Source organism: Lissotriton helveticus, chromosome 11, assembly GCF_964261635.1.
Source record: "Lissotriton helveticus chromosome 11, aLisHel1.1, whole genome shotgun sequence".
Lineage (NCBI taxonomy): Eukaryota > Metazoa > Chordata > Amphibia > Caudata > Salamandridae > Lissotriton > Lissotriton helveticus.
In genome coordinates, this window is record NC_136072.1 from 328,576,966 (window position 1) to 329,153,681 (window position 576,716).

General features: G+C 45.3%; 1 protein-coding gene across 1 annotated transcript; it reads right to left on the reverse strand.

Annotated features, from left to right (window-relative positions):
• Positions 1-910: 910 nt before the first annotated feature.
• On the reverse strand, positions 911-333,067 carry BOK (BCL2 family apoptosis regulator BOK). The gene is made up of 4 exons (XM_078665683.1): positions 331,928-333,067; positions 265,746-265,874; positions 162,181-162,344; positions 911-2,008 (listed from the first exon to the last, which is right to left on the reverse strand). Exons 1-4 carry the CDS (start codon positions 332,148-332,150, stop codon positions 1,883-1,885), a joined length of 642 nt encoding a protein of 213 aa, XP_078521809.1. The 5' UTR covers positions 332,151-333,067; the 3' UTR covers positions 911-1,882.
• Positions 333,068-576,716: the final 243,649 nt, after the last annotated feature.

A 576,716-nucleotide genomic window follows, 5' to 3' on the forward strand; every position in this document is an offset into this window, starting at 1 on the left:
TAAATGAGGCCCTTAGTTTGCAGTCCCGAGCAGAAAGGAATTTAGATAACTCAGCCATACTGCATGTAATAGTTGCATTTGATTTTCCTTAGTTCTTAACCACATCGCTGCGGCGGCTTTTCCCGCTGTACGCGGCAATTTTAAAATTACCGCGTTACATGACGAGCTCAGCTCGTCATGAGCGCACGGCAGGTTACACTCATGATGAGCTCAGCTCGTCATCAGCCTGGAAGGGGTTAATTGTCTATGTGTGCCTGTGTGTATGTGTGTGCGAGAGATACAAATTGAGTTCTTCAGTGGCCTTCGGTGAACGCAAAATGGTAGTCCTGCATATAGGTTCTTAGAGTGTCCGTGCTTTTTGTTTTCAAGATCTGGTCACCCCAGTTTTGCGGTAAAACCTTTCACTCAGCAGAAATCGTAGCCCTACTCTCTGAACATTGTTGTCTGCGACCTATCAGAACACAAGACCCTACACATCACCAGTTGTATCAGACTCTAGTCTGCGATGCAACACACAGAAACGTGCAGAAACTCACAAGACTTCAAAAAGCGGCTGCATGGTCAATGCGCCCTAATGCTGTTTGTGTGGCAGGTGCGCCGCATAAAATAGTTAAATAAATAAATAGTAAAGGCTCATCGTATACAGTGCAAAAGCCACTAACCTTACATATTCCATGGTGTATGGATTTTAGCACAATGTTATCTGAATCATATCTTTAGGGTTTCTCACCTCTCCTAATACTATCAGAGACTGGGTAAACAAAGGTAATGCCTGAGACTAGTTATGGTCTGTGTGTCAAAAGCCATCTGGAAACGGAGACTAGATGAGCTTGGTGTTTATTTCTGCTGACAAATCCTGTTTCTTTTCTGTCATAAATGGGTAAAAAATTTAAGATAAATAGTTGAGCCGTGTTTTTACAATTTTTTTTATTACAAGAAAATGAATTTAGAAAACAGACAGATGGTAGTGCTCTTTCAAACAATAATCTAGGCTTCGAATGTTGCTGGAGCCAGTACGTTGGTAGAGCTGGATACACTAGCTGCTGCAGTGTGGCTGTGCCATTCAGCCCCTATCCTTTCACAGCTTTCTCTTTCCATGACCTGGTGAAACTGTGTCTTAACAATGTTGAATGATTGTCACTCTTTAGAGCGCGCATCCATAGGTCAATCACCACCTAGTTAAACGATCAGCAGTGAGTTTACAATTGTGCCAATGCTTTCTGATGACGTCACCATCATAGTTACTAGGCAATGCAGAAGATGACTCGATCAAGAACTTCCTGCCTCTGAACCAATCATCTGTTTTTATGTTGGGAGCATCCAAAACTAGTAGCCAATCCCAAACCAGGGACCAGTCTAATAACCTCCTCCCAGGCCTCAATCAGCAATGAAGCGATCAATATTCCCAATGAAGTAGCCCGTCCCACCAGTGATCTCATTCACAGTCCAAAGGCTTAATTGATCACTCAAGAGAATATGGGAATGTTGAATCTTTTTCATATATCGTTGTCTTTGAAGCAAAATCACGTTTCCTAGTCAGTTTGTAAACTCCACTTATGACCTGTGGCCCAAAGTTATTCACCAATCCAATGTTTTGCTAGTCGATATCCTGGGGTCATAACACATTGAGGATCATGTCCAAGATTGAAGCAGATCTGGTCATCCCTACTGCTGTGGGATCACTTAATTATTACATTGTTTCTGATGTTTCCCAGCATTGTTCGGAGAGGAGAGGTCTTGGGCCTCATCTAGACGGACAGTAGCAAGTCGGAAACCCCATCAGAGACTCTCTTACAGGTGAAGGAAGGTAATGTCTTTAAATGCACAGTAGGCTCCTGTGCAGATCATAGCTGACCAGCTCCAGAGGAACGGGGGTTCCAGCTCACCTCTCACGCAGCACGAAAAAGAACATGGTCTTGAGGATGCGTCCGAAGCTGCACACCGCGGAGATCAGCCAGTGGGAGTGCAGGCTCGGGTCTGTGTTCACAACACACTTGGTGATATCCGTCTAAGAAGGAAAGCAAAAGAGATGTTAGAAGAAACCTTAGGTGATTTGAATCTTACACTCTCATCCTAAAACACGCACAGTTCTGTCGTCAAGAAAACATTTATTAGGTAAACCCCAGGGTTGTTTAGGACCACTGACCTGATCTACATTTCAGTGGTAATGGAAACACAAAATCTGGTTGAAGCCCAAGGAGAATCCACTGAAGGACAGTCCCCCATCAGCTTATCCTTGTTCTCCAAAAAAGAAATCCTTATGGGGATTTTCCGCCAGATTTGGCACATTTACAAATTGGAAAGACTTCTATTGCAGCCCAACTCTAGATCAGGTTCTTTATTCAGAAGTAGGTAGTGTCTGATTTCACAACGAGAAATAAGCAAAATAGCAGCGTTTGCTTAACCTCCTGCTGCATAATCAATAACGGGGAATCAGGCAAAACAGCTACAGCCTGCCAATGATGACTATAGAGCAAAAGTATGGATTATTTTAACTAAGATGGGAATAGAAACCCCCTTGATAAATTTTCTGCGAGAACTGTACTCAAATGCTACGGCAAGGGTTAGGTTTGGTCCAGGAGGGAAACTCACGGCCTCCCTTAGAGTGGAGAGAGGGGTAAGGCAGGGCTGCATCCCGGCACCCTTCCTTTTTAAATTCTACACAAATGGACTTGAACAGGTCTTGTTGGAGGGGTGCCAGGACTTACCATGTTTAAAAAAACGCCCAATACCTGCCCTACTCAATGCGGACGATGCCGTGATTTTAGCACAAATCCCCCTGGAGCTCCAACGTGCTCTTAATAGGTATCATGGCTACATGGCTAATTTAGATTTAAGGATAAATATTAAAAAACCTTTGTCATGTCATCTGGCCCAAGTTGCAAGAAAATGAGGGACATTTTTATTGAAAAAACCAAGTTGGAGACCACTAACACGTATCCCTATCTTGGAATTTTAATAGACAACAAGTGTTCATGGAGGCAGGCAATAGAGGCCAGGAAACTGCTGTTTATGAGGGCCACTACTGCTTTAGTCAACTTTGAGCAAATCGACTGAGGAATCAACTAATCAGAGCATAAACATGCAATACAGAAAATACTACTTCAAAGTATCGAGACTGTTTTTATATTTTCCATCCTCTTGTACGCTGCTCTCAGCCATTCCATGCTGTTGCTGACTAAATATATTTGTATGATGGCCAACTGAGCTCAGCATCTGCTTAATTTGTCGTGCTTCTGGTACATATGTGGGGAGCTTCTCAATTGTGGGCGTGCTGAAACCTTTCCAGATCAGTTCAAGGGACATTGAGCTGCCAAAATACATTATTTCCAGCTTTCTACCCAGAGCTGCTAGAGTTGGCATTCCGTTCTTGCCTTCTGTTATTGCAAATGGCCCAATAACCACTCATTATGCTTGAGAATAAATGTTTTCCGTAGAATATTCAACCATCTAGGCCTAGATGTATCATCGTTCCTATTTGCGATTTCTCAATAGCGATTTTTACCGAATCGCTATTTAGAAATCGCAAAATGGGATGTATGTTTAAAATCGCTATTTCTTTGCGATTCCTTATTATTCTTTATTTGCGAATTCGCAAGTTGCGAATTCGCAAATAAGGAATAATTTCCCATTCATTCCTATGGGCCAGGAGGCCCATAGGAATGATTGCGAAATAATTCTCAAATTGCGAATTCGCAATTTGCTAATCGCAATTTGAGAATTATTTCAAGGGTGCAGGGGTGTCTCATGGACACACTGCTGCACCCCTGAAACTTACATGTGTGTGCATATGGCGCACATACATGCCCTATGGGCGAATGTCTGACAAAATATCGAGAGACAGAAAATCGACCTACAAAAATATCGAGACAAAAATATCGAAGTCAAAAATATCGACATTATATCTACATAATGGTAAGTACGAAAATATCGAGAAAAAAAATATCGTAGTACAAAAATATCGAAAATTTAAAAATATCGTTTTTTTAAATGTATTAATAATAATGTAAAAATAATTTAAAAAAACATCATTTAACAAATATTAAATAAAAACATTATAACATAATTAAAAAATTAAAAGTAATACATATACATTTAAAATAAATTAAAAACGTAATAATTTAATGTAATTTTTTTTTTATTTCATTTAATTGATTTAAAATAAATTTAAAATTATTTTATTTTTACCCTGTACGCCTGTACCCCAAAAACCCAAAACTGACCCTGAACCCTAAAAATACCCCTGTACCCCAAAACTGACCCTGAACCCTAAAAATACCCCTTTACCCAAAAACTGAAAACTGACCCTGAACCCTAAAAATACCCTTTTACCGAAGAACTGAAAACTGACCCTGAACCCTAAAAATACCCCTGTACCCCAAAAACCCAAAACTGACCCTGAACACTAAAAATACCCCTTTACCCAAAAACTGAAAACTGACCCTGAACCCTAAAAATACCCCTTTACCCAAAAACTGAAAACTGACCCTGAACCCTAAAAATACCCCTTTACCCAAGAACTGAAAACTGACCCTGAACCCTAAAAATACCCCTTTACCCAAGAACTGAAAACTGACCCTGAACCCTAAAAATACCCTTTTACCCAAGAACTGAAAACTGACCCTGAACCCTAAAAATACCCCTTTACCCAAGAACTGAAAACTGACCCTGAACCCTAAAAATACCCTTTTACCCAAGAACTGAAAACTGACCCTGAACCCTAAAAATACCCCTTTACCCAAGAACTGAAAACTGACCCTGAACCCAAAAAATACCCCTTTACCCAAGAACTGAAAACTGACCCTGAACCCTAAAAATACCCCTTTACCCAAAAACTGAAAACTGACCCTGAACCCTAAAAATACTCCTTTACCCAAAATTAATTAACATTATTTAATTACCAATTAATTATTAATTAACAATAACACTAAAGTAAATATATTAGCACATTAGCTATAATTAATTTAATTTACTAATTAATATTAATTAATTACCAATTAATTATTAATTAAAAATATGTCCAAAATTATATTAATTAATTAACTAATTAATATTAATTAATTACCAATTAATTATTAATAAAAAATATGTACAAAATTATATTAATTAATTAACTAATTAATATTAATTAATTACCAATTAATTAATAATAAAAAATATTTACAAACATATATTAATTAATTAATTATTATTAAATTACTTCCCACCCTATTCCCCTATAAACCCACAACCCGCTGTAATACTAAAACGCAAAATGTTAACAAAATTACTAATTTTCAAACATACATTTCTAAACATATTTAGCAAACATATAAACAACAAAATAAAATACATAACACTAAACAACAAAATTTCGATATTACTAACATACATACCTTAATCTCGATATTCTGTCTGTCGATATTATGGCACATCGATATACTATACCATCGATATTAAAACATCGATATTATTGCATATCGATATTTTATTTTCGATATTTTGTCAGCCTACCCCTATGGGCATGTATGTGTGTCACATGCCACCTTCAAAATTGCTCAACTGTGACTTTTGAAAGGAATTCGCAAATTAACACCAACCTCAAATTGGTGTTAATTTGCGATTTCTCAACCAGAATTCGCAATTTGAAAAAGCTTCATACATGGCATTTAAGGAATCGCAAAATTGCGATTCCTTATTTTGCTAATTTCTCATACATCCCAAAAGATGCAAAATGTCCGTTTGCGATTCGTTAAGGCCGAAATTCTGTGAATTTCGGCCATAACGAATCGCAAAAGGCTTGATACATCTAGGCCCTACATACTCTCTTATGATGGCGATTACCTCTTCTAGCACCATGTTGTGTTAACCCTCCAGCAGCCTTCGGAGGGGTTATTATTCCTGAACAGCGCTTTTAAATGGGATCCTTTAAGGATCTTTTTGGAAAGCAATGAGGTACTGGATCATTTCCTTTTGAGGGAGAACTTTTTTTCATAGGTTCAACCCTCGTGTGTGCAAATCTCTGTTATCTATTGATAGGCTGATTGCTGATCTACATCTGATTGAAAAAGAGACTCCAGGACTGTTGCCTCCTGTGAGGTATGGGTGTCAGCTCATGCACAGAGCTCTGTATTTGAATCACCGATGTCCCAAGTTCCTTTGGTAACCCATCGGGAGTTAGTGCAGATCTTTTAGACTGGTGTAATATACCCTGAAGGCTGTCTACTGCATCTAGTGGCTTTCATCTGCAGCATATGAAGTTTACAAATATGCGGTATACACCCTTTACAACGAAACTTTTACAACGAACTACCATTACACGGCAACTTTTACAACGCAAACCATTACAACGCATAGCGCTGGGGGGCGCTCTAGGATAGGGAATAGGTTTAATGTACTATCCAACACCTTCCCTACTATCCACGGGGACTGGAGTTGGAATAGTAAATTAAACTATTCACTATCCAGCGCCTAAAAGCATTATGCGTTGTAATGGTATGCGTTGTAAAACTTGCGATGTAAAGGTAGGCGTTGTAAAAGTATGCGTTGTAACGTCATACATCCCAAATATGCATGTGGCAGGTGGGTGGGGGCGACAGTGTGTAAGCAGTATTCCTATTGGAAGCTGAGAAAGTTCTATGGCTCTTGTTAGTGTTCCACTATGAATAACGAGAGACAATTCCTTGTCACCAGGACCTCAAACGAGGCTTTCCACTGAGGATCCATATCTTGAGTGGGATGTCTTTGCAGTGAAACCAGCCACTGGAATATATGAGCAAACCAGGTTGCTTGCATCCCACCCTGAAAATCCAGCAGTCAGTCATGCACTGGCTCCAGCAATGATTAGGATACATTACAGACTGTTTACTCTTTCCAATGTCACAGCTATCGGAGCATTATCAGCCCTATATCCAAGCGTTTATTGTCAGACCCTGTCCGGGAGGCATGGCTGAGTGGCGCTACTGGGTGACAACGGTGGTGGTGAGGGAATATGCTACTGGTGTCCTGTGGGCCTGTCCTACTATGGCTCTGCAAACTAGCCCATTACATCCTTTCCACACTTGACTCTCAGGGTGTTAAAGACGAGAAGTAAAAGGCTTCCAAGAGGTGTAATGTGTGAGACATGAGCTCAGAATTCAACTGTCAACCAACAGACACGATGACATATTGTCTAGCCCGTTGATTATCCAAATTAAAAGAAAGTATGTTAATTTCACAGCAAAACAAAATATTACATAGTTCTATTGGGATATAGGCACAGGAAACCCCTCTGTGATTCTACAGTGGCCTCCCCTAGTACTAGGAATTTGTTTAATGTTTATGGTGACTTGAATGAAGTTCTCCAATACGCACTGCTTAGGCACAGATGCAGTTCACTCTGGAACACTCTTCTCCTCTTGCTAATGTGTGAATCAGTTCAACAGTTCATGCCACAAAAATCACAGGGGCAAATGTCTAGTGTTGTTATGGCAGGGTTACCGCAGGGCCTTCAGTGTTTTAGCCTTGTCCCGACTAAGTTCGTCTTTACCTGCTCAGTGAAGGTGCAATGCTTACGGCATTAGTGGGAGTTTTCTTTGAACTTACTCAGCAGCTGCAGCTTCAATACGGTGGGACTGCTGCAGCAGCTATACTCGATATACAGACCACTGTCTGGAAGGCCTACACAGCAAGCATTTGTGGCCTCCTACACCAGTCAGGTGCTTGGCTCTGGCAGTTGCAACCTCCTGGTCTGATTTAAAGCAGCTGTTCATCTTCAACGTTGACGCCTTGAGGCGGGAGGGCTTCCGCATCAGCATTAGACTGGGCTTCTCTTGCTTGGTAGCAACAATGTTGGAAAGCAGCAGCATGCACACAGCAGGGGTGGACAATTCCTAATCTAACCCCCACCCCCACCCCCAATTGAGAGAGCGCACCCTTATGAGGTGTGCAATATCAAAATTATTCACATATACGAAAATAGAACACTTTTTAGCAGCACCACCGGCCGGAGTCACAGAGAAAACTCCAAATTCAAAAGGTATTGTGCTTTTGACAACAATCATCGTATAATGCGGCACTGCCAGCCAGTGCCGTGAATCACAGGCGGCCCACACACACACTCATTCCGCACCACTCCGTGGTGCAACAGGTATCAGTAAGTCTGTACGGCACACTCTTACACACTCACACATATGTACTCTGCACCCTAATGAGGTGCCACTGGTACCCAGCAGATCAATGGTTCGCCCTCTGCAGACTCCATGGCCTAAGCTTCCCCACTCTCTAGTTCACCTCGATCGCCTATGACTCCAGATGGAAGATAACCAACCCTGCCTCCTGGACACTGGGCCACACATGGCCGAAGTCAAACTTAGTCTGGGTCCTCAGAAAGCAGGTGGGAATATGTATCAGTCTTAATTAGGAGTTAGACATAAACAAGGGAGAGGTTAGCAGCCACTCTTGAGGTTCACCCACAGGTCTCAAAACACAAAGGAGTCACACAGTGTCTTGAACCTCTTCTGAACTGTCTCTGAAGCATTTCTTCAACCCAGTCAATCTCTCTCAAGCCTACCTAGTGCTAAGATGTCTTGAAGAGAGTCCAGGTGTGGAGAGGGGAGTTGGTCCTGTCGTGTAGTTCCTATAAACCTCTATAGGATCTGCACGTTTAGACAACATAGACTGTGGGATTGGTGTCCAGACTGATTCCAGGCACCCCCACTGGGTATGTTCACCTGTATACCTAGCTAGCTCACAGTGCCACTGTTAACTCCTCTTAGCAAGGAGAGAATAGTTCTTGGCAACTATCGAACATGACAACTATGTCCCTTCAGGGATCATGGAGACAGTACTGTATTTTTCGCTCAGTCACTCGTGCTACCTTAGTCTCAGAGAGATACACAGAATACATGGTTGGGACGTTTTCCAAAACCATTTATTGAACCAGCGTTATTCTTGTGTAAAATAGGTGTGCTGAAACTACCATAGGACTGTAACAGATATGAACGATATTAAGCACCAACAGAGTAATTAGATGGTAGATTTCTACCATAGTGCTAAAATAATAGATATATGCAAGCATATACATACATGACAATAATAATGCGTACTCCTACGATGCAACCCTCACTAGATGTACCTAAGTGTATCTAGCATGTTTGGAGGAGTAGAGCCAAGAATTCCCCTAAGCTGAAGCCAACCCCATTACCTGAAGTGAGAGACTGTGGGACCGAACCATTACACCACACAACAATGAACCCCTCCTAACTTGCAATCAGTTGGATAGTGGTTCCTGTACACTGTCAGACATTGATTCCTTTATAAAACGATCTGAGGAGTCTTTTTGTATTAGGACCTGGAATATTGCAGGGATAAAAAACAAAATTAACAATGAAATATGGCTAAAAACTCTAGAGGGATGTTCCTTAATCCTAATACAGGAAACCTGGCAGACAGAGCTATTTTTTATTGATGGTTTTCAAACTGTGTGCACAAATGCCACTCCATCAAGAATGGGGAGAGCCAAAGGTGGCTTAGCAGTGCTAGTTTCGATAACATCTCCTTTAACTTTCCCTCACATGACTGCGTTAGTGCACGATGATCAAGCGGGGTTCATTCCTACTAGGAACACGGCCATTAACACACGTCGATTGATCCGTATACTGCAGGGTGCCCTAGGCTCGGACGGCACGTCGGCTGTTTTGTCGGTGGATATTGAGAAGGCTTTTGACAGCCTTGAGTGGTGTTACCTAGATAGTGTGCTAGAGAGGTTCGGACTCGGTGAGGGGTTCGCGCGCTGGACGAAAGTTCTCTATTCATTGGCCACAGCTAGGGTGAGAGTGGGGTCGCTCGTATCGCCCGCTTATCCGGTACGCAGAGGGACCAGGCAGGGCTGCTCGCTCTCTCCCCTTCTGTTTGCTCTCGCGATGGAACCGCTGGCGGCGCGGGCCAGGGCGGGGGACGCCTTTAGGGGAGTCCGCTGCGGCGTAAGTATTCATCACATCTCGTTGTATGCTGACGACCTGTTGCTGTATTTGGAGGACACGGAGATGGCTTTGAGTGGAGCCGTGGGATTGCTCTCCTCCTTCGGCAAATTGTCGGGACTTAAAGTGAACTGGGATAAAACCTGCGTTTTCCCGCTGCAAGCGGGTGTTCAGCGCCCCCCTCTCGCAGTGAACGTGCTATGGGCGGACAGGTGCTTTACGTACCTGGGGGTACGGATCTATCATGATGCGGCGAGCTTACTAGAGGGTAATATAGGGCGGTGTATCAGGGGATTACGCGGCTGCATGTCCTTCTGGTCATCTCTCCCTTTGTCTGTGCAGGGACGAGTGGCACTGTTAAAAATGGTGGCGCTCCCCCGATTGCTGTATTATTTCAGAACCCTGCCTATTTGGATTCCGCAGCGGATCTTTCGGGACCTGCGGTCAATGATTATTGGGTTCCTCTGGGGGCATGGCAGGCGCAGGGTGGCGTTGCATACCATGACTAGACCCAAGCTGGAGGGGGGGATGGCAGTGCCGGATTTTGAACTATATTACCTGGCAGCCCAGCTCCAGATTCTGACACAGAATGTGGCTAGAGAGTTTAGAGGTCCGGATCGGTTCCGAGGGATGGGTATCCAGAGACACGTCCTCTCCTATATTGTTCTGCAACAGAGATTAGCACTGGGGGAGCTCACCTTAGAGGAAAAAACCCTCCGGCTCTGCTGGAATAGGAGCCTGAAGCGAGCACGAGCGGTGCGACCGTATGCCCCGGAGATCCCTCTAGGGATGCTGACGGCGCTGCCGCATGGGGGAGATTGGTCTCCGCTGGCGGACTGGGAAGAGTTGGGACTACATGTTGTGGGTGATCTGTTTGTGGAGGGAGTGTTGGCCCCGTTTGCGGTGCTTCAAGAGCAATTTGGCCTCCCGGACGGGGACTACCTCCTGCATGCGGCGATATCTGCCGCAATGCAGAAATACTGGAGGGTGGGACTGCTGGAACCGGTTACGACAAAGGCCTGTCAGTACGTGATGATGGCCGCGGGTACGGTCAAGGCGGTGACTTGTCTCCAATCGCGGATGCTGACCGATGGGCTGGAACCGCTCACGGTGCTGAAAACCAAATGGGAGGACAGTATCGGCAAGTCTATCCCGGATGCAGATTGGGGCCACATTCTGACTCGGACATGGAAGGGTAGCAGGAATGCTAGGTTCCAACAAATCCACTTCTTCCTTTTGCACAGAGCATATCTGACCCCGGGGAAGCTCCGTCGGCACTTTCAAGTGCAAGACGCGGCATGCCCGAGGTGCTTAACATTGGAGGTTGAACTGGACCACATGATGTGGGGCTGCCCGAAGCTGGGTACGTATTGGTCTGAGGTGGGCGCCCTTCTGAACGCGGTAACGGATAGGGAAGTGGACTTTGACATGGCGGCGTGCCTGTTACTATGGTTTCCCCACACAGCGAAGACGAAAGTCTCGAGCAAGTTCATTGATTTGGGGCTTATGTTGGCACAGAGGGAGATCACGTGGCGCTGGAAATCCAAGGAAGGCCCGGGGGTGGGGAGATGGACGAATGAGTTGCTGAAGTGGTCAAAATGCGAGAGTGTGCTGAGGATGCGGCAGGCCACCAAATTGGGGAATGAGAAGGGCATGGAGGCAGCTAGGGCCTGGGAGACAATTGTTCAAGCCTTATGTGATCATCTGACAGATGGCATGGAGGAGAGACTTTCGGAGACTGAGTTCCAGGAGACTTGAAGCACGAACGTTTACTTATTAATGATGACCTACCACTCTGTCCAACACACATCCTCACCACCCACATCAGCAGCAGTTAGGGGGAGGGGGGGGGGGGTTGAGGAGCTAGTAAACTGCCCTGTTAGAGTTGGACTGCAGGTGGCGCAGATTAAGCACCGGGTGGGTCGTCGTGATGATGTACAGGCGAGATCATGATCTGTAGACCCGCTGAGCTCGAATGTGGTTCGTAAGGTAGGCACGAGCCCTCTAGAGGGCATCTAGGGGGGGGGGGGGGGGGAAGTTGTTGTTGAGGGGACATAAAATGCGGAAACAGGATTGTATTGTTGACCAGGCGTCCTTATGTAATACACTAGGAGACCTTGCTGCACATTGCATTTGCGCCGCCCAGCCTCCGGGATGTGGGCTGATGGGCTGTGTAAAACCCAAAAAGCATGTGGTACCTTGTATGGGGATGGACTGATGGTCGATTCTCCCGATGTTTTGTCTGTATTTCTGCAATAAAAATATACTTTAAAAAAAAAAAAAAAATCTCCTTTAACTTTAAAGAAGGCCAAAACCTCATCAGAGTTTTATCAATTCCTTTATTTTGTTTCGGAGGGGAAATTGTCTATTATTTTAATTAATTTTTTATAATATTATCTTCGACAAAACAAGAGATAGGGTTGTTAAGTCAATGGAAGAAGATCTTGATCATTTTTTAGAGGAAATAAAAGGGGATTATGTATTAGTTTGGCCGGGCGATTTCAAATGTGAAAAATGCAACATTGAAGTGGGTAAACACGGTGGATATTGTGATCGTTTTGGTGACCGACTCTTCCATTTTCCACACGAGCCTTATGGGGAGACAATTAATAAGGTAGTTTATAAATATAATCTAATTGCCCTGGACCCTACTATTACTGTTGGAGTAACAAATCTACAAACTTTTGTGGGGGCTAGATCATCGTCGAATATTGATCATTTTGTTGTTTCTGCAAATTGCAGGGATTAGTTGGAAACACTTTTTATTAATGAGAGTTTATTAAACGATCGCCACCCGCTAATATTGACTGTAGAACTTACCCTTACACGCCAAAAAAGGGGTAAGACTATGGATTTGAATATTCGGTCCCAGGGTAATAATGGGACTACTATACAATGCGCATTTGTTTATTCATATTTTCTTTATGGAAAATGTAAAAGGGCAAAAACAGAGAGATATAGACATATGCTCCGATAGTACCTCAAAAAGCCTGTCTGTAATAAATGCATCTAGTAATATTACAATTGAAATAGCTAGCAAATTAACTACTAAAAGGAGAAAGAATGGAAGTGACTTTAACCCTAGATGGTTTAATCAGGCATGTTCAAAGCTAAATGGAGATTAAAAAAGGGTCTGAAATTTAGGCCAAGAGACAACGCAAGGAGCATATCTTTAAGAAAAAGTTATAAAAATGCCTTGAAAGATAGGAAACAAGAGATCCATGAGGAGGCCTGGAAATCATTAATACAAGCTGCTGAGACACGAAACGCTGCTTTGTTTTGGAAAACAATTGACCATAGCTTCTTTAGAGAAAACTCTGCAGTAAAAATAGATACTGTTGTCCCCCCCAGGTGATTGGATATTAAATTTTAAGAGCATTTTTAATCCCGACGCTGTCAAATATATCAAGAGTAATAGTGATAATTATATCACAGTGGAGCCAGTAACACACTCCCCTATTATGCCTGATGAAATAATGTCTGCTCTACAAAAAAATGCAAATAGTAAAGCCGGCGGACCAGATGGGGTCCCTATTGATATTTTTAAACACAATATGGATTTCTGGACTCCAATTTTATGAAATGTTTTTAATGCCACCTTTTGTGGAGTGTTGCCCTTATCCTGGGTGGAAAGAGTAATTGTACCAATATTTTAAAAAGGGGACAGAGGTGTAGTGTAGTTCCTATATTCCCAATAGGCTCTGCGCATTGGAATAATATACCCTGCAGCTTAGACGTAGGACTGAGGTCTACTGGGTCTCTGCCGAATATACTAGACTTAATTGTGAGTGCCAGCTAGCTCAGAGGTCACTAGAAACTTTCTCGAATAAACAAGAAGGGATTAGTCTCTGACAACCATATAACATGACAACTTTGTTTCCCCAGAATGAAACGTATCTCTAGAGTCGCGGAAACAATAGACGGCTATTTCACTCAGTCAGAGGTGCATGCTTCGTTTCACCAGAGCTGCTTAGAAATAGAGAGACGGGCATTTTCAATAAAAGTATTTATTGAACAGTCTTATTTCTTAAGCATAAGAAATGCACTGCTACAATTGAAATGCTAGTTAAGAAGTACACTGTATATAATAAGAATAGTATTATAAAATAGTACTGTAAAAGCATTATATGGTTTCTGAGCCATATTCATAAAATACATAGAATGCATAAAATACATACAATGATAAAATAGTGGCTAAAAGTACTCAACTGGTGCTTCTAACATATGCCTACCCTGGTGTACCTAACCTAAGCCTAGTACGAGGGAAGAAGTAAGTGAGGAGTAGTTTAAGTTTTAGTATTTCTCTGCCAAGAATCTGTTCAAGAATTCTCTACGGATCTAATCAGCTCCGTACCTTGGTTTTAGAATGATAGAGGTCTTCTATCTCTCTCTCGGGACTCGATCTCCCAGCAACCCGCAAGGGTAGCCTGGAAACACCGGAGCTGGATTTCTCGGCAAGAGAAAAGACAGCGTCTTTTCAGTGCGTCAGTTGGAGGGTCGGCTTCCTTCGGCACTTGCAGCAGCAGGGCGTCGGGCAAGTAGTTAGTCGATCTGCTCCTGAACCACCGTGTGTTTGACTGGGCAAATGTAGGCATATTTATACCCCTGAAGGTGCAGAGTCTGACGTAAGATTGGACATAATATCGTCACTAGTGCCTCAATTCCTTGAAAACTCCCGGATTTCTTGGATAAATTAGTATTCAAGCAGGGGGAGGATCCTGACTGATGAAGGCTGGTTTTACCACAAAATCAATTTGGATTCTCGGAGTTTAGTGGAAGTAGCCATGCCGTATTAGGGCTGTACAGGCTATAACTAAATAAGGCAATGATTCTTTATACCTATCTAAGGACTGGGTGATTTATACCTATATAGGGGCAAGAATCGGGAAAAATTACACTAGGGTCCTAGATTCCCACATAACAGAGGAAAGGCTAATTGCTACCGTCCCATATCCCTTCTTGACTCCACCTCTAAATTAATGGGGAGAATAATGTTGGAAGGGTTAGAAAACTGAGCTGAGAAAAATAACATCTTGACTCAGGCCCAGTATGGATTCAGAAGGGGTATAGGGACGGTGGAACAATGCATCAACTTGGAACTATTGATTGGGAAGTACACCTTAGCTAAGGATGGGGTTATTCATATCTGTTTTGTCGACCTTACTAGCGCCTTCAATCTTGTAAATCATGCTAAATTATGGCAGACATTGAAGGTGCTAGGTGCCCCAAACGATATAATCACACATCTGGCCCAGATTTACTCTCTTTTAACTTCTAGAGTGCAGTTTGGAAAAAAGGGGAATGCACTCCAGATTTTAGAGTAACTTGTGGAGTACAGCACGGTAGTGTTTTAACTCCTTTTTTATTTTCTTTATATATTAATAGTGTAGATTCCTTTTTACAAAATAAGGTTGCAGACGCACCAAAAGTTAGGGCACGCCCAACTCCTGCTCTTCTCTATACAGACGACGCTGTTCTGTTATCAAGAACAGCTAACGCTCTGCAATGTTTAATAGATAAACGTAACTCCTTTATGTCTGGTAAAGATCTCAAGATCAACTTAAAAAAGACTTATGTCATGACCTGTGGGAGTTCAAAATTGAAGAACAGACAACATCATGTGGGAGGGATTGCCATTAATAGAGTCTCAACTTTCTCATATTTGGGTTTGACCTTTAACATGAATGGCACATGGAACACACATATGGAAATGTGTAAATACAATTTTTTAAGAACTACTGAGGGTATATTAAGATTCTCTGCCAAAATAGGAAATAAACTAATAAGGGAAATTCTCACCTTGTACCGTAGTAAACGTGTAACAGGTGTTTGTTACGGGGCTGCATTATGGGGGAGAGTGAATGCCGCCCCGTTACAGACCCTTGAAACAAATTCCTAAAAAGACTGTTGGCAGTCCCTTGTTCCACGGCAAATTATATAACACACAAATAACTCTCTGTACCATTCATAACTGACTCAATTGAGATGGCTGGCCTTATCCACTGGCAAGGATTATGGGCCAAAGATGAGACTAAACGTTTAAAGCATCTAATTTTAGATTGTTTATCCCTTGACTACAGTAGTAAAATTCCCTGGCTTGGGCACATACATACCCTCCTGGCACGCTGTAAGGTGTATATTGATAAACAGAACCCGGCAGCCATACTCGATTTTAGTAAGAAAGATCTCAAGACAAGGTATCTGGATGCCATGGAAGGAGTTAGAGTGGCCGAAGCAAGCCAAAAACATAGTGCTAATTTCTACTATGAAATTCCAACAGTAAGGGGTACACAAATTTATCTAACACAGGTGCGAAAATACAGCACAGATTTTATCTGACAAGACTCAGGCTTGGCACCCTTCATTATTTAATAGCATTTCCGAAACAGGATAAGTGGTGCCATAAACTCCCGAATTGTCCGTGCGATGGAAATTCCCCCCCCCAATCTATGTTGCACTTTTTACTTTTTTGTGGTTTTTATATTGATATTCGGAAATCCATTTTAAAACCTTTGTTTTTATCTAAAAGGCTTTATCATTATAAATATGCTTTTAATTTTATATGTAGCTTGGAAAACCAGAAAATTACTGATGCAGTTATGTTGTATATACAACTAGCTATAAAGAGAAGAAAGGCTCATGCACACTTGGACGCATTATAGTATGAAAAATTAGATGATAATACGTAGCTGTGGAATTCTTAACAGTAGTATATATATATATATATATAATCCCAGGATGGTTCCGCTCTCCTCTTGCCTGTGGCGCTGCTGGCAAGTGCGTCGCTTCACGCGGTAGAACCAAACCGCAATGTATTCAAACTGTGTTTGCCCCCAGGGCCTCCCGGGTCCAAACCAAAAGAAGCCACCACTCCAGTCAATACGTTTTATCAGAAACTGGTAGATTTATTGTTCAAATCTCTACAGCATGTTTCACAGCGACAAACCAACGCGTTTCGTGAGCTCCCTACTCACTTGATCACGGTTGTTACAAACACTGTTTGCTGAGAATAATTTAAAACGGGAGTCCCTCCCCCCATCGGTCACATGATTCCAACCATATGTTTTTTGACACTATGGCCTTCTGGGACTCGTAGTTCTTATATTACAAAATGTTATTTCATGTTATTCTCACAGAAAAACAAGTTGTGCACCCCTTCCCTGCTGATTGACAGTTTTTGAATCATATATTCCTTTCGTGATATTTTCATTAAGGATTTCTTGTGTGCCGGAAAACCACAGTCATTATTCTAGGCAATTAAGATTAGAATCAACTTTTCAGTAAAATAAAAGCCCTCCAGTGGGCTGACTCAGTCATGTGGTACCTTAAAAAAAAGGGGGGTTCCCTATAATTTGATTAAGGTTCATTGTACCTTACATAAGGAAGGATGGTTAGTGTTTCCAGCACTTTAAATTCAATAATTTTCAACATATAATTTTTCAATAATAAACAAACAATAGGGTATTTTTATACCGGTCTTTTTCCATTAGACCTACTTAGAGCCCTCTAGTGGGCTGACATTTACCAGGGTGTTAAATACTAACTCAAAATTTAATACATTTGAAATTTCGCCCAGATTTTGGCTTTCATGTATACTGTGCCGTGGTTTTGTGGAGGGAAAAGTTAGTTATGGAGTACATCAATGGAGGCTTTCATTGTTATCAAATGTGTACATAAAGTTCTTCGGACTGGTTCAGACCATAAGGGGTCATTGTTCGAAAGTTCAAGATGTGGCGTGATTCCTTTTGGCGCAGCAATTTTTCTCGGTGTCCCCCCCTTTCCGTTGGGGCCAATGTTTCCAATCCCAGAAATTTCAAAAGTCGCCAATTGCCATCATGATTTGTCTCCATGTGTCTGGCCACTGCATTACCTCTATCTTTATTGGTTGTGGCCCTGGTATGTTCCAAGATGCGCTTCTTAAGCTCACAAATTGTGCTTCCTATATAGCGCAGCTTGCACGGACATTCAATTAGGTACACTGTATACTGGGTTTTGCAAGTGATTAATTCTTTAATCTTCCAAGTTTTTCCATTCGTCATTTCGATTTGTTTCGTTGGTTTGGCTATCTCGCAAACTTTGCAATTGTAGCATTTGTTGAATCCAACTGTTTTGAGCCAAAATGTTTTTTTACGGTTCATGAAATGACTATGGATCAATTGGTCCTTCAGATTTTTTGTTCTGCGGTATGTGACCACTGGGTGATCCCCCATTTTCTGACCAATTGTTGGATCCAGTTTCAACAATTTCCAGTTTTTTCTGAGAATCTGGACAACTTCTTTTGCTTCTTTGCTATAATCCAGTATTAGTCTTATAGGTTCTTCCATTTCTTTTTCTTTTATTTGTGGTTTCAAACAGTCTGCCCTCGATTTCTCATTGGCTCTTTCCCAACATTTTTTCGTCAGGTTTTTTCCATATTTTCTCTTACGGAATCTCTCCATTGTTGTTGCACTGTGCTTCTCCCATTCTGTTTTTTCGCTACAAATTCGTTTAACACGGAGGAATTCACCGTATGGTATACTTGATATTAGGGCAGATTGATGAAAGCTTGTGGCTTCCAATGTCGAATTTGTGGCCGTTTTCTTCCTGTGTAAGGTAGTCTCCACTTTGTTGTTTTGGATATATACTTCTGTATCCAAAAAGGATATCGATTGCCTGCTTTTTGTGTAGGTGAATTTCAGACCTCTTGTACTATTGTTCAAAAGTTCAAAGTATTCTTCGAATTCACTCTCACTTCCCCCCCACACTATAAATAAATCGTCAATAAATCTCTTCCATTGTACGATGTGTTGGGTGTGTTTGACATTTCGTTGGTTCCAGGCTATCTCTTCCTCCCACCAACCCATTGCTATGCAGGCATAGCTTGGGCTGAATGAGAATCCCATTGCCGCGCCATTGCGCTGACGATAGAGTTGTTCTCCAAAGAAGAAGATGTTGTTTGAGAGTAATAATCTGATCATTTCATACAACATGTCATTATGTTCCTTATAATGTATGTTTCGTTTTTCCAGGAAGTATTTGCAAGCCATCAATCCCAAATCATTGTCAATATTTGTGTATAGTCCGATAACATCCATGGATATTAGCAAATAGTTATCCTGCCAATCCAACTCAGATATTGTACACAAAAAGTCTGTAGTGTCTTTCAAATATGATTTTAAATTCTCCACATAAGGTCTTAGAAAGAAATCAATGAAATTCCCCATTGGTTCCATCAATGAACCGTTTGCTGACACTATCGGTCTTCCTGGTGGTTTCGTGGGGTTTTTGTGGATTTTAGGCAGAAAGTACATGGTTGCCATCCGTGGAAAATCGACTGTTAGGTATTTCCTTTCCTCATAGTCGATTAGATTACTGTTTTCCCATGTTAAGAGTTTTTGATCTAACTCTCTCTTTAATTGATCTGTTGGGTTCTTCATTAGTTGTTCATAATACTCCGGGTTCGATAGTTGATTCATCGCTTCCTCCGTGTATAAGTCCTTATCCCAAATCACCACGTTCCCCCCCTTGTCTGCCATTTTTATTTCCACATGTTTGTCATTGATGAGGGTTGTCAGTGCTACTCGTTCTTGTGGGGTTAGGTTGTCTTTAAATTTCATTTTAGGAATGTTATATAATTCCTGTATGACCGCCTCCTGGAAGATATCAATTTTATTGCCCGGAGTGAGTTGTGGATAGAATTTGGACTTGGCCTTCATTTTACTTATCCCAGCTCCTAATTGTGGTATCGCTGTAGTCAGAGTTATTTCATTTTCCTCCTCTGCATTCAGGTTAAGAAGGGTTAGGTACCCATCTACATCTTTCACAGTTAGGTCTGAGAATGGTTTCATGGGAATTCTGTTGATTTGAGGTTTGTTTTGTCTCTCTAGAAAATGTTTAGCCAGTTTGATTTTTCGAATATATAGATATAAATCTATCCTTGTTTGGGCTAAATCCATTTTTCTTGTGGGACAGAAGTTGATGCCTCTTTTAAGTAAAGTCGTTTCCGCCGGTGTCATTATCCTTTTGGATAAGTTGACCACTTGTAGTTCTTCCATCATTTGCCCCTCTTCTGTTTCATGCCCCTTGTTTCCGGGCCACTTTGTGGATTTTGTACATTTTCTCCTCCTGCCTCTTCTGGTTTTTTTTGATATTGTTGTTGTTGTTGGCTTCTTTGTCTGGGTTGCCAAGATCTTCCGCGGCCTCTTCCTCTTCCTCGTATTTGTCTGGGCGCCCCTTGCTCCTGTTCCCATTGCCGCTGCTGGAGCACGAGGCGCATGTCCCCTAAAAAACGCTTCTGTTCTTCATCCAAATTTAGGTCTTCATCTATCAATTCATTCGATGTGATTGAGGATAGGCTGGAGGATGAAATCGTTTTAGTTTGTAATGGTTTCTTGTAAAGATCATATTTTCGGGCAAACGTAAAGATTCTGCCTTCCGCGTAGTCATTTGCGTCTCGTACAAATTTATTATGTTTTCTCAATCTTACAGTTTCCTCATGTTTCTCTATTTGTTGTTCCAAATCTTCTTTGAATTTGGTCATTTCTTGATTTAATTTTAATGCTTCCAATTCTTTTTCCACTTCCTTCAGTTGTTCCTTTATTTTCTCCAGGGCAATTTCAATGTGCCTAACCAGTATCTTTATTAGGCCCAATGATGAATTCAGGATGTAAGCCCCCCATTCCTGTAGCAGCTCGTTGGTTACATCCTGTTGGCTAGGCATCAACATTATTCTTAGGCCTCTTGGGACCCTTTCTGCTTCCAGATATTTACGTAATGCAATGACTTCCCAAGATTTGTTGATTTCTTTTCTGGTTAATTTTTCCCAGGCTCTGATTTTCCCTTTTGTGTCATCCTTCGGTGTATCACTCTGTTTGGCTTGAGCCTTCTCCATGTTCCCCTTGTCGAACATATTGGTGACAAGTTCCTTTCTTTTAGCCTCTCTTTTCTCCATTTCTTCAATGCTGTGAATTGCTGTTTTCGTTCAATTGCTATATTTATTATTTTCGTTCTGTTTCTTTGAATGACTGCCGGCTATTTAAAACTGACTAGGCTGATTCTGGTTCCATGATGGATACAAATATTATTGGATGAATGCGCGTGTTCCACTGTGTGTCAAGCGCTCTTTCCAAAAGTTTTAGCACATCAGAAACATATGCCCTTTGTTTTAATTTGCCGTTGCGTAATCGCCAGGATATCCCTTTACTTTAAAGTTTTGTCTGCCGTTAGGAAATGTTCAGACTGCACGTTTATTTTTCCGTTTATATTGAGAAGGAGAGAGGGGGATCCCTTCTTACCTCGGATGTATTCTCCGGGCAGCGTGGGTTCCCGTCCTCCACAAACGCCTCTCGAGTCTGCTTCCTTTTGGCTCAGGATTTCAATGCGATGAGCACCCCAAGAGGAATTCAAAATAATCCCAGGATGGTTCCGCTCTCCTCTTGCCTGTGGCGCTGCTGGCAAGTGCGTCGCTTCACGCGGTAGAACCAAACCGCAATGTATTCAAACTGTGTTTGCCCCCAGGGCCTCCCGGGTCCAAACCAAAAGAAGCCGCCACTCCAGTCAATACGTTTTATCAGAAACTGGTAGATTTATTGTTCAAATCTCTACAGCATGTTTCACAGCGACAAACCAACGCGTTTCGTGAGCTCCCTACTCACTTGATCACGGTTGTTACAAACACTGTTTGCTGAGAATAATTTAAAACGGGAGTCCCTCCCCCCATCGGTCACATGATTCCAACCATATGTTTTTTGACACTATGGCCTTCTGGGACTCGTAGTTCTTATATTACAAAATGTTATTTCATGTTATTCTCACAGAAAAACAAGTTGTGCACCCCTTCCCTGCTGATTGACAGTTTTTGAATCATATATTCCTTTCGTGATATTTTCATTAAGGATTTCTTGTGTGCCGGAAAACCACAGTCATTATTCTAGGCAATTAAGATTAGAATCAACTTTTCAGTAAAATAAAAGCCCTCCAGTGGGCTGACTCAGTCATGTGGTACCTTAAAAAAAAGGGGGGTTCCCTATAATTTGATTAAGGTTCATTGTACCTTACATAAGGAAGGATGGTTAGTGTTTCCAGCACTTTAAATTCAATAATTTTCAACATATAATTTTTCAATAATAAACAAACAATAGGGTATTTTTATACCGGTCTTTTTCCATTAGACCTACTTAGAGCCCTCTAGTGGGCTGACATTTACCAGGGTGTTAAATACTAACTCAAAATTTAATACATTTGAAATTTCGCCCAGATTTTGGCTTTCATGTATACTGTGCCGTGGTTTTGTGGAGGGAAAAGTTAGTTATGGAGTACATCAATGGAGGCTTTCATTGTTATCAAATGTGTACATAAAGTTCTTCGGACTGGTTCAGACCATAAGGGGTCATTGTTCGAAAGTTCAAGATGTGGCGTGATTCCTTTTGGCGCAGCAATTTTTCTCGGTGTCCCCCCCTTTCCGTTGGGGCCAATGTTTCCAATCCCAGAAATTTCAAAAGTCGCCAATTGCCATCATGATTTGTCTCCATGTGTCTGGCCACTGCATTACCTCTATCTTTATTGGTTGTGGCCCTGGTATGTTCCAAGATGCGCTTCTTAAGCTCACAAATTTAGCTTCCTATATAGCGCAGCTTGCACGGACATTCAATTAGGTACACTGTATACTGGGTTTTGCAAGTGATTAATTCTTTAATCTTCCAAGTTTTTCCATTCGTCATTTCGATTTGTTTCGTTGGTTTGGCTATCTCGCAAACTTTGCAATTGTAGCATTTGTTGAATCCAACTGTTTTGAGCCAAAATGTTTTTTTACGGTTCATGAAATGACTATGGATCAATTGGTCCTTCAGATTTTTTGTTCTGCGGTATGTGACCACTGGGTGATCCCCCATTTTCTGACCAATTGTTGGATCCAGTTTCAACAATTTCCAGTTTTTTCTGAGAATCTGGACAACTTCTTTTGCTTCTTTGCTATAATCCAGTATTAGTCTTATAGGTTCTTCCATTTCTTTTTCTTTTATTTGTGGTTTCAAACAGTCTGCCCTCGATTTCTCATTGGCTCTTTCCCAACATTTTTTCGTCAGGTTTTTTCCATATTTTCTCTTACGGAATCTCTCCATTGTTGTTGCACTGTGCTTCTCCCATTCTGTTTTTTCGCTACAAATTCGTTTAACACGGAGGAATTCACCGTATGGTATACTTGATATTAGGGCAGATTGATGAAAGCTTGTGGCTTCCAATGTCGAATTTGTGGCCGTTTTCTTCCTGTGTAAGGTAGTCTCCACTTTGTTGTTTTGGATATATACTTCTGTATCCAAAAAGGATATCGATTGCCTGCTTTTTGTGTAGGTGAATTTCAGACCTCTTGTACTATTGTTCAAAAGTTCAAAGTATTCTTCGAATTCACTCTCACTTCCCCCCCACACTATAAATAAATCGTCAATAAATCTCTTCCATTGTACGATGTGTTGGGTGTGTTTGACATTTCGTTGGTTCCAGGCTATCTCTTCCTCCCACCAACCCATTGCTATGCAGGCATAGCTTGGGCTGAATGAGAATCCCATTGCCGCGCCATTGCGCTGACGATAGAGTTGTTCTCCAAAGAAGAAGATGTTGTTTGAGAGTAATAATCTGATCATTTCATACAACATGTCATTATGTTCCTTATAATGTATGTTTCGTTTTTCCAGGAAGTATTTGCAAGCCATCAATCCCAAATCATTGTCAATATTTGTGTATAGTCCGATAACATCCATGGATATTAGCAAATAGTTATCCTGCCAATCCAACTCAGATATTGTACACAAAAAGTCTGTAGTGTCTTTCAAATATGATTTTAAATTCTCCACATAAGGTCTTAGAAAGAAATCAATGAAATTCCCCATTGGTTCCATCAATGAACCGTTTGCTGACACTATCGGTGTTCCTGGTGGTTTCGTGGGGTTTTTGTGGATTTTAGGCAGAAAGTACATGGTTGCCATCCGTGGAAAATCGACTGTTAGGTATTTCTTTTCCTCATAGTCGATTAGATTACTGTTTTCCCATGTTAAGAGTTTTTGATCTAACTCTCTCTTTAATTGATCTGTTGGGTTCTTCATTAGTTGTTCATAATACTCCGGGTTCGATAGTTGATTCATCGCTTCCTCCGTGTATAAGTCCTTATCCCAAATCACCACGTTCCCCCCCTTGTCTGCCATTTTTATTTCCACATGTTTGTCATTGATGAGGGTTGTCAGTGCTACTCGTTCTTGTGGGGTTAGGTTGTCTTTAAATTTCATTTTAGGAATGTTATATAATTCCTGTATGACCGCCTCCTGGAAGATATCAATTTTATTGCCCGGAGTGAGTTGTGGATAGAATTTGGACTTGGCCTTCATTTTACTTATCCCAGCTCCTAATTGTGGTATCGCTGTAGTCAGAGTTATTTCATTTTCCTCCTCTGCATTCAGGTTAAGAAGGGTTAGGTACCCATCTACATCTTTCACAGTTAGGTCTGAGAATGGTTTCATGGGAATTCTGTTGATTTGAGGTTTGTTTTGTCTCTCTAGAAAATGTTTAGCCAGTTTGATTTTTCGAATATATAGATATAAATCTATCCTTGTTTGGGCTAAATCCATTTTTCTTGTGGGACAGAAGTTGATGCCTCTTTTAAGTAAAGTCGTTTCCGCCGGTGTCATTATCCTTTTGGATAAGTTGACCACTTGTAGTTCTTCCATCATTTGCCCCTCTTCTGTTTCATGCCCCTTGTTTCCGGGCCACTTTGTGGATTTTGTACATTTTCTCCTCCTGCCTCTTCTGTTTTTTTTTGATATTGTTGTTGTTGTTGGCTTCTTTGTCTGGGTTGCCAAGATCTTCCGCGGCCTCTTCCTCTTCCTCGTATTTGTCTGGGCGCCCCTTGCTCCTGTTCCCATTGCCGCTGCTGGAGCACGAGGCGCATGTCCCCTAAAAAACGCTTCTGTTCTTCATCCAAATTTAGGTCTTCATCTATCAATTCATTCGATGTGATTGAGGATAGGCTGGAGGATGAAATCGTTTTAGTTTGTAATGGTTTCTTGTAAAGATCATATTTTCGGGCAAACGTAAAGATTCTGCCTTCCGCGTAGTCATTTGCGTCTCGTTCAAATTTATTATGTTTTCTCAATCTTACAGTTTCCTCATGTTTCTCTATTTGTTGTTCCAAATCTTCTTTGAATTTGGTCATTTCTTGATTTAATTTTAATGCTTCCAATTCTTTTTCCACTTCCTTCAGTTGTTCCTTTATTTTCTCCAGGGCAATTTCAATGTGCCTAACCAGTATCTTTATTAGGCCCAATGATGAATTCAGGATGTAAGCCCCCCATTCCTGTAGCAGCTCGTTGGTTACATCCTGTTGGCTAGGCATCAACATTATTCTTAGGCCTCTTGGGACCCTTTCTGCTTCCAGATATTTACGTAATGCAATGACTTCCCAAGATTTGTTGATTTCTTTTCTGGTTAATTTTTCCCAGGCTCTGATTTTCCCTTTTGTGTCATCCTTCGGTGTATCACTCTGTTTGGCTTGAGCCTTCTCCATGTTCCCCTTGTCGAACATATTGGTGACAAGTTCCTTTCTTTTAGCCTCTCTTTTCTCCATTTCTTCAATGCTGTGAATTGCTGTTTTCGTTCAATTGCTATATTTATTATTTTCGTTCTGTTTCTTTGAATGACTGCCGGCTATTTAAAACTGACTAGGCTGATTCTGGTTCCATGATGGATACAAATATTATTGGATGAATGCGCGTGTTCCACTGTGTGTCAAGCGCTCTTTCCAAAAGTTTTAGCACATCAGAAACATATGCCCTTTGTTTTAATTTGCCGTTGCGTAATCGCCAGGATATCCCTTTACTTTAAAGTTTTGTCTGCCGTTAGGAAATGTTCAGACTGCACGTTTATTTTTCCGTTTATATTGAGAAGGAGAGAGGGGGATCCCTTCTTACCTCGGATGTATTCTCCGGGCAGCGTGGGTTCCCGTCCTCCACAAACGCCTCTCGAGTCTGCTTCCTTTTGGCTCAGGATTTCAATGCGATGAGCACCCCAAGAGGAATTCAAAATAATCCCAGGATGGTTCCGCTCTCCTCTTGCCTGTGGCGCTGCTGGCAAGTGCGTCGCTTCACGCGGTAGAACCAAACCGCAATGTATTCAAACTGTGTTTGCCCCCAGGGCCTCCCGGGTCCAAACCAAAAGAAGCCGCCACTCCAGTCAATACGTTTTATCAGAAACTGGTAGATTTATTGTTCAAATCTCTACAGCATGTTTCACAGCGACAAACCAATGCGTTTCGTGAGCTCCCTACTCACTTGATCACGGTTGTTACAAACACTGTTTGCTGAGAATAATTTAAAACGGGAGTCCCTCCCCCCATCGGTCACATGATTCCAACCATATGTTTTTTGACACTATGGCCTTCTGGGACTCGTAGTTCTTATATTACAAAATGTTATTTCATGTTATTCTCACAGAAAAACAAGTTGTGCACCCCTTCCCTGCTGATTGACAGTTTTTGAATCATATATTCCTTTCGTGATATTTTCATTAAGGATTTCTTGTGTGCCGGAAAACCACAGTCATTATTCTAGGCAATTAAGATTAGAATCAACTTTTCAGTAAAATAAAAGCCCTCCAGTGGGCTGACTCAGTCATGTGGTACCTTAAAAAAAAGGGGGGTTCCCTATAATTTGATTAAGGTTCATTGTACCTTACATAAGGAAGGATGGTTAGTGTTTCCAGCACTTTAAATTCAATAATTTTCAACATATAATTTTTCAATAATAAACAAACAATAGGGTATTTTTATACCGGTCTTTTTCCATTAGACCTACTTAGAGCCCTCTAGTGGGCTGACATTTACCAGGGTGTTAAATACTAACTCAAAATTTAATACATTTGAAATTTCGCCCAGATTTTGGCTTTCATGTATACTGTGCCGTGGTTTTGTGGAGGGAAAAGTTAGTTATGGAGTACATCAATGGAGGCTTTCATTGTTATCAAATGTGTACATAAAGTTCTTCGGACTGGTTCAGACCATAAGGGGTCATTGTTCGAAAGTTCAAGATGTGGCGTGATTCCTTTTGGCGCAGCAATTTTTCTCGGTGTCCCCCCCTTTCCGTTGGGGCCAATGTTTCCAATCCCAGAAATTTCAAAAGTCGCCAATTGCCATCATGATTTGTCTCCATGTGTCTGGCCACTGCATTACCTCTATCTTTATTGGTTGTGGCCCTGGTATGTTCCAAGATGCGCTTCTTAAGCTCACAAATTGTGCTTCCTATATAGCGCAGCTTGCACGGACATTCAATTAGGTACACTGTATACTGGGTTTTGCAAGTGATTAATTCTTTAATCTTCCAAGTTTTTCCATTCGTCATTTCGATTTGTTTCGTTGGTTTGGCTATCTCGCAAACTTTGCAATTGTAGCATTTGTTGAATCCAACTGTTTTGAGCCAAAATGTTTTTTTACGGTTCATGAAATGACTATGGATCAATTGGTCCTTCAGATTTTTTGTTCTGCGGTATGTGACCACTGGGTGATCCCCCATTTTCTGACCAATTGTTGGATCCAGTTTCAACAATTTCCAGTTTTTTCTGAGAATCTGGACAACTTCTTTTGCTTCTTTGCTATAATCCAGTATTAGTCTTATAGGTTCTTCCATTTCTTTTTCTTTTATTTGTGGTTTCAAACAGTCTGCCCTCGATTTCTCATTGGCTCTTTCCCAACATTTTTTCGTCAGGTTTTTTCCATATTTTCTCTTACGGAATCTCTCCATTGTTGTTGCACTGTGCTTCTCCCATTCTGTTTTTTCGCTACAAATTCGTTTAACACGGAGGAATTCACCGTATGGTATACTTGATATTAGGGCAGATTGATGAAAGCTTGTGGCTTCCAATGTCGAATTTGTGGCCGTTTTCTTCCTGTGTAAGGTAGTCTCCACTTTGTTGTTTTGGATATATACTTCTGTATCCAAAAAGGATATCGATTGCCTGCTTTTTGTGTAGGTGAATTTCAGACCTCTTGTACTATTGTTCAAAAGTTCAAAGTATTCTTCGAATTCACTCTCACTTCCCCCCCACACTATAAATAAATCGTCAATAAATCTCTTCCATTGTACGATGTGTTGGGTGTGTTTGACATTTCGTTGGTTCCAGGCTATCTCTTCCTCCCACCAACCCATTGCTATGCAGGCATAGCTTGGGCTGAATGAGAATCCCATTGCCGCGCCATTGCGCTGACGATAGAGTTGTTCTCCAAAGAAGAAGATGTTGTTTGAGAGTAATAATCTGATCATTTCATACAACATGTCATTATGTTCCTTATAATGTATGTTTCGTTTTTCCAGGAAGTATTTGCAAGCCATCAATCCCAAATCATTGTCAATATTTGTGTATAGTCCGATAACATCCATGGATATTAGCAAATAGTTATCCTGCCAATCCAACTCAGATATTGTACACAAAAAGTCTGTAGTGTCTTTCAAATATGATTTTAAATTCTCCACATAAGGTCTTAGAAAGAAATCAATGAAATTCCCCATTGGTTCCATCAATGAACCGTTTGCTGACACTATCGGTCTTCCTGGTGGTTTCGTGGGGTTTTTGTGGATTTTAGGCAGAAAGTACATGGTTGCCATCCGTGGAAAATCGACTGTTAGGTATTTCCTTTCCTCATAGTCGATTAGATTACTGTTTTCCCATGTTAAGAGTTTTTGATCTAACTCTCTCTTTAATTGATCTGTTGGGTTCTTCATTAGTTGTTCATAATATTCCGGGTTCGATAGTTGATTCATCGCTTCCTCCGTGTATAAGTCCTTATCCCAAATCACCACGTTCCCCCCCTTGTCTGCCATTTTTATTTCCACATGTTTGTCATTGATGAGGGTTGTCAGTGCTACTCGTTCTTGTGGGGTTAGGTTGTCTTTAAATTTCATTTTAGGAATGTTATATAATTCCTGTATGACCGCCTCCTGGAAGATATCAATTTTATTGCCCGGAGTGAGTTGTGGATAGAATTTGGACTTGGCCTTCATTTTACTTATCCCAGCTCCTAATTGTGGTATCGCTGTAGTCAGAGTTATTTCATTTTCCTCCTCTGCATTCAGGTTAAGAAGGGTTAGGTACCCATCTACATCTTTCACAGTTAGGTCTGAGAATGGTTTCATGGGAATTCTGTTGATTTGAGGTTTGTTTTGTCTCTCTAGAAAATGTTTAGCCAGTTTGATTTTTCGAATATATAGATATAAATCTATCCTTGTTTGGGCTAAATCCATTTTTCTTGTGGGACAGAAGTTGATGCCTCTTTTAAGTAAAGTCGTTTCCGCCGGTGTCATTATCCTTTTGGATAAGTTGACCACTTGTAGTTCTTCCATCATTTGCCCCTCTTCTGTTTCATGCCCCTTGTTTCCGGGCCACTTTGTGGATTTTGTACATTTTCTCCTCCTGCCTCTTCTGTTTTTTTTTGATATTGTTGTTGTTGTTGGCTTCTTTGTCTGGGTTGCCAAGATCTTCCGCGGCCTCTTCCTCTTCCTCGTATTTGTCTGGGCGCCCCTTGCTCCTGTTCCCATTGCCGCTGCTGGAGCACGAGGCGCATGTCCCCTAAAAAACGCTTCTGTTCTTCATCCAAATTTAGGTCTTCATCTATCAATTCATTCGATGTGATTGAGGATAGGCTGGAGGATGAAATCGTTTTAGTTTGTAATGGTTTCTTGTAAAGATCATATTTTCGGGCAAACGTAAAGATTCTGCCTTCCGCGTAGTCATTTGCGTCTCGTACAAATTTATTATGTTTTCTCAATCTTACAGTTTCCTCATGTTTCTCTATTTGTTGTTCCAAATCTTCTTTGAATTTGGTCATTTCTTGATTTAATTTTAATGCTTCCAATTCTTTTTCCACTTCCTTCAGTTGTTCCTTTATTTTCTCCAGGGCAATTTCAATGTGCCTAACCAGTATCTTTATTAGGCCCAATGATGAATTCAGGATGTAAGCCCCCCATTCCTGTAGCAGCTCGTTGGTTACATCCTGTTGGCTAGGCATCAACATTATTCTTAGGCCTCTTGGGACCCTTTCTGCTTCCAGATATTTACGTAATGCAATGACTTCCCAAGATTTGTTGATTTCTTTTCTGGTTAATTTTTCCCAGGCTCTGATTTTCCCTTTTGTGTCATCCTTCGGTGTATCACTCTGTTTGGCTTGAGCCTTCTCCATGTTCCCCTTGTCGAACATATTGGTGACAAGTTCCTTTCTTTTAGCCTCTCTTTTCTCCATTTCTTCAATGCTGTGAATTGCTGTTTTCGTTCAATTGCTATATTTATTATTTTCGTTCTGTTTCTTTGAATGACTGCCGGCTATTTAAAACTGACTAGGCTGATTCTGGTTCCATGATGGATACAAATATTATTGGATGAATGCGCGTGTTCCACTGTGTGTCAAGCGCTCTTTCCAAAAGTTTTAGCACATCAGAAACATATGCCCTTTGTTTTAATTTGCCGTTGCGTAATCGCCAGGATATCCCTTTACTTTAAAGTTTTGTCTGCCGTTAGGAAATGTTCAGACTGCACGTTTATTTTTCCGTTTATATTGAGAAGGAGAGAGGGGGATCCCTTCTTACCTCGGATGTATTCTCCGGGCAGCGTGGGTTCCCGTCCTCCACAAACGCCTCTCGAGTCTGCTTCCTTTTGGCTCAGGATTTCAATGCGATGAGCACCCCAAGAGGAATTCAAAATAATCCCAGGATGGTTCCGCTCTCCTCTTGCCTGTGGCGCTGCTGGCAAGTGCGTCGCTTCACGCGGTAGAACCAAACCGCAATGTATTCAAACTGTGTTTGCCCCCAGGGCCTCCCGGGTCCAAACCAAAAGAAGCCGCCACTCCAGTCAATACGTTTTATCAGAAACTGGTAGATTTATTGTTCAAATCTCTACAGCATGTTTCACAGCGACAAACCAACGCGTTTCGTGAGCTCCCTACTCACTTGATCACGGTTGTTACAAACACTGTTGGCTGAGAATAATTTAAAACGGGAGTCCCTCCCCCCATCGGTCACATGATTCCAACCATATGTTTTTTGACACTATGGCCTTCTGGGACTCGTAGTTCTTATATTACAAAATGTTATTTCATGTTATTCTCACAGAAAAACAAGTTGTGCAGCCCTTCCCTGCTGATTGACAGTTTTTGAATCATATATTCCTTTCGTGATATTTTCATTAAGGATTTCTTGTGTGCCGGAAAACCACAGTCATTATTCTAGGCAATTAAGATTAGAATCAACTTTTCAGTAAAATAAAAGCCCTCCAGTGGGCTGACTCAGTCATGTGGTACCTTAAAAAAAAGGGGGGTTCCCTATAATTTGATTAAGGTTCATTGTACCTTACATAAGGAAGGATGGTTAGTGTTTCCAGCACTTTAAATTCAATAATTTTCAACATATAATTTTTCAATAATAAACAAACAATAGGGTATTTTTATACCGGTCTTTTTCCATTAGACCTACTTAGAGCCCTCTAGTGGGCTGACATTTACCAGGGTGTTAAATACTAACTCAAAATTTAATACATTTGAAATTTCGCCCAGATTTTGGCTTTCATGTATACTGTGCCGTGGTTTTGTGGAGGGAAAAGTTAGTTATGGAGTACATCAATGGAGGCTTTCATTGTTATCAAATGTGTACATAAAGTTCTTCGGACTGGTTCAGACCATAAGGGGTCATTGTTCGAAAGTTCAAGATGTGGCGTGATTCCTTTTGGCGCAGCAATTTTTCTCGGTGTCCCCCCCCACGCATTATAGTATGAAAAATTAGATGATAATACGTAGCTGTGGAATTCTTAACAGTAGTATATATATATATATATATATATATATATATATATATATATATATATATATATATATATATCTCAATGGGGCTTCCTGTTTAGATTTTGATATATATATATATATTATATATATATATATATATATATATATATATTGCAAACACAAGAACCAACGGCGGACTCCAAATGCCGCACAACCTCAGGTGTAAACCCAAACCCAAATTTGTCGAAAAGTTCCAATTAAGCGGATGGTGTGCCACGTCTACTCCTGCATCTGCCGTTGAAAGATGCAATCCTTGACTCGGAAAACAAACTTTGAAACTGGGTGGAGTGGTGCACTACCGAAGATCAATGTTGTTCAAATAGGAAGCACAGTCACTTTCTTTCTTTAAAAAGTATTTTTTATTAAAGCTCATCAAAAATTTCGTATGAACATAAGACCTCAGCCAACGCGTTTCATTCTAGACGTGAACTTCGTCAGGGCACGGAATTCGGAAGAACGGTATATATCACAGTATTACAAAAATAAGACAGTGATCTAGTCTCGAAATCCATCCAGTCATACATCTGATGTTGATGCCTCCATGATAAGGGCCACAGTAAGCTCGAAGCAAAGTGTCGAGTCTCAGGTTTTCGCACAAGACATGGCTTGGCAGTTCGGGCTGGACTGTTCCCATGAGGCACAGGGTCAGACTGAGTTGCATATAGCCATGTCTGAACTGGGGTGGCAGAGTGGGCTAAAGAACGGTGATGGATTAAACCCAGATCTTTTGACTGGGTGTGAGTGTTTGATTGATTCAGATGCTCCGTCCATCACCACCCCCTTTTGTACCGCTTTTGGCCACCATAAGTGTGGCAGGGTATGCTCAGACGTGAGTCCCTTGCTCACTTTGCCACTGGATTCAAGCAAGCCGGACTGAAGACGGCTGGAATGCCAGAAACCGGTCCTCTGAAGCTTGTTTCCGGTCCAGGGAAGACATGGCTTGGCAGTTCGGGCTGGACTGTTCCCATGAGGCACAGGGTCAGACTGATTTGCTTATAGCCATGTCTGAACTGGGGTGGCAGAGTGGGCTAAAGAATGGTGATGGATTAAACCCAGATCTTTTGACTGGGTGTGAGTGTTTGATTGATTCAGATGCTCCATCCATCACCACCCCCTTTTGTACCGCTTTTGGCTGCCATAAGTGTGGCAGGGTATGCTCAGACGTGAGTCCCTTGCTCACATTGCCACTGGATTCAAGCAAGCCGGGCTGAAGACGGCTGGAATGCCAGAAACCGGTCCTCGGAAGCTTGTTTCCGGTCCAGGGAAGACATGGCTTGGCAGTTCGGGCTGGACTGTTCCCATGAGGCACAGGGTCAGACTGATTTGCATATAGCCATGTCTGAACTGGGGTGGCAGAGTGGGCTAAAGAACGGTGATGGATTAAACCAAGATCCTTTGAGTGGGTGTGAGTGTTTGATCGATGCAGATGCTCCGTCCATCACCCCCTTTTGCTCCGTATTATTGAGACCATTCGGCCATTTACTGTCGAATTCTAGGATCATGGTTCTCTCAAGTTGCCTTAATTTTTGCACCCTATTGCCACCTCTGCGCGGTTTGGGGATGGACCCCACCACAAAATAAGTTAGGCAGGCAACGTCATTATTGTGTTTCTTTTTAAAATGACGTGCTACCGGATAGGCAGGGTCACTGTGTAGGATGGCTCTGAGATGCTGTAAAATCCTGACGTGCACCTGTAATTTTGTACTGCCTATATAATTCAGGCCACAGGTGCACGTCAGGACAAACGCAGCAAATTCTGTTTTGCAATTGTAGCTACCTACAATCGGGGTATCAGTAGGACAAAAAGGAGTTTGGTAATGGGTTTTGTTGACTCCGAATTTGCATGCTCTACAAGAACAACACTTCCGGAAACCTGACGCTGGTTGCAGCCACATACTTTTATGTCTCATCTCTGGGCTGCTTTTGTCTAAAACTGACCCCATATTTTTGGCCCTTCGAAAAGTGACAAACGGCATACTGGGTAACTGAGAACCTAATATTGTATCTGTTAACAATATTGGCCAGTTCTTTTTAACAATGGTCCTGATTTTATTTTCCTCATTGCTAAAGGCCGTAATCAATCTAGGGCAGTCATTGATCTCAGTGAGGGGCGTCACATTGACGTCTGCATCCTTAGTGCTGGAAGGGTTCAACGGAAAAAGACTTTCTCTAGGGCGTGTATTGGCTTTAATTAACGCTTGATGTAACATAGCCTCCGAATAGCCACGTGCCTTAAGTCTAGCATTCATCTCTTTTAAACACTTCTCAAACTCACAAGTGGAACTGCATATTCGTTTGAGACGTAAAATCTCACCGTAGGGAATGCTACTGATGGTGTGTTTGGGATACAGACTGGTGGCGTGTAGTGTTGTATTTCCATTCTAGCAGAACGATAGTAATGAATGACACTCATTACTATCGTTCTGCTAGAATGTATGAGCACCCCTCTTTTGATATTGTCTAGTGTTTATGCATACATTTCCTTCCAAGAAATCTCCGATTCCCCCATGGGATTAATGCCTCCCTTACCATGCTTCAATATTTATATTTTTATTTTTGCTTCCAAATTTTTCAAGTTTTCGAACACTCTCTTTCATTGCTTTAAGATTGTTCAATAATTCACTGAAGCTATGAGCACTGCATCTGAAAAAAGTGAAAAATGAGCCTTAAATAAGTGATTAATTCTTCTAAGTCAGTGTAAATAATGTTAATAGTGTATTTTGTATCCGTGGTCATCACTGTGAAATGAACTGTGGAGTACACACCGAATGTGGACATGGCAATTTAATGGCACTTAGCCAATAAAATAACATCAACAATTTGAAGTTGTGAGCGATTTGAACTAATATATCAATTTATCGTTGGGTAGCACATTCTGAGACATGGTTTATTCAAAAGGCACTTCTAGCCAAAATGAATAGATGCTATCGCAACTTTTAGTCAGTTTTGCTGCAATACAGTTAGGCATAGACTGCCCAACATGATAGCTACATTATCACACGACCCACGATAACAGCCCACAAACAAAAATCAAACCACTATGGTAATTAACAACAGCCATGACTCTCGGTGCGAATCACAGCTTATAGAAACAGTGAATGACACAGATAGTAGTTTTTATATTCACATGGCTAAAAATAGCCTAAGCCCACAATGCTCCTTGAAGGTAAATGTGGTGACTCAGTATAAATGTAAGAAACTAATGATGGACTTGTGATACTACCGTGACCAGGAACTGTAAAGTTCGAAACGCGTAGGTGAAGAGGAAAAACAACGGGTCAATAAACCGTGTTTAAAACATCCAAGAAGAGTGCGGCGTATTTGTTAATCTTTGCTGTGACATATATATATATATATATATATATATATATATATATATATATATATATATATATATAACACACTTGTTTGTCTGTCTTTTGCTGTCCATCATGCATGAATGCAGTTGTGTATAAATACCTGCATTGGGTATTTTATTTATCACTACGAAAGGCTATTATGCCTGTGTATTATTGTGCATGTATTTTTGGAGATAATTTTGTTTCTATATATCTGAACACTTTGCACTTTATGTACTTTACGGTTTATGAATTGTTTGTTTGACTCTGATTGCAAATCTCGTTGCCATAGGTTAGATTGCATTTCTCATTCAAAAAGGAATTCTAACTAGATATATTCTATGATAATGAATTGTTGATTTTATCCTTTGATTGTATATTTGTAGCATTATTAAATTGTAATTTCTTTTTATTTGAATAGAATGCTTTTATGGTGGAACTATTTACACCGAATAAAGCTAATTTGATTGATTGAGTGTTGAGGTCCCTGCATTACGGGAACCACTTGCCTTAGAGGTGGGCAAGATTTCTGGGGTTATGCACCCTCACACCACTTACCAGTTTGGAGCTAGTATCTGAGGTAGGCACTTGAGAGGGCACCGCTCTCCAGATGTCATCAAGTAGATGGTGTTGGTCCCTCGGGGGAGATCTTTGATGTCCCTGAGGTAACAGGAGTCCCTTGGTTGGGCCCTTCGAGAGCACACTTAAGCAGGTCCTCGGACCAGGCCAGCCTCTATTCGGACAGTTATCCTCCATGTGCACAACAGATTCCTCTGACAATGTCCCCACGCAGTCTGGGTTCTCCAGTCCAACGTCCCCACAAGTGTATCTCACCCTTTGCTGAAGGATGGCACCTGTAGTTATTCTGTTGTGTATCCTATGAAGTTGGGGTGGGTTAGGGGGTTTTCCCTTTGAACCACAGATGTCTTCCCTTAATTGTAGTCCTGTCTGCCATTGGGCCTTGGAGTGCAGATCTTAATCTTTAGTGGGGCCATGATCCGTCACAACCTCTATCTTCAATCTATCCCATTCGCCCCTCAAATGGCAGAGCGCTGCCGTTCCTGTGGGATGTGTTCCCCTCGACACCTGGTGTCTACTGGAGCCAGACACCATGGTCCCTGGGACTCTTGAAGCATAGAAACGTCCATATTCTTTAGGTGGCATTTCTAAGTGAGTTATGCCAAAAAACCCTATACCAATGGAAAAGGATTGGCACTGCTAATTCATTGATATGAAACATCATGAGTTTGCTCCACTGCAATCCAGTACTGCAGTCCGAAGTATGTCAACCACATTTGCATGTTAACCTATGGGAAAAGATGGCCTCATGGATAGTGAAAACACACATAGGTACTCCTCACTACCTGGGCATACGTGCGCTATTGCGCACACTGACCTGCGATGGCCAGTGGTGCCATTGCACCCGCCCACGTTTGCACAGCAGAATGGACACAGGTTTAACTAATATGCGTGTCTGTGCGCATGCACTAGCCTGTGTTGGCAGGCGGCACATGCAATCAAGGGCACCACAGGTGGGGGTGCACACTCACAGCGGCCTACAATGGCAAGCTGCTCGTGCGTTTAATCACGATCGATGTCAGTGTGCACCCACCGGTCTGCAATGACAGATCGGCCTGTGTTTCAGAACATGGAATCAGCGCTACTTCCCAACACGGCTAGGAAGTGAGCGCGTGCTTTCACATGGCAAGGACAGGCCAGGCACCTTACTTACCCAGGCCCTAATGCCTTTGGTGCAAGTGCGCGCACTCCACTCTGCTCAGATCAGCCCGGAAATGGGTGGACCCCCTTATAGGTGCAATTGAGCACTTGCAGCCAGTGAAGGTGGACTGGGCACCTCGCAGCTAGCACCATGGATGCAAGCGCGCAGACACAGTCATGCACCGGCAGTCCTGACCTGGAGGTTAGAACAAAGGGGATGCAGGTATACCCTCATGAGCCCATGATGGCAGGCCGGGCACCTATCCATAATGCCATATGTGCCATGGTGCATCCTCCAGCCTGCCACTGCAGGTGGAACATATATCGAAAATTGCATCAGTGCTAGTGTGCACTCCCCTGTCTGCGTTGGCAGAACAGTCCATGTTCTGGAAGAGCGTGTTAGCACCTCTATCTAATCTGTGTAAGAAAGCACACACACTTCCAGACAGCCTTGACAGTGAGGACGTGCCTAGGACCCTGTGACCACTCAAGAGAATCAGCAACTCCCCTGGAGTATCCATTGGTAGAGCAGAACTCTACGGCAGGGTAAGACCCACCCTGGGGGTTCCTCACTTCCTGGGGGGAGCACATCCATATGTGCCTGCCCGGCCCTTTACCTACCAACCCTTGATGCCCGTCAAGTCATCCCTGGGCATGGGGCACTCTCATGGCACTCTCATGATATGGTATGTCCCACTCAGGATTGACTGAGGCGTAAGTGATGCCAACCTAGGCAGGTGCGCATAGTCACCCCACAGGCCTGTCAGGGCAAACGTGATATAGGGTTCAGGCTATCCGGTGGGTGGCACACTCAGTGCTATGGCCCACTACTAGCCGTAGCCAGTGCTGTACCCACCCGGGTTTGTGGTGTACCTGTTTACAGTGCGCACGGAGGTACAGCATCTAAACCCCATTGTATAAGCACCCCGAATCCAATGCAGGTGCGGGCACCTTGCCTCTGCCGTACAGGGGGAAGGTGCCCCATTTCCTAAGGTTATGCAGAGAGAGTCCACAAAGACTAAGATTAAACAGCTAAATGTTTTGAGGTAATTGTAGGAGAGTAGGTTCTGCTTCCTATGGTTACCCCCACTTTTTGCTGTGATTCACTGGTTTTTCGACTTTAGTATGGCTGTGATCCTGCTAATCTGGCCCACATCCGAGCTGTTCTCTCTCTAAATTGATACCATGTACTTTAGGTACATACCAGGTTGGTTACTGGGTCACCCTTGTGAGCCCCTGTATAGTGTACCCTAGGTACCCAGGGCATAGGTGCACCCTAGTTCTACAAGGGGCTGCAGCATGTATTATGCCACCCCTGGTTAGCCTTCCAAACTGACACCACAGGTCTGCACCTGCAGCCTGGGTAAGGTGGTGTAATCACCCCTTACTTAGATATAGTATACCTATATCTATATATATATATATAGACACATATTAACCTATAAGTCACTCCTATGGCAGGCCTTGACAATCCTGGAGGCAGAGTGCTTGGATTTGTGTGAGAGGGTGCCCTAGCATGAGCTGAGCCCCTCTGCAGATTTCGGAACCATCTCCTATAGCTGTTCTATTATATAGCCATACCATATACTCTTAAGTGCATTATAATCCTCGCGGTTAATGCTAACTTTGGTTTGGCTTTATCGAAACATGTCGTGTAAGGTGTCAAACACTTTGGAATACTACCCCCGCCAGTTCTGGCGGCGGGGGTAGCATTCCACCCTTCTAGAGGGAGAAGATATGTAGTTACTGTTAACCCGGTTAAAGTTAAACAGAGCCCCAACATCACAAAATGGATGCTGCTGCCACAGACATGAGTCTGCCCTCCTACTGCTGGACGAAACTCCGGCAGGGGAGGCCTGGACAATAGGTTTCCTGTCCAGGGAGGTGCTGGCACCTCCCCAGACTGGCTTTAGTGTATTGCGGCAGGGTGTGTTGCATTCAGTGAATGCTTTTCAGACACTGCCTGGAGCACACAAGGTGCTCCATGCATATCCCAGTTCAAACAGGTTGCTGAGGCACTCAGCCCCAGCTCTGGCACGTAACTGGACAAAGGGGAAGGGGTGTAACCACCCCCTCCCCAGGTCCACCCATAGGAGGGACCTCAGAGTTAGCTCAACCCCTAAACTTATTATAAGTATAGGATCCCAGTCCCTAGGACTTTAGATTACCCTGGACAAAACTCTGCAACATATATCTTGGACCTTCGACATTCCATATCGACTGGAAGACGGAAGAAATCTCCCTTGTGGTCAAGGAGTGACCACCCTGTTCAGACAGGCACCAACTGCATCTTTGCCAGTCTGCATTTTCAAGGCTCCCGCCGGATCCCGAAGAATATGCGACACAGGACATAGACTTCCAGACATCTCTGAAGCTGACCCGAGCTCCCAGCAAAGCTGAGACCCGTAGCTGACACAAGAGACGTGGGACCGGAACCCCTATTCATCCTGCATTTTGCAAGCTGCACCTACTTCTCGAGGTATCCCGAAGTTGTGCATTGGGGTGTTTGAAGCCCCAGCCCCGAGCACCATTTGCATCGAAGCTCAGAGGTCCACACTCCACGAGTGTCCCATGGGCTCGCTTTGTGCATTTCAGCTCGACGTATCTTTGCGGTTCCTAGCCTGTTGGCTAGTGAGCCCCCAAAAGACTATCCTTTAATTTACTTTGCTTTCCTGATTGCTCCAGGCTTGCTCCAACTTCCCTGCAAAGGAGGAGTTCCTCAGACCTTGCTGATCTGCACCGAAGCCAATCTCGACATCCTGCGTGGATTGCATTTGCCAAGGCTTGTTGGGTCCAATCCGGATACCGGCACTGCAGTCAACTAGATACTTTGTGGGACAGCTTGAATCCAGTTCCTGGTCGTCGTTGATGCCTCCTGGACCACATGGCTGAAGACACAAGCTTCACCTATTTCACCTGAAATCACCCGATCTTGGCTGGCAGCTTCCCCTCGCCATCCTGGTCACTGGCAAGTGACCCAGACTCTGTCCCTTCTGCTTTCAGGTTCTTCAGATCTTCGCTACACCCTTGGATCCACCCGGATACTTTTCCTCTGGTCGCCTGCAGCCCTTCTTCGTAGCTCTCCATTGGAATCGACGACGAAACCAGACACTAAAAGACACCTATGCACCCGGCTTCCGTGGGTGAGGAAACACGAGTACTCCGGTGCTCCTGTGGGTCTTGACTCTCAAAGTGTTCTAGTCTAAAAGGGTTCCATCGTAGTTCACCCAGAAGTGTTCTTAAATTGTAAATTTGTAACTTGTTCGTTTCCCATAGAAAGTCAATGGTAACCCGTGGCTGTGTTTAGACACTGCACGCGTGTCCCATGGGCCTCCTACATCCTAACCTTTGGTTGTTCCTAGAATCCCCAGCGATTCCACAGGCCCTAGGCCTGCTTTCTATTCCAGAGGTGGTTCTTATACCACTATTTTAGTATATGGTTTGTGAGGCCCGTAGGGCATAACTTATACTGTGCAACTTATCATATGATAATTAAGTTCCTTGTATTGTACTTTTACCTCTGACCTCATAAAGAGTCCAGAGGGGTTGTGTTTAGAATAAAAACATATATATTTGATATATACCTTGTGTGGTGTGCTTTCATTTGATCATTCAAGAGATTACAATTGGTAAAACAACTTGCTTAACTCGCCTCTTAGTCTTAGCCTGAAGGCTGCTCTCCACAGCTACCACTAGGATAGCTTTCTAAAAGGTTGACTTTACAACCTACTATCAATAATGGGTCGTTTGGAGTGGTGCAATGTGCCCACTAGAATAGTGATAAACAAAGGATATTCCCTTGAAAAATATACAGTGAAACAATTTGAAACTCCAAGCAAGTAGTTCAATACATAAAATCAACAACAATTATGCAAAAAAAAGAATTTTCTATTACAATTTATTAAATTACACAATTTATTTAAAATACCAAGTGGACAATAGCACCACTTACACAAATAAAAACAGTTAAAAAAATTAATAAGACAAATGATCAAAATACATGGGATTCAAGATTGACCTGCAAAATTGAAACAAATTACAAGGACAGACAACAGTGAGACATTCAATTGTGCAATACTGAGTGTATATTCAAACTCTATCCGACCCCCATATGTTATGCACAGTCTATTAATGTGTCAACACAGGTGTCCGAGTTGAAGAATTATACCATGAAATGCGTCGACGCGTTTCGGTGGTACATATGATTCTGGGCCACCTTTGTCAAGACACTACGTTCTGTCTATATAGATACAATTTTGGGTTTCAAAGGTAGCAAAAACATCTTTTCTATTTTAATTAAAAAATTCCTTGGCTTCCACGAGAACAAGTTTGCTATCTCTTGTAGACTAGCTCAATAATCAACATATTGACCATCAAATAGATTGTGGACAAAACACCTCCTTCTCTTTAAACAGTCTAAACAAACATCCACAAAATAGCGGTAGTTGACAAAGGAATAGACCAATCGCGGGTCCCAAACAATATCCAATGAGATCAAGGCACCTCAAGCCGAATAGACCAATCACAGGTCTTGGACAACATCCAATGATATCAGGGCACTTCAAGCCGGCATATGCAAATTCTGGGGCCTAAAATACGAGTCACCGATTGGCCGAATATTGAACCAATCAAAACATAGAAAACACTATTTAAACTAACCCCTTAACAGTCACTAGTAGATAGAACAGGACCAGAGAAGCAGGCAGTTATCCACGGTAAAAGAGGTAAGCGTGATTCCCGCCATAGGTTCTTTAAGTAAAACTCTTTCCTCTAAAAAATTTGCAACCACTGAAAAACCCTTATTTTACTCTGGCCCTTAGTAAAATGATTGTTTCTACCGGGAGGACATGACGAAAGCGCCCCTGGTCCCACAAAAACCTTTTAAAGAGAAAACCTGCCATCAGACAAGGAAATAGTGTTTGAAGACACAGCACGCCTACCATTTCAGGGATGAAAAAATCGCTTTATAACCAATTAAAAAAGAACCACAGGTCGAGTCCTACCGCTAATCGCCTTTAATAATTACATTTGCCAGGACACCTAACAAACTACAGACTGCTCAAATTTAGGAGAGTAAACGAAAAATGAAGCAAATCACTACGCCGTAATAGACCCCCACATGATAATATCCAACGGATAGTTTTAAGGTAAATTAATTAAAACTAGCTTTCCTTGAGAAAATTTACTCTGTTTTTTCTTCTTACTTGATGAGTCAACAAATTAACATGCAATTCGAAATTGGAACCTTTTTGTATCGCCAATTTGGGCTTTAGGATGTATTTTAGATAGTATGATGGAGCTTTATATCCAGCAATCACATAGAATATCTTTAAAAAGGAATGTGGTTTGTTGATAACTTTGAATTCCCAAAAAACTACACCAAGTCCTGATGACTGAGATAGGAAAACTGCCAGTCCCACCAGTCCGTTAGAGAGACCAGAAACTGAGATAGGAAGACTGCCAGTCCCACCAGTCTGTTAGAGAGACCAGGAAATAGGTTCAAAATAAAATATAGCTCAAACTAGACATGCAATGCTAATGCATAATGGTTTTATTGAATGTACCATCTTCTTCAAAGGTTTAAGAGAGTGAGCAGGAGCTATAGAGGATCTCCCATACAAATGTTATCCGTACTGTTACCAAATGATCGAACATAGAGTAGTAGTAGAAAAAATGTTTATATATCTCTTAGTAACATAACTGTTCTCCATTATATTGATACCATTAGTTTTGTCATACAATCAAGACAATGGTCAGGAATTACATATATGATCAACCGCAAATGTCATTGTATTGCAACCGTCATTAAATGTGAAATATCCTGAATAACTGTATAAACTTGAATAATTTACCTGTATATATTCTAATTGATTGTATATCCATCCCATAGGGTGATCTAACTGACCCCAGAAACTCGACAGACAGAACGTAGTGTCTTGACAAAGGTGGCCCAGAATCATATGTACCACCGAAACGCGTCGACGCATTTCATAGTATAATTCTTCAACTCGGACACCTGTGTTGACACATTAATAGACTGTGCATAACATATGGGGGTCGGATAGAGTTTGAATATACACTCAGTATTGCACAATTGAATGTCTCACTGTTGTCTGTCCTTGTAATTTGTTTCAATTTTGCAGGTCAATCTTGAATCCCATGTATTTTGATCATTTGTCTTATTAATTTTTTTAACTGTTTTTATTTGTGTAAGTGATGCTATTGTAAATGTAAATGTAGTATACTTGTAAAGCGCACAGCTGCCCCAGCAACGGGGTGTCCCGGCGCTGTATAACTCTGGGGAACCCGTCCTGGCTTTCCCTGTGGGATGGTCCCTTGCTGGGAGTCCCCAAGGTGGAGCCAGGCATCCCCGGAATTGGTGGGGCCGTTGTGGAGATTAGGCAAGCTAATGCCCAGAGTTGCCGAGTGGAACCCCTGATTATAGTAAGCACCGAAGCGAGAATTATCGAGTCCGCTGACCAAGGTCCACGACCCTGCCGCGTCGGGAATTGAACCCTGGTCCCGGGCTGACTTCTGCTCTCAGGCCTGCCGCCTCTAACCAGTGAGCCACACTACTCCACTTGTCCACTTGGTATTTTAAATAAATTGTGTAATTTAATAAATTGTAATACAAATTTTTTTTTTTGCATAATTGTTGTTGATTTTATGTATTGAACTACTTGCTTGGAGTTTCAAATTGTTTCACTGTATATTTTTCAAGGGAATATCCTTTGTTTATTGGTTGGTTAACCCTACTTCCCTTGATTTTAATTTAAAGGGGTACCTCTCATTATTTCTACCCACTAGAATAGTGGCCATCATATACCAGGCCAACTTCTCACAGTAATTTCCCCTCAGATGGCAATGTCCAACAATCCTCCACAAAAGCAGTCACATTCTCATTATCTTGAAATGTATTGTATTTTTCACCTCTGATGGGTAACCTGGAAAGACAGTCTACTCTTCGATTTTTCTCTTCTTGTATGTATTTCACTGTAAAATTAAATTCGTTCAGCTTTGATAACAATCTGACCTATCGTAATGATGCTTTCCCTGAACCATTGCCACTCAACAGGGGGAACAGTGGTTTTTGGACTATGAATAGATCAAAATGGGACCCCCAATTGTCTTGAACCTTTCCCCTGCCTAACAGCATGCCCATGCCTTTCACTCAATGGTGCTATTATTGGCTTCCGCACTACTGTGACAGGGAGAGGCAAAGGCAATTGAGTTTTTTGCCCTGACACAACTGTGAAAATTCAGCCTCCAATCCAACGTGACTGGCATCAACAGTTATGATACACTTTCTGCCTACTACAAATGGAGATAAAGCTGGGGCTGAAATAATGAGATTCTTTCCTTTCTGAAAAGCTTCTTGCACATCAACTTACCAGATATACTTCACTCCCTTTCTTTTTTTGTCAAATCTGTTAATTAGCATTTTAGAGATTTTATGAAACAGCAAGGACTTCAACTGTTACATCTCAGTTGCTTGGGCAGCGCAATCGAATATTCGTGTACATTATATCACCACAATTGAGGGGCACAGTGTCACATTTACAGCATTTCAACAGCAAAGGAAAATCGCCCAAGGCTGGCAAGGGCGTGGAATGCTCAAGCGGGCTACCTCCAGATTAGTCCGTGACTGTCCACACGCTGAGCCTCGTACATTAGAAGGGTTTTTAGGGTGGATCCCCCCCAACGTGGACCTGTGCACAAAAATGACTTTTCTATAACAACTATAAGTAAACAAAAACAACAGCGGCAAAACCACGGGCACATATGCATGTTAATCCCTTTCTCATCCACCCCTCCCCCCTTCCACGGCCCCCCACCCCCCGCGCGCGCACGCACCCCAGCCACAGCTGGGCCTGCACATGACACCTGCACGACCTCAGCGAGTCGGCAATAGAGTTTCCAGACAGAAGAACAGCCGACGGCACACTCCAGCCCCCAAAAGCACCTACTGAACCTCTACAGTACCCGCACCGTTAACCCCACCCGACAATTGAAAGGAATTAAGCATGTGTTCCCAGCGCTCCGCTATGGGTTCCTTGCGGTGCCCCAACGTTTCTTCTCTACGTATAGCTGTCCACTCCGCCCGGGCCCATGCCTGAAGGGAGGAAGTCCACGCCTGTACCCCTGGTGGGTCACGCGCCTTCCATCGCCTCGTAAAGAGGCGCTTTGCCACCACCATCACCAGATCTAAGAAATGGGACGACACCTTGTCTTTGGGTGGTCTCCTGGAGTGGTGCAAAATGTATTCCGGCCAATCAAAGGGTATAGTACGGCCAGTGCATTTCCTAAGTAGCTCACTGATCACACTCCAGTAAGTGCCCAGCCCAGGACAACTCCACAAAAGGTGAAGGAGTCCCGCATCCATCTCACCACACCTGGGACAGGACGCATCTGTGCGATGGAAGTACTTATTGATTAGCTCAGGCGTGAGGTAGGCTCTATGCACAACATAAAGTTGTATCTGGCGAAAGCGCATGTTCCCGGGGATGCGCACCGGACTTTTAAGGATTCTCTCCCACTCCTTATCAGATAGTGACCGTCCCATATCACGCTCCCATTTACCCCTAAGTGGGGCCAGACTGGCCCCCGTGTTAGTCCGAAGCGCGCAGCAAACCAGTGGACCAGGTGTTTACCCCTCCCCATGACCTGGAGGTACTGCATGGTTAAGTGCGGTTCAGGTTCCGTCGCCACGTCTTCCCACCTGGCCATCAGCTTCGCCACGAGGGAGCGATGGAGCAAGAACCCCCCAGGGGGGAGTCTGTCCTCAGTGACCAACGTCTCATATGCCACTAACGTTCCATCCTGGGAGAGGTCACCCAGTGTCTGGATATCTGCCTCCCTCCACTGCTCCAGCATGGGGCGTGTAAGGACCCCCGCGCCTCCCTGAGAACCCTCCAGAGGGATAGCAGGCATGTACGGGAGCATCTTTCGTGTGAGGAACAGGGCTCTACAAAAACATTTGTATGCCACTGCCAGCAGCAGCGGAGTGGGCCTCGTAGGCACCGCCAGAGGATGGAAGAGTCTGGTTAGACGCTCCAGAGAGTACGGTGGCTCATCTGCAGCGGTATCGTCTCTACCCCTATCCGCCAACCATCGGGTGATCCATTGGAGCTGCGCAGCCAGGTAATAATGTTCGAAGCAAGAGGCGGCCAGCCCTCCCCTGTCCGTTGGCAAAAATAGCTTCACCAGCGCCAGTCGGTGCCGAGAGGCGCCCCAGATAAAGTCCCGCAGGACCACATTAAGTGACGAAAACAAAGAGGCCGGGATAAATAGAGGTAGATTAACAAAATAGTATAGCAGTCGGGGAAGCATGACCATTTTGGCAAGAGCCAGTTTGCCCGTAGTGGTCAGCGGGAGTGTGGACCAAAAGCTTATCTGGGATCTAAGCGCCGTCACCGCCCGCCCAAGGTTGCCATCAAAGAGGTCAGCCGGCTGACGGTAGATCTGGATCCCCAGATACTTAAAGGCTTGCATTGGACTCTCGTGCCTTCGAGATAGTACCCCGGATCTTCTATCCCAGCGCCAAACGCATAAAGGCAGGGCTTGTCCGCATTCACCCGGAGGCCCGAGACAACCGCGGATTGACGCAGCAATGGGGATAGTTGTTCTGGTATACATGCCACGTCCCTCACAAACACCAGCAGGTCATCGGCATAAAACGATACCTGATGAATCGCATCTCCCAAGGGAATTCCGTCTCCTAGAGACTGCCGCAGTGCCCCTGCCAAGGGCTCTACAGCCAGCGCAAACAGTAGTGGAGACAGGGGACATCCCTGCCGGGTGTCCCGGCCCACCGCCACCGCTTCAGAAATGTAGGGGCCCAGCCGCACCCGGACCACCGGATTTTTGTAGAGGAGCTCGACCATCTGCAGGAAGCCTATGTCAAGCTCATAACGAGCTAATACCGCGGACAGGTAACCCCACTCGAGGCAGTCAAAAGCCTTTTCTAGGTCTATTACCAGGCACCCCGCCCTGGGCCATTCCCTCGTCGTCTCAGCCGCCACCCTGAAAAATCTCCTAAGATCCAAGGACGTGGATCTCGCGGGCATGAACCCATTTTGATCAGAGTGTATCAAGTGAGAGACCACCGGCGCTAGCCTCCCTGCAAGCGTTTTTGCAAAGATTTTATAGTCCACGTTAAGCATTGCCAGTGGCCTGTATGAACCCAGAGCTGTGGGGTCCCTGTCCGGCTTGGGCAGTGAGACCAGAAATGCCTCCCGCATGGATGGAGGGAACGAGCCCTCGTCCAGAGCCGTATTATACAGTTGGAGGAGTAAGGGCGTGAGGGTTTCTCGGTTCGCCTTATAATATTTTGCGGGCAGGCCATCCGGCCCTGGAGTTTTCCCGGTTGCCAACGCCTGAATCGCGTCTCCCACTTCCTCCAGTGTGAGGTCGGCACTAAGCGCAGCCCTGTGCTCCTCGGAGGCTACAGGCAAGGTAACGGTATCCAGGAACCTTTCTAACGCTTGTCTGGGACCGGTGCCTTCACTTCCTTTCTTGAGTAAATTCCTCAAGGGATGTACAATAAAAGCATAACCTTGGACAAACCTTGAATAGTATTAGCTTAGCCAGAGAAAGGAGTGAAGTGTATCTTTATCACTGGGTGGATTTACATCTTCAATAGCTTTAATGAATACAAATTTTGGAGAAAGACCAGTGAGAGTGTCCTCAGAGGTCAGTGTTTTCTGCTGAAAATTAGCATTTATCTGTGAAAAGAGTAATACCAAACTCTTTAAATTTAGTGAACACAGTTTAAGGAGTGTGATTATGTTCAGGTAAAGATTTTGCAAGAATGGGCGTATCATCTTCAAACGCTTGTACCACACTCACACCCTCCAATATGTTATCCACGAGGTGTCGAAAAACACTAGGTGCTGAAGCCAACCCAAAAGGGAAGCTGCAAAATGTAAATGCTCTCTGAAAGGAGTTACAAAGGTGGTTAACTCGTGGGACCCTTCATTTACTGGGATCTGGTGGTAAGCTGATCTGAATTCCAAAAGTGTGAAAAATGTAAAGTCTCGAATGTTGGCAAATAAGTCTTGAACCTTAGGCAGAGGATGACAATCAATCACAATGTTCCAGTTGAGAATGTGCAGATCAGTACACAAGCGAATCTCATTATCTTTTTTGCACCCAATTTCAATGGAACTTACCCATTCTGAGTAGTCATCTCCAACTAACTTCTTAATTAGCTTTTTCAATTCAGTTCTAACACTTAAGTGGACAGATCTGGCTTTGTGTGTAACAGGGAAGGCATGCCTCTTCAACTTAATTGTGTGCACATATTTCTGAATTAATCCAATCTAACCAGAAGAAATGTCAGGAAATCTTTTAACAGTATCTTAAGTCTGATTTAAACATCAGTAATGAGTGAAGATACAGCTGCTACCCTGACTGGTGGATCAGCACCAGGCACAAGAATAAGACCAGGCTTTGCAAGATCCTGACAGCCAACTATATTTCTACCCTTGACTGCAACGTAGATTTTAGTTGACTTTGACCTGTGAAAACAAGACACAATGTCTATGATGAACCCAACCATATTGATATCCTGATCACCATAAGCTTTAGGATGATTGTCCGGTGGGCTCGGATAACATTAGAACCCCACTGTTGATAAAATAAAGTATGGGATATTATAGTAATAGGTGCACCTGAGTCACACATCATGTTAAGAGTTATTTTGGAACCTTGAGTTACCTGTTATAAAGGTTCCTTAATTTTCTTAGTAGACAAGGTATTAATCTCCAGGTTCAGGACCATATTTAATAGAGCCACAGGACAGTCTGCTTCATTTAAGTCAATACTGTGTACTTTAACTTGGTGTTTACCAGATCTGCAAACACTGTGAGAGTGATGTAATTTCTTGCACTTATTGTTCACTATACCCCATAGCATTAACAATTGGAGAAGATGTTTGAGTGGATTCCTGAGCCACCATGTGAATGGAGATTATTGAACGTTTAATGCTTTTGGTCAGATCAACAACCTCTGACAATAGAGGGTCTCTGCAACAAAGTAGACTTTCTTTTTTTTAAATCAGCTATACACAAACTGATCTTGAATATATAGGTCAACGGAGGCTCGAAAATTGCAAGTAGTAGCTCATGCCCCTAATGCTGATATGAATTCTTAAACAGTTTCATCATTTGTTAGTTTCTTCTTCAAAAAATTAAATCTCTCCAATAGAACACTAGACTATTCCGAGAATTTGACTCTAAGCATTGAAATCACTTCTGAGTACTCATTAGAATCTCAGGATTGTTCAGATGTGGTAGCAGCTGGAGGCAAATTCTCAACAACCTGCTGGCCTTCTTTTGCCAAATCACTGATCAAAATAGAAGCCTTTCTTTTATGTTCAAAGCCATCTCCAACTGTGTTTAAATAGTTCTTAAAAGTTCTTAACCAAGCATCCACTTAGTCAAAGGCTTGCCATAAAGTTGAAGACATTGTGAGAACTGAGCTACATTGTTAGAAGCCATTGAAAACAATTGTTTAGGATTGTTACTGGTCCCAGGATGCCCGTTTCCAGTCCAGGGAAGACCTGGCTTGGCAGTTCGGACTGGACTGTTCCCATGAGGCACAAGGTCAAGACAGATTTACATATGGCTGGGTCTGAATTGGGGTGGTGAAGTGAGCTAAAGAATGATGATGGATTCAACCCATATCAGTGGCTGGGGTTGAGTGTCTGAAAAGTTTCAGTGCTCCATCCATCATCTCTTTGTGTTTGCTTTATTTTCCCTAAGTTGGCTGGGTATGCCCAGACTTGGTCCCTTGCTCACTTTGCCACTGGATTCAAGCTAATCTGGCTGATGAGGGGTGTTACCCCGAAACCGGTCCCAGGATGCTTGTTTCTGGTCCGGTGAAGATCGGGCTGGGCAGTTTGGGCTGGACTGTTCCCATGGGGCACATGGTCAAGGCTGATTTGCATATGGCTGGGTCTGAACTAGGGTGGCAAAGTGAGCTAAAGAATGATAATGGATTCAACCCAGATCTGTGACTGCGAGTTAGTGTCTGGAAAGTTTTAGCGCTCCGTCCATCATCTCCTTGCGTTTGCTTTGTAAACTTGAAATATCCAAAGCAATATAGCACGGAAATAGAAATATGAGCATATGGATACAACGTTGATAATTAAAGCAGAAACATTGCTGTAAACTTGAAATATCCAAAGCAATCTAGCAATGGCTTTGAAATATGAGCGTGTTAGTTCCACATTGATAATTAAAGCAGAAACAGATCAGAAATGTAAAGTTAGTGCCAGCAGGACATATGCACATAGGACAGCTATGTATTTACTTGTAGGGCAGGCATGTAAACTGGAGCGCATACAGGAGCGTGCTGGTTTCGTCGCTCACCCTTGTTGAGGAAGAAGCGGATTAAACTGAGCCGAAATGAGAATGTTCAGAGCAGCGCTTAAAATAGCCCAAGAGTAGCTTTGGGCTGTGAGGGCTTCAGGCAGTACAAGAGAAGCACTCACTGGGCAACAGCTTCGATGAGTGAAATGATACCGATGATAGCGTAGGTTATCTGGACTATTTCTTGATAAATCATCTCAAATGTTACATATAGACTTCGGGAGCCAAGCGGAGATAAGTACACGGTTTATTTCATGAAGTACAAGGAAATAAATAAGGAGCCCACAAGCAGCCTGTCCTTGTGCATCACTCCCCTAATGAAGACTGAGTAACTGATACAGGACATCCTTCGGGCCATAAAGCAGTAACTTAAAAGGAAACATAGCAACCAGAATGCATTTGCTTTTGATAGGTGAACTCGCTCTACAAAGCAGGAGCTCGCTCACTCATAACAAGTTCTTAAAGGTACCACGCACTCCATACATTACTGCAATATCTTATGGTACAGCAAGGTGTTGAGTACATTTTGTTTCTATTAATATTCTCTACAAAAAAAAGGCTGCAAACCTTTCAAAAATAAACAGCTGAGTGTATGGGATGTCCTTCAGGGCTATTAGCAATTTGAGGCACTTAAAGAATTCATTGATCTTTTTTCGTTTTCGAGGATTCGATGATTTGTTTGGCATAAAAACAGTGGCTTAGCTAGACCTGCTGCCGGATGTATGACATTACAACGCATGTTTTTACATCGCATGCCTTTACAATGCGTTTTTTACAACGCAAACCTTTACAACGCATAGCGCTTTGGGGTGCTGGATAGTGAATAGTTTAATTTACTATTCCAACTCCAGTCCCCGTGGACACTAGGGAAGGTGTTGGATAGTAAATTAAACTTATTCCCTATCCTAGAGCGTCCCCCAGCGCAATGCGTTGTAATGGTTTGCGTTGTAAAAGTTGCGTCGTAAAGGCACTGCGTGGTAAAAGTTGCGTTGTAAAGGATGTTTCCCCCTGCTGCCACCCGGGCGGTCCCTAAGTTTGCTGCCCGGTGCAGGTAAGAGCAGGTGATGGCGTCCAACGAACAACTTGTTCTGGGGGGCGGGCAGGAAATGGTGCTAATCGACAGCCATGGCTTGCTCACCACCACCACCCACAAAAAAAGTGCCTCCCACCCAGCTACGCCACTGCATTAAAAACATGTTGAACATTGAAGAAGTTCTTGTTTTCTTTGGCATTGTGCTTTGTGCACTGGCAAACTAGATTTTCCTCCTCCTCTTTAAAGTGCTCTAAATGGAAGCTTTAATGATGGAAGTTCTTGTTTCTTCCATTAGGTTGTCTATTTGGCTTTGGCTGTTGGTTGGTTTTTGTAGGCTGAGGTGAGAAGAACTAAAGTGTGTAGAATTGTAGGGTTCCATTGGTCACACCTAAAACCCTCTCATCCATGTGTGACAGTTTCCCGCACTTTCATATTCATTTGTACCTGTAGCTGGTCATCTACTGCTCTCGCTGTTCATCTAGCGTCCAATTGGGCCTATATGCAGAGCTCTGTTCTGGCCCCAGTAGTAGACCATTTTATGTTTTCCATCTTCATAAAATGTCCACATAACCAACTAACACAGGGGCATATTACCAACAAGTAGCGATATTTATCGCTAAATAGGCTTAGCGATGATTTTTTTATCGCTGCCTATCGCTGGATATGTTAGCGGAGAAAACATGCTATTAGCAATGTTTTTTTCCATTGTGCTAAAATATCCAGCGATAGCGGTGAAATGCGTGAATATCGCTGAGAATACAGCGATATTCACGCATTAGCGACAAAATGCTCTTAGCCATGTTATCCACCTCCCATTGGATAACATGTCTAAGAACTGGTCTGGGCAGGTGTTAGTATTTGGAGATATTCGCGCTTAGCGTGAATATTTCCAACGCTACGCCTGCCTGGCTAATAGGCGATAGGGACGTTAGCAACTGCTTTCAGTCGCTAATTGGTTGGGTATGCCCACTTTGCATGTCATTAGCGATAAACATCGCTGACATGCAAAGCGGGCCCCAAACCGCTCGCTATCGCCTAAAAGCTGTCGCTAACATCAGTTAGCGACAGCTTGCTAATAGGGCAATAGAATTATCGCTGCTTAGCGGCCGAAAACAGCCGGTAAATCAGCGATAATTGCCTATCGCCCCCCTTGGTAATATGCCCCACAGTCCCTCTTCATCTTGGAATTCCATGGGGGACATCGAAAATGTCTCTTTATCTTGACACTGCGGGAACCCAACGCTTCCCACCTCGATCTTCTACACAGGGGATCCTTGCAGAGCTCTTTCGTGAACATTATTAGGGCTCCTCCCGACAGGCCATGCATACACCACACGTTTCGATTATACACTTTTACAAACCAGCCAAGCATTTGCTCACACGTTCTCTGGGCTCACTTTCCTCTTTTGTGTTTTCCTCAGTCAGTCTGCGTTCTTTCTCTGTCATACGTTATCTTTTCAAAGAGCTTCGGTGTTCGCGTCTCGTTTAAGACAAAAGGAAATGTCTCTTCCTTTCTCATCCCTCGTTAATCCGAGCCCTTCCTCCTCCCCCGCCCGCGGCCGTGATTGTGCAGGCTTGTTTCGACTTGACTAATCCCAAGCTTTAGCAGATGTCTGGATTCTTTTCCTCGGTTTCTAGGGCCATTAGCTGTTCGCCTCTGGATTCAATTCAAAGCTCCTAAATCCCAGCATACTTCTTGTAATTTAGTAACACACAGGACTGTGGGAATGCGTGAGCTGGCACCGGCTGTAGGACTTTTCACTAGCCCCTTGCAGCCTGCACATGAAATCCCCCAAGCAGGCGCCTCTCCAGCATCCCGTGGCACCGCTCGGTCATGAGGGGCATTCCCTGGCACCGACTGCTCTTTCCTTGGACGTGAAGCATACATCACGAGTTCCCGCCTCTCCAGCCTGTGAGAAGTGTGCACCACGAGGCTCTTAGGCATGCGTTAATTCCAATGGCGCGTGGAATGGAAGCCTTTTGTGCAAGGCTCGAGTCGAGGTACCACGCAGGTGGACGGCATCCCCCCACTTATTTTACCAGGAGCTCGATTACTGGAGCAAATGGAGGCACACATCCACTCTTTGGCCTCTGTGGGGCGAGATCAGAGCTCTTTCAGAACGCTGCTCACGCGCTGGCTTCTCTGATGCAATCGCATCAAAGGGGTGAGCGAAGGGAGGCAATGAGTATGATGGCGTAAGCCACCTTTCGTGAAGTCACTTCCTGTCGTGATGTCAGCGCCCCCCTCTTCTTTTTTTAGGACCTGTGCCCTGCTTTTGTGACACGCGGGAGCTTCGTAGCATACGAGGAATGTACACTGGGAGAGCCGACCCCTGGGTACACGTGAAGGATGGACAGTAATTTTAGGAGTGCGCATGATGCGCGCCGTTGGCATCTCTCAAAGGTATACAAGAGCCATAAGGCCCTAGGTAAAGCGTACATCACGTGCTGAGCCTGCACGAAACAGCTAGAGCGCCTTTGTATACGTGAAACGTTTAGGATTCAAGACTGTGTGGCACCAGGGCTGGCTCTAGGCTCATGGAGGCCCTGAGCAGGGAGTGTAGGTAGGAGGCCCGAGGCCGCCAAATCCCTGCCAGGGGGCGCCACGCAAATATGTATCTAAGGATATATATTGGCGTGGCGGCCCCTGGGGTTTGGCGGCCCTGTGCAGGTGCACAGCTTGCACATGCCTTAGGCCGGCCCTGGTGGCACGTGTAAAGCCTACAGGATTCGAGCTCTTGGGACATGTAGTTTACAGGGGCCTGCACCGTCACAGGCAACACTACCTGATATCTGCACCCAGGTATATCTGAGGCGTACATAACAAGGGCAATAGCCACTTGCCACATGACGAATTTACAGAATCACTCTGACTGGCACAAGGGGCGTGCACAACGAATGACTCGTGCACATATGAAGTGCACGTTGTTAGTCCCAGTCATCTGAAGTGTCCCCAATGGGTATATTAAAACTATGAGGGAGTGAGTACCTTTAATCCAATCGACAGAAAAGGGTCAACATGTTTCTGCCCGTCTAATTACCCAATCTGGAGGTTCTGGGTATTTGTCAGGACCAACCTATCAAGTAGTCACTCTGCTAAGGGAAGAACATTTGGAAGGCAAAACAAACATTTACTTATTTTCTAATGTCAACGACAATGGCCCACAATAGTGTGGTATTGGGCCACTGTCGTAGTCACCCATGGAAGCATTGCAGACCAGTCAATTGGGTTGAAGGTACTCCCCTCTTATCTACCCATTGGGGAAACTTAATAAAGTTACTTATTAGTCTACCATGAGTTTGTTTTATGTATTTCTTCACATTCACCACCTTGCACTCTGAACACCCCACCCAAACCCTTGCTCTCATAGGGCATCCCACCATTGCAGATAACACTCTAAGACCACCTCCCTTTTTCTCTTGTCCTTTGAAGGGAGTTTTAGGCCACACAATTGAAGTGGGGTTTATGGTGTGAGGAGGGACTCTATGATGAGGCATGCCACCTAAGGGTGGGTTGAGGGTCTTCGTCCTAAACATAAACTATTATTGCCGGTTACAGAGATGCCAGTTACAGAGATGAGCTACTTTTACAACCAACAAATCGTATTGGTCCCATGGACCATGAGCACCTTTTTGTGTTTTGAATAGTTAGTGGAGAATGATGAACATTTGAGGCCAGACTTATCATCCTTTCACGCAACGCAAGGTAGTAAGAGAACTTGTTGTGCTGCGTGAAAGGGAGAGGGCAGAGATGCACCATATTTACCAATATATGGCACATTCCTGCTCTCTGCCTGCGCTGGTGCACAGTCTGCTGCTTAGCACCAAAGCAAACACCCTTGCGCCATGGAATACCTTCCTGCACAAAACAATCATCAAGGCTTTTTCCTTTTTCTAAGTGTGCTAAGGAATGCAGCACTCTTTAAAAGAGGAAAGAATGAGGAGAAATAAAAAGAAGATGTCTCCTTGTTGTGCCTCACATGGGAAAGCGTACCAGCAATGCGCAGGCGCATTGGCAGGTCGAGACCTAAAAAAGGATACACATTTACGGTGTACTAGTCTAGGGTGACCAACTTGCATAGGTGCAAATTCAGGACGGTGAGTGTTCAAATTCAGTACAAAGGGACAAAATTCAGGACAAAAATTCAGGACAAAAAGTCCAAATTCAGGACAAAACTTCGGGACAAAAGGTAAGTTTTACAGACACGTCTGAGGTGGTCGCGCAATAGTATATAAGTAAGTAAATAGACAACCACCTAAGTACAAGTCAAAATAAGTTTATATTGGGGTGAGACACTTGTGCACTTCACGGTTTTTCAGTATGCCGGCTGCTTGCTACCTTAGATGATTCAAAATTCGCATCTCGCTCCAGGAGGTATATTAGTCACCAGACAATGGTGAACCACACCTGAATATAAGTGAGGCTGCTTTTATTGTTGATTGAAAACTACTGGATGTACAAGGAACTTTGCAGAGCCAGCCCCCGGTAACAAAACCGATACCCCCCTTCCTTCATGCCTCCCAGGGAAACACCCGATGCCCGGTCCGGCCAGTCCGGCCTTGCTACCACCCTCCAATGGTGCCCCTCATCTTCACTTAGACTGTGTCTCATGTGTATTTAATTTCTTTTATAGTGTTACTCATCCCAAGTATGTAGGGCAGGGTGTCGGAGTACGCTACATCACACACACATTATATAGACAATGACTCATATTAACATGAAAGTCAATGTATAGGAAATGTTACTTAAGATAATGGGTGCTACAAGGTATAATCATTCTTTCATCCATCATTCAGTCTTTCACCATTCATTCTGTCCTTCCATCTGTGTGCCCATCTATATCGAAACATATTCAACCATTTGCAAACCTATCCACCATATATCCTTCCATCCATCATTTCACTCATCCATCCCTCCATCCACCCTTTCACTCATCCATCCATTATTAACTTGTTTTACAGGCTTCTTTAAATAAATGTTTTTTTCACGTTGCAGCATTGGTGTTTTACCTTTTATCTAACAGAATGCACTGCTGTACACTGAGGCCCAGCCACATGCTTTAACACCCCAGACTGCCCCATTGACATTCTGTATGTGGTAATCACGGACAACGGACGTGAGGTCCAAATTACGGACTGTCCGTGAAATTTACGGACTGTTGGTCACCCTACTGTCTTTACAGCTGCATGTGTAAACATTTATTTAAATTAAATCCATGAAAACCTGGGATTCCGCCGGCAGCCACGTAATCAACAAGACTCAGGAATGTATAGCCGTCGGCACTGGGGAAAGTGGCTGGTCTCGACCCTGCGGAAAAGATGTGAAGTTCTGATTCTCCAAGCACTTTAACTACTCCCCGCTGGATGGCCGGGTGGCCAAGGCAACGAAACATTAACATAAAGTCCCAACTGTGAGTCAGCGAGTCGTGGTTTAAAACACTTTGGAAAGAACATAAAACAAAACCTGAAGTTTACAGCTTGACTGTGCCCGGTCGGATTGGCCTATAGGGCAGACAGACAGTGCCCCAAGGGCTGGTCTGACAGGTCAGACTGTGCGCCAGTTTTGTGGCAGTCTGTGGGCCCGCGGTATGGTCTGGTCGGCCGGTTACTGTTGCTATCCCTAATTTATATAAAAAAAATGCCTGCAGCAGCTTCAAATACTTGCAGTCTTCCATAACTTGCAAAATACTTATACAGTGCGTCCTCAGAAGCTCAAACCGGCCCTAATTTGCAAACATGGGCACCTTTGTGAGCTACTTAAATCACTAATGGGGATTGGGGACCCCTTTCATTTTGGTGCTACCAGTACCAATTTTCCGTCCCGGTCTTTCCCTGACTGCCCCAGTACATTTGAAGCGTGCAGTGCGAGAGCTCTCTGACCCATCAGAGGTCTAGAGAAAATGTGATCTCCCGGGCCTGTGACTTTTAAGGAAAAAACTGGCTCTTGGAACCTGTGACTTCCTCGCACGTCTGACATTTGCCAGAAGACTTACCTTGAGGCACAGGTGTTGCACGCTTGGAGGTCACAAGTTAATTAGCACATACAGACTTTATAGGGTGTCTACCTTCACAGAGCGCGAGAGATTAGGCGGCGCACCTGTCAAATTCCTAAGAATCAGGTAGCACAGACCCGCAATGAATGCCGTTAGTGCAAGTGTGATTGGTATTTCCACCAACAACACATACCTGCAAGAATACACTCTTTAATGCGTGCCTTCATCTAGCTGACTCATGAACGGAACGTAGTTAATCTCTTGCACGCTTCGGGCAAGGTAGGCACATTCCTTCACGAAGGGCCTCGCCGCACCCTCTGCCCCCATTTCCCTAGGCAGGTTCCTTTTATCGTGTCTTCTTTATTTTAGGGCGTGGAGCTCGGCAGGTCACGTTCATCCCATTGGTAATCTCCTTATACTCATGCATCCCATGTCACAGAACCACCCTACCGCTCGAGGCAAGGGTTTAGAGTTGCAAACGGCTAAATCTGGATATTTGCTGCCGAGTGTCTTCAAAGGCTGCACTCGGGAAACCAGTCCTAAAAAAAGAAGTAGGGGGGCGCTGACGTCACAACAGGAAGTGACGTCACGAAAGGTGGCTTGCACCATCAGACTCGTTGCCTCCCCTCGCTCACCCCTTAACAAATGGAGCCACACATTCACTCTTTGGCCTCTCAGGGGCGAAATCGCGCCCCAGAGAGGCCAAAGAGTGAATGTGTGGCTCCATTTGCGCCAGTTATCGAACTCCGGGTAAAATAAGTGGGGGGACGCCGTCCACCCGCGTGGTACCCCGACTTGAGCCCTGGCTGCACTTCCAGCTTGTCTTCAGCAGGTGGCGAGCTGAGCTCCACAGCCAGTCACATGTCATGGCGCTGACACTACTCTCATGGCCTAGAGCCTTGGTGAGTGTTGGCCGGTGGCGGCTGGTGACATTTGAAAGTGGTGCTGCGTAAAAGTTCGTAATGAGTGCCCTACCGTCAACATTTTGAAATAATAGTGGGCAAATGGTGCATCTTCAAGCATATTTGAGAAAGCAAGAAGGTTAATAAATCAATAAAGAGACTTCATATGATAATGACATAGTAGCTGCTTATTCAGTATAACCAAAGGACTTCATAACAGACTTTGAGATAACAATGCTGAGTCCCTCACAGAAGTTAATTCATAGTATGCTGGGAAAATCACGTAAGAGTAAAATAATTGACGAGGCTCCTTAGTATTTCAGTGTTGAGAAAAACATGTTAGGCAAAAAAAAAACATGCTGGATTTCAGGTGAATATGCAGTAAGGAGGCCTTTAAATTTTGTCTTTATATTGTCACATGCACATGATTTGCTGGGGTTGAAAGACAGATGAAATGTCAGGCAGTGTCTTCTGACAAATTGCTGATTTTTTCTTCTGATTGACATTGATGTTTGCTCTGACTGCAATGTGAGAGGATTTTGTAATGGGAAACAAATATGTGACAATATTGCTGTGTGCGCTAAAGGAGGTGTAAAACTTAGGAAAAGGCTGTATTATCAAAACACATTTATAACACAGTAAAATGTAATAAATGCCTTCAAAGAAACTGTACATATGTTTCAAAATATATCAACAGTTAGGAAAAAAAATATGTTTCCACATATTGTAAGCTTTATCATTTTATCAGTAGACACACTTGTTACATCCTATGTTTAATAATGCAGGCTAGGTTCCTTTAAGTTTGCCTGTCATTAGGTCGCATGCCTCTGCATGCGACATGTAATTTTTTCAATGAGGTTCTAAGTTCCACCAGTTTCAGTAATGCCATGAGATACTGTTATTCTCAGTTGAAGCTCGGATCTTGAAGATACATGTACTCATTGTATCGTGCTGCAATAAATGGAAATTATCATCTATTTGGATCAATCTTTATTTTAATAACACGGCACAACCATGGGCATCCGCAGAAATGTTTCCAGGGGGGGCAACATTTTAACTTCATCACCATCCTCCGACATGGTTTAGCACAAGTATTAAATACATTTTAAAAAAATCCAATAAGACAAAGAGCTTAAATAAACACACAAACCCATAGGGGGGGAGAGGAAAATCTTGTGAGGCGTGAGAGCAGTGAGCGGCTAACCGACTGAATCTGCTAATCGGCTGAAACCCGGCTGGGAAATCTATCGAGCCGGAGCCGAGCCTGCAATCGCGGAAGCGGTAATTGTTACAAGCCGCGAGCCCTCCCGCCCTACCCCGCCGCGCAGCCACACAACAGCCACACAACAGCCACATATCGGCCGCCATACCGGAGAGTCACACCGGGGTGCCAGGGACCGGGCCCCCTTTTAGCAGCATCTACTGCAGCGGATCGTGACTGAGAGGAAGGGGTGACAAACCGTGAGAGAGGAGGCGCCAGGGAGCAGAGCAGAGCAGCACGGAGCTGCACGGAGGCGGTCAAAGGCGTTTAGCACTCACAGGAGCAGGAGTAGGAGCTGGGGAGCAACGTGGTGTGGTGTGGCGCGGTAGCAAGATTCAACTACCAGAAGAAAGGGACGCCGCCGCCACCCGCCACCCTGCTGTGAACAGCGCCCGCACCCCGCAGGACCCACACGACAGCAGGGAGCTGTAGGACCCCGCCGTAGCAGACGCGGTAACCACGCGAGCAACAGAAGTCGCAGCCGCCGCCGCACCCACAAGGGAGACCGCGGGGGGGGGGCATAGCTCGCGGGGGAGAACAAACCTTGTCACCCGGCAGAATCCCGACGTGATCCCCCCTGACAGCCCACACCTCACGGGGAGAGGAGAGACCGGCCGGGCTGTCAGCAACTGCCCCAGCGTGCATAGCAGTCTGGCAGCAGGGGCCAGCTGCAGGGAGCAGCACCAGGGAGCAGCAGGGAGCATTGTGCAGCAGAGAGAGACGGAGAGAACTGGAGCGGCGTAGCACAGAAGAGACGAAGGCTGTCTTGAGGAATCGGTTAATCAGCGTTGGGCCACCTGGAGGACTACCTGGAGGCCTATCGCGGGACCGCTGCGGACTACAGCAGGCAGAGCAGGTTGGTGTGTCTCCTTCCCTCTCCTCCCGTGGCGGCCCTCGGCGCCCAGTTTCTTGGCTCCCCAGGTAGCGACAGCAAGAGCGCACAGAGGCGGTGCGAGGCGGTCAGTGGAGCTTTTACCGATGCTCCAAGTATTCGGAACTTAGAGCACATAGTCCAGCCCGCACAAACATAAACCGCTAACACCCCCGCGTTGTGGCAGTAAAAGCGTACAGATTGGAGAAACGGAGGAGTCCCCCGGACTCTCCCGGGCCCCAGGACACCAGCGACCGCCCAAGGAAAAGGACCGCATTTTCCATCAGAGTCCCCAGCACAGACCTTACCATCACGGTCACAGCCACACAGCAGGGCGTCCGAGAGGCCATAAGGAGCAGGAGGCAAGTCCTCCAAATACTTAAATTGTATCCCTACTATGAGATCAGGGAAAATCAGAACAGACCCCGTAGCGAAATCAAGTTAAAACAAACAACCCCTACGACGGAAAATGAGCGAAGAACTCATTTTCATATCAGACGAGAACTCTACAGAGGACACGCCAGAGGCAAAAGAGGCAAAAGATATCACTGCCAGCATCTGCACCCCAAAAACACCAAAGAAGACAGCAGCACTCAGGAATGCCAAGATCACAGACTTTTTAACATCAGCCTTACCACCAGCCACACCACCAGTGCCGTCAGTATCGTCAGCATTGCAGGGACCAAAATTAATGACCACACCCTACAACAAAAGAAGTCCCCAATCGGTGACTTCACTAACTAACGCTTTGCAGCCTCAAAACAATACCCTGAGTAATAATCTCTACGAAAATGAACATCACCACTGGGACAATCCTCAAAATAAGTCAACCAAAAGAACGAACCAATTTAAGGTGAATGCTCAAATAAACTCAAGGGAGGAAATCGGCGACCCCTACCCCGATGTCACATCAAGCGACGAGCGCCCCGAGCGCATAAAGGAAACATCAACAGCACCTACTGGTTCAGAGATGCGACGCTCTCTTAGTCTAGGCTCCTACTTTGGCCTGAGGGACCAGATGACCACGGGGTGCATATGCGCTTAGACCTGAGAACGGATACAAAGGGCCTATCGGACACACCGGACAAGGTCTTCACTGAAACAGTTAATAAGCATCAACCCTCTAGCGAAAGGAAGATTTTAAATGGTCCAACTCAGCCAAAAGATGCCTCGCCAGGTACAGAGGCACAACCAAAGCACAACAACACATTCAATCCTATCGCTTGCGAAGAATCACAGGAGGAACACAACCTGACCAGTGCAAGTCCCACAATCATCAGCAAAAGAAGCAGCAGAAAATCATTAATCCGCCAGTCAGGGCTATTCCCGGTTCAATTCAACATTTCCACAACAAGTATCATAACTTCCCCTAAGGACCTCGAGCAAAGGATCAGAATGGCCAACCGTACACCCTCCCCAGACATGGGTCAGGGCGAAGACCACCGAGATCCACCAGATTTCCAGAAATAAAAGTCCCAGGTCCATCCAGGCACATATTAAGGGATAAATCTCGGAGTAGCCCCAAAGACCCCAATCAGTCAGTCGATAACAGCTTACCAGTGTATGCACCATTGTGGCCGCCGTTCATAAATATGATGGAAACCATCTCAACAGCCCTACTCCAACATTCTGAAAAGCTGGAATCACAGATAGACATCCTGCAAATTTTAGCAACGCACATCGCAGGCATAGACAAAAAGATTCTTGAGCTGAATTCCTTCATTGAACGGGTACAGAAAGATACGCTCACAACATACCATGAATGCCAGTGCTCGGAAACAATGAATCATCTTAAAGCACTACCAGCAATCTTAACTGACATCCTGGAAGAGGTTCAAAACAAACCAAATCATGCACACTATGCCTCTGAGATCCTTGGGACCGGAACCTCACCAGAAAGTACGCTAACCTTAACCCCCAGCACCACAACAGACAGCGAGGAAACAAGGCTGGGCAAAACGGAAGGCTGCTCCACACCTCGCCTTACGGCCACCGTGGAATCAACCATTGAAACAAAAAAAGATAATCAAAAAGGCACTCCGGATCAAGCCAACACGGGGAAAGATGCCTCCGGGCCATCCCAACAAAATGAAATCCAACCTTATAGAAGCGTGGCAGAGTCCGTAAATTTGAGAAGAGAAGACCTGGATACAACATCCAATGGGCAAATAAATCAAATCATCCCACTGACTAAGCGCGAGTGCAAGAGACTGAAGAAAGCAAGACAAAACAAACAACAGGGGAAAAAAGATGCCAGAAGGTTCCCAAAACCCAACTCAATCACAGGTACGACATTGCAAGGCTTACACCATAAAGACCAGGGGGTCCAGGAAGAGCAAGCAGACCGGGGCTCGTTCTGTCCTTTAGAGACTCAGCCCCCGGAGGTCATACCGACAGTCGCCATCAGGAATCAAAGCCTTCCAGTTGCAAACCATAAAGATTCACCTAAGGAAGCCCAAGAGGAGCAAGTGGACCGCGGGGTGACACACCCCCTAGCGACGCAGCCCCTGAAAGTCTCATCAACAGTCGCCATCAAGAATCAATGCTTTTCAATTGCAAATCAACCTCAATCAACAATGCAATCGGCGGTTGGCTCTTCCGCGTCAAAACAGTACGCAGAGCAGAAAACGATCTCATACTACTTCCCTAAAATGGTGCTGGGATCCAAAGAGAACCAACCCGCAACAGAGTATCCTCAACTGAGACCTCTAACTCAAGTCTCAGCGGACTCGATATTACAGCAAGCGGTCCTTGATATCGAGCCGGATACGCTGCTGACTGCCCCAAATCAGGGCAGTCTAAACAGACTATTCACACCAAACAATCAACTCTGCGCCTCAAACCAGTATGAGAAGCTTGACACGACTTATCCAGTGGGCTCTACAATGCACGAACTAATACCGCACTACAGCTCAAGGGGGAATCACGACATCTTAAACCGGAGTGCTATTCTAAAACTCATCAGCTCTTTCGAGCCGCTAAAACATGTGAATACAACTCATATAGACAGTATTGAATTCAAAATAATGCCCAATACTAAAGGCAGAGAAATGACAGTGGCAACATGGAAGGACCCAGACATCGCCAAAGAAGTGTGGGACACAGAGAAGAATTAGCCAACTGGGGAATTGAAATAAACCCAGTGCCGCCAGAAAGATACCCAGACCCACTAGCTGCCCTGGCGGAAAAGAGATCTAAACCAGAAGCCGGAATTCTCCGGGGAGCGGTCGGAGGCACGGCTACCAAGAAGGGTGAATGGGCCAATTTACGTATGATCCACCATGGCCACACAGGGGGACCCAACGAACATCGGAAAATTCTACCTCCAATGCAAAACTCATCGGCGGCGGGGATGGTGGAAGCATGAAAACTGACTCTAAAAGCCTGCTCCTGGAACATCAACGGCCTGGGGGGCAAAACCAACGACGCCGAACTAATATCATTCTTAAAAAATTTTGACATCATTTTATTACAAGAAACCTGGCTAACGGCCCCCCAGCAAATAGCCGGTTTCAATGAAATCCAAATACCAGCATCCAAAAGAGGCCTTTCGGGAAGGGCCGCCAGAGGCTTATCAATCTATCTGAACACCGGCATCGCTTGGACCTATGTCAACATCGACACAGGCCAACAATGGATACAGTGCATCAAACTTGAGCTGACGCAAGACTCCTGCAAAGGCACACAGAGGCCTCAAGACTCCTTCTTAATGATAATTTGCAACATCTATATACACCCAGACTCCAAGCACAAAGTGGAGAAAATCCTGACTTTAAAAGCTCTCATCAAATCCATGCAATCAATCTACCCGCAGGCGGGAATGGTTGTGTCAGGAGACCTGAATATGTTCCTGCTCCAAAAGGACCACGCCTTAACCATGACTCAAAACAAATGGAACGGCCGGACAATTCCAAACATCATAACAAACCATCGAAAATGGGATAAGATTGGTGAACAGTGCGCTTTAATGTTTGCTGAGCTCGGAATGGTCAGCCTGAATGGCCGCCTCCCACAAGACCAACCTGCATCCTCAACTAGAATAGTCAAACAGGCTCATTCAGTGCTGGACTATACCATCGTGGATTTAGTGGTCCTGCAATCCATTGTTAGCTATAAAATTATTCATAAACTGGAGAGCGACCATAGCCTGCAAGCATTCGAATTTAGCCTCCAACACAATAGGGCCACAACATGCGAAGCCTTGACCGAACTTCCAAGCATTTACAACCTCAAGAGACTTGCGTGGAATGGCAATAACATCAAAGAGATAATGACGCACATCACAAATGCCCACTCGGCAGCGATCGGAGACGACCCACCTGCACTTCTGGACAACTGGGATAGACTGATTACAACATTAATAGAGAGATTTGGTAACCGACCTCGTAGTCATCGATCGACCTTGGGCAAAGCCCCCCAAGAGCTTCTGGGCCGCATCGTGCGCAATAAAAGGTGCCTAAATCAAGAAATCAGAAAATTACAAGCAATAGCCAAGACAAAGGGTGAAGACACGGCCAATCAAATTTACAACCTAAGGCAAAATTACAAAAAAGAAGTGTGGCAAGAAAAAAGAAAACATCAAACTGGCATCTGGTTATCATTACTAGCCTCTGGCAAATCAAACAATAACGGGAAATTTTGGGCAGAAATTAACAAAATCGGAAACGGTGCTGCTCAGACCTTCAATGCCAACATACTTGAGGGGGACTGGATACAGTATTTAAAACAAACACATAATAACAGTACTCCAGCATGGTGCCCAGCCCAGCAGACCCCAGTTCCAAAAAACAACCGAGATGCAGATCCACACTTGGAGGCAAACTGGATAACGCCATCGCAGATAGAAAAGGTGCTTAAAAACTTGAGATCCAAGGGTGCCACAGGGCCGAACGGCTTACCGAACGCCCTGTTCAAACAAGATCACCAGTTCTGGGCAGAATATCTTACACCTTTATACAAAATCGCTTTTGAGTCTGGAAATATTCCCCAATCATGGAGAGGCAGCATCCTATACCCAATTTTCAAGGCAGGCACAAGATCTGATCCAGCTAACTACCGCCTCATCGCGCTCATAGACGTCGAGGCAAAAATGTACGCCTCGAATCTCTTGAGGGCCTTAGAAGACTGGGTCTGCGCGAAAAAAATTCTGCCGATCACGCAGACAGGTTTTAGGCCCGGAACCAACATACTATGTAACCTGCTTGCGCTAAACCTCCTGGTCGACAAAGCAAGGGAGAAATCAACTTAGCTGTATACGTGTTTTGTTGACCTAAAAGCAGCGTTCGACACAGTCCTGAGGGAGGCACTACGGCAAAAAATGGCCACTTGGGAAATTCCATCAATGCTGCTGCAGGCCATCATCAATCTATACTCATCTACCTGGGTAAGAATAAAACTAGGTAATGGTGACAGAATAGCCGGAAAAATACCCACCCATGTCGGCCTCAAACAGGGCTGCGTACTGGCACCAACGCTTTTTAACATCTTTACAGCGGACCTGGACAAAAGCATCGCGGAAATAGAAAGCGATCCCCCAAAGCTAGCCCAGCACAAAATTAGGAGCATACAGTACGCAGACGATATCGTACTGTGTAGTCAGACCCCGATGGGCTTACAACGCTCCATCACGAAGCTCCATGATTACATCAGTGCCCAGGGCTTGCAAATCAATTACAAAAAAAACGAAGATCGTCTGTTTTGGCTCGCGGCCAGGGAAAAAATCTTTTAAATGGCATATCGCAGACAACACACTCGAGCAGACTTCCTCGTACAAATATCTGGGCATAGTGGTCGATGCCAGGTCGACTCTGAAAGACCATCAATTGTACAGAAAGGCCTAGGCAAACAAGCTACGTTTCGCATTAAACTTATTAAAAACAAAACTGAATTGTCCATCTAACTCACACCTGCTGAAGGTAATAGCTGCCAAGTTTTTACCATCTCTTACATATGGGTCAGAACTGTTCAGGGGAAAGGATGCAAATTTCCTGAACACACAACAATCAGAGCTGTTCAAACACCTCTTTCGGATCCCGAAGTTTGTATCCCAATCACAGATTCGTCTGGAATTTGGCCTATCAAACCAGCACCAAGTCAGACAAGTGGCTATTCTAAAAACATGCTGGAAACTAAGAGCAGCCCAAGAGGACACGCTCATGGGCCTCTGCTGGATGGAGATGAACAACCAGACAAAATCGAAAAACGACTGGAAAACAGTGTGCGAGAATGCCCTGTCAGATCTCAAGCTGGAAATGGCATGGAACACAAACCAAACCTTCGCGGCTTTCAAAAAAGCGAGCAACGGGGCCGCAAAGCAAAGATCATGGCTATCAGATAAAGCCGCAACAGCAAAGAAAAAACACAGTTGGACGGTGTTGGCCACATACGGGAAAATGGCGCCCCAACCCTATCTAGTCAACCACATATCTACGGCCGCCCAAAAAATGCTTCTTAATCTACGGTTGGGAACTACCATCTTAAAAGAACACACCCCACCATGGAAGCAAACATGGACGACCCCTGACTGAAGACTATGTGGACAAAAGGAAGAATCAACGTTGCACATATTGTGCATTTGTCCCTCTTTGAAAAACTTGAGACGTTACTATCTCCTTCACGTATTCCCTTTTTTCCAAATCAGAACATGCCGCCCGGCCGTCATGCTAGCACTGAACAGTCACCAATTGCAGACAGCTTGTCGGGCCGCCAGATTTTTCCAAAGGGCACTGCAGCTAATACAAAACATCGAGAAAAAGGAAACCAAAGGCATGAAACCGGATGCGTGAAGTGTAACGAATAGACTCATTGAAACACCTTTTACAATTAAACCAAACACATGGACTTCCAGAAAGCTCTTTTCCTTTTTAACTGTTCAAGAATTCGTATTTAAAAAAAAACTAAAAAAAAACCACGTTTTTCTATGCAACAATATTGTAAAGGTTTTAATTAACTACACAATAAAACATGTATACCCCTTGTGAGGCGCCACAGCAGACGGCCTGGCAACTACAATAAAACAGTTGGAAAAATAAAAAAATGGCCGGAAAAAAACAAAAACATTCTAAATCAGGTTGATGTGGTTCTAGAGCATGGGTACTCACAAACTTTCTCCCGGGGGCCAAATTTAAAGTGTAGTTTGTAGCCGAGGGCCGCACCGGTGGGGGCAGGGTCAGTGGGGGAGGGGGGTGGGGCTAGAGCAACAAAAAAACTATGACCATGAGGTTGAACACATGCCCCTGCAGCGGACACATTCGTCCACTGAGCCACCAAGCCCGGCATACACACATCTCTCTTTTTCTCTCTCTCTCTGTCTCTCTCTCTCTCTCTCTCTCTCTCTCTCTCTCTCTGTCTCTCTGTCTCCCTCCCTCTCTCTATCTCGGTCTCCCTCCCTCTCTCGCTCTCCCTCCCTCTCCCTCTCTCTGTCTCCCTCTGTCTCACTCACTGTCTGTCAATTTCTCCCTCCCTCCCTCTCTCTCCCTGTCTCCCTCCCTGTCTCTCCCTGTCTCCCTCCCTCTCTTTCCCTGTCTCCCTACCTCTCTCTCCCTCTGTCTCCCTCCCTCCCTCTCCCTCCCTCTGTCTGTCTACCTCCCAGTGTCGCCCTCCTCCCTCTGTCTGTCGCCCTCTGTCTGTCGCCCTCTGTCTGTCGCCCTCTGTCTGTCACCCTCTGTCTGTCTCCCTCTGTCTGTCTCTCTGTCTCCCTCTCTCTCTGTCTCCCTCCCTCTGTCTCCCTCCCTCTGTCTCCTTCTCCCTCTGTCTCCCTCCCTCTGTCTCCCTCCCTCTGTCTCCCTCTGTCTGTCTTCCTCCCTCTGCCTCCCTCCCTCTGTCTCCCTCTCCCTCTCTCTCTTTCGGTCTCCCTCCCTCTCCCTCCCTCTGTCACCCTCTGTCTCCCTCCCTCTCTCTCTCTCTCCCTCTTCCTCTGTCTCCCTCTCTGTGTCTCTGTCTGTCGTAGTCTCTGGCTCTACCTGTCTGTCCCTGTCTCTATCTGTCCCTGTTTCCCTCCCTCTGTCTCCCTCTCCGTCTCTGCCTGTCTCTGCCTGTCTTCCCCTACCCCTGTCTCTGCCTCCATCTGTCTCTGTCTGTCTCTATCTCTGTCTGTCTCTATCTCTGTCTCCCTCCCTCCTCCCTCCCTCCCTCTCCCTCCCTCTGTCTCCCTCTCTCTCTCTCTCCCTCTGTCTCCCTCTCTCTCACTCACTGTCTGTCTCCTTCTCTCTCTCTCTCTCTCTCCCTGTCTCCCTCTCTCTCCCTCTGTCTCCCTCCCTCTGTCTCCCTCTCTCTCTCTCTGTCTCCCTCCCTCTGTCTCCCTCCCTCCCTTTCTCCCTCTGTCTCCCTCTCTCTCTGTCTCCCTCTCTCTCTGTCTCCCTCTCTCCCCCTCTGTCTCCCTCCCTCCCTCTATCTCCCTCTGTCTCTGACTCCCTTTGTCTCCCCCCCCTTTGCCTCCCTCTCTCTCGGTCTCCCTCTCTGTCTTCCTCTCCCTCTGTCTCCCTCTGTCTCCCTCCCACTCGGTCTCCTTCCCTCTCTGTCTTCCTCTCTCTCTGTCTTCCTCTCTCTCTGTCTCCCTGTCTCTCTGTCTCCCTCTCTCTCTGTCTCCCTCTCTTTCCCTCTCTCTCTGTCTCACTCCCTCCCTCTGTCGCCCCCTCCCTCCCTCTGTCTGTCGCCCTCTGTCTCCCACCCTCTCTCTCCCACCCTCTCTCTCCCTCTGTCTCCCTCCCTCGCTCTCCCTCTGCCTCATTCTGTCTGTCTCCTGCCCTCTGCCTCCTTCCCTCTGCTCCCTCTGTCACCCTCTCTCTCTCTCCCTCCGTCTCCCTCTCCGTCTCCCTCTCTGTCTCTCTGTCTGTCTTAGTCTCTGCCGCTATCTGTCTGTCCCTATCTCTACCTGTCTGTCCCTGTCTATCTGTCCCTGTTTCCCTCCCTCTGTCTTACTCTCTGTCTCTCTGTCTGTCTCTGCCTGTCTGCCCCTGTCCCGGTGGTCTCTGCCTCCATCTTCTGTCTGTCTCTATCTGTATCCCTCCCTCCCTTTCTCTCTGTCTCCCTCCCTCTCTGTCTCTCTGTCTCTCTCTCTCTCTCCCCCTCTGTCTCCCTCTGTCTCACTCACTCTGTCCGTCTCCCTCTCCCTCGAGCTCTCCCTCTCTGTCTCCCTCTCTGTCTCCCTCTCCCTGTCTCCCTCCCTCTCCCTCTGTCTCCCTCTGTCTGTCTCCCTCTGTCTGTCTCCCTCTGTCTGTCTCCCTCTGTCTGTCTCCCTCTGTCTGCCTCCCTCTGTCTGTCTCCCTCTGTCTGTCTCCCTCTGTCTGTCTCCCTACCGAGTGGGCCACTCCTTCAACTTTAATATGGTCTATGTTGTTTCTAACTCGATCTGTTTTTACCTTCCACGCCAGGAGCTTACCTGCACATTCTCCATATTCAAAGTGGGCCATCTTACTGGCCTCCCATCTCTGGAGAACTCGTGTATTCAGGGTTGAACCCAGTTCCCCTTTTAATGTAATTAGCTAATTTTGCCAGTCTTTATAAATTTCTGATGTCACTGTAGGATGTAACAGGATATTTTCCTGCACCCTAGCCAAATTGGCTTCCAGCGAGGTGACCGTGTCTCTATAGATCTTCCTTCTATACGAGACCTTGTTGGTGATTAGGCCTCGCAGAAAAGCCTTAAATGCATCCCAGACGCAACCTGGGGAAGCGAACCCGATGTTATTATCGAAAAAACCCTGTACTTCTGATTTTAAGAAGGAAATGTCGTCTGGAGCATTAAGGAGGGAACGATCAAACGACCATATTCTAGGTGTGGTATTCAACAGGCCGACCAATTCCAGGCACAATGCTGCATGATCTGATAGATGAAAAGGAAGAAAATAAACATCTTGCACGAATTTAACTAATACCTGACTGACCAGCGCTAGATCTATCCTTGACTGGTGGTGGTACTTATAATTTCGGAATGAGATGCCCTGTTTTAGCCCGGATTTAAGTCTCCATATGTCTAAGTACCCAAACTCCTTCATTAGGAAGGCCCTAGTTTTAGATGGAGGTATCGGTCTGTTTGACGGGGATTTATCCAGATTAGGGTCCAGGACCACATTGAAATCTCCGGCCAAAATAATTGGTTCCGGGTAAAGAAGGAGATGAGAGAACACTGAACTCAGAGCTGAAGGATCATCCTGGTTAGGCCCATAATAGCCCACTATGGTGACTGAGGCCCCAGCTATAACTACAGAGACAATGAGCCATCTGCCCCCTGAGTCTGCAAGTTTATCAACTAGTCTTGCTTTTAAGGATTTTTTAAAGATAATCGCCACTCCTCTGGTGTTAGAATTTTGTGTAGTAGATACGCAGAAATCAACCCAACTATTTTTTTTAACAAAAGCAAGAATTTCCTTTTCTGTGAGATGGGTCTCTTGAAGTATGAGTACCTGGGCGTCGGAATCGCGAAGGTACTGCATAATCTTCCACTTTCTTGGACTAGAACGCAAGCCATTAATGTTCCAGGAAAGAACTTTTAGCTTATCCATGGGAGCAGTTTCCACTCCGCCACCACCCGATACCAACACTCAAGGCAAGGAAACATCTACCAGCAATACCGATGTTTACCTCCAGAGCTAAACCTCTCCATAGCCAAAAAGATAACAACAAGCAAAAAATAAGAACTTTTTTTAGGATTTTTACTTGCACCCCACCTTCGTGCCCCCCTAAACCTCCCCGCACCCCATGGGAAACCCTTGCTCTATCTATCTGGAAATACCAGAAGATAGCACCCCTACTGAGTTCCTATCCTAACTAACCGTTTCCTTTTACCTATGCGTGAGTGAGAAAAGAAAAAAACCAACAAAAAAGCAAAGAAAACAAAAGAGAAAGCCGCAGAGAAAGAGATAGATGACCCTTTACATAGAGGAACAGGACTTTGATTTAATAGTTTTATGATATTCATTATAATTTTTTTTTTTGTTGCAGATTTCCTAATCCAATAGAGAAGCACTTTAGGTTTCTCTAGAAATTATGTTAATAGTAACATCTCTTTTCGTTCCCCTTCTCCATTAACGCTACTCGAGGATTTATCTAAGCTCATTTTTTCTTTTTTTTCCCACAAAGCAATACCATCCTGCTTTAACTTGAGGTCCCCTTATTTTTATCCTTATCTCTCCCCAAAGAGATTAACAGCTTGTGGTATATAAATAAATAATACCGGATCTATTTTTGACTGGACATAGTAATAACAGATAGCTCAATAAAATAAGAGTCAAGATTCGAGGTAGTAGGAGTTTGCAGGTTTAATACAGCATAAGGACAGGAACAGGACAACCTGCACAGGAATAGGATGGCAGCGCTGCCGGGGGCAGGATCGGAATCGGGGGCATAGGCGTAACATTTAATAACAGTGCACAAGTATATATACTAAAACAAATGCATTACAATACATACAATAGGCGGAGCAGTGGGTGTGGTCAGTAACAGTCGCGAAAGATAAGGGTGAAAGTAGGTGTAACAGGAGGCGTGTACATAGACATGTGATGTAAACGTAACAGAATATGTCATAAATGGGGCGGAAACATGGAGGGAGCTACCTAAGGAGCCGGGACCTCTAACCTAGTGGTGCGCGCAAACTGACAATGACGTGTTACTAGGAGAAGCTGGGGGCTATGACTTCTGCGCTAGGAGCAGAGACTGAAGTCTGGAGAGTCAGGGCGACATGTACCTAAACACTATCTAGTATCTGATGTTTAGAGAACATGTTGATAGAATCCAGAAGTTATCGGGGTAAAGGCTAACAGACTCTAAGACTGGTGCATGCATTATTCTACATGTAGTGCGTGTTGAAGAATATTAAATGACCATTAATACAGTATTTCTCTTACATGGAGACGTAAAGGCTAGACGATGACTGAAACTATTGATGCGATTCAGTAGCTAAGGAATGCAGAGAAGGAGGGCTGGACTGATAACTAGAATCATAACATACTTTTGGCAGACTAGCAGGCAGAGCCAGGCCGAGCCGGGCACTGTGAGACAGGAAGTAAGTGAAGGGTCAGGAATACAGGTGGGGGCTGTATCGCTCCTCAGCGAGGGCTCAGGAGACAGGAGCTGAATCTGGTGTCCGGGCCCTTTTGAGGCCTAGAAACGGGGACCTTTCAATGAAATAACGTGCACACTGAGAAACGTGGCAACGTAGCTTTACATAGGCTCAATACTCGTAGCTTTCACGAGAACTGGAAACTGGCATACTAGAGATGGACACAACTGTAATTGCGTCTTTTAATCAAACATGGGGAATACATATGCATATTAATCATGCACACATAACATAAGATGGGGGACACGTAGGGACACAGAACATGGCAAAATTTACTTTTCCACATTCCCTCCTTGTCACTACGTTTCCATCAGGAAACATCAATATTCATGATACCATCTATTATTTCATACAGTATCATTTGCTCGTCTCGAATTGTCTTGGAACGGGACTCAGAACGGGACTTGGGACTAGGAATACAAGAGGTAGCACAAATGCCGCAAATCGCAGGGCCACATTGTATACAGAGGCAGCAACTAAATATGATCGCTACTGCAATACCTAGAAAGGACAACACTTTCCATCCCCAGGTGGAAATTATATTCCAGAACCAACCGGACCATGTCCAGGTGCCTGGATTTTGGTGTAACAGATGGGCAATTTTATGGAGTCTGGTTATAGCTGAATAAACAGACGGCGCGTTATTAGGAATGAAAATGCAGCAACTAGATCCGATGACTCTACATGCCCCGCCCCTATCGGCCAGTATGACGTCAAGGACGAGACGATTCTGGAGCACGACAATTCTCATAAAAGATTGTTCTTCGGTTAAGTTACCTAGAGCAGAAGTAGTCTCAATCACTACTGCTTCAAGTGTTCTGGTTAATCTACGTATCAGTTTACTATTCACGACAGTACCTAAGTAGGGAAAGACACCTTTATTGATATCTATATATTGTTCTAGAGCAGTTTCAGTATAATCAACAATCGGGAGATCTCTCTTGTGTCTAGTATGTACTAGGTGGGGGTTCCTATGATAGTCAGGTGGGGCTAGAAAAACTGGTGGCAGTAGGAATGCAATGTAACAGGTTCCCTCCCAATCGAGGGGCAGACGAACATATGCGGTCTGACCACAAACAAAATAAGAATGACGTGAAGCTTTGAAAATAGATTTCCCACTGTCACTATACTTGACAATAGTAGTACAATCACTATGTCCTACATGTACGGAACCATTCTTTCTGACACATAATTCACCTTTGACTGGTAGTACTGACATAGCAGGTAAGTCTGGAGTAGTATCAGACTGAACATTCAGGACCATGAAATTCGAAGAATAATTACCCAAATTATAAACTTCATTTTCTAGATCTAACCCTGTTCTGTGGGGAAGACCTTGCTTGTCTGGAAAACATGTACTGTTCAGAAAGGACATATCATTTGAGGATGACGTTAACGTGGACCATGCTCCACATGAACCGTTATGTGAAAATGGATAAGGAAAGAGTGGCAGAACTCCCTTCGGTGTCTGGAAAGGGGGGAGTCGACCACACACCCAACAATTAGTGGCATTGCTGGTCTGGTGTGAATAATGTAACATGCGGATAAAGGAAATATTTCGCATAGCAAGACGATAAGATAGTTCATGAGGAGGCAGATCATTAAACGTATGCTCTACTGTAGTATTAGAAGACTTATTTACATTAGAAACTGGAAAACATAAATAAAATGCATAACTTATGCAGGTAATAATAAGGCTGAGATATAGCAGAAAACATAAAATAATAATGCAACTTTTAGAGTTCTCACTAACTCTCTCTCTATGGGGGTCTATTTTATACATGTCAGAAACCGGTCTAACCGTTTCACCTAGGGGAGGACTTAGACAATCAAACTGGCTGACTTATTTTACTAGACCTTAATTTTAACTTATACTCCTGCTGCGGAGTTTTCTCTAACAGGGAGGAATTTGTGTCTTTTGCGGGACAGTCCTTGAGAATAGTACTTTGGCAGTCTTTAAAATCCTCGGAAATTTTCTTGGAAACAGTCTTTAGTCCATAAAACTTCTTTACATGCAACAAATGTACCCAGCCCTTCCTGCCTTCCAGCTTGACGGCAGTACGGGTGGCCAGGAGAACTTGCTTGGGCTCCTTCCAGCGGGGCTCCAGCGGACTTGAACGATCAACGTTCCTTACGAGAACCAGACTTCCGGGAACGATTTCATGCGGTGCCACCTCGGTATTGTCTGGAAATGCGGCGGCAACCTGTGAACGACAAGAGTGTAGGGCAGACATCAAGGAAGCTAGGTAATCTGTCAGCATATTACTTGAAACATCTGTAATACTTCGAGGTCTAGGTGTACCCCACATATTAGGGGGGCGGCCAAATACGACCTCGTACGGGGACAGACCTGATCTGGAATGTGCGACCATGCGCATATAAAACAGAGCGACTGGCAGAGCTACTAACCAGTCTACACCTTTTTCTTGACAGACTTTAGCAATACGGATTTTCAGGGTCTGATTATGTCTCTCTACGAGACCGGCTGCTTCAGGATGGCGTACACAATGGAACTTCCACTGGTACCCTAACAAAAGGGAAACGTGTTTCATCAGTTCAGATGAGAATGGCTGGCCGTTATCAGAATATACGACCCTAGGGAGTCCATAACGGGGGAAGAATTCACGAACCAACTGCTTGGCAGTGGTCGCGGCTGTGTAATCTGGGACTGGATATGCCTCTGTCCATCTAGACAAAGCGCATACAACTACAAGGACATACTTGAAACCTCGACATCGCTCCATCTGAATATAATCCATCTGGAGGACTTTAAAAAGGGTGGTCAGGGGGCTGGAATCCACCTTGTTCCACCGGGACACTTTTACCTGGATTAAACTGGCAACATATCATACAGGTACGGACTTTCTGCTTGGCTGCAGCTCGTAAATGCTTGTTAAACCAAATGTTCTGGATACTGTCTAACATAGCTTTTTCTCCTAAATGTGCTGGACTATGTGCGGTATTGATAATGACTTGAACCATAGAGTCGGGGAGAAACCATGTGGCTTTTCCCTTCGTTACCCATCCCTGATCTGTCTGGACCCCTCCTTGTTCGGACCATTTCTTGATTTCATCGGGAGTAGCATGTAACTGGATATCTATGACATCTTGAGTAGGGTCCTTAACTGTCATACAGGTAGTCGGATCTGGAGTATGTGTCTGTGTCGGATTAACTGACATGTCTGGAGTCTGTGCTGTAAGCTTGGCTGTGCGATCTGCTAGATCATTACCTTGGGAAATAATATCAGTAACTTTCGTATGTGCTTTGCATTTCATGATAGCAATAGATGTTGGTAAATGTATTGCATCTAACAGAGCTTGAATGAGGAGACCATGCTGAATCTTGGTTCCATGAGAAGTCATGAAACCTCTCTCCTGCCAGAGCACTCCGAAGTCGTGTACAACTCCGAATGCGTAGCGTGAATCTGTGTAAACATTAACTTTCAGGTTCTTGGCGTGTATGCAGGCTTGTGTCAGAGCAACTAGCTCTGCTGCTTGAGCAGACAGGGTGTCAATACGGTGTGTTTCTATAACTTCAGTGTCAGTAGTCACTGCATACGCGGCTACTAGTTCTCCTGTACTTGTTCTCATACATGAACCATCCACATAAAGTGTCAGGTCAGGATCTGGTAATGGAATATCTGTCAGATCTTGTCTTGGCTTAGTCATAGTATTAACTGCTTCCACACAGTCGTGTGTGGCAGGATTCGAAATAACTGACGGTAACAGTGTAGCAGGATTTAGAACGTTGCAGCGTCTGATTTCTATGTGTGGCTGGAACAGTGTCAGTTCATAACCTGTTAAACGTGCAATTGTCAAGTGCTGAGTCTGTGTTCGGTTTAAAAGAACTTCCACGGAGTGTGGAACTTGTACTGTCAAGGAATGTCCTAATACTATGGAATCACTTTGTCTGATAGCTAGTGCTGTGGCTGCAACTGACTTGAGGCACGCAGGCAGAGCCTGGGCTACTGGATCTAATGTGCTAGAGAAATAAGCACAGGGCTTGTATTGTCCTGCTTGATCTTGTGTGAGAACAGATAATGCTGTACCTTCACGTTATGTAACAAAAAGTGTAAAAGACTTACTGTAGTTCGGTGTAGCTAGAACAGGAGCTTGGCATAGAGCTTTCTTTAACTCATTGAAACTAAGTGTATGTTCAGATGTCCAAGGGAGGACAGTCGATACGGCTGCCTCCTGTGTCGCTAACTGTATCAGTGGCTTGGCTAGAAATGCATACTGAGGAATCCATTGTCTGCAATAAGAAGTAAGGCCGATAAAAGCACGTACCTCCTTCTGTGTCTTGGGCTGAGGAAGACTCGCTATTAACTGGATACGGTCTGGTGTCAACTGCCTACCCCACTTGGACAGTAAGTGGCCTAAGTAGATCACTTGCTGGACACAGAATTGAAGCTTCGAAGGGGACACCTTGTGCCCCATCTCGGCAAGGAAATACAAGACTGTAAGTGATGCTCGTTCGCAAGCACGTTCAGAACGGGCTGTGATCAGTAGATCATCGACATACTGGAGCAGGGCAGTGTCTGTTGGCATGTGAATGTTGTCTAGTTGTCTCTTAAGTGCTTGACTGTAAATACTAGGACTTTCTGTGAAACCTTGAGGAGCTCGTGTGAATTTATAGCTCCTTCCATTTAAACAAAATCCGAAAAGAAACTGGCTGTCTGGATGAATGGGGACACTGAAAAACGCGTTCTTGAGGTCTATGACTGTAAAAAATGAGGCTTCGGAATCAATGGCTGTCAATAGGGAAGAGATATCTGGGACTACTGGGTACTGGGGAATAATACATTTATTGAGTTCTCGAAGGTCAATCACTAATCGATATACTGGAGGTGCATTTGGATCAGTACGTTTCATGACTGGAATGATCGGAGAATTACATACATTGGAGTCAGTTTCTACAACTACTCCTTGAGCCATGAGCTCGTCAATAATTTTGGATAAGGCTGCTACAGCCTCAGGTGGTAATCTGTACTGTCTGATTCGTGGCAGGACTATACCTTGCTTGAGAGTCACACGATGGGGTGTGATTTGCATGAAGCCAACATCAGTTGGACCTTGCGCCCATAGATGCTGCGGAACATTAGACAATCTCTGATCAAAATCACGTAATACATAGTGACCCTTGAAGTCACGTAAAAACAAACGTATTCCCTCGGGGAACAACATATGACTGCACCTAATTCTTTCAGTGTCTTAATGCCTAACACATTTTCTGGACATGACTTCGTAAGTAATAGATCAGTAGTGCGGGACAATGGACCTACTTCTAGAGTAACTGGCTTTGAAATCTCGTTTACAATAGGCTTTCCTGAAAATCCAAGGGAAACATTTCTAGAGCCTGAGAGCGGAGCCCCTGGAACTTCGGCGTGACTTATAGTGGTCCTACTTGCCCCTGTATCAATCAGAAACTTTCTGTCTTTCCCTAATACTTGACTATGAACATAGGGACCTTCTTGATCTACAGGAATCTCGATGAGAGGCAAGCCTACCTCCCTCTCTAGGCTGTTTCATGAGTACTGTTGATACTCTGGATACTCAGACTGTGCATACTGATACATCTGCTGTGTAACATGCTGTGTTGCAGCAATAGGCTGCGGTGCTGGAACTGTCTGTTGTGCATTCTGTGGCTGAGAAGTCTGTGAAACTTTTTCTTGTCTAGGCGGACGTGGTCTTTCTTTAGTCTTACCGGTAGCTATATTATGTTTCAGAACTGCACACTCGTTTATGAAATGACCTGGCTGTTTACAATAATTGCATGTCCCTTTAACGGGAGCTGCAGGATGACTGGCTTGATTCGGACCCCTCTTCTGACTGTCTTGAGGAATAGATTGTGCAACTAGTACTTTCATTTTCGTGTCTTTCATACGTTTTCTCTCGTGTTCTTGCTCTTCTCTGATTCTATTCTGGTGGTACTGGAGCATCTGTAACATCTGGGACGGGGTACTAGCTTGCCATGTACTTTCGACTTTCAAAACTCGATTCTTAACTTGTGGACTTGAATTCTCGACTAATTTAGTAACAAAAAGATGAGGGTATGACTCGCTACTCGTCTTCAAGCCACTGTTTATAATAAAACATTACTCAAACCTAGAATAAAAATCACTAGTGTCTTCATCTTGTTTCTGTTTACAGGCTGAGATTGCATCCCAGTCTTCCTTTTTAGTGGCTAACAATCTGGGCAAAACTTGTATTAACAGTTCTGGTAATTCTTTACATTTCTCTCCAAGACCGGTACCTGGTACTCGTATCTTATCTTCAGCTTCTAGAACTGCCCAATCGATCTTTTTCTCTCCCACCTCCCATTCTTTTTCCTTGAGTTTTTCATATACCCCTGCGGGCAACAGGACTTTTAACATTTTAATAATATCTGGATACGTGTATTCTCCCATACGGAACATGTCTTTTAATTCTCGGTGGAACCCTGCTGGATCTTTGTCATGACAGGGAATTAATTTCTTCATCTCTAAGAGTTCCATCTTTGTAATGTGTAAACAAATACTCGTTGCATTTCACCATCTGCTGTCCTGACTGGGTGTACTTCTCGTAACGGATTCTGTCTATCTATGTAAAACGGTTTACTTTCTGGAGGTGAGACATGAACAAAATGCGGGTTCAAAAACGTTCTATATTTATGGCGCTGTTCTAGAATGACACTAATTAAATCGGTACCTAAACCTTTCCATCTATACTGGAGTAACTCGTTCAGGACATCATGTAACGGACCTGGATCAGAATGTTGACCCTCATACAATGTGATGAGGTGCTGAATCATATACATACCCACCAGTCGTTGCTCGGCTGGGGGCAATTTCAGAAACATTTGTGCCACTATTTCGTCTGGAAAAGTGGTAGAATCAGTAATCCATCGGACTGCTGATCGGACTAGTTCTTGTTCATGCATGGTACTTAACTCACTATAACCGATTCGTGATTTCAAAATGTGATCGGTAGCTTGAAATACTTGTTCTAGAGAACCTTGTTCTGGTGCTGGATGATGAAAGATTTTCTTGTGTTCTAGGCGTAAATGGCGGTCTGGAAATCTAGATTTACCTACATACGCTATTCTGGCGGTATTCTCGTCCTCTACCTCTTCTGTAAAAGAGTCATTCTCTTTCTCGCTTACTTGTGCTGTTTTTCGTTGTTCGTGTAACCTTATTATTTCCTTACGAATTTTCTTGTACATACTCTCTATACTACTGATAGGTCTGTGCTTACCCTCGGCTATATCATCACTCCACCTTGTCAGGGTTCTCATTTCGGCCGGATCTTTGGTCGGATAATCTTGTTCCCTTATTAAACAATTAATCAGAAACTTTAATATCATGAGCTGGATCTCAGCTTTCCTTTGAGACATGGCTTCGCCAATACTTTCTGGATCATCCCCTGTACGGATGAAACGATATATTCTGTCTAGATCTTCTTTCATATCTGGTAGGGTGTCCAAATACCCGGTCACCCGTCTTACACGTATGGAGTATATAACCGTACTATCATCGCCTGTGACTGGATCATAGCGGCATTCAGTAAGAGCTCGTCGGATATCTGCAACGGACTTATATTTGGGCGTACGCTGTAACGCACGTTCATGTAACTCGACTAACGTTACACGTTGGTGTGGTGGCGGGGTACCAGGAGGACCTCCTCCTGCGGCCCCTAAACTAGAATCGTCGACTGATACTCTTCGTGCTGGCAGAGTGGCTGATGTGGCGGGAAGTTGTACTATGGGCTGGACCGGGGGTACCGTAGCAGGTACTGCAAAAGGTGCCCCGGTGTCTGGAGGAGCAGGAATTGCATTATTTACAGGAACTGGCGGAACAGGATTTGCATATTCCGGGACTGTGTCGTCCAAATAGGACGAAATAAAAATATCAGCTGCGGTCGGTTTGTGACGTAACTTGATCGGAACTAAAGGTGGCGGAAAATTACTGGATGCCTCCGGGGTTGCTTTTGGCAAGCCCTCGGCAAGAAGAGGATACATACCCTTAATGAGGGCATTCCTCTGTCTGTCTGACTGTTCGGTTTTAACTCGCTCACCTATCTCGATTAATTCCCTTTCTTGCGCTCTTTCTAAGGATTCTCTACTTAATTCTGACTTTCTGATTTCTTTTTCGGTTCTTTTATGAGATTCTTTGCGCCATAACTCGATGGCATCTTTCTGTGACTGTCTGGCTTTCTTTTTCCATAATGCTTCTTCTACTCGCATGATGCACTCGGCATCCCACGTACCTGATACGGGCCATCTATACTTTTCTTCTAACTCTTTGGTGTACTCTACCCATAAATCTAGATACAATATGGCACTTATGCCATGCTTCTGATACATAAAGTGACCTGGACTGTCCCTAGGCGGGACAGGAACTGCTGCTTCTAACAGACCTTTTCTGGTTTTTAACTGACGTAGTTTGGAAAACAAAGACATGACTGGACTGTAATCTAGACACAATACAATACACGATGAACACGATAATTACACCACTTTCATACCACGACATTAAAATACATGAAGAACGTTTAAAATAACAGTCTTGACAAAATACTACCTGGAATACTGAAAACAGAATACATGAATTTTCTCGGGAACAGAACTGACTAGAACAGAGACTAGATGCACTGCTGAAACAGTACGAAACTTACCGGTCTCATAAAGAGACACGTCAGGACCCGCATCCACCTAAGTGGACACTTCGTGTTGGATCTGTGTACCACCAAACCCACGGACCAGAGTCAATTAGATTGACCCTGTCTAGATACTACCCCAGCAACGGTACTCACTGGGCAGCAAGAACGGAAGGCCTCAGACTGGACTGGACTGCTTCGACGCCGGACGGACACACTTCGGACTTCTGTTACGGGTGGGCCTCCGGATACCTCGGACCTTGGACTCTCGGCTTGGGCTCTGGTCGGGACTTGCCGCGTTCCTCCACCGCCTCGTCTGGATGCTGGACCGCAACCTCCGTCTCCTCCGTGGGCCTGAGGGATACTTGAAGCAGAAATATCTGCACGTGCACGGTATGGTTCCGTCACGGCTGCAGAGGATCAGGGGGCATACGTGGCTTCACCGGCGCGTGGGGAAAGGGCAGGTCCCTGTTCGGGCGCCATTATGTGGTATATAAATAAATAATACCGGATCTATTTTTGACTGGACATAGTAATAACAGATAGCTCAATAAAATAAGAGTCAAGATTCGAGGTAGTAGGAGTTTGCAGGTTTAATACAGCATAAGGACAGGAACAGGACAACCTGCACAGGAATAGGATGGCAGCGCTGCCGGGGGCAGGATCGGAATCGGGGGCATAGGCGTAACATTTAATAACAGTGCACAAGTATATATACTAAAACAAATGCATTACAATACATACAATAGGCGGAGCAGTGGGTGTGGTCAGTAACAGTCGCGAAAGATAAGGGTGAAAGTAGGTGTAACAGGAGGCGTGTACATAGACATGTGATGTAAACGTAACAGAATATGTCATAAATGGGGCGGAAACATGGAGGGAGCTACCTAAGGAGCCGGGACCTCTAACCTAGTGGTGCGCGCAAACTGACAATGACGTGTTACTAGGAGAAGCTGGGGGCTATGACTTCTGCGCTAGGAGCAGAGACTGAAGTCTGGAGAGTCAGGGCGACATGTACCTAAACACTATCTAGTATCTGATGTTTAGAGAACATGTTGATAGAATCCAGAAGTTATCGGGGTAAAGGCTAACAGACTCTAAGACTGGTGCATGCATTATTCTACATGTAGTGCGTGTTGAAGAATATTAAATGACCATTAATACAGTATTTCTCTTACATGGAGACGTAAAGGCTAGACGATGACTGAAACTATTGATGCGATTCAGTAGCTAAGGAATGCAGAGAAGGAGGGCTGGACTGATAACTAGAATCATAACATACTTTTGGCAGACTAGCAGGCAGAGCCAGGCCGAGCCGGGCACTGTGAGACAGGAAGTAAGTGAAGGGTCAGGAATACAGGTGGGGGCTGTATCGCTCCTCAGCGAGGGCTCAGGAGACAGGAGCTGAATCTGGTGTCCGGGCCCTTTTGAGGCCTAGAAACGGGGACCTTTCAATGAAATAACGTGCACACTGAGAAACGTGGCAACGTAGCTTTACATAGGCTCAATACACGTAGCTTTCACGAGAACTGGAAACTGGCATACTAGAGATGGACACAACTGTAATTGCGTCTTTTAATCAAACATGGGGAATACATATGCATATTAATCATGCACACATAACATAAGATGGGGGACACGTAGGGACACAGAACATGGCAAAATTTACTTTTCCACATTCCCTCCTTGTCACTACGTTTCCATCAGGAAACATCAATATTCATGATACCATCTATTATTTCATACAGTATCATTTGCTCGTCTCGAATTGTCTTGGAACGGGACTCAGAACGGGACTTGGGACTAGGAATACAAGAGGTAGCACAAATGCCGCAAATCGCAGGGCCACATTGTATACAGAGGCAGCAACTAAATATGATCGCTACTGCAATACCTAGAAAGGACAACACTTTCCATCCCCAGGCGGAAATTATATTCCAGAACCAACCGGACCATGTCCAGGTGCCTGGATTTTGGTGTAACAGATGGGCAATTTTATGGAGTCTGGTTATAGCTGAATAAACAGACGGCGCGTTATTAGGAATGAAAATGCAGCAACTAGATCCGATGACTCTACATGCCCCGCCCCTATCGGCCAGTATGACGTCAAGGACGAGACGATTCTGGAGCACGACAATTCTCATAAAAGATTGTTCTTCGGTTAAGTTACCTAGAGCAGAAGTAGTCTCAATCACTACTGCTTCAAGTGTTCTGGTTAATCTACGTATCAGTTTACTATTCACGACAGTACCTAAGTAGGGAAAGACACCTTTATTGATATCTATATATTGTTCTAGAGCAGTTTCAGTATAATCAACAATCGGGAGATCTCTCTTGTGTCTAGTATGTACTAGGTGGGGGTTCCTATGATAGTCAGGTGGGGCTAGAAAAACTGGTGGCAGTAGGAATGCAATGTAACAGGTTCCCTCCCAATCGAGGGGCAGACGAACATATGCGGTCTGACCACAAACAAAATAAGAATGACGTGAAGCTTTGAAAATAGATTTCCCACTGTCACTATACTTGACAATAGTAGTACAATCACTATGTCCTACATGTACGGAACCATTCTTTCTGACACATAATTCACCTTTGACTGGTAGTACTGACATAGCAGGTAAGTCTGGAGTAGTATCAGACTGAACATTCAGGACCATGAAATTCGAAGAATAATTACCCAAATTATAAACTTCATTTTCTAGATCTAACCCTGTTCTGTGGGGAAGACCTTGCGTGTCTGGAAAACATGTACTGTTCAGAAAGGACATATCATTTGAGGATGACGTTAACGTGGACCATGCTCCACATGAACCGTTATGTGAAAATGGATAAGGAAAGAGTGGCAGAACTCCCTTCGGTGTCTGGAAAGGGGGGAGTCGACCACACACCCTCTGTCTGTCTCCCTCTGTCTGTCTCTCTGTCTCCCTCTCTCTCTGTCTCCCTCCCTCTGTCTCCCTCCCTCTGTCTCCTTCTCCCTCTGTCTCCCTCCCTCTGTCTCCCTCTGTCTGTCTTCCTCCCTCTGCCTCCCTCCCTCTGTCTCCCTCTCCCTCTCTCTCTCTCGGTCTCCCTCCCTCTTCCTCCCTCTGTCACCCTCTGTCTCCCTCCCTCTCTCTCTCTCTCCCTCTTCCTCTGTCTCCCTCTCTGTGTCTCTGTCTGTCGTAGTCTCTGGCTCTACCTGTCTGTCCCTGTCTCTATCTGTCCCTGTTTCCCTCCCTCTGTCTCCCTCTCCGTCTCTGCCTGTCTCTGCCTGTCTTCCCCTACCCCTGTCTCTGCCTCCATCTGTCTCTGTCTGTCTCTATCTCTGTCTGTCTCTATCTCTGTCTCCCTCCCTCCTCCCTCCCTCCCTCTCCCTCCCTCTGTCTCCCTCTCTCTCTCTCTCCCTCTGTCTCCCTCTCTCTCACTCACTGTCTGTCTCCTTCTCTCTCTCTCTCTCTCTCCCTGTCTCCCTCTCTCTCCCTCTGTCTCCCTCTCTCTCTCTCTGTCTCCCTCCCTCTGTCTCCCTCCCTCCCTTTCTCCCTCTGTCTCCCTCTCTCTCTGTCTCCCTCTCTCTCTGTCTCCCTCTCTCCCCCTCTGTCTCCCTCCCTCCCTCTATCTCCCTCTGTCTCTGACTCCCTCTGTCTCCCCCCTTTGCCTCCCTCTCTCTCGGTCTCCCTCTCTGTCTTCCTCTCCCTCTGTCTCCCTCTGCCTCCCTCTGTCTCCCTCCCACTCGGTCTCCTTCCCTCTCTGTCTTCCTCTCTCTCTGTCTTCCTCTCTCTCTGTCTCCCTGTCTCTCTGTCTCCCTCTCTCTCTGTCTCCCTCTCTTTCCCTCTCTCTCTGTCTCACTCCCTCCCTCTGTCGCCCCCTCCCTCCCTCTGTCTGTCGCCCTCTGTCTCCCACCCTCTCTCTCCCACCCTCTCTCTCCCACCCTCTCTCTCCCTCTGTCTCCCTCCCTCGCTCTCCCTCTGCCTCATTCTGTCTGTCTCCTGCCCTCTGCCTCCTTCCCTCTGCTCCCTCTGTCACCCTCTCTCTCTCTCCCTCCGTCTCCCTCTCCGTCTCCCTCTCTGTCTCTCTGTCTGTCTTAGTCTCTGCCGCTATCTGTCTGTCCCTATCTCTACCTGTCTGTCCCTGTCTATCTGTCCCTGTTTCCCTCCCTCTGTCTTACTCTCTGTCTCTCTGTCTGTCTCTGCCTGTCTGCCCCTGTCCCGGTGGTCTCTGCCTCCATCTTCTGTCTGTCTCTATCTGTATCCCTCCCTCCCTTTTTCTCTGTCTCCCTCCCTCTCTGTCTCTCTGTCTCTCTCTCTCTCTCCCCCTCTGTCTCCCTCTGTCTCACTCACTCTGTCCGTCTCCCTCTCTGTCTCCCTCTCTGTCTCCCTCTCCCTGTCTCCCTCCCTCTCTCTCCCTCTGTCTCCCTCTGTCTGTCTCCCTCTGTCTGTCTCCCTCTGTCTGTCTCCCTCTGTCTGTCTCCCTCTGTCTGTCTCCCTCTGTCTGCCTCCCTCTGTCTGTCTCCCTCTGTCTGTCTCCCTCTGTCTGTCTCCCTACCGAGTGGGCCACTCCTTCAACTTTAATATGGTCTATGTTGTTTCTAACTCGATCTGTTTTTACCTTCCACGCCAGGAGCTTACCTGCACATTCTCCATATTCAAAGTGGGCCATCTTACTGGCCTCCCATCTCTGGAGAACTCGTGTATTCAGGGTTGAACCCAGTTCCCCTTTTAATGTAATTAGCTAATTTTGCCAGTCTTTATAAATTTCTGATGTCACTGTAGGATGTAACAGGATATTTTCCTGCACCCTAGCCAAATTGGCTTCCAGCGAGGTGACCGTGTCTCTATAGATCTTCCTTCTATACGAGACCTTGTTGGTGATTAGGCCTCGCAGAAAAGCCTTAAATGCATCCCAGACGCAACCTGGGGAAGCGAACCCGATGTTATTATCGAAAAACCCCTGTACTTCTGATTTTAAGAAGGAAATGTCGTCTGGAGCATTAAGGAGGGAACGATCAAACGACCATATTCTAGGTGTGGTATTCAACAGGCCGACCAATTCCAGGCACAATGCTGCATGATCTGATAGATGAAAAGGAAGAAATTAAACATCTTGCACGAATTTAACTAATACCTGACTGACCAGCGCTAGATCTATCCTTGACTGGTGGTGGTACTTATAATTTCGGAATGAGATGCCCTGTTTTAGCCCGGATTTAAGTCTCCATATGTCTAAGTACCCAAACTCCTTCATTAGGAAGGCCCTAGTTTTAGATGGAGGTATCGGTCTGTTTGACGGGGATTTATCCAGATTAGGGTCCAGGACCACATTGAAATCTCCGGCCAAAATAATTGGTTCCGGGTAAAGAAGGAGATGAGAGAACACTGAACTCAGAGCTGAAGGATCATCCTGGTTAGGCCCATAATAGCCCACTATGGTGACTGAGGCCCCAGCTATAACTACAGAGACAATGAGCCATCTGCCCCCTGAGTCTGCAAGTTTATCAACTAGTCTTGCTTTTAAGGATTTTTTAAAGATAATCGCCACTCCTCTGGTGTTAGAATTTTGTGTAGTAGATACGCAGAAATCAACCCAACTATTTTTTTTAACAAAAGCAAGAATTTCCTTTTCTGTGAGATGGGTCTCTTGAAGTATGAGTACCTGGGCGTCGGAATCGCGAAGGTACTGCATAATCTTCCACTTTCTTGGACTAGAACGCAAGCCATTAATGTTCCAGGAAAGAACTTTTAGCTTATCCATGGGAGCAGTTTCCACTCCGCCACCACCCGATACCAACACTCAAGGCAAGGAAACATCTACCAGCAATACCGATGTTTACCTCCAGAGCTAAACCTCTCCATAGCCAAAAAGATAACAACAAGCAAAAAATAAGGACTTTTTTTAGGATTTTTACTTGCACCCCACCTTCGTGCCCCCCTAAACCTCCCCGCACCCCATGGGAAACCCTTGCTCTATCTATCTGGAAATACCAGAAGATAGCACCCCTACTGAGTTCCTATCCTAACTAACCGTTTCCTTTTACCTATGCGTGAGTGAGAAAAGAAAAAAACCAACAAAAAAGCAAAGAAAACAAAAGAGAAAGCCACAGAGAAAGAGATAGATGACCCTTTACATAGAGGAACAGGACTTTGATTTAATAGTTTTATGATATTCATTATAATTTTTTTTTTTGTTGCAGATTTCCTAATCCAATAGAGAAGCACTTTAGGTTTCTCTAGAAATTATGTTAATAGTAACATCTCTTTTCGTTCTCCTTCTCCATTAACGCTACTCGAGGATTTATCTAAGCTCATTTTTTCTTTTTTTTCCCACAAAGCAATACCATCCTGCTTTAACTTGAGGTCCCCTTATTTTTATCCTTATCTCTCCCCAAAGAGATTAACAGCTCATCGGCTGCCTGCACCGATCGTATGTTGTGCATTGTATTGTTATGCATAACCTTCAATGCCGCTGGGAAGACCAACTAGGCTACCGCACCTAGGCTCCTAAAGGCATCTAGCCTCCTCCCAAACTCCCACTGTTTGTCCAGCGTGGCCCTTGAGAGGTCTGATCTAATCTGGAAGTTAAAACCCTTCCCACTCAATGCCTTCTGCTTTAGGGCCAAACTCAAGATGGACTCTTTTAAGGTATAGGTGTGGAAATTCAGCAGTATTTTCCTCGGCTTTGTTCTCCTAAAGGGGTCTCTGTGGACACGTTGAATGTCCAGAGACAGCTCTTCAACCGATTGATCCAATCTCAAAGATTCTTTTAACAGTTGGGTAATATCTAGACCCTACGTTATTAACTACCTTAGTGTTTTTGCCGCTTTTGGAGCTCTTTGCTGTTTTACCAGTAAAGGCACGTTTTGCTTTAACCTCACCAGTTAGGTATGAGGAGACTTTACTTTTTGAAGGGACCTCCTGCGCTTTCTGACTTGAAACTGCTGTTGCCTCTGGGCTCTGCTCTGCCTCAACCCCCACCCCCAGGTCAGTGGCCCCCCCAGCTGTTTTGTGCTTCCTACTGAAAGTGCCTCTTCCCCTCCTTCTGGCTTTAGTTTTTGGATTTATATTTGGGGTGTTCACTTTTATACTGCTTTCTAGAGGAGGAGACAGACCAGGGGTTAAGCTAGTATCAGAAGCCTCCAGATTCGCAGGAACAGATATTCCCGATATTACGCTGTGTAGCTCCGAACTGCTGTGAGCCCCCTGTGGCGTTTCAGCAACCTCAGCCCCCTGTGATGTTTCAGCAAACTCAGCCCCCCCTGTACCTCCTACCAGATACCAGGGAGACGCCGGAGCTGGAGCTGGATTCCGCCAAGTTTCTTCGAGATCCCAGGAGAAGGCAGCGAATCTTCCTCTCACGGCGGAGCTCCAGCGCAGCTAAGCTCCAAAGCTGCCAGCCGAAAGCAGCCTGCCTCATCCCTTTGCGAGAGAGCTGGTACTCAGGCCGCCTCCCTGCTCGGGTCAGCTCAGAGTTGAAGGGCGGGGTAAGCTCAGCTGCACACGCTGAAATACTCCCGGTTAGAGGGTCACCGGCAGAATCACCTCTTAGCGCAGGAGCTCCAAGAACAGCTCCAGGGCCGAGAAAGCACTCTCCGCCTCCACACATCGAGCAACAAACGCCGCAGCACTCGGATGCCAAATATTGTTAAAAAATGCCCGCACCTGCCATTCCGCCTACCCGCCGCTCTGCCGAATCGCCGAACTCTCACTTCCTCACTCGACCCTCACTCGCAGCAGACCATTCCGGACAGGAACTCAGGTCAGAGCACCGCGACAGCTCAACTAGCTGCCGCCATGTTTCCTCTAGAGTACCCTCTTGCAAAAAGCAATTTGTGGCAGTTTCATGCTATACTATGTTTTGTTATGCTATGCTATGTTTTGTTTTGCTATGCTATATTTTGCTATCCTGGTGTGTGGTTGTGTGTGTGTGGTTGTGTGTGTGTGTGGTTGTGTGTGTGGGGTTGTGTGTGTGTGGGGCTGTGTGTGTGTGGGGTTGTGTGTGTGGGGTTGTGTGTGTGGGGTTGTGGGGTTGTGTGTGTGGGGTTGTGTGTGGGGGTGTTGTGTGTGTGTGGGCTTGTGTGTGGGGGGTTGTGTGTGTGGGGTTGTGTGTGTGTGTGGGGTTGTGTGTGTGTGGGGGTTTTTGGTTGTGTGTGTGTGGGGTTGTGTGATGTGGGGTTGTGTGTGGGGGGTTGTATTTGTGTGTGGGGGGTTGTGTGTGTGGGGTTGTATGTTGTGTTGTGTGTGTGTGGTTGTGTGGTTGTGTGTATGGGGTTGTGTGTGTGTGTGGAGTTGTGTGCGTGGGGGGTTGTGTGTGTGTGTGGGGTTGTGTGTGTGCGTGGGGTTGTGTGTGTGTGTGGGGGGGTTGTGTGTGGGGGGGTTGTGTGTGTGGGGGTGTGTGTGGGGGGGTTGTGTGTGTGGGGGATGTGTGTATGTGGGGGATGTGTGTGTGTAGGGTTGTGTGTGTGGGGTTGTGTGTGTGAGGGGTTGTGTGGTTGTGTGTGTGTGGTTGTGTGTGTGTGGGGTTGTGGTTGTGTGTGTGGGGTTGTGGGGTTGTGTGTGTGGGTTGTGTGTGTGGGATAGTGTGTGGGGGTTGTGGTTGTGTGTGTGGTTGTGTGTGGGGGTTGTATTTTGTGTGTGGGGATGTGTGTGTGGGGAGGTTGTGTGTGTGGGGGTTGTGTGTGGGGGGTGTGTTTGTGGGGTTGTGTGTGTGGGGGGGTTGTGTGTCTGTGTGGGGGTTGTGTGTGTGGTGTGTGTGTGGGGTTGCGTGTGTGGGGTTCTATGATTGTGTGTGTGGGGTTGTGTGTGTGTGGGGTTGTGTGTGTGGGGTTGTGTGTGGAGGGTTATGTGTGTGTGAGGGTTGTGTGTGTGGGGTTGTTGGGTTGTGTGGGGGGTTGTGTGTATGGGGTTATGTGTGTATGGGGTTATGTGTGTGGGGGTTGTGTGTGTGGGGGGTTGTGTGTGGTGGGGGTTGTGTGTGTGGGGTTGTGTGTGTGTGTGGGTTGTGTGTGTGGGGTTGTGGTTTGTGGGTATGGGGGTTGTGTGTGTGGGGTTGTGGTTTGTGGGTATGGGGGTTGTGTGTGTGGGGTTGTGTGTGGGATTGTGTGTGTAGGGTTGTGTGGTTGTGTGTGTGAGGTTGTGTGTGTGAGGGGTGGTGTGTGTGTGTGTGGTTATGTGTGTGTGGTGGGGTTGTGTGTGTGGCATTGTGTAGTTGTGGGTTTGTGTGTGTGGGTGGGGGTTGTGGAGTTGTGTGTGTGGGGTTGTGTGTGTGGGTGTGTGTGTGTGTGTGGGGTTGTGTGTGTGTGGGGGGTTGTGTGTGTGGGGGGTTGTGTGTGTGGGGGGTTGTGTGTGTGGGGTTGTGTGTGTGTGTGGGTGTGTGTGGGGGTGTGGGGGTTTGGTTGTGTCTGGTGTTGTGTGTGTGTGTGTGTGGGATTGTGGCTGTGTGTGGGGGGGGTTATGGTTGTGGTTGTGTGTGGGGATGTTTGTGTGACATTAATACTAAAAGTATCTCAAAATAAAGGAACACACACATCGAGTTTGTGGAAAGAGAAAGCACATTGTAAGTCAAAACGGGCGCAGTAAAGCATTAACACAACAACGTTCTTTGATGTTTGATGTTCTTTGAAGGAGAACATCAAAGGGCGCTGCTAAAGTGATTGCCGGCGGAAGTGAGTGGTCAATGGTCAAACAGGAAGTGTATTATCTTTACCCTACAGCTGATTGAACAAGCCTTGGAGGTAGAGATGAGCTCATCTGAAGAGGTGGCCAAACACATCAGTGCAAGTTACCAGGCCATGTGTAAAATACAACGCACATAAATAATTCAGTAAAACTATCCCTTGGTTTGGAAACAAAGCAACATGTTTGATATCGCACGTTTTTTTCCACCATCTCTTTAAGGATGCGATGCAAAACTGTTTGTCACTGTTCCAATTTAAAAAAAGCCAACAGTGGGGTGCAGCTTCAGAAACGGTGGGGGGTGGGGGAGCGCATTCCTTTGAAGTCTGATGGCGGGTGCAAGCAAACCAGCATGAGTGCGGAGAGAGGCTGCTGCCAAATGGTGTGCGGTGTGCACGCGCCGCACCCACACATGCACTGTAGGCAATCTGCCTGGAAAAGCCTTTGGCAGCATTTCTGAAAGTCCCTTACTTAAGTCTCGGAGACAACGCATGCGCGTTGGCTCACGAGATCTAAAAAGGCTCACCAGCCAATAGCTCTCTGAGCTGTACCTGCAATAGTCTCAAAGCATGCTCAACATGTCATTTATCACTCTTACTCCCCATAGGCAGTCAAACAAAAAATTCAAGTCCTCAAATGTACACACCATTGTTTATAAATATCCATCAGTGTCACAGACTACGATAGAAGTAAAAACAAAACCTCGCCTTAGCCCATTAAGAGGCATCATTTGTGCACAGAGATGCTTCTATCTAGAGTGCTCCCCTCCTAAATGTTTCACTGCTCGAGTGTCCCCACAGAATAGCCTATTCCACCTGATGAAATGAGCTCACAAGTCCATGAATCTGCAATGTAGGTGTTGTTCAAGCTACCTAGAACATTTCCAAGTGAGCCGGAGCAGAGCGCGAAGAAATGGTGCACAATTCTCTCTCAGACCTCTCCTTAACAGCATACCACTTCCAATAGTGTGCCGGTACTATCCGGAAGCGGTAAACTAACCTGTAAGGTAGTGGGCTGGAATGGCCTATCGTCTTTCCTTATAAAGATGGTTGGAAATAATCAGGATATAAGCATATGTTCCTATCAGGGCTCCTCCATTGGAGATATTTTGTACTTGAGTCGAGCTCTTCCTGGGCGACAAGTGAACAACCCTTGAATAAATATGGACCCCAATTCCTGGGGACACACTGAGCTTCTCAATTACAATGATCGTATAAATCTCCAATGTAAGCAACTGCCAGAGACGGAGATGGGTCTGTTTTGTATTAAGTCTTATTTGTAAGACAAGAACGGAGAAATATTTTCCCTTTTCTCTTCCATACAATATTAATAATTGTATTTTGTTATAATTTCACTTAGCTACTGTTGACTCTCTCCTCAAAAGAGAATACTTTTAATCAATTTTAAAACTGTTTATGATTTAATCATCCCAAGACTTTGTATTTAACTTTTAAAAGGGTTGCATCTGTTGATGGATTTTATTATCCAATCTGACAAGAAGATAATAATAATAATGAGTGTTTATCTTGTTTCTGAAGAACGCTGACATATCATCAGATTTTTATGAGAGTTGTAGAAGAGCCTTCTGCTCTCTGTGGAAACTCGAAGGTTTTTTTTTGCATGTATTTGCTTACCCAGCAGTGAACAACTCCAATTGTTGCAACTGAGACCCAGTAACCCCTGACTGTCTTTCACATTTCTCTTTATGTAGCGTAAGTCCATGATCCAGTAGCCGCTGAAACACATTCTTAAGATGACTGAAATGCCCGTCCAATGTAGGGGCATGCACCAGAATGTCATCACTGACATTAATCACACCATCCAGTCCAGAAAGAACCCCACGGATCGTATCCTGGAAGACTTCCGCAGCACTGGAAATGCCAAAACTCAAACGTTTATACCTCTGTGAACCCACATGCGTAGAAAGCGTGGTTATTGCATGGGAAGCAGGGTCAAACATCAACTGGTGGTAACCAGCACGAAGGTCCATCTTGGAAAACCACTGTGACCCACTCACCTCCACCACAATATCATCTACAGTAGGGGTGAGGTGCCGTTCACGTTTAATCGCAAGATTAGGCAAACGCATATCCACGCAAATGCGGACCTCACCAGGTTGTTTAGGCTTATGAGCTACCACAATAGGAGACACCCAGGGAGTCGGACAATCCACCGTTCAATGATATCTGCCTTTTCCAGTTTCACCAGTTCCGCTTCCACTTTCGGCCGAAGACGAAACGCCACCCTCCTGTGTCGTAATGCCACTGGCTGGACAGAGTCATCAATGTGCAGCTTGATCATGCGATCTTTCAAACAGCCAATGCCATCAAACAACGGGGAAAAGTGGACCAGCAAATCATCCACAGTCCATTGATGCACGGCGAAAGCAACCAACTGTAAACCATCAGCGGTCTGGCAACTCAACAACATTCCTTCACCACTCTTCATGACATATATGCGTGTCTTCACAGTATGAGAATCATGTGCAACCTCAGCAGTAAAAACACCAGCCAAAGGAAGGGGGTCACAGACTCCATAAGCAAAAACCTTTGTAGTGGTTGCACTCAAAACAGGAACAGTTGGCAGTGTCATCATCAATGATTCGGCCATCACATTTATTGAAGCACCGGTATCAATCAAAGCAGGCACCGGGTGACCGCCCACCAGCACACAACATTTAGGAAGACCTCTTCGTACCGAACCCCCAGGCTGTAAAGCATGGAGTACATGTACAGTCCCCTCATCATCATCCATGTCTCCCTCTGCCGACAACGGAGCAGCCACATACACCTATGCAGATGACATGGGAACGGAACTTCGTACAGGGGCAGAGAGGCACACCTTTGCAAAATGGTTAAACTTGTTGCAATTAAAGCACTGCTTCCCAATAGCAGGACACGTCCCTTAATGAGGAAAAGGGCCCCCACAGCCATAGTTCAAGTTCAAGTTCCAGAATTTATATAGCGCTCTACTCACCCAGAGGGTCTCAAGGCGCTTGAGGGAGGGAGGGTGCATTACTTATCGAAAAGCCAGGTTTTTAGTTGCTTTCTGAAGGAGAGGTGGTTCTGGGTAAGGCGGAGGTGTGTGGGGATAGAGTTCCACGTTTTGGCCGCTAGGTAGGAGAAGGATCTTCCTCCCATGGTGGATCTGTGAATGCGTGGAATTGCGGCGAGGGCTTGGTTGGATGATCGTAGTTGGCGGGTGGGTGTGTAGAAGGACAGTCTTGTGTTGAGGCATTGAGGTCCTAGGTCGTAAAGGGCCTTGTGAGCGTGGGTGAGTAGACGGAACGTTATTCTCTTGTTGACGGGGAGCCAGTGGAGTTCTTTCAGGTGACCGGAGATGTGAGCTTGACGGGGGATGTCCAGTATGAGTCTGGCTGAGGCGTTTTGGATGCGTTGGAGTTTTTTCTGTAGTTTAGCAGTGGTTCCGGCGTAGAGGGTATTTCCATAATCCAGTCGGCTGGTGACCAGAGCGTGTGTGACTGTCTTTCTTGTTTCAGTGGGGATCCAGCGGAAGACTTTTTTGAGCATGCGTAGGATGTTGAAGCATGAAGATGAGACGGCGTTGACTTGTCTGGTCATCGAGAGGGAGGAGTCCAGAATGAAGCCTAGGTTACGTGCGTGATCTGTAGGTATGGGTGCAGTACCCAGGGCCGGTGGCCACCAAGAGTCATCCCAGGCAGAGGGTGATGGTCCTAAGATGAGGACTTCTGTTTTGTCCGAGTTTAGTTTTAAACAGCTGTTCTTCATCCATTCGGCTACTTCTTTCATTCCTTCGTGTAGATTTGTTTTGGCGGTGTTTGGGTCTTTGGTGAGGGAGAGGATCAGCTGGGTGTCGTCTGCGTAGGAGATGATGTTGAGGTTGTGTTGCCGCGCAATGGATGCGAGGGGACTCATGTACACGTTGAATAGGGTGGGGCTGAGTGAAGAGCCTTGTGGTACGCCGCAGATGACTTCGGTGGCCTCTGATTTGAATGGGGGGAGGCGGACTCTCTGTGTTCTGCCGGCGAGGAACGAGATGATCCAGTCCAAAGCTTTTCCTTGTATTCCGACATTGCTGAGGCGTTGTATGAGGGTGCTATGACAGACTGTGTCGAAGGCAGCGGAGAGGTCGAGCCATTCACAACGCTGCAAAGCAGCATTGTGATTGGTCTGAGTGCCATGGTTCGGCACTCAGACGGGGACTGGGATGCTTTGCATGTTCTTCGCCAGGCTGTGTAAAACAAGCCTGAGGGGGAAGATGCAAAGTGCGCATGACTGTTTGGCCAGCTGAAGAGGGCCGGCCAAGGAGTCATGCGCACTTTTTTTTTTTTAAACTCTTTATTCACAGCTGCTTTTTTCAAACAATGACAGTATATATTCTCCACAATGCATCAGCTTGTGTTTTCTATTTTACCCCTCTGAACATACAAACCCACTTCTACTTGTCGGTTCACACAGGCTGCAGTGTCGTGGGATTTCAACAAATGATAAACTCAACACCCCTATCCTTCCCTCCCCCCCCCAGACAACTCCCCCCCTCCCCGTCTCCTGGTTTCTTGCGTAACCCTCTACTTCTGAACTTAGGTTATACCGGCCTTCACGTACCATGATAAGTAGCGTGCCCCGGAACAGTCTTGCGGGCTGCGGGGGGGGGGTGGCAGACCACACCTCTGTAGTCCCTGAATACCATTCTCTAACCCTGTGAGCTAAGCCCCGGTGCCAAGGCTAGATCCATCTCTTCGAGCGCTATAAGCATGACCTCCCAGTCCTGAGATATAGGATATTTCCTATGACCTCGCATTTCCTCCCTCCTAAGGGCCGTCCCCTTTGCTCTGCCCCATTTCAATACCTCCAATCGCCATGTGTGTAGTCCCGGTGCTCCCGTAAATTTCCATCTCATAGTCAATGCCCGTATTGCCAGTAGCATGGCAAAGTCCAATAGTTTCAGTCTGGCTTTCTGTGGTTTGGGCCGTCTGCGCAGCCCTAGGAGACAGGGCAGTGCTTCGACCGGTACTGGTATGTTCGTGATCATGTGGAGTAAACTGCATATTTCCGACCAGTAGTCTGGAAGTCTCGTGCAAAGCCAGATCATATGGAGAAACCCAGCATCATCCTCCCCACAACGCGGGCACCTATGTGGGGCGTCCGGGAACATTAGGTGTAGTCTTTTTGGGGTGAGGTATGCCCTGTGCAATATCATCACCTGTATGAATCTGAATCTAACGTTTCATCAGACCATCCTAGAATGTTCCAGTGCTGCCTGCCACTCCCTCTCTGTCAGTATCTTTCCCGTGTCTTGTTCCCAGGTGTGTTTCAGTGTCGTGAGCGGAATCGCGGCATGTGCCCTGATGCCGGTGTACAGCCAGCGCACCAGGTGGCCCCCTGTGCCCATGTAATACAGTAGATGTACCAGTTCGTGTTGTGGAGGTCGAAGTCGCTGTGGCGCCCACCTGGTGCGTATGAAATGTGTGACAGTGGCGTGAAGCAAATACAATTGTGGCGGGGCACCGGTAGCCTGTTGGAAGGCGGCGTGGTCTAATAGATTATCGTCCCCGAAAAAATCCCCCACCTCAGTCACCCCAGCCTCCCGCCAGGGGCGCATTGTCCTACTAGTGAGTCTACCTTGTGGCGTCGGGATTCCCAATAAGGGGATATTATCCGCGTACGCTATTGTCGGAGCTGTGTATATCAGGGCCTTTCGCCAGCACGCCAAACCCGTGCGGAGGAGCGGGTGACCATCCGCAGGGATGCGGCTCCGCGGGAGTAGTAATGTATGTAGTTCACCTCTGTCCAGCCTGTCAGGTGTGTAGCCTATTTCGTGGAGGTTCTGCCCCGCCGTCCAGTAGGAGAGCCATTGAAGCTGACTGGCCAGATAGTAACTTTTGAAATCCGGCCCCCATAGCCCTCCGTCTCTAGTCCCTAGCTGTAGTTTCCGGAGACCTACCCGGCGTCTCCCAGTACCCCATATTAGAGTAACTAGTAATGTATTAAGAGTTGCAAAGATGGACTGGGGCAAGCTGACATGGAGATTGACAAAGAAGTACAGTATCCTGGGAAGCATCACCATTATGGAAACTGCGTTCCGGCCTACCACCGATAATGGCAACGCAGTCCAGAACCCCACCGAGCTGCGGAGTCGTGTGATGGCCTTCTTGATGTTTCCATCTATCTGGTCTTCAGGTGTTCTGTACACCTGGATCCCCAGGTATTTGAACGTAGTCGGAGCCACTGGGATAAGGTGGGCTCCGAAGGGGATGGGATCAGGGTTCGGAATGTCCTGGAAGTAAAAACCATTGGATTTTTCCGGGTTAATGGTTAGGCCTGAGACCCTTGCAAAGTTTTGGAATATGTCGTGGATGGCCGTGTGATCCGCCTCCAGATCCCAGAGATATAGCAGAATATCATCCGCATAAATCGATATTAGGTCAGACGAGCCGCCGTTCGGGATACCCTTCTGACCTTCTTTCGCGCGCAGTGCTATGGCCAGGGGCTCCAGAGGGAGGACAAACAGCATCGGGGACAGGGGACATCCCTGTCTGGTGCCCCTGTACACCGGGTATGTGGCTGATATGTGTCGGCCCGTGCGAGCTCGAACCGTGGGTGCCATGTAGAGCAGTCGGATCCATGCTAAGAAGGGGTCCGGTAGCCCAAACCTCTGGAAAGTCAGAAACATAAAGGCCCAGGACAGTGAATCGAAGGCCTGCCTTAGGTCCAAAGCTATACATCCTGCTCTAGGGAGGGTCTGTGGGGCTGTCGCCATGATAGCATGCAGTCTTCTCGTGTTCATTGAGGTACTCCTACCCGGGAGGAAACCGCACTGGTCTCTATGGATTAAGGTAGGGAGGTGTGCCTGAAGCCTTTGGGCTATTACTTTGCTAAGGATTTTGTACTCGGTGGAGAGCATCGATAGGGGCCTATAGTTGGACATGTCAAGTTGATCCCTACCCGGCTTTGGCAATGAGACCACCAATGCCTGCATAGTGGAGTCAGGCAGATGGCCTTCCTCCAACGCCGTCCGGTGCACCTTTTCTAAGACAGGCACCAGGGTGTCGGAGTAAGTTGCATAAAACTCCACAGGGAGTCCGTCCATCCCTGGGGTTTTATTGCGGTTAAGGGATTTGATAGCGGCACGTATCTCGTGTTGCGTTATGGGTCCCTCAAGGTCCTTCCTATCGCCTACAGTCAGTGTCGGGAAGGGGAGGTCGGCCAGGAAATCAGACATCTGGCCTACATCTTCCTGTGTAGGTCGGGCATACAGCGCAGTCAGGTGAGCACAGAATGCCCGTTTAATGTTACTCTGTGTGCCCACCAGGGTACCGTCTTGAGCTCGAATTTGGGTTACCACCGGAGTGTCTGGGCGATCCCTTATCAAACGGGCCAACAGTGCCCCTGATCGGTCCGCCTCCGTATGTTGTCTCCGAAGGTATTCCCTGTGATCGATAACCCGGAGCGTTTCTAATGTATCCGCGTGTTCTATGTTTTCTCTTTGTAAGTCTGCCTGCTTTGTAGGGTCAGTCCCTACCTCCCTCTCCAGTAGCTGTAATCTGGACTCTATATCGCATAACTTCTGGTGTATTTCCTGGCGGGCACCAACTAGCTGTCCTATCGCTGCACCACGGATCACCACCTTCATGGCATCCCACACCACCAAGTTGGTAGAGGCGGAGTCCCAGTTGTCCGCGAAATAGCTGACCAGTGTGTCAGACAAAGAAGTCCGGAAGGGGCCATCCTCCAGCAGACGCGGGTCAAGGCGCCAGGTGGGGACCGGAGTCGGAACCCTACCCCACAAAAGACGGAACGCTAAAGGTCGGTGATCAGAGAAAGTCTTGGCCAGATATTCAGGGTTATCTACCATCATAACCACGGAATCGGAACATAGGAACCTGTCTATCCTAGTGTGTAACATATGAATATGCGAATAATGGGAGTATTCCCTGTCCTCTGGGTGAAGTGTGCGCCATACATCCCTCAGGCCCCAGCCCGCTGCCCATGTTTGGAACAATTCAGTCAACCTGGATACTCCTGCCAACTGTAGGGGGGGGGGGGTGTGACCTGTCCAATTCTGCATCTAAGATCATGTTCCAGTCCCCCCCTATGATCCAAGGGATGTCCGCCCAGTCCGCTGATGCCAGGCCCACTCTCTCCAGGAATTTCTCCTGATCAAAGTTCGGTGCATAAACACAGCCCAGGATTATCAGTGTACCATCTAAAGTGCCCTTTACGAAGATGTATCTGCCCTGGTCATCCACCCGCTTCTCTAGTGCCGTGAACGGTGTGCCATGTCGAACCCAAATTGTTGCCCCTCTAGAGAAGGCGGAGTAAGTTGTCGAAAAAATAGTGCCTCTCCACTTTTTCCACATCTTACTGACCTCGGAGGCGGTGAGGTGGGACTCCTGAATGAAGGCAATTTGTGTGTGGTGTCTAAGCAGGAACGAGTGTATTCTATGCCTTTTCTGCACTGCCCCCAGGCCCCGTACATTCCAGGTTATGATATTGTAATTACCAGTAACGTCAGCCATAATCTTCTGGGTACATGCACAGTGGCCCTACCGGCCGGTTCACCTGACCTCTTTGCCCTGACCACCAGGAGACGTTCCCTCCCCAATCCCCAACGCAGAAATAAACAACAACGGCGCAGCAAAGGAACATAGCTGTGCCCAACAATACATTTTTAAACCAGTGCATAGGTCCAGTGCATTCGCCTTCGGGGGGTCGGCTCAGCACCATTTCAGTCAACTTTCCCACCTGGTGGGCTCTACTGGCTCAACGGCAGTCCGGCCGTAGGGGCATCGTTACCAATGTACTTCTGCAGCTGGCAAGGTGAGGAAACCTAGAACCCGGCATTCCCATGCAGCAGCCGAGTACCAGTGCAGGGTGTCTCTCACCCCCACCCCCCACAGAACAGCATCTCAAGGTATAGTAAAATAAAGCTCAAACAGCAGGGTACAATACAGTTTGTAGGCAGGTCAGCCGCTTCCAGTCTGGTCCTCTCCTCCACAGCCGTCCATCACATCATCGGCCGCACGTGGGATCAGGGTAGGGAACAGCAGCACACTGTGGTCCGAGTCTGAGTGGACTGTGCTGTCCTCCGAATCCGTTGGGATTTTCTGAGAGTCCTCCCTAAATGCAGTCGTCACGGCAACCGCGTCCTGCTGGGTCTCCTTCTGCTGCTTTCGTGAGGGCCTGTATCGTGGCAGTCCTCGCCGCGATTTGGGAGATCTCGTCGGGCCACGTGATTGCGAGGTACCTGCTCCGTCGATTACCGTCTCTTGTGTGGTACTCCGACTGCCATCTATGCCCATCACCTCCAGCCATTCCAAGACGTCCAAAGGCCCTCGAAAAAGTGTGCTTTCCTGTCATGTATTATCTTCAGGCGGGCCGGGAAGAGCAATGCGTACTGGATGTTAGCCTTGCGCAGTACCTTTTTAACCTCTAGGTATGAAGAGCGCAGTTTTTGGACTGCATTGGTGTAGTCCGGGTAGAGGGAAATCTTCTGATTGTCGTATTGAATGAGGGATTTTTCACGTGCTCTCTGCAAAAGGACATCCCGGTCAGTCATGCACACTTAGGGAGTGAAATCTACTCCTCTTCCTGCTCTGGCCAACCCCGCTCCAAGAGCAACTGACTTCAATAGGAAAAATAAAATGTTAATAACAATAAATTATTATAATTTTATTTTTCCTTTTGAGCAGTGGGGCGATGCTCCTCCACCTTAGTGGAGGAGCCGCCACTGAGTTAGGCCTCTGTTGTGCCGAGCAAGCAGCATTGATGTAACTGTATTTTCAGAGGAGTGCACACATCTGTTAATAATGAATGTTGTGACCACAACTCCATGATGCACAGACTCTGGCAGTCATCCAAAATATTTGCAATCTCTTTAGCAGCCAGTTAGTCAGCATTTCAGTGAAACAGCCAAACTGCTCCTATTGCTACATAACTGTTATTGCTCGATTAGAGTAAGTAGTTTGCTCTGACTGTACATTGGTTTCTGACACTCAGCAGACATCCATAACCGCTACGTATCATGTCGTGATGAATGGAGCATAATACCTTTATCACTTCTGCATCTTCCGACTAATATTTTGATTATTCAAGACATATACTTTATAAAGTTTGTTTTATCTTAGTTATCATTCTACTCGAGACATATTGTCATCTTGCACAATTTTGGATATTGCTTTACTTTTGGGTACTTCAAAGACTTATTGTTATTGTTAAAATGGCCGTGATGAAGCAAAGTGTTGTGAAGCGTGTGTTGTCCCGTGTTGCTCTTTTGCCTGCAAACTTCAAAATAGAAAAAACCTTTCAAGATTCAACTAATACGTCTTGTAGAATTTATTGTTTCACCGACCAGACCTCAAACCCAGTACCTTTTTCATTTTTTTCAAACAGATTTTTATTGATTTTCAGAAAACATATTGAGACATCTTACAAAACTTGTTAAAATTACGCACAAGTTTCATCTTACATCATAATGTAGTTAAACATAGTAATCTCAGGATGTCCAGCTGCAAATATCGTCAGCCCCGCCAATGAGCAAGGAAATAAATGTTCATCCTAATCCCAAGGTAGGCCTCAGCTCTTCATCCCGTAGTGCTTAGCAATGCACCCTATAAGTCATGAATCCCCTCAGGGTTCTGCTCCTCAATCAATGCCAAACAAAATTCCCAACCCCCTCCAAACATCCACCTTCCCCACCCCCCAGGCATGCAGCTGAGTCGTCAAATCCTTCGCATATGGGTGTTGGTCGGTCCAACAGTCCACAGTGTATTCTATTCCAATGAACTCGCCCTACTGATGAAGCTGTGTGAGACGTGTACCATACTGGTCAGTCCTATTAAGTTTTCAGCAATCAGGGTCACCAGAAGTGTCAATAAATCAATCTCCAGCATTAGATTCTTCCCCATCCGGGTTTACATCGTCGTCGTCATTCGGTAATGCCACCCATGCCCTTGCTGCCTCCAACGACTTTTAATTCCCGGTCCTTTGGGCCATTTGCGGTCTAAAGGTCCCTTCGCAGTTTGCCCACTTCACAAGCTCCCTCGTCAATCTTGGCACGCTAGGGCCGTTTTTCGCCTTCCAATGGCTAGTGAGTTCTCTTATAGCCAACACCAGCCCCAAGTCCATTAACTTTCTAGTGACCTTGTTCTTGGCAGTGTGAGGGAACCAGTGTAGTAAGCAACACCCTGGGGTCAGTGCTATTTCTCTCTCTCTGTTGTGACCGCCAACCCAGCTGTCACCCCTCTCCAGAACTCTCTCAAATGCGGGCAATCCCAGAACATATGTAAAAACCCCGCACCCTCCAAGTTACACCTCGGGCAGGCTGTCAGAACCCCAAAATATTCGTTAATCTCACTCGTGGTAAGGTACGCCCGATGCAGGACATAGAAGTGAATCAACTGGAATCGCGCATTTCTAGTACTCTTCCACGCCCTTTCCACAAGCTCTCCCCATGGTTTCTCATCAATGGCTGCACATCAGTCCTCCTCCCATTTGATACGCAAGGCTTTTAGGGGTCAGCGCATCTCCTGCGTGAGGCGTCTATAGAGGCAAGTGACCGCCTTAAAAGTTCCAGCAGCCATCACTATATATTGACAGACCATGGAAGTCTGGGGTTCCACTTTCCCCTCTTGCCAATGCTTTCGGATAGCTGCCATCAGGGCGGCATGTAGAAGAAAGTCCCCTCTTGGGAGGTCATAACGCTCTAAGAGATCATTAAAAGGGAGCAAGGTATTTTCCTCATACAAATCCCCTATGGTGGAGACCCCTACCTCCCCCCATGCCTGCAACCTATGCCAATCCCAACCATGGGGCAGTGCCTCACATACAACGAACGGAATATCCGGCGCATAGGGAGATCATATCTGCGCCCGTCTACATGACCGGTTCCAGTACTTGCCCACCGTCTGAAGATCCGAGGGGGCCGTCCGGTCTCTCATGGGGAGACGCAACAGCACCCGGGAAAGGAGCCGCAAACTCGGATCTGAACCTCCAAGGTCTTCTGCATTTCTGAGACGCCCTTCCATCCACTTTGTGAACCACTGTAACTGCGCTGCATGATAATAGGCCTCGAAATCTGGCACTGCAAATCCCCCCTCTGGTCTGGGCCGCATCATAGTGGCAAGTGCCACTCTCCGCTATCTGGTGCCCCACAGAAACCCCGTAATCAATGTGTTAAGTTGAACAAATATTATGTGCGGAATCCAGAGTGGAAGCAACCCGAAGTAATAGAGAAGCCTAATCAGCGTAACCATTTTGGCCACCCTGCCCAGTACAGACAGTAAGAGGGTCCCCCAGAACTCGAAATTACTTTTGGTGCTGCCACCCAGCCCTTTTTTCATGTACCTTAGGTGGGCCCTGATGGATTGACCCCACAACACTTTGAGGTCTTTGTGTCTTTGTGTCCTTCATGTTAAAGAGCCTCTGTATCCAAGATGCACTCTTTGATGGAGGGTGCTATCCCAGTTAGATGTTTTTTGTACATCTTAGACATAACATATAAGCTGCCACCCCAGACTTTCCTCATGAAACTCCTAAATTGGATACCCTACATGCCTGAGTTCAGGATGAAAATCAGAGACACCTGGTTTCCCTCTTATATCATACAGAGCAACTGAAGGCCACTTGCCCTTGGGGACAGATGCACGCCCAGTGAGAAACAGTTATAGGGGCTACCCTTACAGATGGTCAATGGCACTTTTGTTGTATCCAGACAGGCAGAATTGCCTCTAGTACTAGAATCTGCATTATAGGTTTCTCCACAGAGTATATGATACTCCTGCCGGCCTTGACAAGTTACTGGAGTCCCATTAGCTCAATGCCGACTGGACTGACTGTAGGAGAGTAGTTGCTGGCCAGGCTTCCAGTCCACCCTGATATACACAAATGAAACAAAACGGGTGGGGGCCTGTACCACAGCGCCCACGGGTCACAGTCTAGATTTTCTAGTAGTAGGGCACCCACAGAAAAGTTGCTACTTGCTACTAGGGCAGGACAAACTATGACAAAGCTGGAGACTATGCAAGTTCTGGGGCAAGGAACAAGGGTTCAAAGGGTACATTTTTTAACAAGGCACTCTTCCCTCAGCTACAAATGGTAACTGAAAGCACTCACAGGCTCCCACAGCACAGGGGAAGGATTGAGGGTGAAGTAGTGTCACCTTCAATGAAGACAGCAACTTCTGCCGTCTCCCTCTATGTTGATGTGCAGCAAGGTTACATATCTTGAGCAGCTATTTGCAAGCCTCACAAATACAGCTCAGCCTCTACTGGGATGTTGCCCAGTGAGCTGAAGCCTAGCTTTTTCTATTAGACTGGCACATTTCTGTCACCAGTAATGCGCCATAGAGACACCGTCTCAAGTTCAAACCCTATCCCCGGATTTGAACGGAGAATAGCTGTCCAACACAAGGATTTCATTCCTGGATCTTGGCTTCCTAGACAGCACCTTGTGGGTGTCTTGTCAAAAAACAGCTGGGCTTTGAACAATAAACTGGCAGATGAGGCTAGATTTTATCATTGCTTGATTGACAGGCTAATCCAATAAGGGGGTCTGATACTTTTGTATTCGGGGTACCCTTCTAATCCTGAGGCATGTCAGTGTATGTGATGGGGGCTTCCTCCCAGTATATTGGTACCTTTCTGGCCTATCCCCAAAAGAGGAATTTTATTTAACTCTAGACCTGGGGGCCCTAACCATCACCCTGCAGAAAGGGGGGAGTTCTCCCAGCAGAGGGATACTTAGCTAAATACAGTTAAAAGCTAGTGCCCACCCTATCCCACCAAGGTCAACACTGGAAAGGAAGGATCAGTGAAGAGCTGGACTTTCCAGCAGAACAGATACCAGCTTGTTTTGCATTAAAGACAATTACTCACCATCATCACCCAGTGGGTTTCAATCCATATATCTGGCATATATGACGTATGACAAAGGCAAAACAATCACAGGTAAGGGAGACTGCACAGATGTTACCGCGTTCAGGAGGCACCCGAGGTGTGAGGAGCGACAGTGGTGATACTTTTGTTTAAACTGGTTGTGCCCGTCTGCCCGACGCTATGATAGGATTTACCTATTCTTCTGCCTGAGAATTGGAGCCGAAATTGGATTTACCTGCATTCGAGACGCGCCCTGGAACAGCATGAAGCCGGTTATGATGCTGGGAGGTACGCGGCTCGCATTTCAGGATATATCTATATATATATACACTGAAAAAACCATAGGTTTCACACGTTATAGTTGGCTGGAAATTTCACTCATACAAAACCATTGAAATTCCCCCGTTATAGTTAGTTCAGCTAACTATAACTTGCGCGCCCGCAATGCACTGTTGATGACGTCACATATTACATCACTCATGACATGGTCAGTGACATCACTCATGACATCACTGATGACATCTCAAATGACATCACTGATGAGATCACTGATGACATCATCCAGTGAATGTGTGTTTTTCGGAAAATTAAATATATTTTATATATGTACATCTCAAGGTCGATGGAAGAATAAATGGGTTTTTAAGAGTCTAAATGGATGATTCTTTTTGTAAAATTGATTGTATAACGGACTGATTAAGTGTATCTTAGTGAATAGAAGTATTACAGAGGGATGTATGACGTTATAACGCATACTTTTACTCCGCAGACCATTACAACGCGACTTTTACACCGCATACCGTTACAACGCATAGCGCCTTGGGGCGCTGGATAGTGGTAAGTATAATTTACTATTCTAACTCCAGTCCCCGTGGACCCTAGGGAAGGTGTTGGATAGTAAATTATACTTATTCCCTATCCTAGAGCGCCCCCCAGCGCAATGCGTTGTAATGGTATGCGGAGTAAAAGTCGCGTTGTAATGGTAGTGCGGAGTAAAAAATGCGTTGTAACAGGTGTATACCATTACAGAGTAATTTTTAAATATTTAGATATCTGTATCAGTGTCTCACTTTGTGTATAGGTGGCTGCATGGGATGGTGAGTAGCTACATGAGTGTCTATATGGATTATTAGTTGTTTTTTAAACTATCAGTATGAATGTTTGTATGGTTCGGTGGAGAATATTACTTAGCGCATAGATGCATGAATGAGTAACTCACTGTTTGTATGTGTTTTGAAGACAGCATGTGTGCAGGACTCTATGGGTGGATGAGTGTGTGTATGGGTGTGTTAGTGAGTGAATGACTGTCTCAATACTATCTTTATAAGTAAGTACATATGTTTTAAACTACTATATGTGAGTATTAATGTTTATAAGTGAGTATATATGAGAGTGAGAGATTGGAAGAGTTCCTGTATAAATAAGTATGTGTTTCTATAAGTGATTGTTTAAGAGAGTAACTATGTGTACGTTTCTGTAGAAGTAAGTGTAGTGGTGTGTGTATAGCTGTATATGCAACTAAATGGATGTTTGATAGTTTATTTGCATGTGTGAGTATGTGTGTAAGTAACTCTATGGATGAGTATCGGTGTGTAACAGGATGTATAGGTGTATGAGTACATATGATGAGTGAGTACATGTATGAGTGACTATATAGAACTGTTGGTGAATGAGTGGATGTGTATGTAGACGTTGGAATTACTGAATAGGTTGTTGTAACTGGTATTGGTATCTCCATTTTATTGAAAATTTTAGTTTATTTTTTTGAATGCATCTATCAAAGATTATATTAGGGTGAGAGGAGGTCTGCCATTCTTTCTCAAGGATGATGTCATCAGTGATGTCATCAGTGATGTCATTTGAGATGTCATGAGTGAGATCATGAGTGATGTCACTGACCAGGTCATGAGTGATGTAATATGTGACATCATCAACAGTGCATTGAGGGCGCGCGAGTTATAGTTAGCTGAACTAACTATAACGGGGGAATTTCAATGGTTTTGTATGAGTGAAATTTCCAGCCAACTATAACATGTGTGAAACCTATGTTTTTTTCAGTGAATTTGCAAGGTTTTTTAAATGCTAATTCCTAACTATAACGTGGCTGAAACCTATGGTTTTTTCAGTGAATTTCAAAGGTTTAGTAAAAGATCATTTTTAAATGTTTAAATTATCACATTTCTTTCTTTTTATACTAAAGTCTTACATTTTTATGAAAAATATTTATATGAATTTTATTTTTTAAATTATATTTCATATTCTTAATGTAAAATAATAACAAAACTAAATCCCAAATTTTTTTCTCCATTTTTTACAATTAGAATCTCTATAATTCCTTTTTCATATGTTTTTGGATAATCGCACCGTACGCGTACAGTGATCACACCACACTTTGTACGGCAAATGGTCCTCTGCGCATAGCCACGCACTCGTTACAGATACACTTTGACCTTGCGGATCGCATCAACGCTTCTGCGTGATGTCATATATGGCGCCCCATAAGCATACGGTGCAAAAGTTTCTAATTGTTCAAAAACATATATTTATGTATTTAATATACATATTAAGGGAAGACAGTATCTAGGTCAAACATGAAAATACTTTTTTTAAACTTTCAATAAACAATTATTACTTTTAAAAGCAATTACGCAAATCGCAAAGGTATGTCGTACATACTCGCATCTTAAGAGCACTGTAAGAGCACTGTAAGCGTACGCAAAGTCATCTGACCATAAAAGGAGAGTTTTGATTAGTTCATAATACTTCCTATTCCAACTGTTGAAAGACCCCTCTCATTTTGATTATCCTACTTCGACTTTCCCAGGAAAAACATCTATTCTGTGGAGCTGAAGTCTTTTACAACCAAACTCTACAATGGCTGCTCATTTAGAGACTTCATCAGTACATTCCTCTAAGAAACATTTTGTTACTAAGCCACCTCAGAAAAAGAGAAAAGAAGCTTTCATTTGGAAGTTTTCTTCATTTCCAGAGGGACAGAAAAACGTGAATGTACCGAACGTAACATGCAAGATTTGTGAGGTTACACTTTCCAGGGCTGACCCCACTAAAAAGTACTCTTTCGGGACAGCCTCAATGGTTCACCATGTCAAAAATTTGCACCCAAATAATTATGGAAGGATGACAACACAAAGGTTCCAGGAAAACCCTCAACCTGCAGTTCCTTCTACCTCAAAAGCACCACCACCGCCTCCGAACATTCCACATCCTATTATTGGGCCTCAGTTTGCAAATCTTACAATTCATTGTAAATTTTGCAGAGAACTCCTTTGTTACGGTGAGCAGTCTATTCGCCTTATTGTGAAGAGCAAAGAAGAGCACCATTGCCCAAAACAATAATATTTTTTTTCCTTTTTTCTTCCTGTTCCACAGTTTTTTTGTTTCCAGTTTCATTTTTTTGGTTTAAAAAAAAAACCTAAAAACTTCCTGAAAAAATACAAAAAAATAGAAAACTAAAAAGAAAAAAACACTTTTCAGAACTACCTCCACTGGCTTAAAAAAGAACTATATTTCTATATTGCTGTGTAAAACTCTCAGAATGAATATGTAGTGCATAAATGAACGAATGAATTAGTAGTGTATGGTGAATGTGAAAGTGCAAAAAAGTATAAGAGAGTGCTACAGCATAATTGTATAAGGTGTTTACCTATACTGTACTGTAGTACCTCTGAAGCACTTTAATGTAACACATCCATATAAATATGTTAGAAGTCTATACTTCAATTTGCACTGCTAGTGAAACTGCCTGGGTGAATTTGTATGTGTTAGGAGTGAATTTACAACACCCTTGTACCTCTTTTACACATCTTTTCTGTCACTTTTCTGCTGCTGCAGTGTTGCAAAAGATGTACCTTAGTACCTGATATTTACAATGTGATGCATATGGAAGGTGCTTCATATTCTAAAGCCCTGCGCCAGAAAGACACTTTCCTGCACAGAGAGGGGGGGGGGGGGGGGGGAGGGAGTGCAAGTGTTCTATAGCATAGGAACACCTCTTAAAAGTGAATGAGCGAATATCTATAATATTTCATTCGGTCACTTTTAGTGCTATGCTACATCAAAACCCTGTTCCTGCTTGAAACAGGTGTAAGGATTGACACAGCTTTGTGAGCATAGAACCCCAAGAGCATTGCTGGAGCTGCATTGCACTTGGAACACAAGTCAAGCAATGCACCACCTTCACAACACAAATACATCACATATCTGTGCGTTTTTGCTCCATAATACACTACATTGTAAATACGGTGCATCCATTGTGCTGATATCACAGTGCACAATAACTGCCATATCTCTGGGAATGTACCACTTATTGTACATCTCCTGATTACTGTTTGAATGTAGAGAATAGATTACTACACACTGATCAATGAGTCACTACAATACTATAAGAGGAATGACAGAGTGTTTGCTGGAAGAGTAAGGATAGAGACTGGGGAATTCAAAATATAAAAGGAAAATTTTGCAGGTGCATAGAACAGTACATGCATAGTAAATAGGAGTTTGAAGCAGCCCATATACTAAGGCCTACTTTCCTCCATAATTACTTGGGTACTGACTGCATGATTACAGTTCTGCAAAGAGAGTGCATGGCTGAATTTATAAGAGCTTCAGTTTTACCACAGTACATATATAAGGAAATACTGCTGAATGGCTCACTACAATATTGAAACAGTAGAGAGAGTGATTGTGAAAGTCTAGTGATACAGACTGGACAATTGAATGTATAAAAAACAAATGTACACCTACATAGAAGAGTGCAAGCATACTCTATACAGGTTTAAAGCAGTACATGGCCTAAGGCCTACTTTGCACCATGATTACTTGAGTACTGACTGGATAATTACAGTTCTGCAACGAGAGTGTCTGTCTGAATTTGGAAGAGCTTCATTTTTAGCACAGTGCATACATAAGGTCATTCTGATGAATAGTTCACTACAATACTGAATCAACAATCACAAAGAGTTTGCTAGAAGTGTAAGAACATAGACTGGATAATAAAAGCTATAAAAGACAAGTTTGCCCGTGCATAGAAGAGTGCATGCATAGTGTATAGGACTTTGACGCAGTCCATGCCCTAAGGCCCACTTTGCACCATGACTACTTGGGTACTGGCTGAATTATTACAATTCTGCAAGGAGAGTGTCTGGCAAAATGTACCGCAGCTTCACTTTTAGAACAATGTATACATAAACACATACTGCTGAATGGCTCACTGCAATACTAAAATAGCAGTACCAAAATGTTTGGTGGAAGTGTAAATATACAGATTAGGCAATAGAAAGTTTAAAAGCCAAGTCTATAGGTGCATAGAAAACGGCATTTATTATTTAATAACCTTCCCAAAGCCCCAAGCGCCAGCACACCTTTCAGAGGGTAGGATTACGATCTACAAATGCTAGCATTTTTTTAATTAAGAACCATAAAAATAACAAATATTAAACCTTTTTTTTTCTAATGATAATGAATTTTTTTATACGTCTTCTATTTAGATGCTTTTAATCATAAAAATGCAAAGAACACAGTTTTCCGAGTAACACTTTTTAAACTCTCCAACGTATGTAGATAATAATACCTTATACGTGTTACTATCAAAATCGATACCTTTACAGCTTCACAGTTTGAAACTTTTCCGAACACGTGCAGACGAAAAACAGTTAAAACGTGAGCACGTGTAAACTACAAAATGTGCTATCTACATAGGCGGAGCCACATCTTCCTTCCATAGACTACTAAACAACAAAATACTATATAAACCACACCTACTGTGCAATTAGTTTTGTTTTCCCGAGTTATTTCTAAATCGCCAATCTCTGTTGCAGGTTCCGTTCTCCAGCATCGGATTCTCTTTTTGCGTCAACAAACATATTCCGGAGTTGTAAGTTGTTTCAAGATGGCATAAGCATAGTACTTAGTTATAAATTGTGACTATTTGTCAATATTTAAACATTTGTATGTAGAAAAAAATTTTATTGTATGTTTTTCCCTTTTTCTCTGTAACGTCAGCAGCTTGTTCTTAGAAACAGATATATTATAACAAATATTACTCCTTTTCTGGCTTCTTTTACCTTAAATATAGTGAATTTTTATATTATAATATTGATACTGTACTTCGCTCGAGAGGTGTTAGTGACCAGTCAACGCAAACCCAAAACATTTACAATCAATGTCACCATCTTCCACTTATTATTGTGTTTTCCCCTAGAGATCACATACTGTTAATAAGTATATTATAACATTAACCGTCTTGGTGATCTTAGTGGAGTTCACGATCCGTCGTCATAAAGAGTAACGATAAGTAAGCAACGTTACCGACTTGCGGCTTTCAGTCTATTTTCCCCTTGTGATCATATGCTGTGAGAATATATACATATTAATATTCTCACCGTCATGATCTCTGAGGAGTTTATGACCCGTCGCTAGGAACATCGAATTTTTTCACCTCCCGGAGAAAAGAAGTTCAGTAAATAATTACCGCTCAAAACTTTTTCATTATGGAGGTTCTGTTAAATACATAACTTTATTTTCCTTTTCTTTTTACTGTAACAATGGTATCAATCGTTATATTATAATAGATTTTCCCATTGGTACAGAAGAGGAATGGGAGATTTTTCAGCGCCATCTGTAATATAATTATCAAATATTTATAAAAACTTGATCCGATACTTTTATATGTATTAAAATATAGCTATCATGCATACTTTCTTACTTTAAATATTTAATAAACCCTACATTTCAGAATGTTATTTTCTAATTTCTATTCTTATTTGCGATTCCTATTCACCTTCTCCCTAAAGAATATATAGGACGTGTACTATATATTATAAAAGTAACATTCTATATTTTCTTTGGTGAGTATGTGATTTATGAGTGGAACAGTCTGCAACTTCTTAACACTACGACAGCATGTTTCTGAATTGTACAGTATACAAATTTTAACTATAATTTGCATGCATTTCTATGTAATATGAAACTATTTAGATTTTTTTTTTTCAAAACAAATTTTATTATTTTTATACTGGGTGTTGAAGCATTGCATAGACGGCACCACTCTCTGAGCACCAGAGATGCAGTGTGCACAAAATAATCATCATCATCAAGCATTACAATTAATAAGCAATAGGAACACCCACCCCTGAACTCCCTTCCCCCCAACTCCCATCCCATTAGTCATCCACCCGGATCCCACCCCTAGCCCCCACAGTGTCAGCATGGTCCAATAGCTAATATAGTTTAATATCAAAGTCCGTGCGTGGATCTGTTCACCCCAGGTCCACAAGCGAGTGTCCCATATCAACATCATGACATACTGGCGGTTCCAGCCACAGCCCTCTATATTCCGCTCACCTTTTCCAAATTTTAAAGTGTTTTTGGGGGCAGCCCCTGGAAACAAACACTGGACACTCCAGCCCCATACAGAAGTCTGATCCCCTTTTCCACACCCCCAGCAAGGGAGCCCTCGGGTCTTTCCAGGCTCGGGCGATATCACGTTTGGCCACTGTAAGGCCCAAAAGCAGTAAGTGGCGTTTGTAGATGTTACCTCCCACTTGTTCCATAACATGCAAGAGGCCCAATTGCGGGGAGCGGGGGAGGTCCCATCCCAGCACCTCAGACAGGCAGTGCCAGACACCAGTCCAAAATCTCACCAGTTTATCACACGCCCACACCGTATGCACAAAGGTTCCAATCGCACGGCCACACCGCAAGCAATCAGGGGAGGCTATCAGGCCCGCCCTCCACAATCTTTCTCTAGTATAGTAGGCCCTGTGCAAGTATTTAAATTGTATAAAGCGCAGGCGGACCGCTATTGCTGCCCCCCTCTGGGCCTCCAAGGCTTCCCTCCAGTCTTCTTCTTCCAGGTCACCTATGTCTCCCTCCCAAGCGGATCTCAGTGTATCTAGAGAAGAGGAGCAATGCGTGATCAACGTTTGGTATATACTGGAAATTTTCTTTGTGTCTATCTCACCCATGAAGACCTTAGCTTCCAGCGGGCTGAATTCGGGCAGGGAGTCTAGACCGACCAGGGAGGGAGACAAAGCGTGTCGGAGCTGCAGATAGCGAAAGAACTGTGTTGGGGGCATATCATATTCCTCTTGCAGGGCTTGGAACGTCTTGAGAGTCGTGCCTTTCATTACATGGCCCAGGGCTGATATACCTATTGCGTCCCAGCCATTAAAACCCCTCAGGGAGGCCAGCGCCGGCAGCCGCCCATTGTGCCAGAGGGGAGTCTCCCTCGTCAGTCTGTTCCACCATCCCATGCGGCGCAGGGCACCGCGCCAAACCCGAAAGACCACCCGTGTGACCTCCGGAAGCCTCTTCCGCGCCGCCGCTGAGTACAAGATGGTGTGAAGCGTTGCCGGGTCCATCAAAAATCGCTCAAGGGCATAGGCCGAATCGCTCCGATCCCCATACCACCATTTGTTTAATATCAATAGGTGGGACGCCTGATAATAGGACAGAATGTCCGATGTGGCCAGCCCTCCGCAGTATGTGGAAAGAAAACATGTGCGAAGTGCCACTCTCGCTACCGCACCTGCCCAAAGGAAGTGGCTCAGCGCCGAGTTCACTCGACTAAACCATTGTAGTGGAATAGGGTATGGGTGATTCTGTAACTGGTACAGTAGGCGCGGAAGAGCCACCATTTTAAAAATGGCTGAGCGGCTGTAGATATTCAAGGGCGTTCTGGACCACGTCGTCATGTCCGAGCGCACACGGTCCCACACAGGCAGTACATTGCGAGCCCACGAGACCCCTGGGATGTCCGTGAGGAATACCGCCAGGTATTTAATTTCTAAAACTATTTAGATTTTACTGTTTTACTTGTTCTCTTGATCTGAGATAATGTAGTGTGGGAAATGTTTGTTGTAGCACTTCTATTCTACTTTATCTAAAAGTAACTGATGCCCTCTTACATCAACAAGAATGTGGGGCTACAATTTTACAAAATGTAGCACAAAAATTAGCTATATAGCCACGCTTAACTGATATTATATGAAATTCCATTTTTAATTGTCACCCCTTTCATATATACTGTAACAGTTTCTGAAGAAAGTGTATTTGTATTTGCTTAATAAAAACTGTTTTAAACCTAGACTGATTTTTTTGCTGTGCAACCACACCTCCCCATCATGAAAGTAAACACCACATTATAAGTAAATAGTAGTACTAAGAAGTATGTCACCTATAAACTTGATAAACTTGATAAAAGAAAACATCATTTTTCCGCCGTGATTTATACACCGCACAGCAATTATATAAATGGCCCTTGAAACATATTTAAAAAATTGTTTACCTCATAATTCCTCTCCACCACCTTATGGGCACTGTACACAGTTAATTGTTTTCCTAACTTACTCTCTACTACTTTCTTTCCCCATACTCCTTTGGGAAATGCATCACATTATCACTGACAACAGTGAACCGTTCCCACCCAATAAGGAGCAAACTTGTGTTCGGAACACTTTAGCTAATGAAATGTCCATGTTCTCCAAAGACGAACAAGGAATAACTGCCAAACCTTCTACTTTTAATACTTTACAGCCAATGAACATTAAGCTTTGTAAAGTCCCGCTTGGAGCACGTTACCCTAATACTCCCCAAACAGGAAGGAATCCTTAATAAAACTTTTCCACAAACTTCTTCTACGACTAACGGTTCCTATGAAAAAAATAAATATAAATCTCCAGCACAGTAAGTATTTCAATTACCAACATATTGTGGTGAACTTCTAACCTCTCTACTCACGCAAGTGATCCATGAATTGTTACTGGTAACAGGCAGAAAGGTAGTGGCTCTACAAAAAAACGTTATATTTCCCTTGGATCCTCTACAAGACAGAAACGAAACCAAAATACCACATTTGCAACACCTTTGCAGTTTTTTTTAACAAAAAGAGGCCCCGGAGGTGGGGGAGGGGGGAGGGAATCGAGTGGAGGAGAAAGCGGTCCCTGGAACTCCGGGGGCCATGAGTCCCCCCGCATACATATAGTTAAACATCCAGGGGGTAGCGATCCCCGCGCAGGGGAGACACTCTAGGCCCCCCATTATGAAAAACAAATAGCCCCAGAGATTTGACCCCCCGGAGGCTAATTTCCAATAAAGCGGGCTTCACGATGTTTTTCTTTTTCACCCAAAACGCGTACCCTGCGTCTTTTTAATAAAAAAATAAATATCCCGCGTGACGTCATATACGGCGCCCCGTACACGTACTCCACGTAAGATTCTAATTATTCAAAAACATAGATTTATGTATTTAATGTACATATTAAGAGAAAACATCTGGTATAATCATAAAAATAGTTTTTTTAAACTGTAAAAAAGCGTATATTACTTTTTAAATCAATTACGGAAATATTGCACATACATCGTAAGAGTAAAGATAGTTTGAAGGCTTATACATTTTATAAAACAATATAGCACTGCACACTAAAGAAGAAAAGTCAACACAATTATTGACCCCTCTCCCAACATTTAAAAGCCCCTGGGGGAGGTGGTAAATTAATCGAGACTGAATAGGTTAGTACAGCCTACTGTGCTTACGCTACCAGAAAAACACAACAACAGTACAAAGCCCAAATTTCCATTGTAGTGATTTCTTAGTTGCAGGTTTAGTTTCCAGATCGACACACACTCTCTCATGGCTGGTATACACCCACACCACACCTATCCAGTACATCCGTCACTACACACGTGACCCTATGTATAAAAAAGACAGGGCGCATGTGTTCTATGCCATTTTAGAGTTGTTCCCAAAGCACCGAACAAGTGGCCTCTTTGGTCACTGAGTTAGTGGTGCCCGAAGCACTGAGTGGGTGAAGAACCTGCGATGATGATGATGGGAGCACAAATATATCGTTAACCATAGAAATAAAGACTCGGCACCATATATGAGACTTCTTTGTTGGAGATCGGAACTACCTCATGAAGAAGGTGTCTTTTCCACAAAAAGGTGAGCAGTGAGACTTTAGTATGCATCGCAAGGAGTCAAAGGGTTGTAGCTGACTACATACAAAAATGCAACTTAGTATTTTAGACGAACGCACTGCTACATAATGTATTAATTTATATGTTTAATTTTTTTCCCCAATAGCAGTAATGTTTTTATAATTGCTGAAATGTCCAAAATATTTTCACAAAACAAACACTTCGTAGAAATCCGACAATCAAACGTCTATAAAAGCGCCATATTATCTAACTCCAAATGAATATAGCAAGAATTACCAATCATAACATCTTTCTTTTAATATCTTTTAGATGTACAGCTTCAGGATGGATTATGTAACACGGACAACAGCAATAGCACAAGGTGAGCAAACAAGCTTGTTTCTGAAACAACGACAAGTTATCTGTCAAAGGAGAGAATATGTAGTATGCCGCAGGTGCAAAAAAAACATTGGGCTAACGGGGCTTCACCAAGGATGACATAGCTTCCTGGGCCCACACACACTCGCACCCGAGTACGCGACAGGTCTTTTAAAGACATTTTGCTTGTTAATGAGGATTTGATAATCCCCCCGCTTACAGCCCCTGCAGTTCCACTCTTCTTTTTGCTTGAACTAAAGCCCCCACCCCAAATTTTTTCTAGCCCCCCCACCCCTGTTATTTTTGACTGGTTGCGCCTCTGGCTTCACGTACCCCTACACCCTGTCGTGTGTGTCTCTCCCACGTTTTAATATCCTTTTTTCCCTTTCTCTTTCTTACTCTCTCACATCATTTCTCTTTCTTTTTTAAAGATTTGGACGCCGCTATCTCCACTCTGCTGTATACAACCTTATCTGAATTGAAATGACTAACTCTCTTGATTACAGTGAAGGGTTCTTCCACACGTAGAGCACCATGTTTCAATCACGCCATTGGCACTAGGTGACAAACAATTTTGTTTCCGAAACAACAACAAATTATCTGTGAAAGGAGTGAGTGGGTAGTGTGCACCAGCTTCACTGTCTAAAAGGTTAAATTAGCTCTGAGCAGTGACAACACATAGGTTACAACAGTCTGAGAAACAGATCTACAAGCTTATTACGCCACTTTTGTGTCACTTTTAACATGGGAAAAGTGACGCAAGCAGCTTGTAAATCTACGTTTGACTTTTCAAGAAAAAGACTCAACTCCAGACTCTGCGAGACAGTCTTAATGTTGTTTTCTCTCTCTTTCCTTCTCTCTCTCACTCTGTGACATCATTTCTATTTCTCTTTTAAACATATAGACACTGCTGTCTGCTTTGACGTCTAGAACAACAGTTGAACTCAAGTTGTGAACTCCGGTGGCCGCAGTGTTTATACAAGGTAAGCACAGCGGCCTAGATATACAATCCCTCCATTGCAATGCATTAGAAATAAGTCGTCATATTTACAATCCCGTTGTGCAACTTTTGTGTCAGTGACGCAGTAGGCACTTCCATATAGACACCACTTGAACGCGGCACTATAACAGAAGTGAAATGTACCAGGCACACTGCACACGTAAAATCGTAGTGTTACCTTGACTTGTAATGCTTCAGCTCATTTAGTCACATCTACATAATTCTAAACTCTAATTTTCTTTCTTGTTTTGCAGATTACCAATCGTACGTCTTTTGGAGTCAACTTCACAATTTGTTTATACTATTGTTTTTTTAAAGTTCTTTTTCTAGTTCTTTATTATATAGTTATCATTAAGGTTGGTTTACAGTTATTCTTTTATTAAAACTTTTTTTTTAAAAGTACATACTACTTTTTCTTTGTGGGGGGGTGACCATCCACAATAAAAATAATATTTAAAATGTTGAAGTACTATAGTAAGATGTTCAAGACTAGGATTGAAAAGTACTGAGTTATATTTTCTCTGGATACACTGCAACATGGTAAAGAAATCAAACTAATACGAAACAATGTGTACACATTTACAAACCTCTTGCGACTTTTCCCCATGCAATACCTACCCCCCTACAAAATTAAGTGTGTGCGCCTCAATGACGCCCCTCAAAGCAAGGAAACAATAACCCCACAAACACTTCTATATTGTATGAAAGGGGCTGCGTGGCCCTCCGCCTGGTGCCCTGGAGTCCACCACGCCCAGACCCGGTTTCTGCAGTATCCTGGGGGGAAACAGCTATTACAACACCTGATCATCACCACAAAGCAATTAGCACGCATATGGCATTACCACACATGCTTTTACAACTAGTATGCATTTACCACGCATGATAAACGCATAATCTTAATAATGTCTTTGTGTTGACGAACACGCGTTGTATAGCTGTGGCTTACGTCCTTCAAATTAGTTTCTAGGTATACGTGTAACCAAGTCTGATAAGATCGGAGGCCAAGGACAAACACCGTGGTGTCTGTGGCAGGAAATCTCATCGATCACAGAGAACATATGCGAAAGGTTAAATGAAAGTAACAGGTATAATAAAAATAACGGAGGAAAACTACTAAAATGGCGGTGGACGGAGTATGTAATCAACGTTTCGCGCCTTGACACCACATTTCAAATAAATATAAATACAATATGTTTTTTAATACATCACAAAATTATAGCAGCGGATGACACACATGACCCGGGAAAAGAAAGCGGCAAATTTAATACCAGAAATGAGGAGAGGTTTGCTTGGCGAACTTGAAGAAAAAGAAAAAAAACGTGCACTTGGAAACAAGGCTCGCATGCGTAGAGAGTACGCTTTCAAATTAGTTTCTAGGTATATGTGTGACCAAGTCTGATAAGATCGGAGGCCAAGGACAAACACCGTGGTGTCTGTGGCAGGAAATCTCATTGATCACAGAGAAAATATGCGGAGGGTAAAATGAAAGTAACAGGTATAATAAAAATAACGGAGGAAACCTACTAAAATGGCGCTGGATGGAGTATGTAGACCTAGGTCAGTCAAAATGACTTAATAAAAGAATATTGCGAATTCCAAGAATTAATCATACGGAAAAATGGAGAACAAATGTATATATATATACATACACAGCCAAATGCTTCATAATTCAATTATAGTACCCAAAATGCCTTTACTCTAAAAAGACATACAGTTTCTCTTAGATAAATTAATTAGCAAAATTATTTATTTACATTCAATCGAAATAGAAACAAAAAAAGTTGGGGAATACTGTCAAGTGCAGTAAGAAAGTGCAGAAGTAAGTGCTCACGTGAAAAGGAAAAGGAATTAAAAAAAAAGATTTGAGAAGAAAATCCAAAGTATTTAGATTCAACTAAGGTGCAATTCTCTTAGCAGAATGGAACAAAGGGCCTGCCCCAAACAATTTGTCATACGTTGTTACACAGGTCTATCACAGTATAACTGCCTCTGTGCAGACAAAAAGGAAATGGGGGGAAGGGAAACGAGAAAGTGCAGGCCCGGGGGGAGGATGTCGACGTTTCGACCCTGGCGCTGATAGGGGAGGATTGACACCTCAGCTATGGGTCTTCTTCAGGACAGGAAAAGAAGGGACCTAGTTTTGCAGAGAAAGGGGGGGGGGGGATTCGACCCCAGCATTGAATTCGGCTACCCGTCAATGGTGTGCTACAATAATTTCCATGGAATAAGCACGAAGGCGATACAGCGTCCTTTCCCAACGTTTCTGCTATATTGAAGCGCTTCATGTTAAATGTGAAAAGTCTCCTTTTCCCCCTGCGCACTCTGCAACAGAATACGGCCTGCAGTGTGTATAAAGAACCACGTGGGTCATTCAAATGTCAGAGACTCCTCCCGTGATCAAGGCTTGTTTAGCAGAAACGTTGGGAAAGGACGCTGTATCGCCTTCGTGCTTATTCCATGAATAAATGAAATGCAGAATTTCAGCGTGAGTCGGTGTGCCTCTTTGTTCTGCAAGGAGGGATAGTGTGTATTAAGAACTGGAAGCCTCGTGACAGACACACTGGCCGCCCTTCAAGGTTTGATTTAGGTTGCGAGGCAATTCGTGTGTGCAACTAAATTGTTAAAATCAGACCTGCTTGCTCCCTGTGAAAAGGTTTCCAGAGGTGGCGAGTTGGGAGCTAAGGGAAGGAATTTCCAAGGCGGTGAGCTGAATGTGCATTTCCACAATGGAAAATAAGAAAAACGAACTGTGCTTTGTGGCTGACTGTGTTTTAGCGCTGGGGGATTGACAATGTAAGCATGAAGATTACACGCATATTGAAGCGCTTCATGTTAAATGTGAAAAGTCTCCTTTTCCCCCTGCGCACTCTGCAACAGAATACGGCCTGCAGTGTGTATAAAGAACCACGTGGGTCATTCAAATGTCAGAGACTCCTCCCGTGATCAAGGCTTGTTTAGCAGAAACGTTGGGAAAGGACGCTGTATCGCCTTCGTGCTTATTCCATGAATAAATGAAATGCAGAATTTCAGCGTGAGTCGGTGTGCCTCTTTGTTCTGCAAGGAGGGATAGTGTGTATTAAGAACTGGAAGCCTCGTGACAGACACACTGGCCGCCCTTCAAGGTTTGATTTAGGTTGCGAGGCAATTCGTGTGTGCAACTAAATTGTTAAAATCAGACCTGCTTGCTCCCTGTGAAAAGGTTTCCAGAGGTGGCGAGTTGGGAGCTAAGGGAAGGAATTTCCAAGGCGGTGAGCTGAATGTGCATTTCCACAATGGAAAATAAGAAAAACGAACTGTGCTTTGTGGCTGACTGTGTTTTAGCGCTGGGGGATTGACAATGTAAGCATGAAGATTACACGCATATTGAAGCGCTTCATGTTAAATGTGAAAAGTCTCCTTTTCCCCCTGCGCACTCTGCAACAGAATACGGCCTGCAGTGTGTATAAAGAACCACGTGGGTCATTCAAATGTCAGAGACTCCTCCCGTGATCAAGGCTTGTTTAGCAGAAACGTTGGGAAAGGACGCTGTATCGCCTTCGTGCTTATTCCATGAATAAATGAAATGCAGAATTTCAGCGTGAGTCGGTGTGCCTCTTTGTTCTGCAAGGAGGGATAGTGTGTATTAAGAACTGGAAGCCTCGTGACAGACACACTGGCCGCCCTTCAAGGTTTGATTTAGGTTGCGAGGCAATTCGTGTGTGCAACTAAATTGTTAAAATCAGACCTGCTTGCTCCCTGTGAAAAGGTTTCCAGAGGTGGCGAGTTGGGAGCTAAGGGAAGGAATTTCCAAGGCGGTGAGCTGAATGTGCATTTCCACAATGGAAAATAAGAAAAACGAACTGTGCTTTGTGGCTGACTGTGTTTTAGCGCTGGGGGATTGACAATGTAAGCATGAAGATTACACGCATATTGAAGCGCTTCATGTTAAATGTGAAAAGTCTCCTTTTCCCCCTGCGCACTCTGCAACAGAATACGGCCTGCAGTGTGTATAAAGAACCACGTGGGTCATTCAAATGTCAGAGACTCCTCCCGTGATCAAGGCTTGTTTAGCAGAAACGTTGGGAAAGGACGCTGTATCGCCTTCGTGCTTATTCCATGAATAAATGAAATGCAGAATTTCAGCGTGAGTCGGTGTGCCTCTTTGTTCTGCAAGGAGGGATAGTGTGTATTAAGAACTGGAAGCCTCGTGACAGACACACTGGCCGCCCTTCAAGGTTTGATTTAGGTTGCGAGGCAATTCGTGTGTGCAACTAAATTGTTAAAATCAGACCTGCTTGCTCCCTGTGAAAAGGTTTCCAGAGGTGGCGAGTTGGGAGCTAAGGGAAGGAATTTCCAAGGCGGTGAGCTGAATGTGCATTTCCACAATGGAAAATAAGAAAAACGAACTGTGCTTTGTGGCTGACTGTGTTTTAGCGCTGGGGGATTGACAATGTAAGCATGAAGATTACACGCATATTGAAGCGCTTCATGTTAAATGTGAAAAGTCTCCTTTTCCCCCTGCGCACTCTGCAACAGAATACGGCCTGCAGTGTGTATAAAGAACCACGTGGGTCATTCAAATGTCAGAGACTCCTCCCGTGATCAAGGCTTGTTTAGCAGAAACGTTGGGAAAGGACGCTGTATCGCCTTCGTGCTTATTCCATGAATAAATGAAATGCAGAATTTCAGCGTGAGTCGGTGTGCCTCTTTGTTCTGCAAGGAGGGATAGTGTGTATTAAGAACTGGAAGCCTCGTGACAGACACACTGGCCGCCCTTCAAGGTTTGATTTAGGTTGCGAGGCAATTCGTGTGTGCAACTAAATTGTTAAAATCAGACCTGCTTGCTCCCTGTGAAAAGGTTTCCAGAGGTGGCGAGTTGGGAGCTAAGGGAAGGAATTTCCAAGGCGGTGAGCTGAATGTGCATTTCCACAATGGAAAATAAGAAAAACGAACTGTGCTTTGTGGCTGACTGTGTTTTAGCGCTGGGGGATTGACAATGTAAGCATGAAGATTACACGCATATTGAAGCGCTTCATGTTAAATGTGAAAAGTCTCCTTTTCCCCCTGCGCACTCTGCAACAGAATACGGCCTGCAGTGTGTATAAAGAACCACGTGGGTCATTCAAATGTCAGAGACTCCTCCCGTGATCAAGGCTTGTTTAGCAGAAACGTTGGGAAAGGACGCTGTATCGCCTTCGTGCTTATTCCATGAATAAATGAAATGCAGAATTTCAGCGTGAGTCGGTGTGCCTCTTTGTTCTGCAAGGAGGGATAGTGTGTATTAAGAACTGGAAGCCTCGTGACAGACACACTGGCCGCCCTTCAAGGTTTGATTTAGGTTGCGAGGCAATTCGTGTGTGCAACTAAATTGTTAAAATCAGACCTGCTTGCTCCCTGTGAAAAGGTTTCCAGAGGTGGCGAGTTGGGAGCTAAGGGAAGGAATTTCCAAGGCGGTGAGCTGAATGTGCATTTCCACAATGGAAAATAAGAAAAACGAACTGTGCTTTGTGGCTGACTGTGTTTTAGCGCTGGGGGATTGACAATGTAAGCATGAAGATTACACGCATATTGAAGCGCTTCATGTTAAATGTGAAAAGTCTCCTTTTCCCCCTGCGCACTCTGCAACAGAATACGGCCTGCAGTGTGTATAAACAACCACGTGGGTCATTCAAATGTCAGAGACTCCTCCCGTGATCAAGGCTTGTTTAGCAGAAACGTTGGGAAAGGACGCTGTATCGCCTTCGTGCTTATTCCATGAATAAATGAAATGCAGAATTTCAGCGTGAGTCGGTGTGCCTCTTTGTTCTGCAAGGAGGGATAGTGTGTATTAAGAACTGGAAGCCTCGTGACAGACACACTGGCCGCCCTTCAAGGTTTGATTTAGGTTGCGAGGCAATTCGTGTGTGCAACTAAATTGTTAAAATCAGACCTGCTTGCTCCCTGTGAAAAGGTTTCCAGAGGTGGCGAGTTGGGAGCTAAGGGAAGGAATTTCCAAGGCGGTGAGCTGAATGTGCATTTCCACAATGGAAAATAAGAAAAACGAACTGTGCTTTGTGGCTGACTGTGTTTTAGCGCTGGGGGATTGACAATGTAAGCATGAAGATTACACGCATATTGAAGCGCTTCATGTTAAATGTGAAAAGTCTCCTTTTCCCCCTGCGCACTCTGCAACAGAATACGGCCTGCAGTGTGTATAAAGAACCACGTGGGTCATTCAAATGTCAGAGACTCCTCCCGTGATCAAGGCTTGTTTAGCAGAAACGTTGGGAAAGGACGCTGTATCGCCTTCGTGCTTATTCCATGAATAAATGAAATGCAGAATTTCAGCGTGAGTCGGTGTGCCTCTTTGTTCTGCAAGGAGGGATAGTGTGTATTAAGAACTGGAAGCCTCGTGACAGACACACTGGCCGCCCTTCAAGGTTTGATTTAGGTTGCGAGGCAATTCGTGTGTGCAACTAAATTGTTAAAATCAGACCTGCTTGCTCCCTGTGAAAAGGTTTCCAGAGGTGGCGAGTTGGGAGCTAAGGGAAGGAATTTCCAAGGCGGTGAGCTGAATGTGCATTTCCACAATGGAAAATAAGAAAAACGAACTGTGCTTTGTGGCTGACTGTGTTTTAGCGCTGGGGGATTGACAATGTAAGCATGAAGATTACACGCATATTGAAGCGCTTCATGTTAAATGTGAAAAGTCTCCTTTTCCCCCTGCGCACTCTGCAACAGAATACGGCCTGCAGTGTGTATAAAGAACCACGTGGGTCATTCAAATGTCAGAGACTCCTCCCGTGATCAAGGCTTGTTTAGCAGAAACGTTGGGAAAGGACGCTGTATCGCCTTCGTGCTTATTCCATGAATAAATGAAATGCAGAATTTCAGCGTGAGTCGGTGTGCCTCTTTGTTCTGCAAGGAGGGATAGTGTGTATTAAGAACTGGAAGCCTCGTGACAGACACACTGGCCGCCCTTCAAGGTTTGATTTAGGTTGCGAGGCAATTCGTGTGTGCAACTAAATTGTTAAAATCAGACCTGCTTGCTCCCTGTGAAAAGGTTTCCAGAGGTGGCGAGTTGGGAGCTAAGGGAAGGAATTTCCAAGGCGGTGAGCTGAATGTGCATTTCCACAATGGAAAATAAGAAAAACGAACTGTGCTTTGTGGCTGACTGTGTTTTAGCGCTGGGGGATTGACAATGTAAGCATGAAGATTACACGCATATTGAAGCGCTTCATGTTAAATGTGAAAAGTCTCCTTTTCCCCCTGCGCACTCTGCAACAGAATACGGCCTGCAGTGTGTATAAAGAACCACGTGGGTCATTCAAATGTCAGAGACTCCTCCCGTGATCAAGGCTTGTTTAGCAGAAACGTTGGGAAAGGACGCTGTATCGCCTTCGTGCTTATTCCATGAATAAATGAAATGCAGAATTTCAGCGTGAGTCGGTGTGCCTCTTTGTTCTGCAAGGAGGGATAGTGTGTATTAAGAACTGGAAGCCTCGTGACAGACACACTGGCCGCCCTTCAAGGTTTGATTTAGGTTGCGAGGCAATTCGTGTGTGCAACTAAATTGTTAAAATCAGACCTGCTTGCTCCCTGTGAAAAGGTTTCCAGAGGTGGCGAGTTGGGAGCTAAGGGAAGGAATTTCCAAGGCGGTGAGCTGAATGTGCATTTCCACAATGGAAAATAAGAAAAACGAACTGTGCTTTGTGGCTGACTGTGTTTTAGCGCTGGGGGATTGACAATGTAAGCATGAAGATTACACGCATATTGAAGCGCTTCATGTTAAATGTGAAAAGTCTCCTTTTCCCCCTGCGCACTCTGCAACAGAATACGGCCTGCAGTGTGTATAAAGAACCACGTGGGTCATTCAAATGTCAGAGACTCCTCCCGTGATCAAGGCTTGTTTAGCAGAAACGTTGGGAAAGGACGCTGTATCGCCTTCGTGCTTATTCCATGAATAAATGAAATGCAGAATTTCAGCGTGAGTCGGTGTGCCTCTTTGTTCTGCAAGGAGGGATAGTGTGTATATATATATATATATATATATATATATATATATATATATATATATATATATATATATATATATATATTCGCACTGAATGGTTCCTTTTCTCCCCGATTTTGGCACTTCTTGGTAGGGGCGTGGCTTTTGCGGTCGAACCAGGACCGCTAACAATTCCAACAACGTCTCCAAAGAAAACAATTAAGCCGCAACTCCAGCCATTATGTTCCAGAAAGTTAATTTATTCTTAAATCAATTTTTTAGTCTTCGCACAGACTTAACCACCGCGTTTCGGTAGCTCTATCTACCTTGAAAATTGATTTAAGAATAAATTAACTTTCTGGAACATAATGGCTGGAGTTGCGGCTTAATTGTTTTTTTTGGAGAAGTTGTTGGAATATATATATATATATATATAGACATCCGCAAATTGCCCTGAAGCATTGGGAGAGAACGCGACCATGCTCCGCCCTCTGGCTCTCTCATGCAGCCTGCTTGTTACCTCCGTGTAGTTTGTCAGTGCCGACGCGTTTCAGGGCTCACACCCCTTCTTCTTGGGCGAACAAAAATCACGCCTGAGACCTTCATCACTCGTTCTCCAACTTTATTAAGTACCATCCCCGCCTCTCATGGGCGTGTTTTCATTGCACTGTGCCTCGGTGCATTGTGGGGGATGGAGTTTGTGATGCAAGTGTAATCCTCTTTAAGTAAGTTCTGGCGTGGTTTTTCAATTTGTTTCAAATTATTCCTCTAAGTGAGTTACAGAAAAGGTGAAAAACCACGCCAGAACTTACTTAAAGAGGATTACACTTGCATCACAAACTCCATCCCCCACAATGCACCGAGGCACAGTGCAATGAAAACACGCCCATGAGAGGCGGGGATGGTACTTAATAAAGTTGGAGAACGAGTGATGAAGGTCTCAGGCGTGATTTTTGTTCGCCCAAGAAGAAGGGGTGTGAGCCCTGAAACGCGTCGGCACTGACAAACAACACGGAGGTAACAAGCAGGCTGCATGAGAGAGCCGGAGGGCGGAGCATGGTCGCGTTCTCTCCCAATGCTTCAGGGCAATTTGCGGATGTATATATATATATATATATATATATATATATATATATATATATATATATAGGATATAACACTAAAAATAAAATACAAAGCTTTCATTAAGTAGATCCATAGCCAAGCAAAAATGAAAATGAGTACAATTTAAGGTGCATGTGAATGCAGGGGTGGAACTCTTCACTCCAAGGGAGATATCTTCAGTTGTCCTTGATGCTACACAGGTCGTGCACAGAGCCTGTATGGTACATGGGCACAGGCGATGCTTTAGACTGAGAGGGGGACAAAGTCTGTCCCAAGCTAAGTCCAGCAAAGTCCAGTGTCCAGACTGTCAAAGTTCAGAGGTTTCTGGTTCAGAATCTTGTCCACTTCGAATCTAGGGTCCTGTAGCCAGGTAAGCCCTTAAGTACCCACGGGAGAGGGTTGGATAGATTATGGGGACCCTCCCAGGGGAGGGTTTGGACAGTCGGGAGGCTACTCCCATGTCCTTTGTCCAGTTTCACACCAAAATAGGAGCCAATGGCTCCCAGGACTGGTTTAAACTGGACTATGCACAGGGACACCAAATGTGCCCCTCATGCAGACTTTCAGTCGCTGACAAGCACACCCACCCAGTTAATACACTAAATCCTGTCTGGGAGGTGGTCATACCTCCCTGTGACAGGATGCCTACTGTTCTACCTTCCCCTGCTCGAGCTTGGCTCAGCAGCAGGAGGGCAGAAATGTGTCTCTGGTCGGCAGCAACCATTTTGTGTTGTCCGGGACTAGTAGGCTGGTACTGGGAACACCAGGGACCCCACGAAACTCGCTTCTGGGGGAGTGGAATTATACCTCCCACACCGGTTACCTGTGTGGGGGTATAATACCAACATGTTTGATACCAAACACAATAGGGTTGCGTGCAGTCGTTTCTGAGATGGTCATCACGCGGTCGCATAATGTACCTCTACCTATATGTATGACTGCTACACTGACAACCCGGGAGACTGGACTCCGTAGGCTGCAGGGGTGCCCTGCTCATGCAGTGGCACCCTCTCACTTAGAACCGAGCACCTGCTTTCAGGATTGTAAAGGCCTGCTATGTGGGGACTTATAGGTTTTAAGTGCAGTGACCCTTAGATGTAGTAAACCTATATCTTAAGTAAGTGGTGCATGCACCAACTTACACAGGCTGCAATGGCAGGCCTGTATGTTGAATTTTGCATGCCCCTCATGGGTGGCACAATACATGCTTCAACCCATGGGAGGCCTGTGGACTGTCCCTAGGCGGAACTGGAACTGCTGCTTCCAGCAGACCCTTTCTGGTTTTTAACTGACGTAATTTCGAAAAGAGCGGCATGACTGAACTATAATCTAGACACAATACAATACACAATAAACACGATACTTATTCCCCATTCATACCACGACATTAAAATACATGAAGAACATTTCAAAATAACAGTTCGGACAGAATACTACCTGGAATACGGAACACAGAATACATGAATTTTCTCGAGAACAGAACTGACTAGAACAGGAACTAGATGCACTGCTGAAACAGTACGAAACTTACCGGTCTCATAAAGAGACACGTCAGGACCCGCATCCACCGAAGTGGACACTTCGTTTTGTGGGTCTGTGTACCACCAACCCACAGACCAGAGTCAATTAGATTGACCCTGTCTAGATACTACCCCAGTAACGGTACTCACCGGGCAGCAAGAACGGAAGGCCTCGGACTGGACTGGACTGCTACGACGACGGACGACGAACTTCGGACTTCAGTTACGGGTGGGCCTCCGGATACCTCGGACCTTGGACTCTCGGCTTGGGCTCTGGTCGGGACTCGCCGCGTTCCTCCACCGTCTCGTTTGGATGCTGGACCGCCTCCTCCGTCTCCTCCGTGGGCCTGAGGGATACTTGAAGCAGAAATATCTGCCGGTGCGCAGAAGAGTTCCGTCACGACTGCAGAGGGTCAGGGGGTCGGCGTGGCTTCACCGACGCGTGGGGAAAGGGCAAGTCCCTGTTCGGGCGCCATTATGTGGTAAATAAATAAATAATACCCTATTTTTGAATGCATAAATGAATAACAGATAGCTCAATAAATAAGAGTCAAGATTCGAGGTAATAGGAGTTTCGCAGGTTTATTACAGCATAAAGGACAGGAACAGGACAACCTGCATAGGAATAGGATGGCAGGGCCCAGCAGCTGCCGGGGCTGGATCTGGGATGAGCGCGCTAGCATTTAATAACAATACACAAGCATATATAGTAAAACAGTTGCATTACAGTACATATGATAGGCGGAGCAGTGGGTGGAGCAAAGGGTGTGACGCGTAGCAGTCGCGAAAGATAAGGGTGAAAAGAGGTGTAACAGGGCGTATACATGGACATGTTATGCAAACGTAACAGAATATGTCATGAATGGGGCGGAAACCATGGAGGGGGCTACCTGAGGAGCCGGGACCTCTAACCTGATGGTGCGCGCAAACTAGCAATGACGTATCACTAGGAGAAACTGGGGGCTATGAACTCTGTGCTAGGAGCAGAGACTGAAGTCTGGAAAGTCAGGGCGACATGTACCTAAGCAGTATCTAGTATCTGATGTTTAGAGAACATGTTGATATAAACTAGAAGTTAGGAGGGGAAAGGCTGACTTGATTCTAAGACTGGACCATGCATTATTCTACATGTAGTACGTGATGAAGAATATTAAATGACCATTAATACAGTATTTCTCTAACGTGGAGACGTGAAGGCTAGACAATGACGGAAACTATTGATGCGATTCAGTAGCTTAGGAATGCAGAGAAGGAGGACTGAACTGATAACTGGAACTATAACATACTTTTGGCAGACTCAGAGGCAGAGCCAGGCTGAACCGGGCACTGTGAGGCAGGAAGTAAGTGAAGGGTCGAGGATACAGGTGGGGGCTGTATCGCTCCTCAGCGAGGGCTCCAGGAGACAGGAGCTGAATCTGGTGTCCAGGCCCTTTTGAGGCCTAGAAACGGGGACTTTATAATGGAATAACGTGCACACTGAGAAACGTGGCAACGTAGACAGTACATAGGCCTGATATTCGTAGTATTCACGAGGACTAGAAACTGGCATATTAGAGATGGACACAACTATAATTGCGTCATTAATCGAACATGGGGAATGCATATGCATATTTAATCATGCACACATAACATATGATGGATGACACGTAGGGACACAGAACATGGCAAAATTTACTTTTCCACATTCCCTCCTTGTCACTACGTTTCCATCAGGAAACATCAATATTCATGATACCATCTATCATTTCATACAGTATCATTTGCTCGTCTCGAATTATCCTGGAACGGGATTTAGAACGGGGCTTGGAACTAGGAATACAAGAGGTAGCACAAATGCCGCAAATCGCAGGGCCACATTGTATACAGAGACAGCAGCTGAATATGATCGCTACTGCAATACCTAGGAAGGACAATATTTTCCATCCCCATGCGGAAATTATATTCCAGAACCAACCGGACCATGTCCAGGTGCCTGGATCTTGGTGTATCAGATGGGCAATTTTATGGAGTCTGGTTATAGCTGAATAAACAGACGGTGCGTTATTTGGAATGAAAATGCAGCAACTAGATCCGATGACTCTACAGGCCCCGCCCCTATCGGCCAGTATGACGTCAAGGACGAGACGATTCTGTAAAACGACAAATCTCATAGCAGATTGCTCTTCAGTTAAGTTACCTAGAGCAGAGGCAGTCTCATTTACTACAGCTTCGAGGGTTCTGGTTAACCTACGGATTAGCTTACTATTCTGGATAGGTCCTATAAAGAAAAAGAAACCTCTGTTGAAATCTGTATACTGTTCTAGAGCAGTTTCAGTATAATCGACAATTGGGGACTCCCTTTTATGTCTAATGTGTACTAGATGTGTGTTTCTATGATAATCAGGTGGGGCTAGAAAAACTGGTGGCAGTAGGAAGGCAATGTAACAGGTTCCCTCCCAACCGAGGGGCAGACGAACATATGCAGTTTGACCACAAATAAAATAAGAATGACGTGAAGCTTTAAAAACAGATTTCCCACTGTCACTATACTTGACAATAGTAGTACAATCACTATGTCCTACATGTACAGAACCATAATTTCGGACACATAATTCACCTTTGACTGGCAGTACTGAAATAGCAGGTAAGTCTGGAGTAGTATCAGACTGAACATTCAAGACCATGAAATTCGAAGAATAATTACCTAAATTATACACTTCATTTTCTAGATCTAACCCTGTTCTGTGGGGAAGACCTTGCTTGTCTGGAAAACATGTACTGTTAAGAAAAAACATATCTGTTGAGGATGACGTTAACGTGGACCATGCTCCACACGAACCATTATGTGAGAATGGATAAGGAAAAAGTGGCAGAACTCCCTTCGGTATCTGGAAAGGGGGGAGTCGACCACACACCCAACAATTAGTGGCATTGCTGGTCTGGTGTGAGTAATGTAACATGCGGACAAAGGAATTATTTCGCATAGCGAGGCGGTAAGAGAGTTCATGAGGAGGCAGATCACTAAACGTGTGCTCTACTGTAGCATTAGCAGACATATTTACATGAAGAACTGGGAAATACAAGAAAAATGCATAACTGGTGCAGGAAATCATAATGCTGAGAAATAATATGAAACATAGAAAAATGATACATCGGATTGAGTTTTGACTAACTCTCTCACTATGGGGGTCTATTTTATACATGTCAGAAACAGTCTAACCGTTTCACCTAGGGGAGGACTTAGACAATCAAACTGACTGACTTATTTTACTAGACCGGAGTTTTAACTTATACTCCTGTTGCGGAGTTTTCTCTAACAGGGGAGGGTTTGTAGCAATGTCTTTTGCGGGACAGTCCTTGAGAACAATATTTTGGCAATCCTTCAAATCCTGGGAAATGTTCTTTAAGACGGGTTTCAGTCCATTAAATTGTTTTACATGAGAAAGGTGCACCCAGCCTTTGCGACCTTCCAACTTCACGGCTGTACGGGTGGTGAGGAGGACCTGTCGGGGCTCTTTCCAGCGAGGCTCCAGCGGACTTGATCTGTCGAAATTCCTCACCAATACCATGGATCCTGGAACGACTTCATGCGGTGCCACCTCGGTATTGTCTGGAAATGCGGCGGCCACCTGTGAACGACATGAGTTGAGGGCAGACATCAAGGAAGCTAGGTAATCTGTCAGCATATTACTTGAAACATCGGTAATACTTCGGGGTCTAGGAGTACCCCACATATTTGGGGGGCGGCCGAATACGACCTCATACGGGGACAGACCTGATCTGGAATGTGCGACCATGCGCATATAAAATAAAGCGACTGGCAGAGCTACTAGCCAGTCCACACCTTTCTCTTTACACACTTTGGCGATTCGGATTTTCAGAGTCTGATTATGTCTCTCTACGAGACCGGCTGCTTCAGGATGGCGTACACAATGAAACTTCCACTGGTACCCTAACAACAGGGAAACATGCTTCATGAGTTCAGATGAGAATGGCTGGCCGTTGTCAGAATATACGACTCTAGGGAGTCCATAACGAGGGAAGAACTCACGAACCAACTGCTTGGCAGTGGTCGCGGCTGTGTAATCTGGGACTGGATATGCTTCTGTCCACCTGGACAAAGCGCATACAACTACAAGGACATACTTGAAACCTCGACATCGCTCCATCTGAATATAATCCATCTGGAGGACTTCAAAAGGGTGGTCAGGGGGCTGGAATCCACCTTGTTCCACCGGGACACTTTTACCTGGATTAAACTGACAACATATCATACAGGTACGGACTTTCTGCTTGGCTGCAGCTCGTAAATGCTTGTTGAACCAAATGTTCTGGATACTGTCTAACATAGCTTTTTCTCCTAAATGTGCTGGACTATGTGCAGTATTAATAATGACTTGAACCATAGAGTCGGGGAGAAACCATGTGGCTCTACCCTTTGTTAACCATCCTTGATCTGTCTGGACCCCTCCTTGTTCGGACCATTTCTTGATTTCATCGGGAGTAGCATGTAACTGGATATCTATGACATCTTGTGTAGGGTCCTTAACTGTCATGCATGTAATCGGATCTGGAGTGTGTGTCATGTTAACTGGAATGTCTAGAGTCTGTGTTGTGAGCTTGGCTGTGCGATCTGCTAGATCGTTACCTTGAGAAATGGGGTCAGTAACTTTCGTATGTGCTTTGCACTTCATGATAGCGATAGATGTCGGTAAATGTATGGCATCTAACAGAGCTTGAATAAGGAGACCATGCTGAATCTTGGTTCCATGAGAAGTCATGAAACCTCTCTCCTGCCAGAGCACTCCGAAGTCGTGTACAACTCCAAATGCGTAACGTGAATCTGTGTAAACATTAACTTTCAAGTTCTTGGCGTGTATGCAGGCTTGTGTCAGAGCAACTAGCTCTGCTGCTTGAGCGGACAGGGTATCAATACGGTGTGTTTCAATAACTTCAGTGTCAGTAGTCACTGCATACGCGGCGACTAGTTCTCCTGTACTTGTTCTCATACATGAACCATCCACATAAAGTGTCAGGTCGGGATCTGGTAACGGAGTATCTGTCAGATCTTGTCTTGGCTTTGTCGTAATGTTAACTACTTCCACACAGTCATGTGTGGCAGAATTCGAAGTAACTGATGGTAACAGTGTAGCAGGGTTCAGGATGTTGCAGCGTCTGATTTCTATGTGTGGCTGGAACAATGTCAATTCATAACCTGTTAAACGTGCAATTGTCAAGTGCTGAGTTTGTGTTCGGTTCAAAAGAACTTCCACGGAATGTGGAACTTGTACTGTCAAGGAGTGTCCTAAGACTATGGAATCACTTTGTCTGATAGCTAGTGCTGTGGCTGCAACTGACTTGAGGCACGCAGGCAGAGCCTGGGCTACAGGATCTAATGTGCTCGAAAAATAAGCACAGGGCTTGTATTGTCCTGCTTGATCTTGTGTGAGAACAGATAATGCTGTACCTTCGCGTTCAGTGACGAAAAGTGTAAAAGGCTTACTGTAGTTCGGTGTCGCTAGAACTGGAGCTTGGCATAGGGCTTTCTTTAACTCATTGAAACTAAGTGTATGTTCAGATGTCCAAGGGAGAACAGTCGATACGGCTGCCTCCTGTGTCGTTAACTGTATCAGTGGCTTAGCTAGAAATGCATACTGAGGAATCCATTGTCTGCAATAAGAAGTAAGGCCGATAAAAGCACGTACCTCCTTCTGGGTCTTGGGCTGAGGAAGACTCGCTATTAACTGGATACGGTCTGGTGTCAACTGCCTACCCCTCTTGGACAGTAAGTGTCCTAAGTATACCACTTGCTGGACACAGAATTGAAGCTTAGAAGGGGACACCTTGTGCCCCATCTCGGCTAAGAAATACAGAACTGTCAGTGATGCTCGCTCGCAAGCACGTTCAGAACGGGCTGTGATCAGTAGATCATCGACATACTGGAGCAGGGCAGTGTCAGTTGGCATGTGAATGTTGTCTAGTTGTCTTTTAAGTGCTTGACTATAAATACTAGGACTTTCTGTGAAACCTTGAGGAGCGCGTGTGAACATATAGCTCCTTCCATTTAAACAAAATCCGAAAAGGAACTGGCTGTCTGGATGAATAGGGACACTGAAAAATGCGTTCTTGAGGTCGATTACAGTAAAGAACGTGGCTTCGGAATCAATGGCTGTCAATAGGGAAGAGATGTCTGGGACAACTGGGTACTGCGGAATAATACATTTATTAAGCTCTCGTAGGTCAATCACTAATCGATATACTGGGGGTGCATTTGGATCAGTACGTTTCATGACTGGAATGATCGGAGAATTACATACATTGGAGTCAGTTTCTACAACCACTCCTTGAGCAATAAGCTCGTCAATAATTTTGGATAAGGCTGCTACAGCCTCAGGTGGCAATCTGTACTGTCTGATTCGTGGTAACACTACGCCTGGCTTGAGAGTCACACGATAGGGTGTGATTTGCATGTAACCTACATCAGTTGGACCTTGCGCCCATAAGTGCTGCGGAACATTAGACAGTCTTGAATCAAAATCTCGTAATACATAGTGACCCTTAAAGTCACGTAGGAACAATCGTATTCCCTCTGGGGAACAGCATATAACTGCACCTAACTCTTTCAGTGTTTTAATGCCTAATAGATTTTCTGGACATAACTTAGTAAGTAACAGATCAGTAGTGCGGGACAATGGACCTACTTCTAGAGTAACTGGTTTTGAAATCTCATTTACGATAGGTTTTCCTGAGAATCCAAGGGAAACATTTCTTGAGCCTGAGAGCGGAGCCCCTGGAACTTCGGCGTGACTAATTGTGGTCCTACTTGCCCCTGTATCAATCAAAAACTTTCTGTCTTTCCCTAATACTTGACTGTGAACATAGGGACCTTCTTGATCTACAGGTATCTCGATGAGAGGCAAGCCTACCTCCCTCTCTAGGCTGTTTCATGAATACTGCTGGTACTCTGGATACTCAGACTGTGCATACTGGTACATCTGCGATGTAACATGCTGTGTTGCAGCAATAGGCTGCGGTGCGGTAACTGTCTGTTGTGCATTCTGTGGCTGAGGAATCTGTGAAACTTGTTCTTGTCTAGGCGGACGTGGTCTTTCTTTAGTCTTACCAGTAGCTATGTTGTGTTTCAGAACTGCACACTCATTTATAAAATGACCTGGCTGTTTACAATAATTGCAGTTCCCTTTAACGGGAGCTGCAGGATGACTGGCTTGATTCGGACCCCTCTTCTGACTGTCTTGAGGAACAGATTGTGCAACTAGTACTTTCATTTTCGTGTCTTTCATACGTTTTCTTTCGTGTTCTTGTTCTTCTCTGATTCTATTCTGGTGGTATTGAAGCATCTGCAACATCTGGGACGGGGTATTAGCTTGCCAGGTACTTTCGACTTTTAAAACTCGATTTTTAATTTGTGGGCTTGAATTCTCGACTAATTTAGTAACAAAAAGGTGAGGGTATGACTCACTACTTGTCTTGAGGCCACTGTTGATGCTAAAACATTTTTCAAATCTAGAATAAAAATCACTGATATCTTCGTCTTGTTTCTGTTTACAGGCTGAGATTGCATCCCAGTCTTCTTTTCTAGTTGTCAATAATCTGGGTAAAACTTGTATTAATAATTCCGGTAATTCTTTACATTTATCTCCAAGACCGGTACCTGGTACTCGTGCCTTATCTTCAGCTTCTAGAACTGCCCAATCGATCTTTTTCTCCCCCACCTCCCATTCTTTTTCCTTGAGCTTTTCATACACCCCTGCGGGCAGCAGAACCTTTAACATTTTAATTATATCTGGATACGTGTATTCTCCCATACGGAGCATGTCTTTTAATTCTCTATGGAACCCTGCTGGATCTTTGTCATGACAGGGAATTAATTTCTTCATCTCGAGGAGTTCCATCTTTGTAATCGGAGTGTAAACAAACACTCGTTCTAGTTCGCCACCCGTTCCTCTGACTGGGTGGACTTCTCGTAACGGATTCTGTCTCTCCATGTAAAATGGTTTACCTTCTGGGGGTGAGGCAGGAACAAAATGCGGGTTCAGAAACGTTCTATATTTGTGGCGCTGTTCTAGAGCGACACTAATTAAATCGGTACCTAGACCTCTCCATCTATACTGGAGTAACTCGTTCAGGATATCATGTAACGGGCCTGGATCAGAGTGCTGACCCTCATACAATGTAATGAGGTGCTGAATCATATACATACCCACCAGTCGTTGTTCGGCTGGGGGCATTTTCAGAAACATCTGTGCCACTATTTCGTCTGGAAAAGTGGTAGAATCAGTAATCCATCGGACTGCTGATCGGGCTAGTTCTTGTTCATGCATGGTACTTAACTCACTGTAACCGATTCGTGATTTCAGAATGTGATCGGTAGCTTGAAACACTTGTTCTAGTGAACCTTGTTCTGGTGCTGGAGAATGAAAAATAGACTTGTGTTCTAGGCGTAAATGGCGATCTGGAAATCTAGGTTTTCCTACATACGCTATTCTGGCGGGATTCTCGTCCTCTACCTCTTCAGTATCAGAGTTACTTTCTTTCTCGCTTACTTGTGCTGCTTTACGCTGTTCGTGTAATTTTATTATTTCTCTACGGATTTTCTTGTACATACTCTCCATAGCACCGACGGTCTTGTGCTTACCCTCGGCTATATTATCACTCCACCTTGTCAGGGTTCTCATTTCAGCCGGATCTTTAGACGGGTAATCTTGTTCTCTTATTAGACAATTGATCAGAAACTTTAATATCATGAGCTGGATCTCGGCTTTCCTTTGAGACATGGCCTCGCTAATACTTTCTGGATCATCCCCTGTACGGATGAAACGATATATTCTGTCTAGATCTTCTTTCATATTCGGTAAGGTGACTAGATACTCGGCCACCTTTCTTACGCGGAATGAATATAAAACCATATTATCCTCGCCTGGGACTGGATCATAGCCGCATTCGGCAAGGGATTTTCTTATTTCTGCTACAGTCTGATGTCTGGGCGTACGCTGTGACGCTTGTGCATGTAATTCGGCTGTCGTTAAACGCTTGTGTGGCGGCGGGGTTTGAGGAGTACCTCCCCCTGCGGCCCCTAAACTAGAGTCGTCTACTGAGGCTCTTCGTCCTGGCAGAGTGGGAAATGGAAATGTAGGCTGGACTTGTATGGCGGGCTGAACCGGGGGTACCGTAACAGGTACTCCGGTGTCTGGAGGAGCGGGAAGTGCCTGATTTACAGGGACTGGCGGAGCGCGAACAGGATTTGCATATTCTGGGACTGTGTCGTCCAAATAGGATGAAATAAAAATATCAGCTGCGGTCTGTTTGTGACGTAGCTTGGTCGGAACTAATGGTGGCGGGAAATTACTGGATGCCTCTGGGGTCGCTTTTGACAAGCCCTCGGCAAAGAGAGGATACATACCCCTAATAAGGGCATGCCTCTGTCTGTCTGACTGTTCGGCTTTGACTTGTTCACCTATCTCGATTAGTTCTTTTTCTTGTGCTCGTTCTAAGGATTCTCTACTTAATTCTGACTTTCTGATTTCCTTTTCAGTTCTTTTATGAGCTTCTTTGCGCCATAACTCGATGGCATCTTTCTGTGAGTGTCTGGCTTTCTTTTTCCATAATGCTTCTTCTACTCGCATGATGCATTCGGCATCCCATGTACCCGATACGGGCCATCTATACTTTTCTTCTAACTGTTTGGTATACTCTACCCATAAATCTAGATACAATATGGCGCTTATGCCATGCTTCTGATACATAAAATGACCTGGACTGTCCCTAGGCGGAACTGGAACTGCTGCTTCCAGCAGACCCTTTCTGGTTTTTAACTGACGTAATTTCGAAAAGAGCGGCATGACTGAACTATAATCTAGACACAATACAATACACAATAAACACGATACTTATTCCCCATTCATACCACGACATTAAAATACATGAAGAACATTTCAAAATAACAGTTCGGACAGAATACTACCTGGAATACGGAACACAGAATACATGAATTTTCTCGAGAACAGAACTGACTAGAACAGGAACTAGATGCACTGCTGAAACAGTACGAAACTTACCGGTCTCATAAAGAGACACGTCAGGACCCGCATCCACCGAAGTGGACACTTCGTTTTGTGGGTCTGTGTACCACCAACCCACAGACCAGAGTCAATTAGATTGACCCTGTCTAGATACTACCCCAGTAACGGTACTCACCGGGCAGCAAGAACGGAAGGCCTCGGACTGGACTGGACTGCTACGACGACGGACGACGAACTTCGGACTTCAGTTACGGGTGGGCCTCCGGATACCTCGGACCTTGGACTCTCGGCTTGGGCTCTGGTCGGGACTCGCCGCGTTCCTCCACCGTCTCGTTTGGATGCTGGACCGCCTCCTCCGTCTCCTCCGTGGGCCTGAGGGATACTTGAAGCAGAAATATCTGCCGGTGCGCAGAAGAGTTCCGTCACGACTGCAGAGGGTCAGGGGGTCGGCGTGGCTTCACCGACGCGTGGGGAAAGGGCAAGTCCCTGTTCGGGCGCCATTATGTGGTAAATAAATAAATAATACCCTATTTTTGAATGCATAAATGAATAACAGATAGCTCAATAAATAAGAGTCAAGATTCGAGGTAATAGGAGTTTCGCAGGTTTATTACAGCATAAAGGACAGGAACAGGACAACCTGCATAGGAATAGGATGGCAGGGCCCAGCAGCTGCCGGGGCTGGATCTGGGATGAGCGCGCTAGCATTTAATAACAATACACAAGCATATATAGTAAAACAGTTGCATTACAGTACATATGATAGGCGGAGCAGTGGGTGGAGCAAAGGGTGTGACGCGTAGCAGTCGCGAAAGATAAGGGTGAAAAGAGGTGTAACAGGGCGTATACATGGACATGTTATGCAAACGTAACAGAATATGTCATGAATGGGGCGGAAACCATGGAGGGGGCTACCTGAGGAGCCGGGACCTCTAACCTGATGGTGCGCGCAAACTAGCAATGACGTATCACTAGGAGAAACTGGGGGCTATGAACTCTGTGCTAGGAGCAGAGACTGAAGTCTGGAAAGTCAGGGCGACATGTACCTAAGCAGTATCTAGTATCTGATGTTTAGAGAACATGTTGATATAAACTAGAAGTTAGGAGGGGAAAGGCTGACTTGATTCTAAGACTGGACCATGCATTATTCTACATGTAGTACGTGATGAAGAATATTAAATGACCATTAATACAGTATTTCTCTAACGTGGAGACGTGAAGGCTAGACAATGACGGAAACTATTGATGCGATTCAGTAGCTTAGGAATGCAGAGAAGGAGGACTGAACTGATAACTGGAACTATAACATACTTTTGGCAGACTCAGAGGCAGAGCCAGGCTGAACCGGGCACTGTGAGGCAGGAAGTAAGTGAAGGGTCGAGGATACAGGTGGGGGCTGTATCGCTCCTCAGCGAGGGCTCCAGGAGACAGGAGCTGAATCTGGTGTCCAGGCCCTTTTGAGGCCTAGAAACGGGGACTTTATAATGGAATAACGTGCACACTGAGAAACGTGGCAACGTAGACAGTACATAGGCCTGATATTCGTAGTATTCACGAGGACTAGAAACTGGCATATTAGAGATGGACACAACTATAATTGCGTCATTAATCGAACATGGGGAATGCATATGCATATTTAATCATGCACACATAACATATGATGGATGACACGTAGGGACACAGAACATGGCAAAATTTACTTTTCCACAGGCCTCTGGGGTACCTATGCCCTGGGTACATGGGTACCTTATACTAGGGACTATCCAATCTAGAGTGTAACAAAGTACATGTCGTAATAGTTTAGGGAGAAAGCAGATAGACAGGGGTCTTGATTAGGAGGATCCCAGTCAGACTAGTCAAAAACAGTATTACATTTAGCAAAATGGGGGTAACCATAAAAAGCAGATTCTACTTTCCTACACCCGCACCAAACGTAAGGAGATGAGACTAACCTTGCCCAGTTGAGTCTTCATTTTCTAAGAAGAAATATCTGGAGAGTCCATCTGATTTTGGCATGGTTACTCCCAGGTCTATGTTAACTGTACAGTCCATCCCCTGTAGGGAAATGGACTACCACAAAAGTTTGGGGTTTCACCCTTCATCTGTATTAGCCATAAGAGGGGCTTATGGTCTGTCTGAACAATGAAGTGAGCGCCACACAAGTATGGCCTCAGCTTCTTCAGAGCCCAGAATACAGCAAAGGCTTCCCTCTATGGCTGACCAACGTTTCTCTCTGGGGGTCAACCTTCTGCTGATAAAAGCTAATGGTTGATCCTGACCCTCTGCATTCAGTTGTGATAACACAATCCCTACCCCCAATTCAGATGCATCTGTTTGGACAATAAATTGCTTGGAGTAGTCAGGACTCTGCAGAATGGGAGCAGTGCCCATGGCCTGCTTGAGGTCATCAAATGCCTTTTGACAGCTAACTGTGCACTGAACCTTCTTGGGCATTCTTTTGATGTAAGATCATTCAAGGGAGTCACTATAGACCCATACCCTTTCACAAAACTTCTGTAGTACCTGGTCAGGACCCAAGAACGCTCTGACCTGAGTCTGGGTAGTTGGAGCAACCCAGTCAATTATGGTCTGGATTTTGCTCAGTAAAGGTGCAACCTGGCCTCCACCCACAAGGTGGCCCAAGTGCACACCCTTAATCATCTGGCACTTAGAAGCCTTGATAGTAGGGCCTGCTTTTTGCAGAGCCTCCAAAACATTCTTCAGGTCGACCAGGTGATCCTACCAGGTGGAGCTAAAGACAGCTATATCATCTAGACATGCTGCACTATGGGCTTCCAGATCTGTAAGAACTTTGTTCACCAGCCTTTGGAATGTGGCAGGTGCATTCTTCAAACCAAAGGTCATCACAATAAATGGATAATGCCCACTAGGGGTTAAAAATGCACTTTTTGGTTTGGCATACTCAGTAAGTCTGATTTGCCAATAGCCAGTATTTAGGTCAAATGTGCTTAGATACTTGGCTGAGGCCAAAGTATCAATAAGCTCATCTGCCCTAGGAATTGGGTGTGGATCAGTCTTAGTGACTGCATTGAGTCGCCTATAGTCCAAACACAACCTCATCTCTCTATTACCACCCTGGGTGTGAGGTTTAGGTACCAGGACTACTGGGCTAGCCCAAGGGCTATCTGATGGCTCAATCACTCCCAGATCCAGCATCCTTTGGACCTCAGTCCTGATGCAATTACTGACATGGTCAGGCTGCCTGTAAACCTTAATTTTAACAGGTAGACTCTCACCTGTGTCCACTTCATGGGTACACCAGGTGGTCTGGCTGGGTGTCAGAGAAAACAAATGCCTGTATTGATTGAGGACCTTCCTACAATCAATCTACTGTTGATTAGTGAGGCTGTCTGCCAAGACTACACCATCCACTGATCCATCACCGGGGTTCTGTGACAGGAGGTCAGGGAGTGGGTCACTCTCTTCCTTCTGTCCCTCATCAGTTGCCACGAGCAAGCTCATGTCAGATGTGTCCACACAAGGTTTGAGCCTGTTCAAATGGAGCACTGTGTGGGGTCTCCTAGGAGTGCTAAGGTCCACCAAATAGGTGACCTCACCTTTCTGCTGAAGTATGGTATGGGGTCCATTCCACTTATCTTGGAGGGCTGCTGGGGCCACAGGCTCCAACATCCATAACTTCTACCCTGGCTGATAAACAGTCAGAACAGCCCTTTGGTCGTGCAAAGCTTTCTGTAATTCTTAACTTGCCTCAATGTCTTTCTGGCCTTCTTCATGTACTCAGCCATCCTGGAGTGGAGACCAAGTAAATAGTCCACAATGTCTTGTTTAGGAGGTTTGAGAGGTAACTCCCATCCCTCCTTCACTAAATACAGTGGACCCCTAAATGGATGCCCGAACAGAAGTTTAAAAGGGCTGTAGCCAACCCCCTTCTGTGGGACCTCTCTGTAAGCAAAGAGAAGGCAGGGCAATAGAACATCCCATTTTGCCTAAGCTTTTCTGGGACGCCCATGATCATGCCCTGGAGGGGTTTGTTGAACCTTTCAACTAACCCATTGCATTGTGGGTAATAGGGTGTGGTGAATTTATAGTTCACTCCACACTCCTTCCACATAGCAGTTATGTAACTTGACAGGAGGTTTGTACCTCTGTCAGTTAAGACCCCCTTAGGGAAACCCACTCTAAAAAAAAAATCCCAAGAGGGTCCTGGCCACCACCGGGCTGTGGTGGTTCTAAGGGGTAATGCCTCGGTGTACCTAGCATGGCCCACCACCACTAGAATACAGCTGTGCCCAGTTGTATTAGGAGGGCTCATGGGACCAATTATGTCCCTCTCAAAGGGAACCCCGACCATAGGTTGTGATATCAGTGGGCCTTTGTAGTACCACTGCCTTACCACTGGCTTGACAGGTGGTACAGGAGCGACAAAACTCCTTTGTGTCTTCTGACATGTGAGACCAGTGAAAGTGAGGGACAAGCCTGTCCCAAATCTTGCTTTGGCCTAGGTATCCTGCTAAGAGAATTAATATTAGGTGCACATTTTTCCTTGCCTTCGGAAAGAGGCACAGACTACAGCTGCCATCCCCACGTTTTGGCTGTATGAGCCGTGGTTTGCAGGGGCAGGGAGTAATATCCGATTTCTGGAGATGATGGATGCCTTTTCTTGTATACCACCCATTACATTGAGGAAACAGAAGAGGGTTGTAGCCAACTGCTTCCCCTTGAGTTGCTAAAAAGTAAGATGGTTACCCATGATGCAGATCAGTTATGAAGAAAGTGATCAGATAGTCATTGGACTGCAAACCTCTGCACGGTATCAATTTGGTGTGCTTGGACCCTGCTGATCCAAGGGCAAGTAAGCTGTACAAGGATACTTGTGCCATGGGCATCATACCTTTGTGCTGCTTGCACAGCACTATGCAGCAGCCATATTTCTCTTCCTCCCAGCCTCTAAACATTTATCTCCAGCACACAAAGCAATTGATCATCTTAGTGCTCTCTTCGGGGTTTCCATAAGTAGCAGTCGAGAAACCCTCAGCCTTTCTAAAGTCCCTTAATACTGTTAAATGAAGGAGTACAGTTTCCCATCCACATTTGACAACAAATCTCAGCAAACATCGAGATTGTAGAGTTGTCCATCTCCAAACTGCTTTTCCAGAGACCGAAAATCTGCCATGCAGCAACTGAACTTCAAAATCAGACTGGCATAATTTTCTTTCCTAGACTTCAAGTGCTAATTTCAGTGTTAAGATTTTGTAATCCAGACTTTTGTTTTGTTTTCTCTGTTAGTGCCTGCTCGATATGGTCCTACGTCCTTTCTGACATCGTTGATTACTGCTGAACACCGTGGGCCATATTTACAAAAATTTTTGCTGTGCCTCACCAAACTTGGCAGCACCGCACTCGGACATTTTTAAAATGCAGGAATGCACTATATTTACAAGAATAAGGTGCACCCTTGTGTTTCCCCTAGTGCAAAAAAGCTGCCTAGCACCAGCTCAGGCACCCTGTCACCATGTTTCAAGGGTGCTGTGCTGCAGGGACAATTGTTTGTGTGCGAGAAGGGACACCTTCCTGCACATAAACAATCAATAATGCCGAAAAGAGCCAAAGACAAGGAAAAATGTATAATTTCTCCTCGTATCGCCATTCTAACACCTGCTATTCGATGTTGTTCGTTTCTGGTGCTGCCTCAGCCTCCTAAATCTGGGCAGCGTCAAAAAGCATCGGGTGTTACAGTGGAACGCCCACACTAACACCCCTTGCACACCCCTTTGCCCGAAGGACTGCGACACAAAGAGGCATATTTACAAGGTGTCGACGGTATTTAAGTCTTGCTAAGTGGCTTAGCGTCACTAAATATGGAAAATGGCAATCCTGTGGCAATAGGGGCCTTTGTGTTTTTAGTGCAACTGATGATGAAACATGAAGGTGAGATAGGCGGCATGTGGAAGAAATAGAGCTGTACCATGCGCAGTTTGTTGGAGGTGGTAACTGTCCTGGGGGCCATAAGGGCGTTGCGTCAGTCCTCCTCCTCCTCCAAGGTCCCCACCCAATCCTCCCATTGAACCTACAGCCGATCTAAGGATGTTGGGGTGTTGTTAATCAGTTTCTGATGGATGAGAGAGATGCCCCCCCTCCCCAGATCCCCCAGCATGATTTGTGCCTCAGGAGGGCTATGGTCAGGAAGCCATGTACCAGTCGTGAGGTGCGCTTGAAGAGCATGGCACAGCTGTAGATATTTATAAAACTGCGAGTGGTGTAGGGAGTGTCTAGTTTGAAGGTCTTGAAAAGAGCGCATATGATCGCCTACCCATACATTTCCCAATTAAGAAATACCCATAAGGTCCCAGGACTGAAAGCCCTGCAGCCCATTGACCTCCCTGAGTCAAGTGCCCTGCCACCTTGGCGTACATTCGGTCAGTGGGTGTGTCCACTTTGTATGTCGCAACGTGGCCGGTCAGGCCAGCAGCACAGAACGCGTCACCTCTGGAAAACTGGACAGAATATGCTCCCATATGGCCCGCGCCTTTGCCTCCTATTATCGCCAACTATACACGTCCAAAACTCCCACCCTCTCTCTCTCTGGTTTGTTGGGGGCTGGAACCAGCCTTCTACCTCACCTAGACTCCGCTGTTCAGGAAGACCTGGACCGTCCCATCACCCAAGAAGAAATTGGAGAGGCGATCACCCTTACCTCGTCCGGCAAGACGCCGGGCCCGGACGGCCTTCCCCAGGAGTATTATGCACTGTACCGTGAGACCCTCGTTCCACACCTCGCTAGCCTATTCCAAGAGGCAGGGGAAAAGGGTTCCTTCCCTCCTGAGACAGATATGGCCACCATTGTGGTCCTTCCTAAATCCCAGCCACCCTCGCCCCGGTGCGCCTACTTTCGTCTCATCTCCCTTATCAACACGGAATTTAAGTTGTTCGCTACGATCCTGGACACCCCCTCCCGGCTACGTAGTCTTGGGAGGCAGAGCAGTCAGGACCAGAACTTGAAGGCAGATCGGAGGATTACTGTCTCGGTAGGCCCAGGCCCTCTTCACGCAGGGTCAAGGCGGGGGGGGGGCTGTGGGCGGCGGAGGGATGCTCACCGTAGCCCTCCCGCAGCTCGATAGAAGTGGCCAATATTACCCCTCCAGCCTCCCCCAAGCAGGAGTCCAGATTCCACCCCTTAATCTAGCATCCACAAGCAGGTTAGGGCCCAGAAGGCCGAAAGAGGGTCGCAGGCACCCCAGAACGAGTGGACACGGAGTGTAGGTCGCAGGCAGGGCCACCAGGGTCCAGTTCCACTCCACAGCAAGCCGCCCGCATGAGCAGGGGGCCCCCCTTCAGCCAGCACGGGACCCCATCCCGCTGCCGGGACTTACCTGCTGCCGAGGTAGTTTAGCATCAGTCTTCTAAACACACAGGCCGCTTCTCCACCAGCCATCACCGCTCACCGTCAGCTCACAGCCCCCGGCCGCTGGAAACAGCAGTTGGCACCACCGTAGCCCCGTCGTGCATCCAGGATCCGAAGCGTGAGCCCCTTGCAGGCACAGGTAGAGGGCAGCTCAACGCCGGGCATGTTCGGCAGCTGCGCCCAGGCAAAGGTCCCCCAGCCGCCCGATCAGCAGCCAGTTGTCCCCAGCCCCTACCGCCCAATGTGGCTATCGATGGTGCATTGGCACCGCAGGGGCACCGGGGGCGGCAGCGGGAGTCCACAGTGAATTCAGGCTGAGGGACAGCTTTGTGCCGAGAACGCCGTTTACAGGATCGGTGAGCGGGGCCAGGCCTCCACATCCGCCCGTGCCAGGACAGCCGCCACAGGGAGGGAGGCATGGACAGCGATTGAGACCCCGCAGTTCACTTCCAGACACCACCGATCCCGGGGGGAGACCCTCACAATCTTCCGGGCACCCAGTGCGGGGTACGACCAGCAAGGTCCGGAGGCCACAGGAACCACCGATCAGCGCATAGGAGCTGCCATCTTGAGTGCAGGTCCCTGCCGGCCGATTGAGTCCGCCACAACAGCGGCCCACGAAAGTTAACACAGCCGAGGGTGTATCCAGAGGTGCAGTGACGACCCGGCAAACAATCTTAGTGTTGGATGGCTCTCTGGATGGGTGGATTACTGGCGGATGGCGGAGGGGTCTGGGAGCACACTCAAGGTGCGTCCACCATCTTAGCTCGTCATGCCACGCCACGCGGCATAATATTCTTATGGTATAGAAGACACTTTTAGTCACTTGGTTAGCTTAGTATTGAAATGAGGAGCTACAGCCCTTAGTTACAGCCAGGTTCTTAACTTCTGCTGTGTAGTTTCGGGGTTACCAGTTTTATTAATCCAAACCGTGGTGGGGCTATGTTGTAGCCGTGCTTTACAAGTGTGGCTCTCAGTTTTTTGGGAGAAACTGAACATCTTATGGTTCTGCAGCATCCAGATGTCTACTGTCTGTATGCACTGGTTAAGTCATGATAAGTCCAGGCTTTTCTAGTTTTCAAATGATCTGGGTGTCTACAGGTTTGAATTTTGCCACTGGTGAGAGGAAAAACATTACAAAATAGGAGTTAATCATGAGACCTTGAGGGACACTAAACACATTGGTGAATGTTGATGAGCAGAAAGGTGTAAGCAAGACAATTTGGACTTTATCTGCCAGGTAGGTGTATATTCAACTAAGAACGTTGCCTGAATTCCTGTGCCCGTAGGCTTTGGCGTTCATGGTCAACAGTGTCAAAGGCTGCTGACAGCTCAAGAAGGATAAGGTCACTCAGAGATAGAGTGACTGGGATGCTATTGGATCCCCTCATCCTACATAGAGGGACAAGACAGGGTTGCCGGCTGTCCCCAGTGAAATGTGCATTGGAGCTGGAGCACCTTGACTGACTGTGGGTTAGGAACGGTGCCCTGGTGAGAGGCCTGACATGGGACGCGATATGGGATAAGTGAATCTCAATGTATGCAGACGATGTACTACTATATATGGCAGATCCAATAGTGACAGCGAGGCAAATTATGCACATTTCTACAGTCATCGGGGACTTGGGGATTCTGTATTAACTGGTGTGGATCAGTCCTTACCCCCCTGTTGAGTTAGCCCTGGACTGACTAATTAAAATGTCCATTCGGGATCGAATCTGGGGGACGGAAAAACTTGAGTATGTACATTACATTAGATGTGAAACAGTTTTAGGCACAACCTATTGTCGTGTATTTCTATAGGTTCTGATTCGATCCCCCTATTCCTGACCCTATTCTGGTTAAACTTACTAGCTAGTTAACTAACAGTCAGCCCATGAGGCAAGAAATCCCCCATGATGCAGATACCGTTATCTGACGCAGTCACACTACGGCACAGGAACGTGTTATCTGATTAGGTCATAACGCTTGAGATCTAATTAGACAAGCGACATTCCTCCAGCCCCTGATAAGGCATACGACGTTCTCATAACAAATCAAACCTATGACAACCTGGATAATCCGTGCGGCCATTGTTTTGATTTCACAGAGAACTTTAGTAAAGAATGTGCTAACGAGCAAGTCGTATGACATCTTTATTGACGTACCTATGTCCATCCTTACGTCAATCTCGGCACCTTTAAGGTATAAATATTGCCGACCTTGCCCTATGCAAACACACGCGTGGTGACAAGACGGAGCAGCCATAATTGCCGAAGCCGAGAGCAGAAGCAGACCCCGCAGGCAGCAGCCCCGCCTTCCTGACGCGCTGAGAGACGCGCTGCTATCTCAAGCCGAGAGACCCAGCACCGGCGCTTCTGGGCAGCCCTCGCAGGCAGCCTGGAATATCGAGAGCAGAGAAAGAGATACCATTCCTCATTCATCCTAAATTCCAGGTACAGAACTGAATAACCCCTCCTAGAGAATTCTTTAGTTATTCACTTGGCAAAAACAAACTTAAACTAAACTGTAACTTTCTATTCCCGCCCACGCATTAGACTTAGGTCAGGTACACGGGGTAGGCGTATTTAGAAACACCAGTTGAGTACGTTTAGTCAAATGTATATGTGTATGTAAATATATTTTAATCATTTTAAACATCATATGGCTCAGAAACCATATCAATGTTTTTACAGTATTATTTTATACTATTGCTTCTAATGTATGCACTTTACTTAACTATAAGTATTGCAATAATATCGATCCATTTCTCTTGTACGAGAAAAGAGACTGATCAATAAATAACATCTTTTATTGAACACGCCCGTCTCTTCCTTTTCTCCACATTCTGATGAGACTAAGAATGCACGTACTGACTGAGTAAAATAATTGCCTTGTGCTCACACGACTCTCGAGATTGACTCTTGATTAGGGGAGAGCAAAGTTGTCATGTTCTATGGTTGTCAGAAACTAAATCCCTTCTTGTCTAATCAGGGGAGTTAATCCTTCCTTGAACATTCGAGAAAGTTTCTAGCGAACTCTGAGCTTAGCTGGCAAACCCAAAAATTAAGTCTAGTATCGACAGTAGTAGACCTAGTTAACGTCTGGCCTAGGCCTTTACTGCTGTAGGCACTATTCCAATGCGCAGAGCCTATTGGGAAAATAGGAGCTACACTACATGGCGCCCAACGCGTTTGGAAAGGGCGATAAAACTAACGTAAGACATTTAGAGTAACTCAGTCGTGCTTTCTCACTCAGACCCCTTTTCCCAAATACTCCAAAGACGTCTGGAGTGGGTGAAAGGTTATTATATCCTCCAAAACCTCGCAGGAGGGAACTCCTATGTATGGTTCTTGGTCTAGTCAACGTTGAAGGATAAAACAGTTCCAAAATATTGTGCATCTAATCTCTGTTTCCATAAAGAAACCTGATCTGCAAACAAAAATAATACCATCCTGTCAGTAAAATGGGAGACAGCGATGGAGAAAGAGAGGCAATTAGATTAGCTACTGAAATAGCAGATGCTGATGCTACCATGCAAGCAGCAGACGCGGATATAATACTTATTCCGGTCATTAAAAGGAGATCTATAACCTTAAAACTTATAGAAAATGGACTGACACCTAGAGGTGGCACAGTCATATTCGTAATTGAGGCACACGAATATCGGCAGACAGAGGTATACTATACATGGATACATTTTCCAGCAGCAAATGCTGTAACAAAGTACTTCCACTATTACAAAGTAGAGGAACCTCCTGAAACGTACACTCCTTTCGAGGAGGTGGAAGTACCACTCAAATTCCAAGAGCATTTGCTCTTATTTGATGGCGCCCTAATACATAACAATCACATTACAAGGCTCGGTCCTTTAGGAGGACCAGGAGCAACGTGGCCGGTCCTAGCCGGATACACACCACATCCAGACATCGAAAGAATGCCTGCAGCAGAGCTATTAATACAGCTAAAACAACTACTAAAAATTCATAGACAATTAGTTCAGTATGTAATGCGGACTTCAACAATTCAGCCAGCGATTAAAATTCCACAGCTGACCCCTCACCAGGGGAACACAAATAAAATCACACCACAGAACATCCAATCCTGCCTAGGTAAAGTTCCAGCTAAACGGGAACAAATACCATTCTGGTTGGCACAGAAAATTACCCAAATAGAGGCGGTGTTTCCTGACACCACCCCATTAGAAAAACACAGGATTCTGACTATATGTCTCCCAATGGGAATCGCACCACACATTGAGGACTGTGACACTTGGGGTACAGTCTTTGCTTCCATCTATACAAAAACGCACGGTGTTCCATCCATTTCGGTGATACCAGATGTGCTAAAACAAATTCAAGATGAATACGGTCCAGAACCTGCTTTAACTCTTGGTATGAAATTACTGAAAGACTTCAAGCAGGTCTCGGCTATATTACTAGCCAACATAAAGGGTGAAGCAGCAAACGTGGCGATCCGCCAGAGGTTAAAAGAGACAGATATAGCAGACCAACCAGCTGAAATTGCCAGAATCATAGAAAAATCCTATGAAGAACTAGGCAGAGATAGTCTAGGTGGAATACCAGTAAAACCGCAACTGACTACAAGTCCAGAAAAAATATTTTTTAATAATAATTCACCAAAAAAGAACTGGGATGGAAATAAACAATCCAATCCTAAAGAAAAGAAATTCCAGTCCAGAGGAAGGTCTCCTAGGCGAAGAGAGAAATCTCCGAACCCGAGACAAAGGTCACCTCAGAGTGAACCCTCTGGGAATAGATATAACCTTAGAAATAGGGATAATATTAAAAAACCTGATAGATATCAAGACATTGATACACGTCCCTCTCAATCTTTTCAGAATTCCTCGCAGAAATCGGAAAGAAGAGGACGATCAGAAGAGCACGCCAAGTCCAAAGACAAGGAACCTGCTCAACTGAAAAAGAAATCACAATTTCCAAAAAAGAAGGTAGCCAGTATCAAGGTAGTTAACAATGCCGAGAATACTGAGGACACAACTGAAAAACGGAGAATGGGCTCAGACAATGCTAGACAGCGCAGCAGAGGTGAGCATAGCTCGCAAAGTCCTTATGAATCATCTGGAGACAGTGGACACGAATGAATACCTTCAAGTGGAAACTGCAGATACCAGAGTTAGCAAGCCCCACAAAATATACGAGATAACATTACGTATAGAGGGAGATAAGACTAGGAAAATAAGGGGACTATTTTGGGATAACCTATCCAAGGGCTATGACATCCTTCTAGCTGAAAAAGACTGGCCACCAGAGTTTGTCAGGGAGTGCCCTCATGGCGAAGAAGTAATTATGCCTGCCTTCTCGAATCAAATACCGATTCATAAAAAATATACACTTGCTAGAAAGTGGGCAGTGGCCTTAGCACCTGCTTTATATAAAAATCATGTAGGATGGGATGAGGATTCTCCTCCTCACAAAGTCCAGTTAAAATCACAACCTACTGCACAAAGGCAGTACCCAATTAAGCAAGAAGCTAAAAAACAAGTAAATGAAATACTAGATCAGCTAGAATACCAAGGGGTGATTGAAACTTGCACCTCACAAATGAACAATCCTTTATTTCCGGTCTCCAAACCAGACAATTCGTACCGTCTAGTTTTGGATTACCGACACCTTAACACATGTTGCAAAACTTTTGCAGTGCAAAACTCACACAGTGCTGCACTAATGAATAACATAGTGCGCAAAAAATACAAAACAACCTTGGACATCTCCAACGGATTCTTTTGTCAAAACATAGCACCAGAGAGCAGATATTTAACTGCATTCTCAGTAAATGGCACTCAAAAACAATTCTGTCGGTTAGCCCAGGGGTACAAGAACAGCCCGGGGGTATTCTCAGCGAGAGTAACAGAATTACTACAACTATATGATGATGAAGCATTATCTTATGTCGATGACATTTACTTAACAGATGATGACTTGGAAACTCACTTGAAAAGAGTGAACACCATAATACTTGGTTTCGCTGCAGAGGGTTACAGATTCAACTTCAAAAAGTCCAGAATTGCCCATCTGACGGTCCTATTCTTAGGATATGAGTTATCAAGTGAAGGCAAAAGCCTGGCAGACAATTTCCTAGAGAAATGTGCCGTAATCCAAGCTCCTAAAACACTAAAAAACCTACAGTCAATTCTAGGCTTCCTAAATTTCGGAAGAACTTACATTGCAAATTACGCAGAAAGGGTCAAACCCCTTTACGATCTAATTAAACCAGACTTTAAAAGATCCAGTTGGACTCAAGCACACACAGAAATTTTGAGATCCTTACAAACAGACATGCTAATTAAAACAAAATTAGAAACCCGTGATAATACACGCAACCTTGTGATCCGAGTCATCCCAGGGAGATACGGATTCACATACCTAACCTCTAATGAGGGAGATAAGGTACCAATTGCATTCAAATCACATTTGTACACAAAAGCTGAACAGAGATTCAACAACAAAGGAAAAATTGTTCAAGCAGTTCAAACCGCAATAGCTAGAGAAAAAGACATAGCTGACGGTAGACATATCACAGTCAGAACAGCAGAATCAGCTTTTGAGGCATTAACAACACCGTGTAATTTACCAACAACAACATTGGATCCAGAATGGTTACAATGGGTAAATTCAATCACAACGGACAAAGTATATTACTTCTTTGATCCAGAACTAGAAGAATTAAAAAATCTAAAATATGAAAAAACGTATCCTCTGCCAATCGACATTCTGCCTCTACGACATTACGCCTGTGTAATCTATACAGACGGACATGCTCAACCCTCCGTTTGGGGAGAACATGCATACAATCCCACATGTGAGATTACAAAAGAAGTGTGGCACGGAGGTAAACTAAGACCTCTATTAACAAAATCACACTCAGTAGAAACTAATTCAGAACTACAAACTGAAATATTAGCTTTGAAAATGGCGCTAGATAATGCGGATCGCGAATTCCCGACACTTATAGTGTCAGATTCATATTTCTGCGTCAAAGCATATAACAAGGATTTGCAGACCTGGATTCAGAACGATTACAAAGATGACACGGATGCACCAATAAAGCAGAGACTGCTCTGGGAACAGGTAGCTCTTTTGAAAAAAGAACTACCAAAGACTCACGTGACACACTCACTGAGTCACCAGCGTGATGGCGTTCACGTTGTAGGGAATTCATTGGCTGAAACAGCCGCAGCGGCAGCCAGTAAACCGGCTCCCATAGATCGAAAAAAGCGTACATTAAAATACATTGACGGCGAAACATTGCTGGCAGTAAAAACGTCATCAAAAGGCGACTGCTCGGCGTTACCGATCAACTATCCACTCAATTACACATACATCATAGATGCAAACTCCATTCCTTTTGCTCGAATCCCTGGAGTGGGGGATAGAGTGATTCCAAACATGGACAGGAGAAACTTGTTAATCGCAGACGCACACATGGGCGAGGGTCTCAGACACCTTAAATTAAAGGATTCTCTGGAAGAATTACAATCACGGTACTGGTGGCCAGGCATGAGCCTGCACTACACCATGTTTGTAAAAAACTGCCCAAACTGCAACAGAGATCGCAGTGGGGAGAGAAGCAGTTTAATACCTCGTCGTATCAAGGCAGATAACATCACCACTAAAAAGAATGGCTTGCGATTAACATATACAGGCTAGTTCCCACTTATAATGTAGATCCACAACACTCGGCTGACGTCCGGACTGTTATACAAGATTTGCGAGTCTAAATGGCATATACGCTAAGAGCATGCTACGTTCGACCAATTTTTTTTCCTTTTCTCAGGCAATCCAGCCTGGGGGGGGAAAGAATGGCCAAATGAGCACAGCCCAGCGGGAATCTTCTCACTTCCTTCCTGAGGGTATGGGATGGTGTAAAGAAAAAACCAAGACAGAAAGCAATCTATAATAGAAAGGATATTAGGTTCGGGAGCTGGGTGGGTCAAACATCTAATAAGTGTCCAACGTAGTCTTAATAACTTGCCAAGAAATTCTCTGAAGGGATTCAGTCCGTACGAATTATTATTCGGAACTAGGATGTTGATCTCTGACCTTGATAGTCAGACTTCAGTGGTAACAGAAAAAAGCTTTGATGTCAAAGACCGTTTGGCTATTTTGCAGGACTTAAACAAAACAAGAAAAGACCTGAGCAACATACAGTTGAAAGAACAGCCAACGACCACTGAAGAATCAGCACCTGTCCCAGCAAGACCTGTCTGGATTCCAAAAGTCGGGGATCTAGTCAGGGAGAAGATCGCGGTAAAGAAGGAATTTGGGCCTTCTTACAGAAAAGCAGTTCCTGTCTTGTCTGTCAACGGGACAAGATCAGTTGTACTACCGCCACTTGCTGGAAAAAAGGAGAACCGAGTTGTATCCATCGACCTGGTAAAACCACAACATGTGGCCGATAACAAACAGTAGGCCAAGTGGACTCCCAATAAGTAGCAGAACACCAAGGTTTGCTACCAGTACAGAGGTCCTATCAAAGAGGCTCATCACATTCGAAACGCCTACGGAAGAACAACAAGGACTATGCAACAATGCAATAGAACTTAGACCTCTGAAAACCCAAATAAAGACATTTAGCAGAGACACACCAATCTATACAGAAGTACCAAGTGAAAATGCGAGAAACAAAAATCCTGAACCAATTGGAACAATTGACAGAACTGCATCCGGTTACTTCATCAACTTCGATGATTCCTCTGACGGCTTCAGCGAACAAAAGACACAGCCATCATCAAAATCCTTTAAAGACAAAGCTAAGGAACTTTTGAAACAACTGAAAGAAACATATCTAGTTTCTCCATGGATTGAATTTTGGGTGGGTTTTGGTGCATTTATCCTCATACTTTGGCTCATCATGGTATTTACCTTGGGACGCTTCATTGAGGGAAAATATGCTAAAATGGACACAGCAAGTCAGAACATCAACTTGGTCCTCAAACCACACACATCTTCACACGTCGAGAAAAGAGAACTTTCTTCAGAACTTTCTTCAGCCAACTTCACAGCAATTCCAATATCTGGTGGGGTAGCCTGGGACAACACTGACTATGAAATTTATGGTCCGGTCGAGATCCTGAAATATCCACACCAAATCAAGATCTCCTTGAGTGACTTTGCAAAACCAAACTCATTTGCTGATGATTGGGACTTTGAAAGTATAAACAATATGATGTCTGACTTAGTAATGTCTGCTAAATTTACAAAACATGATTATTTGCAGGGTTCTACAAATTATGACAGCATGTACTGCTATAACCATTATGGTAACCATTTCTTGCATAAATCTGCACAACCTAGAAATGTTTTAAATTTTAATCAATGGGAACATTGTGCTACACCTCCAAAAGGGAGCTCTAGAACCGTGTATGGCAAATATTCATATTTTTCAGGTTTTAACATAACTAATGCTGAAACATTTTATTACAAATTGTCAAACAAGACAGGGATGAAAACCATGATAACCAACACAAAATTGATATATTCAGATTCTTTCTTTGAAAAAATGAATACTTTTGGATTTGATTATTGGGACAAACATGTTGATTTGAAAAGTGTTTGGGGCACAAAAGAATGGCAAGTACAGGGTATAGAAGCTTTGTTTAGAGCCTGCATGATCCCAGAACAAATGATATTTTTAAATGACACCGTTCAACAAACCACCTGTCTTGGCTTAGCCAAAATCAAAGATTTAAATAACCTGTCTATTCCAAAGCCAACAATGTTTAGCAATAACTCTGAAACAGATGAAGAAATAGACATAAACCATATACTTAACCAAAACAGAACACATCCTGATTGGAAACAATGGTTGATCTGGCCCACAGATACAAATAACTGTCAAGATAGATTCCTGAATAAAACACAGGGTTTCAAAATGACCAGGCCAGACCCTAGATATCCCCAAAGACATCACCCAGGGATAATAACAACCTACAGTGTGGGCAAATTATGCCTTCAATGGCTACAAACTTCCACACTGCCTGAAATTAAGCAACACCTAACTTTACTTACTGATGGTGCTGACTTGCGTGATTTCATAATGGGACCACGCAAACAGCGTCAAAAGCGTTTCATAGCAGCCTCTGTATATGCAGCATACAATGAGGCCTGGAAGGTTACTCAAATTGAAACAGCAGAGAGAATACGGGAAATTGACCGTATTAATTTGGAAAAATCACTTTCTGTAGTGGACAATGGGTTAATGACTCTGTCCTCCAGAATTTTTTCATTGGACAGCATTGTGTCTTCAGCAATCGATATATTATCGCAAGACTTACTGTTATTACAACATGGTCAGTCACAATTGCGTTCTATTGTACAGCTTGGCTGGACGTTACAAAATCTGCGTTCAGGCTATGTGCCTTGGTGTTTAATCAACACAACGTCACTATTCCAAATCTTTAACCTTACTGATAGACAAATCGGTATGGCTCAGAAGGGTGCTGATTATACAATCTTGAGCATTGAAAAACTAGAAAGATTACCGTTGACAATGTCAGAACGACCTGTCAGTGAATGGATAATCCACGGAATCATAAATATTCCAATCTCAACCTTCAGGTTTCAATACTGCCAAAAATATATACAGGCTGGCATGTACGAGAAATTGGGAAAGGGGTACCTTAAAACAACATGGAACCTGCCCTATTCACATGCATGTGTCAGTAACAAAGGATAGAAAGTGTTTCTTAGTGGCAACAATTGTGCTATGTCACTAAGCGGCACGCTTCTGTGTAACGGTATTAGTTTGCACGGAGCCTGTGAAGGGAATTCATACAACCTTTCATGTCACCAGCAAGGCGCACCTGCAACTGAAATAGAACCATTCTTTCAAAGACTCTATAATGGGAGTTACATTCTTATTGTAGACCGCAGATGCTGTAGTCTTATGCCCGGGACTCCTTATCTCGTCACTACGACGGCGAAGGTCAAGTGCTGTGGACGTTCTTTGTTTCCCAGCTCCTTTCCAGACAGGGAGGCAAGGGCATGGCCCAGTTTGAAAATTACTTCTATTCGAATAGACACTTTAAGCAGAATGAAAACAGTGCTTCTTCAGACGCCTACAAGGCTCACGTCATCTAAAGAAACGTATGATCTACAAGTCGCAAGGACGACTGCAGAGATACATACATTATTATCAACTACTTCCCCCGTACATTTCGCGGAAATCCTGAGCGAAATCTTAAATATTTCTGATACCACAGGGGTCTCAAAGGTATTTAAGACAGTATTTTCGATGGCATTAACACCATTCAAAGCCATACTGGGTATTTTTCCAGACTTCGTCCATTCGATTTTTGGCGGACTTCCCCTGATCCTAGGACTAATTGCAGGAATCCTATTCCTAGTCCTTATTTTTCGTTATGGCAACCCATGTCACAGATCAAACTCTCGCGACAATGGAAGATACGATCCTAGCCATTGGATACCGGGACCGGATATCAAAAATCCTGGGACTATCCCGGCTTAGAGACCTAAACATGACTTGGTTTCTATCATTTCGACCAATGTGGCAAAGGTGTGTTTTACCTGTACTAAGGTGTCTGCTATGCGGAGAAGAATGCGTGTTAGACACCTGTCTGACGCTACAATCGGATGCGCCGGTGGATGCAGATACACTGTTGGTTCCTACCAAGGTTCACGCACTGTGCTGCCCTCAAAGGCTGCCAATTCTGATGACGGCATTCCTGGAATCTTCACCACTGCGATTGAAGAGTAGTGAGGTTCAAGATGAAAGCAGCATCGAACAGGTACGACCTTCTGTCAGCAATGCAAATCAGAATGTCAATGGAGACAATCATGCGCATGAATGCATGGTTACCCCTATTTCCGACTTAGAGGAACTTTCCCATGAAGCTGTTGACAGTTTTTTCGAAAGCCTGAATGATATGATGTTCCCTCCGGAACAGAAATAGAGACTTTTGAGTAAACTCGCACACGGCGTTCCCTGGATTCGGCCTTCAACTTTAAAAATAAAGTCACATGAACAATTACAATCCAGTTCACGGACAGCAACTTTTTTCAGCAAGCCCCTAAAATATTTTTCTATATATTTTTTCCCGGGACACTGATTTTCTGCTTAAAGTAAGAGACTATTCCTAGAGAACTAAGATTTCTATTTTAGATACTTTATAGACTTTATAGACTTTAGCTGCCCGCTGGTATGTTCGCAATAGATTTTATGTGATGAAATGGTTTCGACTTTTTTTCTGTATAGCCATATTAAGAGCCATTTCATGTGTATTTCTCATATACCAACTATCAATAATGCATAACAATGCGTGTTCACTTTTGCATCTAATTCATAGCTTAAGTGCATACAATATATATGACTGCAATTTTTCAGTATATTTGAAATTTTCGAAATGCATTTATGTATTTTGGGGTGGTAAGGTATACACTATACTCTATAGTATGTTGTACTATGTTATACTATGCATAGATTAGTAGATATGACCATAGTTAGCGTGGAGTGGGTGTCGTGTATTTCTATAGGTTCTGATTCGATCCCCCTATTCCTGACCCTATTCTGGTTAAACTTACTAGCTAGTTAACTAACAGTCAGCCCATGAGGCAAGAAATCCCCCATGATGCAGATACCGTTATCTGACGCAGTCACACTACGGCACAGGAACGTGTTATCTGATTAGGTCATAACGCTTGAGATCTAATTAGACAAGCGACATTCCTCCAGCCCCTGATAAGGCATACGACGTTCTCATAACAAATCAAACCTATGACAACCTGGATAATCCGTGCGGCCATTGTTTTGATTTCACAGAGAACTTTAGTAAAGAATGTGCTAACGAGCAAGTCGTATGACATCTTTATTGACGTACCTATGTCCATCCTTACGTCAATCTCGGCACCTTTAAGGTATAAATATTGCCGACCTTGCCCTATGCAAACACACGCGTGGTGACAAGACGGAGCAGCCATACTTGCCGAAGCCGAGAGCAGAAGCAGACCCCGCAGGCAGCAGCCCCGCCTTCCTGACGCGCTGAGAGACACGCTGCTATCTCAAGCCGAGAGACCCAGCACCGGCGCTTCTGGGCAGCCCTCGCAGGCAGCCTGGAATATCGAGAGCAGAGAAAGAGATACCATTCCTCATTCATCCTAAATTCCAGGTACAGAACTGAATAACCCCTCCTAGAGAATTCTTTAGTTATTCACTTGGCAAAAACAAACTTAAACTAAACTGTAACTTTCTATTCCCGCCCACGCATTAGACTTAGGTCAGGTACACGGGGTAGGCGTATTTAGAAACACCAGTTGAGTACGTTTAGTCAAATGTATATGTGTATGTAAATATATTTTAATCATTTTAAACATCATATGGCTCAGAAACCATATCAATGTTTTTACAGTATTATTTTATACTATTGCTTCTAATGTATGCACTTTACTTAACTATAAGTATTGCAATAATATCGATCCATTTCTCTTGTACGAGAAAAGAGACTGATCAATAAATAACATCTTTTATTGAACACGCCCGTCTCTTCCTTTTCTCTACATTCTGATGAGACTAAGAATGCACGTACTGACTGAGTAAAATAATTGCCTTGTGCTCACACGACTCTCGAGATTGACTCTTGATTAGGGGAGAGCAAAGTTGTCATGTTCTATGGTTGTCAGAAACTAAATCCCTTCTTGTCTAATCAGGGGAGTTAATCCTTCCTTGAACATTCGAGAAAGTTTCTAGCGAACTCTGAGCTTAGCTGGCAAACCCAAAAATTAAGTCTAGTATCGACAGTAGTAGACCTAGTTAACGTCTGGCCTAGGCCTTTACTGCTGTAGGCACTATTCCAATGCGCAGAGCCTATTGGGAAAATAGGAGCTACACTACACTATGTATGGTCCTTTGAAACGTCAACAATGACATAACACACTGGTGAGCACTGAAGCCGTCTCTCTTGGGAAGGGTGTCAATGTTTAAAAGGGTTGTGCTGCCTACATTTATTTATGCCCTCCAGAACAATCCCTACTGGATCTCGGCAGATTTTCTTTTTAGTTGTATTAAAAGTCCAGATGTTACTATGGGATGAAGGAGCACCACGGATAGCCATGGCCAAGCTGACCTGGGGTGTATATGCAGGAGGAATAGCACTTCCTGATAAAGAAGAGTATAACTGGGCCTCTCAATTGACTATGACTACTGAATGGGTCTTTACCCCCCTGGATGAAGCATCCTTGAGGGAGTACAGACAAACATGAAGCTGAGGGTACCTGGCTGCATCAGACCGCAAGACGATGTAAAGTAACACTGCTACAACACATGTGAACGACTGTGAAAATCTGGGACCAGGCCACATGACACCTCAAATGCGAAGGGATTATAACAAAAGAAACACCACTGTGGGACAGTAATGTATTAAAGGAAGTAGGAAGGCTCAAGAGATTTCATGAATGGAATATAATAGAAAATGGGAGACTTGTGGGAGACAGAGTACTTGCCCGCCTGGAAACGGCTACAAAGAGAGTATGCTATTGCCGACAATGTGATATTTAGATGTCCGCAACTGAGGCATGTCATTGAGGTGCAAATATCCCCAATAACTGTAATGGAGGGCGCACCTCCTCTGGACGCAAGATATGACTTAAACTTATCCTATTATGCCTCATCTATAATAAGGTAATCAACAATGATGGTGACCCACTGGTAACTGCAAGAGATCAATGGGAGAAAGATGAGGGCAGATTTCAGTAAGGGGGTGGGAACAAGCGGATAGCTCCCCAAGAGAGGTCTCAGTAAAAAACGATTACAGACTAGTCCATCTAAAATTGTTACATAAGGGTTAGCTAATCAGAATACTCCTTGCAAAGATTGGGACTGCACCCAGAAACCTATACCTTAGAGGAGGTGGACACCCAGGTACCTACCTCCACATATTATGGGATTGCCCCACTCTGCTACCTTTCCGGAAGGGGATGGAAACATGTCACGATAATATTGTGGCAGCAAGGGTACCATGAGATCAAAAGACATATGGTCTAGATATTTGGGGAGAAAACGATTTTACTAACTATATGAAGTTATTTTTTCAATTCAGACTAATTGTTTTCAGGCGGGACAGTATTAGCCAATATAGCCCCAGAACTACAGCAATGAAAGACATTGGACTAGTGTATGTTGGCGGAGAGGATAAGATTTGGCTACCGCGAGGAAATCAGGAGTGCATAACGGTATGTTTCTGGAAGGCCTTGATACAACAAGAAACCGATATGCTTTTAGGAAACCGGACCAGATTCTTCACATGACAAGACTTAATTTGATGAAATAATGTAAAAGGTGCACTTTTTTCTGTGCTCATGTAGCGTGCACTTGCTTTGTTAAACAATAAAAATAATTTCCAAGAAAGCAGGAGTCGAAGGTCAGTCGTTGCATTTAGTGCAGATTCGGTGTCTCTTTCAAAAAGACAACATTTCTGTCTAAGAGGAGGTTGTTTTGGTTGCAGAATTCAGAGGGTATACAGCCTTTACAACGAAACTTTTACAACGAACTACCATTACAACGCAACTTTTACAACGCAAACTATTACAACGCCTAGCGCTGGGGGCGCTCTAGGATAGGGAATAGGTTTAATGTACTATCCAACACCTTCCCTACTATCCACGGGGACTGGAGTTGGAATAGTAAATTAAACTATTCACTATCCAGCGCCCAAAAGCATTATGCGTTGTAATGGTATGCGTTGTAAAACTTACGATGTAAAGGTAGGCGTTGTAAAAGTATGCGTTGTAATGTCATACATCCCTTAGAAGGATGACAATTTTTAGGATAATGGAAATAATAGAGAGTATTATATAGAAGGGCTACTACATGAATATATTATTTGCTTTTCTCTTTCGATACAGGGTCGGACAGGCCCATAGGGCAATCAGGTAGCAATGGGCTGGTTTGCCAGATCACAGTGTGAGCCAGTTTCATGGCCAGGTGGGCCGATTTTTGATGGTGTGTTCCCTGATATGATTACTTTTTTTAGCTATCTGCTTCGTTAATGGAGGCCACTTTTATTTTGGTGCCCGGGCCTAATTTTTGTCCTCGTTCGATCCGGTTTCTGTATTCACATGCCAATAACAAGAAGTATATTAAAAAATGTCCTGCAGCTCGATGGTACCACTTGTTTGCAAGAGAATTAGGGAAAGTTCTGTCATTGATCGTCACCTGGACACAAGCAAGATGTCTATGAGACTTCACCCAACGCTTGAATTATGAGGATACAGGAGATAACACAGTCTGAAGAGTTTCCTTCCTGGTTCCACAGTCTCGTATCAGACGAGACATATCTGCTCTAACAGTACATTAGGGCTCTGCAGTTGGCGGAGCTTAGTCTAGCAACCCCTCCAGCACTACTTCCTGTGCTGTTCTGGTCAATGTTTTTATCAAACCGGGGTGACCAAGCACTTTCTGGCAGTTTATTTTTATTCGCCTTCAGTTATCTCCTCTCGAGCCTGTATTGGTTATTTCTTATAAATAGGGCTCCCGGTTTTATGGTATTTATTTTTGGGTCATTTCCATCTGTATTTATCCATATTTATTTTTTTCGGCCATTTTATCTGTATTTATCCATATTTATTTTGTGTTTTTTGTATATAAGATGTAAAACTGTACATTTCCGCATCTATTTAACTGATAGACGTGCACTCATACTATAATGTCTGTTGTTTTTTAGCTATCTAAGCTGCCAAATATTACATAACAGTACATCCAATGGTAAATACTGGCATTATACCATACATGTATGTGACATATTGTGTTTTTAAAGAAATTTCATCCTGTTTTTTAATTTTCCTTGCTGTCCATCTGCTCAGCTGCTGGCCTATAATTCATAAAAGACTGCATGGAGAATTACTTAAAAGAAGCAACATTTTCTGTATTTATCCATGTTTAAAAATTAATTCAGACAGAAAACACAATTTCTGTCTGAATCTATCTGTAAAAATCCGTAAAAACGGAAAACAGGGAGCCTTACTTATAAAGTACAACTCGAGGAAAGGCTACCAACGTATTTCAGGGTGAAGTGATGATCTGTGGGAAACACTCCCTTTCAGGAATGTGGTCCAGTCTGGCACCCACAAACACTGCCTGCGCACCCCAATCTCCATAAGCAGCAACGCTAGAAGATCCAAAACCTGGAGCCCCAAGTTCTGCCAAAGCGCCTCGATCTTGAAACGCGGCTCCATCAGCATGTTCCAATACTGGCCCCCACGCTCGGCGCCACAAGGACACCATGCACCTCAGTCCTGAACTGCTGTCCTATTGCCAAACTCAAGTGTACTCATTTCATTGGCCTTTGAGGGATAAACGCTAGAATCTGCACCACTTTATTTTGCCACAGTGCCTTGCGTGTTGCACACAGATCACAGCAGCACGACTTCCACATTTATCTTTAGAGAACCGCATTTTCTTACCCAGCCTCCTCTTCTCTTGAGCCACGTCACCAGGGTCTTGCGCACAAACTCGCCCATGCAATCCACTATTGTGTGCACCATGGCAGGCTGCGAATGCTTGACGCAGTCCACTGCTAGACCTGCTGCCACAGCATACAGCGAGACCACTTTTCCCCACGTAATGCCTGCAATAACATAGAAAAATAGGGATTTTATGGCAGACCAAAATTAGTGGAAACCTATTTGCAAATGGGAAGGGGTCCGACTGGAACCTCTTTCCCTATGAAAACATTTCATTTTCTTTTTAGAAATGCATCCGGTTTTCCTTTATGGAAAACAGGCTGCATAAAAACATTTAAAAAAAGATTGCTTTAGCATTAGCAAAGCCAATAGGTCTCACCTATGCAAGAGCTGTTGGCTTTGCCAACGTATTTTAACCATATTGTACAACAATGTGGCTACTGTTCAGCATGGCTAAAAGTTAATAGTGTAGAGGAAAGTGTTGTGGAGGGCCGTGGAGTGGTGAAGAGTGGAGCAGAGTGTCGTAGAGTGGAGTGCCATAGAGTGGAGTACAGTGTCATAGAGTGCAGTGCCATAGAGTGGAGTGGCGTAGAGTTTAGTGCAATAGAGTGAAGTGGTATAGAGTGGAGGGGCATAGAGTGGAGTGTCAGAGTGAAGTTGCACAGAGTGGAGTAATGTGTCGTTGAATGGAGTGGCGTAGAGTGCACTGCCATACACTGAAGTGGAGTAGAGTAGAGTACACTAGCATGGCGTAGAGTAGAGTAAAGTGTCATGGAGTGGCTAGAGTTGAGTAAAGTGGTGTGGAGTGTCATAGAGTGGGGCGGCTTAGAGTGGCATAGAGTATTGTATAGTGGAGTGTCAAAGTGGAATGTTGTAGAGTGGATTGTCGTAGAGTGGAATGGCATAGAATGAAGTGTCCTAGAGTGGAGTCGCATACAGTGTTCTTGACTGACGTTTTGTAGAGTGGAGTGGCATATAGTGCAGTAGAGTGGCCGAAAGTGAAGTGGCATAGAATGGAGTACAGTAGAGAGTTGTACAGTGGAGTGTCATAGAGTGGTGTGTCATAGAGTGGAGTGTTGTAGAGTGGTGTGTCGTAGAGTGGAGTGTCATGGAATGGAGTGTCATTGAGTGGAGTGTCATCGAGTGGCGTGTCGTAGAGTGGAGTGTCGTAGAGTGGAGTGTCGTAGAGTGGAGTGTCGTAGAGTGGAGTGTTGAAGAGTGGATTGGGCTAGAGTGAAGTGGAGTAGAGAGAAGTGGCGTAAAGTGGAGTAGAATGTCGTAGCGCTGGAGTGTCGTAAAGTGGAGAATGCAAGGCGTGGTAGAGCCCTGCCATTACAGACAATACATTTTCAATTGAAACAACCATTACATTTGGACATAGAGTTATACTGTTAGAAAATAAACAGCACATAAATGATAATGTGTAGGCTCGTCCCGGCGGGAGCCGAACACTTTTTCACCTCCTCAGAGGGCTCCTTTGCGCAGGGACGGAGACTGGAGCGCGATAAAGCTGTGCAAGCAGTGGCGGAGATTAGCCATGGAGACACAAGCCCGAACAATATTTTCAATGAACATGACATGGACAAATCCGAAGGCTCAAGGTCGAGCAGTATGCATGAGGAATCAGATGTTGAACTCCCGGGCATTACCCCTCAAACTGCAGACAGCATAATCTGAAGATCGCACATCAGGTCATATGAAAAGGAATTGCCTACTGCTAGGAGAGGTCCTTTACTAACAGCTGCGTCTAATGGTGGCAACCTGGGGACAGTGTCGAAAAAGTTGGGTCCACTACTATCTACACTGATCTAAGAGAGTGGGGGAGGGGTCTGGGGAGATCTGGGTCCCACATGGTCAGCGTACACCTCCCACCTTTTATGATTAACTGTTCAAATGCCTTAGTTTGGATGGGAACTTGTTTGTATGTACCTGTTCTGGTGAGGGGGAGTTGGGGTGTTCTTATGGTTGAGGGGATTTGGTTTGGGGCCCGGCATGTCACTAGGGGGGGAACTATTCCGAGATAGACTGTGGCTAGCACAATGGGACCCACCATAGGTATTAAATGTATCTCTTGGAATGTTAGGGGGATGCACACCATGATCCGGCGTCATAAAATACATATATATCTGATCAGGAGAGGGGTGAAGATAGCACTATTGCAGGTAACCCACTTATCGCAGAAGGAAGGAGCTGCGTTACAGCGACGATGGAGAGGGCAGGTGTTTAATACTACATACTCAGCTTTTGCCAGGGGGACTCTGGTCTGGGTTCGCGCAGGAGTCCCTTTTCAGTGTGTTAGACAAATTCCAGATCCAGAGGGCAGATTTGTGGTGGTCTCTGGGAGATTGGCTGGACGGGATATAGCGATAGGAAGTATCTATGCCCCTAATGTAGATCAACCTGCATTTCTAGCACAACTATCGCAGACACTAGCACCAGTGTTGACTGGCGCTGTGCTATTGGGGGGGATTTCAACAGTATTACTGACGTCAACTTGGACCGCTCCCACCTGCCGCTTCCTGACACTCCCACACACAGAGTTGCTGAGGCTAGGCGAGACTGGCAGCACCACTGGGGGTTGACGTACACCTGGAGAGCTCACCACCAGAAGGAGAGACTATTCTTACTTTTCTGCCTTATATGAGTTGCAGAGTCGCCTAGACTCAATCCTGTGCTCCCCGGATGTGCATGGAGGGGTCACCCTGAGTGAATACTTGACTAGGACGATCTCTGATCACAATCCCCTGCTGGTGTTCTTGGACTGGGTACGGACTAGGCCTACAATCCCTAGCTGGCAGTTCAGATCGGAGATACTTGAGGATCAGGTGTTTCGAGCCACGATAAGCACTGCTATAGAGGAATATTTCCTAACTAATGCCAACACAATGACAAGCCCACTCATTGAATGGGATGCTTTTAAAACCGTTATTAGGGGCCGGTGTATTGGAGAAGTGGCGGGGGTGCGGAGGGTCCTCCTGCGGGATGTATAGAACGCAGAACAGCGGCTTCGGGAAGTAGAGAAGGATAGACCGGAGAGGGTGGACAAATGGCAGATCGCCTTGCGGACAGAGAGTCTATGGCGACGCAGGTGGAAAGGTTGCACTGTTTTGATTACAGGGCCTACACGGCTTAGGCCCATGCTGAGAGAGATAAGTCTGGAGCGTTGCTGGCTTAAATATACCTCAATATCCCACATTCTTTTACACCACAGGGAATCACAACGCGGTCGTTACAACGACCACGTTGTGATTCAGCATACCTTTACTCCGCAAGTCGGAACAACGACTTGCGGAGGGCGGGTGCTGGAAGTTGGAATAGTATAATTTACTATTCCAACTCCAGTCAGTGCGGACACTAGGAAGGTGTTGGATTTTAAATCCAACATCTCCCCCCGACCTCCGCAAGTCGTTATTCCGACTAGCGGAGTAAAGGTATGCGGAATCACAACGCGGTCGTTATAACGACCGCGTTGTGATTCCATGCGTGGTAAAAGATTTGCTGTAAACGTCCATCACCTGCTGGCTTGGCTGGCCAATCCGGCATGCAGAGGGTCGACGATCCTGGAACTGCGAGGGAGGAACGACGTGGTCTATTATGGCCAGCAAGATATTAACCTCCAGTTTACGGAATATTATACTATCTTATTCCAGAGTAAGCTCGACCCAACAGTGCTAGAGGAGGCGGGCTTTCTAGAGGATACAGAACTTCCTCAGACCGATGCTGATGCCGCTGAGGACCTTGCTAGGGAAGTCGAAATTGGAGAGGTGAGAGGCACCATAAAACACATGGCCAGGATCAGGACTCCAATGACGGATGGGCTCTCGATTGAGTTTTATTCAATATTTGTGACATTGGCTCCCCAATTGATGGCCCTATATAATAGAGCGAAACGAGACAGCTATCTACCCACTTCAACGAAAGATGCGGTAATCATCCTGCTTTTTAAACCTGGCGAGCCAGCTTGGGATCGTACTGCATATCAACCCCTCGCCATGCTCAACTTAGATTATAAGATATTGAGTCGCATATTAGCGAGTTGACTGATGATCCACATGATGACACTCGTACATGTGAATCAAGCGGGTTTTATTCCATCCAGGAATACCGCAATGAATATACGTAGACTTCTACCACTACTGGATGCGACCAAGTACAACAAAGAAGAGGCTTGCATTCTATCAATCGATATTGAGAAAGCGTTTGATAGCCTTGAGTAGCCATATATTTTTAGAGTCCTGAGAGCGTTCGGGCTGGGAGAAAATTTCGTAGCCTGGACGGCAATCCTATATTAGAATTCTACTGCTAGAGTTCGGACGGGAGGACTGATTTCAGAGGCCTTTGAAGTGGGCAGGGGAACGAGACAAGGATGCCTGCTGTCTCCCCTCTTGTTCACGCTGGTGGTGGAACCTCTCGCCGTGCAAAGAAGATCAGGCCGCCACTATCAGGGATTGGAAATGATGGGTCAACCCCAATTTATAGCACTATATGGGGACGATCTCTTGATGTTCCTAGCTAAATTTGGAGATGCCTTGCGGGGAGCCAAAGATCTGCTGGGTAGACTGGGAAGAGTTGCGGGACTTAAGGTTAACTGGTCCAAGACGTGCCTTTTTCCTGCTCTAGCAGGGAGGGTTGGCCCGCTAGAAACAACTGGTGTGATGTGGGAAAACAGATGCCTGACTTATCTGGGTGTTATAATACACCACAACCCTGCAGATTTATTACAAGGCTACATAGGGCGAGCAATACGAGGAACCAAAAGTAATTTTGAATTCTGAGGGACCCTCCCGCTGTTGGTGGCAGGTAGGGTGGCACTATTAAAGATGGTCATGTTACCTAGACTACTGTATTATTTCAGATTGCTACCACTCGGGATCCCGCACAGGCTTTTTGCCCAACTCAACACCCTAATCACAGGATTTCTATGGGGCACTGGGAGACGCAGAGTGGCGTTTACCACCCTGATGAGGCCCAGGGTGGATGGGGTCTTTGCTGTGCCAGATTTTGAAGCTTATTATCATGCAGCTCAATTACAGCGGTTCACGAAGTGGATGGTGGGACGTCTCCGGAACGTGGAGGACCCTGAGGGTTCAGATCTGGGTTTGTGGCTCCTATCCCACATGTTGTTGCGCCTCCCTTTAAGGGATGGGGAGGCCCCATCGGACCTACGGGCGAAGCGCCGATGTTGGAATCAGGCTTGTGGACGAGCACAAATAAGATCCCCGTATGCGCCAGAGATCCCGCTGTTGATCTGCGTGTCGCTGCTCCATAGTGGGGACTGGCATATGCTACGAACATGGGAGGAGGCGGGGATATCTGCTATTGGAGATCTCTATGAGGACAACACCTTACTCCCTTTTAATGCTCTACTAGAGCGATACGACCTCTCCAGAGGAGATTTCCTTTCACATGCTGCCCTGACGGCAGCTATCCATAAACATTTGCAGGAGGGGCGGGCGGACGGAACCCCCGACTTCCCTGGCTTGTCAGTATATAGTGGGAGCGTCTTGAACGATTAAAGCAGTCACTTGCCTCTACCGACGCATTACGCAGGAGACACGGCGACCCCTGATGGCCCTACGTCTCAAATGGGAAGCGGACTTATGCGAGCCCATAGATGAGAAACCATGGGGAGAATTGGTAGAAAGGGCTTGTAAAAGTACTAGAAATGCGCGCTTCCAGCTGATACACTTTTTTGTCCTCCACAGGGCGTACCTTACCCTGTGCAAGATTAACGAATATTTTGGGGCCTGATCCGCCTGCCCACGGTGTAGCCTTTAAAACACAGGATTTTTACATATGTTCTGGGAGTGCCCGCTACTGGGAGGGTTTTGGAGAGGGGTAACGATTAGTCTAGAGGACACGACAGAACATGACATAGCACTGACACCAGGGTGTTGCCTCCTAAACTGGTTCCCTCACACTGCCAGGAATAAGGTCACTAACAAATTTATAGACCTGGAATTAGTGTTAGCCAAAAGCGAACTCACTAGCCATTGGAAGGTGAAAAACGCCCCAGGTGTATTGAGATGGACAAGGGAGCTTATAAGGTGGGCGGATTGCGGAGGGATCTTTAGACTGCAAATGGCCCAGGGAACTGGAAGTGAAAAGACACTGGATGTGGCGAGAGCATGGGTGGCATTAGTAGAGTTGTTAAAGCAGCCGAGCGGCGATAACGAAGTACGTCAGACCCAGATGGGGGGGATTGAGTGCCTGATTTATTGAATGACCAAGATGGCTGCCTGAGGGATCGTGATGGCCGAAGGGGGATGTAATGGGAGCGATTCCTTTTAGGGAACTACATTACTTGGAATAACATGCCTGGTGCCCTGTAGGACTGATTAGCATTGCCATGCAAGGATTCAGGTGAATAAGCGACATTTTTGGGGGTTGGGGGAGGGTGGATACTGGGAGGGAGGAGGGGGGGCTTCCCTTGTTGGTTGTTACGGGTTTTATTATGGAACAGAACACTGAGTTGATGCACAACTACTAAGGGGGGTACAGAGTCTGACAAGCCCGAGGACCCTGGACTGCACTAGGTGACTCACCAATTCCTTGCAATGGAGCAAGACCAATGCCTCCTGGGGGGAGTCGGCCTGAGATTAATATGTATAGATGTAGAAGGTTGTTCATTGGAATCGAACTGTAAGTGCAGACTTACCTCTGTAATGCTACTGATTGCTTTATTACCAATTAATAAAAAAATCTGTTTACAAAAAATAAATGGTAATGTGTAGAAATGGCACAGTGTACGGATTCTGATATATTCTGTAATATTCACACAGTACATTTACAGGCATTTATATGTTGTTGTGTGCTAGAAAAACAACATTTTCTTTCACACCCCAGCTATCCAGCAAGATTGTCACATAAATCCTCTCACTTTGAAGTCAGAGAAAGTAAACTAAACACCAAGCTTCCTTGTAAGACAGAGCCTGACATCTGACCTCTGTCTTTGAATGCATAGCAAATGTAATACGATAAGAACAAAATGTAATGCCTGTTCACAGAAAGCAAGCTCTCGTCGAAGAATACAAGGAGTGAATCAGAGAGGGAGTGAACAGGCTTTGCTACATGGAATGGACAAAGACATTCTGGACAGCCTAAAACAAATAAAGCCAGCAAATAGAAAACACCCAAATGTGAGTTACAAACCACAAAGCTGATGGTAAGCAATGGGCAGAAAACATTCCAAAGAAAGCTTTCAGAATGCCCCCAAGAAATCCTTTTGCAATCAGAAAGCCGTGCTGTCTGTTAGGCTTCAAACTAAAAAGGAATCACAGTCATAGGGGTCTGATGACAGCCAGCATGCCACCATTTCTGTGATGGCTGCAATTCCTAGGGGGTGGCAAAGTGTGACCTACCTCATTACTATTCATGAGGTAGGTCAATTTGTGACCCACTAGGAATAGATATTTTAATAATAAAATCATACATTAGGAATTGTGATTTCCAAATTGCGATTCGGTAAGAATCGCAATTTGGAAATCACCATTCTTAATTATGAAACATCTGGCCCCATGTTCCTAAATTCCAACTCTCTTCCTCAACACAAACTGTGCATCATCATGGTGGTAACCAAAACGCACCTGCATCTTAGAAACTATGTTTGCAATTATGGAAGCCTAGTTACTTTTGTGGGCCTTCCAGCAGAGACGACTGCAAGTAGCCTCTGTGCCACCCTGCACTTAATAGTGCACTTGAAAAGTGTCAAGCGTTTCCTTATGAGATATGTTTTAATTGATTTTAATTTATATAAACCTTGTACATGTTTCGGGACCATCTTCCACTACCCCAGGTTAAACCCAATGTCCACGTCTTTCTGCTAATGTGCATTTGTCTAGTTTCTCTTATCTCCAATTGATTATTAGAAAAAAAAATTGAAAATATTTTGATTGCAGGATTCAATTATGGACAATAGTAGGTATAAACAGTACAGTAATCACATACCTTGAATTCACAGTCCATTTAAGGCATAAAATAACAAGCATAATGTCAAATTATTTTTGATTTTGTTCCCTACTGCATAAAACAACTCCCCCCTCCCTTAAACTTCCCCGGCACTTATACATTTCAACTATTACAACACCTGTACCTCAGTCGTATCCTCTGAGAGGGCGTATAGCCTTAATGTCTAATGGTACCCTGACACTTCCATTTCACTCCCTATTTCAACTGAACAGATTAACGGTATTGTTTCCCTGTCCATTTAGTCCTTCCTTCTTCTGCACCTGGTTACGCAGCCTCAGTTTCTTTTATGTGCGATCATTGATGTGGGGAGGGGGGGGGGGAGATGGGGGAATGCGGATCAGGTTGTGTGGGAGGGGGAGGGGGGTGGAGGAGGGAGGAGGGGGAGGAGAGGGGAGGGCAGGGGGGCGGGAGGAAGGAATGGGCAGACAACAGCTGTTTCGCTACTTTTGCATCTCTCTACTATTGCCATCATCAACTGATTGCGTCTCACTAAGATCAGTGCCTGATTCAAAGTCTGTTAGTATTGCATTCCAATCCATTGAGATGGGGGTTCGGTGTAATCCCTTATGCTCCTCCCGTTGCAGTTCCACACTCTCCGCCCTCCCCCACCTTATTACCTCCCCGTGCCAGCTGTCTGGGTCCGGTGGTCAAGCCGATTTCCACCTCATAGTGATTGTTCTCTGCGCCAATAATAGAGCCAGATCCACAAAGCGGGACACTACACTCCGTTTCTTTTCAGTAGGGCCCAACCCTAATATGCTATATGCCATGGAGGTGTATGGTCTTGCTGGTGCTACCCTTGTTAGTGTTGCATGTACTGTAGTCCAAAAGTACCCTAATTTTGGGCAGTCCCATATCATGTGTAGTAACTGTGCGTCATTCGCCTGACATCTGGGGCATGTATCTGGAGCATCCGGAAACATGAGGTGTATCCGATGCGGCATGAGGTATGCTCTATGTATGGTCATTAGTTGTATGAATTTAAATTTCGGGTTTCTCGAGACCTTTTTGAGGAATTTCAGGATTCTCTCCCACTCCTTGTCCCTAAAAACTCTTCCCATGTCCTCCTCCCAACGGTCACGGGTGGTTCGGAGTGAAGTTGCCCTTCCAATTCTAATGCCATGTGGCATCCATTTCGTTAAATGACTACCTGCCCCCATTAGATGCTGCATAGTGAGTAACGAGTTCATGGGTGGTTCCGCATTAGTCGGTGTCCATGTCCGTGTAATATAATGTTTAACTCTGGCGTATAAAAGAAACAACCTCCCGGGGGTCTGATGTGTTCTGTTAAAGTCCGCATATGGCATTATGGTGCCATCCTCAAAGAAGTCTCCCACTTGCGTGACGCCTGCGTCATGCCATGCAGTTAGTTCGAGTTCTGTTAATGCACTAGTTCCAATCGGAATCCCTAACAGTGGTATCGTGGGTGCATAGGATGTCTCCACGTTCGTATACCGCACTGCCTTTCGCCAGCAACTAATTGCGAGTCGGAGCAGAAGCGGTGCTGAACTGGGAAGTTTAGCCTTTGGTAGTAATAATGTATGAATGGCGCCTCGTGCTCTGTCTGCTGCTGTCATGTTGATCTCAGTACGCTAGCCATTGCAGTTGGCAGGCGTATCCATATTCCATCATATCTGGGACTCCCATACCCCCTTGGGCAGTCGGTAATTGCAATTTAGCAAAGCTAATGCGCCTCCTACCCGATCCCCACACCAGCTCTATTAATATCGTGTTTATTGTTTTAAACGTATTTGTGGGGATCATAAGTGGTAAGTTCATAAAAAAATAGAGAAGACGGGGCAAGACTACCATCTTGGAGATGGCCACTCTTCCAGCTACCGATAATGGCAGTGTGTTCCAAAACTGTACTTGTGCTCTCAGGGCAGTAATTGCCCTGCCCAGGTTTCCGTCCAACATGTCTTTCGACTCTCTGTATATTTGTATCCCTAAATACTTAAAGGTCACCGCTGCAGTCTGCAAGCGATATGGGGGAAACAGCATTTGTGCGTCCACTCTCGAGGCATTAAAACAATAACCATATGACTTAGTGTCATTGATCGTAAGGCCTGATACAACCTGAAAGTCCTCAAATATTTGTGGTATCGAGTCAAGACAATCCCCCATGTCCCCTATGTATAGTATTATATAATCCGCATAAGCCGATACTATATGCGTCATTGCATTCCTACGGATACCTCTGTGGTGAGCGAAAGTCCGGAGTTTATGTAATAGTGGTTCCAATGCTATGATGAACAAAAGGGGGGACAGCGGACAGCCCTGTTTAGTGCCCTTCTCAATATTCAGTGGTTTGGAGATACATTTATTAGTGCGTACCCGGGCAGTCGGGTGTGTATATAACAGAGTCACCCATGCCACAAACTCGGGCGGGATTCCGAATCTACTGAGTGCTGCCAACATATAATCCCACCTAAGGGAGTCAAACGCCTGTTTCAGGTCTAGGGATATGCAGCCCTCTGTTCCGTTTACCGCATCTTCGTGGAGCATTATTTGGCTAAGCCTGCGGAGGTTCATCGCTGTACTCCTACCCGGAACAAAGCCTCACTGGTCCGAGTGTATCAATTGTGGGACATAAGGGGCCAATCTTACCGCCAAAATCTTGCTGAGGATCTTGTAGTCCATGTTTAATAGCGATAGTGGTCTGTAGTTTGCCAAGTGGAGCCCGTCTCTACCAGGTTTCAGCAGTGAGACTATCAACGCCTGTAGCGTCGTAGGCGGAAGTCCGGCAGAGTTCAGTGATTCCACATAAAGCACGTGTAAATGTGGCGCAATTATGTCTACATACGTCCCATAGAACTCAGCCGGTAGGCCATCAGTCCCTGGGGCTTTACCTCTTGGCAACGCTCGGATCACCTGCCGTATTTCTGGAATCGTAATGGGGCGGGCCAATTCCTTGCTCTGGTCTGCCGTGAGGCACGGCATGGTGAGGTCCGCCATAAAGGACTCGTACTGTTCCTCCGACAATTGCGGGTGTTGGCCATATAGTGCCTCATAATATTCCTGAAATGTATTGTTTATGTCTAATTGTGTCTGCATTGGTGTGCCATTTTGGTTAGTCACTTCCATTATGGGGGTATGTATGGGCGCATCCCGCACCAATCTTGCCAACAAGGGTCCCGTTCTATCAGCCTGGGCAAGTTGTCTGCATGTATATTCTTTGTAATCTAGAATTCTCAGCTCCTCAAGCAATTAAACGTGTTGGATGTGTGCCTCTTGTAGTTGTGTAAGCCGAGCATTCGTGCCCGCTGCCTCACTCTCTAGCATTGCCAGTCTCCCCTCCACTTCCTTTAGTCTTTCCAGCACTGTGTACCTCATGCCCACTTTCGTACTCATCGCAACGCCACGTATGGACACCTTAAAGGCTTCCCACTCAACCTGTCTCGAGCTAGCTGTGCCTGCATTCAAGGTGAAGTATTGTGTAATAGCCTCTGAGAGGGTGGATCTTAAAACTGCATCCTCCAGTAGTTCCGGCGATAGGCGCCATGTTGGTATTGGGGTGGGGATCTTACCCCAGCGCATCGTGATATTGACCGGGTTGTGATCGGATAGCGTCTTCCCCATATGTTCAGTAGTCACGACAGACCCCAATAAGGCCCTAGAGCAGAAGACTCAATCTATTCTAGTGTGCAACTTGTGAGGTGGAGAATAGAAAGTGTATTCCCTGCGCAATTTGTTTTTGTTCCTCCATATATCTAGCAAATCCCAACCGTCCGCCCACCGAGTTAGTGCTTCCGCTTGTTTTCTACTTTCTGCTGTATGTAGTGGGGGATGAGACCGGTCAAGGGAGATATCCAGTACTGCATTGCAGTCCTCCCCTATTATCCAGGCATGCTCTGACCATTCAGCTAGTACCCTACTAAGCTTGGTGAGGAACGATGACTGGTCCGTGTTAGGTGCATATACATTGCCAAGTACAATAGGGGAACCATCCAACGTCCCTCTCACCAACACATATCTACCCTCTGTGTCCACTCTTTGCTCTATCATTTTAAAGGGAACAGAGTTTTTGATCCACACTACCGCTCCTCTCGAAAATGCGGAATAAGTAGTGGTAAATAATTGGCCTTTCCATTTCTTTTGTAATTTAGCACTTTCTGCACCATTAAGATGTGTCTCCTGGAGGTACGCTATAGTCCCCAGCCTCCGGTGTAATTGCGCTAGGATTCTATGTCGCTTGTGTATTGACCCCATACCTCTGACATTCCAGGTGCATATCTTATATGTGTTAGGAGTCTCCATGGCAGGGTGAATTCGGTACATAGTTCGAGCCCAGTACAAGTGTCGTGTATTGCATGATATTAGATTTCACAAGTGCCCACATCATAAGAAACCCTCTAACCTTAAGGTTTCCATCTACAAAGATCTGGGGACCGAACATCAACGCCCAACGTGGGCAACAAATAAACAAATTCGTGACTGCGCCTTGGGGGTGTGGTCGGACGCCCACACTCACTAAGTGGTCCCCGATACGTACAGTAAGTTGCACTGGATCCAAAAAATACCCTGTTCCTACTTGCCCACCTCCGCCCTTGCACATCAGCATCATACATTACCAACTGAGATCTTCAGTAGTCACAATTAGAATTCGTTCACCATTTGTGCAGTGATTTTCGGGAACAATTGCACACTAGTGACAGAGCCTGACAGTTCCGTGTGTGAGTCTGAATTGCCTCCCCGTTCCTTTCATCTCTGGCATCATGCGCCGCCAGCGCATCTGTCGTAAGAAAGGTCACTGGCGAGTTCGATCTTGGCTTGTCCTGTGTCTTCCGTGCTTTTGTACTGCGTTTCTCCATGATGCTGTCCCGTGCAGCGGGCCGCGCTTCCCCGTTTCGAGCGGACCCCTCCTCCCGGTCCTCCTCCATTGGATCCTGTGTGTGCCGCGGTGTAAGTGTCACTTCTATCTACTCCGAGGCCTCTTCAGGGGGAGTCAAAGAAATAAGTTTTGCTGCCGGGCATAATTTTTAGGCATGCTGGAAAAAGGAGTGCATACCTCAGATCACGTAGCTTGCGTTTTACACCCAGGAAAGTTGATCTGGCCTTTTGGACTGTGGACGTGAATTCCGGATAGATAGATATTGTTTTGTTTTTGAACTTCAAAGAAGCTTTCTCCCGGGCTGCTCTGAGTACTGAGTCTCTATCTTTATAATGCAGCAAGCGTGCAATCAGGGGTCTCGGTGGGGCCCCCGGTTTCGGAGGCATTCTGTGCGCCCTCTCCACGCTGTATAGGGGAGTAAGATCCGTAGGCCCCACCATTGTCTTCAGCCAATCTTCTACGAACTGCGTGGGGTTCCTCCCTTCGCTGCGTTCCGGTACCCCCAATATGCGCACATTGTTTCGGCGCGAGCGCCCTTCTGCCTCATCCACACTGTCTCTCAAAGTCCTGAGCTGCTGTTCCAAGTTCTCCAGTTTCGTTGAGTGTTCTGTTTGTTGCTGAATCAAATCGTCCAATGCAAGTTTGTGTTCCTGTACTTTCTCAGCTAGCTTGTTGTGGTTGGCTTTCAGAAACACCATGCCCGTCGCCATTGCATCCATCCGTGACTCCAGCGTTTCCCTCGAAGCCCGTATTTCCGTTAAAATAAGGTCCAACTTAGCCTCCTGTGTGTCCTTGCCCGTCGGAGGTATGATTTCGTTATTGGAAGAGGCCAGCGGGTCCTCAGAGCCAGTAGACTGCTGTTCTGCGTCCGCCACAGGTTCCTGGTATTTGAGCCTGTTTCAGCCCATGGTTGCGAGTGGGATGTTAAGTATATTCCAACGATTCGTGAAAGTGCTCCATTCCCACTGCGGTGGTCCGTCACTGCTCTAGGCCACTCACTTCCCACAGGACAATCCGGTATCCCCCGTGTCTGGTCAGGGGGGAGGGGAGCGCGGGGGGGGGGTTCTCCCCCATGTCGCTCTTAGCACCGTCACTGTTCACACTTTATGTTGGGTACTTTTGCCACGACAATAGTTGTAAATTTCCAACTTGCTATGCACAGGCTGTATATTATGCGGGGCCGGCAGGCAGCCGACTGGGCGGCAGGCTTCCTCTCAGGGGCTAGTTGGCAAACGTGCCTCAGTCCCAGACGCCTCACGCACTCTACGGAGCAATAAGGTAACAATGCAGCTTCTTGTCCGTAGCCAGAGCAGGTTCACTGGTTCCCCCCACCGTTGGCCATTCAAGCGCTCCCGGGCTGGGGGGGCAGTCAGTGGAGCCTACGCTTGGTGCAAGTCGGCGCCAATCACAGCAAAATGGCGCCCGACATTTTTATTCTCTCCAATGCCCGGGTAGTCACCCCCCCCCAGTTCAGGGTGTCATTCGCAGATCGGCTTCCGCCTCAACAACTCTCCCTTCCGACACCCCACTCGGTGACGCTCACCACTATTGTCTCACAAGCAGGGCCGCACCGCATACCTTCGCACAATGGCTCCGCTAAAGACGGGACTCTTCGCGGCGTCGTTCTCTGGGCCTCCGCTTGCCAGCCCGCACAGCAGCTCAGTAAAGTGCAGATGGTTATTGTCCTTTTCTGCGCGGGTCGTGGTGTGCACAGTTCTGGTCTTCGGAGCTATGGCTTACGGCGTGCACCGCACTCGGATCCGCTCCTCCTCCTACTCCAGGGCGCGGTCTCCGACAGTCCTCAAGGCCACACAGCGCCCGGCGGCGTTCCTCCCTTCCAGGAGCAGGGTTCGCCCCCAGAGTCACTGCCGTCGGCCCTTAGGATACTACAAGCTATCGGGCGAAGGTGGGTGTCGATTCTGAGCAGGGCTCGCAGGATAATCAGCAAGTATTCAGGGCATGGGACAGAGCTGGTTTAGATCGAGTCCGCCATGCTTGGCCCGTAGCCACGCCCCCCCCCATTGATTACTAGACATGTCGGACATTATGAACAACCCTTTCCTTCACTCAGTGCTTAATCTTTACATACTGCATCCTTTCCTGCCTTTTAGTAATCCTCTAGCTTTGGGTCCTTTAGGATTTACAAGACTCCAAGGGGTCTATTCACAAATTGCATTTTGTAGCTTGTTTAGGAGTTATACTACAAAGTGCTATTCATAAACCTAAGCGCAGAGCATTATTGCTCGCCTGGATAAAAGGTATTATAAACTAGGAAACAAACAGGGTCACATCTTAATAAACCTGCTAAGAGTGAAACAAAGATGTAGCTACATTACAGAAATTAGAAATGAAAAAGGGAAATGTGTACTTCAGAAACAGAGAAAGCAAACTGCTTTCGGAAGTACTACACAAACCTATATACAAAAGAGTACACTGAGCTCCGGTAGTGCCAAAATAATTTGCCCCCAGCAGATTAGCTAAATGTATCGGAGTCAAAAACAGCCTAAGTAGAAAAAAACAATTATTAAAGAGGCGATCCTAAAATCTGCTAGGTCCCAAGGCACCAGGGCCAAATCAATATGCAATATGCTGTAAGACCTAGTGCCCAACTCATGCCAATGTCCATGAAATAAACATAGAAGGAGCAGTGTCTTCCCACAATGTCAGAGTCCACAATTTGCGTCATACTGTTACGATACAGTTATATTAGCCCGTACCCCATTAGAATTGCAAAAGAACCTGGATAGGTACTCAAAGTTTATGGCTGATCTGGATTTAAAAATAAATATCAGCAAAACCTTCGTCATGAGGGTGGGATCGAGTCGCAAAAATAAAATGAGGGGGATCTACCTCAATAAGGAAAAAATAGCGACTACAGATAAATATTGCTACCTAGCGATAACAATTGACCATAAACTTTCATGGAGAGCCGCTGTGGATACACGCAAACTGCTCTTTCTAAGAGCCACAGCAGCTCTAACAAATTTTGCAAGAAAGTTGGGGAAGAGAGCACCCTTGGAAATGATAAAGATTTACAGGGCCAAATGTCTTTCTGTGGCTCTGTATGGGGCAGGTCTTTGGGGCTTCGTTACACTTGATAACATACAGCGGGTAGAAAATTATTTTCTCAGGTATTTACTAGGAGTACCTGGTAGTACGGGTACTCTTGCTTGCCACATTGAGCTAGGTCTTTCATATATCACGGACCTAGCAAGAATTGAACCACTGTTACTGTGGCATAGGATTTGGACCTCAGAAAAGGCTATTTTTACCCAGCTCATTCTCTCTGACTGTTTGAAAATGGATGATGCAAAGAATTCAAGGTGGCTGCGATATGTAGCGAGTTTTTTTCATGATCTGGGTTGGGAGCATTACTATTCTAATCCCTCCCTAATTCGCGAGCTACCGAGAAAGGTCCTAAAAAAGAAATGTTTGGCCCATTTAGAGGCTCTGAGATTAACAAGTGAGATAACGAAACCATCTGTTACTCATGCCTTGCTTACACAAACGGAACCTTTAATACAACCATATCTCACTTATAACACCACGAGTTATGAACGATATCTGTTGGTAAGGTTCAGAATGAATTTATTTCATAGATTGGTCGCATTTCCTACCAGAAACAACTGGGCAAAAGTACTCCTTCCTTGTCCCTGTGACGGCCTTTCGATACAGTCTACTTCCCATATTTTATTGTTCTGTACATTTTATTACAACCTTAGGAAAAAATGGCTTATACCCATTCTAAAGAGTAACGGGTTTTAAACAATATCGTCCAGCATTGCTGTTCCTACAATTGTTACAGGGTGAGCGATTGGTTTTTCTAGTGGCAAACGTCCTCAAAGGTGTTGTTTCCCATCGTTTGACCAATGGGCCCCCTCTACAAATAACTGAAACTTGAATTTTAAAGATCTAACAAGTAATGCTTAGGTATCTGAATTCAATTTGCAGGTTGCCAGTCGAATAACACTTTTAGCCGGCTGGCAACAGTGCGCTTTACAAGTTTACACATTACATTACATTACATACTGTATTTTTAATGTTTTATAAATGGTTAGATGATTGTATTTATCAATGATTATATGTATGTTTTGTAGTGTATGCTTTTATGATTTGCAACCAAAATCGAAATAAAGCAATATTGAATTGAATTGGCGTCATACTGTACCCTGGAAAACCTCATGATACCTGGGAGTCACGTAGACCAATTATATTTCTTATCCTGGATGCTAAAACCCTGGTACAACAGAAGCATCACGCTTTTGGTTGGTCCTGAAAGACCTACTGCATTCCGATCAGGCAGGGTTTATTACAGACAGACCAGGTGAATAACTGTCCTCATTCCTATTCAAGAACACTCTAGAGCCTCTGGCACAAAACTTTAGAGCCTTTTCTTGTCAATATTTTATCCCGTTTTGGAGTTTCATTTTGTTGTGTTATATAAAGGGGGGGAGGATATGTAGTATCCTGTATATATATGTATCATTCTCTCCTGTTGCTTTCTTGCTAGCTGCTCAGCCAGTGTGAATGTGCTGTGTGGAATGTTGGTCTGGTGATGATGAATGGAATGTTTGGGTGCCTGTGAGGTGAGGTGTGACAGTTGGAGTATGGGTTGAGCAGCAGACGGGCTGCTCTTGTTGGGGCTCCTCTACACGATCTTACTATGCTATAACTAAGACTAAATAAACATACTTTAAACTACATTTCAGCTAATGGACTTCATCATTACATTATATTATAAGAGGTCCCATTTTTCAATACCAAGTGCAGCAATGGGAGAAGATGCTATGACTTCACAGCACCAGTGATCTTCTACCGGGCTGTGGCCGTTCTGCCAGTCCACTGGTGTAATCTATGGTGGTTCCACCGGAGTGTGACTGACCAGGGTGTTTCACCCATGTCAGGAAAGAGGAAGATCTGGACTCTGCAGATCAATTTCCATAAACAACGTACACAGACCTTGGTTTTCAGCTTCACAATGTGTGGCTATGCTGAACCAATGATTTCCTTGGAGAGAGGAATAAGTCTAACCTCCCGTGGCTAGAGAAATGTGTATAAGGAAATTATTTGGTATAGTACGTAGACACCATTTATTGTCTAGTCATTGCATCAATATATCAAATACATAGTTATTTGTTCATGCTGTAGGGGCTCCAACAAAAGCGGTGCAGTGAACAGTTTTTACCTCAGTCTGTTTGGAGCTGTGGCCAAACGTCGTCAATGAGTCAACTGCTTTCATTGATGGCATTTGTCCACGGATGCAAACAGTAATAGGCCTTAATTCATCAATCCTTTGATGGTGTGTTTCAAATCTGGTTGTCTGACTGATTGTTTTGTGTCTCGCTATCCTGGCCCTTTGAGAACCAGAAGAAGGGTGAAGAAGTCTTTGTGACTCTTGATCATTGCTAGGGCCTCTCAATGGATCTGTACGAGTACCATGGATGCCCAGAGGGGTTTTCCTGGTGCCCTATACTGCCTGCTGCGCTCGACAGTGGCGGCCACCACAATAAAGAGGTGGTGAGGCGGGTGGAGGGGGTGCGGGAGAGCATGGGAGGGGGAGTGCGTGCAGGGGGTTATAATAAAAAAGATTTTTTTTTTTAACTACTTAATTGGAGTTGCCGCCCGCCTCCCGCGTCACGCTCGGCCTCATCCTTCCTGGTACCAAAAAGCACTGTGGCTATGTCACGTACTCCCTGCAACCCCTATGCTGCTCTCATGTGAGAGCAGGTCGGAGATAGGTCTGAGCAGGCTAAAAAGGCGCTACACTCAGCCCAGGGAGTCTGTGGGGGTTTCTCGACCCCAGCTGCTCATTGCAGCTGGGCTGGAGAAACCTAAATGAAACGGCCGGCCAAACACATATGTGCACTTAAGTAGTGCACATAGCCCTCCTCCTTCCCATGCCCCACCCCTCCCTGCACAAGCTGGGTCAGAGTCGGAAAATGAGAAATAAAACTGTGACATTGTTTTGTTTTTTATTTACTGGCTCTAAGCCAGGTAGTGGGGTGACGCTCCTCCGCCATTGCGGAGGAGCCACCTCTGGCACTTTCAGTAATTACCTAGGTTCACTGGCCTCTATAGACCATCCGGTACCAGGGGCTCAGCTAGACCATTCAACCCAGATTTTCTTCCAGGCTAAAAGCTGGGGCCAGTGGCATCCCTAGTGTGATTCCTGCATTGTTCTCGAAGTCTTAAGCCCTGTAGGGACAAAGGCTGAACCAGCATGTGTAGCAGCTTGTGGTCATGTTAGGTGTGTATGCAGCTGGTTTGTATTGTGTGTAAGGAATGGTGTTCATGTAGTGACATGATGTGTCTGTCTATGGATGGGCTCAGTCTGCATGCTGTAGAAACAGTTATAGTTAGAAGGGAGAGTCTCCATATTTGAGTCTGCAGCCATTCGAATATGAAATAACCCCCAGATTCATCAAAGTCCCGTTTTGCGAGTCCTTAATAGCGATTTTTAAGGAATCGCTATTAAAGACTCGCAAAACGGGATGCATGTAGAAATCGCAATATTTTTTGCAATTTCTACTGCTTCCTCATTTGCGATTCGGTAATTGCTAATCGCAAATAAGGAATGGCTTTCCCATTCATTCCTATGGGCCTAAAGCGGCCCATAGGAATGAATGGGGAGTCATTCCTTATTTGCGATTAGCAATTAGCGAATCGCAAATAAGGAAGCGATTTCAAGGGTGCCAGGGTGTCCAAAGGACACCCTGTAGCACCCCTGAAATGGTAAGGTACACTGGTGTTGCGCACACACATGTCCAAAGGAACATCCCAGCACTCTAACACACCCAACAGCCATTATACTGGCTGGCCAAAGCAACATGACCAAGAACTAGATTGAATAAAGCACCTAAACCCGCCAGCAGCACCGCGCCCTCTGAAAACTGCACAAACATCAGGCGGCATGTCTCCCAAACATAATGATGAGACTCCAGTACTTGCAGACTGAAACCACAGCATTCAAACATTTGTTAGACTGCAGCACATGCGTTCACAGGCACAAACAAGACAATCACCGATGTATTCTGCCTCCAGTGCCACACCCTCTGGAAGCTGCACAAACATCCGGCGTAACTCCTTTTGCACGCTATGATGACAGCCTCCAGTAGGCACACACAGACAATTATGAAAACACCACATTCAATCACAGGCTAGATTCCTTTAAATCCAATCACGCGCACACACAAGACAATCACCAATGTACATTGCCTCCAACGCCCTGCACTTTTTCCCATTTATGGAAAAGGTGAATGGTCCAGAGCACATACAGGTGAAACAAACACAATAGAAATAGATAGAGTACACCTCACACTGTCAGTCAGCCAAATAACTTTATTCGATTGAATCATAAAAGTTCACAGAAGAAAAAGGTATACATTCATGAGTAAAAATTTCTACACCAAAATTTTTTAATATACAGGACAAAGATAACATGCGACCTGAAACAAATGCAATAGACAACAAAGACACACTATACCTCACGCTGATGTTCTCTGCCTCCACTACCACGTACTAGTTGAAACTTCCCATTCACACTCACTGATGACTAATCCCAGAGAGGCACACAAGTAAAACTTGCGGTTTCGGGCCACAACACACAGGGCAGTACACTTACCCACTTTTCTTCTCACGACGGGGTACTACTCTTTCTCTCGCTCACATACACCTCCGAGTATTCCCCCATACATCCACAAGCAATAGGATAAATATCTTCCCCAATTTTGCACACCATTGGGTCATCCCCCATGAATCCTTCTGTGACAGTCTACTACTCTTCTCCACTTTTGCACACCATGGGGTACTCCCCAATGGTATCCTATGCAACAGAGTACTAAACGTGCACAATTTCACACCAGCAGCTGAGGTAGTGTTTTTCCCCATTGCACACCAAACCCATGTGTCTCATAGGAAACATGCTGGTAACACCATACTCTACACCTTGGTTCCTCCTCTACCCAGTCTTTGCACACAAGAATCCACACTATCAGTGTGTGAATCCAGGGGGCGTGGCCGAGCCAGCCAAGATGGCGGATACTTCTCCCTGAGGCTCCGGCTGCCGGCCCGCACAAACACCATTAATCTAGGCCCCTCGCACTAATAATCCACGTAATGGGCAGAATCTGAACCCTGAAGGTGCAAGGACCACTCCGGTGTGACCGAAGCCCCGGCGCATGAAATAGCAACACGTCTGGAGCACCCCTCGCGGGATCCCCGAGACAGACACACAAAATGGCAGGCCCACTGCGAACCGACGTGACCTGCCGAGGACCGGAGCGAACATACAGGTCCCAACAGGCGGGGAGTAACGGGGACGGTACGGAGGCTGAAGATGCCAGGTGAGAGAGTGGCGACCACTGTGACTGCCGAGGGGCGGCCAACACCCGGTGGGCTGCGGGGTGGGGGCCCCGCTGAGCTGCGACGGTGTGCTACCGTGATGGGAGCCCCCCCCCCGGGTCCCCTCCCTACCTGAGGAGTGTCTGAAATGGCGGGATGAACGGCGAGGGAGACGCTTTAAGGACTGCAGCGCAGGAGATGTGTTCACGGCGATCTGGCGCTGAGGCGAATCCGGGCCCCCAATGAGAGTCCCTGGGCCCCGCCTACAGTGCTCGCGGTGAGGACCGGATGATGACCCGGTTGCGGCTGAGCACACCCGCGGCGCAAGAGAGGCGCCCATCTACCATGGCGGGGGGAACAAAACTGAGCGCCCCTATCAGTGGGGGAAGTCCCACCCGGATACCCCAAGAAGACACAGACTGCACGGGGCCACTCCTGTAGCCCCTAGGCCCCGTGCATGCACCGAGCTCTGCGCGAGCTGGGAGAAAAGCAGAGATGGGCGAGTGAGGGAACAACAGCACACCGCTATGCCCGTACAGCACGCAGCCTGGGGATTTCTTGCCATTCCGACCCTGAAGGGGCAGAAAGCAAATCCACAGAGCCCCATATAAGGCACAGTGGACAGGCCCTGACACATGGTGACCCCCATTTCCCCCTACTTCACTTTGAATCCTAAAACGCGAGAGGGGGTAGAAGAAGAAACTGCGACTGGCAGGCGGGAAATGAACAGCGAGAAACCTTGGTGCTCCCATCCCGGGGTTTAAAAAGACTGTACAACAACCCCTCTCGCAGTGCAGAGGTAGAACCCAAAGCAGGCAACCTCTTGATACTGCTACAGGAGCACTCCACCACCAATACATCTGAAGTATAGTGGGGTGCCTAACAGTACTAGACACAGAACACCTTCATAGGACTGAGCCACCACCACAACCCCACAACCCCGCCAGAACTTCCGGCCACCTTCCGGGAACGGGCGATAAGTACCCACGTAGAGGTAACCTCCAGGATCACCACTGCTTGCCCGCACCACACTTGGATCATGAAGGGAGAAAGACCGCGCTGACCCCGGGAGAGCTGGGTGCTTCTAGGTGGACGCAGCAACGCAGCAGATATCCACGGAAACGAAGCCAGGGTCAAGCGCCATCAGTCGCCGCAGGCTGCGGGAAAGGAGCAAAGCCCCCCATCATGGGTCACCAACGCGCGGTGGGGACGACCCACACCTCAGAACAACAGAGAGCAACACCCCTGACGCCTGTGGTGACTAAATCACGAGAGGAACCCACTAGGGAAGACTCCATGTCTAGAAAACTAGACCAAGTCCTTGCTGCTGTAGAGCACTCCAGAGTGGCAATGGAAAACAAATTTGACGTCCTGGCCACTGATCTCAACATTCTTTGAGACGACCACAAGAAACTAACGGACAAAGTAACTCAGGGTGAAAAGACGATGCAGGCAGTGGAACCGCAAGTGCAGCAACACCACCACGCTATAAAATAATTGCAATCCCGCATCAAGGCTCTGGAACATAAAACAGACGATTTGGAGGGACGTTTTCGGAGGGGCAACATTCGAGTTATGAATCTACCGGAAGGGGCAGAAGGGGCCGACCCGATCAAATACATCACAGACTGGATTGCAACATTTACGCCCGCCAATGATTTGACCCCCTACTTCTCTATTGAAAGAGCGCACCGGGTCCCAGCTAGCAGACCTAAGCCGGGCCTGCCACCTCGACCATTCCTGATGAAACTACTACATTATCAAGGCAGGGACACTATTCTCCGGGCAGCTAGACAACATCCGGCGACTGCAAGTAGAGGATAAACGGGTGAGGCTGTTCCCAGAATATTCCCGAGCGCTGCAGCAGCAAAGGGCCACCTTCCAGGCGGTTAACCGCACCCTGCGTCAAAAGAACATACAATACGCCCTCCTATTCCCTGCCAGGCTCAAAATCCTCCACGACGGCACCACGCACTTCTTCACGGACCCAAAAGGTGCGGACACCTGGGTAGAACAGCATATGTCGCACCCTACGAATGCCACAGACACACAAAACGGACGACCATCGAGACGGTCGGGCGACAATTCCGAAGAGTCACCCTCATACAGCTCAATGCGCGATCCAGCCTGGCTGGGACCGGCTCCCCGAACCTAACGCAAATCACCGCTGAATGCAGGAAGGCGTTGCAGGCAGTGGCCGCCCTGGATCCCACGGAGAGTGGGGTCGGACGTGGAGGGAGGCCCACACCTGTTCAGCTCCGAAGACTAGGGCAGTGACGCACCTGCATCCCGAGAAGGCTCAATGACGCCTCCAATAGTGACCCCTCAAACGGCTGACACACTGATATAATAGACTAATAGAAGCCCGGGGTGCACATCGAGAATAACACAACCCGGAACTGAACCACACACAAGCGCAATGCCATCCAGTCACGGGGATGTAAAGCTGCGATCATCAGAACTTACTGCAGCGATTGCAATGAAGAGTGTTACTCCAACCCAGCGAAAGCAACCAAGAACAAATGCGGTGCAAGTGGGCACATTCCCGAAGTCTCTTATGAATGTGCGGCCGCGCTGGCGGAGATCGGGGAGATGAAAAGCCACTACCCCACAACAACGAACTAAAGTCTACATATGACAACCAGTTGGGACCTATTGCCCTGAGCAGTAGGTCCCCCAAGATGGGAATGTTTCCCAGATTTTCAGTTTGTCCCCTTTGTATCCTTAATTTCCCAGATATCCTCAAGCGGGTGAGGAGAAGAGAATGGACAATGCAGATTTTTCGGAGAAGGTGGGCGGCAGGGGGTTGGTTTGGTTTGTCGGTTGAAGGGGACAGTACACCTAGAGAAGACCACGGACTATTCTTATGACACATGACACATAAAGTACCAAACATAGACATAAAATTTGTCACACTAAACGTCAGGGGTATGATTTAGCCAATAAGCGATACTCTATCTATGCCTATATTAAGAGACAACAGGCCCAAGTGGCCCTCCTACAAGAGACACATTTGACGGAACAGGAAGTAGGCCGCCTGCATAAAAAATGGCGGGGCATAGTCTGCCATAAAGTACTCTGCCTACGCCAGAGGTACACTTGTATGGATTAGACCAGGGGTGTCATTTAAAGAACAAACTCGACTAATAGACAGAGAAGGGTGATATGTACTCATGACAGGAGTATTGGAGGGTCAACCGCTACTCATAGGATGTATATACGCCCCCAATGTGGAGCAAGATCAATACTGGGACAAACTTACAAGCGTGTTGGCTCACCACACAGCGGTCCCATGGCTCCTGGAAGGGGATTACACTTGCGTACTAGATGTACACCTAGACAGGTCACATCCCCCACCAACACGCTCACCGGCACACAAACAGACTGAATGCTTCCGTAGATGGGTAGATCACTGGGCGTAGGTGGATGCCTGGAGGGCACGGAACCCAAATACCAGGCTGTACTCCTTATACTCCATCCCCCACAATTTGCGAGTTAGACTCAATAGGTTCCTGTCCTCCGCAGAACTCCTGCCCAAGATGCAACATGCCGACTACATGGGCAGGATAGGGTTGGATCATGACGCACACATAGTGACCCTTAGATGGAGACCACCCCACCCCCCAGTTCCAACATGGAAACTACCTCAGGAATGTCTCACCGATCCGGCCTTCCACCAAATCCATGGGGAATATATCCAGGAACACTTTCTACGGAATGCTGGGACAGCCTCCTCCAGAGCAATAGAGTGGGACGCATATAAAGTTAGCGCCAGGGGACACTGTATCCAACAGGTGGTGGGGGTACGGAGAACACTGGAAAATGCACTATACGGAGCAGAGAAGAAATTGGCAGACCTGTCCCGCAATGTAGACCAGGGGAGGGCCACACTCGCGCAGCTGTCAGCGGCGAAACTCTTACACGCAGAGATGCTGCGAGACCTCCGCAAATACAACTTCCGTGCATATGCACACCGGGAGGGTAATAGAACAGGAGCATTACTGGCATGGGTAGTCAAACAGGACACGGCGTCACATCCCATCACAGAACTCACGGACAAGAATGGGCATCTAAAACACTCCCAACTCGACATCTTTCACATATTCAGTGACTATTACGCAGAAGTGTACCGCGCCCCAACACTGGAGACACCTTGTGAGCTAGCGCAGTTTCTGGGCCCATCACCCATGCCCACAGTCTCCCCAGCGGACAGGAAAGATTTAGACTGCAAAATCACGCCCTTCGACATTAAAGCATGCAATTGGGTCGTTAGCAAGGAGGAAGGCGCCGGGAATAGAATGCTTCCCACTCGAGTACTATAGCACGTTCGCAGCCCAGATAGTGCCCCACCTGGCGTCCACATACGAAGACGCACTAACCAGAGCTATACTACTGGAGTCGTTCCGCGAATCGATGTTGGTGACATTCCCGAAACCCCACAGAGACCCCACACTCCCGGCCTCTTACAGTCAGATAACACTCCTAAACACAGACTGCAAGATTTTGGTAAAATTGTTGGCCGATCGCTACAGTCAAATTCTCCCAGCTTTGGTGCATCCTGACCAATGCAGCTTCATGCCACGGCGCAACACCTCACATAATTTGCGTAGACTGTTTCATATATAGGACAGGGTAAAAGACAGATTTCCTCGAGCGGCTTGCCTGATCTTAGATCTAGAAAAAGCGTTTGATACCCTGACATGGCCCCATCTGTTTGCAGTCCTCCGGAAAATAAACATCGGCCACACGCTGCTGACATATACGCAGCTCCTATACAGAGGCCTCACCTCTAGGGCCGTGGCGGTGCGTCTATTTGGGGCGTTGGGGCGTTGCCCCCCCGCCCGCAGCTCCCTCGGCGTCTCTGAGCTTAAGTAAACTCTCAGTTTACTTAAGTTCAGAGATGCCAAGGGAGAACTGACAATCATGTCAGTCAGCATGACGTCGGACTGCCCACCCCCTTCAGAGTCTGAAGGGGGTGGGTGGTCGGACGTCATGTTAACTGACATGATTGTCAGACCAGGGGCAGCAGCACAATGCACAAGTACGCATGACTGGGGAAGGATGGCGAAATTTTCACCCGTGCCCAGTCATGCACACTTGTGCCTCCTGTGGCTGGCGCATGCCCATTAAGAGAGCGGGGGTTGAGCAAAGGATCAAACCTCGGTCTCCTAATTGGCAGGCGGGCAGAGTGCAACCGTGCCCTAAGTCAATCCTGGCGCTGCTGGCTGAGAGGGGTTGCCGCCAGTGACGTGGCTGTTCCTGGACCATTTCCTGTTCGAGTCGAAGTTGAAGGCGCCAGCCACCAACGCGGGACCCCGGCCCAGCAACAGAGGCGGCGCGGACCCGGTAAGTTTTCTTTTTAATTGAATTTTAAACTCCCCTCCCTCCCCCCCTGTCCCCACCCCCACGCAAGTGGAGTATCTGCAGAGATATGTGGTTCAGGTCGGTCAGGGCTGAGGTGCTGTGTAGTGGGGTCACTGTTGACAGCGCAGCTATGTGGCTTATGTTCAATGACTTTTTACCTTTTAAGAGAGGTCTGAAGACCCACCTGTTCCCGAGAGCAGTGTGATTTCGCATTGGTGGTTTCGGCTTGCTGAATCAAAGCGCCAGGATACCCTTTGGGTGACAGTACAGCGCTATATATATATGCCAATACATACATATCCAATACATACAATGGCAAAGCTGCGTGTGGAGGGTGTACTGAAACAATTTGTGTATTGTGTATACAGGAGTGTCGGCGTTCCCTACGCGGTCCGCAGGAAACACTCCTGCTACACCACCTTCTAAGCACTACTCCCGACAGCACCACTCTCCAGCTATCAGTGTGCAGGCTGGGGCCTAGTGCAATGGCCTGAAGACACTCTCTCATTCTTAAATATTAAGAATTAAATCTGCGTCATTGCAGCGAGCATGCACGTGCTTAAAGTCTAACATATTACCGATATACTGTCGGGACATTTTTAAAATAATTATAGCATTGAGCGGCGTGTGACATTGCAGGGCTCAAGTAGATTACGATATACCTGCAGAAACAAATATGCATCTTATTCTATTTGTTTTAGATTGTGCACTCAAAAGCCCTTTATCGTTTTAGATCCGCGTCATTTTGTAAAGTATTACAAGGTAGCGCTTGAACAGGTTCAGACAAGAGACAATACAGTCCTCACTGAAGTATGAGGGTTTTGGAAAAAAAGTGAAATGTTGTTGAATGACACATTATTAGCCACGTTTTCATTGACTACGCACAGCAGTGCATCGGGGCAACTACAAAACTTTCAAAAAAGGGCACGTCATCATGATAAATTGAGGCAGGAAGGGGTGTCACCCCCTGGTCGTTCAGAACATCCCCTCGCCCGTCTTTCCAAAGAGCGCTCTGAATGCACACACAGCGTTGTCAGTGGATGGGCAGTGAATGCTGGTAGCCTGCACTAGGGTGGATTCCAAACTGCCACTGAAAATGTCCCAGGGAAGACTCCATAAGATGCTGTTTGACAGGTGATACGCGATTCTCCTCTGGCTACCATGCCTCTTTTCTGCTGAACAAGACCAAGTATAATGTAAACAGCCTGACAAAGAACAAGAACAACATATATTGTTATTCCTTGAGCAGATTATCCCAATCACACTTTTTGAAGACCTAGAGGAACCATTGACCTGCCATTCTTAAGGAATCTTACTTTGCTGTATTGATGATGATTTTTTTGATTAATACTGATATTTGAGCCCTGAAGAAGTCTCAGTGTTAGAGACGAAACGCGTCGGCTACGAAGGGAAATCCATATTTGTGCTTGGATTTTTTGCCTGTCTTGGATTACCACAATAAAGAATTTGAATAAGAAGCTTTGCAACAGTCCGGATTTGTTCTTATTATAAGACTCTGCACTCTTATATGTATTGAGAACAATAGAGACTGCTAAAGAATACTTCACAGATGGGTGCTGACTCCATATCGTTCATTGCATTTTTTGGGCTTTGCCCTTGAAGGAACAGACAGGGTTGTGTTCCTTGGATTCTTAAGCACCATCGCCATAACTCTCAAGCCACAGGTGAAAGCAGGTGCTGTTTTTCTGCCTCAACCCTTGCTTTTTGAAATAAGACTCCATAAAGTTGTCTGTGTGATTCTAGTGGCACGTGCTTCTCACCGCATCATGGTAGTTCGTGTTGGGGTAGTAGGTCGGGCTGGTTATCAAGTGTTCCTCCTTGGGGCTTCCATAGTGCACATGGGCAAAGTTCGCACAGGGGAAAAGCACGGACTTCCGGGTATGCTTTCTGCAAGGGTCTCTCAATGCATAGTTCCGACACGGTGTATAGCATCTTTACAGCAGCCCTCCGTGCTACAGTGGGAGGGATACACCTTTGGCACAGCACCGACACCTCATTTCAGTGAGGCCTCCTACAGCACTACAGTTCGCATCACAGCACTCTCTTGTAGACCTCAGTCCTGCTGCGCTCCTCTACTACTGAAAGCTCACACCCTATACTTTCAGTGCACCCCAATCCTTGGTCCGCAGCAGTCTTGCTCGCCATTTACAGCCAACTCTCACCTCTGCCCTTCAGCTCTCCATCAGTGCGGCTGCTCACCCGGCTCTGCCCGCCCAGCGAACTTAACCAGCGCCACGCTGGGGATGCTGAGTGGGAAGAAGAGACCTAGAGAAAGAGACACAGGAGGGATAAACCAGAGCGTCGGAGACAGGGGCACAGCCATCCATAATGCAGCAGAGTCAGTGGCACCGAGGCCCAGCGGCGTGAGGGGGACACTTTACCTCCATTAGTGGCTGTTTTTCTAATATGCAAACCCCAATTTCCTTCCTTGCAACCTTGGTACGCTACTGGGCAGAGAGTGGGAACTTGATAGATGCAAGGAAGAACTGAAAGAAGCAGGTACCAGCCACAGTAAGTTAGAGAAAGTGAAACACTGATGTTTGTAAAGGAGAGGCTAAACAATCAAGAGCAATACGGGGAGGAGCTACGATAGCAACCAAGATGGCCGCGTGAGTTCCCGGCTCCGCCGACCTCCGTCTCCTGCCAGTAGATCCTGTCATATATCCTGAATTTGCGCCCTGCCTTCTTGTGTCTGAACTGGTCTGGATCGAAATGGTGCAATCCTGAGATTTCTGCCATTCCGGTGGAAAAAGATACGTCGTGGGGCACTTTGCGGCTTACACCAGCTTGATAGCCGGGGCCTCGAGTACTGGCCCAGCCGGGCTGAAGTTGAACAACATCGGCCGTGGTTGTGTGACAGGGTCCGGTCAGCTGAGGTGGCAAGTTTTCTTTTGACCCGCTACGGACGGCGATTGCTGTGCTTGGTATACATTGAAAGAGGGGTGACGACACATAATTGCAGCAGCGGACCGGGGTTCGTGGCCCAATGGCCCAGTTTTGGGAGCGGCCGGTGCTCACCGGGTGGGGTTCTCCGCCTGCAGTAGCTGCGTCCGGACTATCATTGTCGCCAACGGAGTTTCCCCCTCTGCAGTCTTCCGTTCCGCATTCACTTGTTTTCCCCTCCGAGGGACCGGGCTCTCCGGAGCCGACACTATGATTGAGACCGAATGCAGTGTTGTGGAAGGAACCGGTAGTGTCCCGTCACTACTAACTGTGTTGGCGGCCATAGGATCATTCATGAGTGTATTGATGCACACCTACGCACAATGATAACTTGCTTGACTGGAATTGAGCGGACCGGACCGGACCCTGTTCCACTGCGGGAAGCTGAACTACTCGAGATGCCCTTGATGGCCACTTCAACGGTGGATCCAGACCCTGTGCTGTGGGAGGTGTCGGAGCCTTTGAACGGTGTTGTGTGTGAACGGAGAGAACACGAAGTGGTGACTGGATCGTGTGGCCTAAGACTACTGCTGATTATGGATGGACTACCTGCTGCTCCCCTTCCGGAAGCCAACGATGGGAACTGTTGTCGGCCTGGGCCTGCGTTACTCCCCTGTGTGTCTAGGCCGCTAAGATGGCGGCCACAACAACGCTGTGCATCCGTGAGGGTTAGGGGAGTCTCGGACCCTGGTGGAGTTATCGGCACTCTCCATCCGGTGCTACATCCTGGTTTTGACTCTGTTCCGATCTTTTTATGTTTTGACTATCCTGCTTGAAGCGGCTATTCGTCCGGAAGGGGTTCGGGTGTCTGCTCGAAGGGGACAAGGTTGAGATTGAGAGACTGAGTTTCACATCGAGTCTCGCTGTACACAGGGTTTGAGATGGTACTATCTATGGAAGGCAGGGTGGTATTTGAAGTTTCCCCTGTTACGCCACAAATTTACAGCTTACTACGTTTTTGATTTACTTCAGGGGATTCTTGGTTCGGGCGGGGGGAGGGGGGGCCGGGGATATGATGGACGATGCCCTCCTCCGTCTCTTCCTTCTTTTAGGGCTTAGTTAGCTGGGGCGACAGGCACGCTGCTAGTGGGTTGGGCTGTAGCCATCTGCAGGGGTGCAGGGTGGGGGGATGTTTTTTTTTTGTTTTGTCTTTATTTTGTTTCTATGGCCTTCTCTTCTTTTCTTGCTTCTTCTACGAGATGTGGGTGGATTATCCCGAGGTGCTCGGTTTCTCATACTCGGTTGTCATGTGTTCTGGCTATAATCATCCTGATCTTGCGGGTGGACGGGCCCTGAAGGTTTCAGCCTAGCCGGGTTGTGGATTATGTCCTTACTCCTGCTACGTATTTGCTAGTGTTGACGTCTCAGTCATCGTTTAATTGATATGCACCCCTTTAGTCTATTTGCCTGTTCACCTCCACAATGTGCTCTGTTGTACGGTACCCGATGTATGTACTCACTCTTGTTTTTCTTCAAATAATAAAAATATATATAAAAAATAAATAAATAAAGAGCAATACAGTCCGCCCTGTTGGCATGTCTACAGATGCAGTGCTGGTGAAACTGGTCTGTACCTTTAAATTCACACCTACACTGTTTACATGCAGAGTCAGGGCAGTACCCAGTTGATACGCTCAATTATATATTCAAAGTCAGGGCAGTGACAGTATAAGCACCGAGTTTGACTCACAATCTTTTGCTGAGACTGGTGTTTTCTAGGCTCAGCCTGCCTGACTTGTATCTGCTGGGCTGAAGTGCGTTCAGGCCCAGGGCACAATCAATAAATGTGTTCTTCATGTTTTGTGTAGAATGTTAATTAAGGAGCATCTGATTCACAATTGCTTTATTAACCTTCCTGATATCTCAAAGTTGCTGAAAATGCACCATTTGCCTGAACCATAGGTGGTTTGGGCTCACTCGCTACGCTCGCTCGCAACATTGCAATACAGCTATTGTTTTACGCCTACCACTGTAGAATGTCACCAGCCGCCACTGGCTACTCACCCCATTAAATGCACTGCAGCAGTGCTGAGAAATGCAGGGACTCCTCCTTTCAAATGAAAGAAGGGCAGGCACTGGGCGGCACTGGCCCATATAAAGTCCAGGGTGCGTGGAAAGACAGGCAAGAGTCCTCCCCATGCTGTGCATGTGGTCGCCAATGCCCCTACTCTTCGTTACCACTCTACACCTGCCCCTTCTTTTTCTCTCGCTCACTTCTCTATACCACTATGTCACGGTGGACAGCCAGCTGCAGGTCTGCCTCTTCCCTCCTCCCATGCTCTGTCCCTCACCCCCCACCTTTTTAGTTTCTTTCTCCCATCTATACTGACACCCCCCCCTAAGGAAAGTTTCTCTTTATACTTCAGTGACGTCGGTTCCTTCGGGCTTGGGCCGAAATTTAAACTTCTAATGCATGGCGAACTAGTCTCACCTTTTCAAGGCGTAAAGTAAAACATGAACTATGACCTCTCCATTCCTGATAAACATACCAAGGTGCCGTGATAATCTTTTCCTTAACTATTATTGCCGTATACGGAACAAAGGTCACGCGTGCCTTATCTCATCTCGTTAACTCTGAACATGCCGGGTAAAAATAGAGGATGTGAGTCCCGTAGTGATACACCGCTGAGGTCTGAGGGCAATGCCTGGTTGCTGCCCAGGTGGCTTGGCCAGCTGCACCACTGACTCCAGCTCCCCTGCAGCAGGTGAACGGATTCCGACCTCTGGTCACATCCCCCGGAGCTCTGCCAGATGAGGACTCATCCCAGTGTCTGGCTACAGTCATGGGTGGTGCGTGTCTGTGTCTGATCCCTGGCTCTGATTACAACTCCATGAGGCTTTACCAGCCACAGATTGACTTTCGCTGGTCTCCATCCACGGGGCTTTTGTGGCTGAGGATTCATCTCCCCCTGCTATGAGCTCCATAGGGAACAATCAGCTAAGTAATGATCTCCACTCTTGGTGGCAATCAAATGGGCTTTTTCAGCTGATCTCTGCTAGTTACACTTCATAGGGCTTCATCAGCCAAGGATAAATCCACTTCATAGGACTTTATCAGCTGAGGATTGATCTCTGCTAGTTACACTTCATAGGGCTTCATCAGCTGAGGATTGATGATCTCTTCTAGATACTAGGGCTTTATCAGCTAAAGATTGATCTCCACAGATTACACTTCATAGGGCTTTATCAGCTGAGGATTGATCTCTGCTAGTTACACTTCATAGGGCTTCATCAGCTGAGGATTGATGATCTCTTCTAGATACTAGGGCTTTATCAGCTAAAGATTGATCTCCACAGATTACACTTCATAGGGCTTTATCAGCTGAGTATTGATCTCTGCTGGTTACATTTCATAGGGCTTTATCGGCTGAGGATAAATCACTACAGGTTACACTTCATAGGGCTTTATCAGCTTAGGATTGATCTCTGCAGGTTACACTTCACAGGGCTTCATCAGCCGAGGATGGATCACTGCTAACTAGACTTCATAGGGCTTTATCAGCTGAGGATTCATCTTTGCGAGTTACACTTTATAGGGTTTATCAGCCGAGGATTGATCCAATTCATAGGGCTTTTTCAGCTGAGGATTGATCTATGCTAGTTACACTTCATAGGGCTTCATCAGCTGAGGATTGATATCTACTAGTTACACTTCATAGGGCTTCATCAGCTGAGGATTGATCTCTGCTAGTTACACTTCATAGGGCTTTATCAGCCAAGGATTGATCTCTTCTAGGTATTAGGGCACTAGGATAGCTGGTCTATAAGGTTGACTCTACAACCATCACCATATGGGTTGTTTGGACTGATACAGGGTGCCCACTAGAATAGTGGACATCACATATCAGGCCAACTTCTCACATTCGTCAGCTGAGGATTGATCTCTGCTAGTTACCATTCACTGGGCTCTATCAGCTGAGGAATCATCACTGCTAGCTACACTTTATTCAGCTTTATCAGCTGAGGATTGATCTCCGCTAATTACCCTTATGAGGGCACTATCAGCTGAGGCTTGATCTCTGCTAGTTACACTTCATAGGGCTTTATCGGCTGAGGATTGATCTATACAGGTTACACTTCATAGAGCTTCATCAGCCGAGGATTGATCACTGCTAGTTACATTTCATAGGGCTTCATCAGCTGAGGATTGATCTCTACTAGTTACATTTCATAGGGCTTTATCAGCTGAGAATTGATCTCTGCAAGTTACACTTCATAGGGCTTTATCCGCTGAGAATTGATCTCTGCAAGTTACACTTCATAGGGCTTTGTCAGATGAGGATTCATCTCTGCTATTTACACTTCATAAGGCTTTATCAGCTGAGAATTGATATCTGCAAGTTACACTCCACTAGGTTTTAACAGCTGGATATTGAGATAATTTCCTGGTTACACTACACAAGGCTTTATCAGATGAGGATTGATCTCTGCTAGTTACACTCCATGAGGCTTTATCAGTCGAGGATTGATCTCTGCTAGTTACACTCCATGAGGCTTTAACAGCCGAGGATTGATCTCTGTTAGTTACACTTCATAGGGCTTTATCATCTGAGGATTGATCTCTGCTAGTTACCATTCACAGGGCTCTATCAGCTGAGGATTCAACTCTGCTAGCTAAACTTTATTCGGCTTTATCAGCTGAGGATTGATCTCCACTAATTACACTTACTAAGGCTCTATCAGCTGAGGATTGATCTCTGCTAGTTATACTTCACAGGGCTTTTTCAGCTGAGGATTCATCTCCGCAGGTTATACTTCATAGGGCTTTATCAGTTGAGAATTGATCTCTGCAGGTTACACTCCACTGGGCTTTAACAGCTGGATATTGAGATAATTATCTGGTTACACTGCATGAGGCTTTATCAGCTAAGGATTGTTCTCAGCTAGTTTCACTTCATAGGGCTTCATCAGCTAAGGTTTGATCTCTACTAGTTACAGTTTATAGGGCTTTTTCAGCTGAGCATTGATCTCTGCTAGTTACACTTCATAGGGCTTTATCAGCTGAGCAATGATCTCTGCTAGTTACACTTCATAGAGCTTCATCAGCTGAGGAGTGATCTCTGCTAGTTACACTTCATAGAGCTTTATCAGCTGAGGATTGATCTCTGCTAGTTACACTTCATAGAGCTTTATCAGCTGAGGATTGATCTCTGCTAGTTACACTTCATAGAGCTTTATCAGCTGAGGAGTGATCTCTGCTAGTTACACTTCATAGAGCTTTATCAGCTGAGGATTGATCTCTGCTAGTTACACTTCATAGAGCTTTATCAGCTGAGGAGTGATCTCTGCTAGTTACACTTCATAGAGCTTTATCAGCTGAGGAGTGATCTCTGCTAATTTCACTTCATAGAGCTTTATCAGCTGAGGATTGATCTCTGCTAGTTACACTTCATAGAGCTTTATCAGCTGAGGAGTGATCTCTGCTAGTTACACTTCATAGAGCTTTATCAGCTGAGGATTGATCTCTGCTAGTTACACTTCATAGGGCTTTATCGGCTGAGGATTGATCTCTACAGGTTACACTTCATAGAGCTTCATCAGCCGAGGATTGATCACTGCTAGTTACATTTCATAGGGCTTCATCAGCTGAGGATTGATCTCTGCTAGTTACATTTCATAGGGCTTTATCAGCTGAGAATTGATCTCTGCAGGTTACACTTCATAGGGCTTTATCAGCTGAGAATTGATCTCTGCAAGTTACACTTCATAGGGCTTTGTCAGATGAGGATTCATCTCTGCTATTTACACTTCATAAGGCTTTATCAGCTGAGAATTGATATCTGCAAGTTACACTCCACTAGGTTTTAACAGCTGGATATTGAGATAATTTCCTGGTTACACTACACAAGGCTTTATCAGATGAGGATTGATCTCTGCTAGTTACACTCCATGAGGCTTTATCAGTCGAGGATTGATCTCTGCTAGTTACACTCCATGAGGCTTTAACAGCCGAGGATTGATCTCTGTTAGTTACACTTCATAGGGCTTTATCATCTGAGGATTGATCTCTGCTAGTTACCATTCACAGGGCTCTATCAGCTGAGGATTCAACTCTGCTAGCTAAACTTTATTCGGCTTTATCAGCTGAGGATTGATCTCCACTAATTACACTTACTAAGGCTCTATCAGCTGAGGATTGATCTCTGCTAGTTATACTTCACAGGGCTTTTTCAGCTGAGGATTCATCTCCGCAGGTTATACTTCATAGGGCTTTATCAGTTGAGAATTGATCTCTGCAGGTTACACTCCACTGGGCTTTAACAGCTGGATATTGAGATAATTATCTGGTTACACTGCATGAGGCTTTATCAGCTAAGGATTGTTCTCAGCTAGTTTCACTTCATAGGGCTTCATCAGCTAAGGTTTGATCTCTACTAGTTACAGTTTATAGGGCTTTTTCAGCTGAGCATTGATCTCTGCTAGTTACACTTCATAGGGCTTTATCAGCTGAGCAATGATCTCTGCTAGTTACACTTCATAGAGCTTCATCAGCTGAGGAGTGATCTCTGCTAGTTACACTTCATAGAGCTTTATCAGCTGAGGATTGATCTCTGCTAGTTACACTTCATAGAGCTTTATCAGCTGAGGATTGATCTCTGCTAGTTACACTTCATAGAGCTTTATCAGCTGAGGAGTGATCTCTGCTAGTTACACTTCATAGAGCTTTATCAGCTGAGGATTGATCTCTGCTAGTTACACTTCATAGAGCTTTATCAGCTGAGGAGTGATCTCTGCTAGTTACACTTCATAGAGCTTTATCAGCTGAGGAGTGATCTCTGCTAATTTCACTTCATAGAGCTTTATCAGCTGAGGATTGATCTCTGCTAGTTACACTTCATAGAGCTTTATCAGCTGAGGAGTGATCTCTGCTAGTTACACTTCATAGAGCTTTATCAGCTGAGGATTGATCTCTGCTAGTTACACTTCATAGGGCTTTATCGGCTGAGGATTGATCTCTACAGGTTACACTTCATAGAGCTTTATCCGCTGAGAATTGATCTCTGCAAGTTACACTTTATAGGGCTTTGTCAGATGAGGATTCATCTCTGCTATTTACACTTCATAAGGCTTTATCAGCTGAGAATTGATATCTGCAAGTTACACTCCACTAGGTTTTAACAGCTGGATATTGAGATAATTTCCTGGTTACACTACACAAGGCTTTATCAGATGAGGATTGATCTCTGCTAGTTACACTCCATGAGGCTTTATCAGTCGAGGATTGATCTCTGCTAGTTACACTCCATGAGGCTTTAACAGCCGAGGATTGATCTCTGTTAGTTACACTTCATAGGGCTTTATCATCTGAGGATTGATCTCTGCTAGTTACCATTCACAGGGCTCTATCAGCTGAGGATTCAACTCTGCTAGCTAAACTTTATTCGGCTTTATCAGCTGAGGATTGATCTCCACTAATTACACTTACTAAGGCTCTATCAGCTGAGGATTGATCTCTGCTAGTTATACTTCACAGGGCTTTTTCAGCTGAGGATTCATCTCCGCAGGTTATACTTCATAGGGCTTTATCAGTTGAGAATTGATCTCTGCAGGTTACACTCCACTGGGCTTTAACAGCTGGATATTGAGATAATTATCTGGTTACACTGCATGTGGAGAAGCGTGGCTCAGTGGTTAGAGGCGGCAGACCCGGAAGCTGAGATCAGCCGTGGACCAGGGTTCGATTCCCCGCCTCGGCGGGTCTCGGGCACAAAAATTCCACGGACTCGACAATTCTCGCTCCGGTGCCTACTCGACTTACGGGGTCACACTCTGCGACTCTGGGCAATAGCTTGCTTAATCTCCACTACGGCCCCTCGCGGCGGGATGCCTGGCTTTCACCTTGTGAATACCCTTCCGGGGTATCTCACAGGGGAATACCAGGACGGGTTCCCTAAGCAAGCGCCTTGAGACCCCTGGGTGATTAGTGCGCTATATAAATCGAAACACATTTACATTTACATGAGGCTTTATCAGCTAAGGAGTGATCTCTGCTAGTTACACTTCATAGAGCTTTATCAGCTGAGGATTGATCTCTGCTAGTTACACTTCATAGAGCTTTATCAGCTGAGGAGTGATCTCTGCTAGTTACACTTCATAGAGCTTTATCAGCTGAGGATTGATCTCTACAGGTTACACTTCATAGAGCTTCATCAGCTGAGGATTGATCACTGCTAGTTACATTTCATAGGGCTTCATCAGCTGAGGATTGATCTCTACTAGTTACATTTCATAGGGCTTTATCAGCTGAGAATTGATCTCTGCAAGTTACACTTCATAGGGCTTTATCAGCTGAGAATTGATCTCTGCAAGTTACACTTCATAGGGCTTTGTCAGATGAGGATTCATCTCTGCTATTTACACTTCATAAGGCTTTATCAGCTGAGAATTGATATCTGCAAGTTACACTCCACTAGGTTTTAACAGCTGGATATTGAGATAATTTCCTGGTTACACTACACAAGGCTTTATCAGATGAGGATTGATCTCTGCTAGTTACACTCCATGAGGCTTTATCAGCTGAGGATTGATCTCTGCTAGTTACACTCCATGAGGCTTTAACAGCCGAGGATTGATCTCTGCTAGTTACACTCCATGAGGCTTTAACAGCCGAGGATTGATCTCTGCTAGTTACACTCCATGAGGCTTTATCAGCTGAGGATTGATCTCTGCTAGTTACACTCCATGAGGCTTTAACAGCCGAGGATTGATCTCTGCTAGTTACACTCCATGAGGCTTTATCAGCTGAGGATTGATCTCTGCTAGTTACACTCCATGAGGCTTTAATAGCCGAGGATTGATCTCTGCTAGTTACACTTCATAGGGCTTTATCATCTGAGGATTGATCTCTGCTAGTTACCATTCACAGGGCTCTATCAGCTGAGGATTCAACTCTGCTAGCTAAACTTTATTCAGCTTTATCAGCTGAGGATTGATCTCTGCTAGTTACACTTCATAGAGCTTTATCAGCTGAGGAGTGATCTCTGCTAGTTACACTTCATAGAGCTTTATCAGCAGAGGATTGATCTCAGCTCACTATAGTCCACCAAGCTATCTCATCAGAGGACTGATCTCTCCTTGCTGCTGTACATCCGGCTCTAGGATATCCGCAGCAGAAGATTGATCTTAGATCCTAGTTACAATCAAAAGGAATTCATTTTAACTCATCTGATTGTCTAATCCAGGATCAACACCAGCTAATACTGGGGCAATTCTTGTTTCCTGTCTCAGTGCAGACTTTGGCATGGTTCATGGGAGAGAGGGTGTCAGAATTCTTGACTTCTGTCCTGTGGGCTCTCCTGACTAGGGAGTGACGCCATTGTGCTGCGTGGATCATTCCAGGTGTTCCCAGTATTTCTTCCAGCCAAGTGTATTTGTTCAATAGTTCCAACTAACAAAAGATCACTTTTTTCACCAGTGTCCTTCTTCATCTATGAGGCCAGGGACAGGGTGCAAAAGCTCAGCTGTGCTTAGGGGAAGGGAGCTCTTTTAGGGCCATATGTATCAAGTGACTATTTTGCGATTCCTAAATAGCGATTATTAAGGAATCGCTATTTAGGAATTGCAAAATGGTATGTATGAAAAAAATCGCTTTTTTTTAGCGATTCCTTACTCTTCCTTATTTGAGAATTCGCATTTTGCGAATTCGCAATTAAGGAATATTTTCCAATGCATTCCTATGGGCCAGGAGGCCCATAGGAATGATTGCAAAATAATTCTCAAATTGCGATTTCGCAATTTGCTAATCGCAATTTGAGAATTATTTCAAGGGTGCCGGGGTGTCTCAAAGACACCCTGCTGCACCCCTGAAATCTACATGTGTGTGCATATGGCGCACATACATGCCCTATGGGCATGTGTGTGCATCACATGCCACCTTTAAAAATGCCAAATTCTGCATTTTTGGAAGAATTCGCAAGTTACCATCAACTACAAGTTGGTGGTAATTTGCGAATTCTTAACCAAAATTTGCTAGCCAAAAATGCTACATACATAGCATTTAAGGAATCGCAAAATTGCGATTCCCTAAATGCTATGGCAAAATAAGGAATCGCACAAGTTTGCAATTCCTTATTTTGGGAATGTTTCATACATCCCAAAACATGCAAAAAGGCCGTTTGCGATTCAAGAATCACAAAAGGTTTGATACATATCGCCCTTAATTCTGTATTTTCAACGTAATCACATATTTTACTGTGTTGTTGCAAATGCCTGATGATGCTCCCTTTGAATGTTGTGGGTTCAGGACCTAGCCGAAATTAGAAAAGATATGTTGATAGGACTGGCCTGAAATGCTGTGTCTGGGCTAGTCTGTTTTCCCTTCCCACTCGAAGCGCTTTCATGTGGGATCATGCTCTGGCAGACGTCCAAGTCATCAGCCCAACATCAGCTGCCAAGTCCTGGTGCTCCCGGGGTGGAGGAAGTCTGGGATCCTCCAGGGGAAGGTGGGGTGGAAGGCAGCTGCTATCTCAAACGGGGCGGAAGCACAAGAAATGGAGAGAAGGGCAGGCAGAAGGCTAGAAAAGCAAGTCAGTTGGAGGTGCTAGAGACAGACAAGAGGTAGTACAAGACAACAGGAAGGGAAAGCAGGTTTGGGGAGGGAGGAAGTAGACAGAAGAAACTAGTATTGGTAAAGCCAACAGTCTTCGCATATAAGAACGTTAGGCTCTGCTAATGTTTTTTAGCCATGCTGCACAGCTTTGCAACTGCTGTGCAGCATGGCTTAAAAAAACGACACGATGACAGGGCCAGTGTGCCATTTTGTAGGCACACGCATGCATTCACCATGGGTGTGCGCCCCCTACAAAATGATACTTTTTTGTATTTACTAAACTGAGATAAATTGGTAAATTTAAAAAAAAGTTGTGTGGAAGTGCTTTCTTAAAAAAAAAAATAATAGGTGAGCGGGTTGGGTTGCAGGAGCAGGTTGGGAGGGGGCAGGGATGAAGCAACACAGTAGGTGTGGAGAGATGGCTGGCTAGGCAGAAGCATCAGGAGAAAGAGAATATGGGGAACTAACAATGAGGGGGGCAGAGTCAGAGGTAAAGGGAGACCAATATCAGTGAGGGTGGGGGAAGAACCATATAGGCAGTGAGAGCGAGAGGGGAGAAAGCTCACCAGAAAGACAGCTGGAAAACACATGCACTAACATGGAGTACTTAAAAGGCAATATGGAGTGGGGGAACAAACACAAGATTGACAAAAAAAACCCATAAAATAAGCAGCCAAATGAAAGCGTCAGTAAAGCCAACGAATGCTAAGCAATGGTGGGGCTCCAAAGCTACGTATGTATATTCTTGGTAAACCCACAGTATTTATTTCGCAACCTGAGAGCTTGTACTGTCTGGCAGGCACGACCTAAAAAATAAAGTAAAAAACAGACAGTGGAAAGAAAAGAGGGCCTAAAAAGAGCAAACGAGGAAGGGAAGGATGGATAAAAAGACACGACATGTAAACAAAACGAGCAAGGGCATGGGTCAGAGGCCCTGGAGGGGGAGAGCATTACCCATATTTTGTGGGAGTTGAGAGGGAAACAGGATACTTTCCTCTGGTTCTGTCTCTGAGTAAGATGCAGACATCATTTACAGAAGAGGCGGAGGGGGTTGGGACGCGGACGGATATACCAGTGGATGTTTTCCATCGCATTTTTTTCAGTTGACATGAATAAATCACATTCAAACGCGTTTTTGCCATGATTTCCCTTGAGAAAGTGAAAGAAGAATGTGCGCTATTCTTGGAGAATAAGAGACGTAATAAAAAAAAGTGCGACAGAGATTGAATTCTGTCTAAGAGGACAGGAAAAGTATGTCAATCTGCCGTGAAGTGAACATTATGTATATTGGAGTTAATGCGCATGTAAGAGAAAGTGTACGCGGCGAATATTGTACATAAACTGTTCAGTGAAATATGTATGAGTAGACATGTATTTATGAATGTGTGCATGTATGCAATAAATGTATGTAAATGAACCAATGTAATGCTCCGTTGTTTGTATGTATTAACTTTGACATAACATTCCTAATCACACGTCACGGCATTAACAGTAATTTGTATTTAGCAAGGCGCTTGCAAGCAGCCGTCCTAGCTAGAAAGAGGCGTTAACGCAGGGGCCCGGGCTGTGTTACTGTTATCTGTACTGGACTGCTCTAGGGCACTAGTCTATTTGCTGTTTTTGTGGTGGTCACGTCAGGCCCACCCTGACTTGTGACTGCTCCTCGTTACGGTTCTGGCGACCGGAAATCACATGTGCTGTGACCCTCTGGGGACAGAAAGGGTAGTCCCAGGAGCCAATCTTTCTCCTCGCTGCTCTTCTTAAACTTACAATAATCTTCTCAATTTCAAAGCAAGGAACACGAGTCAGAAGTGGAGTCTATGGGGCATATTATCAAGGGGGCGATAGGCACTTTTCGCCGGTTGACCGGCCGTTTTCGGCCGCTAAGCGGCGAAAATTCTATCGCCCCATTATCAAGCTGTCGCTAACAGCAGTAAGCGACAGCTTGAAGGCGATAGCGAGAGGTTTGTGGCCTGCTTTGCATGTCAGCGATATTTATCGCTAATGACATGCAAAGTGGGCGTACCCAAACCGTTAGCGACGTTTTCGACTGCTTACAGCCGCAAACGTCGCTATCGCCTATTCACAAGGCTGGCGTAGCGATGGAAATATTCCCGCTATCGCCAAAAACTAACGCCTGCTCTGACCAGTTCTTAGCCATGTTATCCAATGGGAGGTGGATAACATGGCTAAGAGCATTTCGTCGCTAATGCGAGAATATCGCTATGTTCTCAGCGATATTCTCGCATTACGCCGCTATCGCTGGATATTTTAGCGCAATGGAGAAAAACGTTGCTAATAGCATGTTTTCTGCGCTAAAATATCCAGCGATAGTTAGCGATAAAAAAAAGTCGCTAAGCGCACTTAGCGATAAATTTCGCTTGTTGTTGGTAATATGCCCCTGAATTTCTTCGGACAGGAGTCGGGTATCCACATTATTCAGAGATCGTGGCCTATGATTTTAGGTATACATGGACAGCAGGAATGGAAGCATAACAGAGAGATGGTGCTAGAAAGGAATAGGCAAGAAATAGGTCAAGGTCGTTAGAACAGAGACGGAGTGGGAATAAGAAGAGGCTGCAGCAAATGTAGACACAGGAGGTGGTGAGGAATGAGTGAATTCCCTGGCTGTTGCTTCACCACTGACTCCCATGTGGCAGCTTAACACTCTCAATCAATCAAATCAGTAATCTTAAAAAGCACGACTGCTCACCCGCGAGGGTCTCATGGCGCTAAGTGTGTGTGTGTGTGGGGGGGGGGGGGTGGGTCTGCAGTTCAGTCGAAGAGCCAGGTCTTGAGGTCCATCCTGAATTGCGGCAGCAATGGTGATTGACTGTCCTCGCTGCCCCCGTGTCTCTCTGCCCGGTTTCCCTTCTGCTCCCCTCGCTGCCCCCTGTGTCTCTCTGCCCAGTTTTTCCTTCTGCTCCCCTCGCGGCCCCCGTCTCTCTCTGCCCGTTTTTGCCTTCTGTTGCTTAGCTGCCCCTGCATTTCTGTGACCTTTCTGCCTTCTGTGCCACTCGTTTCCCCCCGTTTTTTGTGACCTCTCTGCCCTTTCTTGTGACCTTTTGCCTTCTGTGCCACACATTTCCCCCCGTTTTTCTGTGACCTTTTTGCCCTTCTTGTGACCTTTTGCCTTCTTTGCCACTCATTCCCCCTGTATTCTTGTGACCTTTTTTCCCTTTTTGTGACCTTTCTCCCCACTGTGCCACTCGTTTCCCCCTCAATTGTTGTGCCCTTTTGCCTTCTGTTTCCTTCGCGCCCCTCACCACCCCCGCTGCTGCGTCCCCTGTGGCTCCGCCCCCTGACTGCCCATTCGCTGGCCCCGCCCCCGCCTCCCAGCTGCTCCTCACTCCCACCACCCTATACATGCCGGCCGCTGCGCGGTTGCGCCGCTGGCACGCGGCAAGCCTGTCTGCGCCCATCCGCGCCTGGACCGCGCCCAGCGCCAGAACCCCTGGACCCGCACCCGTCATGACGACCGCCGTCACTACGACGCCAGCACTCTGCATGCTCTCAACCCCGGATGGACCTACAACTGCTTCAAGGCCGCCCCAAAACGCACACACGGTCCCTTCACCTGCCGGAACTGCAGCTGCACCAGCCACAGAGCCGACGAACCACCCGCCAAGAAAGACCTCAACCACCTCCGATGCATACTACTGAACACCCGTCCGCACGCAAACATGCCGTAGAGCTCTGGGACCTGCTCAACACAACCTCCCCGGACGTCGCCTTCCTGACAGAGACCTGGTTGGACAACTCCTCCGCACCCGAAATCGCCATAGCCATCCCAGATGGCTACAAGATCACCCGCAGAGACCGCACCAACGGAGTCGGAGGAGGAATCGCCATCGTCCACAAGAACAGCATCAGGGTCTCGACTAGCACCGACAACACGCTCAGCACTGCCGAACACATGCATTTCCAGATCCACACAGACCCCAACTCCACCCTCAGAGGCACCCTCGTCTACCGACCCCCCGGACCCCGCCCCCAGTTCAGCGACTCCATCGCCAACTTTATCAGCACGCACGCCCTGACCTCCACCGACTACATCCTCCTCGGAGACCTGAACTTTCACCTTGAGAACAACAACAACTCCACAAGCCTGATTGATAACCACGCCAACCTCGGACTGAGACAACTCGTCCCAACTCCCACCCACTCCGCCGGCCACACGCTCGACCCAGTCTTCTCCTCAAGCCCGCACGTCTCCGTCAGCCACACCACCAATCTCCTCTGGACCGACCATCGCTGCATCCACTTCACCTTCCAGAAACCCACCACACACCACCGCACCCAACAGATCCCCCGCCGCCGCTGGAGCAAAATCACTGAAGACCAACTACATGCAAACCTCGCTCTAAGCCCACCCACCGAACCCGCCAACACCGACGTCGCTGCCCACAACCTCAGATTCTGGATCGATGACTGCACCAATACCCTTGCCCGCTGAAGAAACCCCCCACAGAGACACCAGCAAGAGGGCCAGCTGGTTCACCGCAGAACTCCTAGATTCCAAGTAAGCCTACCGGAAACTAGAGAAGAATTGGCACAGTGAACAAACTCCGGACAGCCACTGTAAGGGTCCAAGCGTCTTCTCCACAGGAGTGCCAGGAAGCGTCGACAAGCCCTGCCCTTCCCCCTGCACCTATTGCATCTATAAAGCACTAGAACGCAATGGTGGTATGGAGGGAAAGGAGGGAACAAAACAAGGAAAGGAAGGGTAAACACAGGACTCTTCTGGTTGGTGTTCCTCAAGGTGAAGACAGTGTGAAGACAGGCTCTAAAAGGGAATAGGTAGGTTAAATGTACAATATTCACCTTCAGACGAGACAATATGAAGCAGAGCGCAGATTCTTACCTACGTGTTAGTGATAGCATATGTGTTCTTAGCAAACGTGATGTATGTGACTCTTCTATTTCAGCAATAGGATGCAAGAAGTGCATCTATCTATAACAAGTATGATTAATTAGTTCTTAGGTACATAGAGAGTATTCAAGTACTGTAATGAGGGTTTCTCTTACCAATAGTAAGAACACTGACTGTCCTGACAAGAGGCTATGTGACAGATTCAAATCTCATCTGCAAGAAGGTAACATGTTAAATGTCACAACCTATTACCCTGGTATAGCGTGGAAATAATAAAGATGGCGCAGAACCGCGCCTTACCCGGTCTTCTAGCCCAAGTACTGTAACGTTTACCAGCCTTCTCAGGGAGTCCACGTGAAAAGAAAAGAAAAGAACAAAAGAAAAGGACCTGGCGGACTACGTCTCCCACAAACCTTCAGGGGAACACCAGCAGGTGCTCCACAAGTCCGGCCGGCCGGCGGAACTACTTGGTGTCTGGCCGACGGGCGGAACCGCAGATACCCCCACCGAGAGCCCGCTAAAGTCAGGAAGACGGATCTCCAGCCCAGGAGCCTGACAGCTAACCACTCGGGGCAGCTTCGTAAATCTGGGAAAGAAACAAGGATACCGCCTTGGACTCCAAGGTAAAGCAGGGCGGTACAAACAGGGAGCAGAAACGGGAAACTGGAAGATAGCCGAGGACCGAGGAAGGGGTGACCGGCTTAGCAGAATCAGGAACTGAGGACAGACAACAGGAGCGGCTCGACCGGAAGTGACGTACTCACAAAACACGAGAAACACTAGAACGCGAAGCCACGTAGTGCGGGGAGGTCCGCCCTATATTTCCGACTCGTTCCATCGCGCATGCGTGCATGACTGCAGCGCGATCTAGACAGAGGACTGGCAGGCGTGACAGCCACGCAGCACACAAGGACGCCGTCCGCAACCACGACCACCTCATCAGGGCTGCCAAGAAGACCTCCTTCAAAGCCCGCCTCAACAACAATGCACACAACAGCAAGGAGCTCTTCAACATCGTGAAGGAACTCTACAACCCCAGCTCCAACACCAACAACATCCCGCCGTCGCAAGCCCTGTGTGACTCCCTCGCCACCTTCTTCCACCGCAAGATAACAGACATCCACGACAGCTTCAACACCCAGACAGCCCTAACAGGCAGCAACACAACAGACCCTCTGCACACCATCGACCACGTCCCCTTGCTAGCCTGGACCAGCGTGAGCGTCGATGACACCATCAAGACCCTGAGCACAATCCACTCCGGCTCTCCGTCAGACCCATTCCCGCACCATATCTTCAACAAAGCAAGCCGCTCCATCGCACCCCACCTACGCAATGTCATCAATCTCTCCCTTGAGACCGCGACCTTCCCAGAGAACTGGAAACACGCAGAGATCAACGCTCTACTCAAAAAACCCAAGGCAGACCCAAGAGACCTCAAGAACTTCCGACCCATCTCTCAATGACCAAGCAAGTCTCCTCCTCTTGCTTCAACACCCTCCGCATGCTCCGCAAGATCTACAGTTGGATCCCGACAGATACAAGAAACACAGTTACCCAGGCCCTCGTCAGCAGCAGACTCGACTACGGAAATGCCCTCTACGCAGGAGCCCCAACCAAACTCATCAATCGACTACAATGCATCCAAAACGCCTTGGCACGACTGATCCTAGATGTACCACGAGACAGCCACATCACCCCCCACCTGAGAAACCTGCACTGGCTCCCCCTCAACAAGAGGATATCCTTCAAGCTCCTCATCCACGCACACAAGGCACTCCACAAGACCCGCCCAGCCTCCCTCAACAGACGGCTCTCCTTCTACACCCCCAACTGCCAGCTATGCTCCGCCGACCTCTCACTCGCCACCATCCCGCGCATCCAAAGAACAACCACCGGCGGGAGATCCTTCTCCCACCTCGCCGCCAAGACATGGAACACCCTCCCACTGAGCCTACGACAGACCCAAGACCTGCTGACTTTCAGGAGGACACTAAAGACCTGACTGTTCGATCAGTAGCGGCCCCCACCTCCCCCCTCCCCCAGCGCCTTGAGACCCTCGCGGGTATGTAGTGCGCTTAACAATTGACTGATTGATTGATTGAGTTGAACAGCAGAAGTCTGACTTTCCGCGTTTGCCCAGTGAGGAAGGAGCGGATCCATTCTAGGGCTTAGTCGTGGATGCTGGCATTGTGGAGTCTTGAGCAGAGGGTAGAGGGTTGAGGGCAGTAGTCTTGCTTCCATCGAGATGGGTGCGGATGTTGTTTGTCGCGGCAAGGAGAGCGGTCTTGGTGCTGTAGTTGCTTCGGAAGCCCGAGTGGGAGAGGTCCAGGATGTTGTTCATTTCAATGAACTTGGAGAGTTGGCTTTCTCAATGACTTTGGCTAGGAAGGGGAGCAGAGAGATAGGTCAGTAGTTCTTGAGGTCAATTGGGTTGGCAGAGGGTTTCTTCAGCAGGGGGTTGATCTCAGCATGCTTCCAGTCTTCCGGAAAGGTTGCGGACTCAATAGAGCAGTTGATGGTGTAGCAGGGTTTGGGTGCAATGGAGGTGCCGGCTATGTTGAAGATGTGGTGAGGGCAAGGATCCGAGGAGGCTCTGGAGCGGATGCTCTTCATGATCCTGAGGGTGTTCTCAAAGGTGAGGATAGTCCTATCGGTCAATGTCTGCTGGGGTTTGGAGCCATTGGGTGCAGGGGTTGTGGGTGGGATGGGTCTTGGGTTTTAAAGCTGTTGTGGTGGAAGAAGGTGGAGAGGTTGTCGCAAAGGTCTTGAGACTTGAGAATGTCTACTGTCTCTGTGCTGGATTTAGCGAATTCTTTGACCACGACAAACAGTTCTTGCTGTTGTGTGCGTTGCCGTTGATGTTTTCTTGGATGGCTGATTTCTTTGTTGTTCTGATGAAGCCGTGGTGTGCTGTGATGGCAGATTTTAAGGCTGCATGGTATGCCATGATCTTGCTGCTCCTTCATTTTTTTTCTCTTGAGAAACCTTGGGAAACCTCATGCTTTGCAATGAGCAAAGACATGTCAAATGGGCAATGTCAGCCTCAATTCTGGAACCAGCCAAGTGCAGTAGCTGAGGGGCTTGAAATGCTCCTAATCTAGCCCATGGGAGTGGCTGGACGCGGATGAAGTAAGTTGTGCCATCTGTAATGTCCTTGGTGATACGTCACAAAAATCAGATTATGGGGCGATGAGTGAGCCTAAGGCTCCATGTGAGCACAAACACAGTGGATTGCTCTGCGTGATGGTACTATAAGGTGGTGCCCTAGTGATTGTCTGGGTCTTTTACTGTGAATAGGAGAGCTGGGGTATGTCCCTTGTTTAGGAGGCAGGTGGAACCCACATCACCAATTGTCCTTTATAAGTAAATTCTCTTCTTTGATTGGTGGGCCCCTACACGAAGACCCTAACGTGGGAGGAAGAGGAGGTTAGAGAAGGGAGAAGAGTCTTTGAACTAAGTGGGGCTATCTGGAGCACAGCTCTGCAAAGAGAACTGCAGCTGGTCCCAGATTCACAAGATGTCACCCAGGGTGGATCGCTGCATACATCCCTTGGGAGACAACTTGGCAAGCACCCTCTTTGCCCAATCAGATGTAGAAGACACTTGGTGGCCAATGCAGACCATGGGCAGATGAGGCCTAACAATGTAGGATGCGGAGCAGTGAGCTGGACACTCATGGGTATGACTGTCACTGGATAATCACTGTTGGGACAATCACAGCTATGAACCAGCTAATGGTGCAGTGAGTGACCTAGAACTAGGAGAGGGAGCCCTGCCAGGACCACACGGTGTGCATAACAACAGCAACCGAGAGGTGGAGGTGCACGGGTGACATTTGTTTGGAAGCAGCAAGAGACTGGTGTGTAGGTGAGTGTAGCTAGGGACCAGGTCAGGCCAGCCAGTGGATAACTGCTTACCTACAGAGAATGTGACCTACTTGTCCGGTGGACACAAAGCAAAGGATCATTCGCCATGGTGAACACCACGGTGTCACTGCTTCCCACCTTCACAGCAATGTTCAGCAAACGAAATTCCTTCCAGGAAGTAAAGAAGAGACTTAACAAGACTGTTTTCAGTTTTCAGTTACATGCTACTGTTCCTAGCCAAGCAGAACATCTTGGCAAACAAAGCACTCATTCCCAGAGGGAAACATCCTTTACAACGCAACTTTTACCACGCAGTGCCTTTACGATGCAACTTTTACAACGCAAACCATTACAACGCATTGCGCTGGGGGGCGCTCTAGGATAGGGAATAGGTTTAATTTACTATCCAACACCTTCCCTACTATCCACGGGGACTGGAGTTGGAATAGTAAATTAAACTATTCACTATCCAGCGCCCCAAAGTACTATGCGTTGTAAAGGCATGCGTTGTAAAAACAGCGTTGTAAAGGCATGCGATGTAAAAGTATGCGTTGTAATGTCATGCGAGGCCTCTGGGTAGTTATGCGCTATACAAGTGCAATTTTTCATTTCATTTCATTTCATTTCATACATCCTTCCCAGAGCCCAAAGAAGCCAATGAAAACATAGGATGCTGAATATGGCGCTACAGGAGAGCTTGTTACCTAGACCCCGACATAGCAGTGTCGGAGTAAGGCGACTAAAAGTGAAAAGGGTATAACCCATCATAGAGACCACAGTTGAAGGAGAACAGCAGGGCTTGAGGGCAGCATCCGGAGGGCCTTTCATCTCCTCACAGATCCACACAGATGCATATGCCACTGCACAGGAATGAGATTCAGACTCAGAAGCATCTGATACGGAGGAGCGGAGCATGCCATAGGTGACACCGGGGTTTTAAGTTGGATGGGTCTGTCTGGGTCTGAGCACCAGCAGTTATTTTCAGGGGGCCTCGAAACGGGTCTCTATCGGGCTCTATTTTCAGGCCTCGCAGAGGTAGTCCATTTTCTTTTTTTTTGCTTGCACCAAACTTATTTTGCTCTGGCTGGAATTGCCAGGCTAGATCCTGAGGCCGCTGACCTTTGTGCATGCTGTAGATACTTTCATGCAGATTTTTATCATATGATGCAGGACTGTGGGGAAGTATCACAGTTTATGACAGACAGTCATGAATCATTACATTTACTGTCATCGAGGAGCAGGTGAGAATGTCTACGGATGCTCTTGCTGTTCAATCGCATGAATGCATCATCACCGCTGCGATTAACAAACGCCTATTAAATACCGTACTTATGTTAATGGCTGCGAACTGTCGCAGGGTGAACCTGCTGCAATATTGATGATAAATTGCGCATTCCAGAGTGCCTGGCATCATAACTCGATCAAAGGCTACTTTATCATCAGAGCAGCTTGAGATGCGCAATGGAGCACACCTGCGGGAAAACACATATAATTGAAATGCAGAATTGGCGCTTCTGCTGACAGAGAAGGACTGAGAAACAGGCGTAGTACAAAGAGGCCATCTTAAAACAAGCATTTACAATGCAATGGTCTCGGCATTATTAAAGGTAGAGCTATTGGCATTGCTCATGACATTTTTTTTTTTAAATCATAACTAAATGGCATTGTCATTTACAATGCCAATAGCTTAATCGCTCGCAAATGCATGACATATTGCATTTACCCCCACACAGAGCCACACACACACACAGGAGAGCAAGCACAGCGAGGGGGCAGGGAAGCAAGCACAGCGAGGGGGCAGGGAAGCAAGCACAGCGAGGGGGCAGGGAAGCAAGCACAGCCAGGGGGCAGGAGAGCAAGCACAGCCAGGGGTCAGGGGAGCAAGCATAGCGAGGGTGCAGGGAAGCAAGCACAACGAGGGTGCAGGGAAGCAAGCACAGCGAGGGGGCAGGGGAGCAAGCACAGCCAAGGGGCAGGGAAGCAAGCACAGCGAGGGGGCAGGAGAGCAAGCACAGCCAGGGGGCAGGAGAGCAAGCACAGCCAGGGGGCAGGCGAGCAAGCACAGCCAAGGGGCAGGAGAGCAAGCACAGCCAGGGGGACAGCCTCCCAGATATTGAGGCATACTCCTGAGCATGCTAGAACGATAGGACAGACTTACTTTTCCATGCAACTTATACATAACAGGAAGATGCATGGACAAGACAAACTTGATCACAATACACAGGAGAGTAGAGTGCACACTGCACACATGCAAGATCAGGACAACTTAGCTTAAAAAGAAATAATCATACTCAGACCCAGGAAGTATAGGTTAGACATACACTGTGTCATGGCTTGCTCAGGTTACACTGGAGGGTGTATACACAAAACAGCGGCATGCCCAGGTTACAAAAGATGAAAGTGCACTGGCTCAGGTCATTTAAGGCACTCAGGAGGACTGCTATCAAATTATCATTTCAATTGACAGATACTCATGTGCAATCAATAAATAACATAACCAATTCAAGCAGGAAACTACAAAACGTTCTTCACGTCCAGCGCTGATTAAATGAAGCTCAAACTATGCCAGATTTTCCAGAACAGCCTCGTTAGAGCGCTACTAATCTCAATATACCATATCCTAAGTCACCCAAGCTATTTTCAAGGACGGATGGCTCACTAATAACAAGTTCCCCACAGAATACTCACATTTTCCGTGTCCCGCTCGTGCACAGTGGGCAGAGGTGTTCTTGTTGGCATCGTACTAACTGTTGTGAAAATCCGCTGGACAGGCGAGGATATCCGAGAATCCCTGAAAGGGTTGTCTCAATAGCTGTATGCTAGTCCAGAGGTGGGGCGAGTTACAGTCCTTTAACTCAGAGGGTGCAACGGGCGGGAGAAGGGCGCGGGGGGGGCGGTAGGGGCTGGTAGTATGGAGAGTGAGGCGCAAGGGGAGGGAGGGTCACCATCTGGAGATCAACTTGGGTCCTGCTCGGCAATGGGTCAGAGGAACAAGGAGAGGGAAGGGACGCGCATAGAGGGGCAATGCGAGTAAAGGTTAAGAGTTGGTGGGATAGCTAAAGGATGTGGCGGAAGGGGAAAGGAAAGTTGTTGGTAACTGCCCGCAATATCAGCCGACCATTGACGTTGCAGGGGGGCATCGGAGGATGGGGGGGAGCTGCTGGGGTCCTTGGTTTGCTGGCTTTAATGGCAGGGGGGGCTCTCTTAAATTATTATGATATAACTTCCCACGCTGACGCTCCTCACCCTCGGCCGCTATATCATAATATTTTAAGACAGCCTGTATCCCCTCATGGGCCGCCGCGTGCTCCCACCCCACATGCATACTTCGGAGGGGGTATATACCCTGTGTCCTCCAGTACCCTCCTCGCACCTGTGCAGTCCCGAAGGGGCCATGCACAAGGCTGGCGCTGCGGCGGGTCTGGTTATATCGCATTTTCCCATGCACCCCATTCCACGTGCAGACTCACCTGTGCTCTTGTGCACAGGGTGATTCCTTCAACTCCTGGTTCGGGATTGTTTGTGATCACACTGAAGCTGAAATGCGCATTATTGCTGGGACGTTAGGATAGCGAATAGGAGAGCCGTCGGCAGCGCGGCGAGCAGCAGGAGGGGAAAAACCGCTGCCCTGGACGCGGCTGGACAGAGACAAGGGCGCCCTGCTCAAATGCGTGTGTTCGTGCTCCATTCTAGACGCATATAGTGTTCGAGGTCAGCCTTCAGTGGCGTTACACTAACTGAAAGGGTCATCTATAGAATGTAAAGAGGGGCTCTGTAGTCTCCCACATCTCACAAATATGTATTGACCCTAGGCTGAATGCGCCGCCCCCCACCCCCGTAAAAGTTGGGAGCCCCAGAAACTTTGGGGGCCACTGCTCCGCAGAAGGTGTGGGACTTGCATTATGCCCCTGCCGGCTTTCAGCGGGATGCCAGGCACCTAGGCACACGTTAAATTCGCAGAACCCATCAGACGAGAAGCGTGCTCGTGCGGAAGAACCTCTTGAAATTATCCGACGGGTTTGTCTTGGGGACTTGTAGAGGGCATAAAATATAGTGGAAACGATGGCTTAGAAAAATGCATGCTCATACAATCACACTGCGGGCTATCGTCCACTTCGTGTTTCTGCCGCAGTGTGGTGCTGTTGCAAAAGCCAAACGTGTTCCTGGCACCCTTGAAAGCAGTCTTTGTCGAAGGACCCCGACAACCTTCCCAATATTCAATGAAATGCCTGTCTTTGCTAGAGTTGAATGAAGTCCGATTTCCGAACACCAGCGAGGTGGATCCGGCAGAAGATGCTGGCGGATGCCTGCGCTTAGAAGCCCCTCACCATACCACACTGTGGCGCTGGCACAGCCCCACGCTACCGTCTCTGTGCCCCCGGCACTCGCCCCTGCGGACCTTCAATGGTTCCTGAGAGGGAATCGCAGCTAAACATTCTCACAATACATGCCTAATGCATTAAACCTGCCTCTCCATTGTTCCCTCGGCTTGCTCTGACCTCGCAGGGTATCATTTTCCATCTTGTTCTTGAAAAGGCTTAAGTGAAAACAGGCAGGGTGTTCACGTTAAGTATCCATGCTATTAAGCCATCAAATCAAAGAGGAGGGGGGGGGAGTGGGGCGGAGGAGACCTGCGGGCGGAGGGAGGGGGGGAGCGCGACAGAGGAGAGCTGCGGGCAGAGGGAGTGGGGGGAGTGGGAAGGAGGAGAGCTGCGGGCGGAGGGGGGGGAGCAGGACAGAGGAGAGCTGCGGAGGGAGGGGGGGAGCGGGACAGAGGAGAGCTGCAGAGGGAGGGGGGACGAGCAGAGCAGCTCTGGAACCCACCACCGTCTTTCTCCGAGGCAAAGCAGAAATGCCTCGGAGAAAGCATGGTAATTTTCGCATTTGGGGGCGTGTGTTTTGTTGTTCTGAGTGACGGGTGACGTCACTGGCGAAAGAACAGCAAAATGTACGCCCCCAAATCCGAAAAAGACGGAGCCTATTCGGACGGACAGCTCTTTCCTCCAATGGCTGGCCTCCATTTAGGAAGCCAGCCAATGGGAGAGGGGCAAAAACAGAGGCGGGACAAATAGTCCACACTAAGCAACATTAAATCTCGCTACTTCCGGTTCTGCCTTCGGCAGACCGGATATTACCTCGACCTAAAAAAGGCATCTTGCAGTTACTGGCGCACTGTGTATCCTACTTGGGATATCCTCATGCGCAAATGGTCATGTACCCTAGACTTTAGGGGATGCCGAGGATTCGGTCAGAAGGAGGGGTTGTGGCCTTCGTAGTCACACAATCGTCAGAAGAGCCGCCACGTCGAAGCACCTACTCCTTCTACTCGTTGCCGGTTGGTTCCTGCTCTCTTCATTTGGAGCATAACAGCGCAGCAAGTTGTCTAGCTGCAATGTGTCAAACCGTAGTACATTTTTCTCTCATCTTTGCCTCCATTGTGATGAATAGATCATAGGACACTTCTCAGGAGGCACAGTATCACTTTTGTTTTGTTCGTTGCAGGAAACACACTAAACCACATCTGAGCATGAGTGCTTGAGGCAACGATGAAGGGGCAACTGAACTGCACGTTGTACTCGGCATAGTCAACCGATTATACCAGGAACCCCCTTTATTCTATCTAAAGAACCCAAAGACGCCAAAGCCAGATTTATACTAACATCTGGGAAAATAGAATGGAAGCAGTTATTGCTGTTCGACGCGTTCCCCAAATGCCATGCAGTCTGTGTTCTTGGATAATCTCATCCCCCTCTCTAGCAGCCACTCCATACCCACCAACACTGACTCAGTGAGTGACTAGACAGGTTCCACCGAGCACTGCCGGTCAAGTCCTCGGGCACTCACTGGCAAACTGACGACTCAGAGGTTGGCTGAGACCTGACCGGCATATGGCCAACAGCACACTCCTCAGATGGGGAATGCTTATTTTATTCTTCCTTACTCAACCAGCACACCAGACTTGACAAATGTACTTGCTCCCCACATCTACTTGAATTATTACCACAATCTGAATATGTAGCGACAACGATTTCAGACCACAATCCCTTGTTGGTAGCGATGCACTGGGAGAGACCCCTCTCATGTCACCCTAGCAGGAGACTTCAACCACGGGCCCTAAGAGACATGGTGAACAGGGAGACAGTTGAGGAAGACAAGCTTCTGTTTGCGAGAAAATATAGTGAGCAACACACTCATTAAAAGTGAGGCATTCAAGATCTTCCTTAGGAATATTTATATTAAATCATCCTCCAATGTACACAGGGTGCTGTAAGGAGAAATAAAATTAGAAGGGAGCTTGAAAGCTATTGAATTTAAGCTGTCAAAGAACACACTATAGAAAGCAACTCTTTTTACAGAAAAGGGCATTCTACACTGAAACCTCAAATAGGCGGATTCTATATAATTATCAAGCTGACAAAGCTAGTAGACTGTTGGACAGGCTGACTAACGCTGATTCTGAATGCATCAATGAGACATAATGACCAAGACAAGGCTGATTGCTACTACAACAAGGTTTCAGCACTCTTATGCATACATAATGCTATATCATATTACAGTCCACAAATTATTTGCAAAATGAAGAATTGTCCAATTCCTGTTGTGTGTTTTTCAAATCCAGTTTTCACTTTATTTATTTCATCACAGGATTCACTCCACAGTTCCAAAAAAGCATAACCATAGCCAACGCGTTTCGTCTACTGATAGACTTCTTCAGGGCTTAGTAGTATGGCGACAAAAAGTGTTGCATCACATCTTGTAATGTTCCTATCCAAGTTAATTCTTTATAGTTTCGCGATTCCTTGGCAGCATGATAACCGCAAAACAAAGATGACCTGTCCTATGTGTGTGCTGCTGTATTAGTAACCAAGAACCACAGAACTCATGCAAAGAGTGAGTGAGTTACATCTGGCTGAGATATTCCCATCAGCCCACCCTTCTGGCGGAATCTCATCACGTGGGATTTGTTAGTCCATCCAAAAGCCGCCCAAGCCATCAGCTGATGGTGCGGATATGGATATTGGAAAGAAACTCTAGCCAGAATGTTACTCAGAAGATGGTGCTAAAGGTGTGCAGTGCAGTGCTCTAGCGAAGTGATGACAAAAAATGTGTTTTATAGGGATTGTCCAATTGCCAAAGTTAAAACCACGCCTGGTAGTCCGAATCTTTAACTACACTATGGCGCTGTGCAGGACGGTCAACATGTTTCAGCCAAATGGAAACTCTATCCGGCTTTCTTCAGGACCTTAGTGATGGTAAGCTACTGCAACAAGTCTGATATAAATGGGAAAAGGAAGATGTTAAGAAAAGATGAAGTGCTTTTAAATACTTATATCTACCAGGAACTTGGAGCCCCAATGTACACTGGAAGAAGTAAAGTGTCTTTCTCCTGTTGGAAAAACATTAAAAACAAACACATATTTACATGTAAATCTACATAGTTACAAAGAAACTGTACAGACAACACAACTGCGTAAGTAAACTATACTCTGCTTTAACATGAGCATAATAGCTCTATCACAGAAAGGAATTCCCTCTCCGTAATACTCACCCAGCTTTGCGTGGGAGACGACCTCACCTCACCCGGCAACCGCTCGGGAATATGAAGCCCCGCTCTAGTGTGCAAAAAGAAAAGACCGTAGGGCATAATCAACAACCACTGTCTTGTATGCCCCAGCAAATCGCTACTGCATCTAAACCCCAACAATCTGTTGTGGGCACCAGCCTATCATCCAGTGTCTCAAATCCCCAGGTGTTGGCAAAAGGGGAACAAAGGACCCATACTCCAGTGGATCCCAAAGGATGTTAACATTATCTTTAGAGAGAATGGGACGCTATTTGCTAGCCTGCCAAACCTTGACAAAATAGTTAAAGTAGTTAAGAAATGAATATAGCTCCTACTTGGTCGGAAACTAGACCTTTCTCACTTCGATAAATATTAGTAACCCAGAATGCGAAGGAGCCTTACCTGTCCGTCGGTACCTCTCTCTGTCATCCGAGAGGAAGTGGAGGTACCGATCGGACTTCTCATTTCCATTTTATAATGCGGCTGATTGGTTAATTGCCTCTGATTGCCCGCCAAAAAAAGAACCCGTCTAAGTGATTACGAGGATCATGTGTCATTGCGCATGTGCGTAGCCAGCTTCGTTTGCGACTGATCGTTAGAGCATGCGCGGAAGAATGCTAGCTTCAACCAGGGCTTTGCAGAGTAGAAGAGTGAACACTGTGATCTAGCGCATGCGCAAAAGATCGAAAAAGCCCCGCCCTGCCCTGCGTCACGAAATTAAACGGAACGCTAACACCTAGCGCAGGCACAGTAGCTAAAGTCTAATGTCCCTTTAGTCAAAGTGTGATATCTTCGCGATCAAAAAAGGGGGGGGGGGAGGCATGCATAGTACTAACAGACCCCATGTTGTCGCATCAAATAGCAGCCTCATATTATGTATGGTTGCTGAATGAAAAGAAGGGAAGAATCTCAGTTCTTGGACATTCAGCGCAAGTGTCCCGGTGAGGAGACACTGATCTTCCGTTGTAACCATCGTGTATGACTATATAGCCCTTAACTCACAGGCAATGTTTAGTAGTGTGAAGGGATATTCCAGTGACAGGAGGGGGAGAGACAAGAGGAGAGATCATGATTCTCTCTGTCTCTTGATGTAACTATATCTCTCAAGTAAGAATATATTGATCAGAAAAATGTATGTAAAAGTGGTCTAATCTACTAGAGAGACACCCACGGGATGGTATCGTTCAATCCCTTGCTGTCACTTTGGAGTCTAAAAATCAATTTTTGCTCCTTTACGATTAGAAACCTTGAGTTGTCACTAATGTGTTGTGGAATGTGAGGGTGTTCCAAAATCACCCACTTGAAATCTTCTGCCTTATGTTTCATAGACAGAAAGTGGTTAGTAAGGCAGGTAGACTGTTTATGACACCGAATCGTGCTCTTATGTTCGCTGATTCGAACCTTCATTTTGCGTGTGGTGTGGCCAATGTACCTTAATGAGCATGGACAGGTTATTATGTATATAACACCTTCCGTGTTGCAATTGGTGTGTTTTTTAAGCAACCATGGTTTCCCTGTAACCAAATCGATTTTGTCAGCTTTATAAGTCTGGGGGCAAGCACTGCAGGAGCCACAGGGAAAGTGGCCACGCACTGGCTGGAGATTCCAGAGTGTATTAGATGTTTCTGTCACTTGTGCTCTAGGTCTAGTATGGAGAAGGCTGTCACGTAGGCTACGGGCTCTCTTAAAGGAAAACAGAGGTGGCAAAACATTGGTTTGGGCTACATTCAAAATGTCCCAATGTTTGCGTACTGTCTTCTGAATCCTGTACGCAAACATTGGGACATTTTTAATGTAGCCCAAACCAATGTTTTGCCACCTCTGTTTTCGTTTAAGAGAGCTCGTTGCATGCGCTAGATCACAGTGTTCACTCTTCTACTCTGCAAAGCCCTGGTTGAAGCTAGCATTCTTCCGCGCATGCTCTAACGATCAGTCGCAAACGAAGCTGGCTACGCACATGCTCAATGACACATGATCCTCGTAATCACTTAGACGGGTTCTTTTTTTGGCGGGCAATCAGAGAAAATTAACCAATCAGCCGCATTATAAAATGGAAATGAGAAGTCCGATCGGTACCTCCACTTCCTCTCGGATGACAGAGAGAGGTACCGACGGACAGGTAAGGCTCCTTCGCATAATGGGTTACTAATATTTATCGAAGTAAGAAAGGTCTAGTTTCCGACCAAGTAGGACCTATATTCATTTCTTAACTACTTTAACTATTTTGTCAAGGTTTGGCAGGCTAGCAAATAGCGTCCCATTCTCTCTAAAGATAATGTTAACATCCTTTGGGATCCACTGGAGTATGGGTTCTTTGTTCCCCTTTTGCCAACACCTGGGGATTTGAGACACAGGATGATAGGCTGGTGCCCACAACAGATTGTTGGGGTTTAGATGCAGTAGCGATTTGCTGGGGCATACAAGACAGTGGTTGTTGATTATGCCCTACGGTTTCTTTTTTTTGCACACTAGAGCGGGGCCTCATATTCCCGAGCGGTTGCCGGGTGAGGTGAGGTCGTCTCCCATGCAAAGCTGGGTGAGTATTACGGAGAGGGAATTCCTTTCTGTGATAGAGTTATTATGCTCATGTTAAAGCGGAGTATAGTTTACTTACGCAGTTGTGGTGTCTGTACAGTTTCTTTGTAACTTTGTAGATTTACATGTAAATATGTGTTTGTTTTGAATGTTTTTCCAACAGGAGAAAGACACTTTACTTCTTCCAGTGTACATTGGGGCTCCAATTTCCTGGTAGATATAAGTATTTAAAAGCACTTCATCTTTTCTTAAAATATTCCTTTTCACATTTATATCACACTTGTTGCAGTTGCTTACCATCACTAAGGTCCTGAAGAAAGCCGGATAGAGTTTCCATTTGGCTGAAACATGTTGACCATCCTGCACAGCGCAATAGTGTAGTTATAGATTCAGACTACCAGGCGTGGTTTTAACTTTGGCACTTGGACAATCCCTATTAAACACATTTTTTGTCCAAGTAGTTAATTTTAATCATCACTTCACTAGAGCACTGCACTGCACACCTTTAGCACCATCTTCTGAGTAACATTCTGGCTAGAGTTTCTTTCCAATATCCATATCCGCACCATCAGCTGATGGCTTGGGCGGCTTTTGGATGGACTAACAAATCCCACGTGATGAGATTCCGCCAGAAGGGTGGGCTGATGGGAATATCTCAGCCAGATGTAACTCACTCACTCTTTGCATGAGTTCTGTGGTTCTTGGTTACTAATACAGCAGCACACACATAGGACCGGTCATCTTTGTTTTGTATTTATATGCTGACGATGGGGAAGTGAGATGACAGGTCGTTAAATATATTCCCTTTTACCCTCTTAAAAATTAATCTTTTTAGCATGATAACCGCTCCTCACTCCCATCAAAGTGTAATGTGTGACAGGAATTGGACAATTCTTCATTTTGCAAATAATTTGTGGACTGTAATATGATATAGCATTATGTATGCATAAGAGTGCTGAAACCTTTTTGCAGTATTATTCGTTGTGGGACTTTGTTCCATATTGTGGGGAGTATAGAGGGAAGTACTCCCTGGTTTCGTGCACCTTTTTGTTACTTTAGGACACAATTCAATCTGTTGGGTGCTGTTCTAAGTAGCCCCTGCCCTCTGCTTGTGTGTTTGTAAAGGCCGATTGCTCACTTATTGAAATGAATGCTACATTTCCAAGTATACTCATTGCAGAATGCCTCTAGGGAAATTGGCACTGACAAGAACCTGTGCGTCGGAGCGGAGGTGGCGGTCTTTAGAGCAAAGAGAGGTTACGACATTATGCGCTCTAAAATTAAATGTGCAGTATCCCAGTTGGCTTCCCACAAAACCGTCTAAGGCCAAATGGCACAGCCTCTTTAGGACGTTAACAAAGTGGCCAGGTGTGTCAGTCCCATCTCTCCTTTTACTCATGAGGCCATTATCATTGTTCGACCAAAACAAGGTGGTGAGCCCATTGACCAATCCTATTACTGCCCTCTTTCCATGACTAACATTAAATTCAAAGTTCTTGGGAAAATTCTAGTCTTGCAACTCTTACCACCTTTAACCCACATTGATCAGAGTGACATCGTACCCGGCATGTGCACCTCCTCAAACCTGTGCACGCGCTTTCATCTCTCATTGACGCCACAGTCGGAATGATAGCCCAGTCCGTTACTCGGTGGTAGCCATCATAGACATGAAGATGGCTTTTGACACTTTGGCCTGGGGATATATACCCCTTTCAGGTTTTGCAGCACATAGAATTTGGTGTAGGAATAATGGTGGGATTCAGTTGCTCGACTCTTCCAGCACAGCAAGGGTCAGGACATCTGACCGGATTGTGGTAAAGCAGGGTATTCGAAAATGCTGCCCTCTATCCCTGCTGCTGTTTGCCTTAGCCATGGAGTCCCTGGTGAGCAGGTAGACAAATGGGGCCTACCTGGGGAAATGACAGGGGAGATTTGAATGCTTCCTTCCGATAAGCGAATGATGCCCTTCTTTACCTGGGTGATTGCAAAGTGGACCTGGTACCGACCTTAGAACACTTAAGATTATTCTGCACCATCTCCAGTCTAGTTATCAATCGTGTCTTTACCTGGGTGATTGCAAAGTGGACCTGGTACCGACCTTAGAACACTTAAGATTATTCTGCACCATCTCCAGTCTAGTTATCAATCGTGACAAATCTTCTATCTTCCCCTTTACCGATGGATTGACGCTGTACAGGTCACAACCTGTGCATTAAAATGGGAGTACACTTAGAAGGCAAGGTTTACAAGGGCTGTAGAAGACGTGATACCTGCTAATGCTATTAGGGCCATATAAAACAGCCCAAGCTTTAACAGTGTTCTGGAGCCATCCCACCTGTCCACGCTGGGTACATTTGCAACTTCGAAGAGGATAATCGTACCTCAGTTACTGTATTCTTTTGCCAGAGTTCCTATGTCCGTTAAGGTGCAGCTATCTTGCTACCTGAACTCATGATATGCCGACCTCTGCTTGGGACCAGATGGATGTAGAGTTTCACGCCACAAGCTCTTTACCCATGGAGGAGGGCAGCCTCGGGACTTCCCACTTTTTAACTTGACTATTTATCTACCCGCCTTGAGTGGTTGGGCATTGGCCTCAGCCTGAGGGAAGAGTTGTCCAGATTTCACGAAGTAGCCACACAGGCACATATGAAGGCATGGACCGAAGCAGAGGCGACATCGTTGGAGATCTACGTGACTCAGGCGTACTGATTATCTTTACATGACTTAAGACTGCAGCCGGCATATCAGTAGGTACATTTCTAACTCAAGCATCCTGAATGAAAGTGGCCAGCCTGACATGGGTCTGGGGGACAATATTCCCAAAATGGACAGCTTGTTGCATGACTTGCTGACACTAGCAGACTCAAAGAAACGAGAAATCCATGTTCATCGGGGGGGGGGTTACCAAATGCAAATTGACTGAAATAAGAGCAGGGTGGAAGACAGATCTCGGACATGAATTTACTGACCAAGAATGGGCAGCAACCCTGAGCTTTAAAGCAAATGTCTCAAGAAATACAAAGTTCAATTTGATCCGGTCGAGACTGCTCACCATTTACCTGGGTGTTTATAACCTATACATGTGGGGCTGAAAAGGCAGCCTCCAAGTCCTTTCACATGATATAGGCCTGCTTCACAATACAGGCTTTTGGGTTATGGTGGTGCATAAAGTTAAGGGCCTAACTAAAAGGTGCATTACGCGTCATCTATGGGTTTATCTTTTTGGCCTGATGCCATGATCTAAGACCGAGAAGGCCATCTCCAAATGTATTCACCTAGCACTGCTCTTGACCAGTGGTCGAACTTGGGGACAAAAAGTAGGGGTACTGTGGGCGGAGAATCAGACGGCGAGAATAACCAAAGGATTGGGTCAGTGGGCGGGGCCAGAGGTGTGGCCAAAATGAGCAAACATCCCAATTTTTAGTATTTGTTTGCCATTTCACTGACCAGTTTAGTCAACCAATGGACACACATGATTATTTGAGGTTATAATGAGTTATTGACATTGAAATACATTCACAAAGAGGGATATGCTTTTAATCATAGAATGTCCCCAAATACAATAAAATGTAGAAGCACAAGCCATTTGTCTCCGAGCCATGGAGTTTCTGTCATCAGCACTTCTCCCTTTTTCCACAACAGCAGTTCAAAGATGAATGGCAAAATATCCTAGTTTGCAAATGTTTTCTAAATAATTATGGCTTTGTCATATTTGCCTCATAATACAAGATCTGCTGCATGATCTGACAATTTAAACTAATATATTCTTTGTAGCTCAAATGTATCAAAAGGTAATACAAAATTTGACTTGTGTTGCTGCAGAGTGGATGGCCTGTTGCAAAGGTTGACTGATCACCTTTCTCGCTGCTGCATTTGTATGTTACAACGGTACTAATAAGGCCAAATCTTTCCAGAGACTGTTAGTATGTGTACACATGTCAAAATAATAAAATATCAGAAAATATACCACACCACGCTGCAGCCTTTTTTTTATGTATAATTTAGTCACACTGCATCATCATTTTGTCCTCCTTAGCTGCATAATTAATTCTAGTGGCCCCACAGCAGGCAGCAAATGTTAAAAGTGCTTGTGAATGAAGCAGAGAGACTGTGATGTTTGCAAACTTAGTTTGGGGTGCGTGCAAATCCTGCATTGCCAATCCCTGGTGAGTTGCAGCTACTACTGCTGAAACATGGCCAATGGAGGAACCTATGGGTGAGGCAGACTGGCCTCAAGGGCAGGGGTGGCACTGGTGGCGCCATGTGCATTAACGTTTGTTAGTGTCCCCCAATGACCACCTCTGCCATGGATTCCCTCACTACCACCCTTTAACAGTGCCCCATAAGTATCCATAACCACACACTCTCAGATGCGTTTAATTTGATTTACAGAGCCACTCATACCATTGTAGGGTGTCAGAGAACTTTACATCACACACATTACACAGAGACAATCAATATGTGTGTAAATCACTGTATACAAAATGTTACATAAGACTAAGGACAACAAGGTGTAGGAGTCACATGACAACCATACTAGTAGGCCGTATAGTTTAATAGTGATTGGTCTGGAGAAACACAAACTCAGAATTTAAAACGTAATGCCATGGTTGGAGGTTCTCTTTAATAATCCGAATTGATTGTTATCCAAAAGAACACTTTTTGCAACATTAGGATAATCAAAGACTGGGGGGGGGGGGAAACATAACACTCTAATTTATACCTTGCAGTAGTTTGTATGCAGCTCTTAGATGACAGTTAATAGCTCACTGTTCTATGTTAGGATTTTAAGCAGTAGCCCACTGACCTATTTACATTATGTGCACTTTGTGATCTGCATGGTACATGTTCATGCAGTAGGCACATTAACCCTCTGAGCTACCTTTCCATGAGACAAAACTTCCACTAGACAAAACTCCGATCTCTCTCTAGGAAGCACATTAATCACCAGATTCATCATGACATTTTTATTGTTGCCGGAAATTGCTGGAGGCCAGGAAAGAGGCAGCAAGCGCTTTTAAAACCATAATATACTTGCGAACATGATGCCTCCAGCCAAAGTCAGCACCTGGTGCGGTCACACCGGTTGCACCGCCCTAGAGCTTGCCCTTCTCAAGGGTCCTGTGACCTCAGTGACAGAGTCACTGTTGTTCAATCTAGGGTGTGCTTCTTCATAGGCCTGCCCGCAAGACTGAAGGTGAACTTCAGTATGGATTGTGGAGGACAAGACTTGAAGGTTAACCTACACTTGTCATGCTAGGGTCAACCTGCTGATTCTAAGACACCAGGGCTTCTAAGGTCTTGCGAACACCTCTAAGGTCCAGCATGGGATTGTCCTCCCTCAGAAGAGTGGTCTGGTGGACTAGTGATTAAGGCTGAACCTGGTTCCCCAGTTCCAAATTCAGCAGCTCTGGCCATAGTGCCACATCCTCGCCCCAACTGAACACCATACTGCCCCACTGAGAAAAACTCACACTGCCTTCAACTACAACTCAATTGTTGCGGGCTATAAACACCTGGATGAGGCTCAATTTAAATTACGCACTAGACAAGAGCAATATACGGCCGTCAAAAAACAAAGTAACAACATTCTGGAAAAAGCTAACACTCATAGGGAATGCAAAATTTAGCAAACCATGTGAAATGTAAGCAGGAACAACCTGGTTACCTTAACGCTTTTACACTCACTATTCAGAAATCAGTGAGTGCTTTTACCTGAAAAATGAAGGACATGATTACAGGGCCCTGAATGGACCCATTTCAATGTCCATTGCTTATAACCTTACAAAACGTAAGCAGTATGGTAAAAAAAAAAACACATCCCTGAAGGCACAGCCGCAGTATACATTTTGTTTTCCAATCCACGCATTGTAGTACCTCCAGGATTGATGCACTAGTTCCAAGCCCGGGGAAAAAAAAGACAAGAAAACAAAAATAGCGCTTCACTGGCAACCTCTGTAAAAGTGGCGCTAATGTGTTTGGGTGTGAATAAAATCAATCAGCCGGTTTGCTACCACTCTGTCTTACTTTATTTAGTTATTTATTTTTCACATTTTTAACTTTTTATTCCCGATGCTGCACTGTGGAATTAAAATGTCAGAAAAATACGACATTTCTAGTAAAAGTCTTTTTTGGATCCATTTCACAGGGGAGCAAATAAAAGAAAGGAGAGGAAAGAGAGGGCGAACCGCTTCTTGAAGTCATGGTTTTCAGTAAGAGAAGAATCAGTAAGAGTACGGGATAAGATGGCCACCGTGCTGGAGCTCGCCATAGAAGCTCCGGGGCTAGGGATCACTCTTTTGTGAATATCCCTGCTTATGCCCCCATCCACCCTTATACTCGACAGCCCTGCTTCAAGGAAATTGTCTGCAACGCAACTATCCCTGCTACACCCCCACATAGAAGAAAATGTGTTCAGGAATCCTACCTGAAAACCTTCACAGATGACGACGCCTCCCGGAGACTGCCTTGGACACAAGAGGTGTTTGGAGCCCCCGAGTATAGGCTGTTGTGGACGCAGAGTCCCGCTGTTCGTGTGGAGTGAGTCTCCTGCTTGCCTCGCATCATATTTTTGTGGCGTGGATCCCTGAGCGTGAATCCCTGGGCTAAGCAAGATGATCGTCCCACCTGCAGCCGTCGTGACTCTTGTTGCGGCGCTGGCTTGTCGGTACGAGCAGCTTTGCCCATGATTACTGCACTGGGAGTCAAGTGCCTGGGCTTCCGATGTGCTGCTGGATGAGCCCACATCTGATGGAGATCGCTTAGCGGCTCCGGTCCGGTGGGGCTGGCTCATCGAACTCGAAACTCGGCGGGATGAAGAGCCCCCCCCGCATAACCCCCACAGAGCCCAACTTCGGTGAGTACCAGAGCAACGAGTACAAAAGGGTCTACTCACTGGAACCTGAGATTTGGTGAATTATCTCAACGGACACGTATTCCCAGTAACGGGAGACGTGAGGCTCACTACCACCTGCCTGACCCTAAGATGGCGGCATCTGACCCCTAATCTATTTCCCTTCTACAGAACAACCCCCTAAACTATTTCCACCTTTGCCAGAATTAGATTCGTCTCCGAACCGGACAACAACTTAGCCTAGTCGCGCTGGCCTCAGAAACAGGAGGCGCAGCACACCCCATCACACCACCATTACCGGGGGCCTGTCCCCAAGATGGCGGCTGCCCGCCCCTAACCACTAATCATCGGAAATCTCACTGGACCCTCCAGCACTCCTACCCTCTCCCTTGAAACTAGGGAGTAACAATCTCAGACACGCTGGCCTCAGAAACGGGAGGCTCAGCACACACCATCACTTACCACATCTTGTGCCACTTTATCTTCATTCTGAACGTCCTGGAGAACCTATGCCTGCTCCTTCTGACATACGTGTCCTCTACAGAGAACCCTGCGGTCCATGAGTTGGCCTTCATTGGGTTCATGTTCTTCTCCCTCAGCCTCATGATTCTGAACTATCTCCCCTGGATGATGAATGTGTTAAACACTTTTAGTTCTGAGCATCATCCTCTACACCCAAATACTTACCATGAAAACATCTGGATTGCTGATGTGCAGTGTACTATAAACTTCATGTCCTGGATGGCAAAGCTTCTGGAATGGCCTGTGCTAGGTTTTTACCTTAGAGATGGGGCAAACTCATGGCCACAAAGAGAAAACAGTCTGTCCGCCTAACGGGAAACATCATTTACAACGCAACTTTTACCACGGAGTGCCTTTACGACGCAACATTTACAACGCAAACCATTACAATGCATTGCGCTGGGGGGCGCTCTAGGATAGGGAATAGGTTTAATGTACTATCCAACTGAACACCATACTGCCCCACTGAGAAAAACTCACACTGCCTTCAACTACAACTCAATTGTTGCGGGCTATAAACACCTGGATGAGGCTCAATTTAAATTACGCACTAGACAAGAGCAATATACGGCCGTCAAAAAACAAAGTAACAACATTCTGGAAAAAGCTAACACTCATAGGGAATGCAAAATTTAGCAAACCATGTGAAATGTAAGCAGGAACAACCTGGTTACCTTAACGCTTTTACACTCACTATTCAGAAATCAGTGAGTGCTTTTACCTGAAAAATGAAGGACATGATTACAGGGCCCTGAATGGACCCATTTCAATGTCCATTGCTTATAACCTTACAAAACGTAAGCAGTATGGTAAAAAAAAAAACACATCCCTGAAGGCACAGCCGCAGTATACATTTTGTTTTCCAATCCACGCATTGTAGTACCTCCAGGATTGATGCACTAGTTCCAAGCCCGGGGAAAAAAAAGACAAGAAAACAAAAATAGCGCTTCACTGGCAACCTCTGTAAAAGTGGCGCTAATGTGTTTGGGTGTGAATAAAATCAATCAGCCGGTTTGCTACCACTCTGTCTTACTTTATTTAGTTATTTATTTTTCACATTTTTAACTTTTTATTCCCGATGCTGCACTGTGGAATTAAAATGTCAGAAAAATACGACATTTCTAGTAAAAGTCTTTTTTGGATCCATTTCACAGGGGAGCAAATAAAAGAAAGGAGAGGAAAGAGAGGGCGAACCGCTTCTTGAAGTCATGGTTTTCAGTAAGAGAAGAATCAGTAAGAGTACGGGATAAGATGGCCACCGTGCTGGAGCTCGCCATAGAAGCTCCGGGGCTAGGGATCACTCTTTTGTGAATATCCCTGCTTATGCCCCCATCCACCCTTATACTCGACAGCCCTGCTTCAAGGAAATTGTCTGCAACGCAACTATCCCTGCTACACCCCCACATAGAAGAAAATGTGTTCAGGAATCCTACCTGAAAACCTTCACAGATGACGACGCCTCCCGGAGACTGCCTTGGACACAAGAGGTGTTTGGAGCCCCCGAGTATAGGCTGTTGTGGACGCAGAGTCCCGCTGTTCGTGTGGAGTGAGTCTCCTGCTTGCCTCGCATCATATTTTTGTGGCGTGGATCCCTGAGCGTGAATCCCTGGGCTAAGCAAGATGATCGTCCCACCTGCAGCCGTCGTGACTCTTGTTGCGGCGCTGGCTTGTCGGTACGAGCAGCTTTGCCCATGATTACTGCACTGGGAGTCAAGTGCCTGGGCTTCCGATGTGCTGCTGGATGAGCCCACATCTGATGGAGATCGCTTAGCGGCTCCGGTCCGGTGGGGCTGGCTCATCGAACTCGAAACTCGGCGGGATGAAGAGCCCCCCCCGCATAACCCCCACAGAGCCCAACTTCGGTGAGTACCAGAGCAACGAGTACAAAAGGGTCTACTCACTGGAACCTGAGATTTGGTGAATTATCTCAACGGACACGTATTCCCAGTAACGGGAGACGTGAGGCTCACTACCACCTGCCTGACCCTAAGATGGCGGCATCTGACCCCTAATCTATTTCCCTTCTACAGAACAACCCCCTAAACTATTTCCACCTTTGCCAGAATTAGATTCGTCTCCGAACCGGACAACAACTTAGCCTAGTCGCGCTGGCCTCAGAAACAGGAGGCGCAGCACACCCCATCACACCACCATTACCGGGGGCCTGTCCCCAAGATGGCGGCTGCCCGCCCCTAACCACTAATCATCGGAAATCTCACTGGACCCTCCAGCACTCCTACCCTCTCCCTTGAAACTAGGGAGTAACAATCTCAGACACGCTGGCCTCAGAAACGGGAGGCTCAGCACACACCATCACTTACCACATCTTGTGCCACTTTATCTTCATTCTGAACGTCCTGGAGAACCTATGCCTGCTCCTTCTGACATACGTGTCCTCTACAGAGAACCCTGCGGTCCATGAGTTGGCCTTCATTGGGTTCATGTTCTTCTCCCTCAGCCTCATGATTCTGAACTATCTCCCCTGGATGATGAATGTGTTAAACACTTTTAGTTCTGAGCATCATCCTCTACACCCAAATACTTACCATGAAAACATCTGGATTGCTGATGTGCAGTGTACTATAAACTTCATGTCCTGGATGGCAAAGCTTCTGGAATGGCCTGTGCTAGGTTTTTACCTTAGAGATGGGGCAAACTCATGGCCACAAAGAGAAAACAGTCTGTCCGCCTAACGGGAAACATCATTTACAACGCAACTTTTACCACGGAGTGCCTTTACGACGCAACATTTACAACGCAAACCATTACAATGCATTGCGCTGGGGGGCGCTCTAGGATAGGGAATAGGTTTAATGTACTATCCAACACCTTCCCTACTATCCACGGGGACTCGAGTTGGAATAGTAAATTAAACAATTCACTATCCTGCGCCCCAAAGCACTATGCGTTGTAAAGGCATGCATTGTAAAAACTGCGTTGTAAAGGCATGCGATGTAAAAGCTTTCCCATTTAGTACTCTTCCTTTCTTTGTCAACTTCCTCTGCTCCTATCCCCTCTCACCTGAATCTCTCCCCTTGCCTTCTACACCACCTAGCCCCCTGTCCTTTTGTGCCCTTTCACTAAGCACTCCTTCTCCCCTTGTTGGGGAAAGATCCAATATGTATACTCTGGTGTCTCAGCGAACCCGCTGAGAGAGTCCACAGCGCCAAGGGAGCCACTCACAGTAGAGGTATGGTATAGCACCCCTTGCCAAAGCACTCCCTCTCCCCTTTTTGGGGAAGGATCCAGTATGTAGGCCTTGGAGTCTCAGAGACCCTTCTGAGAGAGTCCACTGCGTATAGAGAGCCTCTCGCAACAGAGATGGGGAAATGATACCACTTCCCCTGGGATCACAGCTTACTGGACTTGGGACGCAGCTTTGACTCGTCTACCGGTTTGTGTCCCCGTCACCCTCCCCCTCCTCTGTCCATGCAGTGTCTCTCACCCTCCCCTACTCTTACCCTCCAACATTCTCGGTCTACTTCCCCTGCTCCTACCCCCCTCCCCTGAATCTCTCCCCTTGCCTGCGTTTTCCTTTACGTATATGTCCTTTTTGTTTGTCTCGACCTTACATGTAACTATGTTTGCCAAGCTCTAATAACTGTGTAACCTTTGTAACGATGTAACCTGCAACTATGGTATGATACTCATGTAAAACCCTCTGATACCTCCGGGTCTAGCCCGCGCTATATAAACCCTTTTTTTTTTAAACTGCTTATTTTGAGCCGGTGCTTTCTGGTGCTGAGCACCAGCACTTAATTGGTTTCCGGTGCTCTGCACCAGCACTTAATTGTCAACACCACACTTACAGCAGTCTGACACAAAGTGGTACTGCTCATGAAATTGAGGGATAAGCCAAACAACGGTTGTTTAGGAAAACAATATACATTACAAAATTGCTAATACTTGCCTCCACAGCCATTCCTTTAGCTTTGGGGACCTGGAATAATCAGAACTGTTGCATTTACATGCGAGAGAGATGGTTACTAGCTGTTTTGGCAGCGATGACAAAGGTGATGGTTGGTGCAAGCTGCAGTGGCCTCCTGGTCAGAGCCCTGGCACTTCATTTTTTTTACAAATTAAGCACTGCAGGACAAACAGAAAGTCGGCCTTGTAACTTGGGGTCGGTAGATAGCTATAAAGAGTGCAACCCCTTGTTCTGAACGGCTGAGGCCAACGAGAGAGCGGTCTGCAGCAGAGGTAGATGACACACCCATCCCCTGGCATTCGAATGAGGGATATTTTCAGTAAAAGAACATGGGGTGAGTTAGCATATTTACAGAGGGAGGGCTCCTTCACAACATGTCTGATTCAGCCCTGAAAGGATTCGCCTAAACCTGAATTGTTCGCGTAAAAACCGTAGAGGGGCAATGATATTCCCTGTCACCACATTCCTAACTTTGCTGCCTATCGGGCCTTTTTAGGTCTCGTGGCGTTTACAGTGCGAAGCGCTGTCTCGCCAGAGACCTATTGTCAGCGACTTAGCTTTCCAGGAGACAAGAGATGGTCACGCGCATCCAAAAATTGGATCGGAGCGGGCCGCGCGCTTGCAAACGTGCACGCTGTGGCCATCTTCTGTCTCCTGGGAAGCTCCAACACACACACAGCCACACCTCCTCCTGCACGCATGCGCACACACAGAGACACACACACGAGTGCACATACACGCACGCACACATACAGAGACACCCCCCGCCGTCGCACACATACACACACACGCACGCGCACACACACACACACAAGCTCACCAAGACCCCCCCAGCCGCCCCCCCTACAACTAAGGCCCACTTACCGCCACTCCGGACATCTGCAGCCTCCGCCGGGCTCTCCCTCAGGCATGGGAGCCCCGTGTCACCACTGCTCCTTCAGGCACTCCGAGACCATTCCCCCCCCGCCGCCCCCTCCAACTAAGCCCCACTCACCGTCACTCCGGACTTCCTCAGTCTCCTCTGCGGGGTGCGCTCCACGCGGGGCTCCCTCAGCTCACGGGAGACCCGGACTGCCGCGCACTCTATCCCCGCCCATGTCCCAGGCAAGGTGGCAACACGCATGCTCAGTGCGTAAGCTTGTGTGCATGAGCAGCTATTGTGCCGCGCACTTTCAGTTTCCCTTCACTGGCCCTAGGCTGCTCCCGAAGTAGGATCCCTCATTCCTAGGGGGCATTCCTTGCCCCCGAGGGCCCTCCCTTCCCCCTGGTCAGCTGGTTTATTTTTATTTTTTGGTTGGTGCATTGGAGCAAGTCCTTGCCCCAATGAGTTGGTAATCAGACTACTACGACTCTATAGGAACTCCCGGATCGTGACAATCCTACGCACTACTTTGCTGTGGGAGAGCAGGCTGTAAAGAATACGATTTCAACTGATTCTGTGGGTGTCCCACCGTTCATTCAGAGACAACGGTCTGGGGTGACATCTCTTGATTTGGCCCAGCAGGCGACTCCCAGCCCTCCCACGCTAGTCATTGAAAATACACTGGTTGGCATCAAAATGTGCTAATTTCCCTGTAGGCCAGTGGGCCTCAGCCTGTCCCCTGCCCACCCGCGTGCCTCCACGTCACCGTGCAGCGTCAGCGTGGAACGCGTCAGTCTGAGCGGCCTTCCCTGGGGAGGCTGCTGCCTGCGCAAAGAGCTCAAACAAAACAATTAGACACAGGTGAGCTGCACGTTAAAAGTGCTCGTGCAGGTGCGACCATGACATCAGCATCACCAAGGAGATGGGAGAGCGGGAGCCCGGGAGAGAGCAGGGCAGTGGTGGTGTGTGCCCGAGGCTGGAGAGGAAGGGGAGACAAACAGAGCTCAAGAGGCAGGAGGCGGTGCGAAAGGGCAAGGGGGGAGCCGAAGGCGAGGAGTGAGAGTGAGGCCCCAGAGGCGCGAGAAACCGGGATTATGGGATGAGAGACACGTCAGTGGCAGTTTGTGAAATTACGCGAGAAGAGAGGATATAATTTAAGACTGGATGGATGGACAACAGGTAAGGTTCAAAGGAAAGAGTGGCGGGCGATGGGGCAATGAAGGCATAAAAGAGTAAGGCCCAAGGCCTCAAGGGCGAAAGAAAAGGCACCGCAGGGAGGGCAAGGTCGGCAAAATCAATAAAGCAGCAGGTGCATTGGTAAGGGAGCCCAGGGGCATAAGGGAGCCTCTGTATGCGATTATGGTTGAATAGCGCTACTTCAACAGATGGGACGGTGTTCAACAGATGGGACGGTGTTCCTTACCTGCAATGGATAGCATCCTTGACACGCCGTGAACGAGGGTGGGTGGCCGCTGGTGAAGTACTAAGATCATGAATACGGTAAATGCCAGTGTACGCCACGAGAGAGGTGGTGAAAGGGCAACGGGCAGAATGTGCTGAGAGGTTTGAGTCGGGAAGAGCGGGAAAGTAACAATTGCCCTCACGAATGTGAAAGGGCACGACCCCAAGAAATCTCTAGGTCGGTAGGAGGGTAGGCAGGCATACGGCCCATAGACATTGGTAGGTTGGAAAGACGGAAGGCAGAGAGACAGAGATACGAAAAAGTCGGTGCACTTGCGGACAGACAGGCAGAAAGAAGAGTGGTCCGTTGACCAGAGATTGAACAGTCGCGTGAAAGATGGGATCGCGGTAGAAGGACGACGCAATCAAAAGAATACGGAGATATGATGGTAAAGACAAGCAGAAGAGTTCAATACAGGGAAATTGGAGAAAAAAGCAAGGCGTCAGGTGAGCAGTAGCAGCAGGTGCCATTCAACATTTGTGACTGAGGTGAAGGGCATTCCTCCAGGGAGCAGAGAGGTCAGATTTTTTTTGTTTCTCAAGCTGTTTCCTTTGGAGGTGAGCATACCATCAAATTAACAGGAAGCGCAGAACCAAGGACACGGCTTGTATCTCAGAGCCAGGCGCGCAACACCCATTGGGCTCGCGGGGCTTCAGCCCCCCCGTCGTGTGTGTCAGCTCGGGCTGACACCGCTTCGCGGGTTGGCGAGCATCTAAATTCCAGCCGCACCAGAGTACTTAACAGGTCTTTAAAGACCATTTACGTGTAAATGAGGCTTTTGTTGTGTGTTCACCCCTTCTTACAGCCCCTCTGTCTTTGGTTTGAAGAATTACCCCCCCCCCCCCGAAATGTGGCTCTAGTTGCCCGACTGCTCAGAGCCGTGCACTGGCCGAGCCCTGAAAATATTAGTTATGTAAATCATACAACTAAACTACTTAACATATGACAAACTTTCTTCAGAGTTCAAAAAGTGTATTTCTTTAACTCGTGGAAGTTTTGCTGTTAATAGGGCACTTTATAGCACTGTACTGAGATGTACTTTGAAAGTGGTCGTTTTTTAGGTCTCAGCGATCAATGCTGTAGGGGCTAATTGAGCACTTGATCCTTCTTACGTCGATGGACTGCGCTCCACCTCTTCTTTAGCTAGTGCAGGCGGCAGGGAGGGTCCCTACTATCCCTGCTACCTCGAGACTCAATTGGCTATCGTTTGTGTCTACTTATCGGCCTACCAACAAATGTCAGTGCACACTTTTCCACCAGGTAAACACACCAACAGCCTTCAGTGCACGCTTCCAGACACACACACATCAGCCTTCAGTGCACACTTTCGCGGGGCACAAACACCACCAGCGATCAGTGCACGCTTCCACCACAAACACACACCACCAGATGTCAGTGCACGCTTTCACCAGGCACACACACACACCACCAACCGTCAGTGCACGCTTTCACCAGGCACACACACCACCAGTCGTCAGTACACGCTTCCGCCAGGCACACACGCCACCAGCTGGCAGTGCACACTTCCACCAGGCTGTGGAAAAGTAAATTTTGCCATGTTCTGTGTCCCTACGTGTTCCCCATCTTATGTTATGTGTGCATGATTAATATGCATATATATTCCCCATGATCGATTAAAGACGCAATTACAGTTGTGTCCATCTCTAGTATAACAGTTCCCAGTTTTCGTGAATACAACGAATATCAGGCCTATGTAAAGCTACGTTGCCACGTTTCTCAGTGTGCACGTTATTTCATTGTAAAGTCCCCCGTTTCTAGGCCTCAAAAGGGCCCGGACACCAGATTCAGCTCCTGTCTCCTGAATCCTCGCTGAGGAGCAATACAGCCCCCACCTGTATCCCTGACCCTTCACTTACTTCCTGCCTCACAGTGCCCGGCTCGGCCTGGCTCAGCCTGCCAGTCTGCCAAGAGTATGTTATGATTCTAGTTATCAGTCCAGCCCTCCTTCTCTGCATTCCTAAGCTACTGAATCGCATCAATAGTTTCAGTCATCGTCTAGCCTTTACGTCTCCATGTAAGAGAAATACTGTATTAATGGTCATTTAATATTCCTCAACACACACTACATGTAGAATAATTCATGCACCAGTCTTAGAGTCTGTTAGCCTTTACCCTGATAACTTTTGGATTCTATCAACATGTTCTCTAAACATCAGATACTAGATAGTGTTTAGGTACATGTCGCCCTGACTCTCCAGACTTTCGTCTCCTCCTCTAGCGCAGAAGTCATAGCCCCCAGCTTCTCCTAGTAACACGTCATTGCCAGTTTGCGCGCACCACTAGGTTAGAGGTCCCGGCTCCTCAGGTAGCCCCCTCCATGTTTCCGCCCCATTTATGACATATTCTGTTACGTTTACATCACATGTCTATGTTCACGCCTCCTGTTACACCTACTTTCACCCTTATCTTTCGCGACTGTTACAGGCCCCACCCACTGTTCCGCCTACTGTATGCACCGTAATGCAATTGTTTTAGTATATATGCTTGTGCACTGTTATTAAAAGTGGCTAGCCATCCCAGACCTTGCCCGTGCAGCGCTGCCATCCTATTCCCGTGCAGGTTGTCCTGTTCCTGTCCTTTATGCTGTATTAAACCTGCAAAACTCCTACTACCTCGAATCTTGACTCTTATTTATTGAGCTATCTGTTATTATATATCTAGTCAAAAATAGAGGTATTATTTATTTATTTACCACATAATGGCGCCCGAATAGGGACTTGCCCTTTCCCCACGCGCCGGAGAAGCCACGCAAGCCCCCTGATCCTCTGCAGTCGTGACGGAACCATCCTGCGCAGTGGCAGATATTTCTGCTTCAAGTATCCCTCAGGCCCACGGAGGAGACGGAGGTTGCGGTCCAGCGTCCAGACGAGGCGGTGGAGGAACGCGGCGAGTCCCGACCAGAGCCCAAGCCGAGAGTCCAAGGTCCGAGGTATCCGGAGGCCCACCCGTAACAGAAGTCCGAAGTTCGTCCGTCCGGCGTCGTAGCAGTCCATTCCAGTCCGAGGCCTTCCGTTCTTGCTGCCCGGTGAGTACCGTTGCTGGGGTAGTATCTAGACAGGGTCAATTGCATTGTCTCTGGTCCGTGGGTTTGGGGTACACAGATCCAACACGAAGTGTCCACTTAGGTGGATGCGGGTCCTGACGTGTCTCTTTATGAGACCGGTAAGTTTCGTACTGTTTTAGCAGTGCATCTAGTTTCTGTTCTAGTCCGTTCTGTTCTCGAGAAATTCATGTATTCTGTTCTCAGTATTCCAGGTAGTATTTTGTCAGAACTGTTATTTTAAATGTCATTCATGTATTTCAATGTCGTGGTATGAAAGTGGTGTAATTATTGTGTTCATTGTGTATTGTATTGTGTCTAGGCTCCAGCCCAGTCATGCCTTTGTTTTCTAAATTACGTCAGTTAAGAACTAGAAAAGGTCTGCTAGAAGAAGCAGTTCCTGTCCCGCCTAGGGACAGTCCAGGTCACTTTATGTATCAAAAGCATGGCATAAGTGCCATATTATATCTAGATTTATGGGTGGAGTACACCAAGGAATTAGAGGAGAAGTATAGATGGCCCGTATCAGGTACGTGGGATGCCGAGTGCATCATGCGAGTAGAAGAAGTATTGTGGAAAAAGAAAGCCCGACAGTCACAGAAAGATGCCATCGAGTTATGGCGCAAAGAATCTCATAAAAGAACCGAAAAAGAAATCAGAAAGTCAGAATTAAGTAGGGAATCCTCAGAAAGAGCCCAAGAAAGGGAACTAATCGAGATAGGTGAACAAGTTAAAACCGAACAGTCAGACAGACAGAGAAATGCCCTCATTAAGGGTATGTATCCTCTTCTTGCCGAGGGCTTGCCAAAGGCGACCCCGGAAGCATCCAGTAATTTTCCGCCACCCTTAGTTCCGACCAAGCTACGTCACAAACCGACCGCAGCTGATATTTTTATCTCGTCCTATTTGGACGACACAGTCCCAGAATATGCAAATCCTGTTCCGCCAGTCCCTGTAAATCATGTAATTCCTGCTTCTCCAGACACCGGGGCACCTTTTGCAGTACCTGTTACGGTACCCCCGGTCCAGCCCGTAGTACAAATTCCCGCTACATCAGTCACTCTGCCAGCACGAAGAGTATCAGTCGATGATTCCAGTATAGGGGCCGCAGGAGGAGGTCCTCCTGGTACCCCGCCGCCAAGTAGACGTTTAGGACCAGTCGAGTTACATGAACGTGCATTACAGCGTACGCCCAAATATAAGTCCGTTGCAGAAATCAGGCGAGCTCTTACTGAATGCGGTTATGATCCAGTCCCAGGCGAGGATAGTATGGTTCTATATTCCATACGTATAAGACAGGTGTCTGAGTATTTGGTCACCCTACCGAACATGAAAGAAGATCTAGACAGAATGTATCGTTTCATTCGTACAGGACAAGATCCAGAAAGTATTGTTGAAGTCATGTCTCACAGGAAATCCGAGACCCAGTTTATGCTATTAAAGTTTCTGATCAATTGTTTAATACGGGAACAAGATTCCCCGACTAAAGATCCGAACGAAATGAAAATTTTGACAAGGTGGAGTGATAATATAGCCGAGGGTAAGCACAAGACACTCAGCAGTATAGAGAGTATGTACAAGAAAATACGTAAAGAAATAATAAGGCTACACGAACAACGCAAAGAAGCTCAAGTAAGCGAGAAAGAAAATGACTCTTATACTGAAGAGGTAGAGGACGAGAATCCCGCCAGAATAGCGTATGTAGGTGAATCTAGATTTCCAGACCGACATTTACGCCTAGAACACAAGAAAGTCTTTCATCTTCCAGCACCAGAACAAGGTTCTCTAGAACAAGTATTTCAAGCTACCGATCAAATTCTGAAATCACGAATCGGTTATAGTGAGTTAAGTACTATGCATGAACAAGAACTAGCCCGATCAGCAGTCCGATGGACTACTGATTCTACCACTTTTCCAGACGAAATAGTGGCACAAATGTTTCTGAAATTGCCCCCAGCCGAGCAGCGACTGGTGGGTATGTATATGATCCAGCACCTCATTACACTGTATGAGGGTCAACATTCTGATCCAGGTCCGTTACATGATATCCTGAACGAGTTACTCCAGTATAGATGGAAAGGTTTAGGTACCGATTTAATTAGTGTCATTCTAGAACAACGCCATAAATATAGAACGTTTTTGAACCCGCATTTTGTTCATGTCTCACCTCCAGAAAGTAAACCGTTTTACATAGACAGACAGAATCCGTTACGAGAAGTACATCCAGTTAGGACAGCGGGTGGTGAAATGCAACGAGTATTTGTTTACACCCCAGTCACCAAGATGGAACTCTTAGAAATGAAGAAGTTAATTCCCTGTCACGACAAAGATCCAGCAGGGTTCCACCGAGAATTAAAAGACATGCTCCGTATGGGAGAATATACGTATCCAGATATTATTAAAATGTTAAAAGTCCTGTTGCCCGCAGGGATATATGAAAAACTCAAGGAAAAAGATTGGGAGGTGGGAGAGAAAAAGATAGATTGGACAGCTCTAGAAGCTGAAGAAAATACACGTGTACCAGGTACCGGTCTAGGAGGTAAATGTAAAGAATTACCTGAACTATTAATACAAGTTTTGCCAAGATTATTAGCCACGAAAAAGGAAGACTGGGATGCAATCTCAGCCTGTAAACAGAAACCAGACGAAGATACTAGTGATTTTTATTCTAGATTCGAGAAATGCTTTAGCATCAACAGTGGGCTCAAGACGAGTAGCGAGTCATACCCTCATCTTTTTGTTACTAAACTAGTCGAGAATTCAAGTCCACAAGTTAAAAATCGAGTTTTGAAAGTCGAAAGTACATGGCAAGCTAATACTCCGTCCCAAATGCTTCAGATGCTCCAGTATCACCAGAATAGAATCAGGGAAGAGCAAGAACACGAGAGAAGACGTATGAAAGACACGAAAATGAAAGTACTAGTTGCACAATCTGTTCCTCAAGACAGTCAGAAGAGGGGTCCGAATCAAGCCAGTCACCCTGCAGCTGCCGTTAAAGGGACATGCAATTATTGTAAACAGCCAGGTCATTTTATAAACGAGTGTGCAGTTCTGAAACATAATATAGCCACTGGTAAAACTAAAGAAAGACCACGTCCGCCTAGACAAGAACAAGTTTCACAGACTTCTCAGCCACAGAATGCACAACAGACAGTTCCAGCACCGCAGCCTATCGCTGCAACACAGCATGTTACACAGCAAATGTACCAGTATGCACAGTCCGAGTATCCAGAGTACCAGCAGTATTCATGAAACAGCCTAGAGAGGGAGGTAGGCTTGCCTCTCATCGAGATACCTGTAGATCAAGAGGGTCCCTATGTTCACAGTCAAGTATTAGGGAAAGACAGAAAGTTTCTGATTGATACAGGGGCAAGTAGGACGACTATTAGTCACGACGAGGTTCCAGGGGCTCCGCTCTCAGGCTCTAGAAATGTTTCCCTTGGATTTTCAGGAAAGCCTATTGTAAACGAGATATCAAAACGAGTTACTCTAGAAGTAGGTCCATTGTCCCGAACTACTGATCTGTTACTTACGAAATCATGTCCAGAAAATTTGTTAGGCATTAAGACACTGAAAGAATTAGGTGCAGTTATTTGCTGCTCCCCAGAGGGAATACGTTTGTTTTTACGTGACTTCAAGGGTCACTATGTTTTACGAGATTTTGATCCAAGATTATTGAATGTCCCCCAGCATCTATGGGCGCAAGGTCCAACTGATGTTGGTTTTATGCAAATCACACCCCATCGTGTGACTCTCAAGCAAGGTGTAGTGTTACCACGAATCAGACAGTACAGACTGCCACCTGAGGCTGTAGCAGCCTTATCCAAAATTATTGACGAGCTTATGGCTCAAGGAGTAGTTGTAGAAACTGACTCCAATGTATGTAATTCTCCTATCATTCCAGTGATGAAACGTACTGATCCAAATGCACCCCCAGTATATCGATTAGTGATTGACCTTCGAGAACTCAATAAATGTATTATTCCCCAGTACCCAGTAGTCCCGGATATTTCTTCCCTATTGACAGCCATTGATTCTGAAGCCACATTTTTTACAGTCATAGACCTCAAGAACGCATTTTTCAGTGTCCCCATTCATCCAGACAGCCAGCACCTTTTCGGTTTTTGTTTAAATGGAAGGAGCTATAAATTCACACGAGCTCCTCAAGGTTTCACAGAAAGTCCTAGTATTTACAGTCAAGCACTTAAAAGACAACTAGACAATATTCACATGCCAACTGACACTGCCCTGCTCCAGTATGTCGATGATCTACTGATCACAGCCCGTTCTGAACGTGACTGCGAGCGAGCATCACTTACAGTTCTGTACTTCCTAGCCGAGATGGGGCACAAGGTGTCCCCTTCGAAGCTTCAATTCTGTGTCCAGCAAGTGATCTACTTAGGCCACTTGCTGTCCAAGTGGGGTAGGCAGTTGACACCTGACCGTATCCAGTTAATAGCGAGTCTTCCTCAGCCCAAGACCCAGAAGGAGGTACGTGCTTTTATCGGCCTTACTTCTTATTGCAGACAATGGATTCCTCAGTATGCATTTCTAGCCAAACCACTGATACAGTTAACGACACAGGAGGCAGCCGTATCGACTGTCCTCCCTTGGACATCTGAACATACACTTAGTTTTAATGAGCTAAAGAAAGCTTTATGCCAAGCTCCCGTTCTAGCTACACCGAACTACAGTAAGCCTTTTACACTTTTTGTCACAGAACGTGATGGTACAGCATTATCTGTTCTCACACAAGATCAAGCCGGACAGTACAAGCCCTGTGCTTATTTCTCTAGCACACTAGATCCAGTAGCCCAGGCTCTGCCTGCGTGCCTCAAGTCAGTTGCAGCCACAGCACTAGCTATCAGACAAAGTGACTCCATAGTATTAGGACACTCCTTGACAGTACAAGTTCCACACTCCGTGGAAGTACTTTTAAACCGAACACAGACTCAACACTTGACAATTGCACGTTTGACAGGTTATGAACTGACACTGTTCCAGCCTCACATAGAAATCAGACGCTGCAATGTTTTAAATCCTGCTACACTGTTACCGTCAGTTACTTCAAATCCTGCCACACATGACTGTGTGGAAGTAGTTAACACCATGACCAAGCCAAGACAAGACCTGACAGACATTCCATTACCAGATCCTGACCTGACACTTTATGTGGATGGTTCATGTATGAGAACAAGTACAGGAGAACTAGTAGCCGCGTATGCAGTGACCACTGACACTAAAGTTATTGAAACACACCGTATTGACACCTTGTCTGCTCAAGCAGCAGAGCTAGTCGCTCTGACACAAGCCTGCATACACGCCAAGAACCTGAAAGTTAATATTTATACAGATTCACGCTACGCATTTGGAGTCGTACACGACTTCGGAGTGCTCTGGCAGGAGAGAGGTTTCATGACTTCTCATGGAACCAAGATTCAGCATGGTCTCCTTATTCAAGCTCTGTTAGATGCAATACATTTACCGACAGCTATCGCTATTATGAAATGCAAAGCACATACTAAAGTTACTGACATTATTTCTCAAGGTAATGATCTAGCAGATCGAACAGCCAAGCTTACAGCACAGACACCAGACATACCCGTTAACAAGACACCGACATCCATTCTAGAACAGACTACTTGTATGACAGTTAAGGACCCTACTCAAGATGTCATAGATATCCAGTTACATGCTACTCCCGAAGAAATCAAGAAATGGTCCGAACAAGGAGGGGTCCAGACAGATCAAGGATGGTTGACGAAGGGAAAAGCCACATGGTTTCTCCCCGACTCAATGGTTCAAGTCATTATCAATACCGCACATAGTCCAGCACACTTAGGAGAAAAAGCCATGTTAGACAGTATCCAGAACATTTGGTTCAACAAGCATTTACGAGCTGCAGCCAAGCAGAAAGTCCGTACCTGTATGATATGTTGTCAGTTTAATCCAGGTAAAAGTGTCCCGGTGGAACAAGGTGGATTCCAGCCCCCTGACCACCCTTTTGAAGTCCTCCAGATGGATTATATTCAGATGGAGCGATGTCGAGGTTTCAAGTATGTCCTTGTAGTTGTATGCGCTTTGTCCAGGTGGACAGAAGCATACCCAGTCCCAGATTACACAGCCGCGACCACTGCCAAGCAGTTGGTTCGTGAATACTTCCCCCGCTATGGACTCCCTAGGGTCGTGTATTCTGATAACGGCCAGCCATTCTCATCTGAACTAATGAAACACGTTTCCCTTTTGTTAGGGTACCAGTGTAAGTTTCATTGTGTACGCCATCCTGAAGCAGCCGGTCTCGTAGAGAGACATAATCAAACCTTGAAAATACGTATTGCTAAAATCTGTCAAGAGAAAGGTGTGGACTGGCTAGTAGCTCTGCCAGTCGCCTTATTTTATATGCGCATGGTCGCACATTCCAGATCAGGTCTGTCCCCGTATGAGGTCGTATTCGGCCGCCCCCCAAATATGTGGGGTACACCTAGACCCCGAAGTATTACAGATGTTTCCAGTAATATGCTGACAGATTACCTAGCTTCCTTGATGTCTGCCCTACACTCTTGTCGTTCACAGGTTGCCGCTGCATTTCCAGACAATACCGAGGTGAAACCGCATGAAATCGTTCCAGGAAGCTTGGTTCTCGTCCGGAATTTTGATCGTTCAAGTCCACTGGAGCCTCGCTGGAAGGAGCCGAAGTTGGTCCTCTTAACCACCCGTACTGCCGTCAAGTTGGAAGGCAGGAAGGGGTGGGTCCATTTGTCTCATGTTAAGACATTTCACGGACTAAAAACTGTTTCCAAGAACTTTTCCAAGGATTGTCAAGATTTTAAAGACTGCCGAGATATTATTCTTAAGGACTGTCCCGCAAATGACATTGATACCAAGCCCTCCCTGTTAGAGGAAACTCCGCAGCAGGAGTATAAATGTAAGCTCCGGTCTAGTAAAATAAGTCAGCCAGTTTAATTGTCTAAGTCCTCCCCTAGGTGAAACGGTTAGACAGGTTTCTGACATGTATGAAATAGACCCCCATAGTGAGAGAGTTAGTCAAAACTCAATCCGATGTATCGTTTTTCTAAGTTTCATATTATTTTTCAGCTTGATGGTTAGCTGCACGAGTTATGCATTTCATTTATGTTTTCCAATTTCTCATGTAAATAAGTCTTCTAATGCTACAGTAGAGCACACGTTTAGTGATCTGCCTCCTCATGAACTATCTTATCGTCTTGCTATGCGAAACAATACATTTATCCGTATGTTGCATTATTCACACCAGACCAGCAATGCCACTAATTGTTGGGTGTGTGGTCGACTCCCCCCTTTCCAGACACCGAAGGGAGTTCTGCCACTGTTTCCTTATCCATTTTCACATAATGGTTCATGTGGAGCATGGTCCACGTTAACGTCATCTTCAACAGATATGTCCTTTCTGAACAGTACATGTTTTCCAGACAAGCAAGGTCTTCCCCACAGAACAGGGTTAGATCTAGAAAATGAAGTTTATAATTTGGGTAATTATTCTTCGAATTTTATGGTCCTGAATGTTCAGTCTGATCCTACTCCAGACTTACCTGCTATTTCAGTACTACCAGTCAAAGGCGAATTATGTGTCAGAAATAATGGTTCCGTACATGTAGGACACAGTGATTGTACTACTATTATCAAGTATAGTGACAGTGGGAAATCTATTTTCAAAGCTTCACGTCATTCTTATTTTGTTTGTGGTCAGACCGCATATGTTCGTCTGCCCCTCGATTGGGAGGGAACCTGTTACATTGCCTTCCTACTGCCACCAGTTTTCCTAGCCCCGTCCGATTATCACAGAAACACACATCTAGTACACATTAGACATAGAAGGGAGATCGAGTCCCCAATTGTCGATTACACTGAAACTGCTCTAGAACAGTATACAGATTTCAATAGAGGTTTCTTTTTCTTTATAGGACCTGTCCAGAATAGTAAGTTAATACGTAGGTTAACCAGAACCCTTGAAGCAGTAGTGAATGAGACTGCCTCTTCTCTAGGTAACTTAACCGAAGAGCAATCTGCTATGAGATTTGTAGTTTTGCAAAATCGTCTCGTCCTTGACGTCATACTGGCCGATAGGGGAGGAGCATGTAGAGTCATCGGATCTAGTTGCTGCATTTTTATTCCTAATAACGCACCGTCTGTTTATTCAGCTATAACCAGACTTCATAAAATTGCCCATCAGTTACACCAGAATCCAGGCACCTGGACATGGTCCGGTTGGTTCTGGAGTATAATTTCTGCCTGGGGATGGAAAGTATTGTCATTCCTAGGTATTGCAGTAGCGATCATATTCAGTTGCTGCCTCTGTATACAATGTGGCCCTGCGATTTGCGGCATTTGTGCTACCTCTTGTATTCCTAGTCCCAAGTCCCGTCCTAAATCCCGTTCCAAGACAATTCGAGACGAACAAATGATACTGTATGAAATGATAGATGGTATCATGAATATTGATGTTTCCTGATGGAAACGTAGTGACAAGGAGGGAATGTGGAAAAGTACATTTTGCCATGTTCTGTGTCCCTACGTGTTCCCCATCTTATGTTATGTGTGCATGATTAATATGCATATATATTCCCCATGATCGATTAAAGACGCAATTACAGTTGTGTCCATCTCTAGTATAACAGTTCCCAGTTTTCGTGAATACAACGAATATCAGGCCTATGTAAAGCTACGTTGCCACGTTTCTCAGTGTGCACGTTATTTCATTGTAAAGTCCCCCGTTTCTAGGCCTCAAAAGGGCCCGGACACCAGATTCAGCTCCTGTCTCCTGAATCCTCGCTGAGGAGCGATACAGCCCCCACCTGTATCCCTGACCCTTCACTTACTTCCTGCCTCACAGTGCCCGGCTCGGCCTGGCTCAGCCTGCCAGTCTGCCAAGAGTATGTTATGATTCTAGTTATCAGTCCAGCCCTCCTTCTCTGCATTCCTAAGCTACTGAATCGCATCAATAGTTTCAGTCATCGTCTAGCCTTTACGTCTCCATGTAAGAGAAATACTGTATTAATGGTCATTTAATATTCCTCAACACACACTACATGTAGAATAATTCATGCACCAGTCTTAGAGTCTGTTAGCCTTTACCCTGATAACTTTTGGATTCTATCAACATGTTCTCTAAACATCAGATACTAGATAGTGTTTAGGTACATGTCGCCCTGACTCTCCAGACTTTCGTCTCCTCCTCTAGCGCAGAAGTCATAGCCCCCAGCTTCTCCTAGTAACACGTCATTGCCAGTTTGCGCGCACCACTAGGTTAGAGGTCCCGGCTCCTCAGGTAGCCCCCTCCATGTTTTCGCCCCATTTATGACATATTCTGTTACGTTTACATCACATGTCTATGTTCACGCCTCCTGTTACACCTACTTTCACCCTTATCTTTCGCGACTGTTACAGGCCCCACCCACTGTTCCGCCTACTGTATGCACCGTAATGCAATTGTTTTAGTATATATGCTTGTGCACTGTTATTAAAAGTGGCTAGCCATCCCAGACCTTGCCCGTGCAGCGCTGCCATCCTATTCCCGTGCAGGTTGTCCTGTTCCTGTCCTTTATGCTGTATTAAACCTGCAAAACTCCTACTACCTCGAATCTTGACTCTTATTTATTGAGCTATCTGTTATTATATATCTAGTCAAAAATAGAGGTATTATTTATTTATTTACCACAAGGCACACACACCACCAGCCATCAGGGCACATTTTCTACAGGCACACACACCACCAGCCATCAGTGCACGCATCAATTGTTAACGTATCCACAATTAACTATTGTAGCAATCGCAGTATGGCGCACTTTACTTTTAAACATGTCAGTGCACGCTTTTCCACCATGCACACACACCACCAGCCATCAGTGCACACTTTCAACAGGCACACACACACCACTAGCCATCAGTGCACGCTTTCACCGGGCACAAACACCACCAGCCGTCAGTGCACGCTTTGACCGGGCACAAACACCACCAGCCGCCAGTGCACGCTTTCACCAGGCACACACCACCAGCCGTCAGTGCACACTTTCACCAGGCACAGACACCATAAGTCGTCAGTGCATGCTTTCACCGGGCAGAAACACCACCATCCATCAGTGCACGCTTTCACCGGGCACAAACACCACCAGCCAATACAGAGTTTGCAAAAAAATTCATGCAACACATTGTCATATACAATGCCAATAACTCAGACTTGAATGCTGCGAGACCTATCGAGACCTATTGCATTGCAAATGCTTGTTAAAGTCTTCCAGGGCACTCATTAACCAGGACAGATCTGCCCCCCCCTTGTGTTTCAGCATCACGCGGAACTTTCATGCCATACATATCAAGAGCTCCCACAAGGACGTGCTAAGCAATAAACTTAACTGACGAAAAAAGCTGAACACTTCACATTTGAACTACCAAGAGATATCCTGGTCGTACAGGACAGCCAGCAGATGACGTGTATGACATGTACCCACTAAAGAGAGAGCTTCAAACTATCCACCGCAGACGGTTATTTCACGCCCCAAAATATCATGAACTCAATTCACCAAAATGCCCGGCGTAGCGAAGGTGACAGCACACACCATTTAACGTTTACTTTCACTCACACTCGCTTGCTTGTGCATACACACACATTCGCACACAACATACATTTTAAAGCATTTTTTACTTACCTAAGCTTCTAGGCAGGGTTATATTCCAACTAATTGTAAACCATTCTTTATTACACTAATAGTGAATAATGATATATTATTCACTGTTAATGTAATAAAAAGTTACTTTTTTATTACATTAACAGTGAATAATAATATATTATTATTCGCTATTAGTGTAATAAAGAATGGTTTACTTACATTTGAAGTAACTGAAAACGAAGAAAGTGGCGCGGCTGTGTTCTTAGCACTGATTTTGCCACCTCTGAGGCTATGGGTGGCAAAAGGTAGTACCAGGGTGTCGCGTACCCCACACGGGAGACGGAGCGTTACAGGTACACTTCTTGATTGCCCTGCTACCAGCGTGTAACCAACCTCCCTTTCCCATTCCGGTTCCTGTTTCCTGTTCCCTCCCCTTCCTACTGGCCTGCCCTGTCTCTGGACAGAGGTCAGGCATAACAATATGACATCTCCCCCTTTTGTACAAAGTCTCTCTGTGTCTCATATCTCTTCAATGAGTCGCGTTGCCTTCTCACTTGGCTTCTCGGGCGGCTCGTTTGCTCTGGTGTTCTGACGTGATGATCCGTGTTGTTATCAGATCTCACGGGACTGAGGTGACCCCGGTCACTGTTGTCACTTTGACCCGTTGATTCAGTGGAGGTTCCACTTGACTGGGCCTCTCGATGATTGTTGGGATTGCATTTCTTGAAGTGTGAGATGTTCCTGGTAATCTGCTTGTGGTCAGCTTTCGCTGTGATCATAGTTCCCTTTCGTCTGCTTACCCGGAAGGGGTGGGTGACATAACGACTGTCTGCTTTTGTTCGCCGGTCGCTCCGGACCATCACCCAGTCTCCTTCTTGAATGTCGGTGTCTCTGGCTCGCCTGCGCCGGTCAGCGTATGTTTTCATCTTCAGCTTCTTTTCGTGGTCTATCTCGACTAGTGTGTTATGGTCGATATTTACAGTCCGTGGTTGAGACGCGCTGTTCATCATGGGCAGTCGAGTGCGGGAGTTCTTCCCAGCATCACAGTAGCTGGACACTGATTGGTGGTGCTATGTGGTGTGGTGCGGTATGCCCGCAGTACTTTATTCAGGGTTTGCTGGATGTCTCGGTGAGTTAATTCCGCTTGCTGGATTGCCTTTTTTAGGGTTCCCATAAAGCGTTCCACCATGCCATTGGCCTGAGGCCATAGCAGTGTGATTTTCTGGTGTTTGAAGTTAAGGTGCTCTGCGAACTCTGTAAATTCATGGCCGTTGAATGGGGGCCCGTTGTCAGATTTGACCCGCAGCGGGATGCCCCATGCTGCGAAGATTTCATCCAGTATTGGGATCACTGTAGTTGCTCTGGTGGATGATACTAAGTGTGCAAATGGAAATCGAGAATATTCGTCCATGACGACGATGATATATTGTCCTGATTTCAGCGGACCGAAGAAGTCGACGGCGACTTGTTGCCATACTCCCTCTGGCAGTTCGGACATTTGGAGTTGGGCAGGTGGTTCCTCACGACTCACTAGCTGGCATGTCATACAGTCTTTGAGGGTTGCCTCCACCATCTGGTCTAGTGTGGGGAACCAGACACTATCTCGCAATGTCTTCTTTGTAGCGCTTGTGCCTCTGTGACCTTCATGGGCAAGATTAATCACCCCTTGCCGTAGCTTGTGTGGAATTATAATCCTCCCCCTCTCAAGAGTAGTCCATTGTCACTGATGGACAGTTCGTCCTGTACATGTTTGAAAGCTATCAGATCACGGGTGTGTTGGCTGGATTCTTGAGATGCGTCCTTTACATGGCGCCAGGAGTTGTTGCGTATACGGTCCATGACATCTTGCACGAGTGGATCTTGTGCTGACGCTTCCCGGATGGCCTCCAGTGGGACAGTAGGCGGGCAGGCAGCACCAATAGCAACGTGGATGTATTCTTCCGCCAGGGAGTGTGCGACGCGCGTAATTGGTTGAGGGTGACGAGACATATAGTCAGCTGGGTTTTCAGCCTTCCCTGGCTTGTGGACTGTGGAAAAGTAAATTCTGCCATGTTCTGTGTCCCTACGCGTCCTCCATCATATGTTATGTGTGCATGATTAATATGCATATGTATTCCCCATGTTCGATTAATGACGCAATAATAGTTGTGTCCACCTCTAGTATGCCTATTTCTAGTTCTCGTGAATACTACGAATATCAGGCCTATGTAAAGTTACGTTGCCACGTTTCTCAGTGTGCACGTTATTCCATTGTAAAGTCCCCGTTTCTAGGCCTCAAAAGGGCCCGGACACCAGATTCAGCTCCTGTCTCCTGAAGCCCTCGCTGAGGAGCGATACAGCCCCCACCTGTATCCCTGACCCTTCACTTACTTCCTGCCTCACAGTGCCCGGTTCAGCCTGGCTCTGCCTCTGAGTCTGCCAAGAGTATGTTATGATTCTAGCTATCAGTCCAGCCCTCCTTCTCTGCATTCCTAAAGCTACTGAACCGCATCAATAGTTTCCGTCATTGTCTAGCCTTTACGTCTCCATGTAAGAGAAATACTGTATTTTATGGTCATTTAATATTCTTCATCACGCACTACATGTAGAATAATGCATGCTCCAGTCTTAGAGTCTGTTAGCCTTTACCCCGATAACTTTTGGATTCTATCAACATGTTCTCTAAACATCAGATACTAGATACTGTTTAGGTACATGTCGCCCTGACTCTCCAGACTTCAGTCTCTGCTCCTAACACAGAGTTCGTAGCCCCCAGCTTCTCCTAGTAATACGTCATTGCCAGTTTGCGCGCACCATCAGGTTAGAGGTCCCGGCTCCTTAGGTAGCCCCCTCCATGTTTCCGCCCCATTCATGACATATTCTGTTACGTTTGCATCACATGTCTATGTATACGCCCTGTTACACCCACTTTCACCCTTATCTTTCGCAACTGCTACGCGTCACACCCTTTGCTCCACCCACTGCTCCGCCTATCATATGTACTGTAATGCAACTGTTTTACTATATATGTCTGTGTATTGTTATTAAATGTTACGCCAGTCCTTTCTCCAGAGCGCGCTCATCCCAGATCCAGCCCCGGCAGCTGCCGGGCCACGCTAGTCCAATCCGGCCCCCCTGCCGGGCCCTGCCATCCTATTCCTATGCAGGTTGTCCTGTTCCTGTCCTTTATGCTGTAATAAACCTGCAAACTCCTACTACCTCGAATCTTGACTCTTATTTATTGAGCTATCTGTTATTGCTATGCCTAGACAAAAATAGATCCGGTATTATTTATTTATATACCACATAATGGCGCCCGAATAGGGACTTGCCCTTTCCCCACGCGCCGGTGAAGCCACGCCGGCCCCCTGACCCTCTGCAGCCGTGACGGAACTATACCGTGCACGTGCAGATATTTCTGCTTCAAGTATCCCTCAGGCCCACGGAGGAGACGGAGGTGGCGGTCCAGCATCCAGACGAGGCGGTGGAGGAACGCGGCGAGTCCCGACCAGAGCCCAAGCCGAGAGTCCAAGGTCCGAGGTATCCGGAGGCCCACCCGTAACAGAAGTCCGAAGTTCGTCCGTCCGGCGTCGAAGCAGTCCAGTCCAGTCCGAGGCCTTCCGTTCTTGCTGCCCGGTGAGTACCGTTGCTGGGGTAGTATCTAGACAGGGTCAATCTAAATTGTCTCTGGTCCGATGGGTCTGGGTACGCAGATCTGAAACGAAGTGTTCACCTAGGTGGATACGGGTCTTGATGCGTCCCTTTATGGGACCGGTATGTTCCGTGCTGTTTCAGCAGCGCATCCAGTAATTCTAGCCTGTTCCGTTCTCGAGAAATTCACGTGTTTCTGTTCTCAGTGTTCCAGGTAGTATTCTGTCCGAACTGTTGCTTCATAATGTTATTCAATGTATTTTCAATGTCGTGGTATGCCTGAATTGTTTTCTCAATTGTTATTGTTCCTCGTGTATTGTATTGTGTTCAGATTCAAGTTTGCAATGTCCCTCTTTTCGAGATTACGTCAGTTAAAAACTAGAAAGGGTCTGCTAGAAGAAGCAGTTCCTGTCCCGCCTAGGGACAGTCCAGGTCATTTTATGTATCAGAAGCATGGCATAGGTGCCATATTGTATCTAGATTTATGGGTAGAGTATACCAAACAGTTAGAGGAAAAGTATAGATGGCCCGTATCAGGTACGTGGAATGCCGAGTGCATCATGAGAGTAGAAGAGGCATTATGGAAAAAGAAAGCCAGACAGTCACAGAAAGATGCCATTGAGTTATGGCGCAAAGAATCTCATAAAAGAACCGAAAAAGAAATCAGAAAGTCTGAATTAAGTAGAGAATCCTTAGAGCGAGCACAAGAAAAAGAATTAATCGAGATAGGTGAACGAGTTAAAGCCGAACAGTCAGACAGACAGAGGCATGCTCTTATTAAGGGTATGTATCCTCTTCTTGCCGAGGGCTTGCCAAAAGCGACCCCGGAGGCATTCAGTAATTTTCCGCCACCCTTAGTTCCGACCAAGCTACGTCACAAACCGACCGCAGCTGATATTTTCATTTCGTCCTATTTGGACGACACAGTCCCAGAATATGCAAATCCCGCTCCGCCAGTCCCTGTAAATCAGGCACTTCCCGCTCCTCCAGACACCGGAGTACCTGTTACGGTACCCCCGGTCCAGCCCGCCATACAAGTCCAGCCTGCATTTCCATTTCCCACTCTGCCAGGACGAAGAGCATCAGTAGACGACTCTAGTTTAGGGGCCGCAGGGGGAGGTCCTCCAGGAACCCCGCCGCCACACAAGCGTTTAACGTTAGCCGAATTACATGCACAAGCGTCACAGCGTACGCCCAGGTATCAGTCTGTTGCAGAAATAAGAAAAGCCCTTAACGAATGTGGCTATGATCCAGTCCCAGGCGAGGATAATATGGTTTTATATTCATTACGCGTAAGAAAGGTGACCGAGTATCTAGTCACCCTACCAGATATGAAAGGAGATCTAGACAGAATATATCGTTTCATCCGTACAGGGAATGATCCAGAAAGTATTAGTGACGTCATGTGCCAAAGAAAAGTTGAAGTCCAGCTCATGATATTAAAGTTTCTGATTAATTGTCTAATAAGAGAACAAGATTATCCGACCAAAAATCAAGCCGAAATGAAAATCCTGACAAAGTGGAGTGATAATATAGCCGAGGGTAAACACAAGACTATCAGTAGTATAGAGAGTATGTACAAGAAAATCCGTAAAGAAATAATAAGGTTACATGATCAACGTAAGGCAGCACAAGTAAGCGAAAAAGAAAATGACTCTGCGGAAGAGGTAGAGGACGAGAATCCCGCCAGAATAGCGTATGTAGGAAAATCTAGATTTCCAGATCGCCATTTGCGCCTAGAACACAAGTCAGTTTTACATCATCCAGCACCAGAACAAGGTTCTCTGGAACAAGTATTTCAAGCTACCGATCACATTCTGAAATCACGAATCGGTTACAGTGAATTAAGTACTATGCATGAACAAGAACTAGCCCGATCAGCAGTCCGATGGATTACTGATTCTACCACTTTTCCAGACGAAATAGTGGCACAAATGTTCCTGAAATTGCCCCCAGCCGAGCAGCGACTGGTGGGTATGTATATGATCCAGCACCTCATTACATTGTATGAGGGTCAACATTCTGATCCAGGTCCGTTACACGATGTCCTGAACGAGTTGCTCCAGTATAGATGGAAAGGTTTAGGTACCGATTTGATTAGTGTCATTCTAGAACAGCGCCACAAATATAGTATGTTTCTGAACCCGCATTTTGTTCATGTTTCACCCCCAGAAAGTAAACCGTTTTACATAGACAGACAGAATCCGTTACGAGAAGTGCATCCAGTTAAGACAGACGGTGGTGAAATGAAACGAGTGTTTGTTTACACCCCGATCACAAAGATGGAACTCTTAGAGATGAAAAAGTTAATTCCCTGTCATGATAAAGATCCAGCAGGGTTCCACCGAGAATTAAAGGACATGCTCCGTATGGGAGAATACACGTATCCAGATATCATTAAAATGTTAAAAGTCTTGTTGCCCGCAGGGGTATATGAGAAACTCAAGGAAAAAGAATGGGAGGTGGGAGAGAAAAAGATCGATTGGGCAGTTCTAGAAGCTGAAGATAAGGCACGAGTACCAGGTACCGGTCTTGGAGATAAATGTAAAGAATTACCTGAACTGTTAATACAAGTTTTGCCCAGACTATTAGCAACTAAAAAGGAAGACTGGGATGCAATCTCAGCATGTAAACAGAAACAAGACGAAGACACTAGTGATTTTTACTCTAGATTTGAAAAATGTTTTATTATAAACAGTGGCCTCAAGACAAGTAGCGAGTCATACCCTCATCTTTTTGTAACTAAACTAGTCGAGAATTCAAGTCCACAAGTTAAGAATCGAGTTTTGAAAGTCGAAAGTACCTGGCAAGCTAATACCCCGTCCCAGATGTTACAGATGCTTCAATACCACCAGAATAGAATCAGAGAAGAGCAAGAACACGAGAGAAAGCGTATGAAAGACACGAAAATGAAAGTACTAGTTGCACAATCTGTTCCTCAAGACAGTCAGAAGAGGGGTCCGAATCAAGCCAGTCACCCTGCAGCTCCCGTTAAAGGGAACTGCAATTATTGTAAACAGCCAGGTCATTTTATAAACGAGTGTGCAGTTCTGAAACACAACATAGCTACCGGTAAGACTAAAGAAAGACCACGTCCGCCTAGACAAGAGCAAGTTTCACAGACTTCTCAGCCACAGAATGCACCACAGACAGTTACTGTACCGCAGCCCATCGCTGCCACACAGCATGTTACACAGCAGATGTATCAGTATGCGCAGTCAGAGTATCCAGAGTATCAGCCATATTCATGAAACAGCCTAGAGAGGGAGGTAGGCTTGCCTCTCATCGAGATACCTGTAGATCAAGAGGGTCCCTATGTTCACAGTCAAGTACTAGGGAAAGACAGAAAGTTTTTGATTGATACAGGGGCAAGTAGGACCACCATCAGTCACGCCGAAGTTCCAGGGGCTCCGCTCTCAGGCTCTAGAAATGTTTCCCTTGGATTTTCAGGAAAACCTATTGTAAATGAAATATCAAAGCCAGTTACCCTAGAAGTAGGTCCACTGTCCCGCACTACTGATCTGTTACTTACCAAGTCATGTCCAGAAAATCTATTAGGCATTAAAACACTGAAAGAGTTAGGTGCAGTTATATGCTGTTCCCCAGAGGGAATACGATTGTTCCTACGTGACTTCAAGGGTCACTATGTATTACGAGATTTTGATCCGAGATTGTCTAATGTCCCGCAGCATCTATGGGCGCAAGGTCCAACTGATGTTGGCTTTATGCAAATCACACCCCATCGTGTGACTCTTAAACCAGGTGTAGTCCTGCCACGAATCAGACAGTACAGATTGCCGCCTGAGGCTGTAGCAGCCTTATCCAAAATTATTGATGAGCTCATGGCTCAAGGAGTAGTTGTAGAAACTGACTCCAATATATGTAATTCTCCGATCATTCCTGTCATGAAACGTACTGATCCAAATGCACCCCCGGTATATCGATTAGTGATTGACCTTCGAGAACTTAATAAATGTATTATTCCCCAGTACCCAGTTGTCCCAGATATCTCTTCCCTATTGACAGCCATTGATTCCGAAGCCTCATTTTTCACTGTCATAGACCTCAAGAACGCATTTTTTAGTGTCCCCATTCATCCAGACAGCCAGTTTCTTTTCGGATTTTGTTTAAATGGAAGGAGCTATATGTTCACACGAGCTCCTCAAGGTTTCACAGAAAGTCCTAGTATTTACAGTCAAGCACTCAAGAGACAACTAGACAACATTCACATGCCAACTGACACTGCCCTGCTCCAGTATGTCGATGATCTACTGATCACAGCCCGTTCTGAACGTGCTTGCGAGCGAGCCTCACTTACAGTATTGTATTTCCTAGCCGAGATGGGGCACAAGGTGTCCCCTTCTAAGCTTCAATTCTGTGTCCAGCAAGTGATCTACTTAGGCCACTTGCTGTCCAAGTGGGGTAGGCAGTTGACACCTGACCGTATCCAGTTAATAGCGAGTCTTCCTCAGCCAAAGACCCAGAAGGAGGTACGTGCTTTTATCGGCCTTACTTCCTATTGCAGACAATGGATTCCTCAGTATGCATTTCTAGCCAAACCACTGATACAGTTAACGACACAGGAGGCAGCCGTATCGACTGTCCTCCCTTGGACATCTGAACATACACTTAGTTTAAATGAATTAAAGAAAGCTCTATGCCAAGCTCCAGTTCTAGCAACACCGAACTACAGTAAGCCTTTTACACTTTTCGTCACTGAACGCGAAGGTACAGCATTATCTGTTCTCACACAAGATCAAGCAGGACAATACAAGCCCTGTGCTTATTTTTCGAGCACATTAGATCCTGTAGCCCAGGCTCTGCCTGCGTGCCTCAAGTCAGTTGCAGCCACAGCACTAGCTATCAGACAAAGTGATTCCATAGTCTTAGGACACTCCCTGACCGTACAAGTTCCACACTCTGTGGAAGTTCTTTTAAACCGAACACAAACTCAGCACTTGACAATTGCACGTTTAACAGGTTATGAATTGACACTGTTCCAGCCACACATAGAAATCAGACGCTGCAACGTTCTGAATCCTGCTACACTGTTACCATCAGTTAATCCAAATCCTGCCACACACGATTGTGTGGAAGTAGTTAACATCATGACCAAGCCAAGACAAGATCTGACAGATATTCCATTACCAGATCCCGACCTGACACTTTATGTGGATGGTTCATGCATGAAAACCAGTACAGGAGAACTAGTAGCGGCGTATGCAGTGACTACCGACACTGAAGTTATTGAAACACACCGTATTGACACCCTGTCTGCTCAAGCAGCAGAGCTAGTTGCTCTGACACAAGCCTGCATTCACGCCAAAAACCTGAAAGTTAATATTTACACAGATTCACGTTACGCATTTGGAGTCGTACACGACTTTGGAGTGCTCTGGCAGGAGAGAGGTTTCATGACTTCTCATGGAACCAAGATTCAGCATGGTCTCCTTATTCAAGCTCTGTTAGATGCCATACACTTACCGACATCCATTGCCATCATGAAATGCAAAGCACATACGAAGGTTACTGACATTATTTCCCAGGGTAATGATCTAGCAGATCGCACAGCCAAGCTTACAGCACAGACTCCAGACATTTCAGTTAAGCCAACACAGACACATACTCCAGATCCGACTACATGTATGACAGTTAAGGACCCTACTCAAGATGTCATAGATATCCAGTTACATGCTACTCCCGATGAAATCAAGAAATGGTCCGAACAAGGAGGGGTCCAGACAGATCAGGGATGGGTAACGAAGGGTAGAGCCACATGGTTTCTCCCCGACTCTATGGTTCAAGTCATTATTAATACCGCACATAGTCCAGCACATTTAGGAGAGAAAGCAATGTTAGACAGTATCCAGAACATTTGGTTCAACAAGCATTTACGAGCTGCAGCCAAGCAGAAAGTCCGTACCTGTATGATATGTTGTCAGTTTAATCCAGGTAAAAGTGTCCCGGTGGAACAAGGTGGATTCCAGCCCCCTGACCACCCTTTTGAAGTCCTCCAGATGGATTACATCCAGATGGAGCGATGTCGAGGTTTCAAGTATGTCCTTGTAGTTGTATGCGCTTTGTCCAGGTGGACAGAAGCATATCCAGTCCCAGATTACACAGCCGCGACCACTGCTAAGCAGTTGGTTCGTGAATTCTTCCCCCGTTATGGACTCCCTAGAGTCGTATATTCTGATAACGGCCAGCCATTCTCATCTGAGTTGATGAAACATGTTTCCCTGTTGTTAGGGTACCAGTGGAAGTTCCATTGTGTACGCCATCCTGAAGCAGCCGGTCTCGTAGAGAGACATAATCAGACCCTGAAAATTCGCATCGCCAAAGTATGTAAAGAGAAAGGTGTAGACTGGCTAGTAGCTCTGCCAGTCGCTTTGTTTTATATGCGCATGGTCGCACATTCCAGATCAGGTCTGTCCCCGTATGAGGTCGTTTTCGGCCGCCCCCCTAACATGTGGGGTACACCTAGACCCCGAAGTATTACCGATGTTTCAAGTAATATGCTGACAGATTACCTAGCTTCCTTGATGTCTGCCCTCAACTCTTGTCGTTCACAGGTTGCCGCCGCCTTTCCAGACAATACCGAGGTGGCACCGCATGAAATCGTTCCCGGATCCATGGTCCTAGTGCGAAATTTCGATCGTTCAAGTCCGCTGGAGCCTCGCTGGAAGGAGCCCCGACAGGTCCTCCTGGCCACCCGTACAGCCGTGAAGTTGGAGGGACGCAAAGGCTGGGTGCATCTTTCGCATATCAAAAAGTTTTATGGATTGAAACCAGTTTCAAAGAACATTTCCGAGGATTTAAAGGACTGCCAAAGTACTATTCTTAAGGACTGTCCCGCAAAAGACAATGTTACTACACCCTCCCTGTTAGAGACAACTCCGCAACAGGAGTATAAGAAAAAGTTAAGGTCTAGTAAAATAAGTCAGCCAGTTTGATTGTCTAAGTCCTCCCCTAGGTGAAACGGTTAGACCGGTTTCTGACATGTATAAAATAGACCCCCATAGTGAGAGAGTTAGTCAAAACTCAATCCGATGTATCGTTTTTCTAAGTTTCATATTATTTCTCAGCATTATGATTTCCTGCACCAGTTATGCATTTTACTTGTATTTTCCAGTTTCTCATGTAAATAAGTCTTCTAATGTTACAGTAGAGCACACGTTTAGTGATCTGCCTCCTCATGAACTCTCTTACCGCCTCGCTATGCGTAACAATTCTTTTATCCGCATGTTACATTACTCACACCAGACCAGCAATGCCACTAATTGTTGGGTGTGTGGTCGACTCCCCCCTTTCCAGACACCGAAGGGAGTTCTGCCACTCTTTCCTTATCCATTTTCACATAATGGTTCGTGTGGAGCATGGTCCACGTTAACGTCATCCTCAACAGGTATGTCTTTCCTTAACAGTACATGTTTTCCAGACAAGCAAGGTCTTCCCCACAGAACAGGGTTAGATCTAGAAAATGAAGTTTACAATTTAGGAAATTATTCTTCGAATTTCATGGTCCTGAATGTTCAGTCTGATTCTACTCCAGACTTACCTGCTATTTCAGTATTACCAGTCAAAGGTGAATTATGTGTCCGAAATAATGGTTCCGTACATGTAGGACATAGTGATTGTACTACTATTGTCAAGTATAGTGACAGTGGGAAATCTATTTTCAAAGCTTCACGTCATTCTTATTTTATTTGTGGTCAAACCGCATATGTTCGTCTGCCCCTCGATTGGGAGGGAACCTGTTACATTGCCTTCCTACTGCCACCAGTTTTCCTAGCCCCATCTGATTATCACAGAAATACACATCTAGTACACATTAGACATAGAAGGGAGATCGAGTCCCCGATTGTCGATTATACTGAAACTGCTCTAGAACAGTATACAGATTTCAATAGAGGTTTCTTCTTTTTTATAGGCCCTATCCAGAATAGCAAGCTAATTCGTAGGTTAACCAGAACCCTTGAAGCAGTAGTTAATGAGACTGCCTCTGCCCTAGGTAATTTGACTGAAGAGCAATCTGCTATGAGATTTGTCGTTTTACAGAATCGTCTCGTCCTTGACGTCATATTGGCCGATAGGGGCGGGGCCTGTAGAGTCATCGGATCTAGTTGCTGCATTTTCATTCCAAATAACGCGCCGTCTGTTTATTCAGCTATAACCAGACTCCATAAAATTGCCCATCTGTTACACCAAGATCCCGGCATCTGGACATGGTCCGGTTGGTTCTGGAATATAATTTCCGCCTGGGGATGGAAAGTATTGTCCTTTCTAGGTATTGCAGTAGCGATCATATTCAGTTGCTGCCTCTGTTTACAATGTGGCCCTGCGATTTGCGGCATTTGTGCTACATCATGTGTTCCTAGTCCCAAGTCCCGTTCTAAATCCCGTTCCAAGAAAATTCGAGACGAGCAAATGATACTCTATGAAATGATAGATGGTATCATGAATATTGATGTTTCCTGATGGAAACGTAGTGACAAGGAGGGAATGTGGAAAAGTAAATTCTGCCATGTTCTGTGTCCCTACGCGTCCTCCATCATATGTTATGTGTGCATGATTAATATGCATATGTATTCCCCATGTTCGATTAATGACGCAATTATAGTTGTGTCCACCTCTAGTATGCCTATTTCTAGTTCTCGTGAATACTACGAATATCAGGCCTATGTAAAGTTACGTTGCCACGTTTCTCAGTGTGCACGTTATTCCATTGTAAAGTCCCCGTTTCTAGGCCTCAAAAGGGCCCGGACACCAGATTCAGCTCCTGTCTCCTGAAGCCCTCGCTGAGGAGCGATACAGCCCCCACCTGTATCCCTGACCCTTCACTTACTTCCTGCCTCACAGTGCCCGGTTCAGCCTGGCTCTGCCTCTGAGTCTGCCAAGAGTATGTTATGATTCTAGCTATCAGTCCAGCCCTCCTTCTCTGCATTCCTAAAGCTACTGAACCGCATCAATAGTTTCCGTCATTGTCTAGCCTTTACGTCTCCATGTAAGAGAAATACTGTATTTTATGGTCATTTAATATTCTTCATCACGCACTACATGTAGAATAATGCATGCTCCAGTCTTAGAGTCTGTTAGCCTTTACCCCGATAACTTTTGGATTCTATCAACATGTTCTCTAAACATCAGATACTAGATACTGTTTAGGTACATGTCGCCCTGACTCTCCAGACTTCAGTCTCTGCTCCTAACACAGAGTTCGTAGCCCCCAGCTTCTCCTAGTAATACGTCATTGCCAGTTTGCGCGCACCATCAGGTTAGAGGTCCCGGCTCCTTAGGTAGCCCCCTCCATGTTTCCGCCCCATTCATGACATATTCTGTTACGTTTGCATCACATGTCTATGTATACGCCCTGTTACACCCACTTTCACCCTTATCTTTCGCGACTGCTACGCGTCACACCCTTTGCTCCACCCACTGCTCCGCCTATCATATGTACTGTAATGCAACTGTTTTACTATATATGTCTGTGTATTGTTATTAAATGTTACGCCAGTCCTTTCTCCAGAGCGCGCTCATCCCAGATCCAGCCCCGGCAGCTGCCGGGCCACGCTAGTCCAATCCGGCCCCCCTGCCGGGCCCTGCCATCCTATTCCTATGCAGGTTGTCCTGTTCCTGTCCTTTATGCTGTAATAAACCTGCAAACTCCTACTACCTCGAATCTTGACTCTTATTTATTGAGCTATCTGTTATTGCTATGCCTAGACAAAAATAGATCCGGTATTATTTATTTATATACCACAGGACGATGGTATAGATGTAATCCTGGAGACGTAGTCCCCATCGTTCGATGCGTGGGGGCATCTTGGCGTTGGGATTGCCGAAGATGGTGACGAGTGCTTGGTGGTCTGTAATGATCGTAAAATGTTTCCCATAGACGAACAGATGAAAATGCTCGCATGCCCACACCACTGCCAGGCTTTCCTTCTCTGGTTGGGAGTACGTTTTTTCGGTGTCCGTGAGGCTGCGGCTGGCATACGCGATGATGTGGCGCTGGTCAGAGTCTCCTCGGTATTGTGCCAGGATGGCACCTAGGCCTACCGGGCTGGCGTCAACCGTAATTTCTGTTCTTTTCTTGGTGTCAAAGTAGGCGAGATTGATAGCCGAGCTTACAGCCGGTTTGATCTCGACGAATGCCCGTTCACACGTGGTGGACCACTCAAAGGGTTGACCCTGGCGTGTGAGTTCTCTTAGTGGGTAGCTGATAGTGGCGTAGTCTCGGATGTACTGCGCGCAGTAGCTCGCCATGCCAAGGACCAAACGGAGGTCACTGACATCCTGGGGTGTCGGGGTGTCAGCCAGGGCAGATACCTTCTCCGGGTCTGGTTTCATTCCGTCTCTGGAAAAGACGTGACCGTAGAATTTCAGAGTGTTCTTGTGAAATTCGCATTTGTTGGCATTGAGTGTCAGGTTTGCATTCAGCAATGCATGGCATACTCTGTCTAGGGCTGTGTCATGTTCGGTTTGATCTTTCCCGAAAACCAACAGGTCGTCGCTGTAATTGAAAGCATTTGGAATCCCCTGGATAACTTCTTGGAAAATTTCGGCGGCTGAAGAGATGCCAAAGTTTAATCGCTTGTAGCGAAAGAGTCCTTGATGCGTGGTGAACGTCGTGATGTACCTCGACTTGTCGTGGAGTTCAAGCTGGTGATAACCTTTGTTAAGGTCAAGCTTGGAAAACACTGTAGCTCCATTGAGGCGCGTGATCATATCACTTATATGCGGGCCCGGATGGCGTTCCCGCTCAATGGCGGTGTTGGGCGCGCGCATGTCCACACATAGTCGTACTTTGTTGTCCTGTCCTTTCTTAGGGACCACCACGACTGGTGATACCCATGGAGTGGGTCCTGACGTGCGCTCAATAATGTCTGTTTTTAGAAGATCTTGGAGTTCATCGTCTACAGCTTGCTGTAGGTGGAAAGGTACCTTTCTGTGATGCTGAGCTATGGGTGTCACACGTTCGTCGATATGTAGCTTCACTTTAAACTGGTTGAGCTTCCCCAAACCTTTGAAAAGGTTTGGGAATTTTGCCACAATGTCGGGAGCATCCTCGGTCATATAGAGGAGTTCTACAAGTCTTAGTCTTTCGGCTGTGGGTAGGCTGAGTAGGCAGTCGGCCAAGTCTGGACCTTCAACTGCATGGATGTAAGCAGGAATCTTTCGGTCTTTAAATGACAGTGTTGTGTGGAAACGGCCTAGGCACGGCAGTGGTTTTCTTGACATCCACGTGAATATGCGGACAGCTGCTGGCTCTAGCTTGGGTCGTGCTTTCATGTTTTGGTATTCAAGTGCGCAGATGTAGTTTAGTGATGCTCCTGAATCAAGGACGAACTTGGCTGGGTGATCTCCGATCTTGATGCCCAGATTTGGGTATCGTTTCAGGCGGTCGGGGTCCGACACCATGCAGATATACTCATCAATGTCTTGTGACACGGGGTTGTGTGATGGTGAGTCGCTGGACGTTGATCTTTGTGACCGATATGAGTGTGCGAGCCGACGTTGAGAGCAGTGTGGGCTTGCTGATCGGCCTCGTGGTCGGTATGGGCTTGCTGACTGGGCACTTGACCTCGACGAGCTGGAAGAACGCCCTTCCCTCCCTTTTATTGCGCGAGCATGATGCCGTGTGGTGTGCCGGGATCTTGAGGACCTTCACTTTGACTGTTGGGCCTTACAAGCTATTTCGAAGTGGTTGTCTCTTCCACAGCGATGGCATTGCTGGCCAGTGGCGGGGCATTGTCCCGAGTGAGGGTAGTCCTGTCCACACCTGTAGCATGCTGGTGCTGATTTGCTGTACTTGGTATGTCACGACTCCTGTCGGGATGATGTTCTCCGGGAGGTCATAGAGTGAGGTGGCTTGTTCGACCTGTGAGAGCCTGTTTTGTGTCTGGTGTCTTTGTGCGCTTGTATTCGGAGAGCTTGTTCTTTCCTGTCAGACTTGTGGGTCTCCATCCGTTTCGCATGGTCTTCTGCTTGGTCGTTGATTCTCGTTAGTTCTTCGATCTCTTCAAGGGTATATTGTTTCTTCAGGAGTCGCCGGCGTAGGGACTCTGAGTGGCAGCCCTCAATTATGCGGAGTCGCAGCGCGTCCTCGGTGTTGAAGTTGTCGAATTCGCAGTGACGCGCCAGTCTTCTGATGCGCACAATGAAGTCACTCATGCACTCTTCTTTGTCTTGGGCAGCTAGATTGAACGTGTAACGTTCGTAATCCACGTTGCGCTTGTGGAGAAATCGTCTGTTAAGGGCTTCCTTCACGTCATCGTACTGGGCGGTGGCTGCATTCGGTAGTTCTTTAATGATCTGCGCGACATCTTTACCTATCAGGTTTCTTAAGGCTATGAGCTTTTGTATGGAGTCTTGTACTTGTAACCCAGTCATATAATCCTCGAAATCTTCACTCCAGTTTTTCCATGTGGGCCCCATGCTGTTGCCGGGTGTCAGTGCCAAGGGTTCTGGTGGCCGTAGGTATGGGACACCCATTTGCACGTGGGGTGCCAGTACTGGGTTAATTGGGGCAGCTGGACCTGGTGCATTGGTCGGGCCCGTCGCTCCTCCAGAGGTACTTGTGGGGCCGGGATCGGACATCCTGGCTTGTCCTCGTCTTTTGTGGGCTCTTATGGCTTGATTACTAGTAGTTGAGAGCCTCCCGCTCTATTTATTTGTGGCTTGTGAGCTGAAAATGTAGTGGCGCCTGACTTCAAGATGACCGCCGTGTCTAAACGGTGGGTTATCCTATGGCCAGCGCCTGACCTCAAAATGGCCGCCTGTCGGGACGCTGCACTGTCGGGCCTTGATTCCCACCTCTGGTCTATTTTTGCTCCGCTTTGCTGCCACAGTTTATAGTTTCCTTCGCTTGCCAGTGCAAGACTCACCCCTGTGTTCTCTGCTCCTTTGTGTCCACGGGGCTGAGGTCGTCTTTGGCGCTCGCGTCTGCTTCGCGCCGTTTCTGGTGCCTGAGATCCTCCACAATCACGCTTGCTTGGTGAGGAGATTGACGCTGCTCGCCTCCGCTGCAGTCTCCGTGTGGGCGGCACTTTCCCTCGCTGGTTTGTTCGCTCTCGGCAGCTCCCGACGCCGGGTTTCGCCTTTCACGCTCTTTCGCGCTGTCGGGCGATAGGCTGCAAACTCGCCGGTCAGGGCCGAGCACGGACGGCTGGGGCTGCGTTTTGTTTTAGTGGGTATATGAGGATCCCACCCTCGTCGCCATTGTCGCGTACCCCTTCGCAAACAGACACGGGAGACGGAGCATTACAGGTACACTTCTTTATTGCCCTGCTACCAGCGTGTAACCAACCTCCCTTTCCCATTCCGGTTCCTGTTTCCTGTTCCCTCCCCTTCCTACTCGCCTGCCCTGTCTCTGGACAGAGGTCAGGCATAACGATATGACACAGGGGTATCAAGGGTCAAGCCAGGGGTCGCAGGTGCGACCGTAAATGACGCACTTGCAAAACATGCAGTTTATAGTAAAATATAGCAATACAGATAATTATTAGGAAAAGCATCCTAACAGCTTTGCAAAGCAGCAGCAAAAACACTGTGGTTAAAGTGCACTAATATTTTGATGTATCGTGAAGGCGGATCCTGAAGGTGGACCGCAGCCCATGAGAGTTGGTGTTTCAGGACAACCTAGGGCTGTTCTTAATCCTGAACAGTGCACCAACAACCAATGTTAACTAGAGTGACAGACACAAGTAGACTCATTTCCCACCAATCTGTTTCCACACTGTACCTGCTGAAAATATCTCTGTAGCAACAGCTAGAAAAGCGTCGGAAACCACAGTCTCTGAGTTCAGGGCGATGTTGAGCTGCCTCGCAATGTTGCGGTAGACGTTGGGACGAATGTACTCCAACTCATCCCCTGGAAGAGAATAAAATGAAGAATTACCTGAAGCGAAGGGACAGTCACTTGCACATACACACGACAGGGCACGGCCAGTCGAGCAGCTCACAGGCCATTGTGAGAAGACTGGATAAAGAATCTCTTGGTTGATGGAAAATACTCCAGACTTTCTTGCTGAATGGTGTCAAGATTTATGGATGAACAGTGACTATGTAGGCTTACTGGAGTATTTTTATGGCAGAGCTTGCCTGTGTTGGAGGAGCAGGAGTGAGTAGTGGGCAGGTGTGGGAATTATCAGTGGAGCTGTGTGAGGAGGAGAGTCCCCCCACGGCAATGATGAACTGCACTGGTCGAGCAAAGGATGTGAGAGAGGGAGGGATAGCTCTGGAGGAGAGCTTGGGCTCTGTAAGAACAATATAAATGTGAGAGGTAGGGCTCCATCAGTTTCTTGGTGCAAAGAGTGACATTCTTATTTTGGAAGATCGGGGCCCCTGCCTTAAAGGATGAACCTTAGCAAGGTATAATACTATTTGGAAAACTGGACCGTACACACCGGGTTACGTGCACATTTACTACAGAGTAAGAAAGACGTTGTTTTTCAATAAACTAATTTCCACCAACTAACTTATGTTGAATATTTCTATTTTATTTTTTTTGTGTATAGTTTCTTATCTTATTTCATCTTTACAACTCATCAATTTTTTGCAGTTTCTTGTTTACATATAACACATGACATTAAATTTACACTGATTAATTCATAAATAACACATTAATTTTTGACAACTCGTGATATCATTTCTTAAATACAGAATATGTTCCCTTCAATGCGTTTCGGCAGATTGCCTTCCTCAGGAATTCTGCATTTTCTTTTTTGCATAGACAGTGGCTGTACTGCACAGGTATGCACTGAAGCGGTATATCCAGTTCAAAGAATCAGAACGTCTCTAACGGCGTCAGTATTTCTGGATACAAAAAGGGAGATCCGATATCTTCACTCAATGTGCACGATATATGGGTTGAAATAAATTTATAATGTTCAAAAGGTGGATGGTTTAAGTCCCGAATCCCTGCTCCTGTTTTAATCCGAAGCCAAGTCTCCGTTATGACGCTGCGTTCTGATGCTGCTATTTCAAGATGGAAGTTCTCAGATGCTGCTATTTCAAGATGGTAGTTCTCAGATCGTATGACTGTATATTCGTGAGGGTCATCTGAGTTTCTAGGCTGTCCCGAATTCCAGCCCTATCTGCGAGGCTCTTGAAGCGCTGTGGCTCTCTGGTTTCCCAATGCCTCCGCCTCCTCACACCCGCCGTCTCTCGGAAAGCTGGTTAGATGTTTAAAGATGTGAACAGCATGCCGTCGGTCCTGTGTCACCGCTCAGCTATTCTGTATTTAAGAAATGATATCACGAATTGTCAAAAATGAATGTGTTATTTATGAATTAATCAGTGTAAATTTAATGTCATGTGTTATATGTAAACAAGAAACTGCAAAAAATTGATGAGTTGTAAAGATGAAATAAGATAAGAAAAACTACACACAAAAAAAATAAAATAGAAATATTCAACATAAGTTAGTTGGTGGAAATTAGTTTATTGAAAAACAACGTCTTTCTTACTCTGTAGTAAATGTGCACGTAACCCGGTGTGTACGGTCCAGTTTTCCAAAGAGTGACATTCTTCCATGGCTTGTGTTTGCTCCATTGCTTATTGATGCACTAGTGTGGGAGAACCTTCCAGGACAGGGGCCTGTCCTTAGCTGGCTTGAGGCGCCAACATTTCAGGGCAGGGGTCTGCCCCATTGGCGCATTAGTGGTCAAAGAGGTTTTAGGGGAGGTCCGGCTCTTTTGTTTGATTAAACAGTGTGAGTCCAAGAACTTTCTTGGGCTCAATGAGTAGGCCAGGGTGGGAGTGATGACATTCCAAGGCAGGAGAAGTCTTCACTAGTGGAATGCACTGGTGACAGTATGTATTGTACGAGATGCTTCATGACAGTTCCTGAGCCAGGTTCACTGTAATAGGGTTTTCGAGTAAAGAACGTGAAAATAAGGCTAAAAAACATTACTGTCTCGCCTGGTGATGGGAGTCTTACTAGAGACAGAAATGATGTTGATAATAAAGAGGCTTAGCATTGTATGAACACAGAGCTAAGAGTTGGATGTGTACTAGGCCGTTCTAGCAAACCAGTTTGTGTCAGTCGCCCTCAAACTGGCTTGCCAACAATTTCATTTTGCAATTCGACTGCTGTGCAAAATGAAAATTTGCAGGGTGTAAAAAAACCTCCTGCCTCATGAATATTGAGGCTGGAAGCATTTCGTGACACCCAATGAATAACTACGAATGCAATGGTGGAGGCCTGTAAGATACAGTAGACCACTATCCCAGAATTCACATTATTTCAAAGGCAGTTTTTAGGTCGAAGCTGTCTGGTTTGGTAAAGACATCTTGGGGATATTCGTAAAGCTGATCTAGGGATACATTCTGCCATTGTTTACCATTGACTTCGGCGGTTTGTACCTCACATTTCCTTACTTTCTATTTGCTAGCTTGGTTTGTTTTAGGCTGTCCAGTTTGAGTTAGTTAATTCCGTGGAGCATAGACCGTTAACTATATTCTTGTACAGTGCTCACTTTCTGTAAAAACAGCTTTAAAGTTTGTTCTTTTCACACTTGCTGTGCATTCAAAGACAGAGGTCAAATGACAAACTTTGTATTCTGATAGAGCTTGGTGTTTACCTTTCTTTCTTTGACTTCAAAGAGAGAGGCTTTATCTTAAAATCTGGGGATGTAAAAAGGGATGACTCTTTCCCTCTGGGTAGGGTTTTCCAATCTTTTTCATTTACTCTCTGTGCCTCTGTCACAGCTTCTGTGTTTTGCTAGTGCTGTGACACCTTTGGATACTGTGCGCTCTAGAAATTAATTTTATTTACCGTCTAAAGACTTTTTTCTAGCACGAAACAACATTTAAATGAATTATGCAAATATTTCAGAATTAGGAAAGCACAAATGATGCATTTGTTTCTAATTCTGAAGTGTGCTGGAAACAAATATTTGAATACAATCAAAACAAATCGGTACACTAAGTGGTGCCATTTCCACAGATTATTGTTTGTGCACTGTATAGTTGTATCAGTAAAACTGTATGTCTGAAAATGTAATGGTCATTTCAACTTGAAAATGTGTTGTCTGTAATGGCAGTGCACTACCACACCCTGCATACTCCATTCTTCACCACTCCACTTCACTCTACGCCCCTCCACTCCACTCTGGCACTCTTCTTCACTCTACGCCATTACACACCAATCTACCCCACCCTATTCCACGCTACTTTACTCTACTTTGTTAATCTACACCACTCTAATCCAATCTACGCCACTCTATTGCCTTGTTCCCCACTCTACTCGACGCTACTTCACTCTACAATATTCCACTCTACGATACTTTACTCTATGACACTCTACACCCCTCCACTCTACTCCCTCCATTCTACGCCACTCTATGACACTTCATGACACTCAATGCTACACTATGACACTCACTCTATTCTACAACATTTGACTCCAATTTACATTTGGCCATCTACTCTATATCACTCTAATCTATACCACCCCACGCCATGACATGCCACTCCACACTACCCCACTCCACACCACTCTGTGGCACTCTACTCCACTCCATGCCACTTCACCCTACTCCACTCTAAACCCCTCTACTCTACGACCCTCGCCTCTACGACCCTCCACTCCACTACACCACACGACACTCCACTCCACTCTACAGCACTCTGCTCCACTCTTCAACACTCAATGACCCTCTACTCTACTCCCCCCCTCTCTACTCTAAGACTCTCCACTCTAATCTATGATACTCCACTCAACCATACTCCACTCTACTACATTATACGAGACTTCACTCTACAATACTCCACTGTATGATACTCTATGCCTCTCTACTCGGTGACACTCTGCACTACTCTATGACACTCCACGACACTCTACGCTACACTACACCACTCCACTCTACGCCACTCTTTGTCATTTAATCTACAACACTTTACTCCACTCTACGATACTTTACTCCACTTTACATTAGTCCACTCCACTCTATACCATTCCACTCTACACCACCCAATGCCATGGCATGCCACTCCACTCTACCACACTCGACTCTATCTCACTTAATGGCAATCCATTCCACTCTACGGCACTCTACACCACTCAATGCCACTCCACTGAACGGCACTCTACTCTACTCTACACCCCTCAACTATATGCCTTTCCGTTCAATGGCCCTCCACTCTACGACGTTCCACTCCATGCCACACTACTCCATTCTATGCCACTCCACTCTACGATCCTCAACTTTACGATTCTCCACTCTACATCCCTCCACTCTACAACCCTCCACTCTAAGACACTCCACCCCACACCACGACACTCCACTCTATGGCACTCTGCTCCACTCTACAACACTCTACAATACTGAATGACCACTCTACACCTGATCATCTACAACATTTAACACTATGCCACTCTACCCTTGTTTGCTCCACCCTACGCCATTCTACTCCATGACACTCTATAACCCTCCACTCTACGATCCCCCACTCTACGATACTCCACTTCATCCAAAGCAATGACACTCCATGAAACTACACTCTTCTCCACTCCACAACATTCTACTCCATTCTATGCCATTCCAAGACACTCTACTCCACGCTATGCCTCTCCACGCTATGCCCTTCCACTTTACGACACTTTACTCCACTCTTAGCCATTCCACTCTACACAATTCCCTCTACGCCACTCCACGTTACTCCACTCTATGACACTTTACTCCACACTGCATTACTCCACTCCATGCCACCCCATGCCAAGACACACCACTTCACACTACGATTCTCCACTCGAAACCACTCGACAACACTCCACTCCACTCAAAGAGCCTTCACTCTGTGGCACTCTACTTCACTCCATGCCACTCCACTCTATACCCCTTCATTCTATATCCCTCCATTCTATAACATTCCACTGTACTCCACTCCACTCCACTCTACTCTACTCTACTCTATAACCCTCCACTCCGCCACACCTCACTCTACGACATCCAACTCCATGAGACTTTACTCTACTGCACTATGCTCCACTCTACAACCCTCTACAACACTCAATGACCCTCCACTCCGCGCTCATCCAATATACGACATTCCACTCTACCCCACTCTACTCCAGTCTACGTCGCCCTACCCTAGTTTGCTCCGCTCTATGCCTTTCTACTCCATGACACTATTACCCTTCACTGTACTACCCTCCACTCTACTCTGCGACCCTCCACTCAACCACACTCCCCTTCACTCTAAGCCACAACCCTCCATGACACTATACTCTATGCCACTCCACTCCACAATACTCTACTCCACTATATGCCACTCCATGACACTCTACTCTATGCCACTCTACTCTGCAACAGTACTCCACTCTACGCCCCTCCACTCTTCTTAATTCTATGGAATTTCCTCTATTTAATTGTAGTTTTTTATAAAGCGCTAACATGACCATCACAGTATCAGATCGATGTACAAAGAGAGATCTGGAGAGGGTTACTGTACAATAAACACCTGTCAAATTCGATCAGCTGTACATCAAGTTCGAAGAGAACGGTACAAAGCAACGGATTACAATATAGACTAGAGTGAACGGCAATTACAAAAGAGTTCTCTTATGACATATGTTTTTCTCGTAGTTAGGCTTTTAATTCCTTCTTCAAAAGCCTGAATGAGATAATTGTTCTTGTTGAGGGTGGTAGGGAGTTCCATAGTTTTGGAGCAAATCCAGCTGAAGTGCGGCCCTGTGCTTTACATTTGTTGAATCTAGCTGGTTCTATTGTGAGGGATTTAGCACTTCTGGAATCCTTTCCTCTTCCTGATAGCTTGATCCTATTCATTATATATTGAGGACCAGAAATATGTAGACCTTTGTGTGTTATGCATGCCAAGTTCAGTTGGATCCTAGCTTCAACTGGGAGCCAGTTGAGGGCTTTGCATGATGGAGAAATGCGATCATAAGGACGTGTGCCAGTTACGAATCGTGCTGCAGCATTCATTTTTGCTTTCATTGGGGCTAGGCTGGTTTTAGGTAGGCCTATAAGGGTGGCATTTCCATTGTCCAGTCTTGAGAGCACTAGAGATTAAACTGTCGTACTGAGGACTCCTAGTGGTAAGAAGGGGTTTAGTTTTCTTAGATTGTGCAGATGTAGGATAGTGCTACTAGTTGTGCATATGGGCTTGCATGTTTGGTTTTGAGTCTAGTGTGATGCTGAGTGATTTCACAGAATCACAGAGGGTTGGTGTGCAGTTTAGCATATTGCGGTTCTGAGCCCATAGTAGAGGTTGTTGGGATCCGAGGGGTGGGGAGAAAAGAATGAATTCCATTTTAGATAGCCGTGCCCTAGCCAGTCCTGTGTTTTCCTAAGGGTATCATCCAGTCTCTGGATATCCTCTTGCGAAGAGAGTTTTATGTAGAGTTGAGTATCATCTGCATACATGTGGTACAAGACTTGTGATGCTTTAAGGATTTCAGTGAGAGGTTCCATGTATAGACTGAAGGGCATTGGGGAATTGTGGCTCCTTGCGGAACACCTACCTCGATGGCTGCTACATCAGATAGGATGTTTCAGAGTTTGACTCTTTGTTGTCAGTTCTACTGGAAAGCTGTGATCCAATTGAGGACGGTCCCTGATAGGCCCATTCTCAATTCAAGAATTTCCCTGAGGCTTGTGACTTGTGGCTGACCATGTCGTACACCGCTGATAAATCCAAAAGTATTAGGAAGCAGGGTAAGTTTTGGCCTGGTGCTGTTTACTTTTCTTCCCATTTAGCCAGGAAAGGCAGACTTGATAGAAGTTGGAAGTTATTGAATTATTTCAGGTCTGTGTCCAGCTTTTTTAGTAAGGGAGTGACTTGGCCTATTTTCAGGCATTCTGGGAAGGATCCTTGTAGGAGAGATGAATTCACAATTTTTGTCCATAAGGTGGTGACTGATAAGTGGATTTCTTTCAGGAGGTGGGAGGGAATAGGATTGTTGAAATGTGTGGTGGGTTTCATTGCCTAAATGGTTTTCTGGATTTCCCTTCAACAGTGTTCTGACACTGTTCCATAAGGCTGAGTTTTCCCGAGGGACAGTAGGGGTATGTTGATCAGTATTTGTGCTGTGGATTGTGAGAGTGGGGTTGTTAGATTCCCTAGGTTTGTCACTTTCTTGGCAGGGAATAGAGTTGCTTATGTTTGTAATTTTTTCTTCAAAGAATGTTGTGAAGGCATTGCAGATGTCTGTCGAGTTGTTTGTGATTGTGGGTTCTGGGAGTTTTCCTGATTGTTGCTTTATTATGTCAAAGAGTTTTCTTGGCTGGTTCTTCACTTTTTCTAGTTGAGATCTGATTGCTGATATGTTGGCTTTAATGATAGCCTTTTTAAATGAGACACTGTCAATTCTCAATTGTTCAAGATGGGAAATGTTTGGGTCCTTCCTCCATTGACGTTCCAGATGCCTGAGTTGTCTTCTTTCAATATTTATACTTTCATTGAAAAAAATGGTACTGACATTTTGTTTCTTTTGCCTTTTTAGCCGTAATGGCACATGCTTCTAGATTATGTCGGTCATATTGTTGTTGTAAAGATGTGTCAGTTCTTGCACTGATATTTGGTCAAACAGGGAAGCCAAGGAGGTTTGGCTCTGCCTGTTTACGCTTCTGTAATCCCTCACCCACAGTTTTCCTGTCTTGTTCGACCCTTGATTTTAGTTTCTTGTGTGGATATTTGGAAGAGAATTTGATGGTGATCTGACCAGTCTGTTGGGGTGATGTCTAGCAAGTTTACTGATCCCGGTTTAGCAATAATGATGCCCAGTGTGGCGCCTTTTTTGTGGGTTGGTCCCATGCATGCTTGAATCATGTTGAGTTCTTGAAGCAGGTTACTGAGGGCAGCCACTTTGTGTTCTTTGGCTTTGGTCCATTGCAGTTTGAAATCTTCTAATAATATAGTAGAAGAGAATGGGGTAGCATTGATTTTCCTTGTTTCCATGAGTTGTTCCAGGAATACTGTGTTGTCTCCTGGTGGATGGTATACAAAGTAGTGTTTGCACTAGCAGTTTCTTTCCCAGCTTGATTTCTTCCCATGAGTTCAACTAAGGATGTTTCTTCTAGCAAGGGTTAGTTAAAGGTTAGGGATTTTCAGTATATTGTGGTGAGACCTCACCCCTGTTTCAATGTGTGGCCTAGATGTAAGATGGCAAAATCCAGGCGAATGAGACAGTCCAGTATTGGAGCTGCCATGGGGTTCAGCCAAGTTTCAATTAGAAAGAGAATATCTAGACCATGTACTAAGATCGCATCTGCTATAACAGTTGTGTGTTTTGCAGCTGATCTGCAACTGTGTAGCATGCATTTCAGGGTAGTTACTGTTTTGTGGGTTACTGTGGTGGACATTGTGTTCATTGCGATCAGGATCAGGTTGCTGTGATTGACTTGTAGAGGCTGTCTCTCCCGTTTTTGTATTTGGGTATCTTGACAATTGGTATGTTGGATGTTGTGAGCAGAGACGTTTTCTGGGTCCCCTGATAGTCTATTAACAGAGTGTCTAACCCTTCTTCTGAGAGGTGATTGTTCGGTCTTCTTGGCCGGTGGAGCTTGTTGTCCCAGAGAGTCGTGAGTCTACTGTTCTAGATAAGATTTCTGCTGGACAGGAGGTCAGTGCCTTTGGTGGTGGGCATCAACATATTCTTCAGGGTGAGAAGAAGAGTGATAACTTTCTTTTTGACACATTCTATGCCTTCCCCGAGTAGCTGCAGGTTATCGTTGATTTGGTTAGCTGTAAGTTTGTGAGTTGGGCATTGACAAAATGCATTATTGTTCAGTGTGAATGTTTGTAAATGTTTGGGACCTGTCTATGTTTTTTTTTCAGTCACTCGCTCTTTATCTGTGGGATGTTACTTGTGTCCTAACCCACTTCCTGTTGTTAAGTAGGTTTCATTAACCTGGGAGGGCTACTTGTAGATGGGTCTAGTTGGAGTCTCTGTGATCCTATGTAGACTGCAGGACTACCATGGCCATTAGGTGTAGGTCTCTGGGCTGTGTGCATGGGTTTAGGAAAATGGATAGGAGTCAGAGTCTGAGAAGGGTAGCTAGGAGGTTTTGCTGGGGCTACTACTTGCCTTTTCAGCTCACTGAACAGTGAGTCAAATGCGTGCAGGTCATTGTCCACTGTTTGGATAACGTTGTTGCCTTTTTTTAATAAATTGAGATCGTAACTTTAGTTTTGAGTGGAGTATAGTGTGATATTATACTTCTTTGGCCATATGGGATGTTCTGTGTGGCATTGACTATCTTGAGAGATAGAACACATTCCGCCACTTTGCTGTGCGTCTCATGTCGAAGATCAGATCAGTCTTGGTGGCTTCTTTTAAGAGGCAAAAATAAGAATCAGATATGACAGTTTCAGAATTACGCCTTAGAATATTGTTTTTGAATTTATTTTCTCCATTTTCAGATATGTCAGGTGGGTGGTTGATTCTGAATAAGTTAATTACCGATGGGGACAGGGTGGGAGCACTTTTGTTGTTTTCCCTCTAATAGAGGATAAGGATTGGACCTTTGCCATTGCTCAGTGACAAAACAGTAGATCACAGGTGAACTTTTTTTTTCCTGTTAAAATTGGCTATTACTTATGTCTTTCTCTTCGCTTAAAAGGAGAAACAAATGCTGTCTAAAGGGTCCCCAATTCCCTGCAAGTTTTGTGTATATTATTTATACATGCTGCCGTTGGTGTAGGACCATGTTGGATTAGTAGAATTGTGGTGTGGGTTTGGTTTGGGTAGAGGCTTGAACTTCCTCTTGATTGGTTATTGGATGCATCATTGCAACAGACATGGTGGATAAACTAATTTGCCTATTGCAAAATGCCCGCTTCAGTTAGAACATAGTCTACCTGTTGCAAGGAGCAAGCCTCAGATTGCCATTCAAAGATGGCGATCTCTCTTCTGTGTGTGCTCTTTTGGTCATAAGTCCTCTTTGTATCTTCATTAGTTTGAGTGTCAGCCATTTTGTAAGCCAGAGAGTAGTACAAAAGGGGGTGGTGATGGACGGAGCAACTGAACCAATCAAACACTCACACCCAGTCAACAGATCTGGGTTTAATCCATCACCGTTCTTTAGCCCACTCTGCCACCCCAGTTCAGACATGGCCATATGCAAATCAGTCTGACCCTGTGCCTCATGGGAACAGTCCAGCCCGAACTGCCAAGCCATGCCTTCCCTGGACCGGAATCAAGTTTCCTAGGACTGGTTTCTGGCATTCCAGCCGTCTTCAGCCAGGCTTGCTTGAATCCAGTGGGAAAGTGAGCAAGGGACTCACGTCTGAGCATACCCTGCCAACTTATGGCGACAAAGCGGTACAAAAGGGGGTGGTGATGGACGGAGCATCTGAACCAATCAAACACTCACACCCAGTCAACAGATCTGGGTTTAATCCATCACCGTTCTTTAGCCCACTCTGCCACCCCTCTTCAACATGGCCATATGCAAATCAGTCTGACCCTGTGCCTCATGGGAACAGTCCAGCCTGAACTGCCAAGCCATGCCTTCACTGGACCGGAATCAAGCTTCCTAGGACCGGTTTCTGGCATTCCAGCCGTCTTCAGCCAGGCTTGCTTGAATCCAGTGTCAAAGTGAGCAAGGGGCTCACGTCTGAGCATACATTGCCAACTTATGTCTACAAAGCGGTAGTGCCAATGAACTGACCCAAGAGGAAAAGCATAACAAGTGTCGCAGGATCTCTCACCTCTATCCTTTGCTGTGAAATGGTCAGCCCTCCCTCAACAGTCTGGATCATCATCTGCAGCCATTCATTGTCCTTCCAGTGGTGGCTCCTCCATTATGGCAGAGAAGTGTTGCCCCTACCACTGAAAGCCAGCAGAGGCAAGGACTAAATAAATTATAATAAAGCATTTTTATTATAATTTAAATTTGCGTCCTGCAGTCTGCCAGTCAGCCGAGCCGAGGGATGGTGGGGACAGCCACAATGATGCTGCAGCATGCACCAGGGAGAAGGGGGAGTAGTGAGCACTGCTAAGTACGCATGATGGTTTGGCTGGTCCCCGAGGGCAGGCCAAACCATCATGCGCACTTACACTTTCTTCACCTGGATGGGTTGTACAGTTCGGTGTAGAAACCAACACAGGCCCCCAGTAAATGTCTGAGTACCAAACTGAGGTGCACAGACCAATCCCAGCGCTGCTCACATGCTGAGAATAGCATTCCCAGCATGTGTGCAGCATTGGGATTGGGATCTGGAAGCCTGCACAGTGTGAGTGCAGCAGTTCCTGGTAGGAGGAGAGGACCAGGAGGAAGGCAGCGGCCGTCGGAGCAGGTAAGTGCTTTATTTTCTTTTTTTTATTGTACTTGTTTTCCCTCCTCACCCCCTTCACATTACTCCCAGCCGCTCCTGTCCTTTACCCTTTTTGAAGCTGCATTTGGCCAACTAATGTGCCCTTCAGCCCTACCCTCTATCTTAGAGTCCGCAAACGGTCTGCGGTAAACACCCAGACCAACCAGGCGATGGCTGCCCAGCACACCATGTCCTGTGTGTGGTGCATTCCTGACATTTACACCTCAGGATTGCAAGGGGTAGAACAAAGGTGCTATAGACACTCACTGCACACCAGCAGATCTGCCTTTGAGCGTTGGTAAGTAACGCTCTGACCTGGGGCATACAGGATGTGTGGGGAGTGAGGGTAAAAGGTACCTAGGGGGTCCGAGTCACAGCGGGCTCTCTATGTGGTCACCTGGAGTTCCTGGAGTACTCCTGGCATGTGACCCTTTTTTCCCTCTAAGCCTTTTACAACCCTCAGTGAGTTAACTCCATCAAGAAGGTGTCCCTTTTGTCGTCTGGCTGGATTGACTTCGTTATTGTGGATTTCTCATTTCCTATTCCATAATCCTGTGATAGATACTTGACTATTTGCCCTTGGAAGGGGCTTCTGTAGGATTTACCCAGAAACTGCGATCTCTGGTGCAAGAGCACTAAGAGGAGCTCTTGATCATCGGCTATGCCACTCTGAAACCGAGCTGGCTCAGCACTCAAATATCGTACACTAGACTGACTGGTGCAGGCTTCTAGTGCCTTGACCTTTTGCTTTTCTCTTGTCTCTATGCCACTCTGCTCTACTCCACTCCACTCTACAACACTTTACTCCACTCTACACCACTCCACTCTGTGCCACCCCAGGCTACAATCCTCTGTGCTACTCCACTCTATGCCACTCTACTCCACCTATTGCCCCATCACTCTACACCACTCCACTCTACACCACTCCATGCTACTCCACTCTACACTACTCTAGTTCACTCTACTCCACTCTACTTCGCTCCATTGTACTCCACGACACTCCACTCCAAGACACTGCACTCTACTACACTGCATGACACGCCTCTCCACTCAATGCCACTTCACAACCCTCTACTCCACTCTACGCCATTCTTTTCCACTCTATATCACTACACGTCACACTCCTCTATGCCACTATCTTTTAGCCATGCTCAACAGCAGCCACTTTGGTTTGCAATATGGCTAAAACACATTGGTAAAGCCAATAGTTCGTGCATAAGTAAGACCTAATTGCCTTACTAATGCTTCTTTTAAAAGCAGCCCAAGTCACATAAGGGTACACAGGCTGCATAAAAAATGTAAAAAAACATGGACAAATGACATTGAGGGGAGCATGCAATGGTTTCGGTCGATCACTATCTGCTCCTCCTTCTGGCTCCTCATTCGGAGTCTCAAAGAGGAAGCTGACTGAAGCCGTCCCACAGGGACAACTTCCCTATGCGAATGCATTATCACCTCAAGCTGGGTGTCAGTAACTGATGAGTGGTTAGGGACTGCAATTACGGTCTCAATATTTAATATTGCAACTCACAGATAGAAGAGGGTCACCCCTTTCTCACCACCTCCTATTTGAAATGAGCCGCAAACGTTACTCTGCGAATTGGTAATACTTTTCTGACTCATGATGTAACTTAAGTACATTGAGATCTAGATTTTTGAAGTTAACAAGCTTGGTGATTTATCAATCACAGACTTTGCAACTACAAAACATTGTTCTACATCCAACCCCTGGCATACTCTCACACTGACTGTTGTTTGAACTATGTCTGCACCATATGAAGGAAGACACTCCAACGAAGACGGCTAGGACTTTATGAAGATAGTGGCTAAGGACAGCCCCTATCTCCAAGAAACGTTGCTCTCCTTACTTTTGCAGTTTTTGGTGATGCAGTGCACCAGGAAAGGCACAGGAAACAGGGGTATGGATTACTACTTATAACAGCCCGTTGTCGAAGATTAATCTCACTTGCACACCCACATGATATTGTATTGTAATTGTATTGTAATTGCATTTATATAGCGCTTACTCTCCCCGACGAGGCATCGAAGCGCTTTTTCGGCGGGTAGCACGCTACTCCGGGACCCATGGAGGATTAGTGTTGAATTAGTATAGTGAAACATTCAAGTACATTTTAAGTGGTGGATAGGTTAGTCAGTTATTTGGATTTGGAATGATAGCAGAAGAATAGAGGAGGACAAAGGTTTGTATTTATTTATCGCTTGTTGACACACGCTATTCAGGAAGCCTTTAAAGGATTAGTGGTGAATTAATATGGTGAAATATGAGGTAATTTCAGTGGTGGATATTAGTCTGTTACTTGGAGTGAGAAGGACAGCGGAGGGATAAAAGGGGAAGAAAGATTTGCATTCATATAGCACTTGTTACCCCTGATGGGTGTTGTAGCGCTTTTTTGGCGAGTAGCATGCCCCTCCGGAACACATACAGGATTAGTATTGAAAATTAGTATAGTATAAATATGAAGTAATTTGAGTAGTAGATATGTTATTCAGTCATTTGGGCAGTATATTAGTATAGTTGAATATGGCATTTGAGAAGTGAACATGTTAGTCTGTTAATTATGATTGAAAAGGATAGTGTAGGGATAAAAGAGTTACGTTTTTTTTTGTTTATTTTTAGGTCTTGGCAGTAGGAAGAGGCTTTTGGATGAGTAAAAAGGAGTTTTGGAGGCGAGGAGTCAGAGGGGAGAGTTTAGAAAGGTTTGTTTTAGGGGATCGGTGTAGTAAAAAGAGGTGTCAGATGATGCGAGGAGGGGTAGAGCAGGAGAGAGTCTAGAAAGGGTTATTTTGGCGATCATAGTAGTGGTATGGGGTTTGGGATAAATGAGAGAGTGGATGTAGAGGATATATTGATATATGTATAGGATGAGAGATAGGGTAGTGCATTTGAAGGATTAGTAGAAAGAAGTTTGAGATGAGTCAGAAGGTTGGGCTAGAAAATATATTGAGCGAAGTATAGGCTAGTGCATTGGAAATGCTAAATTAGAAGAAAGTGATACATATATAGATCCATAAGTACATTGAAAGTATATAGATACATAAAGGAAGTAAGTATATTTAGATATATTGATAGAGGCACAGGGTGAGAAATAGGGTAGTGCATTGGATATGCTTTTCAGGAGAAAAGTAACAGACATACAGATCCAAGTACATAGATGCACAATGGAAGTATGTACATGTAGACCAAAGACGATTTTTATTTATGGATTAATAATATTTTTTTACTTTTCTCTTAGCAACAATTATTTTACATGTTTTATAAAGTAATACACAAAGATAGGTACATATCTACAGTGAAAACAAATGCTTATATACCGAGGGATGTGCTGTAAATTTCTGTTTCCGTATGGTGCTTATGTGGGGAAGAGCCAAATCATGAGTAGTTTACTGAAGATAAGGTGGTTGTTGGTGGATCTTATGTTGGGGGGTAAAGAGTTCCATAGTTTGGCTGCTTGAACAGAGAAGGATGTGCGACCCATGGTTTCTTACTTCCTTCGATACTTTAGGCCGTGATCCCAGTTCATCAGGCCATGCGGCAAGCGGGTTGTAATTTTTCCATTCGCCACACGTGAGTATTTCAGTATTTGAAGCATTCAATTTGAGTTGGCTCCAAGTCATCCACTGATCCACGGCTCTGAGACAGATGAAAATTGGTGATTTTCCAATGTCTTTGGGGTATTCCAATTGAAGGAATATTTGCGTGTCATCTGCATAGTTGTCGCACGTGAGGTGAAATTTATTGATCAGTACTGGTAAAGACTTCATGTAGATGTTGAAAAGCATGGGCGAGATGATAGAACCTTGAGGGACCACTGCTTTTGTGGAGTACGGTGTGGACGAGAAAGGTGGGATATGGATGACATTAGTTCTGTTTCGAAGGTAGGACGCGATCCAGTCTAGAGCAGTTCCCTCTATGCCGGCTTCATAAAATCTTTGTTTCAGAGCGTCATGGTCAACCGTGTCAAGGCAGCTGAGAGGTCCAAGAGGAGTAGCGCAGCAACCCCGTTGCGGTCAACTGTATTCTTTAGGTCATCCCAGATGTCAAGGAGGGCAGATTCAGTGCCTCTTCCCGGACGGAATCCTGTTTGGGAATCTGAAAGTATGTAATTCTCTTCAATGAATTGAGACATCTGGGCGAACGCTGCTCTTTCTATCAGTTTGCCCTGGAAAGGTCCATTTGTAATGGGTCTGTAGTAGTCAGGGTGCAGCGGGTCCAAGTTTGTTTTCTTCAGTAAAGGGCGTATGTATGACTTTTTGAGTTGTTCTGGAAATATTCCAGTAGTTAAGGAATCGTTGATGATTCTTCTTACTGGAATGGCAGCAGAGGTTGTTAAAAGAATTGTCTTGAAAGTTTGTGGTGGACAGGGGTCAGAAGGGCTGGCGGCAGGCCTGCTTGCTTTGACCAGGTCCATAAATTCATTGTGTAAGATGTGTTGGGAGGAACGGAGGGGCTGGATTAGAGCATTCTTGGATAGTTGTTTTTTACAAGGGTTAGTGCTGGTGCTTTGTTTCTGTTTTAAGTATGAGTCCAACATGTCTGCTTTGTCCGTGTAATGAATTGCCAGTTTGTCTGTGAAATCTTGAGTAACAGGATGAGTTCCTTCTAGGCAATATGGTTTTCGAAATTCATTGAGTATTTTATAGAATTCTTTATTTGCACATTTAGCGTTTTGAATTCTGTCTGAATAGTACCTTTTCTTAGCTTTTTTGATAGCCGACTTATATAATCTGGTAATTTTCTGTAGGTGAAGTTTGTCTTGTTTGGCGTTTGTTTTGAGCCAGGTACGTTGCAGCTTTCTAATTTGTTGTTTTATGTCTTTTATTTCTATGTTTCTCCAAGGCGCTTTTTTTCTTTTGTTCTGTTGTGTGGTTTTGAGTGGTATCAGGATGTCAAAAGCTTCCTGTAGCCACTCATATAGATTCTGAACAGAATTTTTTGGTTTCCAGATTTATACTGGATATTAGTTGTGTTTCCAAGTGTTCCAAATTGAGTTTGTTCCACGGCCGATAGGTGGATGGATGTAAGGTAGTTTTAGGTGAGTCGCTTAGTGTTGTTTTATGTTGGAAAGCATGTGACTGGAGTTATAGTTTGAAAGGTAACTACTTCAGTATTAGCAAAAATGACATCTAGGATATGTCCAGCGGTGTGTGTCGGATTGTGGACAATCTGATGCAGGTTCAATGCGTCTAGGCCGGTGATTATTGTTTTTGGATGGGTCATATTGGTTTTATCAAACCAAATCTTAAGGTCACCCAGAACGCATAGGTTGGAGTGTATTGTTATCAGGTTTGAAACGGTGTCTAGAAGTGCATCTGGGAATGTTGCCTTGCTAGGTGGAGGGCTGTAAAGGATCAGGAAGTTACAGGTGGAAGACAGTGCAGGATTGCATCTTGTTAGAAGAGCCTCACAATTCTTTTTGGAGATGTTGTCAACTTTAGTGATATGTATTGTTTGCCTGAATACAACAGCTAGACCACCTCCTTTTTTGGCTATACGATTTTGGGTGGTTATTTGATAGCCTGGAGGAATGGCTTCATGCAGGACTGGAGCCATATCCTCTCCCAACCATGATTCGGCTATGAATAGTATGTCTGGTTTTGCATCGGTGAGAAGGTCGTAGATGTGATGCTTGTTTTTAGAGAGGGATTGAGCATTTATTAGTAGGCAGTGTAGAGAGTGGCCTTTGGGGATAGTGGGACTTTGTTTTGTAGAAGAGTGATCAGTATTGTGTGGGTGTGTAGCAGGTGTGTTTTTAGTGCTGGTATTAGCTGTATTAGGATAGCAATCGTGTAGCTGTTCTGTATCGTGTTCCCCACCCAGCATGCTAAGAAGACATTTTGATGGGTCTGCATGTGTATGTGTTGGAGATGGTGTTTGAGAGTGAGTTGGAGTGCTGTGTTGCTTTTGTGGTGTAACATTGTTGTGAGGTAGACCCCATCCTGATGGTTCAAAACCCAAATGCTTCTAATGTGGGAATCATCATCTTCTGTGACGATATCAACAATACCATGAATCTCTCTCCATTCAGACGCACTGGGAGGGAGTACTGTCTCACATGTGGAATTCAGTGATGCCGAAAGCTGCTGGCAGCACTGGGTGAATGCACGTGGGTTTTAGTGCTCGGTGCGGATCAACGAAGGACTGCCAGCGCAGGGAGGCATAGGTGCTGGATGGCGAACCCACCCAGGGATCCAAGTGCTCAGAGGATGCCCGCGGAGGTGGACAAGAAAATGTAGGCAGGGAGCTGCGCAAAGCTCATCAAGTCAGAGCACAAAGTTCAAACATAGGGCGAAGCCCAAGTTACAAGGATTGGCCTGCAGCTTTTGAATAAGTTAATCAGGGCCACCTCAGGGAGCAATTTGGGGGGGGCTTGGATAAAGCGGATACATCAGTGGTGGATGGCTCTGGCCCAGGCTCCTCATCAGCAGCAGACGACACACAATTGATGGACGGAATGCAGAACAAATCAAAACATTCACCCCCAGTCAAGAGATCTGGGTTAAATCCATCATTCTTTTGCTCACCATACCACCCCAGTTTAGACTTGGCCATATGCAAATCAGTCTTGACCCTGTGCCTCATGGGAACAGTCCAGCCCGAACTGCCAAGCCAGGTGCTCCCTGGACCGGAAACAGGCATCCTAGGACCAGTTTCGGGGTATCATCCCTCTTCAGCCTGGATAGCTAGATTCCAGTGGCACATTGAGCCCCGCACCCATGTCTGGGCTTACCTGGCCCACTTAGGGTGAGAAAGCAAAAGGCACACAATTGGTGGACTGATTTGCATATTGCCAGGTCTAAACTGGGGTGGCATGGTGAGCAAAAGAATGATGGATTTAACGCAGATCTCTTGACTGGGGGTGAATGTTTTGATTTGTTCTGCATTCCGTCCATCAATTGTGTGTCTTTTGCTTTCTCGCCCTAAGTGCGCCAGGTATGCCCAGACGTGGGATCAAGCTGTACCGCTGCAGAAAGAGGGGCATCCAGAAAAAGTTCCTGACCCGTGGAGCGGGCGCTGGAAATTTGCGAGCGGCAGCCGCAATGAGACTCGACCCTCCTTGGTCTTCCTGAGGCATTCAAAGTTTGCAGTAATCCCTGTAGCTGCAGCACCCTGTCAAGCTATAGCCTTACTCTAAGATGTGCTGAGCCACAAAGGGCGTGGGAGGAAGGGGTAGCAGGCTGTTGAGTTCTGTGACTGCGGGCAACCCTGGCACAGAAGAACAGCAGGGCTTTGCCCACCTGGGCAGCAGAAACTCTCACTATCTGCACACAACCTCAGTGCTTCATTTTACTTTGAGTAAGTGCACCGCCCATCCTCCCTGGGGCCTGTAAGTGTGCCGCACCAGGAGCCTTAATGTTTAATTACTTAAAGATAATGTCATCACTCTGCGTCTTAATGAAAGAGGAGGTGTATGAGGAGTGAATGCTTTGACTGTTCTGCAGGTTTATTAGAACTTTGTAAATGCATTCACTTGCATTCAAATGCTCACAATGGCAGCACTTTATGAACACAGCAAGAGTGCGGCACAACGAAAAGGCAAGAGATGTAGCCAAAACATTGGTAACAACCGAAGACTGATAGAAACCACGCATATTCACACGAGAGAGCAAAGGAAAGACGCTGGGAGTTCTTTCCTGCGCGTGAAAATTGTTGAAGTGCAGATAGAAATGAGTAAGAAATAGATACAAGGTGAGCACGTAGTGACTGACTTCTGTATCTCTACACTGGGGAGAGGGTGGGAGGAACAGCATGTGGTATTTGTAGAAGAGGTGTGGTGCAGCAGCCAGAGTGGCTGACTATGGACCACGGGCACTCACAGTTCAGTCACCGGCAGCAGGTTAGTCCAGCACCTTGTGACTCTGGGCAATAGCTTGCTTAATCTTCCCAACGGCCCCCAGCGCCGGGACACCTCATCTGCAGTAGCTGTGTCCTTTACAAATGCAGGTGTGTGTATATATATATATATATATATATATATATATATATATATATATATATATATATATATATATATATATATATATATATTTTCACATTTATAGTAAGGATTTTCACTGGGCGTGATCGTCCTTAGGTCTAGAGTCAGCCAATACCTTTTGCATTTACTAAAATCATATGTATATTATTCTTATTTAAAGGGGCTTACAACAAGCGCTCTTCATCCATTGACCTGTTATTGTGTCTTTCACTTTTTAATTCCGCCCACCACACCATGCTGCATTGCGAAATGGTCCAGCCCATTTCATCCATTGCCTAACTTCTCTTGGAATGAAGACATTCTGCTCTTTAACAAGGAGCACATCCACACACAAAGTAGTTACCTTAAGTGCCTCGAACTAGTATCGCGATGTGTGCATTTTGAGACCCATACATTTTTTTTACTTTTAGCAAATGTTTTTTTAAGGCCCCACCTAAGACAATTGTTGTGAGACACGTTGTTACCTTACAGTGGGTTTACAGCCCGTCCATCCCTTACCATTGGTTGGCTTCATCATTGCTTTCATTTGCTTGTTTCTAATTCATTAACACGTGTCGGCTTCACTTCCTTTTCTTTGGTTTGTCCGTCTCCTGGAGCATGAAGCCATTACTTATATCCGTCTACTGCTGAGCTCATGGGCGCTACTTTTTAGGTCTCTCCTAAACGGTGCATGCACTGTCTCTTTGAGATCTAACACTGCGCTTAGAGGGCCACAATTTCTTACCAATGATTGGCTTCATTGCCACTCATTTCATTGCTTCTTAGTGGTCAGCTGCCATAGGCTTCCTACCTCTTCATGTGTTCCCTTCCCTGGAGCATGGATGTATCACTTGTGTTCGTCCACTGCTCATTTGTATGGCGTTTACTTTTTCTTTATCTTTAAATGCTCCATGAGAGTGCAATTTTTGTGCTGTTTCCCTCGTGTACTCGCTCCCCTGCAGTGTTCCTCCACTGTCTACCCTCTGCCATCCACCTGCTTGCCACAGCCCCGCCCTCCCTCCCTCGTCTGTATTGCCCCAACTTGCTTTCTCTCTCCTTATGTTGCCTCCTGCCGCCTCCAACCATGTGGCCTCCTGTCATCCCTGTCCATGTTGCTTTCTGCCCCCTGCTTTGTCTTCCACCAGCAATATAGAAAAAAAAGTCATTAGCTTTTTTTCAGACACCCTCCCTTGTCCATGTTGCCAACCCATGACCCATGTGCTTCCCCATGCCCTTATGTGGTTACCCCACCCCATATTGCTTTTTTGCCTATTTGCTTCTCCCCCACCTCTGAGCTGCTCTCTCTGTAGTTCATTTCCTCTCCCATGTTCTTTATTCTCCATTTGATCCCCTTACGTATTCCTTCCACGAGCCACCAGTTGTTTCTCACACACCCACGCCCACTGCTTTGTTGCTCTTCCCCCTCTGTGTTGCTTGCTCCCCACTCGGAGCTGCCCCTGCCTTTGTTACTTTCCCCTCCTTTGTTGCATCCTCCCCCGGCACTACTGTTCCTTTGTTTATCAATCCAACTCGCATGGACAGAAAAAAAAAGCGTTTGCGTCTTTTTGTAGGTGCACACAAGCTTGGTGTGAGTGCAGTGCTTTATTTGTAAAAAAATAAGTGCCAGGGCCCTTAATGAGAGGCCACCGCAATTTGTACCACACATTGCCCTTGCCAGCGTTGCCAATGACCGTACCTATAAAACTACTAACCAGCACACTGCTACAAATGTGACATTTCACATTGTTCAAGGCCCCCAAAGCTATAAGAACGGATTGGGCGGCTGGTATTAGTTGCTTGTAATGTATATTGCAGTAATAAACAGCTGTTGTTGTACTCATCTCTAAATTAGACAAACAGCGCCACCACATGGCAACTGGTATAAGTGCTGGTGTTAACAATTAGGTGCCGGTGACAAGTAACGGAAATCACAGGCTCAAATTAAGTACTATGTAAGTGTCTGCAAAATGAATCAGCAGGTCACATATGGCTTTTTCCTTTTTTTAAAATCATACTGAATCGCATCTAGGATGCTGTACAGAATAGCTAGAACCATTGACAAAGACCATTGGTTACACTCCCGTGGGATCAGTCAATCAGTATTCCTTTTAGATGTTTTTTCCCACAAGACTCCAACAAGAGTCCTGTGGCACTAGATATTACTTCTTTTTAAACTTTAATTGTTCTAAAAACTGCTGAACAGATTTACATCAAATAACAAAATGCATACTTTATGGATCAATATCTAGATTGCTGACAAATTTGGTGTAATTTTGGTCAGCTTTTTTCTCAGTATCTTTGTTCAATTTTTCCTATGGAAATTTCATGAGGGAAAGTGGTTTAGGATGCCCTTTTCTCACAGCCCCACTTGACAGATCCCGCCGAAACTTTGCAGGAAGGAGCAGAGGTGGATAAACTTTTTATCTGGAAAGTTTTGTGAAACTGCGCCAAAATTATTAGCAAAACAAAAAATGCTCTTCCTATGAAAACTTTGACTAATGTATAATTACCCGTGGCTACTGCCACTGTGGAATTAATATATATATTAATTTTCTGAATATACATTTCCAAATCATCACATTGGATTATGTAAACACCTTTTGGACCATACAGTCCTAGTAATCGGTCTTCTAGAATACCTTCTAGCCTAGTGGCTAGAGCTGTGGGCTTTGGAAAATAAGGACCCGGTTCAAATCCTGGCCTTGGCTCAGCATCCTGTGATTCTGGACACATCACTTAATCTCCCTGTGCCTATAAAAAGTCTAACATAGCCTGTTTCTGTTAAAAGGACTGTAATATCCTTGGGCCTAGTAGGTGCTATAATAAAATGCAAAACAAAAAAAATGCTAGAATGAGAAGAAATGAATAAAGCAATTTGAGGAAGATGGTCAATCTCTAAATGGTTGGAAATTTGAAATTGGTTCAAAAGAGGGAACTTTTTCACATAGATGAACAGGAAGTCTATGACAGTGGTACCATTGCTCAAAGGTCTAGAGGACATGGCACAGTGTCTCGTGATCCACCATGGCATGAGTGAATTTCTAAGCCAGGGTTTGACCATACTTGGTATAGAACTGCCACAGGCGCATCACATGCTGACATTATACAAATGGGCGCCAATTTGCTCAAGGTATGAGACTGTGTGGAAACCTGGCTGTGACTGACCACCTTCCTATTTGCATGCTTCTTGATTCATTTTAACCTGTGTTACCTCCTGTGTATACCAATGCAAGCTATGAAAAGTGGAGGAGAGGTGGCTTCAAATGTATCGCACCTTTATTGGTAACTTCTGCAAGTGACACAGATTCTTTAGATAAAAGCTGGTGAGCACCTGCACAACTTTTAAATTAAACCATGGTTAAGATCACAGACATGAAATATGGAAGCTACTAGTGATTTTATCTCATTTTAGAATGTTGGGTCTCAGCCTGGGGATCAAAGAGCCTGAGAGTGGAGATTTATTGATGAACATTTATTTATGAGTTGAGGTGCATTAAGTTTATGCAAAAGCCTAGTATAAGTAACTCCATTACTTGAAATGATCAGAAAAGTATACACAATTGGGGGGTGGGGGGTGGAAAAGTGAGATGCGGGGCTCTTCACCAGATGTGTGGCAAGTAGGGGACAGTCATATAAACAGCTACTACTACTGGGATGATCCTCTAGATATGGTGGACCTACCTGGAGAGAGGATAGATTTTGTAGCATGGTCATACAAAATATTAAATCAATTACTAGAATTGCCTTGATGGTTCTGCCGTGATATGTGCTATGTGTCCCTCCGCCTAGGGCAGGGGTCTCCAACCTTTTGTGTAGTAATAGCTACTTTTGTTCAATGAAAATCATTCAGAGCTACTGACCTCATTAGTAGTGTAATAATGAGTAAGTCATTCAAGATTATTAGTGGCCACCATATATAAGATTGCCAGCTGTCCTCATATTGATGTATCAGGCAGGGTTGCCAGTAGCAATGTACAAAAGACTTTGTCAATTTTGAATGCCTCAAGGTGAGTAATACCTAATTGTGATGGCTGCAATGCCTCTGGCACAAATGATAAATACATTAGTTAGAAGTCAAATATCAGCTTTTAATATATATTATTTACCCGTTATGCAAAAAATACACATTTACGTGTTAAATACACTCAATTTTGGTATACTTATATTAAATCATCATGCAAAAGCTTCTAGGCTGGGCTTCACACAAGAGAGTTATTTATAGTTAGCTGGGGAGCTACCAGTAAATCACAAGCTACTCGCTGGAGAAGCCTGCCCTAGGGTGCCCCCGTAATACTATGAGCTAAGAGCACTGATCATCAGGTTCCACGGATGTCTAGTGGAAGTCAGCTCAAGTACCAGACATACATGTTTAGCATGGAGGGTATAGGATATCTTAGTCTTTGAAACAGTCTCTTTTGCCACTGCTGCTAAAAATGTTAATGTTTCATGAGTATCTGACAAGCATCCTTTTGTATCTTCGAAGGCACAGTAGGAATTATACACGTCGAACCCTGTGCGGAGCGTGGCAATGCTTTAACTGTAATGTGTTCATGGGTCTAGGGTTGCTCTCTGTACCCGAGGGTATTGGTAATTTGTAATCCTGTTGCACTTATTTCTTGCTCTGCAAGTAGATCTCTAGCTCTGAGTGAATGTATTCTGTCTGATACATGATCTGTGTAATTATTGCATTGCTGGTTCTTTGGAAGGGGTAGTGAGAGTGGTAAGCAGAATCATTTTAGTTTCACTTTGTTTACATTCATGTTTTGGTATGTATCCATATTTGAAAAGCAAGAAAATGATTGTAAAATGCTCTGATACCCGATACCTTCGGGTCAAGTTTGAGCTATATAAAACTCCTTAAAAAAAAAAAAGGTGTGCAGGTGACTACTTGTGGATAGAGAGCAACACTAGGTGAAATTATAGTTAAGTCAATTCTTTGACGTCAGTAGTGGGCTCACCTTCAAGTATAGGCTCTCTGTGGGTGACAGCTTGTACACCAAGATCAGGTACTCGCCATCGTTCAATGCAAGGAGACATGTTGGCCTTTGGATTTCCAAATATAGTCAGTAAAGCTTGATGATCAGTTACCATCGTAAAAGGTTTCCGTACAGGAATACACGGAAATATTCACACGCCCATACCACAGCTAAGCTTTCTTTCTCTGGCCGTGAGTAAATGCATGTTGTGTTTGAGACAAAATTCTACTTGCAAATGCCACAATATACCTTTGAGCATTCGGGTGTCCACTGTGCCATGCAAGGAAATCGCCTAACCCGACTGGGTCAGCATCAACAACAACCTCTTTATGAAGCCTCAGGATTGAAATATGCAATTTTAGTAGCGTTCTCAATGGCTTGTTTAATTTTCTTGAAACTTTTCTCACATTCCTGAAAATAATGAAATGAATATTTTTTTCTGTCAAGTCTTGCAATGGCAACGTCTTGTATGTATCTGGAACAATAATGAACAAGAAATGAACACACAATGGAAACATCTTGCAGGGGATCAGCATTTGACAGGGCTTCTACTTTAGCAGGATCAGGTATAATACCCCCATGGTATGGGGAGGAAGTGGCACTCTTATTTGCTATATAGGCTGTAGTTGGTGATATAGGTGGAGGGTGTAGATGTAGGTAATGTAATGTAGAGATGTAGCTTTAAGTTTGCGCAGGATGTAGGTGGTTGTAGCTAGAGAATATAGGTTTAGATGTGTTGGTGTAGAATGTAGCTGTAGACCGTGGTGTATGTTATAGGCAGCTCTGACAAATCTGAGGGTTCTGTGTAGGGTTTCTAAGTGTACAGGAAGAATGGCGCCTGGGCTGGTAGCGGTAGGAATATGGTGAAGAGCAGCAGTAATGGAACGGTGCTACAAGGTCAGAGGAGACCATACAATTCTGAATCCTCACGGTAGTTGCGTCTGGCCCGAACAAACTCACCGTAAGGGATATTGTTTATCTGTTGAGGCGGATGGGAGCTCATAGCATGTAGGACCGTATTGCAAGATGTTTCTTTGCGGTAGAGGCGGCTGTGTAGGCAGTTGTCCTGAATGTACAGATCTATATCTAGGAAGGTAATCCTGGTGGTACTAGATTCACATGTGAATTTCATATCCATGTCATTGCTGTTTAGGTGTTCACAAAATTCCTCTAAACTCTCTTGTGTGCCAGACCAAAGGAGGAGGCAATCATCGATGTACCTCCCCCAGTAGATGATAGAATCTGTCCATTGAGACCCCTTCTTACCCCAAACCCACTCGGATTCGAGGGAGCCCATATACAGATTAGCGAAAGATGGGGAGAATTTGGATCCCATGGCTACCCCCTTTGTTTGTCTAAACCACTGTTTGTCGTACATGAACACATTGTTATTAAGGATGATGTCCATCATTGAGAGTAACATGTTGGTATGTTGCCAGAGTGTGGGAGGTCTATTGTGCAAGTATTTTGTGACTGCTTGTAGGCCCACGTCTGGTTTAATGGATGTGTATAACGATACCACGTCCAACATGGCCCTAACCAAACCAGGCTGCCACTGTATGTCTGCCAGGGCACTCAAGATGTGTTTCGTATCCTGTATAAAAGAAGGAAGGTTTTGGACCATGGGGTTCAGAAACAGGTCAACGTACTGTGAAAGTTTCTCAGTAGGTCCGCCCATGCCGGACACTATGGGTCTGCCTCTGGGGAAATCAGATTGCTTGTGGATTTTAGGAAGGGTGTACAGCCATGGGTATGTTGGTCTTGAGACCTTCATGTATAGAGCCTCATCGTCCTCAATAATACCTAGGTCATGCCATTCGGTCAGATGTTTATTGATAAGGATGGTCAGGGGGCCCATAGGGTTATAGTTGAGTGGCTCATAACAAGTAGCATCTTGTAGTTGGGTGAGGATCTCGTTGTGGTAGTCAGATCTGTCCATGACTACCACATTCCCGCCCTTGTCCGCCTCCCTGATTATGATTTCGGAGTCAGTGCACAAGGTGTTCAGAGCCAAACGTTCATTTCTTGACAAATTGTTCCTGCCTCTGGGTTTGTTAGCACTGAGTTTGTTGTCGTACCTCTCTATGACCTCAAGAACTAGGTTGTAAAAAGTGTCAACAGGATTCCTGCCTGGTAGGGTGGGTGTCCATTTAGACTTAATTTTGAGTCCGCTAGGTATTGTCTGGTTAGTGTCTATATCTAAGTTGTGAAAAAGATCCTCCAAGGTGTTAGTGGGATTGTCACAGTCAGCCAAGGATAGAAGTAAGTGTGTGTCTTTGAGATCATTAATGCTTTGAAAATTAGAGGGATTCTCATCTTTGATAATCATTAAGGCGTTACTGGTCGTAGGTACCCCAGAGAAGTACTTCTTCAGTTTAAGGCCCCTGATGAATCTGAAGAGATCGATTTTGGCTCTGCACGAATCCCCTTGTTCATGTGGATTAAAGTTCAGGCCTTTACTCAAAAGAGAAATTATGTTATGCGTCAAAGGTTTGGAGGAGAGATTGACTACCTGGACCTCTTTACCAGTTATTGGAGTTTCTTCCCGTCTCCGGATCTCAGCTTCCTTTTGTATTCTTCCTTGGCCGGCTCTCTTCCCTCGGCGGGTTTTGCGTCTGTTAGGTTCCCCCTTTGTTGTGTGCGATTCTCGAGTCTTATGGCCTGGATTTTGCATAAAAAAATTCAACTTGTGGGGAACTGAATCTTGTGCTGCACCCCCCTGAGTTTCTAAATCACGCTCACTGGTGGCAATAATGCTGATTGATGTCGAACTTGAGGAGATAGAAGCACTATCAACTTTGGCAGTTTTATCAACACGTTGGGTATTCTGCACTAATTTGTCATACTTCCTCGCGAAGGTAAAGACTCTGCTCTCTCTGTAGTCACCCTTTCACATTCGAGTTGCCTAGTTTTCCTTTCTTTTATGTCATTTTGGTGTTTTGAGAGGATTTAGTTCAGAATAACATAGTTTTTTTTCAGTTGCCTCTAAGATTTAGAGCTTCAATTTCTTTCTCTAGTTCAGTGATCTCTGTTTGTAGCTTGGTGACCTTATGTTCGGCGTTCTCTATTAAGATATGAATGAGTGTGGTAAAGTTGTACATCCGTGTTTCCTCCCACTTGCCTAACAAATCATCATCGAGATCATCGAAGTTTGGAAATATTTGTGAACTGAGTGCCCTAGGGACCCGGTTTAGCCGAAAGTACTGTTTAAGCATGGCACTGTCCCACCATCGTGAGTTCTCATTTTTTTTGAGCTGTTCAAGTTTAATTAATTTTTCCTTCAGACTTTCTTTATGCTGAGGGTTAGCACTCGTAGAGGGGGTTGCGGTGTGGATACCTTTAGCTAGATTATCAAATAGTTCAAAAGCCACCTTATCTCTATCCATTCCTGGGATATCAGAGAAGATACTGTTCGCTAGAAATGAAACCATTGCGGCTGCCCTTCCTGAAGCAAAGTGCTGAGGGTTCTGTGTAGGGTTTCTAAGTGTACAGGAAGAATGGCGCCTGGGCTGGTAGCAGTAGGAATATGGTGAAGAGCAGCAGTAATGGAACGCTGTTACAAGGTTAGAGGAGACCCTAAAACCTCTGCAGGAGTGGCAAAGACCCACTCAGTGAAATACAAAAAAGTCCTGTGCACACGTATATATATGGCTATAAACAAATGTCATCAAAGGTATAAAGCAGAAAAGTATGGAATGAAACAAGGTAGACCCATATGAATGGTTTCTTTCAAATGAGAAATGTATTAAGCCTTCTTTTCTGGAACGGTGTCATCCAAGAAAACAACCATCCGACACGTGTTTCGTCAAGCGGGCACTGGACCCGTGACTCTTCAGGGCTGAGGGTAGAATAAAAGACATGGTACAGTATGGACAAAATACACATGACGTAATATTTAACAAGAGGTGGAGAGCACAGAAAAACACCTCACGTGAGTGCTAAACCCTTATGGAAGTGACAGCAACATGATCAAACACATGGTATTGGTGACATCACACAGTCAATAGGCTGAAACCGTAGTGCGGATTTAAAGAATCTAAAATAAACAAATATTGCCAAGAAGAGTTGGTGCGGACGTCGGAGAACATGGCGGCTAGCAGGCGTGGCTAGTCGGGAGGCTCTGGAGCCTCGGGTGTCTGTGCTGTGCGGAGTATGAGCGGGGCAGCGAACGATAAAAAAATGCTGTTCTAACTTTTTTCTTCTTGGTATTCTTGGTATTCTCGGTGCAAGTGGAAACGGTTACAGCAAAATACAGCAACATATGGTAATCGCCAAAAATTAGGACCAAACAACTCAGGCTGGCGGAGAGCGGAGAGCAGAGGTGAGCGGGCGGAGCCGTAACCCGAGCTACAGAGTGCTTGTATCGGCTCCGAGCTTCTACGACGTTAACAGCGGGAGCAGTTTCATTGTGCAAGAGCTTTGGCGTCTTCTCTGTTTCCATCGGCTTTTCGGACAACCACAGGGATCAAAATTAATCAAATAAGCAAAACGACTCAGGCTGGCTGGGGGAAGCGTAAATCGGAGCCCGGGGTATAAGGCGCTTCCACCGGCTTTTTCGAGCTTCCTGAGTACTGAATGGCGGTGGCAGCGAGAGCGACTTGAAAAGACAAGCCGGTCACTGAAAGTTACTGAAGGGGAACAGATTGGCTGATATTTGGTGTTTTTCGCTCTTCTCATCACTTTCTTCGTGTCAGAGCTTAAAAATCAAACAGTCTGGAGAGGCTCATTCATACTGACACGGCAGGGGCCGTGACTTCTCTTCTGCCACATTCTGCTACCTGCACCTTAAAGGTAGGAACATATGATGCCTCAAAACAGGGCTTAACACGTTGGCTCAAGGCTGCATACGAGCTCAAGAAGGGGAGAAGAGCTGGCTATAGATATAGTCTTCACTACCCAGGGGGGAGAATTGAAACTATAAGATGGGATTTAAAACCACCAAACCCACAATGCAATGGGCCAAGTGAGATTTTCAAAGACCTAGCTCTATTAACCCCAGAATTGCATATGTCAGAAAGAGAGACTCAAGGCTCCCAGGCTTCGGGATATACTCTTAGGAGCAAGGGGGGAAAGCAACCTAATCTAAATGCCCCTTTAGATATTCCTCCTACTGCTATTTCAAAATCCAAAATAAAATCTCTAAAAAAAGCTGGAAAAAAAGGTGCTAAAGCTCAGAAAATAGCTGAAAAGACGAAACCACCTCCTTCCTTGAAGGCATATTTTAAAGCCGTGCCTTCAGTATTAGAACTTAAATTGCCGGATGAGGCTTTAGGTGGGGTAGCTATAAGCAGCTTGGAAACTACTAACAAGTACCAAGTTCTGGAGGGGCTAGAGATGGACTTGGAGCTCGAGGGAATCCCTAAGCCTGTAGAACCCTTTAAACAAAATACTATACATAGTTCTGAGGATAAGGATTTTGAATCCAGAGAAGAAGATCTAACGCATATAATGAATTCTAACAGCGAGGACAGCTTATCTGTAGTCCCCACAAATGTTTCAGATATGGACCAGTCAGTGATACTAATGCTAAAAGCCCTGAGCCACGAGGTTAAAAGTGGTTTCGAAGCAACACTAATAAACCAGCAGGAGATTAAGGAGAAATTCGATGCTTTAGCTGCTAGAACTACTAATCTAGAATCCTCAGTAGCAGAACTAAAAAAGTCTGTTACTCAACATACAAAAAAGCTGGAGGATCTCAGACTGAAGGAGCAAGGACTCCAAGAAAAAATGGAGTCCTTAGAAAACGCACAAAGGCAAAATAATCTACGCCTCTTAAAAGTTCCAGAAGGGGCAGAAGGGGGAAATATTAAAGCTTTTGTGGCCAGATTGATTAAACAAACAATAGATTTAGAGATGTCTGAAGAAGAAATAATAAAAGATATCCAACGAGTTCATAGGGACCCATTCAGGCAGAACCCAAACAAGAGCAGGCCTAGGAAGATCCTAGTACATTTTCTGACGTACACTCTAAAAGAGGAAATCCTCAATAGGGCATTAAAAACCACCGAGCTTTTGACAGACGGCTTTTCTTATCAGATCAGATCAGATGTGTCTTCCATCACAGCATCTAGACAGTGGGAGCTTGGCAAGCTGCTAGAACCTTTTAAACAACTTGGCGCTACCGCTCAGCTAAAATTTCCGGCATCACTGAAAGTGATGTATAAAAATAAAATAAAAGTCCTAAAAAGGTTGGATGAGGCAGAAGAATACCTACAATTACTCACAGATGATAATTTAAGAGACCAAGACCAAGACAATGAATAGTTAACGCACTGAGAATTAGCTCATGCATCAACTACCATTATAATTTAGCTATATACTTTCAAGGCTTGCCATGTATATAGAGTAGACACCCGGGAGAAAGAGCCTCAATGGCCCAAGTAGGCCAGGAAAAGGAGGGGGGTTCTCCAGGGGAGCACGGGAGGGTCAGGACGGAGGGGGGAGGGAGGGGGAGGCACTGGGTGGGGAGCATCCGGGGGAAAAAAAACAAAAAAATGTCCAAATCGCCACACTCAAAGTTTGATTTTAAACACATTTATCATTAGAAATAATGCAGGATAGGGTAACTCATTCATCATATCTTAATATTCTTTCATGGAACGTCAATGGGTTACGGGTTAAGCATAGAAGAGAGAGAATTCTTCAGTACATAAAGGATGCACCTGAAAAAATCTTTATTTTACAAGAGACCCACTCCACCGAACAAGAATTAAGAGATATCTTCAAGGAAAAAAAATGGATTCAGCAGGTGATAACAACCTCGCAACCAACTACTACCAAAGGGGTGGCTATACTGATTAAATCTAATTCAGAGATAACTTTGTTACAATCTAAGTGTGATAAAAAGGGAAGGTGGGTTATAGCAAAAATAAAGCAACATGCATTTAAGTTTACGATTGCGGGGTAGTACGGTCCTAATTTGGATGACACCCTTCCTCTCAAAGACCTCTTTGTTGAACTTTTAGATTATGAGGATCCGGTGATTCTTGCAGGAGATTTTAACTTAGTACTTGATCCACAGCGAGACAAATCTACCACTGTAAGGTTTACACAGAATTCCAAAACTAGAGCTGTTCTATCTAATGCGATTATCCAGTTTGGATGGAAAGATATCTGGCGACAAAAAAACGGTACAAAAAGAGAATTTACTTTCCACAATAAGAAATTACGGAATAAGTCTAGATTAGATTTTTTTTTGATTGCGGAACACCTAGTTCAGCAAGTGGTGGAGATAAAACATCTTGGCGCCCACATCTCTGATCACTCAGCGGTCACTCTAACTTTAAAACTGTCAGGTCCACAGTTGGTTAAAAGATACACAATAGACAGAAGTATTCTCTTGGAAGATGAAATAATAGATAAATTACTCGAGGAATCTAATGAGTTCTTTACTTTTAATTTAGGTACAGCTACACTCTCGGTTGTTTGGGACACTTATAAAGCCTTTTTGAGAGGGCGTCTATTAGCATTTCAGATCGCAAAATATTCAGCATACAAGGCACAAATTTCACAGATTGAGGCAAGGATTAAAGCTCTTGAACAGAATGCATTAGATCCTAGCTTGACTGATCAAGAGAATAATAAGAAAGAATTGCTAACATGTAAATTACAGTTGGAACAGTTACTAGATGAAAGGCTGAGGAAACGATGGCAGGCTAGCTCATTAGCACATTTCGAATATGGTGAGGCCAGCGGAAAACTTTTAGCCTGGAAAACAAAAAAAGATATTAAGAAGAACTCTATTAAGGAAATACAGATATCAAACACGGGAGTGATCTCAGATAAAAGTACACATATTGATCAGGCTTTCTTTCACCATTTTGATGAAGTATATAGAGAAGACCTCTTACCACAACAGCAATTAATACAGTCATGGCTAGATCAGTATCAGGTTAAAGCTTTAGATGATCAGGCCCCTAATAATCTTAATAGAGATATTAGCTCCATTGAAATAGCTTCAGCAATTGATTCCGCTAAAAAAAGTAAGGCTCCAGGCCCTGATGGGCTACCTTCCGAGATATATAAAGTGCTTGCACCTGTAATAATACCGGTTTTGAAAATGCTTTTTACCTCTATATATGAGGAAGGAGGCAAAATTCCTGTCTCTTGGAATGATGCCATAGTGGTCCTTATTTTAAAACCAATGAAGAAACCATCCCAATGTGATTCATATAGGCCGATCTCCCTCCTTAATACGGACTATAAGCTTATGGCAAAAATATTAGCAGAACGATTAAATGGGGTAGCAGGCCAATTGTTGCATCAAGACCAAAAGGGCTTTGTCAGAGGCCGCTCTATACAAGATTTTACACAAGCTTTGGTGGGTGCAATAGATGTTGCCTCTCAATTTAAAATCCCACTAGCGGTTATCACATTAGACGCCGCCAAGGCATTTGACCGCGTTAATTGGACATTTCTAGGCAAAGTATTAGAAAAAGCTAATCTAAGGAGGAATTTTTGTAGGGCAATAGCAGCATTTTACCAGGCTCCGACAGCTAGATTACTAATAAATGGAAGCTTATCTTCTCCTATAAAAATTCAGAGAGGAACAAGACAGGGGTGTCCGCTTTCCCCCCTGCTCTTTGATCTATATATGGAATCGTTCGCGGAAAAGATCAGACAAGATCAAGATATTATACCCTTTGAATATAACAACTGGGTGAAAAAAGTCGCTTTATATGCGGACGATCTCATGTTGTACACTACTGACCCTATCAAATCAATTCCTCTCATATATAAAGCAGCAGAGAACTTTGGTCAAGTGTCTGGTTACCTGATTAATCAACTCAAATCAGAATGTATGTGTTGGAACATAACCTATGCTAACTCCATTCCAATTTTGAAACATCAAATCAGATATTTGGGAATTCAAATTACGCAGGACATAAATCAACTTGCAGAAAAGAATCTTTCTAAAATCCAGAAAGAAGTTGAGCAATCCTTGAAAAGCTGGTCACTCCTGCCTTTGACCCTAATTGGAAGAATCAACGTGGTAAAAATGATGCTGCTACTTAAATTAATATACATATTCCAGAACATTCCACTTGCCTTCAATGAAGCCAAACTAAGCAAGATTCAAGCCAAATGGAACTCTTTTATTTGGGCCTCTAAAGGCATAAGGATTTCTTGGAAAAAGCTTCGCAGGAAAAAAAGCAAGGGTGGATTATGTGCACCAGATCTGAGAGTTTATGCCTGGACCCTATTATTGAAAGCGGGAATAAGGCTATTTGACACCCTAGGAGAGACAGAAACAGACTTTATGTTTCAAAACATGTTATCAGAGATCCAGGGAGGATCTAATGCATTTTTGTTTAAGTTTGGAGACATGCGGTACTTTAAAAAAGTGAGACTAAAGGTTTTTAGAGACATGGCATATGTGTGGGCCAGAGCTAGAAGAGCGCTGAATATCCCATATTATTCCGCTCTTGCCCCAATATGGGACTCTCCTGGCTCTCCTGAATGGACTAAAGATTTACTATCTATCGCTTTGCAGAATGCAAACATCAGAACATGGGGCCAGTTATTGCCTGGAGGGAACCTTTTAAGTTGGGAAGACATTTCTGTCCTCACAGATAAAAATCTATCCAGATTCAAGTATCTTCAAATTAAAAGCTGGACTCAGGCTGTTACAGGGGATAAAGGTATCAAGACTGTCCTCGATGAGCTCCTAATGAAGAAACCTAGAACTCTTAAAACATCAGTCCTTTATTGGACAATACTTGAGGAAGAAGATGGAGAATTCGCCCTCCCAGATCAGCTATGGAGGGATCAAGTACTGGATACCGACTTGCAGAATTTATGGCAAGTATCTTTTGAGTTTTTACATCTCACGGTCGCACCTGCCAATTTAAAGCGGAACCACTTGTTTTCTCTTCATAGAGTATATTGGTCTCCAGCCAGGCTTGCTAAATTTTCGAAGGGGCCCACTCCCTGTTGTCCAAAGTGCAATTTGGAAAAAGCAGATGACCTGCATATGTTCATGACCTGTCCCGCACTCAGAGAATTTTGGTTTGATATACAAGAAGGTATGAAAACCCTTTTTGGGTATGAAATACAGGTTAGTACGCAACAAGTTTTTTTTGGAATTCCTTCTAATTATGAGAATGTATCACGAGATACTAATAAGTTATTTTTATATCTAATTGTCTTAGCCCGTAGGGAAATATGTAAACTATGGGTGAGCACCACTATACCGACATATGTAAATTGGATTAGGGCAATTAGGCACACTCTTAGTTTGGATAGTATGGTATGGAAGAGAAGGAAGCATTTCTGGACTCCCTGCATTATTTGGCTCGATGGCTTATAACAACTTTGTCCAATGATTAGCCCTTTCTGCAGAATGATTCAGTCTAAGGGTCTGGAAAAGTGAGAGACTGAGCTGATTGTCCACATGGTGGCATTGCGAGATTTTCACTGGGTGTCTGCACAAAGAGCTCCTATAAAGATTCTTGGTACAATCAAAATACTAAAAATATCTTTATCGGCGTATGAGGACTAAAAAAAAAATAAAAAAATAAAAAGAAGAGTTGGTGCATCAAGGTAGAAAACAAGCCCTGGTACGGCATGTTCCAAATGACAAAAAACAAAAGTGATGTGGCGCGTGAGTGGGGGGAAAAAAGGAACACACCTAGGAGAAACGACATAGCATACAACTTTGATAATGGGATGCTCCTTAACTATACTTAAAACAGTAACATGTTCAACAATGCGAGTAGAATCTCTAACAGCACCCTAAATATGAAATGTCACATGAGATCTGTTAACGGCATATACCAAGACACGCTTTGGATGGTAGCTTAGTAATCAAACATCACTGCGAGTTATCCGGACATGGTGAAAAAAAGGGAGAGCAATGCTATAAACGTACTGGCACCAAACAACGATCATTAGTGTATTATACATTAGGATAGGCAAAATACCCCTTGTATTTAAGAGAGTACGCCATCACATGAAATAGACAATGAACAGACAAATGATCGAGGTTGAAATAACGAAATCAAGAAGCTAACGTGCATGGTGGCGCGAGCGAGGAGAAAAAGGGCGTAAATACCTGCGAGTTGTCAAGAAAATATAATGTACTGTGGGGGAAGAGAAAGGCTTGTGTGAGTACAAAAAGCGGGCACATGGACTATCACAGACTCGAGAGGACGACAAAACCAATGTGAACGGTTTAACTCACCGCTTTGCTGGTGATAATTCCGACTCAGCTCGGACGGGTAAGGGTGAAATACCATTCAGAAATGAATCACGTTAAAAGGTGGTAGAGGACGGGCGGTACAGCCGTCTTCACAGTGATCTAAAAGGACAGAAGCAGCGGGAGATAAAGCCTCCGGGTATGCGGTAAACAAGAATCTGGACGGGCAGGCATCGGGTCTTGAAGGAGTGCGGGCTCACCTGTAATCGCGCCAGAGAGACCGGTAGTATCTTCCGTCTTAGTGTGACAGCCAGTGCTGAAGAACACCACACTGTATAGTAGCAGAAGGGGCGGGAAGCTCCTAGCGTGCTTGTTGCAAAAGACTAGAATGCTAACCTAGCAATGCGCGAAACCGGAAGTGGGTGAATTCATCGGTGGAAAGAGAAGTAGGAGAGGTCAATGGAAGAGAATAACGCGTAGAGCGCCTTGGTGCCAATACAAACAAGCATTTACAATGCAATGGTTTTGCCTTTGTTAAAGTTAGAGCTATTGGCATTGCTCTTGACATTATTTTTATTTATGTTTTTTTTAACATAAATAAATGGCATTGTCATTTACAATGCCACTAGCTTTATCTCTCGCAAATGACACACACAAACACCCACAGAGAGCCCCCCAAACACACAGAGCCCCCCACACACACACCCACACAGAGCCCCCCACACACACAACCACACAGAGCCCCCCACACACACAGCCACACAAAGCCCCCCACACACACAGCCACACAAAGCCCCCCACACACACCCACACAGAGCCCTCCACACACACCCACACAGAGCCCCCCCACACACCTTCTGGCCCATTATCTCTTCTCCTCATCAAAATAACTGCCACGCCCCTTTCTTTGTTCTGAAAATGGTAGGTAGCAAGCCATTTCAAATCTAGGGGCCTGTGGCCTAAAGAGAACTTTCTGAGGGCATGGAAAGAACAGCAGCCTCCTTTTTCATGGATGAGCATCCCCTAGCTCGGTTCTTATGCTCCACCTGTCTTTCTTTGATACTTCCTCCATTCTTTCCAAGCAGCATACCATATTACTGACTCAAGGTACACCAAACACAAATAAATAAGGCGCACAACTGCTCACCTGTTCTACATTCTCCACTGTGAAGTCCAGGCCTTGTCGCTGCTCCCTGCGCTCCATGTTGGCCCCCAAAGCCGCACCGCATCCCTGGGGCAGGGACGGGGGCAGTCTGCCCAGGCACAACAGCCTGGCTGGTTTTGGGAGGGGGCACCCCCTTTTGGAGGCTTCCTTATTCTGAGTGCCGGAGCTTTACCAGAGGAGAGTGAGACCCTGGAGGGGCGATTAAAAGGAGCAGTGTCCAGGAGAGGGGTACTCTAGAAAGGAATGGTCAAAGCTCACCCACCGAAGGTAAAAAGGGGTCTATCATTAAAATGAATGGGCAGGGCTCCTGAGAGATGAAAATGATCAACTGCCTGGAAGGATACTAACAGAGGTTGGGAGAGGGTGTTTTCTAAAGATGCAGAGATAGTGCTTCAGGGTTACTTTTGTTGAAGAGATGGCTGTAGCAGACGGTGAATCTTTGTCTGGCAAATGGAGAGTTTTCTGCCTTTAGAAGGGATAGGGGTAGAATCTGTAGGCCCCCAAGGATGGAGGAGGGTGGGGGCTTTAAGGGGAGGCTACCTCTGGTGACTGACATACAGAGCTTTTCACTGGAGGTGGGAATTTAGTGACCGGCCCGTGCACATACTGCAAGGAGTGGGGTGAACCGAGGGTGCCTCGCCACGGGCTGGGAGACGGTCCTGCGGGAGGGGTGACGGCTTCTGACTGCCGGGAGAGAGGCTGCACGGCGCCTGGCTCGGTCCTCCCCGCTCGCCCTGCCCTCCACTCTCCTGCAGCCGCAGCCTGTCACTGACAGCCAGAGCCAGGCACAGGCAGCAGGGAGGCGGGGTCCTGCGGGTGGGACAGGGCTGTCTTCAGCGCTGCCTGCTTGGAGACTGGTCTGTTTAAACCCACCAGGCTAATAAAGCGGTCAGAGTCTCAGACACCCGCCCCTGACCATCAGCTGCGTGGCTGAGATACTCGTCTCTGTCCGTCCGCTGCATAGTTCATTACCGACTGCCCATGCACCGCACTCGACTGCCAGGATCCACGGCATAACTGCCTCTCGTGACACCTAGCCGCCTTGTCAAAAGAGACAAGACTCACTTGGGCAGCAAGGAAATATTTTTATTTTATTTTTTAAAGAGCTGCGAAAATAGAATCGCGATAATTTACCGACAGCGGAAACAATACGTAATAGTTACTGGAGTACGACTGAACAAATCTAAGTACAATTTTCTTCTACTCTAAATGTTGTATTATCACAGTATCTTTTTAGGAAGATGTTTTTTTGTTTCACCCATTCATTTAAAACATTCAGTCACTCATCAGGTGTGTAGGATGGTGCTGAAGCCTGCAAGAGTCAAGGCAGCAAATAACTTAGGAGCCCGTGTAGAAAGAGTAGTAGCCCATGGCTTTGGAGGCGTCTTTGTAGCCGTGACAGGTACTGTGAGGAGAGACGCTGACGATGGGCACACGGACGGGGGAGGGGGGGTGGGGGCGGGAAAGGAACGGCCGGGGGGAGGGGGTGTGGGGGGGGGCGGGAAAGGAACGGCCAGCGGGAGGGGGGGAGCGGGAAAGGAACGGCCAGCGGGAGGGGGGGGCGGGAAAGGAACCGACAGCGGGAGGGGGGACAGGAAAGGAAAGAAACCACTCACCTGGACTTCCTCGGCCGGCGGTCGTCCGCCAAATGGCCCAAACAAACCTCGACGAGCCCAAAAAAAAGCCCCGCCCACCGCTGCATGACGTGGCCAAAAGAGAAAAATTCTCGGGAACGCCCCCGAATCTGGTCCGGCCTTGACGGACAGATCCGGCTCCCAATGGCTAGCCTCCATTTATGGAGCTAGCCAATGGGAGGAGGGGGCGAGGAGGGGGCGGATACCCGACCCCACAGAGAAACATAAGTATTTTGCTAGCGCATGCGTACTTCGTACGCATTTTGCTAGGCAAAACCTAAAAAGGGGACAGAAATGATACAACTTGTTATCGTCCCATATTTTTACTGGATGCCTTCATGAAAGCGGCCGGTAGGATAATTTTAAATAGTTTACAAGAATGGGCAGAGGAGAAGGAAGTGATTTCCAATTTAGAGTACGGGTTTCGGACAGGGAGAGGTACCACAGAACAGGGTCTCAACCTTGCCTTGATAATTGCAAAATACACCGAGGCTAAGAAGGGGGATCTTTTCCTGACGTTCGTTGATCTAAGCTCAGCTTTCGATTGTGTGGATCACGAAAAAATTATGGAGCAACTCAGTGATGTGGGTGTAGACCCCCAGATCCTCCTATTCATTAAGGAATTGTATCGGGTCCGGAAGCTAGGGTACGGTTTGGCAGGGGGTGGAAGTGTTCAACTAAATTCGAAATAAAGAGAGGTGTGAGACAAGGGTGCATTTTAGCAGCCTTTCTCTTCACCCTCAATATTAACAGTATAGGACCGTATCTCAGCGAATTCCAACACGACTATCCAAGGGATGTATGACATTACAACGCATGCTTTTACATCGCATGCCTTTACAACGCGGTTTTTACAACGCAAACCTTTACAATGCATAGCGCTTTGGGGTGCTGGATTGTGAATAGTTTAATTTACTATTCCAACTCCAGTCCCCGTGGACACTAGGGAAGGTGTTGGATAGTAAATTAAACGTATTCCCTATCCTAGAGCGCCCCCCCAGCGCAATGCGTTGTAATGGTTTGCGTTGTAAAAGTTGCGCCGTAAAGGCACTGCGTGGTAAAAGTTGCGTTGTAAAGGATGTTTCCCCTATCCAAGAGTCGGAGACACCCCGATCCCTATCCTCTTGTATGCGGATGATGCCGTAATAATGTCACGGACTAAGATTGGTCTTCAGAGGGCGGTAACAAAATTCGCAACATACATGAATGTAAGAGGGTTAAAAATAAATGTGCCTAAAGCATATACTATGATATGTGGAAGCAGGATAAAGACTATACATGCTATTTTCTTGGGTAAAAACAAGATTGAGCATTCCAACAGATTTTCTGACCTAGGCATCAACTTTGATAAAAATGGGACATGGCAGGCTGCTGCGACCGCAAGAAAATTTGCCTTTTCTAGGGCCCTAGGTGCAGTGGCAAATTTTGCAAAGAAACTGGGAGGGAGACACTATAGGAAAGTAAGGGCGACTTACAGGAGGTATTGGGAGTCACTATAGGAAGGTAAGGGGTCATCATTGGAAGGTAAGGGAGCCTACAGGAGGTATTGGGAGTCATTATAGGAAGGTAAGGGAGCCTTGCAGGAGGTATTGGGAGTCACTATAGGAAGGTAAGGGAGCCTTGCAGGAGCTATTGGGAGTCACTATGGGAAGGGAAGGGGTCATCACTGGAAGGTAAGGAGCCTTACAGGAGGCATTGGGAGTCATTATAGGAAGGTAAGGGGTCATCACCGGAAGGTAAGGGCGCCTACAGGAGGTATTGGGAGTCATTATAGGAAGGTAAGGGGTCATCAACGGAAGGTAAGGGAGCCTACAGGAGGTATTGGGAGTCATTATAGGAAGGTAAGGGGTCATCACCGGAAGGTAAGGGAGCCTACAGGAGGTATTGGGAGTCATTATAGGAAGGTAAGGGAGCCTACAGGAGGTATTGGGAGTCATTATAGGAAGGTAAGGGAGCCTTGCAGGAGGTATTGGGAGTCACTATAGGAAGGTAAGGGAGCCTTGCAGGAGGTATTGGGAGTCATTACAGGAAAGTAAGGGGTCATCAACGGAAGGTAAGGGAGCCTACAGGAGGTATTGGGAGTCATTATAGGAAGGTAAGGGAGCCTACAGGAGATATTGGGAGTCACTGTAGGAAGGTAAGGGGTCATCAACGGAAGGTAAGGGAGCCTACAGGAGGTATTGGGAGTCACTGTAGGAAGGTAAGGGGTCATCAACGGAAGGTAAGGGAGCCTACAGGAGGGATTTGGAGTCATTATAGGAAGGTAAGGGAGCCTTGCAGGAGGTATTGGGAGTCACTATAGGAAGGTAAGGGAGCCTTACAGGAGCTATTGGGTGTCACTATGGGAAGGGAAGGGGTCATTACTGGAAGGTAAGGAGCCTTACAGGAGGCATTGGGAGTCACTATAGGAAGGGAAGGGGTGATCACTGGAAGGTAAGGAGCCTTACAGGAGGCATTGGGAGTCACTATAGGAAGGTAAAGGGTCATCACCGGAAGGTAAGGGCACCTACAGGAGGTATTGGGAGTCACTATAGGAAGGTAAGGGGTTATCAACGTAAGGTAAGGGCGCCAACAGGAGGTATTGGGAGTCACTATAGGAAGGTAAGGGAGCCTTGCAGGAGGTATTGGGAGTCATTATAGGAAAGTAAGGGGTCATCAACGGAAGGTAAGGGAGCCTACAGGAGGTATTGGGAGTCATTATAGGAAGGTAAGGGAGCCTACAGGAGGTATTGGGAGTCACTGTAGGAAGTTAAGGGGTCATCAACGGAAGGTAAGGGAGCCTACAGGAGGTATTGGGAGTCACTGTAGGAAGGTAAGGGGTCATCAACGGAAGGTAAGGGAGCCTACAGGAGGGATTTGGAGTCATTATAGGAAGGTAAGGGAGCCTTGCAGGAGGTATTGGGAGTCACTATAGGAAGGTAAGGGAGCCTTGCAGGAGCTATTGGGTGTCACTATGGGAAGGGAAGGGGTCATCACTGGAAGGTAAGGAGCCTTACAGGAGGCATTGGGAGTCACTATAGGAAGGGAAGGGGTGATCACTGGAAGGTAAGGAGCCTTACAGGAGGCATTGGGAGTCACTATAGGAAGGTAAAGGGTCATCACCGGAAGGTAAGGGCACCTACAGGAGGTATTGGGAGTCACTATAGGAAGGTAAGGGGTTATCAACGTAAGGTAAGGGCGCCTACAGGAGGTATTGGGAGTCACTATAGGAAGGTGAGGGAGCCTTGCAGGAGGTATTGGAAGTCACTATAGGAAGGTAAGGGGTCATCAACGGAAGGTAAGGGAGCCTACAGGAGGTATTGGGAGTCATTATAGGAAGGTAAGGGAGCCTTGCAGGAGGTATTGGGAGTCACTATAGGAAGGTAAGGGAGCCTTGCAGGAGGTATTGGAAGTCACTATAGGAAGGTAAGGGGTCATCAACGGAAGGTAAGGGAGCCTACAGGAGGTATTGGGAGTCACTATAGGAAGGTAAGGGGTCATCACCGGAAGGTAAGGGAGCCTTACAGGAGGTATTGGGAGTCATTATAGGAAGGTAAGGGAGCCTTGCAGGAGGTATTGGGAGTCATTATAGGAAGGTGAGGGAGCCTTGCAGGAGCTATTGGGAGTCACTATGGGAAGGTAAGGGATCATCACCGGAAGGTAAGGGTGCCTACAGGAGGTATTGGGAGTCATTATAGGAAGGTAAGGGCGCCTTGCAGGAGGTATTGGGAGTCACTATAGGAAGGTAAGGGATCATCAATGGAAGGTAAGGGAGCCTACAGGAGGCATTGGGAGTCACTATAGGAAGGTAAGGGGTCATTAACGGAAGGTAAGGGCGCCTTACAGGAGGTATTGGGAGTCACTATAGGAAGGTAAGGGTGCCTTACAGGAGGTATTGGGAGTCACTATAGGAAGGTAAGGGGTCATCAACGGAAGGTAAGGGCACCTTACAGGAGGTATTGGGAGTCACTGTAGGAAGGTAAGGGGTCATCAACGGAAGGTAAGGGAGCCTACAGGAGGGATTTGGAGTCATTATAGGAAGGTAAGGGAGCCTTGCAGGAGCTATTGGGAGTCACTATGGGAAGGTAAGGGATCATCACCGGAAGGTAAGGGTGCCTACAGGAGGTATTGGGAGTCATTATAGGAAGGTAAGGGCGCCTTGCAGGAGGTATTGGGAGTCACTATAGGAAGGTAAGGGATCATCAATGGAAGGTAAGGGAGCCTACAGGAGGCATTGGGAGTCACTATAGGAAGGTAAGGGGTCATCAACGGAAGGTAAGGGCGCCTTACAGGAGGTATTGGGAGTCACTATAGGAAGGTAAGGGTGCCTTACAGGAGGTATTGGGAGTCACTATAGGAAGGTAAGGGGTCATCAACGGAAGGTAAGGGCACCTTACAGGAGGTATTGGGAGTCACTGTAGGAAGGTAAGGGGTCATCAACGGAAGGTAAGGGAGCCTACAGGAGGTATTGGGAGTCACTGTAGGAAGGTAAGGGGTCATCAACGGAAGGTAAGGGAGCCTACAGGAGGGATTTGGAGTCATTATAGGAAGGTAAGGGAACCTTGCAGGAGGTATTGGGAGTCACTATAGGAAGGTAAGGGAGCCTTGCAGGAGCTATTGGGTGTCACTATGGGAAGGGAAGGGGTCATCACTGGAAGGTAAGGAGCCTTACAGGAGGCATTGGGAGTCACTATAGGAAGGGAAGGGGTGATCACTGGAAGGTAAGGAGCCTTACAGGAGGCATTGGGAGTCACTATAGGAAGGTAAAGGGTCATCACCGGAAGGTAAGGGCACCTACAGGAGGTATTGGGATTCACTATAGGAAGGTAAGGGGTTATCAACGTAAGGTAAGGGCGCCTACAGGAGGTATTGGGAGTCACTATAGGAAGGTAAGGGAGCCTTGCAGGAGGTATTGGAAGTCACTATAGGAAGGTAAGGGGTCATCAACGGAAGGTAAGGGAGCCTACAGGAGGTATTGGGAGTCATTATAGGAAGGTAAGGGAGCCTTGCAGGAGGTATTGGGAGTCACTATAGGAAGGTAAGGGAGCCTTGCAGGAGGTATTGGAAGTCACTATAGGAAGGTAAGGGGTCATCAACGGAAGGTAAGGGAGCCTACAGGAGGTATTGGGAGTCACTATAGGAAGGTAAGGGGTCATCACCGGAAGGTAAGGGAGCCTTACAGGAGGTATTGGGAGTCATTATAGGAAGGTAAGGGAGCCTTGCAGGAGGTATTGGGAGTCATTATAGGAAGGTGAGGGAGCCTTGCAGGAGCTATTGGGAGTCACTATGGGAAGGTAAGGGATCATCACCGGAAGGTAAGGGTGCCTACAGGAGGTATTGGGAGTCATTATAGGAAGGTAAGGGCGCCTTGCAGGAGGTATTGGGAGTCACTATAGGAAGGTAAGGGATCATCAATGGAAGGTAAGGGAGCCTACAGGAGGTATTGGGAGTCATTATAGGAAGGTAAGGGAGCCTTGCAGGAGGTATTGGGAGTCACTATAGGAAGGTAAGGGAGCCTTGCAGGAGGTATTGGAAGTCACTATAGGAAGGTAAGGGGTCATCAACGGAAGGTAAGGGAGCCTACAGGAGGTATTGGGAGTCACTATAGGAAGGTAAGGGGTCATCACCGGAAGGTAAGGGAGCCTTACAGGAGGTATTGGGAGTCATTATAGGAAGGTAAGGGAGCCTTGCAGGAGGTATTGGGAGTCATTATAGGAAGGTGAGGGAGCCTTGCAGGAGCTATTGGGAGTCACTATGGGAAGGTAAGGGATCATCACCGGAAGGTAAGGGTGCCTACAGGAGGTATTGGGAGTCATTATAGGAAGGTAAGGGCGCCTTGCAGGAGGTATTGGGAGTCACTATAGGAAGGTAAGGGATCATCAATGGAAGGTAAGGGAGCCTACAGGAGGTATTGGGAGTCATTATAGGAAGGTAAGGGAGCCTTGCAGGAGGTATTGGAAGTCACTATAGGAAGGTAAGGGGTCATCAACGGAAGGTAAGGGAGCCTACAGGAGGTATTGGGAGTCACTATAGGAAGGTAAGGGGTCATCACCGGAAGGTAAGGGAGCCTTACAGGAGGTATTGGGAGTCATTATAGGAAGGTAAGGGAGCCTTGCAGGAGGTATTGGGAGTCATTATAGGAAGGTGAGGGAGCCTTGCAGGAGCTATTGGGAGTCACTATGGGAAGGTAAGGGATCATCACCGGAAGGTAAGGGTGCCTACAGGAGGTATTGGGAGTCATTATAGGAAGGTAAGGGCGCCTTGCAGGAGGTATTGGGAGTCACTATAGGAAGGTAAGGGATCATCAATGGAAGGTAAGGGAGCCTACAGGAGGCATTGGGAGTCACTATAGGAAGGTAAGGGGTCATCAACGGAAGGTAAGGGCGCCTACAGGAGGTATTGGGAGTCACTATAGGAAGGTAAGGGTGCCTTACAGGAGGTATTGGGAGTCACTATAGGAAGGTAAGGGGTCATCAACGGAAGGTAAGGGCACCTTACAGGAGGTATTGGGAGTCACTATAGGAAGGTAAGGGTGCCTTACAGGAGGTATTGGGAGTCACTATAGGAAGGTAAGGGCGCCTTACAGGAGGTATTGGGAGTCACTATAGGAAGGTAAAATCGCCTACAGGAGGTATTGGGAGACACTATAGGAAGGTAAGGGGTCATGACCGGAAGGAAAGGGGTCATGACCGGAAGGAAAGGGGTCATGACCGGAAGGTAAGGACGCGTACAGGAGGTATTGGTGGTTATATGCAGGCCTAGGAGTCCCTGTAGGAAGGCATGGGGGCTTACAGAAGGTCAGAGGGCTCCTACAGAAAGCTATAGGATCTCCTAAAGGAATCCGGGGGGGGGGGCACTGAAAATGCAACTGAGAGGTCATAATACCCAGTCAGAGGGGCTCCATGGCGGTCTGGGGGCAGTGATAAAGCAGGCTGGTTGCAGGGGGCAGGGGTCATGGCCGGACAGCAGGTATCACTGCAGGGACGCGGTGGGGGCATGAGGGGACAGTGTGGGGTTTCTCACCTGACATCTTCCCAGCTGACTCCCTTCAAGCCTTCTTCGGGGGGGGGGGAGGTCTCCCCCGAGCTGCACCGCCTCAGAAGTCTGCTGGTCCCCGAGGAGTCCACCCGTGGCCTCTCAGTGGGAGCTGGAGGTATAGCGCCTCGTCCGCCTCAAGAGTGCTCAGGGAGGGGCAGCGCTGTAAGTGCCACGTGCACCCAGTGACCCCTGGACACCTCCAGGACGGATAGCGCCTTCTCCACGTGAGAGGCGCTCACAGGAAGGCCAGCGGCTCGACAACCCCGGGGCTTGGCGGCAGGCAGCACGGCAGATAGCGCCTCGACTTCCGCCAGGTTTGCACAGAGAGCAGGAAAGATGGTGCCTCGTGTTCCTCAAGGGTTTACGACAAAGAGCAGGACAGGTAGCGCCTTGTTAACCCCTCAAGGCTTTGCAGCACATGGCAGATAGTCCCTTGTCATCCTCAAGGCTTCATGACATGGTGCAGACAGAGCAGATAGCGCCTCGACATCCTCAGGAGATGCGCCTCCTCATTACCCACCATTACCCACCGTAAGCTTGGCGGTGCCTTGTCTGCCTCAAGACTTCTAGGCGCACACCAGGGTGTGTAGCGCCTCCTCTAGGAAGATCAGGGTAGATAGCGCCTCGTGCACTCGCCTCTGGTCTCACCAGAAGCTCGAGATGCTTTGCTAATGTTCCCTCGTCTGCCGAGGATGTGCGAAGGCCACAGGTCAAGGGTGAAAGGGCGGGTGGGGGAGCTCCACTTGAACCATTACAGCAGGAGGCGGATCGAGGCCACAGAGACAAGAAGGTGTGAAGAAGGCGCTGCATGGATGCGTGAGACTTCAGGGCGCCTCGCAGCTTTCGGCCGTGAAGACGAGCCGGTGCCACGCAGCAGGCCACTTCTTGCAGAAGGGAAAGCTTCCAAAGGTGGACAGACAGACAGACAACAACGGAACTGCTTTACTACAAGAAGGTTTCCAACTTTAACACTGATCCCAAAATCTAAAGCGCTTTGATATAGCTCCCCCTGAAAAGGTTCTAAACATATTCATGTGTGAAAGGCATGAACTATGAGTAACGCGTGCGTAAAATGTTATTCATTAAATAATTACCATTGAAGCAAAACATTCCCACCCTTTGTAAATTGCTTTTATTAGGTCTAATGTTGCAATGCTGGTCGGCGCATTTAGTGCCACGAAGCCTCGAGGAATGTGATAAAACTTATGTTGCCCATAAATCAACCTGATGTGAATAAAAAAGCGTTTTTTTAGGCTGTGCTCTCTTCAGGTCTGCGGAGCCAATGTTAAGAAAAGAAAGACACACACAAATAGAGTGAAACAAACTCGAAACATACATTATATCTTCCTTTAAGGAACGGCCGGGGGGAAGGGGGTGGGGGGGCGGGAAAGGAACGGCCAGTGGGGGGGGAGCGGGAAAGGAACAGCCAGCGGGAGGGGGGGGGCGGGAAAGGAACGGCCAGTGGGAGGGGGGGAGCGGGAAAGGAACGGCCAGCAGGGGGGGGGGCGGGAAAGGAACCGACAGCGGGAGGGGGGACAGGAAAGGAAAGAAACCACTCACCTGGACTTCCTCGGCCGGCGGTCGGCCGCCAAATGGCCCAAACAAACTTCGACGAGCCCAAAAAAAAGCCCCGCTCACCGCTGCATGACGTGGCCAAAAGAGAAAAATTCTCGGGAACGCCCCCGAATCTGGTCCGGCCTTGACGGACAGATCCGGCTCCCAATGGCTAGCCTCCATTTATGGAGCTAGCCAATGGGAGGAAGGGTCGGATACCCGACCCAACAGAGAAACATAAGGATTTTGAACGCCCCCGAATCTGGTCCGGCCTTGACGGACAGATCCGGCTCCCAATGGCTAGCCTCCATTTATGGAGCTAGCCAATGGGAGGAGGGGGCGGATACCCGACCCAACAGAGAAACATAAGGATTTTGCTAGCGCATGCGTACTTCATACGCATTGCCAAGCAAAACCTAAAAAGGAGTGAGGATGTTTAGAGTGGCAATGATCATAGTGAACAGTAAAACCAAACGCTGTGGGTGCATACATGAAAATAAGGGACAGAAAAGTATAGAGGATATGGAAACGAAGGCAACGAATGTTAAACAGAAGGTATCAGAGAAAGAGCAGCAAATTACATACACATAATATATCTGATGCATATAAAAAGAAGTCCTAAAACATGAGCAAGAAAAATAGCCAGGTAATTAATACATTGTATCATTATCCAGATTAAAGAGTCCCACATCGGATCACAAGGAAAGACCTACCGCAGAAGCAGTGTAAAGTGCTTCATTTTCAGACAGTTATCAGTAAGCACCGGCACTCTGACAAATCTCATCTCCTTCAAGTATACCTCAAGAGTGTTACTTTTCTGAATTCTTCTGGGTCTTTTTCAGCAGAACTCTACTAGTATCTGAGGCCTGCTCAACAAGATCCAGTCTGAAGTACTCATGATAAAATGGCATTTTCTTCACTTCCATTGAAGCCCCTCTTAACAAGTTTTGGGTTTGGCACTCTGGCAGGTCTTAGACCTGCCAGAGTGCCTGTTATGAGGGTGGCTAGTGTGTGTTTTTTATCTCCATGCCCTAGGCGTTTGGCCAACCGTGTACGCTTGTTTGCCAGCCAATCAGTGGAGTGGCTATTCAACGCCACAACTCACCCGTACTAAAGAAATATCCAATTGTTTGCTGTCTCTGTTTTGGTGGCAGCTATTAAAATGAACATTCACTACAATATATATTTAGAAATCTAACTTGTAGTTCTGAAATTGAAAATATCTAATTATCAACTAAAGTTATTGGCAACGTGTCATACTTGTATTCAGTCACTGAGAAATTAATGCTAAACGAAACAAGAGATGTGTGCCTCTTATTTTCTGTGTCTGGTGCGTAGAAACCCAAACACTGAAGAATGGGAGGAATGACATTGGGCTTCCTTACACAACCTATGAGGACCTTCAAGCAAGGGACTCCTGGTTATATATTCTGAGCACTGACATTTTCTGGCTGGTAATATTGTGATCCTCCAGATTTAGGGATTCCCCCCAAAGAGGACAATGCATGTCACACCTCGTTCAGAGAAAAGGAGAACTGACAGATATGTCTCTCACTCTCCTCTATAATGAGTTAGGCTCATTCAGATTTAGAGTGTTGTGTTGTCAAAAACGCTACCAGTCCCTCTTTTATGTTGGTAGATTTATGCGTGCACAATCCTTACCCTTATCTTTAAACAGTAGACACACACAGTTGTTAGTATTTTTCTGGTTGCACGTTTTTCATTACAAAGAAGGCTAGTGCTTCACAGAGAACTTGAAGAGCTGTTGTGAGCCAGGGCTGGTGTTTGCATGACAACAAGTCTTCCAGAGGTAAGGAGGATTACCTCAAGTCTGCTAAAATTGCTGGAGAAGCAGTGCATCTTCCTCAATCAATCAATCACTGCATTTCTAAAGCGCGCTACAAACCCGTGAGGGTCTCAAGGCGCTGGGGGGGGGAAGAGGGTGCTACAGATCGAAGAGCCAGGTCTTGAGAAGTCTGCTGAAGACCAGCAGGTCCTGAGTCTGTCGTAGGCTGGTAGGGAGAGCGTTCCAGGTCTTGGTGTTGAGGTAGGAGAAGGATCTGCCGCCAGCGGTGGTTTTTCAGATACGATGGACTGTGACGAGGGTGAGGTTGGCTGAGCCGAGGCTTCGGGTGGGGATGTGGAAGCTGAGTCGGTTGATCAGGTATGTACGTACGGTGTTGTGTAGTGCTTTGTGTGCATGGATGAGGAGTTTGAAGGTGATCCTCTTGTTGACGGGGAGCCAGTGCAGGCCTCTCAGGTGGGGTGTGATGTGGCTGCATCGGGGGACGTCGAGGATCAGACGTGCCGAGGCGTTCTGGATTCGTTGTAGTCGTCTCAGGAGCTTGGTTGTTGTTCCTGAGTAGAGGGCGTTCCCGTAGTCTAGTCTGCTGGTGATGAGGGCCTGGGTGACGGTTTTTCTCGTGTCGGGAGGAATCCACTTGAAGATCCTGCGGAGCATTCGGAGGGTGTTGAAGCAGGATGCGGAGACGGCGTTGACTTGCCTGGTCATGGAGAGGGTGGAGTCTAGGATGACCCCCAGGTTGTGTGCGCGGTCTGTGGGTTCCGGGGTTGTGCCTAGCGATGTGGGCCACCAAGAGTCATCCCAGGCTGATGGGGTGGGTCAGAGAATGAGGACCTCCGTCTTGTCTGAATTCAGCTTCAGTCTGCTGTCCTTCATCCAGTCGGCTACGGCCTTCATTCCTCTGTGGAGGTTGGCTTTGGCGGTGTGGGGGCCTTCGGTGAGGGATATGATCAGCTGGGTGTCGTCAGCGAAGAAGATGATGTTGAGGTTATGTTGTCGTGCGACGCGTGCGAGCGGTTCCATGTAGATATTGAACAGCGTCGGGCTGAGGGAGGATCCCTGTGGGACGCCGCAGATGATCTCGGTGGTTTTCGAGCGGAAGGGTGGTAGGCGGACGCTCTGGGTTCTGCCGGAGAGGAAGGCAGTGGTCCAGGCTAGGGCCTTCTCTTGGATTCCGGCGTCGTGGAGGCGTGCTGATAGGGTGCGGTGGCAGACTGTGTCAAAGGCAGCTGATAGGTCCAGGAGGATGAGGGCGGCTGTTTCTCCTTTATCCATCAGGATCCTGATGTCGTCAGTGGCGGCGATGAGGGCGGTCTCGGTGCTGTGGTTGCTGCGGAAACCGGATTGTGAAGGGTCTAGGATGTTGTTGTATTTGAGGTAGTGGGTTAACTGTTTGTTGACAATCTGCTCTGTCACTTTTGCCGGGAACGGGAGCAGGGAGATGGGCCGGAAGTTCTTGAGGTCCTTGGGGTCCACCTTGGGTTTCTTCAGAAGGGCGTTGATCTCGGCATGCTTCCAGCTTTCCGGGAAGGTTGCTGTCTCGAAGGAACTGTTGATTGTTTTCCGGAGGTGGGGCGCGATGGTTGTGCTGGCTTTGTTGAAGACGTGGTGAGGGCAGGGGTCGGATGGGGATCCGGAGTGGATGAAGTTCATGGTTTTGATGGTGTCTTCGTCGCTGACGTTGGTCCTGGCGGTCAGGCCACTGGTTCGGGTAGTGGTCGCGGGGGTGGTGGACTCGGTGGTGGGTGTGGGGGTCTCAGAGTTGAAGCTGTCGTGCATGTCGGTGATCTTGCGGTGAAAGAAGGTGGACAGGGAGTCAAACAGGTCTTGTGAAGGTGGGATGTCGTTGATGTTGGAACTGGGGTTGGAGAGTTCTTTCACGATGCTGAAGAGCTCTTTGGTGTTGTGTGCGTGGTTGTCTAGGCGGTCCTTGAAGGCGGTCCTCTGGCGGTCCTGATGAGTTGGTGGTGTCTGCGGGTGGCGCTCTTGTGGGCTGTGTGGCTGTCTGGTGTTCGGTCGTGGAGCCATTTTTTCTCCAGCTTCCGACAGGTGCTCTTGGAGATCCAGAGGTCTTCGGTAAACCAGGCGGCTTTCTTGTTGGTGTGGTTGGTTGTGGAGGTCTTGAGAGGGGCGAGGGTGTTGGCGCAGTCGTTGATCCACTGTTTGAGGTTGGTTGCGGCGGTGTTGGGGTCGGTGGGGTCGGCGGGTGGTCTCATGGTGAGGGTGGTGGTCAGTTGGTCCTTGGTGACCTTGCCCCAGCAGCGGCGTGGCAGCTGTTTGGTGCGGTGTGTGTGGGGGTTTCCTAAAGGTGAAGTGGACGCATCTGTGGTTGGTCCAGTGGGGTTCGATGGTGTGGTTAAAGGAGACGTGGGGGCTTGTGGAGAAGTTGGGGTCCAGCGTGTGTCCGGCGGCATGGGTGGGTGTCGTCACGAGCTGTTTGAGTCCGAGGTTTGCGATCAGGGCGATGGAGTTGGCGTTGTTGTTGTTCCCGAGGTGGAAGTTCAGGTCCCCGAGGAGGATGTAGTCCGTGGAAGCGAGGGCGTGGGTGCTGATGAGGTCGGCGATGGTGTCGCTGAACTGTGGTCTTGGTCCGGGTGGTCTGTAGACGAGTGTTCCTCGGAGGGTCGTGTTGGGGTCGGTGTGGATCTGGAAGTGCATGTGCTCGGCAGCGGTGATGGTGTCGTCAGTGCTGGTCGAGACTCTGAGGGTGTCCTTGTGGATGATGGCGATTCCCCCTCCAACTCCGTTGGTGCGGTCTCTGCGGGTGATCTTGTAGCTCTGTGGGATGGCTATGGCGATGTCTGGTGCCGAGGTGGGGTTGAGCCAGGTCTCCGTCAGGAAGGCCCCGTCGGGGGCGGTAGAGTCTAGGAGGTCCCAGAGTTCGATGGCGTGCTTGCGAGCGGAGCGGGTGTTGAGGAGGATGCAGCAGAGGTGGTTGGGATCTTTGGTTGGTGGTTTGGTGGGCTGGATGCTGGTGAATCTGCAGTTCCGGCAGGCGAAGGGCCCTTGGGTGCGCTTCGGGGTGGCCCGGTAGCAGGGGTAGTCTCGTCCGGTGTGGAGTGCGTGGAGGGTGTAGGAGTCATAGCGCAGTCTGGCGTTGCGGGAGGCGTGGGGTCCAGGGTTGTGGCCCTGGGCGCGGTCCAGGCGCGGAATTCGGCGCGCCAGCAGCGCGGCCGCTGCGCGGCCTCCATATGAGGGTCAGAGGGAGGGAGGAGCAGCTGGGAGCGGGGCGGCCAATGGGGGGCAGGGGGGCGGGCCGCAGGGACGCAGCGGCGGGAAAAAAACGGCGAGGAGAGGGAAGGCGGGGGAAAAGGAGAGGGGCACGGGGCAGAACGGGCACAGAAGAAGGATGGACAGTGGGCACAAACCAGGAAAGGAAACAAACAGCAGCAGAGCACGGGGCAAAACGGGCACAGGGATACAGAAGATAAGAGGGCAGGGAGCACAAAAACGAGGAAGGAACCAACAGCAGCGGAGCAGACCTCAGGGGTCACAGGTCACACAGGGGGCTGTGAGCACAACGAGGAAGGAACCGACAGCAGCAGAGCAGACCACAGGGGTCACAGGTCACACAGGGGGCTGCGTGGCGGTGAGGGGAGCGACCTGCCTGGTGCCAGGGTCAGATGTCCTAGTGAGTATAAGCATGCCTGCCTACTCAGAGTGGGAAGGAGAGTGTCTCGCTCTGCAAGAGGAATGACTGTCCAGGAGGAGAAGCCAAGCTGTGCTCCCGGTGTAAGAACCCAACCTGAGTCTTGAAGGGTCGTCTGGTCTCCCTGAGTGCCTTTCAAATCGTGAACCCCATAAACAAACTTTGAACCCAGCAAAGATGTGCCGTCTGGCAACCTGCAGCATGCCTGAATGATAGGCACTGCCGCCACCGACGAGTTGTGTAATCCATAACGAGCTGTTGCTGCTGAAGCATGAGGTTTGCCTACAAGTGGGGCCTGCAACTGCCAAAGACAAGCAAATGTTATTCCTGCTCGCTGTGCTACTATAAGAAGTGGTGCAAGGAGAAAGAGTGAAGCCACCACCGCGATCGAGTAACGCCTCAGAGCACGTCGACAGTGTGCGCGACACATGCACCAAACAGCAGTTGACAAGGCATGTCCCTGCTGAGCAGGTAATACTATGCCTGACCTCCAAAGACTGAAAGACTGTATCGCGAATGGTCCAAGATAATCATGCAGTAGGAAGTTATCCTTACCATTGAGACTCTGGGCCTAGGAGCTGTTTGGACTGACCCACAAGTTGTCAATTCAGCCACCGCTTAATGAACTTGCACTTTGCTTAATCGTGCATAGATTCAAATTGCAGAGAAGTCACTACATTGGGGTACACTATAGATTGGGCCAGAGGGTCCCAATAAGGGTGTAATGCTTCTTTAAGAGTCCATGGGTAAGACCGTTTGACTTAGTTGCTGTCCCTCTTTATAATTGTGTAGTATTCCTTTCTGCTGCACTATTAAAAATACTTTCTGTTTACTGTAAAAAAAAAAAGCACTTTTAGTGGCGGCGGCTAGATCTAAATCACGCAAGATATACCAGGCTTTTCCGAATGAATTGTATTTTTAAAAACTTTTTAAACACTTTTTTAGCCCTAATATCACGTTACATGAACTTGATTGGTATGGAACTGTTTAATAATTTTTTATTTGTATAAAAAATGTTTTTATTCTCTTTGTATGATTTTTAACTAAATCGAATAAAGATCTTTTGACTGACTGACAAAGCACTGGTCTAGACAGTGGTTTATTGTGTCTTTTGTTTAAGTTCAAAGCCTCTCTCCCCACAGTACCACACTAGGAAGCCTTTCACACCTCATCCTTGTTTTCTTTAAAGGCAAGTGTGGAAAGGGTGTACTTGGCACATATTGCGGCGCCAAAGTAGGATGGACCCTAGGAGACCAGTGGCAAACGCCCCCAACCACCGTGGTTATGGCTCAGTACCCCCTGTGTGCCCTATGGGCACCCAAACGGGGTCTGACACCATGCAAACAATGTATTTAGCTGTTCGCAAAGAGTGGGCGACTTCACTACAAACAGAAAAGAAAAGCACATTCTCTTTTATTATGCTTCTGAATTGCACTACCGTTTGTGAACCTAGTAGTATAAACATTGTTTCCATAGATATTAGCCCCATGTACGTAAGTACAATAGATTGTTCAGTCTGGCTTGACATCACAGCTGTCTCTCAGACCTCTTGATACCAATTTCATTTTTTTAAATACAAATAGAGTGTTTTTTGCTGCACCCAAAGGTGAATCTTTCTCTATCCTCGTGCTATAGGTTGTTAAATGGATCATTCCGCCTCTATAGAGTGCTTACATTACAATTCATGGTGGACTATTATAAATTTCAAAATAACTAAATTATCCTCATCACATTGTTTTATCTCATAGATGATTTGCATACAAAAATCAATCTTTTTATGTTTTGGTATTTTCCACTTTATACGGCGTTTTTTTCAAAATACTTCAATTAGAGATAGTGTAGAACATATGTTATCATTATCGAATGTAAATGTACCCAATTTACCAACCCGAGAAAGTTAGAATGTGGATTGGGTTGGCTTTGCGGGCATTTAAACCCATAACCTGAAGATAAAGATGTCAGGAGCAAGTGTATAAATCATTAAGCCATCTTATGTGGTGTAGAGAAAAAGGTCAAAGGTGAACAGCAGCAAGGAGACAGATAAGAGGATAGCACATGGCATTGACACACATTAACACGCCAATTGGTCCATGTTCATGGAATTTCTATTTTAAAAAAATACACCTTCTTTATTTTTTGTTTATTTCAAGATTAAGTCTATATTACTTCGAAGTAGCTCGAATACTTTCAGATCAATGATTTACTACACAGATGTACCAAACCCAAACAGATACGCGCTGTACCAGAATAGTCTACAATTTAGCCAGTGTTTATTGGAAGATGTCGAAAGCCATGTTTGCTGGACACATCTGGTAAACTCGTCTGTTCTTCTGGGCTGGGTTTATTGGAACTGTGGTAAGTGGGTATCACACCCTGCAGCCATGCACCGTGTTTGACAGATGTGGCATATTTACCCAATTTATTGTTTACCAAACAGGCCCACCGAATGTAGATTTTCGCCCTATGTTGCCACAATCTAATTTGGTGGTTGTACGTGGTAAACATGAGTTAGAGCCTCAAGTCGTCAGGTCCATGTTTGGAGGTCCTGAAGACTAGTTCTCGTGGCTATGGCCGTGGTGGGACGATCTCAGAGACGCGGATCCAGCATGTTTGAGAGACATGTACGGTAAGCACTGACCATGGCCGTGTTTAATATCCATGTTTGATTAACCTGCATGGTATATATGGACCCTGGTGCTCTAAGACTCTGGTCTGTGTTTGGTAGCGGTGCATAGTGAACACAAGTATGGATTGAAGTGGCCACGATCCCTGTTTGCTCGACAACTCTGATGTATACAGACAATACCTGCGGCTGTGGAGAAATAAGGACTGCAGGCCATGTTTAATGTACCTAAATATTATACACAGACCCCTTCCTTGGTGGTGTCAGTCCATGTTTCTGGGATCAGTGCAAACACTGTTTAAATGACCACATGGTCATAGGCTTAACAGTACAAAGCATCATCCTCTGACATTTCAAATAAGTGGCATCGTAGTTCTCGACCTTTTCATTGAACATTGGTATTCTCCCGGCATAATTACACTCTTTACATTGGCAGTCCGTGATAAGTACACCATCCACCCCATATTTTCTCCAATTTTTTAGGGGGATCCCTGAACCTCGTAAATTGGTTATTCTTGGCGCGCACCAATCAACACCCCTCCGCCAAACCTCCAAGGAGGGGGTTCAGGACGTTGCCAGTAAAATCAAATCAGGTGTTTGTTAAGCGTGACTACTCACCCGTAAGGGCCTCAAGGCGCTGGAGGGTTTGGGGGGGTTTGCAGGTTCCAGTCCATCAAGGAGGGGTCTGTTGAAGAGCCAGGTTTTAAGGTTTCTTGCGAAGATGAGGAGCGATGGTATCTGTCTGAGGTAGAGCGGAAGGTCGTTCCAGGCTCTGGCCGCGCGGAAGGAGAAGGAGCGGCCTCCCGATCTGGTCTTTCTGGTGCGGGAGACTACGGCATAGGAGAGCTGGGCTGATCGTAGGGTCCTTTGGGGTGCGTGGAATTTGAGTCGGCTGTTCAGGTATGCTGGTCCGGTGTCGTGGAGGGCCTTGTGAGCATGGGTTAGCATCTTGAAGGTGACTCTAACTTCGATGGGGAGCCAGTGGAGTGTGTGCAGGTGCTGGGAGATATGGCAGTGTCTTGGCAGGTTGAGGACCAGTCTTGTGGCTGCGTTTTGGATGTTCTGTAGCTTGCGTATGAGGTTTTTGTTTATTCCGGCATAGAGTGCATTGCCGAAGTCGAGCCTGCTGGTGACCAGGGTGTGAGTGACGGTCTTTCTGTGTTCGAGGGGGATTCGTTTGAAGGTCTTCCGTAGGATTCGGAGGGTGTGGAAGCAGGAGGATGAGACAGAGTTGATCTGGCAGTCCATTTTGAGCTCTGAGTCCAGGATGATTGCCAGGTTGCGTGCGTGGTCCGTGGGGGTGGGCTGGCTTCCAAGGGCAGGGGGCCACCAGGTATCGTTCCAGGCATCTGGCTTTGGGCACATGATGAGTACTTATGTTTTGTTGGTGTTTAGTTGTAGGCAGCTGTTTTTCATCCATTTGGCAACGGCTTCCATGCCTTTTGGAAAGTTGTGTCTGGCGGTGTAGGGTTCGTTGGATAGGGAGAGGATGAGTTGGGTGTCGTCTGCGTATGACAATGTTGAGTCCATAGGTTCTGACGATGGAGAGCCATGGAGACGTTGAAGAGCGTAGGTCTGAGGGAGAAAGCAATGTTCCGCTTAGCCCCTAAGGATGTTACCCCTATGAAAAGCCTCTCTCAGAGGGACATGCAAATTCCCTTTAAGAGACCCAAGAGCGCCTCCTGAGGGCCCAAGTCAACTTAGTGGCCCAGGACCTCCGAGATCTCATGGCCCACCCCTCTCCAGAAGGGTGTCAAAGTCTGGCACAACAAGGCCACATGATAGAATGCAGCAGTTGGGGTGGTGCAGCGTGCAAATACGGTCTGCTCCGCAAGGCCCTTCCTTTTCAGTCATTTAGGGCACAGGTATGTTTATGGAGATAGTTACTCTGGACCATCTGCAAGTGCGACGAAATGGCCAGTTCCCTTGGGACTAGACATGCCTCCCGCCAGTCCTCGTCATCCAGATCACCAACCCAGCCTTCCCACCTATGACAGAGAGGAAAGAAAAGATTTGGCATGTTGATCATTAGAGACCAATAGAGCACAGAGATTGCATCCCTGCCCAGACGTCCAGTCAGGAGTTTCGCCTCAAGGGGGCTGTATTCGGGGATCTGTGCATCTGCTGGGAGGTGAGCCAGCAGAGCATGGCGCGGTTGTAGTTAACAGAAGAGTTGTGTGTGATATAGGCTGTATTTGTCCCACAGTTCCTAGAAGGACATCAGGGACCCCCGCTGGTTCTCCAGGCAGGTAATACCAATGCAATCCCACTGAGAAAAGCTCACAAGGCCCGCCACATGACCCAACCAGACACCACGCCACAGTGGTGTCATGTCTGTGAGACTGCGAGTCCATTGAGTGAGGCTCAAGGCCGCTGTTCAACAGAGTAGCAGCACTCGAGTGTAGGAGGGTGCTGTTGAGGGCTGGGGACGGCCATAAAGTAGAATGAGGAGCCCATCAAGGCCTATACCATGCAGTTTGAGACGATACACTATATCATCCCAGCCCCAGGTAAACCATTCGTTAACAGGGACTAGGCGTGACTCAGTATAATACCTGTAGAGATCTGGAATGCCGAGGCCTCCATCAAACAGTGATTTGTAAGCCAAGGCGAAAGCACACAGTGTCACCCACCTGCCAAAGGATGTCAATTCCGAAGTTAAGGAGCAAAACCACGTCTTGGGAATAGGATGAGGGTAATTCGCCAAAACACAGATATCAGGTTAGGTACATCATTTTAAACACAGCAATGGTAAATGGCAGGCGGCTCCACTTGCATAACTCTCAGTCCAGCGCTGATGAGAGAGGGCAAAAGTTGAGTGACCAGGAAAGGTCTAAAGGCAGGAGATGTTGATCCCCAAGTACATAAAGGAGTTTTATTTGGTTGGGATATCAAAGCATCAATGTTGTTCGGCCACATTCCCAGCTACTGTCACCAGAACAGATTTGCTGGTGTTAACACACAGGCCGGATTCCTCAGCATAAAGTATAAGTATACCAAGGCATTAGGACCCATCGCCTGTGGCTAAGTAAAAGAAGGACATCATCTGTGTATAATGCGATTCAGACTTCCATACCACTCCCCACCTCAACAGCCCCGAACCAGCACATCGCATCTCATCAAGCCTGCCAGGGGCTCTACGGCAAGAGAGATGAGTTGTGGGGACAGGGGGCAACCCTGGCACATTCCCCTGCTGATCACGAAGGATAGTGAGAGGATACCATTTACCCAAACCTGAGCAGTGGGGGTATTGTGTACAGCAGCCCCACCAATCTCCGAAAGGTGGGTCCAAAGCTCGCCCGTTGAGGCACGGTCTCAAGGAAGGACCAGGAGACCATGTCAAAAGCCTTTTGGAAATCGACCAGAAGGAGAGCCAGATCGTCCTCCAGATGGTGTATTTGACAGAGGGCCAGTTGCACTCTCCGAATACAGTGGTGGGTTCTTCTACTCAGCAAGAAGCTGCACTGGTCCAGGTGTATGAGGTATACAAGAGTTTGACTAAGCATGGTCGCCAACACCATCGCAAATATCTTGATGTATGTGTTGAGGAGGGAAATCGGGCAATATGAAGAGCAACAGTCTGAAAGATGTCCCACTTTAGGTATAACTACATTGGTGGCAATATCAAGGTTTGGAGGAAAGGAGACGCACTTCAGCACCTCAGTATAAAGGGCAAATAGATGCAGAGTCAAGAGATCTCTGTACCATTAAAATGTTTGTATGGGAAACACATCAGGACCAGAGGTCCTACCGGATTGAAGATCAGATATTACCTGCCCAACTTCCTTCACAGAGAGTGGCAGGTCCAGCTTTTGGGCAAAGGAGGACTGGCTAGATGGCAGGGGCACATCTCTAAGAAGTGGGTGGTCAAGCTCACCCGGTGGAGTCGGGTGTGTTGCGTACTGTTCCTGATAAAAGGTTGCAAACGTTTCAGCAATTGAAGGCAGTGGCTCACATAGGATGCCAGAGGAATCTTTAATAGCTGGGATCACTCTGTTGCAGTCCTCCTGAGTCGCTAGCAAATATAGCAGTTTGTCCAATTTGTCTCCTAGGACGTATGCTCCCTGGGTAGATGCCCTCCAGCATTGCCGCACCTCCTGTAGAGAGACCTGATGCAGTTTAACCCTCACTCTCCAATGGACGATTGGCCACCCTCGGTAAGGAGTCACCAGCTTGCTGCCCAAAATCAAGGATCTGGGCCTCCAGCACCGTCACCTGTGTCTGCCATTGCCGCTCTGTAATTTTTCGTCCCTACATGTAAGTTTCATATGTGCTTCTTCGGCTAGTGTCCATTCACGCACATTCTTGAGACAGACCGGCAATTCCAGACCTCTCTGTCCCATCCATGTTATGGCCATCCTACATCTAGCTAACACTAGCATTAACTGTAGTAATTTATGGGGCAGTATCAGTTTCTTAGCCTTCTGTACCTATGCTAGTAGGCAGTACATTTGTTCTGGCCTCAACTGAAGGCCTGTAGCTTCACTTATTCTATGGACAACTCCCGTCCAAAACTGCCTGACCACTGAACACTCCCATGCCAGGTGAATAAAATCCGTGTTTTCTGTGGCGCATCTTGGGCATCTACTATCCCTGTTGTGTGAAATGTGTTTTAGCGTTACCGGCGTTAGTTAAGTACGATGTAAGAAATTATAGTGTGTTAGTTTAAATCTAGTACTGCAGGAGACGGTGCGTGTAAGAGCGCCTATGTATGCCCACAGTTTCTCTTCTAACTGGGTGCTTAGGTCTTTCTCCCAGGCTGCCCTAGACGGTGGCATCGGGCGTGGAGTCTTGTTTCATGGCTTTATATAGGAGGGAGACCATTCTACGACCAGTTCTGCACGTGGCTGGTTTCTAATATTAAGTAAGATGTTGAATAGTGTGCATGATATATATTTGTTGCATCACCAATTTGAGCACCATAGGAAGTCTATTTTGGTCAATCACAACACACAACATTTGAGGCATGCTTTTTATTTTTATGGTCTTGGCATTTCTACAGAAAAACGTGTTTTCCTCAATGTGCCTCAAGCTTCTCCTCCCTCACTGATCCTCACCAAAAACTTTCACAATAGAACAAAAATATTGGGTGGAAGGACTAGTGCAAATTGATTTAGCAGTGATAAAAATCAGTTGTTTCATACCATAGCTGGTGTCCTACTGTACTGCTGAGTTTCTTTTACATAAAATCAAACACTCATACAAATAAATGCTGAGGTTACAAGACATCATAAGTCATTAAAGGGGGAGTTGTGCTTCTTGGAGTGACATAGTGTAATACTTTCCTGATATGTTTGTCAACTAGGTCTTAGCTTTCTTTGGACAAGGGTTCCTGGAAATGAGGCCCTGCGGGCGTGAGATGGCACTTTTACCACTTCCCCTTGCTCCTGTACACAATAGTACTTGATACACTGCAGAACTAAGGCTGCCACCTCGCAGCAAGTCAACAGCACCCGAGCCCTGAGCGTTTCTATTACAAATCCTTGCAGGGCGTGTCAAATCAATTGATTCACTGGAAGCCGCCCATGCCTGCCACTCCCAGAACACCGGTTGTCAAATGAAAGCCAAGGATTAGCAAACTGTGTTCTGATGAGCGGAAGAGAAGTGGCAACGGTCTGCAGAACATGGCCCACTCACTCTCATCAGGGGCGGCTCTAGGCTCATGGCGGCCCCGGGCAGGGAGCATAGGTAGGGGGCCCCGGAAGAGGGGGTTGGGTGGGGTGGAGCCCCCGGGAGCTCAGGTCGGGGGTCAGGGTGTTTGGAAGTGGAACAGAGCCGGAGGCCGCCAAGCAAATATGTATCAATCCTCAGAGGATTATTATATTAAGGATATATATTGGCGTGGCGGCCCCTGGGGTTTGGCGGCCCTGTGCAGGTGCACAACTTGCACATGCCTAAGGCCACCATTGCTCTCATGCACAGAACAGCCGACAGTGCTCACTGCATGCACTAAACACACCCTCATTACCTCTTCCTCTCCTTTCTTCTTCCAGTACTTTCTTAAGTGAGCATATGTATTTCTTCTACCCATAAGTCACTAGCTCCCCAAACTGTCTTTTGTGTTTATTAGTTCCTATGGAACTACTTTCTATAAATTGTCCCACTCCCATTTGTGTTTCCTGTGTTATGCGTCTTTTCTTCTGACAGCTGTTTTAAGGTTGTTATGCTACTTTCCAATTGTGTTTTATGATATGAATAAGATTAGCCTTGTTGGAGCTGACATTTATGGATGTGCAACCTGCTTTCTTGTGGCGGGTGGCGTTACAGGGTGGATTATTGTTCAGCAGTGCAGCCAGCCAGCGGGGCAATACATTACAGCGCTGCTTGCCTTCTCCAGTGACCCACCTTTTCAGCATGTGCGGGTTTGAATAAGGAGCATTTCCTCGTCCCTATGGAGATTTTTCAGCCATACTTGAATGAGTTATTTTTTAGGTTGAGCCTACTGGACAGCGCATGCACTATCTCTTGCAAGGCATATTGTGGCTTACCAAGTACATAGATGGGCTTGGACCCAGCCCACTGCTTACCATTAGTTGACTTTCCTGTCACTCTCATTTGCCTGCTTCTTATTCGTGTCTCAGATTGTCATTCCGATAGTTGTCCCTCCCATGGAGTATTTACTCTTTTCCGTTGCTTTTTTTGGGTGACATCTCCGCTTCCACTGCTTACTTTTCAAGCATTACTTTTTTCTTTTCTGTTAAGCACTAAATGAGAGTGCACGTGTTTTCAAACTGTCAAACTTGATCTCGGTCACCCGATTGCTTCTCCCAATCCCTCCCTGTTGCACTCACCTGTGTGCTTCTGCCCGTTGCCCGAGCAGTCTCGTATTTGCTCCCTCCTACCCACACCTGTTGTATTGCTTTACCATCCACCCTCTGTTGCTTTCCCGTACCCTCTGCTCTCCCTGTGTTGCTTTGGCTTCGCTACTACCTGTGCTTTCATTCCCGATCCCCCACACTTTAAATTATTTTTAAAAAAACATTGTGTGTTTTATTCTATTTTTACTTACCAATCCAACTTTGATCGGTCACTAACAAGAAACAAGCATTTGCAATGCAATAGGTCTCGCATTAGGAAAGTTTGAGCTATTGGTATTGTAAATGACAAATTTTTTATTATAAGTGTTGGTTTTGAAAATATCGAAATTAATAGCTTTGTCATTTACAATGCAAATAGTTTTAACTTTCGCAAATGTGACACCTATAGCATTTGTAATGCAATATGTGTTGTATTTACGTGACTTAGATGTATTGATATAACAAATAACAATGGCTTTTAATTTTTTTTAATAATTAATACTTAAACAAAAGCTATTGTAATTTATAATGGCAATAGCTCAAACTTTTGTAAATACCTTTTGTGAAGAATATGTTCAGTGTATTTTATTATGACAAAAATCCAAGAACAGAAGTGAAATATTAACATCTTTTTGTGACATTTGTAACAAAGCTTGAAACATTGAGAGAACATATTTGAAGCAGTTGGTGAATGGTTGCACAGATTGATGTGGTGGCGCAGTTCAGACATGGCCATATGCAAATCAGTCTTGACCCTGTGCCTCATGGGAACAGTCCAGCCCGAACTGCCAAGCCATGTCTTCCCTGGACCGGAATCAAGCATCCTAGGACCGGTTTCTGGTTATCAGCCTTCTTCAGCCAGGATAGCTTGACTCCAGTGGTGTAGTGAGCATGGTACCCACGTCAGAACTGGGGTGGCTTGGTGAGCAAAATAACGATGGATTAAACCCAGATCTGTGACTGAGGGTGAATGTTTTGCCATTGTGCAACATTCCATCCATCATCTTGTGTGTTTTACTTGTGACCCTGGGCACTCGCCAACACTTGCAGACTTACACACTACCCTGAGCTCTACAGATCCCACGTATATCTTTGTAGCAATTCAGGAACTTGTGACACTATGGAACTAATGGCCCCCCCTTCACCCATTGCAAAGTGTTTGTTCCTTTCTGGACAGTGTGCCCTGTGTGACCCTGGGCACACTCCAACCCTCGCACACTACCCTGAGCTCCACAGGTCCTACACATCTATGTACGAGGCCAGGAACTTGCCAGAGTCTGCCGCTAACGGGATCCCTCACCCATTCGAGAACGTTTATTCTCTTGTGTACAATGTGCCCGCCACGTGTGATCGTGAGCACTTCCCAGTCCTTTTAGTGCTGCTTGTTAAATGATATATGTCTTCAATTATCGTGCCCTCCACTCTCAGAACACTGCTGTCCCTCAAGTCACTAAAGTGCCTCTGTACAGCGCCACGAAGCCTTTCATCGTGTTTGCGCTACACAAATACCATATGTATAGAGTCAAGTTATTATCAGTACCCTGGCAATCCTCCAGCAAATTCTGTTCACCCCCTCCCCAAGTGGCGTGAACTGGCACACCTGGGCAGGGTTAATGAGGATCACAGGTTAACACCTGACCCTGCACTAAAAAACAGAACAGTTACCAGGGGAATTGGTAATTCCGGCTCCCCCCCCCCCCCCCCCCCCCCCGAGATTTAATGCAGATAATTCAGCTTCTTTTCGGAAGTAACATCTCTGGGTGAAACAAACCCGATCCAGAGTTGTCCAGCACATATCCAAATTGTATTTCGGTCGGTAGCTTCTGTTACTGCCTGATCTGAATTAAAAGGGAGCTAGTACTGTCTTGTAATAGCACATTACATATGTAGTTTTTTTGGTTTGACTATTTTCAGTTGTCTCATACCCTGGCATGGTGGTCCTTTCTCTGTGTAAATGTGTGTCTTTGGTGAGAAAGGATCCCTGCTCTCCTTTGGAGATTAAACCCCTGAACATAATGTAAGCATGCAGCTTATTTTTATAGTGCCTGATATCAACAAGTTTTTAAAGCTTTTTGCACTTTCACAGACAGTAAACTTCCAACTGTGAATGCACTTTACAAATGCCATTCATATAATATTTATCTGTTGATGCACTTACAATTGAAGCACATTGTCTTTCAGCTTCACAAGTTTAATTCGGTCAGTGGTTCTGATATTTAACGAGGACTTTTTGGGGGGGAGTTATGTTTTAAAAAGCACTCCTACAATACTTTGGGCCCTTGTGCTTTTCTTTCAATAAGCAGGTATAATTTTTAGCATCCACTTCGGTGGAAGTGCGTTCAAAGCTAGGGACGGGTGACGTACATGGTGGACACACGCATCCACTTTTGTTTTTCTGCCCGCAGCTGTCCCACTCCTGTTTCAGTGGACATTGGTGGCTACTGCTCATTTACTTATGTGTTTCTGTTGGCAGTGGAGTGATCACATACGGGTTAAAAACATTGCCATTAGCATCGCCAATAGCTCCAACTCAAAAAAATGCGAGATCTATTGCATTTCTAATGCTTGTTGCGACTGTTATTGAGTGCCACTGCCTCCACCCCGCTGCCGCCCATTTTAAATACCCTATTGCACAATGGGGGGGGGGGGGTCTCAAAAGGGGGCATGGCCTAGGTAATTAATGGAGTGGCTTAAACCTAGAAATTACATTTCTGTGATTTCCATAGTGTACCTCCAGTCCAGTATTGTGGTTCCTCTCTGAGCTTTTTGTTATTGCATCCAGTTATATGACACATAAACTGACATCACCTCAAAGCAGTCAGCACTAATGGCTCTGTTAGTGGCAGTTTGCTGAGTACCTCCTTCACACACATTTGCACAGGACAACAATTGCACATCATCTAACATCCGCAAGCACTATTGGCTTTGTGGATAGTTGTTAGCTGTGTACCTCCATCACACACATTTGCACAGAATATCAATTGCACATCATCTAACATCCGCAAGCACTATTGGCTTTGTCGATATTTGTTAGCTGTGTACCTCCTTCACGCACATTTGCACAGAATCACAGTTGCAACTAAAGTTTGTGACCATTTACAAGCCCCTAACTGGAGCATCACTTTTTTTTTTTTACACTTCAGTGGTGCTATGTGCTGGAGCATATTTACAAGGCCACGCAAAGCCCCCCTGCGTGCCTCTTAATAGTCTTGTAATATGGCCCCTTTTTACACATCACTTTGCATAAAAGGGGCGTACAATGGGTGTTGCTGGGGTCTTTCCCTGCAACGCCCATTGCTTTTTCACGCTGCCCCAGATTGACACGGACCTGTAAATCTGGGGAAACATCCTTTACAACGCAGCTTTTACCACGCAGTGCCTTTACGATGCAACTTTTACAACGCAAGCCTTTACAACGCATTGCGCTGGGGGGCGCTCTAGAATAGGGAATACGTTTAATTTACTGTCCAACACCTTCCCTAGTGTCCACGGGGACTGGAGTTGGAATAGTAAATTAAACTATTCACTATCCAGCACCCCAAAGCGCTATGCGTTGTAAAGGTTTGAGATGTAAAAACCGTGTTGTAAAGGCATGCGATGTAAAAGCATGCGTTGTAATGTCATACATCCGTAAATCTGAGGCAGTGCTAAAAACTAATGCTGTTGAAAAGCAGGTGTTAGAGTGGCGCAACAAGGAGAACTACTGTTATTTCTCCTTGTTGTCTGCTCTTTCTATGTGTGCTGCATTCTGAAGCACACCCGTAGAAGGAAAAGATCGCCTTTAATGATTGTTTATGTGCAGGAAGGTGTCCCTTCCGGCACATAAACAATCATCCCTGCAAAGCAGGCACCCTTGCACCATGGCACAAGGGTGCCTGCGTTGACACTACACAGCTTTTTTTAGCACCAACGAAAGGGAAAGCACAGGTGTGCACCGTCACCTTGTGAATATGGCGCATCCCTGCATTTTTTTAATGAGGTAGTGCGGTGCTGCTTAATTGCTTTCAGCGCCGCACTGCGTTATTTCTTTGTAAATATGCTCCTCTCAGCCTCACTTTCTCACTATTGAAAGTTCGTTTGCATGCCTGCATTCTCCCTTTGTCCTTGTTTTTGTATTACTCTCCCTCTTTTTTGTTTTTCTCTCTTGCTCTGTGACAAAGTCTGACGGATAAATTAAGTACAGGGGCCTTATAATAATTGTTGGTGGTCCCACCTGCCTCCACTGGCACATTTACATAACAGGCTATAATATGTCGCCCTAGGTCGGTAATTCGGGACTCACTGATGAAAGCCCGGCCCCATCTTACCTAGCCTCAGAAGGACGGCGGACACCTCGGCCAGCTTCCCCGCTGGTACCGGCGGGCTGTGGTCCGCCTTGCTCCAGCCGACGCCAGCCCTCGCCAGTCGAGAGTGGATGAACTCCCTGCACAGGGCCTTGGCCTGGGACACCAGCTCCTTGTCCGTGGGCGAGCGGTCGAAGGCTTCCATCACCTCAGCCGCGAAGACCGAGGAGCGCCGCAGCATCTCCATCCTAGGGAGGGGGGAACCGCCGTCTTCAGGGGCGAGGAGCCGCGGACCCAGAGTGGCCTGGCCCGTGATCCAAACTCCGGAAATCACTCGCGCTGTGGATGCCCACACCGCGCAGAAGGGGCGCGTCTCCTTGCTACCAAAGAGAGCCTAGCGCCTAAACCATTCATGCATGTGTTGTCTTAAACGCTCAGCACGTGTGTAAAGTAACGCTGCCCGGCTGTTTAAGCGCTTTTCCGGGGCCTCAGGAATTCAGAGTGTTCTCGGGTCGGTGGTAGCGGACACCACCAACGGGAAGAGTGGCCGTCCCCCGAGTGCTGCTGTTCCAGTCCCCCCGGCCCCGACGGCGTCCGACTCCTCTGTACCCCCGAGTCACGGTGCCCCCAGCTGCACTTCTTGCTATAGAGGTGTGCCCGAGTCCCACTGGGGTGAGATCACTTTATATCTAAAGGAATCTGTTTCCTAGTGCTAAAACATTCCAGTGCAGGTGCCCCCATCTTCCGGTGTCCTCGCACAATGCTCCGTAGTCCCTCGGTTCTGCATTGCTGCTGTCACTCTCCGGGTCCCGCTCTCCCCCAGCCCTACTGTGCGTCCTCAGCTCCCGGTGTGTGTGGCCCGTCGCTCGTCCTCTGTGCGCAGCTCAGCGCATCTCTCACTGCCCGGAACGCGTGGGAAGGTGGCCGCAGGTGGTCGTCCCGGAGTACTGCCCTCCCTGTCCCGTTATGAACCCACTTTACGGTGCTGGACATAAGGGTCCGTCCACTAGATCACCGGCCCCGTACTCGGGGTCATTCTAAAGTACTGGGATCCGTCGCTGCTGCCGCCGGGCTCTCTGTCTCGCAGCATCCCCACGTCCGACTTCGGAGACAGATACACTGATCCCGTCCCGAGTCACTCGCGCCTTCTACGGGGAGTGGAATAGGCTGGGCGGAGTCTGCACACCCTTCAGAACTGCCGCTGCTGCCCTCTTAAGGACGATCAAGGGAGATACCTTGAGACTCGAGGCACGAGAAGGATGGAGTATGCTCCATGGTAAGGAACGATGGGATGTGATCTTTTTATTTTTTATTTATTTAATGCGATTTCCTATAGGCTATAGCGCGAACATTACCCGAAGGTGTCAGAGCGCTTTACAAAAGAACCAGTTGCGATACATAAGGACTTAGGATTACATGAGTTACATAAAAGATACACACAAGAAAACATTTTGCAAATGTACAAGTTGTAAAGTCAGTCAAGGAAGAGATACAAATGGATAAACTCTAAGAATCACATAGGAATGGTAGTGAGTACTAAGGTCTACTACATATACTAGTGGTTAGACTTATCTCTATATACATATATATCCAAATAGTAGATTTTCTCAGGATTCAATTTTACCAGCAATTCGGCTTGGACAAGTATATATCACATATTTACAGAGTAAAAAGAGAAATAAAAAAATTAAATACAAAAATTAAAATAAAAAGGGGTAGAGAGCGGTATGTGGGGGAGAAGAGTTGGAGGCTGAGATTGGTGAGAGGAGAGAGGGGGACCTGAGGGGGAGAAAGAGATAAGGCAGTCCAGCGTAAGTGAAATGTCTCAAGGTCAGCAAGATGGAATCCAAGGGACCAAAGGAAAGGACAAGAATCAACAACAAGCATTTGCAATGCAATAGGGCTCGCATTAGTAAAGTTATAGGTATTAGTATTGTAAGTGACACATTTTTTATTTGTTTTGAAAATAGTGAAATTAATAACTTTGTCATTTACAATGCCAATAGTGTTAACTTTTGCAAACGTGACACCTATAGCATTTGTAATGCAATATGTGTTGTATTTACATGACTTAGATGTATTAATATTAAAAATAACAATGAGTTGTATTTTATTCAATATTTAATACTTAAATAAAAGTTATTGTAATTTATAATGGCAATAGCTTAAACTTTTGCAAATAACTTTTTGGAAGATTATGTTTAGTGTATTTTATTGTGATGAAAATACAAGAACAGAAGTGAAATATTAAAAAAAATTTGTGACATTTGTAATAAAGTTTGAAACATTGAGAGAACATATTTAAATCAGTTGTTGTTGAACGGTTGCACAGATTGATGCAGTGGTGGCTCTGAATGATGTTGTGGCGGCGACGAGTGATGCTGTGGCGTTCAGTGATGCTCTGGTAGCTCATAGTGATGTTGTGGTGCCCCTGGGTGATGCTGGGGTGATGCGATGGATAGTGAGGGTGATAGAGGGAGGGCGAAAGATAGATAGAGGGAGGGCGAGAGATAGAGGCAGGGTGAGCGAGAGGCAGGGCAAGAGGGCGAGGGATGGAGTGTGGGCGAGGGATGGAGTGTGGGCGAGGGATGGAGTGTGGGGCGAGGGATGGAGTGTGGGGCGAGGGATGGAGTGTGGGGCGAGGGATGGAGTGTGGGGTGAGGGATGGAGTGTGTGGCCGGGAGGGATGGAGTGTGTGGCGGGGAGGGATGGAGTGTGTGGAGGGGGAGGGATGGAGTGTGGGGCGGGGGAGGGATGGAGTGTGGGGCGGGGGAGGGATGGAGTGTAAAGCGGGGGAGGGATGGATGGAGTCGGGTGAATGGATGGATGGATGGATGGAGTGCGGGGATGGATGGATGGAGTGCTGGGATGGATGAATGGAGTGTCGGGATGGATGGATGGAGTGGGGGGATGGATGGATGGATGGAGTGGAGGAATGGATGGATGGATGGATGGATGGAGTGGGGGGATGGATGGATGGAGTGGGGGGGATGGATGGATGGAGTGGGATGGATGGAGATTGAAAATGCAATAGGTCTCGCCTTTTATTAAGTTAAAGTCAGCTGCGTTGACATACAATACCATTAGCAGAGCAATTGGATTTAACTTAATCAAAGGCGAGACCTAATGCATTTTCAATGCTTGTTGTATTTAGCAACCCAGAAGTGTGCGGTTAAAATAAATAAACCCACGCACAATGGCCGGTGCACTGATACAAGGTGGGCACCTTTATTTACCGCCCACCGGCTGTTTATATTCATCAGCACTTGTGAAAACGGCACAGTAACGGGTTGCAATTGGAATATATTTCAAGTGTGAAACATTTACAGAAAAATGTACACAATGCCGACAAAAACAAACGTATTTCACCTGAAAATGTTTGTTCTGGGAGAGTGGATGCGATGTAGCACCAGTCTGTGGAAAAAGTGAGATTTGGTCAAGACCTAAAAACGGAGAGGAGCTGCGAAGGTGGGAAGAAGGGAAGTGGCAGCACGTCCTGCGCTGGAGAAGTCAGCGGGCAATTAAGCTGTTGAGATTAGTGATTAGCAGAGCGTGCAGCGCCTAAGAAAAACAGCTGTGGCAATGTTTCAGCGCGTCCTCGCGCTGAGACAAAGGGAAATACCGGCGAAACTGAAGGAACAAACTACCATACATGCCAATATTTCAGGAGAGCAAAGTGAGAGATTTAAAAAAAAAAAACGGGAGAATGGGGCTTTGAATCGGGTTACTGGCATGTATGGGCTTTGAAAGTGTGCTACTGTAGGATCGGACATTTGAAACGCAAATGCACGTTTTTTTCTTACCTTTCAGAAGCATGGAGCATAATGGCAGGCAGAGAGGGTGATGCAAGTGTTGAGTACTGGCCTGGCAGGTTGTTGGCAGTGCATGCACCCCCCACACCCCTGTGGCAGCCCGGGCTGAAGCAGCCCCCCCCATCCCTCCCCCAATACTTTGCAGGTCTTTAAAACACTATTCCTTTGTTAATGACGCTTTGTTGGTTTTGCACCCCTTCGAGAGCCCCTACATCGCCACTCTTTGCTGGAAGAATTAGCACTTTACAAAATACCAAGCCCTGTCAGCTGAAACCCCTGAAGAATCGGGTTTTTGCTTGTAGGAATCGGGAGGCGGGAGACTAGCCTTCAAATCGGTAGTCTCACGCCTGAATCGGGAGGGTTGGCATGTCTGAACTACCACTTCCTGAGACTCCAAGCTATTAAAGTCCAGAGAGTTATTTCGATACATAAGCAGCTCCGCTTCCGTTTTTGGGGAAATAGGTGCAACAAGGTTTAGTCCATACGAGGATAAGGGTAAGGTTCTAGCCGAAGGAAAGCCAAGCACTGGGATACAGGAGCTGTAGGCTTAAGAACCTCCTAGTCACATGACCTAGCCCAAAGCAGCATGGGACAGCACACAACCAGCACTCCTCTCACTGCATTCTGGGATATGTAGTTTCATCAAGGTACTCGAAGCCTGGCACCTAACACCAGTGCTGTGAAGCTCTGAGAGTCCTGCTGATAATCACCGTAGTCAATAGGTCTCGCCTTTGGGTTCTTATAAGTGTTTAGCCAGAGATATTTGGAAAGAAATTGTGTGTGTGCTAGAGATAGAGGAAGCGAGAGAGAGAGATGGAATGAAACAGAGATGGGAACAGATAGTGTGTGCTACAAAGAGAGTGACCACAGGAGGGATGAAAAGAAATACAGGATGAGTGCTGGGTGATGGCTAGACAGAGAAAGAGACAGCAGAAGACTAGATACAAAGATTTTAAAAAAAGAGCAGCAAAGAGACAAGAGGAAATGGTGAGCGGAAGAGTGGAAAGAAACAGAGGAGTAGAGATAAAAAGTGGAGAAAGGGTGATAGAAATGCGAAAGGGAGATAAATATATAGGAAAGGGGAAATGAGTAGAAAATACATGAAAACTAGCCCCCTGCTTGTAACAGCACTTGTGTCAAGGACACGGCCTGCAAAGAAAGCTGAAAAAAGGCGACTGCCCACTTGAAGAGGCAAAAGCCATGCACATTAAAAAAAAACTAGAGATGCCTTCTTGCGTTCGCTCCTTGCCCCCCCCCACCACCCCTCATCGATGCCCCACAACACTTGCATAATTACTGCCGGCTTTTGAGCCAGAATGATTAATAAAATATTGCTAAAGAACAGTTTATAGAGCAGTACGATTCCAGGGAATGGGAAACTGCGTGGGGGGGAGCAAGCAGATGAGGTGAATGGAGGGGTGTCTTGGGTGCAATGGGGAGATTGAGGAATCCAGAGTGAGGGAAAGAAATATTTGAGGAGAAAATGTGCGTGGGAACAGGGGGAGGTGTGAGTGAATAGAGGAGCGTGAGAGCTCTGGGGAGGGCTGTGAAGAAGGGAGAGGGAGAGAACGAAGAGCAGCCGGCTGAGCGGACAGTGAGGGGTGTGAGGAGACTGGTGTGAAGGGGCGAGGGGGGAGACGAAAGGCGAATAAGGATTATAGAAATAAAGGTGAAGATGGGAAGCCAGGAGTCCGGGGGGAGGAATGGGGTGATGTGGAGGAGAAAAAGAAGCAGTAGTGCACTAAGCGAGGTTCAGAGCGTCGTGTGAGGAGTTTCCGCCAGGGATTGGGGGGGTGGGGGAGGGGTGAGACGAAGAAGAGACGCGCCTGGAAAGGAGCAGATGGGCGGGAGAAACATTTATAGGAGGGTCTGAAGGGAGAAATCAAAGAGGACGACGTTAGTGAGAAAGGCTGAAGAGCAGCTTTAAAAACATTTTCCATTTTCCAAAAGAGATATTTAAAAGACGGGGGCAGTTTGTAGACAGCTAGGCAGAGGGGTGATAGTGAGATTGCAACAGAGACACTGTTTAAAAACTAGACATCGAGACTGCAACAGGGCAGACAGGAGACATCCGTTGTGAGGACAATAATACTGCCAGCATCACCCTGCAATAGAGGGGGTGAGGCTCCAACAGTGGCTGCGGTTGCTGGAGAGAGAGAGATCGAGCCTGGGACATCAGCAGCTCATCGCTGTCCACGCGACAGGGCAGGAGTGACACAGGAAGTTAAGCATGAGACGGGGAGATGTGCAGAGACGCGGAGGGAGGGGTGTGCCCAGGTGGAGGGGGGGAGTGAAAATGAAATAGAGGCAGGAAGAAAGGAAACGACGGGCGAAGAGGATTGGAAACAGTTTGAAGTTAGAAAGAGAAAAGGAAAGACGTGCAAAAGTGGATTGAGCATGGTGAATGGTAAGAGGGGGGTAAACAGGAAGAAGAGGTAAGAGAAGACAAGAGTAGACAAAGATGCGCAGCCGCGAGTGCCAGGTCGGTGGCAAAAATGAAAGTGCTGCGTTTGGAGCAAAAGTGACTCAACCCAAACTTTTCTTACTATGAACTCCCAAACATCCCACTCCTTTTTTAAGCCTTCACCCAAATAACAGTCACAAACAACCACTACTTACAACAAGCCCTCGGCATTGCTGTGGTGGGGAGGGGGGGCAGGGAGAGGCAAGAAGGGAAGAATAGGGGAGAGTAAAGGTGACGAGATGCACGGGGAGCAGCAGCCTTTGATGTGCCGGCCGGCCGTGGGCAGTGAATAATTAGGGGAGGAGAAATGCCAGAGCGCACGCTGGGGGAAGCTCTGGGAGGGAGGCTGGTGGCTTTGATGCATGCATGCTCTTTTTTCACGGGCACTGCATCAAATCGCCCGTTTGGTTAAGCTCTGGATAAGCCCCAATATGTCTCGACATCTGCAATGCTTGCGCATTGGCAGAGGTCGAGCCCTAAAAAGGCGGACCCGGGTCGTGGGCATCGATGGAAACCATCTCAACATGGCAAGATTCACCCAGGGCAAGAGCGACAACTGGAGAGGGTCCCAAAATAGAATGATGCACCGCAGATTAGTTCCCGCTCCAGGTCTACCTCTCAGCTGCAGTAGGGCAAAGTTTGCCCCAAAGCTCTCTAGTTTTTTAATTCCATGCTCCCGTAGCTCAACCAGGCCAGGTTTTTTCTGCAATGGCTCGACAGAAGATCTGTATGAAAACTAATAACATACAATTTGAGGTCTGGGACTTGCTGTCATGTTTGTCTCATGATGGAACAAGCATGGGTAAAGCAAATAGGTTTGACGTTCAGACTCAATGGCTTCCAAGTACACAATAAAAAGAAGGAAAGACTAAAATACTCCAGATGGAAGAGTATTCTAGATTGTTTTTAGGCCTTGTGGAGAAAGGAAACAAATGTGTAAGGCCACTCAAATTTGCACATGGTGTGGCATCATATCAAAGGAAGTGACATCAAATGACAATAATCAATTTTTAGGTTTCACCTGGCGTCCGCTGCGCAGCAGCGTTCGCGCAGGCGAAATCTTATGTTAGAACAGTGTGGCCTTAGTTCCGCCTCTCTCTTCCATTGGCTAGCTCCATAAATGGAGGCTAGCCATTGGAAGAGAGATCTCTCCGTCATTTACCGAGGCGAATGGTGGGCGTTCCGCCAATTTTTTCCCTTTCCGCCCCTTTTAAAACGTCATACGGCTGTGGGCGTGTGTTTTTTTTTTCTCTCCGTGACGTTTTCGTCTTTTTCGAAGTGCCTTTAGCCGGAGTGGTCGGCGAGATTTAAGTTGCCAGGAAGTTGTTGTTATTTGCGATCAGGTAAGCAGCATTTTGTTTATAATTTTATTTGCGTGTGTATCCCGTCTCATGTCGTCTCTCTTTTTGTACGTGTACTCCGTCTCATGTCGTCTCCCTGTTTGTTTTACGTCTTTGTGTGTGTCTTTGCTGTCGTCTCTACATGCCCCGTTTTGTGAATGTTTCTTTTTGCACAGCATGCCCCGTGTTTGTATGTGTACCCCGTCTCGTGTACCCCGTCTTATGTTGTCTCTCTGTTTGTTTTACGTGTTTGTGTGTCTCGTTGCTGTTGTGTTCAAGATAAAGGTAAGTGCGACACACTTCCGATATGCCCCGTGTTTGTACGTGTACCCCGTCTCGTGTATCCCGTCTCATGTCGTCTCCTTGTTTGTTGTTGTGTGTTTCGTTGCTGTCGTCTCTACATGCCCCGTGTTGTGAATGTTTCTCTTTGCACGGCATGCTTCAAACACATTGTTTTTACATTTTATATTTCTTTTTTGGTCGTCTTCGGCTTGTGACTTCTTGTGTCCTTTCCTCAAGATAAAGGTGAGTGTAGCGCTTGTGACATGCCCCGTGTTGTGAATGTTTACCTTTGCATAGTATGCTTCTAACAGATATTTTTTTATCTCAGATTTCTTTTGGCTCGTGGCTTCAGGTGTCCTTTTCTTCAAGATAAAGGTGAGTGCAGTGCTTGCGACATGCCCCGTGTTGTGAATGTTTACCTTTGCATAGTATGCTTCTAAAAGATATTTTTTGCATTTCAGATTTCTTTTAGCTCGTGGCTTCAGGTGTCCTTTTCCTCAAGATAAAGGTGAGTGCAACGCTTGCGACATGCCCTGTGTTGTGAATGTTTACTTTTGCATAGTATGCTACCTTTGCATAGTATGCTTCTAACAGATATTTTTTGCATTTCAGATTTCTTTTGGCTCGTCTTTGGCTCGTGGCTTCAGGTGTCCTTTTCCTCAAGATAAAGGTGAGTGCGACGCTTGAGACATGCCCCTTGTTGTGAATGTTTAGCTTTGCACGGTATGCTTCTATCACATTGTTGTCGTGTTTTTTATGATTTTCATTTCAGATTTCTTTGGATCGTCTTCGGATCGTGTCTTCAGGTGTCCTTTGCCTTAAGATAAAGGTAAGTGCGACGCTTGCGACATGCTCCGTGTTATGAATGTTTAGCTTTGTACTGTATACTTCTGACAGTATGGATGCTCCTGGCATCGTGTTTTAGGTAAGTTATCTGTTTATTGTTACTAATGTAATTTCCCTTTATTTTTGTTTTTTTTAGGTCATACATGCCCCGTGTGTTGTATGATGCAAACAGAATAAGGTAAGTATTTTTTTTTTTATATCTTTACTTGCTTTTGTAACGTAATTGCGGTTTTTCTCTTATGTTTTATTATTGATATTTATTTACTTTTGGTAATGTAATTTTTTTCGTCTACTATGGCTTGTTCGTTTTTTGTAGAAACTGCTGTTTGTGGAATTAACTTTTTGGGTTACGTTAGGGTTGGGCACGTTCTTATTTAATCTGCGTTCGGCTAGATGTTCGAGAGAGTTCTATATGCAACGATACCCTACGCAGCAAGATGAAGGTAAGCGCAAGTTTTCATACTTTGTGCTCTTGTCGTGTCTTTACGTTTTTTCATTTCAGATTTCTTTTGGCTCGTCTTCGGCTCGTGCATAGTATGCTTCTAACACATGTTTTTTTATTTCAGATTTCTTTTGGCTCGTCTTCGGCTCATGCATAGTATGCTTCTAATACATTGTTTTTTCATTTCAGTTTTCTTTTGGCTCGTCTTTGGCTCGTGCCTTCAGGTGTCCTTTGCCTCAAGATAAAGGTAAGTGCGACGCTTGCGGCAAGGCCCGTGTTGTGAATTTTTACCTTTGCATAGTATGCTTCTAACAGATAGTTTTTTTATTTCAGATTTCTTTTGGCTCGTCTTCGGCTCGTGCATAGTATGCTTCTAACACATGGTTTTTTCCTTTCAGATTTGTTTTGGCTCGTCTTCGGCTCGTGCATAGTATGCTTCTAACAGATGTTTTTTTATTTCAGATTTCTTTTGGCTCGTCTTCGGCTCATGCATAGTATGCTTCTAACACATGGTTTTTTCATTTCAGATTTCTTTTGGCTCGTCTTTGGCTTGTGGATTCAGGTGTCCTTTGCCTCAAGATAAAGGTAAGTGCGACGCTTGCGACATGCTCCGTGTTATGAATGTTTAGCTTTGTACGGTATGCTTCTGACAGTATGGATGCTCCTGGGATCGTGTTTTAGGTAAGTTATCTGTTTGTTGTTACTAATGTAATTTCCCTTTATTTTTTTTTCTAGGTCTAACATGCCCCGTGTGTTGTATGATGCAAACAGAATAAGGTAAGTAATTTTTTTTTATATCTTCACTTGCTTTTGTAATGTAATTGCGTTTTTTCTCTTATGTTTTATTAGTGATATTTATTTACTTTTGGTAATGTCATTTTATTCATCTACTATGGCTTGTTCGTTTTTTTTGTCGAAACTGCTGTTTGTGGAATTAACTTTTTGGGTTACGTTAGGGTGGGGCACGTTCTTATTTAATCTGCGTTCGGCTAGATGTTTGAGAGAGTTCTACATGCAACGATACCCTACGTAGCAATATTAAGGTAAGCGCAAGTTTTCAGACTTTGTGCTCTTGTCGTCTTTTTAAGTTTTTTCATTTCAGATTTCTTTTGGCTCGTCTTCGGCTTTTGCATAGTATGCTTCTAACACATGGTTTTTTCTTTTCAGATTTCTTTTGGCTCGTCTTTGGCTCGTGGCTTCAGGTGTCCTTTGCCTTAAGATAAAGGTAAGTGCGACGCTTGCGACATGCTCCGTGTTATGAATGTTTAGCTTTGTACGGTATGCTTCTGACAGTATGGATGCTCCTGGGATCGTGTTATAGGTAAGTTATCTGTTTATTGTTACTAATGTAATTTCCCTTTATTTTTTTTTCTAGGTCTAACATGCCCCATGTGTGGTATGATGCAAACAGAATAAGGTAAGTAAATTTTTTTATATCTTTACTTGCTTTTGTAATGTAATTGCGTTTTTTCTCTTATATTTTATTATTGATATTTATTGGCTTTTGGTAATGTCATTTTTTTCGTCTACTATGGCTTGTTCCTTTTTTTGTAGAAACTGCTGTTTGTGCAATTAACTTTTTGGGTTACCTTAGGGTGGGGCACGTTCTTATTTAATCTACGTTCGGCTAGATGTTCGAGAGAGTTCTACATGCAACGATACCCTACGCAGCAAGATGAAGGTAAGCGCAAGTTTTTATACTTTGTGCTCTTGTCGTGTCTTGACGTTTTTTCATTTCAGATTTCTTTTGGCTCGTCTTCGGCTCGTGCATAGTATGCTTCTAACACATGTTTTTTTATTTCAGATTTCTTTTGGCTCGTCTTCGGCTCGTGCATAGTATGCTTCTAAAACATTGTTTTTTCATTTCAGTTTTCTTTTGGCTCGTCTTTGGCTCGTGGCTTCAGGTGTCCTTTGCCTCAAGATAAAGGTAAGTGATACGCTTGCGACAAGGCCCGTGTTGTGAATTTTTACCTTTGCATAGTATGCTTCTAACAGATATTTTTTTCATTTCAGATTTCTTTTGGCTCGTCTTCGGCTCGTGCATAGTATGCTTCTAACACATGGTTTTTTCATTTCAGATTTGTTTTGTCTCGTCTGTGGCTCGTGCATAGTATGCTTGTAACAGATATTTTTTTCATTTCATTTTTATTTTGGCTCGTCTTTAGCTCGTGGCTTCAGGTGTCCTTTTCCTCAAGATAAATGTAAGTGCGACGCTTGCGACATGCCCGTGTTGTTATTGTTTACCTTTGCATACTAAGTTTCTAACAAATATTTTTTTCATTTCAGATTTCTTTTGGCTCGTCTTTGGCTCTTGGATTCAGGTGTCCTTTGCCTCAAGATAAAGGTAAGTGCGACGCTTGATACATGCCCCGTGTTGTGAATGTTTAGCTTTGCACGGTATGCTTCTATCACATTGTTGTTGTGTTTTTTATTATTTTCATTTCAGATTTATTTGGATCGTTTTCGGATCGTGTCTTCAGGTGTCCTTTGCCTTAAGATAAAGGTAAGTGCGAAGCTTAATACATGCCCCGTGTTGTGAATGTTAAGCTTTGCACGGTATGCTTGTAGCACATTGTTTTTTTATTTCAGATTTCTTTTGCCTCGTTTTCGGCTCGTGACTTCAGGTGTCCTTTCCTTTAACATAAAGGTAAGTGCGACGCTTGAGACATGCCCCGTGTTGTAAATGTTTTTGCTTTATGTTTTTGACTCAGTTACATGTTCTTGAGATTATTTTTTGTTTTTAAATTTGATTGTCAGGATTCTTTTGACTCGTGTCTGGCCCGGCTCGTGTATTTAGGGGTCCTCGTGTTTTTTTTAGACATAGTTTTTAGCTCCTGCACGTATCGTGGCCTAAGCTCTGTGCGTCGGGTCCTGTATTCGTGTTGGCTTCTTTGCCTTGTGTCTTCATTTTATACCTTTTTTTATGTTTTAAAATCAATTACATATGTTTTACATTTAGTTTTTCAGGTTTCTTCTGCCTCCTGTAATTCTTGTGCATTTAGGTCACCTGTTCCTCGTGTACGGCTCGGATCCAAATTTTAAAATGTATCTTCCATTTGGTGCTTTTATCATGTTTTTTTTTTAGGTTGCTCTTAGGTCGTGCATAAAATAAATAATGTAAGTTCGATTTTTTGTTGCTATTTTTTCTGTTCGGTATATTGGCTTCTGTGCTATTAGGATGTTTTTATTATTTATATTCCAAGGTTTCTTTGCCTTTGTGGCCGGCTCGTGTCTTTAGGTCACCTGTGGCTCGTGTACGGCTCGCTCGTTTCTTGTTTGTTAAACGGATCTTGTGTTTTGTGCTCAGGTCATGCATTTTCTGTATCTATCTAATGTTTTATTACTTTGCATTTTCAGCTCTCCTCTGGCTGCTTTTTGTGTTGGGTCTTCCCTATTTTTATTAAAATACTATGTCGCTTGTGTTACTTTATTTTACACTGTACTTTAGATAGATGTTAGTATGCTAAGAAAAGAGCTCATTAATGTAAGAATGCTTAGTAATTTGCTAAAGTTACTTGTATTAGAAGTGCATGCTTTATTTATTTTAAAGAACTTTAGAATCGACGGTTGCAGGGCTTTGTATCAAATGCCTAGACATTTTGGAGCCACTTTTTGGGGGGTTTCACTGCCGCGCCTTCACATTTACTTTTACACGTAATTGTCACATCCTTACTAACAACAACTTAATACACTTCTCTCCAGACATGCCTTTCATTCTTACAAGGAAGCACGGCAGCTAAAGATTTGCATATGTGTAGACAACTACTTCTCATCTTCATACTGTTTTTCAACTCTACATGCTGTCTTCTTTTGTTATTTAATTGAAGCAACTGCCTTTTTTTCGTCTTTTACAGGATTTAAACTTCAACAGAAACAATTCTGATCAGAATAAGGTAAGTCAATTTTTTTTATAACTTTACTTGCTTTTCTAGTGTAATAGCGTTTTTTCTCTTATCTTTTAATATTGATATTTATTTATTTTTTGGTAATGTCATTTTTTTCGTCTACTATAGCTTGTACGTATTTTGTACAAACTGCTATTTGGGGAATTATCTTTTTGTGTTACGTTAGGGTGGGACACGTTATTATTTAAGCAGCGTTCGGCGAGATGTTCGAGAGAGTTCTACAAGCAACGATACCCTACGCAGCAAGATGAAGTTAAGCGCAAGGTTTTCAGACTTTTTGCTCTTGTCGTGTTTTTAAGAATTCTCATTTCAGATTTCTTTTGGCTCGTCTTCGGCTCGTGCATAGTATGCTTCTAACACATGTTTTTTTATCTCAGATTTCTTTTGGCTCGTCTTCGGCTCGTGCATAGTATGCTTCTAATACATTGTTTTTTCATTTCAGTTTTCTTTTGGCTCGTCTTTGGCTTGTGGCTTCAGGTGTCCTTTGCCTCAAGATAAAGGAAAGTGCAACGCTTGCGACAAGGCCCGTGTTGTGAATTTTTACCTTTGCATAGTATGCTTCTAACAGATAGTTTTTTTATTTCAGATTTCTTTTGGCTCGTCTTCGGCTCGTGCATAGTATGCTTCTAACACATGTTTTTGTTATTTCAGATTTCTTCTGGCTCGTCTTCGGCCCGTGCATAGTATGCTTTAACACATGGTTTTTTCATTTCAGATTTCTTTTGGCTCAGCTTTGGCTTGTGGATTCAGGTGTCCTTTGCCTTAAGATAAAGGTAAGTGCGACGCTTGCGACATGCTCCGTGTTATGAATGTTTAGCTTTGTACGGTATGCTTCTGACAGTATGGATGCTCCTGGGATCGTGTTTAGGTAAGTTATCTGTTTATTGTTACTAATGTAATTTCCCTTTATTTTTTTTTCTAGGTCTAACATGCCCCATGTGTGGTATGATGCAAACAGAATAAGGTAAGTAAATTTTTTTATATCTTTACTTGCTTTTGTAATGTAATTGCGTTTTTTCTCTTATATTTTATTATTGATATTTATTGGCTTTTGGTAATGTCATTTTTTTCGTCTACTATGGCTTGTTCCTTTTTTTGTAGAAACTGCTGTTTGTGGAATTAAATTTTTGGGTTACGTTAGGGTGGGGCACGTTCTTATTTAATTTGCGTTCGGCTAGATGTTCAAGAGAGTTCTACATGCAACGATACCCTACGCAGCAACATAAAGGTAAGCACAAGTTTTCAGACTTTGTGCTCCTGTCGTGTCTTTAAGTTTTTTCATTTCAGATTTCTTTTGGCTCGTCTTCGGCTCGTGCATAGTATGCTTCTAAGACATGTTTTTTTGATTTCTTTTGGCTCGTCTTCGGCTCGTGCATAGTATACTTCTAACACATGTTGTTTTCATTTCAGATTTCTTTTGGCTCGTCTTCAGCTCGTGCATAGTATGCTTGTAACAGATATTTTTTTCATTTAATTTTTATTTTGGCTCGTCTTTGGCTCGTGGCTTCAGGTGTCCTTTGCCTCAAGATAAAGGTAAGTGCGACGCTTGCGACAAGGCCCGTGTTGTGAATTTTTACCTTTGCATAGTATGCTTCTAACAGATATTTTTTTCATTTCAGATTTCTTTTGGCTCGTCTTCGGCTCGTGCATAGTATGCTTGTAACAGATATTTTTTTTTCATTTCATTTTTATTTTGGCTCGTCTTTAGCTCGTGGCTTCAGGTGTCCTTTTCCTCATTATAAATGTAAGTGCGACGCTTGCCACATGCCCGTGTTGTTATTGTTTACCTTTGCATACTATGTTTCTAACGAATATTTTTTTAATTTCAGATTTCTTTTGGCTCGTCTTCGGCTCGTGCATAGTATGCTTCTAACACATGTTTTTTTTCTTTTCCGATTTCTTTTGGCTCGTCTTTGGGTCGTGGCTTCAGGTGTCCTTTGCCTTAAGATAAAGGTAAGTGGGGGAGGAGCCAAGCTCGCGAGCGTGATGGTCGCCTTTTAGCTCGGCTCCGTCAGCCCTCCGGCCTGACCCGTAGATCCTGACTCATATCCTGTCCAAAGACGACACGTTTTCGAGGAACTATGATCGTGACATTTCGCTCTCACGTACCATCTGATCTGGAAGCTCCGGCGAGCTGAGAATCCGAAGTTGTGCCCCTCCGAAGGGACCGGGGCCTCCGTGGGGCTGCGGCCGGGGCCTCGCCTATGAGATCCGGCCAGGCGTTGTTGAGATCACAGGCCCCGGCCGAGAGAGTGAACCGCTGGTGAGAGCCATTGTGCGAGCATCCCGGTTGCCCTGATCCGGGCCTGCCTTGGTGGCGGTGAGGCTGTGCGGGGCGCGGTGCTCCGGGGACTGACTGCGTGCAGGGGACCCTCCGCCGCTGCTCTGTCCGGCGGCCCTGGCCCCGCGCGCTCCGACTCTAATCGTGGGGAGCGCCGGCGGTGGTACGGGCGGCCCCCCGTGTTGGGCGGTGCTCCTCTTTGTGCCAGGGCCGCTATTGCCGGGACCCCCGGGACATCTGTAAAGTCCTGCATTTGTGCACTGTCCCGAGAGTTACCGAGGGTGGTGAGGAGGCTTAATTTATAAAATGGCTGCCGAAGATCTGGGCTGTCGATCTCCTCGTGATGGCGGACTTGGGTCATTGTATTGCACGGGGGCTGGGACGTGTGCACGAAACTTTACTATTGGAGATGTTCTTTGTGCCTTGAGATCCTGGCGCGCGTCCTTGGCCCCCGGTGCCCCTGGAGACTCGTTGCGACCCGCCGCCATTTTGGGTGGACGCTTCTTCATGACCCCTTCTTGTCCCGGTGATGCCGCTGCCTCGCCCCCCTCGGTCGCCGCGAACCTTGCTGCCGCTGTTCGTCAACGGGGTTGTGGACCGGTGGCTTTGGAACTTCCTGCTCTTCAGTGGTTGGAGTTGGGGGACCTGGATGTGGAGCGGAGGCCCGTTCCTCCCCGGATGCCGGAGAACTATGGTGGACTGCTTCCTGTTGCTGCCTTGACGGGGTTGTTTCTTTCCTTTGCAAGTACATCACTGCTTTTCCGATCTACGAGACTGGCCTCCTATTTATTGCTGTTTGTTTTACTATTGCTGAGACATTCGAACTACCTATCTGCACTTTTGTCTACTTGCAGATCAACTGCCCTCCCTGGTCTACGCCTTGCTCGTACTTTCTTTCAATTGTGTGCTTGCCTCGCATTGTGTTGCTCATTTCAATTTGTCATGTGGCGGGTGGGAATTGTGGTTAAGAAAGGATTGGGGTGAGACGCATGGCTCCCGGTGGATTATTGGTGTACGGATTCATGGCGCAGTTGTTTATATTCATGGCGCTGTGGGAGACCCCCTGTTAGTCTTTATGGCGCTCGAGATCGTGACGTTCTGGTTTCCACGTAATATGTTTATGGTTGGGCGGAGGGCTGTGGCCGACCGTATTTGTTTCTGCCCTTTTGCTCCTCCCCCACATTCATTTCTTTGTTTTTTCTCTTCTTCTTTTTGTCTCCTTATTCCTTTTCTCTCTTCTCTCTACTGTGTTTCGGGTTCAGGTTTAGGGCGACAGGCACGCTGTTTGGAGGGTAGGCCGTAGCCTTCTGCAGGGGTGCAGGGTGGGTTGGGTGGGGTGGGTTTTCTATGATGGTTTTTTTTCCTCAGTTCTATGGCCCTTTTGTATTTCTTTATTGGAGTGCTGCGTCTGTCCTGCCTTCCGGGGCGTGTTTGAGGTGGGGTCTATCCTGTTGCTGTTCTTTTTCTTATAATTGCTGCTTCCTGTCGCGACTCCCGTACCCCCCTCGTTGTTAATATTCCTGCTCTCTTCTGTATCCCTTGCTACGGGATGCTTTTCTGCGCGGCACTCCTTCTTTCGTCTGTGTTTTTCTCTTCCTTTCTTCTTTCTTTCCATCCCCTTCCCTTCCCTCCCCCCCCTTTTTTTTCTTTTCCTAGGTTCGTATGATGGGCTAGGTTTGGTGAAGTCGCTCCTCCGGCCCCTCTGTTCTGGTTCCGCTGTACTCTTGGGTGGTGGGCCGACGAAGTTGTTAATCATTGCATATTGATTGTATTCACTGCTCCTGTTTTTCGTATCGATGTATACAGTGCTGACACTCCTGTACTATGGCCCCTTCCCCTCTTTGTTGCCAATGGTTTATTTGGGGACTCCGGATCCTTCTATGTTGTCACTAAGCCTGTCATGCCCCTTATCCCTATATTATAAAATTAACCTTCTTTGCTCCTGTTTGCAGGCCGTGTCGTACTTCCTTTTTCCTTCTCCCCCTTTTTAAGATTGTATTGCTCATGCTCCTTTCTGATTGATTCTGTATTGCTCTCTTTGGAATTTTCGTCTGATTTTCGAATTGTGGCCGGCCAGTTTGGTTGTAGGCCTTGACCTGTATATCCTTTTTGTACAAATAAAGGTTTTCAAAAAAAAAAAAAAAAAAAAAGATAAAGGTAAGTGCGACGCTTGCAACATGCTCCGTGTTATGAATGTTTAGCTTTTACGGTATGCTTCTGACAGTATGGATGCTCCTGGGATCGTGTTTTAGGTAAGTTATCTGTTTATTGTTACTAATGTAATTTCACTTTAGTTTTTTTTTTCTAGGTCTAACATGCCCCGTGTGTTGTATGATGCAAACAGAATAAGGTAAGTACATTTTTTTTATATCTTTACTTGCTTTTGTAACGTAATTGCGTTTTTTCTCTTATGTTTTATTATTGATATTTATTTACTTTTGGTAATGTCATTTTTTTGTCTACTATGGCTTGTTCGTTTTTTTGTAGAAACTGCTGTTTGTGGAATTAACTTTTTGGGTTACGTTAGGGTGGAGCACGTTCTTATTTAATTTGCGTTCGGCTAGATGTTCGAGAGAGTTCTACATGCAACGATACCCTACGCAGCAAGATGAAGGTAAAAGTAAGTGCGACGCTTGCGACAAGGCCCGTGTTGTGAATTTTTACCTTTGCATAGTATGCTTCTAACAGATATTTTTTTCATTTCAGATTTCTTTTGGCTCGTCTTCGGCTCGTGCATAGTATGCTTCTAACACATGTTTTTTTCATTTCAGATTTGTTTTGGCTCGTCTTCGGCTCGTGCATAGTAAGCTTGTAACAGATATTTTTTTCATTTCATTTTTATTTTGGCTCGTCTTTAGCTCGTGGCATCATGTGTCCTTTTCCTCAAGATAAATGTAAGTGCGACGCTTGCGACATGCCCGTGTTGTTATTGTTTACCTTTGCATACTATGTTTCCAACAAATATTTTTTTCATTTCAGATTTCTTTTGGCTCGTCTTTGGCTCGTGGATTCAGGTGTCCTTTGCCTTAAGATAAAGGTAAGTGCGACGCTTGATACATGCCCCGTGTTGTGAATGTTTAGCTTTGCACGGTATGCTTCTATCACATTGTTGTGTGTTTTTTATTATTTTCATTTCAGATTTCTTTGGATCGTTTTCAGATCGTGTCTTCAGGTGTCCTTTGCCTTACGATAAAGGTAAGTGCGACGCTTAATACATGCCCCTTGTTGTGAATGTTTCGCTTTGCACGGTATGCTTGTAACAGATTGTTTTTTCATTTCAGAATTATTTTGGCTCGTCTTCGGCTCGTGGCTTCAGGTGTCCTTTGCCTTAAGATAAAGGTAAGTGCGATGCTTGACACATTCCCCGTGTTGTCAATGTTTCGCTTTGCACTGTATGCTTCTAACAGATTGTTTTTTCATTTCAGATTTCTTTTGGCTCGTCTTCGGCTCGTGGCTTCAGGTGTCCTTTTCTTCGAAATAAAGGTAAGTAAAACGCTTGCAACATGCCCCGTGTTCTGAATTTTTCGCTTTGCACAGTATGCTTTTAACATATTGTTTTTTCATTTCCGATTTCTTTTGTGTAGTGGCTTCTTTTATTTTAACATTTTATTTTCACGTTTCTTTTGGATCGTGTCCAGCTCGTGTATTTAGGTATCTATTGTTTGTCTTCTTGTCTAGTGTTCTTTGTAAAAGTTGACTTTAGTTTTGTGCTCTTGTCGTGTATTTTCGTTTTTTCATTTCAAATTTCTTTTGGCCCGTCTTCGGCTCGTGGCTTCAGGTGTCCTTTGCCTTAAGATAAATGTAAGTGCAACGCTTGCGACATGCCCCGTGTTGTGAATACAGCTCGTGCCTTTAGGTCACCTGTGCCTCGTGTACGGCTCGAATTCTATTTTTAAAATGTATCTTCCATTTTGTGCTTTTATAACTTATTTTTTTTTTGCTTGTTTTTTGCTCGTGCATAGCTCGTGTCCAAGGCTCTGTTCATTGGCTCCTATGTACGTGTTTGCCTCGTGTCTGGTTCGTGTCCTCGTATCTGTGCATCTCTTCCTCTTTTCCTGTTTAAGGTATGTATGCTCATGTTTTCGTGTTGTACGTAAGGCGATATCTTCTAGAGAGTTCTACAGTCAACCATACTTGCTGCAAAGAAAAATAATGTAAGTCCCTTTTTTTGATGCTAATTTTTCTGTTCGCTATATTAGCTTCTGTGCTCTTAGGATGTTTTTATTATTTATTTTTCCCATGTTTGTTTGGCTTTGTAGCCGGCTTGTGTCTTTAGTTTCACCTGTGGCTTGTGTCTTACTTTTTAAACGTATCGTTTGTGCTCAGGTCATGCATTTTCTGTATCTATCTAATGTTGTATTATTTCCCAATTTCAGGTCTCCCATGGCTGCCTTTTGTCTTGGTTCTTCCCTAATTTTATTAAAATACTATGTAGCTTGTGTTACTTTATTTTACACTGTACTTTAGATAGAGGTTAGTACGCCGTGAAAAAAGATCATTAATGTAAAAATGCTTAGTAATTTTCTAAAGTTACTTGTATTAGAAGTGCACGCTTTATTTATTTTACAGAACTTTAGAATCGACGGTTGCAGGGCTTTGTATCAAATGCCTAGACATTTTGGAGCCGCTTTTTGGGGGGTTTAACTGCCGCGCCTTCACATTTACGTTACACGTAATTGACACGTCCTTACAAACAACAACTTAATACACTTCTCTTCAGACATGCCTTTCATTCTTACAAGGAAGCACCGCACCTAAAGATTTACATATGTCTAGACAACTACTTCTCATCTACATACTGCTTTTTAACACTACATGCTGTCTTCTTTTGTTATTTAATTGAAGCAACTGCCTTTTTTTTTTGCTTTTACAGGATTTAAACTTCAACAGGGCAACCATTCGGGTAATTTCTTGAAAAACTCCATCCGGTGCACTTCGAGAGCTGCCGTTTCTCTGCTACAGAACAGTAAGATACTTTTTAGATTGCGAAAAAATCGGCTTTTCGTTCATAGTTTTACCATTTGTTACGTTAGTTTTATTTTTACTCTTGCTAAATTGAAACAATGTTCTACATTTTAACTTTTATTCTTAGGCTTTTAGAATTGCACCAATGTTAGAAATTTGCTTTTCGTAACTAATTTTACGTGCAATGTGTCTTAAAGATTTGCAATGCTACTTTTACAACTTATTTAGAAAATACCGTTCGACATCATGCAACTGTTTCAATATGTCGAAGGATAAATCTTTACCTGTTACTGTTATTTTTTAACGCTACAATGTCTTTTTAAACAAGCATTTGCAATGCAATAGGTCTCGCATTAGGAAAGTTTGAGCTATTGGTCTTGTAAATGACAATTTTTTTTATTTATGTGTTGGTTTTGAAAATAGCTAAATTAATAGCTTTGTCATTTACAATGCCAATAGTCATAACTTTTGCAAATGTGACACCTATAGCATTTGTAATGAAACATGTTTTGTATTTACGTGACTTAGATGTATTGATATTTCAAATAACAATGGCTTTTAATTTTTAAAAAAAATAATACTTAAATAAAAGTGATTGTAATTTATAATGGCAATAGCTTAAACTTTTGTAAATAACTTTTGTGAAGATTATGTTCAGTGTATTTTATTGTGACGAAAATCCAAGAACAGAAGTGAAATATTAACATCTTTTTGTGACATTTGTAATAAAGCTTGAAACATTGAGAGAACATATTTGAACCAGTTGTTGTTGAATAGTTGCACAGATTGATGCTGTGGTGGCGCTGAGTGATGTTGTGATGGCGAACGAGTGATGCTGTGGCGTTCAGTGATGCTGTGGTAGCGCATAGTGATGTCGTGGTGCCCCTGAGTGATGCTGTGGTGGCCCTGAGTGATGCTGTGGAGGCCGTGAGTGATGCTGTGGAGGCCGTGAGTGATGCTGTGGAGGCCGTGAGTGATGCTGTGGAGGCCGTGAGTGATGCTGTGGAGGCCGTGAGTGATGCTGTGGAGGCCGTGAGTGATGCTGTGGAGGCCGTGAGTGATGCTGTGGAGGCCGTGAGTGATGCTGTGGACGCCGTGAGTGATGCTGTGGAGGCCGTGAGCGATGCTGTGGAGGCCGTGAGCGATCCTGTGGAGGCCGTGAGCGATGCTGTGGTGGCGCAGAATGATGCCGTAGTGTTCCAGAGTGATGCTGTGGTGGTGCTGAGTGATGCTGTGGTGGTGCTGAGTGATGCTGTGTTGGTGCTGTGTTGGTGCTGAGTGATGCTGTGTTGGTGCTGAGTGGTGCTGTGGTGGTGCTGTGGTTGTGCTGAGTGATGCTGTGGTGGCGCTGAGTGATGCTGTGGTGGCGCTGAGTGATGCTGTTGTGGCGCTGAGTGATGACGTGGTGGCGCTGAGTGATGACGTGGTGGCACTGAGTGATGACGTGGTGGCGCTGAGTGATGACGTGGTGGCGCGGAGTGATGACGTGGTGGCGCGGAGTGATGACGTGGTGGCGCGGAGTGATGACGTGGTGGCGCTGAGTGATGACGTGGTGGTGGCTCTGAGTGATGTGGTGGTGGCGCTGAGTGATGTGGTGGTGGCGCTGAGTGATGTGGTGGTGGCGCTGAGTGATGTGGTGGTGGCGCTGAGTGATGTGGTGGTGGCGCTGAGTGATGTGGTGGAGCTGAGTGATGACGTGGTGGCGCTGAGTGATGACGTGGTGGCGCTGAGTGATGGCGTGGTGGCGCTGAGTGATGGCGTGGTGGCGCTGAGTGGTGCTGTGGTGGTGCTTAACCCCTTCCATGCTCATGACGAGCTCAGCTCGTCATGAGGCACACTGGAGCTGTGCTTATGACAAGGTGAGCTCGTCATGAATCATGGACTATTGGAACTTCCAGCGAAAAGCCATAGCATCCAAGGTGTTAAGAAGGAAGGGGTATGCAGTGAGCTTGAGTATGGCGATTGAAGCAGGAAGAGCGAGGGCTAGGAGGGTGCAATGAGTGTTGGACAGGGACAGAAAGGACTAAAGCGGGTGCAGTTAGAGCTGAGGCGTGCCAGTGCAGAGATCTGTCTAGAGATCGCAGTGAGGGATTCAGTGAGTTCTGGAGGCGAGTGTGTTGCAGCGAGAGGCTTACTGAGTGCTGGAGAGTGAGCGTTGTTGCAGTGATCACTGTAGTGTAAGCTGGTAGTGGTAGGTGTCACAGTGAGGGTTTTATGAGTGGTGGAGTGGGAGCGTGTTGCAGGAAGGGTTGTAGTGAGTTGCGGAGTGAGAGTGTCATGCAGTGAGTGGTTTAGTGAGTGCAGGAGGCTGAGAATGTTGCAGCGAGGGGTTAGAGAGTGCTGGAGCGGAAGGGTGTTGCAGTGATGGTTTTAGTGAGCACTGGTGTGGGAGTCTGGTGCAGTGAGGGTTGTAATGAGTGAAATTGCGTTTTAGTGAGGCTTCTAGTGTATCCTGGGTTCTAGTGAATGCTGGAGTGGGAGGATGTTGCAGTGAGGGTTGTAGTGAGGACTTGAGTGGGAGTGTGCTGCAGTGAGGGAGTTAGTGAGTGGTGGAGTGGTAGGGCGTTGCAGTGAGGTTTCTAGTGAATGCTGGAGTGGGAGGATGTTGCAGTGAGGGCTGTGGTGAGGACTTGAGTGGGAGTGTGCTGCAGTGAGGGAGTTAGCGAGTGGTAGGGCGTTGCAGTGAGGCGGTAGAGAGTACTGGCGAGCTAGTGAGTCATAGTGAGGGCGTGACTGTGGCCTGACTTGACCACGATCGGTTGCACTCGAGCCTTGTTGCATTCAGTAATGTTCACTGCATAACCACGTAAAACTTTGGGGCGAAATTGGTTTGTTGCGGTTTTTCTATAAAGCACCTTTCACCCCACAAAATGCCAATACAAATATTGCAGTCTGTAAATAGATCTGGAGGCCTGTCCCGATAGCACTCAATTTCCACAGATTTAAGTAACAAAGCTAGTGACAATGGGACGTAGGCTCTCATCCAAGCACAGCTGCAATGATAAAGGGGGGGAGCTAATCGGATGGAGACTAACATGAAAAGCAACAGAGAAGGAAGGAGGGGGAGGCGGGAGGCGGGAAGCTAATCGGATGCAATTTCTTCGAGTTGTCCGCGTGGATGCATCTCTTGAGAACCTTGATGTCTTTGCTGAGGCACAGGGATAGTGAATTTATTCAGTTTTAAAATGTATAAATGAGTTCATAAGCCCATATTTCTGGTAACAATACGACGTTTCCTTTTATATCACAGGTTGTCCGAGATTCTTTGCATTTGTAATCACCCAAAGGAGATGGCAGCATTTTCCAATCCAGTAATACCTCTCGACTTCTAAAGGAGTCAGCTCAGCTGCGCTTGGAAACGGAAACTGTTACTACAGGCTGCCGACAGATCTCGGCAGCAGGCGCTTAACTCACTGAGCTATCTTGCCGGTTCATTAATCTGCTTGGAAAATGTGCTTTGAAGTGCCCCATTTATTCCCAGTTTTCAAATAATATGAAACGGGGCCAAAGCTCCCCTTGAAAAAGCTTGGCCTCTTACTCAGTAAGTCCCGCTAATGGGGGCATCACAGCTGTGCTTGTGAAGTGTGCCTGCTTCTGTGGGTGGTGGGGTAGGGTAAGCGGTAGAGGTGGGCGGGTGCCAATTACGCGATCTCCCGGATGCCGGGTTCCAGTGGATTACCAAGAGGGCTTATTACAAATCTCGCTTGATCCCGCGAGTTGTGGGAAGCGCAGAAACCTCTCGTTAGCAGAGACGACGAGGTGTGTGTGGAGGGGGTGAGCGGCCTTTTATATTACGGGTTGTCTGAGATACTTTGCATTTGTAATCACTCACAGGAGATGGCAGCATTATCCAATCCAGTAATACCTCTCGACTTCTAATGGAGCCCGCTCAGCTGCGACTGGAAACGGACACTGTTACTACAGGCTGCAGACAAATCTCGGCAGCAGGCGCTTAACTCACTGAACTATCTTGCCGGTTCATTAATCGGCTTGGAAAATGTGCTTTGAAGTGCCCCGTTTATTCCCAGTTTTCAAATAATATGAAACGGGGCCAAAGCTCCCCTTGAAAAAGCTTGGCCTCTTGCTCAGTGAGTCCCGGTAATGGGGGCATCACCCAGGTGATAAACAAACCGTGCTCACCTTCCAACACCAGATCACTTGGCACCACCATCTAAACAATGGCGTCCGCCTTTTATGTAGGGGGAGGGGTAAGCAGACGTAATTGTCACGTGAGATTGCCCCTACCCTTCCACGCGCAGGATACTTTACTCAGGCGGAGCCTCTCTCTGGGCAATAGCCATAGATAACAGGAAACGCAAAAAATGGAAAGCAGTTTCTACACAGATTGGTGGAGGCAGTGTTCAAAACACCAAGCAAAACAAGTGACGTCAGGCGGGCGCACGCACTTCCGCGCAGGCGCAGAGTGTTCTTGGCCGCGTCTCCGGCTCCACTTGCTGATGGCGTACAAGAGGCGATGGACGGCACTGGAGTCCCTGGCCGTCCCTTGCCGCGTCGCCCCCGCCCGCCATAGCAGCACTGGAGCCCCTGGCCCCATCGCACCCGCCCGCCCATCCATTGGGAGCCGGGCAGAAGGAACCCACAAGAAAACAGGGCAAGAAAAGAGCCTGGTGAGGTAAGGGGGGGGGCGTGTGTGTGTATGCAGTGTGTGTGTGTGTGTGTGTGCGCGTGTGTGTATGCGATGGCGGGGTGGGTTCTCTGTATGTATGGGTGCGTGCATGGGTGCTCGTGTGTGTGTGTGTCTCTCTGGGTATGTGCATGCGTGTTGGAGCTTCCGAGGCAGGAGATGGGCCCGGCGCTGTGCGCGCCCACGAGGTGCAATCTGCGCTCGTGCACCCTCTCCTGTCCACATTCCCAAATACGGCTGACAATAGGTGTAGAAGCAGACAGCAATCAAAGCTTCGCTTTGAATGCAGGTCTGCTCGACCTAAAAAGGTATACAATTCCACAGCGGAAAACACAATGTCTCCATCATGTACAGTAACATATATTGGTAACTTTATTTTCTAAGCTTTTCGCAGTGTTTTTCAATTACATTTTAAACGTTTGTCACATTATGTTTATTGTACTGAACACGTACTTTTTATTTAAATGCCGCGCTTACTTTTTAGATAGCAACAACTGTATCCATTACTTGTAGTGTTATTTTTAGTGCAGTTCTTCACAAGCACAAGTCCCCTCCGTGAACTTCTGCTCTGGCGCACAATCTCAATTCCAGCTTCACACGGTCCTTGCTTAAATGCCCCTCTGCATGCTGCACACGCTCTCACTGACCCTACTTACATTGTAAGCATTTCTTAATTATTTCGGAATATCTACCATAGATTGCAATATTATACTTCTAAATACATTTTTAGGATTCTTTCCGAACATGCACACCTCTACTCTTTTTCTACTATTGCAGTTTGCTATCTCATTTATAGATAACTCGTATTATCGCCTTGTCTGTGCAGCCACCTTTATCCCCCCCATACTATCGCATTCACACATCTTCACATTCTCTATTCCAAACAACTTTCTCTACAGCGCCTAAGCTCAAGGATTGTCCTCCCAGATCACACAGCAGCAAACACCAAATCCAATCGGCCCTAGAAGGATAAAAGGCCCATGTTTAACTTCCTTCAAAATCAAACAATAGTCCTCTCCGTGAACATTTGCTGCAACGCAATCTCTATTCCATCTTAAAACGCTCCTTGCTTACATGTTATTTGGCATGCCGCGATCCCCCCTTACTGCCCCTGTTTAAGTTCTAAAAGTTGGATCGTTTTTTTAAGAGTGTAGGCCATATATCAGTAGTATACTTCCGTGAACATTTGCTGCAACGCAATCTCCATTCCAGCTTAAAACACTCCTTGCTTACATGTTACTTGGCATGCCGCGATCCCCCCTTACTGCCCCTGTTTACGTTCTTAAAGTTAAATCGTTTTTAGGAGTCTATGCCATATATCAGTAGTATACTTCTTATTGTATTATGGGATATTCGACAAGTCCCCTCCAAGGACATCTGCTCTGGCGCAAAATGTCATTTCAACGGCTTCAGACGCTCCATGCTTAAATGCCCCTCTGCATGCCGTTGTCCCCCCCTTCACTAGCCCTAGTTAGGCTATAAAGTTTTCTTCATTTTTAGGACTGTCTGCTATATATAGCTGTATTGAACTTAATATTTTATTCTTAGTTTTACAAACACTTTCCTCCGTAAACATTTGCTAGGGCGCTCAAGCTCATTTGCACAACTTCAAACGTACTATACTTAAATGCCCCTCAAAGACACCCACCCCTTCACTGACCTTAGTTACGTTTTAAAGATTTGGTTTTTTTAGGAGTGTCTGCTATATATTGCAGTATTACACTTGTAATTGTACTTTGTGTTTTCGCTCATAACTTGCACACATGCCACACTTTTTCTTGCATTGCACTTTCCTACGTAGTATGCTCACTCGCATTCTCACCCTTGTCGGCACTGCCCTTCTCAGCCATTATCGCCCTCGCAAATCCCCATATCCTCTACTGCGATTAACTTTCTCCACAGCGCCTTACCTATCCCATTATCCGCACAGCCCACACAAATAAACACCCATTCAAATAGGCCCTAGAAGGATGAAAGGCCCGTGTTTAACTACCTTCAATCTTAAACACCAGTCCCCTCCGTGAACATATGCTCTGGCACACAATCTCCTTTCAACAGCTTCAGACGCTCCTTGCTTAAATGCCCCTCTGCATGCCGTCCACCTTTTACTAACAATAGTTACGTTCTAAACATTAGTTCATTTTTAAGGGGGGGGGATATCTGCCATATATTGCAATATTATACTACGAATTGTGTTTGGGGTTTTTCTTTCCTAAGGTGCACACATGCCGCAGTTTTTCTGTATTGCGAAATCATACCTCATGTATCAGCTAACTCGCACTGTGACCACAAATTGATTTTGGTGTTCTCTTTCCTAAAGTGCACACATGCCACACTTTTTCTGTATTGCAATTTGCTACCTCATGCATTTTCTGTATCTATCTAATGTTTTATTATTTTCCACTTTCAGGTCTCCTCTGGCTGCCTTTTGGGTTGGGTCTTCCCTATTTTTATTAAAATACTATGTGACTTGTGTTACTTTATTTTACACTGTACTTTAGATAGAGGTTAGTACGGCGTGAAAAGAGCTCATTAATGTAAGAATGCTTAGTAATTTGATAATGTTACTTGTCTACTTCTCATCTCCATACTGTTTTTCAACACTACATGCTGTCTTCTGTTGTTATTTAATTTAAGCAACTGCCTTTTTTTTCTTATTTTACAGGATTTAAACTTCAGCAGCACCATTCGGGTCATTTATTGAAGAACTCTATCCGGTGCACTTCGAGAGCTGCCGGTGCACTTCGAGAGCTGCCGTTTCTCTGCTACAGAACAGTAAGTTACCTTTTAGATTGCAAAATAAATCGGCTTTTAGTTCAGAGTTTTACCATTTGTTACGTTACTTTTATTCTTACTCTTGCTTAATTGAAACAATGTTCTCCCTTTTAACTTTTATTCTTAGGTTTTTAGAATTGCACCAATGTTATAATTGTGCTTAACTTTGCTTTTAGTAACTAATTTTACGTGCAATGTGTCTTAAAGATTTGAAATGCTACTTTTACAACTTATTTGGAAAATAATGTTTGCCATCATGCAACTGTTTCAATATGTCGAAGGATAAATCTTTATCTGTTATCTTTATTTCTATACTACTTTCTACTATTTACTCTCTACAACTCTCTACTCTACTACTCACTCTCTACTACTCTACTACTCACTGTATACTACTCTCTACTACTCACTCTCTCTACTACTTACTCTACTACTCACTCTCTACTACTTTCTACTACTCTCTACTACTCACTCTCTACTACTCTCTCTAAAATCCACTACTCACTCTCTACTACTCTCTCCTACTCACTTTCTACTCTCTCTCTACTACTTACTATCCACTACTCACTCTCTACTATTCTCTACTACTCACTCTCTACTACGCTCTATACAAGCCACTACTCACTGTCTACTACTCTCTACTACTCACTCTCTACTATTCTCTACCCTCCCTCAACACCTGCTAGTACACTCAGTCTCTTCCAAACAGCTTCAAACGCTCTATACTTAACTCACCGCCTGCATCACCCTCACCCTCTCACTACTTCAAGTTTAGGTCTACTAAACACCATAGCAACAATGAGCAAATTACTAATGTCTTTGAAACACTTTTGCATTTTAAGCACACCACTTCTTTAAACACACTCTTTGCTACCTCTCGCATTTTTAGGTTAATAGCTGCACAAGTGCAACCATCCCTTATGTAACGTTCATGTATTGTTTACTTTTCTTTACTTGCAAACTAATTTTTGTTTTATTGTTATTTACTTACACAGAAAAAACAACAAGTCGAGCCATTTCTTTAAACAGCAACATCTATTATACATCTTAAACGTTGGTTACTAAAACACAATAAGTTTATTATTTAACAGGATTTTTTAAGGGATCATGTATTGTAACTCTCTAATGCATTCTCGCTTTACTGCATACTCTCTTTAACACATACTCTCTTTACCACGTAAGCTCTTTTCCACGTAAGCTCTTTACCACGTAAGCTCTTTACCACGTAAGCTCTTTCCCACATACTCTCTTACCACATACTCTCTTTACCACATACTCTCTTTACCACATACTCTCTTTACCACATACTCTCTTTACTACATACTATCTTTACCACATACTCTCTATACTCCATACTCTCCATACTCTCTTTACCACGTAAGCTCCTTACCACATACTCTCTTTACCAAATACTCTCTTTACCACATACTCTCTTTACCACATACTATCTTTACCACATACTATCTTTACCACATACTCTCCATACTCTCTTTACCACATACTCTCTTTACCACATACTCTCTTTACCACATACTCTCTTTACCACATACTGTCTTTACTACATACTCTCTTTACCACCTACTATGCCCATACCCACTCTGCCCACACATGCTATGCATACAGCCGCACTCTACACACAAGACCTCTACACACACACACGCTCTCTACACACATTTTCACTACACATACAGTCTCGATGCATACACAACATAATAATACAATTTAAGTTTACACTTTCAATGTACTACATGCTATCTGCACACATGCTCTCTTTACACGCGCTCTCTTTACACGCGCTCTCTTTACACGTGCTCTCTTTACACGCGCTATCTTTACACGCGCTCTCTTTACATAAGCTCTCTTTACACACGCTCTCTACACACGCCTTCTCTGCACACGACCTCCCTGCACGCCGCCTCTCTGCACGTGTCTTCTCTGCACACCTCCTCTCTGCACACCTCCTCTCTGCACCCCTCCTCTCTGCACACTTCCTCTCTGCACACCTCCTCTCTGCACACCTCCTCTGCACACCTCCTCTCTGCACACCTCCTCTCTGCACATGCCAGCCTTCTCTGTACATGCCAGTCCTCTCTGCACATGCCCGCCCTCTCTGCACCCGCCTGCCCTCTCTGCACCCGCCCGCCCTCTCTGCACACGCCCTTTCTGCACACGCCCTTTTTGCGCACGCCCTCTCTGCACGCACAGAGGGTAGTGCAAGGAGTGTGGTGCAAGAAGCATGGTACAAAAAGCATGGTGCACCAAGCCCAATGCAGAGAGCCCAGTGCAGAGAGTGCAGTAGAATAGTGTGCTGCACTATAAGTTGCCAATAGCTGTTGATGAAAAAGTGAATGCAAGTACTGGAAATTGCAATTGTATTACTTTGAGGCATGTTAGACCTAGAAAAAAAAGACAAAAAGAGATTAGGTTAAAAACATTGAACAGATGGCTTATCTTAAACACAGAAACAGGAGCATACATACCGTTGGAAGCATTCCGTGGAAAGTGCTGCACACTTATTACATGGAGCATGTTAGACCTAGGAAAAAAAGACAAAAAGATAAAATTAGTAACATTGAACAGATGGCTTACCTTAATGTCTCTTATTGCACTCTCTGTACCATACTCTCTATACCACGCTCTCTGTACTATGCTCTCTGTATAATGCTCTCTGTAACATACTCTCTGTAATATACTCTCTGTAACATACTCTCTGTACTACACTCTCTGTACCACACATGTCATGTCACAAGTGTTGCACTTACCTTTATCTTGAGGCAAAGGACACCTGAAGCCACGAGCCAAAGACGACCCAAAAGAAATCTGAAATAAAAAAATATCTGTTAGAAGCATACTATGCAAAGGTAAACATTCACAACACGGGGCATGTCGCAAGCGTCGCAATTACCTTTATCTTGAGGAAAAGGACACCTGAAGCCACGAGCCGAAAACGAGGCAAAATAAATCTGAAATCAAAAAACAATGTGTTACAAGCATACCGTGCAAAGTTAAACATTTATAACACGGAGCATGTCGCAAGGAACACACTTACCTTTATCTTGAGGAAATGAACACCTGAAGCCACGAGCCGAAAACTAGCCAAAAGAAATCAGAAATCAAAAAACTATCTGTTAGAAGCATACTGTGCAAAGCTAAATATTAACAACATGGGGCATGTCACAAGCATCGCACTTACCTTTATCTTGAGGCAAAGGACACCATACGCTCTTTACTACATGCTCTCTTTACCACATGCTTTCTTTATCACATGCTCTCTTTATCACATGCTCTCTTTACCACATGCTCTCTTTATCACATGCTCTCTTTACCACATGCTCTCTTTACCACATGCTCTCTTTAAAACATAATCTCTTTAAAACATAATCTCTTTACCACATACTCCCTTTACCACATACTCTCTTTACCACATACTCTCTTTACCACATACTCTCTTTACCACATACTCTCTTTACCACATACTCTCTTTCACACATACTCTTTCACACATACTCTCTTTAACACACATACTCTTTACCCCATAAACACTTTAACACATAAGCTCTTTAACACATACTCTCTTTACCACATACTCTCTTTACCACATACTCTCTTTACCACATACTCTCTTTACCACATACTCTCTTTAGCACATACTCTCTTTAGCAGATACTCTCTTTAACACATACTCTATTTAGCACATACTCTCTTTAGCACATACTCTCTTTAGCACTTCTCTTAATACATACTCTTTATGGATACTCTATAATATACAAAAATTACTACATGCTATCTTTTGACATACTCTGTAATACACAAACTCAACAACACACATTTAACACTTACAATTTAAATACGGTCTGTACTCACTTTATCCCCCTTAATACTATACTTTACTAGTTACTCTATTCTACATACACTGCTTCTAATACTCGCTTTACAACTTCTTATATACTTTGCACTGTCTAAACTTTACTGTCTTCATCTTTTTTTTCTTTTTCTGCACTTCCTACTATAAGTTGATAAATGCTTATGATGAGAAAGTGAGTGCAGGTGAGAACCAATCTGCAAACTCCAATGGTGTTACTTCCGCGAGGCACTGTCAACTTTTTCACAACTTTTTTTTAATTTTTCTATTTATATTATCGCACTAATAATACACTTTACGGCTACTAACACTCTGTGCCCACACTCTCCTACACACTCTCTAACACACACTCTCTACACATACACTCTCTCTACACATACATTCTCAACACATACACTACATATACTCTACACACTTGCTCTGTCCACACCTACTCTGCCCACACCTGCTATGCACACAGCTGCACTATACACACAAGCCCTCTACACACACAAGCTCTCTACACACATTTTCTCTACACATAGTCTCAAAGCATACACTACATATACGCTTTCTATACACATGCTTTTTACACACACGCTTTCTACACACAAGCTCTATAAACACATGCTCTCAAAAGTAGTTCTCTACAACATACTAATACCATTTCAGTTTACACTTTCAATGTTCTACCTGCTGCCCACTCTGCCCCCGCCCTTTCTGCACACGCCCTTTCTGCGCACGCCCTCTCTGGACGCACATATGGTAGTGCAAGGAGTGTGGTGCAAGAAGCATGGTACAAAAAGCATGGTGCACCAAGCCTAATGCAAAGATCCCAGTGCAGAGAGTGCAGTAGAATAGTGTGGTGCACTATAAGTTGCCAAACACTGTTGATGAAAAAGTGAGTGCAAGTACTGAAAATTGCAATTGTATTACTTTGAGGCATGTTAGACCTAGAAAAAAAGACAAAAAGAGATTAGGTTAACAACATTGAACAGATGGCTTATCTTAAACACAGAAACAGGAGCATACATACCGTTGGAAGCATTCCGTGCAAAGTGCTGAACACTTATTACATGGAGCATGTTGGACCTAGAACAAAAAGACAAAAGGATAAAATTAGTAACATTGAACAGATGGCTTACCTTAATGTCTTTTATTGCACTCTCTGTACCACGCTCTCTATACAACGCTCTCTGTACTATGCTCTCTGTATAATGCTCTCTGTAAGATACTCTCTGTAATATACTCTCTGTAATATACTCTCTGTACCACACTCTCTGTACCACACATGTCATGTCGGAGGCGTCGCACCTACCTTTATCTTGAGGCAAAGGACACCTGAAGCCACGAGTCTAAGACGAGCCAAAAGAAATCTGAAATGAAAAAACTATCTGTTAGAAGCATACTGTGCAAAGCGAAATATACACAACATGGAGCATGTAACAAGCTTCGCACTTACCTTTATCTTGAGGCAAAGGACACCATACTCTCTTTACCACATGCTCTCTTTACCACATGCTCTCTTTAAAACGTAATCTCTTTACCACATACTCTCTTTACAACATACTCTCTTTACCACATACTCTCTGTACAACATACTCTCTTTACCACGTACTCTCTTTCCCCACATACTCTTTACTACATACTCTCTTTACTACATACTCTCTCTACCACATACTCTCTTTACCACATACTCTCTTTATCACATACTCTCTTTACCACATACTCTCTTTACCACATACTCTCTTTCACACATACTCTCTTTCACACATACTCTCTTTAACACACATACTCTTTACCCCATAAGCTCTTTAACACATAAGCTCTTTACCACATAAGCTCTTTACCACATAAGCTCTTTACCACATACTCTCTTTACCACATACTCTCTTTAGCACATACTCTCTTTAGCACATACTCTCTTTAGCACTTCTCGTAATACATACTCTTTATGGATACTCTATAATACACAACATTTACTACATACTATCTTTTGACATACTCTGTAATACACATACTTAACAACACACATTTAACACTTACAATTTAAATACGATCTGTACTCACTTTATCCCCCTTAATACTATACTTTACTAGTTACTCTATTCTACATACACTGCTTCTAATACTCACTTTACAGCTTCCTATATACTTTGCACTGTCTAATCTTTACTGCCTTCATCTTTTGTATCTGACACTTCCTACTATAAGTTGACAAGTGCTTGTGATGAAAAAGTGAGTGCAGGTGAGAACCAATCTGCAAACTCCAATGGTGTTACTTACGTGAGGCACTGTCAACTTTTTCAAAACTTTTTTTTCATTTTTCTATCTATATTATCTCACTAATAATACACTTTACAGCTACTAACACTATGCCCACACTCTCCAAACACTCCCTAAAACAAACTCTCTACACACACACTCTCTCTACACATACTCTCAACACATACACTACATATACTCTACACACTTGCTCTGTCCATACCTACTCTGCCACACCCACTCTGCCCACACCTGCTCTGCACACAGATGCACTATACACACAAGCCCTCTACACACACATGCTCTCTACACACATTTTCTCTACACATAGTCTCAACGCATACACTACATATACGCTTTCTACACACATTCTTTTTACACACATGCTTTTTACACACAAGCTCTATAAACACATGCTCTCAAAAATAGTTGTCTACAACATACTAATACAATTTCAGTTTACACTTTCAATGTTCTATATGCTCTCTTTACACGTGCTCTCTTTACACGTGCTCTCTTTACACGCGCTCTCTTTACACGCGCTCTCTTTACACGCGCTCTCTGCCTCCTCTGCACACTTCTCTACACACGCTTGCCCTCTCTGCACACGCCCTATCTGCATGCGCCCACTCTGCACGCGCCCTCTCTGCACGCCCCCTTTCTGCACGCGCCCTCTCTGCATGTGCCCTCTCTGCATGTGCCCTCTCTGCAAGCATGTTAGACCTAGAAAAAAAGACAAAAAGATAAAGTTAGTAACATTGAACAGATGGCTAACCTTAATGTCTCTTATTGCACTGTCTGTGCCACGCTCTCTGTGCCACGCTCTCTATGCCACGCTGTCTGTACCACGCTCTCTGTACCACACTCTCTGTACAACGCTCTCTGTAGCACACTCTCTGTACCACACTCTCTGTGCCACTCTGTACCACATTCTATATTAATGTGAAAACTGCAATAGTGTTACTTATGTAAGGTACTCTCACTTTTTCAGCATTTTTTAAAATTTGTATATCTATCATTACACTAAGAACAAATTTATATTTCTATTACCACTCTTTGACTTCCATTGTCTAACACACATTCTCCTACACACTCTCTAACACACTCTCTGCACACATACTCTCTCTACACATAAACTCTCACCACATACACTACATATACTGTACACGCTTGCTCTGTCCACACCACCAGGTCCAAAGTGCTCAAGACTCATGACATGGGGCATGATAGACCTAGAAAATAAAAACAAGAATTGATTAGATTAATCTCAAGGAACAAATAGCTTACCTTAAACACGGAAACAGGATAAACATACCGCCAGAAGCATTCCATGCACAAAAAGCAAAGACAACAGCAACGAGACATGCAAAGACGTAAAACAAACGGGGAGACGACATGAGATGGGGTAGACGTACAAAGTGAAAAGAAAATTATAAACAAAATGCTGCTTACCTGATAGGAAATACAAAGTACTTTCTGGCAACTTAAATCTCCCAGCTCACTCCTGCAAAATAAACTTTAAAAAATACCAAACAGAGGGGAGGAGCTACGCTAGCAACCAAGATGGCCGCATAAGCTCCCGGCTCCGTCGACTTCCGTTGCTCGCGGACATATCCTGTACTTAAGCCTGACCTCCCGCCCGACTCCTGTGTGCCTGAATCGTTGCTGAGCCTAGGGGTGCAATCCCGGAGTTTTTATCGACTTGAATGACAGAGTTACACCGTCTTTCATTTTTGGCCTATCCCAGCGTGTGAGCCGGGGCCTCGAATACTGACCCTGCCGGGTTTCAGTTGAACAACATCGGCCGCGGGTACCTGGCGGAGTCCGGTCTCATCGGAGTGAAGTTTATCCTTTCGATCCTGGTGGTGGTTTCAGGTCCTGGCGAATATTGAACAGACGGCGACAAGGCGTGTCTGCGGCTGTGCGTGGGGGCCAGGTCTCGGCCACCCTGCTGCCTCGCTCGGGGTCCGCGGGTGGGGCCCCCGCTCGCGGCGATGGTGTAAAGATCACTAACTTTACATGTCGCCCGTTGCTTCCGTCCTCCCCGCTCCTGCTTGTTTCCCCGGAGTAGCCGGCCTCCGGGGTAAAGGATCTGCTTTGTTATCGTGCGAGCGGAGATGGATCGGACGGAGTGTGGGCCATCGCTGAGGACCATAATGGCCGCCATCGGGGCTCTTCACTCGCAATTGGAGGCCATTTTCCACAGACTAACTGCGAAGATCGAGACTGTGTGTTCGAGACCGGACTCCGGCCCTCTGTTAGACCTGCAACAAACGGTTGTGTAGAGATGGTATTTGAATTGTAAGTGTTATTGATTGGTTTTTATTTTTTTTATTTATTTTTTTTACCCCCAGAGGAGGACCCCAAACAGACACAAGACCTGGTTCCATTTGTTTACGCACGAGCAAAGTGGTACGTTACTGGAGCCCCTGAACAACTAGTGCAATCAACAGAGCCATCACTCGCGCAGGACCCATTCTTTCTTTGGCTCTTGGAGACTTTCTTCAGTACTTTTTGGACTGACTTCCGTATGTTTGGTGGACTTCGAGACGTAACATTTTTGACCCTTTCTGGCTGTATTGGTCTCCATTTTCTACAGCGTTTTGACTCTCCTGCTAATATGGTGATTCTGCTGGATGGGGTTTGTGCGATGGATCGGAAGGGCCAGGGTTGAATTTGACTTTCTGAGTTCGATACAATGACTTCCTTTTGGCTCTGCCGGGTGGTGTTCGTACTATTGATCGGAGGGGCCGGGGCGGAGTTTGATTGTCTGGGTTTGATACAATGGCTTTGTGTGACACGGGATTTGCTGCCTTTGCTGCTCCGGGAGTTGGGCGGGGGGATTTTTTATAATTTCCCCTATCTGTTTGCTTACTTGTTTTCTTTAACTCGCTGTGTATGACGGTAGGGGCTGTCTGCTTTGAGGGGGGGAGGGGAGTCCGGGAGCTCGTATTGTATGACAATTCCTCCGCCATCTTTTCCCTTCCTTGGGGTTAGTTTAGTGGGCGACAGACACGCTGCTAGTGGGGTTAGGCCGTAGCCATCTGCAGGGGTGCAGGGTGGGGGGATGTTCTTTTTTTGTTTTTCCTTTATTTTGTTTCCATGCCTTTTATTCCTTTTCCCTTTTTCCTTTCTACAAGAGATGTGGCATATTATCCTGAGTTGTACTGCTTTTCATATTCGGGTGTCAAGTAGTTGATATCTATTATCCTGATCGCGGGTGGAATGACTTTGACACTGGTGGCTGTTAGTGATCTGTAACGCATTGTTTTGCTCCACTTATATGCCTTTATTATTGATTTACAGATGCCTTTAATTGATATGTATTTCGTCTGCCTATCTGCCTGCTCACTGCTGTAATGTGCTCTACTGGATGACTCCCGATATGACCATTTTTCCTCTTGTATTATAATCAATAAAAATATATATATATATAAAAAAAAAAAGAAAAGACCAAACATGCGGAAAAACAAAAAAGAAAAAATCTGTTCACTGCCGCATGTATGTAGAAAACATGTATGTAGAAATAATATGTGTATAAAGCATGTATGTGTGTAAAAAGCATGTGCGGCAGTGTCGCACAATTAAAATCTTTTGTATTTCAGTACGAGGCTTTAATCTGCCTCTGTTTTCCATTAGCAAGCTCCATAAATGGAGACTAGTCATTAGAAAAGAGATCTGTCAGTAATTTATAAACAAAATGCTGCTTACCTGATCGCAAATAAAAAGTACTTCCTGGCAACTTAAATTACGCAGCCCACTCCTGCAAAAGACACTTTGAAAAAGAGCCAAACATGCCGGAAAAACAAACCAAAAAAAAACCATCCGACCACTGCCGCATAATGTTCTCAAAAAGGCGTAGAGAGAAAGAATAACAAGAACACCCATGAATCTGCTCGGAGAATTACTAACAGATCTCACTTCCAATGGTTAGTCTACATTTATGGAGCGAGCCAATTGAAAACAAAGGCAGATTAAAGCCACGTACTGAAATACTAAAGATTTAACCTGCACGACACTACTGCACATGCTTTCTACACACATACATGCTTTATACACACATGATTTCTACATACAAGCTTTTTACATACACGCTTTTTACACACATCCTTTTAACACACACGCTTTCTACAGACAAGCCCTATAAACATATGCTCTCAAAAGTAGTTCTCTAAAACATACTGATACAATTTAAGTCTACACTTTCAATGTACCACATGCTATCTGCACACGTGCTCGCTTTACACGCCCTCTCTTTACACGCCCTCTCTTTACATGCCCTCTCTTTACACGCCCTCTCTTTACACGCCCTCTCTTTACACGCCCTCTCTTTCCACATGCTATCTGCACACGTTCTCTCTTTACATGCCCTCTCTTTACACGCCCTCTCTTTACACGCCCTCTCTTTACACGCCCTCTCTTTACACACCCTCTATTTACACGCCCTCTCTTTACATGCCCTCTCTTTACATGCCCTCTCTTTCCACATGCTATCTGCACACGTGCTCTCTTTACACACGCTCTCTTTACACACGCTCTCTTTACACGCGCTCTCTTTACACGCCCTCTCTGCACACGCCCTCTCTGCACACGCCCTCTCTGCACACGCCCTCTCTGCACACGCCCTCTCTGCACACGCCCTCTCTGCACACGCCCTCTCTGCACGCGGCCTCTCTGCACGGGCCCTCTCTACACACGCCCTCTCTGCACACGCGCTCTCTGCACACGCACACTATGCATGCATGTGTGTAGAGGGCGTGTGTAGAGAGGCCGTGTGTAGAGAGGGCGTGTGTAGAGAGGGCGTCTGTAGAGAGTGGGTGTGTAGAGAGGGCGTGTGTAGAGAGGGCGTGTGTAGAGAAGGCGTGTGTAGAGAAGGCGTGTGTAGAGAGGGCGTGTGTAGAGAGGGCGTGTGCAGAGAGGGCGGGTGCAGAGAGGGCGGGTGCAGACAGGGCATATTTCAGAGGACATGTGTAAAGACCCTACACGCCCTTTACACACACACACCCTCTACACATATGCTATCAACACAAATGCACCTATAATACACACGCTATAATACATACTCTCTTTTAACATACTTTGTAATACACACTCGCAGAAACACATATATAACACTTACAATTCAAATACCATCTCTACTCACTTTATCCCCGTTACAACTATACTATACTAATTACTCTATACTACATACACTGCTTATAATATTCTCTTTACAACTTCACATATACTTCACACTGTGTAATCTTTACTGTCTTCATTCTTTTTTACTTCTTTTTCTACTCTTTCTACTATAAGTTGACAAGTGCTTATGATGAGAAAGTGAGTGCAGGTGAGAACCAATCTGCAAACTCCAATGGTGTTCCTTCCGTGAGGCACTGTCAACTTTTTCACAACTTTTTGTCCTTTTTTATATGTACATTACTAAACAAATAATACATTTTACGTACCAACACTGTGTACATACTCTCCTGCACACTCTATAACACACACTCTCTACACACACACTCTCTCTACACATACACTCTCAACACAGACACTACATATACTCTCTACACCAACTCTGGCCATACCAGCTGTCAACACCCATCCTCTACACACATGCCCTCTACACACACACACACCCTACACACATTCTCTCTACACATAGTCTTAAGGCATATACTACATATATGCTTTCTGCACACAATTTCTACACACATGCCTTTATACACATGCTTTCTACACACAGATTAAATCTGCAAAATATAATAGTGCTACTTACATAAGGCACTGTCAACTTTTTGACAATTTTTTTAGTAGTCCTATATATACAAAATCACACTAATAATACACTTTAAGTCTATTAACACTCTAATGTGGTCTTTGCACAAGTGCTCTCTGCACACGTATGTGTACAAAGAACATGTATAAAGAGGTCTATCTACACATGCACTCTCTGCACATGCACTCTTTACACATACACTCTTTACACATACTCTTTACACATGCACTCTTTACAGACACACTCTTTACAGAAGCACTCTTTACAAAAGTACTGATGTACTCTTTACATACGTACTCTTTACACACGTATTATTTACACATGCACTCTTTACACATGCACTCTTTACACATGCACTCTATACACACACACTCTCTACACACAATGTTTAATACACACTTTTCAGCATACAATATAATACAATATATGCTACACTATTCTTTATAACTTACTGGCTTGGCAGCAAGAGTGGAGCGACGCGCTCGCGTTTCAGGCTTAACTCCTTTCTTCAGTGGCTTGGCAGCAAGAGTGGAGCGTCGCGCTGTTCGCTGGGGGAATACTCAATATGGACTACAACCACCATGAGGCGGGGCCAACAGCCACGCCCACCTGGGTGGGAGGTTGGAACTTTAAAATTGTGCGCGAACAGTGCAACGCTCCACTCTTGCTGCCAAGCCACTGAAGAAAGGAGTTAATCCTGAAACGCGTCTGGCGAGAAACTTTGATGCCTAAACTTGGTGGGGTGACTGCTGGCAAGTTGCCGATCAATTAAAGAAAAATGAACTTTATTTTCCCTCCTGTGGCCTCTCTCATTTGGTGCTTCCTGTGTGTTGGATGGATATATATATATATATATATATATTACCTACTGGCGGTCGCCAGTAGGTATATATAGTTAGGATTTTTTCCCTATGGGATTTTTGAAAATTCTATGTCTAATAACTTTGGCGTTTGTGGACGGAATTGGCTGAAATTTTCTGGAAAATGGAACATTTTGTTTCTGAGCAGCCACTGGAAATTTGGGGGGAGTTGGTCCAGGGGGGGCCGAGAAAAAAGGGGGGTCCCAAAACGTGTTTTTAACATTGAGTTTTCCATAGGGCGGTTAGCCTCACTTTTAGCCCGAACGGCTGAATGGATTTGCACGAAACTTGGCAAAATATTAGGGACTGATAGCCCGATGTGCCTTTTGTAGGTCTCAATATATGTGCTCCAGTGGATTTTGAGAAATTAACGTTTAAAAAAAGATATATATCTGTAAGCGCGCTCTGGGCAGCGCTCCGGTCCGCGGACCTTAAGCGTACCGGAACTTCGCGTAGCTAAGCTGATTGGCTCTCCGGTGTCTGTCAACATTCTAAACAGTCCGGAGCGGCCGCCATCTTGTCTCTCGGTAGGATTGAGAGACAAGAGGAGGCCAAAACAAAGGGGGAAATAACTATAAGGGGGCATAGTAGATCCTCCCTGACCCCCTAGGTTTGATGTGGAGGCTTTAAAGGGGCCCCGCGAAGCAAAAAAAAATAATTTTTTTTTGTTTTTTTTCGTGGTTAGCGCCCGGTACGCGAACCGGGAAGCGTTCTGGGGAGCGTATCACAATGAAAAATGAATGATAGACTTTTCAAATGCTGTATGTTAATTGATTGTTGGTTTTGTTGATTATTTTTTTTTTTTTAAAGTTTTTTTTATTGTGTTTCATAATTTAATAAACTTTCTAACATTTCATTGTCAGAAATTTCATAATCATGGAATATAGATTGTAGTCTCTGAGGTTGTAAAATGTCCTCATTTGCAAGGAGGTTATCTACTGCTTGTACACATTGCAGTAGTTCTTGGTCCCAAGATTCATCCATAAATTCAATCTCATTTGGATCAATGATTTCTGTGTTGGACTCTGGAAGGACAATTTCAAATGAAATGTTTTGTTCACTTTCCATTTTTCCTGAAATTTGCATAAAAAAAATATATATTAGTAGAGGTAGGGCACTGTTGGGATTAATTTTAGATAGGCAGTTTTTAACAGAGAATTTATCTTTGGGCAGTGTATAGTATCAGAGTGGAAGTAGGAATATAAAAAAGTGTATCTAAATTTATAAGTACTACAGAGGGATAGTATATAACTAACAGAAAAAGTTTGCCATATTAACTTAAAGTGCTCAATATACTTCAGTTTTAAAAATAACAACTTACCTTTAAAAAGAAGTTGAAGTTATTAATGAAAATTCTAATAGAAATGTACACCAGGAAGTAGTAGTCAAAATGGCTGTGTTTCCTTCTCTTCCTTTATATATATTCGGGTACATAACCAATCAAATGTCAGGTAAAAAAAGTAGAAAATGAAAGTAACATTTTAATTGGTTGTCAATTCCAACACTTCAGATGTGTTTTGTGAAGTAATTTACCTCACGGTATTTAGTGAGTTCTATAGGCTAAACGGCTAAATGGAATTCCAATCAAATTTGTGAAAATGGTAGGGATTGGTATGTAGTATGAGCTAATCTATATTTGGTGAAATTGTCTCCAGTGGCTTTTCTGTGAACTACTTTCCCACCTTTTTTGATGGTGCGCTTCCCAGGAAGCGACCCGGTACGCGAACCGGTGAGCGCCCTGGTACGCGAACCTTAAGCGTAACGGGAGTCCACCATTTTGTGTTTCGGTCGAATTATGATACAAGATGGAGGGCAAATAATGTTCAGAATAGGTAGAAGGGGGCATGGTAGACTTATCTTGACCCCCTAGGTTTTGTGAGGGTGGCTGAGGAGGCCCATATGTGCGAAAAAAAAACTTTTTTTTTAAAAATTTCGCGAGGTTAGCTCCCGGTACGCGTACCGGGTAGCGCCCCAGGGAGCGTACTTTGTTGAAAATTAGTAAAAAAAGTTAGAGTAAAATAATAATTGGGAGTGATTAGATGTAGGGTAGCTCTGAGAAGAGCTTTTGGGTTTATGGTACATTTTGGTACTTATAAGTAGGTACCAATGCACATTTTTAAATTCAGAGTGAAAACTCTGTTGCCCTCATCTGAGAAGTGAACTCCATCTCCTCTGTAGATATCTTGCATGTAGTAACGCAAGTTATTGTTGTACAGGGAGCCCATTCCATGGTCTCTCATGTAAGCTGAAACAGATTTGTTTACATGCTTCCTCGACTTCTCAATTTGTGGACAAAATTGGTTTGACCACCTCCATTTCTGTCTTTGGCATATATTTGAATATACCAAGGCAGTCTGAGGAAAAAGTGCCATCAATTGCTCAAAGGTGTCCTTTAAAAGCATTTCTAGACCTACACCAGTCAAAGTGCCCAAGTCATTACCTCCACAGTGCACAATTAACAGGTCAGGTTTGGGCAAATGCATAAAGGTTTTCACCAATGGTATCAATTGGTGACATTTTAATCCTCTGTGGCCAAACCACTTAATTTCCACATCTTGTAAATTGAGGTTAGGTAAATTCCTGCTTTCAACGTACCTTTGAGCCCAGTGAATATAACTATGACCAACAATCCAGACAGAAAACATGGTGAGAGAAGGTTCTCCTGCAGTCAGATGAAGTGTGGCAATGAAATGGCAGTTGAAAAAATGTGAGTTTGAAATGAAAAAAACTGTGGAGTTTCTGTGTTCATGAAGTAGTAACAGTGATTGGTGGATTTTGATTGATGAAAACAGAAAGTTAGGGTGTAGAGATGTGTTCTTTGAAAGATGTATTTTGAGTGGTCAATAAAAAATCATTAAATGAAAGAAAGCACTGGATATGCAGGTGCACTGAGAGTTCAGAGTTCAATTGCAACATTGTTGTGTGAATTTGCAAACACCAGAGTTTCTCCAAGAGGTGGTTGCTATGGAAAATAGGCAGAAAGGGCAGAGGGGGAAGGGTTTTCATTTGAAAAAAAGTGAGGGAAGAGTTTTGATTGGGTGACATGAGAAATATGTGTGAAGAATTACACCATTTCTGTGCTTTTGATAGCTGCAGACTCTGGAGTGCATACCTTTTGCTCTGCTGAAGACAAATTGGTGTGTTTCTGAGACTGTTTTCAAACTCAAAGTATTTGCTAAGGTGAGAAAATATTTCTTTACTTTAGATAGAGAATAGTGTGCTTTAAGGAGAAAATTATGATTTATGTGGCGCAAATTGCTTGTAAATATGCTCTCACATGTGCATGGAAAATTTAGATTTTGAATGTTTTTGTTATATAGCCATGTTAAAAGTGACGCAACCATGCTGGAAAGCCAATCAAAAAATGATTTCATGTGTTTTAATGACATTTTAAGTCATTTTCTGATGTGCAGTGTTTAGAAATTATGATTTGAAAATCGTTTTTGTGGAAAAGGAATTGTTTTTAAATTCATGACAAGGATATAATGGTGTATGGTTATTTATAAGGCAATTGACTGTCCTTGATGTTATTTTTCTCATTTTAGTGTAAGACCTTTCTCTGTGGCGCAAATTGCTTGTAAATATGCTCTTACATGTGCATGAAAATTTTAATTATCAATGTTTGTGTTACATAGCCATGATAAAAGTGAACCAACCATGCAGGAAAGCCAAAAAAAAAACGCTTTCATGTGTTTCAATGACATTTTAAGTCATTTTCTCATGTGCAGTTTTTTGAAATTATGATCTGAAAATCGTTTTTGGGAAAAAGGAATTGTTTTTAAATTCATGAGAAGGACATAATGGTGTATGGTTCTTTATAAGGCAATTGACTGTCCCTGATGTTATTTTTCCCATTTTAATGTCAGACCTTTCTTTGTGGCGCAAATTGCTTGTAAATATGCTCCCACCTGTACATTGAAAATTTTGATTTTGAATGTTTATGTTACATAGCCATGTTAAAAGTGACCCTACCATGCAGGAAAGCCAATCAAAAAACGCTTTTATGTGTCTTAAGGACAATTTAAGTAATTTTCCCATGTGTAGTGTTTTGAAGTTATGATTTGAAAATCGTTTTTGAGGTAAAGGAATGTTGTTAAAATTTATGTTCGCCATATGCCCCCAAATTTCTTTTTCAGGGTTGCAGCAGGGTGTTCTTGAGACACCCCTGCACTTTTGGAATAAATTCCTAATTTGTGATGAGCAAATTGTTAATCGCAAATTGCACCTTCATTTATATGAGCCTCCTAGCCCATGGAAATGAATGGGTAATTTGCAATTAGCAATTTTCTCAAACAAATTTGGAATGGTAAAGAATCGCTATTTATTCCTTAAAATTCGCTTTTTTGGAAATGCAAAATAGTTATATGATACATATGGCGGTTGATGTCTAACAAGATAAGAAGCTTATGGATACATTTATGATGACTGGTGCAATGAAGTAGAAATCACTTACTTCATTGGTAGGCCTTTACAATAAATTATCTCCTCTGTATTCTTCATCAAGCATAACTTTAATCTGCAATCCTGAGTAGGCCTCACCTTAAACAAACCTCTGGATAGGCCACATCTTATTGTCATCCTGATTTAATCATTTATAATGCTAGGGACAGATTTATGATATGTGTATACCTCTTTTGTGCCACTTAGAAAACATTGTCCATGGGGAAATGACTTAAAATGTCATTAAGACACATGAATGTTTTTTTTTAAAACGTTTGCAATTTTTTTGGGTCACTTTCAACATGGCTATGTGTCTGAAACAGTCAAAATCTAAATTTGCAATGCACTGGTGGGAGCATATTTACAAGGAATGTGCTTCATGGGGAAAGGTCTTATAATGTAATATGGGAAAAATGACATTAGAGATACTGAAATGCCTTATAGAGAAGCATACACCATTATGTCCTTGTCATAAATTTGCAAACCATTACTTTTCCCCAAAAACGATTTTCAAATTATATTTAGAAAACAGTGCACATGTGGAAATTACTTAAAATGTCAATAATTCAAAATTTGTGATTCCTTAAATGCAATGTATCAAAAAAAAATATGTAAAAAATGATATTAAGGATTTGGAAACTACCACCAACTTCTAGTTTGTGGTAATTTGCGAATTCTTTTCAAAAAGCATTTTTTTTTAAAAAAAAAAAAAGGTCCCATATGACGCCCATACATGCCATTAGGGCATGTAGATGTAACATGTGCTCCCAAATTTCTTTTTCAGGGGTGCAGCAGGGTGTTCTTGAGATACCCCTGCACGCTTGAAAAAAATCCTATTTTGTGATGAGCTAATTGCTAATCACAACTTGCAACATTAATTCCTATGAGCCTCCTAGCCTATGGAAATGAATGGGTAATTTGCAATTAGCAATTTGCTCATTGCAAATTAGGAATAGTAAAGAATCGCTATTTATTCCTTAAAATTTGCTATTTATAATATGTAAAATATTTTGATGATACATATGGCAGTTCATCTGTAACAAGATAAGAAGCTTAGGGATAGATTTATGATGAGTGGCGCATCCCCAGGGATGTGACAGTCATCCTGCGCCACTGTTCCGCCACCCATGGTGTGCTGCATTTACAATGCGGCGCAGCATGGGGCAAAAAAGGCACAGATGCGTGACGCATCTGTGCTGTAAAGGTGGCACATTGCTGGAGTTGTATCGTAAGTGCGATGCAGCTCCAGCAAGGATCAGGGGTGCCCCATCTATACAATGCTGCGTCAAGACCTATGCTAGCTTCAAGCAGGCGCAGGGTTTTGAAGCAGCTTTCTCCTATCTGATTGTAAATGCGGCACACCATGGGTGGTAAAGCAGTGGTGCACATTAACTGGTGCATGCCTGGGGATGTGCCATTTAATATAAATCTGCACTTTAACATTTGAGTATGTGCAGGGGACACAGAGTCGTTGAGGCTTATCCAAGGTTAAGAACAGATGAGTCCTGTTCAGTGAAAAATTAGACATAGGCTTCACCTGCTCAGCATCGCTGGACATGGCTAAATAATAGCTGCAAAATGTTACTCTTGTTAAATAATTTTACTATTATAATCTGTGAGATTTGTCTCTTACTCTGCAACATCTCATTGTTGTTGTCTTTCTTTAAAGATAAAGACAACCTCAACATGAGCGACAATCTGCAATCAGTTGATTTTGACCTCATCATTGAACTTGTAATTGAAACATCAGTGGATGTTGATCCATTGGATGATTTAAATCCTGAGGATGAAGAAGAGCGTGATGAGGATGCAGATTTGTCCGAATTATATGATATAGGATGGGAAGCTGACCTGCTTGAGCCTTTGGAATTATAAACATTTATTTTTAAAATTTATAATCAATAAAAAGTAAAAAGGTAAACCGTTTAATTTAAAAATAAAGACACCTTCAAAAACAGGTTATGTGTAGTGTCTTCAATAAAATATTAAAATATGCTCATAAAATTAGATCAGATTCACATATAAAATAGCATAGGTAACATAAATATAAATCTCATTTCTTTTCTGCTATTTCTGTATTGTAAATTTGCAAGGACTAAAAAATCTTCTATTTAAAATGTCAAGTAGTGTGTTATGTTTTTGATCACTATTACTGATTTACTGTTTGATAATAATGTTTAATAACATTTTTATTATATTTTTCCTCAGATTCAACTATGCCTACAAAAATAAGAGAGATGAAGGCTGCAAAACGTCAAAGACAGCAGGAGAAAAAAAAAATGCAGCAGTCCTCTAACAAAAAGATTTCTCAAGCGATGAAGAAAGCACCGGGTAAGAGCTCTAAATATTTCATAAGAAATATTTATAATAAAAAAAATATTAGTACAGAAAATGTTTCAATCCATAACAACACAAGTAAATCAAATGGAAAGAAAAGGACAAATGAAAATGTTACTGCTAGAGCAAGAGATAAATCTGTGCATGATAGTAGAAGGAAACAACAGTTTACGGAGATTCGTAAACGAATGTTCCGTAACAGGATAATTGGCAATTTGTTAAAAAATATTAAGAAAGGTCAACAGAAATTAGTTTTTTATAGGAGAAAAAAAAAAGTTGAGAAAGTTATTGATCAGGCTTTTGAAATTAAACGTAAGTTATTTATTTTGATAATCAATAGAATTAGGAAGCTAAACAAGGCAATTTTTGATTTCAAAAGAAATAGTAGATGGAAGAGAATAGTTAATCGTAGTAATTTTTGTGAAGTTTTTTCTGGAGAATGGATACATAGTTCAAGCTGTGAGGCATTTTTTAATGAAGAGAGTTATTTCCAGGATAATGATTTGGTGCATGCAGTTGACATCAGTGGTCGTGCTTATGAAGTGAAAGATGGTTGTCCAGTTGAAAAAGAAAAACTTGTGACAACAGAGGCAGAAGAGTTGTTAGGTAATGAGGTTTTAGGAAGACGTGGTAAGGGTCCTGTGTACACCTGGAAGTGTAGTAGTATTTGCAGTGTGCGACAGGATTCCATCAATTTGCTTTGTGATTTTGTACGGTCATTTAACAAGAAAAGTTTGAAGCAGAAAATAAGGTTGTTGCAAGAATTAGATCCTTGCAGAGTGAGAGAAGTGACAGGTTTGCATGGTCATTCACTGGCTTGTCTTTCCAGGAGAGTATGCCAGAGTGTTTTTCATCATTTCAGGATGCTAGCAGTGCATCATAACAAAGTGAGGAAGTTAGTTAGACTGTTGTATTATGCTAAGAGTCCAGCAATTATGCTGAAACAATTATGCGCTGCTCTTTTGCATGGTTCTGAAATAGATGTGAAGAATATATGTGAAGAAATTGAGTTTTGTTACTTTGGAAGTAAAGAGGAGAATGTTGAAATTGAGCAAGAAGTAGAGGGTCATTTGGAAGATAGTGTACAGGTTTCCAGTACAGATAATTTCCAGAGGGAAATTGCGACGTTTGACATGAAATCAAGTGAGAGGCCTAATTTCACTTGTGTGTGTTGTAGACGCACTTATTATAAGAATCAGACTAAGTTAGTGGATTTATATGCAAAAAGTGAAAGGGAAAATAATAGTGAATGGAAGGATTTTGCAACATACTTGATGGTAGAAAATTGTTTTGATTTGGGATTGGATCAACGTGTGTGTACTTATTGTTGTAACAAATTAAAACAAAACCAGATGCCTGCTAGAGCAGTTCATAATAATCTGGAATTGGTTGAGATTCCTTCTGAATTGAAGGATTTAAATACTTATGAATCTATTTTGATTCAAAGTATCCATCCCTTTCAGGCTATTGTAAGAATGGAGCCAAAGACAGGGAAATTGCCTCCATCAGATTTACAGAGAGGATTAAAGGGAAGAGTTGTTTATTTGCCTCTAGATTTGAAGAAAAACATTAACACAATTGGAGTAGAAAAAGTGGAAGAGGAACCTCTGGTTATCTTAGTTAATGGGGTTCCGACAAAGAATAAGAAAATATGGCAAGATTTAGTAGATGTTAGGAAAGTTAAAAAGGCAACATTGTATTTGAAAAAAAAAAAAAAAATACTATAAGAATGTATATGTTGCAGAAGAGGAAGTAAGTGAGGAAGAGGATAGCGATTTGTGTGCTGGTCAAATTGAGAAAGTAGAACCCTCTACTAGTGAGGAAATATATGAACATTATAGTGTTCATCCTTTGCATTCAAAGGAAGTCATGGGGAATGCTATTGAGTTGTTTCAAATGAAACAAGCCAAAGGGAGTCCCATTAGTGTTTGGGAGGAAAGTTTGGAAGCTCGGTGTTTCCCACAGCTTTTTCCAACAGGTCAGGGAGGAAGATATGATGAGCGACCTCATCAAATTCCTGCTTCTGAATACCGGACTTTGCGATTGTATGCAGGAGATGCTAGGTTTCGACAATGCATTCCTTATTTGTTTCATCTCCTGTTTGAAAGCGATCTGTCTGGACTGTCATATGCAGTGAACCACATCTTGAAAAGTGGTATACACATGCAAAACATCTCGGCAAGTGATTTTATGGATAAAGTGAATGTCCAAGATAGTATTTTGGAATCTCACCTGATTAATCTCATGGCGTGTCAGCGTGGTACTAATGAGTACTGGTACCGTCGTCATGGTGATTTAAAATGTATGCTGAGGAACTTAGGTACTCCCACATGGTTCCTCACTCTGAGTTGTGCCGAGTATGGCTGGGAAGACTTACTTCAATTTCTACGAGAGGCAAATGCTAACGTAGAAAACATCGAATTCAAGACACCCGGAGAACTGTGCTCTTTGGATCCAGTCAATGTATGTAGGTACTTCAATCATAGATTTGAAGCTATGATGTCTTTCATCATGAATAAGAAGAATCCACCTCTTGGAGAGGTGTTGGATTTCTTCTGGAGAAAGGAGTACCAAGCAAGAGGAGCTCCTCATATACATATGTTGCTGTGGATCAAGGATGCACCTAAATTTGGAACGGATCCAGAAGACTCAGTGATGAGTTTCATCCAACAGTATTCTACGTGTGCTGTTCCAAACGCAAAGGAGAAGAAAAGCCTAAGAGAAAAAGTTCTGCGTTTCCAAAGCCATCGATGTGGAAAGTACTGCCGTCGTAAATTCCGAAACAAAGACAAGTTCTACACCAAATGTCGTTTCGGCTTCCCACGACCGGTGATTTCTAAAGGAAGAGTAAACAGTTTGATGTCTTCGCTGCGACATAATGTGATGAAGAAATCACCTAAAAACACTTACAATTTGAAGAGGAACGAAGAGTCCAAGTATATCAACGACTACAACCCGGTGATTTTGTCCATGTGGAATGCTAACATGGATATACAGTTTGTGGCTGATAACTGTATGGCTGTGGCTCGGTATGTGACGTCGTATATCACCAAAAAAGAGAAGACAGAATTGAAGGATATGTGGGAGGACATTTCCCATGAAAAGAGCCTCAGCAAGAAGTTGTACAGTTTCAGTCTGAAGATGTTGTCGCATCGAGAAATCGGAGCGTACGAATGTTCTGACCGGTTGTCTTCAGCAAGTCTCTATGCCAAGTCCAGGAGTATCGTTTGGGCGAGTCTTGGTCTTGCTGCAACGCGTAATCGAGTTCTCAAACCTGTGCGGGAAATTGAGTATTTGGCGGAAAAGGAGCCAAACAGTACCGACATTTTGAAGACAAACATGTTGGATACATATTATCCAAATCGAAGCAGTCACCTAGAGAATGTTTGTCTGTATGAGGTTCTGCAAAATTACATGTTCAAGAGGAACATCAAAGAAGATACTGAGAAAGGAGTGTATGCTGTAATAGGAAGTGAGGGATGTCTGGTCAAGCAAAGAAAATGCCACTTGATAAACCATCGAAAATTGAGTGGCGAATCTCCTGAAAAAAAGGAGTTTTTCTATTTAGCACTTTTGCAACTTTTCAAGCCTTGGCGTGCAGAAGATGAAACTGCTTGGAGATTTCCTCTGTTACGAAGACTCTTTCAATGCCGCCAAGGAGACCATAGAATGTCCTGCTTTTCCCAAATATGTAGAAATGTTGAATGCGGAAATTGAGCAGGAAGCAACGATTGCAGCCGAGATTGCCAGAGACAGTTCTCAGGACAGTCAGAGTTCTGCTTCATTGAGTCAGGATCCACTAGGAGGACCTCTTATTGAAAATGAAGCTGCCACTGCTATGAATGAGGTGGAAAGAGCCATGGCACATGCTCAAGAGGATGCGGTTAACTTAGAAGAGTTGGAAAGGCAACTCAACGTTGAGCAGAGGAAAATATATGACGAAGTTACCATGCAAATTGATCATGGATTAAGTCATGATAAGAAAGAATGCTCATGTACGTCGTTGAAGCCTGTCCGACTGTACGTGAGTGGAGAAGCGGGAACTGGAAAAAGTTTCCTCATTAAAGCAATTTCATGCTATTTGCAGGAAAGGACAGAGTCATCACTGTCTTGTGTTGTCACTGCTCCAACTGGACTGGCAGCACATAATATTAAAGGGATTACTTTACATCGTTTACTGATGCTGCCAGTGGAGCATGACAACAAATTAGAATATCACAAGCTATCTGGAGATGCTTGTTTTGAAGTTTCAAGAATCTTGAGGAAAATGAAACTTCTTATCATTGACGAAGTAAGCATGGTTTCCAATGTCATGCTTGCCTTTGTGCATTTGAGGATGCAAGAAGTTCTCAAAACAGAGTATGATGTGTTATTCGGTGGCAAACACATCATTGTTTTTGGAGATCTTCTGCAGCTGACACCAGTGAAAGGGCAACCTGTGTTCAAAATGCTCACGCATGAAGATACCAGGAAGTGCCTAGGCAGCATTGGCAACGTCAATATATGGTTAAACTTCAATTATGCTGAACTGCATGAAAATATGCGTCAGGCAAAGGATGAAGTTTACAAGACTATTCTACAAGATGTTAGAATTGGAAAAGTGACCGAGCATGGGAAAGAAGCTTTACATGCACGATTACTGTCAAATTTATATCCAGAACAAGATGTTGTGCCTGAGAATATTTTTCAGAAAATTACTGATAAGAAATCTGGAATATGTTTGATGCCAACTCTTGCAGAATGTGCAAAATTTAACAACAAAATGTTGCATTTAGAAAAGCAAGAGATTGTGAAAGTGGAAGCTATTGATAGAGTAGAGCATATGGGATCAACAATTATTTTGTCTGAGAATCTGAAAACAAAATTGGATTCATTAGAGAAGAGTATATCTAAAACTGCAGGTTTTGAAAAGACTCTGAATGTGTGCTTGAACTGCCGTATAATTTTAAGAAGGAATTTACATGTTGAAAGAGGTCTGGTAAATGGATCAATGGGTAATGTTGTTGATTTTGTGAAATACAGAAATAGAGATGGAATTGAATTTTTAAAAATTAAATTTGATGGCATTGAGGAAGTACAGCTAATTGCTCGTTGTTCTGCTAGATTTTTGCTTGTAAAAGACTTATATGTTCGCCGTAAGCAGTTCCCTGTTTGCTTGGCATATGCGGTGACAATTCATAAATCGCAAGGTTTAAGTGTAGACACTGCATTGGTGAATATTGGCAGTTCTGTGTTCAAGGAGGGTATGGCATATGTGGCATTGTCACGAGTTAGAACTTTATCGGGATTGTACTTGATTGACTGTGATGTCAGAAACATTTGTGCAGATCTAGATTGTGTTAAGGAATACAATAGGTTAAGAAGAGAGTATGCGCCACATTTGCCTCAGTTTCCTTTGTTTGAGAAACGTCTGGTAGGCCGGAAACGAAGAAATGAGAACAATACTGGGCAGGTTGTAGCAAAAAGAAAAAAAGTGAATGAACCTAAAATTACAAGCAGAAACAAAGAGGATTCTGTTGAAGATGTTGTTGGTTTTCAGTTTGAAAACAGTTCTGGTGTCAACTGCTATGCTAATGTAGTAATGAATGTTTTGTTTTCTCTAAAAAATGTAAAAGAAGAGATTGTGGTCAATTCTGATCAAAGATTTTGCAGTTTGTTAAATTCTGTGTTAGAGAAATGTACCACTGATAGAAGAAACATAGAAAGTGTGTCTGAAATTAGAAATCTGTTAGATAGATGTTCAGGCCAAACACAATTCTCTCAAAATATTCAGCAAGATTGTCAGGAGTTTTTAATGTATATGCTTCATGTATTACATGCTGAAGGTGTAGATGTAGATCAGCTGTTTGGGCTTTCTTATCAATGGCAGCATGACTGCGAGAACTGTATGGTATCAAGTACTACTAGTGTAGACTCAGAAAGATTTGTATATTTAACTTTGCCAGACAGTAAATCAGTCTCCTTTAATAAGCTAGTAAAAGCTGCTAATCACAACATGGAGTGTAGCCAATGTAAATCTGAAATGATGTCCACATTATTTATACGAACATATGGCCAGTACATCATTTTAATGTTCCAACGATGTAGGCCTGATGGAACAAAATTGACAACTTTAATAAAAAATTTTGTAGCTTCGCAGTTGTCAATATCAGGAAGGACTTTTGTAACTACAGCAATTATATATCATGACGGCCCTTCAATATCATCAGGACATTACACAGCTTATTTAAAGTCTAGAAATGGCTGGTCATTCTGTAATGATTCTGTTGTAATTTTCAAAAAAAAATTGCCGTATGACCTTAAAAACTCTTACCTGGTGTTTTTAAAACCAAAATTTTAGGAAAATAATCTCGGGATATGATCTGTGGAATTTCAAGAAGTTCTAATGGCTCCTACACAATTTGGCCTTGAGGATAAGTGTAGTTCAGAGACATAACTTCTAATCATAGGATTGGACATCATGGACATGTATGTGCAGTTTAAATGAGTTCAGAAAAACTGTTTCTTTTCATAAGCTAATTAAAGCAGCCAATCAAAACATGGAGTAGAGGGAATGTAAGTCTGCAATGCTGTCTACTGTTTTACATTACTTTGTGATTAAAAGTGATGTAGAGAATTAAATAATTGTAGTACTCATAGAGGTAGTGTAAGTCTGCTTCATATTAAGCAGTATCAGTGTCATACGAAATGTAGAACATGACTGAGCAAGAAGGGGAAGATATTACTATTCCAGGATTGTGAAAATGATCTTCAACATTTTAATTCTGAAAGTTGCGGGAATGCCAAATGATGGGATTGGTTAACAAGAAATCCAAGAGTTATACATGGCTCTGACAAAATTTGGCCTTGTGGAATCTTGTGGTAGAGAGCAAGAAGTCATTTATTGTATGTAACATGTTTTTAAAAACGATGGAGATTTTCTTTCAGAAACTGGTGGGCTGAAAGTAATAACAGCACAAAAGAGTATAAGCTATTCATAGGACATCCTTGGACGTCATGGAAAGTAAGTTAACTTTAAGGAGTTCTGATTTTTGATTTCTGATCTTGTATGGGTTTTTTAAACACAATCATTTTGATTGTGTTTTTTTTTCCCCGCTGTTACATGATGAATACCTTCAAGTCACTGTTTTTAGTGAATTTTGATACATTCTGAGAACAGCAAAAATAAACCATTTAACATGTATAATTAATTCTGTAATGTTTCCATTTATGATGTATATGTAGAACTGTGTAGAAGGCATGGAGAAGGTGAGGCTTCTGTAAGTGTCAAAGTTGTTGCATGCAGTGCTGCACTTCTGCGTATTCTTTGATATGCTAGACTACATCTGCACAATGAGATACCTAAGCAAAGGAAACAGAAGTGATGTGATTGTGAAATGAGCAAAATAAATTGCATGTATTTCAATTACATCACCTGTGTTTCCTATCATTACGAATCACATTGTGCAGATCAAGTTTAGGTCTGTCCAGGGAAACATAGGAGGTTTGGACTTTGTTGAAGATTGCAGTGGACATGACTCACTTCATTGGTAGACCTTCACATGTATTATGTCTTCTATTCTCTTCAACAACTTGAAATTTCATCTGCAACCCTGAGTAGGCCTCACCTGAAACAAAACTCTGGATAGTAGACATCTTATTGGCATCCTGAAGCAATTATTTTAAATTTTAGTGTCTTGCGACACTTTTCTGAGAGAACAGCAATGCAAAAGATGCACCATGTTTTAAGATAGGCCTCACTTCATCTGCATCAAGATAGTGTTACTTTAAAATGTATATCTTTAGGACTGTGTAGCTTCTGTAAGTGTCAAAGTTATTGAAAAACTGTTTGTCCTTCAATCTTTGCCCTTGTCTTTTGTAATTTTTCAATACATGTTTTTATATTTTTCAAATGTTTGTTCTCTCTTTCACAGATTGAAAGTATAAAAATAAAAAGTGAGGAATTTAACGACAATTATAAGGTAAGTATTTTGTACTCTTTTCGTTACATTTCTATCACATTGAACTACTATTAGTTCCACTGCTTCATTTCTTTAATCCTCAGTTTCCTGCCTTTGCTACTTCCCTCATTCCTTTCTCTATTACCTACTTACTCAACTCCTTCCACTTTTTTTCTCAGTCCCTCTCTTTTCATAGTTCCTCACTCTTGTTCACTCACTCCGTCTCTATTACTCTTAGTGTCTTTGACTGATCACTGTATCACTATTTGTTCATAATGCTTTCTCTGTGTAGTTGAAGCACACTAAGGGGCATATTATGAATGCAGCCAATAAAATTATTGCTCTTTTTATTGGCAGAAAACTGGTGCAAAAGCGGCTTTAGCGGCAGTTTTCTGCCGCAAAAGCAGCTTTAGCGACACATTTCTGCCTATAAAAGCTGCAAAACTTTTATTGCCTATGTTGATAATATGCCCCTATGTTATTTACATTAGGGCTATATTGTCCAGTATAACAATCAAAATTGCTCTCCAAAGACACCAGGCAAAGCAGACGCTCCCTCAAACAGATCACCAAGCGCAATTTACCCTACTTACAATCTAGCCTGTTATCTGTCGAGACTTTAGCAATCTTTAGAGCACAAGATAAGATTTTTTTACATGGAAGAGCCATACGTATTGCAATTCTACTTAAGAAACAAGCATTGGCATAGACAATAGGTCTCGCCTTTGGGACCTTATACGTGTTTAGCCATGCAACAGTTGATGTTGCTGCACCAAGGATATTATGCTGCATAACTAAAGACTTAGAAGGTCCAAAAGTCGATACCTATTGGCTATGCCAATGCTTGTTTTTCTTTCACTTCGTTATCTATTTTGTTTTTCACAATTATACCATCTTCTGTCTGTTTTTTGGTAAATAGATCTATTAAATAGTATCTCTTCTTTACTACCTATAGCTGTCTTTCTTGAAACATCACTCTCTGTTTACTTTCCTTATACTTACTCTTTTTTTTAAAAAAGTTTTTTTTTTGGTTAGCTCCCGGTACGCGTACCGGGAAGCTAAACCGGAAGCGAACCAAAAGAAATAGAGCTTGCCAGAGTGCTAAACATTCTAGCAATTTTTTTGGAAAGGGAAGGTAGTTCTGAAAAGAACTTTTTTTTTTATATTTTTGTTGTTTTATATTTTTTTTGTATTTTTTGAACATTTTTTGTTTTTTTTGTATTTTTTGAACGATTTTATATTTTTTTGGGTTTTTTTTGGGGGGGGGAACAACAAAAAACAGGCGTTGAAAAGGGCTCAACAGGAGCAAAAAAAAATTACTGGGGGCGGTTAGGGCAATTATGATTGTCATAAGCCAGGTTGATGGCATTAATACTCATGTTACCACATGATATCAACGCACCACAGTGCATACAAGTATGTTTCATGTGCCCAAAATTCTCTTGGATGTTTGGCACAGTTTCCCGTGCCTCTGCTGGTGTCAATGATATTGACGATGTTGACCTGGCCACAGGAGTTGCTGTTGGGTTTTGTTCCATATCCCGTATTTCCGCCCGGCTGTAATTAAGTGGATGCTTCCTGGTCATGTGCCGATGCATGGTATAGTTCCCATAGCTATACTTTTTATCAGTCCCTCTTGATAATTTCTCTTTGCAGATGAGGCAGGTCACATACCTCGCATTCACTTTCTTTTGCCCTGGAGGGATTGAATAAAACTGCCAGATGAAACTGGCTTTCCTATGGGAAACCCGGGGCACCTCTTCCAAGAACTGTGGTTCTTCTCCCTCCTCTTCCTCCATTTCTTCCTCTTCCTCCTCAGTGTTGGTGATGACCTGGGGAGGTGGTCCTCTCTTCCCATGAGGAGGTGGAGGTGGTGGTGGGGGTGCACCAGCTGAAGCAAGTACTGAAGCCATTGCTCTACTATGAATAAAGGTCTTCCTCTCACAATGATGAAAGTCAGAGTGAGGAAAGAAGGAGGGGTTTTCATCATTTGGGAAAAACAATAGTTCTCAACCAATGAAAAGTGTTATTTTTAGGTCACCTGACCTAGCCTTCCATAATTATGAAACTAAAAGTGAAATGAACCAATGAAAAGCTTTATTAACAAGTCACATGACTCTAACTTTCATGTTACGCGCTGCGGAACGCTCCCCGGTTAGCTTCCGGTTCGCTGCGCTTCGCGCCTCGGTCCGCGCCCGGGGACACTTCCGGGTGCGCTAACGCAGTACGTCACAAGACGCATTTCGCGGCAACGCGATACGTCGCGCTTTCGCGCCGCGGATCGCTTCCGGGGAGTTGCGTTTCGCGCCTCGGTCCGCGCCCCGGGGCACTTCCGGGTGCGCTAACGCAGTACGTCATAAGACGCATTACGCGGCAACGCGATACCGTAACTATGTTGATTTGTTACCGGTTCGCGGACCGGATCGCGGAATCGAATTGAGCTAACGGGAAGCTTCCTGGTTCGCGGACCGGGAGCGAAACAAAAAAAATATTAAAAAAAAATTATTAATAAACATATAAAATATATTTTTGGATTTAAAGAAGAATACATTTTACAGCTGTAGATATTAGCTTTTAAAAAACCAATGAAATTCACTGAAAAAACCATAGGTTATAGACCATATATAGTTAGGAATTAGCATTTACAAAACCTTGAAAATTCACTGAAAAAACCATAGGTTATAGACCATATATAGTTAGGAATTAGCATTTAAAAAACCTTATTTTACTCACACAAAACCATTGAAATTCCATATATAGTTAGTTGCACTAACTATATATCGCGCACCCGCAATCCACTGCTGATCATGTCACATATTACATCATTCATGACATGGTCAGTGACATCACTGATGACATCACTGATGACATCTCAAATGACATCACTGATGACATCACTGATGACATCTCAAATGACATCACTGATTACATCACTGATGACATCTCATTTGACATTACTGATCACATCACTGATGACATCATTCATGTGATAATACGATGAACCTCTTCAGACTCTAATATAACCTTAGATACACTCAGTGTAAACAGACACTCATAGACTGTCACTCATCCATGAAGTTACACACACACCTAGTCAGTCATGCAAACAATCAATCACACCTCCATTTCCTTAACTATACAGTTAAACACACCTTACTTATTCAAACATATACTAAAACATATTTACTCACTTATACAATCCTGGATACAAGTTCACAATGATCCATACAGCCACTCACACATTCACTGGCTCTTATGCACAGTTATTTATATATGTCAACTCTCACATGTACTGTATTTTACATATGTACTTACTTTGACATGTAGCACTGAGATATCTATTCACTCACCAATACAGTCATGCACACAGTCAACCGCCCATACAGCTGTTTCCACATGCACTTTTGAACCCATACATCTATGCAGAGAGTCATACACCTCCCAGCCACCCATACACACTCTCAGTCTCCCATACAAATACTTGGGCAACCAATCAATAACCCATATAGTTAATCATATAGCTACTGATCAACACATGCAGCAGTTTACAGAACAACAGACATAATGATGCACAAATTAAGACAGTTTAGTCACTAACCCATGCACTCAGTGAGACACATTTAATCACTCACTCATACAGTCAGTCACGCACCTACTAAATCCTTTGTTCAGACACTTCTACATCCACTCATTCTTCAATATGTAAGACATATTTTAACTTTACAGAAACATACAGTCACTGGATGTTGTCATCAGTGATGTCATCAGTGATGTCATTTGAGATGTCATCAGTGATGTCATCAGTGATGTCATTTGAGATGTCATCAGTGATGTCATCAGTGATGTCACTGACCATGTCATGAATGATGTAATATGTGACATGATCAGCAGTGGATTGCGGGTGCGCGATATATAGTTAGTGCAACTAACTATATATGGAATTTCAATGGTTTTGTGTGAGTAAAATAAGGTTTTTTAAATGCTAATTCCTAACTATATATGGTCTATAACCTATGGTTTTTTCAGTGAATTTTCAAGGTTTTGTAAATGCTAATTCCTAACTATATATGGTCTATAACCTATGGTTTTTTCAGTGAATATATATATATATATATTACCTACTGGCGGTCGCCAGTAGGTATATATAGTTAGGATTTTTTCTCTATGGGTTTTTTGAAAATTCTATGTCTAATAACTTTGGCGTTTGTGGACGGAATCGGCTGAAATTTTCAGGAAAATGGCACATTTTGTTTCTGAGCAGCCCTTGAAAATTTGGGGGGGGTTCGTCCAGTGGGGGCCGAGAAAAAAGGGGGGTCCCAAAACGTGTTTTTAACATTGAGTTTTCCATAGGGCGGTTGGCCTCACTTTTAGCCCGAACGGCTGAATGGATTTGCACGAAACTTGGCAAAATTGTAGGGACTGGTAGCCCGATGTGCCTTTTGTAGGTCTCAATATATGTGCTCCAGTGGATTTTGAGAAATTAACGTTTAAAAAAAGATATATATCTGTAACAGCGGACCGGTTAGCGCTCTGGTTCGCGGACTTTTCGCGCAACGGAGCTTTGTGAAGCGAAGCTGATTGGTTCTCCGGCGTCTGTCAACATTCCAAACAGTCCGTAGCGGCCGCCATCTTGTCTCTCGGTAGGATCGAGAGACAAGAGGAGGTCAAAACAAAGGGGGAAATAACTATAAGGGGGCATAGTAGATCCTCGCTGACCCCCTAGGTTTGATGTGGAGGTTTTAAAAGGGCCCCGCGGGGCAAAAAAAAAACAAAATAATAATAATCGAACGGCTGAATGGATTTGCACGAAACTTGGCAAAATATTAGGGACTGGTAGCCCGATGTGCCTTTGCTAGGTCTCAATATATGTGCTCCAGTGGATTTTGAGAAATTAACGTTGAAAAAAAGATATATATCTGTAACAGCGCTCCGCTTCGCGTACTTTTCGCGTTACGGAGCTTTGCGAAGCTGATTGGTTCTCCGGCGTCTGTCAACATTCCAAACAGTCCGTAGCGGCCGCCATCTTGTCCCTCGGTAGGATTGAGAGACAAGAGGAGGCCAAAGCGAAGGGGGAAATGACCATAAGGGGGCATAGTAGATCCTTCCTGACCTCTTAGGTTTGATGTACCATTTTACCAAGTTTGGTGTAATTCCGTTCAGCCATTCAGGCTGTAGACGTATGTAAATGTCCTATGGAAAATTGCATGGGGAAAACACATTTGAAAGTGTTGAAATTTAGAACCAATTAAAATGTTACTTTGGTTTTGTATTTGTGTGTGATGAAAGTTAATTGGTTATGTATATATGTCAAATGAGAGGAAACCACAGCCATTTTGTGATACTACTGTCTGAGGTACATTTGTGAGGAATTTTTGGTGGTGAATTTCTGGTGTTTGATTTACACAGTACTAACACTTCTGCTACTTTTAAAAAGGTGAGTTGTTAATTTGTAAGGGGAACTATGTTGTACACTTGAAGATAATTTGAAAAATGTTTTCTGTTATTTATTTGCAGTCCTTCTGTTATACTAAATACTTGATGAAGTTAGTTTTATATTATGTATTACTAAAAACGATAAATGAAAGTGATTATTTTTTTCTGCAATTTACAGCAAGCAATTTCAAAATAAAATGGCTCACAATGAAGAGACCGTGGCAATTTCTTTTGAATTGTCCACTACATTGATTGAAATTGAGAGCACCAATAATGAAATATTGTCACAAGGAGGACATGACTTGTATGATTCCATTAGATTGATTGAAATGGACAGCACCAAGAATGAAATATTGTCACAAGGAGATGACTTGAATGATTCCACTACATTGATTGAAATTGAGAGCACCAATAATGAAATATTGTCACAAGGAGGAGATGGCTTGTATGATTCCATTAGATTGATTGAAATGGACAGCACCAATAATGAAATATTGTCACAAGGAGGAGATGACTTGAATGATTCCACTACATTGATTGAAATTGAGAGCACCAATAATGAAATATTGTCACGAGGAGATGACTTGAATGATTCCACTACATTGATTGAAATGGACAGCACCAATAATGAAATATTGTCAGAAGGAGGAGATGACTTGAATGATTTTTTTGATCAATCTCTTGATGGCGAATTTATCGAGTGTTTGGAGACCATAGAGTTACAAGAATCATCATTGCAGACTTTTAATGAGGAGATTCCAGATGAGATGATTGAAGAGGAAATTACTGATGAGGACATGTTACTAGTTGTTTCAAATTTAGAAAATTCTGAAGAATAAATTTATATTTAGAAATCAAAAATTGTTTGAGACATTATTTATTTTTATTTTTAATTTATGAGGTTGTAGCGAAGTGATTGTAGTATAAAATGAGACTTATAGTATAGAGTGCAACATTTTTATGTTACATGGTAAGTTTACTCATATTTACTTCCCTTCTGCCACTATATTATCTCCAATGTGTATTTGACATGTCTTCTTCATCTCCGGCCTCCTTTCTCTCAGTGTGTGTCTCCGATGCATCTTATCGCTGGTATTTTGTGTAATTACAGAAGAGAGTAAAATAAAATAGTTCGGAACGTGAAAAGGGGGCAAAGTAGAGTACTCCTCACCCCCTAGGCCTTTTTAGGCGGTCCCAAAAGGATCAGTTTCTGCTTTCCTGAGAGATTATGGTATGAGTTCCATATACCACAATAACTTGCATTACAACATGCAAGATATCTATCTCCTATTACCAACTTTTGGAGATATTCGCGCTAAGCGCGAATATCTCCAAAAAGTAACACCTGCCCTGAGCAGTTCTTAGCCATGTTATCCAATGGGAGGTGGATAACATGGCTAAGAGTATTAGCTCGGTAATGCATGAATATCGCTGAGTTTTTAGCGATATTCATGCATTGCGGCCGTTTATTATCGCATTTGCGATAAACCTTGATAATAGTAAGGTTTATCTTCGATAATTTCTGACGATGCTTAGTGGTAAAAAATTGGTTGGTAAGCATCGTTAGCGATAAATATCGCTTAACTTTGGTAATATGCCCCAACGTCTGTTAACGTTCGATTCGAAGGAAATGAGGAAGTGTTGAAAAACATTGTCTGCGCCATCTTGCCTTTTTTGAAATGCCACACTTTTGTCGTGCACGGCAGCCATTTTAGATGTCTTGACCAGACCCACTCTCTGCACGCTGTCGATTCGTAGCATGGCTCCTCACCCTCGTAAGCATCTCCCCCAAGCACTGGTCACCACCGCTCTCTGTCTTATGCATGGGCAATAAACCTTCCCCCATCTGCGCTGCTCTTCCCTGAGAATCACACTCTGTGCCCGCCCGACACCTCCCTTTCGCCCTATTCACTACCGCACCCTCTGACACTCCTCTTCCTCTGTGTCCGAATGTCCAGGCCGGTCCTAGGCTATCAGCTAGCCCTGCAGATGTAGTTTATGGCCCCAGCTGTAAAGAATCACCCCTCTTCAAAGGAGTTATAGTAGATCAAGGCCCACACCCGATGTGATCCGTCACAGCACACGCGTTCCTACTATCTGAAAACCATCCTGTATTGTGATTGGGGAGGGGACCGAGCCTGAAGCGGAAGATTCCAGGAATGACTCTTTGTACATCAAAGTTTTTACAATTATGTGTCACATTAAAAATATATAGCACTCCAACAAAGTAGTAGGAATATAAAACTTTAATAACATATAAATATATACAACAAAACAAAAACAGTAAAAACATTTAAACAACGAAGAGACCGTGGCAATTTCTTTTTAATTATCCAATAGATTTATTGAAATTGACAGCACCAATAATGAAATATTCTTGTCAGTAGCGGTCTGTTGTGCGAATAGTTCCAAGGCAGCAGAACGCGCTGAAATCTAGATGGCACGAAAGTGATGTCTAGTAAGTTGCCGCCCAGCAAAAAACGGCGTGGGGCGCCGCGGGGGTGAGTGAGTCCAGTAGGCACCACAGCTATTCTTACCGGCATTGCAGAATTACTGCTGGGGACAATGCCTGTGCTGTAGCAGGGTCACAGCAGAAACAAAAAGGATTCTGTTGAAGATGTTGTTGGTTTTCAATTTGAAAACAGTTCTGGTGTCAACTGCTATGCTAATGTAGTGGTTAATGTTTTGTTTTCTCTAGAAAATGTAAAAGAGGGGGAGGCAGTCCAAAGTTCCGTTAAAAGGGCAAAGGAAAGGATCGGTGGTTTGAACTATCAGTCAAAAAGGGGAGGGGGTGCAATAATTTTTCCTACCGGGTCACACTGTGCTTTCACCGGAAGTGAGGTCTGCAGGATTGTAGTAATTCAAAGTGAGGCTGGCGCCAGCATGGGAGCGCCGACGTCCCGCGGATACAGTTTCGTCACTCCACGGGCGATCATGGCAGTCATTCCCCATCGGGGGTCGGAGACTCCCGCGGCTCCTCTAGAATCTTCAAGGTCGTGGAGGACTACGGTGGTGGAGTCAACCAGTGACCGGGCCATTTCTTTATGTTGGGCCCGCTCTTGCCAGGTCGACCGCCATTTTGAGAGTTCGGCAGCTACCGGCGATCGCGGGGTCACATGAGCGGACGGGCTCCACCCTGCCGGGCGAGACGTTGCAGCATGGCCACAGTGGAAGAACCGTTATCTAGGTCGTTCCGAAACTGTGCAGCACTGTAGTTGTTAGGATGCCACCGCCTGGAGCGCTGAGGGTGCAGCTGGGAAGCCTCCACCTGGGGAGGCGGGAGAGGCCTGTTCGCACCGTCTCTCCCTCCCAGTGCACCCCACGGCGTCTCGCTTGAGATTTGTTATGGCCGGACCAGGCGATGAGGACGAGGGGGGGGTCGGAGGCATGTGCAAGACATCCCCCTCCAGTGTTGTCGCAGCCATTATAAAAGAAAGAAGTGTCCCGTCCGTCTTCGGGCCGGGCTTCCGGTGGATGTCGGCCGGACGCCCCTGGCTCTGGCCCCATGAACGGGTTTCTTGGTTTATCGGCTGCAGCCGGATCCCGTCGGCCTCGGCCCCCCGACCGTTGGTGGTCGGACCGGAAGAGCATGTGGCGGGACTACCTGCAACTCTCAAGGGCCACCGCGGCCGGACTGGGAGAGAGAGGGGAGGGTCGAGGAGACATTCCCCCCCCCTGCAACTGTTCAGCGTTGTAAAGGCAATCCCCTGGCCGGGTCCCGCTGGTCTCGGCCTCTCCTCCGGCTACACCCTACGTTAGGATCTCCTGGCCGAGGCGTGGCAGCAGGACCTGCCTTATATGGGCTGCTCCCGGCTGGGCGTAGCCGGAACCCTGCCCCACCTTGGAAGTTTCCAGAGTGGGGGTGGATGTTCTACTGACTTGCATTTTCCCTAGTCTATCGATTTTTTTGGCGTGGCAGGCGGTGGGACAGCGAGGGGTGATTTGGTTTCTCTTACTGTTTTTCTGGTCTCTCACCACTGGCATATTTTAACGTTTTCTTGTTTCTAGGACATTAATAGGTTTTATCATTACGTTATGTTATCGTTTCTTTGTTCGTTGTTTAACCCCTTTAAAGCTAGTAAACAAACCTCCCCAGTGCTGCGCTGTCCATTATCCAGTGCTGAACTGGACGTCCAACGGTCGTGCGCAGCACTGGGGAGGTAGTGCCCGTGACGACCGTTGGCCGACGGCAGCACTTAAGGGGTTAATAAAAGTTCATGTTCATCAGTGGCCTACTGATTTTCGTTTTCCTATTTTTTTCTTTCCAGGTTGTTTCATGGTAAAGTTTCTGTTAACAGGATACAGTGATCACTTCGTTATTATTGCATATGTCCTTTTCACTAGGGGTGCTCTCTGGTCGGGCCAGATGACGTATCTCTAGTAAATGGTCCGGGTGAAAAAGGTGCATCAATCAGTGGGGAGTAGATAGGCATGACAGATTACAACGGGGGAGAACGGTCCGCATTACGTACCTTTTCACTACTTGCAAAGATTTTCCTACGTTTATTTGCAAACAGGGAATACCTCCAAAAAGAACTAATTCCCAAACAGTCAATGTTCGGACAATCAATCAATCAATGAGGAATGAAATAGGTACGACGTGTTAAAGGCTTGCGTTACCTACCCTTCACTATCTGCAAAGGGAGATAGAATATTCCTATTCTTCCTCGTTTGCAGGTAGAGAAGATCGTTAAGAGAATTAACTTCGAACAATTCAATGCTCGATTGAAACAATCAACAAGGGGTACTGTGAACACAAATGAACGCCGCTTATATACATACGCATTGCTATTTTCAACAGGTTGTTCCTAATGTTTCTATTTTAGCGAGGTCAAAAGAGATTCCATTAGTGGCCTACTGATTTTGCTCGATTCCTTTTGTTTTTTTACACGATTTTTCGCTATCTGCAAAGACTAAACAGAGTATTGCGACTCTGTGCTTGTTTGTAAATAGAGAATGAACCAAAGAGAACAATCAATCAAATGGAGAGAGAAGCAGGCACGACGGATTACAAAGGGGGAAAGGGCTGCGTTAACTACCCTTCACTATCTGCAAAGAGAGAGTACTCCTAATAGAAATGAGGGGTGGGGGGCAGCAATCAAAGCAGATCAGTGTGCATAAACACGAAAAAAAAAATTCTTACCACGTACTTGACATTCGACAGCTTATGATATTTGCTATTAAAAAACCATTGAAATTCACTGAAAAAACCATAGGTTATAGACCATATATAGTTAGGAATTAGCATTTACAAAACCTTGAAAATTCACTGAAAAAACCATAGGTTATAGACCATATATAGTTAGGAATTAGCATTTAAAAAACCTTATTTTACTCACACAAAACCATTGAAATTCCATATATAGTTAGTTGCACTAACTATATATTGCGCACCCGCAATCCACTGCTGATGATGTCACATATTACATCATTCATGACATGGTCAGTGACATCACTGATGACATCACTGATGACATCTCAAATGACATCACTGATGACATCACTGATGACAACATCCAGTGACTATGTTTCTGTAAAGTTAAAATATGTCTTACATATTGAAGAATGAGTGGATGTATAAGTGTCTGGACGAAGGATTTAGTAGGTGCATGACTGAATGTATGAGTGAGTGATTAAATGTGTCTCACTGAGTGCATGGGTTAGTGACTAAACTGTCTTAATTTGTGCATCATTATGTCTGTTGTTCTGTAAACTGCTGCATGTGTTGATCAGTAGCTATATGAGTAACTATATGGGTTATTGATTGATTGCCCAAGTATTTGCATGGGAGACTGAGTGTGTGTGTGGCTGGATGGGAGGTGTGTGACTCTGTACAGATCAATGTGTACTTGTATCAATGATTGTATAAGAGAGTAAGTATGTGTTAGTATATGGTTGAAAACGTAAGGTGCTCTATGTTTAACTGTATAGAGTAGAAAATGGAAGTGTGATTGATTCTTTACAGGACTGACTAGGTGTGTGAGTAACTCCATGGATGAGTGGCAGAGTGTGAGTGTCTGTATAGGTGTATGAGTGCATATGATTGTGTTGTAAACATGAGTGATTGTATGTATGAATGATTGTATGGGTGAATGAGTGAATGTGTGTGTAGACGTAGGAATCAGTGAGTACGTATGTAGTAACTAGTATTGGTGTGTCAATGGTTTCAAAAATTATACTCTGTTTTTAACACTGGGTGAAACAGAGGTTATATTAAAATGTGAGGAGATGCATTGTATTGTCACATGAATGATATCATCAGTGATGTGGTCATTGATGTCAAATGAGATGTCATCAGTGATGTCATCAGTGATGTCATTTGAGATGTCATCAGTGATGTCATCAGTGATGTCACTGACCATGTCATGAATGATGTAATATGTGACATCATCAGCAGTGGATTGCGGGTGCGCAATATATAGTTAGTGCAACTAACTATATATGGAATTTCAATGGTTTTGTGTGAGTAAAATAAGGTTTTTTAAATGCTAATTCCTAACTATATATGGTCTATAACCTATGGTTTTTTCAGTGAATTTTCAAGGTTTTGTAAATGCTAATTCCTAACTATATATGGTCTATAACCTATGGTTTTTTCAGTGAATATATATATATATATATATATGTGTGTGTGTGTATATATATATATGTATACATATTTATATAAATATATATACTTAATGGTAGATCAAATGTATATATATTTTAATTAAATCCTTAATTTACAGTTTAAAAAATAAATAAAACTCCATACGTTAAAAAATATTTTGCAAAACATATTTGCAAATAAAGTAGCTTAATATTTTCTTTAACTTCACATATAGCCAAATAAGTAGTGCCTTCAAATATTTTATAAATAGTGTATATATATATATATATATTCACTGAAAAAACCATAGGTTATAGACCATATATAGTTAGGAATTAGCATTTAAAAAACCTTATTTTACTCACACAAAACCATTGAAATTCCATATATAGTTAGTTGCACTAACTATATATCGCGCACCCGCAATCCACTGCTGATCATGTCACATATTACATCATTCATGACATGGTCAGTGACATCACTGATGACATCACTGATGACATCTCAAATGACATCACTGATGACATCACTGATGACAACATCCAGTGACTGTATGGTTCTGTAAAGTTAAAATGTGTCTTACATATTGAAGAATGAGTGGAAGTATAAGTGTCTGGACAAAGGATTTAGTAGGTGCATGACTGAATGTATGAGTGAGTGATTAAATGTGTCTCACTGAGTGCATGGGTTAGTGACTAAACTGTCTTAATTTGTGCATCATTATGTCTGTTGTTCTGTAAACTGCTGCATGTGTTGATCAGTAGCTATATGAGTAACTATATGGGTTATTGATTGGTTGCCCAAGTATTTGTATGGGAGACTGAGTGTGTGGGTGGGTGGCTGGGAGGTGTATGACTCTGTGCATAGATGTGTGAGCAGTTGATTCACTAGATGTATGGGTTCAAAAGTGCATGTGGAAACAGCTGTATGGGCGGTTGACTGTGTGCATGAGTGTATTGGTGAGTGAATGGATATCTCAGTGCTGCATGTCAAAGTAAGTACATATGTAAAACACAGTACATGTGAGAGTTGACATATATAAATAACTGTGCATAAGAGCCAGTGAATGTGTGAGTGGCTGTATGGATCACTGTGAACTTGTATCAGGGATTGTATAATAGAGTAAATATGTGTTAGTATATGTTTGAATAAGTAAGGTGTGTATAACTGTATAGTTGAGGAAATGGAAGTGTGATTGATTCTTTGCATGACTGACTAGGTGTGTGAGTAACTCCATGGATGAGTGACAGTCTGTGAGTGTCTGTTTACACTGAGTGTATCTAAGGTTATATTAGAGTCTGAAGAGGTTCATCGTATTATCACATGAATGATGTCATCAGTGATGTGATCAGTAATGTCAAATGAGATGTCATCAGTGATGTCATCAGTGATGTCATTTGAGATGTCATCAGTGATGTCATCAGTGATGTCATTTGAGATGTCATCAGTGATGTCATCAGTGATGTCACTGACCATGTCATGAATGATGTAATATGTGACATGATCAGCAGTGGATTGCGGGTGCGCGATATATAGTTAGTGCAACTAACTATATATGGAATTTCAATGGTTTTGTGTGAGTAAAATAAGGTTTTTTTAAATGCTAATTCCTAACTATATATGGTCTATAACCTATGGTTTTTTCAGTGAATTTCCAAGGTTTTGTAAATGCTAATTCCTAACTATATATGGTCTATAACCTATGGTTTTTTCAGTGAATTTCAATGGTTTTTTAATAGCAAATATCATAAGCTGTCGAATGTCAAGTACGTGGTAAGTGAAAACATTTTCGTGTTTATGCACACTGATCTGCTTTGAATGGTGCCCCCCCTCATTTCTATTAGGAGTACTCTCTCTTTGCAGATAGTGAAAGGTAGTTAACGCAGGCCTTTGCCCCCGTTGTAATCCGTCGTGCCTGCTTCTCTCTCCATTTGATTGATTGTTATCCAAGTATTTACTGTTTTAGAATTAGTTCTCTTTGGTTCATTCTCTATTTACAAACAAACACAGAGTCGCAATACTCTGTTTAGTCTTTGCAGATAACGAAAAATCGTGTAAAAAAAAAGAAAAGGAATCGAGTAAAATCAGTAGGCCACTAATGGGATCTCTTTTTGACCTCGCTAAAATAGAAACATTAGGAACAACCCCTCATGACAAATACAAAACTAGTGAGATGAACTGAACTCCACACAATGATGGCTGCAAAACAGCTCGGCTCCGCCACCCACCCCGCCCAAAATAACGATAAAGAGCGGCTGCCATGATTGGTTGCGGAATGGCCACAACGGAGCTACGAAATGGTGCTGCTCTCATGCTAACCCCAGCTTCAGTCTGAAACATCCAGAAACACTGTAGACTACCAATTCGATCAGTTCCGGTAGCGCCCCAATGTAACCCGGTAGAGAAGAACTAGCCCTCCCCTCTTTGACTGATGGTTCTTGTTGCCTGTCCCTTCTGTTGTCATTTAACAGAACTATTTAGCCTGCTGAAAGGGGTTGTGTTCCGACCGCTGGTTGGTGGAGACATTTTGACTATATTCTGGACCTGCGTTGTCGCGTAATGCGTCATATGACGCGCCGCGTTAGCGCATCCGGAAGTCATCCGGGGCGCGCAGCGCGTAACGTAAGCATAACAAGTCATGTGACTTGTTAATAAAACTTTTCATTGGTTCATTTTACTTTTCTTATTGTAATGATGAAAGGCTTGGTCATATCACCTAAAAATTACGCTTTTCATTACTTCCGAACATTATTTTTTCTTAAATATATGTTATAATGTTCCAGGCTAATGTACTTTCCCGGAAATTTTACAACTGTCCTGCAAGTAAAATATATTCTTTTTTCGAGAAAAAGAGCGTTTCTTCGTCCCATGACGGAGCCGTTGAGCAAAAGAGGGTCGACCTGCTGTCTTAGTCGCCGATACGCCTGAATATGAGATTCTTATCGATCACTTTATGTTGCAGGAATAGAAAACACAACAGCCCTTGACCATTTATCTTTACTGCGTTCCTTCGTATTATACCTTTTACCCTTCATGTAATTGGTCTGCTTTATTTCACTTGCCTTTTAATGATTCTAAAACAGTGACTATTATTAAAAACTTTACCAATGTATATACTACTACCATGTTTTCTTTTAAAAACCTTTATTGTGAAAATTTCATTATACAAATACGAGCCTATAACCACGTGGGCCTGCCACGGAGCAAACTGTAATCGTATATGATGAATAGACATTTACACTGTAGAGGAACGTAACGGGCGGGCCATTAGGTTGCAAGAACTAAGGTGTCTAACAGTTACGGAATCGGTGGACGTACATTTTATAATTAAAATACGACAGGGCCAGTTACAATAAAATTATCTAGATATACATTTGCGGGCAAGTACCATGGGTGACGTTAATTCGAACTTTCAACAGTACAGTAATCAATAACACATCAGAACTTAATATCAATAGGGATGTCGAAATATTCAATCAATTCTCGTCCCCGCCCGCCATGTGCTTCAAAACTGCATACGTATCTCGTGATTTCAAGGTTCTGCAACCAGTACACAACAAGGAGTTACGAGTCCCATTTATTCCGGCGCCATTTTGGGCGAGGACGGGCAGGTCCAGGATATAGTCAAAATGTCTCTACCAACCATCGACTATGATGATGTTCATATGCTGTATTTATTAGAGTAACACTCAACTGTCCACATGAAATTAATTTACCACAATCTAAACATGTCATTTTAATCTTTCCAAAGTTCTTCTAAATATTTGGGACCGTTTCCCTTGCCTCTGAAGCTCTCAGTGCCACTTCTTTGATGAATGTACTAGCAGGTCAGGGGTTCTCCTCCAAATCTCTCTTTTATGCAGCACTATAATTAATTGGTGCCACCTTTCCATATGACGATGCATGGTATAGTTACCACAACTATATATTTTTTCGGTTCCTCTGGAGAGTTCATCGTGGCAGATGAAGCGTGTAACGTACCGGGCATTTACCTTTTTTTGCATGTACAGGAAAGGAAAAAAAAATCGAGCGTCCGAGTTCTAAGGTGTCCCAGGGCCATTTTAGTGGACCAGGCCCAAATCCAAAGAACAGGCCGCCATTTTGAGAGTCCTCTTGCAGCCGCCTGTCGCTGTAGCATCAACAGCAGCCGAAACTCAGCTGAATGGCAACTGAAACGGTAAAGGGGCGCCCCACTACAGCAGACGAGCCTCCACCTAGGAAGGCCCATTCACGCCGGCTCCCCCCCCCCCCTTCGGGCACCCCACGCCGTTATTCGGAGCAGTATTGTAGGATGGCCACACCAGTGCGGCAACTTGCTAGACATCACCCCGGTGGTAACCGAATCTCAACGCCTTGTGGTGTCTTCTATTCAGAAAACATTGTTATGCTGCCTTCGACCTATTCGCCGCAAGTGCGCACACAACTCAACTGCATAGCTTGCTAGACACCACCTCGGTGCCATCCGGATCTTGGAATGTCAGCGCCTTTTGGTGTCTTCTCTTCAGAAAATATTGTTGCGCTGCCTTTGGCCCCATTCGCACATCGGTCCGCAACTTAGACATCACCTCGGTGCCATCCGGATCTTGGCATCTCAGCGCCTTGTGGTGTCAGTCAGAAAATATTGTTGCGCTGCCTTTGGCCCCATTCGCACATCAGTCCGCTACTGACACCATCTCACAGGCCAACAGGGCGCCCCACGCCGACTTTTACCATTGTAGGATGGCCACACCAGTGCCACAACTTGCTAGACACCACCTCGGTGCCATCTGGAACTTGGCATCTCAGCGCCTTGTGGTGTCTTCAATTCAGAATATATTGTTGCGCTGCCTTTGGCCCCATTCGCACATCGGTCCGCTACTGACGCCATCTCACAGGCCAACGGGGCGCCCCACGCCGACTATCAGCATTGTAGGATAGCCACACCAGTACAGCAACTTGCTAGACATCACCTCGGTGCCATCCGGATCTCGGCGCCCCACTGCAGATGAAGTGCCTCTCAACTATGAAACCACCACGGTGACATCCGGATCTTGGCGCGTTGTGCTGCCTTCGGCCTATTCGCACATCGGTCCGCTACTGACGCCATCTCACAGGCTAATGGGGTGACCCACGCCGAGTTTCAGCATTGTAGGATGGCCACACCAGTGCGGCAACTTACTAGACACCACCTCGGTGCCATCCGGATCTTGGCGCGTTGTGCTGCCTTCGGCCTATTCGCACATCGGTCCGCTACTGACACAAACTCACAGGCCAACGGGGCGCCCCACGCCGACTTTCAGCATTGTTGGATGGCCACACCAGTGCGGCAACTTACTAGACACCACCTCGGTGCCATCCGGATCTTGGCGCGTTGTGCTGCCTTCGGCCTATTCGCACATCGGTCCGCTACTGACGCAAACTCACAGGCCAACGGGGCGCCCCACGCTGACTTTCAGCATTGTAGGATGGCCACACCAGTGCACCTTACTAGACACCACCTCGGTGCCATCCGGATCTTGGCGCGTAGTGAAGCTGCAGCAGCTGCAAATAAGCTTCAGACAGTGTTACAACCGCTGCTCAGAACTCTCAACTATGACACCACCTCGGTGCCATCCGGATCTTGGCGCGTTGTATTGCCTTCGGCCTATTCGCACATCGGTCCGCTACTGACGCCGCCTCACGTGCCAACGTATTTTCTCCGCATTTTATACCCTATGCCGCATAACAGGTCATGTGACTTGTTTATAAAACTTTTCATTGGTTCATTTTACTTTTGGTTTCCTAATGATGGAAGGCTTGATCATATGACCTAAAAACAACACTTTTCATTGGATGAAAACTTTTTTTTTTTCCCAAACGATGAAAGCCCCACCTTGTTTCTGGATGTTTCAGACTGAAGCTGGCGTCAGCATGAGAGCACCACCATCTCGTAGCTCAGTCGTGGTCATTCCGCGAGAAATCATGGCAGCCGCTCCCCACCAGAAGCCTGCAGGAGTCGGGGCCCCCAAAACTTTTGATGAATTCTCAAGGCGGAGGGGACGCTTTCGAGAATGGGGTCCAAGACCTAGCAGACAAGCGTCCGATTTCCAAGGTGTCCTAGGGCCATTTCAGTGAACCAGGCCCAAAAAGGAAACAGCCTGCCGCCATTTTGAGAGTCCTGTGACAGCCGCCTATCGCTGCACCGCAAGAGTGGGCGCAACTCAGCTGAATTGCGGCTTTTGACACAGTGGACCAAAAACGGACGGAATGGCAACTGAAACGGTAAAGGGGCGCCCCACTACAACAGATGACACTCCACCTGGAGAGGCCCGTTCACGCCGCCTCCCCCGGGGCGCCCCACGCCGTTATTCGGAGCAGCATTGTAGGATACCAAAACCAGTGCGGCAACTTACTGGACATCACCTTGGTGCCATCGTTCTGCTGCCTTGGAACTATTCGCACAACAGTTTGCTACTGATGACCCACCCCCCGCGACGCCCCACGCCGTTATTTGCTGGGTGGCAACTTACTAGACATCACTTTCGTGTCATCTAGATTTCAGCGCGTTCTGCTGCCTTGGAACTATTCGCACAACAGTTTGCTACTGATGACCCACCCCCCGCGACGCCCCACGCCGGAAATCTGGACGTTGTGCTGCGTTGGGACTATTCGCACAGCCGACCGCTACTTCGTTGTTTTTCCCTAAAAATGTTTATATGTTATTACTATTTTTGTTTTCTTGTATATATTTATAAATTATTAAAGTTTTATAATCTTACTACTTTGTCGGAGTGCTATATATTTTTAATGTGACACATAATTGTAAAAACTTTGATGTACAAAGAGTCATCCCTGGAATCTTCCGCTTCAGGCTCGGTCCCCTCCCCAATCACAATACAGGATGGTTTTCAGATAATAGCAACACTTCTGCTGTGACGGATCTCATCGAGTGTGGGCCTTGATCTACTATAACTCCTTTGAAGAGGGGTGATTCTTTACAGCTGTGGCCATAAACTACATCTGCAGGGCTAGCTGATACCCTAGGACCAGCCTGGACAATCGGACACAGAGGAAAAGGAGTGTCAGAGGGTGCGGTAGTGAATAGGGCGAAAGCGAGGTGTCGGGCGGGCACAGGGTGTGATTCTCAGGGAAGAGCAGCGCAGATGGGGGGAGGTTTATTACCCATGCATAAGACAGAGAGCGGGGGTGACCACTGCCTGGGGGAGATGATTGCGAGGGTGGGGAGCCATGCTAAGGATCGACAGCGTGCACAGAGTGGGTCTGGTCAAGGCATCTAAAATGGCTGCCGTGCACGACAAAAGTGTGGCATTTGAAAAAAGACAAGATGGCGCAGACAATGTTTTTCAACACTTCCTGATTTCCTTCGAATCGAACGTTAACAGACGTTGGGGCATATTACCAAAGTTAAGCGATATTTATCCCTAACGATGCTTAGCAACGATTTTTTTACCGTCAGAAATTATCGCAGATAAACCTTGCTATTATCAAGGTTTATCGCAAATACGATAAAAAACGACCGCAATGCATTAATATCGCTGAAAACTCAGCGATATTCATGCATTACCGAGCTAATGCTCTTAGCCATGTTATCCACCTCCCATTGGATAACATGGCTAAGAACTGCTCAGGGCAGGTGGTAGCTTTTGGAGATATTCGCGCTTATCTCGAATATTTCCAAAAGTTGATAATAGGAGATAGCGATGTTAGCGACTGTTTCCAGTCGCTAACATCTTGGCATGCCCACTTTGCATGTCATTAGTGATAAATATCACTCACATGCAAAGTGGGGCCCAAGATGGTCGCTATCTTCTACTAGCCGTCGCTAACTGGTGTTAGCAACAGCTAGGTAATACACATATAATTTTATCTCCGCGAAGCGGAGCGCTGTTACAGATATATATCTTGTTTTTCAACGTTAATTTCTCAAAATGCACTGAAGCACATATATTGAGACCTAGCAAAGGCACATCGGGCTACCAGTCCCTACAATTTTGCCAAGTTTCGTGCAAATCCATTCAGCTGTTCGATCCTACCGAGAGACAAGATGGCGGCCGCTACGGACTGTTTGGAATGTTTACAGACACCGGAGAGCCAATCAGCTTCGCTTCGCAAAGCTCCGTAACGCGAAAAGTACGCGAAGCGGTGCGCTGTTACAGATATATATCTTTTTTTGAACGTTAATTTCTCAAAATCCACTGGAGCACATATATTGAGATCTAGCAAAGGCACATCGGGCTACCAGTCCCTACAATTTTGCCAAGTTTCGTGCAAATCCATTCAGCTGTTCGATTATTATTATTATTATTTTTTTTTGCCCCGCGGGGCCCTTTTAAAACCTCCACATCAAACCTAAACGGTCAGGGAGGATCTACTATGCCCCCTTATGGTCATTTGCCCCTTCGGTTTGGCCTCCGCTTGTCTCTCGATCCTACCGAGAGACAAGATGGCGGCCGCTACGGACTGTTTGGAATGTTTACAGACGCCGGAGAACCAATCAGCTTCGCTTCACAAAGCTCCGTTGCGCGAAAAATACGCGTCCTGGAGCGCTGCCCGGTCCGCTGTTACAGATATATATCTTTTTTTAAACGTTAATTTCTCAAAATCCACTGTAGCACATATATTGAGACCTACAAAAGGCACATCGGGCTACCAGTCCCTACAATTTTGCCAAGTTTCGTGCAAATCCATTCAGCCGTTCGGGCTAAAAGTGAGGCCAACCGCCCTATGGAAAACTCAATGTTAAAAACACGTTTTGGGACCCCCCTTTTTTCTCGGCCCCCCCTTGACGAACCCCCCCCAAATTTTCAAGGGCTACTCAGAAACAAAATGTGCCATTTTCCTGAAAATTTCAGCCAATTCCGTCCACAAACGCCAAAGTTATTAGACATAGAATTTTCAAAAATCCCATAGAGAAAAAATCCTAACTATATATACCTACTGGCGACCGCCAGTAGGTAATATATATATATATATATATATATATATATATATATATATATATAAAACAAAATAAAGGGCTAGGACACAGCTATACCAAAACTTCTAGCAATAAAATAATTAGTTTGAAAAAAAATGTTTACTAAATTTCAAAAAATATGATGCCAATACTGCCAGCAGATTATCATCAAGGCCATTACAAATTTTCAGCTAATTCAAGAGGTATCAATGCTTGCCAAATAGTATGTTTGCAATTATACACAACTATTAAAAAGATGCAAATACATGGACTGAAGAAGACTTGCATTACATTATGGAATTAGGTGATGCTTTATATACAGATATGCATTCTATTAATAAAGAACAACTTATGAATCCAGATGATTTACCAAATTTTATAGAACACAATACGACTATCTATTCACTTAAGCTTAAAGAACCTTCTTATGGGAACATATTACAACAATTTGACCCTTCATTTCCAAATTTGCAAAAAATATTAAAACCGGTACTTGATTTAAAGTCAGGTGTTTTACTTTGCATGGAAATTTATGTAATATCCATTTTTAAAAATAACAATTCATACTTTGTATTTGACTCACATAGTCGTGATAACACTGGAATGCCTCACCCAAATGGAACATGTATTACTATACAGTTCATATTAAAAAACGTATAGAGTACATCACAAAGCTGGCACACTATCTAAAGAAACCAAATATGAATTGTGTACTCTATGAATTAACTCCAATACAATTAAGTACGATTAAAAAAAGTCACTTCAAAAAGCAATGGTGATTAATGAACAAAATAGAAATGCATTAGCACCCAAAAATCTGTATGTGCATTCTACTAAAGCATGTCAACATTTTTTCACACAGGCATTTGAAGCATGTATAGAAACTGCAAAAAAAAAATCCAGGGATCTAAATCTAAAGCAAACACATTTTTTTCTGAGAAACAGCCATTAGCATCTTTAGATAATACTCCTAGTACTAGTACATATTCCAGTACACTTTTAATTCCAACAACAACACATAAGAATATGTCTACAACCAACAGCAGGAACATAAGTACAACACAATATACTAATACACCACAAGAGACTACTGCTACTAACACATATGCAAGTATACTTAAGAAAACACTTAAGAACAACACAGAAAGAGAACATATTATTAACACACACATAAATGTATAACAACAGACAATATCAACAAGTAATTTACATACCAACACATATTCAAGTAATTGCTATTATACATGTACACCTATTACTGAAAGTAATACCATAATACTTCCTGAAAGTATAAACAATAGCACATTGCACAACAAGCAAATAATACCAACATAGATGCAAATATTTTAATACAAGCACAACAAGAATTAGATATTTTAAATAACACACATACACAGGAAAAAAATACACATAGTATTACTCAGTACTGGTAAGCTCCTGAGGCGGATAGCCGGGAGACTTTTTGTGGTGACTGTAGAGTTTTTAAGACTTTTAATCTATTGTGTGATACTGTGCTTTTTAAACTAACTACAAGCTCACCTTGCCATTCGCCCAGTGCACCCTCAGCAAAACAGACCTTAGCGCTGATTGGGGAATCTCTCCAGGGCTGACATCACGGACTGGAAGCACTGTGGCCACGCCCACCACCCTTAGGCCACGCCCCCTCTCCCTATAGAAATGTGCTTCCCCCGGAAGCGCAGCGGACGAGCGCAGCGGGCGCGCCGTTTGCGCGCCGAAGGCGCGCCTAAGACAAGCCCGTCTGCGCCCGTCCGCGACCAGACGGGCCTAGGGCCTCGGGGCGCTGCCCTTTCCATTACTTATTCTCCTGCTTCACTTAGAGGTCTACAGCACCCCCCCTGCGCCCTTTCATCTACAATCTGGGACCACCTTGTATCTCTTGGCATTTCGGCTGACACACCTTGTCCTAAGCTCACCCAAAAATCCTTGTCGGCCCCCATCTCGTCCGAGACCCAGATTCGTATACTATATCTCAACACACGTTCCCTCCCCCAACATCATGTCGATATTTTTCTCCTGTTGACAGCTGAGAACCCTGAGGTCCTGCTGCTTACCGAGACCTGGCTGTCTGACCTCTCCCTCCCCGACATCTTGGCTGCCCTACCTCATAACTACTATATGTTGAACGCCAACCGGCCTACAGCCCGTCGTGGCGGGGGGGTGGCGGCAATCATACGTAAAGATCTGTCACTTATTGCGTCTTCTTCGTTATGTCTCCCTGAGGTCGAGAATCTTGTCATCAACCTAGCAACGGAAGCTGGTGCCCTGACCCTTATCGTTCTATACCGCCCTCCCACCCCTATGCCCCTGTTTCCTGCTGCCCTTAGTGAACAGCTCGCCGCCCTGATGACCTCTTCCGCCCGTATCGCCATGTTTGGCGATTTCAATTACTGGTTTAACCACACTGATGCCGGCCCCCACGCCACTGAACTGTTTGAGGCACTCCTCAGCTTAAACCTGACCCAGCACGTCACTACCCCCACTCACATCGGGGGCCACATTCTGGATCATATCTGGACGCAGGGGGTTTTGCTCTCCCGTCCGAGTATTTCCCCCTGCGTCTGGTCTGACCATTCGCTGATTGAGTCCTCTATTTCTGTAAAGGGCCTGGTTAAGCCACCTCCTTCGGAGGGTGGGATCGCCCGGAAATGGAACGCGCTTGATTCCTCTGCTTTTCTCTCCTTTCTTGCGGAGACTCAGCCCCCAACTAGTAATGCCCTTGGCGTCAATACACTGGACGCCAATGTTGTCCATTGGCTCACTACTGCTAGCGACCAATTCGCCCCCCTGTCCCGTTTCCCTCGCTCACGCCATAGCAAATCCCACAAATGGTTCAACTCAACACTGAAATCTCAACACCTTGTGCTGCGCCAATTGGAGCGCAGGTGGAGGCGTACCTATTCTAGCGCAGACAGGGAGGTGTACGTGCTCGCACGTAAAGCATATAAAAAAGCCATCATTACAACTAAATCTGCTTTCTTCTCTGAGAGAATATCAACAGCCCCCAATAAATCTAAAGAGATCTTCAAGGTTCTTGGTGAATTAACATCGGACACCAGGACACTCCAGAATCTGCCTCCCTCCGCAGAGTCATGTAACGCCTTGAACACCTTCTTTATCGACAAGATCCTGGCAATTAAAAAGTCTATCCCTCTTTCCCCTTCTTCAGCTATCACTGCAGTCCCTTCCATCAACACTCTCACTTTGACTTGTTTTCCCACACTCGATCCCGATTCTTTAGCCAAGTTGGCTACCCGGTTGAAATCCGGCTCCCCTAAGGACTGCTGTCCCCCTTCTGTGCTCTGCAACATTTGTCATACTCTACCGCACTGTATTTTACCCCTACTTAACACTTCCCTTAATTCTGGCACAGTCCCTAGCTCTTTCAAGGAGGCCGTATTGGTGCCCTTGTTAAAAAAACCTGGCGCAGACCCAGCGGTCCTCGCCAACTACCGGCCCATCTCTCTTCTGCCTTACCTGTCTAAAATCTTGGAGGCACATGTGACTACCTGCCTCTCGCAATTCATTGAGGAGTCCAACTTCCTGGAAATGAACCAGGCCGGCTTCAGACCAGCCCATTCTACCGAGGCGGTGATCCTCGCCGTGTTGGACAACCTCAGACGTAATGCTGACAGAGGACGCCCTCAGGCATTGGTCCTATTGGACTTGTCGGCGGCATTCGACACGGTGGATCATAACATCTTACTCCACCGTGTCGAGGCCGCCGGAGTCCGCGGGCTCGCCCTGTCCTGGGTTAAGTCCTTCTTAGAGGGCAGATCCCAGGCAGTTAGTTTGGGTCCCTTTAGCGCCACCAGTGCACCATCTCCCTGTGGGGTCCCCCAGGGTTCTTCTCTGTCCCCATTCCTTTTTAATTTGTATCTTCAGCCTCTTATTCACTCCCTGGGCAGCTGGGACGTCACCGTATTCAATTACGCTGATGACTTACAAATTATATTTCCCCTCTCTTCCCCTGATGCCGTCACCAACTTTAAGGCGGTCATGATACACATCCAGCACTGGATGAACCAAAATCAATTAAAGCTCAACCCTGGGAAAACTGAGCTCCTCCTCCCTGGGAGAAGCGCTCCCCACTGGGGCCCCCAGTATTGGCCATCTGAGCTTGGTCCGTCTCCTTCTCCAGCTGGCTGTGTAAAGAGCCTTGGTGTCATTATTGACTCTGAGCTCACTCTTAAGGCCCAGGTGAGCGCCGTAACATCTTCCTGTATGTTCCAGCTACACAGGATACGGAAAGCGGCCCACCTCTTGACCCCTGAAGCTCTGCTACAAGTTCTAATAGCATTGGTGATGTCCCGCCTGGATTTTTCCAATTCCTTGTACCTCGGCCTCTCCAAATCCCTGTTGTCTAGGCTACAGATCATTCAAAACCAGGCTGCCAGACTGGCATTCAAAATCCCTAGATGGCAGTCGGCCAAACCCTTATTACATCAACTTCATTGGCTCCCAGTCAGTGAAAGAATAGCCTTCAAGGTCGGCTGCCTGGTCTTTAAAGCCTTGACTGGCCCCTCTCCTGCTCCTGGTTTTTTGAAGTCCTTGGTCATCCCCTACTGCCCTTCCCGTACTCTGAGGTCCACTCACCTTCAGCTTCTAGTCACTTCCCAGTTTAAACTTGTCAAATTAGGTGGCCGCAGCTTCTCTCATCTAGCTCCCAAATTATGGAATTCTTTTCCACTCTCCCTCAAGACCTCACATTCCCTCTTATCATTTAGGAAATCTTTAAAAACTCTGCTTTTCTCACACTCCCAATAAAACCCCTCTTGTACAGTCTCAGTGCTCTATCAGCGCCAGGAAACTCATGGTGACAGTGCGCTCAACAAATGTCCATTAACATAACATAACATAACATAGTACTAATAGTATTCAATATACACATTCTCTGCAAAATAGTATATTTGCTATTCTACAGAACTACTGTAAACCAGCATATATTTGGGATAGTGTAGATTTACATTGTATTATGAATCTCGGAGATGCTTTGTACACAGAAATGCACTCTGTTGATGAACAACATTGTATGCAATCGCAACATTTACCAAATTACATACAAAGCAATAACATAATATATGCTATTAAACTCAAGAATTGCTTTAGAGACGAAGTAACAAAATCAGCACAAACTTCACATAGTAAATTTATATCAACATTAACTTCTACAATTAATTCGCAAACTGGTGTATTGATCTGTATAGGTAGATATACAATTTCTGTATTTAAAACTATACATCCATACTTTATATTTGATTCACATAGCCAAAATGAAAATGCAATACCACATCCTAATGGAACATGTATTGCTATACCAATTGACTCTATTAATCTTATTATGGAATACATCATAAAGTTAGCTGATAAAGAAAAGATTACAAATTCAGTGAGTATTACTTTAGAATTAACTACAGTGAACATAAAAACAATTAGCAAAATATCATTACAGAAAACACAAAGAAACCATAGAAAAGGAAATGTTAAGTCTATAAAATCATATATGTCCATACGACACATATATCTCTAAATGCATTATCAGAGATTCCTTCAACTAACTTACAAGTAGGAAGTACAATTATTAACAAACAAAGCAGCAATAGTCAAGCCATTGGACTGCATTTAACAACATACAGTTATTCGGCTTCACACATAACTAATAGCAATACTGATATAATGAACACAGTAACACCTGATATTGAATCCGAAACTCAAACAACAAATAGTATACAAATTCGAGAAAATATCAGTAATAGGAAAAGAAAACATACACAAGACAGAGAAAATAGACCTAATAATACTAGAAATGTTACAGGTCAAACAACAAAGGATATAATTAGTATATTTCATGCAGAAATAAGATATGTTCCTGAGTACACTTGCACTATTTGCAATCAACTATGGCATAAGCAAAGTCTACAAAAAACAAACAATATTAGTAAGCGGGCAAAATTCATAGAATGTAACATTAGCAAATACACAACAGATGAGATATGACAAACATGTTACACATATATTTGTAAGAGCAAAATACCTCCATGTTCAGTTTATAATGGGATGACATTTCCTGATATCCCAGCAGTCTTACACTTGCATAACTTAGAAGAAAGATTAGTATCACCAAGAATACCTTTTTTACAAATTAGAACATTACCACGTGGATTCCAAAAATCTCTATCAGGTGCAGTAGTAAATGTACCTGCAGATGTTATGACAACTGTAACTATTTTACCAAGGCAAATTAATGATAACATGACAATCCCAATAAAATTAAAAAGGAAATTAAGTTATAAATCTATACCCATTTAGAAAATGTTAGACCAAACAAAGTAAAACGTGCAGCTTTATATTTGGCAACTACTAGCACTTTGTTTCAAGAATATGGAATCACTGTTAATAAAGATTGGGATTATACAACACAAGATATACATTCTTGTGATGAGACTTCAGATACAAGTAATTCATCTGATTCCTCAGACAACATTCCAGCAGGAAATTTAGATACTATGTTAGATAATGAAACAATTACTACAGAAACAAATAATATTTTAAGTGTAGCACCTGCAGAATATAACACACCAAGAGGCTTATATGAAGACAAAGATTCAGAATATTTAGCATTCCCAACTATATTTTGCGGAAAACGAAGGCCAACTAATAAAGAAAGGCATGTCCCAATACATTACAGCACAATCTGTCAATCAGAAGTAAGAAGTAATGATCTAAGAGTAGCAAAGTCCATTACTAATATTTTCTTTAAAGTAAAAGCATTACACATTAAACAAATACAAAGCAAAATATGTATCTCTCTTAGAAAATACTTTAATAATGGAAACATTATAACTGCCAAAGACATAAAAGATAAATTAGATACCATTTTACAGTTTAATGAAGGGTACAAAATACTAAAAACAATACGTAGTTCACCACCATATTGGGAACAATGCAAAAAAGACCTCTTTGCTATGATTAGACAATTAGGATTACCAACCTTTTTTTTAACATTATCAGCTGCAGAAACTAAATGGTATCACTTAATTAACATATTATTGAGAATAGAAAAAAGACCAGAATGCACAAAAGAAGAGTTTGACAATATGTCATGGGAAACAAAATGCAAATTTATACAGCAAAATCCCATTTCATGTGCAAGACATTTTGACTTCCAAGTTAGGAAATTATTTAATTGCATTTTATTGCATAAAAGTAATCCAATTGGCAAGATGATTGATTACTTTTATAGAGTGGAATTCCAACAACGTGGATCACCACATATACATGCTATAATATGGATAGAAAATGCTCCACTATATGAAAGTTCTGATATCAATGAAGTCACTACTTTTATAAATAAGTATGTTACATGTGCAAAACCCCAAGATCCAGCTATAGAGTCTTTAATACCCCTACAAAGACACGGCCATACAAAAAACTGCTGAATCAAACTTAAAAGAACATGCAAATATCATTATCCAAGATATCCAATGCCTGAAACTTTTATACTAGAACCAATAGAGCTAGACAAAACAAATACAGAGCTCTTACAGCAAATTCCAAACTTATACGTTTGAACAGTTTTTAGATTCTATGAACATAGATCTACAACAATATACTTTATGTATACAATCTGTTATAGAAAAAAATACTATTTTCCTAAAAAGAACACCAGCTGAATGCTTTATAAATAACTACAATCCTACTATTTTGCAAGCATGGCAAGCAAATATAGATATACAATACATCTTAGATGCATATGCATGTGCTGTGTATATTGTTTCATATATTAGTAAATCACAGCGAGGAATGAGCAAATTAATTGCTCAAGCAGCTAAAGAAGTATATCACAATCCAAGTATTAAAGAACAACTTAAGCATATAGGTAACAAATTCTTAAACTGTACAGAAATAAGTGCACAAGAAGCAGCCTATCTTATACTACAAATTCCTTTATGGAAAAGTTCTAGATCTTTTGTATTTATTTATACAATTCCTAATGAAAAGCGGACATACTTATTAAAAGACATAGAAACTATCTATTTGTTACCAGATGCATCTTGTAAAATACAATATGATAATATTATAGTGAGGTACAGCAAATGCCCTGAAGAATTAGAACAATGTACATTAGCTGACTATGCATCTATGTATAATGAAAAGAAGAAATGTAAGAAAAAACAAGAAACAGGACATGACAATTTCCTTACTGAAAATAACTTTCATAGCTCAGATGAAGAACTTGAAATTAATTTACAAGATGAAACAGAGTACATAAAAAGAAAAAAGAAAAAGTAATTCGCTATTACAGATTTAACGTTTAAACAACTAACAACTAATAGCAATGAAAACAGTATATTAGATCCATTTGGTCTCTGAGGTAAGCAGAAACAGCTTTATTGAAATGTTTTCTAGCTTTCCCAATCTGAGGATAAAATTGATTGGACCACTTCCATTTCTGTCTTTGGCATATGTTAGAGTATACAAAGACAGTTTGGAGGGAAAAGTAACATACATTCTGCAAAGGCGCCTTCCTAAGCATTTCCAGACCTACCCCAGTCAATGTGCCTAGGTCTTTGCCACCACAGTGCACAATCATGAGGTTAGGGGGTTGGAGATTCAAAAAGGTTTTAACCAAAGGCATCAATTAATCCTCTCTGTCCAATCCATTTAATGTCTACATTTTGCAAAGCTAGGTCTCTGTGAATACCTCTGAGTTCAGCATACTTTGTGCACCAGAAAACATAATTGTGCCCAACAATCCACACTGAAAGCATCTTGAAGGGATGCCTGTAGGTAATGAAAGGATGTCTGTAGCTGAGGTAGTTAGTTGGTAGAATGAGAGATATGTAAAATGATGGACAAGATGCAATTTAAAAAAAAATAGAGAATTGATTGGCTGTTTAAGAACATTCTACATTCAAACATAGGGTGCATTTTACTTTTTTTTAAAGCATTTTTCTTATTGGTTAGTAAACATTTTTTGAAAGGTACAGTAGAAAGGATAAGGTCATGTTTTGCAAAGCCAACCAAACCTGCTGTTTGCCCTTGCAACATTGTGTGGTGAACTTTAAAATATGGTGAACTTGTGATCTGTCAATTAAGTTGAATGTTCCATGAACTGTTACTATGGAAACTGGCATTAAGCAGAATGGGGAAGGAGTCAGTTGCTAAGGGTTATTATGTGGAACCAATAAAAATGTGTTTTACTATTTGAAAAACTCTGGGAAGCAATGTTATTTGTTGCTTATGTGTATTTGTATGGAGAAAGAGAGGGAAACCTTCCCATTATTGATTTTACCTTGCTGAGTCTGGTGCATTATATTGATTGTGTGTAAAAGGAAATCCTGTCAGAGTTTGTGAGATTTTTCATTCAACACATTTATTTGCAAGGTGAGTTATACATTTGTGAGGTTCATTATTATTTTTTAACATTATTCTAAAACTGTGTTGTTTGAAAAATATTATTAAATGTAGAGATGTATATTGGAGTTTTGTTTCATTGTACTTAAATGTTGTTTAACTCCTTCGGCGCTTATGACGAGCTCAGCTCATCATGAGGTACAGCAGAGCTGTGCTCATGACGAGCTGAGCTCGTCATAACTGCCGCGGAACGCCCACGCGTGGATAATTCTGCTCCTGTGCGGGGCGTTCCATTGAGTGGGCGGAGTCGTGATGAGCTCAGCTCATCATGAGCACAGCTCCACTGTGCTACATGACGAGCTGAGCTCGTCACCAGCACCAGGGCGCCGTGCGCCGCCCACCTTCCCCCCACGCCGCCGGGGGAATTAGCCCTGCGGCAAAGGGGTTAAAAAAGAGTCTGTATAGTATTATGTGTATTTATTAAGATGATTATTGATGTTATTAACTAGGCTTCTTTATAAAGTCTATACAAAGGTATAGTTTAATGATGCCGCATATTTTTAGATCGTTGGTTGAAGATTTGGGGCCAGATGTAGGAGCCGAAATACCGGTCGGTAACGGCCGATTTCGGCCGTTACCGACCGGTATTTAAGAATTGGCATGTAGGGGCATTTATTTTACAGAATCGGTAAATTTACCGAATCGGTAAATTTACCAATTCGGTAAATCCAAATGTAGGTGGGACTCTTCTGAGTCCCAAAGCCAATACAGATTCGGTATTTTACCACCCAATTCAATTGGGTGGTAAAATACCGAATCCAGGTGTGCATGCACATGTGTGCATGCGCACCTATGCCATGTGACAGACAGACATGCCCTTAGGGCATGTCTGTGTGCCACATGGCACACATGCCTGTATTTGGGGTGCAAGAGGGTATCAAAGTGACACCCCCTGCACCCTTGCAGAATTCGGTATTTACCGATTCGGTAATTACCGAATCGGTAATTACCGAATCGGTATTTCCCATTGATTCCTATGGGCTTCACAGCCCATAGGAATCAATAGGAAATACCGATTCGATATTTACCGAATCGGTAAATACCGAATATTAACGAATCGGTATTTCAACTTCTGGAAATACCTACATCTCCCCCCTTCATATTTACGGATTCATAAATACCGAATCGGTAAAATTTGGTATTTATGAATCGGTAAATAACATTTACCTACATCTAGCCAATAGTCTCTACAAAGGTATAGTTGAATGATACTGCATAATTATAGATAGTTTCGTAAAGATGCAGCACAACTGTGCTGTTTCAAAGATGATTAAAGAAAAATTGGTTCTGTCGGGTAGAGCTGACATTGATTATGGGTACAGTCAATGTAAAAAAGAAATGGTAAACTCTCTTAACACACACAAATATTCAAAAGTCAGTACTCAATGAATCAGTTCTGGTCTTCAAGGGGTTTGCTCAAGTATTTATCAGAATTACTTAATTCCATGATAAGCAATACAATTTTTACAATAAACAGACTTTGAAACATAATTTGTGTATAGGGAAGTCTTAAAGTGTCTATGGGTGACTGTTGTGCATAGTGATAAGATAGTGAACAATATATACAGTGTCAAAAACTTTTTTATATACAGTTTAGGAAAGACAGAGCTTGATTCTAATCCAGGAGTTTCATTCTTAGTACAGAAACCCGGTCAGTCTGGACCTAAATAGTGCGTCGACGTTTTGACCCTTAGGTGCCCCTGTTGGTGGTCACGGCGGGTCTTCCTCAAGACAAGGTTGCAGGGGTTATATGTACACAGTCCTAACAGGTTTGATGATTCAGAGCCTGTGGTGTTGAGGCACAATGTCCTAATGTTCAGAAACGGTCGGCTGGGAAGATTTAAAGCCGGGTGCAGAGTAGCTCGATGGCTAATGATCTGCCAAGTGCACGATTGAGTCAGAAGGACTTCTGCGGGGGCTGACGGAAGGAGCGAGATCTCATCCATCGGCAGCAGCAAATGCATACAAAGATGATCATATAAGGTGTTAATAACTAGGTTTCTTTTATTAATTTGTACAACTGTAAAGTTAAATGATGCCGTATTCTAAGATAGAATGGTGAAATAAGGTGCTGTTAATTAGGCTTCTTTTTGTAGTCTGAACAAAGGTATAGTTGAATGATGCCATATAATTTTAGATAGAGAGGTGAAGATATAGAATAAAAGTGTGGTTTTAAAAATGCTCATAAAAGGTGTTGTTAATTAGCCTTCTTTCTTAAGTCTGTTGAGAGGTATAGTTTAATGTTGTCGCATATTTGTAAATAGAATGGTCAAGATGTAGCTGAAAAGTAAACCACTACATATTACCCTTGCAGGCATGTTGTACTTATCTACTTAACGAGATAATATGTAATGACTCATCTATGTGTTCAGATTGTATTTATACAGTTATATGTATGCCATTCTATTCCATTCCAACAAACTTTATTTCGGACAATATTGACCTTAAAAAGTGAACAATACAGACAATGTCACACATAAATAAAAAAGCAATAAATAACAGTATGATAAAAGCAAAACTAAATTTAAAATTGTCAGCGAGATCCCATCATAATATAAAAAGATGGTACTCTTAGAAATGCATCAATCAACGTTACGAAAATACCACCAATCAATTGACATTGACATTATTGAGTTCTTCTAGAGTATTGGACACTGAAGTGTGGGAATGTTACAAGCAATTAAAAATGAGTTAAAATGTGACATTAAGGAGGCGAAAGAAAGCTTATATTTAAGCTATTACGTTTGTCCATGTCTTTCTTTTGTGCCACATGGAGTTCAGAAAACGTGAAACAGCAAAAACAATGGGTGGATGGACATATGCTCGTAATATTCTATATGCCTCCACGTATTGCCTACACCCCATGTTTTTACAGAGTGGGACTATCCAACGCCGTTTGGCATTTTGTACCCGGGGCCAAAAAAGAAAACGTACATCAGTCTCCTCTGTTCAGTCACAAGCGGGGCACTCCAGAGAGATAGAGTTAGACCATTTGTAGGTAAATGCACGGAATGGCAGTGTCTCCGTTCGAAACTGAAAATAGAGTTTCCTTCCGAAAATCGGTTGAATAGCATCCATAAAGTGCTGAAAAAGATAGTCAGCTTTTATATTTAAGAAAGCAGCTGTTAGATGGCCAAGTTGAGCATTCCCCTTCAGTGCATCAAGCTTGTGTGATCTAAAGGTTCTGACTAGTGCTAAGCGTGGAGTGGCCGGACAAGCAGACTCGGGGTGGGTCCATAAGTTTGGGAAGCCTAACTTATAATACAGGTCCCTAATTGTTAGAAATGGGATTTTTGGTAGGCTAGGGAGGCCAAAGCCAAGCAGAAACCACCACTCTAGTCAGAATAAGCGAGTTACACTTCTAAAATAACCCCTGCTCACCCCCTTGGTAGTTTAGCACGAGCATCCAGGCTTATCTTAGAGGTAAAGTAAAGTATTTTCACATAACCAACGGTAATACAGTGGATGTACTACAAAAGGACACCACACCAGTTTAGAAAAATATCCAATATTTTTATATAATTAAGACAAGACCAAAAACGATAGAAATCCACACTACTATACTTAAAAGTTCACAGTTCCAAAAATACGCTGATTAAAAAGGGGTCCTTGTGGGGATAGTCCCGTCTGTGCTACAACGGCGTTTTGAACAACAAAATCCAACAGTTCTGGCTGGTCACGGGGTCGCGGGCCAGCTACAGTGGCGGGAAGACCCGCAAAACAGTACCTGTGAGAAATGCAGGGCGTGGAGGCCCTTGAAGGCACTTGCGTTGCGGGTCAAGCTTCTCTATGGTGGAATCAGGAGCGCTGGCGCCAGCAGGCGTCGGGTGCTGCGGTGCGAGGTGCAGCTGTGCGGCTTGCGCTGGCCCCAGGTCGGGGTGCGAGCAGCGTCTTGGTGGCAGCGTCAGATGACGTCGTCGGTGAGACCAGGGTTGCGTTGCGAGATGAAGGCGGTACTCATCGCGGTGCTACCAGGTCACGTGCAAGCAGCGGCGTCGTCTTTGCTGGAGCTCTGTCGTCGGCTGATGAACTGGAGTCAATGGCACCGACGTCGGTAGGCCAAGGCTGTGGGGCGGGATGAGGGCGGTGCATCATGTGACTTATGAGCGGGGCCCTTGAATCACGGTGCAAGCAGCGGCGTTGGTTTCGGCAGGAAGAGGTGGCGTCCAGCCGGCTAGGGCATCCTTGTGAAGCAAGGCGATGCGGAGTGCAGTGCCCACAGGTCGCGGTGCGAGCAGCGGCTCAGTGGTGGTGTCAACAGGCGTTGTCAGTGAGACCAGGGTCGCCGTGCGGCATTGCGGCGGTGCCCACTGTGGTGGCAAAGCTTTGGCGTGAAGTGAGGCAGTGCAGAGTGCCGTGCCCACAGGTCGCGGAGCAAGCAGCGGCTCAGTGGCGGCAAGAGCAGGTGTCATCAGTGATACCAGGGTTGCGGTGCCTTCAGGACACGGAGTCGGCAGTGGCGTCGTAGATGTTGTCGAGTTGGTGTTCTTTGGGTTGCAGCACAAAACACACAGTCCCCAGTGCTGCGGGTCAAAGAACTTGAAGTCTTTGCTGTTCCTGAGACTTTGTGAACAGGGGGCAAGCTCTACCCAAGCCCTTGGAGAGACTCACAAGTTAGGTTGCAGAAAGTCCAGTCCAGGCCTTTTACTGCCCAAGACAGAAGCAGCCACTGCAGGTCAGCCCAGCAAAGCACCCAGCAAAGCAGTCGTTCCTTTTCGCAGCTTTTCCGGCACTTCTTCTTGGCAGTCTTCTTGATCCAGATGAGCCCTGAAGTTCAGGGGTTTGGAACCCAGTATTTATGTACAAAAATCCTTTGATCTGTGATGTATTCCTATAAGTTCTGAATCGATCCCCCTATTCCTGACCCTATTCTAGTTAAACAAACCAACAAGTTAACTAGCAGTCAGCCCATGAGGCAGAAAACCCCCATGATGCAGATACCGTTATCTGACGCAGTCACACTACGGCACAGGGACGTGTTATCTGATTAGGTCATAACGCTTGCGATCTAATTAGACAAGCGATATTCCTCCAGCCCCTGATAAGGCATACGGAGTTCTCATAACAAATCAAACCTATGACAACCTGGGCAAAACCCTGCGGCCATTGTTTTGATTTCACCGAGAACTTCAGCAAAAGAATGTGCTAACGAGCAAGTCGTATGACATCCTTATTGACGTATCTATATCCATCCTTACGTCAATCTCGGCACCTTAAAGGTATAAATATTACCGATATTGCCCTATGCAAACACACGCGGTGGTGACGAGACGGAGCAGCCATACTTGCCGAAGCGAAGAGCAGAGCAGACCCCGCTGGCGCAGCCCCGCCTTCCTGACGCGCTGAGAACGAGAAGCTGCTTTCTCCTGCCGAGAAATCCAGCACCGGCGCTTCCGGGTAGCCCTCGCAGGCAGCCTGGAATATCGAGACCAGAGAGAGAGATACCATCCCTCATTCAACCTAGATTCCAGGTACAGAACTGAATAACCCCTCGCAGAGAATTCTTTAGTTATTCACTTGGCAAAAACAAACTTAACTTAAACTGTAACTTTCTATTCCCGCCCACGTATTAGGCTTAGGTCAGGTACACGGGGTAGGCGTATCTAGAAACACCAGTTGAGTACGTTTAGTCAAATGTATATGTGTATGTAATATATTTTATTCATTTTAAAACATCTTATGGCTTAGAAACCATATCAATGTTTTTACAGTATTATTTCATACTATTGCTTTTAATGTATGCACTTTACTTAGCTATAAGTATTGCAATAATATCGATCCATTTCTCTTGTATGAGAAAAGAGACTGATCAATAAATAACACCTTTTTATTGAACACGCCCGTCTCTTCCTTTTCTCTACAATCTGATGAGACTAAGAATGCACGTACTGACTGAGTAAAATAAATTGCCTTTTGTTCACACGACTCTCGAGATATACTCTTGATTAGGGGAGAGCAAAGTTGTCATGTTCTATGGTTGTCAGAAACTAAATCCCTTCTTGTCTAATCAGGGAAGTTAAGTCCTTCCTGAACATTCGAGAAAGTTTCTAGTGAACTCTGAGCTAGCTGGCAAACCCAAAACTTTAAGTCTAATATCGACAGTAGTAGACCTAGTTAACGTCTGGTCTAGGCCTTTACTACTGAAGGTATTATTCCAATGCGCAGAGCCTATTGGGATAATAGGAACTACACTACATGGCGCCCAACGCGTTTGGAAAGGGCGATAAAACTAACGTAAGACATTTAGAGTAACTCAGTCGTGCTTTCTCACTCAGACCCCTTTTCCCATAATACTCCAAAGACGTCTGGAGTGGGTGAAAGGTTATATCCGCCAGACCTCGCAGGAGGGAACTCCTATGTATGGTTCTTGGTATAAGTCAACGTTGAAGGATACACTGTTCCAAAATATTGTGCATCTAATCTTTGTTTCCATAAGAAACCTGATCTGCAAACAAAAGAAATAACCATCCTGTCGGTAAAATGGTAGACAGTGATGAAGAAAGAGAGGCAGTTAAATTAGCAACTGAACTCGCAGCAGCTGATGCTACCATGCAGGAAGCAGACCAGGATATAATACTCATCCCGGTCATTAAAAGGAAATCTATAACCATAAAACTTATAGAAAATGGACTGACACCTAGAGGTGGTACAGTCATATTCGTAATTGAGGCACACGAATATCGGCAGACAGAGGTATACTATTCATGGATAAATTTTCCAGCAGCAAATCCTGTAACAAAGTACTTCCACTATTACAAAATAGAGGAACCTCCTGAAACGTACACTCCTTTCGAGGAGGTGGAAGTACCACTCAAATTTCAAGAGCATTTGCTCTTATTTGATGGCGCCCTAAAACATAATAATCACATCACCAGGCTCGGTCCTTTAGGTAGACCAGGAGCAACGTGGCCGGTCCTAGCCGGATACACACCACATCCAGATATCGACGGGATGTCTGCAGCTAACCTGTTAACACAGCTAAAACAATTAATAAAAATACATAGACAATTAGTCCAGTATGTGATGCGGACTTCAACAATTCAGCCAGCGATTAAACTCCCACAGCTGACCCCTCACCAGGGGAACACAAATAGAATTACACCACAGAACATCCAGTCCTGCCTAGGTAAAGTACCGGCTAAACGGGAACAAATACCATTCTGGCTAGCGCAAAAAATCACCCAAATAGAGGCGGTGTTTCCCGACACCACCCCGTTAGAAAAACACAGGATTCTGACTATCTGTCTTCCAATGGGAATCGCACCACACATTGAGGACTGTGACACTTGGGGTACAGTCTTTGCTTCCATCTACACAAAAACGCACGGTGTTCCATCCATTTCGGTAATACCAGATGTGCTAAAACAAATTCAAGATGAATACGGTCCAGAACCCGCTTTAACTCTTGGTATGAAATTACTGAAAGACTTCAAGCAGGTCTCGGCTATATTATTAGCCAACATAAAAGGTGAAACAGCAAACGTGGCGATCCGCCAGAGGTTAAAGGAGACAGATATAGCAGACCAACCAGCTGAAATTGCCAGAATCATAGAAAAATCCTATGAGGAACTAGGTAGAGATAGTTTAGGTGGAATACCATTAAAACCACAACTGATTGAAAGTCCTGAAAAAATATTTTTTAATAATAATTCAACATCACAGAAAAAGAACTGGGATGGAAACAAACAATCCAATCCTAAAGAAAAGAAATTCCAGTCCAGAGGAAGGTCTCCTAGGCGAAGAGAAAAATCTCCGAACCAAAGACACAGGTCACCCCAGAGTGACCCCTCTGGGAAAAGATACAACCTTAGAAATAGGGATAATATAAAGAAGCCTGATAGATATCAAGACATTGATACACGTCCCTCTCAATCTTTTCAGACTTCCTCGCAGAAATTGGAAAGAAGAGGACGATCAGAACAAAGAGAAGAGCACGCCAAGTCCAAAGACAAGGAACCTGCTCAGCTAAAAAAGAAATTACAATTTCCAAAGAAGAAGGTAGCCAGCATTAAAATAGTTAACAATGCCGAGAATTCTGAGGACACAACTGAAAAACGGGGAATGGGCTCAGACAATGCTAGACAGCGCAGCAGAAGTGAGCATAGCTCGCAAAGTCCTTATGAATCATCTGGAGACAGTGGACACGAATGAATATCTTCAAGTGGAAACTGCAGACACCAGAGTTAGCAAACCTCACAAAATATATGAAATAACATTGCGTATAGAGGGGGATAAGACTAGAAAAATAAGGGGGCTATTTTGGGATAATCTCTCCAAGGGCTATGATATCCTTCTAGCTGAAAAAGACTGGCCACCAGAGTTTGTCAGGGAGTGCCCTCATGGCGAAGAAGTAATTATGCCTGCCTTCTCAAATCATATCCCAATTCATAAAAAATACACACTTGCTAGAAAGTGGGCAGTAGCTCTAGCTCCTGCTTTATATAAAAATCACGTAGGATGGGATGAGGACTCTCCTCCTCACAAAATCCAGTTAAAATCACAACCTACTGCACAAAGGCAGTACCCAATTAAGCAAGAAGCTAAAAAACAGGTAAAAGAAATACTAGATCAGCTAGAATACCAGGGGGTGATTGAAACTTGCACCTCACAAATGAACAACCCTTTATTTCCGGTCTCCAAACCAGACAATTCATATCGTCTAGTTTTGGATTACCGACACCTTAACACATGTTGCAAAACTTTTGCAGTGCAAAACTCACATAGTGCTGCACTAATGAATAACATAGTGCGCAAAAAATACAAAACAACATTAGACATCTCTATTGGATTCTTTTGTCAAAACATAGCACCAGAAAGCAGATATTTAACTGCATTCTCAATAAATGGCACTCAAAAACAATTCTGTCGGTTAGCCCAGGGGTACAAGAATAGCCCGGGAGTATTCTCAGCGAGAGTAACAGAATTACTACAAATATATGATGATGAAGCATTATCTTATGTCGATGACATTTACTTAACAGATGATGACTTGGATACTCACTTGAAGAGAGTGAACACCATAATACTTGGGTTCGCAGCAGAGGGTTACAAATTCAACTTTAGAAAATCCAGAATTGCCCATCTGACAGTCCTGTTCTTAGGATATGAATTATCAAGTGAAGGCAAAAGCCTGGCTGACAATTTCCTAGAGAAATGTGCCGTAATCCAAGCACCTAGAACACTAAAAAACCTGCAGTCGATTCTAGGCTTCCTAAATTTCGGAAGAACATACATTGCAAATTACGCAGAAAGGGTCAAACCCCTTTATGATCTGATAAAACCAGATTTTAAAAGATCCAATTGGACTCAAATACACACAGAAATTTTGAGATCCTTACAAACAGACATGCTAATTAAAACAAAATTAGAAACACGTGATAACACACGCAATCTTGTGATTCGAGTCATCCCAGGGAGATGCGGATTCACATACCTGACCTCTAATGAGGGAGAAAAGGTACCAATTGCATTCAAATCACACTTGTACACTAAGGCTGAAATGAAATTTAGCCCTACAGAAAAAATTCTAACTGCAACACAGACAGCTATAGCAAAAGAACGAGCCCTGGCACAAGGTAAACGAATAATAATCGTGACACCGATACCAGCCCTAGAGGCGGTAACAAAGGCAAGCATTCCAAATGCTAAAGCGCTCCATCCGAGATGGATACAATGGGCTAATTCTCTTGCTGCAACAGACGTGGCATACGAATTTGATCCTAATTTAAAAACACAAGAATTTCTCCAATATGAATTTGAATGTCCTCCGCCGACCGAAATTCTGCCTCTAGATCATTACGGCTGTATAATATATACAGACGGATCAGCACAACCCGCAGTAGGGGGTAAACAAGCTTATAGTGCTGCGTGCGCGATTGTTAAAGGTCGCTGGCACGAGGGGAAATTTAAACCAACCCTCACTAAAACGCAATCTCTAGGAGATTGTACAGCTCAGCGAGCTGAACTACTGGCATTCAAGATGGCGCTTGAAAATGCCGATCGAGAATTCCCCACACTCATACTGTGCGATTCGTATTATTGCGTTCAGTCTTATAATGAATACTTGCAGATCTGGCTTCAAAATGGTTTTAAGGATGCAAAAGGAGGCACAATCAAGCATAAAATGCTCTGGGAACAAGTAGTTCTTTTACAAAAAGAACTACCAAAGACTCACGTGATACATACACTGAGTCATCAACGTGATGGCGTTCACGTTGCAGGGAATTCATTGGCTGATGAGGCCGCGAAGGCAGCTGTGCAAACGGCTTCCGTAGCTGCCATCACCCGGTCAAAAACAAAAATAGACAGCGAAATATTACAAGCTGTCAGCGCTTCAGAAAAGGATTCGATAGAAACACTCCCGAAAGGCTTTCCAGTAAAATACTCATACATAACTGATGCAAACAATGTTCCTTTTGCTCGAATCCCTGGAGTGGGGGATAGGGCAATTCCAAACATGGAACATAGGTTAGGACTGATAATAGCGGCACACGAAGGGCTTGCTTCTATACATGCTGGCGTCTCAGCCACAGTATCATTATTAAAACAGAGATACTGGTGGCCACAAATGAGAAGACAAACAAGGAACTATGTTTTAGAATGTGATATATGTCAAAGAATGAAAGTATCAACGGTGAGACGTCCAGCGCAGACGCCCCTTCTAATCTCGGATAAACCATTAGCATGTGTTTACCTAGACCACTGTGGTCCCTTACAAAGGGATGGTAACTATAAATATATCTTGGTTGCAGTGGACTCATGCACGAGATTCATATGGATGTGGCCCCAGCGAACGGCTGACGCCAGAACTGTTATAAAAGATTTGCGAGTCTTTATCGGCACATACGCAATTGGCATGCTGCATTCGGACCATGGTCCTGCTTTTAGCTCTAGAGCTTATAAGGAGGCCATGGTCAGCATGGGCGTGGCATTGCGGTACTCTTGTCCATTTCACCCTGAGGGGAACGGAATTGTTGAAAGAAAAAACCGTGACATAAAGCAATCTATAACGGCAAAGGTATTAGGTTCGGGAGCTGGGTGGGTCAAACATCTAATAAGTGTCCAACGTAGTCTAAATAACTTGCCAAGAAATTCTCTGAAGGGAATCAGTGCGTACGAATTATTATTTGGAACTAGGATGTTGATCTCTGACATTGATAGTCAGACTTCAGTGGTGAAAGAAAAAAGCTTTGATATCAAAGACCGTTTGGCTATTTTGCAGGACTTAAACAAAACAAGAAAAGACCTGAGCAACATAAAATTGAAACAACAGCCAACAACCACTGAAGAACCACCACCTGTCCCAGCAAGAGCTGTCTGGATTCCAAAAGTCGGGGATCTAGTCAGAGAAAAGATCGCGGTAAAGAAGGAATTTGGGCCTTCTTACAGAAAAGCAGTTCCTGTCTTGTCTGTCAACGGGACAAGATCTGTTGTACTACCGCCACTTGCTGGTAAAAAGGAGAACCGAGTTGTATCCATCGACCTGGTAAAACCACAATCATGTGGCCGATAACAAACAGTAGGCCAAGTGGACTCCCAATAAGTAGCAGAACACCAAGGTTTGCTACCAGTACAGAGGTCCTAACAAAGAGGCTCATCACATTCGAAACGCCTACAGAAGAACAACAAGGACTATGCAACAATGCAATAGAACTCAGACCTCTGAAAACCCAAATAAAAACATTTAGCAGAGACACACCAATCTATAATGAAGTACCAAGTGAAAATACAAGAAACAGTAATCCTGAACCAATTGGAACAATTGACAGAACTGCATCCGGCTACTTCATAAACTTCGATGATTCCTCTGAAGGCTTCAGTGAATCAAAGACACAGCCATCATCAAAAACCTTTAAAGATAAAGCTAAAGAACTTTTGAAACAACTGAAAGAAACATATCTGATTTCTCCATGGATCGAATTTTGGGTGGGTTTTGGTGCATTTATCCTCATACTTTGGCTCATCATGGTACTTACTTTGGGACGCTTCATTGAGGGAAAATATGCTAAAATGGACACAGCAAGTCAGAAAATCAACTTGATCCTCAAACCACACACATCTTCACACGTCGAGAAAAGAGAACTTTCTTCAGTCAACTTCACAGCCAATCCGATACCGGGTGGGGTAGCCTGGGACAACACTGACTATGAAATTTATGGTCCGGTCGAAATCCTGAAATATCCACACCAAATTAAGATCTCATTGAGTGACTTTGCAAAACCAAGCTCATTTGGTGATGATTGGGACTTCGAAAGCATTAATAATATGATGTCTGACTTAGTAATGTCTGCTAAATTTACCAAACATGATTATTTGCAGGGTTCTACAAATTATGATAGTATGTACTGTTATAACCACTATGGTAACCATTTTTTACATAGATCTGCACAACCTAGAAATGTTTTAAATTATAATCAATGGGAACATTGTGCAACCCCTCCAAAAGGAAGCTCAAGAACCTTCTATGACAAATATTCATACTTTTCAGGTTTTAACACAAGTAATGCTGAAGCATTTTATTTCAAATTGTCAAACAAGACAGGAACTAAGACCATGATAACAAACACACAATTGATATATTCAGACTCATTCTTTGAAAAAATGAATACATTTGGTTTTGATTATTGGGACAAAAATGTTGAATTGAAAAGTGTTTGGGGTACAAAAGAATGGCAAGTGCAGGGTATAGAATCTATGTTTAGAGCCTGCATGATCCCAGAACAAATGATATTTTTAAATGACACTGTTCAACAAACTACCTGTCTTGGCCTAGCCAAAATCAAAGACTTAAATAAACCGTCTATTCCAAAGCCAACAATGAGCAGCAATAGCTCTACAGATGAAGAGATAGACGTAAATTATGTATTAAACCAAAACAGAACACATCCTGACTGGAAACAGTGGTTGATCTGGCCCACAGATACTAATAACTGTCAAGACAGATTCCTGAACAAAACACAGGGGTTCAAAATGACCAGGCCAGACCCTAGATATTCCCAAAGACATCACCCAGGGATAATAACCACCTACAGTGTGGGCAAATTATGCCTTCAATGGCTACAGACCTCCACACTGGCAGAAATTAAGCAACACCTATCTTTACTTACTGATGGTGCTGACTTGCGTGATTTCATTATGGGACCGCGCAAACAGCGTCAAAAACGTTTCATAGCAGCCTCTGTATATGCAGCATACAATGAGGCCTGGAAGGTTACTCAAATTGAAACAGCAGAGAGAATACGGGAAATTGACCGTATTAATTTGGAAAAATCACTTTCTGTAGTGGACAATGGGTTAATGACTCTGTCCTCCAGAATTTTTTCTTTGGACAGCATTGTGTCTTCAGCAATCGACATATTATCGCAAGACTTACTGTTGCTACAACACGGTCAGTCTCAATTGCGTTCTATTGTACAGCTTGGCTGGACGTTACAAAATCTACGTTCAGGCTATGTGCCTTGGCGTTTAATCAACACAACGTCACTATTCCAAATCTTTAACCTTACTGATAGACAAATCAGTATGGCACAAAAGGGTGCTGATTATACAATCTTGTTTTATGAAAACAAGGAACCCACACTCAAAATCTTTTCACACCGTTTTAACTCAGGATGAAGAAGGATAAACAAACCTGAATATGTTTATCTCGGCAATTACTTGCGCCGTTTTATTCAAGAATTTTTGAAGTGAAAAAACGATTTATATCAAGAGAAGTCTCAATGTCTTGAACTTACTTGCCAAACACGTAAACTTATACAAATTCAAAAAAATACGTGAGTGCACAAACATGTGAAAGGGTACATATGAGTTAAAGACTCAAATCCAACATAACATAATTGCGCAATAATTTGACAAAAACAAACATTTAAATTATGCAGAGCATAAAACAAATATGCATTACAAAAATAAGTGCAAAGGGAATACTCATTACATCATCATACGGTATTCAAAAATAATTGACCAAAATGAAGCCTTTTGGTGTGCTTCCATATAACAAAACAACCTCTCGGTAGCAATGTTAACAGGCGTAATGTTCCTAACAGTCTTAATTATTTCTAAACTGGCTAGGATTTAATCCTGCACGCCTACGCGTTTCGAGTTTGGGAGGGGTCTTCTCAAACTCTCTTCAGGGCCAAATATATTCCATTCCCCTTTTGATGACCTATTGATAAAAACACAAAAATTGGAGGTACTTATTACTGAAAGCTCCCCTCAACCTACTCAAGCTGCCTCTTTTGTACAACAGTAAAAATAGACGTACCTCTAGGGATTTGAGGTAATTCAAATCGTCCAGAAAAATCTTGCAATTCAATACGGTCTGTGCGGTACTCTAAAAAGATTTACACAAAATTTAATGAAACCTTGGAAGTCGAATAGACCTTTTAGTAATGAATTAAATATGAAAACGGCGTGTAGTTCCTACCTGCTTAACAGGTACAAGAGAAACCAATTTGCGCTGTAGTTCTCATAAATGTAGATATCCGTGTTAAGCCTGGCGCGCTGTAAGCAAATTAGGCGCATTACATATATTAAAAGCGGTTCATATTGAAGCTGTCCAGAGATTTGTATGTGTTAAAAACTTGACTTACTGGTAGCGCTTTTGCTGTTTCAAAGTTCAAGCGTCTCTTATTTCACGGTGAACTCAGTAATTAGTCAGGGTCCCTTCTTGATAGTTTTCTCTATTGCCGCGGTTCTGTGTAAACAAACGCGGGTGATTGTTTAGAGAGCACATCGTGTGTTATGAACGGTTGGACGCGTGCTGACTATTATGTGAAAAACAAAGCCGCGGTGAGGTTTAAGATGATTGTGCTCGACTGGCATTATCAAAGATCAGATATTTAATAAAAAGAACGCGCGGGACAGCGCGGCAGCAAGCGCTGCTGTTTCCAGTTTATCGTACCTGTCAGCGCCGCAACCAGCGTTTCTGCCGCATTCCTTCACACAGTGGATGCGCGTCGGTGCTCTCAGAAGCATGAAAGGACCCTCCTCATCAGGCTCAGCCAATCAGAGTGGGAGTAATTTTGTGGCGCCGCAATGGGGCATTATGGGATATGTAGTGAACCAAGCTCATTGTAAAAATTCATGTCGCCTGAATCTATCACCATTCCCGGGCTGTGAGTCAAAAACCGCTGTGGTGCGGGGATTAAAGCCTAGACAGCTCACTCATTGAATTGAGGCCAGTATTGATTGTATCGAACCGCATAATTAGATATGCCTCTTTACGCAACAAGGCTTGCTCTACGTTAGGCGATTTGTGTTGTGGATCCATTCCAGCCAGAACGGTCCATTTGAAATCAGTTTCTTTGTGGTTTGCGTTAGCAAAATGGTCAACCATTGGTGCATTTGGAACCTTTTTCTTAAGCCGTGAGCGATGTTGGGTTATCCGGACATTCACCTGTTGGCATGTTTTGCCTATATACAATTTGTTGCAAGTACACAGGATCCCGTAAATTACATTTTTACTCTTACAGTTTGTGTGTAAACTGTGTCTCCATTTCGTGCCATTGTGGCAAAATTCATCTCCTTCTACAACACTGGCGCAGGCCACGCAAGTACCACATTTATGGTGGCCTGTGATGGGTTTGAGGTTCCATTTGGAAATTAGATCACTTTTGGGTTTTTGAATGAAACTATCGGCTCTTATGATTTGTTGGCCAACGCTCAAGTTTTTCCTCATGGCAAAAATAGGTTTTTGTAGAGGGAAACCCATCCCCTCCAACAAATGCCAATTGCGCAGAATAATCTGGCGAAACTTGTTCGTGTGTATTCCATATGTGGTGACACAAACGAGTTTGTCCAAGTCTTTCTTGTTTTTAGTTTTTAGGAGTTCTTCTCTCGGAGTGAAGCGTGCACGTTTTTTGGAGTGTTTCAAAAGCTTTTTGGGGTAACCTCTTTTACTTAGCTCATCACAAAAGATGTCAGCATGTGTGTTGAATCCATCAAGGTCAGAGCAATTGCGCCTGATCCTGAGTAGCTGCCCATACGGGAGGTTATCCTTCAAACATTGGGGGTGGGCACTCTTATAGTGTAGAATGGTGTTTTTGTCTGTGGCCTTCTTGAACAGAGTGGTGGTGAACTTACCCCCTGCTGTACCAACAGCAACATCAAGAAACGTCATTCTCTGATTACTACTATCAATAGAGAATTTGATGTCAGGGTGTCGTAAATTCAGCCATTCATAAAAAGCCATTAGTTCAGTCTGGCTCCCCTGCCACAGGAGCCAGACATCATCAATGTAACGTAGCCATTGCTTGATGTTTGCCCCATAGGGGTTATCATTATGAATGAATTTCTCCTCGTACTGTGACATATACAGCACCGCCATCTCTGGAGCATAGGGACAACCCATGGCTGTCCCCTTGATTTGGACAAAATACTCGTTTTCAAATTTGAAATAATTGTTTTTGAGTGTGATTTGAGCCAAGGCCAAAATGAAGGCAGTTGGAACTCTGTGTGGCCTTACGCGTTGCTCTAGATAAATTTCCATAACCTCAAGAGCCTCATCTTGGGGAATTTGAGTGTACAGTGAGGTAACGTCTAGCGTTACCATCAACTGCGTTTCAGAGTCAAACGTCATTTCTTGAAGTCTGTTAATGAAGTCAATGGTGTCTCGTAGGTACGATTTGACCCCCTCCAAGAGTGGTTTCAAGAAAAAATCAATGTATTTTGAAGCCGGCTCTAATGCTGAATCACAGCCAGAGACAATTGGCCTTCCCGGGGGTGTTGTACTGTTTTTGTGTATCTTCGGTAGGAAGTAGAGAACAGGTGTTCTCGGTGATTTTTTATTTAGAAATTCGTATTTTATTTTGAATTTCTCTCACAGGGTCATCTTTGACCGCTCGGTACCATTCAGAGTTGTCGACATGTGACCTACCTTCCGCAAGATACATTGTGCGTGGCCATACTCTTATGAGTAAAGTCCAAATTTTTGCCCACTACTAATATTCCTAACAAGTGTACGCGTTCGAGCAAGCGGTCTTGTCATCATTGACAAAATTAGAAAAGGAAAAATCATTCATTAGCCACAATATCAGCAAGGGTCAGCTCAAAGCTATAAAAGATTTGAAATCAGATCCGTCTATCATCATTAAGCAGGCCGACAAGGGTGGTGCAGTCGTGGTATGGCCACGCACAATGTATCTTGCGGAAGGTAGGTCACATGTCGACAACTCTGAATGGTACCGAGCGGTCAAAGATGACCCTGTGAGAGAAATTCAAAATAAAATCTCCTGTATCACCAAAGAGGCATTGGAGATTGGCTTTTTGGGTCCTAAAGAATACGAATTTCTAAATAAAAAATCACCGAGAACACCTGTTCTCTACTTCCTACCGAAGATACACAAAAACAGTACAACACCCCCGGGAAGGCCAATTGTCTCTGGCTGTGATTCAGCATTAGAGCCGGCTTCAAAATACATTGATTTTTTCTTGAAACCACTCTTGGAGGGGGTCAAATCGTACCTACGAGACACCATTGACTTCATTAACAGACTCCAAGAAATGACGTTTGACTCTGAAACGCAGTTGATGGTAACGCTAGACGTTACCTCACTGTACACTCAAATTCCCCAAGATGAGGCTCTTGAGGTTATGGAAATTTATCTAGAGCAACGCGTAAGGCCACACAGAGTTCCAACTGCCTTCATTTTGGCCTTGGCTCAAATCACACTCAAAAACAATTATTTCAAATTTGAAAACGAGTATTTTGTCCAAATCAAGGGGACAGCCATGGGTTGTCCCTATGCTCCAGAGATGGCGGTGCTGTATATGTCACAGTACGAGGAGAAATTCATTCATAATGATAACCCCTATGGGGCAAACATCAAGCAATGGCTACGTTACATTGATGATGTCTGGCTCCTGTGGCAGGGGAGCCAGACTGAACTAATGGCTTTTTATGAATGGCTGAATTTACGACACCCTGACATCAAATTCTCTATTGATAGTAGTAATCAGAGAATGACGTTTCTTGATGTTGCTGTTGGTACAGCAGGGGGTAAGTTCACCACCACTCTGTTCAAGAAGGCCACAGACAAAAAGACCATTCTACACTATAAGAGTGCCCACCCCCAATGTTTGAAGGATAACCTCCCGTATGGGCAGCTACTCAGGATCAGGCGCAATTGCTCTGACCTTGATGGATTCAACACACATGCTGACATCTTTTGTGATGAGCTAAGTAAAAGAGGTTACCCCAAAAAGCTTTTGAAACACTCCAAAAAACGTGAACGCTTCACTCCGAGAGAAGAACTCCTAAAAACTAAAAACAAGAAAGACTTGGACAAACTCGTTTGTGTCACCACATATGGAATACACACGAACAAGTTTCGCCAGATTATTCTGCGCAATTGGCATTTGTTGGAGGGGATGGGTTTCCCTCTACAAAAACCTATTTTTGCCATGAGGAAAAACTTGAGCGTTGGCCAACAAATCATAAGAGCCGATAGTTTCATTCAAAAACCCAAAAGTGATCTAATTTCCAAATGGAACCTCAAACCCATCACAGGCCACCATAAATGTGGTACTTGCGTGGCCTGCGCCAGTGTTGTAGAAGGAGATGAATTTTGCCACAATGGCACGAAATGGAGACACAGTTTACACACAAACTGTAAGAGTAAAAATGTAATTTACGGGATCCTGTGTACTTGCAACAAATTGTATATAGGCAAAACATGCCAACAGGTGAATGTCCGGATAACCCAACATCGCTCACGGCTTAAGAAAAAGGTTCCAAATGCACCAATGGTTGACCATTTTGCTAACGCAAACCACAAAGAAACTGATTTCAAATGGACCGTTCTGGCTGGAATGGATCCACAACACAAATCGCCTAACGTAGAGCAAGCCTTGTTGCGTAAAGAGGCATATCTAATTATGCGGTTCGATACAATCAATACTGGCTTCAATTCAATGAGTGAGCTGTCTAGGCTTTAATCCCCACACCACAGCGGTTTTTGACTCACAGCCCGGGAATGGTGATAGATTCAGGCGACATGAATTTTTACAATGAGCTTGGTTCACTACATATCCCATAATGCCCCATTGCGGCGCCACAAAATTACTCCCACTCTGATTGGCTGAGCCTGATGAGGAGGGTCCTTTCATGCTTCTGAGAGCACCGACGCGCATCCACTGTGTGAAGGAATGCGGCAGAAACTCTGGTTGCGGCGCTGACAGGTACGATAAACTGGAAACAGCAGCGCTTGCTGCCGCGCTGTCCCGCGCGTTCTTTTTATTAAATATCTGATCTTTGATAATGCCAGTCGAGCACAATCATCTTAAACCTCACCGCGGCTTTGTTTTTCACATAATAGTCAGCACGCGTCCAACCGTTCATAACACACGATGTGCTCTCTAAACAATCACCCGCGTTTGTTTACACAGAACCGCGGCAATAGAGAAAACTATCAAGAAGGGACCCTGACTAATTACTGAGTTCACCGTGAAATAAGAGACGCTTGAACTTTGAAACAGCAAAAGCGCTACCAGTAAGTCAAGTTTTTAACACATACAAATCTCTGGACAGCTTCAATATGAACCGCTTTTAATATATGTAATGCGCCTAATTTGTTTACAGCGCGCCAGGCTTAACACGGATATCTACATTTATGAGAACTACAGCGCAAATTGGTTTCTCTTGTACCTGTTAAGCAGGTAGGAACTACACGCCGTTTTCATATTTAATTCATTACTAAAAGGTCTATTCGACTTCCAAGGTTTCATTAAATTTTGTGTAAATCTTTTTAGAGTACCGCACAGACCGTATTGAATTGCAAGATTTTTCTGGACGATTTGAATTACCTCAAATCCCTAGAGGTACGTCTATTTTTACTGTTGTACAAAAGAGGCAGCTTGAGTAGGTTGAGGGGAGCTTTCAGTAATAAGTACCTCCAATTTTTGTGTTTTTATCAATAGGTCATCAAAAGGGGAATGGAATATATTTGGCCCTGAAGAGAGTTTGAGAAGACCCCTCCCAAACTCGAAACGCGTAGGCGTGCAGGATTAAATCCTAGCCAGTTTAGAAATAATTAAGACTGTTAGGAACATTACGCCTGTTAACATTGCTACCGAGAGGTTGTTTTGTTATATGGAAGCACACCAAAAGGCTTCATTTTGGTCAATTATTTTTGAATACCGTATGATGATGTAATGAGTATTCCCTTTGCACTTATTTTTGTAATGCATATTTGTTTTATGCTCTGCATAATTTAAATGTTTGTTTTTGTCAAATTATTGCGCAATTATGTTATGTTGGATTTGAGTCTTTAACTCATATGTACCCTTTCACATGTTTGTGCACTCACGTATTTTTTTGAATTTGTATAAGTTTACGTGTTTGGCAAGTAAGTTCAAGACATTGAGACTTCTCTTGATATAAATCGTTTTTTCACTTCAAAAATTCTTGAATAAAACGGCGCAAGTAATTGCCGAGATAAACATATTCAGGTTTGTTTATCCTTCTTCATCCTGAGTTAAAACGGTGTGAAAAGATTTTGAGTGTGGGTTCCTTGTTTTCATAAATTATATGGGCCCTTACCCCACTCATGTCCGAATGGGCCACACTCCCCCTTTTTTGTAAAAGATTATACAATCTTGAGCATTGAAAAACTCGAAAGATTACCAGTGACAATGTCAGAACGACCTGTCAGTGAATGGATAATACATGGGATAATAAATATTCCAATCTCAACCTTCAGGTTTCAATACTGCCAAAAATATATACAGGCTGGCATGTACGAGAAATTGGGAAAGGGGTACATTAAAACAACATGGAACCTGCCCTATTCACATGCATGTGTCAGTAATAAAGGACAGAAAGTGTTTCTTAGTGGCAATAATTGTGCGGTGTCACTAAGCGGCACGCTTCTGTGTAACGGAATTAGTTTGCATGGAGCCTGTGAAGGGAATTCATACAACCTTTCATGTCACCAGCAAGGCGCACCTGCAACAGAAATAGAACCATTCTTTCAAAGACTCTATAATGGGAGTTACATTCTAATTGTAGACCGCAGATGTTGTAGTCTTATGCCCGGGACTCCTTATCTCGTAACTACGACTGCGAAGGTCAAGTGCTGTGGACGCTCATTGTTCCCCAGCTCCTTTCCAGACAGGGAGGCAAGGGCATGGCCCAATTTGAAAATTACTTCTATTCAAATAGATACTTTAAGCAGAATGAAAACAGTGCTTCTTCAGACGCCTACAAGGCTCACGTCATCAAAAGAAACGTATGATCTACAAGTCGCAAGGACGACTGCAGAGATACATTCGTTGTTATCAACTAATTCCCCCATACATTTCGCAGAAATCCTGAATGAAATCTTAAATATTTCTGATGCCAATGGGGTCTCAAAGGTATTTAAGACAGTATTTTCGATGGCATTAACACCATTCAAAGCCATACTGGGTATTTTTCCAGATTTCGTCCATTCGATTTTTGGCGGACTTCCCCTGATCTTGGGACTAATTGCAGGAATCCTATTCTTAGTCCTTATTTTTCGTTATGGCAACCCATGTCACAGACAAAACTCTTGCGACAAGGGAAGAAACAATCCTAGCCATTGGATACCGGGACCGGATATCAAAAATCCTGGGACTCTCCCGGCTTAGAGACCTGAACATGACTTGGTTTCTATCATTTCGACCAATGTGGCAAAGATGTGTTTTACCTGTATTAAGGTGTCTGCTATGCGGAGAAGAATGCGTGTTAGACACCTGTCTGATGCTACAATCGGATGCGCCAATGGATGCAGAAACATTGTTGAGCCCGATCAAGGTTCATGCTTTGTGCTGCCCTCAAAGGCTACCAATCCTGATGACGGCATTCGTGGAAGCTTCACCACTACGATTGAGGGGTAGTGAAGTTCAAGATGAAAGCAGCATCGAACAGGTACGACCTTCTGTCAGCAATGCAAATCAGAATGTCAATGGAGACAACCATGCGCACGAATGCATGGTTACACCTTTTTCCGAGTTAGTGGAACTTTCCCAGGAAGCTGTTGACAGTTTTTTCGAAAGCCTAAATGATATGATGTTCTCACCAGAGCAGAAATAGAGACTTTTGAGCAAGCTCGCACACGGCGTTCCCTGAATTCGGCCTTCAACTTTAAAAATAAAGTCACATGAACAATTTTCCCTCCAGTTCACGGACAGCAATTTTTCAGCAGCCCCAAAATATTTTTGCATATTTTTCGGGACACTATCTTCTGCTTAAAGTAAGAACTATTCTTAGAGAACTAAGGTTTCTAAATTTTAGATAGCTTATAGACATTAGCTGCCCGCTGGTATGTTCATAAATATTTTATTCTGTGATGAAATGGTCTCGAACTTTTTTTTTCTGTATTAAGAGCCATTTCATGTGTAAATTCTCATATACCAATAGCAATAATGTATACAAATGCGTGATTACTTTGGCATTATTCTACAGCTTGAGTGCATACAATACATATGACTGCAATTTTTCCGTATATTTGAAAAATTTCAAAATGCATTTATGTATTTTGGGGTGGTAAGGTATACACTATACTCTATAGTATGTTTTACTATGCATAGATTAGTAAATATGTACATAGTTAGCGTGGAGTGGGTGTGATGTATTCCTATAGGTTCTGAATCGATCCCCCTATTCCTGACCCTATTCTAGTTAAACAAACCAACAAGTTAACTAGCAGTCAGCCCATGAGGCAGAAAACCCCCATGATGCAGATACCGTTATCTGACGCAGTCACACTACGGCACAGGAACGTGTTATCTGATTAGGTCATAACGCTTGCGATCTAATTAGACAAGCGATATTCCTCCAGCCCCTGATAAGGCATACGGAGTTCTCATAACAAATCAAACCTATGACAACCTGGGCAAAACCCTGCGGCCATTGTTTTGATTTCACCGAGAACTTCAGCAAAAGAATGTGCTAACGAGCAAGTCGTATGACATCCTTATTGACGTATCTATGTCCATCCTTACGTCAATCTCGGCACCTTAAAGGTATAAATATTACCGATATTGCCCTATGCAAACACACGCGGTGGTGACGAGACGGAGCAGCCATACTTGCCGAAGCGAAGAGCAGAGCAGACCCCGCTGGCGCAGCCCCGCCTTCCTGACGCGCTGAGAACGAGAAGCTGCTTTCTCCTGCCGAGAAATCCAGCACCCATGCAAACATCTTCAGGTAATAAATGTCATAAATGTCCATAAAATGGCGCACGCTGTTGGCATCAAAAACTGACTTTATCCTGGCACAAATTATCCCCCTTTTCCAGATATCCAGGCAGTTACCATAACAAGTAACTGAACCTCTCAACTGAAACCCCATAGAAAAAGTGCGACGACCTTTTTGTAAGGTAACCCCATTGCAATTACATGTCCACATCGGAGCAATTTACAGAGGCTTTTAATTTAGGAACTTATGTACATACTTTTCTCTTTATTTTTTTTGCACAAAATCAAACAGGAAAATCACTCAGCCCTGATGAGAACCCGTTAATTCATATCTCGAGTTCGAAACGCGTCGGCCTATTGGAGAACAGCGCTCTTGAATGATTGAAACATTGATTCAGTGTATTCTTGTTTTCTCTCACTGATTAAGATTGTGCATGCTACTGATTCATCTGTTCTCCTTTTGATTTCTTCTTGATTTTCTCTTAATTGTGTTCACCATTCCTTTATTGGAATTGCATCAATAATATGAACATTTTGGTATTTTGTATATATGACATTGACCAAATTTGAATATTGTGCAAATGTACATATGAAATGCACATATGAAATGTTTTGCTTCATGTTTTATGTAGTAGTGTCATAATTTTGTACTGTCGAGTTTTTGAATAATTGTGTATATATGGGATGTCTTTTTCGTCAAACTATTTTTGCTTGAAAATGAATAATTCATAAGGTATAAATAAAATTACCATACAAATCCTCAATCATCAGGTGATTTGTTACTCCAATTAAGGAGAAGTTACAAAGTATTTGTACGGCCAGCACTACGTTTTTTCTAGAGAAATCCAGCACCGGCGCTTCCGGGTAGCCCTCGCAGGCAGCCTGGAATATCGAGACCAGAGAGAGAGATACCATCCCTCATTCAACCTAGATTCCAGGTACAGAACTGAATAACCCCTCGCAGAGAATTCTTTAGTTATTCACTTGGCAAAAACAAACTTAACTTAAACTGTAACTTTCTATTCCCGCCCACGTATTAGGCTTAGGTCAGGTACACGGGGTAGGCGTATCTAGAAACACCAGTTGAGTACGTTTAGTCAAATGTATATGTGTATGTAATATATTTTATTCATTTTAAAACATCTTATGGCTTAGAAACCATATCAATGTTTTTACAGTATTATTTCATACTATTGCTTTTAATGTATGCACTTTACTTAGCTATAAGTATTGCAATAATATCGATCCATTTCTCTTGTATGAGAAAAGAGACTGATCAATAAATAACACCTTTTTATTGAACACGCCCGTCTCTTCCTTTTCTCTACAATCTGATGAGACTAAGAATGCACGTACTGACTGAGTAAAATAAATTGCCTTTTGTTCACACGACTCTCGAGATATACTCTTGATTAGGGGAGAGCAAAGTTGTCATGTTCTATGGTTGTCAGAAACTAAATCCCTTCTTGTCTAATCAGGGAAGTTAAGTCCTTCCTGAACATTCGAGAAAGTTTCTAGTGAACTCTGAGCTAGCTGGCAAACCCAAAACTTTAAGTCTAATATCGACAGTAGTAGACCTAGTTAACGTCTGGTCTAGGCCTTTACTACTGAAGGTATTATTCCAATGCGCAGAGCCTATTGGGATAATAGGAACTACACTACAGATCTTTCAGGCAGAGGGTGTATGTGCCCGGCCAGAACCAGTTGGGCCTTCTCTGGTGTGAATTCCTGGCAGGAGGTGGAGACGGCATTTGCCAGAGGCAGACCAGGCCCTTTGAGGTGCAAGGAAATCTCCTCTCCCTTCTCCCATCAGAGCCCAGGTCTATTCAGCCCTTTCTTGACTTACCTAGACTATCTGGAGCCCCTCCGGCCACCCAGACTTCTCTCATCCAAAACCCAAACAGGCAATCCACATTCCAGCAGAGGCACACAGGATGACTGAGCAAGAAAATACCCACTTTCTAAAAGTGGAATTTTCAAACGCAGAATGTAAAAATCACTTTCCCTAAAAGATGCATCTTTAGATTCTGAGTTCAGGCATACAAAATGTTATTCTCTTACCACATTCTCTGGGCCAGTTATGTTTATAAGATGTTGTAGACAAACCTCCCATTCTGTCCTATGGGGAACTGGTAGCCTTGCAAAAGTGAAAAACAAAATTGGCTGTAATTCACCATTAGGACATGCCACACACACCAGGGCACGTCCTACCTTTCACATACACTGCACCCTGCCCGCAGGGGTACCTTGGGTCTACCTAAAGGGTACCTGACATGTAAGAAAGGGGAAGGTTGTGGACTGGCAAGTGTGTGCACTGGCCAGGTCGACATGGCAGTTACAAACTGCACGCGGACTCTGCAATGGTAGGTCTGAGGTACCTTTTCAGGGCTATTCATGTGGGTGGCATAATCAGTACTGCAGGCCCACGAGTAGCATTTGATTCACAGGCCCTGGCACACTCAGTGCACTTTACTAGGGACTAACAAGTCAATCAAATATCCAATCATGGAAACACCAATCCATAGCACAATTTACACCTGCACTTTACCACTGATCAGCAGTGCGAAAAGTGCGCAAAAACAGAGTCAAAACAGGGAGGACAGAAAGCAAAAAAGTCAGGGGAAACACGCCAAAAGATGCCAAGTCTAACACACGTCCCACCAGCTGAAAGTTGGGAGAACTACCCACACACCTGGGAGTTCTCTTCCCTAAGAAGGAAGAACCTGGACAGGCCATCTGTATTGGCCTGGTCTGTGCCAGGGCGGTGTTCACCATAAAGTCCATTCCCTGTAGGAAGATGGACCACCTCGGAAGTTTTGGCTTCTCCCCTCTCATCTGCATTAACCATCTGAAGGGCCTGTGGTCCGTCTGATCTCGTAAGTGAGTCCCAAACAGAAATGGTCTCAGCTTCTTCAGTTACCAGACCACAGCGAAAGCCTCCCTTTCTGTGGCACTCCACCTCTGCTCCCTGGGGAGTAGTCTCCTGCTAAGGAAGACTGCCGGCTGGTCTAGGCCCTCTTTGTTTGGTTGTGAGACTACCGCTCTCACTCCATGCTGTGATGCGTCAGTCTGCACGACAAACTCTTTGGAGAAGTCGGGGGCCATGAGCACGGGGGCCGTGCACATGGTGGCCTTCAGGGCATCAAATGCCATCTGGCAGGACTCCGTCCAGATCACCGTTTTGGCTGCTTCTTGGAAGTCAGCTCAGTTAAGGGGGCAACAATGATGCCATATCCCTTAACAAACCTCCTGTAGTACCCAGTGAGTCCTAAGAAGGCCCTCACCTCTGGCTGGGTCTTGGGGGGCTCCCAAGCCCGGATGGTGTCAATCTTGGGCTGCAGAGGCACCACCTGGCTGCTTCCTACCTGGTGTCCCAAGTACACCACCGAACTCTTCCTGATCTGGCGCTTACTGGCCTTAATTGTGAGGCCTGCCTTCTGCAGCGCCTTCAGCACTTCCCCGAGGTGCTGCAGGTGTTCGTCCCAACTGGAAGTGAACACCATAATGTCGTCCAGGTAAGCAGCGCTGAATTCCTCCAGTCCGGCCAACATCATTCAGCCTCCCTACTTCATTCTCCCATCGGGCCAATTCAGCAGGGGTAGCTTCCTTCTGTATTTCTCGGACACTTTCCATGGTGTTATCAAATATATCAGACTCCTCCACCCACCTGGCTGAATGTACATGCATCGGGACATTTTAGATCTAGCGGTATCTTTCGTTATTTAGTCAGTGAAAGCATTCCCTTCTCCCACAGTATCCACTATGGTTTTATGGGCACTACACTTAACAATTGCCACCTTTCGTGGCAAAGTCAACGCATTCCATAACCTTAATATCAGGGGGCCATGTTGTATTCGTTGACCATGGGAAGTACAGAATCCTCTTTCAGCCCACAACTTCCCAAAACTATGAGCCACACCAAAGGCATATTGGCTATCAGTATAAATATTTACCATCAGTCCCTCACTTAGCTCACAAGCTCGTAACAGGGCTATTAGCTCAGCTGCCTGTGCAAAATGCTAGGAAACTCGAGATGTTTCAACTACCGTACGCAGCGTGGTAATTGCGTATGCAGCTGTCGTAGTGCCATTTGGTAACTTAAAACAAGAACCATCCACAAACAACTCCCCTGGTTGACCAACCTCTGAAAGGTGGCAGGGGCATTCTTCAACCTGAAGGGCATCACACGGAACTGGTAATGTCCTTCCAGGGTTGAGAATGAGGGGTGCCGTTCGCAGGCGAAGACATTTGGGAGCTCTGTGTGACATTTTCTTCTACCTGACCGGGCTGTTTTGAAAATCCCAGCTGAACTTGGACCCTTGCCGATTTGGGGCTCTGACGCTGTTCATCTTTCCTGTGCAGGACTGCGAGGCCCAGCTTGCCTAGCGGCGTGTAATCTACCCCAGCTGGGGCCTCTTCCTTCACCTTTCATCCGGCAATAAAACACCTCCGGGCCCCCGCTCCGCGGGTGCCGTTCGCAGGCGAAGACATTTGGGATCTCTGTGTGACATTTTCTTCTACCTGACCGGGCTGTTTGTAAAATCCCAGCTGAACTTGGACCCTTGCCGATTTGGGGCTCTGCCGCTGTTCATCTTTCCGGTGCAGGACTGCGAGGCCCAGCTTGCCTAGCGGCGTGTAATCTGCCGCAGCTGGGGCCTCTTCCTTCACCTTTCATCCGGCAATAAAACGCCTCCGGGCACCCGCTCCGCGGGTGCCGTTCGCAGGCGAAGACATTTGGGAGCTCTGTGTGACATTTTCTTCTACCTGACCGGGCTGTTTGTAAAATCCGAGCTGAACTTGGACCCTTGCCGATTTGGGGCTCTGCCGCTGCTGTTCATCTTTCCGGTGCAGGACTGCGAGGCCCAGCTTGCCTAGCGGCGTGTAATCTGCCACAGCTGGGGCCTCTGCCTTCCTTCATTTTTCATTTATTTAGACATGCCTACAGGCGCGGCACGTGGGACGCGCGCGGGTGGGCGCCGGGCGAAGCCCGGGCCAAGGGCGGGCCCGTTTAAGCCCGTTAAAGACCGAGCAAGACCGGACCGGCCCCCCCTCTTTACTCTTCTTTACTTCATCTCTGCTCACACAAAAATGGTATGTATGTTCTGCCTTTTAATTAACTAACTGTATTTCATACATAACAGCTAAGATTTGTGACTGTATATTGATTTTACTTTCATACAATGTCCACAAGAGGTAGCAGAAGTAAAATGGTCGCGGGTGCAGCACAGATGATAGGCCCATTAGACAACTTCATCATAAGGGCCAACGAAGCCATAGATCAAGGTATTATCCTTTTGGAACATAGAGTTTCCCAAGATTTAGCACTGGCTAAACGATCATCCTTGGGACCTTTTGCGTTAGCTAGAACCCCAGTACAGGCTAAGGAGTCAGGCCCTACAGTAGAAGTTCGCGCAGATGTGTATAGTATGCCAAACGAGGTTGATTTGTCAGCATCACAATTTCTATCAGACTCACAATTAAGCTCGGCACTAGAAAGGACCCCGGAATTAGTAATTAATCTTACACCAGAAGACATAAGTACGAGGCAGTCAAGGGGAAGGAGGGAGGGCGCTATACGGAAACAAATGAAACAGACAAAAGTGCCAATAGTTAAGGAGACTTGTGTGCTAACTAAAAAGCATGGGAAATGATTAGATCACCCCCCACAGAAGGGGCATGAAAAAACACATTCAGATGTGACAAATGAGGCTTTGGACTCAGAAAGCGTAGAGGCCTCTGTCATTTTGGGCGGAGTATGCAATAATTGCGAAGCCAATAGCCAACTCTTAGCAAGAATTGGGGAGCTTTTGAATATCCATCTGTCTCCGATAGAGACCAGACTTATGCATATAGAAAAACAATTGGCCGAATTGAGTGCTCTCTCCAAAAACCCTTCCAACCATGGGGCGTCAAAGGTCGGGGGGCCTAAACCGAGTAATAATAAATTAGCCCACTCCTGAGGCTAGGGATGTAGATGTAGTTGTAGCGTCTACCACACAGTGCCTACCAGTTATAGGGACAAATAGCATGGAGACTGTAGCGATTAAAAACCCTGGTGGTGGCGAAGATAGCCTGCTAGTTAAATATAGGCCCTTAAACGAGGTGGCTATAAATGGGAAAATGATTGAAAAATCCTGTCTAAATAAGTCGACTAAAGTTGACCTTAGGATCCTTAGCTGGAACGTCGCTGGGTTGGAACCTAGATTATCGGACCTGGACTGGTTAAAGATATTATCCGATAAAGATATAATAATGCTCCAGGAGACATGGGCTACAACTGATCTCCACATAGAGGGCTTTTTTTGTAACAGTGTAACCGCAACCAAGCCTGATTTTGGTCGGCCTGCGGGCGGGTTACTCATTGGGATTAGGATAGCCGCAGGTGGTAGCATAAAGATAATATCAACCACAAGCCCAAATATTCAAATTATTGAATATAAAAGAAAGGTCCCATTTTATGTGATTAATTTCTATAATAATGATTTCTACTCAATCCCAAATAAAAATTTTATAGAACTTTTTAAAATGTTATCTGATGTGATTGAGCCATTAGATAAAAATATGGGTAACAGGATTATCCTAGCTGGGGATTTTAATGCGAAAATTCCAAAATCCAAACTGACCGAGCAGCACAAAGGGGCATAGAATTGGATTGCTTCATCCGTGAGCATATTCTAACTAACGCCATGGATGTAAGCCCTACCCCTACAACCAATTATGTCCTGACATTTAGAGGTAGAGATCACTCTACAACTATTGATTATATCTTTATGTCACCTGAGTTAGTTGATTGCCTCACAATGGCCAAAGTTCTAGAACCCGCTTTTGGGGATCATAATGCACTAGTGGCGAATATTAGATCGGGCCCTATCCCAGTGTTCGCTCGCACAATAGGGGCCAGAGATATCACCCCTGCCCCAAATAATTTGAGGCTGAAATGGAGGGGGGTTGATAGTGGAAGCATAGTCGAGCTAGTTATAAACAAGCATCAACATCTAATCGACTCATGTACACTCTCAGATGGGAACTATTTAAGGGTAATCACAGATTTCACCAGTTTGTATACAGTAATAAAGTCACTTCTAACTGTCCCAAATCAAAGAACAGATAGGGATCCCAGGTGGTTTGATCGCAATTGCTCAGCTGCAAGGGGAGTAGGAAGCTGCTTGCTCCTGTTCAGAATCTCCTAGGAGACAGACAGGCTCAATCCACAACTTTGGACTTCAGCAGTGACTGTGACTGTGGGAGGAAAGCAGCACTTACTGGGACTTTACGACACCGCGGGACAGGAAGATTACAATCAACTGAGACCTCTTTCATAACCCAACACAGATGTATTTCTGATCTGTTTTTCTGTGGTAAACCCTGCTTCTTACCACAATGTCCAGGAAGAATGGGTGTCTGAAGTTAAGGCATGTATGCCACACGTGCCCTATGTTCTCATAGGAACTCAGATTGATCTCCGTGATGATCCCAAGACCTTGTTTCGCCTGCTGTACATGAAAGAGAAACCAATCACAAACGAGCAAGGAATAAAACTGGCAAAACAGATCGGTGCCCAGTGCTACGTGGAATGCTCCGCCCTGACGCAGAAGGGCCTCAAGACAGTGTTCGATGAAGCCATCTTAACAATTTTTCACCCCAAGAAGAAGAAGGGGGGCCGTCTGACCTGTCATCGGTGCTGTTCAATCGTATGAGATCATTCCCAGAATGCAGCAGGACGGTACTACATTAAACATGTTTTAGAGCCGCTGCCGAGAAACGTGCCTGCCACAACGGGTTGCGGCAACAATGGCCGAATGAAGAAGAAGGCACGCTGCTGTCTGCAAGCTGAAATGGGGAGAATGACCAGTATGGAGCCCTCATTAATCAAGGGCTGCCTTCAATCTGTGAAACCCTCAAATTACAATATTTTAGATATGTAATTGAAATTTTATTTTCCTATTAATGACTTTAGAGAACCAGGCTAGATTTGTAGCGCTGCCTTCTACACATCAGAAGAAACACATATGTCAGGTGGCTTAAATAAGGCCCTGACTAGGCAGTACATACTTTTCACCCTCTTGAGGCGGAAGCCGGGAGGTCTCCTCTTTCACTTATCGCGTATTTTAAAATTGTGGTGTTATTCTGCTTGATTTAATAAGTTTTTAACTGGGGTCATCTGCTGAGACCTCGCAGAGACCTTTCTCCCCCCCTCGCTGCCTGGCCACTCTCAGCCGAGTACCGATGCTGATAGTACGGTCCCGGGTAGGCGAGTGATAGACGGCCGCCATATTGGGTGTGGGCTATTGCTGGGTCGCGCTCTAGCTGCACATAAAAGGGGACGGCTATGTCTCCGCGCAGCGGACGCGAACAGCGGACGCGCCGGACCTGTGCCGGAGTCGTGCCAGAGTCCTGCCCGTCTGCGCCCGTCAGCGCTAAGGAGGCGCTTTGCGCCAGGGATACTGTACCTTACAAACCTGTCGGAGGTTCGTATTTGAGGGAGGAGCTACTTAGTATCCGGCAACTGTCCCTACATTGTGAGCATTCCTCTCTCTCGACCCGGTGTGTGGCCCCTTTCAGTGTCCATGTGGCAATTTTGTTCTCAACTCCCCAACCCCTATTAGAGCTCTTATTGAGCCCCCTCCTATTGCTTCCCTGTCCACCGAGCCTTCGGCTCCTAGGGATCTCAAGATTTGGAATCTTGATGTTAGGTCACTGGTTAAACACCATTCCGCTATTCACGACCTTATCTTGGAGGAGGCCCCTGATATTTTTTTCATGACCGAAACCTGGCTCCATGATGAGGCCATGGCTGAAGTGAACTTAGCACTCCCTCCAGAATATTCCATCTACACTCATAATCGTAACTCTAGGGGTGGGGGTATCGCAGTATTAGTTAAATCATGCTACCCGTGTATTTGGAAGAAACTAGCCATGGATGGATGCGAAAGTGCTCATTTCCGTATTACGGTTAATCACCATTTTACCTTTTCTGGGCTTCTGATTTACAGACCCCCTGGTAACGACACCACCTTTAGAAAGGCTCTCCCAGAAACTGTGAGCTCTCTTGCGATAGGCTCGGCTAACTTCAGTGTCCTTGGTGATCTTAACCTCCATTTTGACCTCTGTCATACCCCAGCTATCGGTAGTACATTGGCAGATTTAGAGGCACTGCAGTTAAGTCAGGTGGTTACTCACCCCACGCATGTGGGCGGACACATTCTGGACCCCATATTTACTAATCTGACAGTGGTAAATACCTTACCGCCGATTCCTGTAGCCTGGACAGATCGTTTTTTAGTGGAATTACACCTTGCGATTAGAGACCCCCCTTTTAAAACCATGGACAGAGTAGTCTTTAAACGTCCATGGAAGAAATTAAAACTTGAGGACTTCCATCGGGTGCTAAGTGAATTCCCGCTTGGCCCTTTTAACGACGTTGAGGCTAGCTATGATCTCTTCTGTGATTGGGTCTCTCAGGCACTTGACTCCCTGATCCCTGCTACGTGGAGTAAATGTCGCTCTTTTGAACCCAGTCCATGGTATGACAGCGCCTTACTGCTCCTGAAAAAATCCTGTAAACAAGCGGAAAGAGAATGGCGTAAAACCTATGATGCCGAGAAAAAAACGCAGTACTTAGCTAAAACCAAAATTTACCATAGAGCCATTTGCAGGGCGCGTGCGGCCTACTACTCCCTAGAGTTCAAGCACAGTCCTAATCCTTCGAAGCTGATCTTTAAAGTTCTTAAAGACCTGACAGCTAAAAGAGCCCCAGCAGCTGAGATATGCTCAGAGTCCCACTGTGAAGAGCTCGCTATCTTCTTTTTGGAAAAGGTGCATACTATCTACCGCTCCTTTCTTAATACCATCTCTCAGAGTGAGGACCAGAGGCCTAATTCTACTCCTAATGTGGTCCTATCTAAATTCCCTGGTATTTCAGAGGTAGAGTTTGATAGGCCGGTGGCCAAAGTAAAATCCGGGTCTCCTGCCAACCCGCTTAGACCTGCGCAGTTTAGAGAGTCGGCTGCACTTTGCCTTCCCCCTGTGCGCCAACTCATCAATCTTTCATTCTCCTCAGGGACTGTACCTAATAAGTGGAAACAAGCCTATGTCACTCCTATTCTGAAAAAGCCCATGTTGGACCCTCTCAAACTGGAGAATTATCGTCTGATTTCTCTTCTCCCATGGGCCGCGAAGGATGCGGAGGCTCATGCCAATGGTATCTTGACTAAACACCTCCAGACTGCCAATACCCAGGACCCCTCCCAGAATGGATTTCGGGCAGGACATAGCACAGAGACTGCTCTCCTTGCTATGACAGAACATCTGCGCTCCGTGCTCGACTCTGGTCAGACTGCGGCACTGGTGTTACTTGACCTCAGTGCCGCGTTCGACACGGTCTCACACGTGATTCTGCTGCAACGTCTGGGAGAAGCAGGTGTCTCTGACTTAGCACTTGAATGGTTTCGATCATTTCTAGTGGATCGCTCATTTCGGGTCGCTACACCTCCTTTTGAGTCTAAGCCCTATTCCATCGAGCAGGGAGTGCCTCAGGGGTCGGCACTTAGCCCCACGTTGTTTCATATCTATGTGCAGCCGCTGGCTGCGGTCGCCAAGCAGTGGGGCCTGACCATGGTTTCATATGCTGACGACACGCAGCTGGCGGTTGCACTCAGTGGGGACTCCGACTCTGAGGCCCCTAGGTTCAGGGAGGGTTTGACAGCAGTGGCCGGCTGAATGACCGCTAATTGTTTACAGCGCAATGCTAAGAAAACGGAGGTCCTTATTGTTGGCAAGCATAGCAACCTCTGGGGCGTTCATTGGTGGCCTCCAGAGCTGGGTCCAGTACTCATCCCGGTACCCGAGGTTAAAAACTTGGGTGTCTGGTTAGACCCCACCCACAGTTTCTGTGGACACACAAAAAAAGTGGCCGCTACATGCTTTGGCATTTTGCGTGGGCTGAGGCCAATCCTGAAATTCTTTGGCGCCCCCACTAGGCAGCTGATAATTCAGGCCACCATACTCTCGCGGCTCGATTACGCAAGCTCGCTCCTGTTGGGGGCCAATCAGGCAGAAGTTATCCGGATGCAGCGCGTGCAGAATGCGGCGGCCAGAGCCTTGGTGGGTCTACCCAGGATCTGTTCCGTGAAGGAAACCTTCCGGAAACTCCATTGGCTGCCCATGGTCCAAAGGATAGAGTTCAAGACGCTATGTCTTTCTTTCAAGATTCTTAAATTGTCCTCTCCCCAGATCCTAGAGCATCTTCTCACCCCCTATGTCCCCTCTCGTTCTCTGAGGTCATTGGGTCAAAATCTGGCTATAATTACACGGTTCAAACGCTGCAGAGCGGGAGGACGTTCCTTCCGCTATCTAGCGGCTAGGCTTTGGAACTCATTACCAGCTCACATTCGCGCCTTAGATGATCTGCTCACATTCAGGAGGGCGATCAAAACCTACCTTTCCCCCCCTGGACTGTAATTTACTGCCCGCTGTTTCTACTCTCTGGTTTCTCTTTTGTTCTGTATGACCCTTCTGCCAGTCAAAGCGCCGGGACGCCCCTTTGCTGGGGCAGATGTGCGCTATAGAAGTTGTGATAACATAACATAACATAACATAACAAACAGGGCCTTACGTAAGGCATTGAGCGCAAAACCCAGATGTCAAATGGAGGTTAGGGTGGCAAGAAAGAAGTATAAATCCACAATAGGGGAACGCAAGGCAGCAATATTGATAGAGCAGTGGGAGGTGCTAACTGATTCTGCAGCAGGGAAGAACGGAACTGCTTTCTGGCCTGCAGTTAAAAACATGCGTAATATGGGAAATCAACTATCCACAATTAGCTGCACTATCCCAAGCAACCGGTGGGAAGATCATTTCTCCAAAGTGTATGCCACACCTCCAAAGGTTAGTGACAGCTATATACAAGGTCAATTGTGTTCCTTGCAGATTAGCCTAGGTAAGGTGATCGTGGCTATCAAACAGAGTCTTGGTAATAAGGCCCCTGTGCCAGACGGTCTCCCAATAGACATTATTAAATGGAAACCGGAACTCTAGGCACCTATCCTAACAAATATTTTTAACAGTTTACCTTTAGTGCCAATGCCAGATACGTGGTCTACAAACATAATAGTGCCAATATATAAGAAGGGTGAGAGAACAGACCCAGTAAATTACAGACCAATTTCACTCCTAGACAACAATTTGAAAATCCTGGGACGAGTCTTATATAATAGGGTCAATGAATGGGCAGAGGAAACAGGCGTTTTAGACCCTTGTCAAATGGGCTTCAGAAGTAGGGTTGGGACGACAGAACAGTGCTTAAATTTAAATTTAGTAATTGGTAAATATAACATCGCCAGGTCCTCACCAATCTATTTAGCCTTTATGGACTTATCGTCCGCATTTGACTTAGTAAATAGGTCTAAATTGTAGTCTATTCTTCTGGACTATGGCCTAGACGAGCCCCTTGTACACTTTTTGGCCTATCTGCACACCGATACAAAAGCCCAAGTAAGGATCGGGATGGCGGGGGAAATCTCCAGGGCCATAAAGGTGGAAAGAGGAGTTAGACAGGGGTGCGTTTTAGCACCCCTGTTGTTTATTATCTATATTAATGGGTTAAGCAACTCCCTAAAACTGGCAACTACGGATGTTCCGAAAATAAGAGGGGGATTGTTACCGACACTGCTTTATGCAGATGATGCGGTCCTTATGGGCCTCACACCAACTGCTTTACGCACCCTGGTTAAAACTTTCACACAGTATATGGATAATTTGGACCTTAAAGTGAATTTAAAAAAATCTTTTATTATGTCTTGTGGGCCAGGGAAAAGACAGCTTGGTGGTATTTCGGTAGGAATTGATAAACTATATTCCACAAACACATTTCCCTACTTAGGAATGGTTTTTGCTGCGAACGGCTCGTGGAGTGGACATTCGGTCCACGCCACGAGCAAGTTCTCAAAAGCCATTAATTCTATTCTTAGTCTCCCACGGCCTAAGAAAATAGATGCCACCAAAGCAATTTTAATTTTTTTTTAAATTGCAGTGTGCCCCGGTAGCAACATACGGGGCGGAGATATGGGGCCTGGGTAAATCACCCAGCATCCAAACCGAGGAAAATCGCTTTTGCAGGAAAATCCTCGGAGTTCCTATTTCCACTTCAGAGTATATTTGTCATTGTGAATTAAACTTGTACTACATATCGGATTTTATAGCAACCAGACCGGCCCTGTTTTGGCTGGCTATCTGGAGGAATAAATCGGCCACTCTAACTCATGAAATTATAAGAGATTCTCTCATCTGTGAGAAAGGGATGACAATCCCTTGGCTCTCTGGAGTTTTTAATAAATTGAGCAGTGTGGGTAAAGGCCATCTTTTTACCGACCCCTCCAAGATTGAGCCTATAGACAAAAATGAAACAAAGTTTGCACTGTATGCACTTTATAGTAAAGAGAGACTGGAAGGGGAGCAAACCAAATCAACCGTCCAGGCCTACGTGAATAAAGATCTGTATAGGCAACCAATCCCATTGTATTTTACGTTACCGTTGACAAATTGGGAAAGATCACTTTTGTTCCGTTTAAGGGCAGGTACTGTTAGATTTCTATTATGTTTCCCATTAGGTTACTTTTCCACAAAATCCATAGACAGGTTTTGCCCATGTGATGGAGTGAGTACACAAAATGATTTACATTTTTTCTTTTCCTGCAAATTTTATCTAAAATACATCAAATGGTTTTTAGTCCCATATTTTAAGAAACAAAGACCACTTTCCCTGGAACAGTCCTACCTGATGCTGCTTACCCTGCACACTGATGAATTGATATTTCGCGCCAGCACTTTCCTGAGAGTTATTACTCATGTACGCAAAATGATGGAAAACCCTTGAAATAATTTCTGTACTGTAGTTGCTAAATAACATGTAATTTGCGTTTGTTTTTAAATGTAATTTGGAAATTATAATCATTTTATTGGGATTGTATATATGTGATTGCTTTTATGGATTTGATGAAATTCAAATAAAGATTTTGAATTGAATCGAATCGAGAATGCGGATCTTTCCTTGGCCCCGTGGTTAGAGCATTCTGCCAGTACCCTGACGTTAATTCAAATGTACTAAGTAATTTGGCAGTTCCCAATTGATCGATGAGCTCATCAGCTCGGGGGATGGGGTATGCATCCGTCCGTCCAAGTGACTGCATTGAGCCCCCGGTAGTCCACACAGAACCGCAGTTCTGCTGTAGCACCGGGTGCTGTAGCCTTCGGGGCCAAGACCACGGGGATGGCCCATGGACTGCTGGATGGCTCAACCACCCCTAACACCAGCATCTTCAAGACCTCCTCTTTCATGCTGGCTTTGACCCAGTCAGCCAGCCTGTAAATCGTATGTTTCACAGGGGGGCTGTCACCGGTGTCCACATCATGGGTACACCAGTAAGTAACGCCTGGGGTCAAGGAGAACAGCGGGGCAAACTGCCCCAGCAACTGGCGACACTTGCTCTGTTGCTCAGCGGTCAGGGTCGGGGAGAGGATCACACCATCCACCGACCCATACCCCTCTTGGGCAGACTGGAGGTCCGGGAGAGGCTCACTCTCCGCTTCCTCCCTGTCGTCCGTCGCCAAGAGCATGCTCATTTCAGACCTCTCGAAGTGGGGCATGAGGCATTTCACGTGGAGGACCTGTAAAGGCTTCCGGGGAGCCTGTAAATCCACCAGGTAGGTGACTTCACTTTTGCGCTCCACCACCTCAAAAGGCCCAGTTCACTTGTCCTACAAGGCACAAGGTTCCACTGGGGCCATAACCCACACTTTTTGCCCAGGTTGAAACTCGACTCGATCGTATGGAAGGTCATACCACTTCTTCATTTCTTCCTGGCTACGGTGTCGGTAAGACCCGCAAAACAGTACCTTTGAGAAATGCAGGGCATGGAGGCCCTTGAAATCACTTGTGTTGCGGTTCGAGCTCCTCTCTAGTGGAATCAGGAGCGCTGATGCCAGCAGGCGTCGGGTGCTGCGGTGCGAGGTGCAGCTGTGCGGAGCCCCAGGTTGCGGTGCGAGCAGCGGCTCGGTGGCGGCATAAGATGACGTAGTCGGTGAGACTAGGGTCACGGTGTGAGATGAAGGTGGTGCTCGTCAAGGTGCTAGCAGGTTACGGTGCAAGCAGCGGTGTCAGCTTGCTGGAGCTCTGTCGTTGGCTGACGAACTGGAGTCGGCACTGGCGTCAGTAGGCCAAGGCTGCGGAGCGGGATGAGGGCGGTGCATCGTGTGACTTAAGAGCGGGGCCCTCGGACTACTGTCCAATACACAACAAAAGGGGCCCCCTGGGAGAACAAATACATGGCAAACTGGCAGGGGAGTCAAATAGTATAAGGAAAACACAACAGAAAGCCCTTTCTGATACAAGATGCCCGACTAAGGTCCTTTCATACAATTCACAGGAATAAGCTCACTGAGACCAGAAGCAAATCAAATCTTCAGAAACCAAATCATTCATAGAACAAGATTCACTGGGAGCAGATTCTTCTTTGATCGTTTGATATCGGAATGTGCACCCTCCATTTCTCTGTGACATCACCTTTGGATATTACGTTGTTTTCAGATCATCCGGCTCATGTCCTGTGGTAAGTATTTTTCGATAGTTTAAGAATTAAGGGAGAACATGAGATTGGGATTCTAGCACCCAATGCACTATTAAGAACTCTGGCAACTATATTCCCATATCAGGTACCTTGACGTATTGAACAGGCCCGGGTGCTTATTTCTGCAAGACCTGTTGGAAGAGACCTTGAGTGATTGAGTCAGCACGATTAAACCTATGGTTGATGGTGCAACATGTACGAAGTAGGTATCACCAGGAGACACAATCTTGAAATTTGTAGGTCATGTGTGAATTCAGCACTGTTCTGAAATTGATAGAACTACTTCTGAATTAGATAAGAATTGCTGAAAATTCAGTGAAGAAACTTAGTACCTTGACTGTAAAAACCTAAATATGAACTCGTGTAGCAACATACTGTATTTTGTTTGTGGTGTATGAAATATGGAGAATGTGAGTGTGGGTAATTGCTTTTGCCCGTAGTTTGTTGCAGTCCAAGGGTTCCTTTTTAAACTGTCTCTACTAAATGAATCTTGAATGCAGTTTTAGGCTCTCTGTTGATAACCAAAAGCATAACATGGTAATAATCCCTTTTTGTAAAATGTGGTAATTATGAAATTAAGAATTAGAATTGGAATGTATCATTTTCTAAAAAGATTTTCTCTGTTGCAGATATTCTACGGTTGTTCATCCCTCCTGTTCCTCTTCTCCTGTGTGCCCTGATGAAGGTGTGGCCTGTCATCTGGCCTAGAACCGAAACGCGCGATGGCGCCTTAAGCTAGTCCTGATATTTTGATCATCTGACCTCCTATATGCTTATAGGAGACCGTTCTCAGGACCGAATTCATCAATTAACATCTGGCATCTTGAGTGTGATACATTGTGGTTGATTGAAGGTCGAGTGAGTATGTCTGAATTGGATTGTGGTTATGCATTAGTGATTAGTGTATTGAGATATTTGAGTCTTGTGTGAATGTTTGATAGGATGGATGGGAGTTTGATTGAATGAGACAACCGTTTTATATTATGTTTGGTTATTTTTATCACTTTTTGTTTTGAGAAAGAATATACTTATACAAAAGAAATGAAATAATAAAAAAATGAATCTTGTTCTATAAATGATTTGGTTTCTGAAGATTTGATTTGCTTCTGGTCTCAGTGAGCTTATTCCTGCGAATTGTATGAAAGGACCTTAGTCGGGCCTCTTGTATCAGAAAGGGCTTTCTGTTGTGTTTTCCCTCGAACTACTGTGCAAGCAGCGGCGTCGATTTCGGCGGGAAGAGGCGGCGTCCGGCCGGCCAGGACGTCCTCATGAAGCAGTGTGGTGCCCACAGGTCACGTGCGAGCAGTGGCTCGTTGGCGGCGTCAACAGGCATCGTCGTGAGACCAGGGTCGCTGTGCGGTGCTGCGGCGGTGCCTTCAGGACACGGAGTTGACAGTGTAAATGTAAATGTAAACTGATACTTGTATAGCGCACTACTCACCCGCAAGGGTCTCAAGGCGCTTGTACGAATACCGCTGGGGAACCCATCCTGACTTTCCCGGTGAGGTGTCCACTCCTGGGCACCCCCAAGGTGGAGGCCAGGCATCCTTAGCGTTGTGGAGATTAAGCAAGTTATTGCCCAGAGTTGCAGAGTGGGACTCCATGATTTGAATAGGCACCGAGGCGAGAATTATCAGGTCCGTGGAATTTTGAGCCCAAGACCCGCGAAGGCGGGGAATTGAACCCTGGTCCTGGGCTAGACCTCTGCATCAGGGTCTGCCGCTCTAACCATTGATGCCACACACAGTGGCATCGTAGACGTCGTCAAGTTGGTGTTCTTTGGGTTGCAGCACAAAACACACAGTCCCCAGTGCTTCCGGTCGAAGAACTTAAAGTCTTTGCTGTTCCTGAGACTTCGTGAACAGGGGGGCAAGTTCTACCTCAAGCCCTTGGAGAGGCTCACAAGTTAGGTTGCAGAAAGTCCAGTCCAGGCCTTTCACTGCCCAAAACAGAAGCAGCCACTGGAGGTCAGCCCAGCAAAGCACCCAGCAAAGCAGTCGTTCCTTTTCGCAGCTTCTCCGGCTCTTCTTCTTGGCAGTCTTCTTGATCCACATGAGTTCTAAAGTTCAGGGGTCTAGGGCCCAGTACTTATGTCCAGACATCCTTTGATCTTTGAGGCAGAGGGTGTCTGTGTCTGACCAGAACCAGTTGGGCCTTCTCTGGTGTGAATTCTTGGCAGGAGGTGGAGAGGGCATTTGTCAGAGGCAGACCCTTTGAGGTGCAAGGAAATCTCCCCCCCCCCCTTCCCCCATCGTAGCCCAGGTCTATTCAGCCCTTTCCTGACCTACCTAGACTATCTGGAGCCCCTCCGGTTCCCAGCCTTCTGTCATCCAAACCCCAGATGGGCAAACCACATTCGAGCAAGAAAATACCCACTTTCTAAAAGTGGTATTTTCACACGCAGAATGTAAAAATCACCTTCCCTAAAAGATGCATCTTTAGATTCTGAGTTCAGGCATACTAAATTGTATTTTCGTACCAAATTCCTTGGGCTAGTTATGTTTATGAGATGTTATAAACAAACCTCCCATTCTGTCCTATGGGGAACTGGTAGCCTTGGAAAAGTGAAAAAAAAATGGCTGTAATTCACTATAAGGACATGCCACACACACAAGGGCATGTCCTACCTTTCACATACACTGCACCCTGCCCACAGGTGTACCTTGGGCCTACCTTAGGGGTGCCTGACATGTAAGAAAAGGGAAGGTTGGGGACTGGCAAGTGTGTGCACTGGCCAAGTCGACATGGCAGTTACAAACTGTGCACAGACTCTGCAATGGTAGGTCTGAAGTACCTTTTCAGGGCTATCGCGTCGGTGGCATAATCAGTGCTGCAGGCCCACAAGTAGCATTTGATTCACAGGCCCTGGCACACTCAGTGCACTTTAATAGGGACTAACAAGTAAATCAAATATCCAATCATGGAAACACTAATCCATAGCACAATTTACACAGAGCACCTGCACTTTACCACGATCAGCAGTGCGAAAAGTGCGCAGAAACGTTACACCAGCAAAAACAGAGTCAAAACCGAGAGCAAAAAAGTCAGGGGAAACACGCCAAATGATGCCAAGTCTAACACTTATATAGGAAAGCCACAGCAGGTTGGCCACCTTCGGGAGGCCCAAAATCTTCTTAAGTTCTGAGATGTAATTAACGAGCTCTGAGGTCGCCCACAGTCTCCGCCAATAAGTTAGAGGACGAAGACTGAGCTCCTCTACTATGGGTCTAATGCCAAGATCCATTCGTTGTGGGGTGAGAAGGGGTACTGGATGGGAGACCCAGCAACTGTCTAATAAACTTTTCACACAGAGTGAAAGCAAGGTAATCAAAGACAGAGACCCTCTCTAACATGGTACCATTTAAAGAGGGGCTGGGGCGGGAGGTTTTTGCTGGTTTAAACGCCATAAATTTGGCTTTGAGTGTGTTTATCTCCAAACCTCTTCCTGTACAGCATGTTACAAAGCTATCAGGACTCTCAGAATGCCCATAGGAGACTTGGAAAGGAGCAAGGTATCGTCCGCAAACATCAACGTTATATGTATGCTTAGTGAACTATTTTTTTTTTTTAAAACCTTTATTGAGTTAATCAAAGTATGACAAGCGCAGGCCTACACCCACAGAGGCCGGCCGCAAACACAGGAATCAGATCAGGAGTCATGCACGTATATATGACCAAATAATATCGACAATACAGATACAGCATGTGATTGTATATGCCTCAACGCAGCAGGATATCAAAGGTTTAATTTTAAAGTTATAAAGAAGCAGTAGTGGCTGTACTATCGGTGGCGTCACACCATAACATGAAGTTAAGAAGAGATGAGGGGGAGGTACCCCGCAGTGCAAACAAGTCCAGGTGATGAGCAATATGAACCTTGGGCACACCATGCCCGCCGAGGCTGACGAGGAATAAAAGACAATGTAATAGCAAGCGATTAGCGAGCACACCCTCCCGAAAACCCACCCTCCGGAAACACTAAGGTATAGGCAAGTATAGACGCCAAACAGAGAAAGAAAAAAAGATAAGGAGAGACAGCCAACCCTACTGTAAGGAAGGAAAAACCCTACCCAAAGAAAGAGGAAAGAAAGAAAGGGGACCATAGAACAAAACAAACTAAAATAACAAACCCCCCCAACACCCGCCACCCCGCACCCCTGTAATGGCTACGGCCTACCCCACTAACAGCGTGCCTGTCGCCCCGGAACACCCCAAAGAAGGGAAAGAAAGAAAGCGGAGGAGGAGAAGAACAAACATACTCCCGGCCACCTATACCCCCCGCCATTAGCGACCTCCCCAAAACATATTGTCCATTATTAAAAGCAAGTATTAAGCACCAATATGGGGAGGACCTCAACCAAGACCACCCGACTCCCAGTGAGATACACAGTACAATCCCGGCATAGAGCACAAAGCGTAGCTAACCCCAAAAGGCAAAGACAACCATGACAGTTCGGTTCTTCACGATAATCTACGTCGCCAAAGCCAGCAATCTCGCAGAAAACGAAGCGTCCCAGATAGTACAAAGCAGTGGCATCGGATCTAGGGCAGGATACAAGATGAAGTCAGCCCTGACCAGTGCGATTCTTTATGAAAACCCATGCCACCCAAGCCACAGTAGTCATGTGGTAATCGAAACGTCCATAGCAGTTCGAAGCAGCTGAATCGGACCGAGGACAGGATACAAGATGGCGGCATCCACAGGACCAACGGGGAAAGATGAAGGAGATAAGCAGACCTCTCCGACGGGCACCAAAGAGCTGTTCTTGGCGATCAAAACCTTCGGCAACGATGTTTCGCCGAGCAGGAGTCATACCGGGAAAGCTAACTACGGTCTTAGGTGCAACAGTCACGAGGCCAAAATCATCGACGTGAGCTGAGTCAGGCTGCCGCGCAGGAACCTCAGAACAGTAGGCCAAATCTTCCACTGGAACCACAGAATGCTGAACGTGTGTCGCAGCATCATCGTCCGGTCGCAAGCAGATATTTCCCAGCGTTTCTGACATTCGGTCATACGTGACTGTGAATTGGGAGTGGAGCGCCCTAATGGCGGCCAGCACGGACCTCAACGATGGTGCGCCATCTGTCCTCTCCATCTCCCCCCCCAAAGAGACGAAGCAGGACTCGAGCCCCAGACTCACTTCCGAGGCTCCAGGCACACACGAAGCCGATGGCAACAGCAGGCGCTCCCTCAGCTGGTGATCACGACACCTTCGCCGACCGCGGGGGCCCCCCCTTCAACACCGCCGTCCCCAGCAGGGTCTCCGGGCGAGCGGCCCCCGACCGCGGCGCACGATGCACACCCTGTGTCACGAGACCGAGTCCTCAGTGCCAGCTGGTAACTGGATTGCAGATCGGAGATGTAGAAAAAGATCCGAGTACGGAAGACCGGACGAAACACTGGTTCCACAGCCGCTGTTGATCAATTCCAGCCCGGATGGGCTAGAAATCGAGGTCCCGGCTTCAGCCCTGGAGTAGGCCGAAAATGGAACACGACATAACTCCGCCACCCAGTATGTTAGGGAGTCCGGGATTGCACCACCGGTATCAGGCGAGCTTCATACACACGGGAGTCCGGCGTAGGTAAAGGATAAATGACAGGATATGTGAGCTGCCGGCGGAGGTCAACGGAGCCGGGAGCTTAAACAGCCATCTTGGATCGTAGCGTAGCTCCTCCCCCCGCTTAGTGAACTATTGAGAGGTGCCTGACCAATTAGAGGAGTGCAAAGGTAGTGAGTTGGTGATTTTAAAACTACTTGAGTAATGATTGACTGATTCCATATTCTGTAATCACCCAGTTAGTATCTAAGCACTCTGCCACTACTTAAACAGTTATGAAATCACCTAGGCACTACCCATACAGTCTCCCAATCATCCAAGCACTACCCATGTAGTCATGCAGTTAACCAATCACTTATAAATTGATCATGCACTCTCCTTGCAGTACTCTAATCATTCAGTCAGTACCCATGTACTCATGTAATGACCCAGCCACTAACACATGCACTGCTACAATCCCCTGTGCACTACTCATACAGTCCTCTAATCACCTACACACTACTCATTCTCTCCTTTAATTCCCAGGTAGTACCAATGCAGTCCAGCAATCACCTTGTCACTCCCCATGCACTCTTCCAATCACCCAGCCAGTAGTATTTTTGTATCCCATCACTCCACTAATACCCAAGCACTTATACATTCACCATGCACTCTCCTTGCAGTAGTCTAATCATTCAGTCAGTACCCATGTACTCATGTAATGACCCAGGCAGTAACATATGCACTGCTGCAATCCCCGGTGCACTACCCATGCAGTCTTCTAACCCCATACACACTACTCATTCGCTCTTGCAATTCCCCAGGTAGTACCCACGCAGTCCCGCATTCACACTGTCACTCCCCATGCACTCCACCAATCACCCAGCTAGTACCATGTACTTATCTAATCACTCTGCCAATACCCAAGCACTTATAAATTCACCATGGAGTCTCCTTGCAGTACTCTAATTATCAGGTCAGTAACCATGTACTCAAGCAATGACCCAGGCACTAACAGATGCACTACTACAATCCCCTGTGTACTACCCATGCAGTCCTCTAACCACCAACACACTACTCATTTGCTCCTTCAATTACCCAGGTAGTACCCATGCAGTACAACATTCATCCTGTCATTCCCCATGCACTCCTCAAATTATGCAGGCATTACCCATGTACTCGTACAAGCGCCTATGTGGTCCTACAGTATATAGTGTATAGTTAAATAATATTACATTTAATTCTCATATCCTTTTTTTCAGATATTCTTCATTATTATTAAGAAAGACTTACCATGACAAAAAAAAACAGAAAAGAGAAAACAAGAAAAGAAACAATGCTATTTAAAGAAAAGACAACAGCAGGAATTAGATCAAGTACATGTGGGCAAAAAGAAAAAGTCTTGCAGTAAGAGAACAAAATAATTCATTAAAAGACTTTCAAGGACTAGAAAAGATTTTGACAATGTAGAAAATAGAAAAAATACCACTAGAACAAAGACAAATGAAATGAAAAAAGGACAAAATAATGGCAAATCACGTTTTGATAAAACAATCTATGCAAAAAGAAGAATGAATCAATTTGATGAAATACGGAAATGTACGTTTAAATGTAGAGCACTACACAATTTATTGAACAGTGGCAAAAAATATTAAAACAATCTGCTTTTTATCAAAAGAAAAATGAGATTGAAACTATAGTTGAAAAGGCTTTTGAAATAAAAAGAAAATTGTTCAATTTAGTTTTAAACAGAATGCGAACATTAGATAAACCAATGCATTCTATGAAGGACAAAAGTAAAAAGAAGAGGCTAATTAACAGAACTAACTTTTGTGATTTTTTTTGGGTGAATGGAAGCACACTTCAAGTTCAGAGCCTTTTTTTTAACGAAGAGAACTATTTTCATAGCAATACATTAGTTCACACAGTTGATACCAATGGTCGTGCTTATGAAGTGAAGAACGGTTGTGCAATTGAAAAAGAAAAGATGGTTCCTAGAAATGTAGAAGAAGTGATAGCTGATGAAGTTCTAGGGAAACATACTAAAACCCTCAGCGTAGGGGGCGTGGCCGAGCACCGGCGAAGATGGGAAGTACCCGCACCCGTTCCCCGAGTGGCCGGGACGAGCGGCAGCTGCAGCGCTTGTCTCCGGTGCCCGAACTCCCTTGTGGCCCGGAGTATCACCCCCGAGTCGTGGGGCCGGGAGTGCAGCACATCGCCATGGAGCCTCGCGCCCGCATCGCGGGATCACGCGAGGCCCCGACTTGATGCCTGGTCGCGGCCGAGAGGAATCCCCGCATGCAAGCTCCGAGGCGGCACTAGGGGCGGAGCTGCGGCGGGAGATGACGGCGGCTGGTGGGTCACTGTGCGAGCCCTCGACCGGGGCGCTTTGGGAACCTGGTACCGAGGCCGTGTGTGGGCCCGCCCTGGCGGTGCAGCGCACGGGCCGTGGGGCGAGGCCTGCACTTGCTGCCGCCGCCGGAAGCCGCCGATATCCTGTGGAAGCACTGCGACAAACAGAGGGAAGGTGAGGGGGCCCCTCTGAGCTATCCGGCCCCGGGGAGTGGCGGCCACGCGGAGGCCAGGGGGCTGGAGCTGCACATGCAGGAGGCTGACTGGTGCAGTGGGCGCCCATACTTTGGGAGGCAGGGCCTTTACTTTACTGCAGCGGTTGGAGGACTTGAGCCGGCCTGGTGGATCTGGCGCAGAGGAGAGGGCGGCGGTGTAGCTGGGCCCTGCTGATACCCCTCCGGAGGTCGTGGGGAGGGATCCCCTGCACGTGAGGACGCGGCAGCGCCCAATTAAGAACGCGGGCCGATCTGATGGGGGTCTGCTGTCCCTCCACGGACTGAGGTGGGCCTGACGAGGTGCAGTGGGGGCGCTGTCATGCACGGCGGGCCCCCGGAGACGGCGGCTGGGGACTACACTAAGGGGGCCAGACGGCGACGGAACTGCTGCCCTGAAGCTGGGATCACCAACGTCTGCTGCGGTTCCTCGGGGGGTTGGCTGGGGAGGCCTGCTCCTTCGCCCTCTGGCTGGGAGAGCTGCAGTCATGAAACCTAAGGGCAACGCTGCCACACAAGTCAATAAACTGGACAAATATACGGTCCCTGTGGGTCAGGCCACGGAGGGAAATACGGCCGAGGTTCAAGCAGGCCACAATGAGCCCTCTCTGACCTCCATTATGGCGGCGATTCAAACGTTGGGGACCAATCTTGAAACCAAAATGGACAAGATTTCTATTGAGGTGAATCTCCTCAGGACAGATCTCGGTAAGACCACTGACAGGGCCAAGGCCAATGAAGCTGCGATACAGGAGATCCAATCCTCAGCTAAAATGCTGGAACGGCGAGTTAACGATCTAGTACACCAACACCGGCAAATGGCCCTTAAGCTCGAGGACCAGGAAGGAAGGGCCCGGAGGAGCAACATTCGTGTGGTAGGTGTGCCGGAGGGAATGGAGGGGCCCAGCGTGGAGCTTTTTATGGAGGACCTCATCACTGCCCACTTGAAGCCGAAGCGGCTCTCCAAGATCTTTACAGTGGAGCATCAGTCCGGAGCACTGCTTCTTGTTTGGGGAATTTTGGGAGGCTGTTTGTGTAGCCCAAATCACCGCCTGGCTGCCACTGCTGGCCGGGGTCTCCTCCTGCCGCCGAAGCGTTATAACATCGGAGCTCGGCTGCAGTGCAAGGGGAGACCGGCCCGGGGGAAACTACAAGACCCAGCATCCTTAGCGGCAGGAAGCCGCTCTGACCCGCGCCAGGAGGCGCTTAAATTCAAGGTTCCCCCCGGTGGAGCGGGGGACATACCTGCATCAGTCCGGAGCCCTGCTTCTTGTTGGGGGAATTTTGGGAGGCTGTTTGTGTAGCCCAAATCACCACCTGGCCGCCACTGCTGGCCGGGGTCTCCTCCTGCCGCCGAAGCGTTATAACAGCGGAGCTCGGCCGCAGTGCAAGGGGAGACCGGCCCGGGGGAAACTACAAGACCCAGCATCCTTAGCGGCAGGAAGCCACTCTGACCCGCGCCAGGAGGCGCTTAAATTCAAGGCTAACCCCGGTTGAGCAGGGGACATACCTGCATCAGTCCAGAGCCCTGCTTCTTGTTGGGGGAATTTTGGGAGGCTGTTTGTGTAGCCCAAATCACCGCCTGGCCGCCACTGCTGGCCGGGGTCTCCTCCTGCCGCCGAAGCGTTATAACATCGGAGCTGGGCCACAGTGCAAGGGGAGACCGGCCCGGGGGAAACTACAAGACCCAGCATCCTGAGGGGCAGGAAGACGCTCTGACCCGCGCCAGGAGGCGCTTAAATTCAAGGCTACCCCCCGCGTCGCGGGATCGCGCGCGGGTTGGCGCCGGGAGAAGCCCGGGACAAGGGCGGGGCCATCTGCGGCCATCAAAGGCCAGATGAGGCCGGGACGGGGCACCCCCCTTGGCACAGAACTAAGAAAGGAAGGAAAAAAGATAAAAGGTACAGATACCCATTGACAATCCCCATTTTTTCTACAGGTCTTTCCTAAGCGTCACCATAGTGGAACTCTTGAACTATTTCCTGGTAGTTAATGCTCACACAGTTCTAATCCATACAAGCGATTACGCTATGACCTGCAAGGGGGGTACCAGAAATATTTCATCTGAGAGTGACTTGCTTAGGGGAACGATGGACTACTACATAAAGAGGGCAACACTCCCCATTGCCAGTGAACTAGAGAGAATAGAACGATCCCCAGCCATGGACAGTTCTCCTAGTATGTGTTCTCCCTCACAGACTGCCGATGCAGCCCCAGTTACATCATTCCTGGAAGAACTAAACAAATTGTGTAAATCCACGTACGCTCCTGTGGAATTAGAAAATGTGCAAACTAGTGCTCCTATCTGTGCTATGGCAACCACTAGTCCTCATTCCAGCAATCAACTCCTATTAACTCAAAGTATGCAGGGTACTCCCCCCTTAACACGACCAAAAGTAAACTCGCAATCTGCAGTGTCCCCTCAGGTCTTTTCTGCTAAAAGGAAGAGAGATGGGGTCAAACAAACGGGGAGTCAGGTGAAGCAATTAAATTTAAACCCAAATCTCCCACTGCCCAACACCCCCAGCACCACTACCTCGAAAGTATCTATTCAGGCTTCTCTATTGGCCTCGATCGAAAACATGATGAAGTCAATAATATCCCCGCTGATTGAAAAAATTACTAGCTTAGGGGATAGGCTCACGGGTGTCGAGGAAGCGATTAAGGCCAACTCGCTATTTATAAAAACTATGGCAGGACCCTCCCAACCACAGCGTCCAGCCTCCACAGAAATGCCTAAAACCACCACACAAAGTAAGACCACCCGTAATCAACTAGTAACCCCATACATGAAAATTTTAAACTTTTCGAAAGCAGCCACAACAGTACGGAGTTCTTACCCCAGAGTAGGGCCGACCAAAGAAACGACATTACATTAGGGAACAGCGGCTATTCATGATAATATGCAATATAAAACCAACCATCTACATTTGCCACCAGAGGCCGCTCCGATTGTGTGCGTCCTCTCGGGAGTACCAGAACTTACAAAGGGGAAACATGAAAGTCATCTGGACCTAAGAAACAAGGTTGTGTTCTGGCTAACCAAAAATAGACCTCTGCCACCCAATATCGATGGCACCATATTAAGTGTTAGAAGGGTGGGCTGGCTAGGAACCCTTCCTAAAGATATTGCAGCCGATTTGGTACTTGTGAAATTCAGAAATAAATACGTCGTCCCATATCTCCAATCATGGCAGCCACAAAAAGGAGATGGTCCTATATCTATTTGGAGCCTAAGTGAATTTTACCATAGATCATTATATGTCCCGTCGCCAAGTCAAAAAGCACAGAGCAACCACCTGATGGGTAGAAGTGGCCTTATATCGAGTGGTCACATTATCCCCACTTCTAATCAATTTGACCTACTTTCTTGTTCTTCAATGATTAGCTGATTAGTTCTATAGATTTAATTCCATTTTTACAGATGTTATTAATTATGAAATGAAATGTATTGGTGTATATTTATGTACTGTTTGTTGCTTTTATGATTTTTATACTGAAATCGAATAAAGCTAATCTGATACCCTGATACAGTGGCATGCGCCCACCGAGCACCAGTTCCGAAACCCAAACCGGGAGCGCCACCCAGAACCATAATCGCCAAGATCCTGAACTTTAGGGACAGGGTCGCCATACTCCAAGCGGCCAGACAGTTGGGAGATCTACAACATGAGAATGCCACCCTCCGCTTCTTCCCTGATTTCACTCTCAACGTTCAGCGGGAACGGCACTCCTTTGCGGGCGTGAAAGCGGACCTCCGAGATAGGGGGTTAAATTATATGATGTTCTTCCCTGCCAAACTGAAAGTTATAGCGAGGGGCAAATCATGGTTCTTCACGACGCCATCGGAGGTGCAGGACTGGCTAGATAGAGAGTCCTCCCAGGATCAGCCACGGACAGAAAGCAATACGTGGAGGGGTGGCCAGGACGCCTCGCCGGGATCAACGGCCGGGAGCTCGAACAATGATGTTCAGAGCCAACGCTCCTGGCGGTCGAGTTCGGCTAGCCCCAAATGAGACTCCCTCAGAAGCTGAAGCGGCTTGACGGCGGGGAAGGTGGAAGCGGCCTCTACAAACTGTAACGTATACTATGTGGCATCATTGAGACTCTGGGCTGCTCCTATATGAGTGTTGCAGGTGGGGGAAGCTTTTCCCTTAACGGATATTGTAGCAAGGGCCTCCGCATTTGACACCGTGGGGAGGCCACCTGAGGCACTTCCGGACTCAGATAAGGGGTCGATGGAACTGTTGTGAGACCCATATGCAGTAACACAGGTTGCGGGGCACGTATGGTTCTGGAAAGCTGTTAAATATGAATAGAGGGTACTCTTAGGTACAGTTGTATTAGACACTGAAGGGGACGGGGTGGGCGGCGGCTGGAGCTGGGGCCGGTGCACTCTTCCCCCTTTGAGTTCTAGCGGGAGGGGGGGGGTTTCCTCACTCCCAGGCGGGTATTGGGCAAAAGGCGCTCTGCTAATTGGGGATGTGGGTAGTTCAAGGCCTACAGAGCAGGGTAGCAGGGTGGGAAGGTTGTTGGGGAGGGGGGGCGGGTCTTGACAGTTTGGGGATTGTTTGGGGCATGGTGGGAAGGTCAGGGGAGGGGTGCGGTGAGGGAGTTGAGAGGGAAGGTACCGGGAGGGGCGGGTGGGAAGAGGGTTTTGTGGAAATGTTTGGTGTTGTCACTACAGATTTTCGATGGTGTCAGGATGAGTTGTAGCAGGAATTACAGGGCCCTCATTGCAGTTAGCATGGACAGGCATCATGGGGTGGAATAAAAGCCTCAAGATTATGAGCTGGAACGTCAACGGGTTGGGGGATAAACCCAAGAGAACCATAGTGCTGCAATTTACCGGACGTGGTGCTCCTCCAGGAGACCCACCTACTGGGAAACTCATGTCACGCCGGATTCACCTCAGAGTCCCGAGGGGTGGGCATAATGACACGTCGCCATTTCCCAATGGCCATAGACCGCACAGGCTCGGACCCTCTTGGTCGCTATGCTGCCATTACGGGCATAAGGGAGGGCCAAAAAGTTAACCTTGTCACTAGCTATATCCCACCTGGGCTCCAAAGCCAAACATACCTGGACTTGGGGAAACTGCTTTTATCCCTTCCGGAAGGGCAGCTGGTAGTAGGAGGCGATTTCAATGCAGTGCTCTCTGGACACCTAGACAGGCACCACCCCAGAGACATACCACTGGGCCATATGTGGTTAGTTGATTTCACCGAAACGTTTGGCCTCACTGACATATGGCGTTTCAAACACCCGACAGACAACCAGTACACCTTCTTTTCGGGGCCCCACCATACCTTCTCTCGCATAGATTACATTTTGACACTTATACATCAGGGCACCACCGTGCAGACGGCCACACACTTGGCGAGAGGCATTTCGGACCACTCCCCGTTATTGGTGCATCTCACGTTGGGAGAAAGGAGGGAGGGGACAATAGTGCCGATCAACGCCTGGTATCTCCGGGATGAGGACACTAAAAAGAAACTGACCCTGGCGATTATTCGCTACTTCGAGGACAATGACGGCACGGTCGACTCCTCGGTGGTGCTGTGGGAGGCCTTCAAGACAGTGCTTAGAGGGGAGGCCCTCTCGGTTATAGCGGGCCACCGCAGGGGCAAGGAGGCACAATTGGTCACTCTGGAGAGGGATCTGCAGGAGCTGGAGGCTGCGGCTCTAGCCGGGAATACCCCAGACACACCTCACCATCTACAGATTAAGAGGGCGGAGTATAAAGCATTAGCGACGGATGCTGCCAAACATGTCCTAAGGGACAGGGAGGGCAGACTCTACGACCAGGGGGACAAGGCCGGTAAGCTCATAGCGTGGCTGGACAAAAAGCAGCAATTGCAGAAGGTGGTGGCAGAGCTCAAGTTAGAGTCAGGAGCTACTATCACAGAGCCCCGCTAGATAGTGAGGGAGTTTGAGCGACATTACCGGACAGTATACAGCAGGGGGTCCGACCGGCCCGAGGAGGACTCTGTAGACCTGCTTACCGACATCTGTCTCCCAACCCTTACGGAGGCAGAACGTGAAACTCTCGAGGCACCACTTACGGTCGAGGAGCTAGGCCGAGCAATCCGTGATCTCCATTCGGGGAAGGCCATGGGGCCCAATGGGCTACCGATCGAGCTGTACAAGCTCCAGCCAGACGGCCTCGGCCCCTTCCTGAAGAGAATGTTTGAGGAAAGCAAGGAGAGGGGCATATTGCCGCGGGATCAGTGTATAGCCACCATTGTGGCCATTCCCAAAGACGGCAAGCCACGAGACTCATGTGCCTCTTACAGACCTATATCGTTGCACAACGCGGAGCCCAAAATCCTGGCCAAGGTACTGGCTAATAGGCTAAAGCCAGCCCTACCAACACTGGTCCACCCGGACCAGTCAGGCTTTATGCCCCATCGCAACACGGCTCTTAATCCCCGCCGTCTCCCTGGGGTGCTGGGGCGTAGCCATATTCTCGGGGAGGACGCAGTGGTGGGATCACTCGATGCCGCCATGGCATTTGACACGCTAGAGTGGCCATATATGATGGCTGTCCTACGTAAAATGGGCTTTGGCCCTGAATTTCTTGGCTGGGTGCGACTCCTATATTCTGAGCCCCTGGCACAGGTGACGGTTAACAACAAGGTCTTCACCCTTGAGAGAGGGACACGACAGGGGTGCCCCCTCTTGCCCCTGCTCTTCGCGCTATTCCTGGAGCCACTTGCGGCCTGCATCAGACAGGACCTCTCCTTGAAAGGGATCCGGTGGGCTGATGGATGGGAGGACAGGATATCGCTTTATGCGGACGACGTCCTCCTTTACCTCACCAAGCCTCGTAAGTCCTTAATTGTGGCCATGGACATTTTCACGAGTTTTGGTAAGAACTCTGGATATACCATTAACTGGGGTAAGTCAGTTATATATGTCATTAGTGGAGACCCCCCGGTGATTCCCCGGAATGCCCACTTACGGTAGCCACAGACGGGTTTAAGTACCTGGGCATTTTTGCTTCTACAGAAAGGGCTATTAGATATGACAGGAACCTCCTGCCCCCACTACAGAGGTTTAAAATGGATTCCCACTCTTGGAGAAAGCTCCCACTGTCCTTACTAGGAAGGGCGTCGCTTTTCAAAATGATGGCGTTGCCTAGATTCTTATACGCACTGCAAAATTACCCAGATATGGTCCCGCAGTCTTACTTCAAGGCTATTGAGACTACGCTTAGGGAGCTGCTCTGGTCCGGAGTGCCACGAATCTCCCTGCCGAAGCTCACAATGGGCTGGTTTGATGGCGGCATAGCACTTCCGGACATTCGAAAATATTATTGGGCCGCTCATCTCTCGGCCATTAATCAGGCTCCTTACTGTGACGGCAATGATCCAGGCTATGGCATGGACAGGTGGCTGTTGCCGGGCGGGAATTTTGAAGCGGCCTTGTATTCTAAACCGGGCAGATACCACCTGACGGGACGACCAAGCACTCAGTCCAAATATGGCACACAGTGCAACGTCACTTGGGTTGGGCTGACACTCTGACTATGGCCACCCCGCTGTGGGTTTCACATCGACTGGGCACCCTGAACCGGACCAAGGGGTTCCATGGCTGGGACCTAATTGGGATCTCCCATATCAGAGACCTATGGGGGTCCGACAAAGTGGTGTCCTTTGCATCACTCCAGCATACCTATGAGCTTCCTCAAACTGGAGATAGATGAGGAGGAGTGGCGGAGTGCTCTAGCTTCCCCTAGAGAAGTGGCCATATCGGCCAGACTCAGGCTCATTCAGCTCAAAATTCTTCACCGGGTGTATAACTTGGAGACCAGATTGCAACTGATGGGCCGCAGTGAGGACGGTCTCTGCAGGAGACGATGTAGAGGGAGGGGGACGTTCTTCCACATATTGTGGGATTGTCCAGTGATCCAGCCTTACTGGCACCGGATACACAGTTGCATGCTAGAGGTGTGGGAGACCGAGCTCCGAGCTGAGGCAAAGAGGTGTATCCTGAACATTTGGGAGCCCAAGGATCTGCCGCCCCGTGGGAGGACATGGGCCACACTGGGATTCATAGTCGCAAAAAGAAACATAGCGAGGCTGTGGGGGGCAGAGGCGCCGCCGAAACAAGGGGCATGGAAAAGGGACATGGATTGGTGCATGCTCCAGGAGAAGACGGTCTATACAGCCAGGGGATGCCCCCGTAAGTGGTATGACATATGGTCTGAATGGAATGAATACAGGGGCCATATTTGTGAACCCCCCCAAACGAATGCCCTGATTGACGAACCGCTCGCATTGTGGAATGTTTAAATTAAGTACTGCAATGATTATCTCACAATGTCTGTTATCAACGAGCTCTGAATTCTGACAATACAACTATACGTATACCGATGTTTATCTGTGACACCCACCATTGTGTTCTGCAATGTTAATAAAAAGATTAAAAAATAAAAAAATAAAAAACCCCAGTGTATACTTGGGATTGTAGTAGTATATAGTATATGACAGGAGTCTATTGATATTTTCCAAAATTTCTTACGAGCGTATAGTAAAAAAAAGTGTTAAACAAAAGATTAAGATGCTGCAAAGACTAGATCCTTGCAAAGTGAGAAAAAATACTGGTTTGCATGGTCATTCTCTGGCTTGTCTTTATAGAAAAGTGTGTAAAAGTGTTTTTCATCATTGGAGAATATTAGCAGTACATCACTCTCAAGTAAGAAGATTGTACTATGTAAATAGTCCTGCAATAATTTTAAGTGACTTAAACAGTGCTCTTTTGCTTGGGTCAGTATCAGATGTAAAAAAAGTTTGCGATGAAATAGAGTTTCATTACTTTCATCCTGAACAAGAGTGTGGAGAAAATGAGAGTTTGATAGGTGTAGGTGCTGAAGAAGACATGGAAGATAGTAGTACTGAGCAGTTTGAAGAAGAAATTACAAAGTTTAAGGTAATTTATTGTGAAAGACCAAACTATGTTTGTATTTGTTGTTGACAAACTCACTATAAAAATCAAACTAGGAATGTTGATCTGCATTTAAAAAGTGAAAAAGAAAACAATGTTAAGTGGAAGGAATTTAGAGCTTATTTGTTGATGGAAGATTGCTTTGAGTTGGGTAGTGATCAACGTATTTGTAAATATTGTTATACCAAATTAGACGAGAACAAAATGCCAGCTAGAGCTGTACATAATAACCTAGAGTTGGTCGCTATTCCCCCAGAAATGGTAGATTTAAACATGTATGAGCCAATTCTGATTCAATCTGTGCACCCGTTGTTGTATGGAGCCTAAAACAGGTAAGCTGCCTCCATCAGATTTACAAAGAGTCTCAAAAGGAAGAGTTGTATATTTACCTTTAGATTTAAAAAACAATCTTGAAACTATTGGTATAGTGAAAGAGGAAACTGAACCTATAGTTATTCTAGTTAATGGTGTTCCTATGAAGAGTCAGAAAATATGGCAAGAATTAGTAGATCTCAGCAAAGTGCAAAAGGCTACGTTATATCTCACAAAAACAATGTTTACTACAAAAATGTGTATGTGGAAGAAGAAGAAATCGATTTAGTTAATGATAGCGAAATTTCAAGTGGCCAAATTGAAAAAGTGGACATCTCCAAAAGTGAAGAAATTTATGAACATTATAGTGTACAACCTTTACATTCAAAGGAAGTGATTTGAAATACTATTGAATTATTCCAAATAAAGAAAGCAAAGGGAACTCCCATTAGTGTTTGGGAAAGAAGTTTGGAAGCTCATTGTTTTCCACAGCTCTTCCCCACTTTAAAAGGTGGACAATATGACAAACGACCAGTACAGATTCCAGCATCAGAATATCGTACAACAAGATTGTACTCAGAAGATCCAAGATTTTGACAATGTATTACATACATATTTCATATTTTTTTTAAAGTGACTTGTCTGGACTTTTATATGCAGTGAACCACATATTAAATACAGGAGTTCATCTTCAACATGTTTCTGCAAATGAGTTCATGGACAAAGTAGAACAGAGAGACGATCATTTAGAATTTCAATTGATTAATTTGATGGCATGTCAACGTGGTACTAATGAGTATTGGTATTGTTGTTATGGAGAACTTAAATGTATGTTAAGGAACGTAGGCACCCCTACGTAGTTTGTCATGCTAAGCTATGCAGAATATGCATGGGACTATTTACTTGGATTTCTTCGAGAAGCTAAATTCAAATATTAAAAACATTGAATTTAAAACAGCTGGAGAGCTGTGTTCCTTGGATCCAGTAAATGTGTGAAGATATTTTAATCATAGGTTTCAAGCTATGATGTCTTTTATCTGCAATAAAAACAACCCACCCCTTAGAGAAGTTATTGATTTCTTATGGAGAAAGGAGTACCAAGCTAGAGGTGCTCCTCTTATATGTATGCTTTTATGGATCAAAGATGTACCTAGGTTTGGAATTGATTCGGATGAGACTGTTTTATCTTTTATTGAAGACTATGTTACATGTGGTATATCAAAAACAAGAGAATAAAATACCTTAAGACAACAAGTTTTACGGTTTCAAACTCATCGATGTGGCAAATACTGTCGACGGAAATACAAGCCAAAGGAAAGGTTTTATACCAAATTTCGTTTTGGATTTAACAGTTTCATGTCAGCAGTGATGCATAGTATCACTAGAAAATCTCCCTAAAATCCTTACAATTTAAAAAGAAGTGAACAATTAAATTATATTAATGATTATAATCCAGTGATTTTGTCGATGTGGAATGCAAATATGGATATCCAGTATGTTGCAGATAATTCCATTGCTGTTGCTCGGTATGTTACGTCATACATAACAAAATCTGAAAAGAGGGAGATGAAAGAAATGTGGGAAGAAATTTCCCAAGAGAAGACTCTTAGTAAGAAACTGTACAGCTTTAGTTTGAAAATGCTGTCTCATCGAGAGATTGGATGCTACGAATTTTCGGATCGGTTGACCTCTGCAAGTTTATACTCAAAGTCAAGAGGAATCATTTGGGTTAGTCTAGGTTTTGCAGCAACACGAAATCGAGTACTTAAATCTATACGAAAAATTGAATATTTAGCCTTAAAATAACCGGAAAGCACAGATATTGTTAAAACAAACATGTTGGATACATACTATCCTAAAAGAACTCCCTATCTTGAAACAATGATGTCTCTATGAAGTCCTGCAATACTACAACTTTAAAATAAATATTACAGAGAACATAAATGAAGAAAAATATGCAGTGATTGGTTCTGATGGATGTTTGGTGAGCCATAGTAAATTAAATCTCATTAATCACAGGAAACTGAGTTGCGATACTCCAGATAAAAGGGAATTTTACTATTTAGCACTTCTGCAACTCTTAACATAACAGGTGTATTTGTAAAGCGCACGATTACCCAAAGGTGTCCTGGCACTGAATAACAGATGTTTCTTGTTACCCAACTCAATGGTACTCATTTTATCGACCTCAAATGGATGAAAGGCTGAGTGGACCCGCTGAAATTTGAACCTGTGACCATGAAGTCAAACGCAGGCCCCTGCAGTGGCTGCTTTAGTCCACTGAGCCACCAGACCCAGCATTCAAGACTTGGCATACTAAAATGGAATTACTTGGAGATTTTCAGTTGTATGAAGATTCTTTTAATGCATGTAGAGATAGCATTGAATGCACAGTTTTTCAAAACTATCTACAAATGTTGAATGAAGAGGGTTTTGTCTCAAACAACTGGCCACTATTCTGTTCCCCCATTAGAGTTATCCAACAGATTTTCAATTTTATCAAGGTTGGATGAGTGTGATTGACTGACTAAGAACATAGAGCTTGCTGTAGAGATATTGTATCGACAGGGGTCTCCCTGCCATCCCACATTAAGTGGGGTGGCTCTTGGGATAGAGATGGCTGGGGAAATTAAACCTCAACAGAGGGTCCCTTTATTGGCAGTAAATCATTTTCTTTTTTAAACAAATTTTATTGAGTTACAGCTCGTCAAATAGGAACCATAGCAAAGATACAATAGTGCTCACATGTTGTTAAAGCAAATAGCAATAATGACGTTAATGCATATTCATTCCCATAATCATCATCTTGTCATATGTCTCCACTTCATAAGGTGCTCCTATGTACAGCCATCTTTACAACAGTCTCATGGTAAGTGGTCTAATTCTCCATCTTGGGTATCAACTACATAAGCACCTGTGCTAGCCCCCATTCTTATCTATCCCAACAGTCAAGGAATTAACAGTACACCCCCTCCCTTCCCACCCCCCTCCAACTCTACCCACCCCCCACCCACTGTCAGACATGTCGCTGCATCATCCAACTCTCAGTTTTGAGTAGTGTTTAACCTTGTGAGGCATCTGGCATTGTGGTGCAAGAAAGAAGACATCCGCATGGAGGCGAACCAGCACGTAGTGCGTGCCTACCATCACCTAAGTCACCTGTCCTGGAAGGGTAATGCTTCACACCGTATGTATCAGTCCCCTCACTCAGGGGGTTGTTCAGAGCCATCAGTCGGGTTCTTGAGTAAGTCCACCAGCGCCGCCCATGCTCTAGCCGTGTCTAACATTTTTTCATTATTGGTTCTCTGGGCCAATTGTAATCTAAAAATCCCCTCACAGTCAGCCCATTTTACGAATTCCCGCATCCATCGTGAAGTGTTAGGTGCAGGGGTCACCTTCCAATGGCCGGTAATTTCACTCTTCGCTAGAACTAGCCCTAAATCTATGTATTTGCTGGTAACTTTATTACGGGAAGTATGAGGGAACCAGTGTAGTAGGCAATACCCTGGAGTCAGATTGCTATCTCTATCCGTTACTTCACCCAGTTTAGCTGTTACATCCCTCCAGAACCCTTCCAACAATGGACACTCCTAGAGCATGTGTATAAATGTAGCATTTTCTAGCTTACAATGTGGACAGGCTGTTTGGGACCCGAAGAATTAGTTAATTTTGTGTGGGGTGAGATACGCTCTGTGAAAGACATAAAACTGGATTAGTTGAAATCTTGCGTTTATGGAACCTTTCCACGCCCGTTCCATCAGCGCCTCCCATGGCCTCTCATCTATGGGGATCCCAAGATCCGCTTCCCACTTGACACGCAGGTTCTCTAAGGGGCCCCTGATCTCCTGGGTAATTCGTCCATACAGGCAAGTAACCGCTTTGATCGTCCCCGCCGCAGACACCACATACTGGCATGGAAGAAAGGTCGACGGTTCCGCCATCCCTCTCCTCCAATGTTTACGGATGGCTGCCATCAGTGCAGCATGCAATAGGAAGTCATGCCAGGGCAGTTCATATCGTTCTAGAAGGTCCTGGAAGGGTCTAAGGGTGCTGTCCTCATAGAGATCCCCAATGGTAGAGATCCCGACTTCTTCCCAATCTCGCAATATCTGCCAATCTCCTCCATGCGGCAGTGCCTCACAAACCCGCAGTGGGATCGCAGGAGCATACGGGGGACCTATGTTGGTTCTTCTGTTGGCCCGATTCCAGCACTGTCGCATCACCCACAGATCCCCCTGGGCCTCTCTTTCACGTAAGGGGAGCCGGAGAAGTACGCGAGAAAGCTGTTGCAGGTCCAGGCCCATGTCCTCCTGGGCATCCCCAGTACGTAGTCTCCTTGCCATCCACCTTGTGAACCATTGAAATTGGGCTGCATGGTAATAGGCCTCAAAATAAGGGACTGCGAATCCCCCTCCCGCCTAGGTCTCAGCATTGTAGTGAGCGCTACTCTGCGCCTCCTATATCCCCATAAAAATCCTGTGATCATGGTGTTGAGTTCAGTGAAGTACTTTCGCCGTATCCATGGTGGTAGGGAGCCAAAGTATAAAGTAGATGAGGTAAAGTTACCATCTTTAGCAGTGCCACCCTCCCCGCTACTGAAAGTGGCAGGGTTCCCCAAAATTCAAACTTGCTCCTGGTAGTTCTTATCGCTCTTCCGACGTTCCCTTCTAACAGGTCAGTGGGCTCATGATAAATCCGCACCCCTAGGTAAGTCAGGCAGATGCTTTCCCATCATACGCCTAGTGCATCCGGTGGTTCGCCTCTACCACTCTGAGCAGGAAAAAGGCACGTCTTGTTCCAGTTGACTCTGAGACCCGTCACGCGTTCCAATTTGGCTAGCAACTCTCGGGCGCCCCTTAGCTCCTCTACAGCGTTGGCGAGAAACATTAGGAGATCATCAGCATATAGGGCAATGAAGTGGGACTGATCCATCCCATCCAGGCCCCTGTAGTATTTCTCCGATCTTGCATGCACCGCCAGCGGTTCCACTGCCAGTGCAAACAGGAGAGGAGATAGCGGGCAACCTGGCCTCGTACCTCTGCCCACAGTGCAGGTCTCTGAAATTACTCCCCCCGTGCGCACCCTGGCAGTCGAATGGTTGTATAACATTGCCGTCCAGGTCACAAATCCCTCGCCCATTCTGAAAGCTCGCAAAACCCAAAATAGATAGGACCATTCTAGACTATTGAATGCCTTCTCGATGTAAATCGACAGGATGCACGCCTCATCCCCTGCACGCGTTGGGTTGTTCAGTAGTTGACACAGTCGGCGTATGTTCATGACCGTATTCCGGGAAGGGATAAACCCCGCCTGGTCCACATGCGCGAGTGCTGTCATGTGGGTCATCAAACGGCTGGCTAAAATGCGACTTAATATCTTATAATCTAGATTAAGCATAGTGAGGGGCCGGTAGGCGGTGCAGTCCCATGCTGGTTTATCCAGCTTGAGGAGTGGTATGATGATCGCTTTCCTAGTGGAATAAGGTAAACAGCCATCTTGCTTTGATCTATTATAGAGGGCTAGCAGACGGGGAGCTAAGATGTCCACGTATGTAGCATAGAACTCTATTGGGAGCCCATCCGTGCCAGGGGTTTTGTTTCTGGCCATATGTTTTATGGCCCCTCTAATCTCACCCCGCTCTATATCCCGACCCAGGATCACTGCATCATCTGCCTCGATTTGGGGAAGTTCTATATCCAGGAATCCCTCGTCCTCTAATACCTGTGGATCTAATTGACTTTGATATAAGGCAGTATAATATCCCAGGAACTGTTCATTAATATATTTATATTTATATTTATTTATTTATAACAACATTTGTAGAGCGCGAACAAAGGCCCTTGGGCATCTCGGCGCTGGAGTTACTGCAATGTTTAACCAACAAGGGGGGCTGAGGTTCATTGATTAAAAAGCCAGGTCTTAAGTTGCTTACGGAAAGACCAAAGGGAGGTGCTGGTTTTGATTGAGTGTGGCAACGTGTTCCACAATTTCGGTGCGGCAACAAGAAATCTTCTGTCACCCCATGTGACCGATTTAGTTCGGAGGACCACCAGCTCGTGTGAGCTGGATGATCGTAATGTTCTGGATGGGCAGTAGGGGATAAGGTTTTGGGTGAAAAATGCGGGTCCAGTATTATGTAAAGCCTTGTATACCAGGCACAGAGACTTGAACTTGATCCTCATTCTCACCGGTAGCCAGTGGAGCTGTCTTATGGTGGGTGACACCGGATGGTATTTGGGAATGCGCCCTAGGAGCCTGGCGGCTGCATTCTGAATAGCCTGCATTTTCAGTAGCACTCTCTCCTGGGCACCTAAAAACAGGGCGTTGCAATAGTCTAGGGTAGACAAGACCAGGGAGCTTACCAATGTTTTGCCAGCATTCTCGGGTAGGAAAGGCAAAATTTTCTTGATAAGCCTTAATTTATGGAAGGCTGAGGAGGAAATCTGGTTTGCGTGTGGTAAAAAGATCAGACGATTGTCGAACATAACTCCCAGGTTCCTCACCTTATCAACCGGGTCTGGGGGCTGACCCATGGATGATGGCCACCAGAGGGGGGACCACTCCGGGGATAAATTGCCAAAAATTACAACTTCCGATTTATCGGAGTTCAATTTCAGGCAATTGAGAGCCATCCAGCTCCCAATTGCCAACATACCCTGATTGAAATTGTTGGCTATTGTAGACCCGTTATTCTTGACGGCGAGGACCAGTTGGGTGTCATCTGCGTAGGAAGTGAGGCTCATCCCGTGTGCTCTGATGACTTTGGCAAGGTCCGACACATAAATGTTAAATAGTGTCGGACTAAGGGATGAGCCTTGAGGAACTCCACACGGCAGTGACAAGGGGGAGGATTCAAAAGGTCCGATGGTGACGACCTGGGTCCTGCTAGCCAGGAAGGAGGCAAGGAGACTCTTAGCATTGCCTCGGATGCCTACGCTCTCGACACGGTCGACCAGGGTAGCATGGTCGACCGTGTCGAAGGCCGCCGATAGATCTAACATGATCAGAACTGCTGTTTCTCCTGTATCCCGGATGGATCTGATGTCCTCAGCCGCCTTGACCAAGGCGGTCTCAGTCCCATGAAATTGGCGGAAGCCAAACTGTGATTCATCCAGGAGTTTGTTTTCCTCGATGAAGGAAGAGAGTTGGGAGTTCATAATTTTTTCTGCTATTTTCGCTAGCAATGGGAGACTGGCAATTGAGCGATAGCTTTTAAGTTCTTCCTTGTCGAGGTTGGGTTTTTTAAGGAGAGGTTTTATAAGGGTCTTTTTTAATATCTCTGGATAAATGCCTGTACAGAACATGGAATTACAAATGGCAGTCATGGCCGGGAGAACTGCTTCCATAATCGGCCGTAGGACCTTCAAGGGGCAAGGGTCTAGGGCCGAGCCCGATTTAATGGACGACACAATGTTCTGTACCTGCAAGCAAGTAACCTCTCTGAACTGCGGAAAGGTAGGACCCTGGTAATGCATTGAAGACCTTGGGGAGGGGGTGGCGTTGTTAGCAAAAACCCGATAGATATCATCAACTTTGTTAAAGAAAAATTTGGACAAAGCGTCGCAAAGAGCTTGGGAAGGGGGAGGTGTCAGATCGACGGAGAGACCAGCTAAGTGTTTAGTGGTTTCGTATAGTGTTTTATTCGAGTTTTTAGTAGTTTCTATTCTATCGCAGTAATACTTTTTCTTAGCCTCAAAGATTAAGTTTTTATATTTTGCCACTGATTCTTTGTACATAGATTTGGCTTCGTCTGTGTAGTCTTTCCGCCAATGTCTCTCACTGTTCCTGCACAGTTGCTTTTGTGTGCGTAGTTCCTTGGAATACCATGGGGCCGACGGGGTTGATCTATTGCGGGACCGTTGTTTGACTTGAACCAAGTCTGTGGCTGCAGAGCTCAACCAGTTGTAAAATTGGGAGGTGGCGGCGTTGGGGTCGATAGAAAGAGTAGGAGAAGTGTCCTTAAGCAGAGTTTCCAACCTGGTTTCGTCAATGTCGTCCCATGCCAAATAAGGTTGGCGGGGATTGGGGTTGGATTTGTCAGCCAGGGAATCCTGCGCTGACAGAGATGCCAAGATAAGATGGTGATCAGACCAAGTTAGGGGAAGTATTTGAGTGACATGGAGGCCCACGGCATTAGTGAAGATGCCGTCCAACGTGTGACCACCTTCATGCGTCGGGGAATGAACCAGGGGGAGAAGACCAAAAGTTGATATGTCTGCTAGGAGAGTAGCAGTGTCAGAGTTGTCTAAGGTGTCAAAGTGAAAATTAAAATCGCCTAAAATAGTGAAAGAGTTGTCAAGCGCAGATGCTTCCAGAAAGGACCTAAGATCAACAATGAAATCGCTCCTGGGCCCAGGATGTCGATATAGGTGAATCCCTTTGAAGTTATGAGATGGGGACAATTTGATCGCAAATTCTAAGGCTTCACAGGAGTTTTGTGTAATGATTTTGGTCCTTACTGCGAAGGTGTCACGGACAATAATGGCAATGCCGCCGCCTTTTTTCTTAATTTGCCTATCCAGTCTGTGTGTTGTATACCCAGTAGGAACGGCAATGACTAGATCTGGGTCGGACGCCTGACCCATCCATGTTTCTGTCAAGAACAATAGATCTAGTTTATGATCATGGATCAGCTCATGGATATCTTGGCTGTGTTTGCCGAGCGAGCGGACGTTTGTGAGAGCGATGGTGTAGGTTTCCTTAGGGTTGTGCTTACCAACAAAAGGTGGTTTATGAATAAGAGGTATCAAAGCATGACAGCCTGAGCAGTGCATGATTGGGCTTGTGAACAGGTTGGATGTGAGACACGTCTGAAGAGTCGGGGGCGTAAATGCAGAAGCTGGGCAGCAGAATAGTGTATACGTGGAGGCAAAGGATGTGAACCAGGGGGGGTGGCCCTAGGCCCGGGCCAGGGGCGGACGGGCGCAGACGGGCTTGCCTTTGGCGCGCCACCGGCGCGCCCGCTGCGCCCGCCCGCTGCACCTGCCCGCTGCGCCCGCCCGCTGCACGGTCGGGCGGGTCTGATGTTTTTATACATGAATGGGGAGGGGCGGGAGGAGGGTGGGAGGGTCGCAGAGCTATCCGGCCAGCCTTCCCTATTGAAGATGGCGCCCAAAGTTATGCTGAAGGCTTCCCAGCGCCTGGTAACAGTGGCGCTGTGGGAGGCAGAGTGCAAGAGCCTCGGCGAAGTAATCTCGCCTTGAGGTGGGGGGCGGATGAATTAAAATAACACCAGTTAAAATATGGTACAAGTTTTAAAAGCGATTATTAAATCAATTAATACAATTGTACACAAAGGGCAAGAGAGCGTAGAATACCTCCGGCTTCCGCCTCAGAGGGAGAGATAAAATAACACAAGTTAAAATATGGTACAAGTTTTTAAAAGCGATTATTAATCAATCGTTACAATTGTACGCAAAGGGCAAGAGAGCGTAGAATACCTCCGGCTTCCGCCTCAGAGGGAAAACAACAGAACTTCGGGGGAATGAAGGTTGACGCCCTTAAATACCCAGGGAGGGCGGGAGGGTCGCAGAGCTATCCGGCCAGCCTTCCCTATTGAAGATGGCGCCCAAAGTTATGCTGAAGGCTTCCCAGCGCCTGGTAACAGTGGCGCTGTGGGAGGCAGAGTGCAAGAGCCTCGGCGAAGTAATCTCGCCTTGAGGTGGGGGGCGGATGAATTAAAATAACACCAGTTAAAATATGGTACAAGTTTTAAAAGCGATTATTAAATCAATCGTTACAATTGTACACAAAGGGCAAGAGAGCGTAGAATACCTCCGGCTTCCGCCTCAGAGGGAGAGATAAAATAACACAAGTTAAAATATGGTACAAGTTTTTAAAAGCGATTATTAATCAATCGTTACAATTGTACGCAAAAGGCAAGAGAGCGTAGAATACCTCCGGCTTCCGCCTCAGAGGGAAAACAACAGAATAGCTTGCTGCCCGTAATAAGTTGTTCCATCTCCGCCTCGCAACTCTAAAATCGGTGTCCCTCTGCGCGCTAGATTGGCCAGCCAAGCCAGCAACGCCCCAGATTTGTCCTTCTCAGCGTGTGCCCGAGACGCGTACGCCCTGTGATCAAAACATCTCAAGCTCTTCCCTGGCTGTCTGTAGTTCCGCTTGCTTGTCCTCCCTTTCGGGCCTATCCCTTTCCACATCCCTGAGTTGCTGTCCGCTCTATGTACATCTTTTAGTGGGGTCCTACGTACCCCAACCTCTTTCCCAATACAGCGGCCCTTCATCACTACTTTAAAAGCCTCCCATTCAGTGTGTAGGCTGTTGGTCGTGTTTGTGTTATTTTGAAAATACTCCTCCATATCAGTGCCTATGGTGGTTCGAAAGACCTGGCCCTCCAATGTTCCCAGTCGTAGACAACAACTGGAGATTGTGGGTCGAACTCACACCCAAGTCAGGGATACGAGGAGGGGATTATGATCAGATATCGTCCTGACTAAGTACTCACTCAGTGTGATCCCTACATGGACATCCGGGGAATGGAGGATAGAGTCCAATCGTACATGCAGCTCATGTAGAGCAGAAAAATAAGAGTAGTCCCGTTCCCCCGGGTGGTGGGCCTGCCAAGTGTCTATCAGCCCCCAGTGTCATTGCCTGTCTCGTCGGGCTTCTGCTATTCTATGTGTGGGAGCATCGGGGAGTGGTGGATGTGATCGGTCCAGCGCAACCTCAGTAATGCAATTAAAATCTCCCCCCAAAAGCACGGATCCAGTCAGCACCGGTGCCAGTGTTTGAGAGAGTTGTGCGAAGAAAGCAGGCTGATCAACATTAGAAGCGTATATACTCCCTATAGTAATATCTCGGCCATCAAGGTGCCCCGATACCACCATGAATCGTCCCTCAGGGTCTATTATCTGCCTAGCAAACTGAAAGGGGATCCCCGCCCGCACCAGGGCTTAATTTGTGCCGTTGCTTTCCGGTGCTTGAACCGGCACTTATTTATCAGGGCTGGGTCTATACCAGATTACCACTGCCAACTCACATCAACAGCGTGAGTCAAACAATGAATAAAATCGAATGTTCAGGGTTCATAAGATCCGCACTCTCATTCTGTCTCCCCGTGAAGTGCTGAGACACTCATAAATCCATGCCTTCATTTTGTGTTGCGGTGGGTGGAGGGGGCCTCTGATTGGGCTGGATTTAGTCATGTGTAGCTGCGACATACGGGGCAGCAGCGTGCGTGCGTAACCTTTTTAAAATTCCACCGCCATGCCCCCAGCCCGCCTTATCATCAGGAAGCACCCACGCACCGGAAACGGCAGTCCGGCACTATTATTTTAAGCAGGAGCGTGTCATGAAGTGTGCAGCACCCGATCTCAGGTAAGTATTTCTGCAATCAGTGTGCAGTTTTGCTGACAGAGTAGCATAGTACATTGGATTATTATATTGCTTCACGCCACTAGCGAGGTGTTGAAGCAGACCGAAAGTTAGACTCGATGTGGACTGGGTAAAGTGCTCTGCAAAGACGGGAAGTTCCTAAAAAGAAACCAAAGAAAGGGATCAGGGTTGCGAGGGCGGAACAGTTTAGAAAACAGTAGGTTGTTCTTGTTCAACTTTCCTTGACACTCAAAATATCCGTACGATCAAAAGCGGAAAGTGCCCGATATTAAATATGAAGTTGTGTTTAATTGGGTGCTGTTATGTTTCTGAATTCACTACCGGGGGTGCACTATGCATTCCTCTTTGAGAGCTTAATAAAAGTCTGCGTGGGTTTATGCAGGCACGTGGACACCTTTGAAGCAGGAGTATGTCAATGTGCAAGCAGATGGGCTGGGAGAAGGCAGGGCTCTGACTGCTTCCTAAGGCTGTTGCAACCAGTGCTTTAGATGGGCGGTAATGTCAGGTATGGAGTACCTGCACTTCTTTAATTTGAGAGGCAGTAAGTACCTGCACTTCTAAGCAGAGGCGCAATACTTGTAATTTGAGGGTACTCTGGTATAGGGTACCTGCACTTTTATATTTCCATTTCAAGCACTAGTTGCCACATCTTAGAATAAACAGAACGTTTTTGAACTTTGTTCCAGTTTCCATGAATGTGAAAAAGGGGAGAGTAGAATGTAACACTTAGAGGCTGGAAGGAGCATTGGAAATACATCTCCAGGTCTTAAAAGCAAATAAATATGTACAAGAATGCCTCCACTGTGAGAGTGCCCTGCAGAATACTGCACTTTACTCATAGTACAGGGACTGGCCAGATGGGAGCCAAGGTCCAGCCAGCCAGTAGGCTGAAGAGAGTTAAACAATGCCTGGGAGGCAAACCGGATTTACTGCGACATTCTGCCTGCAATTTAAATAATTATGTTAACAATAGGAACAGCATTTCATATCGCACATTCACATTGCAAGAACAGTAACCAGTTGTTGGACTTGGCCCTTTCTGCAGGGTCATCCCTGAACTTTTTGCCTTCCTCCTATATTCTCTCGGACCTGTTTTTCTTGGTTTAATGACTCTGGGCACTTTGCCACTGCTGATCAGTGCTAAAGTGCATATGCTCTCCCTACTATAAATTAATGCTATATTGATTGGATTCCATGATTGGCTTATTTGGTTTACTGTCAGACCCCAGTACAGTGCACCAGGAGTGCCCAGGGCTTGTAAATCCAAATGCTGCTAGTGGGCTTGCAGCACTGGTTGTGCCACCCACAGGAGTGCCCTGGTAAAATGTGTCTAAGGTCTGCCATTGCAGAGCCTGCGTGCAGTCTGGTACTGTCATGCTGACTGGGCAAGTGCACCTACTTGCCAGTCCCTAAACCTTCCCTTAGCTTCATACTAGTCACCCCTAACGTAGGCCCAAGGGCAGGGTGCATTGTAAGCATAAGGTAGGACAAGCCCTGATGTGTGTGGCATGTCCTAATAGTGAATTACAGCCATTTTCGTTTTTCACTATTGTAAGGCTACCAGTTCTCTTAGGCCAGAATGGGCTGTTGGAGTTGTTATATTCTACATTCCTAACAGACTCAGGGAACATGGTAGAAATTCGAGTTTAGTATGCTTAAACTCAGAATAATAAAATACATCTTTTAGCAAAGTTTATTTTAATATCCTGTGTTTGCAAATACCACTTTTAGAAAGTTGGTATTTGCTTGCCTAACCATTTCAGCCCGCCTCTGCTAGGATGTGTATCTGCTGTCTGGTTTCTTTGAGTTACAGGGCTGGGGAATTCCAGGAGACAGGCTGGGCAGCCAGGTGGTGAATAGAAAGATTATACCAGGATGGGTGAGAGGAGTGCCCCTTGACTCTGAATAGGGCTGTGGTCTGCAACCACAATGCTGGCTCCAACTCCTGTGGAGCGTCTGATGTATCTGCCCTACACCCTGAAAGCAGAAGCCTGCATCATGTCAACAAAGTGCTCAGGAACTGGACTGAACAAGGCAAATGCCCCTGGCCTGAAAGAATAAAAGAAATGCAGTATAAATATAGGAGCCCTGCTTCTAAGAAATCAGATCCTTCTTGAACCACAAAGAACCTCTGCCTGACAAGAAGGACCTGGAAAAGCTGAAGAAGGAGTACTGTCCCTGACCTGGGGGATTGGCCTGCAGTGGGTGCCTTGCTGAGAAAGGAGAGGAAAAGACTGAGAGAGACTTTGCAGAACTTGTGCTTCAACCAAATCTCCAAGGGCTTGTGGGTGAGCTTGCCCACTGAACGGAGTCCCAGGAATATTGGACTCCTCCTGCCTCAAGAGCCGCGGGACATTGCCCAAAACTTGCCCTGCCGCTGGAGCCGCGATCGAAACCCTGTTTACTCTGCAGCCATGACCGTGGCCGCCCAGCACCACGTGGCTCCGCTCTGTACGAGCCGTAACCCGCACTGTCCAATGCCGGGCCGCCTACACCCTGCTGCACCCTCCCCCCGTGAGCCGCACTGCTCGCCTTGCCGCCCCCGCCGCTGGCAGTTAAAGACCGGAGCGCCCCGCAAGGAGAATCCGCTCGTACGCTTGAAGCATACCGGCCACCCCGTACTGCGTCGCTGGGTTCGGATTGGCATCCCCGCTCCAAGGCACAACGCGCATCCCGCTCCGCATTGTGAAGCCGCTACGACCCGGACCGCCCGCTTCGTCCTGCAGCCCCGCTCAGACGCCCGAACCGAGGCATCAAACCAAGCCAGGCCCGCACCGGAGAAGAGCCCACGCACGCTCCTGGGACACCTTCACCTGCCGCATCATCCGCTTCGACCCCTACGAACTTCAAGGTACTGTGAGAGTCGCCCCTGACTGTGTGCACATCGGACCAGCGAGTCCGCAACGTTTTGTGATGTATTCCTATAGGTTCTGTATAGATCCCCCTATTCCTGACCCTATTCTGGTTAACAAATTAACTAGCAGCCATCCCATGATGCAGAAACCGTTATCTGATTAAGCCAGACCACGGCACAGGAGCGCGTTATCTGGTTAGGTCATAACGCTTGCCATCTAATTAGGCAAGCAATATTCCTCCAGCCCCTGATAAGGCATACGGAGTTCTCAAAACAAATCAAACCTATGACAACCTGGGAAACTCCCTGCGGCCATTGTTTTGATTTCTCAAAGAACTTCAGTAAAAGAATGTGCTAACGACCAGCTCGTATTACATCCTTATTGACGTATCTATGTCCATCCTTAGGTCAATCTCGGCACCTTACAGGTATAAATATTACCGACATTGCCTTAAGCAAACACACGCGGTGGTGACGAGATCGGAGCAGCGAGACTTGCCGAAGCCCAGCAGAGAGCGAAGCCCACTGGCGCTGCCCCGCCTTCCTGACGCGCTGAGAACGAGACGCTGCCTTTCTCCTGCCGAGAAATCCAGCTCCGGCGCTTCCGAGCAGCCCTTGCAGGCAGCTTGGAATATCGAGACCACAGACGAGAGATACCATCCCTCAACCATCCTAGATCTCAGGTACAGAACTGAATAACCCCTTGCAGAGAATTCTTGAGTCAGTCACTTGGCAAAACAAACTTAACTCAAACTGCTACTTTCTACTCCAGCCCACGTATTAGGCTTAGGTCAGGTACACCGGGGTAGGCGTGGTTAGAAGCACCAGTTGAGTACGATTAGTTAAATGTATATGTGTATGTATATATTCTATCCATTTTAAATAGCATATGGCTTAGAAACCATATCAATGCTTTTACTGTATTATTTCATAATTCTGCTTTTATTGTATGCACTTTACTTAACCATAAGTATTGCAATAATATCGATTCATTTCTCTTGTACGAGAAAAGAGACTGAAAAATAAATAACATCTTTTATTGAACACGCCCGTCTCTTCCTTTTCTCTACAATCTGGTGAAACTAAGAATGCACGTACTGACTGAGTAAAATAAGTTGTCTTTTGTTTTCACACGACTCTAGAGATACACTCTTGATTAGGGGAGAGCAAATTTGTCATGTTCTATGGTTGTCAGAAACTAAATCCCTTCTTGTCTATCCAGGGAGGTTCAACTCCTCCTTGCCTATTCGAGAAAGTTTCTAGTGAACTCTGAGCTAGCTGGCAAACCCAAAACTTTAAGTCTAATATCGACAGTAGACGACCTAGTTAACGTCTGGTCTAGGTCTATACTATTGGAGGTATTATTCCAATGCGCAGAGCCTATTGGGATAATAGGAACTACACTACATGGCGCCCAACGTTTGGAAAGGCGATAAAACTAACGCAAGAATTTAGAGTAACTCAGTCGTGCTCTTTCACTCAGACCCTTTTTTCCCATAATACTCCAAAGACGTCTGGAGTGGGTGAGAGGTAAAATCCGCCAAACCTCGCAGGAGGGAACTCCTATGTATGGTTCTTGGTTCAATCAACGTTGAAGGATACACTGTTCCAAAATATTGTGCATCTAATCTTTGTTTCCATAAGGAACCTGATCTGCAAACAAACAGAATAACCTTCCTGACAGTAAAATGTTAGAAAGTGATGATGAAAGAGAGAGAGTTAGATTAGCAGCTGAACTAATAGAAGCTGATAATACTATGCAAGAAGCAGACCCGGATATAAAACTCATCCCGGTCAACATAAGAAGATCTATAACGTTAAAACTTATAGAAAATGGACTGACACCAAGAGGTGGTACAGTCATATTCGTAATTGAGGCACACGAATATCGGCAGACAGAGGTATTCTATTCATGGATAAACTTTCCAGCAGCAAATGCTGTAACAAAGGACTTCCACTATTATAAAATAGAGGAACCTCCTAATGAGTACACTCCTTTCGAGGAAGTGGAAGTACCACTCAAATTCCAAGAGCACCTGCTCTTGTTTAATGGCGCCCTAAAACATAATAATCACATCACCAGGCTCGGTCCACTAGGTAGACCAGGAGCAACGTGGCCGGTCCTAGCCGGATACACACCACATCCAGACATCGAAAGAATGTCTGCAGCAGATCTTTTAGTACAACTAAAACAATTAATTAAAATATATAGACAATTAGTCCAATATGTAATGCGGACTTCAACTATCCAACCAGTAATTAAAATTCCACAGCTGACCCCTCATCAGGGGAACACAAATAAAATTACACCACAGAACATACAGTCCTGCCTAGGTAAAGTACCAGCTAAACGGGAACAAATACCATTCTGGTTAGCACAAAAAATCACCCAAATAGAGGCGGTATTTCCAGATACCACCCCGGTAGAAAAACACAGGATTCTGACTATCTGTCTTCCAATGGGAATCGCACCACACGTGGAGGACTGTGACACTTGGGGTACAGTCTTTGCTTCCATTTACACAAAAACACATGGAGTTCCATCCATGTCAGTAATACCAGATGTGCTAAAACAAATTCAAGACGAATACGGTCCAGAACCCGCTTTAACTCTCGGTATGAAATTACTAAAAGACTTCAAGCAGGTCTCGGCAATATTACTAGCCAACATAAAAGGAGAAGCAGCGAATGTGGCGATCCGCCAGAGGTTAAAAGAGACAGATATAGCAGACCAACCAGCTGAAATTGCTAGAATTATAGAAAAATCCTATGAAGAACTAGGTAGAGATAGTTTGGGTGGAATACCAGTGAAGCCCCAACTAATTGAAAGTCCTGAAAAAATATTTATTAAAAATAATCTAAACAGTCAAAAGAAGAACTGGGATGGAAACAAACAATCCAATCCAAAAGAAAAGAGATTCCAGTCCATATGAAGGTCTCCTCGGCGGAGAGAAAGATCTCCGGACCAAGGACCCAAGTCTCCCCAAAGGGAGCCCTCTGTGAAAAGATTGTGGTTAATAAATAATTAATTACCGGTACTATTTTTGAATACATTAATGAAAACAGATAGCTCAATAAATAAGAGGCAGGATCCGTGGAATCTGAGTCGAACAGGCTTTAATCAGGCACAAGGGAAGGGACAGGATCGGAACAGCCTGAAATAGAATGGCATGGAATGGCAGCTGCAACGTCTCATTGACAGTACAAGGTATATATAGTAAAACATTACAATTGCATTGCATACAGTAGGCGTAACAAGTGACAAACGGAAGATAAGAACACATGGGCGTAAAAAGAAGGCGTGCACAGGGCGTGCACGTAAACATGTGATGAGAACGTCACAGAAGTGTCATAAATGGGTGGATACATGGAGGGGGCTACCTGGGCAGCTGGAACCTTTAACCTAGTGGTGCGTGCAAACGGGCCATGACGTGTAACTGGGGGGACTGGGGCTCTGACTTCTGTGCTAGAAAAGGAGACTAAAGTCTGCGATGTCAGGACAACATGTACCTATAGCATATCTGGTATCTGGTGTTTGGAGTACATGTTGATAGAATCTAAAAGTTATCAGGGCAAAGGCTACTTGACACTAAGGCTGGTGCATGCATATATTCTTTGTGTATTGCGTGTGCTATGAATCTTCTATGGATATTAATACAGTAATTCACTTGCATGGAGACAGAAAGACTAGACTATAGCTGAAAATGTTTATGCGGTTCGTTAGGTTAGGAATGTGAAGACGGAGAGCTGAACTGATAACTAGAGGCATAACATATTCTTGGCAGACAGGCAGGCAGAGCCAGGCCGGGCACCGCGCTGCACGGCAGGAAGTAAGCGAAGGGTCAGGGATGCAGGTGGGGGCTGCATCGCTCCTCGGAGTGGTTTCAGGAGACTGGAGCTTGAATCTGGTGTTCAGGCCCTTTGAGGCCTAGAAACGGGGACAATTCGATGAATTAACGTGCATAATGTAAAACGTGGGCAACATAGGCCTAATACTCGTTGCTTTCACGGGGACTGGAAACTGGCATACTAACGTTGGACACAACTATAATTGCGTCTTTAATCGGTCATAGGGGGATATATGCATATCGATCATGCACATATTACATAGGATGGGGAACACGTAGGCACACATGACAAGGCAAAATTCAATTTTCCTCATTCCCTCCTTGTGCCCTACGTTTCCATCAGGAAACATCAATATTCATGATACCATCTATCTGTTCATAGAGCATCATTTGCTCGTCTCTAATTGTCTTGGAACGGGACTTTGGACTTGGAATACAAGAGGTAGCACACAAGCCGCAAATCGCAGGGCCACATTGTAAACAGAGACAGCAACTGAATATGATCATTACTGCTATACCCAGGAATGACAATACTTTCCATCCCCAGGCAGATATTATACTCCAGAGCCAACCGGACCATGTCCAGGTGCCTGGATTCTGGTGTAACTGATGGGCAATTTTATGAAGTCTGGTTATAGCTGAATAAACAGACGGTGCGTTATTAGGAATGAAAATGCAGCAACTAGATCCGATGACTCTACAAGCTCCGCCCCTATCGGCCAGTATGACGTCAAGGACGAGACGATTTTGAAGCACGACAAATCTCATAGCAGATTGTTCTTCAGTTAAGTTACCTAGAGCGGAAGTAGTCTCATTCACTACTGCTTCAAGGGTTCTGGTTAACCTACGTATTAGCTTACTATTCTGGACTGGACCTATGAAGAAAAAGAAACCTTTATTGAAGTCTTGATACTGTTCTAAAGCAGTTTCAGTTTGATCGACAATTGGGGACTCGATCTCCCTTCTATGTCTCCTGTGTACTAGATGTGTATTTCTGTGATAATCGGATGGGGCTAGAAAAACTGGTGGCAGTAGGAAGGCAATGTAACATGTTCCATCCCAATCGAGGGGCAGACGTACATATGCGGTCTGACCACATACAAAATACGAATGACGTGAGGCTTTGAAAATAGATTTCCCACTGTCACTATACTCGACCACAGTAGTACAATCACTGTGTCCTACATGTACTGAACCATTTTTTTCTGACACATAATTCGCCTTTCACTGGTAGAACTGTAATAGCAGGCAAATCTGGAGTAGTCTCGGACTGAACATTCAAAACCATGAAATTCGAGGAATAATTACCTAGATCATATACTTCATTTTCTAGATCTAACCCTGTTCTATGGGAAAGACCTTCCTTGTCTGGGAAACATGTTCTATTCAGAAGGGACATATCATTTGAGGATGACGTTAACGTGGACCATGCTCCACACGAACCGTTGTTTGAAAACGGATAGGGAAAGAGTGGCAGAACTCCCTTCGGTGTCTGGAAAGGGGGGAGTCGACCACACACCCAACAATTTGTGGCATTGCTAGTCTGGTGTGAATAGTGTAACATTCGGATAAAGGTATTATTGCGCATGGAAAGACGATAGGATAACTCGTGAGGAGGCAGTTCACTAAATGTGTGCTCTACTGTAACATTAGAGGAAAAATGTACATGTGAAACAGTAGGAGGAAAATATATATGTAGAACATAACTTATGCCTGTAATCGTAAGACTCAGAAATAATAAAATTAAAAGAGTAACAATGCATCGACTTCGAAGATTCTTTCGATAACGTATTCTCTTAGAGTTTTGACTAACTCTCTCACTATGTGGGTCTATCTCATACATGTCAGGAACCTGTCTAACCGTTTCACCCGAGAGGGACTTAGACAATTAAACTGGCTGACTTACTAGACCGTAACTTTTCTTTATACTCCTGCTGCGGAGTTTTCTCTAACAGGGGAAGTTTAGAGTCAGTATCTGGGCAGTCCTTGAGAACGGGGCAGTCCTTGAAAAAAGTCTTTGGACGGAGTCCATGAAATCGCTTCACGTGACTGGAATGCAACCAGCCTTTACGACCCTCGACCTTGATTGCAGTCCTTGTTGTCATCAGAACGAGTTTTGGTTCTTTCCATCGGGGCTCCAGCGGACTTGAACGATCAAAGTTCCTAATCAAAACGAGGTCGCCTGGTATGACCTCGTGCGGTTTCACTTGGGTGTTGTCGGGAAAGGCAGCGGCGACCTGTGAACGACAAGAGAGTAGTGCAGACATCAAGGAAGCCAGGTAATCTGTCAGCAAATTACTGTCAACATCAGTTATTGTACGTGGTCTAGGTGTACCCCACATGTTTGGGGGACGACCGAAAACTACCTCGAAAGGTGAGAGACCTGAACGGGAGTGAGCGACCATTCTCATGTAAAAAAGGGCGACTGGCAGTGCTACCGTCCAATCTACGCCTTTCTCTGCGCATACCTTGGCAATGCGGATTTTCAGGGTCTGATTATGTCTCTCTACGAGACCAGCTGCTTCGGGATGTCGTACACAGTGGAACTTCCACTGGTACCCTAACAGAAGGGATACTTGTTTCATGAGTTCGGATGAGAATGGCTGGCCGTTATCTGAATACACGACCCTCGGTAATCCATAGCGGGGGAAATACTCACGAACCAACTGCCTGGCAGTGGTCGCGGCAGTGTAATCTGGGACTGGATATGCCTCTGTCCATCTGGACAAAGCGCATACAACTACGAGGACATACTTGAAACCTCGACATCGATCCATCTGAATATAATCCATCTGGAGGACTTCAAAAGGGTGGTCAGGAGGATGGAATCCACCTTGTTCCACCGGGACACCTTTACCTGGATTGAACTGACAACAGATCATGCAGGTACGCACTTTCTGCTTGGCTGCTGCTCGTAAATGCTTGTTAAACCAGAGATTCTGAATACTGTCTAACATGGCTTTTTCTCCTAAGTGTGCTGGACTATGTGCGGTGTTAATAATGACTTGAACCATAGAGTCGGGGAGAAACCATGTGGCTTTTCCCTTCGTCAACCATCCTTGATCTGTCTGGACCCCTCCTTGTTCAGACCATTTCTCGATTTCATCTGGGGTAGCATGTGTCTGTATATCTAGTACGTCTTGTGTAGGGTCCTTAACTGTCATACAAGTCGTCTGATCTGGAACGTCTGTCTGTGTCGTGTTAACTGGAAGGTCTGGAGTCTGAGCTGTAAGCTTGGCTGTTCGATCTGCCAGGTCGTTACCCTGGGAAATGATGTCAGTGACTTTCGTATGTGCCTTGCACTTCATGATAGCGATAGCTGTCGGTAAATGTATTGCATCTAACAGAGCTTGAATGAGGGGGCCATGCTGAATCTTGGTTCCATGAGAAGTCATAAAACCTCTCTCTTGCCAGAGCACTCCAAAGTCGTGTACGACTCCGAATGCATAACGTGAATCTGTGTATATGTTTACTTTCAGGTTCTTGGCTCGTATGCAGGCTTGGGTCAGAGCGACGAGCTCTGCTGCTTGAGCAGACAGGGTGTCAATACGATGTGTTTCTATAACTTCAGTTTCAGTAGTCACTGCATACGCGGCTACTAGTTCTCCTGTACTTGTCCTCATACATGAACCATCCACATAAAGTGTCAGGTCGGGATCAGGTAATGCAATGTCTGTCAAGTCTTGTCTTGGCTTTGTCATGGTGTTAACAACTTCCACACAGTCATGTGTGGCAGGATTTGAAGTAACTGAGGGTAACAGTGTAGCTGGATTTAAAATGTTGCAGCGTCTGATTTCTATGTGTGGCTGAAACAATGTCAGTTCATATCCTGTTAAACGTGCAATAGTCAAGTGCTGAGTCTGTGTTCGGTTTAAAAGAACTTCCACGGAGTGTGGAACTTGTACTGTCAGGGAGTGTCCTAACACTATGGAATCACTCTGTCTGATAGCTAGAGCTGTGGCTGCAACTGACTTGAGGCACGCAGGTAGAGCCTGGGCCACCGGATCTAATGTGCTAGAAAAATAAGCACAGGGCTTGTATTGTCCTGCTTGATCTTGTGTGAGAACAGATAATGCAGTACCATCACGTTCAGTGACAAAAAGTGTAAAAGGCTTACTGTAGTTTGGTGTCGCTAGAACAGGTGCTTGGCATAAAGCTTTCTTTAACTCATTGAAAACAAGTGTATGTTCTTGGGTCCAAGGGAGGACAGTCGATGTGGCTGCCTCCTGTGTCGTTAACTGTATCAGTGGCTTGGCTAGATATGCGTACTGAGGAATCCATTGTCTGCAATAAGAAGTGAGGCCGATAAAAGCTCGTACCTCCTTCTGAGTCTTGGGCTGTGGAAGATGTGCTATTAACTGGATACGGTCTGGTGTCAACTGCCTACCCCTCTTGGACAGTAAGTGTCCAAGGTAGACCACTTGCTGGACACAGAATTGCAGTTTCGAAGGGGACACCTTGTGCCCCATCTCGGCCAGGAAATACAAGACTGTAAGTGACGCACGTTCGCAGTCACGTTCAGAACGGGCTGTGATCAATAGATCATCGACATACTGGAGCAGGGCAGTGTCAGTTGGCATATGAATATTGTCTAGCTGTCTTTTAAGTGCTTGACTGTAAATACTAGGACTTTCTGTGAAGCCTTGAGGAGCTCGTGTAAATTTATAGCTTCTTCCATTTAAACAGAATCCGAAAAGAAACTGGCTGTCTGGATGAATAGGGACACTAAAAAATGCGTTCTTGAGATCAATAACAGTAAAGAACTCTGCTTCGGAATCAATAGCTGTCAATAGGGAAGAGATATCTGGAACCACAGGGTACTGGGGTATGATACATTTATTAAGTTCTCGAAGGTCAATCACTAATCGATAAACTGGAGGTGCATTGGGATCAGTACGTTTTAGAATCGGAATGATAGGAGAATTACATACATTGGAGTCAGTTTCTACAACTACTCCTTGAGCAATGAGCTCGTCAATAATTTTGGATAAGGCTGCTACAGCCTCAGGTGGCAATTTGTACTGTCGGATTCGTGGTAATACAACACCTTGCTTCAGAGTGACACGATATGGTGTAATGTGCATACAACCTACATCAGTTGGACCTTGCGCCCATAAATGCTGAGGTACATTCAATAATCTTGGATCAAAATCACGTAATACATAATGACCTTTAAAATCTCGCAAAAACAATCGCACTCCTTCTGGGGAACAGCATATAACTGCTCCTAATTCTTTCAATGTCTTGATGCCTAGTAAATTTTCTGGGCATGATTTCGTAAGTAACAAGTCTGTAGTTCGGGACAATGGACCAACTTCTAGGGAAACTGGTTTCGATATTTCATTAACAATAGGCTTTCCTGAAAATCCAAGGGAAACATTTCTAGAGCCTGGGAGTGGAGCCCCTGGAACCTCGTCATGACTGATGGTAGTCCTACTTGCCCCTGTATCAATCAGAAACTTTCTGTCTTTCCCTAATACTTGACTGTGTACATAGGGACCCTCTTGATCTACAGGAATCTCGATAAGAGGCAAGCCAACCTCCCTCTCTAGGCTGTTTCATGAATACTGCTGATATTCTGGATATTCTGACTGTGCATACTGGTACATCTGCTGTGTAACGTGTTGTGTGGCAGCTATAGGCTGCGGTACTGTAACTGTCTGTTGTGCATTCTGCGGTGGCTGAGAATTCTGCGGAACTTGTTCTTGTCTAGGAGGACGTGGTCTCTCTTTCGTTTTACCAGTAGCTATGTTGTGTTTCAGAACTGCACATTCGTTTATATAATGACCTGGCTGTTTACAGTAATTGCATGTCCCTTTAACGGGAGCTGCAGGATGACTAGCTTGATTCGTACCCCTCTTCTGACTGTCTTGTGGAACAGACTGTGCAACCAGTACTTTCATTTTCGTGTCTTTCATACGTCTCCTTTCATGTTCCTGCTCCTCCCTAATTCTGTTCTGGTGGTACTGGAGCATCTGGAGCATTTGCGACGGAGTATTAGCTTGCCAGGTACTTTCGACTTTCAGTACTCGATTTTTAACTTGTGGTAAAGAATTCTCAACTAGTTTGGTAACAAAAAGATGTGGATACGATTCACTACTTGTTTTCAGACCACTATTAATAATGAAACATTTCTCAAATCTCGAATAAAAATCACTAGTGTCTTCGTCTTGTTTCTGTTTACAGGCTGAGATGGCATCCCAGTCTTCCTTTTTCGTAGCTAGTAATCTTGGCAAGACTTGTATTAATAATTCGGGCAATGCTTTAGCTTTATCCCCAAGACCGGTACCTGGAACTCGTGTATTATCTTCAGTCTCTAATGCGGTCCAATCTATCTTTTTCTCTCCCACCTCCCATTCTTTTTCTTTGAGTTTTTCATATATGCCCGCAGGCAACAGGACCTTTAACATTTTGATGATATCAGGATACGTGTATTCTCCCATACGGAGCATGTCCTTTAATTCACGGTGGAACCCTGCTGGATCTTTATCGTGACAGGGTATTAACTTTTTCATTTCTAGAAGTTCTATTTTCGTGATAGGGGTGTAAACAAATACTCGTTCTAGATCACCCCCCTCTCCCTTAACTGGATGTACTTCTCGTAACGGATTCTGTCTGTCTATGTAGAATGATTTTCTTACTGGGGGTGGAACAGGAACAAAATGTGGATTCAGGAACGTTCTGTATTTGTGGCGCTGTTCTAAAATGACACTAATTAGATTGGTACCTAGACCTTTCCATCTGTTTAGGAGTAACTCGTTCAGTACATCATACAAAGGAACTGGATCAGAATGCTGATCCTCATACAGTGTAATGAGGTGCTGGATCATATACATACCCACCAGACGCTGCTCGGCTGGGGGCAGTTTCAGAAACGTTTGGGCCACTATTTCGTCTGGAAACGTGGCAGAATCACTAGTCCATCGAACTGCTGATCGGGCTAGTTCTTGTTCATGCATGGTACTAAGCTCACTATAACCTATTCGTAGTTTCAGAATTTTATCGGTGGCCTGGAATACTTGTTCAAGAGAACACTGTTCTGGTACGGGAGGAGGAAAAACTTTCTTGTAATCTAGGCGTGTGTGTCTGTCGGAAAATCTAGTTCTACCTACATACGCTATTCTGGCTGGATTCTCGCTGTCTACCTCTTCACTTGAAGAGTCATTCTCTTTCTCGGTTGCTCTTTTTGCTTCCTCCTTCTGGTGTATACTTATAATTTCCTTACGAATTTTCCTGTACATACTTTCTATACTACCTTGTGTCTTGTGTTTTCCCTCGGCTATATTGTCACTCCACCTAGTCAGGCCTTTCATCTCGTCTTTGTCTTTATCAGGATAATCTTGCTCTCTTATTAAACAGTTAATCAAGAACTGTAAAATCATATTTTGAATCTCGGCTTTCCTGTGTGCCATAGCTTCGTGAATACTTCCTGGATTCTCTCCTGTACGGACAAAATGATATATTCTGTCTAGATGTTCTTTCATGTCAGGCAGGGTGGCCAAAAAGTTGGCAACCCGTCTTAAACGTACTGAATATAATATCATGTGATCTTCGCCTGGAACTGAATCATATATGCAGTCAGTAAGATGTCGCTTGAGGTCTGCGTATGTAGCCACTTTTGGCGTACGCTGTAACGCTGCTTCTCTCGGCGTCAGTCGTCTTACTTGAGGCGGGGTGATAGGAGTACCTCCCCCCGCTCCTCCTGAACTGGAATCGTCAGTTAATACTGTACGTGCTGGTAGAGTGACTGGCAAAACGGGCACACCTAATGTGGGCTGGTCCGGGGGTACTTGCACATTAACTTGGTCCCCGGGACCAGTGGCTGGAGGAACAGGAATTACATTATTAACAGGGTGCTGAGGGTGAGCAGGCGGAATAGGATTTGCATATGCTGGGACTGTATCGTCCAAGTAGGACGAAAGAAAAATTTCAGCTGCAGTCGGTTTATGACGTAGCTTAATCGGGACCAATGGTGGCGGTAAATTACAGGGTGCTTCCGGGGTTGCCTTCGGCAAGCCCTCGGCAAGAAGAGGATACATACCTTTAATAAGGGCATTTCTCTGACTGTCTGACTGTTCTGCTCTAACTCGTTCACCGTCTTCTAGAAGTTCCCTTTCTTGGGCCTTTTCTGAGGATTCCCTACTTAACTCTGCTTTTCTGAATTCTTTTTCGGTTCTTCTATGAGATTCTTTGCGCCATAACTCGATGGCATCTTTCTGAGACTGTCTAGCTTTCTTTTTCCATAATGCTTCTTCTACTCGCATGATGCACTCGGCATCCCATGTACCTGTTACAGGCCATCTATATTTCTCTTCAAGATCCTTTGTATAATCCACCCATAAGTCTAGATATAATATGGCATCCAAGCCATGCTTGTGATACATAAAGTGTCCAGGACTGTCCCTAGGAGGGACAGGAACTGATTCTTCGAGTAACCCTTTTCTGGTTTTTATCTGACGTAATTTCGAAAACAGAGGCATAATCGAGTCGTACTTGAACTAAAAACAATACACAATAATCACAGTAATGAAATGGCAAACAAATCACTCATACCACGACATAAAAAATACATTAATAACAGTTCGAACAGAATACTACCTGATACACTGAAAACATACTTGAATTTCTCGAGAACGGACTTACTAGAATTACTGGATGCACTGCTAAAACAGTACAGAACATACCGGTCTCATAAAGAGACACGTCATACCGTATCCACCTAGGTGAATACTTCGGACTGGATCTGTGTACCCAAACCCATCGGACCGGAGACAAACTAATGACCCCGTCTAGATACTCCTCCAGCAACGGTACTCACCGGGAAGCAGAACTTGAAGGCCTCGGACTGGACTGGACTGCTACGACGTCTGGTTACTACTACGCGCTTCGAACTTCGGTGCTTCGGAAACAGGTGGGCCTCCGGATACCTCGGACCTTGCTCTCTAGGCTTGGGCTCTGGTCGGGACGAACCGCATTCCTCACCGCCTCGTCTGGATGCCGGACCGCAGTCTCCGTCTCCTCCGTGGGCCTGAGGGAGACTTGAGCAGAAATATCTGCCGGTGCGCAGTTGAGGTTCCGTCACGGCTGTAGAAGGGTCAGGGGGCCTGCGTTACATCGCCGGCGCGTGGGGAAAGGGCTCGTCCCTATTCGGGCGCCATTATGTGGTAAATAAATAATTAATTACCGGTACTATTTTTGAATACATTAATGAAAACAGATATCTCAATAAATAAGAGGCAGGATCCGTGGAATCTGAGTCGAACAGGCTTTAATCAGGCACAAGGGAAGGGACAGGATCGGAACAGCCTGAAATAGAATGGCATGGAATGGCAGCTGCAACGTCTCATTGACAGTACAAGGTATATATAGTAAAACATTACAATTGCATTGCATACAGTAGGCGTAACAAGTGACAAACGGAAGATAAGAACACATGGGCGTAAAAAGAAGGCGTGCACAGGGCGTGCACGTAAACATGTGATGAGAACGTCACAGAAGTGTCATAAATGGGTGGATACATGGAGGGGGCTACCTGGGCAGCTGGAACCTTTAACCTAGTGGTGCGCGCAAACGGGCCATGACGTGTAACTGGGGGGACTGGGGCTCTGACTTCTGTGCTAGAAAAGGAGACTAAAGTCTGCGATGTCAGGACGACATGTACCTATAGCATATCTGGTATCTGGTGTTTGGAGTACATGTTGATAGAATCTAAAAGTTATCAGGGCAAAGGCTACTTGACACTAAGGCTGGTGCATGCATATATTCTTCGTGTATTGCGTGTGCTATGAATCTTCTATGGATATTAATACAGTAATTCACTTGCATGGAGACAGAAAGACTAGACTATAGCTGAAAATGTTTATGCGGTTCGTTAGGTTAGGAATGTGAAGACGGAGAGCTGAACTGATAACTAGAGGCATAACATATTCTTGGCAGACAGGCAGGCAGAGCCAGGCCGGGCACCGCGCTGCACGGCAGGAAGTAAGCGAAGGGTCAGGGATGCAGGTGGGGGCTGCATCGCTCCTCGGAGTGGTTTCAGGAGACTGGAGCTTGAATCTGGTGTTCAGGCCCTTTGAGGCCTAGAAACGGGGACAATTCGATGAATTAACGTGCATAATGTAAAACGTGGGCAACATAGGCCTAATACTCGTTGCTTTCACGGGGACTGGAAACTGGCATACTAACGTTGGACACAACTATAATTGCGTCTTTAATCGGTCATAGGGGGATATATGCATATCGATCATGCACATATTACATAGGATGGGGAACACGTAGGCACACATGACAAGGCAAAATTCAATTTTCCTCAAGATACAACCTTAGAAATAGGGATAACATAAAGAAACCTGATAGATATCAAGATTTTGATACACGTCCCTCTCAATCTTTTCAGACTTCCTCGCAGAAATCGGAAAGAAGAGGACGATCGGAACCCAGGGAAGGGCACTTCAAGTCCAAAGACAAGGAACCTGCTCATCCAAATAAAAAATTACAGTTTCCAAAGAAGAAGGTAGCCAGTATTAAAGTATTCAACAATGCCGAGAATACTGAGGACACAGCTGAAAAACGGAGAGTGGGCTCAGACAATACTAGACAGCGCAGCAGAAGTGAGCATAGCACGCAAAGTCCTTATGAATCATCTGGAGACAGTGGACACGAATGAATACATTTAAGTGGAAACTGCAGACACCAGAGTTAGCAAACCTAACAAAATATATGAAATAACTTTACGTATAGAAGGGGATAAGACTAGAAAAATAAGGGGCCTTTTTTGGGATAATCTCTCCAAGGGCTATGACATCCTTCTAGCTGAAAAAGATTGGCCACCAGAGTTTGTCAGGGAGTGCCCACATGGCGAAGAAATAATTATGCCTGCCTTCTCAAATTATATTCCAATTCATAAAAAATATACACTTGCAAGAAAGTGGGCAGTAGCTCAAGCACCTGCTTTATATAAAAATCATGTGGGATGGGATGAGGAATCTCCTCCACACAAAATCCAGTTAAAATCACAACCTACTGCACAAAGGCAGTATCCAATCAAGCAAGAAGCTAAAAAACAGGTAAAAGAAATTCTAGATCAACTAGAATACCAGGGGGTGATTGAAACTTGCACCTCACAAATGAACAACCCTTTGTTTCCTGTCTCCAAACCAGACAATTCATATCGTCTAGTTTTGGATTACAGACACCTTAACTCATGTTGCAAAACTTTTGCAGTACAAAACTCGCATAGTGCTGCACTAATGAATAACATAGTGCGCAAAAAATATAAAACAACATTAGACATCTCTAATGGATTCTTTTGTCAAAATATAGCACCAGACAGCAGATACTTGTCAGCATTCTCAATAAATGGCGCTCAAAAAGAATTCTGTCGGTTACCCCAGGGGTACAAGAACAGCCCAGGATTATTCTCAGCGAGAGTAACAGAGTTACTACAAACATATGATGACGAAGCATTATCTTATGTCGATGACATATACCTAACAGATGATGACTTGGATACTCACTTGAAGAGAGTGAACACCATAATACTTGGGTTCGCAGCAGAGGGTTACAAATTCAACTTTTAAAAATCTAGAATCGCCCATCTAACAGTCCTGTTCTTAGGATATGAATTATCAAGTGAAGGCAAAAGCCTGGCTGACAATTTCCTAGAGAAATGTGCCGTACTCCAAGCACCTAGAACACTAAAAAACCTACAGTCAATTCTAGGTTTCCTAAATTTCGGAAGAACATACATTGCAAATTACGCAGAAAGGGTCAAACCCCTTTATGATCTAATAAAACCAGATTTTAAAAAAACCAATTGGACTCAAATACACACAGAAATTCTGAGATCCTTACAAACAGATATGGTAATTAAAACAAAATTAGAAACACGTGATAACACACGCAACCTTGTGATTCGAGTCATCCCAGGAAGATGCGGATTCACATACCTGACCTCTAACGAGGGAGAAAAGGTACCAATTGCATTCAAATCACACTTGTACACTAAAGCTGAAATGAAATTTAGCCCAACGGAAAAAATTCTTACTGCAACACAGACAGCTATAGCAAAAGAACGAGCCCTTTCACAAGGTAAACGAATAATAATCGTTACACCGATACCAGCCCTAGAGGCTGTAACAAAAGCAAGCATACCGAATGCTAAAGCGCTCCATCCGAGATGGATACAATGGGCTAATTCTCTTGCTGCAACAGACGTGGCATACGAATTTGATCCTAACTTAAAAACACAAGAGTTTCTCCAATACGAATTCGAATGTCCGCCGCCGACCGAAATTCTGCCTCTAGAACATTACGGCTGTATAATATATACAGACGGATCAGCACAACCCGCAGTAGGAGGTAAACAAGCTTACAGTGCTGCGTGTGCGATTGTAAAAGGTCGCTGGCACAATGGGAAATTCAAACCAGCGGTCACTAAAACACAATCTCTAGGAGATTGTACAGCTCAGCGAGCAGAACTACTGGCATTCAAGATGGCGCTTGAAAATACCGATCGGGAATTCCCCACACTCATAGTGTGTGATTCGTATTATTGCGTTCAGTCTTACAATGAATACTTACAGATCTGGCTTCAGAATGGTTTTAAGGATGCAAAAGGAGGCACAATCAAGCATAAAATGCTTTGGGAACAAGTAGTTCTTTTACAAAAGGAACTACCAAAGACTCACGTGATACATACACTGAGTCATCAACGTGATGGCGTTCACGTTGCAGGGAATTCATTGGCTGATGAGGCCGCAAAGGCAGCTGTGCAAACGGCTTCCGTAGCTGCCATCACCCGGTCAAAAACAAAAATAGACAGCGATATATTACAAGCTGTCAGCGCTACAGTAAAAGATGCGATAGAAACACTCCCGAAAGGCTTTCCAGTAAAGTACTCATACATAACTGATGCGAATAATGTTCCATTTGCTCGAATCCCTGGAGTGGGGGATAGAGTAATTCCAAACATGGAACATAGGTTAGGACTCATCATAGCGGCACACGAAGGACTTGCTTCTGTACATGCTGGCGTCTCAGCCACAGTATCGTTATTAAAACAGAGATACTGGTGGCCACAAATGAGAAGACAAACCAGGAACTATGTTCTAGAATGTGAAATATGTCAAAAAATGAAAGTATCAACAGTGAGACGACCAGCACAGACGCCCCTTCTAATCTCGGATAAACCATTAGCCTGTGTTTACCTGGACCACTGTGGTCCCTTACAAAGGGATGGTAACTATAAGTATATCTTGGTCGCAGTGGATTCATGCACGAGATTCATATGGATGTGGCCCCAGCGATCGGCTGACGCCAGAACTGTTATAAAAGATTTGCAAGTCTTTATCGGCACATACGCAATTGGCATGCTGCATTCTGACCAGGGTCCTGCTTTTAGCTCTAGAGCTTATAAGGAGGCCATGACCAGCATGGGCATTGCATTGCGGTATTCTTGTCCATTTCATCCCGAGGGAAACGGAATTGTTGAAAGAAAAAACCGTGACATAAAGCAATCTATAACAGCAAAGGTATTAGGTTCGGGAGCTGGGTGGGTCAAACATCTAATAAGCGTCCAACGTAGTCTAAACAACCTGCCAAGAAATTCTCTGAAGGGATTCAGTCCGTACGAATTATTGTTTGGGACTAGGATGTTAGTCTTAGATCTTGACAGTCAGACTTCAGTGGTGAAAGAAAAAAGCTTTGATATCAAAGATCGTTTGGCTATTTTGCAGGACTTAAACGAAACAAGAAAAGACCTGAGCAACATAAAGTTGAAACAACAGCCAACAACCACTGAAGAAACACCGCCTGTCCCAGCAAGACCTGTCTGGATTCCAAAAATCGGGTATCTAGTCAGAGAAAAGATCGCGGTAAAGAAGGAATTTGGGCCTTCTTACAGAAAAGCAGTTCCTGTCTTGTCCATCAACGGGACAAGATCAGTTATACTACCGCCGCTTGCTGGTAAAAAGGAGAACCGAGTTGTATCCATCGACCTGGTAAAACCACAATCATGTGGCCGATAACAAACAGTAGGCCAAGTGGACTCCCGATAAGTAGTAGAACACCGAGGTTTGCTACAAGTACAGAGGTGCTAACTAAAAGGCTAATCACATTCGAAACGCCTACAGAACAACAACAAGGACTATGCAACAATGCAATGGAACTCACACCTCTGAAAACCCAAATAAAAACGTTTAGTAGAGACACACCAACCTACAATGAAGTAACAAATGAATATGCAAGAAACAGTAATCCTGAAACAATTGGAATAATTGATAGAACAGCATCCGGCTACTTCATAAACTTCAATGATTCCTCTGAAGACCTCAGTGAATCAAAGACACAGCCATCAACAAAAACCCTTAAAGACAAAGCTAAGGAGCTTTTGAAACAACTGAAAGAAACCTATCTGATTTCTCCATGGATTGAATTTTGGGTGTCCTTTGGTGTATTTATCCTCATACTTTGGCTCATCATGGTACTATGCTTGGGACGCTTCATTGAGGGAAAATATGCAAAAATGGACACAGCAAGCCAGAAAATCAACTTGATCCTCAAGCCACACATGTCTTCACACGTCTAGAAAAGAGAACTTTCTTCAGTCAACTTCACAGCCAATCCTATACCGGGTGGGGTAGCATGGGACAATACTGACTATGAAATTTATGGTCCGGTTGAAATCCTCAAATATCCACACCAAATCAAGATCTCGTTGAGTGACTTTGTAAAACCAAACTCATTTGCTGATGATTGGGACTTTGAAAGTATTAATGACATGATGTCTGACCTAGTGATGTCTGCTAAATTTACCAAACATGATTATTTGCAGGGTTCGTCTAATTATGATAGTATGTACTGCTACAACCACTATGGTAACCATTTTCTACATAAATCTGCACAACCTAGAAATGTTTTAAATTATAATCAATGGGAACATTGTGCAACCCCTCCAAAAGGAAGCTCAAGAACCGTTTATGACAAATATTCATATTTTTCAGGGTTCAATACAAGTAAAGCTGAAACATTTTATTTTAAATTGTCAAATAAGACAGGAACAAAAACCATGCTTACAAACACAAAATTGATATATTCGGACTCATTTTTTGAACAAATGAATACATTTGGTTTTGATTATTGGGACAAAAATGTGGAAGTAAAAAGTGTTTGGGGTACAAGAGAATGGCAAGTTCAGGGTATAGAATCATTGTTTAGAGCCTGCATGATCCCAGAACAAATTATATTCTTGAATGACACTATTCAACAAACTACCTGTCTTGGATTAGCCAAAATCAAAGACTTAAATAAACCGTCTATTCCAAAACCAGCAATGAACAGCAATAACTCTGCAGATGAAGAGATAGACGTAAACTATGTATTAAACCAAAACAGAACAAATCCTGATTGGAAACAATGGTTAATCTGGCCCACAGATACTAATAACTGTCAAGACAGATTCCTGAACAAAACACAGGGGTTCACATTGACCAGGCCAGACCCTAGATATTCCCAAAGACAACACCCAGGGATAATCACCACCTACAGTGTGGGCAAACTCTGCCTTCAATGGCTACAAACTTCCACACTGACAGAAATTAAGCAACACCTGACTTTACTTACTGATGGTGCTGACTTGCGTGATTTCATTATGGGACCGAGCAAACAGCGTCAAAAACGCTTCATAGCAGCCTCTATATATGCAGCTTACAACGAGGCCTGGAAGATAACTCAAATTGAGACAGCAGAAAGTATACGGGAAATTGACCGTATTAATTTGGAAAAATCGCTTTCTGTAGTGGACAATGGGTTAATGACTCTGTCCTCCAGAATTTTTTCATTGGACAGTATTGTGTCTTCAGCAATCGACATAATATCGCAAGACTTACTATTGTTACAACACGGTCAGTCGCAATTGCGTTCTATTATACAGCTTGGATGGACGTTACAAAATCTGCGTTCAGGCTATGTGCCTTGGCGTTTAATCAACACAACGTCACTATTCAATATCTTTAACCTTACTGATAAACAAATCAGTATGGCACAAAAGGGTGCTGATTATACAATCCTGAGCATTGAGAAACTCGAGAGATTACCATTGACAATGTCAGAACGACCTGTCATTGAATGGATAATACATGGGATAATTAATATTCCGATATCTACTTTCAGGTTTCAATACTGCCAGAAATATATACAGGCTGGCATGTACGAAAAATTGGGAAAAGGGTACATTAAGTCGACATGGAACTTGCCCTATTCACATGCATGTGTCAGTAATAAAGGACAGAAAGTGTTCCTTAGTGGCAATAATTGTGCAATGTCACTAAGCGGTACACTTCTGTGTAATGGAATTAGTTTGCATGGAGCCTGTGAAGGGAACTAAAATAACCTTTCATGTCACCAGCTAGGCACACCTGCAACACAGATAGAAACATTCTTTAAAAGACTCTATAACGGGAGTTACATCCTAATTGTGGATCGCAGATGTTGTAGTCTACTGCCCGGGGTTCCTTATCTCATAAGTACGACTGCGAAGGTCATGTGCTGTGGACGCTTATTGTTCCCCAGCTCCTTTCCAGACAGGGAGGCAAGGACATGGCCTAACTTGAAAATTACTTCTATTCGAATTGATACTTTAAGCAGAATGAAAACAGTGCTTCTTCAGACGCCGACCAGGCTCACGTCATCAAAAGAAACGTATGATCTCCTAGTCGCAAGGACGACTGCAGAGATTCACTCATTGTTATCAACTAATTCCCCCATACATTTCGCAGAAATCCTGAATGAAATCTTAAATATTTCTGATACCAGTGGAGTCTCAAATGTATTTAAGACATTGTTTTCAGGAGCATTAACACCATTCAAAGCCATACTGGGTATTTTTCCAGACCTCGTCCATTCGATTTTTGGAGGAGTTCCCCTCATTTTGGGACTAATTGCAGGAATCCTATTCTTGGTCCTTATATTTCGTTATGGCAAACCATGTCACAGACAAAACACCTGCGACAAGGGAAGAAACAATCCGAGCCATTGGATACCGGGACCGGATATCAAAAATCCTGGGACTAACCCGGCTTAGAGACCTGAACATGACTTGGTTTCTTTCATTTCGGCCGATATGGCAAAGATGTGTTTTACCTGTATTAAGGTGCATGCTGTGCGGAGAAGAATGCGTGTTGGACACCTGTCTGAGGCTACAATCGGATGCGCCAATGGATGCAGAAACATTGTTGGGTCCGGTAACGGCTCATGCATTGTGCTGCCCTCAACGGCTGCCAATCCTGATGACGGCATTCGTGGAAACTTCACCACTACGATTGAGGGGTAGTGAAGATCAAAAAGCAGCATCGATCAGGTACGACCTTCTGTCAGCAATACTACTCAAAACGTCAATGGAGACAATCATGCACATGAATGCATGGTTACATCTTATTCCAAGTTAGTGGAACTCTCACAGGAAGCTGTTGACAGCTTTTTCAGCAGTCTTCATGATATGATGTTCTCGCTAGAGCAGAAATAACGACTCTTGAGCAAGCTAGCACACGGCGTTCCCGACACCTTGAATTTGGCCTTCAACTTTAATAATAAAGTAGCAAGAACAATTTTTCCTCCAGTTCACGGACAGCAATTTTTTTAGCAGCCCCAAAATATTTTTATAATTTTTTCGGGACACTTATCTTCTGCTTAAAGTAAGAACTATTCTTAGAGAACTAATTTCTGTTTTTAGAAACTTCATAGACATTAGCTGCCCGCTGGTATGTTCATAAATATTTTTGAACTGTGATGAAGTGGTCTCGAACTTTTCTTCTGTATTAAGAGCCATTTCATGTGTAATTCTCATATTCGATTACTAATAATGTATACATATGCATGATTAATTTAGCATTATTCTACTGCTTGAGTGCATATAGTACATGTGACAATTTTTTCCCCGTATATTACATAATTTCGAAATGCATTATGTGTATTTTGGGGTGGTAAGGTATACACGATACTCTACAGTATGTTTTACTATGCCTAGATTCGTAAATATGGCCATAGTTAGCGTGGAGTGGGTGTGATGTATTCCTATAGGTTCTGTATAGATCCCCCTATTCCTGACCCTATTCTGGTTAACAAATTAACTAGCAGCCATCCCATGATGCAGAAACCGTTATCTGATTAAGCCAGACCACGGCACAGGAGCGCGTTATCTGATTAGGTCATAACGCTTGCCATCTAATTAGGCAAGCAATATTCCTCCAGCCCCTGATAAGGCATACGGAGTTCTCAAAACAAATCAAACCTATGACAACCTGGGAAACTCCCTGCGGCCATTGTTTTGATTTCTCAAAGAACTTCAGTAAAAGAATGTGCTAACGACCAGCTCGTATGACATCCTTATTGACGTATCTATGTCCCTCCTTACGTCAATCTCGGCACCTTACAGGTATAAATATTACCGACATTGCCTTAAGCAAACACACGCGGTGGTGACGAGATCGGAGCAGCGAGACTTGCCGAAGCCCAGCAGAGAGCGAAGCCCACTGGCGCTGCCCCGCCTTCCTGACGCGCTGAGAACGAGACGCTGCCTTTCTCCTGCCGAGAAATCCAGCTCCGGCGCTTCCGAGCAGCCCTTGCAGGCAGCTTGGAATATCGAGACCACAGACGAGAGATACCATCCCTCAACCATCCTAGATCTCAGGTACAGAACTGAATAACCCCTTGCAGAGAATTCTTGAGTCAGTCACTTGGCAAAACAAACTTAACTCAAACTGCTACTTTCTACTCCAGCCCACGTATTAGGCTTAGGTCAGGTACACCGGGGTAGGCGTGGTTAGAAGCACCAGTTGAGTACGATTAGTTAAATGTATATGTGTATGTATATATTCTATCCATTTTAAATAGCATATGGCTTAGAAACCATATCAATGCTTTTACAGTATTATTTCATAATTCTGCTTTTATTGTATGCACTTTACTTAACCATAAGTATTGCAATAATATCGATTCATTTCTCTTGTACGAGAAAAGAGACTGATCAATAAATAACATCTTTTATTGAACACGCCCGTCTCTTCCTTTTCTCTATAATCTGGTGAAACTAAGAATGCACGTACTGACTGAGTAAAATAAGTTGTCTTTTGTTTTCACACGACTCTAGAGATACACTCTTGATTAGGGGAGGGCAAAGTTGTCATGTTCTATGGTTGTCAGAAACTAAATCCCTTCTTGTCTATCCAGGGAGGTTCAACTCCTCCTTGCCTATTCGAGAAAGTTTCTAGTGAACTCTGAGCTAGCTGGCAAACCCAAAACTTTAAGTCTAAAATCGACAGTAGACGACCTAGTTAACGTCTGGTCTAGGTCTATACTATTGGAGGTATTATTCCAATGCGCAGAGCCTATTGGGATAATAGGAACTACACTACAGTTTTTTACACTTTTGCAAAAAAAATGTCAGATTTCACTGGAAAAATGTGATATGGCCATGTTGCGTTGATGGCTGTTTCCTGTCATGGGAACTATGCCTACCCACACAAGTGACGTACCATTTATATCCGGAAACTTTGGGGAATGCTGGGTGCGTGAAAGTTTGTGGATCCACACAGATCCCAGAATTTTTCATCACAGAAATGTGAGTAAAATGTGTTTTATTTTGACAAAGTTTGAGGTTTGCACAGAATTCTGGGTAACAGAACCTGTTGAAAGCCACACAAGTCACCCCATTATGGATTTTCATGGGTGTCTAGTTTTCAAAAATATATAGGTTTGGTAGGTTTCCCTAGGTGTCGGCAGAGCTAGGGTTCAAAATCCACAGCTAGGCACTTTGCAAAAAACCCACAGTTTTCACTGTAAAAATTTGGTGTGTTCACGTTGCATTTTGGCCCGTTGCCTGTATGGGGGCACTAGGTCTACCCACACAAGTGAGGTACCATTTTTATTGGGTGACTTTAGGAAATGCATAGTCAGTGGATTTTTGTGAATCCACGCAGATTCCAGATCTTTCCATCACAGAAATATGAGGGAAATGTTTTTCTTTTACAAAGTTTGAGGTTTGTAAGGGATTTTGGGTAACAGCACCTGGTGAGAGCCACATAAGTCACCCCATCCTGAATTCCCCTGGGTGTCTAGTTTTAAAAAATATATAGGTTTGCTAGGTTTCCCTAGGTGCCAGTTAAGCTAGAGTTCAAAATCCACAGCTAGGTCCTTTGCAAAAAAGGATCAGTTTTCAGTGTAAAATTGTGTTGTTTCCATGTTACATTTTGGGTTGTTTTCTGTCAGGCGCACTAGGCCTACCCACACAAGTGTGGTGCCATTTGTATTGGGAGACTTAGGGGAACACAGAAATATAGAGCAACTGTTATTACCTATGTGTGGAAAAGAAGTCACTTTGAAAAATGTCCTATAATTCACAAGCTAGTATGGGTACCCACAATTTCGTAGATAAGCAAATAACTACTGCTTCTAAACTCAATGTTTTGTTCCCATTTCGGAAATAAATAGGTATCCTTGATACCTATATTTCACTCTGTATATTTTACCAAATGAATTGCTATATACCCGGTACATAATGAGACGCAGCTCAGTTACTGGCTCTGGGTTCCTCGGGTTCTTGGTGAACTTACAAGTCCCATAAATACCCACAACCAGAAAAGGCCTGCAGATGTAATGGTATATTGCTTTCAAAAATGTGTCATACTTAGAAGAAGTACAGGTGAAAGCCTTAGCACAAATGACTGTTTTGTCTTCAAAACATGTTCAATATTTCTTACATTCAAACTGTTAGTTTCTATAAAAAACCTTGAAGCATCTGTACAAATTACCCCTTGCTGAATTCAAAATGTTGTATACTTTTTAGAAATGTATAGCGTTCCATGATCCATTATTGCTTTCACATCCATTTCTGCCAGTAACTGGAAGTAGGTTGAAAGCACAAAAAAGTAGCAAAAATAGGCTATGTCCCAGTAAAATGCCAAAACTGTGTAGAAAATTGGGGTTTTCTGACAAAAGTCTGCCTGTCCCTGATAGCTGGAAAGATGTTGATTTCAGCACCTGAAACCCATTGTTTATACCATTTTCAGGGGGAAAAACAGATGCTTTCTTCTGTAGCACTTTTTTCAGAAAAAAAAACCAGGGGTACCATTAAAAGGTCATATGTGGGATGGCAAGTTCCATCCCAGCAAAATGAAGACACAGTCTCTAGGAGACTGCACGGCTCAGCTGGCAGAATTAAAAGCCCTATTACTGGCACTGATAAATACTTATAGTGTGCAATTCATTTTACTGTGTCCAGTCATACCATGAATATCTTCACTACTGGGGTCAAAATGGGGTTAAAGATTCCAAAGGTTGCACAACTAAGCATAACATGCTATGGGAACCAGTAGCTGAGTTGAAAAATTAACTACCGAGAGCTCACGTGATACACGCGCTGAGTCATCAAAGTGATGACGTTCACGTTGAAGGGAATTAATTGGCTGATGAAGTCGCGAAGGGGACAGTACGTACTGCTGCCATAGCTGCAATCACTCATTCAAAAACGAGAATAGACAGACAGGTAATGGTAGCTGTCAATGATTTATGCAAAAATAGCACAGACTTACTGAAAGGTTTTCCACTCAAGTACTCCTATAAGTTAGATGCAAACAACATTCCCTATGCTCAGATTCCAGGAAGTGAGGGATAGAGTAATACCAAACATGGATCGCAGATTAGGCTTAATACTAGCTGCACACTAGGGCCTCGGTTCTGCACATTGCAGGGATTACTGCAATGGTTTCTTTACTGAAACAATGCTATTGGTGGCCTGGGTTAACAAAGCAGATTAAGAATTTTGTCCTAAAGTGCGACATCTGTCAGCAGATGAAGGGTTCCACTGTGGCGCTTCCAGCACAGACATCTTTACCAATATCAGACAGACCATTCACATGTGTCTATTTGGACCACTGCGGCCCCGTACAATTGGATGGGGCTTACAAGTATATCTTGGTGGCTGTGAATACATGCTCCAGAATCCTATGGGTATGGCCTCAGCGCTTGGCTGACGCTCGAACTGTTATAAAAGATTTCCAAGTCTTTATAGGGACATACGCAGTTGACACATTACATTCTGACCGTGGTCCCGCGTTTAGCTCAAGGGCTTACAAGGGAAGGGAGCCATGGAAGGTTTGGGTGTAGCATTGTGGTACTCTTCTCCGTACCATCCTGAGGGAAATTTGGTTGTGGATCGTAAAAACTAAGACTTTAAGCAATCCTTAACAGCAAGGGTATTCGTTCGGTTTGGGTGGTAGTTGGGGCAATTACTCATACAGGGTCCGACAAACCCTCAATAACATGCCAAGCAGTTCTCTAGGGGATGTCACTCCTTACGAGGTCCTATTTGAGACAAGAATGTGGGTACCTGATCTTGATTATGAAAGTACAGTGGCAGATAAAAAAACATTTGATATCAATAAACATTTGGCTGTTTTACAGGATCTGAATGAATCCCGGGCGCTACTAAGCAATGTGTAAGTAAAACGCACCGCCACTGGGGAAGTCTAATCAGTCATGGCAAGACGGGTCTGGATCACAAAAGTCAGGCATCTGGTCAGAGAAAAGATCGAGGACAAGAAAGAATTTGGGCCATCATATAGAAAGCCTGCACCTGTCCTAGCAGTCGAAAGAACAAGAACAGTACTTCTTCCGCCTCTTGCAGGTCAAAAGAAAAAGAGAGTTGTCTCCATTGATTTGATCAAACCACACCATATAGCCAATATTGAATAGTAGGCCTTGTGGGCTCCTGGGTGGCCGATGCTCACTTCTCGCTACCATACAGTAGGTTCAGACAGAAGGACTCATAACATTCAAAGAGTCACCAATACAAAGTAATGGCATTTCCAACAAGGAAATGGAACTCGTTCCTCTTGGAACAGAACTTCAAAACACTAATGAAAGACAAATTTCAATTCGGCCTAACACCTAGGTCTACATCAAAATGCCTCGACAAGAGACACCTGCCAGTTCAACAAATCCTGCTGAGCTACCAAAAATAGATCAAACTGCATCTGGCTACTTCATCGATTTTGATACCTTCTCTCTTGATCCCAGTGAACCGGAGACAATGCCAGCTCCAGTTTCCTGTAAGCAACACATTTTGAATTCTACACTTTTCTGAAAAGTTTCTAGCGGCACTCTGAGCTAGCTGGTTCACAGGCTAACAGACCTTGTGGGGGTGTCTAGAATCAGTCCGGACACCAATCCTACAGTGTATGTTGTCTAAACGCCAGGTCCTATATCGGTTTATAGGAACTACACAACAAGGGCTTTAGATGGAGGCTTTTGGCAGGGAAAAAGTATCTTTCTGAGAGTTTTCTTCCCTTAATATTTATCAATAATCTGACTTCAAAATTAATTAGGGCTTTCGATAAATATTTCTAGCTTGCCTATTCGCTGAAATAGTTCCATTAAAATGTAACTTTGCTTCCTAGGGTTTTTCTTTGGGGCAGTTAGCATTCCCACAGTGAAAATAGCTTTTGGGTGCCAGTCACTGTAAGGACACATTTAACATTAAATTTCTATATGTCCTACTTTTAAATACCATAAACCCAACCTTATGGGCTACAAGGCCTACTTAGTGGTGACCTATTAATAATTAAAAGGAAGGTTTAGACCTGCCAAAAGAGTTTATTTTGACAGGTTGAATTGCAGTTTTTTTTACATTGCTCCAGTTAGGCTACAATGGTAGGCCTGAAGCCATGTTTGCACTGCCACTGTTATGGATGACACAATAGGTGCAGCAGAATATTAGTGCCAGTTAACTTCCAGGCCCTGGGTACACAGGGAAACAAATATCAGGGACCTATAGGGAAGTTAAATATGACAATTATGAGTTTATCAGTTCAACTATATTAAAGGCCGAGCTCAGGTACTTTACTACTGATTAGCAGGGGCAAAGTATACAGAGTTCTACAGCCAGAAAAGGCAGATAGAGCACAAATCTGAGGGTACACCACACTAAGGTGGTTATTTCCAATAGACTTCTTCTCTTTGTTCTCATTCACAAGAGACACCTGGTGTATAAGGTTCTGTGGGGCGAGGGCAGCAGTCAAAGCGATAGTGAAGGTGTAGCAGGTGAGAAAGGAAACATGGGCCTCCATGTATACTGGAAGCAAGGGCCTGCTTTATGTTGCTAGTGCACCTTTAATAACATTGCCTTTCAGAACCAGGTTCAGGCTGGAGCAAAGCATTGTTAGTGGACTGGCTTTCTGGCATAGTTTGCAATGTATGTGTCTGAATACAGACCTTTTACTGGATCAGCGCATTCCAAGAAAGCTTAATGGTAATAGTAAGCTTCATATGATGTTGGGTGAGAGGAGGTGATTTTCCTTGGTTTATCCTATTTTTTATGTTCACCCTTGCTTTCCTTCATGAACGTAAGAGGGCCTGGTGAACTGTGGCTCTAGCTGGCTAAGCTGTATTGGAATGAGGTTTGAAAAGGAGTGCAGGAGTTGTGCATTTCATCTGCTTCATTCTCTCCGTGTCTTACTGTGTTGCAAGGGTGAGATAGCATGCCTGCTTCATTTTACTCACCCTTCTTCACCCAGCAAGCCCAGGGCTGCACACTCTATATCCATCTGGCAGGATATGGACTGCTTAGATGTGGTGCTTTGCCTCTCTCCTTCTCAGGCCTGATCACTACAGAGAATAGATCACAGCTGACATAGTCTGTATTTATGGTGCACTGTGTAGGGCATCTCATGCCTGGTCCTTTGGTTTATGGGTGGAATATTGTAGAGTTTGTCACTGCTGTCTTGGCAGAGTGTAAGGCACGGGGTGAGGAAAAGCCGCTAGCGGCTAACCCTGCATGTCTCAGGGGTGAAGTCTGGCATTGTTGCTGACAGGAGCACAATCAGTTATACAGGCGGTGTATATACCCCATCTTTTCCATACCAGGCTAAGTCATTAAGCTGGTAGAACCAGGGCCCATGCTGCAATGCTGATGCTGGTGTACAGGAACACTTGAGAGCAGTATGGGCTACCAGTTCTCTCTCAGTGCCAGTACAGCTATGTAGTGATGAATACAAAGAGTGGGGAAGCATCTGGCAGCCGGGACTGTGGTGTGGTTTCTGGGTCGGTCCCCTGGTTTCAGATTGCTGAGGTATATTGTACTCTAACATTTATATAGCATTTACTATCCTTTTGCAGGGGGTGCTGCATTGGTTGCCTATATGGGTAGAACATTACAATGTGTTGGATGTGAGATTGGAAGAGTGTTGTCTTTGTTTTGATCCAATGGGGGAACTGTTTTCATCTTGTGTGTAATGAACACCAAGGTGTGGTTATTGTGTCATGCTACACAGTTCTTAGCAATTTGATGGGCCAAGAAGTGTGAGAGATTGACTTGCAGTTCATGGTTTTTGGAAAGCGGGCAGCTTTGATCAGCCCCTTAGGTCACTTCATGGTTTTTCTTATGATCACAGACAACTAAGTTGGTTAACGCAGAGGGTTCTTTATTATGAAATGTTTGTTTGGTCCTGAGCATGCATAGCTTGGAGAGAGAGATGATTAAGAGTTCTGCTGGGATGCGCTTAATTGCCATCATTCATTAAATGAATGTCAATGTTACATACCAAAGAGCGGTCAAAGTATGTAGTCAGTTTGGACCTACGTTGGAGGACTAATTTAGAGTGCTCCGGTACCAAGTGGTATGTGACAACTCTCTTCAGTTTTTCCAAGCCTGTTTAAATGATGATGGGTCATTTGTTAACATGGATAGGTACAGTACTGGATAATAGACATAACTTGCAGCGGTTCTGCCGTATATGAGTGTAAGATGGCCAAGCAGCATAGGGAAACTTCTAATGCAAAAAGAACATTGATAGATGCAGTGCTGCACAATGTCAAAGACTCACCCTCAGTAAGAGATTTGGGCCTGCCTACAGGCAAGGTAAGCCCAGATGTGGGTCCCGTGCTCGCTGTGCCACTGGATTCAAGTTGTACCCGGCTGATGAGCCCATAACTAGGATGAAACTGGTCCTGGGTTGCTTGTATTCCTGATCATGGAGGACCGGGCTTGGCAGGGCAGGACTGTTCTGATAGGAGCAGGGTCAAGACTAATTTATATATAACTGGATCCAAATTGATGTGACATGGTGTGCAAAATAACAATGGTTTGAAATACAGCTGAGTAATTACCAGTGGCTGAGATTAATTTAAGCATTCCATCATCACTTTTTTGTTTACTTTAGTATGTCACCCTATGTGAGATGGGTATGCCCAGATGTAGGTCCTGTGAGCATTATGTCGCTGGAACCAAGCTGTACCTGGCTGATGAGCCCACAACTAGGGTGAAATTTGTCATGGGAGCAAAGCCAAGACTGATTTGCATATAGCTGGGTCCAAACGGAGGTGACATGGTGTACAAGATAGCACTGGTTTGGCATGCTGCCCAAGTAATTACCAGTGGCTGAGATAAATCCAAGCATTCCATTCATCAATTTTTGGTATACTTTCGTAAGTCACTATTAGTGGCATGCTTGCCTGTCTGATCGACACTGGAGCCTCAGTCAATGTCACTCATCTCTCTCAGTACCTCACTATTCACCTAAGCCACACACTGTAGCAAAGATATTTGCCTATGGCTGCACCAAACCCATCTGGCTAGTGGGGATGTTCGTCTGCTCCACCTCCCACAAAGGACAGACTTGCCGCACCAAATTGTTTGTCACCTCATCATACTCAGAGACACTCCTCAGTTTTGACATTACCGAGAGACTTCAAATGGTCCACTTCGACACCATGGTCTGTGATCTTGCCAATGACTTCACCCTCATGCGCAATGATTTTTTCCCACCTCTTCACAAGACTTGGGCACCTCAAGGGACCTCCAATCTCCATGCACATATACCCCACCGTCTGCACTGTCTGAATACGGTACAGCAGGGTCCCGTTCCGCCTGCAGCCCACTTGGAAGGTGGAGCTCCAAAAACCTGAGGATGCTGGGGTCACTGAGAAAGTGTCAGGCTCCACCCTGTGGGTGTCACCCATGGCAGTAGCTAAAAAACTCAAGCAGCATGGCTCTATTTGCATCTGCATAAGTATATACCTCCACAACAAACAGCTGAAACGCCAAGATGACATCACATATATAACAACATTCTCCACCCATGCTGACCTTCGCCACTGTGCAGGCCGAATTTGGCATTTCATCCACTGTCGACGTATTCTAGAATGTGATAGGTGAAGTCCTAACAGGTCTCAAAGGCATCAGCAACTTCAGTGACTATATCCTCATCCATGCACCTACCTTCAACAGTAACTACAGCTGCCTGCTAGCTGCCCTCCGCAGGGTCAGCTTACCTAGTCTCACACTCCATTGCAGCAAATGCCAGTTCTTCTGACAAAAAATTGAATTCTTTGAATACATCTTCTCGAAGGAAGGAATCAAAGTTGGCATCGACCCTCTCACTTTTCCACATCTGCCACAGAAGTGAGGAGTTTCCTGGGCCTCGCTACATACTATGGTCAATTTATTCCAAATCTAGCCACTCTTGCAGGTCGCTGAGACACCTTACAAACACACACTCTCCATGGACGTAGGGAGAGAATGAGAGAGATGCTTATGGAGCCATCCAAGATGCTGTTTTCTAGGACACAGCGATGGCGTACTTGATCCTGCGAAGGACTCCGAACTTGTGGTAGACACCATCCTCATTGGCCTCAGTGTGGTCCTCATGGAATGTGACAAGGCTTACAAATGACCTCCAGTGGCATTTGCTTGCAAAGCCCTCACAGACATAGAGAAACAATACACATAGAAAAAGAAGCTGTAGATATTAAGTGGGGTTGCCATCACGTCCACTTATATCTTTATGGATAGCCCTTCCATGTTGTCACAGATCACAAACCACTAATTCCTCTGTTTACTGGAATGGTACCTCACCCCCCTTGCAATGAGAAGTGGGCATTACAGCTTCAAAAATACCAACTGATAGTGAGCCACTGACCCAGATGCGACAACCTCGCAAACTATCTCTCCAGACACCCCCAACTGCTGACCAGTGACCACCTGCGCCAATATTTCCCCATCAGATTCAAATGAGTGAGGTCACTTGCACTCCCGTTTGTCGTTGATGCCAAGGCTGCAGACACATGTTCCCAAAAGACTATCGAAGAGGTGAAGTCCGGTAATGGAAAATCTTCCTAAATAACCTACGACAGTATGATAGTATCACGTTGCATGACCTCTCAGTCCTGACACAAACTGAGCACCACAGATCAAGGGGTCCTTCTGTTAGGCCACTGCCACATCACACCCCACTCCCTGCAATCACAATACTGGCCCATGCCCACACTGGACACCATAGGGTCACCAAGACCAAAGTCTGGATGCGGAGGAAGATGACTGCCTAATCTCCCGCTGCCACTGGTGCCAAGCTTGCAAGCCTCTAGACTGACCTCATTCCTTAATCACGGACCAGCCACATGGCGATCCTTGGCACGACATCAATGTAGACTTCGGCTTGCTACCTGATGGGCATCACATGCTTGCTGTCTCAGACACTTTATCAAAGTTTTGCATTGTCAAAGGGATATCAGGCACCATAATTGAACATACGAGGAGGTATCTTGACATGATCTTTGTCATCTTTGGTGTCCCTCGCGGAAGGGACAAGGGGACCCTACTCAATAAGGAACCAGGGTTGCTAGATATCATGCTGATCGGCAGTTGTCCGCCCTCGCTAAGATATTGATATCTGGTTTTACCTAAACCAGTTTTTTTCTACATTTGTAAGCTTCTGTTTGAACTGTTGTGATCCGCTTTGGATGCCCGTTTCACTGTTCTAAGAAAATGCTTCAGGTTTTATCCACACCTGTTCTTTCAGAAAATTGAGAGCCACTGCTTGAATCGTTGTGAACCAATTTTTTAAATTGTTTCATGATCCAGAATTACTTGGACTGATTGAATTGGATAATTTGAATAGTTGTTGATATACACCTCAAAGGGACTATTTCTGACATCGTTTGTTTTTTCAATTTTCTGACATTCCGAGAAAGCCCTGGCGAAGTTCCTGTGGAACTAGGGAACGATACGCGTTGGCTGTGTGCCGGTTTTAAAACAAACAACTTTAAATTAAAAGAAGAATTTTTGGACTATAAGTGTGTTTCCTGGCTGACTTCTATCGGAGTGCACCTTCCTTTCTTGTGGACTTTCTTACCAAATTTGCATCTTTCAACAGCGGATGCCAGGAGTCGTTACACTCATTTGTTGATATATGAAACTAGTGGAATTGAAGTGCTTGACCTTGGTCAACTGTTGTGTGCTTTATTGTCTTAAGGAACCAGGGTAGTTACATTATTATCAGAAACAATGGTTCCTGTGGCATAATAAGACCGTGTATTGGTAATGGGATGAGCAATCGCAATAGGAAGGGTTAGAATAATGTCAGGGAGCGAAGAAACCACATACACCCTTGATTTATTTTTACACAGTTGTGTTTTATAATTCACATAAAGATATAAACAAAAATTAAAACAAGGAGAATAATTGTGTGTAGTGTCCCCAGTGAAAAGAGCAACCTAAAGTATTGGTGACATTTTTGTGATAATTTGCACAATGTTTCCAAAAATTTATAAAAGTCGACCATTGACAAATATATACAGAATGAACCGCAACTATATACAGTGATACGCGCTGGTTCAGTGATTTGCTTTTTCTTTGTGTCAACGACGTTTCGACCCTTGTGCAGTCTAGGATCTCATCAGGACCTAGGGATGTAGGGACATCTGGGAAGAGAAGGATAATGTAAGCATATGGCCCATTTGATGGCAACAATGCGACAACAAGGAGCAAAAGACATTGAAATTGAGGGTATCTGGTAAGAAGACTGCACAGTCACGTGTCGAGTATGTGCCACAAGTGAGTGAAAATAAGAGAAAAGATACTCACAAGGGAACCCAGCTGGGTCCTGGTAGTGTGAGAAGAAAAAGGGGGGGAGAGAAAGAAAGAGATGGGACAACTAATAGGATATACGAATCTTGGTGGTGTGAGTACCGCTGCCTTTAGTTGTACTTATCCTACAGTGAGGAAAACTTACCCCAAGTGAGGGTGAGGAAGGGCTGCGAATCAATGGAGAGCAAATTACTTTGGAATGAAGCGATGACACACTATAGCGTGTGTAGGCTGGTCGTATGATCCGGAACTCTGCAAAATATAAGAAGCCCATTAGATAATGAGTTAGACAGACTTATGAGGGACATCTCAAAGTGGTTGCTCATAGCAACGTAAATTACCTGAGTATAGTATCTGTTAACCAGTCGCACTGATCTGTGTATCTCTGATGCGGAAATCTGTAACCTATAATGGCAGGGGTAATTCAATTACCAAGAAAGAAGGGTGCGAAATTGCTAATGCGTGCGAGCGGAGGTACTCTTACCTAATTACGGTGTCTTTTAAACGTTCAATGTTCGCATTTCTCTTAATTTATCGAGAGTCCTGTAAATGATGGTAATCACTGGGTTAACCTATGTTCTAATAACAATAGTCGTGTAATGGGTCGGTTATGGAGGATGTCCATATGGGCACATCATTATATTGCCTGCCTCTCACCTTTAAATGAATAGAGTTCCCTTAGCGGGGGTCAATGCACCGCGAGATCAGCAAGACGGCGTCTGTCTGCGTACTGGAGAGCAAAACGACAGAGAGCGGATGCTTTCCTTGCCATTAAGTAGTGGCCCTGCTGTAGTATGCGCTCTAGTCTATGAGCGTGAACGCGATGACGCGTCACGCGATAGACGAGAGCGTGAGGCGCGCGCAGGCGCAGAAGCGAGTTTGGTGAAGGCGCGAAGGGAGAAAACGGCAGTTGGCGACCGGAGCGATTGTTGGTTAGACGCTCGGCGCCCTAATGCTCGATTTGCTTGATAACTAATGCAAATAAAGAAGTTATCATTTACAAAGTCTCAGTGTGTAGTGTGGGGGCAAAGGAGCAACATTACAGTGGCGACGAGGATGGGATCACGAACACCAGGGAGCACAGTGGTCAGGAGCAGGGACTCTACAACAGCCCCACACCAACCAGAGGGACAAATAGCAACAAGGACGAGCAGAGGGCGTGGCAGCAGCGAAACAGCACTAATATAAGTTACAATACAGCTCCAACAACCAGGTCAGTGCTGGGATAAGGAACGAAGAGTACAGCTAGCACCCTGGCAGCCAAAGGCATCACCCCCAAGACAGAGGAGGGGGCACAAACTGACAACCCCACGCAGGCCATAAGGGACAACACCCCAGGTAGTCCCAGAGGGCAAGGTGACACGGCAGGGAGTGCAGGAGCATCCGGTGTACCCATTCAACAAGGTGCCCAGGTGGTAGACCCCAGAGGTGAGGCCAGGATGGCGAATCAAGCGTCGGCCCTGATGGCCCCCGTCCCATTCCTGCCTAGACCGGGAGAACCACAGTTAAAATGGGAAGATTGGAAGGAATACTTTCAAAATTACATTGAGGCACTTGAAGATGAAAATGAGGGGGCATTCACCCTGGAAAGGAAGAAGAGACTGTTACTCCACAACCTGGGCCCGGAAGGGGTGAGAGTGTTCAAGAACCTGGTGCCCAAGGAGAGGGGAGCGACTGAAACAGATGTCTTTAAAAACGCACTAGATGACTTGGACAGCCATTACCGTCCAGCAGTTTGTGTCTCCATAGACAGGTATAATTTCCAACAGAGGAGGCAGGAGACTGGTGAATCGATCGATGATTATGTGGCAGCACTCCGGCGCCTGGCCATCACGTGCCAGTACGGTGCTCTTCAAGAGGAGTATATCAAAGACCAGATTGTCATGCATACCACCTGCAGGGCTGTCCAGGACAAACTTTGGGCGCAGAGCGAGACATCACTTAAAGAAGTTGTTGCTATGGTCAAAAAGGCTGAAATGTCAAAACGCGGCGCTGATGCAGCCAAACGAGAGGGCGCACCGAGACAGATGATTAACAAGATAGACGAGGCGCCCCAGCCCAGCAAACCTAGAGGGATGTATGGAGACCAGAGGAAGGATTCGAGATGGACAGGGAAACAGACGGTCCGCCCCGGCTCAGACAACAAGTTTGCATGTTACAGATGTGGCAGCACGGCACATTCGGCACAGGATAAACGCTGTCCCGCGTTCCGTGCCAGATGCTCGTTTTGTGGCCTGGTCGGCCACTTTGAAAAGGTATGCCGCAAGAAGGGGAAGAAGTCCACGGTCAAGTGCGTCGATGCGGCCACAGCAGACGTCAGCGAGGAGGACGACCTGGAAGATGGAGATTTGGTGCTATGCATCGAGGACCAGGTGCTAGAAGTGGCGGGGAAGCGAAGAGATAAGCCTCGCACGGACATGCTGATAGGGGGAGTGAAGGTACATGTGGCCGTCGATTCAGGATCCCCTTGGACTATCGTGCAAAGATCCATTTGGGAAGAAGACTTCGTGCCAGTAGTGGGGCCAGACCTATGGCCGCCGGACATCAAACCAATCTCGTATACCGAGAATGCCATTCCACTTGTGGGGTGCCGAGACTTTGCATTTGAATTCAGAGGGAGGTCAGCCACGTGCACCCTGTATGTGGCAGAGAGAGGTCCTTCAGTGCTGGGGTGGAGAGACGCAGGAGATCTAGGAATCATACTCAACCCAGGTGGAAAAGAGCAGATTCTCTTGACGGACGAGTGGCCCCTCACGAGAGATGAAGACTGGAAATCTGCATACCCCAAAGTTTTCGATGGTTCAGTCGGAAAACTGGACAAGTTCGTCCACAGAATGGTCCTCAAGGAGGGTGCAGTACCAGTGGTGCACAAAGTCAGAAACATACCCATATCCACTAGCGGAGCGGTACAACAAGAACTTCGGAGGCTGGAAGAGCAAGGCATCATAGAACCGGTGGACAGTGCGGAGTGGCTATCCCCCTTGGTGGTGGTCAAGAAACCCAATGGACAGGTTCGTCTCTGCGTTGACCTCCGCGAGCTCAACAAAAATCTCATAGTAGAGAGATTTCCTCTGCCCAGGATCGAGGAGATGCTCGCCAAGACGAAAGGTGTAACCCACTTCTCCACCATAGATCTTACATCTGCATACTATCAGATTGAGCTGCATCCGTCGAGTAGGAAGTACACAGCCTTCATTACACCCTTTGGGTGCTACCAGTTCCGGAGGATGCCCTTTGGCCTGGCATCCGCAGCGGCTGTATTCCAGAAGCTGATGCATCGGCTGTTCAAGGACATTTCGGGGGTACAGTACTTTCAGGATGACATCCTGGTGATGGGCTCTTCTAAAGGAGATCACGACAGCAAGCTGCATAGAGTCCTGGGAGTACTGCAAAACAGGGGGCTAACAGCGGAATGGAGCAAATGCAAGATTGGGACCCACACAGTGACATACTTGGGTCATGAGATTGGCACGCGTGGAATTTCACCCAAGGAACAGAATGTGAAGGCCATAAGAGATGCCAAGGCTCCAAGCACCAAGGAGGAAGTGCGGTCATTCCTTGGATTGGCCGAGTATTATAGCAAGTTTGTGAGGCACTTCGCCACCAGGACATATAGAATGAGGCAACTCATCAGAGACAAGACAAAGTTTGAGTGGGACTCAGAAGCGCAATTGGAATTTGATACGATAAAAGACTGCATCAGCCATGCCGTTCCACTGCAAGGGTATGTCCCCATGGGCAAGACCGTGGTGACTACAGATGCCAGTGATAAGGGCTTAGGAGCGGTGTTGGCGCAAGTGAGAGAGGATGGAGCTACTGAAACAATCAGCTTTGCTTCACGAGCGTTGTCCCCGACGGAGCAAAGGTACAGCGTCATTGAAAAAGAGATGCTGGCAGTCACCTGGGCCTTAGGCAAGTTCCGGCAGTTTGTTTGGGGCACAAGATTCAAGCTTCAAACCGATCATAAACCCTTGATCAAAGTCTTGACGTCCTCGGGTCATGAGACAGCGACCCCGAGAATAGCAAAGATGACTCTGAAGCTGCTCGATTACACCTATGATGTGGAGTACCTACCAGGAACGCAGAACAGGGTCGCGGATTATCTCAGCAGAGCTGCGGCGATGGAAGTGGCGCCGGTGGATGCCCTGGATAAGGAAGAGATGGTGGCCAGCATGGAGGACCATGAGAAGTCGATAAGTATCCAGGAATGGGCGGCAGCCTATGATCAGGACGTGGAAAAGGTAGAGATAAAGAGACATCTGACGTCGGGCTGGCCTGACAAAAGGAGGCTCACCGATGGAGTACGGAGGTTCTATGAAATGAGAGAGGAGCTGTCCCTGAGTGACTCGGGAGTGTTCATCTACAGAGGTGAGAGGGTCGTGCCTCCAGATTCACTAATACCCAGATTATTAACTCTACTTCACGAGGGGCACCTGGGTATCGTGAAGACCAAGGCACGTGTCAAGCAAATGTATTGGTGGCCAGGCATGGATGTCCACATAGAAAGGCAAGTAAGAGAATGCGGCCAGTGCCAAGGAGCGGAAAAAGTACTGAGACCACTCCGACCCGCCTTAGGGAAGTTTGACACGCCACAGGGCCCCTGGGAGAACGTGGCCATCGACATATTAGGACCTGTACTGGACAGCAAAGGTGTGAACAAGTATGTATGTGTGGTAATAGACAAGTATTCTAAATGGCCTGAAGTGGACATTCAAGAATCCATGGATACGGACACGATTCTGAAATTCCTAACGACGGTGTTCTTAAGAGAAGGTATTCCCAAAAACATCCTCAGTGACAATGGCCCGCAGTTTGTCTCGGACAAATGGATCAGGTTTATGAAGAGGAATGGGATTGAGTCTAAACACACGGCAGTATATCATCCAGCATGCAATGGTCAAGTGGAGCGGTTCAACCGCGTGCTAATGGGCTCCATACAGGCGGCCATCACGCAGGGAAAGGACTGGGAGACCGAAGTGATGAGTATGCTGTGGGCCTACAGGATCACCCCCACGGCTGTGGGGTACAGTCCATTTCAAGTGCTGAGAGGACGGCATCCGTTCACCCGGGACAATGTAGTGTGGAGGGAGAAGACCATCACTAGCAAATGGTCCCCAGCGGTGGTTCAGCACAACTTGGAAAAGGCCCAAAAGATCTATGCTGCACACTATGACAGACGTCGCAATGTGAAAGAGGCAGAGCTGGAAGAAGGAGAGTGGGTCAGGGTTAAACTCCCTACCCTACAAAAGAAAGGTGAAAGCAAGTATAGCCAGCCGTTACAGGTCAAGGAGGTGCGAGGCAGGGCAGCACTCCTCAGCGACGGCAGGGTGTGGTCACAAGACCGTATGGCCAGAGTAAACAAGATAGTTGTGTGGCCCAAAATGGAGGAGATAGAGACACAAGTGGATTCCCGTGAAACCAGGCCTCGACCAGAGCAAAGTGATGAAGTCCTGCCCGATGGAACAGGAGAGGACAGTGAGACGGAAAACCCAATCACAGGGTTTACAGCCAGAGATGGTGCACTGACCGAGGTAACACTGAGCGGAGATCAGAGAGACGGTGCAAGATCAGGAGGAGAAAGAGAAGTGGAAGAGAACATGCCGGTAAGACACACCCGTAGTGGCAGGGCGGTCACTGTGCCCTCTCGATATAGAGACTTTGAAATGAGTGGACACTAGTCATAGACATCCAGACATGAGTGCCCTCCAGAGACTATTGGGGACCATGGACACTCAGTGAGAGTTGGGAAAAAGGTTATTTTGTTTATTGTTGAAAAGGGGAGATATGTAGTATGCGCTCTAGTCTATGAGCGTGAACGCGATGACGCGTCACGCGATAGACGAGAGCGTGAGGCGCGCGCAGGCGCAGAAGCGAGTTTGGTGAAGGCGCGAAGGGAGAAAACGGCAGTTGGCGACCGGAGCGATTGTTGGTTAGACGCTCGGCGCCCTAATGCTCGATTTGCTTGATAACTAATGCAAATAAAGAAGTTATCATTTACAGAGTCTCAGTGTGTAGTGTGGGGGCAAAGGAGCAACATTACACCTGCCGAAACCGGAGTGACCCGCAGGCATCACTAGGGATCGCCGCAGCACCGTATCATTCGGTATTCGGTGTCGAAGGAGAAATAGAAGAAAGACCCAAAGATACAGGTCAGAAAGCACTGAATAAATCAAAAGTAGGAAAAGAAAAATAAAGTTTCACAATGTGGCATTGTGTGCGTTATCGCACACAGGTTCAATTATTTTACTTTTTTTTTTAACTTGTGATGGCCAAGGGTCCGTAGGATATAGAGCACATGAAAAGTCAAAGTGGACACATGTATTAGCGGTGAGAATTAATAAGCAGCTATGTATTGTGCATTATCTTTTGATTGATCATTTTGATAGTTGAGATCGTGCAAGGCCCTAGGTGTAATAATGGTGATCAGGTCATGTGCACTACCGGTTCGAGCTTACAGATGGTAGTAGAGAACAATCAACAGGGGGCTGGCTGTGACATTTGTAAACAAGATACCTTCATATATACGAGTATTGATCCACTCATATGTTATAAACAGTTGAAAGCAACTAAAGACAATACTTGATTGCGTGAATACATACATATAATTGTTTACTCAAAGTACAGTAACGGTGCCACTGGATTGTTGTGCAAGGTGGAATTCACCAACCACCGGGCACTAGTGTGTATGATGCTGAATAAAAAGGTATCAGTTCTTAGTTTAGGAGTAAAATATGTTCCCAGTCAACATACAGATTTCACCAATTTGAAGACTGAAGCACTTGAATTTATCAGGAAAATCAAACTCAAGGTGTTCTTCCATGGGAAGGAATACAAAGGCAACACAGAGCCTTCTAGATTATCAAAAAAATCGAGTTTTGCTCCACCAATACACACTATTCCTTAAACAAATTATTGCCTTTGAGCAGGTCGTCTTGTCCTTCATCAGCCAGTTAGAAAATAAGAAACAATTTATCAAAAGAAACATGAGTTAACAACAATACAAAGCCATTCATGAATTGAAGAAAGATGATTCTTTAATCATAAAGCCATCGGATAAGGGTGAAGCTCTGGGTATTTGGCCTAAAGAAATGTATCTAGCAGAAGCTCACAGCCAAATAATGAATCAAGAATGGAAACCACTTCTTAGCACACGTAGCAATATAGTTAGACACAAGTAAATACAATAATGTACAAGAAATTAGTTTTTTTTTTTCTTTGTTGATCACTTTATTTCTATGTGATTTATCAGGAAGTTTTCCAAAGCCAAAACGTGTTTCGTTGTTTAAGGGAAATTGGCTGGTGACGCCGGATGGTGGACACACGAAGCGCCTGCGGCCCGAAGGGTAGCGGGACCTGCATAGTGTGGGGAGTACGCCTAGGCACTGCTGTGCCAGATGCGGGACTGGGGTGGGATCGGGCGATCGGAGCGGCAGGCCACAGTATAGCCGGCTATGTTTCTGAGACGTCGCATAGGGACTCACTGATTGGTGTTTGGCAGCTCCACACTGGTGTTTATCCCCCCTGAGACTGTCTTCAGCAGAGAGGGACAAAATGGCGGCTGTGGTCAGCGGCAGGGATTGCCGCTTCTGAGGTGTGCGAGGCCCCCAACAGCTGCTCGGGCCGAGCAGCGGAGAGGGAGAACAAGCTGGGACTCACCTGCACAATCCTTTGTGAGTAAGCAGTGGTAGCGACGATGAGCCCGGACGAGCGCCTTCCAGCTGCCTGCATACAGTTGCCTGACTCTGAGATGGCAGCGAAGGTGGCGAGAGCTGGATGGTGGAGCGCCTATTCACCACTGAGCTGACTCCACGCTGGTTGATGCATTTCGGCGAGAACCGGGGATAAGTCTACATTGTCCTGGACCCCGGGAGACTGAATCACTGATCCGGTCCTGGTGCTGGCTGTGAGATCCATTGACTGGTGACGCCGGAGGGCGAACGCATGAAGCGCCTGCGGCCTGAAGGTGACATCACTGGCCAGAGTTGCGTACAGCTGCTACGATGGGTAGGGTGTCAAAGAAAAAGGGGTTTGAGGTGTTGCGGTTGGAGGAGTCGGAGCAGCACACGGAGGATGAGGATGTCGACACTGGGAGACGGAGACCGGGACAGCCTGGGGACCCTACACTGGGGGAAATTATGCAGGCCATTGTGGCCTCGCGGGAGGCACTAGAGAAGGGAATGGACGCCATTGGCTCGGATCTCACCCTACTGAAGGATAACCACCGAAAGCTCAAAGAGAGAGTGGCGACCAACGAAATAAACATCAAAGAAGTCCCGGACACGGTAGCTGCCTTGCAACAGTCACTGAATGACGTGGTGCATAGAGTTAAAGTGCTGTAAGAGAGAGTGGAGGACAGTGAAGGGCGCTCGAGGCGCAACAGCCTCCGCATAGTGGAAGTCCCGGAACGTGAAGAGGGGGCAGATGCGGTCTGGTACTTGGAGACATGGCTGAAAACAGAGGTAGCACCGGAGGGTCTCTCCCCATTTTACGCGCTGGAACGTGCACACAGGGTCCTGGCTCGCCTGCCTAAACCTGGAGCTCCGCCTCGACCAATAGTGGTGAGACTGCTACATTACCGTGACCGGGACTTTATACTACAGAGGGCCCGAGAGCAACAGAACATGCAGATCGGGAACAGCAAGGTGCTGATATTCCCGGACTACACCAGGGAGGTACAACGCAAAAGAACGTCCTTTCTTGCTGTTAAACGAAAGCTGCATCAGCTCCATCTCCCCTACGCCATGGTATTTCCAGCTTGCCTGCGGGTGACTGCATATGCGGAAACACGCTTCTTTCTCTCACCACAGGCAGCTTGGGACTGGTTGGAAAGTCACAGTGGCACGGCTGCGCGCACACCACAGGCAGCCTCACCTCGAGGACGGCTGTTCAACACACCGTCAACGCAGAGGCCTATCTCTCCAATGGATCGGCGCCAGGAGCAAGACAGTGCAGTGCAAGCAGTGGCAGCCATCAGCCAGGGCGTGGTTAGTCCGGCTAGTAACGACACGGACATTGAGAAGAGTGGAACAGAGAGCCCGAGATCAGGTAGTGCCCAGGGACTCTCAGACATAGAACTGCCGGCTGTCACTCTGCAGACAGCAGATGGGATGTTTGGGTGATGGGTCTGCAGAGGGTATGCGGGACAACTGATAAGATGTCTGTCGTGATTACTGGGCCCAGAGGCCAGCTTGATGCAGGGCAGCGCGGTGGGAGATGACCCTACAAGAATGCCGGGGTCTGATTGGCTGTATAAGTTCTCAAGGGGGGGCAGGGGGGGTTCTGGGTGCATAGAGCGCGAGTCACAAGCTACCTCCTTGTTATGGATCTTTGTATGAATACCTTGGTTTGGATTGGGGCCTGTTCTTGTGTACCTGTCCTGGTGTGTGGGAGTTGGGTAAAGTTTGAAGTTGGGGAGAGCTGGGGAAGAGTCAGTCGCTAGGGGGATTCTAGAAGAGCGCGAACACAAGTTGGATCCATGGGTACCTCCGTAGGACTCAAAGTTATGTCTTGGAATGTAAGGTGGATGCACACTATGGGTCGGCGACACAAAATACATGCCTACCTAGTACGGAGAGGAGTGCAAATTGCACTACTTCAAGAAACCCACTTGACGAAGTCGGAAGGGGTGGCGCTGCAGTGTCGTTGGCGGGGGCAGGTGTTCCACACTACCTATTCGGCCTACGCCGGAGGAACCTTAATATGGGTGCGGGCAGGGGTACCATTCCAATGTGTTAGGCAGATGATTGATACAGACGGCAGATTCACAGTGGTAACGAGGCAGCTTGATGGACGGGACATTACATTAGGAAGCATATATGCCCCCAATGTTGAAGAGCCTACCTTTTTTGCACAGCTATCACAGAAACCGGCGGGGGAGTTGACGGGTCCTGTCCTCCTAGGGGGGACTTTAATTGCGTGACTGACATAGACCTGGATCACTCTCATCCTCCGCTTCATGACGCCCCAACTCATAGGGTTGCAGAGGTCAGACGAGACTGGCAACAATACTGGGGACTGACAGTCACTTGGAGGGCTCATTATCCTGGGGACCGAGATTATTCTTATTTTTCAGCTGTACATGAGCTGCACGTCCGGCTGGACACTATACTGTGCTCCCCTGGTGTCCATATGACGGTCACGAGGAGTGAGTACCTGGATAGGACGACCTCTGATCACAACCCACTCTTGGTGTCCCTGAATTGGGTTCGACTTAGAACGGCGATCCCTAGTTGGCATCTCCGAACTGAAGTACTAGAAGACCAGGTCTTCCGAACCACTATAGGCACTGCCATTGAGGAATACTTTCAGCATAACATCAACACATCCTCTAATCTGCATAATGAGTGGGACGCATTCAAGGTAGTGATACCGAGCGGCGCATTGGGGAGGCTGTGGGAGTTCGTAGAACTTTATTGAGTGAGGTACAGCAGGTGGAGCGGCGGCTCAGGAAGAAAGAAAGGGAGAGACCTGGACGGGAGGATAAACAAGAAGAGCTGTTGAGGGCGAAAGAAGAGTTGGCAACGCAAGTAGAGAGGCTGAGGTGCTTTGATTACAGGGCGTATGCAGCGCAAGCGCACGCTGAAAGAGATAAATCTGGGGCATTACTAGCTTGGTTGGCAAACCCGGCGCGCAGAGGTACACTGATTCTTGAACTACGAGAAGAAGGGGGGGCATACACTATGGACAACAGGCCATTAACATGCAGTTCCTGGAATACAACACTACTTTATATCGCAGCAGGTTGGACCCCAGGTTGATCCCCAGGGAGCTGGAGGAAGGGGATTTCCTAGATATAGATATGCCTCAGATTGAGACGGTGGACGTGGAGAGCCTGGGTCATCCATTGGAGCTGGGCGAGGTCAAGGGAGCCATAAAGCGTATGGTCAAGAACAAAGCGCCGGGTATTTATTTATTTTATTTATTCAAAGTTTTATATAGCGCAAACAAGATCTTTGCAGATATCAGAGCGCTTTACAGAAACAAAGGGTAAGGGCAACAAGAAGGTGATTAAACAAGCTATAGGAAGCAATATAATAGTCGGTAGTAAGTGAGTAGCAAAGTAGGATAGCAATCATGTAAAAAATATAATACCAATAAACAATCAGGTAACCAATAATACAAAAGCTGTGCAATGTCTTAGATCCAGCAACAATAGAGTTAAGGTGAACTTAGTCATAAGGATGGCTTTTACCTCCTTCTTAAAAAATGCAGTGGAGGAGATAAGCCTGGTTCCAGGAGGGAGTGCATTCCAGATCCTGGGTGCCATTCCTGAGAAGGAGCGTTTGTATGTTTTTTCCTTCCGGAATCTTCGCGGTTTCAGGAGGAGATTTTTTGTGCTTCTATTGGATCTCGAGCCTCCTGATATAGTCACCTTTTGAGTGAGGTAGTTGGGTGACTTGTGGTGAACGGCCAGGTGTGTCATACAAGCAATTTTCAGCTGTATTCTGGCTTCAAAAGGCAGCCAGTTCAGGGATTTTAAGTCAGGGGATATATGCGAATGTTTTCTTGAGCCAGTGATAAGTCTCGCGGCAGAGTTCAAGGAGGCTCTTAGGGGTGCGATTGTTGATAGGGGGAGTCCGCTGAGAGCCATAATTCCGTAGTCTATGTGAGGGATGACTAGGGCTTGTACAGCAGTTTGGAAGTCCTTAGCTGGGAGGAAGGGTTTAAGTTTCCTCAAAGTGTTGATTTGGAAATTAGCTCCTTTAGTTGCTTTGCTAACGTGCTGCTGCATGTTGAGATTGGCGTCAAGTGTGATGCCTAAGGATCTTGCGGAGTCCACGATGGTGGGTTGGACATTGAGTGCAGTTAGGTGATTGAGCCAGGTTTGGGTGGTGGCGATTTTCGCGGGAGGTGAGATCAGAAGGAACTCAGTTTTTAGAGCATTTAGTTTGAGGTGATTGTCGGCCAACCATGATTGGGTGTTTCTTAGTGTGGAGTTCAGAAGTTTGATGTCTTCCGGGGATTGTAGCTTGAGGTAAAGTTGAGTGTCATCGGCGTACATATGGAAGTGTACATTCGATGCTTGAAGCAAGGTGGTGAGTGGTTCCATGACGAGGTTGAACAATGTGGGGGATAGGGAAGATCCTTGTGGGACGCCTAAAATTACAGGCACAGATGAGGACAACACGTTGTTGATCTTGACCTTCTGAGACCGGTTATGTAGGAAGGAAGTGAACCATTTGAGAACAGTCCCGGATAAACCCATTCTGGTGTTTAACAACTCCAGTAGATTCTCATGTTTGACAGTGTCAAATGCTGAGGAGAGATCAAGAAGGATGAGGAGGCAGGAATCGTTGCGATCAAGGATTTGGAGGGCATCATCGAATATGTGCGTCATAGCTGTCTCCGTACTGTGTTTTGCTCGGAAGCCTGATTGATGAGGGTTGAGGAGGTCAAACTGATCAATGTGTTTTGTCAGTTGGAGTTGTACGTATTTTTCCAGCAGTTTGGCCAAGGTGGGGATATTGGTGATAGGGCGGTAATTGTTTAGGTCGGCCGGGTCAGCTGTAGGTTTCTTGAGTATAGGAGTGACTTGCCCTACCTTGAGGGAGTCTGGGATGAGTCCTTGTTGAAGGGAACTGTTAATGATTTTAGTCCAGAGTGGGAGGAGCAGGGGGGTGAAGTCTGTTACAGCATTAGCAGGTAGGGGGTCTGTGAGGTGATTAGAGGGCTTCAAGGTGCCAAGCAGTTTGTGAATTGTTTCTTCAGAGTAGGTGTCGAAGGACGTCCATGACGCGTTGTTTTTAGGTTGAGTGGTGGTCATGTTGATGGGGCTGGAGTATCGGCTTACATCATTGAGGAGGTCACTTCTTATATTGTCGGTCTTTAGCTTAAAGAAAGCAGAGAAGTCTTCACAGTGTGGTGTATCACTTGTTATGCTGTTTGATTGTAAAGGTTGCATCTTGGTTTGAATTTTGACTAGTTTGAACAGTTTTCTTGGTCGCTTTTTTGCTTGGTCCAGCTGGTGACTAAAGAAGTCAGATTTTGAACGCTTGATTTTCCTGAAGTAGGCATTTCTCTTATTCTTAAGCGTTTTAAGGTGCAGTGCTGAGGGGTCAGATCTCCAGGTGCGCTCTGCCATTCGCATAGCACGCCTGTCCTCATTGAGTCTACCATCATACCATGGGTTCGAGTTCTTGGTGGAGACTCTCTTCAGTTGCAGGGGGGCGGCTTCGTTGATTATTGAGGTCATAGAGTCGAGGTAGAGGTCGGTCAGAGATTGAACATCAGAAGCGCCCGAAGGGGGAAGGAGGAGACTGCAGGTGTGGGAAGGCAAGGAGTTGGGGCTAAGATTCTTCATGTCCCTTTTCCAGATCTTGGTTTTGGTGGGTTGAGCCGGGTTAAGTTTAACTTTTTCGTTGATGAAGAATGTGATAATGTGGTGGTCTGACCAGTCACAGGGTTGGATTGCCCCCAGTTGGATAGAGTCCTCTTTGGCGATGATAAGGTCGAGGATAGAGCCTTTGTCGTGTGTCGGGCTGTTGCAGATTTGGGTGAGGTCAAGCACATTAAGGAAAGTTTTGAGACTATTCACCACTGCGTCTTTCTGGTCGTTCCAGAGGAGGTTGAAGTCACCCAGGTAGATTTGAGTGATCTGCCGACCAGCGTTGGATGATATCGTATCCATGTGTTGTTGGGTGAAGGTGAGGTTGTCCCCGGGTGGGTGGTAGATGACATGTAAGGAGCATGCAGGTTTGCCCTCGCTGGTGATATCGAGGCAGATGAGTTCACAGGAGGTGAGGGAGGGTGTGGTGACTTTAGTAACAGCGAGGTTGCTCCTAAAAATGCATGCGATTCCCCTGCCCGTCTTGCCGGTCCTGTCGAGTCTGATGATGTGATAGTTGGGGGGGACTAGTATGTCCATTATAGGTGTTGAGGCTTCAGTTAGCCACGTTTCAGTCAGAATGGCTAGGTCAAGGCCCATTGATATGATGAGATCCACGATGTCGGAGGAGTGTCTCGGGGCCGATCTGCAGTTGGATGCATTTGAGTCTGGGGGTAAGTAGGGTGGTCGAGTGTTCTAGAGAGAGGGGGACTTTTCTGAGATTATTGGGGACGGAACTTCTGTTGCTTAGTGTGGGGGGCCTAAGGGGATTTGTGAGGATCGTGGGTATGGGGAGGTGTGTGGTGGTTGTGTGGTTTAAGGGGCCTGGGCCATATGAGCGGAGGAGGGTGAATAAGTCACGGTCGGATAGGGAGTTGAGGGCGCGACGGGGACAGCAGGTGTGACTGCGGGCGGGGATAGAGGGCCAACGCGGGGAGTATTGAGTGAAAGGGTCTGTGTGGAGGATGGGGAACTTGTGCGAGTAAGTGGTGGTGGGTAGGAGGAGTCTGGGGTGTGTGAAAAGTAGTTCTTTGATGGTGTGGAGATCTTCTTTGACTTGTAGGAGGGTGGATATAATCATGTCCAGAGTTGGATTGGGTATGGTGTTGGGGCTGGGAGCCATGGGCGAGTGGTTGAGTAGAGAACTGGAGTGGGAACTGGAGCGGGGGGGAGGGATGTGCTAGCGTCAGTGCAGGGCTCTGCGATAATAGTAGGTGGGGTGGTATTCGATGGGTGAGAGAATTTGTGGGTAAGGGGTGTGGATGAAATACGGGGGAGGTTGGTAGCATAGGCGAGGACGATGGAGGGAGGCGGCGCAGGTGTGTTGAGGGATGAGTGGAGGCTGGAGATGGGGGGGGTGCTAGTAAGAGAGTGGGGACTGAGAACGGGGGGGAGAGAGGAGGAGGGGTTGAGGTAAGGGAGGTGATGTGTTCTGTGAGTCTAGTTGGGAGAGTGGGGTAGTGGGGAGTGAGAGTGGGGGGAGATAGGGTGGGAGATGGTCCTGCCACGGGGCGGGGGAGATAGGTTCAGGGCGTTGGTGGGTTCTGCGAGACTCGTAGGAGATGTGAAGTGGGGGGTAGGGAGGGTGGGGGTATGGAGGATGTATGAAGGAGAGTGATCTTCGGTAGTGGATGTGGAGTGTGGAGAAGTAACATCGGGTGGGTGACTGACTACCGCACTGGGGGAGAGGAGCGGTCTGTGTCGTTCAGATGTTGTGATAGGTTAGGCATGTTAGATTGACGATTGGAAGTTGAGGGTGTTGTGTAGACTGAGGTGTTAGGAGTGGAGGTCCGCCGGTTGGAGATATGTTCTATGAAGGTGGGGAACAAGTTGTCGAATAGGTCAAGGTTCCTATCTGTGGATTGGAATAGGATGATCCCGTTGTTGTAGATGGTGATAGTGGCTCTGCCAGGGAAAAGTTGGGAAGGTGTGATAGAAAGTGTTAGCCCATGAGCGGATTTTCTGGTGGTGGAGATAGTGAGAGTGGAGAGGAACGCTTTCCTCCACTGTGCTCTACGTAGAGTGTAGAGGATGAGATCGGTGCTCGTGGCACCATTAATCAGTGAGAAGTAGGTGTCCACAAACGGGGTTTCAGGGAGGGCCTTCAGGAAGTTGTGTTTGAAGCATTTGGCGTTTTTTTTGGTGAGCTCGGGTGGGTAGTTAATTTTGTATGTGTGCCTGCCCATGCGTTCCATGGTGGAAGAGGTGTAGGTAGAAGCGGGGGGGGGTGAAGTAACAGGGCTGTAAGAATATAGCCTTAGGTATGGACAGTTAGTGAGGATGACTAGTCAAAGATGGCCACCAAAGTGGAGGACTAGTCTAAGATGGCCGCCAAAATAGAATATAGAGAGACAAGAGTAGTAGTCCTTTGTCTGTTGTTGTTGGGAATTAGCAAGTTTAGTTTCCCTTTCTACTCTGGGGCAAGTCGGGTTAGTCCAGCTTCTATTTTGCTTGGTGGGGAGGAGAGAGACTTATCTCCGTTTTGGTGACCCCTGACCGAGTTGGTATGCAGCCTCGTGGTCATCTGGGGGCAATAGGGCGATTTATTGCACCAGTTTATGGCCCCCGCCATTTTAGACAATGGGAAGACCGCCAAGTCGACAAACACAAATTGAATGCAGATAACAATTTAGGACTCTGGGCGGAAAGTGTAGAAACCGGCATGAGTGTTCAAGGTAGTAGTTTGCGTGCAGGTACCTTAATAAAATTCAGGACATAGTGGTCATCAGCGGCCCGGCGTATCACCCCCTGCACAGTCTGCAGTTCCGCTCACGCTAGATCCCGGTGGCAGCAGAGGGGGCGCGGGGAGTGGGAAACCGAGGTGAAGCGCCGAGCTGTATGTCTGGGCAGCAGGAGTTCAGCGCTGGAATTCAGGCACTCAGAGGACAGGCTGTATTGAGGCTGCTCGATAACAGCATGCTGCTCTGGTATTGCTCGTCATACATGCCGGGCACAGCGGAGGCGCTTCGATTGCCAGATTAACCTGGGACCTTGTATCCCGGACTCGAAATCATTTGATGTCCAGCGCCTCCCAGGCGATCCCGGGCCACAGATCAGGATTAACCAGCGGTGCCAGTCTCCTCGATGGCCGCCAGATCTGTAACAAGCTCTGCCATCCGAGTTCGCCGCTGGTCCGGTGCAAGCGTGGGAGCCCTCAGACCTCCCGTGGGCGGCACAGCACTCCCGGTGGACTCCAGCCGTGCTCAGCCGTGCCAGTCTCTTCGGTGGCTGCCGGATCTGTAACAAGCTCAGCCATCCGAGTCCGCCGCTGGTCCGGTGCAAGCGTGGGAGCCTTCAGACCTCCCGTGGGTAGCACAGCACTCCTGGCGGACTCCAGTCGTGCCCAGCGGTGCCAGTCTCTTCGGTGGCTGCAGGATCTGTAACAAGCTCCGCTATCCGAGTCCGCCGCTGGTCTGGTGCAAGCGTGGGAGCCCTCAGCTGACTCGAACTTCTCTGTTGACCAGCGCCTCCCAGACGATACCGGACTCAAGCTCCTCCGATGTCCAGCGCCTCCCAGACGATATACGGACCCACGATGCGCTCCAGCCGTCCGCAAATCAGGTACAATTGTTAAGTATGAATCCAGTTACTTGTTCGGGTTGCGATTCCTCGAGGTAGTGGGTGCTAACAGGGATAAAATCCAATAATGGGATCCCAAGCACTAGGAGCTCTAAAACAAGCTCCTACCAGGTGGCCATCTTGCATAGTTATGCATAGGTACTGATGGGTTACCATCTGAGTTTTTTGTAACATATTTAGATCTACTAGCCCCGCAACTGGTGACCCTTTACAATCGGTCGAAGCAAGATGGATATTTACCTAGCTCGACAAGGGAAGCAGTGATCATACCCCTCCTTAAACCGGGCAAGCCGGAATGGGACCGCACAGCCTATCGCCCCCTGGCGATGTTAAATATTGACTATAAGATCTTGAGTAGTGTTTTGGCCAGTCGCCTGATGGCACATAGGACAACTCTGGTGCATGGGGACCAGGCTGGGTTTATTCCTATCTGGAATACGGCCATGAACATACGGAGGCTGTGCCAATTGCTACACGGGACGACGGCTGAGGGAGATGAGGCATGTGTACTATCGATAGACATTTAAAAAACATTTGATTTAGAGTTTAGAGTGGCCATATCGGTTTAAAGTTTTGAGGATGGTTGGCTTAGGTGAAGAATTTGTGGCCTGGACGAAGATTCTGTATAGTCGTTCGACGGCCAGGGTTCAGGGGGTGATTTCTGAGGCTTGTGATGTTGGCAGGGGGACGAGACAGGGCTGCCCGCTGTCTCCCCTCCTATTTGCCCTGGCAATGGAGCCTCTGGCGGTCCACGCACAGACGGGGAGGCACTACAGGGGCTTAGGGGGGATGGGTCAGATGCACTACATTGCTCTCAATGCTGATGATTTGTTAATGTTCCTTGCCAATGCTACTGATGAGTTACGGGTGCCCGGGAATTACTGGAGAGACTGGGGCGAGCAGCAGGGCTTAAAGTCAATTGGAATAAGACCTGTCTGTTTCCGGTACGAGGGGGCAGAGATGACCCTCCTGAGGGGCTGGATGTTCACTGGGAAGGCAGATGCTTGCCTTATTTGGGGTTCAGAATTTATCATGAGGCTGCTGATTTATTTGAGGGCAACATAGGGCGGGCACTGAGAACTACCAAGAGTAATTTTGATTTCTGGGGGACTCTGCCTTTATCGGTCGCGGGTCGAGTGGCATTGCTAAAAATGATAACCCTGCCTCGCCTACTTTACTACTTTGGTACACTACCACTTTGGATGCCTGGGAAATATTTTGCCCAATTAAGCTCTATGGTTACGAGTTTTCTATGGAGCTCAGGGAGGTGTAGAGTGGCACTGAATACTATGATGCGCCCTAGACAGGAAGGAGAGTTTGCAGCACCTGATTTCGAGGCATATTATCAAGCGGCCCAATTCCAATGGGTCACGCAGTGGATGGCAGGGAAATTGGGAGCAGAGGTGGACCAGAGAGGTAAGGACTTGGGACTTCGTCACCTGGCTAGGATTTTGCTCCAGCTCCCAGTGCGAGAAAGAGAGGTGACCAGAGAACTATGGGTAATGCGGCAATGCTGGAATAGGGCCCTACGACAAAACAAGGCGGGCCCTGCGTATGCGCTTGAGATTCCAGTGTGGCTCTGTGAGGAGTTGCCACATGGGGGGGATTGGCAGAGACTGCGGGAATGAGAGGACCTGGGGATCTCCACCTTTGGAGATCTGCACGAGGATGGTACCCTCTTACCATTTCAAGACCTCATGGAGCGACATGAACTGCCTGCTCAGGGCTTTCTTTTGCATGCGGCACTGACGGCTGCTGTGCGTCAACACTGGAAAAAGGGAATGGAGGAGCCTCAGACCTTCCTCCCTTGCCAGTATGTTGTCACCTCGGCGGGTAAGATTAAGGCGGTTACATGCCTGTATAGGAGATTGACGCAGGGGTCCAGGACTCCCTTAGAGGGGCTGCACATTAAATGGGAGGCGGACTTGGAGACACCCATAGAGGCAAAGCCATGGGAGAAGTTGCTGGAACAAGCATGGAAAGGCTCCCGGAATGCAAGATTCCAGCTAGTACAATTCTACGTGTTTCCTCGGGCGTACCTCACTCCTCAAAAACTAAATGAGTTTATCGGCTCCCACACTGCCTGCCCGCGATGCAAAACGGAAATTGCTGCGTTTGTGCACATGATCTGGGATTGCCCACTTCTTCACAGGTTCTGGGGGGGAGGTCCTGACCAGGCTGAAGGAGGTGACAGACAGGGAGCTGCAGCTAACTCCAGGTGTTTGTCTGTTACATTGGTTCACCCACACTGCCCATAACAAAACCACCAGCAAATTCCTGGATTTAGGGTTAGTCCTAGCTAAAAGGGAAATTACTAGCAATTGGAAAGCGGTCACTGCCCCCAATACTGCGCGATGGCTGCGGGAATTTATAAAGCGGGCAGACTGCGAGGGGACTTTCCGGCTACAGATGGCCTGGGGAACTGACAATGATAGATTACTGGAAGCGGCGACAGCCTGGATTGCGATGGTGGATCTTCTTAAGAACCCGACTGAGACGATGACTGATCTCCCGGGGTGTGGGGGACTCCCTTCACTACATGGGAACACAATCACTGTCGAATGGGTGGGACGGACAGTGGGGGGGAGATTGATGTGGGTGCATCCCTCTGGATGGGACATTGATTACTGCCATAGGGAATTCAACGAAGTGATAGGAATGCATATTGTGCAACAAGTGCGCTGTAAGGGAGAGCGACATGTCTGAGGGGAGGGGGGAGGTAGGGATAATGGGGGGACCAGGGAGGGGGGGAAATAGTTAAGTTTTTTTTTTGTTCTTAGTAGCCTGGTAAGGGGGATTGGTGAAGATAGAGTAAGCATAATCCTGGGGTAGCATGGATCGGCCCCTCAGGACTGTACCACAAGTCAGAATAGATATGACTCCTGCACCCGATGAACAATATCACTAGCGAAGAAAGAGATGAAGAGGTGGACGATCTAGCGCGGGGCAGGACTATGATTTGTTAAAATCTCACAGGGATGCACAGTTGCGCGCCTACATGTGTTATTCACAAGAACATGAGAATGTTGTATGTGTGAGAAATGGAAAAATGAATAAAGTTTGTTTACAAAAAAATGAAGAAAGGCAAGAGTATAGGACAAAACATAACAAGGGCTGATTTGGCATCTAAATCTTTGAAGACAGACCTACGCAAACAATGGAACCTTAAACCAATAGAAGGTCACCACAAATGTGGCAATTGTTCGGCACGTGAAACAACAATTGAAGGTACTGAATTCGTCCATGGTGCTGTGAAATGGAAACACAAAGAGTTTTCGAACTGTAAAACAAAAAATGATATCTATGCCTTTAAATGCCTCTGCTCTAAATTCTACACAGGGCAAACAAATCAACAAATAAACTAAAGGATCGTCCAACACAGATCCAGGATAAAAAAACAAGTGTTGACAGCACCGATGGTGACGCATTTCATGGAGAAAAAGCACTCGGAGAAAGAATTTTGTTTGGACAGTATTATCTGTAATAACAAAACCGCCTGGGGTGGAAATGTAGAAACTTTGTTACTGCAAAAGGAAGCATACCTAATTTTAAAATTCAACAGTGCCCAGAATGGGCTCAATGAAATGACAGAAATATCCAAAACCTCTGGTTGAAGCATTTATGAGCATAAAAAACTTCATTTCCTAGCATACACCAAAAGGCTAGCTCTTGCTTGAAACCCTTTTTTGAACTCATAGAAACAAAATTTGAACAAACATGAATTGCTGTTATAATACATATGGAACATCAGCAGAATAATAAAGATTCTATTATGTCAGTCATCAATTACGACACCTCGTGGAACTAAAAAAGCACTTCCATCTCCCACACATCGAACTACCACTTTAAAAGGAACAAAGAGTCAACAACAATCCGCAATGAACCGTTGAAGATATCAGGCACTGGAGAAATCTGCCAGCAATACCGCGTCTACTTAAAAGTGAGTGTCGAGATAAAATGTGGCAGCGAAGGGCTTTTTTAATAAAAAAACAAATGGTAAATCATCCGCTTTGCTTTATAGAAGCTAAATACAAGCAAGAGACCTTCATTCAAAACAAATTTCAAGTTCCAAATACAAGCAAGAGACCTCCCCTGAGGCGTGGATAAAGCCAGCAACGGAAGGGAAACCATCCCGCAAAACCGCTTCCACAGCCGAGTGAGTCCCGCGATACAATGTAGCAGCGAGGAAGCGAGACGTGTTTAGTAATGAGGCGTGAGCGAACACAAAAAGACACATTTTGATCAGGACATCATTTCTTTGTTGCTCAAACGGCACAAATAATAGAGTGGAGAAAATCAACAGAGACACGAATGCCTCATAAATTAAGAAGAGAACCTGGCATGAATACACAAAAGTATCCCCCCCCCCCTCTTTTTTAAATGTCGAAAAGTGCTCTGAATGTGCTGTGATCTTAAGAAACAATGTAGCAAATAGTCATTTTCTTACTTTCAGATCCAACTTAGATTTTTCCATAACTGAAACTGTTCTAACTTAGGAGGAACAATATACAACAGTACAGGTATAATGCTTCCTAACTACTCATAGCAATACTTTCAATAGAGAAGATATAAAGAAATATTGATTTTCATTTTTTTCTATATTGTTTTTTCAAACCACACCAATCATTGCCCTCAGGGGAATCCAGTAATTAACATAGGGACTCTAAGCATAGTCCCCATGGCTTTTAACTCTCAGAAAGAAAAAAGAAAAAGGCAACTAATGTTGAGAGTTAATTTGCAATTTTCTATTACTGTTGTTTGTGACAAATTGCATATTGTTGTAATATTATTTTTCACTGTTTATGAGTTGTTTATGATTTCAGTTGATTTGATTATGTCCAAAGATGCGATCACAAAAATACAAATGTATTGTTCGTGACAAATTTACTTGTGTGTGATTGAAAAGTGCATTGTTCATGTCTAAACTTGTTTTGAATAAGACAAACTAATTGAAACAGTGTCAACTTATTGGCCAAATAATAGGCAGGACCAAGAAAATAACAAAATTGGTTCTTAGTCTGCTTTAAATAAAAAAGCAGCAACTAAAAAAAGTGGTCAGATATTTTTCATTGTTCAAAGAATAAAAAGGTAAGGCTGTACGGCTGTTATACATACCTATCTGTAGCCTTCTAAGTGTTCTCTTTTGATTTGAAGCTGTACTGTCACTGTGAGTTAAACAGTGGTAGCATAGACTGTATGCAGTGATGTATGAACATACCTGTGTATGCCTGTGGGTGTGCTGTACAGGGTGTCCTATTGTGTACAACCTGACTTAGTGTGTTAATGTGGTCACAAAACCACGCCACTCATCGGTGGAGTTGAAACCATTGTCAATGGAATCAGTTTTCTCTATCCAACGGCATTCAAGTCGTTGAAGAATCTGTGAGATGTCTCCACTTCTTTCAGGGATGACGGCAATGTCAATTACTTGCTATCTAATGTCATCACCAGTGTCATTTTTCTCATGAAACGAGTCACCAAGGGAGCATTGGCAACAGAGTGCCGTATGCGGCTGCGATGTTGTCCAATGCGTGTTTTGACCAGTTGTTGAGTTTGTCTAATGTATGGCAGATCACAGGGGCACCAAATGCAGTAAACCACGTTTTGTGTAGTGTAATTGGAGAAAAAGTCCAATGCCTGTTTAACATTAGGGTGTTCAAATGTATTGGTATTAGATGTGAAGGTGCAAGAGACACGGTTGCCCCATTTGTGATGCCCCTTGCTCTCTGATAAGCCCCATGTGGATTGCAATGTATTGGTTTTGCGCACACTGGTCTCAGTGGATGATCTGACTAGGTGATCCTTAATGTTCTTACCACGCTTGAAGCCAAACATCGGAGTGTCAATCTCTGGGTCAATGCTTTTAATTATATCCCAGTTTTTTGTTATTAGATTGTGGACTTTGTTTGTGTGTACTCCAAAGGTAGTGACACAGATGAATCTGCCCACTGCAGATTTCTCTCTAGTTGTTAACAGATCTTCTCTGGGACAGAAGCAGGCCAGTTTCATGGATTTCTTCACTAGTCTGTTGGGGTATCCTCTAGCTACTAGTGTAGTTTTAACACCACCATGATTCGTATATCCTATTAGTTAACCCATCTCTTTCTTTCTCTACCCCCTTTTTCTTCTCACACTACCAGGACCGACTGGGTTCCCTTGTGAGTATCTTTTCTCTTATTTTCACTCACTTGTGGCACTTACTCGACACGCTGCTGCGCAGTCTAATTACCAGATACTCTAAATTTCAATGTCTTTCACTCCTTTTTGTCGCATTGGTGCCTTCAAATGGGCCATACACTTACATTATCCTTCTCTTCCCAGATGTCCCTACATGCCTAGGTCCTGATGAGACCCTAGACTGCACAAGGGTTGAAACGTGGACGACACAAAGAAAAAGCGAATCATTTCACCAGAGTGTATCACTATATATAGTCGCGGTTCATTCTGTATATATTTGTCAATGGTCGACTTTTATAACTTTTTGGAAACCTTCTACAAATTGTCGCAAAAATTTCACCAATACTTTAGGTTCCTATTGCAATTGCATATCCCTTTACCAATATACGGTTTTATTATTCCACAGAAACCATTGTTTCTGATACTAATCTTTGGTGTCCCTGGCACTCTTAAGAGTGATAACGGCCCTCTGGTCCAGAGCCAAGACTTCAAACATTACATGACATCCCTTGAAATGACTCACAAAAAATTGTGTCCCTTTGGCCTCAAACCAACGGTGAAGTTGAGAGGCTGGTGCGCACCCTAAACAAAGCAATCAGAATCAAGTGTGAGCAACAAGCAGACATAGAAAGTACAATCCACATTGCACTCGCAGCATACCAGCATATCCCCCCTCACTGCTATATAAAGGGCAGCAGTGAATGTCCTCTTTGGGAGGGCCGTGCTGGACAACATTCCCCACACTGACCCGGACCCCCAAACTGCTAGACATGGAAACCACTCAAGATAAGAGAGGCAAGAACAACACCAAAACCAGCCTGTCCAGTGGGGCTTGAGACCAAAAGTCCAAGTAAGGGACTGGGCATTGGTGCAAAATTAATGACCCGGGGGGAAATTCAGGTTGCATTTCGAAGCACACCCACTTCAGGATGTCAGTATAACAAGGAATTAGTCATTTTTTTTAGCAAAGGAAGCCCGCAAAGATGCAACAGTGATGACATGTACTCCTTGCCCACGTCTCCAGAAGACTGGGAAATGGGATCAGAGGCTGCTATGCTACAAGGTCTTGAGACATCTTGCCATCCAAGGGAGGACACAATTCTACCTCAGCAGGAGGAGATACAATAGCCAAAGGCAGCATAGCCTGCTAGCACTGGGAAATCAGGCAAAAGACACCCATTCAATCTGAGAGACAATGTCAGGAGACCTAAGAGATTCGAGGACTATGTCTGCAAATAGCTTAGTAGGCAAGAAAATGTCCCTGCCCCCGCAGGCATGAACTTTATGTTCAGATGCTGAAAGTTTATTGTTTGTTGTTAAAGTTGAAGGTTTTGGTGGAATATAATGCATTGTAGGGTCACACCTGATGCTCCCCATGCAGACCTACACAAACGCCCTGACCTTATATTGGAGGTGAGGAGCAAGAAAATAAAAAAGTGGTTAAGCTCCACCGCTCCCAGTTTACACACAAGGCTGTGAAGGAGCATCACTGTGTTCATGTGTGTTCTTTGAGGTCTGTCGCCTGGGCCCAATCATCCGACACCAAGTATGGACAAACACCCTGCCCCCTCGATGAACAAAAGGAAAGACTCCACACCTTATTCTGCATGTCCCACTGCAAGAGCAGATGCATTTATTGCCCACACTGACCACAGGTCTTTATAAAGGCATTGCCTAACATCTCTCAGGTGTGCATATCACCGGTACAAAAGATCAGACAGGCCATGCTGTTTTACTCCTCTATTTGTCAAGTGAACACCCCAACTTCTGTATTTAGCCTCCACAGTGGTGTTCTTTGCCTCAGCTTAGACCATGTCCACATTATCAAATTCCTCGCTAAACATCCACCCAAGACCAACCATGCTCAGTGCATCATTTCTATGCCCACTGGAACTGTTGCCACTCACATCTGGCAGTGGCATGGGGCCTCACTGGCAAGAATGGATAGAGGATTATGAGGCCTTCATGAAAGGGTCACAAGTCACTGACCCAGAGCAACTTCTTATTGTGCTGCGCAACCTGGCAGGAAAGGATATAAGACAAATCATCAAAGAATTACTTGCGGACTGACTCAACATTGTCCTATCAAGCGGTGCATGAAGCGCTCAACAGAAAGTTCTGTCTCAAAAGAAACATAGACTATGAATGGTACACCTTCAATCTGGCTTCGCAAGAAAAAAATGAACCCATGGGGTAATTCATTACGTGCATCAAACTACTGGCACGATATTGCGTGTTTGATACTTTCATGACAGAAGATGCTCTATGTCTACGGATCATAGAAGGATGCCAATCTGAGTCACTTCGTCCACGTCTTCTAAGAAAAAGCTATTTCCTGGACGACAAAAAAGAAATTACCAGTCAATGACCAAGCGGAAGAACACGCTAAAAAGATGGAGCCAGGAAAATCTGAAAAAACGGGAACAAGGTTCGATACATAGGCCTATGTCAGTCTGAACATTGACATACGCTCATATCCACAGATCGTTGTCACAGTTTAAATTGCAATGAGAAAAGGAAAGACCACAAACTGGAGAACTGGAGTGCTATCTCTGTGGTCAAGAGTACCCGCATGTTGAACCATACCCGGCCATAGGTCAAACATTTTGGTGCTGGGGGGAAAGATATACATTTTGAGAAAGTGCTCAGGGTGTCACAAGGATAATTGCTAAAAAAAATCAAGAGAATCCAGATCTCGACATCATGCAAAGGCAATATACAGTCAAGGAGAACTTTCCCTCAGATCTTCGCAATCAAGCCTACGGTCGCATGCTGCTTACAGATCAGTTTATGGTCAAGGAGAACGTTCCCTCAGCTCTTCATGGTCAAGTCTATTGTTGCATGATGCCTACAGAACTCAACGTTCCGTGTTTCATGACTCGAGATCCTTCACACCTACATCTCAGGACCGTGACAAATATGTTTGCATGGTTGCTGATCATATTAGGCTAAAAGAATACCCACTACTATGCATACCAATGAAGAAACTTCTAGCAGAATTTGTATCGGACAGTGGGGTGTTTCTTAAATACATCTGTGTCACAGAATACAACCTGATGAACCCGAAGCCCAACCTACAAAAAGCCACTGTGTGAGTGTACACCTGGATGTCCAAAGAGCCACTGTCATGCCGAGGACAGTTCTAAACGACTCTCACATACAAGCAGACAAAAGTAGAAGCTCAAATCCACTTATTTGATGGACCTTATTCAGCAGACTGCCTACTTAGCCTACTCACTGCGGAGCGACTGAAGTTATTGTAAATAATATAAAAAACTCACAAACCAGGAAAAGACGAAAACTCCACCAACTACATCCCACTACATCCAGCAATACCACCTGCAAGTTCAGTTGACGCTATACCCGAAGACGTTGCAGAAGAAGCCACCCCTCCACATGTGTCATCGGTAGAAATCTTTACCAAAATGGTCTCCCCTATCCAACCATGTAAATAAATGATGGATACCCAACCATGAAAATAAAGGATGGATTTCCACGAGCCTCCTCACTAGTTGAGCAAAGACGGCGGCCATCTTGGAATGGTATTGGATTGCCTCTGGGTTTGGACTTCTCTGCTTTGCGTGCCCACAGGATCACTTCTTGTGGCCAATTGAGCCTCCGTATTGGTCCTGGTTCTTTCTGGACCTCAATGGATGAGCAAATATGGTGGCCATCGACTGTGTAGACCTAGCTTTTTGGCCGATGCCCGGTGGAGCTACTTGATAGCAATAGAGGAGATGGGCTGCGGCCGTCACCTACCCAGCCAGACATTGGGCAGACCTTACCTCATCTCACTGTCATACTCTCCCTCCTACCCCTTTACTCCACCCACTTTCTCCTTTACACTCCATTTATCCCTCCTCTTTGCTCTCTAATTGTTTTCTCATTGAGTCCTAGCTGCTTGACTGATGCCCGGTGGAGCTACCTGATAGCTATAGAGGAGATGGGTTGTGGACTTCCCCCTCGGCCTGTCACGGTCGACCTCCACAGGATCAGGGCGATGCTCAAAGGGGTCCACCTCCTGATTCCCCGAAACTCTGACTGAATAAACATACACAGAGCCTCTAGGTAATCAAGCGAGGGAAAGGTAAAGGAAGGGGCTGGAATGGAAGGGACCACTGAAACGAGAAAACAAAACACAAGGTTATAGCAAATACCTCTAACTACTCTCATTCAATTCTCGCTAGTAGAACACCTACCCCAGGTAGCTTTCTGGACGTAAACCCTTCTCTTGGTTGTATGTAGTAGATACGTCTCTAATCATACACCTAGCAATCTGGAAGAAGTAAACACAATTATATTCCTTGCATTCAATATGTAGAAGCTCTTGAGTCCCCTATATCGTCACATACATACCAGTCCAACTTTCCAATAACAACGAAAAATAACTATCCTTCTCCAGTTACCGGTAATGTTGAAGAGTAAGGAGTAAATAATACAGTTCCAAAGTCAAATGCCAGCCAAGGAAAATCAGGTAAACCAGAACGAACAGAAAAGTCCAAATACTCCAAGCAAGAAGTCAGGTAAGATATATCCATCAAGAGCAAAGATTAGCAAAAGCGTTCATAGTTCAAGTACATGTTGTCCCAACAAAGAACAGAAATAACTAAGCCACTTATCTTGCCACTGTAGCAGCGACTCAGGTCATTATCTCCTCCACAGTTCCAAAGAACAATCCTCAGGATAGTGATGAATCTGCGTCTCCTAGAACGCCAGATGGTCTATTATTGCTGCAGCCGCAGCAACGGCTAGTTCTTCTTCGTACTCGGAAAGTGACAGCCGCCCTTTCCTTTATGGCCGTAACAGCGTCTCAGCCTAGGACGCGTGAAAACCAACACCGCCGCAGTCGCGGGCGGCAACTCAGGCAAGATAGAAGACCGGCTTCGAAGTGAGGCAGCCGCCCACTCCAAGAAAAGCAATACAGCGTCTCAGCCGAGAACGCTTGAAGACGGTGACCGCCGCAGCCGCGGACGGTAACGGAAGTAAGTTCTTCACCGGGCTCGGAGTGAGGCAGCCGCCCACTCCGTGAAAGAAGATCCAGCGTCTCCGCCGAGAACGTTAACAGAGAACACAAGGGGAACACAATACACAGGACCAAAACCAGTTCCAGTGTAACAATCACGTACAGCGCGCGTCTGCACTGCAAGAGCCTATATGTCTTAGGCTCCTCCTTTCTTCGGGGCCTTCTGGGAGATGTAGTTCGTAGGCGCATCTTTGCAAACCGTGACACGGCCGTCACCTACCCAGCCGGACTTTGGGCAGACTCTACTTCGTCTCTCCATCCATCCTATCTCCATCCTTTCTCCCTTCTACACCTTTTCCCCCACCCCCTTACCCTACTAAGCTCCATTTATTTCGCCTTCCGGCGCTCTTGAAATGTTTCCCTGTAACTGTTGTAATTTGTAACTGATGTAATTCTGTGGAACCTTATGTAAAGCACTTTGAAACTTCGGGGTCTAGCCAGCACTATATTAAACTCAAATAAACACAACACAAACTAAACACATGCTTTACACCCAGACACAAAAAGTGGTGAAGGAAGAATCTCCTCCTAAACAAGCAAGAAAGAGAAACACACTACACTGAGGGAAAAACAGTGGACAAAGGTAAACTAACAACCAAATAAAGTCCAGAATCCAAAGATGAGAAGAAGATGAAACATCACGAGGAGAACTGAACAAGCGAGAAAACTGAGTAGATGATGAGAAGAAGATACAAGAAGTATCACTCCCCCTTCCCCATTTTCAAAATGCATGGTAATACAATGGTAACATAACATTACACGTAAAGGAACAGCAAAGCCTAGGTGTAGACTAAAAATAAACTGTACCCCAACATGGGACTACTCATGTAAAGGTTAGTGACGTGAATAATGCAAATGGGAATGACACCCATAAGGACAACCCTCGAGAGAGAGGATAACCACTAGTAGAGATGGGATTCAAACCCCATAAGACACACTCTGTGCAAGGGTAATAATGTACCACTAGTACATGAAGATGGGACTAAAACCCATCCATTGACATAAGGGTGGCTAGAAAATGTAAATGGGACTGACTCCCATGACCTCTCCCTGAAAATAAGGAAGGGAAGATAATGTTAAAGGGACTGACACGCAAAACCTATCCCCTGGCATAGGGGTGAGTAGCTAGAGTTGATGGGACTTGGACCCATAACCAGGTACCCTAAGTAAGGGTAAACACAACTTGAACCAGTGTAAATGGGAGAAAAACCCCATGGAGGTAAATGTAATGTAAGCAAATGGGGCTATAACCCATTGAGACAAATGTAATATAAGCAAATGGGGCTAGTACCCATTGCCATTCCTCTTGTAGGAAAGAGTAAAGTGTAAAGTGTAAACATGTGAAAAGAACAGGGAAACAATCCCACCAAACAATCCCAATGAGGAAAACTGGGGAGCAAACCAGTTCCTTAATGAAATGTTTCAAAAACCAAAACCATAAATGCATTTGGTGTAATAACAGCCAGGCATACAATAGGCTTACAAAAGGAATCACATTAACGTTGGCTGACTTTTAAGTTTAGGGTGTGCGTGTCACCGAAATCGTGTCACACATCAGCTTTCTTGAGATAGCCAGGGGCTCACTATGTCTAGTAAGATCTTCGTGCACTGACAGTTCAAAATATGTGAACATACGTGACAAGAATTTTCAATTCTATTAAGGACAAGGAGGCGAGGATTATGCTTATTCTCATTTCTTTATTAGAAATGCTCAGCAGCCAATAAACAGTAAAAAACTACATTACCCATAAACACCAGGGTAACAACCATAGAGACCATAGTATACAAGGCCGTATAGACAGTCTCTCTTACTCTTTCTTTGTTGAGGAAAACAGTTCAAGTAAAACAGGAAATCCAAACGTAGAACATCAGGAAAGAAGTAAACGATCGCCGTAGATGTCCAAGGTGAACCAGGATGCAGGCAACAGAAGAACACCAGACCCAGAGATCCACGGAAAGGTAAGCAAAGGCAGATGTCATAGAAAACCTCTACTTTGGGTCAGAACCTGAAAAAGACATAGAGCCGTAATACACATCCAGTGCATAAATTGTAATCAACAAAAAGGGGGGGTAGAAAAAACAAGAGATTTGCAGAAATCCATATGCAAATAGCAACATGTTCACAATATCAATATATGCAGAAACAATAACAACGGGTGGGATAATCCTCGCCTCCTTGTCCTTAATAGAATTGAAAATTCTTGTCACGTATGTTCGCAAATTTTGAATTCTATGGCAGGACAGGAGGCCCCGATTATGCTTGTTTAAAGCTGATCCACCACTACAGAAGCAATATGATCAATTGGTTTAAAATAAAACGTTTTGAAAACAGAATCAGAAGACCAATCTGCGGCCTTCATAATGTCAAAAATGTCAAAAAGAGTGACACCCATCGAGAATGCTTTAGAAGCCATCGCCCCTCGTGCAGAATGAGCACCAAAAATCAAAACATCAATGCCAGCCTCTGACATGAGCCATCGTACTCAGCGAGCCAAAGTAGCTGGGGTAACGGGGCGAAAGGATTTCTGTAAAGCAATCAACAATTGACCCTGCATATCTGAACGTAAAGGAGCAGTACTTACTTCATAATCCTTGACAGTTTGAACAACGCAAAGGTTGGGATGATTAGGAAAGGAAGGATAGGTAATCGAAGTAGTATTCGATTTGGTACGTCTGGAAAGGAGGAACGTAACACCTTCGGGCGTAAAGCTGCGACCTGCCAAGTCCAAATCCCTAACACTCAGACATCCGTTTGCAGGAAACAAGGCGAAACAACATAGTCAATTTGGCCGACAGTTGTTTACGTGATAATAAAGAATTGGAAGGCCAAGCCTCTAGAAATCTTAGAACAATGGAAACATCCCATAAAGAGACGTACTTAGGACACAGAGGTTTCGCCAGACGGATACCCTTAAGCAACTTGGCAATCAAAGGGTGCTCACCCGTAAGCTTACCAGCAATATGTAGATGGCCCGCTGAAATGGCAGAACGGAAATTGTTGACAGTCCGATAAGCCAAACTGAAGGAAGCCAGAGAGGCAAAACAATTAATGATCATGGAGACATCTGCTGAAGTGGGATCAACTTCCCGTTGAACACACCAGTCACACCATCGCTTCCAAGATCCCTTGTATCGTTTGTGAGTATTGGGTGACCAGGCCTCACTAATGAATTTGGAAGCGTCTTGAGAAAAGCGATCCCCGAAATTCGCCATGCCAGCAGCTGGAGATTGCCTGAAAGAATCAGGGGATGTGGATCGTCGAGAGGATCCAGCAAGAGATTCCACTTCTGGGGAAGAAGGAGTGGCACTGCACAACACATCTCCAGGAGAACTGGGAACCACGCTTGCGCCCTCCACAGAGGGGCAATCAGAATTAAGTCTGACTGATAACGTTTCGCGTAAGCCAGGACTCTGGGAATCATCATGAACGGGGGAAAGGCATAGCACAGGCTCGACGGCCAAGTCTGAAGATAGGCATCCGTGGCCAGGGCTTCCGGGTCCGGCCTCCAACTGTAGAACAGCGGGAGCTGGGAGTTGAGGCAAGAGGCAAACAGGTCGATCTGACACCGGCCCCAGACCCGGAGGAGAGAACGGAAAACGCGAGGATGGAGCTTCCAGTCGCTGAAGTCCCGAAGATGCCTCGAATTCCAATCCGCAATCTGATTGTTGCGGCCGGGAAGATATTCTGCAATAAAAGTGATCTTTTGTTGCAGACAATAATGCCAAAAGTCTTTGGCTTTCTCCGCCAACACCCTGGACCGTGTCCCGCCCAGTTTGTTGACATACCGGACTGCCGATATGTTGTCCATGCGGAGAAGTATGCAGCAATTGGACTGAAGGGGAGTGAAACAACGGATCGCAAAGGACCCCGCCAGGAGTTCTAGGCAATTGATGTGAAGAGACAACTCCTGGGAAGACCAACAACCCCCCATCAAGACATGACCGCACCGGGCTCCCCAGCCCCACAGGCTGGCATCGGACTCTATCACTAGTTCCGGGGTCGCACCGAACAGGGCTCGTCCATTCCAAGCATCTATGTGGTCCAACCACCATTGCATCTCCCACCTCGCTTCTTCTGAAAGAGGAATTTGATCTGAATATCGGAGGCCTCTCTGGAGATGACGGATCTTCAAGCGCTGCAGTGCCCTGTAGTGCAGAGGACCCGGGAAGATCGCTTGAATGGAGGATGCCAACAGACCTACAACTCGTGCTAACGATCTCAATGACACAGTCTGTTTCGAAATAACCGAAGTCAATTCCCTCTTGATATACCGAATCTTTTGATTGGGTAAGAGAAGTTGACAAGAAATTGAATTGACCTGGAAGCCCAGAAATTCTATCACTTGCGTTGGAGTCAAGACAGATTTCTGAATGTTCACCAGAAATCCCAGAGATTGTAAGAGATCGATGGACCACTCCAGATGCGTCAGGAGTTTGAGCGGACAGTCTGCCATAATCAGAATGTCGTCCAAGTAAATAATCAGGCGAACACCTCGAGCGCGTAAGTGTTCCACGACAGGCCTCAGAAGTTTCGTGAAGCACCAAGGTGCTGACGAGAGGCCGAACGGAAGAACTTGGTATTCGAACCATGGCCCCCGCCAATGGAATTGAAGGAACTGACGATGAGGACCGAAGATGGGAATTGACAAATACGCGTCTTTGAGATCGAGAAGAACCATCCAGTCCCCTTCTCGCAGAAGATCCCTCAACAGATGGATTCCCTCCATCTTGAAATGCCTGTAAACTACCCCTCCGTTGAAGTCCTTCAGATTGAGAACTAGGCGGGACCCGCCCCCTTTCTTTTCGACCAGAAACACCATGCTGACGAACCCCTTGGGATGACGGACAGTCGGAATTATCGCTCCCTTTTTGAGGAGGGCGTCTATTTCTGTCGAAATGAATTCCTGATCTTGAAGGGAAAAACACAGATGTCAGGGTCTAGCAAATGTGCCTGCCTAAGATATGGAAGGAAGACTACATCTCCCATAATGCCTAGTAGGAAGGGGGACGTACCGCGAAAGGCATATAGCAGCTTGAGAGGCAGAGGAGGACGCTCGTGATTCGTCCTTAGGAGTCAGTTGGAAAACGAACGCCTGTTTCCCCGCGGAATCGCTGCGGAGTTCGTTTGTTCATCTTCGCGTAGCCGATCCTGCTTCGTGGCTGCGAAGCTAGTTGTGCACTGGCTCGGACGAGCTAGTTCGCCTGAGGCAGTCACCGGCTGGTGCTGCCATTGAATTCCGTGAGGCGCGAGAGACGCAGGATTGCCCCCTCCGCGTCCTCACTGTGTTTCTTCTGCCTGAAGCAGTTACCGGCTGGTACTGCTATTCGTACCTTGGTGAGGCGCGTGAGACGCAGGATTGCCCCCTCCGCGTCCTCACTGTGTTTCTTCTGCCTGAAGCAGTTACCGGCTGGTACTGCTATTCGTACCTTGGTGAGGCGCGTGAGACGCCGGATTGCCCCCTCCGCGCCCCCTCGTTGCACTCGGCTGAGTGTTGCGGACCAATGATATCTGGTGTTTGGGGGTACTTTCTGCTTGAGACTTCGGTCAGGAAGACACAGGATTGCACCCTCCTGGAACTCTAAAACTAATGTTTCCATTGGAGTTTTTCCTCTAGCGTTCAGACAAAGAACGGAAAGGTTCCTCATCTCCGGCACGAGCCGTAGGCTGTCTTTGTGTTCTGACGTTATTATTCTTTCTTTTGTCACCTTTGTGAAGTAACTCTTGCCTTGGGTGAATCGAGAAGGGGAAGGTTTATGGGCTTGGAGAACTGAGAAGTTGAATTTCCCCGATCTACTCTTAGGAGTGCACCTTTGACCAGTTATGCAGCAGAAGAGAGAAGTATCTCTGAAGAGGGACGGGGTCATCTCCTGAGTATTATCAGGTATTGTTTTGAGGATAACGAATAGTATAGGAGCCTAGAGAGAAGAGGGGTGTGTACTAACGTGTGTCCTCTTTTGTTACAGGTCTCCCTATCCCTGCTGCTCCTACCCCTACCTATCCCTCGCTTGATTGCCTTTGTGCTCTGGATGTTTACTGTTAGTCAGAGTGCAGGGACATCAGGAGGTGGACCCCATTTGAGCATCGTTCCGACCCCGAGGAGCCAGCAGCCGTGACAACAGAGGAGTGGGAGGGTGGGACTGACGCTGGGGCTGGTAAAACTCCATTCTGTAACCCTGAACAGTTTCCAGCACCCAAGCATCGCTGGAGATCAGACGCCAATAGTCGAGAAAAAATCATATCCTGCCCCCCAGAACCACATCGCAAGCAGGAATCAGGCTCACATGAAGTGTTGGAATCCTGGTAACCACCTTGGTTTCCGCCGGAATGACCCTTTCTATATTGGCCTCTCCCTTTGCGAGAGGGATAGAAATTTGATCTGGTGTCATAGCCGGTGTCTTGGCCTCCGCCTCTCTGGGACTGGAATCCCCTCTGGGATTGTTGCTGAGAGCCACGGCCGAACGAGCGTCCCCTATTTCGTCCGGCCTTGGCAAAAACCGGACGGAATAGTCGCCGCAGCAAAGCCTGAGCTTTATCCAAACCACTGAAGGTGGCAACAACCTTTGTGAGTTCCTTCAAAAAGGGTTGACCAAACAGCAGACCTTGTGCCGTAGGACCAGATTCCGAGGATGAGAGCTCAGCCAACTTTGGATCAAGTTTCAGAAGAATGGAACGGCATCGCTCACATGAAATTGCACAGTTGGCATTACCCAACTGGCAAATGGCCCTCTGTACCCACTCAATAAGTTCATCCGGGTCCACAAGAGCCGACGACTCCTTGGCCAAGAATCCAAGATCCAGGATCTTTGTAAGGGGACCCAGTAAATCAAGCAGCTTCTCCTGACAAGAACGCCAAGAACTGTCCAGACCCTTCTTCGGGTCTTTAGCATATTTTTTGAGATAGGTGACCATCGTGGGGTCAACCTCAGGAGTCTCCGCTAGATGGTCAGCGAGATCTGGCCTAGGGCATTCGGAGCGAAGCCTGGCCCTAACATCCTTCTCGAATGGTTGGCGTATGTGCGTTTGGACATACTCTGCAACAGCAGGAGAGGGAAGCCAGGAAGTGGAGTGGGGATGAACAATATCCGAAGGATCAAAAGTCAGGACAGGAGGATCCGTGGGGGCATCCACGAAATGCTCTTTGCACACCTTCTTCCTAGGGGGAGGATCCTCATGATCCGAAGAAGTAGAGGAATGTGTGTCGTCTGTATCAGTTGGAGGAGGAGCGGATGACGACGCACCCACAGTGGACTTGGGCTTGTCAGCCGCCAAGCTCTTAGCCAACCTCTGAAAGTCAGATTTATGAGGATTCACAGGGGACTTAGAGGACTTGCGGGAAGCAGGTATCCAACCCTGCTGCTGTGCATATTGATTTAAATGGCGCTTCAATGGATGAATGGCACGTACAAGTGCCTTATTCACAGAGTGTTGCACTCCCTGGTCCAATGCCTCAACTAAATCTTCCTCCTCATAGTAACAGTCATCTTCATCATAATACTCCTCCATGTTTACACAGTGTGTAAGAATATTGCCCACTAGATGACTCAATATAAAATGCCAAAGGCACAATGCAGGGGGAGTGACAAAAAAAACCACAGCAAGCCAGCAGCACAGGCAGAACCTGCACACAATAATTATTCAAATGTGGAGGGAGGGCTTCTGCCAAACAAAAAACGTACTCTAGGCAAAGCCTATGCTTGTTATACAGCCCAATGCAGTCAGGAAGCAAAAGGCGTCATACGGGGTTAATTTCCCTGAGGCAGTGGGCACTGACGTTGAAAAACAACCTTCCTGTCATCCGACGCCGTGTAAACATGATAAACAAGCCGGAAAATAGCCGCCGCGCATGCGCGGTATTGGCCGCCTCGGGACAGACACAGAAGAGCTCGCGCACCCAACGCGCGAGCCTTCAAACCCCTTTGCTCCCGCTCCACAAAGTAAATAGACGCGGGCAACAAGCGCCCGGCCACAAGGGAGGTGAGCACACGCTCCCCGTTACCCGCACGCAGAAATGGCATGATTAAGTGAAACGGCATGAAAACATGAGCCGACAACGAGCCACAAGCGTAACGAAGACACAGAGAGAAGCACGAATGAAGCGCTTAAGCAAAGAGCAATTCTGAAAACACAGTCATGCATGAAATACAAATGCAACAACAGGTAAGAAGAAATAGCACTTAACTGGCTGCAGAGCAGCAAAGAAAGAGGAAGAGAGACTGTCTATATGGCCTTTTATACTATGTTCTCTATGGTTGTTACCCTGGTGTTTATGGGTAATGTCCTTTTTTACTGTTTATTGGCTGCTGAGCATTTCTAATAAAGAAATGAGAATAAGCATAATCGGAACCTCCTGTCCTCCCATAGAATTAGGATCAAATGTGGGAAAGGGAATCTGGTGGTCACCCTTGTGCACTGCCAGCTCAAAGAAGTGGTCCAACTGGCATATAGGGTCCTGTGGTTGGCATCCAACATGGATTATGCCGAGGCAGTACTGGGTGAACCAGAAATAGGCTCGAAAGCCAGGCACAGAATGTACTTACTGGAAATCCACCACATGTCTGTGTAAGTACTATTTTCCTGCTCCTTCGATGTGCCAACGTCCCACAGGAAACATGGATACAACGTTGGGGTGAGCACCCACCGATGACAAGATGCGGCAGGTGCATGGTGCCCCAAATGGAATGGAAAGACTGGATAATCCATCCCCGCTGCTGTCGTTTAGATGCTAAACACACAGGATGGCTGCACGTATGATACGCTGTGCCGGATGGCTCCCGGCGCGCTCGGTCGCCAAACAGTGTCGCTCAGCAAGTGCTGGGGTCTCGTCACGGAAGGTCCATGTCCTTTGAGATGATTCGCGCGGCTTCAAAAATGAGATAAGAAACTCGCACACTAACTGCCATAGCAATGGTAATAACGGCAACTGAAACTGCAAGTCGTCAATATTGATTGGGAGAAATGTTATCACTAACTTTAAAAAAGTGTTTGTGAAAGCCGTATCTGTGGAGTCGCTGTGTTCCACGCAAATCATGACCAGGACACAGGACATGTGGTATAGACTGCTTTATTATTTATAAGTTCTATTTGCAGGAAGAGCGCCGAGCGTTCATCAGCGTTGCCGCTCTGGTCACTCTGAGGCGCGAACATCCGTTCGCGCATGCGCAGTTATAACCGCTTCCCGTCGGGACGTGTTGCGTCACACGTACCACGACGGAAAGCTAGAGCGCACACTACATATCTCCCTTTTTTTATACACACAATAACAAGTCTTGAAGTTCAACTTTCTTCTAATATATAGTCTCTAGAGCGTGCAGGCCTGACCACCCTTCTTCCTGCACGTGTGCACCTTACCGGGGAGATGGCTTCACAGTCTCTTTCTGGTGCATGACTCCCCACTGCATCTCTCTGCATACCTGGTTCGTTTCTCTGGGGCGTGACACCCCTTTCGGCTATGGCTTCTCTTTCACTCAATATTTCTGGCTCTTCTCTCCCTACTTGTTTTCCTTCGTTTTCTTGGCGGTCTTTTCCTGCAGCTGCACCTTCTACTCCATCCTCTTGTGTAAGGGCGGAATGATTGCTTCTTTCCTCTGTGGGCCATCTTACGATCTTGTTTATCTTCGCCATAAGATCTTGGGACCACACTTTCCCATCACTGAGTAACGCAGCTCGATTATACACTTCTTCCACTTGCAGGGGTGGGCTGTACTTACTTTCTCCTTTCCTTTTCAGCACTGCCAACTTTACTCTCACCCATTCTCCTTTTTCCAGATCCGCTTCTCTCACATTCCTTCTCCGGTTGTAGTGCTCAGTGTACACCCTCTGCGCCTTCTCCGGGTTGTGCTGGACTAGCGCCAGGGACCATTTGCTGGTGACAGTTTTTTCTCTCCAAATCACATTGTCTTTGGTAAAGGGGTGTCTACCCCTTAAGATTTGGAAGGGGCTATAGCCGGTCGAAGTGGGAGTGATCCTGTACGACCACATCATGCTTTGGATTTCTGCTTCCCAGTCTTTGCCCTTCATTATAGCAGCTTGGATGGAACCCATGAGGACCTGGTTGAACCTTTCTACCTGTCCATTGCTCGCAGGGTGGTACACTGAAGTTTGCTTGGATTTGATTCCATTTCTCTCGGTGTATCTGATCCATTTCTCCGATCTGAACTGTGGGCCATTGTCTGTCAGAATGGTTCTCGGAATTCCTTCTCGTAGGAACACAGAGGTGAGGAATTTTATCACGGTGTCTGACTCCATTTCCTCTTGCACATGAACTTCCGGCCACTTGGAATATTTGGCCACCATGACACACAAGTACTTCGCTGTCCCTTGGTTATCTAATACTGGACCCAGGATGTCGACTGACACATCTTCCCATGGATTACACTGGCGTTCAAATCTACCCAGAGCTGGCCTTAATGGTTTCAATGTCTTGTCAGCGCATTGGCACTGGGCGCAGTCTCTCACATGTCTCTCCACCTGGATATCCATTCCCGGCCACCCGGACATTTGTTTAACTCTCCCCTTGGTTTTGACGATGACTAAGTGTCCTTCATGCAGCTGACACAGAAGGGTTGCGACCAAGGATTTTGGGGGAACTACTTTGTCTCCCCGATACAAGAAGATGCCGGAATCGCTCACTGATAATTCTTCCCGCACCTCATAAAATGTTCTGATAATTTACCTCAGTCTCTTCTTTTCTGGCCACCCTTTAATGTGGCAGTCTTTGACTTCCTGCAAGTCTTCATCTGTTTCATAAGCTTGTGCCCACTCCTGCCTGCTGATAGCTCTTTCCGTGTCCTCCATCACCGCTACCATCTCCTCATTCTCCAATTCAGAAGTAGGTGCTTCTTCCATGGCTGCGGCCCTGCTGAGATAATCCGCCACTTTATATCACGTGCCAGGAATGTATACTACGTCATACCTGTAGTCTAACAGATTTAAGGTAATCTTGGCTATGCGTGGAGTGGCCGTGTCGTGACCACTCGAGGTCAGCACTTTGACCAGCCGCTTGTGGTCAGTCTGCAGACGGAATCTCATCCCCCCACAGGAACTGTCGGAACTTCCCCATGGCCCATGTTACAGCTAGCATTTCTTTTTCAATTACGCTGTACTTTTACTCCATGGAGGATAGCGCTCTGGACACAAAACTCAGGGTTTCCACTGTGTGATCCTCTCTCTCCTGTGCCAGTACCGCTCCTAGCCCCTTCTCGCTTGCATCCTTAGTCAATATCGTTTGCCCTGTGGGATTGTGCCCGTGTAGTGGCACGCTAGGCTGATGTTCATTTTCAACTCTTCAAATTCCTTTTGTGCTTCCTCGTCCCACTGGAACGCCGTCTTTCCCTGACCAGTTGACTCAGTTTGTGGGTTTTTGTGGCAAAGTGCTGGACGAACCTACTATAGTACTCCGCCATGCCGAGGAATGACATCACTTCCTCTTTGTTGATAGGAGCTCTGGCATCGCAAATGGCTTTTACATTTCCTTTCTTGGGGGTAATCCCTTGTCCACCTATTTCGTGCCCCAGGTACGTGACGGTTGTCATGCCCAGTTTATACTTTTCCCATTCTGCAGTCAGGCCTTTCTCCTGCAGCACATCCAGTACCTTGTATAGTTTCTTGTCATGGTCCTCCTGGTCCATCCCCATGACCAGGATGTCATCTTGGAAGTACTGGATGCCATCAACATCCTTAAACAGGCGGTGCATCAGTTCCTGGAACACCGCTGCGTCGGATGCTAGCCCAAAGGGCATCCAGCGGAACCTATAGCATCCGTAGGGCGTGATGAATGACGTGAGTCTCCGGCTGGATGGGTGCAAGTCTATTTGATGATAGGGGGACGTGAGATCCACCGTGGAAAACCACTTGACTCCTCGCGTTTTGGCTAGCATTTCTTTGATCCTTGGCAAGGGAAATTTTTCCACCACGAGGCAATTCGCGCAGGTCCACGCACAAACGCACCTTGCCGTTAGGTTTTCTGGCAACCACCAGGAGCGCCAACCACTCCGAACTGTCGATGGGTTTGATGATCCCTTGTTCCTCCAGTCTGTGCAGTTCGAGACGTACCGCTTCTTTTACTGCTATGGGTATGTTACGGACCTTGTGGGACACCGGATGGGAGTTCTCCTTTAGCACTATCTTGTGCATGAACTTCTCCAATTTGCCTACTTTCCCCCCGAACACTTTGGGAAAGTCTCTTCTCACTTTCTCCACGTCTGGCCATTTACTGCAGTCCGTCATCAACACTTGTTCCACCCCTCCCGGATCCAGTTTGATTCCAAGATCTCCCTGATCTCGCCATCCTAGTACAGAAGGGCCTTTCTCAGCTATGTACAGTTTGCACACTGCAGATCTCCCCCTGAATTTGAATTTCAGGCTCCGGTAGCCTACCATGGGGATGAGGTTTTCCGTGTACGAGATCGGACGTATGTCCGGTGGTTCCAGTTTGGACCCCAAAATGGGCTTGAACTCTTCTTCCCATACCGACCTCTGTACTATGGTGTACGGAGACCCCGAGTCTATTGCAATTCTTATCTTCACTCCCCCGATCAGCATGTCCGCACGCGGTTTATTAGAGCGCTTGTTGTCAATTCCCATTACTTGTTCTTCGATGCATAGTACTCGATCGTCTTCATCCGATACCTCCTCCGTTTCCACTTCTGGGTGAGTCTGTGCAATAAAGTTCACCCTCGACTTCTTCCCTTTTCGCCGACACACCTTTTCGTAATGGCCAATCAGGCCGCAGTACATGCATTTGGCGCGGAAAGCCGGGCAGCGCTTGTCTTGGGCCGCGTGATTTGTACTTCCGCACCTGTAGCATGTGGTTTTACCATCTCCTACTTGTTTTCCTGCTTGCCCCGGTTTTCCCGCCCATTTGCTGGTTCCTCTTCTCTCCCCTGGCGCCATTTTGTTTCTTCCTGACGCTTCGGCGTCATCCACCTTGTTGACCATTACTTTCTGCGAATTCTCACCTTTTGCCGCCTCAGCGCAATGTTTCAAAAGCTCCGCTTTCTTCACCATCGCAATTACCTCCTTCAGTGTTGCTTCGCCGTGCGCCCACAAATTGTCCTGTACGGCTTTATTTGTAGTGTGCATCACGATCTGATCCTTTATAAAGTCATCTTGGAGTGTTCCATACTTGCATGTTACAGCTAGCCGCCTCAAAGCTGCGACGTAGTCCTCGATGGGCTCACCTTCACCTTGTTTTCTCTGTTGAAAGTTGAAGCGATCGACAGAGACACATACCGCCGGGCAAAAATGCGTGTCCAGTTCTTCCAGGGCATGTTTGAACACACCGTCGTCCGGCGCTTGCCGGGGCGCTGGCTCTATGTTCTTGAACACTCTGATTCCTTCAGGGCCTAGGTTATGTAGCAGTATTCGTTTTCTCCTAGCACTTGAGAACTCTTCACCGCTTTTATCTTCTAATGCTTCAAGGTAGTTTTTAAAATACTCCTTCCAGTCCTCCCACTTCATGTGGGGTTCGCCTGGTGTGGGCAGAAATGGGATCAGTGCTGTGAGTGAGGTCGCCTGGGCGCTCATTTTTACCTGTCGCTCTGGTTCTTCCCTTTGATTTCTGGGGCTGCCCGGCGCGCTGACGATTTCTACCCGGTTCCTGGGACTGCCTGGCGCATTGGTACTCTCCTCTTGTTCCGTGTCTGGACGGGGTACTGTTCCTCCCCCTAATCCACTGTCTCCTCCTTCCGCCAGGGCCTTATCAGGGTGATGCTGCCCTCCTACCTTGCTTTATATGCCAGTTTCTCCTGCCTTCTGGCTCTAGGGCACTGGTTGGGTGTGGCCCTCTCTTGCACGCTTCTGCCACGCTCTTCCTGCTCCTCCAGCCTTAGGTTCGCCTTGGATAAGGTTACAGCTCAAGTCTGTGATGTTCTCTGGTCTTCCTACCCTCTCTCCTCGACTTTTCCTGTTGAGAGGGGTGCCTGTGGGAGATCCCACTCCACGTCGCCACTGTGGAGTCGCTGTGTTCCACGCAAATGATGACCAGGACACAGGACATGTGGTATAGACTGTTTTATTATTTATAAGTTCTATTTGCAGGAAGAGCGCCGAACGTTCATCAGCGTTGTCGCTCCGGTCACTCTGAGGCGCGAACATCCGCTCGCGCATGCGCAGTTATAACTGCTTCCCGTTGGGACGTGTTGCGTCACACGTACCACGACGGAAAGCTAGAGCGCACACTACAGTATCTAACAGTCATTATAAAAGAGGTGCACACTGTAAATAATGCACAGATAGTGATGCTTACTTGAACACAGCCATCTAGGTCCGGAATGGCCCCTTAGATATCCTTGGTGTAAGACAGAGTTCACCAGACAAACACCACGATCCTCCTCATGCAATGTAACACAAGAGCACATTTTGCGTCTGTGCAGCTACGCATCTTCCAAACACCAAAGTACCGTAGTGGCAAGTACAGACAAAATTAGTATTTACTAGCGCTGCTTCGCTTGCCATTGAAGATTGTGGCAGGGACCATCCCTCCCATTCTTGCCGACTGCAATGTTTCCCCAAGTTCCATGTCGTTTTTTAATGTCCTCAGGGTCATACTGTATGAGACTGGAAATACAGATAAGTGACCCAAAAGAATTAATACACTGAAAGTTGTTCGGCTTGATGACGGAATCAGTGCTTGTAACATGAAAGTCCAAAGTAAGTAATCTAGAGGAGCACAGCACGCCTGGGCTAGGGGTGTCAGATGGTGATGACACTGGTGAGGCTGAGAGGCATTGTGCTTAATCTTCACAGGTTTCTTGTGGACATTTTTGGTTTTCTGTGAAGAAATTCTTGCTTTGGACGTCTTTGGTGTCCTGTGAAGATTTTTTTTGTTTCTTGTGAGCGCTTTTGGTGTTCTTTAGATACCTCCTCTTGAATTCCTGTTGTAACACGTAGGTTAGTCACCAACTCGTAGCCAAAATATGTAGTAATGAAGTCCAACAGGCAAGATGTAGTTTAAGCAGATTTATTGAAGTAAGTTACAGTTAGAAGAGTTCTAGCATAGCAACCCCACCAGGAGCAGCCTGCCTGCTACTCAGCCAATTCTCCAATTGTCACACTTCAACTCACAGGCATCCAACATTCCAATAGGTATCATCACTCCAACATTCCATGCAGCACACAGCACATTCACACTGGCTGAGCAGGAAGAGAGATAATGGCAGGACATTCACAAGTAAAGGATACTACAGACTTGCATGACTCTCAGCAGGTTTTCCTACCCAGAAGACTTTGCAAATCTTAACCTTTAACAAAAAACACGTTTTCCTCACATTTCGATGAGGAAAACCACCTGGAATCTGTGGGGAGCTACATATTTTTTTATCACTCAGCATTACCTCAAGTCTCTCAATATAAATACTACTTCTGACTCCAATTAACTTTTTGCTTTCTGTAAGATAACTTTCATATTTGACGAAATCTGCAAAATTCAAAGCTGGAGAAGCCTAATACTTCATGTTTTTCTTTAATGGTCTTGGTAAAGGATTTGTCTCCGGTTTCTCCCTTTCCTGGGACTTGACACTCGTAGATTGGAGCGTCAACAGACGCATTGCTTCAGAGAAACATGTTTTTGTATTTCACTATTTAATTTTCAGTTGCCGTTTCAAAATCTGGGGCAATATTGTCACCTGTCTCACAGCACTCCAAAATCTGAGGGAGAAAAATCCTCCCTGTCCCCACGGTTCTTACACCCATTATTATATATATAACTTTATTCGACAGTTAAGTCATAAAAGTACATCAATAGACAATAAAAACATTTCATCATAAATCGATACAAGCGGTAAAACAATTTAAACATTACAACGTAATTCAATACAATCTAAAATTCCAATACAAATACATAATTTAAAAAGTGATTAAATTCCATGTATAACTTTCGAATACAATGATTAGTTTTGCTTTAAGTTAAAATATAGTTAAAGGTCAAAACCTCCATACGTTCTTATAACATCGCAATTCAATGTTTTTATTATCGGCTATAAATTCATCATTAGGATATATCTCTGCTATCAAAAAGTGTACGTCGGGTGAATTTTGGGAAAGTGGGGGAAAACCAGCTCCTAGTTAGGCAATGATAACATTTTTGATCTAATAGACCATGCCCAGTTCAGAAACTTAGCCATAGCAATAGCTAGTGGAGGAGAGGGTTCAGTACTTAAAATTCTCATAGCCTCCACATGCCTTCTGATGCCCAACAGGTTACAAATAGGTTTTATCCACATTCGTCGTGGTTGGTCATATGATGGGCAAAAAAACAGTATATGACTAACCGACTCCAATTGATCCACGTACCTTGAGCATTTGTCAGTGATGGCTCCAGCCCATTTGCCAGTAAACTGTCTTGTTGGTAGGGTGCCCACTCTAAACTGGAAGTACAGTTTACGGTCATGCAGCTTTTCTATGAGATCCAAATACTTTTCCAACACTGGCCTGGGCTTAAGTTCTAAAAACCGGCCCTTGAGATGAGTAGAAAGGCCTTTGGAACAGTTACTGAAAGGACCATTTCCCAATATCTCTCCTTCAAGATCTTTTTTGAGGGAAAGACAGCATTGTGGGGGTCCTCCCATAACTCAAGCATACCCATTTTCACTAACAACGATTTAATCTCTTTCAGCCATTTTATTTTATGGAACATATCAACTTTAACAATATCCCTTAGACCCTGGGCGTAATGAGATAGCTCCTCTGTACTCCATATTCGCCGCCAATATAAAAGGGCTCGAAGTTTAGCCAGATCTTCTACAGATTTCCTACCCAGGTCAAAAAGAAGAGGTCTAAGTGGGGTACTTTTTGGCACACCGGTGATCTTACGAAAAAATGTGTTCTCAGACAGGGACAACTCCTTCAAATTTTCGAACCCCGACAGTTCGGCCCCGTATAAGGCTGAACTTAACACCTTTGTGCCATATATTTCTAATACGGGGCTTATTGGCTTCGTTACTGAGGAGTTAAAGTTAGATAAAAGAATCCCTGATTGTTGTTGCAATTTTAATGCGGCCAGAGCAAGTTGACATTTCCAGCGCATGTCCTTCTGTAACGTGACCCCCAAGTAGGTAAATGACTTAACCTGTTCCAGGGGGAGACTATTCATGTGTACACTGCCTCTAAAAGATCCGTGCTCATTAAAACACATGAATTTAGTCTTAGCAGTATTTATTTCTAATCCACAATAAAAGGCAGAATTCTTCAAACCTATGTAGGGCTCTCTGGAGACCACTTGGGGTTTTGGAGATGATCAAAGTATCATCCGCAAACATGAGGATTGGGATGTAATTACCTGCCAGCTTCGGCGCATCTGAGGGGGCCCCGGAAAGATGGTCCAGTGAACAGGGTAGGCGCCAAGACGCATCCCTGCCTCACTCCCCGATCAACGGGGAAGGTTTCCATCACCTCCCCCTGCGACCCCCACCGGACCCGAGCGAAGTTATCCTCATGTGAACGGACAATCAGTGAAAGCAACTCCGAAGCCATCCCCATGTCTTCCAGAACCTTCCATAATTTACTACGGGGTACAAGGTCGAATGCTGCCCTCAGATCGACAAACACTGCATACAACGCCCACTTCCCTAATACTACTGTCCTCCAGTATTAAGTGATGAAACAGAATACTTGGTCAATCGTACTTGTCATTGGGCGAAAGCCTGCCTGTAATGGGATCAAGATATTAGATTCCTCCATCCATGACTGAACCTTACCCAAAACCAATCTACCCATCACTTTTCGCATTGAGTCAATGAGGCATATATGCCTATGATTTCCTGCAACCGACTTGTCTCACTTTTTGTATACTGGAATAATTTCTGCCCCCTTCCAGGACGGGGGGACAGCGACTCCATGTGCAATAGCATTGGCCAGGTAGGCGATATAAAAACGCCATGTTTGCCTATCATTTAGGAATACATCAGCTGGGATGCAGTCCATACCTGGCGCTCTTCCCTCCGTTACTGCATCCAGTGCCTTATCGATCTCCTTAAGACTAAAAACCTCCCCCTCATAAAATGTTTATGGATATATATCAATACTTTCTTCCATATCACATCTTGCATACTGGGGCTTAAAATAGTCAATCCATGAATGTTGGGCCACGTTATTCTGTGGACGATCTGAGCATGCTCCCCTATCCCATCTAAAAGTGTCCCAGAACAACTTTGGGTTCTTTGACCTGCATGCTTGTTTTAGTTCCTGCGATTTGCCCTCATCCCATGACTTTTTTGCCTCTCTCTGTGCCTTCCTGTAACTGACCCGTGCCACTCTAACACTACTTGGATCCTTTTCTCTCAATGCTATGACTAACACGGCCCGAGCTTGCCGACATGCCTCATTATACCAGCCTTCGGGATTCTTATTTTTCTTTCTAGCATTGCCCGGCAAACAAAAGAAGGATTTTAATTGAGCAAAAAGTTTAATATGAATATCGGTCATAAGTGAGTCAGCATCCTTAATTCTATTACACGACCTCAGCTCTAGTAATGCGTTAACAACGCCTAAATTTATGATAGCCAGGGTCTCAGGTTGCTCCACAACTTTGTGCCATTTTAGGTGACGCATATCATTGGTTAGGATAGGGTCAGGTTCTATAACACCCTGGTTTGTCGAAACCACTTTTCCTATTCTTAGATTAAATTGAGAGGTTAGCGGGTTGTGGTCACTTTCTAAGCGTCCCAGAATAGTCATATCCTTGAGACAGTGCCACAGTTCTAAATGCACCAACAAATAATCTAGGCGACTAGTCCTATGCCCGTTATCCTAAGTTCTGGCACCTTGTCTATCAGATGGTGTCCGGCCATTAGCAGCCCTCAGTCGCTTCCCCAAACATAACCCCTTCAATTGTATGGCCGCCTCTGTCCACTTTTTAACGGGCGGCATCTCCAGATGTGGAATATCCCACCTACTATCTTCCTCTTCCGTAAGGCAATTATCATCTTCTCCTAGCAGCTCAAATGTCGTGTTTAAGTCCCCCGCTATGAGGGGTAGTATATTATTTGGCATGCCTTCCAATAAGTCGTCTAGGGCTGCGATTACTTCCGACTTGGGTCCCCCGGGGCTCCCTCTTGCATAGATGTTATAAATGTCTACAAAATGGTCTGGTGTTAAGGTAAGCCTCACTGCTAAGATATCATTTTTAGCAACAAAGATGTTGTGAGAAGTTGGCCTGATGTATGATGTCTCCAATTCTGGGGGCACCTTGTATCAGTCCAAACAATCCCTTATGGTGGTGGTTGTAAGTCAACCTTGAAGACAAGCTATCCTAATGGTAGCATGGACTACCTGTGTGGCTCACTGGTTAGAGGAGGCAGACCTGGAAGCAGAGGTCAGCCCGGGACCAGGGTTCAATTCCCGGCTCAGCGGGGTCTTGAGTCCTAAAATGTCCAGGGACTCGACAATTCTCGCTCCGGTGCCTACTCGATTCACGGGTTCACACTCTGCGACTCTGGGCAATAGCTTGCTTAATCTCCACAACGGCCCCTCGCGGCGGGATGCCTGGCTTTCACCTTGCGGATACCCTGCAGGGGTTATCTCACAGGGGAATACCAGGACGGGTTCCCTAAGCAAGCGCTTAGAAACCGCTCGGTGATTTGCGCTATATAAATTCCTGTACATTTACATTACTAAGCAGCCTTTAGGCTAAACTCAAGAGGGCATGTGAAGCCAGCTGTTTTACCATGTGCAGTCCTGTAATATCAAATGACAGGACACCACACACGTTATATATTATAAAAATATATGTATTTATTACTAGAATAATCCTCTGTACTCTTTATGAGTGCAGAGGCACAAGCGTTTAAACAAAAGCACAATTAAACATTCAAAAGTTGCAGGTTTATGGATAGGGCCGGTGGCCACTCAAACCATATATCAAAAAAGTGGTATAAGTATCACTTTACGAACAGTGGTAAGGCCTAGGGCCTTGGGAATCGCTTGGACTACACTGGACTAACAGCAGTTAGGACGGGAGTAGCCCGCGGGAATCGGGTGCAGCGCTAAAAGCACACGAATGCACCAATGCAAAGTCAATGGTGCGTAAAAGTTACAAAGTGACTGTTTTAGAAGTCTTCCGACTGGACTAGAACTTAGACACTTAAAACTAGGACACTAGAGGTGCAACCCACTACAGGAGCACCCACAGGAAGGGGGTGCATAGGTGCCAAAGTGTGTCGGGTTTCGTCGTGGAGTTCTATGGAGCCTGGAGAGGTGGATGCTGCAGGCGGCCAGGAGAGAAGAGTCCGGTTGGATCCAAGGGTGGATCGAATATGTAGAGTACCTGAAAGCAGAGGGGACAGAGTCTGGGTCACTCAGCAGTGACCAGGATGGAACCAGGAAGGAACCAGGCAATGCCGGGCGCAATCAGGTGGTTGTCGGGAAGCTTGTCTCTGCTGCCACATGGACTCTGGGGCACCGAGGATGACCAGGAGTGAATCACAAGCTGTCCCACGAAGGCTCTCACTGTCGCCGGTGTCGGCTTCCAGATCTGAGTTAACAAGCCTTGGCAAGTGCAACCCACGCAGGATTGGAAGATCGCTTCTTGTTCGGACCAGCAAGGTCAGATAGATTGCTCCTTTTTAGGGGAGAGAGGGCAAGTCTGGAGCTACAAGACCAGCAGTGTACATTTGAGGTTTCGTCAGTACTGGGGCCACTAGCCAACAGCCAAGTGACCGGACCAACGCGTCGAGCAGGAAAAAGCAAAAGGGCCCCACGCAGCACTCGGTGAGTGTGGAGGGAAGATCTTCAGTGCAAAAGCTGCTCGGGGCTGGGGCTTCTCAAACACAATGCACAGCTTCGAGGGAGCCTCGGGAGCTGCACGGTCAGCACTTCGTAGTTTTTCCAAGATGGCCGGCTCCACGCTTCACATCGCCTCCACGGGCCTCAGATTCGCTGGGACTGTGGATCTGGCTGTTAGAAGTCCAGGGAAGCTGGTCCTGTCGATCTCTGTTGCTCGAGTTCCGGCGGGAACTACAACAAAGCAAACCGTTGGGCGCTGGATGGTGCCTGTTTGCACAGGGTGGTCACTCCTTGACCACAAGGGAGATTCTTCAGTCTTCCACATCGAGTGGGATGTCGAAGGGTCCAGAGTTTCGTTTCATAAGTTTCAGTCAGGATTATCTGATGTGCATTGGCACAGCTCCTACCTTTATTCCAAATCAAGGGGCTGGATATCCTGCTAGGTCCCTCCTATGGGTGGGATCCAGGAAGGGGGTGGTTACACCCCTTTCCCTTTGTCCAGTTTCGCGCCAGGACTGGGGCTGGAGTGCCCCAGAACCGGTTTGACTGGATTTTGCCTGGGACACCTTGTGTGCCCCAGGCAGTGTCTAGTTTCTTTCAACCCTCCCTGCTCCATTCCACTATCTCCTGTCTGGGGTGGTGTAACACCTCCCTGTGACAAGAAACTCTTTGTCCAAGCCTCCCCTGCCAAGTTTCGGTCAGCAGCAGGAGGCCAGACTTGTGTTGGGGCAGCAACATCCATTTTGTGATGCTGAGGCTCTGGTTAGATTTAACCGCGTTTAAGTAAAGTAACATGTCTTCTCCCTCTAGAAGGGTGGAATGCTACCCCCGTCGCCAGAAGTGGCGGGGGGGGTAGTATTCCAAAGTGTATGACACCTTACACGACATGTTTTGATAAAGCCAAACCAGAGTTAGCAATAACCGCGAGGATTATAATGCACTTAAGAGTATATGGTATGGCAATATCCTGGAACAGCTATAAGGAAATGGTTCCGAAAGCTGCAGACAGGCTCAGCTCATGCTAGAGCACCATCTCACATAAAACCAAGCACTCTGCCTCCAGGATTGTTAAGGCCTGCCATAGGAGTGACTTATAGGTATATATGTATCCAGATATAGGTTTAGATATAGGTATACTATATCCAAGCAAGGGGTGATTACACGACCTTGCCCCAGCTGAGTGATCAGCCAGTTGTGTCAGTTTGGATGGCCAGCCAGGGGTGGCACAATATATGCTGCAGCCTTGGATGCACCTATGCCCTGGGTACCTATAGTACACTGTACAGGGGCTGATAAGGTGACCCAATCCAATTTAGGTATGCACCTAGGGTACATGGAGTCCATTTTAAAGAGAGAGCAGATAGCTTGGGGCCCTGATTAGCAGGATTCCAGGCCAACTAAGTCGAAAACCAGCTAAACACTAGGCAAAAAATCTGGGGTAACCATAGTCAGGTATCCACCTTCCTACATAACCCCCTCAAACGAAAGGAGATAGGGCTATCCTTGACCAGGTAAGCCTATATTGCCTAAGTGGCCATATAAGGAAATACCTGCACTAGCATGGTTACCCCCTGTCTCATGGTCCACTAAGCAATCCCTCACCCTAGGGGTATCAGAGGGTCTCCACCATAGGGAATTACTACCTGTGGTGTGTTTTGGCAAAGTAAAAGGCTGGTGTTGAGATGGAGTACTGAAGTGAGGCTCCACTAACGTAGGGCTCAACTTCCTCCAATCACTATCTACCATGTATGCCTTTCTTTCCATGACTGAGTTGCACTGTGCTCTCCGGGTCAACCTCTGGCTGCCTACAGCTGGAGGCTGGGTCCCTTTGGTTGGCTTACTGGAGGGACAGGTCAGGTTTGGGGCCTTGGGGTTCCAGGTTTGGCTGTGCCCAACAGTGTCCATCTGGGGGAGGTCCCTAACTAGTTGTAAGGGGGATCCCTCAAGAGTTTTTAAAGTTTTCACCTTGCTAGGGCTGCTAGCTTTGGTGCCCCTAATCTGCTGATGGGGGTGTTTTATTTGACAGGGGGCCCTTTGGGGCTCACTGAGATCCTTGACCTCTGCAGCCCTGGGCTGACTGAGGCAGGGTAGAGAGGGGCAGGTTACCTGCTCCAGACTGGGTCCCACCTTGGAAGGGTCCACAGACATCAGGGGCTCTGCCAGGCTAGGCCTGACTACCTCTGGGGCAGTTTCTTCACAAGGGGTAAGATCAGTTCCCTGAGGAGGCTGATCCTTTCCTAATGTCTGGTGGGAGGGAGATTTCTCTTCCTCCTCAATGCTCTCTGTTTGTGTGGAGTGATCCATAGTTTCAGGCTTCGCAACACATGAATCTGTTTGAGTTTGGGCTGTGGCCATCACAGCCCCACCAACCTTTTCAGGAAGGGACTCAGTTTGGGTATGGGCTGTTACCATCACAGCCCTGCTAACTTGTTCAGGGAAGGAATCTGCTGAAGATGGGGCTGTGCTGCACAGCCCTACCAACCTTTTCAGGAAGGACATCTTGGATTGGGGCTGTGGCCATCACAGCCCCACTAACCTTTCCATGGAGATTTACCATTTTAGAATGGGTTTCTTGTTCCACCTCAGCCCAGGCTGATATTTTTAAATCATTCCCAAGTAGGCAATCTACAGGCAAGTTTGTTGACACTGCCACTCTCTTTGGGCCAGTGACACCTCCCCAGCTGAGATTTACTACTGCCATGGGATGATTTTTCTGCACTCCATCAATATTAGTCACCTGATATGTGGCACCAGGTAAAAGTTGCCTTGAGGGGACTAGATTCTCAGTCACCATAGTGATACTAGCCCATGTGTCTCTATAGGCCTAAACTTTATGACCATTGATGAGGGGTTTCTGTCTGTACTTGCTCAAAGTGTTTGGGCAAGCAGTGAAGTTGGCAAACCCCATGCCATTTTCACAGACAAGAGTAGCTATTGTAGGGGACCTGGTTAGGCCAGAGTCCACCTGAGTTCCAAAAGTAAACCCAGCCAAATTCTTGGGGGCGCTCCCACCACCTGGGGGATTGCTGCTAACAGTAACAGGAGGCGTTGGAGCTTTACTTGGAGGCATATTTTCTTTATTGATATTCTTTGGACAACAGCTATCTGTTTTCCAGTGGCCAGTCTGCTTACAGGCATGGCAATAAGGTTTCTTTGGGATAGAGGAAGTGTTTTGGGACCCACCCCCATCCTTGGAGTTTTGGGGCCCTGTGGGAGACTTGTCTTTTTATTTATCTCCACCTTTCTCTTGAGCCTTGGAAGTATACTTCTTTTGGTCATTACCCTGATTCTTATGCCTAATCCTGGTTCTGACCCATTTGTCTGCCCCCTTACCCAATTCTTGTGGAGAGGCCAGATCTGAGTCCACCAGGTGCTGGTGCAAAAGCTGGTTTTGACAATTACTAAGGATCTGCTCCCTCATAATCAAATTATACAATCCTGTATAGTCATGTACTTTGCTGCCAAGTAACCAACCTTCCAGAGCCTTACTAGCACAATCTACAAAATCAGTCCAGTCCTGAGTCTGAGCTTTTTGGGTATCTCTGAACAACAACCTGTATTGCTCAGTGGTTAGGCCAAACCCATCAATAAGAGAACTCTTCAGGACAGAGTAGTTTTTAGCATCCTCAGGTCTAACAGTGAGGAGCTTGTCTCTCCCTTTCTCAGAAAAGGAGTACCATAAGATTGCTGCCCACTGTTCTTGAGGAACCTCCTGTACCATGCAGGCTCTCTCCAGAGCAGTCATCCATTTGTGGATGTCATCCCCTTCCTTGTAGGGGGGCACAATCCTTGTCAGGTTTCTATTATCATAGGTCCTGTCTTTCTCTTTAGGAATAATGCTGCCACCAGTCGACTCTAATCCACTCAATTTTTGTTCCCTTGCCAAAGCAAGCTTAGCTTGGGCTAGGGCTATCTCTTCCCTCTCTATCTGGAGTTTGACAGCCCTCATTCTAGCCCTATGCTCTTTTCTCTGAGGGGAAGTCATTCCCTGTTCAGAGGCCCTTGAGGCACTAGAAAGGTGAGATTCCCTGGAAGAGGATCTCTCTCTTCTATTGCCAGGGTATATTCTGCTATTGGGTCTGGGGAGGTGGTTTCCCTCTCCATTCCCATGTAGGCTCAAGTTAGTTTGGCTAAGCCTCCCAACTTGGACCTGGCTATCCCCTTGATCCTGATCTGAATCTGACTCTGAATCACTGGATTCTGACTCTACCTCTGGGGTGGGGTCAGTTTCTGGGGGATCTACCTCCTCTCCTGGATTCCCTGTGGGACCTTGTGTTCCCTTAGCCAGATCATCTGCCTCTAGGATACCTATCAGGATTGAGATTGTAGGGTTGGGACCCTTTTTCAGCCTCCTTGAGTTGCACAAGCCACTCAAGTCCTTGAAGCTGAGATTTGCATATCTGGAAGGTGCCTTGGTCAGGTCACCTCTCACAGGTAGAGAACTGGGAGTCCCCTCTGTGCCAGACATAGCTCTAGTGAGGTGTAAGTGGTGCACTTACCTACACTAAGTGTTTTCCTACTGTACCTTGCTAGTTAGTTGTAGTCGGTGTGCTACTCCCTTTAATCTACAACTACTAAGTTCAGTAGAACTTAAGTATGTTAAGCTTTTGTTTTATATGTACCTATAGTACTTAATGTGATCTTTCAATTTAATATAAAGATTGCAATGGTAAAACAACAGCAAGCTCAAATCCCAACCGCTGCACACCAATGTGAGAAGTTGGCCTGATGTATGATGTCTCCAATTCTGGGGGCACCTTGTATCAGTCCAAACAATCCCTTATGGTGGTGGTTGTAAGTCAACCTTGAAGACAAGCTATCCTAATGGTAGCATGGACTAAGCAGCCTTTAGGCTAAACTCAAGAGGGCATGTGAAGCCAGATGTTTTACCATATGCAGTCCTGTAATATCAAATGAAAGGATACCACACAAGTTATATATTATAAAAATATATGTATTTATTACTAGAATAATCCTCTGTACTCTTTATGAGTGCAGAGGCACAAGCGTTTAAACAAAAGCACAATTAAACATTCAAAAGTTGCACTTTTATGGATAGGGCCGGTGGCCACTCAAACCATATATCAAAAAGTGGTATAAGTATCACTTTATGAACAGTGGTAAGGCCTATGGCCTTGGGAATCGCTTGGACTACACTGGACTAACAGCAGTTAGGACGGGAGTAGCCCGCGGGAATCGGGTGTAGCGCTAAAAGCACACACATGCACCAATGCAAAGTCAATGGTGCTAAAAGTTACAAAGTTACTGTTTTAGAAGTCTTCCGACTGGACTAGAACTTAGCCACTTAAAACTAGGACACTAGAGGTGCAAACCACTACAGGAGCACTGGCGTTCAATCGTTACCTCACCCACAGGAAGCGGGTGCATAGGTGCCAAAGTGTGTCGGGTTTCGTCGTGGAGTTCTATGGAGCCAGGAGAGGAAGATGCTGCAGGCGGCCAGGAGAGAAGAGTCCGGTTGGATCCAAGGGTGGATATATATCAATACTTTCTTCCATATCATATCTTGCATACTGGGGCTTAAAATAGTCAATCCATGAATGATGGGCTACGTTATTCTGCGGACGATCTGAGCATGCTCCCCTATCCCATCTAAAAGTGTCCCAGAACAACTTTGGGTTCTTTGACCTGCATGCTTGTTTTAGTTCCTGACATTTGCCCTCATCCCATGACTTTTTTGCCTTTCTCTGTGCCTTCCTGTAACTGACCCGTGCCACTCTAACACTACTTGGATCCTTTTCTCTCAATGCTATGACCAACACGGCCCGAGCTTGCCGACATGCCTCATTATACCAGCCTTCGGGATTCTTATTTTTCTTTCTAGCATTGCCCGGCAAACAAATGAGGGATTTTAATTGAGCAAAAAGTTTAATATGAATATCGGTCATAAGTGAGTCAGCATCCTTATTTCTATTACACGACCTCAGCTCTAGTAATGCGTTAACAACGCCTAAATTTATGATAGCCAGGGTCTCAGTTTGCTCCACAACTTTGTGCCATTTTAGGTGACGCATATCATTGGTTAAGATAGGGTCAGGTTCTATATCACCCTGGTTTGTCGAAACCACTTTTCCTATTCTTAGATTAAATTGAGAGGTTAGCGGGTTGTGGTCACTTTCTAAGTGTCCCAGAATAGTCATATCCTTGAGACAGTGCCACAGTTCTAAATGCACCAATAAATAATCTAGGCGACTAGTCCTATGCCCGTTATCGTAAGTTCTGGCACCTTGTCTATCAGATGGTGTCCGGCCATTAGCAGCCCTCACTCG

Coding starts and splice junctions, on each gene's coding strand:
- BOK (XM_078665683.1), bottom strand. CDS start 332,150: ATGGAGATGCTGCGGCGCTCCTCGGTCTTCGCGGCTGAGGTGATGGAA. Junction 265,875..331,927: donor CGCCGTCCTTCTGAGGCTAG/GTAAGATGGGGC, acceptor ATTCTCTTCCAG/GGGATGAGTTGGAGTACATT. Junction 162,345..265,745: donor TACAGAGATATTTTCAGCAG/GTACAGTGTGGA, acceptor ATGTTATTGCAG/GCATTACGTGGGGAAAAGTG.